Source organism: Papio anubis, chromosome 13 (assembly GCF_008728515.1).
Source record: "Papio anubis isolate 15944 chromosome 13, Panubis1.0, whole genome shotgun sequence".
Classification (NCBI taxonomy): Eukaryota; Metazoa; Chordata; class Mammalia; order Primates; family Cercopithecidae; genus Papio; species Papio anubis.
The window spans coordinates 29,028,151-29,455,272 of NC_044988.1; the positions used below are offsets into that span (position 1 = coordinate 29,028,151).

Consider the following 427,122-nt stretch of genomic DNA (forward strand, 5'->3'; position numbering starts at 1 on the left):
GACAGCATGATCTTGTTATATATAGAAAACCCTACAAACTTCACTAAAAAAAGGTTAGAACTCAACACAAAGATGGAAACAATAGACACTGGAGACTCCAAAGGCAGGAGGGAAGGATGGTGGGAGCAAGGGTTGAAAAACTATCTATCGAGTACTGTGCTCACTGCTTGGGCGGTGGGATCATTAGAAGCCCAAACCTCAGCACCATGCAATATACCTGTGCAAGAAACCTGTACATCTACCCCCGACTCTAAAATGAAATACACAATATTTAAAAAACAAAAACAAATAAAATTTGAAAACTGTTAGAACTGAACTAATAGGTGAAATCAGTAAGGTTGTAGGATACAAAATCAACATATAGAGCCTTGAACACAGCAGCATCCAGTTGTCTGATGTGAAAGTCTCAGGGGCAAGAAAACCTCCATATGAACTCAGAAACAATGAGCTAAGTTGTGTTTATGTCTGAAAGGATGTTAAGAGCTTCATTCATGTTACATCAGAGCCAATAGAAAGAACCAACAGGAAACCTATACCCAACAAGCAGAAATGACAAGATGAAGGGAAAGCAGAAGTGAGGGCTTACCTTAGAAAGGGTAAGTGATTAGCTCGATGTGCAATACAATGTTTGCTCCTGAGTCAAAAATTTGTATAATAATTTGGATCTTACTTGCACAACCAGAAAAAATCAGCCACTCATTAGGAAAATGTGTTTCTGTATAACTCTTAGGATTCAGCTATCTATGATAACATGAAAAGACAATATTTTCATCCAGAATGAATATTTTCGTTTGTCTTGGCTGTTATTCTAATGTCAACAGCCTCTAAATAAACTGTTCAAGTACACGATATAACCACCTCTTTCTCCATCTTTCCCATTGCTCCCATAGGGTTTCAATTGTGCAATTTCACCATTAGCAATGCTTTTTGCTGAAATCTGGCTTTTCAAAGGGAGAGTATCCAGAAACAGAAGATGCTGATCTGGGAGGCTCTTCCTAATAGAACTGCTGCTTCAGTTTAACTAGAAAAAGCCCACACCCAGTTCCTAATGACAAACATCTGAACCACCAGGTCTTCCCCTGAGCAAGACCATGCTATGCCTCCTGCTCGCTCTGTTCTATAAGCAACCCACAGATTGCTCCCTGTGACGAGGAGCCTGCCAGGGGAGCAACATTCCACCAGACCCTGATTTAGCAAGATATTTCCGTATCATTCCCCCAACCAGCTGGAAGTCCTCCACTGCTCTTGTGTAAAAATCTAACTCATCTCGCTGAGTTTCCTGATTTAAAAGTCTAATTCATTTCACCAAAAGTGTGACAGAAGGAAACCAAGTACATCATCTCTCTCTTGCCAGAACGCTCCAGACTAAAGCTATTGCATGTGCATTCTGGGGGAAAATGGTCCAAATATGTTATGGAGGGGGTGCCAGCCCAGTGTCATCCTCTTACTATTGCCATAGGACCTTGACTGATGGCATCGGAGGAAAAACAAGTTTATCGATTACTTTCAGCCATTAAGCTCACTCCTCCATGAAAAATAAGTCACAAGTCCAATGTCTCTTATTAAAATAAGCATTGCAAAATATAAAGGAGTCACAGTTTTAAAATGTGACGCATGTTCTCTAAGCAGTGAGCCACTTTAGAGATGCGCTGTTTACATTGCATAAAGTCCCCTGGAGCCAGGGTTAGGAAGTGCATCTCTTCTTTGGTGTTCTGGGATGAAGGAGAAAGGAAAAAGGACTGCCAGGAGTGAGTGGGAAGGGGCCCATGAGATAAAGGAAGTAAATCCATTTGCTGATTGCAATAATGGTAATACACGGAGCTATACATACACACATACACACGTGCAAACTTTCACATTTTTTTAAAAAAAGAACTGAAGGCTTTCACACATGTAATCAGCCCTTACGGACTCTCCTGATTGACTGTAAGGCAAATCTTCCCTTCTCCTGTTTCCTGTACCATCCTGGGCTCCCTTTTCGACATTTTTTTTTTTTTTTTTAATGTATAAACGATCAGCTCACATTCTGAAGTTTGTAGTCCCTTCCCGCCTCCCCTCTCTCTACACTGCTCATTTATACTGGCAGCTGTCATGCTGCTGGGCATCCTCAAACCCACCAGTTTCCCTTTTATGTTTGAGCAGACAAACATGATCGTGCACTAGGCACCACTGTGCCACTCAAAATGCTTTGATTTTTTTTTATTATTATTGCATCTGAGAGAAATCTCAAGGTTGCAAACCTAAAGGAGTCAGAATTGTCTCCATGTGTCTCAGTGGGAAGAGTATCGTGTGGAGAAATAAGTTGATTCTACTAATCAAAAGGAATTTTTTTCTGATACCAGGTCATCCTCTGAATGCATTTATATTACCGTGTGGAGGTTCACATGAAGAAAATGGTCAAACATCACCACCTACAGCAAGAGCTGAGAAGTGCAGAGGAGCCGGACTGAGTCAGGAAAGAAAAGCGAGCTGGGGCCTGGCTCTGCGGTCTCCCTTCTCCTCCTCTGTCTCCACAGAAAGATTAGGATGACAGTGGCAGGAAGCCTGTGCACCTCGTATGCATCACTTGAAGGGAACACACAGATTCCAGCAAACAGTTGGAAGGAAATGTTAATATCAGGCTCTGCTAAACAATAGGAAATGACTCCTGGATGAGAAGGTGACTTTCATCAAAGGTCGGTGATACCTGAAAAGATAGCCCAGGGGATCCTGCACTACATCTGGTGTATGTAAATTAAGTGTTTTGTTTTGTTTTTCCTTTGTAATCAAGACCCAAACACAAACAAAATCACACTTTAGAACCGGCCTATTTCAACTTGTAACTAGCTTGCTTTCAGGGTCTCCAGGTAAAAAGAAATACAGCACAAAGACACTTTCTCTTTAGGGATCATACACAAATTCACTCTATCCGTTTCTTTCCCACCTGGAGCAACAAAGCCATCAGACCTCTCCATCCTCCCGTTGGGTCCTTCCTGATTAAAGTGAGATAAATCACAGCCCTCTCTCTCCAGATGGCAGGTGACAAGAGGAGGATGCTTGCCTAAGAAGTCTTCCCCATCCCTGTGCATTCATGCAAGCCCGAGCAGAGAGACGCAAGAAATTATGGATGCATTTTAATTCCCCAGACCCTGCAATTAAAAATGGAAATTTTTTGGCCAGGCCTATTGGCTCACGCCTGTAATCCCAGCACTTTCGGAGGCCGAGGTCAGCGGATCACCTCGGGTCAGGAGTTTGAGACCAGCCTGGCCAACATGGTGAAAGCCTGTCTCTACTAAAAATACAAAAATGAGGTGGGAATGGTGGTGGGCGCCTGTAGTCCCAGCTACTTGGAAGGATGAGGCAGGAGAATCACTTGAATCTGGGAGGCAAATGTTGCAGTGAGCCAAGATCTTATCACTGCATTCCACTCTGTGTGACAAAGCAAGACTTCATCTCAAATTTTTTTTTTTTAAATGAAAGTGTTATTCTTTCATTTGCAAATGTGTTTTGGTAAAAGAGGGGCAGTTTAAGCAACCCTTTTTATTGTCTACATTGTTTAAATTCATCAGACATGGACTCTTGACTCTATCTTGCCTGGGCAGACCCAATTCAAGCATTTATAACAGCTATAACCTTCTCAAATCAAAAAGAGGAATCAGCATTTTTGCTAAGTTCAAATAAGGTCTTATTTTATTTCATTTTCATTTTTTAATGCAACCATTCCTCCAGGTACTATCATCAGGTAAGATTATCAGTCCTGATTAAGTAAAGGTGTTGTTACAAAATGCAATTCTTAACAATTCAGTGCCTAACTACACTTTTAATAAGCCTTTCCCCCTCCCCTGTGTATTCTCCCTTAGACACCCCTTCTCAAATTTAAAATCACGGAAACTAAATTATGATGCCTAAAGAGAGCCTAGCGACTGCTCAGTCCTGTAATTTGATGAGTGGGAGTACTGAAGCCCACAGGAGGTCAAGTAATTTGTTCCCAATGTCTTAGATAGATAAGAAAATGACCAGCTGGGAAATCCCACTCATGTCAAGCCTGAGGCACAGGGCCACAGACTATGGTTGAATTGTGCCACACTCCTACATCCTTCTTTAGGAATCATAGAACATTCTTATGTTGAGCCGGAGTCACTGACTTCTTTTTCAGGCTCATTGAGTTTTGTCCTTATGGGCTGCGACAAGACGTTTTGGTATTATGCTACACCAAGACCATTTATCTAGTTCAAGAAATGAGCACAGGCCCTAGAGCCCAGCAATTTTCCCCGTGTCCAGTAAATTTAGCTTCTCCATTAGAAGTTGTCAGAATGGAGCCTTCCGACTCCTCTTGATTTTGATTTGTGCAAGAATGAATGGTTGTGCGAAGACAGCTTTCCTAGCTGACAGTGAGCAAAACTTTTTTCTCATAATTTATAGAAAAAATATTAAATTAGAAGCACAGAGTTTATTTCAAAGCTTTTATCTTCCTGCAATTTTCTTGTGGGCATACATGATTTGTTTCTGTCCTGCCTGCCCCTCCCAATCCCTTTCCCAAGAGACTAAAAGGGTATCTAGTGCAAAGTAGACACTCAAATATTTTTGAATAAACAGTGATCCCAGCCACCTAGTGCATGCTGCCAAATGCCAACCCCATAAATGATCAAACACATCATCTCATTCAGCCAATCAAAATCAAGTGCTACCTATTTTAAGTTTTCATAGCCCTTGGCCATCTGCTTTCTCAGCATTTTCCAAACTTGAGTCATTCTCATCCTGCCTTCATAATTTTGCTCTGTCAATTACCTCTACTATTATTTATTTCATAATTTTTAAATAGCCCTACTTTTGAAACTTAAATACATGCCTTTTAAAAGGAAGTTTTATTACTACTATACATCAAAAGCCATTATTACTTGTTCTAAGTACTCATAACAACATGTTCACAACTATTAAAGTTTAGTAATGTGCATCCACATACTCTCTAAATTCACGGAGCATTTGCACACAATTTAAGAAACAATTCTGCATTACTCACTCAATTTCCTTGACATCCTTCTGAGGCAGGACAAACCCTGGGCCCAAAGAATTGAGGTAGGAGTCCAAGCAAGGTGCCAGCCACGTAAAGGCAGACCTTGGCTCGGAAGTCAGGACTACCAAACCCTAGGTTAATGGTTCATGGTCTTTTCTCTTCTCTCCAAAACCTCATATCTCCAGGTGTGGTTAGCAGCCCAGATGCAGCAGCATCTCCTAGAGACTTGATAAAGATGCAGAAGGTCAGGCCCTGCCCCAGGCCTATGCAGACTAATTCATAGTAATTCACGTGCACATTAAAGTTTGAAAAGCCCTGATCTAGATCAGCGGTTCTCTAACTTGACAGCACATGAGAACCATCTGTAGAGAGTTTAAAAACATCAGTGCCTGGGCTTCACCTCCCAGAGAATCTGATTTAAGTGTCTGAGGTTTGCCCTGAGTCTAGGTATTTCTAAAAACTCCTCAGCTTATACAAAACTGGCGGGGCCGGGCACAGTGGCTCATGCTTATAATCCCAGCACTTTGTGAGGCCGAGGCGGGCAGATTGCTTGAGTCCAGGAGTTAGAGACTAGCCTGGGCTAAAACTCCATCTCTACAAAAAAAAAGAAAGAAAGTACAAAAAGTAGCTGGGCATGGTGGTGTCGCATACCTGTAGTCCCGGCTACTCAGGAGGCTGAGGTGGGGAATCACTTGAACCCAGGAGGTCACGGTCTGGTCAACAGAGCAAGACCCTGTATCAAAACAAACAAACAAAAAATGCTGGCATCTTACCAGCTAGGGAGGCCTGTACAGCTAAGTTTTCAACATGGGGCTACATTAGTGATTCCAGAACTTTAGCTGCATCAAAACCACCTGGATGGCTTGTTCAGCTACAGAGGGTCTGGCCCTGCCCCTAGGGTTTCCAGCTCAGGGTCTGGAATGAGGCCCCGATGATTTGCATTTCTAACAACTTCCAGGTGAGGCTGATGCTGCAGATCCAGGGACCACATTTTGAGAATCTCTGCTAAATGAACCTTACAAGATCAAAGCTCAAACTTATTCCAAGAACTTTTCAAAGCCCACCTGCAAGTTGTAGTGGAAGTAAGCAACTAAAGGTGAAAAAAAATTTAAATATAAACTAAGGCTTTTTACCTGAGCTCTCAAATGTTCACATTTCTCTCATCAACCTAAATAACAACAGAGAGAGGCTCTCCACAAGAAAAACGTATTCATTTGGAAACAGAGCCTTGCAATGGAAATAGGCAAGCCAGAGTAAACTATGTGCATATTCATGGAGGTAAAGGAAGACAAAAGAAAAAATGAGGAAGATTATATGATCATTTTGAAATGATTATCCTTGGCTACAAAGATCAATAACAAAGGTGATGCCAGGCCCAGGTTGGACAGGCAGTTGTTGGGCAAATATCCTTCAGAAGCATTGTTGTGTGTAAAGTTGTAATGGGCTTTGTGCAAGATTGTGTTTTTTGCAGTCTTCTGTGATAATTTTTTGTTAGCAGGCATACAAGCCCAAGAATACTTTTTTGCATGGCCTTTCCTGGCTCTGTTTGTCAGGGTTTTAGTTGCGGGGAGGGCAGTATTTTTAACACTCAATGTAAAAAATGCCATAAGGTAGGTACCCCAATTGCTTGTTTCATCTTCATAAAATAACTTTTCCACCAGAACAAAGTCTACACAAAAATTGTAAAAATGCCCTGGGATGCAGCCCCTGGAAAAGTCTGGAGTCATTCTAGGGGTTCCCACCCAGCTGGGCAAGCGTAGCCACCACGGAGAAACACAAAGTGGGGGTGCCCGCTGGGGTTTGGTGGCAGGCAGTGGCCCTGGTTCTGATACTTGGCTAAAAACACAGTTCCTCTCTGTCATTCTCAGGAAGCCACCCGAAACTGCTCGAGGAATCCTTGAAGCTGATGTTACCACAAGGACTGCAAGTTTGCCTGAAAGTGATTTGCCTTTGCAGCAGATTCATTAAGCCAGAACAAAGAGAAGACCAATGACTAAAAGATATTTCTCCTTTTAAGAATCATATTCTTTAACTCATAGCACATTTTCATTGTCCATCTGGGCAAAGCCGCTCTCTCATTTTGCTTTTTCCCTCTTGTCTGTGATGCTCACACTCATCCTCCCTATCCCATCAGCAACCTCTCTAGTATGTTTGATATGTGTCCTTAAACATTATATCTTGGCCAGGGCACTGTGGCTCATGCCTGTAATCTCAGCACTTTGGGAGACAGAGGTGGGCGGATCACTTGAGTCCAGGAGTTTGAGACCAGCCTGGGCAACATAGTAAGATCTCATCTTTACTAAAACTAAAAAGGAAAAAAATTTAGTCAGGTATGGTGGCCTGTGCCTGTAATCCTAGCTACTCAGGAGGCTGAGGTGGGAGGATCACTTGGGCTTGAGAGGTCAAGACTGCAGTAAGCTGAGATGGTGCCACTGCACTCCAGGCTGGGCAACAGAGTGAGACCCTGTTACACACACACACACACACACACACAAATATATACATATATGTCTGTGTAGAAATAGGCAAGGTTGTTTTATATGCAAATATGGCTTTAAATTACATAATGACATTATATCATTAAGCCCATTTTTTCTTATAGTTGCACTCAGCATCATGATTTTAAGACCTAGGCATGTTGCTTTATATTTTACCTCATGAGAAGTCACCTTTACACATCTGTTCCTCACACTGAAATCAACATGCTTTTGAGTCAGTGTTTAGGACTGAGTGAGGCTGTTCACTGGAGTTAATCTGACAGCAGATGCGTTTATCCCTCTTTAGGACTGTAACGAATTCCTTTCCGCTCTGTTCGCCCATGCTCACTAGTTGGCATCACAGGTGTTGTCTTTGAAAAAGAAAAATATCTCATCCCTTGGTTTCCTGACAACCACCACCCACCCCCTTGGCTCTTTTTCATGAAATTTGCACCAAACAGCACAGAGGCAAATGTCTCTCTAACATCTATGATTTATCCTTGCTTATACAAGATCACTCCAGCCTATAAAAAAGTATTTTTTAAAAATATGAAAAGTTACCCCAATCTTGGATTACAGAGTTTCACATCAAAATGAAAACATAGTAAAATTGCGTATCAGAGTTTCCTGTTCTTATTCACCCTTACTCCTTTTGCAGATGTGAGTCATAAATCCACAACCAAATCCTCTCTCCTGCGAGGTCAACTCCCACTAACACCCATGAAGAGGGAATTTGGCTCATATAATAACACTTAATTAAAATGTATAATGGCCACATGTACATGAGAGATAAAAATAATGCTTCTTCGGGCATGTTTCCAGCCCAATCTTTCAAAATACATGAAGAATTTCTTAATCTACTATACCCCATAAATGATAAATATAAGATACCAAGATTTAAAATACTTTCAATAACACTTTCCTAGGCCTCCAGATGAGCATTACATAAGTTTATAATAATAAAATATTTAAAATAGCTACCATGTATTTTGTGTTTATAATGTGCCAGGCACTGGACTAAGCATTACTCATGTGTTTTCACATTTTAATCCCCATAAGCCAACAACATAGATTTTTTATCCTTATTTTAAAGGTGAAAGACCTAAGGCTCAGAGATAAATTTTTAAAAAAAATCTTTATCCCTTTATACAAGATTAGCTCGTTCTCACAAGCCAAAAATAAAACCCAAAACTCCCATATCTCCCCATATAAAGAAATACTCTTTAACTTCTTTCTCCCTCCAGAACCCCTCCTCCCTCTCCTTTCCATCTTCAGCCAATATCTGGAAGGTTCTGTCTATGTTCACTCCTCCGTGTTCCTGCCTCCCTCCTCCCCTCCATTCCTTGCAACCTGGTTGCCTCTCACAGCAGTGAAACAGAAAGCTGTTTCCTTAGCCCATAACCAATTCCAAGTTTGAATCACTGTGCACCCTTGACTGCTGCCTCCTCCTCCTTTAAGTTAACTCCCTGCCTTGATCTGCCATCTCTGGCATGCTCTGCTTTCGTTCACTCCTACTCTTCATGTCTTTCTGGGCTGCTTTGCCAACTCTTCTTCCTCTGCTGCCCTCATACATCCAGGCAGAGGAGTACAGCATCTGCCTTGGCCTCCTCCCTTAGTTCTAACTGGAGTCCCCTGAGCATCTCGAGCCCCCAGACTGGAGCCGGTGTCCTGGGGTTAATTCCCTTCCCCACCTGTGGAGGCTTAGCTCCTGCCCACCAGTGGGGTTATCACAAGTGCCTGCCTTTTCCTCACACTCCACCTCTTACAGGGTTTCCGTAGGCTGGCCATTTATGAGTTGTGTGACCCTGGACCTCAGTGTCCTCCCATAGAAAACAAGGAGCATGAACTAGATTTATCTCTAGTGTCCTTTCTAGGTGCTTCTTTCTTTCTTTTTAAACAAGGTCTCACTCTGTCACCCAGGCTGGAGTGCTGTGGCACCATCACAGCTCACTGCAGCCTCAACCTCCTGGGCTCAAATGATCCTCCTGCCTCAACCTCCCAAGTAGCTGGGACCACCACTCCTGGCTAATTTTTTTATTCTTTGTAGAGATGGGGTTGCAATGTTTCCCAGGCTGGTCTCGAACTCCTGGGCTCCTAAGAATTTTAACATTTGAGTTTTCTTCCAACAAAGAGGTGGAGGAAAATATAACTTTATATAAACATATAGAAACTCTGCTTCCCACTTTAAGCCATAAATTCCTGTGGCAGCTAGGGATGTGAAGAGGCAAGTGAGAAGAGAAAATGTACATAAGACTCTCAGCAGTTTGGAAATAAACAGGGAGGACTGAAGTGACCCTGTGGCTCCAAAGGTGGCTGTTCATTAGCCTCCTTCTGTCCTTAGACCCAACTGGAGCATTGCATGCACTGGCTCCCAGGTTGCAGGGGATGTTAGCAGCTCCAGTTCACCTGATTGATTTCCCTGGACTTCCTGCTTGGACAGTGAATCCCTGTAGGGCCTGGATCCATTGCCCTCTTCTTCTCCTACCCTACCCAGCACTCTTGTTCATGAGTGTGCTTTCTCCTATCTTTTTTTCCTCCACTTTTCATTCAAAACTTGTTGATTAAGCACCTGCTATGGGCCAGACATTTTTCTAGAGTCTGGTAACACCTCAGTGAGCAGACAGATTCTTGTTCTCATAGATCTTCCATTCTAGAGAGAAAGCTGAATGATAAACAAATAATACAGCAGGTGGTGAGGGGTGCTATGAAGAAGGGTAAGTGGGTGAGAAAATGTGCTACTTTGTCCTCTAGAGGCCAGGGAAAGCCTCTCTGTTAAGGTGATATTTGACAGAGATTTGAAGACACTGAAGAAGTGAGCCATTTGGATCTCTAGGGAAAGAGCATTCTTCCCCAGGCAGAGAACAGCAAGTGCAAAGGCCATGATGAAGAACAGAGCTTGGCCAGAGTAAGGGACACAAAGGGCCACCTACAGTGCATGCAAATCTTAAGGGATGAGGTTCCTATGCCCTTGGACTGACCTGGAGATCCCGTGCTCACAACACACAGCCCCAATCATCCTAAAATACATCTATGCTATAGCAATTTGTCCCAAAATTCCCTTTCATCATGATTTACCTTCTAGTATCCCACCCCTGAAAGCAGAAATTTCCTGCTTTCTCCTAATAATTACTAATCTGTCTCCTCCCCCAAAATGTAAGGGCAAGGAGAACAGGGACTTGGCCTATTCATTCACTGCTCTATGTTCAGCTCCTATTTCAGTACTAAAAACCAAGTAAGCCCTCAATAAATATATTTTGAATTTATTTATTTATTTATTTTGTTTTTATGAAACGGAATCTCTCTCTGCCACCCAGGCTGGAGAGCAATGGTGCAATCTTGGCTTGCTGCAACCTCCACCTCCCGAGTTCGGGCGATTTCTGGCTAATTTTTGCATTTTTAGTAGAGGCAGGATTTCACCATATTGGCCAGGCTGGTCTCAAACTCCTGACCTCAAATGATCTGTCCGCCTTGACCTCCCAAAGTGCTGGGATTACAGGCATGAGCAGCCGCACCCAGCCAACCCTCAATAAATATTTATTTTCTAGATGAAATGGAGAACCTAACTATGTTACATGGTAATGAGGCAGCTGACTTTCTTGGAAGCAGAAGAGCTAATTCTAGATGTGGTGACATAAAAGCAATAAAGGAAGGACCTCTATAAATCACTTATGTCTCTGAGCTTCAGCTCTCAAAGTGTTGGATTAGAACTAGGGATGGCAAAATCCTGTTACAGGCACAACCACTCACCCCCTTCCATGCCCACTAGACTCTCTAATGAGTAGCTGTCTCTCTCTAGAAAAAACTACGGAATTCTTCCCACCCAATGCCCTTAGCAGCCACAACCAAAGGGTCAGAGGTGACCCTTACAATGAACCCAATTTGCCATCCCTCAATTAGATGTTTAAGATTCCTTTCCACTTTAATGTCCTATGATGCAAATCTAAGCAAGCCTGCTTGTTTGGCCACATGGAGGTACATGTTCCTACAAAATCAACCCCAATAAATCCTCCTGCTCACAGGTAAGCAGGTAACCCCTGCTTCCATAGCAGAGGCAGTCACTAGTAACACTTGTTTCAATTGGGACAAATATTTTTCACCTGGAAACTAATTCAAGACTACCTTTTTCAGGCTCTTTCAAAGGCTGCTAGAATTGGTCCCTTGAGTAAGCTGAGTGTTGTGGTGCCCCTCAGTTCCCATGCCATAGAAAATTGAACCTCATTCATTAATATACTAGCCCTAAGGCTTAAAAACAGTCTGGCCTGGCTTGGAGACTTTAGATCACTCTCTATCTTCTGGCCAACAAGAATGAGCTTCTAGGGCAGGCACGGTGGCTCACGCCTGTAATACCAGCACTTTGGGAGGCCGAGGCTGGCAGATCACTTCAGGTCAGGAGTTGAGGTCAGGACCAGCTGGGCCAAGCCCATCTCTACAAAAAATATAAAAATTAGCCAGGCATGGTAACGCACACCTGTAATCCCAGCTACTGAGAGAGGCTGAGGCACAGGAATCGCTTGAACCCAGGAGGCAGAGGTCGCAGTGAGCCAAGATCACACCACTGCACTCTAGCCTGGGCAACAGAGTGAGACTCCATTTCAGAAAAAAACGAAAAATGAAAAAACAAAAGAAGAGTGAGTTTCTGAGGTCCCTGATTGGGTTATGGTCTTCTGGCTCTTGAGTCCTTCAGCTTCACCCCTCCTCAGGCATTTGTTCCTGACCTGTCCCTGACGCCTCTCTGTGTCTCCTGTCTAAGCTTTCTTGCTCCCCATGCCTGATGGGATTTGAATGCTCATTTTCGTACAATGTGCACTCACCCCTCAGAACATGTTCTCTTCCAGTCACTCCAGGTAACAAATCCAGTAAAATCCACCCTGAAGTCAGGAACGCTCCCCACCAGCAGGCCCATGAGATGGACATTTCTGCTGAGGAAGGAAAATACACAAATATCCAGACATAGAAGAAGACCACAAAGGATGCCCAAACCCCTATGGAGAAATGTGGCATTGTCTCAACTTTCTCCCAAAACCACAAAGAGGAGTTTTTTAAATGACATAATCCCATAAGGTCAAAGAAAATTGGAGAAGTACAAACAGAGGAGAAAATCAACAACATTTTAGAAGCTGAAAGTGGATGAGCAGTGACTGTCCTAGTTAGCCAGAGAATATGAGCTAAAAGAGAACTTTATGGCCGGGCATGGTGGCTCACACCTGTAATCCCAGCACTTTGGGAGGCCAAGGTGAGCGGATCATGAGGTCAGGAGATAGAGACCATCTTGGCTAACACGGTGAAACCCCGTCTCTACTAAAAATACAAAAAACTAGCCAGGCGTGGTGGCGGGCGCCTGTAGTCCCAGCTACTTGGGAGGCTGAGACAGGAGAATGGCGTGAACCCGGGAGGCAGAGCTTGCAGTGAGCTGAGATGGCGCCACTGCACTCCAGCCTGGGCGACCAGCAAGACTCCGCCTCAAAAAAAAAGAGAACTTTATTACATGGACCCTATAACAGGAGACTTACAAATACCACGGAAAATGTCTCCAAATGTCTGTTCTTAAAAGTTGCAGAAACTTTGTTCAGATACTTGTCATCAAAATAACTTCCCTTTCAACCCGAGCATCTTGATGTCACCGTCACTGATTACAATCTCTTTCTGACTCCATATCTCACAATGGCGGTGCCCTGGGGTAACTGGAGTACTTTAAATCCCTTTAAACTCCAGTGGCCCACTACCAAAGTCACCCAAATAAACACACGATGGAGGTGAAAATGGTGTGCTGGGTATGCAAACACTGCTCAAGATAACTCTCCAGCTCTCCCACCCTCTACTTCAATTAATTCTGAATACAATACAAACTCTCCCATACAAACTCTGGAGTAACCACTGGGGTCTCAGCCACTGGTTCTTCTTAATATTCCTCCTCAAGTTAGCATCATGGCCCCTTTAAAAGTCATCCCCATGCCTACTCTGAGCAATCATTTCACCTGGGCCAGGGGTCTGGCTCTCAATAGAAGTGGAGGGTATACCAGTAATATTTATTTTTATGGAGGCTTTTCTGGAGTTATGTCGAAGACAGTGCGGTCAGAGACATGCCTGCAAGGATTTGTTTCAGTAGATATAGAGTTTAGGAAAGCTAGAGGCCCAGAAAGTTAATACATCCATTCGATGTAGTCTTTCTGCTGAGTGCGTGGATGCCAGTTAGAGAGTCTGAAATGGCCCCTGAGGGCACTTCGGAGTATACAGGAAGTCGTGCACATTTTGCTCCAGATATCGAGAAGTCAGAACTTATATTTATAGGGGGTAAAAGTCTTGACTCCAACTTGTCCTGAATTGCCCTGAGTTTATGTTGCACGACGTAATAAAAAGACCCAGAGCTTTGGATTTATGGATATGAGTTTGAAACCCAAATCTACCAATTTACCTGTGTGATCTTGCTTAATCATTCTGGACCTTGATTTCCTCAGCTGCAAAATAGAGGCAATAATAATACCGACCTTGCAAGGTTGTATCTAGGATTTTAAATAATATATGTAAAAATTTTTCAGTGCAATGCTAATTACACAGGAGCCCCTCAGGAAGTGATGGATATTATTTTTTTTCTCACTTAGGCGAAGGCCCATTTCACTTCCAGATGGAAGTGAGTATTCCACAAGAACACTCAAGATAGGGTAAGAATTTTCCTTTAAAAATACCTTTAAGTCGGCCGGGTGCGGTGGCTCACGCCTGTAATCCCAGCACTTTGGGAGGCCGAGGCGGGAGGATCACAAGGTCAGGAGATTGAGACCATCCTGGCTAACACGGTGAAACCCCGTCTCTACTAAAAATACAAAAAATTAGCCGGGCGTGGTGGCGGGCGCCTGTAGTCCCAGCTACTCGGGAGGCTGAGGCAGGAGAATGGCGTGAACCCGGGAGGCGGAGCTTGCAGTGAGCCCGAGATCGCGCCACTGCACTCCAGCCTGGGCGACAGAGCGAGACTCCGTCTCAAAAAAAAAAAAAAAAAAAAACCTTAAAATCATCTGACATGTTTGAGTAAGTTTTTTATTTAATTGAGGCCCCACAGTTCTGGGTTCTAAAATGGAGACTAGGAAAAACAGAAACAAAAACAAAAACAAAAAGGTTTTAAGAGCAGGAGTTACCAATCAACCGCCTTCTCAAAACAGAGTCTCCAATTCCTAAGGAGATGAATTCTTCACGGGACCAGCCAGGATGAATAGTATGCAAAGTGTGCTCCAACTGAAGGGGTCAATCTGTGATTCTCAGGCTTCATAGAAAAAAGCCAAACAATTAATTCAGAATTGCTGGAAATGGGGAATATTTTTAAGAGCTCTCCAGTGACCCTAGTGTACAACCAGTATGAAAAGCCACCAACCTCTTTTTAAAAAATGACCTATTGGATGAAGTATAAGGATTTTACTCATTTAAATATTTGAAATCTCTTCCAAACACAATCACCTAAGTTTCAGCATAGTTGCTGCCATATCACTTTCTGAGAAGTGGACCACGGTCTAATGCAAGAGCCTGTAGGCCAAAGTCATGAAGTTCTGACATGAAGTCATCTGCCTAAGCAGAGTTGCCTCAGGTTATCTGAGCCAAAAGGAGGTAACATCAAGCCCAAAAGAAGAGGCAGGTCTGCAGCTGAAGAAGCAGGTAATCTAAAGTTTCAAAAAGGAGATAAGGCAGAAGCAGAGAGAAAATTTGGCAGTAGGGCTGGTTTGACCGCAAGACATGAAAATGCAGAACGAGGTAGCCACAGAATAACTCTTGTGGGCAGCACACACATGCCACATTAAATGCAGCCTGGGTCAGGTGTGGTGGCTCATACCTGTAATCCCAGCACTTTGGGAGGCCAACGCAAGTGGACCATTGGCACCCAGGAGTTCAAGATCAGCCTAGGCAACGTAGTGAAACCCCATCTCTACAAAAAAATACAAAAAATTAGCTGAGTGTTGTGGCATGGGCCTGTAGTCTCAACCACACAGGAAGCTGAGGTGGGAGGATTGCTTGTGTGGGGAGGTCAAGGCTGCAATAAGCTGTGATCACACCACTGTACTCCAGCATGTGTGACAGAATAAGGCTGGAGTGCAGTCTCAAAAAACAAAACGAAACAAAAAACCTGCAGCCTGCACCACTCCTACTGGTAGGCTTGCTCTGAGGTCAGCACTTCAAGCAGGTGATAATGCTATGAGGTTTATTTTTAATTGCTAGGTGTGGTGGTTGTACTTCTACGGAGTAAAAATGCACTTCCTTACCCCCTTTGAAGTGAGATGTGGACCTCTGATTTGATGTGGCCAAGAAAGTGTGACCGAAAATGACCTGGACACTTCCAATGGGAGCTTCAAAAGCCAGGGCACAATTTATCACTGATCCTTTTCCTGCTTCAGTCATCATCGAAGCCCAGGTCAGGATGGAACTCCCACCAGCCTGGATTGCTGATTAAGGATGCTCCATGTTAGAGCAAAAAAGTAAGTTGTTGTGTGAAACTACAGACATTTGGAGGTGGTTTCTTATTGCAACATAACTAGTCTCTATTGACGGATACTCCGCAGCATGAGATTGCTAATAGGATTTTTCTAGCTCAGAGTTTCTCAATTTTGGTAGGATTGACGTTTGGGGTTAGTTAATGCTTTCCTGTGGGGACTGTCCTGTGCATTGCAGGATGTTGAGTGGCCTCCCAAGCCTCTACCCACTAGACACCAGCAGCACCCCACCCCAAGTTGTGACCATCAAAAATGCCTCCACAATGTGATTCCATTTATTTGAGTGACCTGGAGTAGTGAAAATCTGGAGACAGAAAGTCAAATGATGGTTGTCAGGGGCCAGGAGAGGAGGGAAATGGGGAGTTAGTGTTTAATGGGTACAGAGTTTCAGTTTTGCAAAATGAAAAGAGTTCTACAGATGGATGGTGGTGATGGTTGCACACCCATGTGAAGGTGCTTAGTGCCACTGAACTATACACATGGAAATGGTTCAAATGGCTAATTTTATGTTATGTGCTTTGCCACAATTTTTGAAAATGGAAAAAAAAAATGTCTCCAGACATTGCCAACGTCTCCTGGAAAGCAAAATCGCCCCAGTTGAGAACTAGTGTTCTAGCTATAGCGCAACACAATGAATTGTATAATATGTGTAAAAACATGGGCTTAGGGCTCAGCCCTGATTTTTGCCATTGAGCGTTAGAATATCATCTCTCCTAAAATATTCTTTATCCACTCGGATTTTAGGCCAGGATCAACAGGACAATTGCACGGTTTGATCTAGAAAAAGCCCCTGTCTATGGACCCAAAACTGGTGTGATAGGAATACACTCTGTAAAAACTCTTACACTGTTTTAAGCCTTCCATCTGATAAACAGAGTGCAGTAGAGATTCCATTTGGGATACTTTTTCCTGAAACTTGTTTTTCATGCTGATTCTACAGTTAAGGGGCCTGGTCTTAAAATGTGTTGAAGCAAAAGAATGGGAAGAGCCAAGGGAGACATCCGGGAGTTTCCAAATGACAGAATTGCAAACCTGCTGGGCAGTCCTCTGCTGAGGAAGAGGTAACTTACACTCTGAACGCATCTTGAGGAGTATTCTCCACACCTGAGGAATAAGTTAAGGCTAACATGGGGGCCTAAATGGTGATTGGCTCTGCTCTTGATGAATTGAATTCCATGCTGGGACTGAGGCAGCAGAGGGCTTCTTACACCCACCTCCATCACCATCACGCTGCCTACGTCATCTCAGAGAATCCTCTTTCTATCTCAGTATTGGGCCTACATTCTTATGCTTCAGCCCTTTTCCATAATGACCCCTCCAGATTGCCACACTCTAGAACTACCACATAAAGGGCGGCGTTACTGCTGTGTGGACACTTCATCTCAAAGTGAGCGGCCAGCTCACATGATTTTCAGGGTTCCTCTCTCTGACCTTCTAAAACATTCTCCAGGTTGAGGCTGAAACTGCTCCCCCAAAGCCCCATAATAGGCATGAACAGATTATCCTCCTCTTCTTGGTTCCCATGGCTAGAATCCTTAACTAATCCTCTCCCCACAAAGTAGGGCTGATTTCACAAGCTGTTATTTCAGCTGCTCGCTCTGCCATCTGCTCTTGATTTGCTTGGTGAACACCTCTAGCATGCTCAGAGCTGCACTGTCACGCTGCGCCCCACTCAGCTTCTGGCCCCCCACCCTCAAACACATCTGCATCTGCACACCCCTCCCACACCCCAGTTCTGCCCACAGTCGATCCATCCATCTGCGCTCCAGGCCCCAGCCCCTTGGGAGCTTGAGCTATCAATTACTTGCACTTAGTTCAGAATCTTTAGCCTCTCCATGTCCATGGCTATTTCATTTATTCAATGTAGTAACATGTTTAAACCTCTCCCATCCTGGAAAAAAAAAGATGTCCTACATTTAACCCTATGTCCCAGGATGCCTGAGATAGCCCTGGTTTAGGCCATGGTCGTGATATAATTACTAACAACACCCTCTTGTCAAAAGTATCTCCTTTGTACAATACATCATAAGGTCACTTGAGGTAGTAGAGCTGTGATTCTCACCCTATCAGGCCCAATTTTCTCTTTGTTTAACAACTATTTTAGAATATCCTATGCACTATCTTTAAATGGAAGTGATAGGCAATAGAAACTGCCAATAACAGAATTTCCAAAAAATCAATGTAATATCCTAAATAGAATGCCAAATGGAAAATGAAGATTTTTAAAAAGTAGCTTAAACTAAAATTATATGTGCAGTATTTTGATGTATAAATGCTTAGGTAAGTGACTTACACTTCTGGCCAAGATGGAGTAACAGAAACCAAAATTACTTTCTGACCTAAAACAACAAAAATACTGGACAAAATATACAAAACTATGGCTCTCAAGCAACAAAGGGAATCAATCACTGGAATCAAGAGTCAAAGGGCAGTGATCCTCAAGAGATGAGAAACAAAGGAGGCCATCCCCACAACTGACCTCCCCATCACCTTATAAAAGTTTCCAGGCCACAGCACAGGAAGGAAGAATGCAGATGGAGCTCAGAGATCTTCCTGAGTTGAGAAGACAGAACTGTGAATCTGGGAAGGCCAACATGGCTAGAATTCATAGGGCAGAATATTGAGGAGGAGAAGGCTGTACAGAGACAGAGCTCTGGAAATCTGAAGAGAATACTTACCCTCCTTGACTGTTTAACAGAGTAGTGATCAGAGTATGCAGGTAAGAAAACTGCCTAAAAGGCCGGGCGCAGTGGCTCACACCTGTAATCCCAGCACTTTGGGAAGCCAAGGTGGGTGGATCACAAGGTCAGGAAATCGAAACCATCCTGGCCAACATGGTGAAATCCCATCTCTACTAAAAATACAAAAATTAGCCTGGTGTGGTGACACGCACCTGTAGTCCCAACTACTCAGGAGGCTGAGGCAGGAGAATCGCTTGAACCCGGGAGGTGGAGGTTGCAGTGAGCCGAGATCATGCAAAGCCTGGGCAACAGAGCAAGACTCAGTCTCAGAAAAAAAAAAAAAAAAGAAAAAGTAAAAGAAAAGAGAAACCTGCCTGAATAGAAAAAGAATCATCCACAAAGATTAAAGAGATTAGAGGATTCCCAATGCTCACAGGGTGCCAGAAACAGTCACTGTTAACATCAGTCAGAATAGAAAAATCTCATAATTCATTAAGATTGAGTACTTAGAAGGGTTCTGCCTCAGTTGTGAGCAAAACAACCCTAGACCAAATACTATTCTTATCACCTATCAAAGTTTACGGGCAAGATCTGGAAGGCTCAACTTCCAAGTAGCTTAACTGCATGACAGAACAAAGCTCAGGAATATTTACAGAAATATAAAAACATGCAAGCAGCCAATAAGGTAAAATTGGTGAGCTCTGTCATCTAATCAAAAATCATCAGGGATGTGAAGAGGCAAAAAATATGACACATAATGAGGATAAAAACCAATGATAGAATTAGTAGATAGGATAATAAAATTAGCAGACAAGTACACTTGAAGCATTAATGTTACTGTATTTCATATGTTCTATAAGCTAGAGTAAAGACTGGGCCTTTAAACTATGGAAGATACAGGGAAAAACCCAAATTGAATTTCTAGAAATGAACATTACAATGTGTGAGATGAAAAATACATTGGATGGAATTAACAGTAGATTAGACATTGTAGAATAAAATACAAGTGAATTTTAAAACATAGCAATACAAATTATCCAAAATAAAATACAGGGAGAAAAAATACTAAAAAAAAAATAGTAGAGCATCGTCAAGCTGTGGGACACCTTTAAGCCACCTGATACAAGTGAATTTGGAATTCCTAGGAGGAGGAGGGACAGAAAAAATACTTAAAGAAATAAATGTTGAGGCTGAGCGCGGTGGCTCATGCCTGTAATCCCAGCACTTTGGGAGGCCGAGACGGGCGGATCACGAGGTCAGGAGATCGAGACCATCCCGGCTAACACATTGAAACCCCATCTCTACTAAAAATACAAAAATTAGCTGGGCACGGTGGCGGGCACCTGTAGTCCCAGCTACTCAGGAGGCTGAGGCAGGAGAATGGCGTGAACCCGGGAGGCGGAGCTTGCAGTGAGTGGAGATCACGCCACTGCACTCCAGCCTGGGCGACAGAGCAAGACTGCGTCTCAAAAAAAAAAGAAAAAGAAAAAAGAAATAAAGGTTGAAAATTGTGCAAATGCCCAGGGAAAACTAACCTACAAGATGAAGTAGTAGTCAGATGTTTATTTTTAAACACATAAATCACTATGGAATTGACAGCTACAGATGCAGACCACTGCAGGAGGTGTTATTTTGGTGACTCAAATTTGAATACTACATGTGCTTTTCTTTCTTGGGTGGGACTGCCTGCTATATTCCAGGATGTTCATCATCCCTAGACCTTGCCTAATAGATGTAGTAATACCCCCCAATCACTGTGCCTGCCCTTTCCCCCAAAAATACTCTCTAGAGTGCAAGGCGATTTCTTTGAGAACGATTAGTCTAGAATAGATCAAGGATCCAAAAACTATGGCCTGTTTTTGTATGGTCTGTAAGCTAAAAATAGTTTTACATTTTTTAAAAATTGTAAAGACGCCGGGTGGGATGGCTCACCCCTGTAATCGCAGTACTTTGGGAGGCCGAGGCGGGCAGATCACGAGGTCAGGAGATCGATACCACAGTGAAACCCTGTCTCTACTAAAAATACTAAAAAATTAGCCGGGCGTGGTGGTGGCGCCTGTAGTCCCAGCTACTCGGAAGGCTGAGGCAGGAGAATGGCGTGAACCCGGGAGGCAGAGCTTGCAGTGAGCAGAGATCACAGCACTGCACTCCAGCCTGGGTGACAGACCGAGACTCCATCTCAAAAAATATATATATATAAATAAATAAATAAACAAATAAAGTTGTAAAGGAGGAGGAAGAAGGGGAAGAAGAAAAGGAGGAGAAGAAAATAAAGCAGGAAGAGGGGGAGGAAAAGTGGAAGAAGAGAAGAAGTAGAACAAATAGTAGTACTAGAAGAAGGAAGTGGGGAGGGGAAGGGCAGGAGAGGGGGAGAGAAGCAACAGAAACATGTGGCCCATAAAGTCTAAAATAAGACTTTGCTGACCACAGGTATAGATTCCAGGGGGAAAAAGGATATCAGTTGCCCTTTTCATTTTATTTTATTTATTTTATTTTATTTTATTTTATTTCATTTTATTTTATTTTATTTTATTTTATTTTATTTTATTTTATTTTATTTTTGAGAGAGATGGTCTCACTCTGTTGCCCAGGCTGGAATGCAGTGGTGTGATGGCAGTTTACTGCAGCCTCAAACTCTTGGGCTCAAGTGATCCTCCTGCCTCAGTCTTCCAAGTGGCTAGGACTACAGGTACATGCCACCACACCCAGTTAACTTTTTTGCTTTGTTTGTAGAAACGGGTCTCACCATTTGCCCAGACCGGTCTCAAACTCCTGGGCTCAAGCGATCCTCCAACCTTGGCCTCCCAAGGTGCTGGGATTACAGGCATGAGCCACTGGCCCCTTTTTTCAAGGTGTCTATAACCTAAGAGGGAATGTATCTGTTAGGATTCAATCAGAGAAGCAGAACTACTATGCATGATATGCAATAAGAAATTTATTATACCGATTAGACTTTATGCAATTGTGGGAGCTGATGAAGAAGTCATGGAAGGCTGATGTCTTTGTGTCTGGTGGTGGCCAGAAATCACTGCAGGTCAACAGGACCATCAGTCAGGAAGAAAAGCTGCACATAACATGGGAGAAAGCAAGGACAAACCGTAACCCATGAGAACGAACTAGAACCCACAGAGACAAACTAAAACCCATGTCTGTCTGTCACTACCTCCAATTTCTTTGGTGATAACAATCAGAATAAGAAGATGGTACCCTCTGCCACAGAGCTCCACACGTGCCTGTCTGGGACTCTGGGAGCTGAAAGATGGGATCAGATAGAGCTATAGGAGCAAGGGTTCTGGCTGTGGACTCATATCTGCAAGATGGGACACAGCTCTGCAGCAACCTGTGCCAGGTGCTCTTCATTGACCTCGGAACATCACAGTTGCTGCTTTGCTTCTGACTTCCAATTCTTGAGCAACTTTCTCCATTGGCCAACCTTAATCCAGAGCCATACAGGGAAAGAAATTCTGGGAAACCTAGTTCTGGTTTAACTAAGGTGAGATAATACAAAGCCATCACAGGGAGAAAAGGCTAGCAATTGTAAAATAATAGGAAAAATACAAAATGAAACAATAATATGAAATGACTGACATATGGGTGAGTTCTGGATTTACAGAAATGTGTAGGAAAGGGTGATCAGTGAGATGACAAGGACCAGGGAAGCTGTCTTAAGGCCAGTGGGATGTGAACAGGGCTGGGAAGGGAGCATAGGATCTGGTCAGAGATGGAGTAGGGTGGGTACTGGAGGCTGATGAAACAACTCAGGGAGGCCAGGGCTGGTAAGTCTTGGGCTAGGACAGTGATGAGATTGACTGGACCAGAGAACAAGGCTGGAGGCAGAATTTCAAAGGCTGTGCTATGAAAAGCATTGTTGCCCCTCACTTTTCCGGGCCCCATTGTGAAAAGGATGCTTGGAGAGGATGAATCCAGTGCATGGACTGCTCAGAGTCCAGCAGCTTGGAGGCTGTGGTCTGAGGAGGTAAAGGTAGAAATGAACACATATTGAATGCCTACAATAAGTCAGACTGGGTTTTTTTGGTTTTTGTTTTTTGAATCTGAGGAAATGGAAAATGAAAGAAGTTTCCCCTTTAGGTGCTGGGGCCCAACAGGTTCAGGGGACTGGATGAACAGAAAGGGCAAAAGCAGGGCATGTCCATGCTAGAACTGAGAAGGATCAGAAAGGAGGGGCTCCCCCAGTGGCTGTGCAGTGGAGGACCGGCTACATGGCCAGGAAGGCTGTGCATGGTGTCAGCAGCCACATGGCCAATGGTTTGCCACACACAGAAATGGAGTTTTTCTGGATTGGGGAAGGGACACTGGCAGGGGCATTCACAGCAGGCTTAGTTAGCAACTGGGAGGCACAAAAGTGTGTAAGCAGGAGCACTGGGGTTAGAGCAGCAAGGAAGGATGGTTCCTTTCCTTAGTGAAGGAGAGAAACAAAGCAACAAGCAACAAGAGTACGTCACCCTATCCCACTTTCTCTCATCTTTTTCACTCCCAAGTCCCACCTGTCAGGGTCTATTGACTTCAAGTTATACTACTCCAAGTATTCTATCTTCTAGAACCTTTTATGAAAATTTATGACAAACATACATTTTGCAAAACAATGACACTTACATAAAACGCATCCATTCATTCACAGATCTCTATTGAATATCTATTACGTGGCAGCCTCCATGTTAGGCACTGAGGATAGGACAACTAAGACAAAACCCTGCCCAGCGGCAGGCATAGATCTGTAACTAAGTTTAACCATTAGGGGAAACAGGAAACTCTATTGTCTCTCACTGTGTCCTTAGATCTGCTCTCTGGGGATCTTACTCCATCACCCCCTAAAACTCACGCAGGAGACACCCACCCACCCACTCTGTCCCCACCCATGCGTTTCTGGTCAGTGTCAGGAAATATAAAAAGTTCTTTGCCTGTAGAATGGTGATTACTAGGGACTAGGGGGTTGGCGGGAAGGGTGGAGAGCAGAAAGGGGTTGGGGGTTTTGTTTGTTTGTTTTCTTGTTTTGCTTATTATGCTTTAAGTTCTGGGATACATGTGCAGAACGTGCAGGTTTGTTACATACTATAGACTTGCCATAGTGGCTTACTGCCCCCGTCAACCTGTCATCTACATTAGGTATTTCTCGTAATGCTATCCCTCCCCTAGCCCCCCACCCTCCGACAGGCCCCAGTGTGTGATGTTCCCCTCCCTGTGTCCATGTGTTCTCATTGTTCGGAATTTTTTTTTTTTTAATGGGTGTAGAGTTTCAATTTTGCAAAACGAAAATGTTCTGGAGCTCTATTGTGAAACAACGTGAATGTGCTTAACACTATTGAACTGTATGCTGAAAAACGATTAAGATGGTAAATTTTATCTTAGGTGTTTTTTACCACACACGTACATAAAGTTATTTAGCTATTTCATGTCATACAATATAGTCTCAATTTAGTAAAATTAAAATATCAGTTCTAAGTAATAGTCAAGACTTCAATTTCGTGTAAGGGTTTGGATTTCTTCCCCTGTGACTGGGGCCAGTTGCAGTTGAGAATCTACCTTTAGCAAAGGAGGGCATGAGGGCGATATTGGCATTTATATAATCCTCTTCAACCCTGGATATTGTGAACTATATCACAGTGGGGTGTACACCTTCTGCAATATTGGGAGTAATATTATTCTCTTCCTTTTTGGAAATTACAAACCATATTACAGGGGTGTTGTACACCCCTTGTGATATTGGGAGTAATATCATTCTCTCACTTGTGGATATTAGGAAAAATATCACACGGGGGAAGGGGTGTACACCCCCTGTGACGTTGGGCATACTATTATCTTCTCCCCCATTGGATATTAGGAACAATATCACAGCGGGGTATACACTTCCTGCAATATTGGAAGTAATATCATCCTCTCCAACACTAGATATCAGGAACAATATCGTAAAAAGGGTATACACTTCCTACAATATTGGGAGAAATATCATCGTCTCCCCTCCCCTCCGCTGGATATTAGGAACAATATCACAAAAAAGGTGTTCACTCTGTGCGATATTAGGAATATCATCATCCTCTCCCTTTCTATATGTTAGGAACAATATCACAAAAGGGGTGTACACCCGCTGCGATATTGAGAGTGATATCATACTCTCCCCTTCTAGATATTAGAAATAATATCACAGGGGAATGTAACACTCATGCGATATTGAAAGTAATATTATCCTCTTCCCTTTCGGATATTAGGAACAATATCACAGAGGGGTGTACATCCCTTGCGATATTGGGAATAATATCATCCCCTGCCCCCATCAATATTAAGAAAAATATCACAGTGGGGGTGTACCCCCCCCGCGATACTGAGATTAATATCTATCTCTTTGCCTTCCCGGTTATTAGGAACAATATCACAAGGGGTGTGTACATATCCTGCTCTGTTGGGAGTAATATCATCCTCTCTTCCCCTGCGTTATTACAAACAATATTACAGGAGGGTTTGCCCCCATGCAATACTGGAAGCAATATCATCTTCTCCCCTACCCCAAATACCATAAACAATATCACAGGGGGATGTACAACCCCTAGGATATTGGGAGTAATATCATTCTCTCCCCTCCTGGACATTACGAATAATACCATAGGGGAGTGTACACCCCCTGCGGTATTGGAAGTAGTATCATCTTTCACCCCCCTCGATATTACGAACAGTATCACAGGGGAGTGTACATTCCCTGTGATATTGGAAGTAATATCATTTTCTCTTCCCTTGGATATTACGGACAATATCCAAGGGGGACGTAACGTATACACAGGGTGTTTACGATATTGGGATTGATATCATCCTCTCCCCTTCCCTGGATATTGTGAACAATATCACAGGGGTGTATACACCCCCTTGGATATTCGGAGTAATATCATCCTCTTCCCCCGCATATTTCGAACAGTATCACAAGCGGGTGTACACCCTCTGCAATATTGGGAGAAATATCATCCTCTCCCCTTCTGGATATTACAAACTATAACACAGGGGGTGTACACCCCATGCGATATTTGCAGTAATATCATCCTCTTCTCTCCTGGATATTATGAACAATATCACAGAAGGGCGTACACTCCTGGGATACTGGGAGTGATAGTATCCTGTTTCTCCCTGGATATTACGAAGAATATCACAGAAGGAGGGTAAACTTGCAGCAATATTGGGAATAATATCATCCACTACCACCCTGGATATTGTGAACAGTATCACAGGGGGGTGTACACCTCCTGCGATACTGGGAGTAATTTCATCCTCTCCCACCTTGGATATTTCGCACAATATCACAGGAAGGTAACCACTGCCTGCGATATTGGCATTTATATCATCTTCTTCACCCCTGGATATTATGAACAGTATCACAGGGGGGTGTACACCCCTTGCAATATTGGGAGTAATATCCTCTTTCCCCTGGAAATTACAAACCATATTAGAGGGGTGATGTACACCTCTTGCAATATTGAGAGTAATAAAATCCTCTCCCTGCTGGAGATTAGGACCAATGTCACAGGGAGGGGTGTACAGCCCCTGTGATAGTGAGATTAACATTATCCTCTCCTCATTTGGATGTTAGGAACAATATCATAAGGCGGCATACAATTCCTACAATATTGGAAGTAATATCATCCTCTCCCACCCTGGATATCAGGAACAATATCACAAAAGGGGTGCACACCCCCTCTGATATTGGTAGAAATATCACCGTCTTCACCCCCGGATATTATGAAAAATATCACAAAAAAAGTTGTTCATCCCCTGGGATATTGAGAGTAATATCATCCTCTCTTCACTATATATTAGGGAAAATATCACAGGGGTGGTGTACACCTGCTGTGATATTGGGAGTAATACCATCCTTTTCCTCCCTAGATGTTAGGAACAATATCATAGCAGGGGTGGAAATTTCCTCCGCTTTTCGGAGTAATATAATTGTCCCCCCTCCTGGTTATTAGGAACAATATCTCATGGGGGTGTACATCCACTGCAATCTTGGTAGTAATATCAGCCTCTCCCCCTTTGGATATTAAGAACAATATAACAGGGAGGGTGTACATCCCCTGCGATATTGCGAGTAATATCATCCTCTCCACCCTGGAATATTAGGAACAATATCACGGCGGAGGGTGGGGTGATATTGGGGGTAATATCCTTTCCACTCCTGGATATTAGGAACAATATCACAGGGGAAGTGTACTCCTCCTGCTATATTGGGAGTGACATTATCCTCTACCCCGCCTGGATATTTGGAACAATATCACGGGGGGGAGGGGTGTACACACCCTTCCATATTGGGAATAATATTATCTCTTATCTCCCTCAATATTAGGAACAATCTCACCGAAAGGGTGTACACCCCCTGCGATATTGGGAGAGATATTACCCTCTTTCCAACTGGATATTAGGAATATCTCAGCTAGGGTAAACATCTTCTGCAATATGGGGAGTAGTGTCATCTTTCTTCACTCTGGGTATCAGAAACAATATCACAGAGGGGGTGTAGACCAGTTACGATTATGGGAGTAATATCATCCCGTCCTGGATATTAGGTACAATATCACAAAGGGGGGTGTACCCCCTCTGCGATATTGAGAGTAATATCCTCTTTTCCCCGGATATTAGGAGCAAATCACTCTATGTGTATACACCCCCTGTGGTATTGAAAGTAATATCATCCTCTCCCGCTTTTTAAATTAGGAACAATATCACAGGGGAAGGATGTACACAACCTGCGATATTGGGGGTAATATTATCCTCTTCTTTCTGGATATTAGGAAAATGTCACGGAAGAGTGTACTCACCCTATGATATTGGGAGTAATTTCATCCTCTCCCCTTCTTGATATTAGGAATAATATCACAAAGAAAAGTGTACACCGCCTGGGATATTAAGAGTAATATCACTCTCTCCCACCCTGCATATTACAAACAATATCACAGAAAGGGGTACACCTCCTGCAATATTGGGAGTAAAATTATCCTGTTACCTCCTGGATATTACAAAGACTATCACAGCGGGGTGTACACTTTCTGTGATACTGTTTGTATATTATCCTCTCCCCTCTTGAACATTACAAACAATATCACAGAAGGTGTACACCTCCTGCGATATTGGGAGTAATATCATTCTTTCCCCTCTTGGATATTATAAACAATATCACAGAAGGGTGTACACTCTTTGCGGTATTGGAAATAATGTCATCCTTCCCTCCCTGTATATTATGAACAATATGATAAAAATTTGTACACCATCCGCGATATTGAAAGTAATATTATCCTCTCCCCCTCCCCCCGGATAATACAATGATATCACAGTGGGGCATTCACCCCCTGTGATATTGACAGTAATATCATCCTCTCCCACCATGGGTATTATGAACAATAACACATGGGAGTGTACACCCTCTGCAATATTAGAAGTAATACCATCCTCTTCCCCCTGAACATTACAAACAATATCATAGTTGGGTATACACCCCCTGTGATTGTGGGAGTAATATCCTCTCCCTTCCTGGATATTATGAACAATATCACAGGGAAATGTACACCCTCTGCAATATTGGAAGTAATATTGTCGTCTCTCCCGTAGATATTAGGAACTACATCACAGAGGGGTGTACGCCCGCTGTGATATGGAAAGTAATATCCTCTCCCCTTCTGGATATTACAAACAGTATCACAGCTGGGTGTACACCCACTTCAATATGGAGAGTTATATCCACCTCTTCCCACCGGATATTATAAATAATATCACAAAAAGGTGTACACTCCCTGTGATATGGGGAGTAATATTAGCCTCTCCTTCCCTGGATATTACGAACAATATCACAGGGTGGGGTGCACATCTCCATGTGATATTGCTCCTAATATCCATGAGGGGAGAAAATGATATTACTCGCAATATCGCAGGGGGTGTACACCCTCTTTGGGATATTGTTCCTAATATTTAGAAGGGAGAGGGTGATATTACTGCCAATATCGCAGGGGATGTACACCTCCCTTGTGATATTGTTTCTAATATCAAAGCGGGGAAATGATGAGGAGTACAGTTTCTGTGATATTGGGAGTAATATTATCCTCTCTGCCTTGGAATATTAAGGATAATATTACGGGGGGGTGTACATCCCCTGCGATATTAAGAATAATATAATTCTCTCGCCCCCTGCATATTTAAAAAAACCACAGAGTGGGTGTACATTTCCTGCGATATGGGGAATAATATCATCTTCTCCCCTTCTGGATATTAGCAACAATATCACTCGGGGTTGTACACTTTCTGCGATATTGGGAGTAATATCAACCTCTCCATCTTTGAATATTAAGAACAGTATCACAGGGTGAATGTACACTCCCTACGATATTGGGAGGAATATCAGCTTCTCCCCTCCACGGATATTAGGAACAATATCCCAGAGTGGGTGTACAACTGCTACGTGGGGAGTAATATCATCCTCTCCCTTCCTGGATATTAGGAATAATATCACAGGGTGGGTGTACACAGCCTGCCATATTGGGAGAAATATCATCTTCTTCTCCGAATATTAGGAAGAGTATCACAGAAGGAGCGTCCACTCCCTTCAATATTGGGAGTAATATCATTCTCTTCTTCAGTGAATGTTAGGAGCAATATCACCGGATGGATGCACAGCCACTACTATATTGGAAGTAATGTCATATTCTGCATCCTGGATATTAGGATCAATGTCACAGCATTGGTGTACACCTACTGTGATATTGAAAGTAACATCATGCTTTCCTTCCCTGGATATTAGGAACAATATCACAGATGGGTGTAAACCCACTGCGGTATTAGGAGTAATATTGTTAGTAATTATTAAGCATTTATTTTAACATTTATATTTACACATATTAATGTCAATCAATATTAATTATTAATATTATTTTACAGGTATCAATATTAATATTTTTGTTAATAATTATTATAATTTTATTAGTAGTAATATTCTGCTCATTGATATTAATAATTATATTATTATCATAAGTATAATTATCAATGTTAATAGTTAATATTAATCATTATATTATAAATATTAGCATTAATATGTACTACTCATTTTTAATTATTAATATTAACAATTATTAATATTATTCCTGATATCCAGGGGGGGAGAGGATGATTTTACTTCCAATATCGCAGAAGGTGTACACCCCCCGTGATGTTGTTCCTAATAGCCAGGGGGTAGAGAATGACATTACTCCAAATATCACAGTGGGTGTACATTCGTTTTGTGATCTTGTTCCTAATATCTGCGGGGGAGAGGATGATATTACTCCCAATATCACAAGGGGTGTAGACCTGCCCTATGATGCTTTCCCTTATATCCAAAGGTGGAAAGAATGATATTTTTCCCAATTTCGCAGGGGATGTACACCACTCCTGTGGTGTTGTTCCTAATATTCGGGGGTGAGAGGATAATATTATTCCCAATATCGCAGGAGGTGTACACTTCCCAGTGACATTGTTTCTAATATCTAGAGGCAGAGAGGATGATATTACTCCCAATATAACAGGGAGTGTACACCCCTTCTGTAACATTGTTTTTAATACCCAGCGAAGGAGAGGAAGAAACTGCTTCCAATATCCCAGCGGGTATACACTGTTTTGTGATATTGTTCCTAATATCCCAGGAGGGAGACGACGATATTAATGGCAATATCGCAGGGGGAGAAAATGATATTACTCCCAATATCTCAGGGGGTGTATATCCCCCTGTAATATTGTTTCTAATATTCAGGGGAAAAAGGATGATATTATTCCCAATATCGCAGGGGGTGTACATACCTCCTATGGATGACAATATCACAAGAAGTGTACAGCTCCTGTGATATAGTTCTTAATATCTAGGTGTGGAAAACATGATGTTACTCCCAATATTGCGTGAGTTGTAAAACCCCATCGATATTTTTTCCACAATCTGAAAGGGAGAGGATAATATTACTCTCAATATTGAAGGAGGTGTACACACCCCCTGTGACATTGTTCCCAATATCCAGGTCGGGAGACGATGATATTATGCCCAATATCGCATGGGATGTACACCCACCCTGGGATATTGTTCCTAATATCGAGAGGGGGAGAGGATGGTATTACTCCCAATATTGCAGTGGCTGTACACCCCTCTTGTGATATTGTTCCTAATATCTTAGTGGGGAGAGGCTGATATTACTCCCAATATCGCAAGGGGTGTACACCCACCCAGTGATAGTGTTCTTAATGTCCAGGAAGGAAAAGGATGTTACTCCCGATATCAAAGAGATTGTACACACTCCTTGTGATATTGTTCCTAATACACAGGGGGGAGTGTATAACATTATGCCCAATATCGCAGGGAGTGTACACCCCCCTTGTGATACTGTTCTTAATATTTAGGGCGGAAGACAATGATATTACTGTCTATATCGCAGGGGTGAACAACACTGTGATATGGTTTTTAATATTCAGCACACCCCCTGTGACATTGTTCCTAATATCCAAGGGTAGAGAGGATGATATGACTCACAATCTGGCAGGGGGTGTTCACCCCCTCCATGATATTATTCCTAATATCCAGGGGGGAAGAGTATAATATTACTTCCAATATTACAGGGAGTGTACGTGCCCTCTGTGATACTGTTTCTGATATTCAGGGAGGGAGATGATTATATTACTCGCAATATCATAAGGGGTGTACATTCCCTTGTGATATTGTTCCTAATATTTAGGTAAGGAGAGAATGATATTACTCCTCTTATCGCAGAGGGTGTACACCCTTTCTGGGATATTATTCCTAATATCAAGTGGGGGAGAGGATGATATTACTCCCAATATCGCACAGGGTGTACACCCTTTTTGGGAGATTGTTCCTAACATCACGTGGGGGAGAAAATGATATTACTCCCAATGTCGCAGGGAATGTACACCCCCCTGTTATTTTGTTTTTAATATCTAGGTTGGGAGAGGAGACAATACTCCCAAAATCGCAGGGAGTGTAGACCCCTCCTGTGATATTGTTCCTAATATCCAGGGAAAGAGAGGATGACATTACTCCCAACAGCGCAGGGTGTGTACACACCCACTGTGATAATGTTCCTAATTATCACATAATCAATGTCATAGGGTGAGTGTATACCTACTGCGATATTAAAACTAATATGCTCTCCATCACTGGATATTAGGAACAATATCACAGGTAGGTGTACTTCCCCGGGGGTATTGGGAGTAATAATATTGTTAATTATTAATGTTAATAGTTATTATCCATCTTAATATTAATTAAAAGTATATTATTAATTATTAATAGCTAATGATTTTAATTATATGCTTATGTTTGATTAAAATTATTAATATTGATGTTATTTGTCAATAACATTAATTATTAATCTTAATATTATTTTAATATCATATTTATTTACTATTGATTTAATTAAGTAACATTACCTACTGATATTATTTTTATTAACAATAACGATATTACTATTAATTATTAATAGTAATCTTTAATATTTATGAATATTAATTTTAACTATCGTTATAAGTATTAATATCGATGATATTATTAATTATTATTATAGTTATTAGTATTAATAACTGATATTGTTGTTCCTGACATCCAGAGGGAGAGGATGATATTACTCCCAATATCGCACGGGTTGTAAAACCCCTTTTATATTTTGCCTATAATCCCATGGGGAGAGAATGATATCGAAGAAGGTGTACATCCCTGCTGTGACATTATTATGGGTGCACACCCCCCCGTGACATTATGCCCAATATCCACGTTGAAAGACAATGATATTATGCCCAATATCGCAGGGGATGTACACCCACCATGGGATATTGTTCCTTATACCGCCAAGAGGAGAGGATGATATTACTCCCAATATCGCAGGGGCTGTACACCCCTCCTGTGATATTGTTCCTAATATCCTAGGGTAGAGAGGATGATATTATACCCAGCATCGCAGGGGGTGTACACCCACCCAATGATATTGTACTTAAAGTCCAGGAAGGGAAAATAATGTTATTACTCCTGATATCGAAGAGGTTGTACTCCCGCCCTGGGGTATTTTTCCTAATATACACCCCCTCCTGTAATATTGTTTTTAGTATCCAAATATAGAGAGGATGATATTACTTCCAATATCGCAGGGATGTACACCCCTCTTGTAATACTGTTCTTAATATTTAGGGAGGGAGACAATGATATTACTGTCCATATCACAGGGGTCACATCATCCCCGTGATATTGTTTGTAATATTCAGTTTGGGAGAAGATGATAATAATTTCAATATAACATTGGAGACACCCCCTGTGATGTTGTTCCTAGTATCCAAGGGAAGAGAAATTATATGACTCACAGTATGACAAGGGGTATACAGCTCCTCTATAGTATTTTTCCTAATATCCAGAGGATATTATTTCTAATATTAGAAACAATAATATTGTTTCTAATTTCTAGGGAGGGAGAGGATGATATTACTCCCAATACTGTAGGGGTGCACACCCCTCCCATGACATTGTTTTAATATTTAAGTGGGGAGAGGATGATATTACTCTCAATGTCTCAGAGGGTGTACACTCTTCCTGGGATATTGTTTCTAATATTAAGTGGAGGCGAGAATGATATTACTCCCAGTATCGCAGGGGGTGTACAATCCCCGTTATTTTGTTCCTAATATCCAAGTTGGGAGAGGATAATATTACTGCCAATATCACAGGAGTTGTACACCGCACCTGTGATATTATTCCTAATACTCAGGGGAAGAGAGAGTGACATTACTCCCAATAGTGCAGTAGGTGTACACACCCCTGTGATATTGTTCCTAATATCCAGTGGAGGAGACGATGATATTACCGGCCATATCGCGGGGGTTGTACACTCCCTCTGTGATATTGTTTTTAATATCCAGTGGGTAGAGGATGACATTACTCCCAATATCATAGTGGCTATACACCAACTCTGTGATATTACTCTTAATATCCAGGGAGGGAGAGGATGACATTACTGTCAGCATCGCAATGGGTGGACACTCCTTCTTTGATATTGCTCCTAATATCCATGGGGGAGAGTATGATACTCATCCCAAAATCGCTGTGGGTATACACCCCTTTTTGATATTGTTCCTAATATCCCGGGGGAGAGTTTATGATATTACTGGCTGTATCACAGGATGTGTACACCAGCACTGTTATATTGTTTCTTATTTCCAGCAATGAAGAAGTTGATATTACTCCCAAAATAGAATGGGCTGTAAACCCCCATAAGATATCGTTCCTAATATCCAGGGGGAAAAGGATGATATTACTTTCAATGTTGCAGCAGGTGTATAATCTGCCTGTTATACTGTTCCTAATATCTAGGGTGGGGTGAGGATGATACTACTCGCAATATCACAGAGGGTGTACACCGCCCCTGTGATATTGTTCTAAATATCCACTGGGGTGGAAAATTATAATACTCCCAATATCGCAGGTGGTGTAAACGCCCCCCGATATTTTTTCTAATATCCAGGTGAGGTAGGATGATATTACTCCTAATATCACAAGTGGTGTACGCACCTTCTTTGATATTTTTTCCACTATTTACTTGTGGAGAGGATGGTATTACTCCCAGTATCAAAAGAAGTGTACACACCCCCTATGATATTGTTCCTAATATCCAGGTTAAAAGAGGATGATATTACCCCCAATATCGCAGGGGGTTGGGTATACACTCCGCCTGTGATATTATTTCTAATATCCAGAGGAAGAGAGAATGATATTACGCCCAATAGCGCAGGGGCTGTACACACCTTGTGATATTGTTCCTAATATCCGCACAGGGGCTGTACACACCTTGTGATATTGTTCCTAATATCCAGGGGAGGAGACGATGATATTATTCTCAATATCGCAGAAGGTGTACACAACCCTGTGATAATGTTTCTAATATCCACAGGGGGAGAGGATGTTATTATGCCCAATATCACAAGGGGTGTACACTCCCTTATAATATTGTTCCTAATTTCCAGAAAGGGAGAGGATGATATTACTCCCAATATCACAGGGGGTGTACACCTCCCCTGTGATATCGTTTCTAATATCCAGGGTGGAGAGCATGACATTACTTTCAAAATCGCGGGGGGGTGTACATCCCCCTTGTGATATCGTTCCTAATATCAATGAGGGAAGGGGATGACATTACCACAAATATTGAAAGAGGTGTACACCTTTCCTTTGATATTGTTCCTAATCTCCATTTTGGGAGAGGATGATATTACTCACAATATCGCAGGGATTGTACACTTCCCCTGTGATATTGTTCCTAATATCCAAGTTGGGAGAGGATGATATTACTCCCAATATCGCTGGGGGTGTACACCCCTTCTGTGATATTGTTCCTAACATCCACAGGGGAAAAGATTAATATTATTCCCAATATCCCAGGGGGTGTACTTCCCCACTGTGATATTGTACCTAATATCAAGGGGTGGAGACAACAATATTACTCCCAATAGCGCAGTGTGTATACACCCTTCCTGTGATATTGTTCCTAATATCCAGGTGCTAAAGATTGATATTACTCCCAATATCCAGGGGATAGAGGATATTAAACCAATTATCGCAGTGGGTGTACATAACCCCTGTCATATTGTTCCAAAGATCCAAGCAGGGAGAGGATGATATTACTCAAAACATTTCTGGGGGTGTACACACCCCTCTGTTATATTGTTTCTAATATATAGAAAGGGAGAGGATGATATTACTCCCAATAAACAGATGGGTACAATTCCCATGTGATTGTTCTGAATATCTAGGATGAGAGAGGATGATATTACTCCCAACATTGCAGAAGGTGTAAACACCTTCTGTGATATTGTTCCTAATATCCAGGATATTGAAAGTAATCACAGGAGGGTGTACACTTTCCCTGGATATTAGGGAGAAAGAAGTGTGCACACCCCTGTGATATTGTTCCTAATATCCAGTGGAAAGTGTACACCCTCCTGTGATACTGTTTCTAACATCCAGAGGAGGAGATGTTGATATTACTCCAAATATCTCCAGGGGTGCACACCCCACTTGTGGTATTGTACTTAATATTTAGCGGGAGAGAGGGGGGTGATATTACCAATAACGCAGAGGAAAGTCAAACTCCCCCCCCATTTGGGGAGTAATATCATCCCCCTCTCCTCCACTGGATATTATGAGCCATATGACAGGGAGGTGTCCACCCCCCACCATATGGGGAGTAATATCACTCCGCTCTCCCCCCACCTACAGCTTCTTTCTGCTAAGGTCCCCTTGCCCCTCCAGGTGGCTTTCTTGGGCAGGGCATAAAAGAAATTATGTCGTTTTCTTGCCCAGATTTGTTCGCAAGTCCATGAGAAATACTCAGCGAGTCTTGCAAAAATCCAGTGTTAGAGCAGAAAAGCCAGCCAGCTAGCCATGCCCTACAGTGGAGATGTCATGTCATGATTCCCCCCTCTTTTACCTGCTGACTCCTCCTCAGCCCTCCGGACTCTGCTTAGGTGCCTCTTCCTCCAGGTTTACCGCTCCTGTCCCCATGCTTCCTTACCTGCTCTCCTAATACCATGGGCTGACCCAGCGCAGCATTTCTCACACATCTTACAGCTGCCTGCTTCCTTGTCTATCAGGACTCCACAGCCTGGAGGTGAGGGCAGCATCTGCTTTGATCATCATTGTATCCCTTGCTCCTACCACAGCACTTAACACAGAGTAATTCCTCAGTCAACATTTTCCAAATAAATCTACACATCAAGTGAAAATTAGGCTGAGCAGAAATGAAGTAAGTGATAAAGTACAAGAGAAGGACATACCTGTTATTCTAGGCATGCTAATTCTCATTTTAGAATTGCTGTGGCTATTTCATGTTACTCTGCCAGGCTTCAGTGTTAGGCAAGGGCAGTTCTCTGTGTGAGCAGGGACAGCCCTCCTGAAAGGTCCTGTTGGTCCTGAGAAGTGATGGTACATGTGACTCATTCCTCACACCAGAAGGCTAAGCCAAACTAGCAGGAGAGCTGCAGCAGGAACCTTCTGGCAGGAAAGAAACAGCATGCTCTGTATACCAGCCGTGTGTGCCTGGAAATCAAGGATGCCCACCATGTGAAGACTGACCAGGATGCAGAGAGAAGGACGTCAGGCGAGATCCCACCCATGCTTAGGGACACAACATGTTTATTAGCATCATTACATACTAACATGTATAGGGCATTGAGCATGTGCCACGCACTGTGCTAAGCACTTCACAGACACTATTCCATGTCATCCCTACCATGGCCCTGTAAGGTGAAACTTATACATATCACCATTACGTAGATGAGGAAATTGAGGCTTGGAGAGATTAAGTTGTTTGCCTGAGGTCACAAAGCTAGTAAGCAGCAGAACTGAAATCCAAACCAACAGAAATTCCATCTACAGACCCAACTCCTCACTGCCATCTATCCTTGGAAACTAGACTAGTCCCCAAGGAAACATGACTCTACATTTTATTTCAACAAATAAGAGCTGTTTCCTTACGGTAGGTATTTAAATAGTTTTAATAAAAATTTAAAATCTATTCCAAGATTAAAGTTTCAATGCCATCAAACATCAAATATATATATGAAAATACATTTGTATAAATTATAAACAGATATATCATGTGCTATGAAGTGCTGGATCCAGTGCATCAGAAAATACACGCAAATAAACAATACCCGACAGCATTACATAAAACATCAGTTGCTTACCAAATCGGCATTAAATACTTAAGGACTGTGACCTATTAATTAAAGTATTACAAATCCAGCCTTATCTAAAAATGTCTATTTGTCCTAGGAAAATAATACTTTTTTAAAACAATAATTTAGTAATTTGAAAATATTTAGATCTATCTGAACTTAAAGCCTATATATATATACTACCCTTTTACATGCTTACCAGTATCACAGACACAATAAATTTTATCATGTATTTTTGATAATGTGCTAGGAATTGTTTGAAATATAAAGAAGAATAAGATTTTGTTTTCACCATCTCAGAGATTGCAGGTAGTGGTGCACACAGGAACCCGTGAAAATAACAGCAGGATGAAATAGAAGAAATTATAGAAGCCAATGTAGCATGGAAAGATGGACATGGAAATGGAAATTTTATTTCACGTGCATACTCATTAAAGAAATAAGAAGCCTAAAAAAGTTAGCTACCTTCGGTTTTTATCACTTATGTCTTAACACTCAAGTGAACTTTTAAAATGTCTAATCTAATATCGTTCAAATCCTGAGTCCCTTTAATTAAGTTATCCTGAAATGAATTATGAGCACAGAATTTGTGATATTACTCTATCTGCCCCTCATGGATACTACCACATTTTAGATTTTGTTTTAAAACACAAAACAATATAAAACCTAAAGTGTTTCGTTTGTTGTTGTTGTTTGTTTGCTTGTTTGTTTGTTTGTTTGTTTGTTTTGGAGACAGAGTCTTTCTCTGTCACCCAGGCTGGAGTGCAGTGGCACCATCTCGGCTCACTGCAAGCTCCGCCTCCCGGGTTCACGCCATTCTCCTGCCTCAGCCTCCCCAGCATCTGGGACTACAGGCGCACGCCGCCAAGGCTAATTTTTTTGTATTTTTAGTAGAGACGGGGTTTCACCGAGTTAGACAAGATGGTCTCGATCTCCTGACCTCATGATCCGCCGGCCTCAGCCTCCCAAAGTGCTGGGATTACAGGCGTGAATCACCACGCCCGGCCAAAATCTAAAGTTTTAACATAAAATGTCTTTGGATCTTCAACTAAAATATTAAAGATATAAAAAACTTTATTCTTATCAAAATAAAACTAGATTTAAAATTTTCAATGAAATAGTTCGTCATTTATTTTTCTATAAACATATGGAAAATCATCTGTTTTTTAATTGTAAGACATTACAATTTTAGATTGTATTTGCATTTAGGAAAATTTCATGTAATCTTTCCCAGATCCATGCTTACTCTGATAAAAATTTGTTTTTCAATAGTTGATTCTTCAAAATACCTTTACTAATACTTCTCCCTCTACAAACAATATTATTATTTGCCAACATTCAAAAGTCTGAATAAAAGACCTTATCCCTGGGAATATTTTGCCAAAAAACTATTACCTGCAGCTACAAAGTCCAGAATGTCTAGTTCTTCAGAACAAACAGTTCAGTTTCTCCCACAAAAATGCAAGGGGGAGAAAAAAGAGGATTGAGGAAATCTAAAAGAGATATAATAGCCCATATCAACCAAACACAATACATAACCCTTATTACCATTCTAATTCAAACCAACCAACGAAAAAAAAGTTTTTAGACAATTGAGGATATTAAATATTGCCTGGATAAACAGATGCTATTAATGGATTATTTAGGTGTGATAATGGTATTGTGGCTACATGGATAGGAATCTTCTTTTTTATAAATGGGGTCTTGCTATATTGCCCAGGGTGGTCTTGAACTCCTGGCCTTAAGTGATCCTCCAACCTCAACCTCCCAAAGAGCTGGGATTACAGGGAGGAGCCACTGCACCCAGGCTTATTGATGGGATTATCTTTTAGAGAAATATTCAAAAATATAATACAATAATAGGCTATCTGGGATTTGATTCAAAATAATTCAGTGGGGAGAGGACTCTCAGCAGATAAAGAAGAGAGAAGATTGGCCCAGAGGAGAAATACATAGAGGTTAATTACACTAATCTCTTTAAACTTCAAGAAAATATAAACATTGTTTGAAATATGACATAATGTATCCTATACAACTGATACCTTGAATAACATAATAATAGTCCCCTTAATTTTAGGAACTACTGGTCATAAATATGCTCTTACATATAGACATCTCCTCTATACATAGCAAAATCACATTATTTGACAAAAAGGAAATATCTTAGGCTACATTTAATCTTATTGTTCTCTTTGCCTGGATTTGGGAATGAAACTGCTTCACTGGCTAAGCAAACCATAACTGTCCCAAAATATTCTTAATTACTGATTTCAATAAACATATCCCTTCGTTCTCAGAACAACTAAGAAAATGAAGTTTATGTTCAGGTAAACCTGACAATGTTAAGGTACTTGAGTAACAGGGAACTAATGATTAACTGAATTTCATACTGGACTCTCAAATCCTTTTTCTTTTTCTACTCTAATGCTTTCTTTGGATGGGGCGAATTTTTCTATTGTTAGCGATCACCTATGAAAGTTTTTTGCAGGTGGTGTATATGGAATCAATGAATGCTTAAAATCCATTAAAAAGAATTTCAGTGATTACATGAAAACATAACTAGAAAAACTAAAATATTTTTGTAGAAATTACCAGAAGGTTACATTAACAATTAGAATAAGGTTACTATTTAGACTGTTAATGTGGAAAGAAATTTCTGAGCATTTTTCCAGAAGGCTGGGGAGGAATGAGAATCATGACTCCCCACACTTCCAACAAAATGTGGTGAAGGACTGGTGCAAACTCTCAGAAGCCACCATTTGCTAAATCTCCCCTCCAGCCTTGTTAATCCTTACTGCCATTTGTTTCCATTATTTGTCTCGTGGTTTCTGCTGTTTCTCTAAATTTTCTAACGACCGTTATTAAGTAAAAATGAAAGGAATGGCGCCGTGTGATCTAGGCAGCCTAGAGATGAGATTTTGGAATCATAAGCTACTTTCCAATGTATAAACAGACTTTATTCATTTTGGATACTCACCGTACACAGAATCGGGACAGTAGAGTGTTACCGCCGTGCCGGAAGGCACCTGCTTGGGACTTGCTGGCAACCGACAGGCCCCTCTGCTTGCAGCCCTCGGCCAGCCTCCGGAGACCTCTAGTTCACCGGTTCCTGGACGTTCTCTTTCCTCTCCAGGGGCCACCACCTCCACTCCTACTCCTGTAGACTCGGACCTGCTGACCTGAGGGTACGCAGAGGGCTGGTCCTTGCGACTGCCCCGCTTCCCCCGACCCCCTCATCTCTTGGGCCTTCACCCCAGGCCAGCGCAGCGCAGCTTCCTGGGCAAGTTTCACGCTGCCAGGATCCAGTGCGGGGCGACCAAGTGGAGAGCTGGATCAAGACTGCGGAGAGGAATCCGGCTTCGCGGGGCGGCGCGGGGCACAGAGCTGCCCACCTCCGCCGCCTTGGGAAGGCGGCTGGGGTTAGGAGGTGGCTTTGGGCCTGCAGGGAGTCCAGGGGAGGGATTCCTGGTACCGACGGCGCCTACGTCGAGGGGTGCCTGGGTTCTTGGGGACCACGAGAGGAAAAAGAACGAAAATCACACCAGGGAGGAAGAACGCACAGAACGCTCCTCTCTGAAGCAGAGTGCTCTAGTCAGGCGTGGGCCGGAACGCGGTCTAGGGGAGTCTCGCGGCGCCGTTTCCCGCGCTCGGCAGAGGCTTCCAGGAAAACCCACAACCCGGGGCGCCGGGATATGGAACAGACCGCGCGAGTCTTTCGGCGCGACTGGGTCTCAGGGAGAGAAACGCGCTTCCTGGCGCCGGGGGTCGTGGGACAGAGGCCAGGAGGAAGAATTCGGGGCCCTGGCCCAGGTCAGGCTTCCACCCCTGCGACCCGCAGGAGGCCCAGGCAGGAAAGGTGGCGTGCGCGCGTGGAGTTAGCGGTTCAGAAAGCAAACCCGGCCAGGTGCTACCGCCTGAGGGTCCTCGGGAGAGTTTCTTAATTTCTCCGAGTTACCTATTTCTAGTCTGGAAAATGGAGAAATCTACAGTGTCTTCTTCAGCGAGTTCTGGGAGTGCTAAAGGAGGACCCGGTGCCTGGCAGACCGGAAGCAGGGGGGAAACCGTTACTGTTATTAGTGAGATTAGCGGGCAGGACAGTGTAGGGCGAGGGGTGAGGGGGCCTCCCCGCGCCTCCCAGCCCGTCGCGCTCGGCTCCAGCTCTTCTGCTTCCTTTCCTGGGCAGCTCTAGGCTTAGCTATCAGCCAGTCCTCAAGAAGACCATCCCGAGGGTCGACGACCACCCTCAACCCTCGACCCTGAACCCTTCGTGCAACTTGGAAGAGCCGCGATTTTAAAACCGAGCCTCACGGTTACAGAAGCCCGGAATCTGTGAGGTGTCCGGGACCTCCCTGCAGAACGGCGGGGACCCGGCCTGGGGTCCAGAGTGTGGCCTCTTATTCTGTGCAGTCAGGAAGGCGGCCAGGTCTGGTTACCGAGCCAAGCACTACGCGCCCCAGGGACGCGTCCTTGCCTAGGGGGCTGCGGCGCCTCCACAACGCCTGGTCTGCCCGGCAAGGGCTCGGTGTCGTTGGCGGGTTCGTAGCCGCGCCAGGTGATCGTCCGTTCAGCCAGCCGGGCAGGGCAACCCCTGACGGTCACACCCGAAGGCCGTACCTCTCCACCCCGCCTGGGTGCTTCCAAACTGGTGGACCCGAAGCTCCTGGTTGATCAGAGAATAATGAATGTTTAATTTACTACGCCACTGAACTGATTGTTTAAATATTCATCTTTGGATATGGTTTCATTAGACAAAAATTAGGAGCTTGGAGGCCGTTCCGGGACGGGGTCTGACCCTCTGTCACCCATGTTCGTAGCTGTATTGGTCTGGCCTCGGGCAAGGGAAGGAAGAAAATTCGGAGGGTGCCAAGAAAGCCTAAAGAAAGTCCCTTCTGTGTTCAGCGGCCGGCTGCAGCCGCTCCCCCAGGACGTTTGTTGAAAATAAATGAATGAAGGTCAGCCTGGAGACGTTTTCGCACAAAGGGGAGAGGGGAGTTGGAACGTGAACCGGTGAGAACCTGGCATGAAATAGGACCCCTCTATTCTCAGTTTGTTTCCAAACTCTGAGACTGCCCCAGCTCTGCCGAATTTGCTAAAAGTGGTCTGTTTCGGACCCTGGTGGTGCTATGGTGCTAACGGCTACCTGTGCAAAGAAGAGGGAAGAGTTGGAAGCTGGGGTCGGGGCAGCTACCAAGGGTGGGGCTTGGGAACTTTTCAGAACGTCCTCAGAACCGCAGGAGCCAGGAGGAAATCTCCTGTAGGGGATCTCAGGTAGGTCATGCCGAAGAAATTCCAAGAGATGGGATGGAGAAGAGAAGCCGGAATAAAAATCGGCCAATTAGACTTCTGTAAAAATGTGCGTCTCCATTTTTGTCCTCCCTCCTGAAGTAAGAAATTCATAGCTGGGGGTTGGGGAGTAGATGGGGGCTGGGGGAAAAACTTTCTCACATTCACAGAGCAGCTTCCCTCACAGCGGCACGGAATCGGGAACCCCACTCAGAACAGGGGAAAACAGCCGAGTTCCTAGAAATTTGTTTTCTTTGTGGGCAGCAATTCGTGATGGGCGTTCTTGTCTGGTTTCCCCCCACCCCGTCCCTGACGCCAAGTAACAATTAAACCTTTCTAGTTGCAAAATCTTCAGAATTTTTTTTTTTTTTTTTTTTGAGACAGAGGCTTGCTTTGTCGCCCAGGCTGGAGTGCAGTGGCACAATCTCGGCTCACTGCAAGCTCCGCCTCCCGGGTTCACGCCATTCTCCTGCCTCAGTCTCCTGAGTAGCTGGGACTACAGGCGCCCCCACCGCGCCCAGCTAATTTTTTGTATCTTTTAGTAGGGACGGGGTTTCACCATGTTAGCCAGGATGGTCTCGATCTCCTGACTTTGTGATTCGCCCACCTCGGCCTCCCAAAGTGCTGGGATTACAGGCGTGAGCCACCATGCCCTGCCCAGAATTTTTTTAAGGAGTAAGTTTTGAAAATTCTAATGCTTTAAAACATATATATAGCCTTTTATTTTCCCCGAGTAAATGTTGGCCACTATATTCCAAATTGATCTCAAATTGTTTTCCAGCTTGTTGGGGGTGATGAAAAATATATGGAGAATATATTTACATGCCCTCCTATTTTTTTCTTTCAGAAGTCTCATAAATAGTAAATTTCCTATTTTAAAACCCAGGACATTTTCAACCTCAAATATTTGGAAGTTTTTAAGGCCATATTAACATGGATTACTTCTGCTATCTATAATAAATATGAATTGTGAAAATAAATTGAGAGAAAATAATGTGGGTTTTAAAAAGTTCCATTTAGAAAGGGAAGAATGAGACGTAACAGAAAATAAACAGTGTAGTGTAGTGACTTAGCATTTTATTTCGTCTATATAACTAGGCTTAATTTTAACATTAAAGATGGCACGTCAGACACGTAGATAAGAAATCGATGTTCTGAAATTAATATGCTACTTACATTAAACATCCCTATCAGGAAGACAGAGAGCGGAAGCATTTTGCACTTGATTTAGGAATAATACTTCCAGTTCCAAGGAATTAAAGAAGGGAACATGTTTGGCATCGGAAGCTGTGTTTTTGTTTGCTTGCTTTTCTTTTAATGCCAGAACAAAATACCCCACTCACGTTCATAGTCCCCCAGGAAATGTGCAAATCGGGAAAGCCGTAGAAGCCACAACCGAAGGCAAGAAAAAACGACTTGACGCCCTGCGAAGGTTACATTCAGGTGGTTTTTAGAGGAACGTAATCCAGCTATTTCTTTCTAACCATTTTGCAGGGAACAGAAGTTCTTGTTTGCTCTGCAGCGGGATTCAGATGCACAAGCCCAGTATGGGCCGCACAAGGTGAAGAGAGCAGCTGCGGGTGGCTCCGCGCTCCCACCTGGCTCTTGGAGGGCCTTGCGGAATTGGCCAGGGAACTGGGCGTGGGTGATATTCAAAAAGCCGGTGAGGTCCCCTCTCCGCCCAAAGGAGCAGCCAGCGATGTCAGCCAAGAGCCCTCTGCCACTGCCTGATACCTCAGCAGCGCCGAGGCGGCCGACAGGTGCCCGCCCAGCACCGCGCCCTTGGTTGGAGCGCAGCCATTGGCGCCGTACTCCTCCTGATGCTGCTGCTGTTGCTGCAAAATTGTCCGAGCAGCGGCGGCGGCAGACACGTGCAGCAAAGGGGCAGCGGCCTGGGGATGCAACAGGCATGATGGTCGCTGGAGCAGGTGGCAGTAGCTCCACGCGGTCGGGGACAAACTCTGCGCAGCCCCTGTACCCCCTCCCCTGACCCCTTGCATAATACTCTCAATGCTGAAAGAGATGCATCCGCCTCCCGGTCGCGACGCCAGACCCTTGCTCTCCTCCCAAGACTGGGGACCAAGGGAGGGCTGTAGCACGGGAAGGGTGCCTGGGGTCTCCAGGTCCCCGCCTTGTGCTTTCTTCGGTGCCTCGGTATAGGTCGGGGCCGAGAGCAGTAGGTAGCGAAGAGGATGCGGGTGCAGCAGAGCGCACGGGCGTCTCCCGGGGGCGGCGGTGGGGTAGGCCCCCGGGACAGGTTGCGGCGGGGCAGGGGCCCCAAGCAGAGGGCCTGGGTGGGGGTTGTGCAGGGCGGCGTGTGCAGCAGGTAGAGGGAAGGGGTGGGGCAGGTGGGCTCCTGGGGTCAGTTGGTGGCGCTTGAAACGCTTCCTACGCCGGAGAAAGCTGCCATTGTCGAACATGTCCTGGGAGGCGGGGTCCAGGCTCCAGTAGTTGCCCTTGCCTGGGTGGCCCGGCTCGCGGGGGATCTTGACGAAGCAGTCGTTCAGCGAGAGGTTGTGGCGGATGCTGTTCTGCCAGGCGGGGAACTTGCGGCGGTAGTAGGGGAAGCGGCCACTAATGAAGGCGCAGATGCCGCTGAGCGTGAGGCGCTTGTGCGGGCTTTGCAGGATGGCCATGGTGATGAGCGCGATGTACGAGTAGGGGGGCTTTGCCGGCTGCGGGGCGTCTCCAGAGGCCGCCGCAGTCCTTGGCGGTGCCCTGAACTTGGTGCCAAACTCCGAGGGGTCGCTCGGGCCGCCGCCGCCCTCGATGTGCTCTCGGGGAAGCGCACCCCCGCCCCACCGTGCCACCTGCAGCCCCGGCTGGAGCGACTGCTCTAGGAACGACCGGCTCGCCTCCTTCTCCTCGTCCTCCCCCTCGTCTTCATCTTCCTCCTCTCCCAGGATATCGATTTTACCTTCTTCCCGATCGGAGTCCCGGAAGCTGCGCTGAGGTGTGGAGCGAAGGCGCTCAGCTCTTGGCGAGTTCATGGAGGAGCAGGTGCTTCAGTTGCAGGGAATGTGGCGGCCGGCCGATCACCTGGCCTAGGGTAGGCTCAGCTGGAGGCCCGAGATGAATGTTGCAAGAAGCAGGAACGCTAGTGGTTACCCTTTGGGATGTTTTCGTCTGCTTGTTTCTACTCCTTTCCAACAATGTCCGGCAAAGATGCACTTTTCCTTTTATAAAAGCTACTTCAAGATCATGTGTGGTGGACTCTCCGCTTTATAACCCTTCTTCCCCTACCTCGGAGCTGTGCCACTCCCTCCTGACGTAGTCCAATGATGAGGGTCTTCTGGGCAAACACCAGACAGAGAAAAGCCTAGGCCCCTCCTCCTCGCACTCACTTGCCACCAAGGAAGGTGCTCTACTCATCCCGCGCAGCCAGCCAGTTGGTCAGCCTTTGCATGGGTTCTGTTAAGGTGCATTTAAAACCGCCCAAATAAAAACGAGATAGGAAAGTATGATACTCAGCAATCTTGGCCAGGCTTTGCATGGGTTAAGGCACATTTAAAACCGCGCAAATAAAAACGAGGTAGAAAAGTATGATACTCAACAATCTATGACCACCTCGACATGCAGCCTTCCCTCCTGGAGAAAAGAAATGGTGGGGCGGGGGGCTGAAATGTACACGGTTGTTTGTAAAGGAATGTGTAACCGAAAAAGTATGTTTTAGCGTTTCACAGCTGGTAATCACCCATTTTCATTGGTAGAGTCTGTCCTTACCCAGAATGGTGAGCTGAATTATATTTAAGATTCTGACAACATGCCCAAGCTGAATAGGGGGCTTCAGGGGGTTGTTGCTTTGCTCCTTCTATCTTCCTCCCCACCTCCCCAAGATGCTCTCCCTGACTCACATTTTCAGAAAAGGTTCAAATGTCCCAGCACTAAATTGTGTAAGTTTATTCAGGCAAGGCAGGAGAGCTCATATGGAGTCCTCTGTCCCCTTGCAGCAATGGTTCTCCAAATTCTTTGAATATTTAACCACAGTAAGAAATAGCTTTTATATTACAATCTTGCACATACAGACATAATATATATCTAAGATGGGTTTCACAAAACAATATATTTACACTATAGTGATCACTGATATTTTGTTTTTAAAAAAATGGTCATAACCAACTAATTGATTTCACACATACCAGTGTGGGCCTGGTTTGAAAATTCCTGTTCTGACAAAGTGGCCCCACATACAAGAAACGCACATACAAGAAAAGGGCTTCTCTCTCTCCCTTTCCTCCTTCTTTTCTTCATCCTTTTTAACCAATTCATTTTTAGAGACAGGCTCGGTCTATGTTGCGCAGGCTGGCTTTGAATCCCTGAGCTCAAGTGATCCTCCCACCTCAGCCTCCTGAGTAGGTGGGACTACAGGCGTGCCACTATGCCTGGCTCTGGCTCTTCATTCTTTTTTCCCCTGAGATGGAGTCGCTCTGTCACCCAGGCTGGAGTGCAGTGACACAATCTAGGATCACTGCAAGCTCTGCCTCCCGGGTTCACGCCATTCTCCCGCCAAGGCGCCCGCCCACCACGCCCGGCTAATTTGGTTGGTTGGTTGGTTGTTTATTTATTTATTTATTTATTTAGGACGGAGTCTTGCTCTGTGGCCGGGGCTGGAGTGCAGTGGTGCGATCTCAGCTCACTGCAAGCTCCGCCTCCCGGGTTCATGCCATTCTCCTGCCTCAGCCTCCTGAGTATCTGGGACTACAGGCGCCCACCACCATGCCCAGCTAATTTTTTGTATTTTTAGGAGAGACGGGGTTTCACCGTGTTAGCCACGATGGTCTCGATCTCCTGACCTCGTGATCTGCTCGCCTGGGCCTCCCAAAGTGCTGGGATTACTGGCGTGAGCCGCTGCGCCCGGCCTCTTCATTCTTTCAGAAATGTCAATATTAAGTGCTTTTACCTTAATAAAAAAACTTGGGACTTCAATGAGGCAAGAAGGGGCTGTAGTGTTGCCTTTAAATCAGTGGGTCCTCATTCACTATCTGCACTGGGGAGGGGCAATATGACAGCAGAATTGTTCAACTCACTCACTCGACATCCTTAGAAGTAACACGAGTTTTAGATTGGCTTCATTAAAATTAGCTCAGAGACTAAAGTAGCACTACAGGGGAATAAAACTTAATATTTGTTATATTAATAAGGATCTTATTAAAATACTAAGTAAGATACTATGCCACAGTATATATTAATAATTTAAAACCCACCTACTTGGGGAAACTTTGAGGTGCCATCTAATAAAAATGCAGCACAAAATATTATGCCATTGATTGTCACATAGTGTCTATAATTATGACAATGAATGTTCAGTGTGAAATCAAACGCCAACTGCAAGCGCAAAATATGATAAAAAAAAAATAGCTTAAAGTAGCTAGTGCCTTCAGGATAAAATCTGGAAAACAGTTTTCTTGATAATCTTTTTTTAAAACTTCGCTACGCCTGAAGTTTGTATCCTTTAAGGCTCCTCAGTTTATATGTAGCTTGGAGGGGCAAATAACAGACAGGTTTGAGCCTAACAGATTTGTTTGTATCCCAAATTTACCAATGACTGCTTGTGTGACCTACTAAACTAAGCTCCAGCAGGGCCAGGCCAGGTGTCTTATTCAACCACAAAATCCCAGATGCCTCCTCCCCAGCGCCCCCGGCATGTGAGGCACATTTCCTCCATCAGCATAGGAATCGGATGACCTGGGAAAGGGAGTATTGTTAGTTTTCCTAGCGCCAACTTCTATAGGGATTGGGGTTATTTAAAAATGAAAGGAGAAAAATAAGGAGGCGCTCAAAAACAAAACACAAAACCCACATTGATGGAGGTATGTCAAAGGGGGAACAGGAGAAAATGGAAAGAGTTCCCAATGGCCAAAGCTGGGATAATTTGAGCAACAAAATAAAGTAGTATTAAATTGTAACCCAAAGTATAAAATATTCATGTGTCCACACTGATAAACATAAATGGTCGAACTAACAAAGCGAAAGCAACAACTGTCCCTTGCAGAAATATTTCAATTAATTATGTAGACACTCCACTCCCAAGAAATTACACTACAACTCCTCATTCTTTTAGTGTGCACGTTGCATAGTGATTTCCTTCCAAAGAGCACAGTATGAAATGGGGGAAAACAGCAAGTTTACAATGGAGAAATCTGACAAACACTCCTTCAGCCAGGTGATCAGGTGGCCAATATCAACATCAATAATAGTCATAACCTTTTATTTCATGTAATAAAATGGTGACATTTACTTGTTTTAAAAAAAATTAATAACAATGTAATCATTATATCTCTGCAATCAGCTGAAGTTCTAAGAAAAAATGATAATGTTGAAAGTTTTATCATCGTTATAAACTTTCATATTCAGTGTATGTAAAATCCAAAGTCAATTTCAAAAGATATTTTTGTGAAATGCCATTCTTAAAAAAAAAAAGGTATTATATATAATTGTATGAATGTTAAATGTTTTACAATACTGATTTGCTATATTTTATGTATGCTGTAAAATACCATTTTAAAGTATATTGGAATTCGTAACTGAAGTAATAAATAAATGCTTGAAATATATCCAGTAGAAACTTATTTTTATTAGCCAATCCTTTTGATAATAAATGCTTCTAGTGTTATGTACAAACTTGATCTTCTTTGAAATGTGTTGTCCACCGCTTTTCTGTTTCTGTCACAGAAGCTATAAATAGCTGTTTAAGGATATCCTTATCTAAATTCCTGCCTGCAAACAAAACGAAATATGACATGATTACATTATGCTTATTAAAACGACACAGTTCACCTATCAATTGCAGTTCATTAAATGCTTTATGGTGTTTAGAAATTTACAAAAAGAATAGTAATTGAGTAATTCTATCCTTAACTTTCTAGTTAAGTATATCAAAACCACATTGGTGCTTGGATTAATCACTTTTCTAAAACTGAAAAAGAACAAAAGTCCTAACAAGGTTTTATGAATGCTATAACATGATAAAGACGAAACATTGACCACAAGCTCATTTAGTTATAAAAGAGGACCTGAATGGTTAATCTGTTTAAGTGGCATGTGATATCCCTTTCAAATATATTTTTCACTTCGTTTTAGAAGTGTTAATCCTTTGTGACTTACCAATGAGGACCAATCGATTTGTTCTCTCAGTGTCATCCTTCCAGCTCACTGGAGTCTCCTCCAGATCATAGAGCTCATGGACACCCTGGACAATCACTTGTTGTGGTTTGTCTTTGATTGACACCAATCCCTGCTCAAAGGAGAATTGACTGAACATTAATCAGCCTCAGTTCAAACTTAAAAGCAGAAATAGAGCATCAATGTTAATGAATTATTGATATTCACTTAAAAAATACAAACTGTTAAGCTGAGAAAATTACTTAATTCCAATTATTTGTGAATTACAAAAAGTTTCTTAATATTTTTAATTTTCAAAAAAGGTTTCTGTGTATTGATTTTTTTTTTGAACAATCCCCTTTTCTAATGATAAAGTTAGTACATATATTAGGATGGTTTTTCAGTGTTATTTATCACAACCAAAACCTGAAACAAAATGATGAAATATATATCATATCCTATTGATTAAAGATTTTATATAATGTTTCACAGTTTTAGTGGGAAAAGTTGAGAAGTTAAAGGATTTTGGTTATACTAAATTAAATAATTTGTTTTAGAAATGGGTTGCAATCAATGAATAATTATGAAATAAAGAAAAACTATTATATTTATCTGAATAAAAGTTCATTTTGTATTGATTTGCAGAAATGAGAAACAAATTATCTGATAAACTGGCTCCTATGGGGATGAAATTAACTTACTTGAAATAATGTTCTTAATATATCAAAAACTGTGCACACTTGCGAACACACAAGAGTAGACACTCAACTGATGACGGTTAAGCATACACCTAGAATCACTGCTTCCTGGAAGAAATACTGTTCATGACTTAAATACCCAAATTTCAAGTAATGTGAGTGGGTTTCTAAACGCAGAACAAGAATTCTTCTAGTCCTTTGTAACTTTGTTTAGAGTATGACAAATGTTTAGTGTCTGCTAAATGCATCAGGAAGCATAATGTTCAGCAGAAGTGAGATTTGCAACATTACTTCTCTGTACTTGGGCAGAGAGAGCAGAAGGTAACATTTCAAAGCACACAGGTTGTTCTGGCTGCAACCCTAAAGGAAGCTATGCAAATAAATCATGCCTTATGCAGCGATTTCCAAAGCTCCTTTCCAGTCATGAAAATAATAAAGAAAAATGAAAGTAGACAAAGATGATTTGTACTAAAACCAGTGTTTCTGTTTAAAACCAGTTTTTGTAACAGCCAAGAAAAGGACTTCGTTCAAAAGTCTACAACAGTAAACTGTACCTTCAGCCTTATGACCTCCATGCAGTGATTGTCCTTGTTTCTCACATTCTTTTCCCACAGGAGATTCTGCAGCAAGTGACATATTTTAATAAGACCAACCATTGCTAATAGCAACAACTATGTAACAAAACCACTGATAAATCATTAATCAGTTAAAAATTGCATTCACCTGAATAAATATATTAAGATGTTCTTCCTTTGCATTTCCTGGTACTTCAAATGTGATTGTAACAATACTCTGTAAATCAAGGGAAATAATCAATAATAATTCTTTATAGTCATATCAATGTATTTTTAAATCACAAATGTTAAGATGAAAAGGAACATATTCATGGAATTTTACATTGCCTAAACCATATATATTAGGTATTATACTTTCCTCAGCATGTGTGCTGTTTTTTTGGAATTAGCAACTCCATTTCCTACATTCTGCAGAGGTACCAATGGGTTTAGTATTTATACAAACTACTACTTTGTATTTTTAAAAACCCACTCAAAAACCCTGATGAAAGGGTCCTCATTATTTAATTCATTCTTTCGTGGATTCTCAGCAATAAGAATATATGTAACACATACAATGTACTCACTACACAGGGCCAGATACTTTTGCCTGAGTCACCTCATTTCATCTTTTGACTTCCTCTTCATAACAATCCTGGGGAGTGAAGATAACTATTTCATTTTATAAATTGGGGGAAATAAGAGTCAAAAAACAAGCTACCCAGAGCCAGGAATAAAACTCAAAACCAAAGTAAATTTGTTCTCTTAAAAAAAAAAATACAAAAGAAAGGCTTGGCTTATCTTTAACTGAACAAGCATATGCCAAGAGGAGAAGAGTTCTTAGTGATGAGAATGATAGGATAATGCCCTCTTTGGCTTTAGTAAGGGTGACATCATCATGTATTGAATATTAACTTTAGGATTTATTTTTCTTCTTTATCTTGATAAATCTCTCACTGTCTACCCTAAAGAAACAGAAGCTTAACATTTCCTCTAACAGGTCACATAATTAAAACTCAAACCTCCCTTTGCCAATATAACCCCAAATTTCAAACTCAGAGATGAAAATACACAAGGGCTAAGCATAACATTACAAAAACATAAACCCCATCTTGGAAAACAGAGGCTCAAAAGCCAAGCTCAAAATGACTTTAAAAAGGTAGAACATAATATACTGAAGCACAGCTTTGCATAACTTCCTAGAACTGCATATCTGGCCTAGCAATTTTACTCACCATTACATAATCATATAGGCTTACAACAGAAAATACAAAAAGAGCAAAACTATTTTATAATCCAAACTCAGAGAATCGCTAAAGGTAAGTATTAAAGACTAATTTAAGCACAAACATGAGACATTTCTTTCTTTCCATAGGTTATTGGGGAACAGGTGGTTGTGGTTAACTTCTTTAGTGGTGATTTGAGATTTTGGTACACCCATCACCTGAGCAGTATACACTGCACCCAATTTGTAGTCTTTTATCCCTCATCCCCTTCTCACCCTTTCCGCCTGAGTCCCCAAAGTCCAATGTGTCATTCTTATGCCTTTGCATCCTCATAGCTTAGCTCCCACTTATGAGTGAGAACATAGCGATGTTTGATTTTCCATTCCTGAGTTATTTCACTTAGAATAATAGTCTCCAATCTTACCCAGGTCACTGCAAATGCCATTAATTCACTCCTTTTTATGGCTGAGGAGTATTCCATTGTGTGTGTGTGTATGTATGTGTGTGTGTATATATATACACATATATATATAACTGTGGTATATGTATATATAATATATATTATAATATATATTATATACACACACATACTATACACACACATACATACACACACATACATACACACACACACCACAGTTTCTTTATCCACGCGTTGACTGATGGGCCTTTGGGTCGGCTCCACATTTTTGCAATTGCGAATTGTGCTGCTATAAGCACGCATGTGCATGTATCTTTTTCGTATAATGACTTCTTTTCCTCTGGGTGGATACCCACTAGTGGGATTGCTGGATCAAATGGTAGTTCTACTTTTAGTTCTTTTTTTTTTTTTTTGAGACCGAGTCTGGCTCTGTCACCCAGGCTGTGGTGCAATCTACGCTCACTGCAAGCTCCGCCTCCCAGGTTTACATCATTCTCCTGTCTCAGCCTCCCGAGTAGCTGGGACTACAGGTGCCTGCCACCACGCCCGGCTAATTTTTTGTATTTTTAGTAGAGACAGGGTTTCACCGTGTTAGTCAGGATGGTCTCAATCTTCTGACCTCGTGACCCGCCCGCCTCAGCCTCCCAAAGTGCTGGGATTACAGGCGTGAGCCACCAGGCCCGGCCATACTTTTGTTCTTTAAGGAATCTTTTTTCCATAGTGGTTGTACTAGTTTACATTCCCACCAGCAGTGCAGAAGTGTTCCCTGTTCACCACATCCATGCCAACATCTACTATTTTATTATGGCCATTCTTGCAGAGATAAGGTGGTATCACACTGTGGTTTTGATTTGCATTTCCCTGATCATTAGTGATGTTGAGCATTTTTTCATATGTTTATTGGCCATTTGTATATCTTCTTTTGAGAATTGTCTATTCATGTCCTTAGCCCACTATTTGATGGGATTGTTTGTTTTCTTGCTGATTTGCTGGAGTTTGTTGTAGATTCTGGATATTTGTTCTTTGTCAGATATATATATATATATATATATATATATATATATATAATGAAAGATTTTCTCCTTCTCTGTAGGTTGTCTGTTTACTCTGCTGACTGTTCCTTTTGCTGTGCAAAAGTTCTTTAGTTTAATTAAGTCCCAGCTATTTATCTTTGTTTCTATTGCATTTCCTTTTGGGTTCATGAAATCCTTGCCTAAGTCAATGTCTAGAAGGATTTTTCCAATGGCATCTTTTAGAATTTTTATAGTTTCAGGTATTAGACTTAAATCTTTAATCTACCTTGAGTTGCTTTTTGTATACAGTGAAAAATGAGGATCCAGTTTCATTCTCCTACATGTGGCTAGCCAATTAACCCAGCATCATTTGTTGAAAAGGGTATCCTTTCCAAACTTTACCTTTTTGTTTGCTTTGTTGAAGATCAGTTGGCTGTAAGTATTTGGGTTTATTTCTGGGTTCTCTATTCTGTTCCATTGGTCTATGTGCCTATTTTTATAACAGTACCATGTTGTTTTGGTGACTATGGCCTTATAGTGTAAGTTTGAAATCAGATAATGTGATGCCTCCAGATTTGTTCTTTTTGCTTAGTCTTGCTTTGACTATGCGTATGTGTATGTTAAACCATCCCTGCATCCCTGGTATGAAACCCCTTGATCATGGTGGATTATCCTTTTGATACATTGTTGGAATTTTCTTAAGGATTTTAGCATCTATGTTCAAGGGTATTGGAATTCACAGCTAGAATTTTCTTAAGGATTTTAGCATCTATGTTCAAGGGTATTGGTCGGTGGTTTTCTTCTTTGGTTATGTCCTTTTCTGGTTTTGGTATTAGGGTGATACTGGCTTCATAGAATGATTTAGGGAGGATTCCTTCTTTCTCTCTCTTGTGGAATAGTGTCTTTAGGACTGGTACCAATTCTTTGAATACCTGGTGGAATTTTGTTGTGAATCCGTCTAGTCCTGCACATTTTTTTTGTTGGTAATTTTTCAATTACCATTTCAATCTCCCTGCTTGTTACTGGTCTGTTCAGGGTAATTCTTCCTGATATAAGCTAGGAGGGTTGTATCTTTCCAGGAATTTATCCATCTCTTCTAGGTTTTCTAGTTTATGTGCGTAAAGGTGTTCATAGTAGCCTTGAATATCTTTCGTATTTCTGTGGTATCCATTGTAATATCTCTCGCTTCATTTCTTATTGAGCTTATTTGGATTTTCTCTCTTCTTGGCTAATTTTGTTAATGGTCTATCAATTTTATTTATCTTTTCAAATAACCAGCTTTTTGTTTCATTTATCTTTTGGATTTGTTTTGTTTTGTTTCAATTTCATTTAGTTCTGCTCTCATCTTCTTTCCTTTCTTCTGCTGGGTTTGTTCTTGTTTCTCTAGTTCCTTGAGGTGTGACCTTAGATTGTCTGTGCTCTTTCCAACTTTCTGATGTAGGCATTTAGAGATATGAACTTTCCTTTTAGCACCACCTTTGCTGTATCCCAGAGGTTGATAGGTTGTGTCACTATTGTCATTCAGTTTGAGGAACTTTTAAATTTCCATCTTGATTTCATTTTTGACCCAATGATCATTCAGGAGCAGGTTACTCCAAGTATCTGCATGGTTTTGAAGGTTCCTTTTGGAGTTGATTTCCAGTTTTATTCCACTGTGGTCTGAGAGAGTGCTTGACATAATTTCAATTTTCTTAAAATTTATTGAGGCTCATTTTGTTGGCTATCATATTGTCTATCTTAGAGAAAGTTCATGTGCTGTTGAAGAGAATGTATATTCTGTGGTTGTCGGATGGAATATTCTGTATCTATCCTTTAACTCCATTTGTTCCAAAGTATAGTTTAAATCCACGGTTTCTTTGTTGACTTTCTGTCTTGATGACTTGTCCAGTGCTGTCAGTGGAGTATTAAAATCCCTCACTATTATTGTGTTGTTGTCTGTCTCATTTCTTAGGTCTATTAGTAATTCTTCCATAAATTTGGGAGCTCCAGTGTTAGGTGCATATATGTTTAGGATTGTGATACTTTCCTGTTGGACAAGGCCTTTTATCATTATATAATGTCCCTCTTTGTCTTTTTAAACTGCTGTTTTTATATTTAAAGTTTGTTTTGTCTAATATAAGAATAGCTACTCCTGCTCACATTTGATGTCCATTTGCATGAAATGTCTTGGTCCACCCCTTTACCTTAAGTTTACGTGAATCTTTATGAGACTCTTGAAGGCAATAGATGGTTGGTGAATTCTTATCCATTCTGCAATTCTGTATCTTTTAAGTGGAGCATTTAGGCCATTTATATTCAATGTTAGTATTGAGATGTGAGGTACCATTCTATTCATCATGCTATTTGTTGCCTGTATACCTTGTTTTTTTGTTTTTGTTTTTGTTTATTTAATTGTATTTTTGTTTTCTAGGTCCTGTGATATTTATGCTTTAAAGAGGTTCTGTTTTGGTGTGTTTCCAGTATTTGTTTCAAGATTTAGAGCTCCTTTTAGCAATCTTGTACTGGTGGCTTGGTAGTGGTGAATTCTGTTTGTCTGAAAAAGCTGTATCTTGCCTTCATATATAAAGCTTAGTTTTGCTGAACACAAAATTCTTGGCTGATAATTGTTTTGTTTGAGGAGGCTGAAGACAGGACTCCAATCCCTTCTAGCTTGCAGGGTTTCTGCTGAGAAATGTGCTGTTAATCTGATAGGTTTTCCTTTATAGGTTACCTGGCACTGTTGTTTCACAGCTCTCTTTCATCTTAGATAACCTGATGACTATATGCCTACGCAATGATCTTTTTGCGATGAATTTCCAGGTGTTTTTTGTTCTTCTTGTATTTGGATACCTAGGTCTCTGCAAGGCTGGGGAAGTTTTCCTCAATTATTCCCCCAAATACATTTTACAAACTTTTAGATTTCTATTCTTCCTCAGGAACGCCGGTTATTCTTAGGTTTGGTCATTTAACATGATCCCAGATTTCTTGAAGGCTTTGTTCATATTTTCTTATTCTTTTTTATTTGTCTTTATTGAATTGGGCTAATTAGAAGACCTTGTCTTCAGGTTCTGAATTTCTTTCTTCTACTTGTTCAATTCTATTGCTAAGACTTTCCAGAGCATTTTACATTTCTATAAGTGTGTCCATTATTTCCTAAAGTTTTGATTGTTTTTTATTTATACTATCTAGTTCATTGAATATTTCTCCCTTCACTTCTTGTATCATTTTTTTGATATCCTTACACTGGGCTTCACCTTTCTCTGGTGCCTTAGCTTAACAACTAACCTAGTAAATTCTTTTTCAAGTAAATCAGGGATTTCTTCTTAGTTTGGATCCATTGCTGGTGAGCTAGTGTGATTTTTTTGGGGAGTGTTAAAGAACCTTGTTTTGTCATACTACTAGGGTTGGTTTTCTGGTTCCTTCTCATTTGGGTAGGCTCTGTCACAGAGAAGGTCTAGGGCTGAAGGTTGTTGTTCAGATTCTTTTGTCCCACGGGGTGTTCCCTTGATGTAGTACTCTCCCCCTTTTCCTATGGATGTGGCTTCCTGAGAGCCGAGCTGCAGTGATTACTATCTCTCTTTTGGATCTAGTCACCCAGCAAGTCTACCAGGCTCCAGGCTGGTACTGGGGGGTAGTCTGCACAGTCAGGAAATATGAACCATCTGTGGGTTTCTCAGCCGTGGATACTAGTACCTGTTCCAGTGGAGGTCGTACGAGGGTGAAATGGACTCTATGAGGGTTCTTAGCTTTGCTGGTTTAATGCGCTAATTTTGTGCCGGTTGGCTTGCTGCCGGGAGGTGGCACTTTCCAGAGAGTGTCAGTTGTGGCAGTATGGAAAGGAACAAACAGGTGATATGTGGGGCTCTAGAACGCCCCAAAACATACGAGATATTTAATCTCCACTGTTACTAGTAATAGGAAAAGCAGAAAAGTGCTTTCTTGCTTGATATGAGAAGTACAAGTAAACTAAAAAAAGGTTCAAACTGAACTTGCAAATGTGAGACTTTTAAAAGTACTTATTTTGTCACAACAGTCAAGACACTAACAACCACCTAAATGTTCAGGACAGTTGAATGGATAAAATAAATGTGGTAATATATATACAACCAAATATTATGTATCCTTAAAAAACATCCTGTCATATGCTACAACATGGATGAATCTTGAGGACATTACACTAAGTGAAATAAGCCAGTCACAGAAGGACAAATATTGCATGAATTCACTAATATCAGGTGTCTGAAACAGTAAAACTCACCAAATCAGATAAAATGGTGGTTACCAGGGGCTAGAGGGAGACGAAAATAAGGAGGTGCCATTCAATGGGTATAATTTGAGTCATGCAAGATGAAAAAGTTCTAGAGATCTATTGTATAACAATGTACATACAGTTAACGATACTGTATTGTATCCTTAAAAATTTGTGAAGAAGGTAGGTCTCATGTTAAGTGTTTTTTACCACAATAAAAAATATGCAGTCATGGATACATAAAGAGAAATGAGTTGTTGGGCGATTTTGTTGTTATACAAACATGATAGTGTACTTACCCAAACCTGGATGGTATAACCTACTACACACCTAAGCTATGCTGTATATAGCCTATTGCTCCTAGGCTACAAACCTGTACAGCATACATTTTACTGTACTGAGAAGTGTATGGAAATAATAACACAATGGTAAGTATTTGTGTGACAGGAATTTTTCAGCTCCATCGTAATCTTATGCAGTCTGACTAAAACGCTGTTATACAGTGCATGGCTATACTTATTTTTAAATCTTAATAAACATACTCTATTTTTAAATTATTTTTATAGCTTAAGGTAATAATAATATGCATTTTTAAATGACAATTATTTTCTTTCTTCATTAAAGAAATCACTACAACAACTAAAAGTCCACATAAAAATATACAGCAAAAGGTTGTCAAATGAAACATTAACTGTCAGTTTAAAAAAAAGAAATTTAGTCTTCAAAAATGTTTAAAATGTATTTTAATGCAAGTTGGAAAACTATATTAAGAATGTCTCAAAATACGACTCAAAATAGATTTATTGTTAAAGATTTTAATTTAATAATTTTTTGAGATGGGGTCTCACTCTGTTGCCCAGGCTGGAGTACAGTGGCACGATCATGGCTCACTGCAGCTTTGAACTCCCAGGCTAAAGCAATCCTCCCACTTCAGCCTCTTGAGTAGCTGGGATTACAGGTACATGCCACCATGCCTGGCTAATTTTTTGTATTTCTTGTAGAAAAGCGGTTCCACTGTGTTGCCCAGGCTGGTCTACAACTCCTGGGTTTTTAAGCCATCCACCCACCTTGGCCTGTCAAAGTGCTAGGATTACAAGTATGAGCCACTACACGTGTACCAGCCTAAAGATTTTTATAATGATTTTCGCTTTTGTCAGGTTAAGTATGTAACTTACTATTTTTAAGAGGTACAATAAACTCCAGTATGAGGCAAAAAAGGCTTTAAAAATTAAGATAATGCATCATGGGGCTCAAGCAGGGTGATCTATATTTTGGAACTAGATGTTTTCCTACACCAATAAACTATTTTCACATTTCTAATGTGAAAAATTAAAAAAAAAAAGAAAAAAATCTATAATTCCCAGTGCAGAAGATAAGGGTCACAACTCATAGTTGGTTCTAATAATAAACTAAATATTATTTGTCACTTGGGTTTTCTCATCCACCTTCCCACTCTCCAAACCCAGGTAGAATAAACAAAGAATCCATGAAAAATAGATAACTGCATTAAAAAATCAGGGATAGAGCCTTAATAACACATACATACTATGTCCTAGGTATTGCCCATTGCAGACTTTTTTTTTCCAGTTTTTGTTTTGAATCTAAAATTAATTCCTTTTTCTATGTATACGGACACAGAAAGAAACAGAAAAGTGAGGCAATAATTCAGAAAACTAAAGCAAAATAAGGAATTGTCTCTAAAATAAAATTTAAGAACAATTTACTCAGGTTTGTTTATTTAGTCTGTTTCCTCTTTAACCCACTGGGTTATTTCTCCATTTTCTACTCTTTTGCAAACAATAATACCTAATATGCAATAACTTCTATATGTTTTCTTCATCCAGAACACTAAGCCCCCTAATGTGCTTAAACTCAAAATTTGTACCTTCACACTCTAGCCCTCTGTTCTTCTTTGCCTGTATAATATCTATACTATAATATCTGGCCACCAGGGACAACTGAATATATGGCATTATCATCCAAATCACTTTGCCTTCCCAATTTTTCTATTTCTAGGTTTCTCTAGTCAATCTAGGCTTGTTTCCCATCACCGCTTCGTTTCTTTCTGATCCATCCTCAGTCAGACAGGATATTCAGGCAAGTCTACCAGTGAAACAGCTCTGGATTTATCCCATTTCTAGTCTAATTGTAACCAACATGTTTTAGGCCTTCATCACACAGTATCTTCCCACATGGTCTCCTGACTCTAAAGTCCAATCTAGCTTATATAACACTCCTAGACAGCAGAGCTTGAGTTCTCTTTGTCTAGCAAATTAAAACCTAATACCTTAGACCGGGATTCCAGTACCAACTCTCCACTAAGACTTCTGTACCAGAGACCTACTCATCTGTAAGATTCTCACCTTCACATTTTTAAACATCCATATTGCTCTTTTCCTTACTTCTTCCTGTCAAAAACAATCCTACCAGTTCAAGGCTATTTTCTGTTAAGTAAGTCAGACTAGCACTTACCCCCACTTCTTTGACTGGGAAGGGGCAAAAAAGAACTCTTTATAATTTTGGATATCTTTTATATCTTGATTTGAGTGGGAGTTAGAAGGATATGTGTTTAAATGTGCATATAGACAGATATATAGGTACAAATATACTTAAAAATACATTGAGGCCGGGCACAGTGGCTCACACCTGTAATCCTAGCCCTTTGGGAGGCCGAAGTGGGTGGATCACCTGAAGCCAGGAGTTTGAGACCAGCTTGGCCAACATGGTGAAACCCCATCTCTACTAAAAAAAAAAAAAAAAAATTAGCCAGGCGTGGTTGGTGCATGCCTGTAATCCCAGCTACTCAGGAGGCTGAGGCACAAGAATTGCTTGAGCCTAGAAGGAGGAGGTTGCAGTAAGCCAAGGTCACACCACTGCACTCCAGCCTGGGTGAGACTCCAGCCGGAGCAAGACTATGTCTCAAAAAAAAAAAAAAAAAAAATCCAAACATTGAATTGTACACTAAAATTACACATTTGCATGCTTTACTGTATGCAAAGAAATAAACCAAACCAAAACAAACAAACAAAAAACTATCTTCATGGAGCATTTGATGGGGTTCAGGACATGCTATTCCAAAATATGGCACCTCAGTATTTGAGAAAATGGCAGAACCAGGAAGGTCACTCTCACCTTCTCTCCTGAAGCAGGTCATAAAACCTAGGAAAGATTTTCTGACCTTCCGCTGATGCAGGTTATAAGACCCTCATTTAAGAGGCGCCCTCTCTATACACACAGGAAAAGAACATCCTTAAGTCTGAATGTGAAGGGTCACAGAGAAAAATCTGAGCAAATAGGTCTTGCTAAGTTCTTCCCAGTTTATTATTATTAGATCATACTGTTTTATCTAATTATGCTTCTCCATTACTATCCTCTTCCATATCGTAACTAGCATAAAACATACATAGGTATGTTTTATGAAGGCTCCTGTGTCAAGTAAAACTTACTAAATTGGTATGTTGAAATTTCTCTTGATAGTTGGTCTTCTGTTAGAGAGATCTCAGCCATTAATCTAGTGATAGGCGAGGAAAAGATACATTTTCTCCCTTACACCTCAGATCCACTGAACCAAATGAAATTGTTCATGCCTCTGAATCCCATAGCCCTTTGCCTGTGATACTATTTTTCCCTGTGTTTATATTATCTAAAGCAGGACAGTGCATCAGAATCTCCTACAGAGGCTTCAAAAATATAGACATGCCCTATTTAGTAGTAAAATGACATAATGTCTGGAATTTGCTTTCATACACTCCAGCAAGGGCAACAGGTACATACAGGCTCATTATACTATTCTACTCTTATGCACGTTTGAAATTTTCTATTAAAAAAACATTTGTTTTTTTAAATACTACAGGCAAAAGAAATGTTGGGAGGATAGGTGAAATAAAACCAGCTAAATGTTGATGCCATTTAAACTGGGTGATGCACAGAAGGGGTTTACTTTACTATTCTGTTTACTCTTTTATATCTTTGAAATCTTCCATAATAAAACGTTAAAAATATACATTAATATACACACACCCAAGTCCCAATTCTGGAGATTGAGGGGTGAGAACTACTGAGTTATCGTATTTTTTTTAAAAAGCTCCACATGTGATTCTGACTTACACCCCATTTGAGAAACACAGCTTTTCATTCGTTTAACAAATATTCACTGAGTATCCACCAAGCCCTGTCCTAAGCAATAAAGATTTTACATTTAAGGAATTTATAGACTAATGCAAAGCAAAAGCATTTCAACCAAAGTACAAGGCATCATAACTGCCACAATAGGGGTTCATTCGAGATTCTACGGGTGGAGACACTGGCCGCTCCAAATGTTCATGGTAAGTGAGTACTGCATTTTCTTCATCTTTTCATCCCTATGATTCTTGGCATCATGTTCTTTACCCAGAAGCTCAAATGTGCTTCATGTTCATCTATATGACAGATATCGACTATCATAAAGAACTGGGTTTTTTTTTTTTTTAACCATAAATTCTATCTCCAAGGACTTGTATTTCTCTCATTTATTCATTTTAAAGAGAAGAGAAGAGGAATATCCTATTAACAAAAGTTTCACAGGGAAAGGTGTCACAAACATAGTAGTAAACCTGCTCATAAATATGAACCAAAATGAATACAAATGCAAGTAGCTGTTATCTTGGCCCTATTACAACCAACAGCAATTCAAAAACTGAGTGATCACTTGGAGACAGAGGAAGGAAGACTAGGCACACTGCTCACTTACACATCCCCCACTCCACCCCTCAGGGTTTTAAGTGGAACAAAGAAGTTATCCTAAAGCTCTACGATCTATGATCTGCTTAGCAGAAACACAAGTACGGTAAAATTATATTTAATTTGTTCCTAGCATCTTAGATATTTACCTTAAGGATTAATTTTAGAGCATTAAAAACATCTTCAGAAGTTCAAATTTACAGTGCCCAGCTGGTTTCACCTGAAGGTGAAACTCAAAGTCAATTTTTATTTAAATAAGCCATGCTTATATCAGACCTTTCCTTAAACAATTCAACATACTTAAAAACAGACTGCCTATAGAACCCCCAGGCTGCTTTTAAGGAGTAATCCCTATCAGAACTAATCAATATGCTAAGTAATCTACAGAATTTAAAGGCTAGAAAGCATGATTTCCTCAGATTCTAAAACAAATCTGGTTTGATGAATTCCTATTATGTGTTAAGAAATTGAACTAGACTATGTCAAAAGCATTTAAGATTCCAAAAATTATCAACATAGTTCAAAAACACCATTTTAGAAAAAGTTTACAATAAAATAGTCCTAAACATAGCCAATTTAGTTAAAGAGGTCCTTTAAAAACATTCATTAGGAATTTTGGATTTAGATTTTTTTTTTTTTTTTTTTTACCTGATCAAGGTGAGGTTGTGTTCCTGGCACATGCTGAAGTTTTTTCTGCAAACTAAAAACCACTGATTAGAAATTCAGAGATGAATACACTTCTGATTTAACTTTATATGTTATTTAGTGACACAAGGATAATGAAGTGACTTTCCATAACTGACTATTTTACTATTCTGTAATTCCAATTTTACACGTTGTTCACAAATTCCAATAGAGAAAAGCTGGAAGATTAAGTTTTTTAAAAATTTCTTTTAAAAAAACACACATTCATATATATACATATGCACACAATAAAGAAAAAATTAATCTTTTAGCAACACTATTTTGTGTGGTTAAATATGTCAGTAGATTTCTTTACCATTCCAACAGGTTTAATACAAGCTTAAATATATATATATATAACCATTCTAGTATTGCTCAGAGTTCCTTAGTTTTCTCCTGCTTCCTAATGTGCAAATAATGCTGGCACCTAAAGAAAGTTAAAGGATAAATTTTCCTTTATCAATGTTTTCCCCTGAACTTATTTAAAAAACAAATAGTATCCATAAATTTTCTATATAGTCAGTTACCAATTGAGAGAAAAAGAAAGTCAGAATGTTAAAAATGCATTGTTCTGATATGAAAAGCACAAGAAGATCAATATGGCATAACAAATTACAACCATAACAACTGTAGCATACATTTCAAGAAGGGGACAGGACAGGAGGGAGAAAGGACTTAAAACCTTGCAGATGTTTTGCCTTGAAGAACAGTGAGGGGTAAATTAGTAACAGCAAGTTTAGGAAAGAGAAAGAACTTGTAGGAACTATTGGAGGGAATGAGTCTCTTTGGGGGGTCCTAGTAGTGAGAATGTCAAATTAAATCCTTCCCAGCTGGTTGCTCAGGAAAAGATTCTCCTGTTTAGCAGCTAAGCACACACAAAAAAGTCATGCAACGGCCTTCTCTATAGTGGTGAGATCACATTAAATAGCTACTTCAAGTGTCACTAAAGCATTATAACTGCTCTTAAGTGTAGAATGAGATTACTTTAGAAAAACATTTTGAAAAATCATATGCCTTTCCCATATGTTCAGTATTTAATGTTGTTGGACAATGACTGCCTAAAACTTCATATGCAGCAAAAAAAAAAAAAAAAAAAATCTAACAACGAGCATCTTAAGTTTAGTTCCCAGTAAGTCTCAGAATTTCATGCCCTAAATGTTGTATTTTTTCCCTGTCATAAACATTTTTAAAAGACTAATCTAGTGGATAAGCATAAGCTACCACAACCTGAAATTCACGAATCTGAAATCAACTTACACATTAACTTGTAATCTTATAACAATTTGCGTCTCTGCACACATAAAATGTAAATTCTGTACACATAAAATGTAAAAAAATCTCAAACAGTTTAGCGTTTTGTATATTTAACCCATTATGTTCTATAAGAAACAATAATTTAGGTATTGTCAGTAAGATGGAATTAGCAACATTTCTATTTCTCCCAAGTAAAAATATGGAATGATATAAAGAACTGGATGCCTTAATGAAAGTACCTGTATTACAGCAAATTATAGCAAAAGATAGAAGTAGAAAGGAAAAACAAAAATTGATATACTGAATATCAAGGTGGGAAAATATTTCATACTCTAATTCTTATTAGTGAAATAAAGCACTAAAAGATACAATATGTAAAGGGAAAAAATAAAATTTCAACTAAAAAATATTTCAGTGTTTTACATATTAAATGACAACCAACTTGCAAGCTCTTGGACCGAACAGAGATAAATTAGTTTAAGAAAGGCAAATTGTGCTGGGTTCAGTGGCTCAGGCTTATAATCCCAGCACTTTGAGAGGCCAAGTAGGAGGATCACTTGAGGCCAGGAGTTCAAGATGAGCCCAAGCAACATAGCGAGAGCCTGTCTCTACAAAAAAGTAAAAATAAAAAAAGTAGCCAGGCATGGTGGTGCAAGCCTGTAGTCCCAGCTACTCAGGAGGCTGATGGGAGGATCACTTGAGTCCAGGAGTTCAGGACTGCAGACAGCCATGACAGCCACTGCACTCCAGCCCAGGTGTCAAGAGTGAGACTCTGTCTCAATAAAATAAAATAATTAAATAAATATAAAAAAAAGAAAAGGCCAAGTGTGGTGGCTCATGCCTATAATCCCGTTACTTTGGGAGGCTGATGTGGGCAGATCACTTGAGCCCAGGAGTTTAAGATCAGCTTCAGCAACATGGCAAAACCCCATTCTCTACCAAAGTAAAAAATTAGCCAGGCATGGCAGTGTGTGCCTATAGTCCCAGCTACTCAGGAGTCTGAGGTGGGAAGATGGTTTAAGCCCAGGAGGCAGAGGGTACAGTGTGCCGACGTCGCACCACTGCACTCTAACCTGGGCAACAGACCCAGACTTTGTCTCCAAGGAAAAAAAAAAAAAAAAAAAGAAAGGCAAATTTCATGCAGTATTGTTTCATTTTTTCCCCCTCATAAACATATTTAAATGTATCACAGGATCTGTAACTATCAAAACTGCCCACAGCATCAAATTAGTAGTTCTAATCCAGATGTGGAGGATGAAAGGGATCATGGCTAACTAGTGAAAGAGCACTGATAGCCAAATGAAGGGCTGGAGCCTTGAAGTAAAAAGAAGAAAAGGATCATCAAGAGAAAAGTTAGGATGGACTAGACTTCTGGTTATTTCAGAAATGGGTAGCAAAAGACAAAGGCTTTTAAGCTCCCAGAATTAGATGACAACCTCAGCAATCCATCTCCTTAGTAAAGCCAGAACTAAGACGGGAAAAAAGGACTATTTTTAAATGAACAAGCCAAATTTATGCTTAGGGCTGTATTAGTTTAATGTAAGAATAGTCATTTCAAAATTAGTAAAACAAAAGTTTCATATGAAAAAACATAGCATAATTCTGAATGATTTTCATACAATCATTATCAAGCATAAGTGATACTGGACACCTGAAGCTGACATGAGGGAAAAAGGCTCAGGGAGATTTCACAACTTTGTACAGCAGTGGCTTGAAAGGATATAACGATATTTACCATAAAACAACAAGTGGTCATTTTTACCTTACATAATTTATAAGAATTTTTAGAAAAATAGAAATAACTCACATGTAATTCAGCGACACCAAACTTTTCTGCCTTCCTACTAACAGGAACTAGAAAAGCAAAATGCTGATTTTTTCCAGGTACCCCGAAAATACCTTTATAATTTTAGCCATAATTTGTTTAGTCTAAAAAGGTACTGCTCCAATACCAGAGCTACAGGTGAAAAACATCTCTCTCAACTGAAGACAACTTCTTGAATAACACTGTCACTGACAAGTTTACTCTCTGAGCTTCAGTTTCCAAACTGAGAAGGAGGAGTAACTGCCCTGCCTATCCCAGACTTCTGGTTGCTGAAATAATCTCAATCAATTTCTTTTTTCTTTCTTTCTTTCTTTTTTTTTCTACAAACTACATGCAAATTTAATTTTTCCAATTTATAAAGTAAAAGGGGTCCAATAAAACACTATCGTGTCCTACCTCACAGGTTACTGTAGGTATTGTTTTCAAAATGTGAACAATACTACAGACTGAAGGTGAAAAAAAAAAAAAACTAGTTGAAAATAGAATTAGCTTTTAAGGGCATGGCTAAGGCAAAATTAGAAATATATATATAAGCCTGGGTGTGATGGCCCACACATGTAATCCCAGCACTTTGGGAGGCTGAGGCAGGAGGACCACTTGAGCCCAGGAGTTTGAGACCAGCCTAGGCAATATAGTAAGATCCCATGCTTACAGAAAATTAAAAAGAAAAACAGTCAAGCATGGTGACACATGCCTGTGGTCCCAGCTACTCGGGAGGCTGAGATGGGAGAATTGCTTGAGCCCAGGAGGTCGAGGCTGCAGTAAGCTATGTTTGTGCCACTGCACTCCAGCCTGGGTGACAGAGAACCCCATCTCAAAAAAATAAATAAATAAAAAAGAAAAGAAATACATATAGGAATGAGAATTAGAAGTCTCAAGTATAAAGCCACCCACCATGCCTACCCTTAAGCAAACCTGCCCCACCAATTCAAAATGCCCAGAGAGATGTCCATGTTCATGATCTTATATGGACATATATGAGACTTATGAGATATTCATTGCAGCATTATTTGCAATAGCCAAGCTGTGAGAACAAGTTAAATGTCCACTAACAGAAAAAGGGATAAAGTAAATGTGGTATATGTAGAAAATGGAATATTATTCAGCCTTAAAAAGGAAACCTTGCCATATGCAAAAACATGGATGAACCTTGATGACTTTATGCTACGTGAAATAAACCAGTCACAGAAAGACAAATAATGCATGATTCCACTTGTGTCAGGTAATTAAAATAGTCAACCCCACAGAAAGAGTGTAGAATTGTGGATGCCAGGGGCTACAAAGATAGGGAAATGGGAAGCTGCTATTCAAGGGGTATACAGCTTCAGTTATAAAGAGCGAAACGTTCCAGAGATCTGCTGCACATCCTCATGCCCATAGTTAGCAATACTGTACTGTACACTTAAAAAATTATTAAGAGGGTAGATCTCATGTTAGATGTTCAGACTATAATAAAAAAAGAAAAAGATACTGATGCACAAGAATAACTAATCTTTCTTCCCTCCCTTACCAAAAAGATTCCCCACAGAAGGCAGAAAACTAAGACATTATTAAAGTGAAGAGAGTTATTTGTGTCAGAACCCTAAGCTAAACTTTTCTATGTATTTCATGCATTTTCTCATGGAAAGAGTGTTATACATAGTGTTTAGTGTAGAAGTGTTAACGATTAGCCTCTAAAGTTAACTATCATTTACACTATAATTTCTACAGGGAAATGCAGTATGATTTCCAAACAACCAATCAGTAAAACTTCCAAGAACACATCTCATTAAGAATGGTCTTGCACGCCAAAGGAATGGCAGGAAGCTTAAATCAAGGATGCAATTGTGCAAATCATTCCCGTTAACTATGGGAAAAAAAGGTACATAACAGTAAAAGTAAGCAAATTATACAAAACATACCTTATTCCAGAGAGACTATCAAAGGCATGAAGATCTAATACATTAGAGAGATCAACTCTAAAAGGAAGAAAACTAACATGAGAAATTCTGTGAAAATACATCCAATTAATCAAGAAAAAAAATCTCTGACTCTTAAAAAATTTTATACATAAAATTCATAGAAGTGAGCAAATGGTATAAGATTTGAATCACAGTTGAATCAAGATTGAAAATTATTTGGTTATTACTTCAATGAATTAGCTTTTTTTTTTTTAACTTTCAATTATCTTTTCAATCCTGAAATTTATGAGCTTTCCAAATACATTTTTATAGCTAAAAAAAATCAGCTAAAGAACAGAAACTTTTCCAAGCAGTTTATTACTCAAAAGATGAAACAAAAGAAATGACAAATAGAATTAACAAATAGGTACATTCCAAATACCTCTGCAATTTTTGTATTTCTTTTATTCCCCCTCCCCTGATATAACATGTAATATAAAAACGAGAAGTCAAATAACCAATGTACAAAATATTAAGTTACTCTAGGACCCTGATCTTCACATGATTTGATTTCATTCATTCAGAATGGGGCTGCATGTAGAAAGAAAATTCCCGCCATCCGAATAGACGTTATTTCTCTTAGAATTATTTAATGATAATTAAACTTATTTAATTGAATCCAATGATTCAAATCAGGTGAGAATAACATCACAATTAACATTAGGTTTGGTTTAAATATAAAAAGCAAATTTATAAAGACTGGTGATTGAGTCATAATTTTAACATAAGCTCAGAAAACAGCAGAGGACAGGCCGGGCACGGTGGCTCATGCCTGTAATCCCAGCACTGCGGGAGGCTGAGGCAGGTGGATCACAAGGTCAAGAGATCAAGACCATCCTGGCCATGGCCAACGTGGTGAAACCGTGTCTCTACCAAAAACACGAAAATTAGCTGGGTGTGGTGGCACGTGCCTATAGTCCCAGCTACTCGGGAGGCTGAGGCAGGAGAATCACTTGAACCCCGGAGGCAGAGGTTGCAGTGAGCCAAGATTGCACCACTGCACTCCAGCCTGGCACAGAAAAAAAAAAAAAAAAAAAAAAATACAGCAGAGGATAGTGATTTCTCCATAATCAAAGTTAAGGTGAAGAAATGTTTAAAGAAAATGACAAATGTATAATTTCAAATTTAGATTCCAGAAGCTTACCAAACATTTGTTAAATTTTCTTACAAGGAAAAAAAAAATCATTGGTCAGATTCAAGATTTTTTTTTTTTTAATGCACAAACATATAAGAAAAAACATCTCCTTTATCTTAGGACTGACCAACTGTGCCTGCTTTGTTTATTCTCAACAGTCTATCACATACTCATACTCGTGGCAACAATACTGTGTTAGATTATGAATGCTTGTCTTGGCAAAAGGCAGACAAATTCCCATCTTATTACTCCAAAGTTCTATGTTAATAGACTATAACAACAACTCAAATTCTGGGCATTTCAGACGTACAGAATTAGAAAAATGATCAAGCAAAGAAGCAAATGTTCTATGAAGAAATTTTTGAATATCAGTTTACACTAAGAGGCCAAAGTCTTAATATTAAACATATTTCCTTTTTCACCCCCCACCCCTCCCCCCACTACTGAGCATATTTATATTGACAGGTCACAAATGAGGGGCACAGTGGCTCATGCCTGTAATCCCAGCACTTTGGGAGGCCAAGGTGGGCAGATCACTTTGAGGCCAGGAGCTTGACACCAGCCTGACCAATGTGGCGAAATCCCGTCTCTACTAAAAATAGAAAAATTAGCTGGGTGTGGTGGCGCACACCTGTAATCCCAGCTACAGGGAGGGTGAAGCAGGAGAATTGCTTGAACCCAGGAGGCAGAGGTTTCAGTGAGCCGAGATCGCACTACCACACTCCATCTTGGGGGACAGAGTGAGATTCTGTCTCACACCAGAGTGAGATTCTGTCTCAAAAAGATAAAAAAAAAAAAATAAACCAAATGAATGGAGTTTCCCTCCAAGTTTGTTATCTTCATCTTAAGAAACAGCTTAAAGTTTAATAAAGTTTACACATGCCAATTTTGTGAATATCAAATTCAACAATTTGGAAACACAAGCTTCTAAATAAATTGTTTCACTGTGACAGTGTCCTTGAGAATACATGTCATCCAGAGGTAATTCTGCTTTATACTCAGATTCTTTCCATACTTCCAAAAAAAGGATCAATATTAGATCTGTACAACAAATTACACTCTTTTACAGAAAATAATAAAATATCCAAGTCTCTCACCAAATTTTCAATAAAGAAGAAAAGTGTAAGCTTCCAGATGAAAGTTTCTATAGCTTTCCCCAAATTTAGTACCACCATGAAAAAGAAATTCTTCACTCATTCAAGGCATATGACTAGAAAACTAATTTCCATGGCATCAAATTAATTTCCTCCTTTGGAGATAAAACCATCAGATCTTTTCCAAAGCACTAAAATAGCCACACACACACACACACACAAAAAAAACAAAAAACAAAAAACAAAAAACAAAAAACCATTACCAGCATTTTAAAACTGAGTAAGAGAATGAAGTAAACAAAAAAGGCAAAGAAAAAGCTTCAAAAGTTCATTTTTCCCCTAATTTCTTGAACTCTCTATTCCAGAAGTACCTAATGTTTTTCCTAAAAGAGATGCTTTTAATTTTCCCTATGTCTAAAAGCTGCTTAAGTAGCTTAAGACCAAGGACAGGAGAGTGAAAACAAAGACTGTTTTGGCTCTCCAAGGTGGGGCTGGAATTGCAGCTACTACTTAGGGATATTTTCCAATGATCATCTCTTCAAACTCCAGTGAGTCTCACAAACAGGGTGCACCAGCCAATCCAAGTATCCAGTATCTACAATGCAAATTGTAGATACTATCCAAATTGACAGTAGATAGCTCAGTAAATAGCTGAGCAAACTGCAATGATAGCTCAGTCTTGAACTCTAGAAATAAATTTCCAAATGCCTTCCCCAGTGGCACTTCGAACTCAAAAATGTTTACAAAACTAATCACATTTTCCAAACCTACTTCCACCACTACCCGACCTATTGCTCCTCTTTCCTGTATTTCCTATACCTCAGAGATTAGCCCCACATTGAATCTACCTCCCTAGAGTCATATTGCTTTTAAAACCCTTCACTAACTCCTTGCTTCCTACAGAAGAAAATCCAAACTATGTAGCATGGCATTCGAGACCCTTTGTGGTAAGTTCTCTATCTCTTCAGTCATACCACTTTTTCTGTGCTACATAATACCAAGTTGTCTAGCCATTCTAAAATATTCAAAGGTCCCTGGAATACAAAATCTTCCTTACACCTGGAAAGTTGTCCCTACCCTAGTCCATCTGTAAAAGCCTTACTCATTATTTAAGACTTAGGTCAATGACTGCCTTCTCGGTCAATATTTTCCTGACTCTTTTTCAAGAAAAGTTGAGTAACCATTCCCTCTATTTTCCTATTATTATAGAACTCTGTGCTTTTAAAATTCTTGTATTTATATTAATATCTAATATGTTGCCTTTTTGTTTGTTTGCTTCTCTGTTTCCCCCCAATGACTGATCTCCTTAAAAGCAGTTTTTGCCTTATCCGTTGCTTAAATAGTCCTTAAAATGCTATGAAATGCATAGCAGGCAGTTTGTCAAATTAATTTAACTTATTATTGACCAACTGTGTTTTGGTTTTCCTCTGTTCAGTCCACTTACATTTCTAAAAATTAGGAAAAAGTCTAGAGAAGATTAAAATGACACATCTTCTCATCTTTTACTCCTACATCTGAAATCTATGTGGTTCACTAGTACTTCCATTTGCTAGTAAATCAACTTAAGTCTTACCAATAAGACGATGCTACACACTATTCCTTTTCCTTACTCTTAACTACTCAAGGTGAGCCTTTTTCTACACATGCTTATAGCAGTTTATTGTCAGTACTTGTCAGCTACACAATGGTAAAATTTTTTAAAAAACAATAAAACAAAACTTCTGTAAGAGTGACTTTGACTATTTTGTTAACCAAATCTCCAGGTTTTTTGTTTGTTTGTTTGTTTGTTTGAGACAGAGTCTCGCTCTGTCGCCCAGGCTGGAGTGCAGTGGTGCGATCTCAGCTCACTGCAAGCTCCGCCTCCCGGGTTCATGCCATTCTCCTGCCTCAGCCTCCCGAGTAGCTGGGACTACAGGCGCCCACCACCTCGCCTGGCTAATTTTTTTTGTATTTTTAGTAGAGATGGGGTTTCACCATGTTAGCCAGGATGGTCTCAATCTCCTGACCTCATGATCTGCCCACCTCAGCCTCCCAAAGTGCTGGGATTACAGGCTGAGCCACCACACCCAACCCAAATCTCCAATTTCTAAACTGGTAAGCTCAAGTTGCTATGCCTCAAAGAATTTGAGAGAATATTTAATGTAAGATTCAGGACCCAATAATAAAAATTCTACTCAGGACATCTGATCCTCATTGAAAAGGATTCTAATCCAACTTCAGTCCTCATAGCAAGGAAGTACTATTTCAGAAAGTCCCTAGATTCTCAGATGCATTGGCAACCTCCATACACTGAAGAAGAATTCACAGAAGATTTTAGTCACTTGCTCACTCATCCACTTGAAGTAACAAAAATCAATCACTGCATGTTTACTGTTCTATAATAAAGCAAATGTTAGAAATAAAAGTTAGAAATGTCAAACAAACTAAATTGTTACATAATAAACTAATCAAGATGAAACTTTTATTCAGGACATGGATATTTCCAAAATGAAAACAAGAGAAGAGACTTGACTGAAAATGTTTATAAATACGAATATTAAGACAGAACCAAAGCTATTTATGACCATTATTTTTAAAAGCTTGTTTAAGTATTATGCACTTGTCTGTGTGACATTTTGTAAAGAGGAGAAAAATTAAGGAGAAAGGAATTGTAGAACACTAACAGGAAGAAGACAGATACTGAGGAATGGCTCATAGTATAAATGAGATTATCAGAGACTTTCTACAGTGGAATTTGAAATGCGGGGAGCACATTTGGTGTATGGTTGTAGAGGACTTACACTAAGAGCATTCTTCTGCTACCTCTGCCAGCAGATGAGTGGCTCCTGAGAATGCATACCAAATTCCCCAGCTGTTCACATGCATATAAGCAGCTGCTGCTGCTGCTGCCTAACACTTATGGCAGTCTGTCAGCACCTCTAATCTCTGCCATAGCAGACAAGCCACTCACCTAAGGCCTCTACTGTACTTCCAAAGAAAGAATCTCTCAAGTAGAGACTGAGTTGAACTAGACTGCCAGCTGTGAGTCTCAGAGCTCCTGGCTGCCTGTTGCTGAGTCTATCAGCTGCTGAGCCTTTCTCACCAAAAAAAAAAAAAAAAAAAAATGAGTTTAACAAAAAAAACCCTGCACAGAAATTTTCTGAAATTAAGATAACATTCAATGGAAAACAGAGTTTAATCTACAGAAACACACTTCACAGATGTTTTAGGAACAGAACCTAGAGAAAATGAAAATCAAAATTTAATAAAAGAATTTGTCAGGAACTTCACGGTAAAGACTCCATGTATTTTTTGGCAACTATGAAACACTAAGAAGGCTTTTAAAATATTAAAAAGCCATTTAAAGACTTCAAATTAAGAGAAGATTCCTCAATATACTTCTTCAGATTTCTGTACTGAGTTATCCTCTTGAGTGTTTAGAAGTCTTTTCTTCCTCCTTAAGCAAACACTTACATAGTGTTATCATGGCTTTGTAATCTTAGTTTTAAAGACAGGCAAATGTACTAGCTAAATATGCCAAACTAACTTATTAAGAGCATTCCAAACAACATTTTGGATCCAATTCTTTTTAAATGCACTTACATCTTTCTTATATTAGAATCAAGCGTATTTGTCAATTACTTAATGTTTATTATTAATAACTAAAATGATTTGTTGTTAGTATATTAGGAATAGCTTTTTAAAAGTACCTTGATCTTTGTGTTTCTAAGATTTGTCCTAGTCCATTTATGGATCTGAAATAAATAATAGATGAGGAAGACAAAGTTTAAAAGTAAAAATTAACTTTTTAAAAAAGTATACAAAGTACATTATTTCTAAAACAGGAAATAAGCATACACAAATACATCTGGAACCAAAAAAAAATTAAAAACAGAAAAACAAAACTTGCTTTAAAATATAATTATGATTTTCCTTCAAACCATAAATCACATATATTCCACTCACACATCAATAAAACATATATACAAAACTTCACACAACTGTCAGATTAAGGGCTACTTTGTGATTAATAAAAAGATGCTTCACTTTAGAAAAAGTCATTCATAAGTAGTCAGTTATCGTAATGTTCTTAAAAATGAGTAGATACTCAAAATTTTTACGGTGGTCACTTTTTTCCTCAGGCATACATAGTAGAAATGGCTATATACACACTAAAAATAAAAACCTGGTTGTAAATGGCTTTGCCCCCAGCCTGTCCTTAGTATTCACAGTAATTCTAAGTCACACATCCCAGGTTCCTTTATAGAATAACCTCTTCAGTTCCCTAACTAGGTTCTCTACCTGTTACGCCTGTTCTCCCTCTTTTGATACTATAGAATATGGCTTTGTATGGCACCAAAAAGTACCTGTTAAAATCTTTTCAACATACTGTATATCTCATCTATTTATCTTTTCCATTGTCTATCATCAATCATCAATTCTCTATCATGAATTCAATTGTCTTTAGGGTTACTTACCCAAGATTCTTGCTACTTGTTCAAGTTTGTTCCCATGAGTAAGGCTTCCCACATATAATGATTCTGAGGCAAGTCTCTCCACTACTTTACAAAATTCTTAATCTTCTTTTTTGAATATACTCTATAGTCTGATGGCTATTCCCTCTCAAACATGTTTACCTTTGTTCAACTCCCCAAATATGATTCTGAGTCAGTCACAAGTCTGATATAAAGGGAGGGTAAAAGCCAAAAGGGTGTGTAATTTATCAAATTGCTTCTTCCAAATTCATTTCTAGTACTGTTAACAAGCTGGGTAATAGTCAATATTGTCAGTGTCAGAGATTTAGCTTAGGTCTCTATAAGGATATAAAAGCCACGTAATAATTATCATTCCTTTTATGCCAAAAACGTTTGCTAAATAGATTGTGTTCTTCTTAGCAATCACAATGGTGCACAAGATTTTTGAAGAGAAACAAGATTAGAAGACCAGTGTCAAAAAATGTAAAAGCAATCTTCATTCATCACTTTTACCTTTTCAAAATCAGCCATCTTTTTTTTTCCCTTTTTTACTATACCTTGAACTTACTATGTAAGCTAAGAAAAAAATTACATAATAATAGCTAACAGAGCACTTACTATGTGTCAGCACTGTGCAAAGTTTACCAACATTGTCTCATGTAATACTCAAAACAAACTTATGATAGGCATTATGTCTTTTACAGAGGAGGCTTTCAAAGGGTAAATAAGCTCCCTAAGACAATGAGAAACAGACCAAGGATTAGAACTCAAGCAGATTCCAAGGTCCGTGTGATCTTCAACATGATGCAACAATACCTACCCTTCACATGGAGACATTATATTTTGTTTATAGTAAAGTTTAAGGACTTTACTATTAAAATAAGATGAAATATGTGGAAAAAATATGAATTTCTTTCTTCCACAATCATTAATCATTACAAATAATCTAATGAGCCTTACCTTTATTGATTCAATTTATAATATGTACTATATGAACTGAGATGACAGATTCAAAATCTGATGTCAGTAGAACTTACAAATACTAAGAATAGTAATTTTGAGCCATCACGCTCAAAGCATTGTACACATTAAAGATAACCAATAATAATAGCTACCAAATGTCTCTCTGTATAGGGCTTTTGTTAGTTCAGGTCTTACAAAATAATTCAAAACAAAGTGCCTGAACTATAACCTCATTTGAAAAATCTATCTTTGTTTTCAAAAGGAATGGGAGTCTCCAGAACAGTCAGCAAAATGACTGTTAGCACATATTTGAGCATCATTCATATTGTCCTGATTGTCCTATGCTGATCTGCCTTGGCTATGGACAAAGAAGATATTAAAGCAAGCTGGGGCCAGGCGCGGTGGCTCACGCCTGTAATCCCAGCACTTTGGGAGGCCGAGACGGGCAGATCACGAGGTCAGGAGATCGAGACCATCCTGGCTAACATGGTGAAACCCCGTCTCTACTAAAATACAAAAAAAATGAGCCAGGCGTGGTGGCGGGCGCCTGTGGTCCCAGCTACTCGGGAGGCTGAGGCAGGAGAATGGCGTAAACCCGGAAGGCGGAGCTTGCAGTGAGCTGAGATCGTGCCACTGCACTCCAGCCTGGGCGACAGAGCGAGACTCCGTCCCAAAAAAAAAAAAAAAAACCAAGCTGGAAGACAAGGCATGGTTGACAGTTAAGGAAGATGAAGTCAGTGAGAGTTCAGGGAAAAGTGAGACCACTTGAGTCAGGGAAGACTTCACATAGGCGTGGGGGAGAGACAGAATAGGCTCTATAGAATAAATTATTTAAAAAAAAAAAAAAAAAAAAGAAAGAATTCAGAGATTGGCAGAGTGAGAATACATTATGAGTAAAGATAGGAACTGGCAGGATGCATCCATGGGAAAGTGAATTAACTATCCTGGGTAAAGTTAGGGAAGACTGACATTAGGAAAGAGTCAAAGAGAAGACAGGAGAAGGATGGAGTGAGAAGACCCTGAATATCAGTCTATTAACTGTAAACTATATTCTGCAAGCACTGGGGACTAATTTTATGCATTACTATTTATATAACAATTAGCCATCAACAACATATGTGATTCCCTAATGGTTCTTGAAGCAGGTCAACCCTGTACCTTAAGTTTCTACAGGGCAATAATCAGAGTAAAAAATATTCTGTGTATACAATATGGATCTGTAGGCACTTAACACACTTATCATTTTGTACCTAATTGTCATTCTTAATTTCTTTACATCTTCTTCTGGAACCAAGTCTGTTTTATTGATGAGAATGATATCTGCCAAAGCAACTTGCCTAAAATAGCAAACAAAAAGAAATATTAAGAAATTTAAAATAATACACACATGCAGATTAATACATCAAAAGAGAAATGTTAACAAATTAAAAATAAATAAGAACACCTCATGTAGATCAATATATCAGTTAAGAATTATATAGTGCTCTATAGGAGTGATTCAGTTTACTCCTAATCCGCTGATTTTTCAATGGGAATGAATTGCATTCATTACTATACAAGTTCAGATTTCACATTACCCATTCGCAAAGTATTTACTAAGTTCTCTTACTTGCTACTCTTGTGCTACAAAGATAAGTCTCAAAAAGTTTACAATCAAAAGGATGATTTTAAACTCATAATTTTCTTTGTGAAGAAAAGCATAAAATTCAGATATCCAATATGGTGAAAATAAGAAGAGTTTACATACTAAAATACTGTAATATTTACCAAAATTTTCAAAGACATAGAATAAGTTCACTTAATACTAAAAACCGTATTAAACAGGTTTTTTGAAACCTATACTTCAGAGCTGGGCACGGCAGACCATACCTATAGTCCCGGCTACTTAGGAGGCTGAGGAAGGAGGATCCCTTAAGCCCAGGAGTTCAAGTCCAACCTGGGCAACATAGCAAGACTCCATTTCTTAAAAAAAATAAGCTATACTTCACAAGATATATCAGGATATTGCAAAAATTTCTTCTTTATCACTATAAATATACTGTATATTATCTCTGTAAAGAATCCAGTCGACTGAATGCTAGATATCAAAGTAGATGATAATAATCAGAAGCTCTATTTTCTCTTAACAGGATAGTAAAACGGGAAATTCTTTCAATTTTCCTTAATTTTTCAGGGTCTTATGCTTTATCTCAAAGAATACAACTAAATTCTCAAAACTAAATTAACTTTAGTTCACTGAAAAAGCAGGTTTCAATAGTATGTACATCACAAATCTAATTTTGCTATTTTCTATTTGGCTTATTTATATTTTCTATAATAACCATATTTTCATAAGGAAAAAAGTTACAAAAATACTTAAGTTAGGCCGGGTGCAGGGGATTCATGCCTGTAATCCCAGCACTTTGGGAGGTGGAGGTGGGTGGATCACCTGAGGTCAGGAGTTCAAGACCAGCCTGGCCAACATGGTGAAACCTCATCTCTACCAAAAAAAAAAAAGAAAAAGAAAAAAAAAAAATACAAAAATTAGCTGGGCATGGCGGCAGGTGCCTGTAATCCCAGCTACTTGGGAGGCTGAGGCAAGAAAATCGCTTGAACCTGGGAGGCAGAGGTTGTAGTGAGCCAAGATCTGCTGTACCTCAGCCTGGGTGACAGAGTGAGATTCTGTCTCAATAATAATAATAATTATTATATATAAAAATATATATATATATAAATCTTCAATCACAAAGAAATTGTATAATAAAAATATATTTTTAAATGTTAATATTTCCCGAGTTCCTCAAAATTACAGAACTCCTGTGTTCAGCATTCACTTTATGCTACGACAAAAATGATTTTAAGTAAAAGTTTAGTTATCAGATCATTATAAATAGATAGCAATAATTCAACTATGGGAAAAAAGAAAATAAATTTTCCTTGACTATGTTTTAAAATTTCTTAGTTTGTTTTTGGTTTTCATCCTAGTGATTTTTCTCTTTACAATCAGCCAGTGATCAATATATACTTTAAATATGAATACCTAGTGGCTTCATTGATAAGGCCATCGGGTTTCTCTTCTGTTAAATGCTAAACAAAAAAAAGTTTGAATAAAGTTACTACAATACAATAAAAAATCTAATGTCAACACAAAGGATTTTACTTTATAGACATCTTCTTGCATCTAATAAAAATTCAACATGTTCTGTTACTGGGTACACAAATTCAAAACTAACTTTTCTAGCTGAAAGCATTTTTCTTCCCCATTTGCAATTTTTTTTCTACAAGTGAACCTGTAGGGTTTTATAGGCGGAAGAAGAGGGTTTAGGATTTCATACTCCTGACTTTTTCTTTTACTTAAAAGGAAAACCCCTTTGATTCACATAATGTCATAAAAACACAGAAGATTACAGTTCAGATTTTAGGTATTTTCCTTCTTACAAAACTGTTCTTGTTCTAAATATTCATTATTACTTATTTAAAAAAAAAAAGGATAACCACTGAAATACAGTTTCTTAGAATCTAATATACTTCCCTTCTCCCCAGCCCACAATCGTGTATCACGTGAACTCAGTACTAGGACTTTCAAACACCCTAGAAACAAATAAGTGGTGGGAGGGCTGATTCAGCTCTGATTCTAGCCTAAAAGCAGTTTATCATTTAGAAACCCATACTTGCTAATCTGGCCTCTCAGTGCAACTAGTTATTTTACTGACCTCTCCAGAGTCAGGCTAACTCCAAAAAATATTTTGACACGGACTTAGAGCCCATGTGGTAGTTTTCATTTCTCTGGAGGCAAGGTTTTTTGTGTTTCTTTTTTTTTCCCCCTCATAATCCTGTTTACATCCCTAAAGTCATCAACGTCACAAGCTTCTTCTCTGGGAAATTACATTTTTACCCTCATTACCTCAAACCTCAATAGAGGTTCCCTGTCACAATAAAAAGCTGGCTACTGAGATTTAGAGGCAACTAGATTACAGTAATACTCTATATTTGAAGCCAACTTTACAAATTAATTAAATCCTTGAATTTAACTTTATAAATTATATATATTTCTCATTTAGCTTTCATAACAATTATGAGAGAAGGATATTTTCATTTATAAAGGAAGAAACTAAATCTAACACCCTCATCATCACAGGATACTATATTTTATATACAATCACATGGACTATTTTTTTTTTAATTGAACACACACCCATCAAGTAAAATGAACATAATTTTAAAGTCTTTGTGAAAACTTTCATGTCACATAAAATCAGTCTGTGTACAATGCTACACAAAAGTTAATAATCATATATCAGAGCCAAGCCCGTTTCATAACTCATGGGGAGATGATCATTAGGAGTATCTGAATAGTTTGGAACCTAAGAGCAAGCAGGTAATAATTTTATTTAACAAGCTTGATTAGGTCTATAGAAGAAACATCTTTTCCTTCTAAAAGTTTAGCAAATTCTATGTTGAGGAAAACAAAACTGAAATAAAATCATGGCAATGATGCTTCAGGCAAAATCTTGTTCAACTGCAGACCCACTCTGCAATTACGGAAGTCAAGAACTTGGCAAGTATTGTATCAAAAATCATTCCATGCCAAAAGACCAAGTTTAATATTTTTTTCATAATTCATCTTGGCCTGAGGCTACAACAAGTCCTACTGTTATATACTCTGCCTCCAGATAGTAAGGCTGTTAACAGACCTTGGAATGGTGCCTGGCACACAGACTCAACAAATATTTGTTGAATGAATTATAGTTAACACCTCCTGTTGTGGGGATACACAAAAGATGTTACATGAAAAATGCCATCTAACATGCAGCAACAAATCTCTAACCATTTAACAGTAAATCTACTTAACAGATATATTTTTGGCAAGGCATCAGCCTCTGAATGATCCTATAGTACTGAAAGTCTTTTTAAACTGAAATATTTTTCAAGATATTATATTATTGACCTTATGGAAGTTTTTTTAACATATGAAATTGGGGCTATTTGGCTATGAATTTGTGGGGCATAAAAATGATATGACAAAAGAATTACAGATTCATTTTTGCATTTCCATGCCTAAATGTAACTAATAAAATGGTAGTTTCACATGGTAATGTACAATGTTTTAAATGCATTTACCTCTCCAAAATATTAGAATTCTTCACTCAAAGCTAACAGTGGTAGACTAACGTTTTACTGCCTCCAGGCAGTCAGAAAGTATCAAATACAAAAATAAATGAAAATCACCCCAAATGAAAGCCTGCCAATATTTACAACTCTATTAAAATTCTATGTAATCATATACAACTATAGCAGAAGGGATAAATGTTCTCTTCTACGCACACAGGAAAACTATACAAACATTTAAAAAAATAAGTGCATACTAACATTTATTTTCTTTAGACATCAGCCCTGCATTTCCCTCATGTGACTTCCTACCTTCCCAAGTCAAACTCTGCAAAAAAGTATAAAACCAATGTCTTCTATTCAAAAGAACATTCTCCAATAATACATTATATACCATTTGGTCATTAAGTCAGATGACTTTCATTTATAAAATAAAGCAAAATGGAAATTTTGGCATTCTGTTCTACTTGTATAAGTAAATGCAGAAAAAATTTTTGCAAAATCTTTTAAAAATATTTTATATTACATAGATGTCCAAATTCTTCCTTATCTCTGCTTAAGAACTATAGCTTTTGCTTATATATCAAAAAAGACAAAAATAATTTTGGTACTAATTAATCCAACATATTCAAAAGGCTAAGGTTCAAAACCCCAATTTAACTTACCACAAGAAACACAGGAAATTAAAGGGGAGTGGTGTGACATGTTGGTCAAAGAGTACTAAGTTTGTTATGCAGGATGCATAAGTCATGGAGAGCTAATTACAGCATGATGACAGTAGTTAATTCTATTGTATACTTGAAATCTGCTAAGAGATAGATCTTAATTGTTCTTACCACCCCCTCCCCCGAAAAAAACAATGTGAAGTGATGGATATGTTAACTAGTTCGATTGTTTTATAATGTAATTCACACATTGTATACCTTAAATATATATAATTTTTACTTGTCAATTATACCTCAATAAAGCTGGGGGGGGTTAGGGAGAGAAACAAAGGAACTCTCTGAAATAACACCACTGTAGACATAACTTCATGAAGGGCTACAGAGTGTCCTTTTCTGCAGAAATAAAGAAAGAAGCTGGACCGAAAAAAGAGAAAGAAAGAAAAGAAAAAACTTATCTTAAAATTCACTGGCTATGAAAGAACACTACTGTTGACCAGAGTGGAAATAAATCTAGTGTCAAAGATGTCTGGTGTCATTTTTAAAACGCAGCAGCCGGAAGGAACTATTTCTTTCAAATGGATTGGTTACAGACCTAACACTATTTTAGTTTTTAAAAAATTATTGCATAATGTCAGTCTATTTATTGTTCTGGCCTTTTCCAAGCCAACTGTTTTCTGACTGAATTGTTTCAACAGATTGTGCAATATAACAGAGGAACCAAGAAGAAACCTCTCACTTGACCTTTTCTGGGTAACTTCATTCATTGCTTCTATTGCATTAAATGCTGTCACATTTGTAGAACTGAAAAGAACAATGTCAGTAGCCTGGGTGTCAAGTCCTGAGAATAGAGAGCTGTCATTTTAAGTTGTCCAATTCTTTGACTATGATTAAAAAATGAATATTTCAGATCAATGGGTGACAATCCCATTAGAGTGATACCCCATGATATCAATTACCACTTCAGTTTCAATTTGGCTGGCCGGTCACAGGGTACCATTTCTCAGCTTTACTTGTGATGGGCTGGCTCTGTGAAGCATGACATTCTTAAATTGCTGCCCATTATCCAAGTGTCATTACTTGTACTGCCTCAGAATTCTCTGAATCACAAGCAGCTACTGAGGTCAAGCTTTGCAACCAGAGGAATTGGACAAGTTGGAAAATTCTTTACATCAAGGCAAAGTTATTTATCTGGCATCCGACTTAGAAAATCTAAAGTTTCCATTATCCTGACAGTGTGTCAGTTTTGTGTAGGCATATTGATTTAATAATTTAAGAGGTTTTATCAAGGTGGCAGGAGGTTAAACGTTTACTGTGTTTGCATTATTCAGAATGTTGCTTTGTTTTTTTGGCCTCTATCATGCTGATAATAGATTCTATTTAACTCTTTTCCATACTCAACTACACATACAAAATTATTCCTATAATCATAAAATACATAAACAGTTTGACTTTCAGCATGGCATTCTAAGTCTATAAAAAATGTCTTAGCAGTTATCTGTCACATAGGTATATCATATTTTGTAATAAATTTATGGAAGAGATAGATTCAAACATGTCTATAATAAACACTCAAAATGAATAATTTGGGGGTTTTTGCTACCTCCATAAGCATTTTGCAAGAAATATGATTTCCAACAGTCATTGGAATTTTTCTGAGTGAAACTGTAATACTGTATTTGGGATCATTCTTTGATTCTTACATTATATTCATAAATTCATAAATTGAGATTTTAAACTCTAAAAAAGTTGTCTTCCAAGCTTTTCAAATTAGGGCACTCTATCAACGAGGGAGAGAAGGCCCAGTGAAGAGGTATTGGTAACTATTTGACAAACCTGACATATCCCCTGACAGCATAATTTCAGCAAAGATTTGGGGAAAGAAAGCAAACTTAAACATTAAGTTTACAGGCCAGGCGCAGTGGCTCACGCCTGTAATCCCAGCACTTTGGGAGGCTGAGGCAGGTGGATCACTTGAGGTCAGGAGTTCATGACCAGGCTGGTCAACATGGTAAAATCCTGTCTGTACTAAAAATACAAAATTAGCTGGATGTGATGGCGTGCACCTGTAAACCCAGTTACTCAGGAGGCTGAAACAAGGGAATCGCTTGAACCTGGCAGGTGGAAGTTGCAGTGAGCCAAGATTGTGCCACTGCACTCCAGCCTGGGCAACAGAGTGAGACTCTGTATCAAAAAAAAAAAAAAAAAAAAAAAATTAACACATTCAGATACATTATGAGGTTGGATACAAAACAGACACAAATTTTTAAACACTGAATTTAAACTTCTAAGAAATTACTGCTTTGGGCCCTATCCATATGCTCAGATTGGGACCAAATCAGTGGGTGGGATAATTTCATTCTCTTCTGCCTTAAGTGGTATTTCACTCAGGGAGTTGAGAAATATCATTTTACTGTATGTAACAACATACTTTTAAAGATCTTACTAAATGCATTTTATAAATTAAACTTCATTTAAATGCATTTAAGGACCTTAGAAGTTAACAAAAACATTCATAGCAGGATGTCTTTTACACTCGATCTTAGCCAAAAGACCAAGAAGCGATGCAAGATGCCTTTTAATGGACAGAGTCTTCTTACTAATCCTACGTATATATCCTAATTTTCTTCAATATGTAGTTTCTAAATTTTAAGTTCCAGGGTACATGTTCAGGATATGCAGGTTTGTTACATACGTAAACGTGTGCCATGGTGGTTTGCTGCACCTATTAACCCATCACCTAGGTCTTCAATCTTTTTAAAAAACTCATTTCCTGTGTGTGTTTAATAGCAATTTAACAAGAAAAATAAGATCTCAGAGGCTTTATCAATCTCAGTCTCTTCTATGGAACAGAAAAACTTATCAATATTGGGGTTGAATCCTTGTGAAGAGTTATATATACTAAACTCTATCCTAACCCCATATGCTTATTACAAATTATAATTCCAAATTTTATCACCAAATCAAACTCAGAGTAATAGACAAGAAATATTTAACACGAACTAGTAATTAAAACACAAATTTCACCTATTGTTCAGGGTATATTTTTGAAGAAAGTTTTTGTTAAAGAAAATTTCAGATACAAACATAAAGAAAATTAAACAATCAACCCCCATATTCCTAGCTCTCAATAATGAGCCACTCATAGCAATCTTTCAACTTACTTTTAACCCATATTTTGAATCCACAATAGTTATGATACCTACAAAGGAAAAAACATTTTAATCACCTTTTTTTAAAAAAAAGTGTTTATTAATATTTGTGCAACCATACTTGAGAATGAAAATTAAAACTAACCTATTTCAGTTCACAAATGCTACTCAATAAAACAATGTACTGTTTTTCTCTTGCCAGTGCTGCCATTTAATTAAATTCCAGTAATAAGTCAATGCATTTCAAATATGTACTGGGTGGCTAGAATTATTTTAAGGCACTAGAGAAGATATCAAACACATAAAAATTTTAAATTAAATAAATATGAAAATAAGATTTCCTTGGCACTGAGAAAGCTTACAATCCAAAATATAAGTCAAATTTCATAACATGGTCAAATGTGATAAGTACTTAAGACAGGTTATTTCTAGTTTATTTTCACATAATCAAAATCAAGATTTTCTTAACATTTAAATTATTGCCTAAATAATGAGACATCTTAGGATATCATTCCTAACATCTCTCACCAAATCCAAATCCAACTCATAAAAATGTTTTACATAACATATGCCTAAGTTTCCAGACTACTGATTCATTTAGCAATCTCTGAATACATGCTGATAACAACAGAATGAGTTTAATTATGCCTAAGGAATTCAACCAGTTACATGCCATATATATTAGAGCTCAATGATGGGGCCCATTTAATAATTCTTAAATTTCTTAATGGTTCTTAGTTTTGAAAAAGTAAGAAAAAGACTGGTTTTTAAAAACGTGAAAAAGGGAAAGAGAAAGGGAGAAAACATAGTTGCTTAACTAAGAAAGCTTCTATTTTAAATGAAGGCATATCATTTATAAGTTTATAAAGTAGACTGCCCAAAAGTGTTAAGGTAAATAAAGTAAGGGAGGAGTATTTAATTCTTATCTTCAAGAGAAAATAAGAGCAAAAATATGATCTTCATATTGCCTGGTAGATTAAAATAAAAGACTCTAACATTATAGTAAGTACAGAAATCAAACAACAGAGGATACAGAAAATCCTTTTTTTTTTTTTTTTTTTTTTAAAGAAAACCTTAGCAGAAGCACTAAATTGGGAGTTGAGTGACATCCAGTTCCACCACTGCCTGGGGTTTTTTAATCTATATGAACAAAGACTTCATCATTAAACTAAAGTGTGAAAAGAACAACAATGCAAGGAATTAAAGTTATAATATGAATGAACAACAATAAGCTTAACCATAAAGATTTTTCTTAAAAACAAAGAGGCAGGGTGTGTTGGCTCACGCCTGTAATCCCAGCACTTTGGGAGGCCGAGGCTGGCGGATCACCTGAGGTCAGGAGTTCAAGACCAGTCAGGCGAACATGGTGAAACCCCATCTCTACTAAAAATCCAAAAATTAGCCAGGCACAATGGTGCGCCAGCTACTCGGGAGACTGAGGCAGGAGAATTGCTTGAATCCGGGAGGCAGAGGTTGCAGCGAGCTGAGATCATGCCACTGCACTCCAGTCTGGGAAACAAAGCAAGACTCTGTCTCAAAAAAAAACAAGAAAAAAGAAAATTGTTTTTTAACTTACCATCAAGATAAATATCACTCCCTAATTCAGCATCAACCCAAAACATAGAAGCCACTGCACCTGAAAATATATAATATTCATCAAATAAAAATATTTCTTAACACTGAGAAACATGATTCTATCCATGTTTTAATTTGCCCTGATGAAATTAACAGGTAAACACATATATCTTCTTATGGAAATTATAGTGATAGAAACTTTAACTATTTCTAGCAAAAGGGAATTATAGCAATAGAACCTTTTACTATTTATACCCATTCCATTTCTATCCCTCTTGTTATTTCCTTTAAAAAAGACTAACTTTTACCACATATAAACAAAACATCATTCTTCTACCGATGCCATAATAATAACAGATATTATCAAACAATTTGAGCAGTATGGCTTTGTGCACATCAGACTTATTTTTATTTTCTCATCTCTTTAATATGATAATCATTCAGATCATAAACAGTGAATTATCACTCTAAAGGAAAAGGAAAACAAAATATAGATAATTCCAAAATCACTTGTCCAAAAAAAATTTACTTGTAATCTGTGTAGAAGTAAAATTATATACTCTATGGCATTACTAATTATTTCTCACACTATTTATTTAGTACTGTATAAAAACCTGGGTCTGAGGAAAAACTATTCCTAAATAATAAATTAAACTTGTTTTTGACAGAAACTGGTTCAGTACCAAACCACATACCCTGATTAGTATGCCATAACACAAGAAAAAGAAAACTGACAGCAAGGAAAGTATTTGATTTTTCAAAGCATCATAGGCCCAGTTAGTGACAGGGCTGTCTAAAAGAATGAGTGTAGGAGAAAAACAAGGATAACCAAACTCATTCCAATGTCTAAAGCTGTCCACCTACTCTGACAAGATGTGGTCCCTCAAGCATCACTCTGTGTCAACAATGAAATACCTGTCAGCTGTTTACAGTGATTACTCATGCAAGATATAGCAAGGGCCACAAGATCTAATGGTTTCCTGATACCTATTGATTTTTTTCCCAAAAACTTAATAGTTTTCCAATTTGACTCAAATAGGATTTGTGAGTAACAGGGGCTGAATCAATGTCCGTTCTTTTCAAGGAAATTACTTTACCATACAATTATTTAACTGAGAACTGGAGAGTGTCAGTCTCCGAAACGGGAAACAACTGAATTGCCAATAAGAATTTTGTTCACTTTCTTGACTAAAACACGATTTTAATTAATGAGGGGGAAGAATTAAATCTACTATATCACTACTCCAAACAATAAGTCATTTAAAAAAGCATTATTTTTTTTTCACTCAGTAAAATATCTAACACACATAAATCATTTTGTAATTCTAAAAAATTCATTGATTTTTATTCTAATAAATAGTTCATAAATCCTACTGTTAATATTTGCCTCTTAAGTTGAAGTGTAAGAGTGCATTAATGCTTTATTGTAAAACTGGTATTTATCTTTGATATAATACTTGCCAGACTATACAAGAAAGATCTACTTAAAATTTGGATGTAGGTATTTAGGAGCAGGAGTAAAGATGAATGAACGAAATTGATCAATGGCTCTCAAACCAGGGTGCTTTTCTCCCCAGGGAATATTTCGCAATGTCTGAAGATGTTTTTGGTTGTCTTAACTAGGGGAATACTACTGGCATCTAGTGGGTAGAAGCCAGGGATGTTGTTAAATATCCTACTCTGCACAGGGCAACCTCCTCACAACAAATAATTATCCAACCCAAAGTTATTTGTGCTGACGTTGAGAAAACCTGAACTAGATTTTAGAATCTCCCTTCTTCAAAATCTAATAAAACAAAAAATAAAAATAAAAAATAAAACAAAAAGGCCAACATTTTATTAGCAGCAACCAAATATAAAAGGGCCTGCCAAAAATTTTGAAGCCTGATAGTCAAAATAAGAAACAAAGTTATGTGTGATTGATGGTCATTCCCAACTCTACCCCGACCTCCAATAAGAGGTTGTAGGGAAATAGTTTACAAAATCCTAAACACTTACCAGAAATACATTCCAAAATGGCAAAAAGTAGAGCCAAGGAATGAATAAGCAATACAGGGAAAAGTCAACAAAAAAAAGTCCAGAGTAAGTTTTAACCATCTCCATGCTTTGGGAAGGAGAAGGTCAGGTCACATTCTAGGGCTCAGAGCAAACAGAAATGAGAGGTCTGAGGCTGAATGATGTCCCCATACAAGGCATAGGAATTTTATTCATAAGCAGTTGGGTAGACCCAAGAGTACATCAAGAGAGCAGAGCCTAAAAGCCACATTGCCCCATCTGGCTCTCTCAATCACCACTTTTCCCTTCTCTTTCCCTCCACTCCAACAATATATAGCTTTCAAACTAGGGTTCAGGAGAAAAGTAAACTTGGGTAAGGAGAGTGGAGTATTACAAATATTTCCCATCAGCACCACATATAAGTTCTCCCATATCAAGAAGAAACATGTATGCATATGTATTACAGCCTGACAAAAAGAAACACACACATACAGGGAATAAAAGGCAAGAAAGAACAAAAAATGAAGAAATGAATAGGGCACACAAGGGGCAAAGAACCCACTCTGGAAGGATACATAACCCAAAAAAAACTAAAGAAAACTCTCAGCAACTTCATCATAATAAAGAACTTAAAAACAATACAACACTATAAAAACAAGCTCAAAAGCAAGAAGAAGCAGAATAAGATGAAAATGCGTTTGTAGTGCTAAAGAAACTTAAAGCCTATATAACACAATGACTTAACCAATTAATTTATTTAAAATATCAAAAACAGAACAGACACTGGAGAAAACAGAATTATTGACAAAAAGAGAGACTTCAGATGATCACAGTAAATGCAAAGGTAAAAGACAAATCAAAGCAATTAGAATACATACAGAGAACAAAAGAAATTTCAGTATTAAAAAACTGGTGTCATGAAGTAGAGGATCCAATAATTTGACCAAAAAAAAGTATTCATGGTAATAAACAAGGAAAATGTTCTTAGAAGAACTAAGGGCAATAGGAAAAAATGATTATAAGTGACACTTAGATATATCTTGTTTATATTACTGAATTTCAAAAATAAAGAAAAAACTCTCAGGCATTTTAGATTTAAAACAACAACAACAAAAAAACAAGCGCCTTCAAGGAGGGAGGGGGAAAAATCAGACTTTTCTACAGTAACACTAGATGTCCCAAAATAATAAAACAGTGACCACAAAGTTCTAATGAAAGTGTTCCCAAACAAAATTACCTCCTGCCAAGTTATTTTTCAGGAATGAAAGCAATAGGCAGACATTCTTAAGCATTAAAGAAAACAGCAAGCATTGAAACTCAGAGACTCACAAATTCTTCCTAATAAAAGGAGAAAACATTGGACAAAGAAATCTAGCTAATCAAACACTAGGAGATTATGGAACAACATTTACAAAGTTGAGGGGGAAAAAAGTGTGACTGATAAATTTTATACTCAGCCAAGTAATCCTTCAAATAATATAAAAACAAAAGACAAATATTTTCAATCAATGAAGTGTGTAAGAACCCAAAGAATGCTGTACCTATAACTTGAAAAGATTGCCTGACAATGAAATTCAATCAGGAGATGAACTTACTCAGAAATGGAGAAGCAACAGTACTGGTAATGAGCACCAAAACTAATAAAACATAGAATTAAAGAATTATGACAGAACCATGACAACATAAAGAATATGATCAACATGAAACTAGGCCAATTAATACACTACAATGGCCCCTAAGTGTTCAAGTGAAAGGAACAGTCACCTGTTTCTCACTTTAAATCAAGAGCTAGAAATGGTCATGCTTAGTGTGGAAGTTATGTTGAAAGCCAAAAGAGGCCAAAAGCTAGGTCTCTTGAGCCAGTTAGCCAACTTGTGAATGCAAAGGAAAAGTTCTTGAAGTAAATTAAAAGTGCTACTCCAGTAAAAACACAAATGATAATAAAACAGCCTTATTGCTGATATGAAGTGGTCTGGATAGATGATCAAACAAGCCACCACATTCCTTAAGCCAAAGCCTAATTCAGATCAACCCTAACTCTCTTCAGTTCTATGAAGGCTGAGAGAGGTGAGGAAGCTGGAGAAGAAAAGTTGTAAGGTAGCAGAGATCGGTTCACAAGATTTAAGGAAAGAAGTCATGTCCATAACATAAAAGTGCAAGGGAAAGCAGCAAGTGCTGACATAGAAGCTGCAGTAAGTTACCTAGAAGATGTAGCTAACATCATTCATGAAAGTAGCTACAGTAAGCAACAGATTGATTGATTGATTGATTTGAGATGGAGTCTCGCTCTGTCGCCCAGGCTGGAGTGCAATGGCTCAATCTCGGCTCACTGCCACTTCCGCCTCCTAGGTTCAAGCCATTCTCCTGCCTCAGCCTCCCGATTAGCTGGGATTATAGGCGCCCACCACCACGCCAGGTTAATTTTTGGTATTTTTAGTAGAGCTGGGGTTTCTCTATGTTGGCCAGGCTGGTTTCGAACTCCTGAACTCGTGATCTGCCCACCTCAGCTTCCCAAAGTGCCGAGATTACAGGCGTGACCCACCGCACCTGGCCAGCAACAGATTTTTAACGGAGATTAAATGGACTCCTTTTGGAAGAAGATGCCATTTAGGACTTTCATAGCTAAAGAGAAGTCAATGCCTAGCTTCAAAGATTCAAAGGACAGGCTGACCCTCTTGTTAGAGGCTAAAGCAGCTGGTGACTTCAAGTTGAAGCCAATAGTCATTTACCATCCTGAAAATCCTAGGGCCGTTAAGAATTATGCTAAATCTCCTCTGCCTGTTTTCTATAATAAAGCCTAGATGACAGCACATCTATTTACAGCATGGTTTACTGTTTACAGCATGGCTTATTTTAAGCCCACCATTGAGATCTACTGCTTAGGAAAAAAAAAGATTCCTTCAAAATATTATTGCTTATTGACAACGCACCTGATCATCCAAGAGCTGTGATGGAGATGTACAAGGAGATTAATGTTGTTTTCATGCCTGCTAACACAACATCCATTCTGCAGCCCATTGATCGAGGAGTAACTTTGACTTTCAAGTCTTATTTAAGAAATATATTTCATAAGGCTATAGCTGCCATAGACAGTGATTCCTCTGATGGATCTGGGCAAAGTAAATTGAAAACCTTCTGGAAAGGATTCATCATTCTAGATGCCATTAAGAACATTTGTGATTCATGGGAGATCAAAATATCAACATGAATAGGAGTTTGAAAGATGATTCCAGCCCTCACAGATGATTTTAAGGGATTCCAGACTTCAGTGGAAGAAATAACTGCAGATGTGATGGAAACAGCAAGAGAACTAGAATTAGAAGGGGAGTCTGAAGATGTGACTCAATTCCTGCAATCTCATAAGAAAATTTTAACTAATGAGAAGTTGTTTCTTAGGGACGGGTAAAAAAAACGTGGTTTCTTGAGATGGAATCTACTCCTGGTGAAGACGCTATGAACACTGTCAAAATGACAACAAAGGATTTAAAATATGACAGGAGTTTAATTGATAAAGCAGGGTTTGAGAGGACTGACTCCAATTTTGAAAGAAGTTATACTGTGGGTAAAATGCTATCGAATAGCATCATGTGCTAAAGAGACATCTTTTATGAAAGGGAGAGTCAACTAATGCAGCAAACTGCATTATTATCTTATGAAATTGCCACAGCCACCCCAACCTTCAGTAACCACTACCCTGATTGGTCAGCACCCTAAATTGTAGCAAGACCCTCTACCAGCAAAAAGATTATGACTTGCTGAAAGCTGAGATGATTGTTAGCATTTTTTAGCAATAAATATTTTTAATTAAGGTATGTTTTTTAGACAATTCTATTACACATTTAACAGACTACAGTATAGTATAAACACAGTCTTTTTTTTTTTTTAAAGAGATGGGGTCTCATGCTGTCATCCAGGCTGGAGTGCAGTGGTACAATCACGACTCACTGCAGCCTGAAACTCCTGAGCTCAAGTGATCCTCCCAAGTAACTGGCACTACAGGCAAAACGTATAACTTTTATATCCAATGGGAAACAAAAACATGTGTGTTACTCACTCTATTGTGATATTCAGTTTACTGTAGTGATGTGGAACTAAGCCCACAATATTCCTGTGGTATGGCTGTACAGTATAAGAATCACCTGAAGAGTTTATTAAAACAGCTTGCTGGACCCCCTCCCTTAGAGATTCAGATTCAGTAGATCTGGGTTGGAGGTCAAGAATTTGTGTTTCTTTCTTTTTTTTTTTTTTTTGAGATGGAGTCTCGCTCTGTAGCCCAGGCTGGAGTGCAGTGGCCAGATCTCAGCTCACTGCAAGCTCCGCCTCCCGGGTTCACGCCATTCTCCTGCCTCAGCCTCCTGAGTAGCTGGGACTACAGGCGCCCGCCACCTCGCCCAGCTAGTTTTTTGTATTTTTTAGTAGAGACGGGGTTTCACCGTGTTAGCCAGGATGGTCTCGATCTCCTGACCTCGTGATCCGCCCATCTCACCCTCCCAAAGTGCTGGGATTACAGGCTTGAGCCACTGCGCCCGGCCAAGAATTTGCGTTTCTAACAAGCTCCCAGCTGAGGCTGAGGCTGCCGGCCATTCAACATACTACCAAGTAGCACTGGCATAGAGAGATCCCCGGAATAAAATTTACCTACTTGTGTGTGTGTGTATGTGTGTGTGTGTGTGTGTATATATGCATATACATATATAGACAGTCTTGCTCTGTGGCCCAGACTGGAGTGCAGTGGTGTGATCTCGGCTCACTGCAACCTCCGCCTCCCAGCTTTCAAGCATTCTCATGCCTTAGCCTCCTGAGTAGCTGGGATTACGGCCTGCGCCACACCACCTGGCTAGTTTTTGCATTTTCAGTAGAGATTGGATTTCACCATGTTGGCTAGGCTGGTGTTGAACTCCTGGCCTCAAGGGATCCACCTGCCTTGGCCTCCCAACGTGCTGGGATTACAGGTATGAGCCACCATGCCCAGCCCCTATTTGTATATCACAATAGTGAGATGACTACTTTTCAACTTTCTTCTTTGTATTTTTTAGGTATTTAAATTTTTTTTACAATGAATGTTCCATCTTTACCCAAACAATAACATCATTATTGTAAAGAAAGTTAAAAGCAAGAAACATTAACATTTTTTACAACTACATTTTGTAGAAAAGCTTTCTCTGTGACCTTTAGTTTTTCTTTCTTCCTCTGAAAAGCTGAATCGTGTTTAATTAAACTCTCTCAAAAGTATCGAGTTTTTGTCTACAAAGTGGCAAAACTGGCTATGATGAAATAAACTGATATTTGCTATTTCTAATAAAAAGCATACAATATATTTTTCTTTCTTACCAGATTCAAATAATATTTAACACCAACATATTAGTCCAAGTCCTATCATCACTCAGATTTATCAGAAAGGTATGAAAAACCTATGCCTACTATAAGGACCAAAATAGCCTAATTCAATACTACTTTGTAAACATGGGGATGATGTTATTATGTAATTGTTTTAAGTACAATAACCACTGATCACATCTGAACCCTCAGGATACTTCAGTATTTCTTTTGGACAACTATGACCTGTTAGTAAATTACCCCCAAATACTTTAATGGAGTTTCACAAATTGCCCTAATGCCAGAGACCCAGATTTAAAAAATAGTAATAATGGTATGGGTGAGATTCACAGAACAAGCACTAACTGTTATGCAAACTGAAAATAAAGATTTTATCTAAAAGTTATTTGGGGAAAATAAGCAGATTTTATCAAGAATTGGAGCTTGGTAAGAAGGTAACAGAAACCATTGTTAGAAACAGGTTGACTCTGTAGCTTTCCATAGTAGAGTTTAGAGTTTCTTGTCATGATTCCCTTATCAATGCAGTCTAATAACTACTTACACAGCACTTACATTGTATTAGGTATTATAAGTAATCTACAGATGATTTAAAGTATATGGGAGGATGTGCATAGGTTATAGGCAAATACTACACCATTTTATACAAGGGACTTGAACATTCATAGATTTTGGTATCCTCAGAGGTCCTGGAACTAATATCCCATGGATGCCAAGGGACAACTGTACTCAGAGGTAGAACGTCTCTGCTTTTCCTACATGTCCTATTTTTAACAACTTCTGTTCTTACAAATAATCCTAAGTCAATCAATAAAACTTCAAATTCTATTAACAGCTTAAAAGTACCAAGCAATACTGTGATCATTCATTCATCTGCCAGAGAAGATGACAACCGAGTACTTTTCCTCTTTTAAACCAAAAAAAGTTTTAACCCTAAGGAAAGCTTTAATACTCATTTTAGATATTCCTCTAATACATCTATTTATAATATATCACAGAACTATATTCTGGTTATTAATAATCTCACTTCTTACCAGGATCTGCTAATCCAGTGGTCTCTAACAGTATGTAATCAAATTTCCCCTTCTTCTGCATCAAATTCTCAATGGCTCTAAGGCCACTGTCCCTGGAGAATACCAAAACATAATTTACAGTTGATTACCTAAATATTTTGAAGTGATTATTATACACATTTTAAAACATATTCAACAACTCGAGACAAAAGTATCCTTAGGAATGTGAAAATTTAACTCACTACTAACCTAACAAAATGTCTGTCCCATATTTACCAGTGAGAAAACAATAGATGCATATATATAATAGGTAAAAAGAAATCATATACATAATAATACTTTATTAAAATTAAAAGCAGAGGAAACTTTATCTGACCAAGTCAGTATCTTTTTATAGCTTCATGAAATTTTAAAAAACCAATATTCAAAATAATGATAAAATTTATTAACTATAGTAGTTTAATATAATAGCTAAAGGGACACTGATATTATATACCACTTAATTCTATTTTGCATTAGGATACAAGGTTTTAATCTCCCTTTTTTCTTATTTTATCAAAAGTGAAGGAAAATACTTAATAGATTACATTTTGGTTGTTTAAGAGTCTGTTATAATTTCATCCTTGCCAATACATTTGAAACAAAGTCAAATACCTAGGGGGGTAAATGATGCCGAAGAGATTTAATTCACCAGAATACACAAAATTAACAATACAAGCAATCATTTTTATAATTCATTCAACAAATACTTGAGTGCTACTATGTGTTGGGTAACTCTTATAGGGTCTATGGTAGACTAGTGAACAGACACTGTTCTTGGAAACTTAACTAGTGGAACATAATGTAAGGTTTTTCTCTTTTTTGACAGTCATTTACTTTTTGTTTTTATAAGGTTGAACACTTGGGAATATGACCGATGACGTATTAATTCAGAATAATCATTTTTTACATAGGAGACTTTCATGCACTAGAGATTAATTAAATAAGCCCTGACATCAAAAGCAATAAAAACTCAATAAAAGGACCAAAACATTTGAGCAGATAGAAAAGACAGCAAGAAACACTTTAAGAAAATGCTTCCTAATAAGTTTATTTTCTATAAACTTTCTACTTGTTAAAAAATACAATGAAGCAAACTGTGTAAATTCAGTTAAATTACTCAAGAAAATTAAAGCTGGAAATATAATCTAAACATTTCTAGTAAACCACAGACATAGTAAACACATTCCTCACTTCACTGAACAGCAGAGGCAACCGTTCCTAAGTTCCAGCCACTCTTCATAGAGCTCTCCACCTTGGCTGACAGCTAAGGATTTCTCCAGTGCACTTCCTAGAATAATTAACAAACAGCACTCTTTACCTTATGTTCATTAGCCAACAAAAAACAAAGATAAGGATAACTCAGTAATGGAGATCCTAAAGCAGAAACAGAATTTTATAACATATTTTTTCATTTTATTCATGCAGTCTCGAATCTAAATTACAGTACACTATTTTAGCTTTTATTTAAGATGACTTAAGCCCTTAAAAAGACACATCCTAAACTGATAAACATACCTACTTTCTTCTCAGGCCTCTTACTTGGCCACCCCCATTTCTTAATAAAGTAGCTATCTTGAAGGCATTTTATTCTTGTTCAGGGTAAACTTTCTAAATAAACTAGTATGTTTTATATACTGGACTTTGTATGCCCTTCAACCTCTTAAGAGGTTTATCTTTTTCTTTTCACTCTTCTAAATTGTTTCTGTTAGACAAATGGCTGAATATTCCCAATGAGTAAAAACCCCTAGTTCATCTTGAGGAAGGTTTTTGGCCAGTGTATCATGTGCTCATTTAAAAATTAAACTTATAGGGAGGCCGAGGCAGGCGGATCACGAGGTCAGGAGATGGAGATCATCCTGGATAACACGGTGAAACCCCGTCTCTACTAAAATTACAAAAAATTAGCCGGGCATGGTGGGGGGTGCCTGTAGTCTCAGCTACTTGGGAGGCTGAGGCAGGAGAATAGCGTGAACCCGGGAGGCGAAGCATGCAATGAGCTGAGATCGCTGGCACCACTACACTCCAGCCTGGGCGACAGAGCGAGACTCCAAAAAAAAAAAAGAAAATTAAACTGATAGGCCGGGTGCCGTGGCTCACGCCTGTAATTCCAGCACTTTGGGAGGCCGAGGCGGGCAGATCATCTGAGGTCAGGAGTTCGAGACCAGCCTAGCCAACATGGGGAAACCCCATGTCTACTAAAAATACAGAAATTAGCCAGACGTGGTGGCGGGTGCCTGTAGTCCCAGCTACTGGGGAGGCTGCGACAGGAGAACTGTTTGAACCCGGGAGGCGGAGGTTGCAGTGAGCCAAGACTGTGCCACTGCACTCCAGCCTGGGCAACAGCTTGGGTGACAGAGCGAGACTCCCCAATCTCAAAAAAAAAAAAAATTGAACTTTTAGTTAAATTCACATATTTTCCTAGCCATACTTACTTAAGAAAGAATAAACTATATTTGAAATGCTTGTTATCTATAAGAATTATTTTAAATGTTTTACTTTTCCTCTAATAAAGAAATATACCAAACGGTGAAGAGTTCTAAAAGTCCAGTAAGCAAATGAGCCCCCATAAAATTGAGTAGTTTTACACTTCCATAGTTTTTATCATATTTCAGCTAGGTATTAATAAAGAGCTTCTAAAGGGGTTGCTACAGAATTCAGACTACATACAAAACATTAATGAAACATGAAGGAAAGTGTTAAGAATGCCGTGAAAAATAAAATTGCGAAAATGATCCAGGAAAAAATAAAGAAAATAGTAAGAATAAATGTAATCAGTGTGCAATAGGTTATTTAATAAGATGATGGAAAAAAACAGTCTGTTATTAGAAATCTCAGGATTTTTGCCTAAAAAGCACTTTTCTCTATAGTTTATTAAAACTAGAAATCGAATATAACAGGTTTCCCATCCTGTTCATAAAACCTAGCTTTTTTACTTTTTACAACTGAAAAAAATAGTACGTTTTAAAAGAAATTGTTTAATAGATATTGTTTTTTGGCTAGAAGTGAGCTTTGATTACAATTCATACTTATGAAGAAAAACTCCTATAAAGATAATAGAAGTATTGTGTCTAGCACTATTTTTTTAACTACAGTTTAATATTTGAGTTGAGAAGCTAAGCACACTTATTTTCACAGATAATTTAAGATACATGAGCATAAAGACCATATGTTTATCTTATTTTTAAAATCTTGAGTTTTAACTGCATTGCAGATAATAAACATTAAACAAAGTAAACTTAGAAGCATTTTCAATTATTTTTCATGAGTTGCAATAAAGTCCATACAGAAGTGTCTTTCTAGTTCCTAAAAAAAACATTTTTTGGCTGGGCGTGGTGGCTCATGCCTATAATCCCAGCACTTTGGGAGGCTGAGGCAGGCAGATTATGAGTCCAGGAGCTCAAGACCATCCTGGACAACATGGTGAAACCCCATCTCTACTAAAAATACAAAAATTATCTGGGTGTGGTGGCGCGCGCCTGTAATCCCAGCTACTCGGGAGGCTGAGGCAGGACAATCACTTGAACCCAGGAGACAGAGGTGGCAGTGAGCTGAGACTGTGCCACTGCACTCCAGCCTGGCGACACAGAGAGACTCCATCTCAAAAATAAAAATAAAAAATAAAAAAACCGTTTTTTCATACGTCTAGATTTTTACTTCTGGAGTCATTTATTTCATGTAAAAATCTAGTTTAATTCTATTAATAAGAATTCCAAAGTTACACAAAATAAAATTTTATTAAAACTAATTTCAGTATTTTCAACCCATATAAATCTTAACAGAAATTAATCTAATTTTTCCAAAGCTATCCACATCAGTATAATACCTTGCATTTTCATTTTTAAACATGGAATATCAACTCACCAGAGGAAGAAAGTCACATAAAATCTTGCAACATGACATTTATTGAACTTTACTTACCTTCCCCAAATTCATTTAAAATGACTGCTACTCTTTTACTATGTTGCTCTGTCAAAATATAGTTCAGAAGTGTTGTCTTCCCAGCACCTACAAAACATTTTTTGTAAATAAAAAATTCAAAATAATTTTAAAGATATGAAAAAGATATAAAGAATCCTAATGTTTTTGAGAATTTGCATGCTATTTTTCATATATTATTTAAGTACAGTATAGAACATCCTAGAGGATAAGATTAAAGCACCCTTTGAAACCTATTGCAAAATACTTTATGTAGACATACAATTTTATAAATATTTACAAATACTCCTACAAGTTGAAACAGTTTCTTCAACCTAGCCTAACGTTTCCTAAAATTTACACACAATGATCTTTTATTTATAATGACCTTTTATTTCAACATTAACCAGAGGCAAATTCAGGCTGAGTATATGGCTACTTATAGTATGCTTTAAACAATCTATAAAAGTTTTTATGAGATAAGAAATAGAGGCAGGTAGTGTCAACAACGGACAGAATGTTCAGTAAAGATAAATTCATAGAGCTATACCAACTTTATCCAGCAGGTGGCATGTGAAACCTAATATGTCAATCTTGAGTAGAAGAGTCTTGTGAACCATACACACTAAAGTTCATAGAGGAAAAAAATAAAACCCTAACTGCATAGTATTGTAGTTCAATTGTATGACTATATCATTTCTTTATCTTTTTTTGTTGGACATCATTTCCAGTCTTTTACTATTACAGTGCTGCTAAAAACTTTTACATGTTGGTGATATACATGTCTTCTGAAATATATTAAGTTTTCTAGTATACAACTAGATCTTCCTATAACTAGGAAGATTTTACGAAGTATTAGGGTATTAATATCTTTGAGGTCATATTCCTTTCAAAGCTTTTTAAGAGATGGAGGCTTACATTTAGAGTACTTTAGGAGGCTCAACATCACAAAAGTATGAAGTATAGAATGGAAGAGAGAGACTTTGGGCAATGAGAAAAATCTTAAAATCAGTCCAAGATTGAGACAGAGGCCCTGAACATGAGAGTTTCACATGGCACTGATGTGAAAACTGAAAGGAAAGGGTGAACGTAAGAAATCTCCTAAGAGAAGACTTATTAGGGCTTTTTAACCATATTATGAAGAAAAACACTTTAAGACATAGTTCATTCATTCCAAGGTTTCTAATATGTAACAGATTTATGCTGGGCCTTGTGAAAAAGTGAACAAGACAGCCTCTGCCTTCACAGAGCTTAGAAATATCAAGGGAAGCGGGGAATGGAGGGAAATTCAGTGAATAAGGAGGCAATTCTGTCACAGGATGACATATTCAATAGGAGATGTACGAAATGCTACGGAGAACCTAAAAGGGACATCTAGCCAGAGGAGTCACAGTAAAAAAGTACCTATTCCAAGGGGCAAAAATACTTGGCACCTTTGAAGTAACATTAGTTCATTGTGCAGGGCCAATTTGGCAGGCTGGAAAGGTTAGCAAGATCCAGATCCTACAGGTCCTTGTAATTCATGTTAAGGAATTTGAACTTTAACCCATATGGACGCCACAGAAAGGTGTGACGCAATCGGACCGACATCAAGATTATTAAGGCTAATTAAGGCAAGGAATAAATTAAAGGTCAACAAGACTCCAGATTAGTCAGGAGGCTTTTAGAGTATTCCAAATGGTTGGGATCACAGGAGCAGGATTTGGGGGGATGGTAACGGATGAAGTTTCAGACATGTTAAGCTTTAAGTTGTAGGACATCAAAATAGAAATTACACAGATGTGTAGCTAAAGATGGACAAAAGGGGAAGGAGGAGGGAGCCTTAAAAAGAAGCCAGAGAAGCAGGTGGAAAAATCAGAAGAAAAATGTAATAGAAGTCAACGGAACAGTGCTTCAAAAAGGGAAAATGGTCAGTGATAGGAGTGAAACTATCCCTAGATTCAGCAACAGGTTTGCTGGTATTAGTCCTCACTCCTGAGCTTCAGATCATTTTCTCCAATGATCAGCTGATCTACCGGTGAGCAACACATGGGAAAGGCCCGAGGGGCACGTTTGAAATACATTGTTTTGGACAAGAAATTTGTTCATCTTCTCAGTAGAGCAGCCTCTGAATAACTGGGGCAATGCCAAAAATCCATTCCTTTATGAAATTACTTTCGAGCAAAAAACGGGAATAAACTTACAGTCTACAAAGTTAAAAAAAAAAAAAAAGTTCGTATTTTTACATAAAAGGTCATGAGGTGGCCCAAGTCCGTACCTGTCTCTAGCAACACCTAGGAATATTATTTCTCTGAAACAGTACCATTGTATTTACATTTCTTAACTTTTTTCAAACTTTTAATACAGTCATATATTTGTTCTAGGCCTTTTATTTAACAGTAAGGTTTAAAAATATATTTCTCAAACTTTTCCAGTAAGAAATTTCTACTGTAAGTGCATAAATCGCCCTTCACGAAACTACCAGGTTCACAAACTTGTGGTTTCGAGTATCCCTGTACACTCATAAACGTTCTTAGTTTGAGAAATAGTCTTGGAGGACAGAGATTTTATTCTTACTTCCTATGCAGCGGTTTACAAACAGACCTCAAAAAAATAAAAAAATAAAAAAAGGTGTTTGAGATAGGAGCACTTCCCGCTAACTGGCTGGAGGACTTTGGCTCGTGGGGAAGCGGAATCTACTGAGGAAAGCCCCACATGTCGGGCATTTTACACACGGGACGTCCTTTAATGGCAATAGGTAGGTGGTTCCGGCCCTATTTCACAGGTGACAGGTATTTTTGCCATTTTCAGGTGAGGTGGATGAGCGTCAGGAAAGTAAGATAGCTTGCTAAGAGGTCACAGAGATAATCAGGGGGGCGTGTCTGAGCTTCAAAGCCTTGTTTCAAAGGCTAATTTCGATCTCACTTGAGACGTGGGAATCTAACGCAGAGGGGACCGGGCATCACTAAACTCCCAAGATGAGAGGGAACCCATACCAGGAGCAAGTGACCCAGCCCCTACCTCAAAGCCATTTGCTCTTGATCATGAGGCCCCAATGCCTCAGGAGAAGAGGCACCGGCAGCCCCCAAAATCCCAGGACACCAGAGTTCACGGCATTTTGTGACCGGGATGGTTAGTTACCTAAATACCCGGTGATAATTGTGACTGGGATCTTGGCGCCGAGGCCAGACTTTTCCTCCTCCTCGCTTTGCTTCGTCTCAATGGGAACCAATTCAGGACAATCTTCCTCCGCAGGATCCTCTTCCTCATCCACAGATCCGACAGTCGGTAACATTCCGGCCTACAGCACGTCCGTACCTCCGCTGAACCGCTGGGACCAACACTTCATACCGCAGCCGCGCACGCCCAGCACGCCACTCCAGGCCTGGCCCGGGCGTGACGTCATCACACCGCGACGCTAGTTGATCCCGCCCCGATTACCTGGGCTCTGGACAAGAACTGCCTCTTCCCTTAGCCGCACCCCCCAGGGAGGTGGTCTCTCCCCGACGGAAGCTGGACACGCCCCTGGGCGTGTTCTGTAAACCTGAGCGACGCTGCGGAGAGTCCTTAGGGCGCACTGACCACCTGTCTGAAGGTGTCACAGGCGCCTATAGCCTTAATAAGCTACTGGCTGTGGGTAGGGCTGAGGCCAGCCTGCTGGAAATCTGGAGTGGGTAGCCTGACCTAACCAGTTCCCACAGGGCGTAGACTTTATCAACCTGACCTTTTAGTCTCGTTTTAAAAAAAAAAGTTTTAATTCATAGGGGAAAGAATGGAAGATTATAACATTACAATTTTAATTGTAATTTTTATACCTGAAGGATAACCAGTGACACTTTTTTCTTTTTTTATTATTACATATTATATAGGTAATTCCAAATTTTTGGTATTCATGCATCACTTTTATTTACTTTTTTCTCATTATTTATTTGGATCTCAGGTAACCTAAGTTCATTAATTATATCTGCTGGTTAATGACACTCCCATTACTAATCCATAGTAGCCCTCCTTTCTAATATAAATTTATAGTGAACTTCTTTGATCTGATCCCTAACCTAGAACATTACCAGTGAGTTACATGTACCTGCGTGCACCAACCCTGCTTCCAATCCACAGCCTGTCCTGTAAGATAGTAACAACAATCATGAATTGGTTTTGGATTGCCAATCATTCCGTCTTTTCTTTTTAGTTTTATCACATATATCACGTATGTACTTAGATAATATGTTGTTTAATTTTGGGTGTTTTTGAACTTCATAAAATTATCCATATACTATATAAACTCCTGAGGCTTGCTATATCTTTCAGCATCACTGCTGTCTTGTATTCTATTGTGTGGCTACAGGGCAATTTATTCATTTCCTCTCAATTGTTCGAGGTTTTGCTCTTATGATCAGGGCTGCTACGAACATTTTTCCTGATGTATGTGTGTGCAACTTTCTCTTGGGAGTCTGTGTAAGAGTTGAATTGCTGGGTCCTAGGTTATTCAAATGTTATACTTTGCAAGGAAGTGCACAATTATTTTTCAAAATGTTTGTACAAATTGATACATTTTCCCAGCAAATTATAAGAGATCTCATTGGTCTGTATGTCAGTATTATCAGGCCTTAATTTTTCACCAATCAGTTGAGTACAAAAGAAGACTTCATTGTGATCTTCATTTGCATTTCCTTGATTACTAACAAGATTGAGAACGTTTTCATGTGTTTTGACAATATTTAATTCTTAGAATGACCCTGTGAAGTGTTATCCCTCTTTCAAACATGAGGCACCAAGAGTTACTTGTCCAGGTTAGGTCATAAAAATCTATCTGATGCACAAATAGAATGTTTTACTACTATCCTGGTGCCAAATAAAAGGTTGACTTTTCCTTCCTTCTCTGAAATTCCCCATAAAATATACTGTGTGTATTCCATTAGTTCTACTGATAAGGATATATAACTTGAAAGTTTTCTTTGCGGTATTTATCACACCTTTTGCAGAACACAGTTAAGACAGGGGGTTTATATTTGTGCAAATGAGTATAATATATTCACACATACACTCAGTCTGAGAAATCAGGACTTGAATGCTTTGCCAGCTTTGACAATGTAATCATTAACCACCTGAGGAAGAAATGAGGCAAATACCTTAGGCATGGTGGTTCAGTTCACTTTATTCTACCAAAGGAGAAAAGCTGTGATGGGCAGCCCAAAATAGATTGTGAACCTAAACACAATGGTTCACAAGCTTTTTCATTTCAGGAATGCTATGAAGTATTGATTTTTTTTTGACAACCTAAAGGAAGGAGTAACATTGCACCCACAGGCATCACACTATTTGCTTGATGTCCTTTCAGCACTGCATTACTGCCTGAATAGTAGCTATGACAGCCCTCACCACCTTCTTTTACATATTTTTTAAAGTACATTATTGTGGGTTCCCAATATGGCACTGGCTGAATGTTATGCTAAAATCCTTCTTTCTGTTTTTTGAGACAGGGTCTCACTCCGTCGCCCAGCATGGAGTGCATTGGCACGATCACAGCTCACTGCAGTCCTAAACTCCTGGGCTCAAGTTATCCTCCCACCTCAGGCTCCCAAGTAGCTGGGACTCCAGTCATATGCCATTACATCTGGCTAATTTTTGGTGGTTTTTTTTTGGTAGAGACAGGGTCTCACTATGTTGTCCAGTCTGGTCTAAAGTCTCATCTCTAACAATGAGCAACCTGTAACCTGTGAGGCCAGCTCAGTCAAGTTGACCTAATAGCATTATTGTAACAGTATGTAGCCTCAGTCAGAGCAAAATAAGTTTTACACATTGGCCAAAAATTAAATGCACCACAAATATCTATCAACTGATAGACAACCAAAATATGACAAATGGATAAACAAAATATGATCTATCCATACAATGGAAAATTATTTGGCAATAAACAGGAAAAAGGACTGATACCTGCTACAAAATGAATCAATCTTGAAAACATTATGGTAAGTGAAAAAAGCTATTCACAAAAGACCACATGTTGTATGATTCCATTTATATGAAATATCTAAAATAGGCAAATCTATGGAGACAGAAAGTACATTAATGGTTCGCAGAGTGGAGGGCTGGGGAGAGACTACAATGGTTTTTGGGCGGTGATGAAAATGTTCTAAAATTGATTATGGTGATGGTAGTACAACTCTGATTATACTGAAAACCATTAAATTGTACACTTTAAATTGGTGAATTGTATCATATGTGAAATTTATCTCAATAAAGCTGCTATTCTTAAAAGAAATAAAGGCCTATCTGTGCATCAAAATGGGGTGCCTGTGTGCATTTGTAGAGAAACACTGTCTTCAGCAGTTTCAAGTTCTGGCCTTAGGTACAAGTATAAAGATTACAGCTTGATAAAATTTTTCCTTTAGTCTGTTCCATATTCCTCTTCAGTCAAATTTTTATCCATGGATTCTGTGGAGTCCTGCCATTTTATTTTCTCAGATAGATTTATAATCTCAGTTCTCCCAAAATAGCTGGGCATGACTTTTTATTTTTATTTCTTTTTTCTTTTCTAGATGGAGTCTTGCTCTGTTGCCCAGGCTGGAGTGCAGTGGCATGATCTTGGCTCACTGAAACCTCTGCCTCCCGGGTTCAAGCGATTCTCCTGCCTCAGCCTCCTGAGCAGCTGGGATTACTACTACTCCCACCACCACGCCCGGCTAATTTTTGTATTTTTAGTAGAGACGAGGTTTCACCATGTTGGCCAGGCTGGTCTTGAATTCCTGACCTCATGATCTGTCTACTCAGCCTCCTAAAGAGCTGGGATTACATGTGTGAGCCACTGCGCTGGGCTTTTCTTTTTTTTTTTTTTAAACTTATAAGAGGGTTGTCTATTCTGAGTGAGGCTTTCTCATTGTTAAATTTAAAATACCTTTTTAAATAAGTATGAAATTTCTTCATTATAATATTTTAGGATCTATTACAGTTTCTGATGTAACTTAAAAATTCCTCCTCATTTAGCTTTGCTATTTTGTTTCATCTCATTTACTTTAGGTTAAAACAACAACAATAACAATAATAATAATGTGTTGAGCCTCTAAGCATCTGATAGGCACTGCCTTAAGCACATTAAATGCATTATCCCACTTAACTCTCCAAGGTAAATACTATTTGTTTGCCAATTTTATAGATGAGGAAATTGAGGCTTAGAAAAGACAAATACCTTGCTCGAAGTCATACAATCAGTAAATGGCAGCCCTTGGGCTCAATCCAAATCTGCTTGACACTAAATCTCATGCTCTTTTAAACCAGAAGACCTGCAAACTTTTCTGTAAAACTAGATGATAAATATCTTAGTCTTTACAGATCAAAAAGCAAATTTAAGGACATTGTGTAGGTACTTATATAATAAGAGAGAAATCGAATGTCTACAAGTTTGAAATTTGAATTTCTGTATTAAACAGAGGCCACTGTTTTGGACTGAGCTCCTGCACTAGTCCCAAGTAGACCAGACCAAACCAAAATGGAGTCACTCATGCTAAGCACCACAAAATCGAACTAAAACTTTAAAAAGCAGGTCCCAAAATAGACGAGATTTTTTTCTTCTCCTGAAAACAGGAGATTCCAGTATAATAAGGAAGTCCCCTCTGCTCTATCCCTTACAGAAAAGTAATCCGAAGTAACAACAGATTACTTACAAAAAACTAATCTTGGCTGGACACAGTGGCTCATGCCTGTAATCCCAGCACTTTGGAAAGCCAAGGCGGGTGGATCACCTGAGGTCAGGAGCTCAAGACTAGCCTGGCCAACATGGCAAAACCCTGTCTCCACTAAAAATACAAAAATTAGCTGGGTGTGGTGGCACACGCGTGTAGTCCCAGCTACTTGGGAGACTGAGGCAGGAGAATCACTTGAACCCGAGAGGTGAGGTTGCAGTGAGCCAAGATCATGCCACTGCACTCTAGCCTGGATGACAGGGTGAGACTCCATCTCAAAAAAAATAAAAAAGTAATCTGATGTTAACCAATCCGTTTTTTTTTTTTTCCTATTCTGTCTCCTTGTTCCCACCTTACAAAACCCAGTGTTCTGCTATTTTCCAATGGGATTAGAGACGAAATAACTCTATTTATGATGATAAAAAGTGATGTCAATGCCTAAAGTTTTGGGCAACCTCAAAATTAATCATCCTTTCAAAATTGAGAGGTTGACCAAAAGGAGGAAACGTTAAATTCACTGTGTCCTAAAGCTGCCTCCTTACATATTTTAAGTTTGCCCTAAAGGTTTCCCAGTACATAAAAAACTATAACTCAACTTGATATGTAAAACGGACTGTAACCTACTCTTGTAACAAGTAGTGAGTCTCAGCCAGTCACAGCAGCCGAACTTCAGCCAACACAGGCAGCCAACTCTTCAAACCAGGTTCAAATAAGGTAAATGCCCAGCTGTAACCAACCCTAGTCTGGTTCTGGGGGCTGCCTAATTCACAAATCATTCTTTGATCAATTAACCTCTAAAGATTTCCTTTCAACACATATAATTTTCACATCATGAAATAATAGTCTTCTTTACTTTTTTTTCCAGTGTATTAAAAATGTAAAACCCATTTGCAGGCTATACAATAAATGGTAGCAGTTTCCCAACTTCTGATCTAAGCTAATATAATATACTGTTTTCTTTTTTTTTTTTTTTTTTTTTGAGACGGAGTCTCGCTCTGTCGCCCGGGCTGGAGTGCAGTGGCCGGATCTCAGCTCACTGCAAGCTCCGCCTCCCGGGTTCACGCCATTCTCCTGCCTCAGCCTCCCGAGTAGCTGGGACTACAGGCGCCCGCCACCTCGCCCGGCTAGTTTTTTTTGTATTTTTTAGTAGAGATGGGGTTTCACGGTGTTCGCCAGGATGGTCTCGATCTCCTGACCTCGTGATCCGCCCATCTCGGCCTCCCAAAGTGCTGGGATTACAGGCTTGAGCCACCGCGCCCGGCCAATATACTGTTTTCTTAAGCAGAATTAAATGAAATTTTGCAAAATTGGATCCTCCTTGCTATTTTAAACTCAGTTTGTAAATCATTCACCATTAAAACAATCCTGGACCCTCAAAGGGTTAGGTACCACTGTTACCATAGTGCTAATATTCAGAGGAAGATCTGAAGCTGAGAAGCTTAAACTTTTTTCCCAAGGGCACTAATACCTGGCCTGGGAAAGACCTAATTAAGGTGAAACTTGAGTCTTTGCATTGTAGTAAGAGTCCTCCTAGGTGGGAGAAGAGCAGAGCAGATAAGCTCTTAAACTGTCTGGATTTCAGCAGCTCAGCTTTTTGACAATAACCTTGCCATATGTCCTTTGGCACAATTCCCTACTAATTCCCTGCTAGTCCCCTTTGCTTCATTTTTCTCTCTTGAATAGTTAAGTTAATCACCATAAGAAAAAGAACTGTAGCTATATCCAAATAAGAAGAAAGCTAAAAATAATACCAACTTGGTTTTGTTTTTTGTTTTTTTTCTTTCTCATTTTTGCAACTTCCTGCAAAGGAAACGACATACTAGTGGCCAGCAATAGCTACTGGTTTAGAGGAAAGGAAACTGAGAGTTTCAACAGTAACCCAGTTCCTCTTATCTAGCTGTGGCAAGTAAATAAATAAAATATTTTTAAATGTTTAAAATTTATCAGTTTATTTAACATTTTTCATTGGGTACATATAAACTTGTTGGAAACATATCTAAAAGACCAGAGGCCAATGGCTTGTATTCTTGTGACTGCTTTGGTTAAGGTAGAATATCAATATTCAAGTGTCATACAGTCCTCTTTTAAGATATACAACCACTGTAAGGACAGGAAAGAATATTTCCTCTCCAGAATATTATTGAAGATGACTAGCAGGTGAAAAATGTGCATTTCAATGTTTTTAGGAGCTGTGATATTAAGGGCTGTAAGTAACATTGTTTGAATTCATTATCTTTGGTGATTAAAATAAATCTTAGCTTACAATTGAGTCACTTGTAAGTCAGCTTGCCATGAAATAAAAAGAAAAAAAAAAGAAAACACCATTCAAAGCCCTCAAGCTGATGAGTTGAGTGGTGCACCATTCTCTCTAACAGAAACTACATTTTAGATACTATAGGAGTGGGCAGAATGACAGGAGTAGAAGTTGGGCAAAATGAAAAAAAAATGTTTTGCAATGATTGATGGTGTAATAGTTTAGGAGAGAGTCTACATAATTTCTTCTATTGTCATTAGAAATTTCAAACTGACATTTGTGGCTATAAGTTTCACTTTCTAGTTTTTATAGTGTTAGAGAAGCATATTCCAAAAATCCATAGGCACCTGCTCATAATTCCTTAAATGTAAGTAAAAGGCATGAAACAAATGATCCATCTCCATTCTTCCTTCCCCTTTCTAGTCCCTCAAAGAGTGTTTAATCATACTTTATTGAAATACCATGCTACTGGCAAAGCCAGGTCTTTCTGGCTTCAAGACCAGGGTCTTTTGAGTCTTATAGCTCTGTCTCTCAGTCATTGTCTTAGACCTTTTGTGCTGCTATAACAAAATATCCAATACTGGGTAATTTATAAATAATAGAAATTTATTTCTCACAGTTCTGGAGGCTATGAAGTCCAAAATCAAGGTGCCAGGAAGTTTGTGTCTAGTGAGGGCTGGTCTCTGCTTCCAAGATGGTACCTCAAAAGCTGTGTCCTCCTGAGTGGATGAACACTGTGTGTTCAACTGGTAGAAGGAGACAAAAATAAACTTCCACATTGTTTAAGTTTCTGTTTATGCCACTGAAACTAATCCTAACCAACTTATTTGATTAATTGTTTTTTAAATAATATAAGTAGGCTGTGCACAGTGGCTCATGCCTGTAATACAAGCACTTTGGGAGGCTGAGGGGAAAGGATCTCTTGAGGCCAGGAGTTCAAGGTCAGCCTGGGCAACACAGCAAGACCCTGTTTCTACAAAAATTTTGAAACTTAGTTGGGCATAGTGCCATGCACCAGTAGTCTCAGCTACTCAGGAGGCTGAGGTGGGAGGATCACTTGAGCCTAGGAGCTCGAGGTTACAGTGAACTATGATCATAGCACTGCACTCCAGCCTGGGTGACAGAACAAGACCTTGTTTCTTATTTTAAAAAATTTAAAAATATATATATACACACACACATATATACTATTTATATATAAATTATATATTATATCTGAATGTATTATAATTATAAAAAATTCAAACAGTAGAAAAGTATTAGGGTAAAATGTGGAGTCTCTTTCACTAACCTCAGTTTTACTTCCCTTCACCAATATTATATAAACACTGTGAGCAATTTAATAGACATAGGTCCAGATTTTTTTGGTCCAATATTATGTTTGCCCCTGGCGTGTTAGATATTTTTCTGTAGGAGAAGCAAGATTCCTCCTGAAAGAATATTCCTGTTTAGACTAAGTCTTATGTATATGAATATATGTATTTGCATACATGTGCATTCATGAAATTATAACAGAAATGTACATTTGATACATATGTGGTTTTGGTTTAATAAATAGGAACATACATAGGTTTTGCTCTGGAGATTGCTTTCTTCATTTGACAATATGCACTGATACTCTTTCCTTCTCACTAGAATTAGAAATACATCATTCATCTTTTTTTTTTTTTTTTTTTTTGAGACGAGGTTTCGCTCTTGGTGTCCAGGCTGGAGCACAATGGTGAGATCTTGGCTCACTGCAACCTCTGCCTCCCAGGTTCAAGCGATTCTCTTGTCTCAGCCTTCCAAGTAGCTGGGATTACAGGCGCCTGCCACAACACCTGGCTAATTTTTGTTTTTTAGTAGAGACGGGGTTTCACCACGTTGGCCAAGGTGGTCTTGAACTCTTGACATCAGGTAATCCACCCGTCTCGGTCTGGGACCGAGTGCTGGGATTACAAGCGTGAGCCACCGCACCCGGTCATACATCATTCATTTTTTTTTTTTTTTTTTTTGGATTAATGCTTCAGAGTAAATTCTTTAAGTTCCTAGGCAGGTTTTACAGATCTCTTTCATCCATGATAAATGGTTGCTAAATTATGATTCTGCAAAAGTAATCCCGTAAACAGACATCCAGGTAAATTTTACAACCAGTGAAATTCTTAGGCCAAAAAACAAATAGCCAGACAAATCAAACCTACACACTATGAATTAAAATGAAGCCAGTGTTAGGGTTTCTAAAAGAACCAGAACAGGAAAGATTATTCAAACAGAAGATACTCATCCTTCTCTTCAGCTGGAAGATTAGTAGGCTCCAACACCTCTCCAGCTGCTCTCCTTTGTTCCAAGTCCTTCTCAGATTTTTCCTTTAGAATCTTTTTCTTCTCCTGTATTTTCTTTAACCTATAGCACTCTTCTTACTCTCTCTCATCCAGCTCTGTGATGATATAAGCAAGAGTACGTTCAATCGGGGAATGATGACATGTTCAATGGCATTTACATGCCTGTTGGTTATCTTAATAGCTTCATCCAAAGTAACAAAAGAAGTCTGCAGCGAAGCTAGTTCCACCAGTAGTTCCACTGCTTTGGCATAATTCCTCTTTAATTTAGCCAACTGTTCCCCACCTCTGGCTAAACCAGTCAGTTCATAACTGTCAGTTCCTTCATGGTAATGTTCAAATACTGGCAAAGTAACACCTGCTACATTATCTTTCTTCTCTCGAATCTTCACTTGGGCTTTATTTACATTTTGGATAACTGTAGTGCTGAAGTCACCTGCTGTGAACTTGGCTTCAGCTAGTGAAAAGGCAGCTTCTCTCATCACTTCGCCCATCAACATTTTAGTCTCTATTATCTTCTTTAGGATCTGTCGAAATCAAAGAGTTAAGGCGTCAGATTTTTTCTTCAGGAGGTTTCGACCTGTCTGTGCTCCCTTTAAACAAGCCTTCATGATGGTCTGTGCCATTCTCGACGGAAAGATTTCAATTCGGTCTTTGCCCGACATTCTGAAGATAACTGTTCGGCTCGGGTCCCCGGCCGGGCAACCGAGGCTACAACAGCTCCAGAACTGGCCCCCACAGTGACTTCCGCTATGGGAGTCAGCTGGTTGTGTCACTTGACCCCTCTCGTTGCTATGAGACAGCTCATCATTCATTTTTTAAACCACTTCATGTTATTCCATAATAGAGATGTAACTATTTCATCGTATCTTCACAAGGGACATAAAGATTGACTACCTCTTCAAAACATGCTCGAAAGGTAAATTCAACGTATTATCAAGAAATATAAGAAAGCATGTTGATTAGGTGTAGCTTCTATGTTTAATAATAAATTTTATTCTTATTCTCCTTCGATATTTTAGACTTGTTAGCATGGCTTATTAAATCAGTTTAGTTCAGTTATGGAAATATCAAAGTTCAAATTCAGTAAATTTCAATATTAATTTCTTATTAACAGTTCTGGTTACTTATAAGTAATATGATTCTACCCATGTATTGTATTTTTATAGCAAACTCATATTTTGGATTGTGTATTACTATCCATAAATTTACACATGTACTTTCATAATTTAATTGTGGTTAGTGAGTTTTTGGCAGCAGTATACAATAGGTAGATTAAAATTAATTCTGAACTGATGCTAGAAGAAAGATTAGTTCACATATTGCATCTTGATAATAGTGCTGCTTTGTGCCTAAGGTATTGCTTAGCTATTCATATCCCTGGGTAATACCACTGGTAGGCTGGGTACGGGGGCTCACATCTGTAATCTCAGCACTTTGGGAGACCAAGGTAAGTGGATCACCTGAGGTCAGGAGTTCAAGACCAGCCTGGCCAACATGGTGAAACCACGTCTCTCCTAATAATACAAAAATTAGGGCTGTGTGCGGTGGCTCACGCCCGTAATCCCAGCACTTTGGGTGGCCGAGGTGGGTGGATCACAAGGTCAGGAGATCGAGACCATCCTGGCTAACATGGTGAAACCCTATCTCTACTAAAAATACAAAAAAATTAGCCGGGCATGGTGGCAGGCGCCTATAGTCCCAGCTACTCAGGAGGCTGAGGCAGGAGAATGGCCTGAACCAGGGAGATGGAGCTTGCAGTGAGCTGAGATCACGCCACTGCATTCCAGCCTGGGCAACAGAGAGAGACTCCGTCTCAAAAAAAAAAAAAAAAAAAAAAAAAATTAGCTGGGCTGGTGGCACACTCCTGTAATCTCAGCTAGTCAGGACGCTGAGGCAGGAGAATCAATTAAACCCAGGAGGCGGAGGTTGCAGTGAGCCAAGATCATGCCGTTGCATTCCAGCCTGGGTGATAAGAGAGAAACTCCATCTCCAAAGGAAAAGAAAAGAAAAAAGAAAAAAGAAACTGTTAGTAAGCAGAATATTAATCTATATGCTTTCACATCATAATGGTTCCTTTTACTTCATGTATTTTTGTTTATGAAATTCTGTAAATCATACAAGCTACAGATGGTGACAGCAGTAGAAATATAAACTTTAGCACACTTGTGTATGCATTAATATGTTCAAAATATATAAAGAAATAGTATTTATATAAATAAATACATATAATTTTTAGATCATAATCAGAGGTTAACATGGGTTACCTTTGAGGGAGAGGAAATAGGAAAGGTGATATGCTTGGCAGACAAAGAGGATATGGAGAAGTAATCTTCCACTGTATTAGTCTGTTTTCACGTTGCTGGGCAATTTGCAAAAGAAAGAGGTTTATTGGACTTACAGTTCCACATGGCTGGGGAGGCCTCACAATCATGGTGGAAGGTGAAAGGCATGTCTCACCTGGAAGCAGACAAGAGAAGAGAGCTTGTGCAGGGAAACTTCCCTTTTCAAAACCATCAGATCTTATGAGACTTATTCACTATCACAAGAACAGCCTGCCCCCATGATTCAATTACCTCCCACTGGGTCCCTCCCATAATACATGGGAATCCAAGATGAGATTTGGGTGGGAACACAGCCAACCCATACCATTCCACCTCTAGCCCCTCCCAAATCTCATGTCCTCACATTTTAAAATGAGTCATGGCTTCCCAACAGTGTCCCAAAGTCTTAATTAATTCCAGCATTAATTCATTTCAGTGTTAACTCTAAAGTCCACAGCCCAAAATCCAAAGTCTTATCTGAGACAAGGCAAGTCCCTTCCACCTATGGGCCTGTAAAATCAAAAGCAAGTTAGTTACTTCCTAGATACAATGGCAGTACAGCATTGGGTAAATACAGCCATCCCAAATGGGAGAAATTGGCCAAAACAAGGGTGATACAGGCCCCACGAAAGTCTGAAATCCAGTGGGACAGTCAAATCTTAAAGCTCCAAAATGATCTCCTTTGCCTCCATGTCTCACATCCAGGTCATGCTGATGCAAGAGGTGGATTGCTATGGTCTTGGGCAGCTCTGCCCCTGAGGCTTTGCAGGGTACAGCCTCTCTCCAAGCTGCTTTCACGGGCTGACATTGAGTGTCTGTGGCTTTTCTAGGTGCACAGTGCAAGCCATCCATGGATCTACCATTCTGGGGTCTAAAGGATGGTGGCCCTCTTCTCACCGCTCTACTAGATGGTGCCCCAGTAGGGACTCTGCATGGGGGCTCCAACCCCACATTTCCCTTTCACGCTGCCCTAGCAGAGGTTCTCCATGAGGGACCTGGCCTTGCAGCAAACTTCTACATCTTCTGAAATCTAGGCGGAGGTTCCCAAACCTCAATTCTTGACTTCTATGCACCCACAGGTTCAAAGCCATGTGGAAGCTACCAAGGCTTGGGGCTTGCACCCTCTGAAACAACAGCCCAAGCTGTACTTTGGCCCCTTTCGTTCATGGCTGGGTTGCAGGGTATGAAGTCCCTAGACTGCATACAGCAGAGGGACCCTGGGCCCAGCCCACAAAACCAGTTTTTCCTCCTAAGCCTCTGGGCCTGTGATGGGAGGGGTTGCCATGAAGAACTCTGACATGCCCTGGAGGCACTTTCCCCATTGTCTTGGGGATTAACATTCAGCTCCCCGTTACCTATGCAAATTTCTGCAGCCAGCTTGAATTTCTTCTCAGAAAATGGGATTTTCTTTTCTAGCACATTGTCAGGCTGCAAATTTTCCAAACTTTTATACTCTGCTTCCCTTATATAACTGAATGCCTTTAATAGCACCCAAGTCACCTCTTGAATGCTTTGCTGCTTAGAAATTTCTTCTGCCAGGTACCCTAAATCATCTCTCTAAAGTTAAAAGTTCCACATATATCTAGGGCAGGGGCAAAATACCACAAGTCTCTTTACTAAAACATAACAAGAGTCACCATTGCTCCAGTTCTCAACAAGTTTCTCATTTCCATCTAAGACCACCTCAGCCTGGACTTTATCATTCATATCACTATCAGCATTTTGGGCAAAGTCATTCAACAGGTCTCTAGGAAGCTCCAAACTTTCCCGCATATTCCTGTCTTCTGAGCCCTCCAAACTGTTCGAACCTCTGCTTGTTACCCAGTTCCAAAGTTGCTCCCACGTTTTCAGGTATCTATTCAGCAGCACCCCACTCTACTTGTACCAATTTACTGTATTAGTTCACTTTTATGCTGCTAATGAAGACATACCTGAGACTGGGCAATTTGCAAAGGAAAGAGGTTTATTGGACTTACAGTTCCTCATGGCTGGGGAGGCCTCACAGTCATGGTGGAAGGTGAAAGGTATGTCTCACATAGAAGCAGACAAGAGAAGAGAGCTTATGCAGGGAAACTCCCCTTTTTAAAACCATCAGATCTTGTGAGACTTTTTCACTATCCCGAGAACAGCATGGGAGATACTTGCCCCCTGATTCAATTACCTCCCACCGGGTCCCCCTACAACACATGGGAATTCAAGATGAGATTTGGGTGGGGACACAACCAAACCATATTGCCTCCCCAAAAAAATCCTGTTTAGATTAAGTTTTATGTTTATGAATATATGTATATGCATGCATGTACATGCAGAAAATTATAACAGATAGAGTATTACATATATAAATGTGTATTTTTTTATATGTACTGATTTGTAGAATAACAAGTATAAGTGGTATGAGGTGAAAGAAGCAGTTTGTTCATAAGTGTGTAGTATGATTCCATTTCAGTAAAAATTAACAAAAACATGCTTGTATGTGCATGGGCATATAGTAATATGTGCTCATATATGTATGCTATACATATATATGCTATACATATATATATGTATGCTGTTATATATGTGTGGAAGCAATATGTTTGGGATGATACACACCCTTGCAATAACATGAACTACCTCAGGGAGTAGTATAGATGACAGAGACAATGGGGGAAGAGGAGCAATGTTACCTTAAAAAAAATCTTTGCATCCTATTACTGGTTACAAGAGGCATATAACATTATTTTTAAAATTTTAAATAAATATGTTAGCAACCTTTGCATGGATGGAAAATTTTAAATAAGTATGAAAATACCGATTGCATATACCTTTTGAAATTCTACTGATAGGGATTTATCCTACATATTTACATATACAAACATTTATGACACTCATAGCACCATTGTTTTAAAGGTGAGATGTTGGAAACATCCTAGCTATTTAACTACAGAGGAATGGCTAAATAAGTTTGGCTCATTCAAAGGATACCATGGAAGAGCAAGGCTTTGCATAGTATTTTGATATGAAACTGTTAGAAGCACCTTTATTTTGAATAGCCTCTAAGAAGAAGTTGGATAGAAAGAGTGTAAATGAAATATTCTGATTAATAACAGAATCTATACTATAAGATGGTGAATTTCTGATCAGAAAGGTGAAAAGTTCATCTACAGCTTAAGTGGACAAATTTAATTTTCTATAACATTCATATCTGATAGATTGAATAAACAGGTACGATTTCCTTAAGAAACATGCTTTATAAGCATTATGGTCATTACATTCTTTAAAGTTAAGGGTTACATTCCTGGGAGATTAAATAAAAACTGAAAAGTTAACAGTTGACTTGCCTGAGGAGCTGCTTGTTCTTCCTCAGCAAATACTGAAGAGAAAAATAATGTAATATAACAGAAACAGAGCAAGCATCTGATAAACATGTAACGGCAACAGGGAACACACAGGACTTTGCCCTACCTGGGTGGTGTCCTTTGTTCATTGTACTTCTGAGGTTGCCAGAATGTAAATGTTCATTTCACTATCTCAACTGAGCAGAGTAATAACCAGAATCGTACTGTGAATTCTAAAAGCTCTTGGATCAAGAAGATTGTGTCTTTCCAAGGTTTGCATCAAATATCATTGTGACCTATACCATTTTTTTTAAATATTAAGTGAAGCTTAATCAAAATTTTAGGTTTAAAATACAAGAGTCATTAAAAAGATATATTGTTAGGTAGAAAAACATGCAGAATAGTATGTTGTTTCATTTGGAGGGGAGAAAAAGAAAAGAGAAAATGCTTAATATAACAATTTTTATTTGTATTACTTCATGTAAGAACTTCTTTACAACCACTGATTTTCTTACTTGCTTTCTGAGCAATGTAGAATTTTAGTCGTCACTTCACCATTCATTTCTTGTTATTAATCCATTGCCATTTTCCCAGCTGAAAGAGGAAACTTCCTTTTAATTTCCTAACTCATTTTGAAACAATTTCAACTTACAAAAGTTACAAAAATAGTAGAGATTCCCATATACCCTTTACTGTGTTTTCCTGAATGTTAATGTCTTACTATCACTATAATGATCAAAAGCAGGTAATGAGCATCGATACGTTACCATTCACAAAACCAGAGACCTTATTCACATTTTGCCAGTTGTCCCACTGAAGACCTGTTTCTGGGCCAAAATCTAATCCAGGATCCCACATTGCATTCAGTTGTCACTTCTCAGTCTACTTTAATCAGAAATATTGCTCAGTCTTTGTCTTCCAGTACCTTGACACTCTTGAGGAGTACTGGTCAGTTGTTTTGTAGAATGTTCCTTGACTTGGGTTTGTCTTCTGTTTCAGCATGATTAAATTCAGGTTACGTATTTTTGGCAGGGACACTACAAATTGATGTTGCATCCTTCTCTGTGCATCACTTCAGGAGGCACTGACATCCACCTGTGCTTTTACTAGAATGTTAACTTTGTCAGCAGGGTTCCTCTACCATAAAATTATTGTTTCCCTGATGCAGTTAATAAGTACCTCATGGGGAGACACTTTGAAACTATGTAAATGTCTTGTGTTTTCATCATACTTTAGCTCACAGATTTGATCATCCATTATTCTTTTTCAAAATTACAGCTTTATTAAGGCACAACTTAGCCACTCATTTAAGTGTACAACTCAATGAGTTTTAATAACATTTATACAGTTGTGCCACAATCATCCCAATCCAGTTTGAGAACACTTTCACCATCCCAAAAAGTTCCTTTGAGTCTGTGTACAATTAATCTCTTTAGCTCAGGCCCGAGGTAACCATTGGTCTGCCTTCTGTCTTTGTTTATACAATACACTGAATTTTTTCTCATTATTTACTTGCTTGACTTTTTACTCTGAAAAAATATTAGTTTATGAATAAGAAGACAATTTCTAACACATCGTTTGGTATGTGACACAGGAAGGACACCCACCAACCTGGAAGTCAAGAGAAATGATGGATTTTTTGGTGTCAGATTAAACAGAAACTTTGAATATTCTAGATATTAGCAGAACCTAAATTTTCCAGTTGCCTTAGATCTTCAGTTAATTCACAAAAGTAATTCCAATTAAATTCTTTCTCTGAATTTATAAAGTCAAAGGCATAACCTTTGATCCTTATAAGCACAAAGCAATTTTGATTTTATCATGTCAACATGTCTTAGAAAAATGGTAAGGTCCAGGGGTTTTGTTTCTTTGTTTTTTTCTTGTTGTCATTTTGTTTTGTTTTCCTTTGGTTTGTTAGTTTTGAAGGCCTTCACTTTTTGGTTTACTGTTTTAAAATTATTTTCTTCCGGAGCCAATTTTATTAACCCAGTGAAATACAGTTTCAAGGACATTGTGTCTTACCCATACCCTCCAAGGTATGTTTTCTATAATAAGGCAATGTTGTTAAAATCAGGATAATTTTATTTTCAAAAATGTATATATCTAGCATCTCTCAAAAGAAAATCCTTAGATCTAGCAGTACATGGCCCAAGTTTCCACAGCTGGAGCAAGTAGTGGCCATCCACTTTAGACAGAATGTGTTCTTCAATTTGCCAAAGGCTCCACCTATTCCCTATTGAATCACACCACAACTGCTTCATTCTTGTAAGCTCCTTATCTAGCCCTGTTGAACACTTGAGTTTGTTTATTTATAAATTTTTATATTTTATATATATATATATATATCTGTATAACCACAACAACAGATGTATGCATATTAAAATTTAACTATTTTCCATAGTTAAATTTTGGCAGGGGTACTACAAATTGATGTTGTAGTATCAATTGGCAGGGATACTACAAATTGATGTTGCCAATGCCCCACCTATTCCCTATTGAATCACACCACAACAGTTTCATTCTTGTAAGCTCCTTCTCTAGCCCTGTTGGACACTTGAGTTTGTTTATTTAGGCATAGTAAAGTAAAGCTCACTAATGTTAAATTTACAGGTATCCTCCCCAACACATAAATACCCCATACACTCTACCGTTTCTGTCTCCCCACACTTCCAACTTTTAATTTTGGTTAGATTATTTCTTTTTCATTATTATGACTATGTAAATAATATCCACAGATGAGCTTTATAGTATCCTCTGATTCCTTTTTCATTACTACTCAACTTTTTATTTTCCCTGAAATTAATAATTTTATGAGTTACAATTTTTAATGAGTTTTTATTGTAGTTTTGGTTGCCTAATACCATATATTTATCATTAATTCATTCCCAAGCTCTTAAAAAGTTGCTTAAATATCCTTTTCATATGTTCAGATGAATCTAGTATTCTTTTAATTTCATTTTCTTCAAGAAATCTGTCCTAGGGTCTTGTGATTCGCTCTGTGTTGGAATTGTTGCCCTTCATGTTACATGCACAACTCAGGGATCTTGCTGCAGATTCCCTTTTCCTCCGTCTTGTGTTAATTCTCTTGATTCCTAAATCCTATGTCTTCTTCTTTCATAATTTATACCTTTATTTTTGTGGAGCACATCCTCTAGTAGCTTCCTGAGAAAAAGTGTGCATCGGGTAAACTCTTTGAGACCTTATATATCTTAAAATGTTTGTATTGAATACATAGATTCAGTTGATGGGTTGGCTGGTTTAGTAATCAGGCTCCACTAGTCTGTGCTACAGCAACATATCCCTTATGTCTCAGTAGCTTAATATGGAGGAGTTTATTTCTACTAGCATCCCAGACCAAAGCAGGCCAGCCAACACTCACACAAGGCTACTTTCATCGGGCAGTTCCAGAAGTTGGAAGTCCTTCACTTCAGCTGTCAGAATGAGGGGATAAGAGTGAGAGAAGGCACAACTACTCTTAATTGTCTCAGACTAGAAGTGGCTTCTTATCCCATTCATACTCCTTTTGTGACTATTATTCATACGATCTGGCCTAAGTCCACAGGGACTGGCAAATGTAGAGATGAATATTTGTTTACTTCATATCCTCTGACACAGTGAAGTTGAGAATTCTGGACTGGAATTCTTTTCTCTTTCTTTTTCTTTCTTTTTTTTTTTTTTTGAGATGGAATCTCACTCTGTTACCCAGGCTGGAGTGCAGTGGCACAATCTCAGTTCACTGCAAGCTCCACCTCCCAGGTTCAAGTGATTCTTCTGCCTCAGCCTTCTGAGTAGCTGGGATTATAGGCATGTGTCACCATGCCTGGCTAATTTTTGTATTTTTAGTAGAGACGGGGTTTCACCATGTTGGTCAGGCTGGTCTCAAACTCCTGACCTGGTGATCCGCCCTCCTCAGCCTCCCAAAGTGCTGGGATTACAGGTGTGCACCATCGCGCCCGGCTAATTTTTGTATTTTTAGTAGAGACAGGGTTTCACCACATTGGTCAGGCTGGTCTCAAACTCCTGACTTGGTGATCTACCCTCCTCGCCTCCCAAAGTGCTGGGATTACAGGCCTGAGCCACCATGCCCGGCCTCTTTTCTCTTTTGAATGTGGTAGGCACTGCTCCGTGTCTTCAAACTTCCAGTCTCCCAAATTGCTGGTGAGAAACCAGTTTAATTATTGACTTTTGTGTATGACTACTCCCTGTCTTCCGAGCACAGAAACACAGGATTTTCACTTTGTGTCCAGTTTTTATAGGCTGAATTGTGTCCCCTGCCCCCCATTCCACCAAAATTCACACAGTGAAGCCCTAACCCCCAGTAATCTCGAATATGACTGTATTTAGACGTGGCCTTTTAAGAGGTAATTAAGGTCAAATGAAGTCTAATGGGCAAGTCTTCACCTAATATGACTGGTGTCCTTTTAAGAAGAGGAGACGAGGACGCAGGCAACACTGAGCAAGGGAAGACAATATGAGGACACAACTAGAAGGCAGCCACCTGCGAGCTAAGGAGAGAAGCCTCAGGAAAAAACAAACCTGCTGTCACCTCGATCTTAGACTTCTAGCATCCAGAGTCATGAGAAAACAAATTTCTGCTGTTCAAGCCACACAGTCTGTGGTGTTTTGTTACGGCAGCTCTACCAAACGAATATATCAGTGTTTTAAAATTGCACAGATAATATGCTTTGGGATGGGTCTAACTCCATTATTATTATTATTATTATTATTATTTTATATATATATATTTTTTGGTCACTCAAGTAGTCTCTTACAATCTGAGAACTCATGTCCTTGGATTTTCTTGAATTATTTTATTGATGATCTCCTTTCTTCTCTTCTTTCTGTTGCTCTTTGGGGATCTCCTCTTACTTAGATGTTGGACTTCTTATTCTGTACCCATAAAAATAAAAAATAAAAAGTTTTAATTGATTCACATATTTAAAAAATATCCACAGAGGCATAAAAGGAGATATTGCACCCACGAAACAGTCTTATGCTATTTTAGAAAGGGACATTCACGAAACAGAAAGGGAGCTCTGGGAAATTTGAGCAATATATAATAGCAGAATAAAAAATTCTTTATTCTTCCTTTAATTCTTTCTGTTCAGTTTCTAACTCTTATTTTCTATATTTTTGCTCTGCTTACTGGGAGATTGGCTCAAGTTTATCATCTAAACTTTCTCTGAAGTTTTTATTCTGCTATTATGTATTGTTCAAATTTCCAAGAGCTCCCTTTCTGTTTCTTCAATGTTCCTTTCTAAAATAGCATAAGACTGTTTCGTGGGTGCAATATCTCCTCTTATGCCTCTGTGGGTATTTTTTAAAGATGTGAATCAATTAAAAGTTTTTATTTTTTATTTTTGTGGGTACGTAATAGGTATTTATGTTTATGGGGAACATGAGATTTTTTTTTTTTTTGAGATGGAGTTTCACTCTTGTTGTTCATGCTGGAGTGCAGTGGCGCAGTCTCGGCCCACCGCAACCTTCGCCTCGCAGGTTCAAGTGGTTCTCCTGGCTCAGCCTCCCGAGTAGCTTGGATTACAGGCATGTGCCACCACGCCCAGCTAACTTTGTATTTTTAGTAGAGACGGGGTTTCTCCATGTTAGTCAGGTTGGTCTCACACTCCTGACTTCAGGTAATCTGCCCGCCTCAACCTCTCAAAATGCTGGGATTACAGGCATGAGCCACCGCAACCCGCAGGTATTTTAATGCAGGTATACAATGTGCGATAAGCAAATCCAGGTAAATGGTATATCCGTCGCCTCAAGCATTTATCCTTTTTTTGTGTAACTAACATGCCAATTATACTCCTTTAGTTATTTTAAATGTACAATAAATTATTATTGACTGTAGTCACCCTGTTGTGCTAGCAACTATCAGATTTTATTCATTCTATCTAACCATATTTTTGTACTCATTAACCACCCCACCTCCCACCACAACTACCCTTCCAGCCTCTGGTAACCATCTTCCTGCTCTATCTCCTTGAGTTCTACTGTATTCATTTTTAGGTCCCACAAATGAGTGAGAACATGTGAAATTTGCTTTTTTGTGCCCGGCTTATTTTACTTAACATAAGGTCCTCCAGTTCCATCCATGTTGTTGCAAATGACATTTCTCATTCTTTTTTACGGCTGAATAGTATTCCATTGTGTATATGTACCACATTTTAAAAAATCTATTCATCTGTTGATGGACGCTTAAGTTGCTTCCAAATCCTGGCTATTGTAAATAGTGCTACAGTAAACACGGGAGTACAGCTATCTCTTCCATATACTGATTTCCTTTCTTTGGGGTATATATCTAGCAGTGGGATTGTTGAATTATATGATGGTTCTATTTTTAGTCTTTAGAGGAACCTCCATACTGTTCTCCATAGTGGCTGTACTACACTTTATGGATATTAATAATAGTTTTCTTCTCCCAGCATAGTCTTGGTTAGTTTCGAATTATTTTCTTTGTTTGTTTGCTTTGGTCTCTACCTTTTATGCTGGCAGTTCTCCTCAGATATCCGATAATCTTTGGTAGTGTATTCAAATTTAGGAGTGAGGTACTAAAAAACCTTCTTGGAAGTTCTGATCCCACGAATGAAGCTTCTTGTCCACCAGCTTCAATTTGGGTCATCTGGGTGGGCCATTTAGTTGGATCATTCTTCACATCAGAATCTTTATGTCTTTCCTCTGGAGGTGTTCAGATACCCCAGAGTATAATTTTCTAATCTCTAGTGGCCTGGAATTAGAATGGGGGTAAAAAGACATGGTTTTGTTGGGTTATAAATGTTCCCATAAATGTTCACCACCCCTTCATTTATATTACTGAACTCCATCCCCAAATGTGCCAAATATTCTCCAGAAAGTAACTTTCTCTATTACCTTATCCAGCCTCTGCCAGGCTGGGAGAGGGGCCATTATCTGGCTATACAGGGTTGAAGAGAGGATGTAGGGATCTAACAACTACTTATACAGACTGATAACCTAATCCTCCTATTTTTGACCCTAGCTTTATCCCCATTTTCAGCAGTATCTGGCATTTGGAAGCTGTTTGGGAGGTCTATGATGTAGTCAGGTACTTCCGAGTTTTCTCCAAGACAAATTTAGGGATCATCTGTTTCAGGTGTGTTACCTCTTGTCTATATGGCTTCTGAATTCCAAAATCTTGTTGTTCTTATCTTCCTTTCTAATTTCATCATCATTGTGGGTTTCTGCCTTTAAAAAAAAAAAATCCCTTTACTGTCATCTTATTAGGTTTCAGAAGAAAGCCAAAGTAAATGCATTTCTGTAATTGATCACCTCTACTCAGTAGTCTATTTTGCATTTTTACAAGGAAATGACAAGTTGACACAGGAGTGTTTGAAGACAAACAGGCCTGCTTTATAATTTTGCTACTGGCCATCCCTACATTCAGTGCATTTGGTCAACAATTATGTCCACAAAACAGAAATTTATCTGAGGAACCACAAGTCATTCACTTTTATGGTTCACTTGTCAACTGTAAGGGAAACTCTAACTGCTAATAACTTTAACTATATAGCCAAAGGGATCTTGTAAAACTCTTCCTACCTTCCTAGCTTTAGTCTTTGAATATAGTTCAAGGTTACGACTAACCCTCCCTAACACTTGATTTTCTTCTGAAATACCAAAACCTCCCATTTTTGAGCGTTCAGTATGTGCTAGAGACTGGGGTAGGCGCATTTACATGCATGATCCCATTTAATCCTCCCTAAAATCTTATAGTGTCCGGGCCAGGCACAGTGACTCATGCCTATAATCCCAGCACACTGGGAGGCTGAGGCAGGCAGATCATCTGAGGTCAGGAGTTTGAGACCAGCCTGGCCAACATGGTGAAACCCTGTCTCTACTAAAAATACAAAAATTAGCCGGGCAAGGTGGTGCGCACCTGTAGTCCCAACTGCTCAGGAGGCTGAGGCAGGAGAATCGCTTGAACCCAGGAGGCAGAGGTTGCAGGGAGCCAAGATTGCAACCACTGCACTCCAGCCTGGGCAACAGAGCAAGACTCCATCTCAAAACAACAACAACAACAAAAAAACCCTTATAGTGTCCATGTTATTATCTGTATTTTACAAAGAGGAAAATCGAGGCTCTGAAAAGTTGAAGGATTTTTTCAACTTAACACATCTATTAAGTGGTGAAACTAGGGTTTGAATCCAAGTCAGCCTGACTCCCAACCACTTTCCACTTCATTATGTTGTCTTAATGATGACTTCTCGCCAGGACTTCTCAAGTGTTCGTTTTCATGTCCCTAGCTCATTTAATTACTTTTAGTTCCTTTTTCATTTTCCAATCCAGTCACCTACACTATTTACCCTATGTCAGTGAATGACATCCAGTTGGTTCAGTATTTCAAAATTTCTGGCCCACCTTCTCTTCTCATCTGTATCTGGCTACCTTTTTATCCACCTTAGATATCATTTTCTAGGAAAGATTCCAGGACTTCCCAAGGATTGACTTTGTACTTTTCATATGCTTTTACAGCACAAACAAAATCCTGTTTGCCCTATCAAAGTAGCAATTACCAAGTATAGAAATTATCTGTTTGCTTATCTATTCCCCAACTGCACTAGGCTCCTAAGGACTGTGGCAATATTCCTCTTATTTATGAGTCATATCTACAGCCTAGTATAGTGCCTGGCACATAGCAGGTGTTCACTATACATTTTGTTGAATGAATGCATAAATGAATGAGGTTGCACACATACCTCTGTGACATAGTTTGGATATTAGTTCCTTCCAAATATCATGTTGAAATCTGATCCCTAATGTGGGAGGTAGGGCCTGGTAGGAGGTGTTTGGGTCATAGGGGCAGATCCCTCATGAGTTGCTTGGTGTCATATGGTAGGACTGAGTGAATTCTCACTCTAATTTCCTGTGGGATCTGGCTGCCTAAAAGAGAATGGCACTCCTCCCCTCTCTCTTACTCCCTCCCTTGCCATGTGACATGCCTGCCCTGCCTTGGCCCCCCCCCATGATTGGAACCTTCATGAGGTCCTTACCAGAAGCAGATGCTGGTGCCATGCTTCTTGTAGAGCCTGCAGAACCGTGAGTCAAATAAATGTCCTATCAAATGACCCAACCTCAGATATTCCTTTATAACAATGAAAAATAGATTAAGACACTCTGTATTTATTAGTCCATTCTCACACTGCTAATAAAGACATACTCAAGTATGTCAAGTATGTCTTTATTACTCAAATACTGGGCAATTTATAAAGGAAAGAGGTTTAATTGACTCATAGTTCGGGGAGGCCTCAGGATACTTACAATCATGGCGGAAGGGGAAGCAAACACATCCTTCTTCAAATGGCAGCAGCAAGGAGAAGTGCTGAGCAAAAGGGGGAAAAGCCCTGGGTAAAACCATCAGATCTCATGAGAACTCACTCACAATCATAAGAATAGCAGCATGGACTAATTGCCCCCATGATTCAATTACCTTCCACTGGGTGACATGTGGGGATTATGGGAACTACAATTCAAGATGAGATTTGGCGGGGACAGAGCCAAACCATATCACATTCTGTCTGAATTATTAATAAAATATTTTCTAATCTAAAGTAATGTTCCAATGATATTTTAGCATTTACCAAATAGAATTCCATAAAAGAAAAGTCTTTAGTGCATATTATTTATTATTCAGGGTGTAGATACTATTTTAACTTCCACATTCTAAATTATAGTGTGGGTATCAATCTATGAAGTAGGTGCTGACAAGTTTTCAACATTATTTAATTTTATGGTAAAGTTTTAAATTTAAATTTTTATTCAAATATGAACGAAAAGACCATTTTATTCTCAGGTAAAAAATCTATCATGCTTCGATGCTTTTCACTTTAATTGAAAAGCAAACTCATTATATAAAGTACAATGCAAGAAATATTCAGAAAAGTATTCGTGATCTCCAGTTGTTACTGTACCTAGATTTTTCTTGGGACCTATGTGATAAAACTTGTCATGACTCCTGAAGAAATAGAAGTTCATACAACTGTTATCAGAATTTATGTAAAATGTTTCTCAGAAAATGTGGTTTCTCCAGCTCGAACATTCTATGACTCTAAGCCAAATTGAAAGAGCAGATTGATGGGATAAAACACAAAGTATGGAAATAAATAATAAACTGCTTCCCTGAAAAAGCCTACCTCTGTACATTGTTTAAAAATTGGAAAAAATCTAACTTCTGTTTTCTGACATTCAATGCAAGTCATTAGAGTAAGGTGAGAATCTTCCTATGGATTCAGATTGAAATCAGGGATGGTGTGGGGAGGCCATAGTCAATCTCTGAGCTACCCTTGAGGGAAGAAATTAATTGATCAAATATCAACTGCCCAAGTATATTCATACGATGGCCATCCAGTAACGAGAATGAACAGTCTCCAACTAAAGGCAACAATATAGATGAATCTCAGAAACATGATATTGACCAGACAGAAAAGATTCCACTTACATAAACTTCAAAAGAAGATAAAACTGATCTATGGCATTAATAGTCAGAACATTCATTATCCTTGAGGGAACTAAACTGGGAAGCCACATGGTAGGGCATCTGGAAGCTAGTAATGTCCTCTTTCTTGATCTGTTATGTTGGTGTGTTTATTTCATTAGATTTATTGAGCTATACATTTACCACCATGTACTTGTCTCTGTATGGTTTGCATTGAAATAAATTTTACCAATAAAATAAAAAATCAAAATAAAGTATTAACTGTTTACTGTTTTCCAATAATATACTCCTCTTTCCAAGAGGCCCCCAATACAGGCAAAAGTGCCCTGAATTATGACCCCAAATATAGCCTAATGGCATGATATCTGAAACTATAGTAACAGGATGTTGGGGGAAAAAAGTTTCACTGGGATAATCAAATACAACAAAAGGGATATTCCAAAACCAGATCACCATATGCAGACCTTATAATGAAAATTCTGAGAACCATTTCCGTGCTTATTGGATTCCACAAGATTTTTGAAGAGATTTTTTGGGGGAGGATTTTATCAAGGAGAATTCCCACTTTTGTTTATAGGGAAGAAAGAGGGAAGGGCTGCTACTTCTTCCAAGGCTTCTTAAGATACCTTTCAGAAAGCTTAAATGACCATTTTCATGAACTTAAATGGAGCTGGAAGACCCAGAGGATACTGCCTGACTCTGGCCCAAGGATGTTAATGTAGCCTGGTGCACTAGGGTAAGGTGGTGTTGGAATCAGCAAGGCTTCTCGGGCCAGGAAAGTCATGAGCATTTTCAGTAGAGCTGATGTGTGCCATGTGGGAGAGATCCAGCCAAGGGTCATTTGGGGTTCTGTCCAACACAATCACTTAGAGAGTAGAGGGCCCTACCAGCAGGAAACTAGACGGGGGCTACAAATGCATCACAAGTAAACACCAAGAATGCATGCAACTAGAGATGTATGATAGGAGAGAAGTCTTCAGGGAAACAATCTTCCAAAGGACCCAAGCAAGCCCTAGAAAAAGCATCAATTTTGGACAGCCACCAGGCATAGAATGTGCAAAACCGGATTACATCAGTGTCCATTCTGTAAGAGCTTTCTTGTTCCTTACCATTCCTCCAACAGCAAGAGGTCAGAAACTGGTGGGCCAGCTGGGATGGGAGAAGAAAAGAGAAATGACACAATGTGGAGAGAAGACACCAACCATACCTCTTTTCTTCTCTTTCCCACCACAAGTGGACAGCCTGAGGCACACACCAACTGGGGGAAGGTTTGCCATTAAAGACAAGGTGGAGTTTTGATTATTATCTTGGCTAGTAAAAGTCATGGGGTCTGCCCACTATCGTATGGGAGGGGCGAGGATTACACCTACTCAATGCGCTTTGAAGAGGCACTGGGAAACCATAAGAAAGATGTGGGTTTTTTCTTTGCTTTACTTTTGTTTTGTTTTGTTTTTGAGACAGGATCTGGCTCTGTGGCCTAGGCAGGAGTGCAGCGGCACCATCACAGTTCTCTGCAACCTCTGTCTCCTGGGCTCAAGTCAACCTCTCACCTCAGCCTCCCGAGTAGCTGAGACTACAGGTGCATGCCACTACCATGCCGGGCTAATTTTTTTTTTATTTTTTGGTAGGGATAGGGTTTTGCCACATTGCCCAGGCTAGTCTCAAACTCCTGGGTTCAAGTGATCTGCCCCACTCAGCCTCCCAAAGCGTTGGGATTACAGGCGTGAGCCACAGTGCCAGGCCAAGATATGTTTTTATTTTACCTACTAGTAATACATTCACTGTATGGGTTACATAGACATTTACATTAGGATACTCAGTTTTTTAAAAGTTTATTGTTAAACAATGATCTACTCCTGGAGAGAGAACCGTTTCAGCATCTTAAGTTCACAGTATGCCTTCCTATACCAGCACTAAGCTCCCCTGTGACACTGTGCTTTTCCTTCTGAGCTCTGTTCCCCATGTTAGGCACCTTACCTCTCAAAATACCTACTTATTTGACCCTGTGCTTCTCTGAGCTCTGTGCCCCATGTTAGGCATCCTATCTCTCAAAATACCTACTCAACTGCTAGTTTTGCAAACAATTCCTCTCAACTCTGTTCAAATAATCCAAGCTAAAATTCAAGCTAATAAAAGTTTGTAATCACATCTTTTAGGAATATTTTCCTTTTATATCATGACGGTCAAGCAATGGTTCACAAACTTTAATATGTAACAGAATCACTTGAGGAACTTGGTATACCTATAAAGGCCAATGCTTCATTTACTTCAATGAGTCTGGGTCTTTGGGTTTGTTATCAGTTCTCCAGGGAATTGTGATACTGCCAAAGTTTGAGAGCCTCTGTCTTTAAAAGACACAAATTGCTAATGGGTGGGGCATAGATTTGGAGACATGGCAGTCATGTCCGCTGGATCTAACATCCAGAGTTGACCTCTTACTCTACACCATCATCACGCTGCTAAATAGTTCACAAGAATCACAGAGATCATGCAGTTGGATTGTGTCATGGTATCATAACCAGTCTCTGCTCCAGCCCAGTCAATTGAGAGTGATGAACAAGAGCACATAGCTTGCTTTTCCCTCTCTGAAAATGTCCTGGTGCTTGTCATCATCTCTGAATTGTTATGGTGTTATGTAGGGAAGTGAGTTGGGGTGAAGTGAGCTGGAAGGCTATTAAAGAATACTAAAATGGGAAAAAGGTATTTCAAAATATTGTATAAAATTTGGTCTGATGCTGAGAGATAGCAGGGACCAACAACATTTCTAAAGATTCTATAAACCTGCCTGGGTTTTGTCCTCCAAATGGTTCAAGGTATTTAGGGAGATCAAGTTACTTAAAGATAGATGCCCCAAAGTAGTCACATATTACTTAAAAGGTGAATATAAATCAATAAGGAAAACACTAAGACCCTAACAGACAAGTGGGAAATGACATAAACATACACAAAAGAAATTATAACTATGTAGTGAACTAATATGGAAAAATATTCAACTCACCTAATAAACACTTACATAAAAATATTTTGAAATGTACTTGTAGCTTATTAAAGTTGCAAAAATGAAAAAAACTCAATGAGGGTTCCATGAAATAGAATTTCTTATAACCTTGCTTATAAATTGGTACAAACCAACAAAAAACAAAATTATGTTTGTAATATTTTATCTTTAATTTTTGTCTTGAAAACATACACACCATGAATTTCTGCTTACTTTTCATCAAGATTAACCAATTTTTTTATTATTATTATTTGTAGTCTGATTTTAATAGAAATTACTAACAGCAGCAGCAGCGGCATCATTATTGATGACTCTCTAAGAGTAAGTTGTAGACATCATACTGTTCTATCCCTTTGCCCTAAAGAATTTAGTGTGTATTTTCTAAGAATAAGGATATTCTCTTTCATAAATGTATTGCTGGAAAAAGGGGTCCTGATTCAGACCCCAAGAGAGGGTTCTTGGATCTCACGCAGGAAAGAATTCAAGGCAAATTGCAGAGGGCAGTGAGAAGAGAGTTTATTGAAAGTTACTCAGTTACAGAGTAGAACATCTTCAGAAAGCAAGAGGAGGAATGCACCATATTTGTTTTAAACTATTCTTATATGGAGGTCTTATCTAAGTAAAAGTAAGCTAAGTTATGTCTACGTGTGGGTGGGCTGACAGCATGACAAAATTTAGTACCTTGTTAATTTAAAGAACATTACCCTTGGGCATTTTAGTGGGTAAACCCATCAAAGCATGACTATAATCACCTTAAAAGCATATATTGCTATGTAATATTGAGGCATCTAGACATTCTGCTGTTGGAGGAATTTGTCCTTGCAAGCATTACTAAGCTGCTTCCTTAGCCATAAATGTCTTATGACCATGGGATGTGACTGGCAAGGAATGTGTCTCGCTAGCTTTAAGATGGAGTTGATTTTAAATTGTGTCACCCTGGCTCTCCTACGCCCCTGTTTCCTTAACTGCAATATGAGTATCAAATTCAGGAAATATAACGTTGATACAGTGTTCTTATCAAATACAGAATTCATATATAGATTTTGGTGGTTGCTCCAACATATTATTTATAGTATTTTTTTTTTTCCTGATCCACGATCCACTTTTTTTTCCCTGATCCAGGACTCCTCATTGCCTTTAGTTGCTCTGTTACTTTAGTCTCCTGTAATCTGTCCCAGTTTCTCAGACTTTCTTTTTCTTTCATGACGCTGACATTTTTTAAAGAATGTAACATAAGTGGTTGTTTAGTAGAATATCCATCAATTTAAGTTTATCTATTATTTCCTCATGATTAGATTCAGGAGTTTTGGCAGGAGCTTAGAACTTCTGACCTAATAAATTCTACTTCTGGGAATCTGTTATGAGGAAATAATAATAAACATGTAAAAAAAAAAGTATATGACTCTAAAGCAACACAAATGTCAACTAGTAATAAAAATCACAGCCAACATGTCCTGAGAGCATACTCAATGTCTAGTAGTATGCTCTGTGCTTTATGTATATTATCTTAATCTTTTAAATAAAAGGTATAGGTATGGCAGCCTCTTTTCACTGCCTACACAACTCTTCTCCCCTTTGTTCCTCTTTTGTTTTGGCAGCTCAAGAAAATGAATCACCATAGTTTTGAGCCAACCATGGGTTATCCATTTTTCTCAGTGAAATATTCTTCCTTTCCCAGCATCCGTTGCAGCCGAGGATGAGCATCTGACCCATTTCTGGCCAGTGAACACTATAGACAAATTTCCTGGAGGACTTCTGGGAAAGATGGAACCTCCCATGGAGACAGTCCTGGCCTCTTCATTTCTTCCATTTTGTAATGCTGTGGCTGCTGGGAGTCGTGGGAGCCATCTTTTAGCCTTGAGGTCATAAGAATGATGACCAAAGGCCTGTGTGCTGAGGATGGCAGAGGGAAGGGACAGAAAGAACCTCAGTTCATATGGCACTGTTGAATGGCTGGCCCAGTTCTGGACCATCTTATCTGCCTTACTTAGGTAATAAATTTAGATGTTTAAGCCACTTTCAATTGGACTTTCAGTACATTGCTGCTATAGACATTACTAATGGATACAGGTAGTGATAATAATAGAAATAGTTACTTGTCACTTAGCATAAGTGCTTTATATTATTTAATCTTTACAACCATCCTATGAAAAAGGTGCCACTATCAAGCCCATTTGATGGATAAAGTTTATTACAGAGACATTTAGTAATGTGCCAAAAGTCATATAGCTCATAAGGAAAAAGTTAGGATGTGAATCCAGGTGTTTGGACTTCAGAGTTCAAATTCTCAACCACTGCATTATCCTGCCTCCTCCTAAGCAAGGACGTGGCCATGTACATTATGACATATATGGCCAATGGAAAATTAGTAAATACATGGTGAGAAAGAGTCAGCTGAAATGCTCGTAAGAAGGTATAATTATTTCATTTATCTGCTTTCTTGTGCTCAATTTTACTAGTCAAGTCTCTTTGCAGCTTACTAATTTAAGCAAAAAAAAAAAAAAAATTCTCAGAAAGCAGAATAGTGGAGTTGTCATAAGGGCAGACCTTACGGTCAAACCTCCTGTGTTTCAATCCTGATGCCACCAATTATAAGCTAGGTAACTTTAGTCAGTTTTCTTAATCTGTGCCTCAATTTCCTCCTCTGTAAAGGGGAGATAATGGCAATGCATTCCATATTTGTAAAATGAAGATAAACTGAAACAATATATTCTTAAATAATACTTGGCATACAATAACTACTCAATTAATATTAGCTTTTGATCAGGAATCTCTCTTTTTCCTACCTCTCGGCACTGCCTTCTTCCTGTCTCAGGCAGCTACCCTGGTGGTGGCTAGAAGGCCACGAAGTGTCCAGGTTTACATCCTCTTCTATTTTATTTGCAACAAAATGAGAAAGTCTCCACTGCAAATGGTTCCAGCAAGAGTTCTGGGTTTGAGGCTTACTGACTTTTATTGGTCCTCTGACTTAATTATGAAGGATAGGGTGGCCATACTCTGACAAGCCAGGCTTAGGTTGGAGACCCACTCTTGGTGCCTACAGTGAAGGCAGCTCCATTAAGACCATTGTTTGAAAATGGAGGAAGCATCTTTTTCAGAAAATACAGAAAATGCAGATGCTACTCCCAGAAGTGGGAGAAATGGATACTGAATCAACACAGCAATATGTGCCTGCTATACCCACCTCATCCACAGAGCTAGTGGTGACATGTAAACACACACAACAAAAAAGAACAAAATAAATATTTGAGGGCATCAAGATAATGGGTATAAAATAATAAATACAGAAGTAAGATTAACACAGAAAATGAATACAGCTAAATAAATATAAAATGCAAAATTGAAAACTTTCCAGAAATGTGACTGTAGCATAAAAGATTAAGACATTTTTCACTTAAAAAAGACTGAAAGAAAATATTCCAACATGCTGACAGCTTTGTAATGTGCCTGGAGGTGAGAGGTGGGTGGGCGGGAGTTTCTCTCTTAGCATAATGAGGCCAATATTATAACTTATAAAAAGTAAGGTCAAGATAAATGAATGGGAAGAATATGATTTTTTCATATATATTTGATGGGGGTCTTCAGAAGGAAATTAATTTTTTTCCGTAAGAGAATGTTATCCACAGCCTGGAATAGAAGCCCACCACTGGATCTCCCCAAGCATAGAACAGAGCCCAACTTTCCCCTCTGTAGGACCAGCAGAAACTGGAAGGGGTGGATAGGGGAGTTCACAAGATTTGGTGACTGCCTGGGAAATTGTCCAGACATAAGAACCAGCCAAAGGATGTGTAGTGGAAGGTTTAGGGAAGAGAAGACAGACTAATGGGCCAGTGGGTAAATAGAGAGGCCTGAGGAAAGTGCAGGGGGAAGCTGGGAGTCAGGAGTGAGGCAGTGACCAGAGACATGCAGGCACTCAAATGAGGGGCAAAAGTGACCAGACTACACGATCATCTCTTGACTCTCTGTCCCCATGATTTCTTTTTCTCTCCATGAGATATGCCTTTGGGAAAACTGCCTAAATTTTTCCACAAAGAACTATGTGTTTTGTATTAGTGTCCGATGTGTGAGCTCAGGGTGAGAAAGGTGGAGCTGACAGTGCCAGGTCTAGCAGACATAATGTTCCCCACCCTCTGCCCCGCACCCTACAGGGCCCAGCAGCATCCTCACTGTGGACTGCCTACCGGCCTCCCCCAAGAGACTATGACCTGGATACAGAAACAGCAATCACCATGTGTGGGTTTCAACAGCTTGTAAAATCAAGCTTGAATTCTTTAATAGACCCTCGCACTCAGGCTCTGCCCACCTCCAAGGCTTTATTTTTGCTACTCACTTCACTCTGCACTCCTGGGCTCCCATCATTCTTCTAATTCTCAGGATAAGAGGTGGCGTCCCCTGTCTCCCTGCCTTTGCACAAGTGCTCCTTCTGCCTCATGAACTTGTTTAAGACCCAGTTCCAATGTTATTGCGCCAGTATAGTCATTCTTCCTCAGCGTCAATCTCTCTGCCACCAGCCTCTCCCAAGAACAAGTCATTTCCTCTCTGTCCTTCCTCACTTTCCCAGACTGTTATATGGCAAAACGTTCCTGGGCTGTCACACAGAGCCTGAGCCTCTTCTTTCCTTCTTTACATGTGTCTCATTCCTGGACTGTGAGTTCTGGGAAGTCAGGGAACAAGTATTTTTTGTTTTGCCCCTACTATCACCTAGCCCAGTGCATGACATATGGTAACCACTTGGTAAAGGTCTGGGGGAATGAACAGAAAACACATGGGTGATAGAGTGAACTTATTCACTCATTAATGAATTAATCCAAAATTCTTTTAGTCATAAAATGCTATGGTACAAATATTCCTATTGAATATGCAATAGCATTGTACATTAGAAAATATTCCAAACTCTATATTTAAAACACTAATATGTATTTTAAAATATACATATAAAATATAAAAAATCTGTATGTGTATATATCTAAAACACAATGATAATTTTTTTTTTTTTTGAGATGGAGTTTCGCTCTTGTTGCCCAGGCTGGAGTGCAACGGCGCGATCTCGGCTCACCACAACCTCCGCCTCCCAGGTTCAAGCGATTCTCCTGCCTCAACCTCCCTAATAGCTGGGATTACAGGCATGGGCCGCCACGCCAGGTTAATTTTGTATTTTTAGTAGAGACGGAGTTTCTCCATGTTGGTCAGGCTGGTCTCGAACTCCTGACCTCAGGTGATCTGCCTGCCTCAGCCTCCAAAAGTGCTGCGATTACAGGCATAAGCCACTGCGCCCGGCCTCAATGATAATTTTTAAAGGAAAGTTTGCTAATCTTTGTTCTTTTCATATAGAAAGATTTTTTTATGACAAAACAAGGAATGACATGAAGAAAATTAGGAGCTACAAATTCTAATGCTTAAAGTATGGCTGGTTTTATTTATTTATTTATTTATTTATTTTTGTATTTTTTTAAATTTATTTTTTATTATTATTATACTTTAAGTTCTAGGGTACATGTGCATAACATGCAGGTTTGTTACATATGTATACTTGTGCCATGTTGCTGTGCTGCACCCATCAACTCGTCAGCACCCATCAACTCGTCATTTACATCAGTATAACTCCCAATGCAATCCCTCCCCCCTCCCCCCTCTCCATGATAGGCCCCGGTGTGTGATGTTCCCCTTCCCGAGTCCAAGTGATCTCATTGTTCAATTCCCACCTATGAGTGAGAACATGCGGTGTTTGGTTTTCTGTTCTTGTGATAGTTTGCTAAGAATGATGGTTTCCAGCTGCATCCATGTCCCTACAAAGGACACAAACTCATCCTTTTTTACAGCTGCATAGTATTCCATGGTGTATATGTGCCACATTTTCTAAATCCAGTTTGTCACTGATGGACATTTGGGTTGATTCCAAGTCTTTGCTATTGTGAATAGTGGTATGGCTGGTTTTAAATACCTGCACTCAAATCTTTCTGTGTATTTCACCAATTGTAAGACAATAAAGATACCTACTTGCTAGTAATAATGTATGTGGTGGTTTGATTTTTTAAACTAAGAAATAAATACAAAACAGAGTTGAAAGATATTCATAAAAAGGCATAACTAAAATAAGAGAATAAAAGAGTAAAAACTGTCACTGTCTCCTGGAAGACAAGTGAAACTTGGCCATTCCCATTCGAATTCACTTTTTCATTCATTTATTCAATAAATACTTTTTGAGCACCTACTATGTGCCAGGCTTCTAGACACTAGAGATAGGGCACAAATTAACCAAACAAAAACCTCTGCATTGATGGAACTGTTATTCTAGAAGCATAAGAGATAATAAACAAATAAATAAAATATATAGTATGTCAGATGATCATAACAGCTATGGAGAAAAACGAAGTTGGAAAAGGAGTTAGAAAGTGTCAGGACAAGGGAAGGGGGCATTGTCAAGTTAAGTAGATGTTCTTGGAAGGTGACATTTGAACTAAATCTGGGGAGGTCCTGGGTGGTTTTTGGGAATAAGGAAGGGGACATGAAAATAATCACACTTTTTTTTTTTTTTTCCTGTAGTCCTGTCCTCAGGATCTTGCATTCCACTGGGCTGTTTTTATTGGTAATGACCCACACTTGTAACTAATTAAATGCTACTGTCAGACTGAAAGAGATACTCCATCCAACAGAGATGGAACATGGCAACTTGGCTCAAACCTTGAAGGATGGGGAGAGACGGGATGTGATGTAGGGGGAGGACAGCAAGAAGGATAGCATAAGCAGGGGGAGGCCCTGGGCAGAGAGGGGTAATGCCTGCTTTAGGGACAAGCTGGAGCTCTTCCCTGCTCCAACAGAAAGGTAAGGAATAAAGTTGGTTTTGTGAAGTGGGCATACAAGCTAGTGAGAAAAGGTCACGCTTGGTCATAGAGGCTACAGGAAGACACCAAAGCTAAATGAGCAGAGAAGAAATATGATGAAACAGGTATTTTAGTGAACTTCATCTAGTGATGGAATCAGATTAGATAGGAGAAAGAAGAGGTTACAGGCAGTGAAGCCATTTAAAATCTTATTTTTGTTATCTAGATATTAATTTATAAGGGCTAGACCACCAGAATGAAAGCCACTGTGAGAACAGTGATATTTACAAAAAAGTGATATTTATAAGGAACAAATAGCAGACCTTGGTAGGTGATTAGATCTGAAGGACACAGAAGGAAAAAAAATTAGAGCTGACGTATTTCTAAAGTTCAGAGAAAGGCAAGCAGATGGAGTCATTCCAAGACACAGGCCTCTGTGATTCAAAGACAGTGTGACTTACTCAGGATCACACAGTTAGCACAAAGCTGAAGCCAGAACCCAGATTTTCTGCTTTTCCCTCCACTGGATGACTCCAAAGTTTTAAACCTGGAAAATGAGAAAGTAGTGTGCCACCACTGCCCCCCCAAAAAATGGGTGATTATGGAGAGATAGCTAGCTTCCAGTTAAGTAAGGTAGACGGAGAATTTTAGTTTTATATTGAGTTTGAAGATACTAGAGTACAGAAATCTGGGAAATAGGCAAAACTTTAGGATAGGAAATGGCTCTGCCCTTACTAGTTTGTAATCTTGCTCAAGTCACTTAACATCTCTAAGTCTCAGTTTCTCCAGTTGCAAAGAGGTGTGTGGGGGGGTTAATGTTATTATTTAATGGTTGCTATGAATTAATTTCTATAAAGGACTTGGAGCAGTACCAGTGCAAGATAAGTGTTATTTAGTTATTTGTTAAATAAAATAGGTAAGATGCAATGTAAAGAAAGAGGTTGGCTTTCTGGGGAGGTAAGAAGAAGATGTGGGGAAACTAAAGAATTTAGGATAATTGATGTATGGTCTGAGATAGAAGTCAAGGAAAGAGTTGTATGAAGGTGAAAAACCAAATTGAATGACACAAAGATACAGAGAAAGAGGAAGGCCAAGAGAGACCATCAGATGCGGAAAGAAGGAGACCTCCAAGAGTTCACTCTGGACAGAGAGCTGATGGAGAACGAAAGAGGCAGTGAGAATAAGGAAGAAAGGCACTTGGATAGCTATTTGCCAGCGATATGTGAATGTGTCTAAGAGCAGATCAAACTTGAAAATAGGCATTTGACTAAATTAATGGATAACACATTCATGGTGAATTGTTAAAAGAGTGTTAAGGAAATCTGGAGACCATTCTAACTATCAGGAAATTGACAGCACAGAGGATAAAAATGCTGGCCTAACCTTCATGGTTAGGTACCAAATACTAAATCTATTGCAGTATGATTTGAGGTAAGATGGAAGATTTTGTGATTCCCGCATTCACCCAAAAAGTTTCCTTGATTGCAAATGCTGAATATTTGAGATGCTCTCATTACATTTTATTTATGTTTGTGTGAAACCAGTATATTTTTGTTCGATGTGAAAGTGTATGTCATAAACATTCAGAAACTCAGAGGAGTTCATCTGAAAGGCTGACATAGTATACCGCTGACCGAAGCCTCTGGGGCAAAATGTTTTCTATGTATCATTTGTTAAGTCTCAGTTTGAAGAAGTACTTACACATTTGTTCTCTTTGTATTTTGCTATCCAAATGTTTGCTCATAAATTCCAATGTAGTAAATAAGGAGAATTTTGAAAGTCAGAAACTCTAAATTTCAAAAAAGCTTTATTTTTCTTTGGGTTTGTTTTCATATGTAGTCTATTGTAGTCTATATAGTGAAATTCATCTTATATGCTTAAAAGGGCACTGATATTTGGTGAGGGATAGCAGGGGCGGGGAGTTACCTAACCAGTACTGAAAAGTTACTAAACTACCTGACACAGCTGAAACCAGAAAGGAGGGCTACATCAGGAAAAGATTGAATATATCCTTAGGCATTTTAGTATTAGGTTACAAATTAGGTTGTATTGGACTGGCATTGTCCAATAGGAATATAATGAGGCCCACAAATGTGAGCCACGTATGTAATTTTACATTTTTAAAAATGAAGCCACATTTTTAAAACGGAAAAACAAACCGGTGAAATTAATTTTAATAATATATTTTTTTTATATCCAAAGTATCATTTAACATGCAATCAACATGAAAATCATTAACAAGACATTTTGCATTATTTTTTCTGTACTGTCTTTAAATTCCAGTGTGTATTTTACACATCCAGCAGTTGGCAATTCAGACTAACCATAATGCCAAGTGGTCAATAGCCACATGTGGCTAGTGGCTATCATATTAAATAGTGCAGGTTTGAACCAAAAATACTTTGCTTTGTTGTTTTTTGTTTTTGTTTTTGTTTTTTTTTCTAGACAGAGTCTTGCTCTGTGGCCAGGCTGGAGTGCAGTGGCAGATCTTGGTTCACTGCAACCTCCGCCTTCCGGTTCAAGTGATTCCCTTGCCTCAGCCTCCCGAGTAGCTGGGACTACAGGCGTGGGCCACCACACCAGGCTAATTTTTTGTATTTTAGTAGAGACGGGGTTTCACCACGTTGGCCAGGATGGTCTCGATCTCCGGACCTCGTGATGTGCCCGCCTCGGCCTCCCAAAGTGCTGGGATTACAGGCGTGAGCCACTGCGCCAGGCCTACTTTGGTATTTTTTAAGAGCAAGTTGGTAAATGGGGGCATTATATGGAGAGTACTCTAGTATAGCACAGGTTAGAGCAGCATGCCAGCAACTTGAAATGGACACGGGCTTTTCCACTCCAGTCAACACTGGGACTTTTCTGTTTCTATCTTGAGTTTGAGGCTGGGCCTCTTAGTAGACCTCAGTCTGAAACTGAAATAAACCTGGACGCAGTGTACCCTTGAATCGCAAGAATGCCGCATTCAGTGTTTGTCCAGAGAAAAGCATTTATGCCAGGTTGTAACGAAAACATTTTTTGAGAACTCATAATGTTTATTCCTTGGATGAATCCATTATATTTATTTAGTGTCCCAGGAAGGACGATGGGCATATTGCTTGCAAAAGTTGATTTGAACTGATAGATTCCACTAACTTTTTTTTTGTCTTTTTTTTTTTGTCTGTCTTCTTCGAGAATGGGTGTCAACTCTTAATAACGCCTAGCCTTAAGAGTCCCTGGGTTGATCCCCGACCTCGCCAACTTTGTGGGGCTCCCACAACTTGCCCACATTCCCTGGCAGCTTCTGGCAGATGGAGTTTCCGGCCTGCGCTCAGTGGTCGCCTGTCGTCCGCCCGCGCTCCTTTCTGCGAGAGGTCGGCGGCCCCGGGCAGAGCGCGCCGTCTGACCAAGTATCCGGAGTCCAGTTCCGCGCTGGGTCCACGCCCTCCTCGCCCGCCGCTGCCTGCGTGCCAGGCCGGGTGGCGGGGCTGGCCGTCGCTGCTCGGAGCTTGGGCCCTCCCCCGGGGTGATTTCAGCGTAGAAGGTGGAAATGCGGAAGTTTCCAGCCCCGACTGACAGATGAGGCTTGCGCCTGGCTTGGCATGCTCCGCAGCGACTCTGCGGCGTGCCGGGCCCCAGCTCTCCGCACTCCGCGACCCTAGAAGCCACCAAGCCGCCGGCGGGCCATGGCCACTCTGCCCAGCGCAGAGCGCCGCGCGTTCGCGCTGAAGATCAACAGGTAAGACGCCCCCCGCGGCGCCGCAGGTCGCGGCCGGACATCCCAGCACCCGCGTGGCTCGGAGCATCGCTGCAGGGGCCGAGGCCAGACGAGTCCATTCGCGTCCGCTGCAGGGCGCGCCTGAGACCTGGGGCGCCCGGTTCCCGAGGCTGCAGCGGTGGAGCCGCTGGACGCGCGGTGGCTCCTGCGCTGGGCCCGGCTAGGTCCTCCCCGAGAATCTCGGTGCTCCTGGATGTCCTCAGCCACCGGGGATCGCTTCCCCGAACAACCTCGCCCGCTCCGCCCTCCAGGTTCTTACAGGTGGCCGGGCCTCAGGAGGGTGATAGGCGCCGGGGTAACTGTGTTGGGCACGCCACGGAGTGTCTCATAAACGGTTCCTTCCTTTGAGGCAAGTCTGAGCGGAGGGAAAGAAGTGAAGGGCTAAAATGAGAGTTGCGTTTGAGGCAGGCTGCAAGACTTCTGTTGTCCTGAGCAGGGCTCTGTCCTCTCCTGCTTCATTACTCCAGAAAGAGTTTGGCTCCTGGTGACATCGCTATTTTTATACCCTGCTCCAAAGGAGCCATGAAGTGGAAAAAGTGATTTTTTAAAAATTTCCACTTAAATAAACCAAAAGGAATGGCCTGTGGCTGACATTTTGAGATTTACAGAACTCCAGCAAAAAACTAAGGACTGGGGGATCCCAATTCACCATCCAATTCCTAATCAAAGTTGCACAAACTAAATATAAGCACATTTACTGCTCAAAGTTCTCAGTAAAGGTGCTTTAACTGCAGTTTTTCCTCCACTGAAAACTGCTGACAAGTATTTGGGACATTTTTGTCTTGCCCTGAGAAAGCTAGACTGTCTAGTTAAAAGATAATAGGAAACTCATCCTGAAGTGTCAACTTATTCTGTTGCCCACGGGGCTGTCCGATTTGTTCATCTTCATTTAGCTGAGCCTGTGAAAGGTGGATTTCACTGTAGGTTCATCTTTGTGCTGTTAGTGTGTGAAGAGGTTTGAATAACGAAGAATTAAAAGCCCAGAAAAACAAGGTGGTAAGGTCTTCTAGAAGGCATATTGAGCTTTATTACGATTTTATTTCCACTTGATATGTAACTGCCAGCAAACTGTTTCTCTTACCTTACTATTTCTTCATCTGTAGAATGAGTTTAATTATTTATATATATATTGCATATTAATGTTGGAGACCACAATGTATAAAGAGACTGGGTGCCATGGCTCACACCTCTAATCCCAACACTTTGGGAGGCCCGGGTGGGAGGATTACTTGAGCCCAGAGTTTGAGACCAGCCTGGGCAACACAGGGGGACCCCTGTAGCTACAAAAAATAATTTTAAAACATTAGCCAGGTGTGGTTGCATGCACCTGTAGCCCCAGCTATTCAAGAGGCTGAGGCAAGAGGATCGCTTGAGCCCAGGAGGATCACAGCTGTGATCATGCCATTGCACTCCAGCCTGGGTGAGAGAGTGAAACCCTGTCTCAAAAACACAGACAAAAACAAAAACAAAAACAAGGCATGAAGTATATCAGGGATCTCCCTATGGGAATTTTTTTCTACATTAGGGTTCATAACTGTTGCATGCCAGGAGGGGCAATTCATTCAGGGAGTATAGGAATCAAATTGAAGTTACTGATGGGTGTATTATTTGCCGTAGCTGCTGCTCCTCTGTCTTTGTGAATTTTAGGTCAGGAAGTGTGACTTGGGCAGAAAGATGTTAGAAACTATGGGGTTGGGCAGGGTTGATCTGGGGTGAGTGGCCAAGACCTGGACTAATCCTACAGGCAGTCTTGCAAGCAACTGCAGGGGTTGGTGTCACCTGGGGGTTAAGAATAAAGGCCCTGGTTAGTGTCTGATTTCCTTGCAAATTGGCTCTCAGCTACAAAGTCACTGTGCAACACTAGACATGTTACTTAACTTCTCTAAGCTTTGGTTTCTTTATATATCAAGTAGAGATAATCATAGTACCTACTTCTTATGACTGTGGGGAGGATTAAATGAATAATAGGTACAAAGTCTGAATTGCCAAGTACTCAATGTGTAAAATACACATTGGAATTTAGAGACAGTACAGAAAAAATAATGCAAAATGTCTTGTTAATCATTTTCATGTTGATTGCATGTTGCTTGTAGTGTCTGGCTCAGAATAAATGGTAAATAATTCTTAGTTACCATCATTAACATTACAATCAACTTCATTGCTGTAATCATCTCCATCATCACCATCTTTGGTAGCCTAAGATAGAAAGGTAGGAAGGAAAGCTGAAGTTGGAGAGCTTCAGGCAGAGATCAGTTTGGGTTGGGTGTGGAGATGCCAGTGGCTGGCTGGGAGCTTTCTTGGGGCCAATGTTTCCCCTCATGTGCCTTCCGTTGGGTGCTGAGAACACAAAACACATTCAATGGAAGAAAATATGTGATGAAATCTGATCAAGAAGAGCCCCCTCAAGTTAAATAAAGTATAAAAGGTTTTATAATCCTCAGGCAAGAAAATGGATTGGAAATTCCTATTCTTAGCGTTCTGTTTTCCTCTTTGAAGCATTCTGTGTATTGTGTGGGAGAGTTATGCTAAGGAGCTTGGCAGAAATTGTTATTCAAAGGAGCAGATTGATAAGGACATACCTAGTATTAATGTATCATTTAATTTCACCATTATTTACTTATTGTGTCCCAGACACTATGTTACCCAGTTAATAGATTTTATGATTAAATTCTCACAAAAAGCCTGTCAAACTCATGAAGTCTTGTACAGAAGAGGAAAAGGAATCTTAGCCATATAGCTTCACAAGGCCATGTAATTTTTTCAAGAACAACCAGCAATGGCAGAGCTAGGATTGCAAACTGCTCCAAAGACTGTGCTCTTAATTGGGCCTATTGTTATCTTGATCCATGTATCCCAAGAATTTCCTTTAAAGCAAGAGAGGAATTAATTTTTTTTAAAAATCACCATTTTGGTAGCAGCATTGGCAAAGTGTTTGGTTTCTGATTAGTGTTTAATATATAAACATTAACAATGTGATGTTTTGCAATGTTGAAGGTGGAAAAGAAATGTTTTCCCTTGCATGTCTACCTATTTTTTTTTTAAATAGATCAAATTCCAAAAGTAAGAACTGTGTTGAAATATGGCCATTAGTACATTCAGCATGTGCTCATGTTTTTCACCTTACTACCCAGAATAGTGTAAACTATCCCTTAAAAATATTTGTAGGATAAAACCAGTATGCTTCCTGTTAATGAAGTATTCAAATCTGATATATTAAAAATATTATTTGTAAAGAGTTCAGTTCTGGCCGGGCACGGTGGCTCAAGCCTGTAATCCCAGCACTTTGGGAGGCCGAGACTGGCGGATCACGAGGTCAGGAGATCGAGACCATCCTGGCTAATCCGGTGAAACCCCGTCTCTACTAAAAAATACAAAAAACTAGCCAGGCGAGGTGGCAGGCGCCTGTAGTCCCAGCTACTCGGGAGGCTGAGGCAGGAGAATGGTGTAAACCCGGGAGGCGGAGCTTGCAGTGAGCTGAGATTCGGCCACTGCACTCCAGCCTGGGCGGCAGAGCAAGACTCCGTCTCAAAAAAAAAAAAAAAAAAAAAAAAATAGTTCACCACACCAGTCTCCAGAAGGAGTAAGCGGACTGTCTCACAGTCTGAGAAGACGCCCACAGTCTTTAAATTCTGTTGACACTGGCCTCTCATGCTCTTATAAATTCTAAATTTCATGTGTTGTAAGCCATCATATGGGACTTGTTTTGTCTTGAGCGCCAGGTGTAATTGTATAACTTGTTAATGGTTAAGCATTTCGCTAGAACCCGCAGCTCAGGAAGGTATAAGAGAAAGGACCAATCACTGAATGTTTCTGAGGTAGAAAGGTGAAATTAATTTTCTTGTAAGTGCTATATACTTGTCTTCATTTCCATTTTATTGTTGCTGACTTGTGGGCCAAGGAAAGACTAGATCTAAGTTAGGTAGTTCATAATAACGTTTACATTTGGGATTTCAGGCGCTGCTGCATTACATGTCGTAACACGGTTACTTGTAGGAACATCCAGTCTTGAGTCTTGTTAACTGCCTTTTTTCTTACTGGAATTTAGTGCCTTTGTAGATTATAAAAATTATTACTAATACTCTGAACCTTTATTAAACAAAATCTTAGTGTCTTTCAAATATAGAATAGATGTAAAACTTGATCAAATCTTAAAGTAAAATAAGAACCTTGGATAAAGAGGACAAAAGTGTAGAATGCAGAAAAAATCGTTAACCCTCTTGTGGATAGTCAGGATTGAAAGGAAGGAAAAATAATGGCTTACACTTCTAGAATGCTTTCTATATCATAACTCATTCACCTCTATGAAATAGGAGCAGTGACTATCTCTGTTTTACAGATGGAGAAACTGAGTGCAGAGAAGCTATAGAAGTTGTTCAAAGTCACATACAACTAATTAAGATCAGAGCTGAGATTCAAATGTAGGCTGCCTGGCTCCAGAATCTTCTCTTTTAATCATTATACCATGCTGTCATCTCAGTTTTATTTTAAAATAATAAGTAGCATTTATTGATTATTTAGTATGTGCTACATATTGTGCTAAGAACTTTATATACCTTCATTTCATCCTTTCAAAAAAGGAGCAAACAGGGCTGGGTGCAGTGGCTCATGCCTATAATCTCAGCATTTTGGGAGGCGGGAGGATCACCTGAGGTCAGGAGTTTAAGACCAGCCTGGCCAACATGGCGAAACCCCCTCTCTACTAAAAATATAAAAATTAGCCAGGCGTGGTGGCGTGTGCCTGTAATCCCAGCTACTTAGGAGGTTGAGGTTAGAGAATTGCTTGAACATGGGAGGTGGAGGCTGCAGTGAGCTGAGATGTGCTGCTGCATTCCAACCTGCGCGACAGAGTGAGACTCTGTCTCAAAAAGAAAAGAAAAGAAAAGAAAAAAGGAACAAAGTATTAGGCATAATAATCATCAGCAGAGAGTGATTTTATGAAAGATAAAAACAGGGTGGTAAGAAGAGAGAATAAAGTTACATAAAGATAACATTTAAGAACTACCACAGGCTGGTCATGGTGGCTCACACCTGTAACCCTAGCACTTTGGAAGGCCTAAGCGGGCAGATGGCTTGAGCCCAGGAGTTCGAGACCAGCCTGGGCAACACAGTAAAACCCCGTCTCTACAGAAAATGCAAAAATTAGCCAGGTGTGGTGGCTTGCACCTGTGGTCCCAGCTACTTGGAAGGCTGAGATGGGAGGATCACTTGAGCACAGGAAGTTGAAGCTGCTGTGAGCAGTGATTGTGCCACTGCACTCCAGCCTGAGTGAGAGAGCGAGACTCTATCTCAAAAAAAAAAAGGAACAACTCCAATAATTTTGGGCATAAGGACCAGAGCACAATGAGCTACAGAGAGCTTTCTGAGAATTATTTGCTAATTTTATCTGCAAAGGTAATACAAGCATAAAAATATATGTATTCAAATGTATAGATGTGTATCTGCAGTGAAAGCAGAGCTGTTCCTCAGTAGTAGGGGTGGCTGGCAGAGTGAGGTAGTGTGCTTTCAGGAATTGCTTTATTTGTCTGATGTGTTCTAGACCAAAGACCAATAGAGGAGCTTGGGCAATCAGACTCAGAATTTTTGATCTTTCACATTTAGAATCGGTTCCTTCCAGATTCTTGGAAAAGGTCCATTTGTGCTTTAGGCATCTAGTGCTATTCTGAAGGTTCCTTACAAAATGTATACCGAAATAACCTTCTACCAGGGTGAATGTTCTTCATTTGGAGTTCTTTGAGTTCCGACCATTTACATATATTGATGAAGCTAATGTTTACTTCTTCATAGACCAGTGGAAAGAAAACGTAATAACTTGTAGTTACCCCAGGAGAAATGAAGAACTCAGGGGACCAAGTCTCCCATCTCAACTCCCCACAAAGCTAGTGTTAGAATAGGATGATGTTGAAAACACCTAAACTTTCCATCCTCTTTAAGGGACCATGAGAAGGTTAGGGATGTGACCATACTCAGACTTCTTGCTGAGAAAGCTAAGAAACAGAAACACTTAGTTCTTTTCAGTGGCAGGTGCTTATTAATGTTTGGCCCATTTGATAAAGGGTTAAAGCAACATGAATGTGCTACCCCTGTTCCCACAAGCATCTAGTCTAATTTTTTTCTTTCTTTCTCTCTTTCTCTCCTTTCTCTCTCCCTCCCTCCCTCCCCCCCTTTCTTTTCTTTTCTTTTCTTTTCTTTTCTTTCCTTTTCTTTCTTTCCTTCCTTCCTTCCTTCCTTCCTTCCTTCCTTCCTTCCTTCCTTCCTTCCTTCCTTTCAGACAGAGTCTTACTCTGTCGTCCAGGCTGGAGTGCAGTGGCGCCATTTCGGCTCACGGCAACCTCTGCCTCCTGGGTTCAACCAATTCTCCTGCCTCAGCCTCCTGAGTAGCTGAGATTACAGGCGCACACCCCAACGCCTGGCTAATTTTTGTATTTTTAGTAGAGATGGGGTTTCACCATGTTGTTCAGGCTGGTGCAGTCTAATTTCTTACCCAGTCAGCAGCAGAAAGGCTCTCTGGGCTCTAGGTAAACAGATGAAATTTATGTAGTGTGTTTAAGTGCGGTTCCTGTGCTTCTGGAGTTGGCACAGTAGTGGCACCATTTGCTATATCGACAACGGGGGATATAGACCAAAAACAGATTGACCCCTCTGAAAGTATATATGAACACATGTTGATGCAGTGTTTCTGGTGAAACTAAACAAATGGGTAAAGTTGGCCTAGGGTACAAGACATTATGTCATGTCCCACTGCATTACGATTAAACACAAGATTAGAAAGGAGAAATGATGGCAATGGAACCAGAGTTTCTCCAGCTCTCTATTCTCATGTTCATCATCATAGATAGGAAAGTGCAGCCAGCCCTCCTCATCTGCAGGTTGCACATCCTGGATTCAGCCAACCACAGATCAAAACTATTTGGAAAAAAAATGTAGATGGTTGCATCTGTACTGAACATGTACAGACTTTTTTCCTTGTCATTATCCCATACATAATATAGTATAATAACTATTTATATAGCATTTACATTGTGTTAGGTACTATAAATAATCTAGAGATTATTTAAAGTATACAGGAGGGCTGTCCACAGTGGCTCACGCCTATAATCCCAGCACTTTCGGAGGCCAAGGTGGGTGGATCACTTGAAGTCAAAAGTTTGAGACCAGCCTGGCCAACATGGTGAAACCCCATCTCTACTAAAACTACAAAAAAAAAAAAAAAAAAATTAGCCGGGTGTGGTGGCAGGTGCCTGTAGACCCAGCTACTCAGGAGGCTGAGTAGCCTTGAACCCGGGAGGTGGAAGTTGCAGTGAGCCAGAATTGCACCACTGCACTCCAGCCTGGGTGACAGAGCAAGACTCTGTCTCATTTAAAAAAAAATAAAAATCATGAACAACTCTGCATGTAAATCAATATAGAGCTACATTATAATTTACATAGGCTGTATAAAATCCTGTTGATTAGATGTAAAATGATTTATTAAATTAATTTTCTATTATTGGGCATGCAGATAGGTTCCAGGCTGCGCCCAGTGGCTCATGCCTGGAACCTGCCTCCCAGTGCTTTGGGAGGCAGACACAGGAGAATCAGTTGAGCCCAGGAGTTCAAGACCAGCCTGAGCAACACAGTGAGACACCACCTCTACAAAAAGCCAACAAAACATTAGGCAGACAGGGTGGTGCATGCCTATGGTCCCAGCTACATGGAAGGCTGAGGTAGGGGGGCCACTTGAGCCCAGGAGTCACTTGAGCCTCAGGCTGCAGTGAGCTATGATTGCGCCACTGCTCTCCAACCTGGGCCACAGAGGGAAACTCTATCTCAAAAAAAAACAAAGAAAAAACCAAAAGAGCTAGGTTTTAACTTTTCACAATAGTGTATAGAGTTTGATGGAGCAGTCTTATACGTACCTTTTTCTGTGCTAGTGCAAACACCTCCTTACAAATTTCTAACAGTGTAATTGTTTGGTCATAAGAAAGAAACATTTTTCAAGCTTTTGGTTGCCAAATTGACTCCCAGAAAATGTATATCTGTTTCTGCTCCTACCAGTGGCCCTACGAATGGAATGCTCCTTTCCCCACATTCACACCCCCACCGAGTTTTATCATTCTTTTAAATCTGTATTTGCCAGTGTTGACCTCTTCTCTTAAATGCCTGTAACCTCTTCCTGTTTAGCTTCTCTCCTAGGTCGGAGAGTGAAGTCTGAAGTCATTCTTTAGGGATTAAAATAGTCATGCATTTCTCCTTTTTTTCTTTGCCTTACATGCAACCATAAATGGTGAGAACCTCTGTCCTTTTTCGCTTTCTGCTTCTGTTCCTTTAATAGGTGGATTAATGATAAAGGTAGATTGTTCTAACAACTTAGTTATTTCTTGATTTTGTTGTAAACTCTAGTTGCCAGACTGTAAACTGTGCTTTTTACTTTGCTTAACAATGTCATTCAATCCACCTCCTCCTTTGGGTGCCTAAGCCATAGCCCTTTTAAATAAAATAGCAAACGGAAAATCAGAATCCCTTTCTATCACAAAATAAGATTCCAGATTACATAACTGACTGTATGTGCTTTCACTTGGATGAGAGAATGGAGACTATAGACCTCTTTCATACTTATTTTTAATGTTCCTTTTCCTCTAGAATTGGTTTCTGGGGTAAAAGGAAACAGTAGTACCCCTCTGCTCAGAAACCTCAAAAAACTTCATGACTTCTATCATTCTCATAAAAGGGGAAAATCGATTGTTCTCCTGTGATAGAGACCAAAAATACAAATAGCTAAACTGGAACTAGATTAAGAAAAACAGAAATTAATCAGCTCCACCCTCTCACTCCCATCTTTTCGTAAGTTAGTAGGCTTACGAGTCCTAGGCTGGTTAGTTCATTCATTTATTCACTCATGCCAGCCACTGAGGGTTATTGTGTTCTAAGTGCTGTGCTGAGCCCCAGAAATACAAAGACAAGGTCGGCAAAGCCTGAGTCCTGTCGTCTCGCCTTCCTCTCATACAGCATGAGCTTCACCACTCGCTCCACCTTCTCTACCAACTACCGGTCCCTGGGCTCTGTCCAGGCGCCCAGCTACGGCGCCCGGCCGGTCAGCAGCGCGGCCAGTGTCTATGCAGGCGCCGGGGGTTCTGGTTCCCGGATCTCCGTGTCCCGCTCCACCAGCTTCCGGGGCGGCATGGGGTCCGGGGGCCTGGCCTCAGGGATGGCCGGGGGTCTGGCAGGAATGGGAGGCATCCAGAACGAGAAGGAGACCATGCAAAGCCTGAACGACCGCCTGGCCTCTTACCTGGACAGAGTGAGGAGCCTGGAGACCGAGAACCGGAGGCTGGAGAGCAAAATCCGGGAGCACTTGGAGAAGAAGGGACCCTAGGTCAGAGACTGGAGCCATTACTTCAAGATCATCGAGGACCTGAGGGCTCAGATCTTCGCAAATACTGTGGACAATGCCCGCATCGTTCTGCAGATTGACAATGCCCGTCTTGCTGCTGATGACTTTAGAGTCAAGTATGAGACAGAGCTGGCCATGCGCCAGTCTGTGGAGAATGACATCCATGGGCTCCGCAAGGTCATTGATGACACCAATGTCACTCGACTGCAGCTGGAGACGGAGATCGAGGCTCTCAAGGAGGAGCTGCTCTTCATGAAGAAGAACCACGAAGAGGAAGTAAAAGGCCTACAAGCCCAGATTGCCAGCTCTGGGTTGACTGTGGAGGTAGATGCCCCCAAATCTCAGGACCTCGCCAAGATCATGGCAGACATCTGGGCCCAATATGACGAGCTGGCTCGGAAGAACCGAGAGGAGCTAGACAAGTACTGGTCTCAGCAGATTGAGGAGAGCACCACAGTGGTCACCACACAGTCCGCCGAGGTTGGAGCTGCTGAGACGACGCTCACAGAGCTGAGACGTACAGTTCAGTCCTTGGAGATCGACCTGGACTCCATGAGAAATCTGAAGGCCAGCTTGGAGAACAGCCTGAGGGAGGTGGAGGCCCGCTACGCCCTACAGATGGAGCAGCTCAATGGGATCCTGCTGCACCTGGAGTCAGAGCTGGCACAGACCCGGGCAGAGGGACAGCGACAGGCCCAGGAGTATGAGGCCCTGTTGAACATCAAGGTCAAGCTGGAAGCTGAGATCGCCACCTACCGCCGCCTGCTGGAAGATGGCGAGGAATTCAATCTTGGTGATGCCTTGGACAGCAGCAACTCCATGCAAACCATCCAAAAGACCACCACCCGCCGGATAGTGGATGGCAAAGTGGTGTCTGAGACCAACGACACCAAAGTTCTGAGGCATTAAGCCAGCAGAAGCAGGGTACCCTTTGGGGAGCAGGAGGCCAATAAAAAGTTCAGAGTTCAAAAAAAAAAAGAAATACAAAGACAAGTGAGTCATGGGCCTACCCGCAAGAAGCAAGGAGATTTACTCAAAATTAAGAACTGGAAAAAGAAAGGCACTTTCCCTAGCCTGGTAGCCCTCCATGACTTCAAAGTATTCCTCTCTGGGGTCATGCCACTAGGGATAATAGCATTATCCAAAACATTTTTGGAAATCCTTTTAGAATTATTATCAGGGACTGCAGTACATTTATTTTTAAAAAGAAGCTTGGTGGTTTAAAATCTTTTTTTTTTTTTTTTGAGGGAGAATCTGCTTTATTATTTGAAAAGTTTCAAAAAATATAGAAAATACAGATGATAAAATGGCAAGTATCTAAGGGTCCACTTAACAGAATTAACACGTTAACATTTGTCACCTTTGCTTTAGTTGTTTTTTTTTAATTAAAAAAGAGAACATTACAGATAAATGTGAAGTCCCTGTTATTCTGTTTACAGATAAATGTGAAGTCCCTGTTATTCTGTTGCCCATTTCTGTTCTCCCTGCTGCTCCTGGAGAGTACTAACACAAAGGTGTACTTTTGGGGTGCGTGCGTGTGTGTGTGTGTGTGTGTGTGTGTATACGCATATCCATAAACAATATATGGTATAGCTTCTGGAGGGAGCCAAAGTCATTAGCACTCAAGCAAGCCTATTAAATAAAGTGATATCAGCTTGAGTTAAGATACTGCCGTGAAATAATGGAGCTGATTTTTAGGTACCTTGTCAAATAGTTCTGAAAGTAATTGCAAAGAGGAGTTCCAAAAGTGAGTTCAGAAAGACAACTTTATCAGAATAAATTGCATGGTACCACATACAGGAAACTATAAAGAACAGCAGTTATTTAGAAGTGTTCATTCTGACAATGTTTTTCAATTATTCCTTAATATTATAACCACTTACTCGTTTCCTGAAATCACCAGGAAATTTTTCAAAAAGATTTTTCTCCCTCAATGAAGGTACCCACAATTTGCATTTGACTCAAGATAAGCAGTTGAGTCGATAACATGTTTATTTTTAAATACACCGTTTTAAAACACAGAATAAAAATTCTACCTCACTGCTTGGAGACTCAATTAAGGAAAGTATGCACATTAGCAAAAAGAAAATGTGATATTTGCTCAGAAGTCTTGAAGTGGATATTTTGGCCTTCGTATGACTGAATGGTCAAGCTTGACTCTCCTGTTTGCTCAGGGAGGCCCAGTCCCTCTGCTGCCATGGGTAGAAATACTTTTTCCTAAATCGCTGCTTCATCTCACTGCCATACAGAGCAATATTCAGGGCACAGCCAAAACCTTCTTTAGCAGACCTTTCTGAGTTCTCTCTACTCAACTTTCTGCTGTGTAACATGAGCACTCTAGAGAAGCTGGGCTGTCCTCAGGAAATTACACTTGGGGGTCTGTGGTTCCCCAGGAAGGCAAACTGGAGGTCCCTAAGGGGTGCTAGTCATCATACAGCATTTACACTAGCATTGCAGTCCACTTTCACCTATGCAAGTAGAAAAACTCAGGCTCAAAGTCCACTGACAATGCAGGAGTCCCTTATCTGCTGGTTAACATAAATGTTGTTTTAAGATGATGGCCATCTGTTGTCTGTGGGAACAAGACTATCGCCCACCTGTTGGCATGCTGGCTGGTTTAATATCTTACTTTTTCATTCCAAATAACTACCTGGTCTCACAAATCCCTTTGGATGGGGTATCCAATTTACCTCCTGTTCTTATTCTCTGTCCAATAATGTCATTCAAATCAACAAGATATTTCATTGATTGCCTGTGACTTTCTCTAGGTATTATGGGAGATTTAAAACGCAGACAAGCAGTCTATGCCCTCAGAATGCAGCTGGAGTGAGTGGGTGACTATAAATGCAAAAGTTAGAGAGCATGGGGAACAGTGTATGATTGTGTGGCTGGGGAGGGGTAAGGACAAAAACTCAGAGAGAGAGAGAAACCTGTAGCCCTGGCTACAGTAGGGCAACACCTGTGAGGAGATGAGTCTCAGCTGGGCCCTGACGGGAGGTGACTCACAGATGAAACAAACATGGTGGGAAGAATAGTTAGCAGTGTGCAGAAGGCATTGGAAGGAATTCCAGGGGAGGAGTGAGGAGGGAGCCACAGTCATTCTGATGTGAGGTAGTGAGATCTGGGATTAGACTGGGTCATCAGAATGGAAAAAAAGGGCCTGCTTCTGCAGACAGTTTAAGGGAATCAGCTGGATGTGGGAAGCAACTACATACTTATTCATTCACTTCATGCATATTGATTATAGCCCACTATGTCCCTAGGACTATTCTAAGTGCAGGGGATAGAGTCATGAATAAGATAGATAGACAGGGTTCTTGTTCTAAAAGAAGTAATATACCAATGGGGAGACAATGAAGAAATAAACCAGAAATAAACAAGGAAACATCAGATAAAATAAGTGTGATGCAGAGAATGTAAAAGGGCCACTGAGAGGGCATGGATTCTTTAGATAGGATGGTCAAGGAAAGCATCTCTTAGAGAAAACCTCTGAGCCAAGACCAAGCAGGGGAATGACCAAGCGCATGGCTGAGGCAGGAGTAAGTTTGGTGTGTTGGAAGAAAAGCAAGAGCTGGTCTGTCTCTAGTGGAGTGAATGAGGGGAGAGGAGGAGAGCTGAAGAGGGAAGTTAGCGAAGACCAAATCACATAAAAGCCTTAAAGGCAAAGGAAAAAATTTAAATGTTATTCTAAGTGCAATGGTGTATTAGTCCATTTTCATATTGCTATGAAGAAATACCCAAGACTGGATAATTTATAAAGAAAAAAAGGTTTAATGGACTCACAGTTCTACATGGCTGGGGAGGCCTCACAATCATGGAAAAAGGCGAAGGAGGGGCAAAGGCATATCCTATATGGCGGCAGGCAAGAGAGCATGTGCAAGGGAATTGCCCTTTATAAAACCATCAGATCTCATGAGACTTATTCACTATCATGAGAACAGCATGGGGAAAAGCCTGCCTCCATGATTCAATTATCTCCCACGACATTGTGGGGATTATGGGAGCTACAATTCAAGATGCGATTTGGGTGGAGACAAAGCCAAACCATATCAAATAGGATGGTTTATGGAGCAAGGTATGATGTGATTGACTTTTGTGTTTAAAAGATCTATTGTACAAAGAAGTAAGGAGTGGAAGCAAGGAAACCAGCTAGGAGGCAGTAGAGAATCCAGGAGAAAGATGATGATGGCAAAAGTAGAGAGCAGAGCTGAGAAGGAGAGAAACAGTCAGCTCTGGGATACATTCTGGAGCTAGGGCTGATGAATTAGATATGGGGTGGGGCAATGAGAAAAAAAAAAAAGAGAAATCAAGATGTCTCCAGGGTTGGATATTGATGCTTTTAACAGAGATTGAAAAGATTGGAGGAGAAGCAGGCTTTTAGGGTGAATCAGGAGTTTAACTGGGGACATATGGAGTCTAAGATGCAGTTTGACTTCCCAGTAGAATTACCTTCTACGCTGTTTTATTTAGGAATCTGAAACTCAGGGGAGAGGTCAAGGCTGGATATTTAAATTTTCAAGTAAATACCAAACATATTTTTACATAAGAAGGATAAAATATTGAAAAGATTTTGATGAGTTCTTAATAGCCACAAAGCTATATGCATAATATGGTATCATTTTAATTAAAAAATAAATATGGCCGGGCACAGTGGCTAACCCTTGTAATCCCAGCACTTTGGGAGGTCGAGGCAGGCAGATCACGAGGTCAGGAGATCAAGACCATCCTGGCTAACACGGCAAAACCCTGTCTCTACTAAGAGTACAAAAAAATTAGCTGGGTGTGGTGGCGGGCGCCTGTAGTCCCAGCTACTTGGGAGGCTGAGGCAGGAGGGCATGAATCCAGGAGGTGGAGGTTGCAGTGAGCCACGATCAGGCCACTGCACTCCAGCCTGGGCGACACAGTGAGACTCGTCTCAAAAAATAAAAAAATAAAAAAATAAAATAAAATAAATATATGCATAACTCTCTACAGAGATAAATAGATCAATACATATGACAAGGAGAGAATCAGAACAACATATGCCAATGTGTCTTGAGTGTTATCCCTGGGTAGTAGAATTATTGATGACTTTTGTGTACTTGGGACATGCATGTATGAGTGTAGGTATGCATGCATATTTTTCCTCAAAGAATGCTTTTGTAATTGGAGAAGAAGAAATTATAAAATAAATGGCACCAAGATTTCCATCCAGGTCAAATGGGATAAGGATGATGCCAATGAGAAACTATGAAAATTGGAAATGAGAATTAGTTTTGGGAGGATGAATTTTTACTTCCCTCGTAGAGGTTTTGTTTAAGACGATGTACTAGACTGTACATTTACATGTATTTGCTGTCCCTCCCTATGGGAGGATTTTACTTTTCACCCATTGAAGGTGATGTGGTCACTTGGAGGTGAAGAGATAGTCTGGGCTTTATCACATTATCTTTCTCCTATTCTAAACAATCTGCAGTGTTCCAGATGGTGGATGATCTGTCATCCTGCATCCTGGAGTAAAGATGATTAAAGCAGAGCTGCAGCTGCCCTCTGAAGGTCTGTGTTTTTATAAACCACTGAGATTTTGGGATGGTCTGTTATCTCACCATAACCTAGCCCACCCTAACACAGATGAACATAAAATACAGACTATTTCTATTGGGCAGCTTGAAATACAGGCTTGGGGCATCAATGGTAGGTCAGGATGGAAAATATTGATTAAAAAGTCATCTATGAGGTGGAGATTGGGACTGAAGAATGGATACATTTTCTAAATGGAAAGTATAAGGGGAAGAGAAGAGGAATGGGCCTAGAGGAAGAGTCACTGTCAATCCATACAAGAAAGAAGGGATACAAAAAGATAGGAGGGGGCATTTGGCCAAATGTATGGCAGTCAATTGTAGTATCAGAAAAGAGAGCTAGGAGGGCAGTTACAAAGATCACATGCCAAATTATGAGGGCAAAGAGCCATTGGATTTGCCCTGAAGGTGGTCATTGAAAACCTCTGAATTAGCAGTTTTAGCAGAGCTGTGGGGAAGGAAGTTAGGTTTCATAAGGTTATAGAGGGAGTCCATGCAGAGGAAATAGAGGAAGCTGGTGGAGGCCACTCCTTTAAAAAGCTTGGATGAGGCAGAAGAGAAATGGGACAAGTGGTAACCAGAAGGCCCCTACAAGGCTGTGACTTTTACACAGATATGACACACAATGCTGAACAAAGGATGCGCTGATCTTGCAGAGGAAGGATGTGTTTTATTCCCAAAAAATAACTCTTACATATGGGTAAAGTTATTCAAGAGACCCTATGCTGTCTAATATGCAACAAGTTTTGCTTTGCACCAGCATTAAGACTTCTAACAATAAGTAAAATATTCTATTTATATACTTCTTCATAGGAGATTTTGAAACTCTTATGACACTGACATACTACCTTTCAGAATATGGTACTGTTTAAAATTTTATTATTTTTAAATTTATCTTCATATGTTTGAAGTTGAAAAATTACAGGAAAGAGCACTTTTATAATTATATTTTTCTATTTACAAACCACGTACTGTGTGCTGAATTTTGCCTCCCCAACATCTTTCAAGGGAGCGTGGCCCTACTCGCACTTTGAGTTCAGATTTCTGGCCTTCAGAACTCTGAGAAAATAAATTCTTTTGTTTTACACTATCCAGTTTGTGGTAATTTGTTATGGTAGTCCTGGGAAACTAACAAACCACCCCAAAATTTAGTGACTTAAAACAGCCATTATTATTTCTCACAGTTCTGTGGGTTAGCAATTTGGGCTCAGCTGGACAGTTATTCTGCTGGTCTTCCTGTGGACATTCATATGGCTGCCATTATCGGGTGGCTCAAGTGAAGCTGTAGGGTCTAAGATGGGCTCACTCTCAAGTCCAGGGTCTTGGTGCTGACTATTGGCTGAGCTTTCCCTCTTTGCATGGTCTCTTGTTATTCAGAAACCTAGCTGGTCTTTTCTGCATTCTTAGCTGGTAAAGGGAACATTCTAAGAGAAGGAAGGTGGAAGCTGCAAGGCTTCTTGAGGCTTAAGTCTAGAACTCTCCAACGTCACTTCCACCACATTCATTGGTTAATGCAAGTCATAAGGCAATTCAGCTTCAAAGAGTAGGAAAATAGAATCAACCTCTTGATAGGAGAGGCTGCAAAATTTTTGGTCATTTTAATCACAGCACCCAACCAAAAAAAGTAATACTATCCCGTTTCAAATTTCAGAATGTTTAAGCAGAAGGTCTTCTCTTTCCCTACCTATATCATAATACCCATTTTAGTGGCAGAGAAACTGAGACCAAATAAAATTGACTCCTTCAAAGTTACCAAGTGAGTCATGCTTTGTGAGAGACACTTTGACCCATAGAAGACAACTATATGTCTGGAAGAGGTAAACATAGTCCTGCCTGGAGGCAGGTATATGAGCTTAATAATCCCTTGAGATGCTCTTAAATCCCGTAATTACGTTGATGGACTCCAGATTGAAGAGCTGTCTGGTCCAGAGATAAAGCAGCAGTTTGAGAGTATCAGAGAGAGAAGGTGCCTGAAAATTGCCACATGTCCCCAAAGGCAGGATTTGAGGCTAAATTAAATGATTAAGAGTCACCAAGCTCTTTATTCTCAAGAGTTACCAAATGAGCTTAGAAACTCAATGACTGCTGCTATCTAGTGTTAGTTCTGGAATGGGAGAATTAAAAATGAGTAGAAAAAGAAAATAGAGACAGAGACTAACATGTCTGAAAGATATGTGCTGTGGGCAGTCTTAGAAGGATCACTCCTATATCAATTAGGATTGCTTTTAGCTGCTGCAAGTAACATCCAATCAAACCATCCAATGCTTTAAACAAATTAGGGGTTTAATTATTTTTTTCTTACATAACAAGAATGCCAGTGGTTGGCCGTGCAGGCTTGGTGTCATGGGCCCCAGGGTACCACTGGAGACTCCGGTTCTTTGTGTCTTTGTGTCCCACCATCCTTAGTGTGGGGCTTTCATCCTTATGGTCACATGATGATTCCTAAAACTCTGTACAGTGAATCAGTATTGGAGACAGGAAGAAGAAAGAAGGTTAAAAAAAAAAAAAAAGACACGCCAACTAACTTTGCTCCCATTAAGAAGCTCTTCTAGAAGCTCACATAATGACACTTGTTTATGTATTTCATTGTTCAGAGCTGTGTTAGCTCTGTCTACAAGGGAGGTTGGCAAATGTAGCTTTCATTAGCCTGGCACATTGTCACCCCCAACAAAACTAGGGTTGAGTTAGAATGAAGGGGCTAATGGATATTGACAGGCCACTAGTAGTTTCTGCACGGCCTCCAACAATTGCTGTGGGTATAGATTACTAACAGAACTTCCACTATGGCATCATAGCACCTCTATCCCACTAGTACCTGTAGTAGGTCCTAATCATCTAATTCCAGGAGCCTGACTTAAAGAAGAGGAATATTGAGGCTTCTAGGTCCAGTATTAATCAAGGTAAGCTAGCTGTGAGAACAAACACTCTCAAAATCTCAGTGAACTAACCCAACAAAAACGTGTTTCATGTTCATATCACAGTCTGATGCAGGTCAAGTTGTTCTCCTCCAAGCAGTGACTCAGGGACCCAGGCTGTTTCCATCTTACAGCTCTACCATCTTGTGACTTCCAAGTTATGTTGGCATCATTCAGCCAGTGGCTAGGAAGAAGAGAGAGTGAAAGATTGTGTGCCCAATTCTTAAATACCTCCACTCAACAGTGGGACACATGGCTTCTACTCACACTCCCCTGGGGAGGACTGCTCACAAGATCCATCAATCTGCAAGGAGGGCTGGGGGAATATATTATAGTTCTTGCCTGGCGGCACTTCCAGCAGCAACACTTCACTATGAAAGGGGAGCATGAGTCTTTTGGGGGCAGCTGGCCTTCTGTGCCACAAAACCCCAGTCACAAAGAAAAAGCCATTACCAAAATATTCAATAAACAGTATAGACCTAGTGTGGTTTGCTGTTGTCTGATAGATAAAAACTGTGTTGTTTTAGTCACAAGGATCTGGATGTGGGAGCTACAAGGAAGGCAAAAGCCAAACGAGTACACCTGAAGCACCTGAGATCCTAGGAGGAGACAAGAAGAATACAAGGTGTCATTGTCCTATCAGCCAGGGAGGAAGATGGTAGGAAACAAGACCATTTAAAATTTAATTGCAAGGGCTAGGCACTGTGGCTTACGCCTATAATCTCAGCACTTTGGGAGGCCAAGGCAGGTGGATCACTTCAGATCAGGAGTGCAAGACCAGCCTGGGGAACATGGTGAAACCCAATCTCTACAAAAAATACAAAAATTAGACAGGCACGGTGGCATGCGCCTGTAGTCCCAGCTACTCAGGAGGCCAAGATGGAAGGATCAATTGAGCCTGGGAGCTTGAGGCTTCAGTGAGCTGTGATTGTACCACTGCACTCCAGTCTGGGTGACAGAGCAAGACCCTGTCTCAAAAAAATAATAATAATAATAAAATAAAATCTAATTGCAGTCAAGGCCACAGGAAGTGGCAAGTGCAACTGAGGACTTCCTAGAAATCCCACACATTGATAAGCAGCCGAGTTGTTCAGCCAGTTTTTTTCTGAGAACAACCAATTTTAAAATATTTTAGGAAAAACCACAATATTGAGATATTTTTAAACAGCTTATATTTAAACAGCATATATTTAAACAAAGTGATTAATTTAGACTTCACATTTTATTTGAGAAAAAAACAAGATGTTCCTGGTCTGGCAGACGGCATTCTAAAATATTCACTCCCACTTGTGGAATGACTGAGTTATAGTCAGCCCCTCCTCTGTAGAGGAGGGTTTATAGGAGAAACCCAGTCATGTTACTTTTTGTGACTACTTTTCTTTGGGTTTGTTGACTCCTCTTGTTTTATTCACCTAATCATTGAATAATCTGTACAATCAGACTGCCTTATTCATGTTGGCAGTTGTTGTAATAATAACAAAGGACAGAGCCATTGCTACTAACAGAAAGCAGAGCAGACCTTTGTAATATAACTGGCACAGGGTTCCTCACTTACTAGATGCTCAAAAAAGAAAACAAAAAGTTAACATGGACAAAGTAAAATAAATTGGAAATGGGAGATGGAGAAGTATTAAAACAACAGCCACCATAATAATGTAAAGTAGGATTTCAGCTCGTTTACAAGCACAGAGGTTATATGGTAAGTCCTCAATTAATGTTGTAAGTTCTTGGAAACAGTGTTTTTATGTAAAGCAACATAAAGCAAAATCAATTTTTCCATAGGCTAATGGATATAAACAAGAGTTAAGTTCCAGTACGTATGTGATGGCATATTTCCAGTTACAAAATATCAACAAACTTCTGAGTAAATAAAGACCAAAAGACTCCTAATATTAAACATTGAAATAAATGTGAGCTATACTTGCATTTAAGAAAAATTAATACAAACAAGTACAATAATTATTTACTGAGTTATTCCAGTTCAGGGTCGTGGATGGCCAGAGTCTATCCCGGCTGCCCAGCACCAAGTTTGGAACCCACCCTGGTCAGGACCGCATCCTATCACAGGTTGCACTCACACACACCCTCACTGGGACCATTTAGACACACTGATTCACTTACTGTTTGCATGTTTGTGATGTCGAGGAAGCCGGAGTACCCTGAGAAAGCCCACGTGGGAGAACACGCACACTCCACACACATGGTGGCTCCAGCCAGGAATCGATTTGTTTTCTCATCAACGTTATAACCCAATGATTTTGAATGAAACAACGTTATTTGATAACCTGCTGTATTTAGAGTTGACAAAATTTATCCCTCTGAAACACATATACACACACACACACGCATGCTTGCACATACACATGCACACACGCAGGCACACACTGCACACACTTAATGCTAGACTTGTAAGGAAAGAGATTTAAAGGCAAAAAGGAAAGTTGGACCTTAAATTTCCCCTGGACCTCACATTTTCTGAGTACTGAAAGATATGGTAGATACACACGATTGCCTTTTCCAAAAAGTAACTTCTATGGAAAATCCTGACAGTTATAAGAGACTACAAAGGTAATTTGATAGAGCCACTTAAGTAATGTATGCGATATGATCACCAGGAATACTTATATCAGAGACGGGAAATAAATGAAATATTAAAGGAACAGAACCATGAAGGAGAAGAAGCAATTGATCCTGAAGAATAGCAACTGTAGTCAGGGATTGGAGACCTGCAAACATGTTTCCTATTCTTTTCTAAAATGAAGAATAGCTTCTTATTACAAAAGCTGTATACATATAAATTACAGAAAAGTCAGAAGTGCAGATAAGCAAATACTGTAAAAATAAAAATTATCTCTAATTCTTTGACTTATTGATCATTTTAACAGCTTGATTTATATTTTTTCAGATACACACATACATATTTCTACAAAATTGGAAGTATGCTTATATACGTATCATAACCCACTTTTTTATTTAAAAAATGTCATGAACAACTTTTCATGTCATTAAATATTCTTGCGTTACATTTCTAATGAATGCATAACATTCCATTGTAAGGATACAGCATAATTTAAGTCATTCTGTATTGAGCTACATTGATTTCCAGTTATTCACATTAGAAACAGCACACCACTGAATAAATTTATACATTCATCTTTGCTTACCTCTTTAATGATTCTGCATGATAAATACTAGAAATAGAACCGCAGACTCAAAGGTCTCCATTGATATGTGTGACTGCCTTGTTTTCCTTTGCAAGGTTTTGTGTGGCATCTGCCTTTAAAAGAAGGTTAAAGATATTTTTATTTAAAGTATCCCTGAACTTTACCTCAAGTCTTGGGGAAAGTTATTGAAAAGTAGTTTGTGTTCAAATAAGTACAAACTGGCAAGGTCAATCTTTTATACATGTTATCAGGAACAAATCAACCTCATAAGATTGAACAAAACCCATGATTATGATTGAGTCAGCAAACCTAAAGATGTATTTGGTTTGGACAAATACTATTAATTCCTTAAGTTCCCTTGTGGCCACAGTTTTTTTGTTTTTTGTTTTTGTTTTTTTAAATGAATGTTTTTCTGAGTAATCTTGGTCCTATTTGAGGCCATCTTCATATGCATTACCAGTATTTCCAGCTATACCCAATAGGTAAACTAGCCCTCTGTAGGCAATTAAATGTATATTTTCCTGAAGAAAGTAAAGTTATATAGAATATAAGTGTGAGGTCACCTAAAAGAAGCTATTAATGTATTATGCACAATTTCTTTTTATTGCCAGAGCTACATGTTACTTACATTTAAGTCTGATATTTAATTCTCTATTATAGTCCCTTATTAATGAATGAATTAATTCATCCATTCATATGACAGATATTTCTTGAGCACTTACTTTGTGCCAGGCACTGTGTTAGACTTTGGGGATTTGGAAAGACCCTGCTGCCCTCGTGAAACTTACATTCCAATGATGGAAACAGATCATCTATAAGTGCGTAAACTAATATATCGTGTCAGATAATGTCTCATTTCCTTATCTCTTAAATAAAAAAATATTCTATTCCATAGGGCTGTTATGAGAACTGAGTGAGACTATGTGGAAATTACCATACAGATGTTTAAAAAATATTATTTCACTTCCCTCTTATCTTTTAGAAAAGGGAAAATGATTTGTATAAATCATTAAATACTCCCTTGATATTACGAAACTAGCAAATTGTTTTTTGATTTTATTTTTTAAATTGTCATATAATAATTGTACATATTCATAGGGGTACATAGTGATGTTTTGGTACATATAATTATAGTGATCAGATCAGGACAATTAGCATATCCATCATCTCAAACTCTAATAATTTCTTTGTATTGGGCATGGTCAATATCCTCCCTTTAAGTATTTGAAATGACACAATACATTATTGTTAACTACCTCATCCCACAGTAGTACAGAGAACTAGAATGTATTCCTCCTATGTAGTTGTAATTTTGTATCCCTTGACAAATCTCTCCCATCCTTCCCTTCCCCCTACCCTTCCTAGCCTCCAGTAAACTCTGTTCTACTTTTTACTTCTGTGAGATTGGAGTTTTTTTTTTAGCTTCTGCATGTGAGTGAGAACGTGAAGTGTTTAAATTTCTGTTCCTGGCTTATTTCATTTGGCATAATGTCCTCTATTTCCATCCACATTGCTGCAAATAACAGGATTTCATTTTTTAATGGATATCATTCCATTGTGTATCTATCCCACATTTTCTTTATCCATTCATTTATTGTCGGACATGTAAGTTGATTCCATATCTTGGCTATTGTGAAAATGCTGCAGGAAACATGGGGGTGCAGATGTCTCTTCAATATGATTTCTTTTCCTTTGGATAAATTCCCAGGAGTGGGATTGCTGGCTCATATGGTAGTTCTAATTAGCAAATTCTGTATTCCACATTAAAGGAAGGAATAGGTAAAATTTTTTCAAAATTTTTCAAATTTTTTATTTTGTTAGAGATGGAGTGATCCTCCCACCTCAGCCTCCTGAGTAGCCAGGGTTACAGAGGTGAGCCACAACACCTGGAATGGGATAGGTAAACATTTTTTTAAATGTTTGTTTTGTTTCAGGCAAAATTAGGTATCAACTGTTTCTCCACAGAGAAGAGCAGCTTAAGCCTTCAGAGCACGTAGTTTTGATAATTCAGGTCTTCTTTTGCCATTTCTCAAATATAGCTATCTTATGTTGCTACATGCAATCTATAGGACCTTAGAAGAATCATACATTTCATCTCTCTGGGCCTCAGTTTCCTGAAGATGAAGTTATGTTATATGGTTCGTAAAGTTCATTTCAGGGCTAACTTCACTTTGTCTGTCCTTGTAAAAATTCTTTCCCTAGTGGATCCACTCCCCACCCCCACCACCTCCAAAAAAATGACTGCTGTGCCAACCAAAAATGGTAAACACTTGACTATGACTTTTTTTCAAAACTGTGGTTTACAGAGAAGTGGAAAGATCAACTGTGGAATGCTTACATTTTAATTTGTCCTCATTGATAGGAGAGGACAAACGTAAACTAGGAGAAATGGAAAAACCAGTGATACATGTCTTGTCATGTCAAAGGAAAAAGCTAGAGACAATATGATTACTAATAATTATTTTAAAAAATTAAGTCTTGCATTTATTGAGCACCTGCTATATCCCTCGTATGCATTACGTTGTATAAGTCTTGTAACAGCCCACAAAGTTAAGAGTGTTCTTAGTCTCCCAAGGATGCAGACATGGACACTGAAAGTGACTATGGTTATGCAGGACGTGAGTGGCAATGCTGCCGTAGAAACCCAAGTCTAGCTGTGACCAAACCCATGTTTTTAACTACTTGCTTCTTGCCTTTGCCAACCATTGCCAGCAACAAAACTTACTTGTTGCTGGAATATATTTTCACCATGACCTTCCGTGGAATCTGTTGAGCTTGTTTTTTTCCATATGCCTTAATATGTTTAGTTTCACCTCAGATGAATCAGAGGATTTACTTTCAAGAAAGATGGACCCTGTCCACTCTAAACAGTACCAGAGGTAACCTTACAGCATCAGAAAATCCTGTGGTAGTATCTCTTCATCAGAACTTGGAATATAATTTTAAGAGTTTTTTCCATCTTTCCATTAGAGCAGGCCAACACTGACTTGATTTTTCTCTGAAATTAGCTATGGACAAAGATTCCTTTTCAAACTAAAGATTCTAACCTTATTTTCCCCCATCACTTTATCAAAACTAGAAACAATCCATTAAAAACACTGCCCAGCCTTCAGAGGCTTAATCAACTCAGTGGTATAAAACATGAAACTTGATTTTGAGATGCAGGAGAGAATATTTGGATTGCCGGGAGGTGACCTTTATATGTTTCTTTATGTGTATAACAAATACATTTCAATTTGCAGCTAGCCCCTTAAAACTAGTGCATGCTTCTGACCCTAAGTGCTACTGACACTGTGAATCACCCTGCAAATAGAACATGGCTCACTGTTGTTTTCCTGATCTGGGAAGACATCGTGGTGTGGTGAAAGGGACACTGTACTGGTGTTTGGACTTGGGTTCTGTCTCTCCTCTACTACCAGTGAAATGAATTTCAGATGCAAAGTGGAAAGATCAATCACTTCTTGGCCTTTTGGCTAAGATCAAAGGAAGGAAGAAGATCAGATTAGTCCCCTGACAGTCCAATATTTACTGACTGATGCATGTTCTATTTCATCTCAAGATTTCCAGGGGGCTCCAATTTGGACCACTGCCATGGTCCCAACTGCCAACCTATGTTTTCCCTTCTTCCTTACCTTTTCCCCCTGCAGCCTCAAGTGGCTCCAGATAAAGCGTTATTCTATATATCTCATTGTCTGAATCTAGCGGACTCTGATGCCCAAATGTATTTCTCAGAATATGTCAATGAAAGGGACCCTTTGACCCACAATTCCCCTTTCTCTTCACAACTGCATCATTGGCATCCTCAAAGACAATCCACGGTGCCTACTACTACACATCTTGTTGACATGATTTTAATGTTAGCTCTCAAAGTTTTCCTCCATATTCCATGAAAATACACTTTACAGTCTAGTATTCCCCCCCACCCCCCCCACATATATATACTGAAACAAAAGAAACCATATCCAACTTCATTTCCATTTCCAATTCTTTCGACACTTTCTATTCTTTTCTGTTCTATTGTATTTAAAAAATGCTGGTCACAACCCACTAAACTGATCTCGGATCAGACTTTAATACATCAGACTCCCCCTTTTATACACACAGAGCACTCTCTACTGTTTCTTCCTAGTACCTGTCACAATTCGTAACTCCTAAATCATGTGATTGCCTACTTAAAATCTCCCCTGACCCGCCCCTGGTGTTCTGGAAACTTCAAGAGGATACGTTTTGCTCACCTTTGAATTTTTAGAGCCTGTACAACACCTATCATATCATAAATGTTTAATAAATCTTTATTAAAAGAATTAATAAATGAATGTGGCCGGCCCTATTCAGGTGTGCATGGTTCCTCCCTAGAGTTCCATCACACTTCTCAAATCTAAAGTTTGCTCCCAGCTGTGGAGGTTTGAAGCTCAAAACTGCTGGAGATGCTTCCCACCATAGCTCATGAAGGCCCCATTGGTGTTTTCTTTCTAGTCCATTTCTAGTTGATCATGACAGATGGGCCAGTGTGTTTTGAAGAAGACTGGCTGCTTCATTCTGGGGGCAAGTGCCTTTCTCCAGGGGAATTCATGAAGAGACTCTCCAGGGGCAGGGCAGACCACTGGGGAAAACAAGACCCCTGGGTTTTCTGACCACTGGCCACTTGTGTCTCCCACATCAGGAGAGTTTATCATCCTTGCTCACCCACCTCCTGAGGTTGCTTTACTGGTGTTGATTTCAGGTCCCAGGCCCCTAAGGCCTCACACTCCACAAGCCACCTACACAGCTGTAGTTGTTTTCAACTGACAGCTAGGTTACTTTGCCTTGCAAGATATTTTCTTGTCGCCCAGGCTGGAATGCAGTGGCACCATCTCGGTTCACTGCAACCTCCACCTCCTGAGTTCAAGTGATTCTCCTGCTTCAGCCTCCCCAGTAGCTGGAATTACAGGCAAGTGCCACCATGCCTGGCTAATTTTTTTGTATTTTTTGTAGAGATGGGGTTTCACCATGTTGGCCAGGCTGGTCTCAAACTCCTGACCTCAGGTGATCCACCCACCTCAGCCTCCCAAAGTGCTGGGATTACATGCATGAGCCACCGCTCCCGGCCGATATTTTCTTTTTCAATAGGCAGCTTTTTAAGGCCTCAGAATACATCTCTAATGATGAAATCATCAGACAACTTGACAAAGAATGAAGAAATTGAAGGGTTCTATCAATAGCATCCCAAGGAGGCTGACCCACACCCTATTGCCTGCCGTAAGCTGGCTCCATTTGCTCTAGTGCTGTGAATAAAGGAAAAAACTAATATGTTGAAGAATTTATTTAGTGCCAGGTGGCAGGTACTTTCTCAGATACCCTTTTTCTTCTCACATAATTCCAGGTCATTGGCAGAATAGAGATGCAAACTGAGAACTTGGGCAGCACCAAGATGCAGATGCTAAAACTTTAAACTTGCTGGCCAAAATGATACGGGACTTTGAAATAATTATTCAGACAATTTAGGCGAGCAAACAAAAGCCATTAAAAATTGGGCATCTGGCCGGGTATGGTGGCTCACACCTGTAACCCCCGCACTTTGGGAGGCCAAGGAGGGTGGATCGCCTGAGCTCAGTGGTTCAAGACCAGCCTGGGCAACATGGTGAAACCCAGTCTCTACTAAAAATACAAAAAACTGGCCAGGCATAGTGGCGTACCTGTAAGTTCCAGCTACTTGGGAGGCTGAAGTGGGAGGATTGCTTGAGCCTGGGAGGTGGAGGTTACAGTAACCTGAGACTGTGCCACTGCACTCCAACCTGGGTAACAGAGTGACACTCATCTCAGAAAAAAAAAAAAAAATGGGCATCTGGCCAGGTGTAGTTGTTCATGCCTATAATCCCAACACTGGAAGGCCGAGTTTGGAGGATTCTTTCAAGCCAGGAGTTTAAGACCAGCCTGGGCAACATAGCATGACACCATCTCTACAAAAAATTTAAAATTAAAACTAGCCAGACATAGTTGTGAGCACCTGTAGTCCCAGCTACTAGGGAGGCTAAGGCGGGAGGATTATTTGAGCCCAGGAGTTCAAGGCTGCAGTGAGCTAAGATCGCACCGGTGCACTCCAGTCTGGGTGACTGAGTGAGACCCTGTCACAAGAAAAAAGGAAGCATCCCAAAAAATGTTCCCTTTGATCCATTTTTTATCTGACAGAGACAGGAGAGGTGAGGAAAGGGAATGTAAGAGTATTTAAGGGATTATTTCCTTATGGTAGCAGAAGCGCAAATACATGTTTGAAAAATGTTTAATATTGTATAAAATGATGATATTTTCTTAGTAGTCTTGCTGTTGAATACAGAGATTGTGGTCACGTAATTCATAGGTAATTTATCAGTTTTACTTATTTTTTAAAGTTTTTATTTAGTTTTACTTTTTTTTTTTTTTTCTTTTTAGAGATGAAGTCTTGCAATGTTGCCCAGGCTGGCCTAGAATTCCTGGGCTCAAGTAATCCTCCTGTCTCAGCCTCCCTACTAGCTGGGACTATAGGCACACACCACTGTGCCTGTCTAATTTATCGACTTTTAAATGAGATCTTCTGCAAGTTCAAGAAAGTTAGATAAAGGGTGATACCACAGAAAAAAGTAAAATTTTTCTCTTTGAGATGAGTATTCAATTGAATTTAGAATTCTTTAATTAACATTGAGGATCACATGCCAACTACAGATATGGAATATCGAATATTTAAAGCGTTCTGAATGACCTGAATGTTTTCCTTTTGATACTTAGTAAAAATATTTACCACTTACAGCTGAATTGGAATATAGTTCCACATAAATTGTTATTTACACCTGATATACAGAAAGAAATGTGTTTTCTTATTTATCATACTATTAATTTGAATGTACTATTCATTTTTTAATTGCTTTAAAGTCAATTGGGGAATCAGAGTATGAATTTCTATTTTACTGCTTCCACATTTCCTAAGTTAATCAAATATGACAAGTTAGTGAGCTTGTAGAATTTACTTGAATTTCCTAATCTTTTAACTGAGAGAGTATTTTTGACAGCAAATATTTTGTAGCGTCCATTTGTCATTTTTTAAATATTCAAACTAGTTTTTTTTTTTCAAATAATGTCAAGTACACTTAGTGCCTAGTAAATGCTGGCCATTGTTATTGTTGTTGTCATTATTCTTTTTTTTTTTTTTTTTGAGACATTGTCTCGCTCTGTCACCCAGACTGGAGTGCAGTGGCGCGATCTCTTCTCAATGCAAGCTCCGCCTCCTGGGTTCACGCCATTCTCCTGCCTCAGCCTCCAGAGTAGCTGGGACTACAGGCGCCCGCCACCACGCTCGGCTAATTTTCTGTTATTTCTTACTTTCTTATGTAGCAGTCATGGGGTAATGTCACTGTGTTAGCATCAGTGATGCTGCCTCTCGATTCTCCTGACCTCGTGATCCACCCTCCTCAGCCTCCCAAAGTGCTGGGATTATGGCAGAAAAATATTGTCATTAATAAATAAACTAAAACATGACTAATTCTGTTTCATTTTCCCAATGATATAGTGCTGTTATTAAAAGCAGGGGTTCTGCTTTCTGAATCATTCTCTAAGTCTGAAAAATAGGGACTCTAAAAAAAAGAAACAACAGTTCGAGGTTGAACACAAGCTGATGCAAACTTCTCGCTCCTCTGTTGGAAACTGTTAATATGTCCAGTGGAAAAGACATCCCTCACCTGGGACTGCGTATAGGTGAAAGACTGCTGAGGAGTTTCCCAGGATCTTGGGCCAGTGCCAACAAATAGCAAACTTTCAATTCTCGAGATGGCCCTATGGCATGGTTGGGGGACACCAGTTCCTTCACCAGAGCATTCACATCATCCACCCTGGGCTTTGCCCCTCAAGCACCAGGGCTTTTGTCCAATAATAAACTCTGTGGAGTGGAGTGATTTCCTGTCTTCTCCCTAGCCTTAGTCTGCCCCTGGCCTGTGCCTTTTAGACAAAACAGATTAACATCACCTTTAGGCCTCCAACACTGAACGTTCTGTCTTTATAAGGCCTGACTCATTACCAATTTTATTTGGCCAATTTTACCTACCTTCCTTTCAAAGGAACACCATTTGCCTATGTCAAGTGTTCTCTTCTTCTTTTCTAGTTGGTTACACTGCATCACATCTGCCATGCCAAACTATTAAGAGTAATACAGTTCTTACTCTTAGTTTATTAAGAGTAAAAACTATTACTCTTAATAGTTTGGTATGCTATTACTCTTTTTTTTTTTTGAGACGAAGTCTTGCTCTTGCCCTGTTGCCCAGGCTGGAGTGGTGCAGTGGCATGATCTTGGCTCACTGCAACCTGTCTCTCCCAGGTTCAAGTGAGTCTCCTGCCTCAGCCTCCAGAGTACCTGGGATTACAGGTACTTGCCACCACGCCTGGCTAATTTTTTTTTTTTTTTTTTTGTATTTTTAGTAGAGAAGGGGTTTCACCATGTTGTCAGGTTGGTCTCGAACTCCTGACCTCAAGCGATGCCCCCACCTCAACCTCCCAAAGTGCTGAGATTGCAGGGATGAACCACCGCACTTGGCTGACATGCTATTACTTTTACAGCATCTGGACAATCCCTAACAGTCTGAAAGCTCTATAAAGTTTCAGTTAGCCCAAAGGTCCTATCCCTTATTCTAGAACACAGGCTTTATAACACAGGCTTTGGCATGTCTGTAACAGTCTGAACTCCTCCACTGTATTCCGCACACTAGGGATCTTTTAAGTTGTCATTATGTCCTGGCACAAGCATTTATCGTATTTCTGGGAGCATGTAGGGTTCAAGATGAGAGGGCAAGAGAGGGCTGGGTTGTTTGTTATTAAGCTGACAGGAAATGACCAAGGCTCGTGTGCTACTGCTTGCAGTTGGGCAAAAGAGGATAAATTAATTGCTTTATAGAAATTCCTTTCTGCATTCTTTAGGGAAAATTTTTCCATGTGAGCTAAATGAGTCAAAGGGGGTGGTTTTGGGCTCAACAGCTTTGACATTGTCCCTTCAAGGAATGAAACAATTAAAGAAACTGATCTCCTCTGAGAAAAAGACCATTTATAATAACCTATCTACTCTACATAAAATATTCCCAGTAGACTCATCAAAACAAGACCCTCTGATACCACATCATACTGGGTTTTTTCTTATTGGGATTCCCCCATGTTTTTTCTTTAATGCTTCCCCATGTTTTAGAAACAGATTTACTTACCTGGAACCTTCCACCCTCAATTCCAAATTTATCCTAGTACTATCATTTGGGAGTAAACAACATGTCAGGGGCCTACATGGGTGGAAAGCCCATTCAAGAAAGTGAGGATGATCAAATCGTGGAGTTAATGTGTATAATCACAGGGAGGAGTTTCTTGACGGATGAGAAGGTCAACAGTGCCCAATGCGACTAAAAGGTCACATTAAAACAGGACAGGAAGGAAGTCACTGGCTGTCCAGCAAAAGTCTTCAGTGGCTGTATCAAGAGAAGCTTTTACAGAAGGGTGAGGGTGGTAGCCTGCGAACATTGGATTAGGAGTGAGAGGGACTGAAGGAAGTAGGAGCTCCAGGTCAGGGGAAGGGGAGAGAATGAGCCTGAGGAAGGCCCTCTCATGAAGGGAAGGCTCTTTTCTGATGCAAGTGAGTTGAGCAGACTTACAGGAAGCAAAGAGGAGTCTGGAAACAGAGAGGGATTGTCCAGGTAATGTAGGAAACATTTGACAAGGACAGATCTCAAATAAAAACCTGAATGCAATTTCTGTTTCAGGTGTCTCCTTTGCCTGCCCCATCCCACATTCTAGAAAACTATTTGGTGCATTAACAGATTTTGGACTTCACAGGGCTTCACTTTTATTGTGCTTGAGATTTGTTCCTTGGTGAAACACAAAGAGACAAACTACACAAAAAGAGAATCATAGTTGATGAAAAAAATCAATGTTTACAAGTTGCTCTTAAATCTTTTACCCATTGCTAACATGGGTATTTGGATTACATTTGGAATGTATTCCAGGACTACTTATCCATGAAAGGATTAATGATATTGGAGCCAGGTTCAAAGTCTCAGCAACAGGCTAAAACCTGCTCTTTTTAGTAGCTAGGGGTAAAGCTTAGTATCCTTTCTTCTGAAAGCTTTTGCATGCTAAGCTTTCCATTGCCAAGCCCCTGGGAAGGAAAATACCAGAAGTTTAACTCCTATAGCAACTTTCTCTGAGATGTGCCTGGTGATAACATTTTCCAGTAGGGCTATCTTCTGTCTCCTTCCTTCTCTGTGCCTACCAGTAAAGTCTTGTACAAGTTTCTTAACCTTTCTTAGCTTCAGTTTCCAAATTTGTAAAGTGAAGCTAATAATACCTCCCTCACAGGATTGTTGTGAAGACTAAATGGGCTAATGATCAGACAGAAAGCACTCATTAAGTGTGACTAGTATTGTTAATTGCAGTAATAGTAGTTCTAGGAGTAGGGTTTTCCAGGTTATAAGGATTAAAGATATGCTCATGTTACCTCAGTTAATGGTGCATTATTTTAAGGGTACACCATAAAGTAAGAAGAATGGGAAACTACTTAACCAGCACATGGGGTGCAGATCTAAGAGCAATTCTGTTTTTCTTTTCTTTTTTCTTTTCATTTTTGAGATGGAGTCTTGCTCTGTCACCCAGGATGGAGTGCAGTGGTGCGATCTCGGCTCGCTGCAACCCCCACCACCTGGGTTCAAGTGATTCTCCTGCCTCAGCCTCCTGAGTAGCTGGGATTACAGGCACATGCCACCATGCCCAGCTAGTTTTTGTACTTTTAATATAGATGGGGTTTCACCATGTTGGTCAGGTTGGTCTCGACCTCCTGACCTCATGGTCCACCCACCTCAGTCTCCCAAAGTGCTAGGATTACAGGCGTGAGCCCCGTGCCCAGCCCCAAGGACAATTCTTATAGCCTGACAGGTTTGGGGCTCAGAGTCTCTCTGTGTGTCTATGTCTCTGTCACTCCACCATATGTTTAGCAGGGTCAACTAATTTGCCCAAGATCACACCATTAGTAGATGATTATGCAAGATTTGAACCAGTTATTATTCATTGAAATATGATTACTGTGTAAGTTAGCATGAGAATATTGAAAATAAATGTCTTGTTAGATTCGTTTATTTTTTAAAAAATTCCTACATAGGTTGGGCGCAGTGGCTCACCCTGTAATCTCACTTTGGGAAGCTGAGACGGGCAGATCACCTGAGGTCAGGAGTTCAAGACCAGCCTGGCCAACGTGGTGAAACCCTATCTCTACTAAAAATACAAAAAAATTAGCCGGACTTGGTGATGCATGCCTGTAGCCCCAGTTACTTGGTAGGCTGAGGCAGGAGAACTGCTTGAACTCGGGAGGCAGAGGTTGCAGTGAGCCGAGATCGCGCCACTGCACTCCAGTCTAGACAACAGAGTGAGACTCCATCTCAAAAAAAAAAAGTCCTATGTATACTTCCTTGCATCAATTTAGGCAGGCTTTATTGTCAACTTTAGTTGGTAGCCAACATGCATTTAAACTACTTGTTATTGTCCTAATCTAAGAAAACCTGAGAAATGGATGAGGTTGGTCCTAGGGTATCCCAAGGCACAGAGTATTCTATTCTGTACTTGGGACAGAGGTTTGATTCAAAATGATTTTTCAGAAACTAGCCTTGAACACCTGATTTTATTAATATTCTTTTTACGCTCCATCCCTCCTGGAAAAGGACTGGACCCCAATTCCCACATTGCTCTTTTGGGACCCATTGTCTTCCTCAGCTTCCTATGCATCTACAGGGTGGTCTGGGCTTCACTTCCTCAGTGTCCCTGTATGAAATTAGGTGGATATGGATTAATCTGATGTAGGAATATGACACTGTACTAAGGTTTAGTGTATATGTTATTCTCTCAAGTAACTGACCTTTCAATCCAACTAAAGACTTCCTATGTGCTTTAAGGTGGTAGGAATTACAAGCATAGCAAGTTATGGCTGGTCAGGGATTTCTTTCCTCTTTAAATGGTGACCTACTGCCCGTTGTACCTACTCAAAACAACTTTCTTTAGGAAAAAAGACCACAGTCTACTCTCCTAAGCATAAACTCAGTTCTCATTCCACCTCTACCACTTGCAAGATTTGTTAGGCTTAAGCAGTCCCTTAACTTCTTTGAGTGTTTATTGCCTTGCCTACTTCATTGGAAGTAAGGCTCTGGAACAGGGAAAGTTTGCCTTCGTAAGACTAAAAGTTATGCTAATATAAGAGACTAGCAAAACTGGAGACATGTTCAGCTCTCTTCTTGTGGGGAATACCTTGCCCTTGACCAAAAGCCGTGTCCCAGAAAGAGCCGTGTGTGTGTTGGCTTTGTGCCCAACATGTGGCTCCTCTGCCATGATTGATGGCTTCATTTAAGAAATAGGTTTTAGAATTTTTTCCCTAAAATCTTATTCCTGTTAATTATCATGGATCAACTTCACCATAGCTTGTTTAATGCACAGTCACCTGGTATAAAAGCATTTGAAAACCCCCAGGGATCGTAACCACCCTTATGCATTGAGAAAAGAGAGTGAGGCCAAGATTTTGAGATGTGTTCAAATGCAAGAAGCTTTTAAAATGCAAAATATTCTAAAACTGTTGAAAGTTAAAGCTAACTGTTGTTCCCTTGTTGAAGGTAAAAAGTAAAGCATTTATAGGAAAGCACTTTTCCTTATGTGTCTAGTATTTGGGAACTGCATAGGAGAACAGTTTAATAGGAACCCTGATATCAACAGTAAGATACATTATTAATATAGTAACCAGACCCAGGGCAGAATTTGCAAACCCATGGTAGGCATACAGGTGGCTGAAGAAGAATCGGGACAGCAAGATCTCACTGAAATGCAATTCCATTCCTCCATTTGTTACAGATTAAGATTTCTGAAAAAGACCATCCTTCTAAACCCTCATGGACTCTGCAGATAATATGAGGCCAGAAAACGAATAATTCCCAACTCTTGCTATCTCATTACTGGCCAGTGGGTCTGGCTTAGCTGAGTGTGTGCCTTCTGAAGCATACCCTGTAATTATTCAGCAGGTATAGTCCAGTTTGTCCTACTTACTTGAGCAAGATTACCTTTCTTTTATTTTCCCTGTGAAAATCCTTCTCTTCCGTCTTTCCTCCTTTCTCTTTCCTCTTTATTAACTTTTCTAATCTAAAGTGCCTTGAAAAACTTGTTTACATAGTAGTAAGAAAGAAAATGTTGACTTATGCTGTCCTGGAAACCTTGACCTTCCTGCATTATGGATAAATCATTGCCCTGCAGGTGGAAGTGGAAAATTGCAGATAGAACCACATTGACTCACATTCTCCTTCTTCTTCCATTTGAGTGAGCACCAAGTATGCATCAAGACTTGAGATTGTAAACTTGGTTTAATGATGAGACAGGTTTCTCGGTCAGGTTTTCCATTGGCTCGAAGTTCACAAGGCAGTTGTTGCTTGTCTCAGAGTGTCCTTAGGTGGACTACATCTGAACCCCTGGGGTTGTTAAAATGCAGATTCTAGCTATGCTCAAACCAATGAGTCAGAATCTCAAGAGGGTGGCGCTCAGCAATCTGCATGGTTGATCAGTTCCCTAGCGGATTCTTATTTTTGTACGCTAAAGTTTGAGGGTCACCACTGGAAGGATTTCAGAACAGGGCCTGCAAAGGAGTTGTTCAGTGTTTGCTCAAGTTAACTTTGTTGTTACAGCATTAGCTTGAATATCAGGAGGTTTTGTATTTAAGTTCTCTAAAAAAAAGAGAACAGTCTCAATATATAAAAGGAAAGGTTTTCATATATGTGCCCAAGTACAAGTATCTTGAGTAATTTTCTAGGAGTCTATAAACAGAATGTCTTTAGATCGTCCTTATAATGATCCTGAGACTCTTTTGACTGTTTTGAGTTTAAGATAGGTAATAAGAAATAAATCGCCAGTTAATGCAGAAGGAAATACGTTTCTGTATATATACTATTCACATTTGCCATGTCTCTTTTAAAAAGTCCAAATAACAGGCCAAGCACTGTGGCTCACGCCTGTAATCCCAGCACTTTTGGAGGCCAAGGCAGGTGGATCACCTGAGGTCAAAAGTTTGAGACCAGCCTGGCCAACATGGTGAAACCCCATCTCTACTAAAAATACAAAAATTAGCCAGGCGTGGTGGCATGTGCCTGTAGTCCCAGCTACTCGGGAGGCTAAGGCAGAACCCAGGAGGTGGAGGTTGCTGTGAGCCAAGATTGCGCCATTGCACTCCAGCCTGGGGGATAGAGCAAGAGTCCATCTCAAAAAAAAAAAAAAAAAAAAAAAAAACACAAAGAAACAAAAAAACAAACAGTTCAAATTACTTATGTCCTCTAGTCTCTTATTTACCATACATGTCCTCTAGTCTCTTATCATTTCTTCATATGAAGAATAATTTATACTCATTGATGTAAAATTTTGCTATATTTTTATACAACAAACATAGTATTATTTTAATATTGCACATAAAGAAAAATACCTCTTCTCCTCAAAATTAGAAGGGTTGGTATTTTTATTCAGGCTTCTTGATTTAAAATACCTGCTTGATCCATAACTCAGGCCATACGATTTCACCAAAACAAATATCCTAATAGTTGTCATCTTGAATAACTGTTTAGTGCACAGAATATAGTCTCATTTATTAAGAAGTGATTTAAGAGATTATTACTTCTGCATCTATCACACTAACATGACTAACTCTTCAGTAAGGGAAGAGTAAAGGAACTTATTTTATATCTAGACAGAAATTTTATTAAGGATACAGTATTAGGATTCATACGGGAAATAGTGGATAGGTGACAAGAACGAGGCTCTTTCTGAGCCCTTCAGGAAAGAATATTTGCAGAACAATAAAGGACATGGTGGCTCCCTGGAGAATGTTGGCAGAAGACTGGGCCTTACTTCTGGAAAAGGCTCAGTGCTAGAGCTAAGTGACCATCAATATGCCAATACAGGCAAGAAAATCCTGCAAGAGGCAGATTTGGTTCTTAGGTTGGAACAGGCTCTACTTCAGAACTTGATCCAGTACCCAATTCTTTTCTGCTTTCGCTTCCTTTTTTGTGACATGAGGGTAGTACTTGTTCCACGAGTGAGCTGTTATGAGGATAAATTTGACTTTATTAATGTGCATGATTCCTGGAACCATAAAGATGTCAAATTTTGAAGCCTCAGAGAGATTTCCTTTGCTCTGTGAATAACTAATTTTGGTTAGCTGGGGTGGGGTCTGTCTGGGTACTTTTCCTTTCGAAGAATTTTTCCCTCATTCCGGCCATCTCCTCCCTTCCTATAAAGGCACCATATATTTTGCTTGCCTCAGGTACCTATAATGATAAAACACCCTGAGCTGAAAGGATCACTGGATAGGGCAGTCTTAATACAAAAGAATGTGGCAGAAGCCCAGGCTTCAGTGCACATCAGAATAGAAGCTTCATGAGGGCAGAGGCTTTTGTCTGCTTTCCTCTTTGCAGTATCCCCAGAACTTCGAGCAAGTGCATACTCAATAAATACTTGAAAGAATAAATCAATGTCAGACATCTGGGCTTATGTGTCATCTCTCTACTGTTCTCAACTAAGAGATTCTAGTCATTCTGCAACTTTCCTAAGCCTGCTGTCCTTCTCCTTAATATTCACCCTTCCAGGCACTGACTCCACCTCCCACGTCAGAGCTTTTTCTTAAAGTAAATAACAGCCAACCGTTAATAGCTTCATAACTTTGGAACAGTGCAGTTTCTTTGGTTTAAGAAGCATTGTTTTCATCCTCCAAACTAAAATAAATTTTGAGAAATGATGGAGACGGTTTGGGACTGGGGAAGGAGGGAATGGAGGAAGTGATTATTTGAGGACACATTAACTATTTGTAAAAAGTAGAATATCTTAGTTAAATTTGGCTACGTAGGAAGTAGGTATCATTAAATGAATGTCTGTTAGAATCTTGATTTTCAAATTAACTAGATAGGGTTAGTTAGACTGAGGAAGGGTGATTACAGTCCTATGTCACTGAGGGAGAATGGGGAAAGGGCAAGAGAAAGCTGGCAGAGATGGAATTTGTCTGCTAGAAACAGACCAGTGGTTCCCAAACGTAAGCCTGCATCAGAATCATCTGGAGGGCTTGTTTTTTGTTTTTTGTTGTTGTTGTTTGTTTGTTTTTGGTTTTGTTTTTTTGAGATGGAGTCTCGCTCTGTCACCAGGCTGGAATGCAGTGGCCCGATCTCGACTCACTGCAACCTCAGCCTTCCAGGTTCAAGCGATTCTCCTGCCTTCGCCTCCTGAGTAGCTGGGATTACAGGCATGTGCCACCACGCCCAGATAATTTCTGTATTTTTAGTACAGATGGGGTTTCACCATGTTGGCCAGGATGGTCTGGATCCCTTGACCTTGTGATCCGCCCACCTCAGCCTCCTAAAGTTCTGGGATTATAGGCGTGAGCCACCACGCCTGACCAGGAGGGCTTGTTAAAACACAGATATCTGGGCCCATCCCCAGAGTTTAGGATTCTGTAGGTCTGGGCAGAGGCCTGACAGTCTGCATTTCTAGCTTGGCCAGGGGACGTTGATGTTGCTGGTCTCAGGACCACATTTTGAGAACCACTTCTATAGAGGGTGTGCATGAAGATACAACAACAATTACCTGACGGTCCTCAGCTTAGTTCAGTTGTCCTCCACAGGTTGAAGCTGTGTTCAAGGGCAAACAAAAACTTTCTCTCTCAGCCACCTCCATAAGTTCCATAGTTTAACAAAGCAAACTCACAAAAAATGAGGAAGTTAGAACTGCTCCATTTCCCCTTATAGCGAAGGCATGTGTATTTCACAACTGCAATCAGCTTGAATAGCAGAGGCTGGAAGGCTCTCCATGTCTTTACTGAAGCCACCTCACTAAGTCACACAGACGTGCAGCTAATTCACTGCCTTGGCCAGCACATCTGAAAATAAATAGCACCATTATAGGCCCTTTCATGAATATACAGCATGTGGCCTCGAAATTGGCCAAGGAGCTGGCTATGCTGGGACAAATAACTTAGATAAATCACAAATCAGAGTGGAGAAATGAGGTGTTTTTAATCAACAGCATCCAACAATGTGTGTTGAGTTTAATTGAATCCAGGTAGAGGAGGAAGTGGATGCAAGAGCTCGAAGTATGCTGAGAATACAGTTTTATTTCGAAATTCCAGGAGACTTAGAAACAAAATGATGAAAGGATCCCTGAAGAGACTGTTTTGTTTTGTTTTGTTTTTTCTGAAATGAAGTCTTGCTCTGTTGCCCAGGCTGGAGTGCAGTGTCACGATCTCGGCACACTGCAACCTCTGCCTCCCAGGTTCAAGCAATTCTCCTGCCTCAGCCTCCCGCGTAGCTGGGATTACAGACATGCGCCACCACGCCTAGCTAATTTTTGTATTTTTAGTAGAGATGGGATTTCACCATGTTGGCCAGGCTGGTCTTGAACTCCTGTCCTCAGGTGATTCCCCCTGCCTCAGCCTCCCAAAGTGCTGGGATTATGGGCGTGAGGCACCGCACCCAGCCCTGAAGAGACACTTAAGATACTTTCATAATAGTTTAAAAAGGTATATGTGTGTTTACAATTTCTGTCATAAATCTATGGCAACCACAGCACAAACATTTTAGAAAAAGAAAAAAAAAACAACTCGAGGTTGAGTGTGGTGGTTCATGCCTATAATCCCAGCAATTTGGGAGGCTGAGGCAGGAGGATCACCTGCATCCAGGAATTTGAGACCAGCTTGGGCAACATAGCATGATCCCATCTCGATATAAAATTAAAAATTAGGCGTGGTGGTGCATGCCTGTAGTCCTGGCTACCCTCAGGGGACTGAGGTAGGAGGATCTCGTAAGTCCTAGAGTTTGAGGCTGCAGTGAGCTGTGATCTCGCCACTGCACTCAGCCTTGGTGAAAGAGCAAGACCCTGTCTCAAAAAGAAAAAAAAAAAATTCTGTTTTCCTACCTCTCTAACATAACTGTGAATAGTAGTATTTCCTTCTAGTTTTTAAGTACACTATTTAAAAACATGGAAAGTTTTCAAATAATATACTCAGATTTAAATACGTTTTTAAGCTTATACTCATATAATAAGCATAGTAACTAACAGAATGTTCTCTGGAGTCAGATAGTCTTGGGTTCAAATTCTCCAGACATTTCCAGCCCTGAGTTTTGCATTTGTTAAACAGGGATGATAAACCTGGTTCATAGCATTGCCGTGTGGATTCAATGAAGTGCTTATGAAGTGCTCAGCACAGGGCCCTGTGTCATATAAGCACTCAGTAAATAGTGGCATCATTTTCTGTTTTCACACACAAAAAATGAGTCAACCTTCTGCAATCCTAATAATCAGGAAGTTCTTCTTGGCAAAATTTCATTCCCCAAATTGTTCAGTGGTCCCATGAGCTGCTTTCAAGATCTTCTCTGACTAGCTTGTTGAGAGCTTTTGTTATCTGTGTTTTCCTCAAAGATTAGACTCATCAAAGAGGGGTGAAAGCCAAAACAAAGGAACGACCACTGGTGCGCAGAGTGAGAGAGATTGGTTTAGTTGTTTAGCCAGGCTATGTGGCTTCGATCCCAGACCACAGATTATAACCACACCATTGTGGGCACCACATATAACCATTTTGGTAAACTAGATATGGGTTGCTGGGGACATGGACGAGAAACCATGGGTGGGGAGGTGTGGACCTCTCAGCCCTGCTCTCTCAAGCCTGGCCAAATTCACATCCGCAACTGGGACTTTGTTTCTGTTTCAGACCGTTTAGCCAACTGTCAACTTGACTTCCACTTGGAGTCCTCATGAGAACTTCAAACTTAGTATGCCCAAATGAAATTTTCAGCCCACCAGAAGGTAACCATACTGTCTTGAGTCTTACAGTTACCCCGTAAACAAAGGGATTAACTTTACTAAATAGCAACTTCATGCCCATAAAGTTAAGAAAAGAGTCCCTCAACGCAAATGTTGGTTTTGCATATCAAATAAATGGATTCTTGGTTCTTCAGGATAGTTAGATAACAATGGGCAGAATAGCCAGTTAATTCAATAATTCCTTAAAATTGTTGAAAGCATTTTGTACACTTTCTTTATATGGCTGCTTAGCATGTTAATTGGTAAAATACTCTGAAGGACTAATACACAAACACTTTCACCCAACAATTCCAGTTCTAGGACTGTATTCCACAGATATATTTACACATGTATGAATTCATATGTACAGTTTTCTGAACTTTTTTTGTGCTGGCAGAAAACTAGAAACAACAGAAATGTATGAAAGAGAGTAGTTAAGAAATTATTCCCAGTAGAGTACATATGCAGCTGTAAAAAAAGAATGAGGGAATTATTATGTATTTATCTATTAAGTGAATAAAGCAAAATGAAGATCACCAGCAAACAGATAAACAAATTGTGGTATTCATGCAGTGGAATACTCCTCCATAATAAAAAAGAATGAACAATGGGTGAACACTACAACATAGATGACTCTCGAGTACTGTATTCCCATTTGTGTAAATAAAAATGTGGGAAAGAATATATACATGTATTTGCTTATAAACTCTATATGCACAGAAGGAAACACAAGAAATTATTACCTAGATTGTCTGTGGAGAGGGAACTGGGTACCTGGCAAACAAGAGTAGGAGGGAGACGTTGTACAATGTGCTTTTTAATACTTTTTATATTTAAAATTGCAAAATATATTACATCCTCAAAATAAAAATAGAATAGCTTATATAACTGTGTCTAAATATTACATGTAGTTTTCCTCTCTGGCTATTTTCCTTTTGGTTTTTATGTAATTTTTAAAAATCCACTTACTTAGCCCAGGCACATAAATGGAAAGAAAAATAGGCTTAAAATTATGTCATTTGCAAAAACAAACAAATATTTAGATGTTGTAGAGCTAGCATGTTTTTGTTGGCTTCTAGTTTAGTTCTACATGGCATCAGACTAGCGACTCTATATCATTTCTGGACCTTTGCAATTTGTTGAGGCTTGTTTTATGGTTGGGGATATGGTCAATATGTAAATGTTTAATGTGTGCAAGAAGAATGTGTACTCTAAAGTTAGGCATGGTGTTTTCTGTATATGTCAATTAGCACAAGTCTGTTTATCATCTTCAAGTTCTGTGTATCTCTGGTTTTTTTTTTTATCTGCGTGATAGAACAGAAGTATGTTTGAAACTTTTACTATAGTTGTGGATGTAATATTTTTCCTCTTACTTTTGCAGTTCTTGCTTTATATATTTTGAGCCTATATTACTTGCTACATGCATATTTAGAATTGTTGTGTCTTCCCAGTGGATTGCCCTTTGATTATTTAGGAAACATCTCTCTCTTCAGTAATGCTTCTTAAAGTCCATTTTGTCTGATAGTACTATAGTGACCTCAGCTTTCTTTTGGCTAGGTTTCATAACTTTTTAAATTCTTTCACTTTCAGTCTTTTTATGTCCTTATATTTAAAGTGTGTCTGAAGGAAGGAAGGAAGGAAGGAGGGAGGGAGGGAGAAAGGGAGGGAAGGAAGGAGGGAAGAAAGAAAGAAAGAAAGAAAGAAAGAAAGAAAGAAAGAAAGAAAGAAAGAAAGAAAGAAAGAAAGAAAGAAAGAAAGAAAGAAAAGAGAGAGAAAGGAAGAGAGAGAGAGAAAGAAGGAAGGAGCGAGGGAGGGAGGGAGGGAGGGAAGGAAGGAGGGAAGAAAGAGAGAAAGAAAGAAAGGAAGGAAGGAAGGAAGGGAGAGAGAGAGAGAAAGAAGGAAGGAAGGAAAGAAAGAAAGAAAGAAGGAAAGGAAGAAAGAGAGAGAAACAAAGAGGGAAAGAAAGAAAGGACACCGCAATCTACCTATGTTACAAACATGTATATGTAACCCTAAACCTAAAATAAAAGTTAAATATAAATAAAGTGTGTCTCTTCATGAAAACTTGCTTAGCATCATTAGTCATTAGGGAAATGCAAATTAAAAACACAATGAGATACCACCACATACAACATATCTAGTATAATGGCTAAAATTAAAAACACTACCACCACCAAGTATTGTTGAACAAATGGAAAAACTGGAACACTGATTATGGGAGTATACAACCACATTGTAAAACACTTTAACTGGTCATTTACCCAAGAGGAATGAAAGAACGTATCCATATAAAGATTTGAACACAAATGTTTATAGCAACTTTATTTATAATAGCTAAAAACTGAAAACAACTCAAATGTCCATAGACAGGTGAATGGATTTAAAAAAAACAAAACTGTGTTATATCCATACAATGGAATACTCCTCTATAATGAAAGGGAGTAAACTACTAATACACAGTGCAATATAAATGGATTGCAAAATAATTCTGTTGAATGGAAGAAGCCAGACCAAAAAAAAGATATATTGTATGATTCCATTTATATAAAACTCTAGAAAATGCAAATGATCTACAGTTACAGAAAGCAAATTAGTAGTTGCCAGGAGAAAGAGGGTAAGAATTAAGAAGGGGCATGAAGAAACTTATTTATTGTAGTAATGGTTTCATGGGCCTATACATATGTCAAAGCTTATCAAATTGTATACTTTAAATATGCGCAGCTTATTGCCAGCTAATTATATTCAATCTGTTTTTAAAAGTAAAATGTGCTTCTTATAAGCAACAATTTTTTTAAATGTAGTCTGATGACCTTTGTCTTTTAATTAGAGAATTTAATCTGTTTACATTTAATAACTGATATAGGCCGGGTGCGGTGGCTCACGCCTGTAATCCCAGCACTTTGGGAGGCTGAGGTGGGTGGATCACCTGAGGTCAGGAGTTCAAGACCAGCCTGGCCAACATGGTGAACCCCGTCTCTACTAAAAATACAAAAATGAGCCCGGCGTGGTGGCAGGTGCCTGTAGTCTCAGCTACTCAAGAGGCTGAGGCAGGAGAATTGCTTAAACCTGGGAGGCAGAGGTTGCAGTGATATATTTGGGTATAAATGTTCAATCCTATGTGGGGTTTTTTTTTTTCTGTTTTGCCCACTTACTTCTTGTTGCTATAGACATTACAACAATACATGTTTGACTTATTAGAATCCTAGTATTAATTAGTACTTTTACCATTTCCCAGATGATATAATAAGGGCTATAAAACACATGAAATCCGTTTACCCCTCATACCTTTTGTGTATCATTGATGTTTTAATTGTATGTATATTTTAAACATCACATTATTATCATTACTATATTTATATTGTACAGTCACTATCATTTAGATTTACTTACGTTTACCCTTTTGGTGTATTTCAATGCTTTCAGCACTTCTGTGTTTCTATTTGGGATTGCTTTTCTTCTGCCTCAAAAACTCTCTTTACTATTTATTTTAGTATGCCTCTGCTGGTAATAAATTCTCTCCATTTTTGTTTATCTGGTAAAATCTTTTTTTCCTTCATTACTTATGAAGGATATTTTCACTAGGTAGAAAATTCTAGATTGTTAGTTATTTTATTTCAGCACTTTGAAGATGTCGTTGCATTGGTTTGCGGATTTCACTTATACAATTGAGAAGTCAATTGTTGGTTGCATTATTACACTTTGAAGATAATGTGTCTTTTCCCTGGATGTTTTAAAGATTTTTCTCTTTGATTTTCAGCAGTTTTACTATGATGTGTCTAGGTTTGGTTTCCTCTGTATTAATTCTGATGGGCATTTATAGAGCTTTATGAAGCTGTGTCTGGTATTTTTGTGAGCCAATATTTCTTTAAATATTACTTCTGCTCCAGTTTCATCTCTCCTCCTCCTTTGGGATCCAGCTTACATAGGTTACATCTGTTACTTTATGACTCAACACACTTTTCTGGAAAGACTCTCTTTTCTTAAAACACAAGACACTCAAGGATTACAGGTGTTCTTTTAGGTGATTATGCTGCTTCATCAGTAGATGGTGATTATATTAAGAAGGAAACTTACATGATGATATATAAAGGCTGGGGAGAGGCGATGTCTCTGAAGACACTGAGAAATCCTTCTCTAGTCTTGCTGCTGGAACACTCAAACACTTAAGTCATCTAATAAATATTCCACTGTCTTCAGAGGAATTTTCTAAGTGAAAGGGATTTAGGACTCCCCTGTGAGGAAGAAACATAAGTTCCATGCCTTCCTAATAAGAGGCAAACTTTTCTTTGTAGTCATGTTTCCACCTGTTGAATCTGTTTTATGGAAGTTGTACAGTTATGGCTTGTCTGTTTATGAGAGGAGATAGAAAATATGAGAAACAATAAAACCTGTAATAATCCATTGTGAGGCCACAGGCTGAAGAATTTACAAGGAATTTATTCCAGACTTTTTGGCTGAAAATATGTATGCATATATGTATACCAGTGTATGGAGATACAGTTATGGATAGAGATATATAGATATATGTGTAGATATATAAATATATAAAGTTAGCTACAGAAATTCATTTTGTAGACTTTTAAAAGTGCACTTTACTAAAAGTATCCAAGAATGCATCTCAGAAAAAGCCTTAGATTTCTTTTATGTGGTCAACTCTAGGAACTACTCACTCTTGAGCTAGATGTGTGTTTTCAGACCTTACCCATGCCAGGCACAATGATCTAACCCTTTGATAGCTACATCATTCAAAGTCAGTTTTTCTACATGCAACAAATTTTTAAACCTTGATTTTTGTTTATTTATTTATTTTTTATTTTTTGAGATGAAGTCTCGCTCTTGTCCCCCAAGCTGGAGTGCAATGGCATGATCTCAGCTCACTGGAAACTCCGCCTCCCGGGTTCAAGCAATTCTCCTGCCTTAGCCTCCTGAGTAGCTGGGATTACAGGTGTGTGCCACCACACCGGGCTAATTTTTGTATTTTTAGTAGAGACAGGGTTTCATCATGTTGGCCAGGCTGGTCTCGAACTCCTGACCTCAGGTGATCCACCCGCTTTGGCCTCCCAAAGTGCTGGAATTACAGGCTTGAGCCACTGTGCCCGGCCTAAACCTTGATTTTTAAAAAATACTACCCTGCCCTAACCTTGTAACTTAGTAAGTTTGGGAGAGGGGTGTATAACAACCTTTCACTGCTTATTTGATGTAAATCATTTCTAGTCCTGAAACAATGGCTATTTTTCAAGGTTTAATTATACTGTATATTGTGGTTGCATCCACATGTACACCCACAAATGTCTGTAATTAATATTTATTACTAACCTTGTACTTTACACTGTATTTGTGGAGTGTTTTACAATCGCTTGTTACCAAGAGTAAATTATATATTTGCTTTTCTTTACCCCACCCCTTTCACTATTGTTTAAAACATGTCAGATTCAGGAAAACCTCAAGAGACCCAAACCTCTTTCAATACTTATAGATGAAGTTTTTTTCCTTAATCAGTTTTAAAATCCATCCAGCCATTTGGGCTGCCGACCATACCAGCAGATAATGAAAGAATTTTCCTTCAGGGTCGAAAGCCAGGGAGAAGCCTTCCAGGGCTGTTTGGTTTCCTAGCACAGCTGCTGGAGTAGCTCGTGGTGCTGACTGATCTGCTTGGAGATTCTTGTGCATCTTTGCATGTTAGAGCTGGAAAGATGCTCAGTGCTATAAAGCCCAGCCCCTTTGGTTTACATATAATGAAACTAAGACCCACCTTAGTCAACTAATGTGCTTAAACTCAAGCAAATGGCAAATGGCAAAACTCAGGACTCTGTCAATGAGTTTTCATTCTTTTTCTTTTTTCATTCTTTTTCTTTATTCTGCTAGATACATATTTTATAAAGAAATGAGGCAGCATGATGTTTAAAATAAAGTGAGAATGAGAAAAACTGATGTCTACATATCATGAAATGGTTTAAAAGTTTAAAGTGCATTGTCTTCTCCATCAGACCTTCTTTTACTAATTTTTTTCTCAAAATCCGGCTCAGAAATCTTGTTTTAAAAGCTCCCTAAACATTCCTAGGCAGAATTAGTAACTCTTTCCTCTTTGCTCACAAGGAGCTATGCATATTCCTGTAATAGAATATTTACCATATTGTAAGTATTCAATTATTCATCTGCCCTCCTCCCATCTACCCACTGGATCAGGCTTCCCAGGAGCAGCAACAGAGAGCCCAACAATTTGTGTGTTCTCAATGTGGAATGAATGAATGAAGGAAGGAATGAACCAACCATTCCTTCACAGTCTTGCACTATCAGTGAATCTTATGCTTTATTGGACATAAAAATCACCTGGAATTGCTGACTTAAAATACAGTTTTCCAGACCATACCACAAGAGATGCTAATACAGGACTGGGGTGGGTCCAGGAATATGAATTTTTATCTAAGTAGCTGATGACTTAATGCAAATGGTCCAGCAGCCACACTTTGAAAGCTCTACTCTAGGATTAGTTGTGGTTTGTAGTCCCAATTGTATATCATAATTATTGCTGATCTGAAAAAAAAACATAGAGCTTCTCTACCCACTCCCTACCACCAATCCATCACCACCATTCTGACTCCTTAATCACAATGGGTATTGACATTTTAAATAAATCGCAAGGCTCCCTTCCAGTAAAATGTATGAAAATAAAGAAGATAATACTTCTAAACTATTTTGAGTTCCTTAGAAGAAGGGTATCTTAGCTCATTAAGGAAATATTATCATGATATAAATCTAGCATCGTGAAACTTATCTTGGGCATGTCAAATTTGGTCTGAGAATCAAATGTAGAGGAAAATAAAACCCACACACAGTACCTGCATAGAAATGGAACCTGTGCAAACACCTGCTTTGGTTGTGTTCTTTTTTGTGGAGACAGATGTCCCCCTTCACTAGGACCAGGAAAGAGATGAGAAGATTGATTTGGACATTGGGGTGCTATATGTTCTTTTGGGACTGAAGTTCCATATTAGGAAACCTAATAGCCAACATTTACATAACTTTTAAACACCCCAAGTAGTACGCTCTGTCTGCGCACTCTTTTATATATATGTAATTTGTTTGTTTGTTTTTGTTTTTGTTTTGAGACAGGATCTCACTTTGTCACCCAAGCTGGAGTGCAGCAGGCATGAACACAGTTCACTGTAGCCTCAACCTCCCAGGCTCAAGCAATCCTCCCACCTCAGCCCCCCGAGTTGCTGGGACCACAGGCACACACCACCATACCTGGCTAATTTTTGTAATTTTTGTAGAGACTGGGTTTCACCATGTTGCCCAGGCTGGTCTCGAACTCCTGAGCTCAAGTGATCCACCTGCTTTGACCTCCCAAAGTATTGGGATTACAGGCGTGAGCCACTGTGCCCAACCATATGGATTTTTTTTAAAATTGTGGACTTACATAACTTCATAGGAGACAGACCTGAATGAGGTAGTTATTAAACTACTTTGTGACTATGGAAAGGATTTCTGATCCTTGTAGTATATTTCCATGTATATTGTTATATTGTTGTGTGTTTGTATTTAGTTGCTCATACTATTTTTTACTGTAGCTTACTTCGTATGAAGGTTTCCATGGGTCAACCTAATTTATATTTTTGTCATTTTAAATGGAAAAATGATATCCCATATATTTTATACTGTTATTTGTTCAGTGTTCTTTCCAATGTGGGATGCTTTGGTTATTTCCAATTATTTGCTATCATACTATCATATACAGAGTATTATGTTCATTTCCGCTCAAAATTATATTTTTGTTTGTATGAACTCCATGGTGTATATTTCCCAAAGTGGGATAGTTAAAGAGTTAACAGCAGTTTTATAGTTCTGGTTGCATATTACATTATTACTTTCCAGAGACACAGAGCCAATATACAACCCCACCAGGGGTGTGCGGCATGCTGGTTTTCCCACAGCTTGACCAACATGGAATTTCATCATTCCAGCCTATTTCTGCTAGCTTAATATGTGTGTAGGGCCTCACTGGAGATATTTTATTTTGAAGTTCTTCAAATGATAGGAAGCAATTCTTTTCCACGTGGAATGATTCACTATTTTCGGTTTAATGACAAACCATTCATATTTGACAGTTTTGAAGTGACAGGTTTAATTGCCTTCTCTATAGGGTTCTGTAGGGACAGAAAATAGGAGTGCTATTAGGTATTGGGTTAGGCTCAAAGCGTCAAGGAAGAAGATTAGTTGTGTAGCTCTGAATTAGGAAACTGGTATATGGAGGACTGGAACAGAAACACCAGTTGACTCTGTTTAAGAAAGGCTAGAGGGCAGGAACATTCTGATTTCATGATGACAAAAATACCAGAGTTTTGACACAGGACAACAGGTCTTGCTTCAAAATGAAAGCAAGACCCTGTCCTTCCTGCCTCTTTGATCCTCTCACAATGCCACTTTCTTTCCTGAACATTTTCAGATATTCTTATTTCACATCCACCACTCTGGTCTATAATAGGACCAGTTTTAGAATGACCGGGAAACTAAGACATATTATTTGAGAGCTCTTGGGGGAAGACCTGGAGGCAGCAGTCCCAGGAGAAGTCAGCCTTATCTGTAAAAAGGTCAGCTTGATCACAGAAAAGGGCTTTGGCTTGGTTGTGTTGGCCCTCTATGGCTTATGATCCTCTTTTCAAGTAAGCAAATAAATGATTGCAGTGTTGGTTTGAGTCCTATGGTGCCAAACACAAGATACATTGTTGCTCATGCAATATAGACTTTTTGTTTTGGACAGTGGTCTAATCTGTTGATTTTTTAAAAATCGGTGACTGTCCAACTTATAATTAAAATCAGTCTATCAAACACTTGGAGACAAAATCTGAGGTTATTCTTTCATTCCTAGTTGTCACACTAATTTTTTGCCTTCACTTTTGTCTATGTAGAATATTTACATGTACACCTATCTCATTCTATTTAGATGTAACTCATATACTACAAAATTCACCCATGTGTACAGTTCAGTGATTTTTAATATATTCACAGTCATCCCTACAATCAATTTCAGAACATTTTCATTACTTCAAACAGAAACCCCAAACTCATTAGCAGCCACTCTCCATTTCTCTACAATATCCCCAACCCTAGGTGACCACAAACCTACTTTCTGTCTCTATAGATTTTGCAATTCTGGGCAGTTCATATAAGGAATCATAGAACACGTGATCTTTTGGTTTAGCTTATTTCACTTAGGATAATGTTTCCAAGGTTCATTTATGTTGTGGGGTATATGTACTCTCTTCCTTTTTATTGCTGAGTAATTTTCCATTGTGTGGATATACAACTTTCTGTTAAGTCATTCATCTGTTGATGGACATTTGGATTTTTTCCATTTTTTGGCCTTTATGAATAATGCTGCTATGAACATTCATGTGTTAGTTTTTGTGGGGAAGTGTGGTTGTCCTTTTTATTTATTTATTTTTTCAACAGAGTCTTGCTCTGTCGCCCAGGCGGGAGTGCAGTGGTGCAATCTCGGCTCACTGTGACCTCCACCTCTCGGGTTCAAGCGATTCTCATGCCTCAGCCTCCAAAGTAGCTGGGATTACAGGCACGCACCACTACACATGGCTAATTTTTTTGTATTTTTAGTAGAGACAGGATTTCGCCATGTTGGCCAGGCTGGTCATGAACTCCTGACCTCCAGTGATCTGCCCACCTCAGCCCCGCAAAGTGCTGGGATTACAGGTGTGAGCCACCACACACTGCCAGAAGTATGTTTTCATTTCTCCTGGGTATATACCCATGAGTGGAATTGCTGGGTTACATGGGAGCTCTGTTCAAATTTTTCAGAAACTGCCAGATGGCTTTCCAAAATGGCTGCACCATTTTATATCCCAACCAACAGCATATGCGCGCTCCAGTTTCTCCACATCCTTGCAAACACTTGTTATTGCCCCTCTTTCTTGTTATAGCCAGCTTAGTGGTTGTGAAATGACATCTCATTGTGGTTTAATCAGAATTTCCCTCATGGCTAGTAGAATACTTACTTCCTATCCTAGTATTTCCTTATACTTTAAAAAAATTAAAGAAAGAAAATGCTGTAGAAAATTAAGGAGCACAATTTATGCTTGCCGCTACAGCTTCCTCTGGGGTTTCACACTTCCTTGACTCATCACATAAGGGGCCACCACTAGGATGAATGTGCTCCAGCCTTATTCTTCCAATCTTCTCTCCATCTGTCATTCAGAATCCTGGGAAAGAGAGATGCTTGTCCTGCCGTGAGTTATGTGCCCACTCTTTTGATTTGTGTTTCTGCCTAGACAGTGCACAGCATGAGCGTAGGCATCTTGAAAGGAAATTGGGGTGCCCTTGAAGGAGAATAGATGCCAAAGTTGAGACAAGAGCCTAGTTTCCTGCCTCTCTAGGTGTAACTCATTGCCAAGGTCAGGAGCAAAGCAAACCATGTAGGAAACCTCATCATGCGGGGCAGTTAATAAGTATACCCTAGCACACATTTGCACAGAGAAAACCTAATAAGCTTCATTTGTAATATTTAAGTATTACATTTAAAGTAACAATGTTTAAAAATTTATATATACCCTCGTTGGATACGAAGCATGTTTAAAATATATGATCTCATTTGATCCTCTATAATCTCTGTTAGTTTCTAATTATATTCAGTAGCGGTATTGGTATTGTATGTTTTGGCCTCATTGTGGTTTAAATACACTTTTGTGAACTAGCCTGAGAATCCAACCACCAACACAATGATGTAATAAGAAAACGTGCTCTGAGTTCCAAACAAATGGCTAACAGATGAGTGCTCAGAAGTCAACTTGTTCGTAAGCTGGGGTATCACTGGCCAGCAGTCACATGCCAGCAGGTGTAAGTAGACAGTGAGGAACAACTTTCTCTCATTTGTGTGGCTCCCTAAAGTGTTGGCTGAGTATTGTCCACATGGGTGATGCAAAGGATCACTCCACCAGGAGCAGTTTGGAAAAAATATAATCATTGGGAATTCCTGTAGCATTGAAGGTGCCTACAGGGAGGCAGAAGTGTTCATATAACAGTTCTCTGGTGTTCTCTGTTGTAGCAGCCAGTCAGCCAAATGGGTTCAGCTGCTTGAAATGAGAATAGCTGGATCAAAATGGCAGCTCAGGATTTAAAGGATTCTAGTCAGAGACCAGACATCCTCACATAGAGAAAACTCTGAATGGCTGGGGGAGAAGGAGTCAAATGCCCTGGATCTTTTTCTTGGGCCTCAAAGTCCTCCTTCTGCCATCATCCTTCCAGTATTGGGCAGGACCCTGACTGCAGGCATCATGGCCTCTGTGAACTTCTCAAGGGTATGTATTATCAGACAAAAACTACAGTGTCCACTCACAGGCCACTGAGGGTATCTTAGTCAGTTCTGCTCATCACCCAGCCAAGGCCTACGTTTTATAACATGGTATCAAAGATTGCATCTAAAATTGCGATGATTTCTTAAAATAATCATTTCATTTAGATTTTTCTATTTTAATCCAAGGTATTCTTCAGCGGAAATAAGGAAACAGTTTACTCTCCCACCAAACCTTGGCCAGTACCATCGACAGAGCATAAGTACCTCTGGCTTCCCCTCTCTTCAACTAGTAAGTATGAGTTCCAGGTTTACTTAGCGGTTGGTCAAGTGCGAAAGTGCTCAGGGTATGTGTTTGCCTCCTGCTCCTTAGATCTTCCTACCATCACCTCACATTCTCCAGTCACCACATCCTAACTCTGTGACTGCGTCTGGACATCAAACAATATCCCTCTCTCCCTCTGCCAACCAGTACTTACAGTGCATAATAGAACCTCTGGGAGCTGTGGTTTTGATGTCTCCAGACTAGGTGGGCTTCCAGGCTACTCAGTCTCATCCAAATTATGGTTCATATTTGGGGGAGAAGGGCTAGCTTGAAAACTTACCACGATTTGTAGTATGCATTTTTTTGGAAAAGCCTATTCCGAAATCTGAAATGCCGAGTTACAGACCTCCTTTTTGTAAAATCATTTTCTTGCTAGTATAATTTACATATAATAAAATTCACACATTTTAGGTGTGCAATTTGGTGAATTTGGGCAATTTAGAGTCACTTAACCTTTACTCAGTCAAGATATAGAACACTTCCTTTATCCTAAAGAGTTCCCCAGTGCCCTTTTACAATCTCCTCTCCCAATCGTCCCCCCAGGCCACACCCTCCAACTCACGCAATCTCTGATTCACTTCTGTCACTATAATTTTGCTCTATCTGGAGCTTCATATCCTGTTACAGTATGTACAAACCTTTTTTTGAGACAGGGTGTCACTCTGTCACCCAGCCTGGAGTGCAGTGGGTGATCTCGGCTCACTGCAACCTCAACCTCCCAGGATCAAATTATTCTCCTCCCACCTCATCCTCTCAAGTAGCCAGGACTACAGGCACATACCACCACAGCTGGCTAATTTTTGTACTTTTTGTAGAGACAGAGGTCTCGCTATGTTTCCCAGGCTGGTCTTGAACGCCTGGGCTCAAACGATCCTCCTGCCTCAGCCTCCCAAAATGCTGAGATTACAGTGAGCCACTGCGCCTGGCCCTAAACCTTCATTTTTAAAACACACTTCCTCTTAAGTTGAAGATTGCCTACATTTTTATATCAATGCCAATTGTTGAGTGTGCCTATATATGTTATATTATTTGAGCACTAAATGCCAGATGTGTGCCAAGTGAGATAAATCTGACAAATGAGATGGTTTGTAAAACCAGAAGTGAATATTCACTTCCTTTGTGAGAGAGCTCCAGCCCTCCTGTACTCACTTCCTCACACAGCACAGCAGCACTCTCTTGCTGGTTCTGGTGGTTATCTTGAAGAGGTTAGGTTATTTTTTGTTTCTACTTATTACTTCAAAACCACTTCTGCTCTTAGAAATTTTGTAACCTTCCACTCAGTTTCCGGTAACCGCCATTTTGTCTCCTGTAACAATTTACACGCCGTGTAACTGTGAATCTTTTAAAGGTATGTTTTACTGAAGTGATTTCTGGTTATTTCAGAAGGATAATTTGTGTGTTGTGTCATTAATGAAATAGTAGTACTAAAAAACCTATAGCATCTTTTACTGCAAGAGGTAACTTTCCATGCCATTTTTTCAGAAAATCTACTTATGACTTAAGTGGCTTGCTAGACTGCCCTTTTTATTTGTACTTTTCCTGTGTGTTTCAGGATTGCAGAGTATAATAAAAGCATATCAAGTGCATAATGTGTCCATTTTTAGGTATATTAGATTAGCTTTACACCAAGATAAATTAGATATGCTTCTTGGTTTAATTTGTGCTAATATATATTTAATTGAAAATCAAATAATTTTTTTTAAAAGATTGACTGAAGTTGTATTCCAAAATATGCAAAATTTAGTTTAAAATAGATTGGATACACTTTTAAATTTTAAACAAGGTAGAGGGTTTTAGTGCTTTGCTTTTAAAAAATAAATGAAGACTGCAGCTTTCTGCAGTAGCTGTCTTGGGAAATAGTGTGGACATCACTCCTAAGAGACATTAAGGAAGTTTAGCTAACAGGCTTTAACCCTTTCTCTCCATACCAGCTTTTACTTTTTTTTTTTTTTTTTTGAGACAGAGTTTAGCTCTTGTTGCCCAGGCTGGAGTGCAATGGCACTATCTCGGCTCACCACAACCTCTGCCTCCCAGTTCAAGCAATTCTCCTGCCTCAGCCTCCTGAGTAGCTGGGATTACAGGCATGCATCATCACACCTGGCTAATTTTGTATTTTTAGTAGAGATGGGCTTTCTCCATGTTGCTCAGGCTGGTCTCAAACTCCCGACCTCAGGTGATCTGCCCGCCTAGGCCTCCCAAAGTGCTGGGATTACAAGCATGAGCCACCTTGCCCGGCCACCAGCTTTTACTTTAATGCTGCAGCCTTAAATTTTTTTTTCAGGGAAATTATTTTATGTAAAGTTACAAAGGAAAATAATGGTTAATATTTGTAAGCATTCGTTTGGTAGTGTGCTGCCTCCTCAGTAAGTTTTGATGAAAGTGAATTTTGATGAATTACTACATTAGCTGGGTAGTGAAGTTAACATGTGGCTTTGCTGTCCATTTTCTAAGAGAAGATATCAAGAAACTAGCAACAATAAGTAAAATTGTTAAATTATGCAAGAATCACATGTTCCTACCTAGCATCATTTAGTCTTGGTTCTATTTGCATGTGAATATCCTTTAAAATATATTACTCCCAGTTATTCCGCTTTACTTTTCTGAATCTCTTTTTCCATCTCTCGACTTCAACTTCAGTATATAGCCCTTGTTCCTTCTACCTGGAGAACAGAGGCATGTGGAAGCCCAGAGGATTGAATTCTTTTTTTTTTTCTTCTTTCTTTCTTTTTTTTTTTTTTTTTTTTTTTTTGATGAATAGTCTGCTTAGGAAATCCCATCTCTGTAATGTTTACCTGGTATTGTGTTGTAATGTCAGAATGAAGTGGCTGTTCGTCCCCTTGAGTCATCGTCCCGAATGAAGGTTCCCCAAAAGAAATCATCAACTTACATGGTGATTTCCTTTTACCTTTAAAAAAAATATTTCTTTTCATGGAAAGATAATGGAACGTGTTGGTAAGATTCATTTCTAGGAAGGCAAAGGAGTAGTTTATCATCTAAAGACTCTCAGCCTAAAGGTGTTTTAGAAAACGTTCCTTAAGATGAGAAACCGTAGGTTTTCATTGCATTATTTTGGCTAGTTGAAAAATAAGACCAAGTGTGTTCTGACCTTCGTTTCTCTTACCTTTATTTTTACAATGGCCCACTTGCTGATACAAATGGTTATTTAATTTTTAAAAGCATTTAATTGAAGTCAAGTTATTTAGAACCTAATCAACTACACGTCTTTGTTGTTGCTGCTGTTTTGCAAGAGTGAAGAGCTTGGAGTCAGATGAATCTGGGATGAAGTACAGGTGTCATTTGTTAGTCATGTAATTTGTGACAAGCCACTTAATCTCTCTGAAGACTTCAGTTTCTTCATTTGTAAATTGGCATAATAATGCTGTCCCTACTAGGGAATATAGAATTGTATAATAGGTCCTTTGTATATATTGGCTAATATTGCTCTCTTATGATTTGGCACTGTGGTGACACTGTGGGAGATTAAAAGAAGATGTGAATAAAAGGTGACTTCAGCTTCAAAGGGCTTTATGATTCATTTGGGAGAACAGGTAATATACAGTATCTATACTGGCTTCAAAAGTGGCAGGTGTTTAGAAGAGAAAAGGATACATGATGTACTAGGAGGCAAAGGCTTGACTGAGAAGGCTGAGAAGACTTAGAGTAAGGGTTCTCAGCCCTGACTGGACATTAAAATTATCTAGAGACAATTCAATGAGAATTCCTGGGGGCAGGGACCAAGCATCAGTATTTTAAAGTTCCCTGGGGACTTTAACTTGAAGCTCAGGTTGAAAATCATTTAAAGAACTTTGTTATTTATTTATTTAAATTTTTTATGTATTTTCTGAGATGGAGTCTCGCTCTGTCACCCAAGCTGGAGTGCAGTGGTGCGATCTTGGCTCACTGCAACACCTGCCTCCCAGGTTCAAGCTACTCTCCCGCCTCAGCCTCCCTAGTAGCTGGGAATACAGGCGTGTGCTACCACAACTGGCTAATTTTTGTATTTTTAGTAGAGACAGGGTTTCACCATGTTAGCCAGGCTGGTCTTGAACTCCTGACCTCAAGTGATCCACCTGCCTTGGCCTCCCAAAGTGCTTGGATTACAGGCGTGAGCCACCATGCCTGGCCTATATTTATTTTTATTTTGAAACGGAATCTCCCCCCGTCACCCAGGCTGGAGTGCAGTGACGTGATCTCGGCTCTCTGCAACCTCTGCCTCCTGGGTTCAAGTGATTCTCCTGACTTAGCATCCTGAGTAGCTGGGATTACAGGTGCCCGCCGCCATGCCTGGCTAATTTTTGTATTTTTAATAGAGACGGGGTTTCGCCATGTTGGCGAGGCTGGTCTCGAACTTCTGACCTCAGGTAATCTGCCCGGCTCGGCCTCCCAAAGTGCTGGGATTACAGGCTTGAGCCACTATGCTCGGCCCATTTAAAGAACTTTAAAGGTAGAAGTATTCCAAGTAGGGGGAAAAATATAAAGAAAGGTAACACTTCTTTTTTCCTGTGCGCTTTGAATTTCAGAAGGTGTAGTAAGCAAAGACCACTTACTAACCCTGCGGATATATCCTAAGAAAATACAGTGGCTTCTGTCATCAATCTGATAAATCAGATGAGAGGAAGGGTGTATGTTTCATGTCGATTTTTCTTTTATTGGGGTTTTAAAAAACTCTGTAAGTGTCAGGTCTGATGATGTGTGTATAAACATTTTCGAAGAAGATAAAATATTTTTGAATTTTGCATTTTTTAGTATGAAGGGGATCCATCATTTGAAGTTGGTTTTCTAGACGTGATGATAAACTTGTCCCAAGTCTGTTTGACACTCCTACCAAAATCCTTTGTTACCAGGGCTAGAAGGCGGCTGTGGCTAGTAAATAACCCTGTGTGTAGACTCACTCATTGAATTTTGGCATTCTCTGTTGCCACAGCTGTGTGAATGGATTAACCAGAAACCCTCTGATGCCAGCTGCCTATTTAGGCAAACAAGTCTATAATCAGTACCTCTGTTAAAATGAAACTGTAAAATACTATTTTCTTTTCATTTATTTATTTATTTAGAGACAGGGCCTTGCTCTGTTGCCCAGGCTGGAGTGCAGTGGTGAGATCTTGGCTCACTACAACCTCTGCCTCCCAGGCTCAAGTGATCCTCCTGCCTCAGCCTCCCAAGTAACTGGGACCACAGGCACACCATTGCACCTGGCTAATTTTTGTATTTTTTTTTTTTTTTTTTTGTAGAGACAGAGTTTCGCCATGTTGCCCAGGCCGGTCTTGAACTCCTGAGCTTCAGCGATCTGCCTGCCTTGGCCTCCCAAAGTGCTGGGATTACAGGCATGAGTCATTACACCTGGCCTGATTTCTGGTTGTTCAAAGTAGAAGCCAGGCACAATGGCTCATGACTGCATGTAATCCCAGCACTTTGGGAGGCAGAGGCAGGAGGATAGCTTGAAGCGAAGAGTTCGAGGCCAGCCTAGGCAACATAGTGAGACCTCATCTCTATAAAAAGTTTAAAAAAAGAAATTAGCCAGACATGGTGGCACACGCCTTTCGTCCCAGCTACTTGGGAGGCTGAGGCAGAAGGATCACCTGAACTCAGGAGTTCAAGGCTGCAGTGAGCCATGATTGAGCCACAGTACTCCAGCCTGGGCAACAGAGCAAGACCGTGTCTCAGAAAAGAGAAGAGAGGAGAAGAGAAAAGGAAAGAAGAGAGGAGAGGAGAGGAGACGAGAGGAGAGGAGACGGGAGGTGGGGAGGGGAGAAGAGAGGAGAAGAGAAGAGTGGAGAGGGGAAGAGAAGAGAAGAGAAAACATACAGAAGAAGAGTAACATACAACATAAGAGTTAGGAGACCCTGTCTCAGAGAAAAGGAGAGGAGGGGAGGGAAGGGAACAAGAAAAGAAAGAGTTAGGATCTATGCCCTAAGGAAGTAAGGAGGATTTGAGACATTGTATAAGTGGTTAATAACATTAAGCTACATATTTTATGGAGGGAAAAATCCTATTTTTAAAAGTGAGAATAGGAAAGTTTTGAAGTAAAATGGAATGAATTAGCTGGACCATAACGGCTCTGACTGAAGAAAAGGATGTAAAAAGCCACATCCTGGATATGTACCAAACACCATGGTTACATGGCATGTTTGTATATGTAACATTTATTGGAAAAAAAAAGTCTCATAGCTTAGAAGGCATTCATTTTTTTTATGTGTATAGACTTCTGTGCAATAAAGCAACCTTTTTTCTTTTACAGCTCAGGATGACTTAAATGTTTAATTGCCTGATAAATACGGTCCTCTTTTATTCTTCTGATTCTATTGTTCTTTTGTACTTCATCTTTCAAGGAGTTGGGCTATTATTAGGTTTCGTTGGTTGCACTGGAAGGGGCATGATGGAAAATGAAGATCTCAAGATAGTTTTCATGCAAATTCACAATGGAAGATAAAACAAAAGAGTGGCAGGCATTCTGCACACAGAGCAGACATTTCTTTGTTGTCATTGTGCAGTAGAGGAATCAACTCAGCCTTGGTGAAACTAGAGTGATACCCATGGTGGCATGTCAGCATCTCCCTCTCAGTGGCATCAGTGGAAGATTGTTGTTGGTGGAAGCAGGGAAGTGTTTAGTCCATAAAGTATAGAACTTTGATATCACAGAAGCTAGAAGAACTTTACTGCCTTCAGCTTCGTTTAAAGATAGTGGAGATCTTATTCATTCATTTGAGAAATATGTATTGGGTGTCTGTGTCAGGAACTGCTGGCACAGCAGTGAGATTGAAGATACAACAGTGAATACAATAGAGGGCCTATCCTCATAGAGTTTGCCTTTCAGAATGAGGGACAGACACAGACAAATAGTAAATGTTGATTGTATCAGGGAGTATTGGGGGCTTTGAAGAATGAAATCGTGACCCAGAAGAGATGCTTTTAGATTGGGTCATCTGTGAAGGCCTCTATCTGGAAAGGAAACACTTGGGCAGAGTTCTGAATGAACTTGACAAATATCTGAAGGAAAAATATTCCAGTCAGAAGGAACAGTAAGTGCAAAGTCCCCAAGACTTCAATATGTGACATGCTTCAGAAACAGCAAGGAAGCAGAATGAGGCCTGAACAGAGTGGGCAGTAGGAAATGCAGTCATAGAGAAAGCAGGACTGGGTCACAGGCCTCAGACACTGTAGAACATTGGCTTCTACTCTAAGACAGGAAGCTGCTGTGAACATTAAGATTAGGCGTGGAACCATCTGACTTTTTATGAGGATCACTCTGGCTGCGGTGTGGAAAATAGACTGGACGAGGGAGGGCAGTTAGGAAGATGTCACGGTAACTCAGGAAAGCAATGGCAGTGCTTTGGACTAGGGTGGTGGCAGGAGAGGTGAGAAGTGTTTGGATTCTGGATGTATTTCAGAAGCAAAGTGGATAGGATTTTCTGATGGATGATATGTAGAGTGTAAGAGAAAGAGAAGAAGCAACATTGACTTTAATGTTTTCCACCTGGGCAACTGGTGGACTGGAATTGCCACTTACAGAGGTGTGGAGGTATGGAAGGTATGGGAAGAGCAGATTGCCAGGAAGGTTAAGAGTTAGTTTTGAACTCATTGTGTTTGAGAGGTCTGTTAAAGTACCAAGTAGTGATGTTGAGGTGTAATTGGAAAAGTCAACCTGGAATTTATGGCAGAAGTTGAGGCTGCAGATATAAACTTGTAATTAAAAAATGTATATTCAAAGCCATGGGAGTGGATGAGATCATTTGAGATTAAATGCAGATTAAGAAGAGATTTAGAATTGAACTCCAGGGCACTGCATAGTAGGAGGAAAACCTAGTAAAAGTGGTATCTGTAAGGTAGAGTAACCAACGGTCACAATTTGCCAGCGACTGAGAATTTTCTCAGTACATGAGACTTTCAGAGACTGGGACACCCCGAGACAATTGGTTGCCTAGTGTCTGATTGCTGTAGGACCCCAGCAGTATGTGTTGAATGAATGAAAGGAGGTGTATCAGTCAGGTTCAATTAGAGCAACAGAACCTGTGGGAAATCCATATGGATGTGTATGAAGGTATTGGCTTAGCCTACTAAGCTCAAAAGTCCACAGGGGAGATAGTCAGGAAGGACATATTCCAAACAGACTGAGCCCCCTTGGGCACAAGCTGAAGCCTGCAGTCTGAACTGCCAGAGCTTCTACCTTCTTAGAAAAGGCTTCCAACTGGCTAAGTCAGGCCCACCCAGGGTAATTTCTCCTTTGATTAACTTAAAGTCACCTGTTTAGGGACTTTAATTACATTGGCAATATTCTCTTCACAGAAGCACCTAAATGACTGATTGTGTAAATGGAAAAAGGTGTGTGTATGCTACAAAATGGCTGCAGTCTCCCTTCTGTCCTCCAGCTCTTACAGGAGAACTCTCTTGTAGCTTACCCTGTCTGAAAACATACTGGAAAGGGAATTCAAGGAAATGTCATTCAGCCTAGCCAAGTTGACACATCATGAAACCATCACAAAAGGTAAAGCCTGGTTTAGGAACATTTGCATTTGCAGTCTTAAGTATTTTTGTCTTATTTTTCAAAGGGGGTTGGGCACGGTGGCTCACGCCTGTAATCCCAATACTTTGGGAGGCCAAGGTGAATGGATTGCTTGAGGCCAGGAGTTTGAGACCAGCCTGGCCAATGTGGTGGAATCCCGTCTCCACTAAAATTACACTAATTAGCCAGGCATGGTGGCGCATGCCTATAATCCCAGCTATTCAGGAGGCTGAGGCACAAGAATTTCTTGAACCCAGAGGCGGAGCTTGTGGTGAGCCACGATCCTGCCACGGCACTCCAGCAACAGAGTGAGACTCTGTCACACACACACACACAAAAACAGTTGTTTTGGTTTTTAATTTTTGATTTTCTCTTATGTTATTACATATAACAAATGATATACATAGTGTGAAAAATCATGATGTAAGGGTGACCTTCTTGAAATTACTTTGATCTTCATTTAAAGTAGTCTTTGGTCTCCACTGACTAGGAGACCACATACAGCACAACAGCAGAGAAAACAAAACAGTTCATTTTCATGTTTGGCTTTTAAGCTTCCAGGGACCCAAGTCTTGCCTTGAACTGATCTTAGGAAATTCCTCATTCCCTACCCCACCCTGTTTCCTAACTTCATCCCTAGTGAAATGCAGTGCCACTGTAACTCTCTCTGATGTTTGTTTCCTTCTTTGGCTTACCACTAGATGTATGTATATATGTTTGTGTGCATGCGTGTGTGTGTGTGTGTGTGTGTGTGTTGATTGCCTCATAGTAAAGCCTACTCTTGAGATTAAGACTCCTGATAGTTTAGAGAACAGAAATCTTTTTTGGTTCCTGGTTATTATTTGAATTTGCAAGAGGAACAACAGCTAGGAGGCCTAGTTAACAGTAGTTAGGGTCTGCACCCACTTGCCAAGGGCAAGACTAGTTTACAGGACATTTGAAATGACCAATTTCCTCCCACTTTAGTTTCAGTGTAGAAGGAGTAGGGGAGACAAATTATTAAATGTCAACTTGGGTGTAATGCTAGAACCATACTCAATAATGCTGTCATTACTGTTTGTGCTTACCAGCTCTTGAGTACTGGAATAGATTCAGACCTCAAGAGTTTATGACTTTATCATCAACTGGGTATGTTGCCTTGGCACATTGCCACACAGTGCTCAATGATGATATATGTTCTTTATCAAATTCCCCCCCCCAGATAATGGCATTATTTATGTGTGAGAAAGTTGCACATTTCACCACCTCACGGTTTATTAGAGTGCAGTTCCATGAGAACAGCTGTCTGTGCTCCTCTGTATCCCCAGTGGCCACCTCAGGGGCTCAGTATGCCCCACCCAGTAGATGCTCCGCACATCATTGCTGAGTGAGGAAATCAGCCATCCTTTTCCCCCTGGATAGTCTCTCCTGTAGATAACAGGGGCCGTTATCAACCAGGTTTTTCATCATTTGTGGCTTTGAATTTCAGGGACATGCCAAGTTTGAGGGGGTTTTTTTTTGGTTTTTTTTTTTTTTTTTTTGGTTTTCTAGAGACAGGGTCTCCCTCTGTCACCCAGCCTGGAGTGCAGTGGTGTGATCATAGCTCACTGCAGCCTCAAACTCCTGGGCTCACGTGTTTCTCCCACCTCAGCCTTTGGAGTAGCCAGGAGTATAGGTGGTGCATCACCCCGCCCATCTAACTTCAAAAAAAAATTTTTTTTTTGTAAAGACAGAGTCTTGCTTTTTTGCCCAGGCTGGTCTCAAACTCCTGGCTCAAGCAATCCTCTTGTGTTGGCCTCCCAGAGTGCTAGAACTACAGGCGTGAGCCACCATGCCTGTCCAACATCACAAGTATTATTCTTTGACAGGAAGTGAATTTTTTTCTCACTGATGATTGCACACAAATGTCATATCTCCATGACGCTTCTACTCACTAGTTTTACAGCTCATGTCATCTTGCTTCAAACTATGCTTCAGTATAATTTTGAAGTGTATATTTCCATTGCCTCTCCTTGAGTAATTGATATTCTTCACAATAAGTTTACATTTATTATCACTTTTATTTACTTACTATTATTACTCTGAGCAGCCAATCTTATAAGAAGCCCAGAGTGGAATGTGTGGGTCATGGTAAATATATTATTTGACTCACTTCCAAACACACTTACTATTGCCTGGTGTTTTGATTATTTCAAAATATACAGCTTTCTTGAAAGGCCTGCAAAAGAAAACAATCAAAATTACAGTGGTTAAGAACATGAGCCTGCCTCGGTTTGAATTCCAGATGGGCCAGTCCCTAGCTGTGTAATCATGGGAAAATTATTCAATCTCTAGCCTCACTTTCCTCACCTGTAAAATGAGGATAGAGGCTGAGCATCCCTAATCTGAAAATGCAAAATTCAAAATGCTCCAAAATCTGAAACTTTTTGTGTGCCTCCATGACGCCATAAATGGAAAATTCCACACCTGACCTCACGTGACGGGACACAGTCAAAATACAGTCAAAACATTGTTTCATACACACAATACTTTCTTTTATTCGTATAAGTTTAAGTGGTACGAGTGCAGTTTTGCTACATGAATATACTGCAAGAGGTAAAGTCTGGGCTTTTAGTGTCTCCATCAACCAAATAGCGTCCATTGTATTCATTAAGTAATCTATCATCCCTTACCCTCTTCCACCTTCCCACTTCTCCAAGCCTTTCATGTCTAGCATTCTGTGTCCATGTGTATACATTATTTAGCTCCCACTTCTAAATGAAAACATGTGATATCTGTCTTTCTGTTTCTGAGTTTTTTCACTTAAGATAATGCCTCCAGTTCCATCCATGTTGCTGCAAGAGACATGATTTCATTCTTTGTTATGACTGAATAGAATTCTTCAGGCACAAAATTATTAAAGATATTGTATAAAATTACCTTCAGGCTGTGTGTATAAGGTGTCTAGGAAACATAAATGAATTTAATGTTTAGAGTTGGGTTCCATCCCCTAGATATCTCATTATGTATGTGTAAATATGACATGATACGAAAAATTCAAAATTCTAAAACACCAGTTGAACTCAACTTGCAGTAAGAATGCAGACCTCACAGGGTTATAGTGAGAGTTGTATGAGACAACCCTAGGCCAATTTCTTTGCACATCGTAATGCTCAATAATTATTACTTAAATGGGTATAAACTTTATAGTAATGAGGTTGGGATTGGAAAAAAATGCAGTTTCATTATTTCCTATAGAAGTCATTCAATCCTGACTCTAAACTCTGTATTCCATGTGGTGGTTGGGTCGGGTGGGAGAGTCCTCTTTATCCTGTGGAGTTGTTCCTGTGGAGGTGTCTGTGTCAGATTGGCAGATGCATTTGTCTTATGCATAGATGGTGTCTGTCGTTTCCTCTGGCAGAGTTCACCAGTGTCCTAATGCAAACTCAGTTTCATCTGGCTCCTGCACAGGCTGATCTCTGGCTCCTTTAGCCCCTCCTGGTCCCTGTTGTTTCATTTTGAGAGGCACTCTTGTGAGGACTATAGTCGTCTCTTCAGCTGACCTTCAGGTCCCCAGTCAGAGCCAAGGGAACTGACTTTGTCTCTTCTCATAGCGCCTGGAAACCCTAGGAAATGAGGGGAATGCTTTGCTCTCAGCTCCTGAGGTTGTCCTGTCACCTTCTTTTCTGCCCTCCTTTGCCATGGCATAGGATAACGTAAGTAAGCAATCTCATTACTCGGTATATACCCAGAGGAATGTAAATCATTCTACCATAAAGACACATGCACGTGAATGTTCATTGCAACACTATTCACAATAGCAAAGTCATGGAATCAACCTACATGCCCATCAATGACAGATTGGATGCAGAAAATGTGGTACATACACACCTTGGAATACTATGCAGCCATAAAAATAAGGAGATCATGTCTTTTGCGGAAACATGGGTGGAGCTGGAGGCTATCATCCTTAGCAAACTAATGCAGAAATAGAAAGCCAAATAACTGCGTGTTCTCACTTATAACTGAGAGCTAAATGATGAGCACTTACCAAAACAAAGAAGAGAACAACAGACACTGGGGTCTACTTGAGGGTGAAGAAGGGTGCAAAGAAGGAGAGGAGCAGAAAAGATAATTATCCGGTCCTGGGCTTAATATCTGGCTGATAAAATAATTGTACAACAAACCCCTGTGACATGAGTTTAGCTGTGTAACAAACCTTCACATGTACCCCCAAACCTAAAAGTTAAAAAAAAAAATCCCAGACAGGAAATAGGGCATATTTTGCCTAATTTGTGGCTTCATCCTCACTCCCTAACTTACGTCACTCATGTCTCCTCCATCATCAGGAACAGCAAGAGTGGGGAGGAGGTGGGGCATGCCACATCTCCATTCTCTGATCTGATTTCCTCTTGCCTCTTCAGCAGCACTTTGTCTCTCCTCTCCAACTTGAAGCCCTTATTGGTATATGGTTTCAAAGGGATGAAAAACCGGTTTCGTTAGTGCTTCCCTTGGATCTGCCCTTGTCTCCCATCAAGGCAGCGCAAGTAAAGAATCCAAGATGTTTGTTTTGTTGGTCCACTGGAGGGTAGAGATAGAGAGAAACAGTAACTTCCCTGCCCCCCAGCCCCACCTTGGGCTGATGACTCCAAAGACTCAGCCATAAATGAACACTTCGTAGAACTATTATTATTGTGACACAGATCTACTTGATCTAAGTGATTCTTTTACTTTATTAGGGCGGTCATTCCTAAGTCTTTGGATTTCACAGAAAAGAAAATATATTTTAATTGAGGACTGACAAAGGTTGCCAACTTTTAATTTTATCAACTGTAAGAACTATTTTTATAATTACCATCAATTTCTATTATTTCTTTTATTCCCCCTCTCTCCAACTGTGGAAGGTAAAATTGAAGAGCAAAGAACACTTCTTTCAAAGTGAGTAAATTTAGCCATATGAAAACTCAGCAGATTGCCCTAAGTTTGCCTGCATAGCTGCAGTCCAGTGGAAATTTCTTCCAGACCAGCACCAGTCAACCCAGTGACATTTAGAAATCACTGCCCTGGATTGTTTCAGCCACCAAAACACTTGGTATTCGCTGTCGGCTGTGATTATACATGACGTGCTTTCGAGAACCAATGTATAGCATAACTCAGGCCAAAAGAAACACTGTGCCTAAATCCTCAGCCAAGGAGTGTTGAGTTTGCCTGGATTTCTGGAAAATTGTCTCCATTCCCTACTTCACTGTATTTGGGTAAACAAAACATGGCCTTGGAGAGCTTTTGCGGGAGAAATTATAAAAATTCAGCGAAGCTTTGTGATCTCATTTTGGATCTCCTCAGGATTCCTCATCAAGTTGCAATTAAGGAGAGAAAAATTCCGCCTTGGGGTGTGATTTTAATTATTCACCGTGTTATGACTTGACTTTCTGTGCTGCATTTTTTTCCATATCACTACTTCTGTGTTTGACAGCTCCTCCAAAGAGTCGCTCTGTTTTATGCCACGAGCGAAGTACTTACTAAGTCAAAGGAAGGCAAGGCAAACATCTACTATTGCCTTTGTGCTTTTACCAGAAAACCTGGTGAGAACCTCCTTTTCCTTTTCCCTGCCCCTCCAGCCTCAGTTTTATGACCCTGTGGAGCCGGTGGACTTTGAAGGACTTCTGATGACACACCTGAACAGCCTGGATGTGCAGCTTGCCCAGGATCTTGGGGACTTCACTGATGACGACTTGGACGTGGTGTTCACGCCAAAGGAATGTAGGACTCTGCAGCCCTCTTTGCCGGAGGAAGGGTAAATAGTTTTCTAAAATGTAGATGTGATTGGGATTGTCATGATTGTTTTCAATAAGCGGGTGGGGGAGATGCCCTCGATCTGAACTTAAAAAATAAATAAAATTACTCACTCCATTCAAATGTGTGGGACAACTATATGATATCATCACCTAAGTATAGGTAGTATAGGTAGTTTTGAAATTAGTTTGGCCAGAGCTTTTGAAAAGCTATGTGGAGACTAAGCCAGTGCAAGGGATGCAGGGGAACCAAATGAAATTCTCAAGAGGAGGTTAAAAGTGCAGACTCTGGAGCCAGACCACCTGGCTGCCAGCTCAGTGACCTTGGCTGAGTCACATGACCTCCCAAATCCTCGGTTTCTCCATTTATAAAAATGTCAAGACTTTTAATAATAACTGCTGAAATGCCTCCATCCAGAAGCATTTTAATTGCTTACAGTTATGAGACTGGATCAAGTTAGAAACATAAGGTAAACCCACATTTATTGAGCATCTACTGTGTTCTGGATACTGAGATGAAAAGATGAATAAGTCAAAGTCCCTCTGAAGAAAGTGTCATGCAGCGCTAAAACAGTGGGGAGAGCTCTGTAGAATAAATATGTGAATAACTAATTAGGGCTTGAGTTTCTGTAGTTGGTATTCTATATGTTTATAGGCATGGGCATTAGCTTTTGGTATCAAACTCACTGTGGAATTGTAGCTAAATGAAACTCCTGTTGCTTCCAAAATGTAAAAAAGTAATGTCTCTTTGGAGGTTTAGGATAAACTTTTGTTTACATTTATTTTAAAAGCCAAATTAAGATTCATATCCTCCTGGACAGATTCTACCTTCTCATCTTCCCCAGAAGGTCCCAGAAAGAAGATCCTGACACACAGCCCCTGCCCTCTTTACTCTGAGATATTCTAGTTCTATTTTGGATTTTATTTCATCACAGTTTAAGGAGGTTGCATGATAATGGGGTGACATTATTGTGAACTGTTGCTGTCTTCTTCAGACAGTTCTCACTCACATAGGAGAACTGACCATATGTATAGCTCTGATGTTTTAAAAATACACACTTTCCAGGAAACACAAACATTGTCATTTTTGGGAAACATACTCCCCCATTTTCAGTCCATTTATTCAGGTATGACTTTAATATAAGTTAACACCTACTATTTTCATCTTTAGTGAAGAATCACTTTATTTATTCATTTATGTAAAATTTATGGATATTTCCAAATATGGTCAGAATCTTGGAAAAAACTGTTTAAAATGCTTACAGTAGCCAGTCACCCCTGCTTGTTCCTGTGGTCCCAGCTACTTGGGAGGCTGAGGCAAGAGGATCACTTGAGCCCAGGAATTTGAGTTCCGCTTGGGCAAAATAGTGAGACCCTGTTTCTTAAAAAACAAAAACAAAAAACAGTACAATGAATTTAGAGGAAGGAGGAGTGGGTTTTTTTTTTTTTTTTTTTTTTTGAAATTTGATAAGGAAGATAATTTTTTTACTTTGCATCAGTTTTTTAGTATACTATTGCCTTGTCAAAAGAATTTATAGGTAACACACCTGTCTGATGGCTTTAAGACAACCTCTACTATTTCAGTTGTTGCCAAAAAGTCTTCTGTATAATTAAGGCAGGGGAAGGTATCATCATCACACCACAGTAAACAATAGCTGACTCCTGTTGAACACCCTGTGCCTAGCCCAGAACTTTATGTTGAGGTGTGATGGCGTGATAGTGAAAACATGAACGCTACAGGTGAGCTGCCTGGATTCAGGTCCCTGCCCCACCACTTCCTGCGTGACTCAGAACAAGATCCTTACCATCTCATTTTTCTGCAAAGTGAGAATAATAGTAATACCTACCCTATGGTGCTGATTGAGAATTAACTGAATTAATACATATACAATGATTGCCTCAGTGCATAATGTATAGTAAATTCTACCTAAGTGTAAACTATTAATATCATCTATGCATCTTATTATGTGCCAGGCAGTCTTCTAAGCACTTTGCACACTTAACTGATTTAATCTTCATCAAAGCTGTCTACTAAAAGGGGCACTCTTACTACTCTAACGGCTTTAAGGTGAGGAAACTGAGGCACAGAAGGGTTGAGTGACTGGCTCGTGGTCACATAGCTATAAGGGATGAAACTGGGATTTGGGCAGTTAAGGCCCAGAGACTACATGTGTAACCTTTACAGTATTTCATCTAATACTAACAGCATGTCTCTTTTCTTACCTCCTTATTGCGAATGAGAAAATTAAGGCTTGTCACATTTGAGCCTTATTATTAAGCCTTATTATTAAGCATTTATTTCTGGTACTAATGCATTAGCAACAGTAGCAAAAAGCTTTGCTACAATTGTTATTTCTGATTTCAAGACTCTGAAGCACTTGAAGAGTATTGCTCATGGTGCATTCCTTAAGCAGACGTGACGGGAACCAACTGAATTAATGATCACCAACCAAAGCCAGTGTTTGCAAATTCGTCAAAGCATAAGACAACTGTTCTTTTTCCTGGTTTTCAAAAAGGAGAACATGCGTGTCCTAACAAGGTTACACATGCATAAAAAATATGTCCAAATTACCCTGTCAGAGATAGGTATTTATACTTGTTTTCCTTGTTTTGTATTTGATTACAGCTAGTTCTACCTGTCTTGTGTCAGAATGCCTTCAGGGATAGTTATAATTTAGCATGATTCTCTATAATAAAGAAAACCCACAAAGCAAAAAATGCCAACATGTTTGTCTCATCAAAGTAAAAATGTTTATTGCCTCAGGAATACTTCAGACATTTGGAATGACTGGGCAAGAACATCCTAAGCATTCTCACTGATAAGGATTTAAATTCATATCATGTTCCTTGCTTATGATAAGGGATTGTTTTGTTTTTACCCAGTAATAACATGTGTTTATTTCATTTTCTACCTCATTAGGGTTGAACTGGACCCTCATGTCAGGGACTGTGTTCAAACCTACATCCGGGAGTGGCTAATCGTGAACCGAAAGTAAGTTACTTTTTTTCCACTTTTTATATATAAATATTAATTTATATTGTTAGTTTTAAAATATTTCTTAATGCTTTGAACAGTTCTAGGTTTACAGAAAAATCGCATGGAAAATAGAGTTCTCATGTACTCCCTCCTTATCCCCACCCTGTATCACACACACAGTTCCCCCTATTATGAACATCTTACTTTAGTGTGGTACATTTGTTACAGTAGCTGAGCCAATATGGATATGTTGTTATTAACTAAAGTCCATAGTTTACATTAGTGTTTACTTTTTGTGTTGTATATTCTATGGGTTTTGATGTATCTGCCTTTACAGTATCATATAGAATCGGTTCACTGCCCTAAAAATCCTCTGTGTTCCACCTGTTCATCCTCCCTCCCTGGCAACCCCTTTTCCTTTTTTACTGTCTCCGTAATTTTACCTTGTTCCTCAACGTCTTTTTGTGGCTTCATAGCTCATTTTTTTTTTATTGCTGAATATCTTTCATCACATGGCTGTACCATTGTTTATTTATCCATTCACTTACTGAGAAAGAAAGTTCTATTTTAAACATAAAGAATAGACTGCAGGCTTGCCCAACCCCTAGCCCATGGGAAGCATGGAGCCCAGGATGGCTTTGAATGTGGTCCAACACAAATTCATAAACTTTCTTAAAACATTGGAGATTTTTTTTTTTTGCAATGTTTTTTTAGATCATTAGCTATGGTTAGTGTTAGTGTATTTTATATTTGGCCTAAGATAATTCTTCTTCCAGTGTGGCCCAGGGAAGCCAAAAGATTGGGCACCTGGAATACAGCCTTTTTGTTTTCTTCTAATTCTGATGAAGTCCTAGGGGGAAAAAATTAAATGAATTGAAACCTGGCCTCCGATTCAGAGGTGGTATTCAAGTTTATGACCAAGAAATAAATTACTTTCTGGCCTTCCAGTAAGGGATCTTTCTCTCCTGGATTAATCAAACCTTCTGTGACATTGTTCTGAGCTTTTTCTCTCCATGCCATGGACCTGAACAGCACTCTTTCATGAGAAACCTCTATGCCCGTTGAAATTCTCAATCTGCATGGGTGTACGTGTTGGGGAGTGAGATGTGGACTGTCTACAGATTAGGGCACACCCCACTAGAGACACATCACAGAAACTTTGACAAGGCATTAGTAGTTTAAAATTCTGATAGCCTCACTCCTCCTATACCTCAGTAGGAATTCCTGTTCTATGGGGTAAATGATGAAAGACTTTGAGGATTGGGTTTTATCCAGCTCCTGGATGGGTGCCATTGAGTTTGTGCTGAGGTTTTCTGGAATAATGTCAATATGCATATTATTTTCAGCAATATTTTCAGCAGACAAAGAGAAAGCATTCGTTATTAAAAGTTATTAAGAGAAAGTTAGATGCTAATCCATCATCTGTTCTAATATGAATGGAAAACAAAGTTCGCTGGGCAGTCAAGTAAAATTATGGTTTGCTGATAATAAATAAAAGATTTCAGAACAAGTTGTTCTCAAGTTTTTAAATGCTATCATTAGAGGTACTTTCTGGACATTAAAGATCTAAAAAAATCTGAGAAGGAACAACAAATGGAAAGGTCCATTTTGATACATTTGGTTTTCAGATTTATTTTCTATTTCGGGCTTGCCCACTTTTTCATTTCTCATGGCAATGCAAGCTTCTTGGAGTCGTGATTTTTCTTGATCTTGCACAAATGTAAAAGAAAAAAATGACTGTTTTTGGAATACTTTTTGTAGAAATTTTAGAAATAATTATGAAACAAAAATCACTCAGTTTCACTCTAGACAGATAATCATCATGAACATTTGATGTCTACCCGTTGAGTAATGTTGGGTTTTGTGGTATATGTTTGTATGAAAACTAAATAAGATTATAATATCATTTTTGTAACATGCATTTTCAGTTTTCACAGTAAAGAGTGATTCTATCCCTTTGCTGTTAAATATTCTTCCTCAATACAATGATTAATGATTGCATAATATATTTATACCAAAATTTATTTAACCAATTTTAGTATTTAGACAATTCCTTACTTTTCAGTGTTATACTTAAAATGCAACAACATCCTTCTCACAAAAAAATTGTACATATTTATGATGTTTTTCTTTGGAATAAATTCCTACAAGAGGAATTTCTGTGTCAAAGGATATGCACAAATTTAAAGATTTGGAATGCTAGATCAACAAGTATGCTGGGCACAATGGCTCACATTTATAATCTCACTCAGCACTTTGGGAGGTTGAGGTAGGAGGATCACTTGAACCCAGGAGTTCAAGACCAGCCTGGGCAATATACAGAGACCTCATCTCTACAAAAATAAAAATAAAAAATTTAACCGGGTGTGGTGACATGCACCTGTAGTCCTAGCTATTCAGGAGGCTGAGGCAGGAGGATCACTTGGGCCCAGGAGGTCAAGGCTGTAGTGAGTGACGATTGCATCATTGCACAACAGGCCAGGCAACAGAGGAAGACCCTATCTCAAAAAAAAAAAAAAAAAAAAAAAGGCCGGGCACAATGGCTCATGCCTGTAATCCCAGCACTTTGGGAGGCCAAGATGGGTGGATCACCTGAGGTTGGGAGTTCGAGACCAGCCTGACCAACATGGAGAAACCTCATCTCTACTGAAAATACAAAATTAGCCAGGCATGTTGGCACGTGCCTGTAATCCCAGCTACTTAGGAGGCTGAGGCAAGAGAATCACTTGATCCCGGGAGGCGGAGGTTGTGGTGAGCCAAGATTGCGTCTTGCACTCCAGCCTGGGCAACAAGAGTGAAACTCCATCTCAAAAAATAAAAATAAAAAAAGATTAATTATTGACACTATATGCATGAATCCTCAAGAATATTAGATGTTATAATTTATTAACATTTCCAATTTTATTTGTTAAAAGGTTGTCTTTTATTTTCATTTTCTTTTATTATTAGATTAGGTATCTTTTTTCTATGTTTCTTGGCCATTTTTTATTTTTCCTGGTGTTCTGCTTATTCATGAAATTTGTGCATCTCTATTAATGTATTTGTCTAGTCTAATGTATTTTTATAAACACTTTATTTGTTGAATACATTAACCCTTGTCTATCATGTGTTAAAAATGTCTTCCCCAGTATGCTTTTTGTCTTTTAAAGTTGTTTTTAATTTTTAACATTGAGAATTATTTATATCAGTAAATCTATATTAATATTTTTCCTTATGATATTTAATTTGGCATCATGCTTAAAATTTGATTCACAAACTTATTATTATTTTCTAAGAGTTTGGGATTAAAGCATTAATCCAGACCATTAGCCACTTGACTATTGCTTCTGTTCCCTTATGCGTCTCCATTTGTTTTTATCTTTTCTATAGAAGTAATGGTTATCCATATATTTATTCTATGCAAGTTTTTGCATCTTGTTCCCCCCAAAAAGAAAGGAATATCTGTTTTAACTTTATGTTTGGCAACATTCTAGGGATGGGATTACCACTGGCCCAGTTCTCTGCACCCCTGTGTAATGGAGCAGTTCCCTTCCCAAAGGTCAACTAGTGGACAGGAGAAGTGTACAACTTCAGAACTCATTGTCAGTTTCTGACAAGCTTTCTTGTAGAAAAGATGCATCTCTTTCTAGCCCTCTGCCTGATTCTCTTGCACTCTGAATCTAACACTCTGCCCATGAAAACTACAATTCCTAGCACACACTCCTCCCAGGGATCATTCTGTCTCTATGTGCCTCTGTCATGTTTTATCTGTGGGGAGAATCCAGTACACTATTGCCAGATGCCCTTCATCTCCCAGCCTCACATAGTACATTTTTAGCTTGTTGTTTTCTGTGAGTTGTATCTGTATTGCTTTAGAATGATGGTAGAAGGAGAAGGGCAAGGAGAAGGTGGTGATTCATATAAATGAAACCAAGTGGAAGCTGTGATGCCTTCATAGATAAGCCACTACTATGAAGAAGGAGAATTCAGATTTCTGTATAGACACTGACCAGGGACTCGTGGGCAGGAAGGTGTACAACACCTTCTTATCTTTATTCAGTGAGTTCGCCTTTGGGGAGACAAAGTTTGGTACATCCTTCTCTTTCCAGCTCCATCTGATCCACAGAGGTTCTCTCCAGATTCAGGCATTAGGTTATCTCTTCTTTTGGATGAGTTTCCATTTTTTCTGTGTCTTCATAAGTGGTTTACTAGAAAGTCAGAAGAGGATGCAATAGGGGTTGCTGGCCATTTATTAATTAGTGATTGATTATTTAGCTCTCCTTTAATTTGGTTATGTGCCAAATAATGTATGATTGTTTTGAAAGAAATCAAGTAATATGGAGGTGCATTAAGGAAAAGGCAAATCTCATGCCTCACTACTTACCAGCGTCCTTCCCCTCCCTTAACTCACTCTTCACTGTATAAAGCCCAGCTGTGTAGCTTCCAGATCTTTTCATACCCTCACAAAAAAATATTTTTCTATTTATATTTTTCACATAAAGATATATGTATTAATGTATGTATTTATATATTACAAACTTTTAAAAAAATAACTGTCCATGTCAGAGCTATATCCCATTCTACTGAAATGCTGCCCAGTACTGAAAGGGTGAAGGAATGTGTCATAAATTATTGAAACTAAATGAGCATTTGGTTGTCTCCATTTTTCATAATTGCAAATAATACCAAAACAAACATCTCTGCACATTTGCCCCTACACATGTGTGTGAATATTTCTAAGGGTAGAAATGAAGCCAGTGTACATGGTATGCTCTGATAAGTACTGCCAAATTCTTCTCCAGAAAAGTCATGCTATTTCATTCCATTACCAACTGGGCATGAAACTGGTGTGTTTCCATGTTCTTGTCAGTGCAGGATATTATTTATTAAAATAAAATTTAAATTCCTCCAGTCTTTTTTTAGTGGTTTGTTTTTTTTTTTTGAGATGTAGTCTCACTCTGTCACCCAGGCTGGAGTGCAGTGGCGCAATCTCCACTCACTGCAAGCTCCGCCCCCCCGGGTTCACACCATTCTCCTGCCTCAGCCTCCTGAGTAGCTGGGACTACAGGCGCCCGCCACCATGCCAGGCAAATTTTTGGTATTTTTAGTAGAGGTGGTGTTTCACTGTGTTAGCCAGGATGGTCTCGATCTCCTGACCTGGTGATCTGCCTGCCTCAGCCTCCCAAAGTGCTGGGATTACAGGCTATTATTTTAATCTGGAAGCTATTACACCTACTTTCTGAATACAGTTTCCTATCACCAAATTTCCTTTCCTTATGTGTTCTAAAATCCCGGTTAAATATGCACTTAACCATAAAACCGTAAGTCCCGCTCTTGAATATTTACATAAAAACCTGTATGCAAATATAGCAGTTTAGCAGTTTTATTTGTAATTGCCAAACCTGTATAGCAGTTTTATTTGTAATTGCCAAAAACTAGAAAAAAACCCAGATTGTACTCAGTTGGGTAGTAAACAAACTCTGGTAAATCCATGCAATGGAATACTACTCAGCAGTGAAATGGAACAAATAATTGATATATACAACATCATGGATGAATCTCAGATGCAGTATGCTAAGTGAAAGAAGCCAAACAAAGGCCGGGCGTGGTGGCTCATGCCTGTAATCCCAGCACTTTGGGAGGCTGAGGCGGGTGGATCACTTGAAGTCAGGAGTTCCAGACCAGCCTGACCAACATGGTGAAACCCTGTCTCTACTAAAACTACAAAAATTATCCAGGCATGGTGGCACATGCCTGTAGTCCCAGTTACTCAGGAGACTGAGGCAGAAGAGTTGCTTGAACCCAGGAGGCAGAGGTTGCAGTGAGCCAAGATCATGCCATTGCGCTCTAGCCTGGTGAACAAAGCAAGACTCTGTCTTAAAAAAAAAAAAAGAAGCCGGACAAAAAAGATAACTGCATGATTTCATTTATCTGACATTCTGGAAAAGATAAAGCTACAGCGATGGAAAACAGGTCCATGATTACCAGGGTCTGGGAGTGGGGAAGGGGGCTGACTACAAAAGGACATGGGAGGGTCCTTGGGGGGTGCTGGCACTATAGTGCCCATGATGTAAAATCTGCCTTGGATCATTAAATTAGAAGAAATCAATTCCATTTATCCCAAATATTCCCTCCAAGTGAAATACTTTGGTAGCATATATAATAATAATTCAATAAATATTAGCTATTATATTTATTAAGTAGTATGTATCAGAAAACATACTTATATTAGCATGTCAAAAGAATGAATACAAAATTCTCTCCCATATATTGAATGTGCCATGGAGGGGGCGACCTGCCTTCCTCTGGAGGACCATACTTAATGAAGTCACTTTGCCTTATAAGGACATGCCTTTGTTATCCAGAACCATGCAGTCAAACACTGATTTAGTTAGCTCCTTTATTCCTCAATTATCTCCTTGCTGGTATTAATTTATCTATAATATCTAGAGATAGGCTTTTATGTCCTTGCTAGCTCTGGTAATGATTTTGAATCCCACTTAGGGGGTAGAGGAGTAGAGTAATGGCCATTTGTGTTCCCTCCCACTCTCATCGTTCTATAGGGCATTTGCCACTCAAGTTCTATAATTGAGACATTTAAATCATACAAATAATGCTGCCCATGAAGGATAGAGGAAATTTTTAGATTTCCTTTTAAACCTAACAGAGAAAGATTAAGTTACACAAAAATGTACAATACATGATCTCCAGTACATTGGAGGACATGTATTTTCTTACTTGAAATGTTCGTATTACTTAGACTGGAAGATTTATTAAACGATTTCTATTCTATCATTCATGTCTACAGCACCAAATTTGGTGTCCTTGTTTTAAAAACAATACTGCTTTTCTCGCCATGACTTTTGAAAATGGTTCCTGGTTTACTGATTAGCATGGTGCCATGTTTGCTTGGTTGTCCCACCTTATAACTACATATTTTGATAACTTTGTGTGGATTAATATTTGATGACATCTTTTGGGTGATATTAACTATTTTAAGCTTTATTTCCTATGTCATTTTCTCTAAATGAAGCAAAGAGGGATAAACTTGAGAATGTTTTTGATGCTTGGTGGAGAGCTGAACTCTTAAGTAATTAAACTTGTTTACATACTATATTTATTCTTGCCAGAGACAGTGAAACATTTCATGAGTGTTACGGGCAGCATCATAAAAGCCTTTAGACTTTGTTTTTCATCTGGGGTGATTAAGGTAATTCTGGAGGAAGGTCGAGCTCAAGGAGAGCTGGGATATCAAGGAATGGGGTATCATCTGTTTTATTACTCCATATTTTACTCCCAGTGAACTGGTAAACAATTAAAATTCAAACACATCAGTGCATATAATTCAGTTACTCCCAAAACACCATAAAAATGTCTCCCTGATCAATAATTGCTTATTATGACATGCATTTGTTGTGCTAGCTGTCAAGGTGCTTAGCTATTTGCTTTCTAAAAGTATGAAAAAGCAAACGCGGCTGATCAGCCTATGTGGTAACAAAGAGCAATCCAGCTGTGGATGTCACAGAGCCACTCTTGACCTGTTGTGCATAGACTCCCTCCCCACAAATCCAAACCCACTAAGACTCTCCAGGGTCTGTTATCACAGGGTCTGGTTCAGCTTGGATGCCCTCCTCACACCATATGGGTTCTGATTTTCTATGCCAGGCAGTCCGTCTTAAATGGATGCATCCTCACCCTGTTTGGGCTTCGACTTCCTATTCCGGACCTCCTTAGCTACTCCCACCCCAAGGCATGGAGGGCTGCCTTGTTCTGATGCACCTTATGATTTTAGCACCAAATTGTACAGGAAGGGAGAGAAGGGAAAGGGGAAAGAGGATGTAAAAGGAAAGAGAGGGTAGGGAAGAGGAAAAAGAAGGTGAGGAACACATATTATTTTCTAATCCTCACAATAGGTCCTCAAAATGAGCAACGTTTCCCCCTATTTCATACTTGAGGAAACTGTGACTCTGAAGGACTAAAGCCTTGCCCAAGGTCTATTAGTAGATTAAGGAGCCAGCATCTGCACCCAGTTCCTTCTGACTGCAGCGCCTGAATTCTGCCTGCTCCACCACACTGTCATTAAGGAGAATGCTCTCAAGACGTGCTTGGTCTTTGGATTGTCTCAAATGTGTTAGAATAGTGTTTTAAGAAAAGAAATGCAGATCTCCTGGGAAGCAATAGGTCGAGTTCATTTCATGAGAATCATTTTTCTAGCAGTTGGCCTATTTCCCCATTTTTCTCCTGTCTGCATCTAGGTACAACAGGAACTTGGCTTTATTTGATTCCGTTGCCAGGGTGGGGTAATGAGGCTGGGAGTCTCTTGTAGCCAGTGGCAGTGAGCCAGCAGTCTCACTGCCTACCCAGTGATGGTTCCTTCTGCGGCCAGCACTTCTGGCATGAGTCATCTTTACATGCTTGCCAACCCTTGTCTTCTCCTCCCCAGCCAGGTTCACCCTTGCTGCCGTGAGGGAGCTTTGAGACTTTCTGAAGTTTTTAAATGGGGAAGTAGATGTTAAACCTAGTATGAGGAAGAGAGGGAAAGTTTGCTGTAGTTTCAAACACACAGTCATAGAAGATGCTGGTCTTAATGCTTTCCATAGCAAAAACCCTGAAGTCTTAAAGTGTGCATATTGTGAACTGAAGTTTTAACACTATTGTGTAACTAATTTGTTAATGCCCATTTGTCATTGACTGTGGGGTCCATCTGAAAAACTGACACAAACACTCTAACAAAATGGAAGACAGAAAAGAAAGCAAGCATCATTTGTGTACAATAGCCAAGGAACAATAGCCAAATAAATTTGATGGTCCCAAAAGTTAAGCCTCTTTTTTTTTTTTTTTTTTGAGACGGAGTCTCGCTCTGTCGCCCAGGCTGGAGTGCAGTGGCACGATCTCGGCTCACCACAAGCTCCGCCTCCCGGGTTCACGCCATTCTCCTGCCTCAGCCTCCGAGTACCTGGGACTACAGGCGCCCGCCACCTCGCCCGGCTAGTTTTCTGTATTTTTTTAGTAGAGACGGGGTTTCACCGTGTTAACCAGGATGGTCTCGATCTCTTGACCTCGTGATCCGCCCATCTCGGCCTCCCAAAGTGCTGGGATTACAGGCTTGAGCCACCGCGCCCGGCCTTTTAAGCCTCTTTTGAGGAGAAAATTTGATTTTAAATTAGGGCCAGGTGGGGTGGCTCATGCCCGTAATCCCAGCACTTTGGGAGGCAGAAGCGGGTGGATCGCCTGAGGTCAGGAGTTCGAGACCAGTCTGGCCAACATGGCAAAACCCTGACTTTACTAAAAATACAAAAATTAGCTGGGCATGGTGGTGCATGCCTGTGATCCCAGCTACTCGGGAGGCTGAGACAGTAGAATTGCTTGAACCCAGGAGGTGGAGGTTGCAGTGAGCCAAGAACGTGCCACTGTACTCCAGCCTGGGTGAAGGAGCCAGAGTCTGTCTCAAAAAAAAAAAAAAAAAAAGATTTTGACTTTTTTCAGATTAGTGCATGAACTTTTATTATAAAACTTCAAAGCTAGGGAAAATATCTTAGAATTCACCTCATGTTCATGCTTTACCCTATGAAGAAACAGAGGCACAGAGAGAAATAACTTGAGGATAATGGAAACGGGCACACGTCTGTAAGTGTGTGTGTGTGTGTGTGTGTGTGTGTGTGTCAGAGAGAAAGATGTTCCCTTGTAAGTAAACACTCTTGGAAATAGGTGCATTTTATTTTATTTTTTTTCTATTTATTTATTTTTTTTGAGACGGAGTCTTGCTCTGTCACCCAGGCTGGAGTGCTGTGGCTGGATCTCAGCTCACTGCAAGCTCCGCCTCCCAGGTTCCCACCATTCTCCTGCCTCAGCCTCCCGAGTAGCTGGGACTACAGGCGCCCGCCACCTGCCCGGCTAGTTTTTTTTTTTTTTGTATTTTTTAGTAGAGACAGGGTTTCACCGTGTTCGCCAGGATGGTCTCGATCTCCTGACCTCGTGATCCGCCCGTCTCGGCCTCCCAAAGTGCTGGGATTACAGGCTTGAGCCACCGCGCCCGGCCAATAGGTGCATTTTATTATAAGATAAAAAGTAACACTAAAGCTGATATAGTTCTGGTTGCTAAGCCTCACACACAAAAGGTCTTTAGGTAGCTGCTTCCTGAGTTTTATTTCTGTGGCCCAAAAATTCTCTTTGTAAACCTTCGTGTCATGTCATACTAAACCTTTGACATCAATACCCTTTAAAATATACAGGTCCTTTAAAAAAAAGACAAAGGGCAAATACCAATGTGGGAAACTTGAATTTTAATTGTTTGTTTCAATGTTAGAATGAATTAATGTTAGATAAATTCTTTGGTAATTTTTCCCCCTAAAATTGGATTTTTCAAGAAACATCACTGGTTTGATATATTGTTATGTGGGATAGCATAATTTTAGGGGATAACTTAATATCTGCATTTATTTGTCACTGCTTTGAGTTGGTTTTTGTCCCCTGACCCCCAGCCGGGATGTTAGATCACACAGATTTTTTTTTTCTTTGAGCCATTAGGGAGAGTCCAAAACAGTCACTTTATGCAGTAGGAAAGCTTGCCCAGTCAGCACACACAGATATGTTGTTGCCTGATTTATATTTGTGAGAGTAACTTTTAAGAAGCTAGCAAGTTTATGAAATGCATGTGAGAATTTCTCTCAAATAACCCTGTTAATGGACAGTCCAGCAATCCTCCCATCTCACCCTCCCATGTAGCTGAGACTACAGGCAGGTGGCACCATACTCAGCTAATTTTTTGTGTTTTTAATAGATATGTGGCTTCACCATGTCACCCAGGCTGGTCTCAAACTCCTGGGCTCAAGCCGTCTTCCCACCTTGGCCTCCCAGAGTGCTGGGATTACAGGTGTGAGCCACTGCACCCAGCCTGTATATTTTTCTTGAAATCCTTTTTGAATGTTTAGTCTTGTTTTCTTATTCAGAGTACACCTTGTTCATTATTTATTTATTTTTCATTTCCCCAATTTAGCCTGCTTTCCACCCAGCCCTAGCAACATAGGTTTGGGTCAGAGAAATTCAAGTGGCCAGGGGACACTAAAGATGGCCCGTTATGGTAGGCCTTGAGTTGAATTAGTCACCAAGCTAGTCTTATCTCTTTTCTAGGCCTAATTCTTGCCTTTTTTTTTTTTTTTGGCTCAAAACAAATTGTTTGTCTTTAGAACACAATAAAATCCAGGGAGAGTGTCCTGTTCTTCCTACAGACGTCACTGGGACATCTTATTCTTTAATTAATTCAGTCAACTGAAATTGGTCAAATACCTGCTCTCTGTGCCAGAGTTACAAACTTTGTATTTCTATAATTGCTAGTAGCTGTCTTACATTTCTTATTTTATCTATCTGGCATGTGATATGCCTAATACCTTCCATTATCACCTCATGTCCCTTTACCAGCTTGGTAGTTTTTCTGTTAGTTCAGGAAATCAAACAAAATGGTGTGTGACCTGGAGGAACTAGAAAAACAAGAGCAAACCAACCCTAAAGCCAGCAGAAGAAAAGAAATAACCAAAATCAGAGCTGAAAAAAAATTGAGACGTGAAAATCCATACAAAAGATCAATGAAACCAAAAGTTTGTTATTCAAAAAAAAAAAAAAAAAAGACAAGGTTGATAGACCACTAACTAGATTAATAAAGAAAACAAGAGAGAAGATCGATCCAAATAAGCGCAATCAGAAATGACAAAAATGACACTACAACTGATGCCTCTGAAATATAAAAAATCCTCAGAGACTGTTACAAATACCGCTATGCACACAAACTAGAAAACCTAGAAGAAATGGATAGATACCTGGAAACACATAAGCCCCATAAGATTGAAGCAGGAAGAAATTGAAATCTTGAACAGACCAATAATGAGTTCTGAAATTGAATCAGTAATACAAAACCCACCCCAAAAAGCCCTTGATCAAATGGATTCACAGCCAAATTATACCAGACATATAAAGAAGAACTAGTACCAATCCTACTGAAATTATTTCAAAAATTCAAGGAGGAAGGACCCCTCCCTAACCCGTTCTACAAAGCCAGCATCATTCTGATACCAAAACCTGGCAGAGACACAGCAGAAAAGAAAACTTTAGGCCAATATCCCTGATAAACATTGACACAAAAATCCTCAACAAGACACTAGCAAACCAAATCCAGTAGCACACTGAAAAGTTAATTCATCACAATCAAGTAGGCTTTATTCCTGGGATGCGAGGTTGATTCACCATACACAAATCAATAAATGAAACTCATCACATAAACAGAATTAAAAACAAAAACCACAGGATAATCTCAATAGACACAGAAAAGGCTTTTAACAAAATTCAACATCTCTTCATGTTAAAAACCCTCAACAAATTAGGCATTGAGGGAACATACCTCAAAATAGTAAGAGCCATCTATTATTCAACTATCCACGGCCAACATCATACTGACTGGGCAAAAGCTGGAAGCATTTCTCTTGAGAACTGGAACAAGACAAGGATGCCTACTCCCACCACTTATATCAACATAGTACTGGAAGTGCTAGCCAGAGAAATCAGGCAAGAAAAAGAAATAAAAGACGTCCCATTAGGAAGAGAGGAAGTCAAACTAGCTCTGTCATAGTGCAGGCAATATAATTCTGTACCCAGAAAACACTGCAGACCCTGCTAAAAGGCCCCTAGAACTGACAAACAACTTCAGTAAAATTTCAGGAAACAAAATCAATGTACAAAAGTCATTAACATTTCCACACACCAATAATGTCTAAGTTGAGAGCCAAATCAAGAATGTAATTCCATTTATTCTTTTGAATAAAATACCTAGGAATACAGCTAATCAAGGAGGTGAAAGATCTCTACAATGAGAATTATGAAACACGCTGAAAGAGATCAGAGGTGACACAAACAAATGGACAAATATGCTCATGGATAGGAAGAATCAATATTATTAAAACGGCCATAGTGCCCAAAGAGATTTTTAGATTCACTGCTATTCCTACCTACCAACATCATTTTTTCACAGAATTTGAAAAAAAAAAAAAAACCTATTCCAAAATTCATGTGGAACCAAAAAACCTGAATAACCAAAGCAATCTTAAGCAAAAAGAACAAAGCCAGTGGCATCACACTATGTGACTTCATACTACACTACAAGGCTATGGTGACCAACACAGCATAGTCCAGGTACAAAAACAGACACATAGACCAATAGAACAAGTTAAAGAATCAGAAATAAAGCTGCACACCTACAGCCATCTGATCTTTGACAAAGTTGACAATAACAAGCCATGAGGAAAGGTCTCCCTATTCAATAAATGGTGCTGGAGTAACTGGCTAGTCATATACAGAAGACCAAAACTGGACCCCTCCCTTTAATCATATACAAACATTAACTCAAGATGGATTAAGGACTTAAATGTAAGACCTAAAATTACAAAAACCCTAGAGAAAAAAACTAGGAAATAGTATTCTGGACATTGGCCTTGGTAAAGAATTTATGAATAAGTCCCCAAAAGCAATTGTAACAAAAACAAAAATTGGCAAGTGGGACTTAATTAAACTAAAGAGCTTCTGCACACCAGAAGAAACTATCAACAGAGTAAACTGACAACCTACTGAATAGGAGAAAATATTCACAAACTGTAAATCTGAAGAATGTCTGATACCCAGAATCTATAAGGAACTTAAATAATTCAACAAGCAAAAACCAAACAACCCCATTTAAAAATGGGCAAAAGACATGAACAGATACTTCTCAAAAGAAGTCATACGTGTAGCCAACAAATACATGAAAAAATGCTCAGCATCACTAATCATTAGATAAACACAAATCAATACCACAATGTGATACCAACTCACACCAGTCAGAATGACTGTTATTGAAAAGTCAAAAAATACACTGGGCATGGTAGCTTATGCTTGTAATCCCAGCATTTTGGGAGGCTGAGGCAGGAGGATTATTTGAAACCAGGAGGTTGAGACCAGCCTATGCAATGTAGCAAGACGTGTCTCACAAAACATCAAAATAAATGAAACAAACCAAAAAAAACCAACAAAGAAAATTAGCTGGGTATGGTGGCATGTACCTATATTCCCACCTACTGGAAGGCTGAGGTGGGAAGATTGCTTGAGCCTAGGAATGCAAGGCAGCAATGAGCTATAATCACACCACTGCACTCCATCCTGGATAGCAGAACGAGACCCTCTCTCAAAAAAAAAAAAAAAAGGCAAAAATTAATATGTTGGAAATTAGTTCAGTCACTATGGAATGCATTGTGAAGATTTCTGAAAGAACTTAAAACAGAACTACCATTCAACCCAGCAATCCCACTCCTGGGTCTATACCCAAAGAAAAATAAATTGTTCTACAAAAAAGACACATGCACTTGTATGTTCATCACAGCACAATTCACAATAGCAAAGACATGGAATCAACCTAGATGCCCATCAACAGTGGACTAGATAAAGAAAATGTGGTACATATACACCATGGAATAGTACGCAGCCATAACAAAGAACAAAATCATGGGTTCCTTTTTTTTTTTTTTTTTTTGTAGCAACATGAATGCAGCTGGAGGCCATTATCCTAAATGAATTAACACAGGAACAGAAAACCAAATACCACATGTTCTTATTTATAAGCAGGAGCTAAACATTGGGTAAACACGGGCATAAAGATAACACGGTAGACACCGGAGACTACTAGAGAAGGGAGGATGGAAGCAGGCGTGGGTTAAAAAACTGCCTGTTGAGTACTCTGGTCACTACGTGGGTGATGTCAGCATCATTCATACATCAAGCCTAAGTGACATGCAGTTTACCCATGTAATGAATTTGCACATGTATCCCTTGAACCTAAAATAAAAGTCAGAAAAAAATAAAAGATAAGATATTCCTTATCCTCAACAAAAATTAAAATGGCACGTGTTTATGCACTTGACTTTGCAGCATGTTTTCCAAAGATGTCTTTGAGTCATAAAAATGGGAAATACACATGTTGGTTTCTCTCGTCATCACTTGACAACTTATATGCTTTACCTTTCTTATGATGGTCTCATTTCTTCAGTGACAGGACTAGACATTCTATTTTAAACTCTGTCCAGAGCTGCATATTATTCAACACAATTTTAACAGAGTTCATAGAGCAGAGATTGAGGATGTTTGCAAAGATAAATCATTTATTTTTATTTTTTCGTAACCATGTCCCGCCTATTTTATTCATTATTAAGAACATTGATGTGAAGATGAAATGGTTTTCTCTATTTTTATCTTCAAACGATCTCTATTTGCAGCTTCTGCACATTGCTACACCCAGCCACTTACACTAGGGTCATAGTTTAGCTTCAGCTCGGAGCCAAATGCCCCACAGCTGAAATGACCACACCTCCGAAGTGGCATTTTCCCAGGCCATGCCTCCCTTTAATAATGAGCCAGCCGGGGGGTAAGTTTGTATCTCGTTACAACAGAGCCTTGTATTAGGCCTGGTGCATAATTAAATGTGAGGAATTATAATCGCTTCCCTCTTTGAAAACTCTCTCAGCACCATGTCTACACTTAAGCCATTACTTTTATTTTTAATCTAATGGTTTGCCTCTCTCTCTCCCTCTTTCTCTCTCCAAATTAAATATCAACCATAAAAGGAACCAAGGAAGTCCAGAAATTTGTGGCTTTAAAAAGACTGGATCTCGAAAAGATTTTCACAAGACACTTCCAAAACAGACGTTTGAGTCGGAAACCTTGGAGTGCAGTGAACCCGCTGCTCAGGTATTTCCTATCAACAAACACGGTTACCAGGTTACTGGACTCTTCTGCCCAGGGCATGCTGTCAATTTTACAAACTCGAATAAAGGATAGACACACAGAAAGTTTGAGTAGGAGGAACTTTACCATCTGAGTCAGTGATATATTTTTTTCAAATTTATTTGTAGCTACAGAAATTGGTGTTCAAATGAAAACCCAGAAACCTAATGATTAACATAGAAAAAAGTGGAAAAGTTCTAATTGGGGGACAGAGACACCTTGGGCCCATCCCTAGAACAATTCCTGCAGAGACTCTTGGTGCCCCTAAGGCAAACTACAGAGTAATGAAAAGCTCCATGCTGAGACCAGAATACTGCATTCTCCTAGTGATTCTACCATGTGCTAACTCTCTAACTTCAGGCAGGATAATTAAACTTACTGGGCTTCAGTTTCCTCTCCTGGGAAACAAGGATGATAATACTAACTCATGAGGTTATTTGAGTATTAAATGAGTTAATATCCATAAAGAATTAGAATAATGCCAAGTACACTTAGTGCCTAGTAAATGCTGGCCACTGTTATTGTTGTTGTCATTATTCTTTTTTTTTTTTTTTGAGACAGAGTCTCGCTCTGTCACCCAGACTGGAGTGCAGTGGTGCCATCTAGGCTCACTGCAAGCTCCGCCTCCTGGGTTCACGCCATTTTCCTGCCTCAGCCTCCCGAGTAGCTGGGACTACAGGCGCCTGCCGCCACGCCCGGCTAATTTCTTTTTGTATTTTTAGTAGAGATGGGGTCGATCTCCTGACCTGGTGATCCACCCATCTCAGTCTACAAAAGTGCTGGTATTACAGGTGTGAGCCACTGTGCCCAGTTGGTTGTCATTATTCTTATAAAGTGATTACAGTTTAAAATTCAAGTTAAAGTGTACATATTGTGAAATGAACTTTTAACACTATTCTGTAACTAATTTTTTAAATGCCTGGGGTCATTTGAAGATCTCCAGCAAACACTCTAACAAATAGAAGACAGAAAGAAATGAAGCCTTCATTTGCATAAAACAGCCAAAGAACAGTAGCCAAATAAATTTCATGTTTCCAAAAGTTAAGCTCTATGCACCTATGTTCACAGCAGCATTATTCACAGTAGCCAAAAGGTAGAAGCAACCCAAGTGTCCATCCATAATGAATGGATAAACAAAACGTGGTTGCCAGGGGCTGGGGGAGGGAGGAGTGGGAAACTGTTGTTTAATGGGTAGAGTCTCCTATCTATTTGTGAATGAATGAATTAATTAATTAATGAGACAGGGTCTCACTTTGTCACCCAGGCTGGATTGCAGAAGAAGTCATCGTGGCCGGTCGTGGTGGCTTATGCCTGTAATCTCAGCACTTTGGGAGGCCAAGGCAGGTGGATCACTTGAGGTCAGGAGTTCAAGACCAGCCTGGCCAACATGGTGAAACCCCGTCTCTACTAAAAATACAAAATTAGCCAGGCGTGGTGGCACGTGCCTGTAATCCCAGCTACTCAGGAGGCTGAGGCAGGAGAATCACTTGAACCCGGGAGGTAGAGGCAGCAGTGAGCTAAGATTGTGCCATTGCACTCCAGCCTAGCCAAAAAGAGTAAAACTCCATCTAAAAAAAGAATAAAAAATTCAATCTTTCCTGTTAGCTTTATTAAATATACTTTAACTTTAGAAGCACAATAATTAGAACTGGCCAAACTTTAAAAAAATTTTTCACAAAGAAATTAGTAACTTGTAAGGTCATTTATAATCTTTTTCTCTGTTGATTTTTACAGTTTTAAAAAGTTAATACATTAATGTATTTATTTACTTATTTTTTGAGATGGAGTCTCGCCCTTGTTACCGAGGCTGGAGTGCAGTGGCACAATCTCAGCTCATTGCAACCTCTGCCTCCCAGGTTCAAGTGATTCTCCTGCCTCAGCCTCCCAAGCAGCTGGGGTTACAGGCACCAGCCACCACGCCCAGCTAATTGTTTTGTATTTTTAGTAGAGATGGGGTTTCACCATGTTGGCCAGGCTGGTCTTGAACTCCTGACCTCAGGTGATCCACCCACCTCGGCCTCCCAAAGTGCTGGGATTACAGGCATGAGCCCAATATTTTAAAAATAGTACATTATTACAGAAGCTAGATGTGAACTTTAAATTATTATCAGAAAATTAGTGTGCCTGACAGATTCTATGGTTGTCTGGGCCTGTGACATTCACACCTTTGTGATGTTCATCCCTGACTGTGGGTGGGACCTGGGACTTGCTTCTATCAAAACAATATGGCAAAGCATGATAGGATGTCACTTGTGATCATATTGTAGCAGCCAAAATGGATTAAAGACTTAAATGGGGCCAGGCACAGTGGCTCACCCCTGTAATCCCAGCACTTTGGGAGGTTGACAGGGGCAGATCACCTAAGGTCAGGAATTTGAGACCAGCCTGGCCAATATGGTGAAACCCCATCTCTACTAAAAATACAAAAATTAGCCGGATGTGGTGGTTGATGCCTGTCATCCCAGCTACTAGGGAGGCTGATGCAGGAGAATCACTTGAACCCAGGAGGCGGAGGTTGCAGTGAGCTGAGATGGCACCATAGCACTCAAGCCTAGGTGTTGCGGCAAGACTCGGTTTAAAAAAAAAAAAAAATGGTAATCATACCTCACTGCAGCCTTGAACTCCTGGGCGGGGTTCAAGCAGTCTTCCTACCTAAACCTCCCAAGTAGCTAAGACTGTGGGTGCACACCACCATGCCTGGCTAAGTTTTGCCGTTTTTTTTTTTTTAGGGACTGAGTCTCATTGTGTTGCCCAGGCTAGTCTTGAACTCCTGGCCTCAAGCAATCCTCCCACCTTGTCTGCCCAAAGTACTGGGATTAAAGGCATAAACCACTGCACCTGGCCCAATCTCCTTTTTGTTACACCTTCCTCCAGTTCTGTTTTGCTCTAGTGTGAGACATGAGCATGGTTCATTAAGAGGCTTGGCCCCCCAGCCCCAGGAAAGAACAAGCCAACAACCAATAGGAATGTAGAGCTGTTTTTAGTCCTTTCCTCAGGACTGGTTTGTCTGCATATGACGAGTAACTACCTGCTTCAGGTGAGAAGGAGACATTTAATTTTAGAATAGTCCAGCCAGGGAGCTAAGATGTCATTCTTCTCAAATCCCCAGTTTCTTCAGAAGACTCGAGGCCTGGCTGAGATTCTGTAGTCCCAAATTGGAGCAGTCTTGAGACATCCAAGATTCTTCAGTTCTCATTTTAGACTCGCTGTCTCTCTCACAAAGACCCACTGTTTTCTCTCACAGGCAGGCCCCCGCCACTTAAACGTGCTGTGCGATGTGTCTGGGAAAGGCCCCGTCACTGCCTGTGACTTTGACCTCCGTAGCCTGCAGCCTGACAAGCGGCTAGAAAACCTCCTGGAGCAAGTGAGTGCCGAGGACTTTGAGAAGCAGAACGAGGAGGCCCGGAGGACCAATCGGCAGGCCGAGCTCTTTGCCCTTTACCCGTCAGTGGACGAGGTGGGTGCCGCTGTCTCCACACTGGAGAATCTCAGTGAAGACTCTGAGAGTCATGTGGACAATTGTGTTGTTCATTATTACTGTACAACAGCCCATGGTATCAGGGCTCACTTGTATGATTTCTGGAGCCTTGCTTTTCACTCAGGCAAGCCTGTGTGTCGTAGTAGAGCCAATATTGATGATCGTGCAGATGGGATTCTGATAATAATAACAACTGGAATTTTCATAGCACTTTACAAAATATGTTCACTAAGAGCATCTCATTTAATCCCTGAACGTTTCAAGAGTCTACACGTAGTAATCATACCCAGCAAGTCAAACCATCCTATTATTTGAGGGTATGTGGCCACTAATCCATTGAGACATACGTTACTTAAACTTTGATGTTCTTTAACACTTTGCTACTTTCTTTTTAATGATCTCTATGAGCAACCAGAGAGACCTGCTTTGAAAACATTTCAAGCTAAGATAATCACAGTCCATGCTCCCAATGTGTAGGACTTTGGGATCTTGATTGTGTACTTCTTCATTTATTGGAGCTGACCGACAACAATAGGATAATGTGGACTTTGCCTGTGGTCACTGCCTGGGGCACTTTGGATGCAATGAGAGGTGACCATTATTGAAGCTTTGTGTCTGTCTGAACTCCTCGTACTGTATAGAAGGCTCTCTGTTTTCCCCTCTGCATGTGAGGTTATCTCCGATTCTGGGTCTTGGCAGAACAGATTACTGCTATATCTCTGCTGTCCAAATTGTATTAAAAGTTCAGTTGCAAGAAATAGATTTGAGGAAACGTTGCATAAAAGATATTCTATCTATCCATGCCTCTAAATATTTGAAATTCGATCGTTGGATTAAGCAAGGCAATCAGAGAGCCTGATACCCCCACCCTTCTGGATTGTGTTTGCTAACCTGCCCTTCAGTGAGCTCACCACTGGTCAGCAAGGAGGACAATAAAGGAAACAGCAGTCGTGAGGTAGGATATCATGTCCACATGGAAATACTATTGTTGACATTGACCTACTCACCATCTAGCACCTTCCTCTTTGACGATCTAAAGGATAATTAGCCTTCAAGTCTTCAGAGAAAGAAGCGCGCTTCTGCTGAGATAATACGAACACTTACAGATTGTGCTCATTTTGTAACTAACTCTCTTAAATTCTTTACTTCGAGCAAATTTCTGTCCACCTTCACCAAACGTGGCAGCTTGCTGATTGGTGTCCTGAATTTACTCCAGCTTTCTTTTCTTATCCTGATTTTCTAAGCACCTTGGTTTCCTCATCTATTTTTATTTTATTTGCAGTTTTTGTCAGCAGCCCCAAATGCTCTTCTGAATGAGGCAAATTATAAAAATAAATTATCCCACTTATATATAGAATCTAAAAAAGTGGATCTCATAGAAACAGAGTAGAAAGGTGGTTACCAGGGGCTGTGGGGAGAGGGAGAGGTGTTTCTCAAAGGCTGCAAAGTCTCAGACTGGAGGAATATGTTTTAGTGACCTGTTGCACTGCGTAGTGACCAGAGTTAATAATAATGTGTATTTCAAAACTGCTTTTAAGAAAGATTTTTAATGTTTCATCACACACACACAAAAGGTAAGTTGGTGAGGTGATAGATAACGTTAATTAGCTTGATTTAATCTTTCTGCAATGTATACAAACATCAAAACATTACTTGATTTAATCTTTATACAATGTATACATAGATCAAACCATTACACTGTACCCCATAGCTGTAGACAATTACTATTTGTCAATTAAAAAAATAAATTAATAAAGTATGAATAATGTGAACAATATCATCATCTCCATTCCTCACATTAGAAAGCAAGCATTAGGCTGAAGAACTTTTTCAAGATTCAACAGATAAATTAAATTATAAAATGGGGCCCTAACTTGTTAACTACAAAGTTCATGTTCCCTTGTTTATGTATCTACATACATATGACTATCTGGTATGTTAGCACACATAACTGAAATCTAAAGATGATATTTTTAAATATCATGTAACTTTTTAGTTTCCATCTACAACATTAAGACTTTTTACCAGATTTGTCAAGATATGTTATATCAGACTGATTTGGCCTCTGCTTTCCTCCCTCTTCTTCTCATTTCTGTGATGGAGATGCCAACATGTAATAGAGGGATCCAAAGCGGATGCCAGAAGAGAGAGAACAATTAGAGGATGCAGAGAATATGTCCAGTGAGACATTTGCTTGTCAATGTCTCCCTGGTGGTATTAGGTGGGAGAATGTTCCATCTGAACTGATTAAAATAATGAAACATAGCCTGGTTTTAGAGGAACTTTGTTTTATGATCTTTGAAACAATGCAGATACTCCATTGGGACTGAAAGTTATAATCTAGTAGCAGGCCTAATGGGGCCTAATTTTATTGAGTAGAGAGAAGTGATTTGTAATGAGTGTACCAGTTATTTGTAAATTGGCATGTCTAAAATGCTTGAGGACCTCTATACCAGCCCTTTAATATTTTGAAGCTGTTGTCACAGAAATTGCATTTGTACTTATAATTTGCACTTTCTCCAAAGAAAGTTCTGTGGAAGAAAGTTCTACCTACTCTGACATGATTACAAATGCTGGTTTTTTTGATGACATAATCAGATTTTTAAATATTATCATTACTTGATTTCCCTGTAAGGAAAGTTAGAAGAGAGGTAAACTAGTATATCCAAGTTATGGCAGAGTCTACAGGAGAAGCAAAAGTTGGTCTTAACCACCAAGCTTCTATAAGGGAAGTTCTTCCCCTAATTCATTCGGATTCTACAAAAGGTGGTGATTCTACAAAAGGCATTCTATGTCAATCCCTAAGAAAGATTCCACTAATACTCCAAATCATAGAAAAGTTTGCTGAGGCTCTTGGTTACAAGTGACAGAACCCAACTAAAACCAATTCAGAAAAAATGTTGGGGGAGTACTTCTTGGCTCAACTAAGGAAATCACAGGGAGGCAAATGTGAAGTTGACCTCCAGACCGTTGGGACAGTAAATGAAAGAATATAATCTCTCTCATACCGTCTCTTTCTCTCTCATTATCTCGTTCATTCCCTTCATTTATACATATCTTTAGGATGATGAAAACAAGAGGTAGCCATTAATGTTTCACATTTCCACTTTCTGCTTGCTTGGGAATTAGCTCCCATTTCAGTTAGCTATAAAGCCTGAAGAAATTCATATAGCTTAGAAGAGACTTAGGAAATACATCATCCAAATGTCATATGGGGACCTTGTTTGGATCTTGATTTAACAAAACAACAGTAAAACAAATTGAGACAGGGAAATTTGAAACTGACAAAAATTATTTAGTGGCAATAAGAAATTATTATTAATTTTTAGGCATAATAATGGGATTGCTATATGTTTTTAAAAGTCTTTAGCTTTTAAAGATATGTACTGAAATATTTATATATGTATATGGTCTCTGGGAAGTTGCTTCTAAGTAATCCAGTATTGAGCTAGAAAGGTAGTAAGTAGGTAAATAGATGAAACCAGAATGCCCATGAATTAAACTTGTCGAAGCTAGGTGATGGGTGAATGGTGATTCATTGCATTACTCTCTCAACTTTTGTGTATGTTTAAAATTTTCCAAATGAAAATCTTTTTTAAAAGGATTTCAAAAATTAGAATCTAGACCAAAGGCAGTCCTAGAATTCCATGAGTGTCTCTACCTTCAGATTGTTTTCCAGTTAGGGAGATCATCCCTTTAGATATGCCTGTTCCAATGATCCTAAAAGGTCTAGATAGCCCTGAGCGAGTAGGCATCAAAACAATTTCTCCTCTGAAATAAACTCAGCCATTCCACCCAGCAACATGGCCAACCGTAACCACAAGGAATGGGGACCACAGGGAGAAGTTGGAGTAACGATGAGCTTACCACATTGATCATTCCACCAAAGTGAGTACACATTTACCAGGAAGGTGACTTTACTGCTATTTGCAAGAATGTTAGGCTTGCCGTGGGGTATTCAGTGGAAGGCTCCCAGGAAAAGACAGTGAGATGTGACCCTTTTCTTTGGACCCTTGCAATCGGCAGAGCACTCATCAGTGTTTGGAAAGCATACTGCAAGAGTGGGAATTACTGTTTTCAAGGATTTGCATTGCTTATTTTTGCATACATGAATATAATTAACATAGAACAATAGTTCAGATGCAGATATTAAAGTTACAATAGGGACTTGATATTTCTCTTTAAGTCTTCAGTTTCTGTGTGGCAAAATAAACAGGTAGAGAGCTCTTAATTTGTCATTACTAAATTTCATATACCTAGCACTTTAGCAAGCTCTAACTGCATAAGCCTGTCTAGAACTTGTCAATTCAACCCCAAGTCTCTATCATCTGTTTAAGAAAACAGTGAACTGAGAAAGTGAGTCTGTATTATAGGATCGATGGTTTACAGCCTTAAGTGAACCATTCTGACTCAGATTTCAAATCTGAAACTCACATACTTACTAGTAAAGCCCTTGACAGGATAAATATTCCAAATGTGTAACAAGAGTGGGCAAAAACCACACAAAAACATCAACAATAGGTATAAGATTTTGCAATGCCATCTGGTGGATGTTACTAAGCCATATCCATGTTCACATTTCCTTCCTTCCTGCTTCAGTCTCTTTGTCTTAAATGCTTGGGTTTCTAAAAGGAGAAACTGTTTGCTGTAAATTCTGACTTTGCGGTTGGGGGTTGGAAGACAAACTTTCTCATAAAAGGCAGAGTGTTAGGAAAAAAAAGCAAACCTAAATTAACTTGATCCGTGGAGGGTAGCCTTCCCTTCCCTGGGTTAACTCTAATTGGAACTCCTCGTGGAATTCACTAATGATTTCCTTATGATGTGATTAATAATAGGAGGATGCTGTGGAAATACGTCCAGTACCAGAATGTCCCAAGGAACACCTGGGCAACAGAATATTGGTCAAGTTGCTGACCTTGAAGTAAGTATCAACAAACACACTACCACTACTTTGAGATGTATCTTGCCTTTTACATACAGATGTTGTCTTTATTGTCAGAGCTTAAATCAGAAAGGAGCTCCCAAAATACTTTTATTTTATTTTATTTTATTTTATTTTATTTTATTTTTTGACACGGAGTCTCGCCCTGTCGCCCAGGCTGGAGTGCAGTGGCGCCATCTCGGCTCACTGCAAGCTCCGCCTCCCAGGTTCATGCCATTCTCCTGCCTCAGCCTCCCGGGTAGCTGGGACTACAGGCGCCCCCCACCACGCCTGGCTAATTTTTTGTATTTTTGGTAGAGACAGGATTTCACCGTGTTAGCCAGGATGGTGTCGATCTCCTGACCTCGTGATCTGCCCGCATCGGCCTCCCAACGTGCTGGGATTACAGGCGTGAGCCACCGCTCCCGGCCCAAAATACTTTTAACAGTGGGCAGCTGTGGAGTAGTAGAAAGGGCACCATTTGAGTCTATTCCTGGATTTTTTTTCTATCAACCTTTTGGCAGTCATTATTCCACAATAGAGAAGGCAAACACAAATGTCTACTAAAGTAGGCATGTATGGTAATTGAGTGAAATGACCTACATTAAGAAAAATAACACTTAAATCAGTGGTGTGCTGGAGGTGACTGTACTAACTCATGAGAGCTGACAGTGCACATCTCTTCCTAACCCTGTGTTCAGTGAAGTCACATTGGTAATTTTAATTTGGCCATGGTGAAAGTGTTTACAATGTAGAAATCAGTCAATGCTACACATTTGCACCACCCTCAGCACCCAGAGATTATTTGTTAAACATTTGCCAGTATGCCACTGTTGAAACACAATGATAAATGCAACTGAAACTCAGTCTTAGTGCCAGGGGACAATAGGGAGTGGTGGGGACTGTAGTAAACCATGTTAACGGGGCACTCACTACTGGCAACAAACTCTTGCCATCCAAATAAACAGGCCCATTTTTGTCAACTGTCTTTTCTATTTTTTCAAGAGAAGCTGAAAACCCAGATTTTTCTGCATAATATGCCGACTCCCTAAAGATTTTCTCATTCCCTTTAGAAACACCATATAATTAAAACACGACTACAGTCTGGTTTCATCTTGTAGGCCAATTATTTGCCACATCTACTTTAAAGCAGTTGCATCCAAACATTTCAATTGTATACTTTGATAGTTAAAAAAAAATCCTCTATAGACATGTATTAATTTTGTACTTTCATATTAACATATTATCTACATTATAAAACATATAACTGAGAAATTTTAAAGAGTGAACTTGATACATCTGAATCAATTCTAGTATTTTCTTCTTGCACTGCAATAGATTGTCTTGTGTACCCCCGGAGTGCCTCCATGCCTCTCTTCCTCTCTGCAAACTGCTATTTTCAAGAGTTAGTTCTTCCTCTTTGAATCCACAGATGAAAACTAAAAAGTTGTACATATATAACTAAGCAAAACTACAGAAGCGCAACATTTATTTATATGCTATTAGACAGGTCATCCATCTCTCAAAGTCACTTCATGGGTCCCTCCAGCAGCTCTGGTTTGCAGTGAGAAGGCATCTGGATTCTGGATGTAAGGCTGGGTTTCAACCCTGGGAACTTCCCTGGGATCTTGAGTTCTTCCCTATAAATGAAGTTGATAGACCTTATGGTCTCAAGGTTCCTACCTACCACAAACTTCTAAGATTGTAACGCATAGCCTCTGCCAGCTGCTTCTGCCTCAGAATACAAGCCAGCAAGTCTGCTCGCACAACTATGGATGGTCTCTTGATGCTATAGTCTCCTCCCGCTGGCCAGTTCTACCAGAGGGGCTTCAGGGCCTTTTGTACGGAGAAATGAGCAGCCCATAAACCAGCCGAGTATCAAGTAGTGGGCACAGAAAAGCAAGCTGTAGCCCTTGCAAACCAACCTGGAAGTGGGAGCTTCCTCGTTGTCTGGTCAGCAGGAGGACTGACTGGAAGTGGCTGTTCCCCTCTGCATTGTTTAGGAAGCCTTCGCTATTGTCTGAGGGACCCACCTGCCCCCACAGGATGCATCATCAGGCTACTTTTAGATGCAGTGACTATGTCATTTGAGATGGCAGGAATTCTCTATGGTGCTCATCACCAAGCGTTCTAGACCTCTCCAGTGAATAACAGGCAGCTGTTCTCACAGGTGGGAAAACACAGCCACTAAGAGAGATATGTGTGATTTTAAAAAAATTTTTAATGGAGGCCAACTGCAGTGACTCACACCTGTAATCCCAACACTTTGGGAGGCCAAAGTGGGATGATCGCTTGAGGCCAGGAGTTTGAGACCAGCCTGGGCAATATAGCGAGACCCCCCCTCTACCAAAAATTAATAGATGTGTTAATTTTTAGTCCTAGATACATTGGGAGGCTGAGGTGGGAGGATCGCTTGAGGCCAGGAGTTCAAGGCTGCAGTGAGCTATGATCATGCCACTGTATTCCAGCCTGAGTGACAGAGTAAGACCCTATCTCTAAAATTAAAAAAAAGAGGAGTCACTTGAATATCTCTTAATGAAAATTGTCAAGTACAGTTTCTAGTGATGTCCCCACAACTGCCAAAGAAGAAATTAAGTCAAATTGACATATTTGCCAAGTGCTCTTGGCCTGCTCATGTGTTTTAAATAGTATCCATACTAAAAAAGAGAAGAGATGGACCAAAAAGACAGCCCTAGGAATAACGACTTAGAGTAAACTAGATGAAAGAAAGAAACAAATTCTTATAGGTAAGCCTAGAATGTGACAGTATGAATAGTAAAAATATAAGGGTAATATTAATGGCAAATGTTTTCCCATTTACATTGATATGTAGGATTCTATTCATAATACTACATGTTTTAGCAGCTGAGGAATTTGTTTAAAGTTGTGGACATCTATAACTGTCTCTGTATTGCTTTTCAGAAATATAGAAACCCTCAAAGATACAGAAAGAATTGGCTCCTGCCAATTCTTCAAGTGTTTGTAACAGAAAAAAAAAAAAAAAAGAATGAAAATAAAGTATTCTTCTGTTTTGTATTTTAAGTGGAGAAATACTTTAAGATTTAACACCATCTTATGAAAAGTAATCTCAGCTCTTAGGAGTCTTCTTGATGGTGAAACTTTAACGTGCAGAAAATTTACCCAGGGAGTTTATTTTAAATGTGGATTTTGGAGGACCTCCCATAGCAGTCTCCTTCAAGAGATTCTGGTTGAGTAGGTCTCAGGTGGGATCAAGAAACCTGCATGCTGGCAAACTTCTTTTGCTTCAAAATTCTAGTTTCTGAGGACTACACTTGAAGAACAGACACTCACAGAAAAAGCCCAGGTTCTGTGATCAGAGATGGCTGGGCACAAAACCTGACCGTGCCGATTCCTAACTTTGAGGACTTTGGCAAGTTCCTTAATCCCTGGGAACCTTGGTGTCCTGGTGTATTAAATGCAGATAATATCTGCATTACACTGTAGTTGGGTAAAGAGGCTGATGTGTGGAAAGCACTTATTACAGCACAATTTTAAGTCTTTAATAAATGTTAATTCTCTTTTTCTTTCTCTGAACCACAGAGGACTTATCACTCAGTACCAACCTAAGTATATCACAGCAATATTCAGGCCCTTTGTGTAGTAGGGAGTACACAATTAACTATAGGTTGACCATGCCAGGCAGCAGCTGGTGAGCCTAGGCACAGGAAAGCCCCCAATTGGCCTAGTGCAGTGGCTCACACCTTTAATCCCAGTACTTTGGGAGGCTGAGGCAGGTGAGTCACCTGAGGTCAGGAGTTCGAGACCAGCCTGGACAACATGTGAGACCCCATCTCTACTAAAAATACAAAAATTAGCCGGGCGTGGTGGCGCATGCCTGTCGTCCCAGCTACTGGGGAGGCTGAGGCAGAAGAATTGCTTGAACCCGGGAGGCGGAGGTTGCAGTGAGCCGAGATCATGCCATTGCCCTCTACCCTGGGCAACAAGAGCAAAACTCTGTCTCAAAAAAAAAAAAAAAAAGAAAGCCCCCAATTAATGTGCAATTACCTAATAATAGAATAATCATAGAAGTCCTCAACACTGGGCTTTTGGGTGGTAAAATGTACATATCGTAAAATCTAACGCCTTTTTTTTTTTTTAATTTGAGATGGAGTCTCACTCTATTGCCCAGGCTGGAGTGCAATGGCACAATCTCGGCTCACTGCAACCTCCACCTCCCAGGTTCAAGTGAGTCTGCTGCCTCAGCCTCCTGAGTAGCTGGGATTACAGGCACTTGCCACCTTGCTTGGCTAATTTTTGTATGTTAGTAGAGACGGGGTTTCACCATGTTGGCCAGGCTGGTCTTGAACTCCTGACCTCATGATCTGCCTGCCTTGGCCTCCCAAAGTGCTGGGATTACAGGTGTGAGCCACCACACCTGGCCAAAATCTACCATCTTAACCATTTTTAAGGTACAGTTCAGTGGTGAGTACATTCACATTGTTCTGCAAACATCACCACCATCCATCTCCAGGAATTTTTCTCTTCCCAAACTGAAACTGTACCCATTAAACAATAACTCCTTATCTTCCCTACTCCCCAGCCCCTGGCAACTACCATTCTACTTTCTGCCTCTATGAGTTTTACTACTCTTGGTGCCTCATATAAGGGGAATCATAAAGTAACTGTTTTTTTGTGACTGGCTTCTTTTACTTATCATAATGTCCTCACATTCATCTATATTGTAGCATGTATCAGTAGCTCCTTCTTTTCTATGGCTAAATAATATTCCATTGTATGTGTGTAGCACATTTTGTTTTGGCCTCATATATGCATCTGTTCATGGACACATGGGTTTCTTCTACCTTTTGGCTATTGTGAAAAGCACTGTTACTCTGCATTGTTGTTAAGATACATTCACACACATCATCATACAGGATCCTCACAGCAGCCTGGAAAATGGAAAGGCAAGCATCCTTTCCTTATTTTGCAGAAAAATAAATGGAATTTGGAAAGGTAAGTAACCTGATTAGGATCGCAGAATTAGCAGGTGGTAGAAGAGTAACAGAGTCCAGGTCTCTGCCTGGGTGTCCTGTGAGTCTGCCATGATTCCAAATTGCCTCATTTCCAAAGGTGCCATTTGAGCAAATAACCCTTTCGTCTGTGCTCATACTCTGTCCAAATGTTATTCTAAAAAGTCCTTATTTGAGACAAAGCTGTCCATTGGTGAAGACATTCTCTCGCATGTACCTGGAGACAAAACATGGCTTTTTGACATGACGTCTGAGGTCATGGTGGACTGGGGCTCTCTGCAGGTAATCCAAGGCTATGGGACGTGAAGCTGAGAAACTTGGAAGACATTCGTCAGTGTTCCGTGTGCACCTGTGATGTCCACCAGGATACTAAAGGCGGATAATGTACCAGGATTGTGCTTTGGGATTCACCATTTCAAGGGGAATTGGCAATTAGGGCCAATATGAGGCTCCTCTTTCTAGTTCTCCTGGGGTCCAGGCACCTCAGTGTTTATCTGCTGTGCTCAATCCCCTCCCTGACCTCAACTCAGCAACTCCCCAGTAATGGAGGTAGGAAGGGCCAGACATTCATCCCCATCGAAACCCAGCCTTCTTCTGACTGTCCCACTACAACTCTGAGGAAAAGCGATTGAACTTTTCTTTTGCTGCTATCTGAAATCCCCATTCCTTAGAATTGAATAAAATATCCTTTAATTTCTTTTTATTTCAGTGGCTTTAGGGTACAAGTGATTTTTGGTTACACGGATGAATTGTATAGTGGTGAAGTTTGAGATTTTAGTGCACCCATCACCCAAGTAGTGTACATTGTACCCAGTATGTAGTTTTTTATCCCTCATCCCCCTCTACTATCCACCTTCTGAGTCTCCAAGGTCCATTATACCACTCTGTTTGCCTTGGCGTACTCGTAGCTTAGCTCCCACTAACACACGGCATTTGGTTTTCCCTTCCTGAGTTACTTCACTTAGAATAATGGCCTCCAGCTCCATCCAAGTTCCTGCAAAAGACATTATTTCATTCCTTTCTATGACTGAGTAGTATTCCACAGTGTATATATGCCACATTTTCTTTATCCACTCATTAGTTGATGGGCAATTAGGTTGGTTCCATATCTTTACACTTGTGAAACAGATACTATCCTAGCAATAAAATGTGAAATGTGAACAAGTCCATTACCTCAGACAGGAAGTCTACCCTCTGAAAACACAGTAGTTACAACGATAAGAAGATGAATCAGACTAAGGGTCCATTCAGCCCACTCTCTCTTGCAGCGCTGCCAAGAAGCAATTTTGGGAGACATCCCAAAAATATCCACCACGCTTTTGTAATGTCCACCATGATCTCAAATGATTAGGAATTTTTCACAAACCTCCCATATTTTCCATTAATATCCAAGTGTGATTCTCATATACTTGGAGTTTTCCAAATAGTTCTGGAAACTGCTCACATTTTAACCAGTTTATATAGCCAAGCATTTGTCAGAAAATTCAAAATTATGTAAGTTAAAGCCACATAGATTTTCTTCTCTTTCTATGATAGGTTTGAGATTGAAATTGAGCCTCTGTTTGCCAGCATTGCCCTCTACGATGTTAAAGAAAGGAAAAAGGTAAGAAAGCAAAGGAAAATCCATCCCTAAGGCACATATAATGTTTATGATTCTTTGGGTGTATGTTCTTAAATCTTCTTTGCTGCAAGAAGCTATCAGATTTGAAAGCAAATGATCTTTGATGGGTCCAGTTCTGTTGCCTTTGCAATTTTTCAAGCAGTGGTCTGAGAACATAATTTATGATCTTTGAAGAATTTTTGAGGGAAAGGCTACTGGAGGTGCTGGCCTGGTTGGAATAGAGAAAGAATGAAATAGTCAGTACATGGGGTTATGTATAGAACAAACCCATTTAAATACATTTTTAACGAGCTTGGATGTGCATGTAAAGCTTCCTCAGTTTGAGAGTTCTTTGCACTGTGAAATTGGCTTATCATGGCTGAAGGGCATCTTACATGGTAGAGGTCTCAATTTGTCACAGAGTTCAGACCTCACCAACTGTAGTATGCTTTTAATGAAAACAGTGACCAAGACCTCTCATGTGTTTTTAATGTTTAGTCATTTTGTGACTCCTGGAAGAGGACAGCAATAGCAAATCCAGAGTAGGATGGGCACTTCTGCCCTTCTTTACCCATAATCATTCTGTATTTAAGGAAACAGGTATCTCCTGCATAAATACTAATAATAACTGAGATTTGTGTTAGTTAGGATAGGTTAACTGCTAAAACAAGCAGAACCCCAAACTCAGTGGTTTAAAGCAGTAGTTCTCAAACTTGAGCATGCATCAGAATCCTCTGGCAGACTTGTTAAAACAGATTGCTGGGCCCCACCCACAGAGTTTCTGATTCAGTAAGTCCAGGTTGGACCTGAGAATCTGCATTTCTTACAGTCCCCTGGTGATGCTGAAGCTACTGGTCAGGGGACCACATTTTGAAAACCACTGGCTTATAAGCAAGAAGTTGCTGTCTTTGTTTCTTTAACCTTCCAGGGCAGGAGGAGGGAGCCCTCTGTTCCATGCAGCCATTCAGAAATGCAGGCTGGCAGTGGCTCCTCCATCTTCAGTATGTGCCCTCCCCAAATCACTCTTGTCACTGCCATTGCTGCCCCTGAAGAAGAGAAAAGAAGGATGGAGGAGGCCTGGAAGTTTGACACATTGCTTCTGCTCACAATTCATTGGAGAGAATTCAGTCACATGATCACCCCTCATTGCAAAGGAGGCTGGTAAATGTAGTCTCTGCCTGGGCAGCCGCTCCCCACTAAAACTCTCTTGGTGATGAAGGGGAGAACCCAACCATATAGTGGCTCTTAAGTAATATGACATTAAGAGAGCTAGGAGCACTGCTCACATCGTGTTCTTGCTCAGAATCTTCACTAACATTCACTGCCTACAACGTTAAGAACAAACTCTTCAGCTTGCATGCCAGGCTTTCTTCATCATGGCGTTCCTCTGCCTTCTCTCTGACCATAGTCTATGCAGAGTCAAGCTGGACCACTGTCTGTTAACTAAGCTTCCCCCAAGCGTTCAAGCCTCTGAGATATTTATCTGTGCTGTACTCTCTCCCTGGTGCATCGTCACCCCCCACCACTGCCTATCAGAATCTTCTAAGGCCCATCCATCTCCAGTGCTGCTTCCCTGAAAAGTTGTCCTTGTCACCCAACTGCAAATGTCCTGTCTCTCTCTGGAACTTCCACAATGCTTCTTTGTGTGCATGTGGTGACTTGTAGTTTGCTTTTACTGTAGTTAGTTATATGTTTGCATTTTCTCTCACTTTTTTTTTTTTTTTTTTTTTTTGAGTCAGGGTCTCACTCTGTTGCCCAGGCTGGCATGTAGTGGGGCCATCTCGGCTTACTGCAACCTCTGCCTCCCAGGTTCAAGCGACCCTTCCACCTCAGCCTCTGAAGTAGCTGGGACCACAGGCATGTGCCACCATGCTGGCTAGTTTTTGTATTTTTTATAGAGGCAGGATTTCACCATGTTGTTCAGGCCAGTCTTGAATTCATGAGCTCAAGCAATACGCCCGCCTTGGTTTCCCAAAGTGCTGGGATTACAGGTGTGAACCACCACACCTGGTCCTTCCTTCATTCTTAATTGTGAACTAATTGAGGGCAGAGGTCCTGCTCTTCTGTGGTGAAGTTAACTAGCACATCAGTGATACTCAGGAAAAACTGGTGGGTTAATAAACATTTAAATGTTTCAAGGAACATCTCTCAAATGGCTCCAAAATGCCTAGATATTGTGACAAAACATTCATCAGATTTATCCAGCAGCCACTTTCCTAAACCACGTCTATGATTATTACACTTACTCCTTCGGCAAAATTTCTCTGTGGTGTTTTTACTCCTTTTAACGTGTTTAAACCATGAATACAACAGATCTAATTTGTATTTCACTTTGCTGCTCATTTACAGATCTCAGAAAATTTTCACTGTGACCTGAACTCTGACCAGTTCAAAGGATTTCTGCGAGCTCACACACCTTCGGTGGCCGCATCAAGTCAGGCGAGATCTGCAGTCTTCTCCGTCACCTACCCGTCCTCAGACATCTACCTGGTAGTCAAGGTAGTTCAGCACGATCTGATTTGCCCAATCTGATGTTTTCATTGCTGCGTTGTTCTCAGCACATGTTTGGGGTGCACGAAACCTCAGAATGTGTCCACATATCCTCTGAGATTCGCTTTGTTTCCTCCTCAATTTACCCCTTTTCCCTTCCAAGTCAACTGTTTCAGATACTGGAAAGACTAGGTTTTGGAGTCATACTGACCTAGGTTTGAGTCCTGGCTTTACAACCTAGTAATTAAATGGCATTGGCAATTTCCTGGTCTTTCAGGGACAGATCTGAGTTTCCTCACCTGTGAAGTGACCTCAGTGGATAGTCATGACTACAGAATAAAGCTTGGCACATCTTGGGCACCCTTCTCCTAACTAAGGAGAGTTCCCTCGGTGACTTGGTGCAGAGAAGCTGCTGTGGAGAAAGGAACAAAATCTCTGGGCTAGAGTTTCCTAACAATGTTCATGTTGCGCTGGAGATGCATAGTTAAGTGTTCCCAAGTCTAGGCTCTTACAATTTGAAGTGTGGGCTGTGGTTTTCAAGTTTCACCCTCCCCTTTTTTTTTTTTTTTTCTTCTTACCATGTCACAGACTGTCTCTAATGAGAGTTGAAATCTATGAGGCAATTGTAAGTAGAAGAGCCTTTCATTCTAGACTATACTGTTTGCTGTTATAAGAAAACCAGATCCTTTCTTGTACACCAAAATGACTGGTTAGAAGTTAAAAAGCATCAGGTATTTTACCTACCTTAGGCCAGATAATTGGTCTTATTGACTCTTTTTTTTTTTTTTTTTTTGTGAGCGGAGTTTCACTCTTGTCACCCAGGCTGGAGTGCAGTGTCACCACGTCGGCTCACTGCAACCTCCACCTCCTGGGTTCAAACGATTCTCCTGCCTCAGCCTCCCGAGTAGCTGGGATTACAGGCGCCCACCACCCCATACCAGGCTAACTTTTGTATTTTTAGTAGAGACGGGATTTCACCATGTTGGCCAGGCTGATCTCGAACTCTTGACCTCAGGTGATTCGCCCGCATTTGGCCTCCCAAAGTGTTGGGATTACAGGTGTGAGCCACTGCGCCTGGCTGTAAAAACATTGTAAAAACAAAACAACAAATTCAGGTGTCTGATTTCATGTACACCCAGCCTCCTACGTTTGGAACATTGTCTCGTTAGTACAGTGTTTTATGTCTGTAGTCTCAGTGATTGCCCCATGATCTCATGGATTCCAAATAATTCAGGTAGCTTGGAGGTCACTTAACAGATGGCAAATGTCTTTTCATTCTAGCTTCTTTAACACCATATAACAAAGATTATGAGAGGTTACTGTAGCTTGAGGGAACATATTTAAGCTTATAGAAAGTATAGTTAAAATTATATTGCTGAAAAGACAGTTCTATTGTTGTCAAACTTTAATGTGTCTCTTTTTCATTGCAATATTACTTAGACATACAGGAAAATTAAAGCCCACTGTGGTAGCCCTGTAGGTAAGTTCACAATTCTCTGTCAGCCTAGGAAACGGAAGAAGCCAACGCTAGTTCTGTAGAGCCAAATTTTATCTCAAACTCTACTTCCCAGTGGATGACTTTCTCTTGATTAATCCATCATATTCTGCCAAGTAACAGTGGTTACCCATGGGTTACTATCACTTACTACATATGTTCCAAAATTTTCAAACGTATAAATGTGTTCATTTGGCATAACAGACATACTAAAGTGTTTGGATAGATTGAAGAAACTGAAATCTACTCAACAAGTCAGCCCCTGGATGGCTGTCTCTTTGCTTTTCTTTATCGTAATGCCATCATTGTTGCTTCTTTCCCTTTAAATATATAGTAAATGGTGTTAAACTATTTAGCACATTCAGGCGGACATTATTTGATAAGAGGGGCTTCTTTCTTTTTTTGTTTATATTCCCAGGCTGAACATTAGGGTCTTTGCTGTATTTTAGGCAGCGTCATCTCGTTCAGGCGTTGCGTATAATATGACTTTAATGGATTATTTCTGCTTAAAGGTTTAATTCAAGATTTTGTGAAATTTTTTTTAAAAAAGGGTTTGTTTTACAATCAAGGAAAGAAGAGTGAAAATGGGAGTGAATTGGAAACTTTTCAAAAGTTGTTTAAAAATAGGTATGCCGTGCCCAATTTAAATATTTAATAAGTTGCCATGTGCCTGTCCTTATGTGAGAGCCACATAGTTGGAGAAAACACAAAGCAGAGAGCCTAGCACCTTAGAAGTCTTTCAAATGGTAAATTTCCCATCTCAAAGAGTTTACAACCCAGTTAAAAAACGACTTGGCATTCGAAGAAATGGGTTCAAATTCCTATTTTGCTACATTTGCTGTAGCAAACTCAGCAAGTCTGGTCTCTCAGTCTAGTTGGACAGTGATCCCTGTGCCTGAGTGGTTTTGAAGAAAATTGAAATAATGTATGTAAAAACACCTACCCTGTTCCTGACATACCATAATTAGGTAAACAATAAATGGCTATTAAATATGAAAAAAAAATAGGTATGCCAAGTGTTAATGCTACCTCTTCTGAATAGAGCAGAAAGTAGTCTCTTCCCTTAAGAAAAGTTTTAGGTTAATCTGATAGGCTTCTTTGTCCTACTTTCCATGGTTATGAGGAGTCATGCATTTCATTACACACCTTTGCATAAATCATGAAGGACCAAACAATAGGTTTTCATGTCAGCCTGCAGCTCCTTCTCATGAAGTACCTGGAGTTCTCCTGGCCCACTGCAGCCAGGGCAGTAGTATCTGCTGGTCTGGTCAAATCTGACTTCTCCTGCTTCCTGTATCTTCCATGATACACACTACTAGTGCATGAAGCTGTGGCCTTCCCCTTCCTTGCTTCAGGGTCCTAATTAAGAAGTTCTTAATCTCTGTTCAGAATTTATTCTAAAGACCACATTTTTAATCCATTCACTTCATGGAAAAATTAGCTTCCTTCCAATTTGTTCTACAAGCTCCTGACTATGAGCTTCAGGAGAACAGGGGCAGTGTTTATCGCCACCTTATCTCCCCAGCTGCTACCATATAGAAGGTACTCAATAATGAGTAAATGATTACTGATTACCAGGAATACTGGTCAGTTTCTAGCTCAAGTGTTATGTGCCTGTGTTTTCAGTGTGGTGCATCTCTCAGTGGGATTCGCCTTCTCTTCATGCTGTGGCAATGGGAGGGGGTTTTGAATTTCTTTTATGAGAAGAGAGACTTCCTGCTTGGAGTCCTCCCTGAAGCAGATATTCATTGAGTAGCCTCATGCTGCTTCCTTTGAAACCCCATAAATACCCCTTTATCATGGGGATTGTTAAATACTTTGTGCCTAACTCACAGCACCTATTAAGTATGTGTCCCTTTTGGACTATGTTGACCCAAATTCCTTCTTCAAGGATCATCTCAACTGTTAGGACTAAATCCACTGTTTTATTCTTCAACATCTAAGTTAAATTTTCTTTGAGCAGAGAGTTAGGATATTTCAAATTTCTCCTTGTCTTTCTTTTAAATATGGTGCCCAAATTTATGACAACTGGCCAGCCAGTCACTTTACCTGAAGCAAGACAGAAGACACTTCATTCATTCTTATTACCAGCATTCATTCCTATTACCAACCAGTTAGCAAACCGAGAAGCTGCACATCCCAATGCTTTTGAGTTTCTTTCCAAGTCTGTTAAATCCAGAGAATTAGCCCTAATAGGAATTACAAAGGCAACAGTTACGGATAATTTATTCAGTTCAGGCATTCATTTCGTGGAAGGTTTTAGTCCAAAATCCCACTTTCACAGAGACTATATCTCTTTTTTACATTGTAAGCAATAATAAAGAAAATGAGCTTTCCACTTCTTACATATGTCTCCTGGGTTTTGTTTTATAAAATAACTTTTATTGCCTTTTTTATTATATACATAATGCATGTTTATTGTTTAAAATAGAAAATACACATAAGCAATGGGAAGAAAATAAAAATCACACATAATCCCACCATACAAAGATAACTACTATTAACACTTGCTGCATTTGCTGTGTATCTACTGTCACCCTTTTAATATGCCTTTATAATTTTTAAATAAAATTTAAAAATTCTTTAAAAATTTAAAAATTCGTATGCTATTCTTTATATAAACTTTTTAATCAAAAAACATGTATCACAGATATCCTCCTATGTCATCAAATATTGTCATAAAATGTAATTTTGATGGTTGCATAGATTCCTTTATATGGATGTAATTTATGTGCCTTATTTTAATATTATTTTTATTGGTAGATTGAAAAAGTCCTGCAGCAGGGAGAGATTGGAGACTGTGCAGAGCCCTACCTGGTTATCAAAGAAAGTGATGGTGGAAAGGTATGGTAATTTGAGTATTGTTAAATGGAGACATCTTAGAAGAAGCTGATATTTTCAGAAGTGTTACACAAAATAGTTAATGGGCTTTAGTCCCTAATGTGTCCCTATATAAGACACTATTACAATGTAATTCAATAAAAGAGGAAAAGGAAACTGGTCACTGACTTTTTTTTTTTTTTTTTTTTTTTTTTTGAGGCAGTGTCTTCCTTTATCTCTCAGGCTGGAGTGCTATAGTGCAATCACGGCTCCCTACAACCTTGAATTCCTGGGCTCCAGTGATCCTCCCCCTTCAGCCTCTTGAGCAACTGGTACTACAGGCGCATGCCACCATGCTTGGCTAGTTTTTTATTTTTTGTAGATATGGGGTCTCACTGTGTGGCCCAGGCTGGTCTCATACTTCTGGCCTCAAGTGATTGTCCTGCCTCAGCCTCCCAAAGTGTTGGGATTACAGGTGTGAGTCACCATGCCCAGCCTAATGATGATTTTTTTAGAGAAATAAATCCTTGAATTTTCTAATGTTGGCATATATCAAGGTCTGATCATATAATTTGTTTGGGGTAAGGCCACCCCCTGTTGTCTTCATTCTGAGGCTCTGACTCGGCTGGTTGGGAGGCCCACGGAGACCCCAAAACTAAACAGTGCCAGAGCTCTCCTGGCCTTCCTCCACAGCACGGGCCACTGCCCTTTCAGGTATGCAAATAACTGGGAATTGGCTGTCACTACCATGCGTTATATATTCATTAGCACAGCATAGGTGTTGAGCCTATGGAAAGGATATCTTTTCTTAGCAGCAATTGCAAAGATTCCCAGTGTGATTTTTAAAACATGGCCTTGGCTGGGCATGGTGGCTCACACCTGTAATCCTAGCACTTTGGGAGGCCAAGGCACACAGATGATGAGGTCAGAAGATTGAGACCATCCTGGCTAACATGGTGAAACCCCGTCTCTATTAAAACTACAAAAAATTAGCCGGGCATGGTGGCACACGCCTGTATTCCCAGCTACTCAGGAGGCTGAGGCAGGATAATCCCTTGAACCCGGGAGGCAGAGGTTGCAGTGAGCCGAGATGGTGCCACTGCACTCCAGCCTGGGCAGCAGAGTAAGACTCCGTATCAAAAAAAAAAAAAAAAAAGGCCTTTCTAGAATAAGACTTACCTTATTAGTATGGTACTCCACAGACTCATAAATGTCAGGTAAGATATATTGAGCTCAAGGCATTTTTTAAAAATCTTTTATTCTGAACTCAGAAAGAACACCGTGGAAGTGTTGTAAACTTCCTAAGGAGTTGTTAGGAAACTGTTTAGAACTTTTTGGAGTTTTCCAAGGCAACTTTTGGAGAAACAGGTTCACTTGGGAGCTTGGTAGATGATAAACTAAACTTGATTTCAAGATTGTCTTATGCAAATCCAAGTCACATAGCCAGCCACCAAAAGAATTGGTAATCTGGTGTAATGAGTCCCTTTTTGTTTTTGTTAGCTAAAAGTGTATTTTACTAATTAAATGTAGCCTTTTTGGAAACTCCTCGTTTTTTAATCTTTATTTCCTTATCAGCTAGACTTCTGGCCCGAGTGCGTCATTTTTCTGCCTATTCACTCTTTTCATTTTTTAGTGGGAAGATATGTATTTACTCTTTTTAATCAGTAGGATTTGGATTTTAGAGATGGCTGTCATATTCAGGTCGGAGGCAGTTGACTTGGTGCTGATGCTTGTTTCAGCTTGTTTCTTTCCATTTGCCTCCAGAGTAAAGAAAAGATTGAAAAACTAAAACTCCAAGCTGAATCCTTCTGCCAGCGTTTGGGGAAATACCGGATGCCCTTTGCCTGGGCACCCATAAGCTTATCGAGCTTCTTCAATGTCTCCACCCTTGAGAGGGAGGTAACTGATGTGGACTCTGTGGTTGGTAAGATTTTCACCTGCAGTGGGAAAGGGAGGGCTCCCCAGTGTGCCACTGCTCAGGTCCACAGCTTACTAGTTGGGGGCTGGGGGCACAGTGAGGTGTGGGGAATGGAGAGGAAGAAGGAGATAAACAGAATGAAACACTATTATGACTGGATTACATATATTTGGACAGTGATCTCCAAAAGAAATCATCATGAACATTGGTAAAGATTAAGTATACTCTTATAGTAAGATTTTCTAGATAGTATGACACTTAAATAAGTTAATTTTTGGTAGCCACCCCCTCTCTAAAGTAAAACTTTAACAAGAAAATGTAGTAACCATCTGTAGTGTGTTAAGCAGAGACACCGTGGTCGATTCCTAAACCCAAAATAAAAAAGCCTCTGTTACAAAGCCTTCAAAAAGCAAAACTCGACAGGGCGTGGTGGCTTACGCCTATATTCTCAGCACTTTGGGAGGCCGAGGTGGGTGGATCACTTGAAGCCAGGAGTTCGAAACCAGCCTGGCCAACATGGTGAAACTGTCTCTACTAAAAATAAGAAAAGTTTGCTGGGTATGGTGGTGCACATCTGTAATCCCAGCTACTTGGGAGGCAGAGGCTTGAACCAGGGAGGTGAGGTTGCAGTGAGCCAAGATCAGGCCTCTGCACTCCAGCCTGGGTGACAGAGCGTGCCTCTGTCTCAAAAAAAAAAAGAAGAAGAAGAAAAGAAAAAAGAAAAAAACTCAAGTTTCCCAGCAAAATTTCTAGTTCTTTAAAGTTTACTTTGCCAAGTGCAATGAAAAAATGGGCATCCAAAGAATATCTATTTACTGTTAGTTTATTTAGCATATTTCTTTTTCATCATCTCACCCTTGATCTGAATCATTCATTCCTACACTGCTTGGGTGTGGAAATTTTCAAAAGGGTTGCAAGTTTTCAAGTGGACCTGCCCACATCACCTGTGGTGGGATTTCTGTTTCCCTAAATGCTTTTGTATCCACCAAATATATAAGTCTGTGTTCACATTTTTTCATGCATTCCTTAAGCTAAGACTTAAGCCACTTCTGAAATGCTACCTTGAGCAGGGAAGTGGAGGAAAGGACATTTTGTGATTGCTGCTGCTATTTTGGAGTTACTGGTACATAATCACCAGTCAGAACTCCTGGGTTATTTCTGGTTCGTCAATAACAAACCTCACTGTTACCACATCCTGATCTTCCTGCCACAGCTTTCTTTAATGTCATCTATGTAGACCCAAGTAACTTATTGATAAGAGTTATGTATACAGCTTAGAGGGCACCACAAGCTAAGTAATTCAGGTATAGGGCATGCTGAGGCCTCAGTCATCTCTAGGTCAAGGATAACCTTACAACAGAGACTGATTCTTAAGGAGCAACCAGAAGATGCAAAGATGTCGTCTATTATATTGAGGCAGGATGGCAAGTTTAGGTGGGTAGAGGCAGCAAGAAATTCTAATTCAGCATCATGGTAAGAATTAAGGATAAGAAGATATTCAAAGACAGGAGTTGGAACTATTCTAGTTCTAAGCGATTTGATTATTTACAACAGAACCCATGAGTTTTTGCAATATAAAAGCAACAAGATCTCCACCCAAATCTCAAAAAGGGATAAGAAACAACTGGGTAAACTATCAGGCTCCCAGCCCAAGTCTGAGTGTGATTTGGGGTTCTAATTCCCATTGGGCAGATCACCCAAGGCAGAAACTCAGTCTTGCTGCCTGGTCCACATAATGAGAGCAGAGGAACGCTGGGATTCAGAATGTCCGCAGGCTGACCCCTGCATGTTTGGGTCACAATCCCAAATGCCTTTGGGGGCATTTGAGTACATGCCTCTCCCAGTGGAATGCAAATATAGAAATAAAAGAAAAGCAAACAGTGGGCTGACTAAATAAAGCTTATCAGGAGACCTTGTTCTGGCTATAGCTCTGGACTCTTGCCGGGTGGCATCTGGTCTACCCTAATTTCCATGTGAGAGGGGCCCATGGCTGCTCCTGGCCTCTCTCCTCTGGTCGGAGGAGGATTAAGAACATCAACAGGAGGACTAAGAAAGGTAGGGGCCAATGGAAGGACATTTTCATTCAAAACAAGGATGGCCATATTCAGTGTTCCTGATCGGTGACTTTAAACATATATACTGTAGAGTTAATAACTGCTGTGTATTTGAACAGAAAGGCATACTTTGGAATGACAATTGTTTTTCTTAAAGGAAGAAGCTCAGTAGGTGAACGGAGGACATTGGCCCAATCTAGAAGGCTTTCTGAAAGAGCCCTCTCCTTAGAGGAAAATGGGGTTGGATCCAACTTCAAAACCTCCACCCTGAGCGTTAGCAGCTTTTTCAAGCAGGTATCTCTTTACATTACAGTGTGTCTGAATTTTTCCCCATACTGGCATGGGCACTGGAACCCACAGGAGGAGGACATGTAGTGATTAAGAGAGCAAATTAGTTAACCTCACTGTCTTAGTTCATTTTCTGCTGCTTATAATAGAGTATCTGAAACTGCGTAATTTAAAAAGAAAAGGAATTTGTTTTTTACAGTTATGAAGGCTGAAAAAATCCAAAGTTGAGGGCCCACACTTGGTGAGGGCTTTCTTGCTGGCGGGGCCTCTCTGCAGAGTCCTGAGGTAGAGTGTGGCGAGCGGCTGAGCATGCTAGTTCAGGTCTCTCTTCCTCTTGTAAAGCCACCAGTTCCCCTCCCATGACACAGATTAATCCATTAATCTGTGAATGGATTAATCCATCGTGAGGGCAGAGTCCTCATGATTCAATCACGTCTTAAAGGCCCCACTTCCCAGCACTGCCACCACGGGGACCAAGCTTCACCATGAGTTTTGAAGGGGACATTCAAACCACAGCATTCATGAAGCCTCAATTTCATTAGCCAGAAAACGGGAGCAATAGTACTTAACTTCATGTGGCTTGTAGGAAGGTCAGGTGACATGAGACCTGTCAAGCTCTTTTTGGAGTGCCTGGAATACAGTAAGTGCTCAATGAATGTCAGCTATTTTAACTGAGAGAAGGATTAGGTTTTGTTCCTCGTGATGCAAACTATCATCCTATTTGAACTATCTTGGCCAATCCATTCATTAAGCTATGACAACAGTCTGGCTGGGACATCTCCTTCCCGGTGGATCTCAGGGTTTCTTGGCCTGGCTATTCATGTGCAAGCTGCCACTTTCACTACTGCTTGCTGTGCACGTTTGCAGGGCTCCCTGCTTGCTCAGAGAATGTGACCGTTCCAGATGGTACTCTTCGTTAGCTCAGTAAACATCAAGACTATTAAAAAGAGTTAAAACTTCCTAGACTTGTCAAATGTATAGAGACAGAAAGTAGAATGATGGTTGCCAGGGTCTAGGGATAGAGGGGATGGGGAATCGCTGGTTAAAGGGTACAGAGTTTCAGATTTTTTTTTTTTTTTTTGCAAGAGAAAAGCGTTCTGGAGGTTGGTTGCACAACAATGCGAAATTGCTTAACACTACTGAATTGTGCACTTAGAAATAGATAAGATGGGCCGGGCGCAGTGGCTCTCACCTGTAATCCGAGTACTGGGAGGCCGAGGCAGGTGGATTACTTGAGGTCAGGAGTTCAAGACCAGCCTGACCAACATGGTGAAACCCCGTCTCTACTAAAAACACAAAAAATTAGCCAGGTGTGGTGGTGCATGCCTGTAATCCCAGCTACTTGGAAGGCTGAGGCTGGAGAATTGTTTGAACCTGGGAGGTGGAGGTTGCAGTGAGCTGAGATTGCACTACTGCACTCCAGCCTGAGTGACAGAGTGAGGCTCCATCTCAGGAAAAAAAAAAAAAAGGTAAGATGGTAATTTTATGTTAGTTATATTTTGCCACACTTAAAATAAACTCACTTGGTCTGACTCTGTTTTGGAAAGTTTTCCATAGCTACACTCTTCATGGAGCATTTAAAGGGGTTACATTAACAAACTGAAATGCAAAAGAGATGCTGAGGGAGCCTGTGCACCGTGCCACATAATAGAAATTGTAAGGGTCTGAAAAGGTTTCTATTCAGCATACACCAATCTTATGACCTTGGAGGACAAGGTACTTAAGCAAGTCTGAATGGTCTCATTGGGAATAAGACATATCTACCTAATTACCTTACTGGGTCATTGTAAGGATTGGAGATCATGCATATGTGTCCCTTGGCAGAGTTCCTGACCCGTCTTGGGCATATGTGGGGGTGGGCAGCATTTATATTTCACCTTCCTGTTCAAGACAAATGTGAAGAAAATGAGATGGGAAGATGCTTTCTCCACCTTCAAACATTTGAAGAGGAAAGTAAACTTATTCTGTATTGTTCCAGGGGGTAACACTGGTATCAGAGGGTGAGAGTTATAGGCAGGGAAGCTTTTGGCCTGATTTTCTAATGGTCAGACAGGCTTCCTTAGAGTGCAGCAGAAGCCCCATCCCAGAAGGACTAATGCGAGGCCAAGGCACGGTGAGTCATCAGTGATTGAGAAGGATTTAACGAGAAGTAGAACTCAGTGATTTCAGAGCTGCCTATAATCCTAATTTCTATGAAAGACTTGTGAGAATAAAACTTAAAGGTAAAAATCTTCCCAGAAATCGTTGGTCCCCAACCCAAGAGTCAAAGGTGCATGTACACTAACTCTGACTTTTCTCTTGGCAGGAAGGAGATCGCCTTAGTGATGAAGACTTATTCAAGTTTTTAGCTGACTACAAAAGATCTTCGTCCTTACAGAGACGAGTCAAGTCAATTCCAGGTGTGAATGACATCTTTATCCTCTTTAGCTGTCCCCAACCGCTTATCATTAGACACATTCTTTGTCTAATGCCAGAATTTATAAAATCATGTTTACAGCCGTGGGCGGTGGCTCACGCCTGTAATCCCAGCACTTTGGGAGGCTGAGGCAGGCAGATCACGAGGTCGGGAGATCAAAAACATCCTGGCTAACTCGGTGAAACCGCATCTCTACTAAAAATACAAAACGTTAGCCGGGCGTGGTGGCAGGCACCTGTAGTCCCAGCTACTCGGGAGGCTGAGGTAGGAGAATGGCATGAACCCAGGAGGCGGAGCTTGCAGTGAGCCGAGATCGCGCCACTGCACTCCAGCCTGGGCAACAGAGGGAGATTCCGTCTCAAAAAAATAATAATAATAATCATGTTTGCCAAGTGAAATGTGAGATTTTGTGTTAGGGGTTAAGAATCTGAATTGTGGCCAGGCGCGGTGGCTCAAGCTTGTAATCCCAGCACTTTGGGAGGCCGAGACAGGCGGATCATGAGGTCAGGAGATCGAGACTATCCTGGCGAACACGGCGAACTACTAAAAATTACAAAAAACTAGCCGGGCGTGGTGGCAGGTGCCTGTAGTCCCAGCCACTCGGGAGGCTGAGACAGGAGAATGGCGTGAACCCGGGAGGCGGAGCTTGCAGTGAGCTGAGATCCAGCCACTGCACTACAGCCCGGGCGACAGAGCAAGACTCCATCTCAAAAAAAAAAAAGAATCTGAATTGTTCTGTTTTTGGCAAACCTATTAATGTTTTTTAATTTTCTTAAAGGATTGATTTCGTAAACCTTGTGCTTTAGATCTGGTTTCTCAGATGATGAGATCATTGTTTAAACAGAGGAGCCCCTTTAATCAAATAAAATATTATACTTAGTATTAAAAAAGTGAATGTGAGATGCTTTGGTAGAAGGCAAAGTCACCTTCCTTATCCTCACTCAGCAGCCCTGGAGGTACTTCTGTAGCATCCTCAGGCCCACGGAAGCCAGTTTGGTTTTTTTTGTTTTTGTTTTTGTTTTTGTTTGAGGTGGAGTCTCACTCTGTCACCAGGCTGCAGTACAATGGCACAGTCTCAGCTCACTCCAACCTCTGCCGCCTGGGTTCAAGTGATTCTCTTGCCTCAGCCTCCCGAGTAGCTGGTACTACAGGGGCCCACCACCACGCCTGGTTAATTTTTTGTATTTTTAGTAGAGACGAGGGTTCACCCTGTTGGCCAGGATGGTCTCAATCTCTTGATCTTGTGATCCACCTGCCTCGGCCTCCCAAAGCGCTGGGATTACAGGCGTGAGCCACCGCATCCAGCTGGAAGCCAGTTTTAAAACTCCCAATTTTTACTGCTAGCAATGCAGGGAAGTTACTTAACTATATAAAATTATACTGTGGTAATTCAGGAAAGAACTTTAAAAATCCTCTAATCCATTCCTTCTCATTTTACAATTTCTTGCTTTATATTTTATTTTATAGAAGCTAAATCTCAAAGGTTATCATGGCACACTTTTTTCAAACTGTAGGAAATTAGCTCCAAAACTTTTTTATAGTACTATAGTTTGTTCTTATTTTCATGAAAGAAACACAGTGCAACAATCCTTCTTGATTCCTTCATAACATGGCAGTTTCTTTACTAGAACATTCCTATTTTCTCTCTTTAGGCTTGCTCAGACTGGAGATTTCTACAGCTCCAGAGATCATCAATTGCTGTCTGACTCCTGAAATGCTGCCTGTGAAACCCTTTCCTGAAAACCGGACACGCCCACACAAAGAGATTTTGGAATTTCCAACACGAGAAGTATATGTCCCTCATACAGTGTACAGGTAAGAAACACAGGTTCAGGCCAGGAGCCACAGGTTCAGGCCAGGTGCAGTGGCTCACACCATTATCCCAGCACTTTGGGAGGCCAAGGCAGGAGGAATGCTTGAGCTCAGGAGTTTGAGACCAGCCTGGGCAACATGGCAAAACCCTGTCTCTACAACATATACAAAAATTAGCTGGGCATGGTGGTGCATGCCTATAATCCCAGCTACTTGGGAGGCTGAGGCAGGAGAATAGCTTCAACCCAGGAGGCAGAGGTTGCAGTGAGCCAAGATCGCACCACTGGACTCCAGCCTGGGAGACAGAACCAGACTCTGTCTCAAAAAAGAAAAAAAAAAAGAAAAAGAAAAAGAAAAGCAGGTTCTTGGAAAACCATTGAACTCACATTCTGAGTTTTATTTGAATAATGTTTTCTCATCCTTCAACCTGTCTTCCTACTTCCTAAGTTTTAGGGAAATGAAATGTGGTATTTATGTAATGATAGGTGATTGCCACATCTCTTTCTAAACATAGTCCACCTAATTCTCTTTAACAAGAAAGTGTTACTTCAGATGTAATTGTAGTTTAGGATTATAGTGGACATATGTTTTCCAGAGATTAAAAAGAAAAAAAAAATCTGCTAGTCATGACCTTTGTTTTCCTCTGTGCAGAAGGACATACTAGAAAAAGAGCAATGTGACCAAAATGTGCTAGTTGTCAAAAGAGCTAAAGATTAGCTATTTCCAATAGAATTTACAGCAATAACATAATAGTGGCACACATTCCAAAAGAATTTATGGCAGTAACAGAAATGTTCTATATGTGTGCCACCAGTACAATAGCCACTAATCACATGTGGCTGTTCAACATTTGAAATGTGGCTAGTGCAATGGAGGAACTGAAAAAATAATTTTAATTAATTTTAATTTAAAGTCAAGTAGCTGTATGTGTCTACCATATTGGAGAGTACAGAGCTAGACACTAAAGGCCTAACAGGTTGGGCTGCCTTGGTTTCTGAATTGCATATGGTGGCACCTGACCTATTCTGTGTGGTCTGGAAGAAGTGCTTGTCAGCACACATCTGCCAAAGGCATTAATGCTCATACAAGTCTTTATTTTGAGAATATTTCCCTTAATGCAGAAAATGATGCTGTCTGTAAAAAGCATCTCTTCCCCACCATCCAGAAATAACATTGCTGTTTTCTGTATTTTTATATAAAAGAAATACAGTGGTACCGATTCGGTTGAAGTCTTCTTTATCCCCAGTCTCCAGTCACAGACTTTTACCTCACCTCCTAAACTTTTATCATCAGGAAATTATGTGTGTCCTATTTTTTCTCCTTTTACACACACTTACACACACACACACATCTGTGAACAGTCAATGCCATTATCTTTATATTCATTTAAAATGTACACAAATGACTTCACACTCTAGGTCAGGGGTCCCCAACCCCCGGGCCATAGACCGTTACTGGTCCTTGGCCTGTGAGGAACCAGACTGCACGGCAGAACATGAGCAGCGGGTGAGTGAAGCTTCATTTACAGCCGCTCCCCATTGCTTGTATTACCACCTGAGCTCCTCCTCCTGTCAGATCAGGAGCGACATTAGATTCTCACAGGAGCACGAACCCTATTGTGAACTGCATATGTGAGGGATCTAGGTTGTGCACTGCTTATGAGAATCTAATGCCTGATAATCTGTGGCTGTCTCCCATCACCTTCACATGGGGCCCTCTAGTTGCAGGAAAACAAGCTCAGGACTCCTACTGATTCTATATTATGATGAGTTATATAATTATTTCATTATAGATTGCAATGTAATAAGAATAGAAATAAAATACACAATAAATAGAATGTGCTTGAGTCATCCCAAAACCATCCCCTATCCCCCGCTGCCACCCCAGTCCATGGAAAATTGTCTTCCATTAAACCGGTCTCTGCTGTCAAAAAGGTTGAGGTTTGCTGCTCTAGCTGTTATATTATACTTCGTTTTTGTCACTCAAAAGATTGATTTGTTTTTCTTTTTTCTTTTTTCTTTTTTTGTTTGAGTATTACTATGAAGTCATGAGTCATTTTTCTTTCTACTTACCCAGATTTCCACAAATTTTACCAATGCAACCTTTTTAATGGCTTGCATTTTTAGAAATATCAATATTGATTCATATAAAGGTTTGTTATTATTATTATTATTTTTTTTTTTTTTTTTTTTTTGAGACAGAGTCTCGCTCTATCACCCAGGCTGGAGTGCAGTGGTGTGATCTCGGCTCACTGCAACCTCCGCCTCCTGGGTTCAAACGATTCTCCTGCCTCAGCCGCCCGAGTAGCTGGGACTACAGGCGCCTGCCACCGCACTTAGTTAATTCTTATATTTTTAGTAGAGACAGGGTTACACCATCTTGGCCAGGCTGGTCTTGAACTCCTGATCTCGTTATCCACCTGCCTCGGCCTCCCAAAGTGCTGGGATTACAGGCGTGAGCCACCGTGCCCATCCTGTTATTTCTTTTAACTGCTGTATGGTATTCCTTTGTGAAGAAGCCATATTTTATTCATTTCCTTGTTGATATGCATTTATGTCTTTTTCAAGTTTTCAGCTCTTACAAACACTATGGAGTAAGATTTTTTGTCTTTGCCCCTCTGTACACATTTGTGAAAGTTTCTTTAAGAAATACACCTAAACGTGAAATTACCAAGTCACAAGTAATATACATTTCAGCCTTAGCTTTCTAAAATTTTACATTTGCAGTCCTAACAGCAGTGTAAGACAATTCCCATTTTCCAGTTCCTCACCCATACTTTCCAGTAGGACATGTGTGGAACTAAAATGCAAAGAACTTCAGAGCTCACCTGATCCAAGCATCCCCACCCTTACATTTCCAGATGCACAAAAATTAAGACCCAGAAAGGATAAGTGAATGGTTCCTTGAGATCAAAAATTACAGCGAGGTGGCCAGACACAGTGGCTCACACTATAACCCTGCTGCTTTGGGAGGCTGAGGCTGGAGGATCACTTGAAGCTAGGAGTTTAAGATCAGCCCGGGCAACATAGTGAGACCCCATCTTTACAAAACATTTTTAAAATTACCCAGGTGTGGTATCGTGCATCTCTGTAGTTCTAGCTACTCAGAAGGCTGAGGCAGAGGATTGTTGAGCCCAGAAATTCAAGGTAACAGTGAGCTATGGTCGTGCCACTCCTCTCCAGATCAAGCAACGGAGTGAGACCCTATCTCTAGAAAAAATAATAGTTTAGAAAATAAAATTATAGTGAGAAACACAAACAGCTATTCACACAGTTAGGAATGGAGAGTTCTTCATTACAGTATTCAGGAGGTGTACACATATTTCCCCATTTAATCCTTCCTGGAGCAGCTCTTCATTTTCAATCCTCATTCCTTACATCTAAACTTAGTCCCCAAGTCTCCCTCCTAGATGAGATAAGCATTCTTAGGATGCAGTAGTTTCAATTCTCTATTCCTTAGAGGAAGATGAAGGCATTAAAATGTTTGCTTATGGATGCTTTGTATCTTTTAGAAACTTTATCCTATAATCGGGGAAAAAATGCTTGTGGCATTGGAATAGATTTATTTGCATCCAATGAACTCTATAGTTATTCAACTTCTGCTCGCATTTAAATCAGCATTTAATCACCCACAGGTGGCATTTACAACGCTGTCTACTTCTTGCTGCAAGTATTATCCCTTAATTACATCACAGTGGGACTTAGAACGCATTAGCGCACTGAATGATTCAGAAATGTAGGAGGCCAAAGAAGGACAAGTCTGGACGGTTTTCAATGGACCCAACTTGTCATCATGAGAAACAGACCCGCAAATATAGAGTTAATATTCTTGAGCTGTACTGGGCACTGTAGAAGTGCCAAGGACACCCCGTTAGAAATGCCAAGGCCACTCTGTTAGAAACTAGGTCTTTACTCTGGGGAATGACAGAAGAGACTTCTCTCTAGTATGGTTGTGGCCCCTTCTCTTGGCTCCCAGGTCACCATATTTTATAGTCTATTTAAGGAAAGAGAGAGAGAATGAACTTGGTTCAGAATCTTCAGGAAAATTTCACAGAATTTAGGAAGCATCTTTCCTAAATCTCTTGTTTTAAATTTTTGGTTTTCTTCTCCAGTTCTTGTCTGCTTTAGAGTGGTTTTGATTAGATTGGTCTTGACAGTTCCCCAGTCCCAGACGAGTGTCCCCTTTCCTGCACCTCCCCCCATCCACGACATGAAAATGGAAAGAATCCAGTGAGGTTTGAACCCCAGATAAAATTGGCAAGCTAAGTTTGCCTTGGGTGACCTCACCTTTTCATTTCTGTCCATTTTCCTCTCTTTTTGTTCCTTGCCATCGCCCCATACCTCAAACGACCTGCGACTCGTGGCTTTTCTATGCTGATCCCCAAAATAAAAGTCTCTTTTCAAGCAAAGATCTCTAAACTCATTCGCTATGGTATCAATAACAGGTATGGATTAGTCTTATCACTCCCAAGAGTATTATCATTTTGTGCCGGGTGCGGTGGCTCACGCCTGTAATCCTAGCTCTTTCGGAGGCTGAGGCGGGTGAATCACCTGAGTGAGGTCAAGAGTTCGAGACTAGCCTGGCCAACATGGTAAACCCTCATCTCTACTAAAAATACAAAAAGTAGCTGGGCATGGTGGTGGGTGTCTGTAATCCCAGCTACTTAGGAGGCTGAGGCAGGAGAATCTCTTGAACCCAGGAAGCAGAAGTTGCAGTGAGCTGAGATCCCGCCATTGCACTCCAGCCTGGGCAACAGAGCAAAAAAAAAAAAAAAAAAAAAAAGCATTATCATTTTGGCGAGGACAGCAGTTCCTATTTCTTAATTGAAGAAATCCAGATTTCTTCTCATTCCAAGAGTCTGTCAGGTAACTTTTTCACTGTTGATGTTGCTATTTCCATGCCAATCAGTAATCCTGGTCATAGTTGTGTCCCTTAAAGAGATCAAATAAATGAAAATGAAGATTTGTGGGGCAGATAAATTCAGGGATATTTCTTCGTTTATAGAGGATTCACCTCATGAATTTGAAATATGGCTTGACTTATAAAAAGTTGATCTACCTGGAACTTGTAGACAATACATCTATCGGGCCAAACAATAAATGCTTACACTGAGAAAGCCAGGTTTGGGATTTCAAATTCGTGTGCCCTTAACATAAACTGCAGAGCCCCCTTGGGTGGAGGGAACTATTACCTGGTTCTAATGGCAGATGTCATCTGGCCTTGAGTGCCAGTGGTAACCAGAGTCACATATTTGAGGATTTTGGTATTGATGAGGGTTGCAGTTGAACATCACCTGAGTTGAACTCCAGTTATCTTTACCTCTCTTAAAGGAGCAGCTGCCACAGAGCCTCAGGTGAAGTTGGCTTGGGATAGACCCGCATTGCCTTCCAGTCCCCAGCCTCACCTTCCTCCCACCTTTTCACTGCCTCTTTTCTTTGCCCTGCCCCTTCAGGTGTCCTGTGCGGGGCACCATTCGAGTTGCATTCTATTGTATTAGGTTGGTGCAAATGTAACTGTGGTAATGTGTGAGTGCTGCCCCGTGTCTCTACCTTATTCAAGTTTCTTTAAGGAACAGCTGTAGATGAGTTCTGGTAGAACTGGGTAGTGCTCCCGGAAGTATCCCCACGGGTCAGTGGGGGTTGGGCATTCATAAAATAAATCCTTGCTCTAACAATAGAGACCGACTTCTAGAGCCAGAAGTGTTCATCCCAGGAATGACCAGGGGCTCTCAAACCAGGGACTTGGGCCCTCTTCAGTGCCATGTGCAGCCTCTGTGGGTTAGAGGCATGGAGCTAGAGCAGGGTCCTCTGAACCAGAGCCAGGCAGGAGGCTCTGAGAAATCAGAAGCAGAAGCACAGCAATTCCGAAAGCAGAGCAGAACAGCTGGAAAAAACTGAGTTGATGAAAGGGATTATCTAAATCCGAGCTTGGCATTCCTTGCTCTGTGTTCAGATTAAGAAAACACTAGTGGTTTGCCTAGGAACACATTTTCACCAACTCCTGGCTTGTTTTCCATGTGGCCCAACAGCTGGTACTAGAGACACCAGCTGCTTTCTGGTGGGGGCAGAATGAAAACAGCATGGGCTGAAGCCAAGGCCCAGCGAGGCCTTCAAGGGCATCCTATCCTGAGGCCACCATGGGGGGTATGTGCAGAGATCACAGGCGCTGAGGTTGTAATGAGCTTGTTAAGCTCCCTGCCGTCCCTTTAACTGGTGATTACAGTAAAGAGAGCCACATAAAGTATATTTTCATCTCTCATTTCAGCCCCCGAGAGCCTCTGAGGTCTTGTTTATCCAATTATCAGACTTGCTGTGGAGGACTGTGCTTGCCGAGAACAAGCGTATCAGTTGGAGCATGATTTCTCTGATGGATAATTAGCTGTTTTCAGCACTCCTCCTATTCAACTGAATGTTCTCAGACCAGAAGTCTGATCTGACCTAACGGGGATGTGCTCGCATATCGCAGTGGAGTCTTAAGGAGTACTACACGCCTTCTCTTCTGCGGGGGAAAAAGAATGGCATAGCATGTATGCAGAAGCTGGCAGGAAGGAACATCTGCGAGTTATGATTTAGTGACTAGAATTTCTAAGGAAAGAAATGAACCAGAAATAACTCCAAACAAAGTGGTTAGGAAGGGGGGCAGAACATGGGGAGTATCTTTGAAAGGGACTTTATTTCATCCCAGGAAATGGATTCCCAGTTTAAGCCCAGTGAGCTCTATATTAGGAGTGGATCTTCTCAGTGCTGGGGGAAGGAAGGGTGGTTGTGCATCAGAGTTGAGTGTCCAGCCCCACCCTGGAGACTCCCATTCAGGAGGTCTGGGATGGGGCACTGGTGGTCTGACACTCTCTTTTGTTCACATCAAATCTTCCCCCTCCTTCTCATGGAAGGGAAGCTTCCACCAACCCTTAGTGAGTTCCTCTACTGTGTGGAGTTGTCCAATGCTCCATACCAGGCACAGCAGCTCACACCTGCAATCCCAGCGCTTTGGGAGGCCAAGGCGGGAGGATCCATTGAGCCCAGGAGTTCAAGACCAGCCTAGGCTACATAGTGAGACCCTGTCTCTACAACAACAGCAACAAATTAGCCAGGGGAGGGGGTCCGCACCTGCAGTCCCAGTTACTTGGGAGGCTGAGGCAGGAGGATCGCTTAACCTAGGAAGGTCGAGGCTACAGTGAGCCGTGATCATGCCCACTGCCCTCCAGCCTGGGCGACCGAGTGAGACACTCTCAAAAAACAGAAAACTCTGTCCTAAGTATAAGATGATTTGGAAGCCCAGTCCTTGGTTTTATTAGGCTTAGCAAGCAGTTGCTTATGGAACAGAAGCTTTTATAAACAAACCATTTACTTAGGAAGGGCAGCGGCAGCCCAGGCAAAATCTAGTCATTTAAATTAGCCAAGGAATGGAAACAAAGAGAAAGTGAATTTCTGGTGCTGGTTGCAGCTTGGTCTCAATAATAAATCAGGAACACAATCCCCGCATTCCTAATGCCTTGCTCCAAAACTCAGCAATCCTCCTATTTGTAAAAACGAAAAAATTCAGGAGGGAACCAATTGCCTAAGGTTATGACAGCAAAGCTACCATTCCAGTATAACATTCAACCACTAGAGGGCACAATTCACTCACTTTCTAGATTCAGACACACGACTACCTTTTTCGTTACAAAACATATGAAGTCGTGATTTATGAAAGTAGGACGCATATTTTACTTTTTGCCCTTGAAGTGCAGGACCAAGAAAAACTGAAAAGTATTGCAGCGTCCTACGTGATCACTATTGTCATTTTTCGCAAAGAATTTTATTCTAGCCTGTCAGTTTCTGCCTCCTTTCATTAGTAAGTCCTGACCTTAGACCTCTGGCATGTTTGGGGAAGGTGTAGTGGGGAGGGGGATCAAGAGATGCATCCCTTAAGGTAGCTAGAGATCGAAATCTTATCATTTTGGGGAGAGTTGCTTACTATAAATATTTACACATTCACTAATTCTGCCTCGTATGTAAACCAAAGAATGTGCCGAATTTTCCTAGAATCATGGTTGAGGCAGGTAGGAAGTAGGAGTAAGGAGGTGCTGTGTGCATTAGTGTCACTGATTCCACCGTTCACAACTCCATATCACTCTCCTTATTTTATACTCATTTGAGTCCACAATGCTTTGGTGTTACAGCCCATGTACAACTGTCCTCCCTAAAAGTCCTGCTGTCGGTTTAACAGTAACGAATGTCATTTTTCCACTATCCTTTACATAGAATTCAGCAGGAAGGTTCATGAGGCATCGTGTTTCTACATGGGTTACACTGGTTGATGGAGGCAGTAGCAATGGAGAAGTAGTGATGAAATAAAAGCAAAGTTAGGCTTGCATTTGACTGTGATCTTGAATAAATTTGTCTAGATTAGAGGGAGCACCTAAAATCCAAAAAGCCTTTTTTACTTTGATTTCTATACTTTTGTTAGTTTTAAAAATTATTTTTAAAAATCAGTCCTTTGAAGTGGCTTGTTCTCTTCTGATGAGACAGCTTTGGGGAACTGTTTAGTCTTATTTCTTTTGTGAGTGGGAAGTTGTGGGGACGCTACTTTGTAGCTTTTTCATCCTCAGTTCTGACCTCCTCATGTACTTTACAGATGCCCCCAAAGGTCAGCATTCATCCACCTTTCCCTGGGAGTGTTTGGCCATCTCTAAAGCAGAGGTATTTTAACAGCTCTCCTTAATGGATGTCCTATGGTTTCAGGCCTCAGACAGGCTACCCTTGGGTCCTCAGCAGAAGTAGGGAATCATCTTATACTTCCGGATCGTCTTATACTCAGGAAAAATATGAGATGCTGCGTCAGGGTTTCCCAAGGAAAGAAACTGAGTGGGAGGTGCAGGTAAACCCCACAGTACAAAATAAAACAGAGCTGTCAGTAGTTGAAAGGACTGTATTTTGACAGCATAATAAGGTAATTGTTTAAAACCATGGCTAATTCATCAGATGTCATGTGTCTTTTATAGTTAAAAGATGGAATTTCTTTACCCACTGGTATAAACAACAGAAAGATTCTAAAACTTTCAAAAAATGTGCCAGTTCTGCCTGCTTTGTTTCATGTTCTTTGACAACTTTCAAAATGTAAACTGAGATTCATGTAACTATTAGTGGGAATATAAATATCATGGCTTCATAAGGATAAAATTAGAGGAGCTTAACATAATGGCTCATTTTAATGATTTCTAAGGGGTTTCCATGCCCAGGTTAATAATTGTACATTTAGCAATAAGAAAATCTCAAAGCCTATTTCTTATCTTTCCCTAGAGTTATAGCTTTTAAACCCAACCTGGTCGTTCCTTTTGTACCACTCCACTCACTCGATAAGGGTGACATGGGCTGAGCTTTCTCTCCTATCAGGGTTCAAAGACAAGTTTAGTAGCGTTTCTAAACTTCCCTCAATCAGCTCACAGGAAACAGACCAGTTTCGTTATCCTATTAACAGATTTACATTTCTGTTCTCTCAAAGTGTCAGTTAATGTCCTTAAAGGTAATATGCACAAATATACACAATAGTCTCTGAATTTTTCTCGGAAACCTTAGAATTCCGATTCATTCTCTTTGGCTCAGACTTGGGTGAATTTGCTTCTCAGAGTAGGGGCATGAACAATTATTCTTCACTTAATGTAATCTGTTTCTTCTTTCTCTTTCCCCCGCCCTCCAATAGCCCTTCTGAGCTTGTTTGTTCTTCCCTTACTCCCATTGTTGAAAACGTAGCCTCCCCTCGTTCTCACCTTTCCAGAAATCTCCCTGTGCTCCTCAAGCTCGGCTCATCGCAAACTTGGAGTTCTGTTTTCTCATGCCCTTCTTGCGTTTTCTTCTTTTAAGAGACAGAGTCTTGCTCGGTCTCCCAGATTGGAGTGAAGTGGTATGATTCTAGCTCACTGCAGCCTCAAACTCCTGGGCTCAAGCGATCCTCCCACCTCAGCCTCCCGAGAAGCTAGGACCACTGTTGTGTGTCACCACGCCAGCTACTTATTTTATCTTTTCTAGAGACAAGGTCTCACTCTGTTGCCCAGGCTGGTCTTGAACTCCTAGCCTCAAGCAATCTTCCTACCTCAGCCTCCCAAAGGACTGGGAGGTGCCACTCTTCTTGCATTTTTTACCTTTGCATTTATTTCCTGGTTACAATACTTTTAACTTAATGACTGTTGAACTAGATTCTGCCAATGTACATGCCGTCCAGGACACGTTCATGCCACTTTAATTCTCTTAGAACATCAGTGAGATAGTCTCACTGGGGAGAGAGAAAGGGCAGGGGTTTGGTTGTCTGGCAGGTTTTCTTTCACTTTAATAACCAGCCTACCCTCGGGGGGAGGAATTGATTGACGGCTGCTTCCTCTTTTGTAAAGAACAAACATCCAATTAGTGGTTTGTCCTCACTCTGCGGCTAAGGGGAATAATAACCCCTGTGCTCCTCAATGCCGCTCCCTGCATTATTTTGAAACCAATATAATTTTGTTGGGACGGAATGTAGATAGCAACCTTAACGGGGAGGAATGTGGAAGAAGAATCACTGAAGGGGGACCAGTCAGCCTGACAGGCGGCAACTCTGGTGCTAAAGAATGGACACAGGATCAGAGCTGTGGACCTCCGTCCTGACTGCAAACTTCCTGAGGGTGGCAGAGATTCATACTATTTCTCCCATCAGGACAAAAATCAGTGTGTTGGAGCTCACTCAGGAAGTGCTTTTTGGGATTGGCATGGGAAGGGGATGAGGCCGGTTGACAGTTAGCCTCGTTCACTGGGGTTTTGTTGTAGGAGCTGGGTGGTGGCACCATATGGCCAACAGGAGACGCCAGTGACATCCCTAATTTCTCTAGCTTCCTGATAGGTCCTGGTAGGGTCGGGGGTCCACCAGGATTTGCCTTGTATGGTCTACCTCTGACTGAAATTAAACTCTAAGTAGGTAACTGGGGAAGGCCTTTCTCCAGTGAAGTTTTGATGTAATCTCATCATCGGGGACTGGATTGGACCTGGAGAAATCAGTTTTTCTATAGTCTTGTTTCTAGAGTGGCACCCTGGTGTTGGGCAGGTCAGAAGGACAGATAGTTGGTCACTACCTTCAACACCAATCATGGCTGGAAAAGGGCCCCAGTAGGGAGTGCCTTTCTCACTTACCAATCACAAAGGCTCGAAGGTTGTCTGCAATTCTTTCGGGTGCCACAAAGCTGTCATTAGAGCTGCCTATTGGCAAATCACGTTCAAGTTTTTGATCATCACATTGCAGTCTTCCTTCACTGTTTCTTCCCCGGGTCCTGGAATTAAGACTGGGCTCCATTTGACAAGTTATCTTCTATGCAGGTAGAGCAGGCTACGTCAGCTCACAGCATCTACTCAGTAGGCACAGAAATACCCATTGAATGGGACTGAGAAAGTGGAATGGGAGGGGAAGGTGTGAAGAACAGGAAGGTTTCCTCTTTATGTCCCAAGTCTGTCTACTTAGAGCAACAGGATGGTGATGATGCTTTCTGGTTAAAGACGTCATGGCAACAGTCTTCCCTTGACAGCTCTCTAGCAATAGCCAGTGGCATGTAAACCCTGCATTTTTGCACTGTATCCAGTGTTTCCAACTCCCTTATAGAACTTTCCCTGAAGTCAGCAAGAACCCTGTGAGAATCAGGATTTGTCTAGAAATTTAGCATTTACCTAATCAATGATTCTCTAGACATGCCAGTACCTCTAAAGGATTCATATGCGTGTTTGGTGGGCTTCAAGCATGTGGCAATTTGGAGAAGGAAGTGGAGAATGCAGTAGCAGCAGGAGAAATGTCTGATGTTGCTAAACATCAACTCCACGGCAAACCTAGAACTGGGGGAATGGGAGGCATGGTGCGGGTAGCTGCTGACACACAGCTCTGGAGACAGCTGCCTGCAAAGCTGGATGGGACTTCAGGCAATAAGCTTGTACTAACTGCCTGTCAACATTGTGACAGGAGCCATGGTCCACATCGAGCATAGAATTATTATTACTACTAAGCATGAGCCTCACCATGATGCTCTTGGGGTGGAACACAAGAGCCCAGAGAGAATATGCTTATTTTATGCAACCTCTAATGTTTCCTCCCAGAGTTGTGATGAAACTGAACCAAACTCTAGCATGAGAATTGGTATCCCAGGTTAGCAGCCAAAACAAGTGACACTTGGCCAGGCATGGTGGCTCACGCCTGTAATCCCAGCATCTTGGGAATCGGGAGGTGGGTGGATCGTGCGCCCGGAAGAGAGTTTGGAGATGTGCCTGGCCAACATAGCGTGAAACCCCGCCTCTACTAAAATGAAACAGCTGGGCTGGTGGTGGGCTTCAGCAATCCCAGCTACTTGGGAGGCTGAGGCAGGAGAACGCTGAACTCTGAGGCGAGGTTGCAGGAGTCGAGATCACACCACCGCACTCTAGCCCAGCCACACAGTGTGAGACTCTATCTGAAAAAAAAAAAAAAAAAAAAGTGCTGATACTTAATCTAGCTCTGAAAGAAATGAAGTCTGTAAGAGGGACTGTTAACCCTCAAAATGGTCTGGGGATGCTACATGAAGTCTGTAAGAGGGACTGTTAACCCTCAAAATGGTCTGGGGATGCTACATCCCCTTGTGGACCTGTCACACTGCTGTGAGTATAGGGAGTGGGAACCCTTCTTCTCAGCTCCTTCCTCACCATGTGTCATTTAGGGACAAAGGGAACAGGATATCTGCCCTTTGAAAAATCTCATATGCCTAGCAATACTCACCACCCTGTGAATAATGTTGATGCATTCACTTAACCAATATTATAAGCCCCTGCTGTGTGTCAGACACTATGCCTGGTGCTGAAATAGACAAGGAGGGGTGTCTTTGAAGGCAAATCCCAGTCTCCTAAGAGACACTAGAACCACAGGCAACTACGCTGATCTATGCAATGACATGTAATGCAACTTTGTCCTGCAACCACCTTGAGATCTTTGAAAGTTCTCCTATCTCCAAAACTCAGACAAATCCTCTCTCTTGCCAAGTGCCTAAAGCAAGGATGTGTTTATAGAGGTAGCTGGGGGCATCTGGTCAATTTATTTCCTAGCAGACCTGCTGTTTCCCCCGATTCCAATACTTTCTTCCCCACCCCAAACCAAGGCATCTAGCAATGTTAAAAACATCAAGAGAGATAAAACAAGCATTTTAATGAAGATTATTGATTTATTCATTGGCTGTTTCTTTAAATACATAGAGAACTAATAAAGGATCTACCCCAAATAACCAAAAATATCAGCCTCAGCACCAGCAGAAATTGGAAGCGTTCTGGTATTTATATGTGTTTTGCTCAGCTGGCAGATTTGTTGTAGGAAACTATTTGCAAAGCCTGGGAAAAATGTGCTCCCACTGTCTGTTAAAGGAACATGCAGGTTGGTTGGTGCCAGTTCTCCATCTGACAATTCTGTCTGGTGGCCTTAAAAAAAAAAAAAAAAACAGCATAGTCCAGATTTGGACTATGCAAATGGTATCTTTAAACTTAACTTTTAGATCTTGAGCAAAGCCAAATATTATTGAAATGTTTATTTTGGTTTTAACTGCAGGAGGTTTTCATTCAAAATGTGTTGCTTTAGGGGAAAAGGAAGGATGTTTATACTAGGTACTTTTTAGCATTCTTCTTTAGGAGACATTAATTAATTTAGTTCATATAATCAAAACTGGAATCAAGGAAAAATTATTTATACTTTTAGAAATTCTCATGTTCTTATACTTCTTTGGAGATTGAATTGACTCCAAAGAGACTATTTTGTGATTAAGAATATTTTTGTGGCCGGGCACGGTGGCTCACGCCTGTAATCCCAGCACTTTGGGAGGCCAAGGCAGGTGGATCACCTGAGACCAGCAGTTCGAGACCAGCCTGGCCAACATGGCAAAACCCTGTCTTTACTAAAACTACTAAAATTAGCCAGCTGTGGCAGCGGATGCCTGTAATCCCAGCTACTCAGAAGGCTGAGGCAGGAGACTCACTTGAACCTGGGAAGCAGAGGTGGCACTGGGCCAAGATCACGGCATTCCACTCCAGCCTGGGTGACAGAGCAAGTCTCCGTCTAAAAAAAAAAAAGAATATTTTTGTATAGGGAGTCATTATAGTATGTCCTTAGACCAGGAGGTCCTGTTGAGGCAGAAATTTTTGAAGTAAAACCATTTTTTTTGAAGGAAACACATATTTAAATATCAAAGAACACTGGACATATACTTTTTTAAATTTATATACTTGTGTTAGTTATCTATTTCTAAACAAAACCTTTGCAGCTCAAAACCACAGTCATTATCTCACAGGTTTATGTAGGTTATGCAGGTGCAGCTGACCTGCTTGGTCTGAGCCTTGGAAAGGCTGCAGTGAGGATGTCAGCCTAGGCTGCCATCACCGCAAGGGTGTCCTGGGGGTGGATCCACTCCCCAGCTCACTCCTGTGGCTGTTGGCAGGATGCAGTTGCTCATGGGTTGTTAGGCTGAGGGCCTCAGTTCCTCACTAGGCCAGAGGCTTCCTTTAGTTCCCTCACATGTTTTCTCATGGGGGCAGCTCACAGCGTAGCAATTGGCTTCATCAGAACAAGCAAGCAGGAGAGTAAGAGACAGAAAGCAAGATAGAGGCCAGGGCCTTTCACAGCCTGACCTCAAGAGCAGTACCTCATCACTTTTGCCCTTTTTTGACAAACGTCCTATTGACTTTTGTCACTACATCAGAAGCAAGTCACTAGGTCTAGCCCACACTCAAAGGGAGAGGATTTCACAGAGCAAGAATATCAGGAAGCAGAATCATTGGTTATTTAATCAGAAGCTGCTGGCACAGTTCTTAACGAAACTATAAAACATTGAATTGAGAGGAATATGGGGGTAGGAGGATGAAAAGGGAAGGCAGGTTAATTCTGTGGATGCTGAGGACAATGTGCCTCATGAAAAGTGTTCCCATCAGACTGGTGTATTTCTTTTTCTTTTTTTTTTTTTTTTTGAGATGGAGTCTTGCACTCGGTTCACTGCAGCCTCCACCTTCCGGGTTCGAGCAATTCCCCTGCCTCAGCTTCCTGAATAGCTGGGATTACAGGCGCATGCCACCACGCCTGGCTGATTTTTTGTATTTTAGTAGAGATAGGGTTTCACCTTGTTGGCCAGGATGGTCTCAATCTCCTGACCCTGTGATCTACCTGCCTTGGCCTCCCAAAGTGCTGGGATTACAGGCATGAGCCACCACGCCCAGCCCAGAATGGTGTATTTCTAGGACATCTACAATGCATCACTCTCTAATAAAAGAAAAATAATAGCCACTTCTTGACAGATACCCAAAGGTATGGAGTCCCTTACTAAACCACACTCCAAAGAAATAAGCCTGCAAAATGGGGGAAAGTTGTTTTCCACCTAGAAAGCAGATTCCCTGCATTTTCTTATTTTCAAATAGTGGGGAGAAACCCTAAGCTGTACATATGACGGAGTGGACTCGTTTCTCCTCTTGCACAGCACCCCCAGCACCTTGTACACCCCATCCCTCCCTAACTCCCAACCACACACTCACCTCCCAAGCGTCTGCAGATCTACATACATATTATCAAGTCTGTACAGAGTACTGAGTGAAATGGTCACTGTAGCTATGGAAAGGTGAGATTTGCAGGCAGTCTGAAATGTCTCTTGCTAAAGTAGTTCCGATCCTTTCCCCATTTAGAATGAAATACATTCTTCGTAAATGATTGTGAGGCAGAAAAAGAAAACCACACTGGAAATAGGATTCTAATAAACCAACATGGGGCTCGAACTGGTGAACACATTTCTGAACCATCCCTATGCAGAAACCACAAGACAAGTAAGAAAAAGAATACCCAGATCACTTAGACCCTTCAAACCACATCCTGGGTTCCAAGGAGAGTGGCTGCGAGTTAGGAAAGATACGTTTATCCAGTGGACCTTTTGACTCTTTTGTCAATCTCAAGTTTAAGAAAAAATTGTAGAGTAAAAAATTTTGGTTTGGGTCCCTTCCCACCTTCCCTTGCTTCGTCACTTTCCTTAAGCCTCTAAGCATCCAGATCTTCCCCACAGCAGTGCTTCCCGGTCAGTGATTACCCTCTCCTCTTTTTATCTCTTTTCTTCACGCGCACCTTCAGTCCATAAATCCAAGCTTTTTGTAAGGAAGGAGGGTGAGTAAACTAATTCATACTAAGGTGAGAGTGAATTATATATAAACCTCTTAATATATTAAATCTACTAAGCAGTGTTTCAGAAGGAAATTTGCTAACATGGACATCTTACTTGAAAAAATTTCAGTTGGTTCAACAAAGTATGGTTTAGAAATCATTTTCTATCAGGATTGGGGAGAGATTTTTTTTTTTCTTAAAGCAGTTAGGTTTCCCCAGCAGATTTTGAACACTTGAATATTTGTGATTCTTTCCTATGGGAATCTGATCTGGATGAGACTGAAGACCTTAAACCCTCTAGCTTTCCCTTTGGGTCTTTTGCTGTCGAAAACTAGTTGGACTTAAACAAGTTAAGTGTGTTTTAAGGATGGCTCCTTTCACCCATTTCTAAAAGCTAGCATTCTTGAGGTTCTGCTTTATTTAGCAGAAGGAATACTGGTTTTCCAATCTCTCACTCAAAAGGAACTTTTACTTATCTCATAAAAAAGAGTGGGATGGAGATTAATGTAATAGAAAAGATATACTACAAATATCATGGCAGCTGTATTTAATCAATTCATGTTCAAAGATAAATTAGTAGTAGTAATAGGAGTTGTGCTGTATAAAATCACCATATCTCATGTTCAAATTGCAGATTATCAGTTGAAAAAGCATGAATTGTTTTCCCCCCGAAAGAAATCTTTTAAAGTGGTACCATAAGAGACATTAAGGCTGGCTATTGTTTTATTTCTCTCTCTCTTTCTGTCATTTGATTTCTGACTTTGAGTGGATTTTTTTAATATTACCAAATCATAGAGAAAGAATATTGGATCATTTATTGTAGAGTTTTTAAACAATTTGATACCATTGTGTTTCTGGCGTCGTAACTGCATTTGCTATTTGGGAGGGGTGTAGAGGTCCCTGATGTTCAGTGTACAATACCAGCATTTATACAAAACATTGCAGCCTGGCCTGTGGAGGACAGGGGTTACTAAGGGGCAAGCTGCTGCTTGCGATAATACCCCCAGTGCCTCCTTCTAATCTTGCACCGTTTCCCAGGGCAGACAGCCTTGTGGGGCTCTGACTGGTGCCCTGGAACATGTTTCACCTTCCATTTTTCTTGCTCTGATTTCTGAAGACAGAATGTTCTCTTCACCCTACACATCAGGAGTTTTCCTTCTGTTTTCATTTTTCACTGGTTCCTTTGTGAATTTGCACTTTGATCTAACCTAAAACATTGGAAACAGGAATAAACACAAATAATGGCATGAGGCCGTGGCCACAGAATGACAAGACAGGACACAGCAAATAAATAGAATGAGAAGGCGCATAAATTTCTATTTATTTATTTACTTCCTTATTTCTTGAGACAGGGTCTCATTCTGTCACCCAGGCTGGAGTGCAGTGGCATGATCATAGCTCACTGCAGCCTTGAACTCCTGGGCTCAAGTGATCCTCCAGCCTCAGCCTTCTGAGTAGCTGGGATTACAGGCACACACCACCATGCCTGGCTAAGTAAAAAAAAAAAAAATTCTTTTGTACAGATGGGGTCTCACTATGTTCCCCAGGCTAGTCTCGAACTCCTGGGCTCAAACAGTCCTCCTGCCTTGACCTCCCAAAGTGCTGGGATTATAGGCCTGAGCCACTGCGCTCAACTCCTTCCCATTCTAAAAAGTGTCTAAGACAGTTATGGAGATTATATAATAAGGTATAAAATTTCTGAGTGAAAGGAAAATGAGAGAGAAATAAATGTAAATGTGTATGCGGTTAATATGTACACAGAATGTTTCGTAAGTCCTTTGACGGTTCCTTTAAAAATCACCTGCAGGCCAGGCACAGTGGCTCATGCCTGTAATCCCAGCAGTTTGGTAGGCTGAGGTGGGCAGATCACTTGAGGTCAGGAGTTCAAGACCAACCTGGCCGACATGGTGAAACCCTGTCTCTACTAAAAATACAAAAATTAGCCAGATGTGGTAGCATGCACCTGTAGTCCCAGCTACTTAGGAGGCTGAAGCAGGAGAATGGCGTGAACCCGGGAAGTGGAGGTTGCAGTGAGCTGAGATCACGCCATTGCACTCCAGCCTGGGTGACAGAGGGAGACTCCATCTCAAAGAGAAACAACAACAACAACAACAACAACAGCAAAAACACCTGCAAATTTGAGCTGCCTAGCAGCCAAGCAAAAAAGGGAATCACAACGATAAGATTCATATGTCTGCCAATTTAAAAACAAATCAGTTCTCTTGGATCAGTGCTTCTCAAACCGGAATGTACATTTGAGACACCTGGTGCATGTTAAAATGTAGGTTCTGATCTAGCAGGTCCATGGTGCATTTCTTTTTTTTTTTTTTTTTTTTTGAGATGGAGTCTCGCTCTGTCACCCAGGCTGGAGTGCAGTGGCCGAATCTCAGCTCACTGCAAGCTCCGCCTCCCAGATTTACGCCATTCTCCTGCCTCAGCCTCCCGAGTAGCTGGGACTACAGGCGTCCGCCACGTCACCCGGCTAGTTTTTTGTATTTTTTTAGTAGAGACGGGTTTCACTGCAGCAACAGGGATGCTCGCATCTCCTGACCTCGGGTGATCTCGCCCGCCTGCCTCCCAGCCGGGATTACAGGCTTGAGCCACCACCGCCTCCATGGTGCATTTCTAACTGACTCCCAGGCAGTGCTATGCTGATGCTGATGCTGACGTTGATGCTGCTACTCCCTGGACCGCCCTTTGAGTAGTAAAAGTTTAGCTCACTCAAACAAAACCTCATAGTTTGTTTGGAGTAACATCCCTTTAGCTCTTTAGCCCTTGTAAATATTATAAGACTACATTACAATAAAGTTCTGGTGAGTCTAATTGTTGACCAGAGAGATTGTTTACTTCAGAGCACCTGGATTTGAATCGTGCTATGCCACCTGCTGCTGTCTTACCTGGTACAAGTTAATGCATTCTCCTCGCATCTCAGTTTAATCATTTTCTGAATGAGACTAACAGTAGTACCTGTCATAGATGCTTGTCACAGTGCCTTCATAGAGTAAGAATGAAATAATGTTAGCTATTTTTTATTGTTACATTTAAAATAGGTTTTGCTGGCAGTGAAATATGAATGATAAATTAAAAAATCATCTCCTCAACTCTTTTCCTTTCATACTTAAAATAATGTATCTAGATTTGCAATTTCATTCTGAATCCTTGAATAAAAGACACCAGATAATCAGAAGATATTACTGACATTAGTAGGCATTTGAAGTTCACTTTTAGTGGATGGAATCAACTGTTTGGCTGTAACAAATCATTATGGTATGCGCACCAACCTTTTCCGGTAGTTTTTGAATGCCAGCATCTTTGTTCATGCAGTTGGCTTTGCTGCATTTCCACTTCAGTAAATAGGTCATCAATTTCTTGGCTCTGTCTTTGCAAAAATAATAAATAAAATAAAATAAAAACTACAGAGGGTGAATTTTAAAACACAAATAAAGAAAAAGAAATTACTTTGAAATTGCCAAAATTATTAGCTTATAGATTGTCAGGAAAAAAAAACAGAGCTTTTTATTTATAAATCTGGTTCAGTGGTGGTATATCAGAATTGCATGTTGCTAGTAGTTTGCTATCAATCCAATGCTTGTGTTTCAAGCTATTAAAGAATGAATAAAATAGGCCAGGTACGGTGGCTAATGCCTGTAATCCCAACATTTTGGGAGGCCAAGGTGGGCGGATCACTTGAGGTCAGGAGTTCAAGACCAGCCTGGTCAACATGGTGAAACCCTGTCTCTACTAAAAATATAAAAATTAGCCAGGCCTGGTGGTGTGCTCCTGCAGTCCCAGCTACTTGGGAGGCTGAAGCAGGAGAATTGCTTGAAGCTGGGAGGTGGAGGTTGCAGTTAGCCGAGATCACGCTACTGCACTCCAGCCTGGGCAACAGAGCAAGACTCCATCTCAAAAAAAAAAAAAAAAGAATAAAATAGAAACACCGATTTTTTTGATATTTTATACCTTCCCCCAAATATCCATACCCAAGGCATTTTTAAGATTTCCCTAAGCTGGAAGCAGCAGACCACATGTTATTTAAAACATATTAAGATGTACCTACTGCCTCCTGTATTATGTATATTTTCTATATAATTTTATAACAATCTGCAAAGTAGCAGGAAAAAACTTTCGCCTTCAGATTAAACTCAGAAGAGTTGCCATTGGCTAACTGAAAACCTTTGTATTTGATAAGCATTTAATTAAAAATTTATTAATTTTGGTTTTGAGGTTTTACTTTTCATATTTTTAGAACCAATAACTTTTTGTGGAATCCTAAGTTGTTCATCGATCCTAGGTGCAGTGTTTGTCATCCTGAGAGCTTAAATGGCCCTGCCAAAACCTCAACCTCAGCTCAGAGTAGGAAATTGTCAAATACTCAGTAACTGGTAAGCAAATGGATTTCAGTCACTAAATGGAACTGGGGGAATGGAGGCTTGGGCTTGTAATCTTAGCACTTTGGGAGGCCCAGGCATGAGGACCACTTGAGCCCACGAGTTCGAGACCAGCCTGGGTAACATGGGAAGATTTCACCTCTACAAAAAGCAAAAAAAAAAAATTAGTCAGGCATTGTGGTGGCTTGCACCTGTAGTCCCAGAAACTTAGGAGGCTGAGGTGGAGGATTGCTTGAGCCCAGAAAGTTGAGGCTGCGGTGAGCTGTGATCACGCCACTGCACTCTAGCCCAAGCAAAAGAGCATAGACTCTATCTGCAAAAAAAAAAAAAAAGAGGCTGTGAGAGAGGAAGGCAGGGGAATGTTAATCAGAGAGATATATAGAGTCTGGGAGAGACTGAAAGAGAGGCAGAGAGAAATACACAAATTAAAGACACAGACTGAGAGAAATGGAAAAATGAAGAGAGGATCTCGGAGAGATTGATTGACTTCCCAGGTAACATACAATATCTCACAATCCTGCAGAGTGTTTAAAGTTGCATTTTAAAAGGCACTCAGTTGGTTCACACAATCCTGGTAAGAAGATCATCTTAATTAGTATCATATTTTGTAGTTTTCAAAGCAGTTCTTAGGCATCATTGCATTTCAGAATTGGCTCTAGCCCTTTTATTACAGGTGATGAAATTGACTTGTTCACCTTACATTTGTAGAGCATTTTGCAATTTTTTGAAGGACATTTCCACCCATTATCTAATCACAAGTCTCCATAAATCCCATCTCCCCTGGTATAAAAGCAACTTAAATTACAGGTGCTACTGAGATTCACAATGCAGCCCACAAAATCAGCAAATATTTTTTCTTTGTTTCCTCCTTTTTTAAAAAAGGTGTATATTTGACATTACTACTTTGTTTTGGCCTGCATATTGAAATAACAAAAATAAAACCAAAATTGACACCAATTTTATTTCAAAATAAAATCTACTTTTTTCACTTTCCCACATCATCTTCTAGCTGCTAGCCTTCATGCATATTCAATTTTTGCATATTTACAGCCCTGTCAAAGATAAAATTTTATTTTCTGCATTTTCACTCAACATTATACACTGAGTATTGGCTCATCTCAGTCCCACTTTCAAAGAGATACCCAGGAAATAGAAGCAACAAGGGTTATTCGACCTTAAACAACTACCGATGATACTCTGGCTCTCTTTGGGATTTTTAAGGCCCTGTAAGTAAAATATTATCAGATTACAGAAGGCTTGGGATTCTGGCTTTATCACATGACTGATTGGTCCTCCATGTTCTCCTTGGCAGATGTGGGAATCAGTGACACAATGTTTTTTACTCAAAACATGGTTTAGCTTACCATCACCAGGAATGGCCAATGCATATACATTCGCACTGTGAAGGTTTATTTGCACCTCCACTCTTCTTAACCAGGCTTTTTCACAGAAGAAATAACCCCAACTTCATGAACCCTATTCCCATGACCTATTTGCCAATCTGTTAAAATAATGGCCAACTCAAATGATCAGTAATGATTGACTCACCATGACATCATCCATCACCTTTGTCACTGGAAGCCCATTTGCCTTGAAGAGTGCTGCATCTTCCGACTTTGCTCCAGCAACTTCAGCTCCTCATTAAATCCCTCCCTGTAGGTCATCCCTGCAACCAGTTGACACTGGAGCTCAGCAGCCTGCTGAGGGGGGCCTTCACCCCTCTTGTTGAGCTGCTCCTCTCTCCTCTCAAAGCCCTCTTTCCTTCTCTCCTGCTGGCTGACCTAGAAGCTCAGCTAAAGAGGTGTTCGAGGTGTCCAGTTGCTTAAACAGGTGGCCCGTGTGCTTTTTGCTGTAACTCACTTGCTCCTTGAGCTCAGCTCCAAGCTGTAGAAGACCATGGGAGAGCACATTGATGTCATCTGGGGAATAAGTAACAGGGTCAGGTTTCTCTGTTTGTTTCCTTGCACCAGATAAAGAGTAGGATAAACTTGGGAGAAGCCAAAGTGATGTTTTTGCATTGTGGCTTTGAATGATTTCCAGGTCCCTTGGTTAACCTATTCTCAGCAAAGGAAATAGAAGATGGTCCCAAGATGGTAAGAGCAGAGTGTTTGGCTAAAAATTTGATCTAAAAATGACCAGATTCCACAGATTAACCCCAGAGCTGCTCAATTACAGCAGTTTAAAAATAAGTTGAGGGCTCGTTGCTAAATCAGTGGAAAGAATTTGGAGTTTCCAAAATAGTTTGTAATCAAGAAAAGCCATCTGACAGGGCCTTGGAGGGGAAATTGCTGATGAATAGCAAATGCCCAGTTCTCTATGTGGTGATATATGTGACTGAAGAAAACCGCTTTTGTCCACATTTGGAGAAAGATAAGATTATACTAAATGCCTAGCACAGACACTGGACCTTCAGTTACTTAGAAAACTTTCAAAATAACTTTGCCATAACAAGTGGCAAATTATTAAGGTCATGGGCTGTCCTCTCAAAAATACTTAGATAACATGATTCTCTGGCTAGTATGAGACGCTTAATTGATCACATATGAAGCATATGAGCCTGTTTATCAGTTCGTTAATAATTATTCTTATCTGGCTTGGACTCCGGGTTACTGGCCACGCAGGCAGATCTTCCCTCCCAAAAGAAAACATTATAATTCTTTTGTATTCATTTCTTTAAAAGCATGCAGATTTAACAAAACATATTACTTAGCACTCTTACTGATTTAGAAATACGATGACCCTTAGGAAATGCATCTCCTTAAAAGAAATTCCAGGCAAACTCATTTACCCTTCCTGGGAGTTAGTTTCCTGGCCTTCAAAAAATGGGATGTTGGACCAAATTATCTTGAGTTTCCTTCCAGCTGTGTGCTCGGTGGGGAGTGCTGGCAATGTGGAGCAGGACACTGAATATCTGTGGTGGTGATGTTCGGATACAGGGGTGAGCAACCCCTTTGGAAGCAATGGGCAAAATTGCTGAGCAGTGGGGGGGGTGCACGGGAATGGGTGGTGGTGCCCTGGTATTGGAGTGTAAGAGACGAGTGTGGTGAGAGCAGTCTGGCAGGGCTACTACTGTTACGATTTACACAGTCCCTTTCATCCAGCTACTTCAAAGCACCTTCACAAACTTTGGCTCATTATGCCTTCAAACACAGCATTCAAGAAAGGTTGATTGGCATCTTTTAATTAATTCAAAGATGATGAAGCTAAGCATTACAGAATATAAAGGGATTCTTCCAAAAGTATGCTGCACTGTAGAGGGGCAAGATATATCAAGTGTTCACCACAGCTTTCTAACTGAAACAAGGAAATAACCTAAACACTTATTTTTAGAGGAGACCAGTGTAAATTATGGCATATTCACAACATGCAATGATATGCACCCATTAAAATCATGTTTATTGAAAACAGTCACATTGGGGAAATGGTCATAACTGAACAATATTTGGTGGCGTAAGAAAAGATAAAGCTTTGTACATACAGTATGACAAAAATGTTTAATGTGGCCGGGCATAGTGACTTACGCCTATAATTCCAGTACTGTGGGAGGCCAAGGCAGGAGTATCACTGAAGGCCAGGAGTTCAAGACCAGCCTGGGCACCATAGTGAGACCCTGTCTCTACAAAAAATTTAAAAATTACCCAGGTGTCCTGATGCATGCCTACTATTGTAGCTACTTGGGCGGCTGAGGCTGGAGGATCACTGGAGCCCAGGAGGTCAAGGCTGCAGTAAGCCGTGATCACACCACTGCACTCTAGCCTGGACAACAGAGTGAGATCCTGTCCTGTCTCAAAAATTGGAAAAAAAAAAAAAGTTTCATGTGTAGAGGGGAAAAGGCTAAATGGAAATGTGTTAAAGTCTTAACAGTGATCCTCCTCAGTGCAGTGGTATAGTGGGTGGTTGCTATGCTTTTCTTTATACTTTTATGTACTTCTAAGTTATGCAAGGTTAAAAAAAATGGGCACACATGACTTTCATAATCATCTCTGAATATGATAATCATATGATTATGAAAGAGGGAGTGTGTATGTGAAAGTGGAATGGACCAATTAAATAGAATGGTAGGGAAGACCTCAGAAGATATGACATATGAGCTAACTCCAAAGATGAGAAGAACCAGTCATTTAGTGAATGGAGAAGCACTCTGGGGAACAGAGGCATGAAGGAAGGAAGAAGTTTGGAATGTTCTAGGTTTTGAAAAAAGGCCAGCATGGGAGAATGGTGAGAGAGAAGGTCAGAGCCATTGCCAAGGGCAAGGTCATGTAGGACCCGTGATAAAAAGTTTGGGAAACCCTTGTAGGGGCCTGACATAATTTATTTTACATTTTTGAAAGATCCTTCTGACCAATATATGAAGAACATTGTAAGAGGCAAGTGTAGAAGCCAAGATCTATTGAGAAGGCGTTGCAGGGGTCCAGGTGAGAATGAGGGTGGTTCGGAGTGGAGAGACAGGGACAAGGTAGGTTGGAGTGTGGGTCTGACTTGCTAGCCGTGTGGAGGAAATAATTATCATAATAACTATCACTTATGTTTTTAGAGGGCCATGTAACTGCAGGATGTTTTCAATGTTCACATTTATAGGTTTACAGACTTTGTACTTGATAAGGTACAGAAGTAAATCATTTGTCGTAAATCATGCGTTTAGAAGCATATGCCATGCTTCTATTATAGTAATGATAATAATAGAAGTCTACTGCTAGTCATAAAACTTATCTGTTCAGAGAAGGCTTTTTTTTTCTTTTTTCCAAAGAAGTCTTCTAGGTTTCAGTTGTTGCTCATTAATGGTCACCACAGCCCTTTGAGGTCGGCACAATTATGCTTTGGATAAGCTTTGGAAAAGCTAAGTAACTTGCCAAAGGCCATGCAGCTAACAGAAGCAAAAGCAGAATTCGAATCTCAGCTCTCTGCCTCCAGAGGGAACACCTTTTACCCCTCTCTGATACGACCGCTCCACAGACATTAGCTCTGCTTTTTTGATTGGTGGCAGTGGAGATGAACAGAAGTGAACAGTAAGCAGAGAGGGGTCTGCACCCCACACACATCCCTGCACCCCAACTGTAAACTGCCATCATCATTTACTGTATCCACGTCCACTCCTGACAGCATCAGCGGCTCAGTCGTATCCACCTGCATCAGGGTTTTAGGCTGCCTCAGTTTAGACAGAGTAAGATTTGGGAAGTGCTGCTAAGGCAGCCAATGGTTGAGTAGAAACAGCACTGTACTGGATCTCTACCTGCTCTGTGGCTCATTCACCATGTGTCTCATCTTTAAAAGTTAGGGCTCAGTCTAGGTGCCTCCTGGCCTGAGCACCCCAGAATTCTATGCTAATCCCTTTAGTGTGACATGGCCTGTCGTCTACTTTTCTGGGAAGACCATCTACACCTCACTGATATTTGAAGCTCATTGAGTATTGTCATATATCAACCCAGAAAGTCACAGGGTACAGCAGCTCAGACTCGCTCCCAGCACCAGGCCACCCCTATTCTGCCTCTGGGGAGTCACCCAAAATAGAGAGATGGGGGTAAAATAAGACCTAGGAATGCTATTTATTTGCCTCCACGGTCTTTGAACTTGCACATCCAATGTAACGGCTCCTGTGTGTTCTTGATTGTTCCAATTATCATTTTTCCTCTCGAATACCTGAGAGCATTCACTATTTTGCAAGAGATTTGAGTAGAGAATCCCTGTGCCCTAACTTTTTCCTTGATGTGGGATGTTCTTCTGTAACTAAGTAAGTTTATCTCGACGTTTCCCCCAGGTAATTTCTCAGAATGTTAAATTCATAAAATGTGCCATGAAAGGATAAATAAATGGAAGGAGTTCTGAGGTCAAAACATTTGGGGAAAGAAGAGTCTTTCTCCTTCTAAGGCATTCTCAGTGCATAGTAACCTGTTTATCTCGCTTCGCCCTGGTCTTTCCCAACCACTTTTGCTTAACCCCCCACCTTCCCCACACACTTGTTAACACTTTGCAGAACACTAAGGCTCTGTGAGATGGGCTGGGAAATGCAGGTTGACATGCCACTGTTAACACCTAGACAATTAAGGCAAACTTGTCCCTGAGAGATGTCAGGATAGCACAGTGTGAAAAGGCCATGCTTATCAGGGCTCTTATCTGAGAGAATACAGTGGTTACAAGCATGACTCTGGAACTAGACAGTCTGGGTTCAATTCCCAGCTCTGCCATTTAGTTATATAATAGGGGGTGTCTTACCTAACATCTCTGTATCTCGTTTGTTCCTCACTTGTGACATGGGGATGATGACAATGATAATAGTACCTACCTATAGGATAGCTATGAGAATTAAACAAATTAATAAATATGAAGTATTTGGAACATTGGCCTGACTCAGGATAAGGCCTGTTTAAATGTTAGTATCATTATTGTTTCTTCAAGCCAGGAATATACTTCATCAGTTATGTATACACTCATTCCTTCATTCAACAAATAGTTACTTAGTACTACTATGTCCCAGGCACTATTCTAGCCGTTGGAGATACATCAGTGAATCAGAAACATCAGAGAAAAACCCCTGGCCTTGTGGAACTTACATTTTAGTGGAACCTACTACTAATAATGCAAATAGAAAGAAAAATATATGCAAGTTACCCAGGCACTGGGTAGCCTAGTGCCTGTCCTATAGTTGTCAAATGGATGGATATATTATTCATATTGTTGTTGTTATACAGTAATTGGAGGTTTGAGCTGTCATCTTAAATAAGAACAGAAAGCTAAGCCAATACGAGTGCCATGCCAGTAAGAAAAGGAAACTGCTACATAAAGATTAGGAAGGAAAAAAGAGAAGAATAACATTAGGCCATCATCTATGGCCATGAGTTTTATTTAAAACGAGCTGGACCTTTTTTGCTTTCTTTATGTGTGTATCAGAGATACAATTACCTCTAGGCAGATTTCCACATTCCAAGACATTAAGACTTTCTAAGCTGCAGCAGACACGTCTTTACTTGTAGCGAAACAGAGAGCGATGGAGGTTATTTTCAGATGACTGTAGCTAAAGAGGAAGAATCAAATAATTCACTCCCTCCAATAATAATTCACTTCTTAGAGGAAAAACTTCTTTAGAAAAAGCACCCCATGAATGGAAGTCTCAGCATTCACTGAAGAACTTGGTTAAAATAAATTCTAGACCCTCTTCATTGATTCTGTATCTCTTCTTTTCCAGAAATCTTCTCTATGTCTACCCACAGAGGCTGAACTTTGTTAACAAACTAGCATCAGCCCGGAACATTACAATAAAGATCCAGTTTATGTGTGGAGAAGATGCCAGCAGCGCGATGCCGGTAAGGAGGGAAATGAACATTTGCCTCAAATCAGGGTGGGCTGCACACCCATCAATTCACAGGAACCAAGTCCAGGACTCATCAGTGTACAGAGTCCGTCTATTGCAGGCCAACACTGCTCAGCATGTGCAAGGGCTTCTGTGCCCAGGATATCGATGGGGAAACAGGGTCAGTCTTACCTGACAATCTCTTTCTCAACTTACTCTGTAGTGAACTTGGAACATACAGATCATTTTAGAGGATTAAAAAAAATCATAAAGTCTTTCCATACCGCCCATAGGACTACCCCACTCTAAAGGCATACAAAGTAAAGAGATGGCTCAACATGTGCACCATGTTTGCTCAGTGTCTTCCGTGCACACACTGTACACACTGTGTTGTACGCACACTGTGTTACACACTTACCCAAGCCTCGGACCACAGTGCTAATAAATACAAAGTACTGCCTAGTAATTATAAACACACGCCACCTCCACACCTTCTAGGAGTGGATCTTTGTCCTGAGGCAAAATATAAATCAAATTTTATATATATATGTATATATAGGTGTATGTAAATGGAGTGAGCGCCAAGGAACTTAAAATACCAGAATTTATACTTTTTAAACCATCTCCTACTAAGTGAGATGGTGGTTAGCTATTACTATTTCCCTTCAGTCATAGAATTCAGTTAATATAACTTTCTTTCTTTTTTTCTTTTTTTTTGAGACGGAGTTTCACTCTTTTTGCCCAGGCTGGAGTGCAATGGCTGCAACCTCCGCCTCCCAAGTTCAAGCGATTCTCCTTCCTCAGCCTTCCAAGTAGCTGGGATTACAGACACGTGCCACCACACCCAGCTAATTTTGTATTTTTAGTAGAGATGGGGTTTCACCATGTTGGCCAGGGTGGTCTCATACTCCTGACCTCAGCTGATCCACACGCCTCGGCCTCCTAAAGTACTGGGATTATAGGCGTGAGCCACCGCACTCAGTTAATATGCCTTTCTAAAAAAGAAAAAGAAAAAGAAAAAGAAAAAAGAAAAAACCGGCCAGGCGCGGTGGCTCAAGCCTGTAATCCCAGCACTTTGGGAGGCCAAGGCGGGTGGATCACAAGGTCAGGAGATTGAGACTATCCTGGCTAACATGGTGAAACCCCGTCTCTACTAAAAATACAAAAAACTAGCCGGGCGAGGTGGCGGGTGCCTGTAGCCCCAGCTATTCGGGAGGCTGTGGCAGAGAATGGCGTAAACCCGGGAGGCGGAATTTGCAGTGAGCCGAGATCGCGCCACTGCACTCCAGCCTGGGAGACACAGCGAGACTCCGTCTCAAAAAAAAAAAGAAAAAAACCTTTCTCCTGATGTCCCACCTGTCTTCCCAATGCAAGGTGTCTTGAGACAGTGGTGAGGTCCTCTTAGTCCTCTCTGCTCAGACCCCTGGCATGACGCTGCCAGGAGTACCCAGTATGCTTGTGCAGATCCTGTGGCAGCCAGGATGCCCAGCCAAGGGTGACTGTGGGCTAAAATCCAGTCTGTTCTTCATTCACTGAACCCTGGGTTCTGGTGTTGGGATTACTGCATCTAGAGGAAAGAGCTTTTTTCTCTGCACAAAGGTAAGTGCACTTGTTCGTAATGCATCCTAAATGCTGCTTCAGGCCCAAGGAGGTATCTTTTTTCTAAATGGCACACATGTGGATAAGGCAGTGGAGATTCAAATCACCTAAGTGACTAGGTCTATATGTTTGGAGAGAGAAGAACCTGGACCGGGGATTTCTCACTCAAGGCGAAAGTATGTAACTTTGGCCTGTTGGATAGACCTCTAGGCAGTGAGGCAGAGTGGAGAGAGTACTGGTTTTATAATCTCACAAACCTGTGGCCCTTGGTCACTAATATAGCCCCTTGGAACCTCGTTTCACCCTTCATATCCAGTTCCTCTGCACTGTGTGCTCGGGCCAGTTGTAGACCCAGCACTTTTTTTTTTTTTTTCTTTTTGAGACAGGATCTCACTCTGTTGCCCAGGCTGGAGTGCAATGGTGCAATCTCAGCTTACTGCAACCTCTGCCTCCTAGGCTCAAGCGATCCTCCTGCCTCAGCCCCCCGAGTAGCAGGGACTATATGCATGTGCCACCATGCCTGGCTAAATTTTGTATTTTTTTTTTTTTTTGAGATGAGGCTTCGCCATGTTGCCAGGCTGGTCTCCAACTCCTGGGCTCAAGCCATTCTCCCACGCCGACCTCCCAGAGTGCTGAGATTGCAGGTGTGAGCCACTGCTCCTGGCCAACCCAGCACTCTTAATTGTACAAAATGCAGCTCTTTGATACCAGAACATCCTGTTGGCCTGATGATAGTCAATTTGATGTACCCAAATGTTACTGATAATTTGATCCTTTCTATACTGGTGAACAGGTCATCTTTGGAAAGTCCAGCGGGCCTGAATTTCTGCAGGAAGTGTACACAGCCGTTACATACCATAATAAGTAAGTCTATTTCAGCATTCTCAATATACGCCAAGATGCTTTCATCATCTCCTGGTTTTTCCAAGTCCCCTGGGTGGTTCCTCGTAACTATTTGTATAATTCAGGAACTGAGGGGCAAAGGAAATCCATGCCATTAACCAAGACTGAGAGAAGAACGTGTCTTCAAGAATCCAATATAGTTTTGACTTTTCTGGAAGCTTCTATTCTAGTATGATGCAAAGAGGCTGTATTACGTTAATTAAGGAAACACATTTCCTAACTTGCTTTGAGACAGTGGAGGGGGCCAGAAGCACAGTCCAGCCCCGCTTGCCCTGTGTCCCTGTCCGCTCCACTTGACACCTGCCCCACTGCCTGCCTAGGCTGACCAAAGGAGAAATGGAACACTCATTATTCCACTGGCAAATGGAGTCATGGGATAATGCCTACACTGTTATTCATGTTCCACAGGGAAGGGAGGGACATCTGCACAGTGTCAGACAGAATTGGATTTGATAACCTGGGCCTATTTAAGTCCTTCATTTAAGCATGTTCTGGGGTTGGGATGAGGACTAAGTGAGGTAATGTACATGAAACCCTCGTAAGCATCTAGGGCTTCATAATTCAATTAAATCAGGTTCCTTTTTCCTCCTGCCTCATTCATTTGTTTCTACTCTTTGATGAGTGCAGCCAGGTGCTAGGCTCTGTTCCTTGGGTAGAGATGGAAAAGGAGGTCACAGCAGGAGTCCAGACCTCATCCTTTCTTCAAATTAAGTTGTTGGAATTTTCCATTGTGTGTGGGGGAGTTTTTGTTTGTTTGTTTGTTTTTGTTTTTTCCTGACAAAGCCTTTAGTTCATGAACAGTTTTATGTAAGGGAAGTGTATCTAATAACATAAGCTTGGTCTCAGGGACTTCCAGCTTCAGAGCAGAGTAATGTAAAATGAGAAGCAAAACACCAGGCAAATTCTGAGGAGCAAAGGGGCTGTGGCGTTTTACAATCAGAGAAGTCATCATTCTTGCTAAAAGTTATTTGTGTATAATGTGCTTTTGAAACAGGTCTCCTGACTTCTATGAAGAAGTGAAAATTAAGCTCCCCGCTAAGCTCACAGTAAATCACCACCTCCTGTTCACCTTTTACCATATCAGCTGTCAGCAAAAGCAAGGAGCCTCCGTGGAAACTCTCCTGGGATATTCAGTGAGTTGTTTCCAGCCTGCTGACTCACACTGCAGTTTTTGGTGCATCTGAGGTCCCTGCAGAGATAAACAACCAAATTCTATTCACTTGATTTTTTCCTGTCAGAAGTAGCAAAACATGCTAAGCCACATTATAGCAAGAGACAGAAATGATTTGCCTTAGCAAATGTCAAATTTCAGGAATGGAAAGCTAGTGGGTGGCAGATGTTGAAAGAATACTCATTTGTTTTTTAAAAAGCGTTGCAGTGTTCACTATTTCCAAATTTAATATCCATGCTTCACATATAGAACTAGCTTTGCCCCCAAGAAGAAACAATTTTTTCCTTAAAAAATATAACAGGTAAAATAAACATTGATGTTGTTCAGACACACACAAACATTGGCTACAGAGAAAAATGCTACTGCTTTAGCTCCGAAAGCAATAAATCATCAATATTACCATTTCAGGAGCTCTCAGAGATTTAAAATGCAAAGAACTGGACAGAAATTACTGCCAAAAAGAGTACTGGTCAATATCTAATCATTGTTTAGTTGCATTTGATTATTGCAAGCTAGATAAATTGCCAGAATTATATGCTGTAATAAATACCACGTTATTATTTACATCATCTGTTTCAGTGGCTGCCAATACTCTTAAATGAACGTCTTCAAACTGGATCCTACTGTCTCCCAGTTGCCTTGGAAAAATTGCCACCCAACTACTCCATGCATTCTGCTGAGGTAATTGGCAAGCTGGCCATCAGCTGTTTCTTGTCCAGCCGTAGTCTTGGACCACCTTCCCAGACCCACTTCTCATTCCCATGTGGCCAAGGATGCTCATTGTGTTCTCTGGAGCACACCATGTTTTCAGAGAGCACATTGTTCTGATAGGATGGGAGGAATAACTGACTGTGAAACCTCATTCTTTTAAATGTCACCAAATCAGAATGTTTAGTAGATGCAACCTACATCGAAGGCAGCATTACCTTGCATTATCTACCACAGAGGGATTCCCAGAGTAATGTGTTCTAGAAGAGGAGGCAAACTAAGGCCAATCATAATGAACAACCGCTCCCATCAAGGATCCTTATAAAAGGTTCCCAGGCCAGACTCCATCCGTTTCTTTCTTGGGTCAGTTGTCACAGCTCTCCAATAGATACCAAGGTATTTATTCCCCTAACAATCCTAATGCCAATTGCCTTACCCACTTCCTGTTTCTGGCACTTCCTCTTGCCCATGCACTCTGCTGCACTGCACCCATTTAAAGGGAAGCCCAGGCAGATCACCTGAGGTCAAGAGGTCAAGACCAGCCTGGCCCAACGTGGCGAAACCCCATCTCCACTAAAAACACAAAAATTAGCCAGGCCTGGTGGTGGGTGCCTGTAATCCCAGCACTTTAGGAGGCCGAGGCAGGCAGATTACTTGAGGTCAGGAGTTCAAGACCAGCCTGGCCAACATGGTGAAACTCCGTCTCTACTAAAAATACAAAAAAATTAGCTGTGCATGGTGGCAGGTGCCTGTAATCCCAGCTACTCGAGACCTGGGAAGTGGAGGTTGCAGTGAGCCGAGATCATGCCACTGCACTGCAGCCTGGGCAACAGAGTGAGACTCTGTCTCAAAAGAAAGAAATAAATAAATAAATAAATAAATAAATAATAAAGGGAGCCCAGGGGACTGTCCACCCTGACTGCACCAGCTGTCACACTGCTGTCACACTTCTCAGTTCCTTGCATAGGTTTACATCAATAAGTATTATTTTGAAGTAAATCTCGTACATCATATTTCATTTTAGTCTGCATCTTAAAAGATAAGGGCTTTGTTTTTAACCATCACAATACCATTGTCATACTTTAAAATTAACTGTAATTTCTTAATATCATCAAATATTCAGTCACAAATATTCAGTCACTGATCAAATTTTCAATTATTGCACTAATGATATATTTTCAATGCTTGCTTTTTAAAATTGGTATCCAAATAAGGTCCACACACTGCTATTGGTTGATATGTCTCTGAAGATACTTTTAATCTACAGATCCTGCATCTCTTTTGTTTTCCTTGCAATTTTCAAGTTGAAGAATTTCGCAGGAATTTGAATTTAGTTTCAACTGTTCCAGTCAACTTTCTTCTCTGTTCTATCACCATCCACTGTCTTGCTTCCAGCTGTTTTCCTCTTATTTTCTTTTTTCCCTAAAGAGAGACCCATCTTTTGCCCTGGGCCACAGGCACGTACCTGGTAAACCAAAACTTCTCAAAACCATCTAAGGGGCAATCCAAGTATGTCCACAGACATTCCCTGATTGGTCTTTATGATTTGGACATCAACACCTTTCAGTAGCCCTCAAAACCACCTTCTCATCATCAAGTTGCACACTCTAATTTCTTAGAACCTCCCATTAACTTCTTAAGCTATAGGAAAGACCTGAGTGTTGGAGAGAGACAAATCTGTGTCCAAAGTCTAGATTCTGCCACTCCCTAGCTGTGTGAATGTGGGTGAGTTGCTTACCCTCTCTGAGTCTCAAAGGTGAAACTGAGCCCATATCTGCATATGTGCCTATAAGGTTGCTGTAGGCATTAAATGAGATAATGCATGCCAAACAAGAAACTCAATTCCTAAGTAAACATTAGTTCCTGTTTCTTATGTGCCCTATGCTGTGTTTATAGATACACCTTAGCCTCTCCTAGTATCCTTTAAACCTGCACTAATCAGATAGCCACTAGCTGCATGTGGCTATTGAGGAAAATATGGCTAGTTCAAACAGAGATATGTACTATAAATAAAATATGCACCAGATTTCAAAACTTTAGTGGGGAAAAATGTGAAATATTGTATTAATAATTTTTTACATTGATTACATATTGAATGAAATATAATTACTTTCACATGTTCCTTTTTTTTTTTTTTTAGAGACAGAGTCTTGCTCTGTCACTCAGGCTGGAGTGCAATGGCATGATCACAGCTCACTGTAATCTTAAACTCATAGGCTCAAGCAATCCTCTCACCTCAGTGTCCTTAGTAGCTGGGACTATAGGCATGCACCACCATGCCCAGCTAATTTTTTTTTTTTTTTTTTTTCCAGCAGAGGCAGGGTCTTTCTATGCTGCTCAGGCTGGTCTCAAATGCCTGGCCTCATGTGGTCCTACCGCTTTGGACTCTCAAAGTCCAGGAATTATAGGTGTGAGCCACCATGCCCGGCCCCTTTTTACTTTTTTAATGTGGCTGCTAGATGACTTTAAATTGCATATATAGCTCACGTTATATTTCCACTGGACAGTGCTATTTTAGATCACAGATGGCAAACTCAAGTGCCCACAGGATCCAGATGCGTAACATACATGAATGCCTTGTTCTGGTGGCAGCTATTCACTCTGGAGATTGTCTCTGCCCCGTCTGAAGGTTGCAGCTGTTCCTTCACTCTGCAGATTGGTGCCATGCTAGGATATGAGGCCATTTTTTTCATATCTTCCAGTACTCAAATGAGGTTAGGAAAGCAGTCTTTTATAGGAAATTCTCAGGCTTTCAAATGTTGGTAACTAATATTTCAAAGTTCTTAATACTTCAAACAGAACATACGTGTGGGCTAGAACCCACTTTGGGCCCCAGCTCGTGACTGCTGCAGATAGCTTTAACGGCCTCCATCCCATGTACATGTCTACCTTCCGTTACCATGAAAGACATACAGACCTAGGCGAGGCCCTCCTCACTCAACACTGCAGGACATCTGTAAAGGAATTCAATTTCAATGGGAATTTCAGGCAAGAAACTGTCTCTAAGGCCTACAAAGGTATTGATATATAAACAGTATGAAAGAGTCACTTTGAGTAATTAAAGCAGGAGCCAAATTGGCCTAGAAACATGTTGGAAACACTTGGAAAAACTGTGGTAAAAGGGAAAGTAATATCAGGTACTCAAAAGAATTAAAACTTCATGTCTTGTAAAGATATTCTATACTTCGTCCTGACAATCCTGATTAATGGGGAAATTGCTGGGATCTTAACTTATTTTAATTCCTAGAATCCAGAATTATCAATGCTGGTTTGGAACTTAGAGACAGATCACACAGTTCAACCCTCTCCTCACAGCATGAGAACAGAACATTAAGGCCCAGAAAGTTTTTTTTTTTTTTTTTTTTGAGACAGAGTCTCGCTCTGTTGCCCAGGCTGGAGTGCAGTGGCGCAATCTCGGCTCACTGTAAGCTCCGCCTCCCGGGTTCACGCCATTCTCCTGCCTTAGCCTCCCGAGTAGCTGGGACTACAGGCGCCCACCACCTCACCTGGCTAATTTTTTGTATTTTTAGTAGAGACAGGGTTTCACCGTGTTAGCCAGGATGGTCTCAATCTCCTTACCTCATGATCTGCCCACCTCGGCCTCCCAAAGTGCTGGGATTACAGGCGTGAGCCACTGCACCCGGCCAAGGCCCAGAAAGTTTAATTGACTTGTCTAAGTAAAAATAACTAGTTTGAAGCGGGGCGCAGTGGCTCACACCTGTAATCCCAACATTTTGGGAGGCTGAGGCGGGTGGATCACTTGAGCCCAGAAGTTTGAGACCAGCCTGGGCAACGTGGTGAAACCATATTTCTACAAAAAATAGAAAAATTAGCCAGGTGTGGTGGTATGTGCCTCTAGTCCCTGCTACTCCAGAGGCTGAGATAGGAGGATCATTTGAGCCCAGGATGTCGAGGCTGCAGTGAGCTGTGATTGCACCACTGTACTTCAGCCTGGCGACAGAGTGAGACCCTGTCTCAAAAGGAATGAATAAATAAATACATAATAACCAGTTTGGTGTAGAATTGAAGTTGAATCCAGGGCTCCTGACTCCAAGACCAGTTATATTAGTTTTTGAGAGAGTTCTGTATTTGTATAGTCCTGACGTTTCCAGTCAAGTTGCTCTGCATTACTTGTTAGTAATCAGAAAAGGGAATTGGATTGCTAATCTTTTTTTTTTTTTTTTTTTCTTCTTCTTCTTTAACACAGAAAGTCCCTTTACAGAATCCTCCCATTAAGTGGGCTGAAGGACATAAGGGAGTATTTAATATTGAAGTGCAAGCTGTTTCTTCTGTGCACACCCAGGTAAGGAATGTCAATGTTAATAATGAAGGTAAAGGTGCAGCAGAGGAACCTTTGAAGGACAGGCCAATAAAAGATCAATGAAAATCCTTGTCTACAGATAAATAAAAAGTAATCCTTTAGTTCTTTGTGGGGACATGCAAACCTCTTTAGGTTTCATTTGTCGTTGGAATAGAAAGACCTTACAAAACCGCTGAGTACCTAAAGGAAAGAACCTTGTATCTGCAATGGTGGTTGAGAAACTTTGCAGGGACACTTGATTTGAAGCTCTCATCTGCTGTTACCTCTTTTCCCTCCGTAATTCTGCCACTTTACCAGCCTTTGAAAAGAAATTCCGTACTCCCTCCATCACCTGCCGCTGTCTGAGTTCTGCATCTGCTGAGACCCCTCTCTTGGCAGTATGCTTTACCTGGTATGCTGACCTCTGCTTACAGAACATGTCAGAGCCTAAATTATTTGTTCTTCGCTAATAATTATTGAAAAGTTCAATTTTGTGCACCACATTCTACAAAGAAGTTCATAACCTCAGTCTGAAACATCATGTCTTAGGCCTTCTGGTCTGAAACACTGGATAAGAGGTTCTATCCATAAAGAGCTATTCAATTGTGTTTATGAATCCACTGGTGAACAATGATGATATAAAACCCCATGACCTGCCTTCTCCCTTCCCAGGACAACCACCTGGAGAAGTTCTTCACCCTCTGCCACTCCCTGGAGAGCCAGGTGACCTTCCCCATCCGCGTGCTGGATCAGAAGATCAGCGAGATGGCGCTGGAGCACGAGCTGAAGCTCAGCATCATCTGCCTGAACTCCTCCCGCCTGGAGCCGCTCGTGCTCTTCCTGCACCTGGTGCTGGACAAGCTCTTCCAGCTGTCCGTGCAGCCCATGGTCATCGCTGGCCAGACAGGTATGAACCTGCAGGGCTGGGCTGGGAGGAGGCAGGAGCAAGCAAGCATTGCCTTCTTTAATGAAGAATGACTTTCCAGAAATCCAGAGACAATGTGATCTTCCTTTCCACTGATGATGTGTGTTCAAGGGAGGCCAAGTCTTGTGCTATTTTTTTTTTTTTTTTGACACTCTGCATGTTGGAAAGAAAAAGAAACATTAAAATAGGGTTCTTAATATTATAGCTTTTTGTAAACTTTATTAAGTGATTATAGGCAGTCTTTCAAATTCCATTTCTGGTCATTGAGGAATTCATTTTACCTTGAAGATATTTTTGTTTTCTTGACTAACAGGAAATGGAACATTTTAGAGTAAGACAACCTGTGTTAAATGGAGGGAAGGAACTCTCTAAATTGAAACACAATGTGATCAATTTTTAAAGTTAAAACATAAACTCACTATTTTAAAGTGTATAGTTCAGTGGTTTTTAGTATAGTCACAAGGTTGTGCAATGATCGCTGCAATCTAATTTCATAACATTTCCATCAGCTCCAAATAAAACCCCATACCCTTTAGCAGTCACTCCCTATTCATCCCTCCCCCTAGAACTTATCTGTTCTCTCTCTTACAGTCTGTTTCAAATGCTTGCTTTTAACAAATTAACACTAAATACAATGTGTACATTTTCCCTTACAAATCATCTCAAAAGCTTATCCTGGAGGCATGACCAGGGTCCAGTGGTTCTCATAACTCCTCCAGGGTAGACTGGCTGGTGTAGGGCATCTTTATTTGCCACCATTTTCAGCTGTGCCTATATAGCTCTTTGCTGTCCAGTCCAGCAGATGTCTTTTGGGTACCATCCATATGCCCAGTACTGCACTAAAAGTTGTAGGCTTTGCGACAATAACCAAGAGTGTCTCAGACCTTAGAGGACTTATAATATGGCAAAGAGTCAGCAGCACAGGACAGGGGTCCTCAAAGGGACACAGCTAAATTTTTCAGTGGTGGTGGGGAGGGTGGTATCAAAGGAGAGAGCGAGAAAACATCCATTTGGGAGGATGCAGGAGGTCCACATGAAGAGATGGCCTTGAAGAAGGGATAGAGTGAAAACCAACAAAATAGGGGCAATGAGATGAGCGTGGCACAGCAGAGAACCAGAAAAGTGTGGGAGTGTCAGGAAGAAAGTCAATAGCACGGTTGGTGGTGAAACATAAGCACGTGTGGAAGTGGGCTGGGACAATGAAGTAAGGGAGCTTTTAGAGCCAGGGAGGGGCGTGTCCTCTTAATCTCTCACTCTGCTTTGCACCCTGAGATGCATCTTTTGTGGTTCCACAGCTCAAACGTCCTGTGTTGGAGGCTAACTTTTCATCCATGTAGCAGTTGCCTCTCCAGCTAGATTCTTGCAGAGCTCTGCCCTCCTTTGATTGCTTTCTACACCCCCACATATGTGGCACACTGCTTTGTATATTCCAGCTAGTTAATACAGACTTGTTCACCAGACAAAATATTTATATGTTTTGAGCAGCTTCTCCATAGCAAGTTACCACCTTGTGGTGTGGGGACCACGTGGTGTTGGCACAGGCAGAGTAAGTGGAGGTGGCTAGTCTACGAGCATTTATTTAGAACCTATTCTGTGTCTATGCAATGGAAAGCACAGCGGGGGCACAAAAAATAGGAGAAATACACTTTGCATGGGAGGGATTCCGGCTTTCACAGACAGACAGTTTACCACCAGAAACAGCTGGAGAATCACGTAACTCAGTTTCACTTGAGCCCTGTACTGTGTGGAGTCGGACGGCTTCATGGAGGAGGTGGGACTTGTGCTGAGATTCACAGGGTTGGTGTGATTTTGTGGATAGGAGTGAGGAGGGCTTTCTAGGTGAGGACAACAGCATGAGCAAAGTCTCAGAGGTAAGAGAGCAGGCATGATGAGACAATACAATGACTGCCTCATTTAAAGGGAAGTTGAACTGAGCCAAAAAGGGTACAAGGTTAGATAAGTAGATCGCAGCTAAACTACGTAGGCGTGGGCCACCAGAACAAGAGGCTCTATGCAGGAAATCAAATATGCATGGGTCTACTGTGGGAATGACTTGATAGGCAAACATTTTTAGGTTAATCTGTACAAGAATCAGCGTTGTGCCCCACATCTCAAATCATAGTGTCCACAACAGTCACGTGGGCATCTCGTAAAGATGCAGAGCCTGATTCATACACCCTCTGGGGTGGGGCCTGAGAGTCTGCATTTCTGAGTAGCAACCAGGTGATAGTGGTCATGTCCGTCTGCAGCCCCCACTGAGTAGCATCCGTGTACAACCTGGCTTAGAGAGGGAGGATCTGGACAGTCTTATGTCTTTGTCATTAAAAACCATCCATGCTACTCAGTGGCAGGAGGAGGAAGGTCAAAGGAGGGAATGTGAAGGCATCTGTGGTACTCAGAGCCAGCATGCCAGAGCTCACCAAAACCATTTACTCTTCCCAGGCCTAGTTAAATTGATCAGTGGTCAGGACTCATTGTCACTGTCCTGGAGAAACTTCCACCTCGGTCTCCTTAAGGACCAGCTGTGGGACTACCCATTTTTCTATTGGTTCCTCAGCCAACTTCTCCCAGTTTGCCTTCGAGTCCGTGGTGGCCATCGCCAACAGTCTGCACAACAGCAAGGACCTGAGCAAGGACCAGCATGGGAGGAACTGCCTGCTGGCTTCGTACGTGCACTACGTCTTCCGCCTGCCGGAGCTGCAAAGGGACGTGCCCAAGTCAGGTAGAGTTGCCCTGAGCGTGGGACTCTTGTGGGCAGGGCATCACAACCTCCACCCCACTGCAGTGTGATCCAAAATAAAACATCCTATGCTGGGTGCAGTGGCTCACATCTGCAATCCCAGCACTCTAGGAGGCTGAGATGGCAGGATCACTTGGAGCCAGAAGTTGGAGACCAGCCCAGGGAACATAACGAGACCCCGTCTCTACAAAAAATATAAAAATTAGCAGAGCAAGGTGGCACATACCTGTAGTCCCAGCTACTCAGGAAGCTGAGGCAGGAGGATCACTGAAGCCCAGGAGTTGGAGGCTGCAGTGAACCATGATGGCACCACTGCACTCCAGCCTGGGAAACACAGCGAGATCCCGTCTCTTAAAACAAACAAACAAACACCCTAAAATTCCATTTTAGTTTTCAGAACAATACAAAACTTACATGAATGCTGAAATTATGTGTTTCTTTATAGATCTTTCTTCCTCCCTTGCCTCTTTTTATGCTCTAAACACTTATTTGGTCTGCCCATTTGATAATCCCTCACTGGTCTTTACCCACTTGCTAATTTATGATTCAGCTGAGAATCTCTTTTTTAAGATGGAGAAGTGGTGACTGATGCCTAGGATTCTAGTATAATAAAGGAAATAAGATGTATCCAATGACAGTGGTTCTTAAACTTTTTGTTATTAAAAAAAAAATCCCTTTTCACATTTCCCTCAAACTAAACTATTGAAATAATAGTAATGCATTTCCCCAATTCTTCTTAATTATTTACATAGGTAATAATCAAGTAGAACTTCTTGTCAGCATGATATAAACATTAGCATCAGTGAGTTCACAAAATTGCAGACCCAAATAAACATGGCACTTTTGTTGGTCTGTGCAACCTCATTTCTAGCAAATCTGAAAATTTGATTGAGTTTTTAAAAATACTAGTGATGTGGCTGGGTGCGGTGGCTCTCGCCTGTAATCCCAGCACTTTGGGACGCCAAGGTGAGCAGATCAGTTGAGCTCAGGAGTTCAAGACCAGCCTAAGCAACATGGCAAAAGCCCATCTCTACAAAAATTACAAAACTTAGCCAGGCATGGTAGCAGGTGCCTGTAGTCCCAGCTACTCAGGAGGCTGAAGCAAAAGGATCACTTGAACTTGGGAGGCGGAGGTTGCAGTAAACCAAGATCGTGCCACTGCACTCCAAACTGGAGGACAAAGTGAGACCCTGTCTCAAAAAAATAAATAAATAAATAGTAATATCTCATAGACTCCCATAACCACTTGTGAAAACATGTCAACATTTAAGGATGAAAAACAGCTATATGCATCATATACAGTAATCCTCACAAGGTTCAGATGACTGTATGGATTTTTGAATCTGAGAAAACCTCACTGCATGAATTGTAAAGTTGTCATCATTTCAATATTGATAAATTAAAAATATCCACATTTTTAGCTATGAGAAATCAGAAGCTCTAGCAACCCTGGGGTCCATTTCCCGATAGCAGTAATAGACTGGAGCCAGTAGTACCCCCTGCCTTTGTAAGAAGCATGTGTCGGCTGTTTACCACAATCTCCACCACTCCTTGGTGCCGTATGCCCCATCTACTTCTCTCCAAAAGATTGCCTCCCTGCCCCAACCAGGGTTTGCTAAGAAGACCCTAATTCCAAGGCCTAATCCAGTGGCTTTTCAACAACCCTATCCCTCTTCAGTTCCTTCTTAAACTCCGTGAGTGATTCTGTTCCCCTGTGTGTTGACATGTCTCTGCCTGGTGGGGTGCAGGCGCTCCCACTGCCCTCCCCGACCCTCGCTACCACACCTATGGACGCACGTCAGCTGCTGCTGTGAGTTCAAAGCTGCTGCAGGCCCGGGTGATGAGCAGCAGTAACCCAGACCTCGCGGGGACACACTCCGCAGCGGACGAGGAAGTGAAGAACGTCATGTCTTCAAAGGTAGGAAAGGTGGCAAACCCTGGAAGGGGACACAGGCTTTTTTATTTTTTAACTAAAACTTGGAGAAATAACACAAAAGCAACCAGTGCTGCTGCCCACTGTGCTGATCAGACGCTTTCATGCTCAGCTTTGGAGTGATTAACGTTCTTTAGAACCGATTAAGACCATTCTGACAGATGTGGCAGCAAGACCAGCATCTGAGGATTTGCTGAGAACTGCTTAACTCGGGTAGCAACGTTTTAGAGTATCAGGGGTTTAGCCATGTGCAGTCATGTGGCTGAACCATGCATTTTATTTTCAAGGAAAAAAAAATAGCTTTAACTTTTGATACCTAGAAAGGTTGCCTTTAATTTTGTTTTGTTGCTTTAATATCTACCTCTTACGTTCATTAACATCCACAGATTGATTATCTCACAAAAAACAAAATCCCGAGGAGCGGCTGGGCGCAGTGGCTCACGCCTGTAATCCCAGCACTTTGGGAGGCCGAGGTGGGCGGATTACTTGAGGTCAAGAATTCAAGACCATCCTGGCCAACATGGTGAAACCCCATCTCTACTAAAATTACAAAAAAATTGGCCAAGCGCGGTGACTCACGCCTGTAATCCCAGCACTTTGGGAGGCCAAGGTGGGTGGATCACAAGGTCAGGAGTTCAAGACCAGCCTGGCTAACATGGTGAAACCCCATCTCTACTAAAAATACAAAATTAGCCAGGCGTGGTAGCACATGCCTGTAATCCCAGCTACTCAGGAGGCTGAGGCAGGAGAATCTCTTGAACCCAGGAGGCGGAGGTTGTGATGAGCTGAGATTGCGCCATTGCACTCCAGCCTGGGCAACAAGAGCAAAACTCCATCTCAAAAAAAAAAAAAAAAATACAAAACATTAGTCAGGCGTGGTAGTAGGCACCTGTAATCCCAGCTACTCAGGAGGCTGAGGCAGGAGAATTGCTTGAACACAGGAGGTGGAGGTTGCAGTGAGCCGAGGTTGCACCACTGCACTCCAGCTTGGGATACAAGAGTGAGACTCCATCTCCAAAAAAAAAAAAAAATCCCAAGGAGCAATGCCAAATTTTATAAGCAAATAAAAACTGACATCCTGAGAGGGTTGATGACTTGCCCTATATTGTTTTTCCTTCCATGAATTCTTTATTTTTTTCATGATAAAGTTTTACTTTATCATGAACAGTTTTAGAGTTATAGAATTAGATACTCTCTACCCAGTCTCCCCGTTATTAACATTTTACATTAAAATGGTACTTTTGGCACAATTTGTGAACCGATATTCATGCAATATTATCATTCATTAAGTTCATCTTTATTCACCACTTCTCAGTTTTTCTCCAGTGTCCTTTTTCTGTCCCAGGATCCCATTCAGGATGCCACATTACATTTTGCCGTCTTGCCTCCATAGGCCCCTCTTGCTGGGAACAATTTCTTAGACTTTCTTTGTTCTTCATGCCCTTGACAGTTTTGAGGAGTAATGATCAGGTATTTTGTAGATTGTCTCTCATTAGGAATTTTTTAAAGATTTTGATATTATTCACATACCATAAAATTCACCCTTTTTATAAAGATGGAGTATACGATCCAGTGGTCTTTCGTCTACTCACAAAGCTACCACGAGGAATTCTTAGCCTGAAGTTTTTCTCCAGTGATCTGTGTCCTCAGGGTGGCTGAGCTTTTAGAGTAATACCATTTCCCCTGATTAAGAGAAATGAAAATCTCTAGGTTTAGACACAGACACAGTTTCACCCTTACAAATTCCACCCGCTTGACACAGTGTGGCATGAGGAAGGAAATCTGGAGACCAGGGTTTGGGGCTGGGCGCCGATACTGCCCCGCCGTGTGGCCGTGGGAAAGTCATTTAACTGTGCTAGGCCTCCTGTCCTCATCTCTGCAGAGGTCCTGACCCCTGGATGAACTTAAGAACCATCTACCCTGGATCTTTTAAAAACACTGGATTCGGCCGGATGCAGTGGCTCACGCCTATAATCCCAGCACTTTGGGAGGCGGGCCAATTACGAGGTCAGGAGATCGAGACCATCCTGGTTAACACGGTGAAACCCTGTCACTACTAAAAATACAAAATACTAGCCAGGTGTGGTGATGGGTGTCTGTAGTCCCAACTACTCAGGAGGCTGAGGCAGGAGAATGGTGTGAACCCAGGAGGCAGAGCTTGCAGTGAGCTGAGATCGCGCCACTGCACTCCAGCCTGGGTGACAGAGTGAGACTCCGTCTAAAAAAAAAAAACTCTGGATTCACCCCCTGAGATGCTGATGATCTATAGTTTGAGCCATCAGGAATTATTCATATTCTATCCTTTTTGACTTACAAAAATCAGTGCAGGGATGTGCTAGAGCGAGTTCATACCTGTTCCCAAAGGCTGATTGCTTAGTTTTCCAGAATTTTTTGAGCCAGTTTTGAAACAGATATTGTTAAAATTAAATTGTATAAACTTAAAATTAAATAGGTTATATTAAAAACAAAGGTAATCTGAATGCAATGTGGTATGCTAGATTGTATCTCGGAACAGAAATAGGACATGAGTACAAAAACTGGTGAAATCTGAATTGTTCATGGTTTAGTTAATAGTAACATATCAATGCTAATTTCTTAGTTTTGACAAATGTACCTTATCATAAAAGATATTAACATTAAGAGAAATGCAATGAAAGGCATATCAGAAATACTAACTTTGCAACTTCTCTGTAAATCTAATAATAACTATATAAATAACTACTCCAAAATTAGAAGTTCACTTTGAAAAGCTAAACCTAGTCCCTTCCTAATAATTTCGTTGGATGCTATGATATCTAAGTTCTTCGTTCTTTATGTCTACTGTGTCTGTGTGATGGAAATATTATATAACGATTTGCTACCGCACATGTCTCCCTAACTGCATTTCCATGACATCATGTTGGCAGATTGAAATCAGCTATGATGAAAGTATTTATGGCACAGAAATTGGCAGATGCTACAAATTAGCCCTACCCCACTGACAACTGGTTGTTAAACATTTGCCAGCGCACCATGGTTCAGCCTCATATGGAAGACCCCTTTCAGCAATACCACTTTCTGACCACCCAGGAAAAAAGTGGTCTGCAGCTATTATTGACAGCCTAGATCTTTCTATTTTTCTTTGATAAAAATGAAAATATTAAATTTTTATGTGGACAGGGTTAACAGTTTTTGAATTATTTTGTAGCACGGGGAGAAAATGTTTAATAGCGCGTGACCCCTCCACTTCCTTTCGGAAGTAGTTTTTGACAATGTATTGGTGTGTGGGAGACAGTGCGGTGCAGTACCATATTAAACCACAGAGAGGCACTGTTCCCACACGTTTTTTCCTGGCGTCCCCTGAAGTCACAGACTCCTAGAATGTTGGAAGGGACTACTCAGCACCCCAGATTCTTAAATAGTTTTTAACTGTAGGTTGCTACACACAAACTAGTAACAGGGATTATCTCAAGAGCAAGTAGAATTAGGTATAACTTCACCGTCTTTGCTTTGTTTTATATTTACTTATAGCAATTATTTTACCTTTGTAACCAGGAAAAAATAAATGCATAAACAATGAATTCTGAGGTTGTGATTTCCAGGTGTCTGGCTTACCTTTCCATGGTTGGTTGACTGTTAAGCCATGGTTTATGTGTTTTAGATGGCCGATCGCAACTGCAGCCGAATGTCTTACTATTGCTCTGGCAATAGTGATGTTCCAAGTTCAACTACAGCCCCAAGGCCAGCCAGCAAAAAGGTACCGAACAGAGCAATGTGAGGATCATCACGGGATAAGAACAGAAGGACTTCCTCATGCCCTCACACTGTGCTTGAAAATAGTCAAAGTGCTCCCCTGCCTGGTCCTGTTGTGCGCGCGCACACACACACGCGCGCGCACACACACACACGCGCGCACACACACCCCACACTTTTGCAGCCCTGTCGTTTACCCCACATTTGACCACCTAACTACCCCTTAACTCAGTGTTTCTTCCACTTTCTCATGCATCAGAATTACCTGGAAGCCTTGTTAAAACTCATCGCTGGACCCTACCCCCTGAGTTTCTGATTCAATAGATCTGAGCTGGAGGCTCAAGAATTTGCATTTCTAACAAGTTCCCAGCTGATGCTGGTCCAGGACCACACTTTGAGAACCACTGCATTAGCCTCCTTTTAGTAGAGAGAAAGCTGGGGACAGTTCATCCTTGACAAAAGTGAATGGCAATAATTAGGTATCATTTGTTTCAATACTATATAAAGTAATATGAGATGCTTCCTTGTAATTCTTCACAATCAGCCTTACCTATGAGTTCAGAAACTTTAAAAGCTGTTAAACTGCTTACCAGGGTTTTTAAAGCAATAAAATCCCCAATCATAGTCACAGCCTGTGTGGTCTGAGGGATGGAGTTGAAAAAAGCTGTCTGCCCCAAGTTTCCTCTCTTCTAGGCACCGAAGAGTCTCACCATTATAGTAGCTACTGAAGTTTTTAATGTAATGTATTTATTACATTACATTATTACATTACAAATGTAATAAAAGTACATTTACATTTAATGTAAAAGTACATTTTACATTTTAAATGTAAAAGTACATTTTACATTTTAAATGTAAAATTACATTTAAAAATGTAAATATGGCGGGGCACAGCTGCTCACACCTATAATCCCAGCGCTTTGGGAGGCCGAGGTGGGTGGATTACCTGAGGTCAGGAGTTCAAGATAAGCCTGGCCAACATGGTGAAACCCTCTCTACTAAAGATACAAAAACTAGCTGGGCATAGTGGCAGGCACCTGTAATCTCAGCTGCTCAGGAGGCTGAGGCAGGAGAATAACTTGAACATGGGAGGTGGAGGCTGCAGTGAGCTGAGATTGTGAAACTGCACTCCAGCCTGGGCGACAGAATGAGACTCCATCTCAAAAAAAGAAAAAAAACAGTACATACGCTTATTACAAAGGATAACACAGGAAGCCATTTGCAAGAGCTCACATCACAGGGTAATGCTTATTAAACAGGCAAGGAGGGAATGAGCCTCCCCAAGGCTCCCTTTGGACTGGATGAGGGAAAGATCAAGTGTGGGAGGGCCGGGGCCTGGTGCTATACACTTTGCGGTATTCCAGGCACCATATGTCTAGTGAGAGGTACCGGGATTTAACTCTAAAAGGAAAAGTGGAAAAAAGATATGGTTAGGCTAAAAACAGATTTGTCCACTTGCTCTAAAATTTAGAATTAGGCTATCACAGGCCCTATGCCGTGACTGGTTATAAGTATTATACCATTTTCCTTTCTTAAAAACCATTATTTGCCTACAGCCTGATTTCTTTAACCCATGTCCTGTTTGGTTTTGTAACTGCCATGTTTTGACCTGAAATGACCAGGATAGAGACATTTTATTTCAAAGGGAAGTGTGGCCAATATGTTTCCTTAATAGCTTAGCAGACAGGGTTTTGCTACTTGGCTATTTCATATAACCTCCAGAGCAAGGTGTTCTTGTAATAATGCTGCCCAGAAAGCAGCATAAATTACTTTAAGAAGCAGCTTATCCTTATCTAATCTCTTCTTGCCATAAGACCCTGGCAGACAAACTGACCTATTTTCTAGAGGCAATCTTTGAAGCTGGGGGAGCATATCTTTCCTACAATGAGAAGATCAAAGTGTTGTCCAGTTATATCATGTGCACAGTTAGACCACCTGCTAGATTAAAACTCAACCCCACGCCTCTCTCAAGTGAGACAGCTTTACTTAAAACTCACAACAGCAAACAAATGTGTTAATGTGTATTAAAATTATTAAGGTTTGACTAACCTCACAAAATGAAGTGAAACCAACCGATAAGCTGAAACACCTAAGCAGTCTCCATTCATCACCACTAACCCACTGGGGATCTAATTGGTTAAAATACCCAAGCATGTATACAGAGATTTTCCCTTTGTCATCTTTTAGTTTAGCTGAGTAGCTCTCAAATTTTAATGTACACAAGAATTAGTACATTGGGTTGCATGCATACTGGACCCTGTGGGTAATTTTTTTTTTTTTTTTTTGAAACGGAGTCTCACTCACTGTGTCACCCAGGCTGGAGTACCATGGTGCAATCTTGGCTCACTGCAACCTCTGCCTCCCAAGTTTAAGTGATTCTCCTGCCTCAGCCTCCCAAGTAGCTGGGATTACAACCGTGAACCATCACACCTGGCTAATTTTTGTATTTTTAATATAGATGAGGTTTCACCATGTTGGCCAGGCTTGTCTCAAACTCCTGACCTCAAGTAATCTGCCCTCCTCAGCCTCCCAAAGTGCTGGGATTACAGGCATGAGTCAACACACCTAGCCCTCTATGGATAATTTAAACAACTGTCAAGAGCAATGTTTGCTGTAATCAGTTTTTGCTTTAGGTGTTGACTTTAAAACTTAATTTGCAAATAAGGCTATGATATTAGGGTGTTCAGATAGCTTTGGCTTTCTTGCCTACTTTCTTAACCAGAAAAAAAAAATGAGTTTATATTTATTCCAGGTTTTGTGGGCATAAGATGAAAGAAAACCACAGAAAATTCCTAGACCTCATTTTTGGCATTAATTAGGGTGACCAACTGTTCTCATTTGCCCCGGACTGAGGGAGTCCCCAAGATGTAAGGCTTTCTATTTTAAGACCAGGACATTATCAAGCACTCTTTAATGGACTGATTGCCCTATCTTCACTCTTGAACTTCTTCCTCATCAAAATGATTGTCAGGAACGTGAACACATAGCCAGACACGCTGGAGAATGGGAAAGGTGTAAGTCACCATGTGCGCCATTTGCTGCTGAGCAGTAGGTGACTTGAAGGGAAGCGAAGACGCAAAGTGGAGCTAGGGGACTTTCCAAGCATCTGGCCCTGGGACATAGAAATTTAGAAGCTGTGAGTTAAGGCTGATACTGCTATGCCTTTCAGAGCACAACATCCTCTCATAAACCCCCATCCATCCTGTTTCCCACAATGCCATATTGACATTATAAAAACAAAAATTGTCCAGTCTCCCAGAGCGTTTCGATACCATCCAGACAGTGGTTTTCAAAGTGTGACCCTGGACCAGCAGCAGCAGCAGCAGCAGCGGCGGCATCCGGGAACTTGTTAGAAATGCAAATTCCCAGGCTATTGAATCAGAATATCTGGGGGTGGGGCCCAGCAGTCTGTGTTTCATCAGGCCCTCCAAGGGATTCTGATACAAAGAGGCCAGGAGTAGTGGCTCACTCCCGTAATCCCAGCACTTTGGGAGGCCGAGGCAGGTGCATTGCTTGAGCTCAGGAGTTTGAGACTAAGTGGGTAGCATGGTGAAACCCCATCTGTACCAAAAATAATAATAATAAAACAATTAGCTGGGCTTGGTGGCGTATGCCTTTAGCCCTAGCTATTTGGGACTAAAGTAGGTGGGAGGATTGCTTGAGCCAGGGAATTTGCAGTGAATGAGATTACGCCACTGCACTCCAGCCTGAGCGACAGAGTGCAGCCCTATCTCAAAAAAAAAAAAAACCCAGTTTGAGAACTGCTGCCACCAACCAACTGATTTTATGGATGAGAAAACTGAGAGCAAAGAGAGGAATGGCTTGCACGTGGTCACGCAGAGTTTTCAGCAGGACCTGAGAGGAAAGTAAAACAGTGCCAGTTTTGATGGCTACCCAAAATGTTTCCCCCATAGACTAGAGTTTCACTTCCAGGCTGAGTCCATTCCTTCAAACCTGTCTGTCCTGTGCAGCACTGACCTCAGCCTTCTACCCACCGAAATGTCCTCCAGTCTCAGGTGATCTCAGCACCGACTTTGCCATCCACCACTTACTGCCTAGAACATCTAAGACACATGCTTCAGTAACTAACAAGCTATTAAATTGGCGGAGAGGGGGAAGAAAAGAAAAGAAGTGTTGGTGAATAATAATAGCCTTTGTCATCACAGCCTAATTTTTGTGGTTCTTATTTAGCATTTCCACGAGGAGCTTGCCCTCCAGATGGTGGTCAGCACTGGAATGGTGAGAGAAACAGTCTTCAAGTATGCCTGGTTCTTCTTTGAGCTTCTGGTGAGACTCTTGCACATTTGTGTCTACACTCAATAGGCCAGGAGAAGCACAAGGCAGAAAGGAATTGACATTTTGTTCATTGAGTTGCCCCTGCTGAAAACCTGGGATGGTTTTTTGAAATCTAATAATGTCTTACCCCTCCCCATCCTTCTTCCACTAAATTGTGTTGCTTCTACCATGAAAATCTATCTCTGTCCTGTGAGTTCTCATCACCTTCACCACTCCCCACCTGGCCACACACCATCTTCTCTCATGTGCCTCTCACAATGACACCCTCTTTTTCCTGCCTGTATCCATTTTTGCCCTTGGCCCACCCATTCTGCACATGGCAGCCAATACTAAACAGAGAATGTCATGCTCCTTTTAAAAACCCATCGATGGTTTTCACTGCACTGAGAAGAAAGCACAAATTTTTATCATGGCCTAAATAGCCCTTGTATGATTTTGTTGTTTACCTCCCTCTCTAACCTCATCTCATGCCACATTCCCCCGTCATTCAGCCACATGGTCCTCTTTTGGTGCTTTGAAGATTCCAAGGCTGTTTTGGCCTCACAGCCTTTTCCAGATTCTCTTCCTGCTTGCTAGCTTTCACCTCCGCACCCCCAACACACACAGTTTCTATTCTTCTCTGTAGATTTCAGCTTCAGTGGAAGCACCTCTAACAGGCCTTTTCTGACCACCTTATACTGCAATATATCTTCCTCTATTATTTTCCTTCTGAGCACCCTATTTATTTCCTTCCTAGCACTTATCACAGTTTCTAATTGTTTTCTCTGTCTCAACTATTAGATTTTTAGGATTTGGGTCTCTCGTGTGTATTATCCCATCTCTAGCCTCAGCACACTGCTTGGTACCGTGCAAGGCCCAACTAATACCTGTTGGAAAACAGAATGAAATTTGTATATCTGTTTATCCTAAGACTTCTGCCATTATTCGAGCAGAAAAGCAAAAGGTATAGCCATAATACCTTAATTTTAAAATTAGGGGAATAATAGTGATAACTATTTTTTTGTTTAATTATTAACAGAATTAAAAGGACTTTACCATAGAGGCACTAAAAATAAACATTTCATCAGTGTTGATAAGTGGAGATGCATAGTGAGATGATGTTGAATGAAAAGGTCTAAAGACACAGACACCAACTATATAAAAATATATATGCAAACAATTTGGAGGATTTGGAGTAGGTTGAGATTTAGTGATAGTGTTAGCTTTATATTCATTGGGTTCTTTCCCCTGTCCCATTAAGTGAATCATAGATATATATATATATATATTTTAAAGAGAGTCTAGGCTGGGCGTGGTGTCTCACACCTGTAATCCTAGCACTTTGGGAGGCTGAGGCAGGCGGGTCACTTGAGGTCGGGAGTTTGAGACCAACCTGACCAACAGGACGAAACCCGTCTCTACTAAAAATACAAAAATTAGCCGGGCCTGGTGGCATGTGCCCGTAATCCCATTTACTCAGGAGGCTGAGGCAGGAGAATTGCTTGAACCTAGGAGGCAGAGGTTGCAGTGAACCCAGATGGCACCACTGCACTCCAGCCTAGGCGATAAAACGAGACTTCTCAAAAAAAAGAGAGAGAGTCTAAAGAGATGGGAGGGTTTCCACCTAAGCTCTGGTTTCTATATGTAAGCTGAAGCCTAAGAAAAAGGGAGAGATGCTGAACAACAGAACACAGAACAAGGGGCAAAGGAAACAAAAACGAAACATCCACTGGGGAGGAAACAGGAAGCAATGTGGAATAGCGTGCAGAAGAAATCAGGTTCGTGCCACAGAAAAATACCCAGGATTCAAATTCCATGAAGTTTTGCAAAGTCCCAACCTCTAGTTTGAGAAGGGTCCCAAAGCATGGTCCCAAATCCTTGCCACAGAACCACCTGGGGGTGCTTAGTAAAAACAAAGCAGAGATTCTTTCTCAAAGCACTAAAATTAGGAGGCTGGAGGCCAGCATTGTGCATTTACCTGTCTTCTCAGGTGACTTCTAAACCTATTAATGATCCACTGGTCCACACCACCTCTGTTCTCTGAGTCCTAAATAGAGCTACAGGTCTTTTGGAATTTGTACCCAGACAACACCAGAATTTTTTTCATTCTAAAAGCTAAGCTAATTAAGGTGGCAGCTGCAGCTCACAAGTCTTGGGGCAAGAGCATTAGCAATGAGATATGAACTCCGTGCTCTGGCAGGAAACGGACTGGGCCATAAAACCCATTCTGCTCTTGTTTCTTGAGACTTGAGAAGTATCAGAACCAACACCCCATACACTTTATATCCTGCTTCTATTTACACATCCCACCCACCATCATGTCTCTCCATAAAGAAGATTCACTCAGCCTGGCTCTGCAAAAATAAACAAATTAGCAGGATACGGTAGCATATGCTTGTGGTCTCAGTTACTCAGGAGGCTGAGGCAAGAGCATCACTTGAGCCCCAGAGTTCAAGGCTGCAGTGAGCCATGATCATGCCACTGCACTCCAACCCGGGCAGCAGATTGAGACCCTGTCTCTAAAAAAAAAAAAGAAAAGAAAGAAAAAAAAGAGGAGGCAGGGGTGGTGGTGGGTGGGAAAGAAGAAGAAGAAGAAGATTCACTTGGGTCGTAATAATCCAGCTATGGATAATTCATACAAATAATTCATTCCCAGTGTGGCATTCAGCATTGCTAATTCTGAGTGGTTCCATGTGGCATCTTAGAGCTTTCTTTCCAAAGGAAGTTTGCATTCTCTGCAGGTGTAATGATGACGCTGTTCTTCATAGAATCCCAGTAATAGTTGGCATACCAATGGGAGAAAGAATAATCACATCAAAAATGTACTGAGCATCTTACTCTATATGTGCCAGGCAGTGTTTTAAGCATTTTAAAGCATTATCTAATGTAATCATTAGGCAATCTTGAGGCAGGAGGAGCTTTTATTATCCCAAATTTACAGTTGGGGTTGGAGGAAGGGTGGTGGCCATAAGGAGAGTCTCCAAGTCAGTCAAAGGCTTCAGCAGTACCACTTCACTGCCCCTAACTGCTTTTGGCCTTGCACATTTATTTGCTAGGGCTTGGTTGGCCCAGGAGAGAAAGCGTAAGCTAAAGCACATGGCCCATCTTACCTCTAGGAAGTCTCTTATGGTAAACAGATGAAGTTTTTTGGGAAGAAAGTCCCTGCTAATCTAAGCATATTGCAGGGGTTTGTCAACATGCAGATCACCCAAGACACCAGTTCTACCAGCAGCCTAAACCCTAAGTCTGTCAGGTCCTGGCAGTACAGAGTTTCCATTGCCCAAAAGGGTTAACTGAAAAGCGTTGATCAAAAGGACTCTGCTCAGCATGTGTGGGAGGTTCAGGGGCCAATGAGGATTGGTGAGAGCCCCCAGGGAGCAGCAGCTGGCAGAAGCCTTTCTCTATGCTAGCTCTAAAATATCAAGAGTACAGCAGAGTAACTGGGGCCTAGAAAAATCTGGAGGCAGATGAGACAGTCTTATAAAAGGAGCCCCAGGCTGGGGCCTTAGAAAAATGTTGCCACTGCCAGGACCCCACTGCAGCAGGGATGAGGGCAGTGGAAGTGAGTAACTACCTGGGCCTCTCTGTTCTCCCACCTACTGATCCCCTTGTTTGTGCTCCTATTGGCCAACTCCAAACAGAAGCCAAAGGTTAAGGGGGCCTGAGTGATGTGATCCCTTCAGACCCCCTTCCCAGCATTCACAGACAGAGAGAGAAGGACAAGAAATCCATCAGGGAGCTGGGGTACAGGCAAATGGAAACTATCATCCCCCAGCCAGAACTTTGCAAGGAAATTGATCTCAGACTCAGACAAGGTGCCCGATTCTTCATGCATTGTTTATGCATTTGCCTGACCAATGCCCAGGAAGTTATTTGAAAACCAAAACAGTTTTTTGTTTTTCTTTTCAAGAAGCTTAAGAAAGACAACAGCTTCCTTGGCCTTAGCCAACAACCTGGGCAATTTAACACCCTCTATTGTGTCAATGCCCAAGCGCTAATGAACAACCACTTTGGCATTAGAGCTGTTAAACGCAATCCTTGGGTGAATTTCATACTTGCTAATGAACAAAATCCCTGTGCTTCTAGAAACTGCCGAGCCAGACCTTGGAGAAATAGAGATAAATGGGTGACCTAGTTTACTCACTCAGGACATGAAGTTCCACATTAAGGGGTTCTTTAGAGGTACCCCTACTCTAAATGAGCCACAAAGGACCATATAGGGGAAAATATTTTTGTGCCTCGCCCCACTCTACAAATAATGGGCCAGGCCTCCACCAGCATTTCTACTGGATGTTCTTCTCTGGAGATCCAGAGGACACAGTAGCTGGCAAACTGCTGACAGTCTGGAAAGAGGCCATTAGTTGGAAGTGTGGTATTGTGAGAATTATTTATTTGGTTGTAGAATGGCCAAACTCAGCAGACAGGAGCCAAATACAGCAGTGAGTTCTGAAAGTCTTAGTGCTGGGGTGCTTAGCCTGCCCAGAATCAGGATTGGTGTTGCCCAAAACAAAGAGGCCTTGTCTTCTTAAGTCCTTTGTTAGGAACATAGTGAGAGAGAGGCTTTTTTCAGACAAAAATGGGGGTTCAGTTCTCACCCTTCATTCAGGTCTTCTTACCAGGTGCATGTGGCCCTGCGGGATATGAACCTATCTCCGTGTCCCAAACCAAACAGGATGCCACTGTGAGGAGAAACCATGGTTTCTACACTGAGCTTTAGGATTTGATGTCCTTAAGGTCTTCCCTGAGCTGGCCATGGCATTATCTGAAAACATGAAACACATAAAGCCTGCGTCTCTGGTTTTTTCTTCTTATTTTACCTTCCCTTTGTTTTTTCTATCTATTTGTTTCCACGCTAACAAAAATTGCCAGTGCTGCATGCATCCTTAGAAACTGAATTCTGCTGTTTGTGCATTAACGTCCTCTCATGTAGCTCCTGGGAACAGAAGTCCCCTCTTCTTCCAGTCCAAACACAGAGGGCAAATGTGGGTAGTTCAACTTCCAGTGCCATTATTATTATTATTATTAGTAGTAGTAGTAGTAGTAGTAGTAATAGTAGTAGTAGTAGTAGTATTGCAGTGGCTTTCTGACTAATCTAGACACATTCACGAAAATGACCTCAGAGTGTAGGGATCCAACCACAAGACCTCCTAGTCTTCCCCATGTTCCTAATAGTGTAAGCAACTTCCAACAAGGATAAGACTCAACCTCAGATGGGGTCAGGGGGGCCTATATTGACCTGTGAATCTCCTGGCCCCAAGATGTCCAAAAAATAAGCATGATCTTGATTTAAAATTGTGGTAGGCATTGAGACAGTATTATTCTAGTCATAATGCAGACAGTCACCAATTGACACAAGGATATCTATATATAGATACTATATGTATATATCCATATAGATGTATCTGTATATAAATATCTTTGTGTCAGTTGATGAATTGTTTGCATTATATATGTAACTACAATATACACCAATTTGTGTCAATATACCAATTTGTGTCAATTGGTACTTGTATTGACACAAAGATATCTATATAGAGATACCAGATAGATAGATAATCTGTATATAGATATTTTTGTGTCAATTGGTGACTGTCTGCACTATGTATGTAACTACAAATTAGACTTATAGAACTCAAAATTTCCCCTAGAGGTAATGTTTCCCCTGGAGGCAATGTTGTAAATAGTGGTTCTGTTTCCAGCTGGCCAAGATTTCCTGCTCAGTGTATAATATAGCTAAAATTTACAGGAGCAGAAGATAACTGCTGGAAACTATAGAACTGTTTCTGGAAAAACTGTGCTCCCTCAAGAAACACTGAAACTCAAGATAGAAGGAACATTTCTCCCCTGTTCTCCTTACTGTAGTTTCAGGAACAGAAAAGATTTCAGTTCGCATCAAGAACCTTGTGATAAACAGTTTCTTCCTATGTCATGTGTTCTGTCCTATGATAGAGGACACCTAACTGGTTACAGGAGCCCAGCTCAGGTCTGCCTTCCAGGAAGTAGGCAGTTGAGAACACTGTAGCTAAAGAATTAAGCTCCTGGCTTTGTCAGCAGCAAGAAGGGAGCCTCTGACTTGGGGTCAAAAAGAGGACACCCTTCCCACCTCCCGCCACCATGGTAACCATTGGTGTGTCTGCAGCATTTTAGTCCAGAGCTTGCTCGGTCACCACCAGCAAAGATAAAGTGTCAGAAAATCCATTGTTAGCATTTTTGTGAGTCTTTCCCCCTTTGCCGCATTGTACAAGCAGGTCACCAATCTCCGTGTTGACATTTCCCCCATCCCCCTCCGTAGGTGAAAAGCATGGCCCAGCATGTACATAACATGGACAAACGGGACAGTTTTCGGAGGACTCGTTTTTCTGACCGTTTCATGGATGACATAACTACTATTGTTAATGTGGTCACCTCGGAAATTGCAGCCCTTTTAGTAAAACCACAGAAGGTAACTGTATTTTACTCTTTACTTTCTAAATTGTTTACCTGGAACATATATTACTTTTATAATCAGAGAAAAATAAGCATCATTTAAAAACAATAATTAAAATATAACTGTAATGACAGTTAAATGCAGTATGTTATACTGGACTAGACCCTGATATGGGGCTGGAAAATTGTTATAAAGAAATTGCACACATGAGGCCAGGGGTTTGAGACCTGCCTGGCCAACATGGTGACATGGTGAGACCCCGCCTCTACTAAAAATGCAAAAATTAGCTGAGCATGGTTGTGCACATCTGTAATCCCAGTAAGTGGGAGGTAGAAGCAAGAGAATTGCTTGAACCCAGGAGACAGAGGTTGCAGTGAGCCAGGATGGTGCCACAGCACTCCAGCCTGGGTGACAGAGTAAGACTCTGTCTCAAACAAAAAAAACAAAAAGAAATTACAATATGGACTATGGTTCAAATTATCATATCAGGCCAGGTGCAGTGACTCACATCTGTAATCCTAGCCCTTTGGGAGGCTGAGGTGGTCAGATCACTTGAGGTCAGGCATTCGAGACCAGCCTGGCCAACATGTTGAAACCCCGTCTCTACTAAAAATACAGAAAATTAGCCAGGTGTGATGGCACGTGCCTGTAATCCCAGCTACTCGGGAGGCTGAGGCAGGAGAATCGCTTGAGCCCAGGAGGTGGAAGTTGCAGTGAGCCAAGATGGTGCCACAGCACTCCAGCCTGGGTGACAGAGTGAGACTCCGTCTAAAAAAAAGAAAAATGTAAATATGAAAGACATTATTTTTGCTCTTAGGAAATACACCTTGAAGTATTATGGGGTAAATGGGCATGATATTTGCAACCCATTCTCAAATGGTTCAGAAAAACATGTTTTTATATTCATGGAATGATGAAACAAATGTAGCAAAATGTCAAGTACTGATAAGCTTGGTTAAAGGGTATACAATAGTTCTTTGTACTATTCTTGCACCTTTTCTGTAAGCTTGAAATTGTTTCAAAATAAAAGCTAAAAAATATATAAATGAAATAAATCAAATGTTTAAAAGGTAGCTGTAAAAATCTTAGGAAGCAATGTTTATTATTAATAGCTTTGTCATTATTGAGAATTTGCATAGTATCAAGTGCTCAGGAGATTTTCATTTGTTTATTCCTCATGGCAAACTTTGTTGGAACAGCAATGGTATCTCCATATTGGCAGGTGTCAGAATAAGGCACAGTGAGGTTGATAAAATTTCCAAAAGTAACACGCAGCCAGCAGTAAAGCCAAGACTGGAGATTTTAAATCCAGATATTGAGTCATGTAAACCACCCAGGAGGAGTGACCACGTGGAGAATGTGGAGAGAGTTCAAGGACCTCTTAGTGACACTGTGGCAACCCCTTTATCAGGTCTCCATCCATCCCAGTGACTTGACTGGTCAGCATGGCCTGAATTTGAAAATTACATGATAAAAGAGCAAAATAGTTTCAAACCATATTTTTAATAGTGTCAAAGGAAATTGATGTGTCATTCTGAGAATAAAGGACATAAACATGAAAAACTGAATCCCAGATTGCTCTGAAGCACTGTAAAATCCCTCATAAATATGAGCACTGGAGAAATAAATGCAAATTAAATTTTTTTTTTTTTTTTTTTTTTTTGAGACGAGCTTCTTTGCCCAGGCTGGAGTGCAATGGCGCCGGTCTTGGCTCACCGCAACCTCCTCCCCTGGGTTCAAGCGATTCTCCCGCTTCAGCCTCCCAGTAGCTAGGATTACAGGCATGCCACCATGCCTGGCTAATTTTGTATTTTTAGTAGAGACGGGTTTCTCCCATGTTGGTCAGGCTGATCTTGAACTCCGACCTCAGGTGATCCACCGCCTTGGCCTCCCCAAAGTGCTGTGATTACAGGTGTGAGCCACCGCGGCCCGGACAAATTAAAAAAATTTTAAATAGGCTGCGGGCTTATTAATTGGGATTCATGGAGGAATTCACCCTGCAGTAAGGACTGACTCTTAGGCTGGAAATGCTGCCTAATTGTGTAGCCACATTTCTAGGTGAAAAACTAATTCTTTTATCCTGATTGAATTTTCTGTAATAATCCTAAAAATTAAGAACCATCAACAGCACAGTAAGTACTTTCTGTCACTGTCAAAAAAAAAAAAAAAAAAGAGAATAGTTACAAAACAAATAGTTACCAGATATTAAAAAAAAAATTTGATCCAACATATTATATAGAGAATGAGCTAAGTAGGCCACCATATAAAACATGCATGTAGAAAAATGACTGGAAGGAAATGCACCTAAATATTAACAGTATGAATAATACTTGATTCAACCTCACAGTCATGGCTTTAGTTAAAGGAGACTAACCACTTTTGCCCAGTGTCACATTGTGAGGGACAGTGGTTGAAACAATAGGACCTGGGGTTCCTCCTAACTTTCTTCTCACCAGTGACCTTGGGAGTCCAACTCAGAGTGTACCCACAAATGATTTGGGTGTTTGTTTGTTTTAAGGAAATGAACAGGCGAAAAGATGAACATCAGCCTGGTTTCTTTCTCTTGTATGACCTTCTCTCCCTCATGGATCGGGCTTGTGTTTAAACTTCTATCAGACATTATTGCAACCAGTATCCTCCACAGCCATTTTGTTCCTTTCTCATGTAATGTGATGTTCACACATGGTATGCTGTCTTATTCACACCCAGTTAGTGTGAGTCCTGCACATCCTGTGTTTTGGTAGCACATCCCTCATGTCTGTGCCATGGACATTCCTTGGGTACCTAGTTTACCTTGATTCCTGGAGCATTTACCAACCCAGTGTAGAAGGGTCAACAAATTCATCTCTGGGAATTAAAATTTGTGATATGACCTGAATCTTCTGCTAATATTTTAACAGAAAATTAACATGTACATACAGTACTTAAATCTTTGAGGAGTCCTCAAGCTCCCAGTCTGAGGTCTCTTTCACACTTCAGTACTCACCAATTTGCTGTTGTGATGTTCTGACCTGAAAGAACCCTTGAAGTGTTCTTAAACAAAACTCATTCAGAGATACTGCACTTTCACTGAGCAATACAGCAAATATTTCCATAAACAAAGTGCATTTATCAGTACCATCCCTCCACCCTTTTAAATGGAATTATCCATACCGCCCCACAAACTACCCTAACAATAGTAACATAAATAAAGTAGTTATTATTACATCTTTTCCTTCCATACTTACCTAGCCACTAGTGGTACCATCATTACTGCTACTACCACCACCAGCCACCACCATTGCTTTCACTCCTATGCCCACTATCACCACCTTCGGCCCACCATCACCACTCCTCCTCCACCATTACCACCTCCTCCCCCACCACCAACACCTCCTTCACCATCACCGCGAACCTTCTTGCCACCTTATCATCTACCCATCTCCACCCATCAAACCTTCCACCATCACCACAACCTCCACCACCAACATTACCACCACCTCCACCATCACCACCTCCTCCACCATCACCAATACCTCCTTCAGCATCACCGCAACCTCTGCCACCACCATCACCACCACTTCCACCGTCACCACCTCCTCCACCATCACTGCAACCTCCACCACCAACATCACCACCACCTCCACCATCACCACCTCCTGCACCATCACCACCACCATCTTCACCATCACCACCACCCACCATCACCTCCACCACCTACCTCCACCATCACCACTCTCCACCATCACCACCACCACCACCATCACCAACACCACCTCCACCATCACCACCTCCTCCACCATCACCACCCCACCTCACCACCATCACCATCACCATCACCATCATCACAACCTCCACCATCACCACCACCTCCACCATCACCACCTCCTCCCCACCACCAACACCTCCTTCATCATCACCACAACCTCCACCATGACGACATTTTATTTATTTCTTCGACATTATTTCGGGACGATGATGACATTTGTTTCGATGACATTTACGACGATTTTTCGATGACGATTGACGATATTTATTTTCTTCGATGACATTTATTTACGATACATGACGATGATGACGATGATGACATTACGATGCCGGGATGATGACGACGACATGATGATGCCGACGACATTTATTTTCGACGATTACGATTTTCGACGACATTTACTCTTCGACGATACTTACGCGGATGACATTTATTTATTTTAATTAATTTTACTCTTTAATTTATTTATTTCTTTACGATTACTTTATCGACGCGACGGGATATTTACTTCGATGATGACGACGCGATGATATTACGATTCTTCGACGATACGACGCCGACGATACGACGACGCCGACGGAGATACTCTTCTTCGATGATACGATTTCGACGACATTTACTTTACGATGACGATTTTACTTTACGATTGACGATATCTTCGATTTTTCTGGATGATTTCGGGATGACATTTATTTATTTTCGACGACAGATTAGCGAAGGATGATGATACGACGACGCTCTCTTTTCGACGATTAATGACATTTCTTCGACGATTACTTTATTACTTTAACACGACGACGTGACTCTTCTTCGACGAGATTTCATTTCTGATTGACGACTATTTTGCATTTTTCGATGATGATCGAGACATGACGATGATGATGATGCCGACGTGACATTTACGCCGATGACATTGATTTCTGGCGATATTTACGATGACGAGATGATTTTCGGGATGACATTTAATTTTCGACGACGCGACGATACGATGATGGATGATTAGATTAAGCATTTATTACGCATTTCGACGATCTTCTTCGACGATATTTATTTATTTTCACGATTCATTTACGGACGACGACGATGATTTCTGACGATTTACGATTACGACTGACGATAACGACGGATGATGATACGATTTTGACGGATGACATTTACTTTACGATGAGATTTCTTCTTTTTCGACGATATTTGATTCTTCGACGATTACGACTTCTTCGATTAAATACTGAGCGACGACATTTACTTTGACGACATTTATTTGACGCGACGAGACGATGATTTTCGGATGGATGACGCCGACGATACGACGACGACGGACATTTACCGATTATATTTATTTGTCGATTTACGACGACATTTATTTAATGATTTTCGACGATACGATGATGATGATACTGACATTTTAACGCATTTATTAGGAGCCGACGACATTTACGCGATGACATTTATTACCACTTTTTCGATGACATTTACGACTTTTCGACGATTTCTTCGATTACGACGATTTCGGGACGATTACGATGACGCCGACGACGACGATTACGACGCCGCCGGATTTATCGCCGATGACATGATGATTGCGATTTGTCGACTTTTTCGCGATTATCACCTTTCCTATCACCTCCTCCACCATCACCACCATTAGTTCCACCATGACCACCTCCTTCACCTCCACCATCACTTCTTCCACCATCACCATTGTCACCATCATCACCACTACCTACCTCCACCACCGTCACCACCTCTCCCATCACCACCAAGTTCTCTGTGGTTAGTCACTTAGTGAATTTAGGTAAGTTTTTCCAATTTTATGGGTCCTAATTTCGTCAGTTTTATTTTATTATTTTATTTTATTTTATTTTTTCTAAGTTTTAAAATAAGAAGCTTCCTCCTTAGGGGGTTTGAGGGATTTGAGGGCTGATCAAGGAAAAGGATAGGACTATAAAAAACAGTGACATACAGGCTTCATTGAGCAGCACTTGGACAGGGTTGCATAAGAGCAGAAGCTCCTCCCAGCATGAGAACAGCCATAGGCTTGCAGTGAGGAGGGCGCCATCCAGAGGAGCAGGAGAACTCCCAGGGGAGAGGAGGATTAGGGCAGAAGCTTATAGATCTGGGTGAGGCTGCTCCACAGCACAGTGGGGAGTCTGTGTGTCAGAGAGCTCCAAGAGCTGTAGCAGCTTAGGGCCCTGTATCTGCAAGGCTCTATCTTATCATTAGGAAACAGCTGTCCATTGAGGTTTTATGGGATCTGCAAAGAAGGCAGGCACTAAATGGATGAAAATCTGCTTATTTGGGCTATTTTTTAAATGACTCGTCATGGTAAAATTTGAGTTTGGCATGAGCTAAGGGATCAGCACCAGTCTACAGTGAATAAACAAACAACCCAAGGGCCAATACAAAGAGACAATCTTTGACTTGTTTACATAACACCTTCCCTCCAAAAAAAGAAAAAAGACATGACTTTTCTAAAGGAAGTCCTGTCTACGGCCATACCACCCTGAACACACCCAATCTCCTCTAAGGGAAGTCCTGAGAAGGAAGCAGAATAATAAAGAATCCTAAGGAAGCATCAGAAGTCCCCAAGCATCCCCATCCCATGTGCCCTGACCCCGGCCCTGCAGCAGCTCTTCTGTCCCAGGATCCACCAGAATAGAAAGGCAGAGGGACGCTTCACTCCTCCTTGCCCTCCCTCTTCGGTATTTAGGATTCCAGGTTAGTCTGTTTTCAAAACTTTAAGCTGAATATATGAAAGATACCCTAGATCACCACTGTAGACCCAGGCTCAGCTACTCACATGCAGGCAGCCTTCATTCCCAACAGGGAAATAAGGCAACCCAAGGTAGATTTCTGCCTGCCCTGCAAAACCCATGTTTTTATTTTCTCTTTCTCTTTCCTTTCTTTTCTCTTGCTCACTATCTTTCTTCTTAAATTCTTTCCTTTTCTTTTAGTTACCTGTTCTTTTTTTCTTTCTCTCCTTGACTCAAATGACAAAGATCCCTAGACCGGCAGTCAAGAAGCCTGCATGCTGATTCCTGAGACACCATTGATTACTTCTGTGATTGGGAGCATCAGCCTTTGAGGCATTCATTTCCTCATCTGCAACAAAACTAGGCTGGATTAGATTTATCCAGTGATTCTGTGGTCTGTGTCTGCTGGTAACATCCACAGATGTTACTTAGCACTATTAGTGGCACTCAGGCCTCAAAAGGTCACTGACCCCCATTCATGGTGATTTAATTCATTGATCCCAGCTCTCTAGATACAGGATGAACTGCATACCTGAAGCAAGTTGTATTCTTCCAAAGTCGCCTGACTTTATCATCTTGCATAACCTATTATGTTTTCTGCCATCTTTGTGGCAATGGATATAACCTTAGTCTTTTTTAACAGTCACTAACAATAGACAAATCCATTTCCTCAATTACTCTCTGTCACTTACAATGTGCCACTAAGTAAACACCCATCCCTTGGGTAGGGGCACTGTGGGTCTTGACCTTTGTGGAGGATGTTTTTGGAATGTACCTTACTCCTCCTTTTGAAACATCACTCAAATTATTTTTGAAATGTCTATTTTTTTTTTTTTCTTTTGAGATGGAGTCTTACTCTGTTGCCCAGGCCAGAATACAGTGGCATGATTTTGGCTCACTGCAAACTCCACCTCCCAGGTTCAAGCGATTCTCCTGCCTCAGCCTCCCGAGTAGCTGGGATTACAGGCGTGTGCCCCCACGCCCGGCTAATTTTTATATTTTTGGTAGCTACAGGGTTTTACCATGTTGGCCAGGCTGGTCTTGAACTCCTGGCCTCAAGTGATCTGCCCTCCTCTGCCTCTCGAAATGCTGGGATTACAGGTGTGAGCTACCACACCCAGCCTGAAATGTCTGTCTTTAATGATGTCTCAAGGGACCTGTGAAAGATACCCATAGTGGGGCCTTCTTTTAAGTGCCAATGTCTTCTGAGTTCAAGTTCTGATAACTGGCTTGACCCAACAACTGTTAATGAGTGACCTGAGTGACAGGCACATGACCAAGTTCGAATCCCTTCAGTGTGCTGGTGGCTCCACTGGTCCAAAGTCAGCCAGGAATGCACATCAAAAGGTTGTGGGATCTGGTAACTGTGCTTACATAGAAGTTGTATGTTTGGGTTTTAAAATAATGTATAATGATTTTTACTTGTTTTAAGTGGAAGTCTAACTATGAATTAACTCTATAGGCAGTATGTCCCACAACACAAGGGCTTCTTGTAAAATGGCTGAAAATATGTGTTCATTTAAATTATATTGTTTAGTCTGTAATCCCAGCACTTTGGGAGGCCGAGGCGGGGGGATCACCCGAGGCCAGGAGTTCAAGACCGGCCTGGTCAATATGGTTAGAACCCCATATCTACTAAAAATACAAAAAATGAGCTGGGCATGTTGATGCGCACCTGTAATCCCAGCTACTCAGGAGGCTGAGGCAGGAGAATTGCTTGAACCCAGGAGGTGGAGGTTGCAGTGAGCCGAGATCATGCCACTGCACTCTAGTCCAACAGAGCAAGACTCTGTCTAAAAAAAAAAAAAAACGATATATATATATATTTCTAAACTATATATACATAGTTTAGAAAACTGCTCTTGAGGTAAGTGAAGAGGAGGCATGTCCATCACAAGGATGATCCTTCATATTTCTGTGCTGGGGTCGGGGTGATAATGATGAAATATTGAAGGGCTCAAGGTGCATCAGCGCCCCTTCCTTCCCCTACTTTGCCTTTAGAGGAGCTGTCTCTGAGTCTGGGTCTTTCAGTTGTTCATCTTGCTTGGGGGAAGCAAGGTAGTTTCTTCGAGACTGTCACCTTTGTCTGCTTTTCATTGCTTGCTTCATGGTTTATTTTTTAAAGGAAGATTTTTCCTAAAAACTCTTCTAGCTTTTTCTCTTTCTTCTCCATTTCATCCTCTCTCACTCTGGGACAAGCTCCTTGAGTTTTTTTGCAGGTACTATGTACTTTCCTAAACAGTTTGATGCGTTTCTCTAGGGAACTGGTTCTACAACTTTCCAGTGGGGCCTTTAATTAGAAACTACGAAAGAACACCTGTAGCATGAAAGTCATCTAGTCATATTCTATTAGTTTCATATGGGCTCATGTGAGGTCAACTCCTTTCATTTGGTTTCTCGAACACAGAAGAGTTTTTGTAAAATTAATTATGTTACACTGAAGATGTACCTCAAGATTTTCAGCACAGGCTTCCCATGGTATTAAAGATTTGACGAAGTGGAGATTGGGATAAGAATCCTCATTTTGGACAGCTATTAGGCTAGAATCACTAAGGGGAACAGTAATGAATGAAAATGTATTAGACTTCCCTGTAATGCAGAATTTACCATCTGTTGCACTATCCCATTAGTTTTTATTAAATTGATTGCCTTAATCTGGAGAGAAAGGATATTTTTGTGTCTGCCAACCCAAACTTTACTTACCTTATAATAAATGTTTCATTCCTCTTTTCGTTTTTCTTCCCAGCTGTCAGCCAAGCTCAATAACCTTCCAACGCTCATTTCCATGAGGCTGGAGTTCCTGAGAATCCTCTGTAGCCATGAACATTACCTCAATCTGAACCTTTTTTTTATGAATGCTGATACTGCTCCAACATCTCCTTGTCCTTCCATATCTTCCCAGGTAATAAACGAATTATTTAACTAAAAGAATTATTCAAGCTATTTCATTTAACTAGCTCAGTGTAATCATGTATTGCCTATAAAGATTAGTCTTATTAATTCGATGAAAAATCAAACTATTCAAACCAGATCAAGTATGCTACCCTGAAGTTGCACCACTAGTTAAGAGTTTACAATCTAAGTAATTGGTTTCTCCCCAGGCTCAAGGGTTCCTGATCAGGTTAAGTAAAGCAAAGAATCCAGTAAGCTCTATGAAATCTAGAAACTCATAGAAAAGTCTCAAATCTTCCTTTGTCTGACATTAGCCAATTATTATATTAAGCAAATAGAGGATTCCAAAGTAAATAAGTTTTGGAAACCATATGTTCTTAGCAGTAGGCCCTCTAAGAGGCTTTAACGTGTTCATGTCAATTGTAAATGCACAAGAAACAGAAGAGGAAATGGGAGGAAGTGTGCATGGTAAGCAGTGATTCCCAAAATGATTTGACATGGAATCCCCACCCCACCTTGTACATTTTTCGAAGGGCTAGTGTCCTCTGGAATAACTTTAAGAACACGCTGTTTGATAGTCACATCAGTAGCTCAGAGCATCAGGCAAAATTTCTCCTTGTTAGGTTATATTTCTGTTGCATATTCCTTGATACTAGTACGAAAGTGAAGGCTTGTCTTACTAACCGACAAAAACTTAGCCATATATGCCATATGACATGATCCAGATCTTAGCTACATGACCGTCTTACTGTGAACAGGGAAAGATCCTACTCACAAGCAGCAATTCAAACTGTGTAAACTTTTTGCTGCTTCCTGCCCAGCAGCTTAAGTCCTAAAACTTCCCTGGACTAAGCTTGCCCTAGGTTCCTTCCTACCTTCCCCTTCTGACTGCCCCAGGGAGTGGCCAAACCCAGGGCCAGGCTCACAAAACCATGAAGGATTTCTAAAGACACTTTAGATGCTCTTAATGAAATATAAAGTGTGCTCCCAGGATACAAATACAGGACAGAAATTACCGAGGACCGGTAAATCTAATACTTCCTTCCCTGACATCACTTGTAGTTCCAGGTCAGCAAAAGTCTGACAATGTGCTTAAGCCAAATTCACAAGCGTAGCTGAGGCCAGGCACAGTGGCTCACACTTGTAATCCCAGCACCTTCAGAGGCCAAAGGGAGCAGATCACTTGAGGCCAGGAGTTACCAGCCTGACCAACACAATGAAAACTCATCTCTACTAAAAATATAAAAATGCATCAGGCGTGCTGGTGTGACTGTAGTCCCAGCTACTTGGGACGCTGAGGCATGAGAATTGCTTGAACCCGGGAGACGGAGGTTGCAGTGAGCTGAGACCATGCCACTGCACTCCAGCCTGGGTGACAGAGTGAGACTCTGTCTTTCAAAAAATAAAAAAAGGTACCTAAGTAAGCAGGGCCTTAAGCAAAAGGCATTTGGTTATAGAGGAATTGCCTGCTGCCAGCCACACGACCGGGTAAGATTCTTCTTTCTCTGTCCAGATTTTATCCTAGGTTTTGTATCTTCAGCTTTTGATTTCAGGTGGGGAAGGGAGTGTCATTCATTTCTCAACAGACCTTGGGTGCTTTATTTTCATCTTTCCCACTGGGCAATCTTCTCTCTGTGGGGATGGGAAAGCGCAGTAACCACTCTGTGCCTCAGTTTCCTTATCTGCCTTATCTGGCCCCAGCAGTACCTACCTCACTGGGGAGGGCTCACAAATCCTGGCTGGGGCAAGGGCTCAGTAAACACTAGCCATCACTATTTTCATTCCAGTTCCTGTGACTCATAAAATGGCTCCTTGCATTTTCTGTAGAACTCAAGCTCCTGCTCCAGTTTCCAGGACCAGAAGATCGCCAGCATGTTCGATCTGACTTCTGAGTACCGCCAGCAGCACTTCCTCACCGGGCTCCTCTTCACAGAACTGGCTGCTGCCCTGGATGCCGAAGTGGAAGGGTATGTTTCTGGCATTTAAAATGAAAGATGAAACCCAAAAAAAAGATGTTCCTTAATAAAATTTGCAGTCCAGCTTCTCATACTTGGTAAAAAAAAAAACTCTACTGTCAACCAGTTCTGAGGAGTAGAAACATCTGTCTTGAGAAAGTGGTACCCATAGGCATGTAGAAAGGCACAAGGGATGGGCAAGAACTACAAAACGACTTCTCTTGGTCACCTATTTGAATGGAATTTACCAGTTCTACTAAAGCAGATTTCCCAAGGATGCTTTGATTAGTGAACTCCCTAGGAACAAAGCCATTTTTAACAAAGGGGATAGCATACAGAGGCAACCACAAGATGTCACTTGGTTCAATGCTGATTAAGGAAATAATAGCTGCTGAGAAGGCAGCTGCCCTGTGCCCAGATTAGGTTTCTTGCAAACAGTGCTTCTCAGGACAAGAGACGCCAGACATCCAGGGCTTCTGAATCCTTTTACCTCTTATCTATCTGATTACTCAGGGACATGTGGCAATATCTAGCCTAGAAGTCAACAGAGAGAGAGGTGGACCACCCCCTTCTTTCCTTCTCTCCCTGTGCTCCATGAGCTCATAGAATCAGAAACCCACAGCCTACCTGATTAGACTGAAAAAGGTAAGGCCTTCTAAAATATTATTCATTCCATTCAACAATTATTGAATGCCTTCCATGGGACAGACAGTTAGGTGTTAGATTCCATCAGAGATAGATCAGTGCACAAAACAGACAAAATTCCCTGTCCCTCTAGAGCTCACCATCCAGGGACTCAGATTCAAAGATAATTAGGATTGGAAAGTGATTGAGGTTCAACACGTCTGGTATTTAGATTAGGCATACGGAATTGTAGGAACTTGCCCACTATTCCATAACAGAGAACCAAATCTAAAGCCATGGTCTTCCCAGTCCCTTCCCAGGACCCACTCTCCTATATCAAACCATCTCCCTGCCCAGAGAACCTGTTTCCATGTCTCCTATGCTAAAGAAGTTTCCAGAATAATGTTTGCTAATTAATGGTAGCATTGCTGTATGTTATGGATGGATTTTTGTCTAAATGGAATTTCTCAAGTTCTCTCAAAGTGCTTACAATTTAGTGAAGGAAACAGAAGGTTCCTGCATGAAACAAATACAGGAGCACATCGAGTTTGTGCAACTGCGACAGTCACATGCATCCCAAGCAATGTACTCATGCTGACACTGCTTAAGTGACTCTATGTCTGTCTCCTGGCAGGATAGTGTGGGGGAATCTCATGCTCTTAGCTCTCATTTCTGCCTCCTTCCAGATAACCTGGTCCTGAGTATATCCTTTGAGAACTTCACTTTCCATGGCTTCAATTTTATCTTCTCAACTCCAACTAAATTTCCCCCAATTATCTCAGTAGAATGTTCTACCTTACAGCTAACACAAATTTCCACAGCAACAAAAAGTGCACCGAACACATATGCTAATAAGTAAGATACTAAGAAGAAAGTTTGAACACAAAGAAAATTGCCTTTACGCACAAACATGTACATACATTTTCTTAGTTGTCCTTTAATAACAGTAGTTTAAGTGATTTCTAGAAACAATCTTTAGTATTTACTATAGCGTAGTTTCTATTTTCTATTTTCATTCTAGCTGGAAACAGCCCTGACGTCTGTTCTGGATTCCTTGTAAAATTGTTGCTGTTATATTACTAGCAACAGGGTAGAGTATTTTCAGAGATAATCCTGTAATTATGTTTAATCAGGTGGATATAGTCTTCAAACACACACACACACACACACACACACTCTCACACACACTCTTAGTACCTTTTCTCCCGCAAGTGAGTTACAGTGTAATTCCTTTGGCAACACAATAATCCCTGATTGCTGGGATGTCAGTTACTCTCCTGGAAAGTCATTAGACATACTGTCACAATTTCATCATGTGAGCTAAAACCTCAGGACAATGTCATGCTTCAACAATACTTTCTATTGATCAGCCCCCTTTTTTTTTTCTTTTTTGCTTCCAAGACAGTTAGCAGACTTGCCAACACATGTACATCCATGGGGCAAGGGCCAGAGGGACACACCTCAGTACCTGAACTCCTAAGGAGCCACAGCTCCAGTTTCTACTGGGTTTCCCTTAGATCTCTGACACCTGGGTATATCCACAAATGTCCATGCATCATGAAATCCACAGTATTTTTCAAGCATTTAGAAATTGTCTATCATCTTTGTAATAAGCTAGCAAATTGCAATGCCTAATTCAAAACAGAACCCATTGTCAGGACCACAGACTTAGAACGACAGCAGCTTTGGAAATGCAATCTACAATTATCTTACTTTAGCCACAGTGCAAGAATCTGAGTCATTTAAAATTTTGGTTAATATTTTCTATATAACATTGAATTCTGATGTAGCCTTATTTTGTTTGAAAGAAAAAAAATGTAGATTTTTAAAATTGAACATCTATGACTAGGTTCCAGATACTCCACTATATATTTTATTTACTTTTTATTATAGTATAATTTACATACAGGACCCAAATCTTAAGTATAAAGTGCAATTAATGTATCCTGTGAATATGTTTGAATAACCACCAGTCAGATCAAAAATATAATATTCCGTTATCCTCTCTCAGTTACAGGCCCCCCTCAAGTAACCACTATTCTGACTCTTATCACCAGAAATTAATATTGCCTGTTACTGAATTTCATAGTCTTTTGCTGAATGTTGTGATTGTGAGATCCTTCAGGATGGTCACATGTGTTAGGATTCATTTTTTTTCAACTGTATGTCATATTCCTTTGTCTACTATAATTTCTCTACTGTAAATTGACATTTGGGCTGCATTCCGTTTGTGGCTATTATGAAAACAGCTGCTGTGAACACAGCTGTGCATGGTTTTGGGTGGACATTAGAACTCATTTCTTTGGGGGTATAAATACAGCCTATTTTTTAATTTTAATATACTGTTCTTGAATAGTCTAATAAATATGTGTACATGGTCTTAACAAAATGTCAAAAGAATATACTCTGAGCTAGGAAAAGAAGAGCAAACAATTCAAAGCAGGCAGATGGCAGGGAATAACAAAGGTGACAGCCAAAATAAATGAAATAAAGAATAGAAAAACAGTCACGGAAATCTGCAAGGTGAAAAGTTTGTTATTTCAAAAGAGCAACAAAATTCACCAATCTTTAGCTGAACTGACCAAGAAAAAAGGAAGAAGACTGAATTCCTAAAATCGTAATTGAAAGGGGGGATATCACAACAGACCTTACAGAAATAAAAAGGATTATAAAAGAATACTGTGAACAATTGAAAGCCATCAGATTGATAACCTAGATTAAATGAACAAATTCCTTAAAAGGTACAAAGTACTAAAATTGACTCCAAGAAGAGATAGAAAATCCAAATGGACCTACAGCAAGTAAAGAGATTGAGTTAGTAATCAAACTTCCCACATACACCTACTATGTACCCACAGAGATTAAAAATTTAGGCTGGGCGCGGTGGCTCACACCCGTAATCCCAGCCCTTTGGGAGCCCAAGGCGAGTGGATCACCTGAGGTCAAGAGTTCAAGACCAGCCTGGCCAACATGATGAAACCCTGTCTCTACTAAAAATACAAAAATTAGCTGGGTGTGGTGGCGGACATCCATAATTTCAGCTACTTGGGAAGCTGAGGCAGGAGAATCATTTGAGACTGGAAGGCAGAGATTGCAGTGAGCCGAGGTCATGCCAATGCACTCCAGCCTGGGCAACAAGGGCAAAACTATCACGAATAATAATAATAATTAAAATTTTAAAAATTAAATACTTCCCACAATAAAAGCCCAAACCTGGGGGGCTTTACTGATGAATTCTATCAAATATTTTTAAAAGAATTAATTCTAATTTTTTACCAACTTCTAGTCTTCTATTCCAAGGCCTAGAAGAGGTGGGATACTTCCCAACTTGTTCTATGAAGCTAGCATTACCCTATACTAAACCAGACAAAGACATCGTGAGAAAACTACAGACCAGTATCTGATGAATATAGGTGTAAGACCCTCACCAAAAACTAGCAAACTGAATCCAACAACATATAAAAAGGATTATACACCATGGCGAAGTAGGATTTATCTTAGGAATGCAAGATAGGCTTCATATCTGAAAATCGATTGATGTACCATATTAATAAAATAAAGGACAAGTCCCATACAATCATCTTAGTAGATGCAAAGAAAAGCATTTAATAAAATCTAATAACCCTTCCTGATTTAAAAAAAAAAAAAAAAACACTCAACATTCCTTTTAGGAAATAAGAGAACTTGCCTCGACTTAAGGGCCTCTATGAAAAATCCACAGCTAATGTGACACTTTTAGTGAAAAACTGAGGGTTTTCTCCCTAAGATTAGGAACAAGACAAAAATGTCTACGCTTGCCACTTCTATTCAACATATACTAGGAGTTCTATCTAGGGCAAGTAGGCAAAAAATAAAACAAAAGACATCTACACCAGGTGTGATGGCTCATGCCTGTAATCCCAGCACTTTGGGAGGCCAAAGTGGACAGATTGCTTTGAGCCCAGGAGATTGAGCACAGCCTGAGCAACATGGCGAAACCCCATCTCTACAAAAAATATAAAAACTAGCTGGGCATTGGTGGCTTGTGCTTGTAGTCCCAGCTACTTGGGAGGCTCAGGCTGGAGAATTTCTTGATCCCAGAAAGCGGAGGTTGTAGTGAGCCAAGATCGCGCCACTGCACTCCAGCCTAGGCCACAGAGTAAGACTGTCTCAAAAAAAAAAGAAAAAAGAAAAGAAAAGATAGCATTTAAATTGGAAAGGAAGCAAAACTATCTCTATTCATAGATGGCATAATCTTGTTTGTAGAAAACCTCAAGGAATCCACAAAAAACTCTATTAGAACTAATAAATGAGTTCAGCAGGGTTTCATGGTACAAGAATCAATTGTGTTTCTACACACTTACGATGAGCAATCTGAAAATGAAATTAAGAAAACAATTTCATATAAAAGAGCATCACAAAGAAAAAATATTTAGGAATAAATGTAACAAAAGAAATACAAGAGTTATATGCTAAAAATGACAAAACACTGTTGAAAGAAATAAAGATGTAAATAAATGGAGGGATATCATATGTTCATGAATCAGAAGACTTAATATTATTAAAATAGCAATACTCCCCAAATTGATCCATAGATTAAATGCACTTCTCAGAATTCTAGCTTGTTTTTTGTTTTTTGTTTTTTTTGGCAGAAATTAGCAAACTGATCCTAAAATTCATGTGGAAATTCAAGGGACCCAGTATAACCAAAACAACCTTGAAAAACAAGAACAAAACTGGAGGACTCACACTTCTCAATTTCAAAACTTAGTATACAGCAAAAGTAGTCAAGACTATGGGGTTCTGACGTATGATAGACATATAGATCAATGAAATTGAGTTAGGAGTCCAAAAATAAATCTTCGTATTTATAGTCAATTGATTTTTGACAAGAGTGCCAAAACAACTCAATGGGGGGAAAATAGAGTTTTCAGTAACTGGTGTTGGGACAACTGGGTATCCACATTGAAAAGAATGAAGTTGGACCCTATATTACACCATATACAAAAATTAACTCAAATAGATCAAAGACCTAAATGTGAGAGCTAAAGCTATAAAATTGTTCCATAAAATTATAGAGGTAATCATCATAGACTTAGAAAAGGCAATGGTTTTTTAGATATGACACACTCAAAAGTATGAGTAACAAGAAAAAAAAAGATAACAGGACTTCAGTAAAATTAAAACTTTTGTGATTTATAGGACACCATCAAAAAAATGAAAAGACAACCCACAAAATGGGAGAAAATATTTGCAAATCAAAAACCTAATAGGGGACTTGTATCTGGAATATATATTTTAAAATCTTACAACTCAGTAGTAAAAAGACAAATAACTCAGTTTTTTTAAAAGGCAAAAGATCAGAATGGACATTTCTCCAAAGAAGATATGGCCATAAGACCAGGAAAAGGTGTTCAGCATCATTAGCCATCAGGGAAATGCATATTAAAATCACAATTAAATACCGCTTGATAGCCACAAAGATGAGTATAATAAAGAAGACAGGTAATAAAGTGTTGGCAAGAATAAAATGGAGTCTTCAGACACTGCTGGTGGGAATGTAAAATTGTGCAGCCACCGTTGCAAACAACTTGCTGATTCCTCTAAAAGTTAAACAGAGGCTGGGCATGGTGGCTCACGCCTATAACCTCAGCACTTTGGGAGGCTGAGGCGGGCAGATCATTTGAGGCAAGGAGTTCAAGACCAGCCTGGCCAACATGGTGAAACCCTGTCTCTACTAAAAATACAAAAATTAGCTGTATGTGGTGGCTGGTGCCTGTAGTCCCAGCTACTCGGGAGGCTGAGTCAGAAGAATTACTTGAACCCAGGAGGTGGAGGTTGTAGTGAGCCAAGATCATGCCATTGCACTCCAGCCTGAGCAACTCTGTCTCAAAAAAAAAAAAAAAAAAGTTAAACAGAGAGTTACCATACAAGCCAGCAAATGTACTCTGAGGTATGTACCCAGGAAAAGTAAAACTTAAAACTTGTACACAAATATTCATAACTCATAATAGCTCAAAAGCAGAAACAATCCAAATGTTTATCAATTGATGAATGGATAAATAAAATTCACTAATGGAATATTATTTAGCAATAAAAAGGAATGAAATAGTGATGCTACAATATGACGAACTTGAAAACATCATACTAAAGAGCAGACCCAGGGTTAGAACACAGGCAGTCTATTTCTGGATTCTATATAATTCTATCCTGTATTGCTTGGTTTTCATAGTCACCTCATTGCTTAGGAGCATTTTGATCACTCTTGACTGTTTAAGAGCTCTTTAGTCAATTTCCCTTCACCATAACCTTTTGATTCCTGTGTTGTGCCAACAGAATCAGCAAAGTACAAAGGAAAGCTGTCAGTGCCATCCACAGCCTGCTAAGTTCTCATGACCTGGACCCACGCTGTGTCAAACCAGAGGTGAAGGTCAAAATCGCTGCCCTTTACCTACCTTTAGTTGGCATCATTTTGGATGCTTTGCCACAGCTCTGTGACTTTACAGGTAATTGCCCTTCTGTTTTCTTTCTTGGACTGATGGCGACCCCTGCCAAATGCCCCATCCGAATGAGGTCTCTCATTTGTTACAGTGCTGATATGTTCATATGAGCAATTCTTCACAACAATGGTCTCCAAACCCCTTTAACACAGGCCCCAATCAGTTAAAAAAAAAAAAAAAAGGCACATAGCCCCAAATGTGTTTTTTGTTTAGAAATTGTTTACTTATTTTTTTGTGAATTCGTTTATTCATTCATTGATCTGCTGGTATGGGATGAACTTTATAAACCATACACCACAAAGGATGAAATAATAACAGAATTACTCCCTTTGGAGATCATGCTCTAACAACTTGACATAAAGGTGTTCCTTCCCTTTTCTTTTATGAATATGTAAGCAAAAAAGCAGCCTCAAATGAACCCAAATAATTGTTCCATGCAAAAAAAAATCATGGCATATGTCAATATTAGAAAATTCTGAAAGCAGAGAAATATTGCCCTTGGCACTAAGTGGCTAATTTTGAGGTTAATATCTCTAGATTAGCAACAAGAGGAAAGGCTAAGTTGTCTTAAAGGGGTTTTGTGAAACCCCTGAATCTATTTACAAATTACAGTGTGGATTAAGGAATGCAGAGGAAAAAAATCCTCCTAAATAGAAGAACTTCTTATGTTGACTTGAGAAAGGCAGTCCATCGGCCTACCCTCTCCACAACGTACATGTGTGCGCGCACACACACGTGTGCGCACACACACACACACACAATTCCTATCCCGTCGGAGTAGTTCTTGCTTTTCCTCCAGCTCAAGAGAAGTTTTGGAAATGTCCATGCTGCTCTCTTGGCAGCTGAAGGGTGCTGGGATCTGGGGAATGCTTCCCTGAGCCCAACCTCCTTACAGGTAGTCATCCTTGAAATCTTGGAACCATCCAGGTTTTCCCACCTCCATATGGAAAGTGTCATATGTGACTAAATTATTTATAGTATTATTACGGTGACAAGTATTTAGTTCATGAAAATGGGACCAAACACCTATAGTCTTTAATTCAAACAAATCGTAAAATGAAAATCAAGTATTCCTGTGGAAGTAATTCTCTCCTTTCTTGAAAAAAAAATCCTCCAGCAAACTGCTAACGGGGTAACTCGGAAGAGAAAGGTTGAGACAGGAGTTAGGGTTTGTGGAGTTCTATTGGGGCAAGAGTGCAAGGAAATGACAGAAACAAACTCAGCACACAGGTCTGAGCAAGCTGCACCATGAGGTCAGCAGCTTCCTCTAGTAGCTCCTGATTGCGGGGAACTGAAAACAGAGTTGTTTGTAGCATTTACAGACATAATGCAGAGCATGGCGTGTGACTTGCAGCTCATTTTGAGAATCCATGCTGGAAAGTTTCTAAAAAGTTCCATTTCAAGAGCCTGCTTGTTCCCAAAGCCAGGAACCACTTTAGCACACATTCTCCACAGTTCTCTTGTCAATTAGAATATTCCATATCAGTGACTCGGAATCAGAACTTTTCAACATTTGTTCTCCGAGGCTTTTAAACCTCAAAGACTTCTTTGTATATGCATTGAACTTCATGGTCATGATGGAGCTGATGAAAGAAAACAGTGAAAAGTATTTTATTGTTATAGGTTACATAGTACATCTATTAAATATAGAATCTTCAGGTTGATAAACTCATAAGAATATAGTCTTTCAAAAAGATGCATCTGAATTCAGATTCCAGCCCCATTTATGAATATAAGTGACCGTTGAAAGGCTCAACTTATCCATGCCTTCCTTTCCTCTGTAAACTGTAAAAATGTGATAACAAGGCCTATCTTTTAGGGTTAAGATAAAGATGAAACTGAAGAACTTCTGTAAAAGCATTTTGCACAGCACATGTTTGTATCTTTCCTGCTTTTTCTTGTAACTATAACCCTATGGCGATTAAGGGGAAATTAGAATGTATCTCTATGTTAGTTGTGATAATGTTATCAGGTCTTGCATAATTTCCATGTGCTGTTTATTTAACCATTTGTTTAAAATTCCAGTGGCCTTAATAATTATTTCTAAAAATTGGGTTTTGGCTACATGTGGTAGCTCACCCCTGTAATCCCAGCACTTTGGGAGGCCAAGGTGGACCAATCACTTGAGGCCAAGGGTTCAAGACCAGCCTGACCAACGTGGCGAAACCCTGTGTCCACTAAAAATACAAAAATTAGCCAGGCGTGATGACACACCTGTAATCCCAGCTACTTGGGAGGCTGAGGTAGGAGGATGGAGGCGGAGATTGCAGTGAGCGGAGATGGCGCCACCGCGCTCCAGCCTGGATGATAGTGTGAGACTTTGTCTAAAAATAAATAAACAAATAAATAAATAAGAAGAACTGGGTTTTGTTTTCACAACTTTAGTGGAAGAAATGTTATTTACACTTAAATTTTTCTCAATAGTTGAAGGCCCAGATCGCTGTAATGTCGACAGGTCTAGAAAAACATGAGTTTTTAGTAAAACATCAGTGATTCAATCAGTTGTGAATATTTTACCACACTTTCCCCAGAACTGCTTGAAATATTAATAGTTTTTATTGTATGCTTGGTAGCATTCTTAAAAACCAGACTTTTAAATGGTTTATCCTTTTTTTTTTTTTTTGCTTACATACATCTAAACCTATCTATAAATATGGATATGTCTATATTACATAGATACAATAAATTGATACTCATTTTAAACATTTGAAATATAACAAATTGTTGCTGAACCTGTGATAATAGGTTATTATTCTATATAAGGTACTTGCTTAATTCTGCAATTGTAGGTTTCTTCTATTTGGTCATTATTTAAAATAATGTCAATTATTAGAATAGATAATAAAGTTTAAAAAATTATGTTACAGGAAACTATTATGGATGTTTTGAAAACTTTTTGTTCATACAATTTGAAAAATTAATTTCTAGCCTAATCTTGTGCTAGACATTGTCTCTTTTCTTAGCCTGCTGTATTTTCCTATAGATGATAGCAAATACATAACGCTAAACGTCAGGTTTAAAATTACTGTGCTGACTTTAGTGACTAAGAAGTATCAGTCTCTTATTGGGTAGGGGACATAGGGAAATGTCATGTCTGACTTGACATCACAAATGATGTTTTCATTGCAGGTGTAGATACTCGCAGATACCGCACCAGTGGCTCGGATGAAGAACAAGAAGGAGCTGGTGCCATTAACCAGAATGTGGCTCTGGCCATAGCAGGGAATAATTTCAATTTGAAAACAAGTGGAATAGTGCTGTCTTCCTTGGTATGTTGGTGCACATGTGTCTGGTTGATTTTTCATGTCATGTCTTCTGTCATCTGTTTTGTTTTGTTTTGTTTTTTGAGACAGAGTCTCACTCTGTAGCACAGGCTGGAGTGCAGTGGTGCAATCTCAGTTCACTGCAACCTCTGCCTCCCCCGTTCTTCATGTCTCAGCCTCCTGATTAGCTGGGATTACAGGCATGTACCACCACACCTGGCTAATTTTTTTGTATTTTTTAGTAGAGACGGGGTTTTGCCATGTTGGCCAGGCTGGTCTCAAACTGCCAACCTCAGATGATACACTCACTTCAGCCTCCCAAACTGCTGGGATTACAGGCATGAGCCACTGTGCCCAGCCTCTCCTGTCATCTTCTGATGGGAGAACTCAGCTTAGAGCAGGCGTTGATGCTTTCTGCCTAATTTTGCTGTAAAGAATCATTGTGAGGTTGGCAGCGGAGGTGCACACAAGTCAGAAAGGATTTTGGCAACAGCAAGAGATGTGCAGATCAAATTCAGGCAGTCCCAGTGGTGCTGAGTTCAAGTTCAAGAAACCAGAAAAGATGAAAACTTGGGAAATCTGCAATCATTGCAAAGGAGATCAAACCAAGGCTCCCTGAGGGTGGAGACTTAGGCTGTGTTGAGTCTAGGTGTGTGTAATTCATACTGTGTTATGCCTCCAAAAGAAGACTGAAGGAGGCTGGTAGCTTAGCGTGAGGGCTTCTTAAGCCAAAGATTGCAGCTTTTCTAGGACCGCAGGGAGCCTGTGGTGGGTTGTTTGGCTCTGTCCTTTTGCATGGACTCTGTGGGCTTAAAGAGGGGCTCCTCTGGGAATGTATCCTCTGATTCATTTGAGGTGGGATTCATCTCTGTTCATTGACGAGCTCTGACTATCCCTTGTGAAGACCGCGCTGCATTCTCCAATGTCATTTACTTTTGCATTTCAATGTAGGGTATAGATGTGCAGAGAATTTAACTTGCTTCTCCTGTGAGAAAGCAGCATCCTGACCTAACTCTTCTTACTGGATGACTTTCTTCTCTTCCTTCCAGCACTTAGCAAGCCCCATCCCCATGCGGACTGAGGGGGCAGTGAGGCAGGAAGACGACACAGAGAAAAGACGTTTGAGATTTGACATCACTGATGTCAAATCACAGTGGAGAAATACTGTGTTTTATGACCTCCACCTTTCTAATATCCATCTTATCAAAGTTAGCTGCTTGAGGTGGTATATGCCTTTTACATTATTGGCCTCTAAGGGAAAAACTCAAAAGCCCGAAGTTCACCTGTTAGAACATAGTCCTTGTGAGGTTATATCTCAAAATTTCCTTTATTCTTGTCAACAAACTCAGAATAACTAAGTTAAAGTTGCTTTATAACCTCTATTATTTCCATCCAAAACTAACATTTCCCTCCCATACCCACAAATTCCTCATTGCAATTTCACCAGTACATTCCACTGGATATTAGCTACGCTGCATGAACCAAGGGTGCAGCCTCATTACTGTTGTTTGTGTTGATGAGATGAGTAACAGAGAGTGTGCTCAGCACTTTAAAATGAATACTTGTGGCCAAAATATTAAAGCAAATAGCCTGAACCCCCACACCCCAGCCCTAGGCAAACATAAATTATGGTTAAACCTCCATTACAGAGAACTCCACAAACATGGATTTGATTAATTTGCTGAGCAGTTCATGACCCTTAATGTTGTACTTTGCACTATGTAACAAATAAGCTAAATCTTCAACAGCAAGGTTATTCATGGCACCCAGCCAGTTTCCTTCTCCCCTATAAGTCTAATCCTCTGCTGTCCAGCATGAAGGAGAAATACTTGGAGATCTTAGCAGCATGAAAGCCTCTTTGTATCACTGGGATTGCAGCATGCATGATCAAGGCCCAGGGCAGATCACCAGACCACACTGCTCCTAAGACAGAGGTACTCAGATGCCTGCTGAAAGCCTAGCTCAAATATTGCCCCAGGTGAGCCCCTTTGCTGAGTAGCCCTACACAAAGAACACCGCTTCCCCTGCCTAGGGAAGGCAGGGCTCCTGGAAACAGATCTCCAGCCTAGCAATGAAGTACAGTCATGGTATTCTAAGAGAACACCTTGAATTTTTCTGTTGCTTGACTGTTAAGCCTCAAATTTTTCTGTTGCTTGACTTCTTCCCTGGCCACCACCCCCCAATCTGCCTCCCTCCAGCCCTATAAGCAGTACAACATGCTGAACGCGGACACTACTCGCAACCTCATGATCTGCTTCCTCTGGATCATGAAAAATGCTGATCAGAGCCTCATTAGGAAGTGGATTGCTGACCTGCCATCAATGCAGCTCAACAGGATTTTAGACCTACTTTTCATCTGTGTCTTATGTTTTGAGTATAAGGTAAGTCTAGAGTGGCACAACTTTACACCAGCTCTTATCTCTCAATTGCAATTCTGTCTTGTTACTCATCCCCTTTGTTTGGGCCATGGAGGCATCATTGATTTTTCTCATTTCTATATTCAAATCCATAACCCATTTGTAGGTATAGATATGATCATTTCACAGGGAAAGGATCTCTGCCTTGTGCAGAGAGAACCCCATTTCTGTTAACAGAGTTTTGGCCATAGGATTCCCCAGAACAGCATCTCAGTGTAGCACATGTCAAATCTGGCTAGCATCACTGTGGAGTGTACTGTTTTGGTAATTCTCCACATCAACGGAGATCTCACCAAAGGACATGTCCTCCTACCTCTGTCTTGTCCAGGGAAAACAGAATTCTGACAAAGTCAGTACCCAAGTCCTGCAGAAGTCAAGGGATGTCAAGGCCCGGCTAGAAGAGGCTTTGCTCCGTGGAGAAGGGGCCAGAGGGGAGATGATGCGCCGCCGGGCTCCAGGTGTGTTGAACTGGCCCTTCCCTGCTCTCTGTCAAGCAGTCTTTTCACTGTTTGTGGGGAGGAATGTCCTCCCAACATGATTAGAAACCATGACTTTCTTGAGATATTTACAGTAGTGTCAGAGACAGCAGATTCTGGGAGTCTGTGCATGACATTTGTGTTACCCCTGTGACTTTGAGGGAAAGTGCTGTTCTACGATCATAGGAACCCTGGAAACATCACCAAATGACATCTTTTAATTAAAACTTGTTGATGGTAAAAGGTCACCTCTAAGAATGTCAGTCATGGGGGAGGTGGAAGGTGTTTCCCTCAAGGCTGAGGCCTTTCTATGTGACATTTGGCTAGTCTATTCAGAGCATGGTCAAGAAACTCAACAGTTCTGGGCCCAAGATCATCTCCTGCAATCATTCAGGGCACTATTAGAATGGAACCAATTCCCTGAAATGGCTTCAGTGTCCCAGTCATTCAAGGGTTCCACCACAGAAGGAATGATCTCAAAAAGGCTGAACTTGAATAGAATGAAATCCCCAAGTACCCTCAGTCTTATTCACCATGCTCAAAGTAAAAGAGTGACAGCTTATTGTATTCAAAGGGACACAGTGGCAGGGAACTTGGAGGGAGCTCATAGTTTTCAGTGGTGGTCAGGCACCCTCATTTGACACCCATACTTTTGTACCCAATAATTCAGTAAGCCTCCAGAGTTTCACAGGAATCCTCTGCTCGTGAGAAATGTCTCTCTGACACTCCAGAAAGGCAGAGGTTCTTCTTATATTCTAGTCTATCAACCAAAGAGCAGGCTAACTTGGACATAAGCATGGTGACTTTGTCTCCTACCAGCAACCTGCATGGACTCTAATTAGCCCGAGAAATGGTGCTGAGGCCTCTCAGTGGAGCTTGTTATGAACTTCTGGTTATCTTGAAGGGTTTCATGCTAATCAAATTCCTATCATGCATTTCTTAACTCCTAGGGAACGACCGATTTCCAGGCCTAAATGAAAATTTGAGATGGAAGAAAGAGCAGACACATTGGCGGCAAGCTAATGAGAAGCTAGATAAGTGAGTCACTCAGCAACTTTGTGCTACTTTTACCTAAAGTCCAAAACTATTTTTCCCAGGCTACTTTTATTACTGAAACAACTGCATCCTTCCAAGGGTGGGAAAATGAAACATCATTATCTGTGTAAATACAATTCATCCAGGGACCCAGGATAATCAAAGGTATAGGGAGTTGTGGTTTTCAGCTCTTAAAAATTTGTCACATTGATAAACATTTAAAGAAAACTCATATTTCTTCAGCAACCTCAGATGGCTTAATAAAAGCAACTGATTTTGCGGGGAGGGTAGCAGGGAAATAGAGAATAACAGGGAAATAGAGAAAGCAGAACACAGTGCCTAGGACCACATAATTTCAAATCGATATTTCCATTCTGGAAATGTGTACAAGATATACATTCAAAGATATTTATGTCAGTGCTACTTAACGTTGTTTTTTAAAATTGAAAACATTCTAAATGCTCCAGAATAGGAAAATATGTTTAAAAGTTGGGTTGCCATCAAAATGTTTTAAAATCATTTTAATGACATGAGGAAATGCCTATGACATAATGTTAAATGAACAAAGGCAGGGCAGACACTAGGTTTTTGAGTAGCATAGTGGTTCACACCTGTAATCCCAGCACTTTGGGAAGCTGAGGTGGGTGGATCACCTGAGGTCAATAGTTCGAGACCAGCCTGGCCAACATGGTGAAACCCCGTCTCTACAGAAAATCCAAAAATTAGCTGGGCATAATGGCAGATGCCTGTAATCCCAGCTACTCAGGAGGCTGAGGAGGAAGAATTGCTTGAACCCGGGAGGCAGAGGTTGCAGTGAGCCGAGATCGTGCCGTTACACTCCAGCCTGGGTGACAGAGCATGACTCCATCTCAAAAAAAAGAAAAACCTCAAATCTCTGATGACATATTGTCAATGTATTTTTTAAAGGCTGGAAGCAAATTTACCAAAATATTAATTGTGGTTTTCTTTGGGTGCTGGGAATATCGGTAGTTGATGTTTTCTCTTTTATACTCTGCTATGTTTCCTACAGTAGATGTGTATTATAATATATATTGTTATCAGAAAAAAAATTATACAGAAATGAAAGAATAAAAAAACCTGTTTGGATCGAAATGTATGCTATAGATGAATAGATATATTGATGTGCATTGCTCTATATGCAACAATTTAGACATATGAATGCTAAAAGTATATGTGTTTGACTAGATAGCACATGTTTCCAATACCGTTTAGCCACAGGTAGCCTAATGAGTCCCAAGGTTCACTGAGCAAAACGTTGCAGAGCTAAAATCACCCCTCACACACAGTTGACAAGGTAGGATACCCCGTGGGTGATGAAGCACCCATCAAAGCGGGTATGGAGAAGACTTGATTAGCAGTGCTGTTTTGTAAATAAATGTGAGTTAGTATCTTTGCTGTTGCCACAAGAATGAATCATTCTGGTTCACTTATGGGACTTTTGGGAGTCAAATTTATTTTAAAACATTCAATAAATAAGTATATTTTTATTATAGCTGTGACTTGGACCCAGTTGCTGGTATCATGCCTATTTGCTTTGTGTATGTTATTCTTGCACTAAATTCCCTGGACTGATTTATAAAATACTTGGATCTGAGAGTCCATACGTTCTACTTTGGGCAATGAACAACAGCTACAAAATATGCATGCCGTGGGTGCTACAGAATTGCTTAGGTGGTTTGGCTCATCTGCTTTACTAGATTAAAAGTAAAACCCCTAAGTAGGCCTGTTTTGCCTGGGCTGTGTAAACCAGTGTTCTGGAAAACCTTTCCCTTTGGCTTGTAGGAGCAACACAATATTGGTCCTTACCATGCGTGGCCTCCAGTTTGTTCTAGGTTAGTTCTCAGCCCTGCACTACCTGGTGGGCTGCTGGTTATCAGAGCTGATGATTCACATCTACAAATTCTCAGGGGCTTTGTGCTTTTTCTTTTTTAAAGGGAAACCATAGTAAAATTATAACTGCTCAACCTACCTACCTGGAAAATGTATAATTATAATAGTAGTGTCTTTCACCCTCTTTCTGATCATTTTTCAATTATTTTGGCTCTGTTTCTTTTAGAGCAGTAATCTTCAACCTAGGCCACACATTAGAATCACCTGGGGAGCTTTAAAACCGTCAGTGCCCAGTGGTACCCTCAACTACTTCAACAGGAAACTCCAGCAGGACCCAGAAATCAGTATTTGTTAAAACTTCCCGGGTCGATTCTATTGCCACCAAATCCACTGTTTTAAAGGAATAGGTGGTAAGCTTTTCTTTTGTTTGAGACAAGGTCTCACTCTGTCGCCCAGGCTGGAGTGCAGTGGCACAATCACAGCTCACTGCAGCCTTACCCTCCTGGTCTCAAGCAATCCTCCCACCTCAGCCTCCCGAGTAGATGGGACTACAGGTGTGTACCACCACAACTGGCTACTTTTTGTATTTTTTGTAGAGACAGGGTTTCACCACGTTGCCCAGGCTGGTCTAAAACCCCTGGGCTCAAGTGATCCACCTGTTTTAGCCTCCCAAAGTGGTGGGATTACAGGCATGAGCCATTGCGCCTGGCCAGATGGTAAGCTTTTAAAAAAGCAGATTAGTGGTAGTGATGGTTGAACAATCTGAATGTACTTAACACTACTGAACTGTATACTTAAAAATAAGATGGTAAATTTTATGTTAGGTGTACTTTATCACAATATGAAAATTTGGGAAAAAAACAGATTGGGACACTCTAGATCTGTGCTGTCCAATACCACAGCCATTAGGCACATGTGGCTATCGAATGCTTGAAATATGGTTAGTTCAAATTGAGATAATAAATCAAGATAAGTGAAAAATACACACCAGATTTTGAAGGCTTATTTTAAATAAAACAATGTAAAATATTTCCACTAGTAATTTTTTTATATTGCTTACATGGAGATAGTATTTTTTATCTTTTAGGTTAAACAAAATATATTAAAAATAATTTCCCTTTTTAAAAATTTTTTAAATGTGGTTACCACAATATATAAAATGACATATGTGGCCCCATTGTTTCTACTGGACAGCATTACTCTAAATTTAAAACTAAACTAGCAGTCAATTAATTAAAAAGGATAAGGGTAACATGGTAGATTTTATGTTATGTGTACTCTGTCACAATATAAAAACTTGATGGCTCATGCCTGTGGTCACGGATACTCAGGAGGCTGAGGCGGAGCATCACCTGAGCCCAGGAGTTCAAGGTTTCAGTGAGCTATGATGGTGCCACTGCACTCTAGCCTGGGTGATAGAGCAAGAGCCTGGGTGATAGAGCAAGACTGTGTCTCTAAGGAAAAAAAAAAAAAAAAAACTTTTAGATTTCATTTATTTTACACATATTAATCACTTGGATAATGAGAAAAAATGTCAAGTGCCTTGGGACCAGAGAGCCTATCCTAAACATGAAAACATGTAAAACACACAGAAATGCTTATCTTTTGAGTCCTGAGTGGTATATAAGCAGCTGCAATGCCCCCATCATTAGGTGAGGGGGACTCAAGAACAGCTAAGTGGTAACCCTGGTCCAAGACATCTGAGCTGATATAATGATACCCTAACCCCATGGTAACATCTTGGCTACTGAGGCATCTTGTGAAACTCAATTCTTCATACCTCCCTTTCCTTGCAACTAGATTTGGATGATGATACAAAATATCCCTTTACACCTTCACTTAGATTTCGTGAGAATGGATGGGCTAGCAAAAAAAAAAAAAAAAAAAAAAAAACATTCTAATTCCTTAAAGTGAAACCTAATAGAGGAGCGAGCACCAGACAATTTCCCATTCCCAAGTGGGCAGTGACCAGTAACGTCCAGCGGGATGTTAGATCACCTGCCCTACAGGAATACAGTCTTGCTTTCCAATGGAAAAGGACGAAAGACCCCACGCACTTGACTGAGCAACCTCAAGGTGGTCTTTGGGAAGTTAAGAGACTGACTCTCCCCTGACCCAGCTCTAAAGCCCCACCCTTTCCTAACCCAGCCGCATCACTGCCAAGTTCACATCACATCCAGTCTCACTCTCTCTCACATGTTGCAGGGACTTCCCCTTACTCAGATCTAGAAATGGTTTTCATGCATGAAATACAGCCATAGCCCTGAGGCTTTAGGCAACAACCTGATAGGAGAGCTTAATTGCTAGTATCAACTAATAACTGCTTTTCTACCCATAGTGTTATTTTTATAATTGTCATCATCATTATTAATAATAATGGGGATGAGGAAGACCAGGAGACCTTATCTAGACAGTTGTTTCAACAAGACATGAATCACAGAAGGCACCTGCACTGTAGTTACTCAGGACCAGTTGCTCTGTTTTCATTTCAAGGTTGACTATTCTGGAGATTTTTTTACACCTTGGTGCATAGATTACCATCATGGGGAACCTGGCCAGGTTTGACATGTGCTTTAGTTTGACCTCTTGTTGTTTCCTAGAACAAAGGCAGAGTTAGATCAAGAAGCCTTGATCAGTGGCAACCTGGCTACAGAAGCACATTTAATCATCCTGGATATGCAGGAAAATATTATCCAGGTGAGGAAAACAAACACCCAATCTGATCTGTCTGCCATGAATATGTTTACTAGAATTGAATAAGGACTTCTTAATGCAAAATTGTGAAAGACATAAATGTGATCCCATAGTACCTTTTTTTAAAAAATGAAGTTGCAAATTTACTATTTGCAATAGTGTCTACCTTATAAATTTCAGAGATACTCAACATTCTTCTGGCTTCTTTGACTTAGGGCTTACTTGGAGAGGGTTAGGTGTTTGACAAACTGACCCTCTTGGTTAAATCTGTGTGAGTATGTACCAAGTTTATAATGTGGATGTTGGGCTTATAGTTTAGTATCTAGAACAGTAGTGGTAACTAGGATTTTTTCTGATGGGTCAACTCCAGTTGAATGATGGTCACTGTCTGATATGGGAGCTATGATTATGACTAGGCTAGGTAAAAAGAGTGCTAAATTTGATAAATGATATCTTCTTTGGACTTAAATTGGTTAAGGAAAGTCATTTGTACCCTGAATTTGCCATCCCTATAGCTTTGTGAACTTTGTACCATATTAATTTTATCTTCTATGTCATATTTCCACAAATTCCCAAGATGTCTAGGTAGTAATGAGTTTTTAATTACCCTGAAAAATGAGTTCTTACGTGTTTCCATTGAGAAGTCCTTCATTAGAGTAGGTCCAGGATTGCTTTTAGGGCTAGAAGAAATATTGTTGAAACACAGTGAAATCTTAATTCTCTAACTTTTAAATTGTCTAAAATCTAAGTAATCATATAAAAAATAAACACAAAAAGTATGTGATATTTTAGTTGACTTTGATATCTTTGATAACTTAAATGCTTGGTATCACATTCATCGTATCTTTATATAGCACAGTATTAGGTGCCAAATATCTATACTAGCCCTCGATTATATTGGTGTTGTTAGTCATTCTGTAGCGGATAAGCAAGCTTCTATTTAGAAACCTTGCTGCCGCCAAGCAGCCCCTGTTGTACTGGGAAGCCCACAATTATGTTTTGAATTCCATAAGGAAAGCTATGTCTTGTACACAAAGAAAGAACTTTCCAAAAGACGTGACCCAGGATGAGGGAGATGGGCCTCATACCTTCATTTAGGAACCCAAAATTAGTTAGAAATCCCAAACTTATTGGAAGCATTGAAATAAAGCCGTTTGGAAATAGGTCTTCAGTTCCCATGGTTAATGGATGATACCCATGGTGGCTCACCAAACTCTTAAGACTCACCACTGGAGATGGAACATCAGCATTACTGAGCTAATTGTCAGGAACATTCAGTTCATTGGCACAGTGCAGGCATTCAATAATGCTGTTCTTCCATTCCCCCAGGCGAGCTCGGCTCTGGACTGTAAAGACAGCCTGCTGGGAGGTGTTCTGAGGGTGCTGGTGAATTCTCTGAACTGTGATCAGAGTACCACCTACCTGACTCACTGCTTTGCAACACTCCGTGCTCTCATCGCCAAGGTAAACATGGGATGCTTGTTTTCTTCCTCTTAGTTAAGAGTAAGATTCTCATCTAGCTCCACACTTCTCTCTTCAGGTGGACCCAAACTCACAGAGCATATTAAGTGGCATCACAGTAAAGGTCTTAAGTCTTCCTAGGAAGAAAGCAAATGCCCTGATTCTGTGGGAAGCCACCATGGAGAGGAAAAACAGTGGCTCCCATACTTGAAATGTGGACCTAACTCTAGAAGTTTCAAATGGCCATTCACTGAAGGTCTATGACATGAGAGCAGAGATCAACTGAGTGACTTAGCAATTTCACTCTCTCTCTGTAAGCTGTGCTGAGTGAGGTTAAATCCTCTGTGTGACTCCCATTAGTCTTACAAAATGTCATGCCATAAAATGCCACGAAGGTCAGAAATGAATTTCTCACAGCCTGAGGAATGAGGATTATCCTGGGGTAACATGCAGATTGTTTTTCCATTTATTTGTTTATTTATTTTGAGACTGAGTCTCGCTCTATCACCCAGGCTGGAGTGCAGTGGTACCATCTCAGCTCACTGCAGCCTCTACCCCCAGGTTCAAGCGATTCTCATGCCTCAGCCTCCTGAGTATTGGAATTACAGACGTGTGCCATCACAGCCAGCTAATTTTTGTATTTTTAGTAGAGACAGGGTTTCACCATGTTGGCCAGGCTGCTCTCGAACTCCTGACCTCAAGTGATCCACCTCCCTTGGCCTCCCAAAGCGCTGGGATTACAGGCGTGAGCCCCCGTGCCTGGCCTATTTTTCCCTTTATTGAAGATCTCAATTGGTGCCTTCTACATGAGATCTTTTAAATTTAAAAAGTAAAATTCTTCTGCTCATCCTTATCAGGACCATTTTCTCTGTCTTCATCACCAATACATTCCCAGGAACCCAGGAAACTCAGGTTTAATTCCGTCATAGTTGTGATTTCACCAGTGAATGCAACCGGGCTCACAGTGCAGTTAATAACACAGCTCTGCCCTTAGCTGGACAGTTCATAATTAAATCTCAAGTCTATTCCATTGCTTAAATTCATCTTCTGATTCACATAGCTCATTATCTTTATGGAGTAATGCATTAACTCCTCTCGGCTTTTTGCTTGTCCAAATGGACATTTGCATATTTCAACGGTCCAGAAAGTGTATCAAAGTGCCAAGTGATGCCTAATGGCCTCTTATGTCTCTCCTAGTTTGGAGACCTACTCTTCGAAGAGGAGGTGGAACAGTGTTTCGACCTGTGTCACCAAGTCCTGCACCACTGCAGCAGCAGCATGGATGTCACCCGGAGCCAAGCCTGTGCCACCCTTTACCTCCTCATGAGGTTCAGTTTTGGAGCCACCAGTGTAAGAGTTCAAACCAGCTGAGTGACCTGGAATCAGTAGAGAAAACTGATGCAAAGTATCAGCTGAGAAAAAAACATGAGGAAATTTTGCCGTATTTCAGTTTACTTCTGTCCTGTGAGAAAGAAAGAATTGAGTATGTAGATAGATAGCAGCTTCTGTTTTAATTTGCATGTAAAAGTGAATTCATCAGCTAAATGCAGTGGTCTCTATTAGCATGTTTCTAAAATAGAAAGCCAGGGGCTGGAAGTGATGGCTTTTGCCTATAATCCCAGCACTTTGGGAGGCCGAGGCGGGTGGATCACTTGAAGTCAGGAGTTCAAGACTAGCCTGTCCAACATGGTGAAATCCCGTCTCTACTAAAAATACAAAAATAGCCGGATGTGTTGGTGCATGCCTGTAATCCCAGCTACTTGGGAGGCTGAGGCAGGAGAATCGCTTGAACCTGGGAGGCAGATATTGCAGTGAGCCGAGATTACCCCATTGCACTCCAGCCTGGGCAACAGAGTAAGACTCCATCTCAAAATAATAATAGTAAAATAAAATAACCAGGTGCAGTGGCTCATGTCTGTAATCCCAGCACTTTGGGAGGCCAAGGCAGGCAGATCATATGAGGCCAGAAGCTCAAGCCAGCCTGGCCACCATGGCGAAACCCCCGTCTCTACAATATAAAAAATAAGCAGGATGTGGTGGCACGCACTCATAATCTTAACTACTTGGGAGGTTGAAGCATGAGAATCGCTTGAACCCAGGAGGCAGAGGTTGCAGTGAGCCAAGATTGTGCCACTGTATTCCAGCCTGAGACCCTGTCTCAAAAAAAAAATAAAATAAAATAAAGAAAGAAATGGAAGAATATTTTAGATTAAAAGTTATCATCGGTGGGGGAAAAAATACAATAGACAGGTTAGAATTCAGAGGAGTGTTTCCTGTTTATAAATTCTGACTAGCTAGTGCCAGAATGACCTATGGGAGAGACTTTTAAATGATCAGTGTCATTCAACCTTAGTTTCATTTTAATATTTTATTTATGTATTTATTTATTTATTGAGACAGTGTCTTACTCTGTCACCCAGGCTGCAGTGTAGTGGCACAATCATAGCTCACTGCAGCCTTCAACTCCTGGGCTCGAGTGATCCTCCAGCTTCAGCCTCCCATGTAGTAACTGGGATTATAGGCACAAGCCACCTTACCCAGCTAATCTTTTTGTTTGTTTGTTTGCATTTTTGTTGAGGCAGGGTCTTGCTGCGTGCCCAGGCTGGTCTAGAACACTTGAGCTCAAGTGATCTTCCCTCCTCAGCCCCCCAAAGTACTGAGATTATAGACATGAGCCACCCTGCCTAGCCAAGACTTGAGTTTTATTCAAAGCTACGAAGACTTTGGAGTTCAGCTTTATTATAGAACCGTCAAGTTTGCTTTAGCTTGTCTAGATTTTGATAGAGTCTTTGGAATTTCCATTTGTGGCCATGTTAATAAGTATGCTCAAGTGATGTGGAAGGATAAATTGGCCCACGGAAGAAAGTCAGCCTCCTCCAAATGTATTAGGGATGATTATTGAAACGCCTTCAGGATATTCCTCAGGGGACCTTCCGATAGCCATGTTTTTCCATGGGCCTGTAAAGAAAGAAGAAACAAAACCTTGTTGCTTACACAGAGTTCAAAATCTCAGAAATGCTGGCCGCTGAAGTCCCCTTATTTATTTAGAGACAGGGTCTCACTCTGTCACTGTGGCTGGAATGCAGTGGCAAAATCTTGGCCCACTGCAACCTCTGCCTACCAGGTTTAAGCAATTCTCCTCCCTCAGCCTCCCGAGTAGCTGGAATTACAGTTGTCCACCACCATGCCCAGCTAATTTTTGTATTTTTAGTAGAGATGGGGTTTTGCTGTGTTGCCCAGGCTGGTCTTGAACTCCTGACCTCAAGTGATCCACCCTCCTTGGCCTCCCAAAGTGCTAGGAGGCCGAGCCAGAAGTCTCTTTCTTTAAATAAACTTTAAATAAAGTCCCAAGAAGAGACTCTTAGCACAAAAGGATATACCGTATTCTTGGACCCAACTGTATAAGAATCTTCCAGCTTGCAGCACAAAGGCAGCCCAGTCCTCAATGAAAGTTTAAAGGGAGCCTGACAGATTTATGTGAGAGCAATGTCCGTTTAAACCATTTAAACAACAATATGAATCTTGTGCAAAGTGTAGCTCCCGTTTCATTGAGAGAAGAGGAAATGATTAAGACAGGGGTAGAGGAAACACTGAGGAGTTGTGTCTGGCCATGCTGCTTTCAGTTATCTACTGCTAAGTGCATCTTATGTATTTCATCTTTTTTTTTTTTTTTCACTGATGCAGAACTTTGCAAGAGTAAAGATGCAAGTAACCATGTCGCTGGCATCTTTGGTGGGCAGAGCACCAGACTTTAATGAAGAGCACCTGAGAAGATCCCTGAGGACGATTTTGGCCTATTCAGAAGAGGACACGGCCATGCAGATGACTCCTTTTCCCACCCAGGTACGCCGGAGCACATGCCTTGTCTCATAAGTACTGCGCGCTAACCGATTGCGCCACTGGAGCCACCATACCTTGTCTCATGCATGAGTCTTGGGTCTGCCAACTATTATGTATGTATGTATGTACATATGCAATTAGTATATAAATATACTTATATAACATTTGCAAGTATTTATTGTCCAATATGCATGTGCTCTCAGCACTATGAGAAGTTTTAAAAAGAAATACATCCACCACTGTCCCCAGTCTCAATATGCTAACAGTCTGTTTGGAATGCTCAGTATCAACACAATTAGGAGGCAGTACAAGACAAATGATGCATAAGTGCCAACTGTGTGGTCAGGAACTAAATGCTATGTAAGGTTAGAGGAAGAGAGGTCGTGATCAATAAACAATCTGGTGGCCAGGAAAGCCTGCGAGGAGGGATAAGATTAAAGGCTGGGGTAGGATTCAGTCAGGCAGGGAAAAAGTTAGGGGGAAATTGTGAGTAGTTGAAAGAACGCATTATTTGTGTCTGAAGGGATGGTAAAGGGACCAACTTGTCTGGTGAGGGGTAAGGAAGGGCCGAGTTTGAGAGAGCTTGTAAACAAGGTTGTCCTAAGGAAACTTGTAAGGACAGTAATCTCTTCCGTGTCCATTACAATGACCATGGAACTCTAGCCTGTCCCATTTATCTTTTAACTCCAGCTCCTAGCCTGCTCTATGGTAGGGTCTTAATTAAGTGAGAATAAATGAATGAATGTTTTATTTTGTTCCCTTAGTCTGAGAACCCTGTTTCCAGAGTCTATTTTGCCCTCTCAGGCAATGTTGCATCCTCATTCTCAGAACCTTTTTCCTCTCCTCTACATCACATCCTTCCTCTCTCATTTCATCTTGACCATACTCCTTTAATTTCATCATTTGTGTAGAGATATTCACCAACAAGACCAATCAAAATATGGGCAGTTTAATAAAGGCCTTCAGTGCCTTCACCCAGTGAAAAGACTTTAGTGGTAGAAATTTTAGGAGCCCTGACAAGCTGGCAGAGGGGAAGGGGGGTAAGACAACATTCTGTGGCTAAGTCATCTGCCAGGGTCTATAGATCAAGTCATAGTCTCTCATTGTTTTTGTACTGCAGGCTCCCCTGGACCTCCACTGTTGGCTTTTGTAATTAAGAATAATGGTTACAAGAGACTCTAAAATCTCTGAAGCCCTGGGAAGATCCAGGAGGCTTCTGAGACATGGAACTCAAGCTGAGGTCCCAAGCTGTTTCCTACTTAGTATAAAAAGCCCTGATATTCCAGAGTAGAGTTTATAACTTTTCAGGTTACAAATAACTGAAACTGGTTCAAACTAATTTAAACAAAAATGTTGGAGATAGGGATAGTATGAGGATTCAGGCAGATTTATGGATCTCAAGGGCCAACACACATCCAGGTCTCATAAGCACCTTGGCTGGCGAAGATGAAAACTACAGAGTCAGGTCTGGATGACTCTGCCACCCCTAGTCTCTGCTGCCCTCCAATCCAACCCTTCCCATGGCTTCCCCTTGCATTTCAGTGTAATCCTAGCTCTTCACATGGGACTACAAAGCTAAGATTATTTTGAGACTTACACTTTTTGCAGGTGGAGGAACTTCTCTGTAATCTGAATAGCATCTTATATGACACGGTGAAAATGAGGGAGTTTCAGGAAGATCCTGAGATGCTTATGGATCTCATGTACAGGTAAGCTTTCCTGACACACTCAAGGGGCATCACTTGGGGGTCGAGGATTTGTCACTGTGGAGTTCTGACTAATGTAATGATCACAGCTAACATGGATATAGTGGTTTGGATGATAGCCAAATAATATATAGAAATTAAACATTCAGAGTAGGTTAGTTTGTATGTAAGTTTTCAGAAGGATCTCCCTAATTTAAAGTGAGGCATTATTTAATAACACTATCTTCTACTTGCCACGGAATCAGAGAAAAGAATAATGAACTGTTGTTGGAATTATTTTCTATATGGTTTTGTTCCAATTATATTTAGACATACATATGTAGTTTTACTTTAGAAATCATTTTTTGTGCGTAGTTTAAAACTTGGTCTTCCAATCCTTGTTCAGGAGAAATTACTTACAGAGGTAAAATTGTTCAGAGGCAACATCATACAAAGTGCAGTACTTTTTTGTCTTCTGTTTTATTTTGAGAGAAAGAAAAGGCAGAAAATTGCCTGAGAGCCATTAAAATAGACATCATGTTATCAGATATTTTTTCCCTGTATGGCTTTTACTAAGTACTATTGGAGGTCAGCACAGCTTAAACATGGAATAAAAATAGTTGGACTAATAAATGTTTTCTTCTCTCTCGTTTTCTGGAAATGTAGGGCAAAATCTCAGGTGGAGGGGTGCAGGGAACTCTTGGGGAGAAAAAAAGAAAAGGTCACATAAAGTAGAAGAACAGTGTCGTTAACCCACTGTCCTCAAAACTACTTCTCAATCTGTCTGCAGAATTGCCAAGAGTTACCAGGCATCTCCTGATCTGCGGCTGACCTGGCTCCAGAACATGGCAGAGAAACACACCAAGAAGAAATGCTACACGGAGGCCGCCATGTGCCTGGTGCACGCTGCTGCGTTAGTGGCTGAGTATTTGAGCATGCTGGAGGACCACAGCTACCTGCCCGTGGGCAGTGTCAGCTTCCAGGTAGGGGGTATGCAGCTTTTTCCTTAGAGCAGTGGTTCTCAACTGGGGCAATTTGTCCCCCACCCCGGGGATATTTGGCAATGTCTAGATACATTTTTGGTTATCACAACTGGGGTGGGTGGGTAGGTGCTACTGGCATCTGACTGGTAGAAGCCAGGATGCTGCTAAACATTCTGCAGTAGGAGAGCTCCCCCGACAAACAATTATCTGGCCCCAAATGTCTGTAGTGCTAAGGTTGAAAAATCCCAAGTTCATACATTATATTTACCTCTTCTAATTGCTTTCCCATCGTCGCTGGGTTTTGTTTTTTTTAATTATTGTTTACAATAATGGCACCTAGCCATTATTAATAGCACTTTAGGGAGACATTTGCAAACACTTTCACATGCATGGCTTCATTTGAACCTCCCCGTAAAGCTGTGAAGCAGCTAGGTAGGGAAAGTGTTATTACTCCCACTTCACAGATGAGAGAACTGAGAGAGCAACTTTTCTAAGGTCATTTAAACTCTTTTTCAAAGATTGTAGTTGACACAGTATACTGACATCTGTGAAAGTTTGGAAAACATTGGATAAATGATTTTCCTCCTGGCCCATTCATTTGATTCCACTCTCCAACTTTGGAGGGGCCCACTCTCCAATCTAAAATCAACAAAGAATCAAATTGACCTGAGAAGGGAAACAAAAGGCTGAATCAGTACCCTTAGGATAAGCTGAAAATTACCCACAGTTGGCAAAGGGAAATTGTCTGCCAGACCTAAAAGCTGGCTCAGATGAGGAAGCTCAGTAGTCACTTAAAGTGTTCTTAGTGAATAGTTTAATATAGCCTTTAGAGAGAGAGAAAATAAAAAAGCACAATGTTGGGTACTTTTTTTGTAAGAGACAAATTTGTAGAGATGGCCATCCCTGAAACCATGAACAATATAGCTATAGTAATAGAGTGTTTTTCAAGCCAGACTCACAAAGTCATTTACAAGGGTTTGTATTATTCTTGTTTGAATTTACATGGCTGATTTTATGAAAGGCTTTGTTCTTGTTATTGTTCTTCAACACAATTTGGTAATGTTGTATGAACCAGAAAGAAAGGACAATTCAAAATAGCTTTCCCAGGCCTAGAGAATAAGTCACCGAAACTACGCTGGTGGAACCAGGAGCTTCTGGTTTCCCAGAACGCAGCAAAGCTGGGTATTGCCTCCTGTGAATAACTCCTCCTTTCTTATGGTCCTCAAGAACAAAAATAGTTATTCTGTCATTTCATGCTCAGCAAATGAATTTTCTTCCTAATTCAGAAATGTTTGTTATAAAAGCTGATAATTAAATCTCATCCAAAAGCATAAAAATAACAACTGATTTCAAATCACGTAAAAGTGCACAAGAAAGTTATATGAGTTATGTATCTGCTTCTTTTCTCAAATTTATTTTGACCATTTGATACTATCAACAGTAAATATTATAGTACTCCTCTTTCAATTCCCAGGAAATTGTAAGATTTAGCCCTTCATATTGTTTCATTTACTACACTATTTTGTAATTCTTTTATTCCTCTTTCCTGTGACTATATTTGATTTAATATTTATCACTTAAATATCAATTGCATTTCATTATTGACTTTTATATTTAGTAAGCCTTACTGTCCTAAGTTTACCTAGAATTCAATTGATTTGCTAATAATGACATTCCAAAGTGAGACAGAATCATTATTATACAATCAACAGAAATATCCCACATTATCCCAACATTGGGGCATACAGCCCTATCTGTTCACATATCTTTATCCAATGATTCCTTCTTTTAGAGAATATTGAATACTTATTCTGTCCTCATGAACATTACATTCTAACCAGAGAGATACCATATAACTAATTATTCCAATCTTTATTCAGTTATAATTATGAGAAATACTGTTATAAAGAGGCACAAGATATTGTGAGCATTTATGGTCCAGGCCCTGTGAGACGGGGAAGGGTGAGGAAGTTGAAAAGGAAGGCAGAAGAAACTGAAGTGTGAGGGCTTCATGATGTACAGGAGGCAATGAGTTAGGTGTTCTCAGCTACAGAAGAGAAGCCAAATTATATTAATGTGTATGAGTGAATTCGTATTTCTCTCAAATGAGACATACCAAATCAATTTGGAAATGTAGCTGGCAAGTGAAAGTACACCCAACCCAGACTGACAGAAGGTAAAAATGGAATTTATCAGCCTGTATGAGGAATGTGAGCCTGGAGTAGCACCTGCCATACTGGACCCAGGGGCCCAAACAATGTCAGCAGATCTCAGTGTCATCACCATTTCCCATCTCTGCCATCTGTTGTGTCAGCTTCATTCTTCACAGGCTTCCCACACCACAGTTTAGGTTTACATCTCTAGGTTCAAGCCTAGGAGAGAAGAGAGATGCCTCTTTTCTAGCAGTTGCAGAGAAAGCCTCAGTGCATCTTATTGATCCTGTTCAGGTCCTGTGCTCATCCCTGAACCAGTCATAGTGGCCAGAGAAATAGAGTGCTCTGATTGACTGACCCAGGGTCACAGGTCCACACCTGGAGTTATGGGTGATTTCTTCCCCCAAATCAGGATGCTTTACTTTATAAAGGAGGAAAGAATTCTAGACAGCATTAACAACAGATGTCCAGTGTTGATTTTGCAAATGCTCTTTGCTTTGATTTTCAACCTTGTTCTGCTCCAATGAAATTGAGCTTTTGGAAAAGATTTATAAACTAGAGATAAATAAATATGTGCAAGGAAAATAACTTTGAGGTCACTGAATTCCAGGAAACTGAGATCACTGAAATTCTGTGTCCCAGAGTGCGATATTTATTTCACAACTGTAGATATGGACACATTCTTAGATACTGCTGTTACTTGTACCTCCCTGATTCCGAAGCCAAGAAAGTCTGCAGAATCCTTTTCCTCTGACTACAGCTGATGAGGCTACATAGCTTCAAAACTGTTCCTCTAACGTGGAAAATTGCATACAATTCTAATAGTATCCTGGGTTATTAAATGCTTTCAACTGAATTTCTTGGACCTTCTGTTGTCACAGAAACATCATAATACATAGGCCAGGTTTGGAAGAAAGACTGGCCACAAGGACTGGCCACTTGAGAGCCTCCTCCTATATTCCTAACACTACATTACAGTATTGCATGTGAAGGGATAGGGCTATCTGTGACAACTATGGACTGATTGATTGCTAAGGTTGATTCACTTGATCTTGTTACCAGGCCAGAAGGCTGACAGCTTTTAGTTCACAAGCCAACTCTGCTCAGTTAGTAGCAGCTGACTGAAGCACTATGCTGAAGAATTTTGAGACTATATCCAAGCTCTAGGGAAAAGTGCTACAGTTGATTAGTTATGCCTGCCATGATTACAGCAATAGGAAGGAGTGGCATGTGTGCCACCTGTTTGTAATTCTTAAACTGGGAAGGCTTCCCTTTTCTTCTCTTTTCTATATACATTTCTTCCATAGCTGTGAGCTAAGAATGATTCTTGACCTGTCATGTATTCACTGCCAGGGCCAGTGCTAGGGTGAGGAGGCACTCACCCTCAGGGTCAAGCAGGTACCAGATCAGTACTTCAGTGGCCCTAAAAGCGGGTACCTCTCTAAATTTTATGTCTTGGATTTCTTACTTTTTTCACCCTGACCATGGTCTCTGCATGCTCTACTAGAGGCTCTAAATGCAATGTTTTTGTAAAGGAAAAAATGCATAGAAACTAAATGTTCAGAAAGAAACACACACACACACACACACACACACACACAGAGTAACTGCTGCAATGCCATGAAAACTTCCCTAATGAAGACAGCCTCACTTGCTGTTGTCCTATGTCATGGCTATTTATCTGAAAGCCAACTCCAGAGTAGAAACATACTTCAGAAAAACACCACTGGAAGTCAGAGGTCCGCTCGATGAAACAGGGAGTCTAGTTAGTGTTAATTGGCCTTTGCCTTTTGAAAACCAAGACACCAGCCCTGTGTCCCTTAGGGTTGTCTCACTAAAGTAACTCAGCTGTTGTGACATTGAGGTAATTGTCCTTTATACGAAATCTCCTAATGGTTAAAAAGAAAAACGTGAGGTTTGAAGACCAGTTGCTCAGTGTGCCCCTTCTAAATGAATGGCAGACTGATACTCTTGGGGTAGAATTGCAGACCTAGTTTAGTCACAGCCTTGGTAAGGATCTGCACACCAGCTTCCTCATTTCCCCATTCTGGGTTCCTGTGGTCTCTCACTAGTCTGGTCGCCCTGTTCTCCAGGCTTATACTGTGGTCTCTTTTAGAATATTTCTTCCAACGTGCTGGAGGAGTCTGTGGTCTCTGATGACACCCTGTCACCTGACGAGGATGGGGTGTGCGCAGGCCAGTACTTCACCGAGAGTGGCCTGGTGGGCCTCCTGGAGCAGGCTGCAGAGCTCTTCAGCACGGTCAGTACCCAGAGGGCATCCCGGGACCTGGCCTCCCACACTCCAGCTGGACTTGGGGTGCTGGGAACACCTGGTCTTAATTGCCCAGTCAGCCCCACTTCCTGAGGACATATGCCAGGGTGTGCAGGGCAGGGGATGGGCCTGGGGAGGACTTTGATGTATGCAAATTGCATGAGCTCCCCAAGGGAGCTGAGACAGCCTTTCATCACAGTGCTGGTCTGGCCTTCACTGCATGCTCATTGGCTGGGCAGCAGTTTCACAGTATTATTTCCATTTAATAGGGGTGGAACTAAGCCACAGAGAGGTGAAATGGCTTGCCCAGGGTTACACAATAAATGATGAGGCATGTTTTCACTCCCTCATTTTTCCTCTCAGAGAAAAAAAAATAGGGAGGAACCACTGAGAGGAGAGAGAAGAAATACAGGCAGTGTCTTCCCTCGTAGCCACTGTGCAGTCTGAAGGATCATCACAGACCAGAACCAACTTCCAGAAATGTGGGCACAGAAACCACTGAGACTCATCTGGTTAACTTAATCTGGATCTAAATACTCCTAGTATATATACTAAAAAAATAAAGAGAGAGGTGAAGTCATTGAGATTCAGGGCAAAGAGGAAACACTCTGTCTCTTTTCTTTTCTTTTTTCTTTTTGTGTTTTTGATACAGAGTCTCGCTGTGTCACCCAGGCTGTAGTGCAGTGGTGCAATCACAGCTGACTGCAGCCTTTGCCTCCAGGGTTCAAGCAACTCTCCTGCTTCAGCCTCCTGAGTAGCTGGGATTACAGGCGTGCACCACCACACCCAGCTAATTTTTTGTATTTTTAGTGGAGACAGGATTTCACCCTGATGGCCAGGCTGGTCTCAAACTCCTGGCCTCAAGTGATCTGCCCACCTTGGCCTCCCAAAGTGCTGGAACTACAGGTGTGAGCCACCACGCCCCACCAGTTTTCATTTTAATAATCTCCCTCCTCCCTTAAATTTTAAGCCAAGAAAATATTCAATACTTTACTATATTTAGCCGTCTCAATTTTGTTTTCATCTATACTATACTCATCCTTATTTTCCAGTTTTTATTTCCAAGTTTCCTCTCTACAATTTTATGTATTTTAATTATTGTTTTAACTATCTTCTCTCTATTCCTGCTTTACTTTTCAGGATTCAGAAAATGTCTAATATACTCTCATTTTTCCTCAAACTCAAGAAAATGAATTAGAATCCTACTAACTCTCTGGAGGTATACATTTAGCATCTGGCTAGAGGAGGACCTCTGATGCAATTTAAATATACTAAAACTGCCTTTCTGAATTGCTGTTAGTCCTTGCTACCAAACTTCTCTCCTATTTTTGGTTTTTGTTTTGTTTTGTTTTTGTTTTCATTTTTGAGGCAGAGTCTTGCCTTGTCACCCAGGCTGGAGTGCAGTGGTGCAGTCTTGGCTTACTACAGCTCTGACCTCCTGGGCTCAAGCCATCCTCCCACCTCAGCCTCCCAAGTAACTGGGACTACAGGAGCATACTACCACACCTGGCTGATTTTTAAATTTTTTGTAGACATGGGGTCTCCCTGTGTTGCCTAGGATGATCTCAACTTCTGGGTTCAAGTGATCCTCCTGCCTCAGCCTCCCAAAGTGCTGGGATCACAGGCATGAGCCACTGCACTCAGCCAGTACTTTTTTTTTTTTTTTTTCCCAAAATCTCTTCTCCCTACTTCTCACCATACAGGACTACTTAGCGAGGTGTCTAGTTCAGTTTGAAGGCTACCACTGTCCCAAAAATGCTCAGATACCCCCCTCTTGCCCTGTAAAATACTGTAATACAACAATAAATTCACTCTCCAGCACACTGTTTGGGCAATGACCTCTGGTTGCTCTTCTTACGTTTCCAGTGGATTAAATTCTCTCTGATGCTCTTCTCCTCTTTCCAAGGGAGGTTTATATGAGACGGTTAACGAGGTCTACAAGCTGGTCATCCCCATCCTAGAAGCGCATCGAGAATTCCGGAAGCTGACACTCACTCACAGCAAGCTGCAGAGGGCCTTTGACAGCATTGTGAACAAGGTAGCTGGGGGAGGCTGGCTGGCAGGTCCTGTTACCTGGTGGCAGACGGCCCTATCCTACAGATGCTTAGCCATCCTTCCTCTCCAGGAAGTGATTTACCTTTAGCACATTGCTTTCGCTCTCACCTGTCAAACAGAAAAGGGCTGGGATTCCTCTAACAGAGGACCAAAATTCCAAATGTGAAAACATACAGCTTAAATTACTTTGTAACCAGGAAATGTGAGAAATTTTTAAGTTTACTTAAAAGAAGGCCCAGAAATCTTTCATGGGATTTCTTTTGTTGTTATTTCTGAAGTTTATTTCATAAGCATTAATTTTTTCAGGGAGTCATTTCTGTTTATATCAGCCGCAGGAGTAAAATGCTTTGTTAACACAATGAAAGACCCCTGCGCTTTACAACTCAGTGTCTCCTCAGAATGACATAACTAAAGAGAGCTTTTTATATTTTGTTCCTCAGGATCATAAGAGAATGTTTGGAACCTACTTCCGAGTTGGTTTCTTTGGATCCAAATTTGGGGATTTGGATGAACAAGAATTTGTTTACAAAGAGCCTGCAATTACCAAGCTTCCTGAGATCTCACATAGACTAGAGGTAAGAAAAGTGATTCTGTGTGCTTGACCTGGTACACTTTACAAAAACAAGTTAGAGTGGGCCATTACCAAAAATAAACAAAGAGTTATGGATTCGTCATTGATCTCTACATAAAGTTTTCCCCTTTGCATTTATAAAAGGCAAAGTAGAAAGGTATTAGGTGAGATCATGAGGTGATGTAAGATTTTGATAGTTTTTCCCTAAGACTCTGTGTATGCTTTTCACAGTTTGTTATTTTATATGGTGAATATTTATTTTCAAGTCTGTGCAAAATTCAATCGAGGTCATGTGCTTTCTTATCACCCTTTCCAAATGTTAGTAGTTTATACTAGTAGATAGAGAGTAATAGAGTTTTTCAACATGAAGTTTATCATCTTGACTTTGAAGTAATCTAGCCAAATGACTGAATCACCCCTAGATAATGGTGAAGCCATCCTTTAGGTATCACTGGATGGCACCTAGGGTCATTATGATACAGAGCTACTCGGCAGTAGCCATACCATGGGCAGTGGCCGGCCCAGCTCTAACCTGCCAATGACATTTGGTCCATAATATAACGGGAAAGTGTAGCATGTCGTTAGAAGCAAAGCTGAAAGCATGGAGAAAAAGAGAAACAGCCTAGAGAAAGGTCAGGACAAAGGAAACACAGGTTGTAAGGGCCAAACACGAAGAACTCAGTCAAAGGTGCCTCCCCGAAAAAACCTTCTCAAGCACATTTGGGGATTTGGATGAACAGGAATTTGTTTACAAAGAGCCTGCAATTACCAAGCAGGACTGGGGTCCTTTGAACTGCTCACAATTAACCAAAGATTCACTCCTTAGGGTTTCATTGCTTTGAATTTGTGCCCTCCTGTGAGTGTAAAACTTAAAACATTTGTGTTGCCTAATGACTTCTTACACTCTCCATCCATGCCAAAAAAGACAAGAAGGTTTATCCTTACTTGACTCAAAGAAGCCATTGCCCAGAGTGGCTGGGTGAGTTCCCCCAAAATTGTTCAGCACATAAGAAAAAGAGCGAGCAATTGACCCCAGACCACTTGGTTCCCTATATTGTTTCCCCTACTTAGAATTAGAGGTATATATTTTATCTTCTTGTGCACTGTGATTTGCCACAATATGGGAAGCCTGGTGACCTCTAAGTTCCCAGGGTACAGAAGGCGAGAAGTAAAGAGTGTGATACCCCAGGAGATACCTCAGCAAATAAAGTGATATTAGCTGAATTAGAGGCCAACCATACATCTTATAGGGAAGCACATACCAGTTGACAGTGCTATTTTTATTTTTGTCTTAGGAAATGCTGAACTTTGCTCATTAGCTCAGAGGGACTCTCAATAATCAGTGAGCATCATTTTACCTTGCACTTGTTCCAAACTTACTTCACTTCCAAGAAGACAAAGAGTTGCATTATGTTAAAATAACCTTTATAAACTATTGGTTCTTCTTACCTAGGCATTTTATGGTCAATGTTTTGGTGCAGAATTTGTGGAAGTGATTAAAGACTCCACTCCTGTGGACAAAACCAAGTTGGATCCTAACAAGGTATTAAACAATTTACAAAAAATAACCTTCACGCTCTAAATCCCTTCATTCTCTACCCAAGAATACATAATGATCTCATCCATCTGGACTCTCCAAGTCACTTAAATGCAGCAAACCTTTTTGTCTAGAGTTCAACTACTAATTGGTCAGATCCTAAAGAAAACATAGTCAAAGGCAAGAATCATAATAGGAGCTACCATTTATTAAGCACCAACTGTGTATCTGGAACTGCATTAGGCCCTCTACATGTATCATTTTATTTCATCCTGCAACAACCCTTGGAAGTAGGTTTTGTTGTCCCTATTTTAGAGATGAGAAAACTGAGACATAGAAGAGTCAAGCACCTTTCAAGGTCATGCAAGTGGCAGAGCCAGTACTCAGACTTGGGGTCTGTTGCTTCTAAGCCCCTACTCTTCAGCACGGCTCTTTACTGCCTTTTTATAAAGCCTTTAAACTGTCCATTTCAAACATGTGAAAAAGATGCGAATTTCCCAGTGACAACGTTTAGTGGCTTCATTCTTGAGGCTGCAAGTATTCCTTCCGGCCAACTACAGGATCACTGTGCTGTTGGGGGAATGGTAAAAAGGGCTTGGGTTTGGGTTTCCTCACTTTCACAAGAGGGCATGTTCCATTTCACCCCAAGCTGGGTGTACAGTTCTGATGCTAACACCTGGAGGTAGCATCAGTTCCCACAGGTTAAAGGCTCAGTCCTCCTCAAGACCGCCCTGACTTCAGATGACAGCTTCAGGCGGGATCCCCAGGCCACCCACACTTCTGATCAGCCAGCTACGAATTTGGAAGTTTCTCTAACCTGTTAGCTTGAAAATAGGAGAAAACAAAACAAAATAATAATAATAATAATAATTTGGGAGTTTCTATGACACCTCTTAAATAATTCACTGCAATGACTCACAGAATTCCAAAAAGTACTCTGGTTACTATCAGAGTTTTATGATAAAGGGTGAACATCTTTTTTGTCCCTCTATTTATGGCTTCCTGGCTCATCGGTGTGTTCTCCAACCAGGAAGCTCCACCAAGTCTCAGTGTCCAGAGATTTTGTTGGGGTTTCATTATGTAGGCAAATTGAACACAATCTCCAGCCCCTCTCCTGTCTCCAGAGGTCATCCAGTTCCTACCCTCTAATCACAGAACTGGGCTTTTTGGTGACCACTTGGCATCCTGAAGCTGTCCAGGGGCCCAGCATGAGTCACCTCATTAGCATCACAAAGACACCCATCACTGAGGAAATTCCAAGTGTTTCTGAAGCTCAGTGCTAGGAAATGGAGACAAAGACCAGACATATTCTTTATTATACTGCAGGCTGATGCTGCCCGCTCAGTCCAATTCACAGGCAGACATATCCATGAATGAGCTTTCTAAGTTACTGGAAATAATGTAAGTGTGAGGTATCATTAAGGGCCCTGGGACAGAGGACCATTCACCATCTAGCAAACCTATAAAATGAAAGGTCCAAACTCCCAGTTCCATCTTCCAGGATATAAGGAAGATAATGGAAGAGGGGAAGAATTGGCCAAATTAAAGAGTTTGTTTTTCTACATTTTTCAGAACACGTTCTCACTTAAGACACATTCCCTGGTCTAGGCTTGAAAGCAGTGACTGTGGTTAAGAGTTTAGTCTTCAGACATACATGTCTGGGAGATGGAGTTGGCCGTGTGCCCACAGTGATCTGTACATAGCACAAGCTGTGTAAGACGTGACCTCCCTGAGCCAAGGTGCCCTTTTCCCCTCTTTTAAAATTCCCAGGGTAGGTTGTGAGCATTTGGAATGAGAGTCTGAGCCCAGAATTACAACCAGATTTCATTGTACTAAATAGTGATTTACAGTCTGAAGTCAGTGACCCCACCCATCCCCTTCAGTGGGTGAGTGTCCCAGCATCTGGACTTATGGTCACTTTTTTTTTTTTCTAAGAGGTTGTCTTCTTTAATGAGTACTTATTCGCTCTGTGTTTGAGGGTGGAGGTGATGTGAGTGTGTGTTTAAATGAGGTCTAGCCAGTAAAATTCAGTTTTGGTGTTTAGTTTTATAAGTTTTGACAAACACATGTAACTACCTTCATAACCAAGATATAGAACAGACCTGCCGCTCCAAAATACTTCCCGTGCCCATTGCTAGTCCATGTTGCAGTAGTTTGTCTCTTTTGAATAGCAGTTTACAAACTCTCATGCCAAGGCTTCCACTGTGGACTAGTTTGCTCTGCTAGGAAGGTGTGGCCGGTGGCCCTGACTCTCCCCACAGGCACATTCCCCTCTCCCTCCTTGCAGCCCCTTCTCTCCTTGGGGGTGGAGAGGAGGAACTTCTGCTGGCCACATTCTCCCCTGCATCTGTAGCTTTTCTGCACCTGGCAGGGCGGTGTTGGCACGCCATGTTCCAGCATGCCTCTTCATTGCGTCAGGGATGGCTGTTTGCAGAATAGCTCATCTTCTCCCTCCCTGCCTTTCCCCCCTCAGGCCTACATACAGATCACTTTTGTGGAGCCCTACTTTGATGAGTATGAGATGAAAGACAGGGTCACATACTTTGAGAAGAATTTCAACCTCCGGAGGTTCATGTACACCACCCCGTTCACCCTGGAGGGGCGGCCTCGGGGAGAGCTGCATGAGCAGTACAGAAGGAACACAGTCTTGACCACCATGCACGCCTTCCCCTACATCAAGACCAGGATCAGTGTCATCCAGAAGGAGGAGGTAATGCGCCCACGGGAGTGGCCACCACTGGATGAGTGGGCCTGGGTGGCCTCCCAGGAGGACACACAAACCTCCTTCACAGTGATTGGGCTGAAAACAAGGAGAGATGCACTTGAAATATGATTATATGGTTGTCCTTTCACTCTCATGGTGCCAAAAAATCCCATTTAGGCAGCTACATATTTTATAGCACTATTGTATATTAAATATTTAATATTTTTAAGTTATATCTTTAGTATAAGTATGTTTGTATATTTAATTGTAATATTTAATATATATTTCAATTATAAACTTGTACAACATATGTATTTACATTTTAAATATTTTATATACAATTTTTCTGTATTTAAAAGCTTAGAGGTGATTCAAGCATAGTTGTGCTGTTAATTATTGGAGACAGGACCTGCACATGGGCAGCCCCAGTGGGTTGGTGGTGTGCTGTGGGAAAGGGCCACGTGAGGCAGACAAGTTCACTGATTAGCTTCTAGTCCCACCTTCCTCCTGTGATTTTAAACAAGCTACGTATCTTCAGTTTCTTCACCTATACGTTAGCAGGAAAGACCTCTAAATGCAATACAAGGCTATACTCATTTTATTAGTAAGAGGACTGGTCAAGAAGGTCTCTCAAACCACAGAATTGTTCAAAATTCTATACACCATAAACAACTTATTATTCTTTAAAACACATACATATACATTTATTTGTCATCCTTTTTATGCAGGGCCACAGACTTCTCCCTGACTATGGGTTTGCTGATCACAGTTCAGCCTTTTCTTTTATAAACCACACCCATAGTGCTTTGTCCATGATTTTCAGTTTTGCTTTGTGTAAGCAGAGTGAGAGCTTAAAGATCCTTGTTAAACAATTTGAGAGCAGAAGCCTTCTGGATTGTTATGATTTTTTTCTCCCCTAGACTTTGACAGTGGTCTTGTGCACACCTAATATGACAGGAATTTTTATAGCAACTCACTTTCATAATGTCTTGTCCAAGCACTTGGCTTGGTTTCCATAGAAACAACTCTTTTTCTTTCCACACCCATAGTTCGCCAGTTTCTCCATTATCTAATTAGATTGGGTCATTAAAATAACAAGTATAACAGGCACAATCAAGTTGGTGCACAAACACAGATGAATTGTGGTGAATATACACCTTGTCAGGCAGAAGTGGAAATAGCTGAGCTAGCTGGAGGGTTGTCTACCAGGTAGTGTTCAGCCAGGTAACCACATCAGGGTGTGGGTTTCACAGAGGCCAAAGAAAGCCTGAAGCAGTGACTCAGTCAAGAGGAGGTGGGTTTAGAAGCCATCTGATGTACTTCCTATACTCCTTGCTTTGGACTTTTGAACACTGAGACATTCTAGGCATAACACAGATGTAAACTCATGGTGCCCAAAAGCATTTCAAAACCTTTTCTTTTCTTCATTCCTGCCTTCCTTTCCCTTCCTTCCTTTCTTTCCTTTCGTTCTTTCTCTCTCTCTGTCTGCCTCTCTCTCTCTCTGTCTCTCTCTTTCTCTCCTTTTCATTTTTGAGATAGGATCTCCCTTTGTTGCCCTAGAATGTGGTAGCATGAACGTGGCTCACTGTAGCCTCGACCTCCTAGAGACAGGGGTCTCAACTTTGTTCCCCAGGCTGGTCTCAAACTCCTGGCCTCAAACGATCCTCCTGCCTCAGCCTCCCAAGGTGCTGGGATTACAAGTGTGAGCCATTGCACCAGCCTGAAGTTCTCTTGGCCATCCATAGTTCCCCGACAACCTCAACAACAGTTCTCAGCCTTTTGCTAGGGCTATAGAGCACAGTACCATAGACTGGGTGGCTTAAACAACTGAAACTTACTGTCTGCACAATTCTAGAGGCTAGAAGTTTGAAATCAAGATGCCAGCAGTGTTGGTGCCTTCTGAAGGCTGTGAGGAAAGGGTCTGTTCCAGGCCTGTCTCCCTGGCCTATGGACAGCCCTCTTCTCCCTGTGTCTCTTCACATCATGTTCCCTCTGTGTTTGTGTCCAGATTTCCTCTTCTCGTAAGGACACCAGTCATATTGGACTAGGGCTTACCCTGCTGGCCTCATTTTAACTTGATTGCCTCTATAAAGACCGTATCTTCAAATAAGGTCACATTCTGAGGTACTGAAGGTTAGGACTTCAATATATACATTTTGGGAGAACACAATTCAACCGATAACATTCAGAAAAGACTCTACCCCCAATCAGCAGAACTTAGCAAATTGATTGATTGACCCTTAAGAGAATTCCATTTACTGGAAATTCACCCTCAGGGTGAGTTGGAGAAGGCACAGGTGATATCAAAAGCTTGTGTTATGACGGGGGAGAAAATCTTGAGTGCTATGCTTCTAATATAGCTTTCTGCATTATAAGTTGAGTAACATGAGGCTGTGCGTGGTGGCTCATGCCTGTAATCTCAGCACTTTGGGAGGCCGAGGCAGGCAGATTGCCTAAGGTTGGGAGTTTGAGACCAGCCTGACCAACATGGAGAAACTCTGTCTCTACTAAAAATACAAAACTATCTGGGTGTGGTGGTGCATGCCTGTAATCCCAGCTACTCGGGAGGCTGAGGCAGGAGAATCGCTTGAACCCGGGAGGCAGAGGTTGCAGTGAGCCAAGATCACGCCAGCCTGGACAAGAAGAGTGAAACTCTGTCTCAGAAATAAATAAATAAATAAATACATACATACATACATACATACATACATTGAATAACTTGCTCAATAATAGGAAGGGCAACCTGACAGGGTAGAAAAAACATGGACTTTGAATGTAGACATACTTGTGATCGAATTATGACCTCCTCCCTTACTACCTGTGGCATTTGTGGAACTTAACCTTACAAATCCCCTTTTGACTGTAAAATGGAGACTATAAAGAGGTTGTTGAAAGGAGTAAATGATAAATGTATCTAAAGTTCCTGGAACATAAGAAATCAAGAAATGTTAGGCCCATCTTTCTTTTTAACCTGTTAAGAGTATTTTAAATTACTCTGAAAGGCTTTCCCCAGCTGCCTCTTCAAATCTAGGTGGCCTCTCTGTCATAGCTCCAGGCTTGTCCATAGCTTATGGGACCAGACAGTGACTTCCCTATGTTTACGTCTCATGTTCAGTTTGTTTTGACACCGATTGAAGTTGCCATTGAAGACATGAAGAAGAAGACACTGCAGTTAGCGGTTGCCATTAACCAGGAGCCCCCTGATCCAAAGATGCTTCAGATGGTGCTGCAAGGCTCTGTGGGAGCTACTGTAAATCAGGTAGGCAAAATCAGAGGGTGGTAGTTCCTCTGGTTCTTATTATTTGGGTTGTCATTATACTTCTGCACCCTCCTTCCTTGGGGTTGATGAGGACTTTGATCCATAGACAAACACAGAGATGTTCCTACACTTAGCCTGAACACTTGTGAGGTTCAGAAGACTTTTAGGAGGCCTCTTCCCTTTCATGCAACAACCCCAGGTAAAAAAGAAATCCTAGAGATGAGTGCCCAGGTTTTAAGGAGTACCATTTTCTCAGAGGAGTCTCCACTTCGGGGCCAAACCTGACAATATGATGCCAATCTGGAGTCCTGTTGAAGAATGCTTAGTCATGACCAATACATGCAGAGTCATTGCAGGGCTTGAGACTCACCTACAAATGCCTATAGGAGAGAGGGAAAAGGATCTAGAACATCCAACTCTTGGGTCAGTCAGCTGATGAACCCAGCATGCCAAGGACCTTGACAACCAGGAATGACCTGGGACCTGACTTCTTTGGCCACTTCAAACAAGACTAGCTCTTCTTCTCAGACTTATTAGAACCTGACTCCCAAGTTCAGCATGGTGCTCAACCAGTCTCAGATGGAGGGAGCTAGCAGCCTAATACCTCTGTCCAGTGGGCCTCCTTAATTCAATTCTAGATCTGTTCTTGTCCACACTTCCACACTCAGATATTCAGTGAGCATCATCAGTCTTTTCTCATTCAGCATAATTGGATTTCCCCACAAAAATTCTGAGCGTACTTGACATCAAGGGAGCAGAAACAGAGAAATGCCTGTTACATTCCCAAGATCAGGAAAAAAAATGAGGAAACTTTTGCCTTTGTAAGTGCCAACTCTTTGATAAAATAGAAGACTTTCCAAGCCCACAAGCATGGTCTATCTGTATACTATGGATATCTCTGACTCAACCCAGCAGTTATGCAAAATGATGTTTGCCACGGGGGCAACTAGACAAGTGAACAAAAATGAATAGATCAAGGCAATCCTGATATTTAGAAAAGCAACTCAAAGCATGTACCATTTGATGTAGTTGTGTTACATTTACATATGAATGAAAATCTATTATTAGTAGTATTTGATTAATAAAATAATATTTGGGGCCAGGCTCGGTGGCTTATGCCTATAATCCCAGCACTATGGGAGGCTGAGGTGGGTGGATCACTTGAGGTCAGGAGTTTGAGACCGGCCTTGCCAACATAGTGAAACCCCATCTCTACTAAAAATACAAAAATTAGCCAGTGTGGTGGCGGGCGCTTGTAGTCCCATTACTTGGGAGGCTGAGGCAGGAGAATCGCTTGAACCCAAGAGGTGGAGGTTGCAGTGAGCTGAGATTATGCCACTGCGCTCCAGCCTGGGAGACAGAGTAAGACTCTGTCTCAAAAACATCAACAACAATTAAAAAAACAATAAATTTGGGCTGTGTACGGTGGTGCACGCCTGTAATCCCAGCAATTTGGGAGGCTGAGGTGGGTGGATTACTTGAGGCCAGGAGTTCAAGATCAGCCTGGGCAATGTGGCAAAATCCCATTGCTACAAAAATAGCCAGGTATCGTGGCACACACCTGTGGTCCCGGCTACTTGGGAGGCTGATGTGGGAGAATCACTTGAGCGTGGGAAGAGGAGGCTGCGGTGAGCAGAGATCATGCCACTGCTCTCCAGCCTGGGTGACAGAGCCAGACCCTGTCTAAAAAACAAAAACAAAAACAAAAAACACGTACAGAGAAAATGCATTTATACTTCTGAGTATTCTTCTACAATTTCAGACTCCTCCTAAGGAATCAAAGTTTCCTGAGATGTCCAAGACCTTCCTTGATTCTTTTTTGTTTATTTCAAACCAACTACAAAATTAAATGTTCAAACTAAAAAGTCACTCCAATATTTTCTCTCAAGCAATTTAATTTCCTTCATGTATATATATATATATATTTCTTTTTTTTCCACCAGGGGCCACTGGAAGTAGCCCAAGTGTTCTTGGCTGAAATTCCTGCTGATCCAAAACTCTATCGACATCACAACAAGCTAAGGTTATGCTTTAAGGAATTCATCATGAGGTAAGAAGGAAAACGGCTGGGAATTTCAGTAGAGCAGTGGTTCTCAAAGTGCAGTCTTAGACCAGCAGCTTCAGCATCACCTGAGAACTTGCTAGAAAGACAAAGTCTCAGGCACCTCCAGACCTGCTGAATTGAAATCTCTGGAGGTGTGGCTCAGCAATGTGCATTTTAACAAGCCCTCCAGGTGATCCTGATGCGCACTGAAGTTTGAGGACCACTGCAACAGAGCAACACTACTTGAACTACTAATGAGTAACTAACATGTAAACTATAAAACGCTTTTGTGGCTGGCATCCCGTGTGCCTCACCATCACTTGTTGTAAAACAAGTATCATCATCTTCCTCATTTTGCAAAAGGAGAATCGGAGGTTCAGAGAGAGGAGAGAATTTTACTTAAGGTCACACAGACAGTTGGCAGCAGAGCTGAGCTCAGACCAGGTCTTCTGAATCCAAATAGTCCACATGTCCATCAATGTGCTAATATTCCACTGATGCACTAGAGTCCCAGAGGTTCTTTGCATTGGCAGTCATTGTAATGTTACAAATCTTATATCTTATTTTTTGTAAAAATAGACACTGCCTCAAATTGAGAGAGGCAAGTTCTAAAACCGGGCTTTTCGAAGGTATTATCCTGTAACAGTTCCCCATGTCAGACGAGTCTCATCTCTCTTCCTAAATTCTGCAATGGAGCTGGCTTCAAGAGCAGTCAGTTAGGAGCTGGGTCTTTGGTCGAAGTCTTGTAATTTATTGCAATACAGACAGATATATTGGGTCTCCAATGGCCCTAAAAAAATGAGTATGAAGGATATGATGGCATTTCTCCTATACGAGAAAAGGACTTCAGACAAATGTGTACCAATATTTCTTTTCATTCAAAACCTTAGAGAAGAATATTAAGTATAGGAATATCTTCACTTGGCAGATGGGGATAAAGGTGACTAAAGGTTAAAGTTTGCTAAATTCAGTGAAAACTCATCAAAATGCTAGCATTTGTGAGGTTAGAGATATCTCCTTCACAGGCTTTTGTGAGAGGTCCACAACTTTGCTACATATACATGAGACACACTGTGCCCGTCAAGGAATCACAGCCACTTGGTAATAGGATGTGTGTGTGGCCTTGTGTGTTTGCATTTGTGCGTGTGTGTGAACATACTCACAGATTATCTTGATTAATGTTTTGATATTTGAATTGTTTCCTGTATTTGACAACAATTCTGACAAAAAAAGTAGATTTTTTTTTCAGTACGTATTACATATCTTTTAAAAGGCTAGAAAATTATTTGGGGAATTATTTTATTATTTCATTTTATTTTGAGACAGGGTCTCACTCTGTCACCCAGGCTGGAGTGCAGTGGCATAATCTCGGCTCACTGCAACCACCACTTCCCAGGCTCAAGAGATTCTCCCCGCTGAGCTTCCCAAGTAGCTGGGACTACAGACGTGCACCACCACACCTGGCTAATTTTTGTATTTTTTAGTAGAAATGGGGTTTCACCATGTTGGCCAGGCTGGTCTTGAACTCCTGACCTCAAATGATCCACCTGCCTCGGTCTCCCAAAGTGCTGGGATTACAGGCATAAACCACCATGCCAGCCCTATCTTTTATTTTTTGTGGAGACAGGGTCTCACTATGCCATCTAGACTGGTCTTGAACTCCTGGGCTCAGAGATTGGGGGCTTTTAAAATTTTTTTCATATATTTTTATTTAAGATTAATTACGGTTGAAGGCTTCCAAAGTTGACAATGCCCCAGGACCTCTAAAAGGACCTACGAAATGTTTAAAGAGCACTCACTATATTCCAGGCACAATATTAGTTATGGGAATACAGAGATCTGACTTGTTCCTCTGTTCTTGATGACAGGACATAGCTCTGCATGGCTGAATAACACAATGCAGCATACGCACAGAACTTTAAGAATGACTACCTACAGGAATATAGAGATCAGAAAAGAGAAATCAGTTTCAGGCTGGAGCGTTTGTGGGAGGCGTTATGGAAAAACACCACTTAAATCTTGTCTTAACTATATAGGTGGAAGACAGGCACTAGTGGGGAAGAGGGAGCCATGACAGTGACCCTGCCTGATCCAAGGTTTCATTTTAAGCTGTTTTAGTTACCCATGGTTTGAAAGTATTACAATAAGATATTCTGAGAGAGAGAGAGAGACCACATTCACATAACTTTTATTTCAGTATATTGCTATAATTGTTGTTAATCTCTTACTGTATCTAATTTGTAAATTAAGCTTTATCATAAGAATGTATATATAGGAAAAAAACATAACATATGCAGGGTTCGGTACCATCCGCTGTTTCAGGCATCCCCTGGGGGTCTTGGAACCTATCCCCGGGGATGAGGAGGACTGGGTACCAGTGAGTGGAACAGCAGGACCACGAGACTCTGTCAGGAATGCCTCTGATGCACCGGACTCCTCTAAGTCCACCTGGAGCAGCATGTTCTCATGAGCATGCTAGGACAAGGAGGAAAGATTGGAAACATGATAATATCAGTAAATGAGGCTATGAATAGAATTTAAATGCATAAGAAAACTTGTCAAGAGAGTGATTTTCATTTACTTAAGTTTGCCTCAATTTTTTCTACTAGTTATAAATCTTGCAATCTAGTATCTCATGGGTACGATCCTTTCCATGACTCCACCTAGGTAAAATGTACTTACAAAATCCCTACTAAACATGTGTTTCTCATTAGCTCCCAGCCCCAGGAAAAGTTACTCCCAAAAGAAACAGAACCCAGTAAAACTAGTCCCAGGCAAGAGATACAAGAGTAAATGGACTTTCCTAGGATTGGTCCTTTTACAAAGTCATGCATTAGAGTTTCGATAATGATGCTATCATTCTCCCCAGATGGCCTGCAGAAATGTTGGATTTTCAAAATCAAATTCACCATTTTCAATGTTGTTCTCCTGCCCTTTTAATGGTGATTCCACATGGGAACCAGTCCCACCTTTCTCCCTGCTGGCTGGGCTGCTGCATTGTTCTAGGAATGCCAGGAGACTGTCAGTGCTTCCCAAACTTCACTGTTCTTATAAATCACCTGAGGATTTGTCAAAATGCAGATTTTGGCCTGATGCAGTGGCTCTGCCTCTAGTCCCAGCACTTTGGGAGGCTGAGGTGGGAGGATTATTTGAGCCCAGGAGTTCAGGACCAGCCTGGGCAACATGACGAAACTCCGTCTCTTTAAAAAAATAGAAAAATGTAGCCAGGCGGGGTCGTGGTGTGTGCCTGTAGTCCCAGCTACTCGAGAGGCTGAGGTGGGAGGATAGCTTGAGCCCAAGGAGGTCAAGGCTGCAGTGAGCCATGATTGTGCCACTGCACTCCAGCCTGGGTAACAGAGCAAGACCCTGTCTCAAAAAAAGAAAAATAAAAATGCAAATTCTGATTCAGTAGGTCTGGGGTGGGTCCTGAAGCACTGCATTTCTAACAGTCCCCAGGTGATGCTGCTGCTGCTACACTGGACCAAACTTTGAGTGGAGAGCCTGCAAAGATTGCTTAATTTCCTCCCTTTCACATTTTCTCCCTATTACCTCTCCTTCCTTCCCTAAGGGCTTAATTTCTGAGGCCATCTTTATCATCATTTACCTCTTTTGTCTTCTGCTTCCTCCCTTCAAAAAAGCAAACATGCTCAAACTGCTGCACTTGGAACCAACTATAGATGTCAGTTCATCCATTCATTTGGCAATTATTGAGCTCCTACTTTGTGCCAGGCACTGTGCTGCATATGTGAAAGGATGAAGTCCCAAAACTAGTGGGACAAGGCTGCAGGCAAAACAGTACTGCTGCTCATGATTCATCTCTGTGTGCAAACGCAGCAGTTGGCCTGCCCTCCACTTTATTCCACAGAGATCGGAAGGCATGGGTGAGAGTGTGCTGATGGCTGCACAGCTGTGTAAATTTACTAAAACTCATCAAACTCTACACGTAAAATGGGTGAATGTTACGGTATGTAAATCGTACCCTGAATACAGGTGGTAGATGAGGTGCCTCTGTGGCTTAATTGCTTCTCAAGTCCAATCTGGAAATTACAGCTTTTAATGAATAGAGTAACTATTTTTTCACGTTGTTTGCACTGGTATATTTTCTCCTCCACTCTGCTAACAGACAGCAGAAGTGACGCAGAAGTGGAAAATGTTTGGGGCTTGAACAACTCTCAGGTTTCCCCTTTGGTAAGCTCCAGCTTCTCAGCAGACTTGGACTGTAGATCGATAAGCCCAGATTTCCAAGGTGACCATAAATGAGCCTTCTCTTGCTGAGAGCTCATAGCGGAAATGTTTGCATGCCTGGCCCACTGTGTCTAGTGCCACCACTGGGCAGCAACCTTTCTGACTCAGCTGTAGTGGAAGCAGAAACAGCCATAAAGAATCCTGGCAGCCTGACTTGCTGCAGCCAGCACTCGTCCAGCCAGTCCTGCAACTCTTCAGACTGTTACCAAGCTGGGACCTCAATCTGCTTCTGTCTTTTCCTGCAATCATAAAAAACATCTCAGGTTCAGAAGCCAAGACAGAGAGATTCAATGTTCTATCTTCCTCTTCTGCTCCCCCAAACACCCTGACCATTTAGGTTTTTACATTTTCTCCTTTATACTTATCTGGACTTTCTCATTCCTATACAGACTAAGTGATGTTAAATTTGTTTTTAATTTAAATAAAAGATAGTAGTACTAATTGGCACCAGTTACAGCTTGCCTTTAAGAGAAGTAGCTTCAGGTATGCCCTGAAAGGGTTCTGCAGCATATATGTGGTCATAGGCTAAGAGAACAGGCTGTTGAGTGGTGGTGTTTTTAAACTGGAGTTGGGGGTCTATGAAGAGGAAGGAGAAGCAATTTGTCCGAGTAGCCAAAGGGCAACCAAATGTGTAGAGTGTAGGTGGAAACAGAAGCAGTAGTTTTTAACTTGAGACCAAGGTCATATGCCTGGCTTATAGCTGGAAATGGGGAAATGGCTTTCCTAGGTAGTATATATGGCATTGGGGTTGGGAATACGGGCACTCAAGCCAGATTGCCTGAGTTCAGATTCCATTCTGCCTTAACTAGATATGTGACCTTGAGTAAGTTACCTACCCTCGGTTTCCCCAGATGTAAAATGGGAATAATAATTCTAACTATCCCCCTTGTAGTTAATGTCAGAATAAAATCAGTTAATACATGAAACTTAGAATAAGACTTCGTACATACTAAGTGTAACATTATTCATTGGGACAAATGGGGAACTGATGGATTTGAGTGGGAAATAGAGAATTAATCTGACTTAAATACAGAGATTGTCTATCCATGATTTGTCTGTCTTTATAAAGTTTGAATCATAAGACACAGTGATGCCTGTGAGACATTGGCCTGGGAGCAGCAGGATTCTGGGTTTATATCCAACTGTGCTATCCCACAGCCATGTGACTGGACAGGGCACTTCGCCTCTTTGCATGTTAGTTTCATCAGCTATGAAATAAAGAGACTAGAACACAGCAGCTCTAATAGTTTATCATTCTCATATTCAATAGATCAATAAGCCCAGATAGTTCATTTACTTAGACTGGATCTGTCAGGCATAATACCACCACCGTGTGCTCTGGCTTTAGCTATGTGCAGAGACTGTTCTGAACATTTGATAAGTATCAACTAATTTAATCTTTACATTAATTTATGGCATAGGCTCTTACCACTCTTATATCACAGATGAAGGAACTATGACACGGAGAGGTTAAATAGCTTGTTTAAAGTTGCAAAGCCAGTAAGTAGCAAAGCGGGATTCAGAGTTGAGCACTCTGGCTCCAGAGTCCATCCTCTTAATTGCCATGCTGAGCTGTTCCCTCTAGTGACTATATTCAGTTGCTAGTAACAGAAGTTACGAGTAGCTTAAATAAGAAATGTATTTTTCTCTCACATTAAATAAGATTGGAGGTAGTCGATGTAGAGCTGTGTAGTGGCCTCATAAAGTCATCAGAGACCCTGGTTCTTTTCCTTTCCTTTGTCATGCCATCCTGGTTATAGTGCACCCCTTCTCATGGTCATGATATGGTTGCCAGGGCTCCAATCATTGTGGCCACATCTAGGCAAGTGTCAGGAGTAGAAATGAGGAAAGAGCAAAAAGATATGCCCCTTTCCCAGTGACTTCACCTATATTATCAGCTATCCCTACCTGCATGGGAGGCTAGGAAATGTAAGTTTTCAGGTGGCCACACTGCCTGGAGTTCTGCTAGAGAAGAAAGAATGGATATTGAGAAAACAACTAACAAATTTTTTTCTGCCACATTGAGGAACCAATGCGTGGGCTGTGCTGAAAAAGGGGGGCCAAGACTGCGTACAGTGGCTACGCCTGTAATCCCCGCACTTGGGAGGCTGAGATGGGCGGATTACTTGAGTTCATGAGTTCAAGACCAGCCTGGGCAACATGGCAAAACCTCGTCTTTACAAAAAATACAAAAAAATTAGCTGGGTGTAGTGGCGTGCCTATAGTTCCAACTGCTCAGGAGGCTGAGGGGAGAGGATCACTTGAGCCCAGGAGGCAGAGGTTGCAGTGAGCTGAGATCACACCACTGCATTCCACCCTGCATGACAGAACGAGATCCTCTCTCTGAAAAAAGGGGGCACCAAGAGATGCAGAGAGGGTAAGGGCTGCATGACTACTCTCTCTGTAGGAGACCTTAACTCTATACATGGAGGCCCCAAAATGTTACTGTCATTAAAAGCCAGGAATCCTTTTCCAGAGGTGCAACTTCTTGCCCTTTCTAATCCCTATCAGTCTGGTTTCTGTAGGATTTTGACTACTAGAAAACCCTAGGCATATTCGTTCTAAGAAAATACTTGAATTCAGTGAATTTACCAACAAAGGGAGCATTAAAGGATGTGAGGGAAGTCTGGGATGGTTGTATCACTGAGTGAGAGCAGCACAGATGTTTGTGGACCTAATGAGAATGTTACAGAAAAGACCATTTTTTAAAAGTTGTTTGCAGTGTCATTTTATGATCTTGTGTACATTTTCCAAGAGATATGGCTATTCTCTAGGAGGGATATTTAGCACATGGCCCTCTTTAGCTTAGGGATTTAAATTAACATAGTAGAAATTATTTCAATTTTAATCAAATAAACTAGAGAATATAACCCAAATGACTGAAAGGAAGAAATATAGAAAAAGGATATAAAGTAATTTTATGCATTATAAAAGTTTAAAGACATAAAGTAATATTACTACATAAAATCTAAATTTTTTACTCTAGCTATTAATATATTTGTCTTTACAGAACACCACATTTATTAATTGCTATGTAACAAACTACCTCAAAATTAAGTGGCTTAAAACAAAATTTAATTATTATTGTGGTACATAATAATTTTTGCTTTCCTCATTTCTACTCCTGATACTTGCCTAGGATGTGGTCATGATGGCTGGGGCTCTAGCAGCTGTATTGTGACCATGAGAATGGTTGTGCTATAACTTGGGGTTGGCTGGGCTCAGCTAGGTGGTTTTTGCTTGAAGTCTCTCACTCAGTTGCACTTAGCCAGTGGCTAGGACTTGAATTACCGGAATGCTTCCTCACTGATGTCTGGTGTCTGGGCTGAGAATACTCAAACAGCAGGGGCTCCTCCTCTCTCTAACTCTCCTTCTTTCCACATGGTCTCTCCTACATGACAGCTTTAGGGTAACTAGACTTGTCACAGGATGGTTCAGAATTCCTATAGTACACAGAGAGAGAAACAGAGGCCATATTATCTTTTATTAGCCAGTCACATAGTACCACCTCCACCACATCCTGTTCATTGTGGCTGTCACAAAGAACCACCCACATCTTGATGGGCGTATGGGCAAGGTTCTAGGAGAGCACATTATTCTTGTGGCCATTTTTAGCAAATACAATCTGCCACACTCCAGAAGCACCAGTCTGCCTTATTATCACAGCTTCTCATTTAATTCTCCCAGCAACCCTAGGAGATTATATGAGCTTATTTTCCCCATTTTCCAGATGAGAAAATTGAAGATTTTTATGGTTAAGTCATCCTGCTAATGAGTAGCACCTGGTTTCAACCCCAGTTCTGTCTGCATATGAAGGATTTAACTCAGTCAAGGGCACATGGTAAGCCATCAGTATGTGTTAGCTAACTACTACTACTTCTGCAAGGATTAAGGAGAGTTTAGTTAATTCTACCAAAGTTGTCAGAGTTGACTTCCCCAAATTAGCTGTTAGCTTTGGCAGGCCTCATCCTACCTCCTGTAGTCTGCCAATGTTATAAACTTGGGCCTTAAAGTCATCCTGAAACTGATTTTATTTTATACATGGTGGTACTTGTAACTGTTAGTTAACAAGCAATAAAAAGATAATAATAAGGGGTGATATAGATTTCTCAGGATTCAAAGGCCATATACCTTCCCTTCTATTTCTTCCCTAAAACCTTTAATTCGTAACCTTAGGTATCCTATAATTTGCTTCAATTAATGTCAAACTTAAAAGATAGGTGAAAATCCAGTTAAGGGAGTTCTTTTGGATTCTGTGTGAGTTAAATCAAGTCCTCCTTCTATAGTAGGCTAATTCCATGATGAAGCTGTGGTCGTAGGTTTATTTTTGCCTAGCCAGGTAGCTTTTCCTTGCCACATGCCATCCTCTTCCTCTTTGACTGTCATCCTGAAAATGTGTTCAGTGTTAAGAGAATTTGATAACAATGTCTGGGTATCTCCATAATGTAGCCCAAATCTAGTACCACTATTAGGAAAATAATGTAAGCCATATTGAGCACCCAAATCTTATTCATTTGAAGGATAATATAATTATTACTAATTATTACATGTTAGGAAACATACAGTCATTATTCTATCCCTTTAAGGTTTATTGATTTGTAAGTTCCCTTGGGTAGAAGAGCATAAAACAAAAGACAAGACTTTATCATGTTTAAATAACGTGATTTTCTTCTTTGGCGTGTACCATACTATGTAGGAGACAGGGAAAACACCAGGTTTAACAGTCCACAAGCCAGATAACCATGATGAGTTCTGAAGATTTTCTCTTTGTTTTAATGCTCTGCAGTTTTGCCATGACAAGGCTGGATATAGAACTGTTGTTGTTCATTACAGGATTTATATCTCTCTTCAACTCTATAAAATTATCAGCTGGGGGCGGTGGCTCATGCCTGTAATCCCAGCACTTTGGGAGGCCAAGGCGGGTGGATCACGAGGTCAGGAGATTGAGACCATCCTGGCTAACACGGTGAAACCCCATCTCTACTAAAAATACAAAAACTTAGCTGGGTGTGGTGGTGGGCACCTGTAGTCCCAGCTACTTGGGAGGCTGAGGCAGGAGAATGGCATGAACCCAGGAGGCGGAGCTTGTAGTGAGCCGAGATTGTGCCACTGCACTCCAGCCTGGGCAACAGAGTGAGACTCCATCTCAAAAAAAAAAAAAAGAAAAGAAAATTATCAGCTGTTCTCTCTTTAAATATTGCTTCCCTCTCATTTTCCATTCCCTAGGAGATTCTATTAGATGTGTGTTGGATCTGCCTTATATGTGTATGTCTCTTAACCAATTTTTTCATATATTTTATTTTTTAAATCTCATTGGTGATTTCCTTGGATCTGTCATACATTTAATTCTCCAGTTATGTCTAGTCTATTATTTAACCTTTAACCTGTCCATTGAGGTTTTTCTCTTTTAGCAACAGCATTTTTTATTTTTACTTTTATTTATTTATTTATTTATTTATTTATTTATTTATTTTGGTGAGACAAGGTCTGGTTCTGTCACCCAGGCTGGAGTGCAGTGGCATGATCTTGGCTCACTGCAACATCCACCTCCCAGGCTCAAGCCATCCTCCCACCTCAGCCTCCCAAGTAGCTGTGACTGCAGGCACCTGCCACCATACTCAGCTAATTTTTATATTTTTTGTAGAGATGGGGTTTTGCCATGTTGCCCAGTCTGGTCATTAACTTGTGAGCTCAGGCAATCCACCCACCTTAGCTTCCCAAAGTGCTAGGATTACAGGCATGAGGCACCACACCCAGCCTAGTGACTGCATTTTTCTTTTTTCTAGAAGTTCTGTTTGGTCCTTTTCTGAACTTTTCCTGGTCTCTTTTTTCATATTCCCTGTTTATTTGTTTTTATCATGGATTGTGTACCTTTTATTTATTTATTTTTTTCTAGTTACACGGTTACTTAGGATTTTATACATTTTATTACCTCTCTATATTAACTTTGGTTTTTTACATTGTTTTATTATCTCTAATTCTTATTGGACTAATTCTTTTGTTTGATGCATAGTTTTCCCTCTTGGTGGTTGGTTTCCTCATATGGTTTATAATTTTTTATTGTGAGCTCATCTTTGGCGGGAGTGGCCCATATGCCCTGATTGAGAATGTGTTCCTCCAGAGCAACTTTATGTTGGTTTGTCTGAGCCGTAGCAATTTCAATAATCTTGGACTGGCTTTTAAGTTATTTACTCACTTTGAAGCACATACAGTCAAGGAATGTACATTTGTAACTTATACCACGTGTGGTGCAAGCCTAGAATTTCCATTTCTCAAGATGACTTTCTTTCCCATGAATGTCCCTAAGCTGATAGCAAGTTTCATTCTGCCTCTCTGGATAGCTTGCAGCATTTTTCTAAACCCCCTTTCATAGATGGGGTAGCTTTTCAAGGCTCTGGACGATATGCAGGTGGTATATCCAGAATCTCCCTTTGCCCTGGCCAAGGCCGGATCGCTAATCTTGTGTGAGCTTTGAAACCCCTTGCCCCCCGCACATAGACCTATATGCAGTCCTAAAATCTTAATGGACAGTCCTACTGACAGCTGCCTTGCCGCCTGCTCCTGCAATCACTCTAGCTTTGATTTTTCTCTTTCTTTCTGGCACCTGGTGTTCCCCTTTCTCTTTCAACAAGTGTTTGCTGTGCTTTCCTAGCACTTCCATATGTGTGTAGCAGGAGGGGGCTGAATGCCATCTGCTGTGTCTGCCATGTTGCTGTAAATCACAGTGAGATTTTGTAAGTATAACAGCTTCCATTCTGCAGTGTCTTGAGTTTGACTCTTAGATCCATCACTTCCTCACAGTGTTATCTTGGGCAAGCATCCTAACATTTCTGAGTTTCAGGAACAAAATAGAAATAAATGCTGACTTTTTAGGGTTGTTGGGAAAATTAAACAGATAATGCTGGTAAAACTTCTTGAAACTTCTTCTGGCACATAGCAAATCAGAGGTTCTCAGTTCTGGCTAGGTTGGCTTCAGTATCCCCTGGGCAACTTTTCACAATTAGACATTTCTGGGCCAGAAGCAGTGGCCCACACTTGTAGTCCCAGCTATCCAGGAGGCTGAAGTGGGAGGATCACTGGAGCCCAGGAGGTCGAAGTTTGCCATGAGCCATGATCACGCCACTGCACTCCAGCCTGGGTGATACAGTGAGCCCCATCTCAAAAAATAATAAGGTTAAAAAAAACACACACACACATATGCACAGAGATTTCTGGGTGCTACCCCTCAGCAATTGTGATTCATTAAGTCTGAGATAAATCCCAGAAATCTGCATTTTGAAAAGCTCCACAGGTAACCCCGGTATGTCACCCAGATTGAAAGCGCTCTTAAAGTTATTCAAAAAATCGTAAGTAGTTTCATTGTTCTCAGATTTCTAAGCACTTCGAAGTCATTTATTTCTCCCACACTGATATTTTCATCTCAGATGTGGTGAAGCCGTAGAGAAAAACAAGCGTCTCATCACGGCAGACCAGAGGGAATATCAGCAGGAACTCAAAAAGAACTATAGCAAGCTAAAAGAGAACCTCAGGCCAATGATCGAGCGGAAAATTCCAGAACTGTACAAGCCAATATTCAGAGTTGAGAGTCAAAAGAGGTAAGAACAGGGCAGAGGAGGCCTCTTCCTGGGGGATAAAGGGCAGCACATGGGACCCAGCACCTTGGGGCATGCTCTGCTGCACTTGGGGAGCTGCAGAACCTCCAAAGGGTAGAAGAGGGTCCTGCAATCAGAAAGGCTACCAGAGCGTGATTCATTCTGCCTCCATCCTCCCCATCCTTGCTCCTTGATCTCTCCCAGACACCTTGGTGTTGGTCTTGTGCCCGGGTATTCCCAGGGCTGAAGGATGGCCTGTGTTGGTTTTTCTGTTTGGTTGGTTGGTTTGTATGTTTGTTTTGGCACAGTGTGAAGGGGTCGCAGACCTTTCACTTATTATTTGCTGAGTTCTCCATGACTGATGTCCATTTCTACCGGGTGATCCATCCCCAACCCTTTCTAAAAGGCTAATTGATCTTTCTTGCTTCTGTATGCTCTTTCCCTCTCTTCCCTCTCTTTTCTTAATTTCAGGGACTCCTTCCACAGATCTAGTTTCAGGAAATGTGAAACCCAGTTGTCACAGGGCAGCTAAGAAAAGCCATCTTCATTCGTGGAGACTGTGGCCCTGCAACTCTGCAGAAGGACTCACTGGTACTTAAAAAATGGGACATTTGCCACCCAGGACCGACTGTATACTCTCCCATCAGCCAGCACTCTGGAAGCTTTGGGATCCAAAGAACCATGGAATTATACTCAAATGGACTCTGACCAGATTTTTGCCATACTAGGGGGTGGCGGGATGGAGAATGGGTACTCAGGCATGACTGTGTATTTATTAAAGTGTATTTTTTCACAATGTACCAAACAAGGCATAAGCAGCTTCTCCTGCTGACTGGCCAATCACTGCCCATCTGAGAGATAATTTCCTCTGGCCCATATTGAATTTATTGGAGTAACTCAAAATGCCTGAGGAAAAATGGAAAAATTATCCACCAATCGATTCAAACTGAACTTCACTCTTTATAGGAAGGGAAGGTGAAGTTGTAGGAGTACGAAACATTTTCAGTAAATCTGCAAAGGGAAGTCTTACTACAATTCTAAAAATCATCATGGTTGGAAATTTGGGAGTAGATTATTTGTGAACTTGTTACCCTTTTGGTAATGGTGGACTAATTGTTGTATAGTTATTTTTGTTTTATTATTACTGTTATGTTAAGTTAATTTAACATGCATTTATAGAGGAATACATTCAAAGCACTGATGTAGGAGATACACGGTACTTAGAGCAGTCAGCCAAAAATCACAGATACTGCTTTCACTTAAATGGAAACAATGCTCCAATAATACTTTGCTTTTTTTCTTATGTCACTGTTGCATACTATCTATTTTTCTCCTCTCTGGGACCAAGTTTCTTTTTCTAAAGCAATAATATCTCTGTTTTCATTTTAGTACATTGTGCTCTCTGTCAGCATATGTATATTAGCTACAAAATATATTCAACTTTGACTTCTTTTGACAATGTACTTTAGGAAAAAGAGGAACAAAGACATTATTTGAGAATTAAATTATATATTTTTAATATGACTGATGACCTTGACTGATAATAAAGATGTAATAAGAATTGTAAGCTAAATGTTTCCCTTTGCAACTCATGTTTTGTGTTTTGTTTTGCTGACAACTCATAATGTTTTGTAAAGCACTTCAGAGAGAAGACAGATGCATCATCCTGGCCTCCATCAAATAACAATATCCAACAGTATCTTCTGCAATGTTTAACCCTGGTAGTCATGAACGATGACTTAGTTCGGATATTTCAGAACTTTTTGTTTATACCATCAGGTATGCATGAATTTATAGACTGAAAGAGGACTTTAAAAATAATAATTAAAACTCACCAGTTTAAGTGCTAAACTTTTTATTTTTTAGGTATTTGGGGAAGAACTCTTTTTACAGTATATTATACACCTAACTGCTTTTTAAAATGAGTACACATGACATATTTTAATTCCATATGTATTTCCCTACTCTTTGGGAGACACTGGGTTGAGACCAAGGTCAAAAAACATTGTAACTGCCCTCCAAATCATCTCCGTTCCTTGAGGAAGATCATATACATGTGTAGTAGCCACAGTACAAAATAGACTAGAACAGAGCCCATAGCATGTAACCTTTTCCTGACTAACTCAAGGATGGCCATTTATACCATCAACACCTATTATATTAGATTCTGCCCTATAACAATAAGGGTTAGATGCTAAGTTATGTAATCCTGGACCTTAACTCTAATAGCCATAATAACCCTAGTAACCTAGAATATTCCTGATTAAATATCCCCTGCTTTTAGATACCTGGGGTCCATTTGGGTTTGTTTTTTGCAATCTCTTTTGTGCTACAATAGGTATATTTGCTTCATGAGCGCAGGAACAGGTTTACTGCTGCATTCTTATCCCCTAACCTCACACTCAAACACAAAAAAGATACCCAATAAATATTTGTTGATTCACTAAATGAATGAATGATGAGTAGACCTGCTTCTAGAAGTGCACTGACCAATAAGAAAGTAAGGCAAGCCACATATATAATTTTTAAAATTCTAGTAGCCGTATTAAAAATAATAATAGGCCAAGTGCCGTGGCTCATACCTGTAATACCAGCAATTTGGAAGACCAAGGTGGGCAGATCATTTGAGCCCAGGAGTTTGAGACCAGCCTGGGCAACATGGCTAACCCCATCTCTACCAAAAAAATATAAAAATTAACCAAGTGTGGTGGCATGTGCCTGTAGTCCCAGCTACTTGGGAGGCTAAGGTGGGAGGATCACTTGAGCCCAGACGGTTGAGGCTGCAGTAAGCCATGATCGTGTCACTGCACTCCAGCCTGGGTGACAGAGTTAGACCCTGTCTCAAAAAATAATCATCATCATAAAAAGAAACCAGCAAAATTAACTTTACTAGTATATTTAACCCAATATATATAAAATATTATTTCAATATGCTGCCACTATAAAAAATTATTTTACAGTCTTTTTTTTCCATATTAAGTCTTCAAAAATCTGATGTGTAGTTTATACTTACAGCACATTGCAGTTAGGACTGGCCACATTTTAAGTGCTCAATAGCTAGATGGGGCTACTGGCTACCATACTGGATAGTGCCATTCTAGAAGCTTTCAGCTTTTTTAACTTGATGCCTCTGATTTGTGGGCACAGAATATAGATAACCAAAGAAGTGGGACTAGTGTCTAAAGTAAGAATGATAGAGTATAATTGAGAGCCCCATGAGCCTACCTAGGAGAGAGACTTGTGGGGTTGGAGAATAAGGATTTGTCAATATTGGCTCTAGCTGTTCACACTCTTTCTGGGCTAACTCCCAGATAGTTTCTCAACTCCAGATAGTTAAGTGGGGAGCATGGCTGCACTTTTTAAAGTGATGGCATAAAAAAAGATATTGAATGTTGGTCCTCTGATTATATATTCATAATGCAGTTAGAAAAGAAGCATTTTAAGAATCTCTAAGAGTAAAGCAAATTAGTACCTTTGTTTCCTGAAAATTAAAGAAACTTGATATGCCATGTTAGCCCTCTTCATTTTATTTGGAAAACTCTTCTGTGAAAGCTCATTAGAGAAAATCTTCTGATTAGCTTCATGCCTCCCCTCCTTCAGCAAGGTCAAAGGTGCAGTTGTCACTATCACAGAAGAACCTCACGAAAATTAAACATGAACATACTGCACAGATCTGATTGGGTTTGTCATGCCACACATTGTTTTAAATTCCATAATTCTATTCTATAAAGAGTGTTTTCCATGGCAATAGATCTGTTTTCAAAAGAAAACAAAATTTAGAGTTGTCATTGGTAATTGTGGTTGCAAGTATGCTTTCAAAGACCAGGAACTTTTGTTTTGCTTTGAATGTATTTTTTTCTTCTTCTTCTTTTTGAGATGGAGTCTTGCTCTGTTGTCCAGGCTGGAGTGCAGTGGCGCCATCTCCACTCACTGCAAGCCTTCTGGGTTCACGCCATTCTCCTGCCTCAGCCTCCCGAGTAGCTGGGACTACAGGCGCCCGCCACCACGCCTGCCTAAATTTTTGTATTTTTTAGTAGAGACGGTTTTACTGTGTTAGCCAGGATGGTCTCAATCTCCTGACCTCATGGTCCACCCGCCTTGGCCTCCCAAAGTGCTGGGATTACAGGCGTGAGCCCCCGCGCCCAGTCTTGAATGCATTTTTAAATGTTTGTTATCTCAAATGCTGTAAAACTATTACTGATTATGTATCATTTTGCAAACAAACCTAAAGGTTATAAATATATTCTTAGAATTCAGGGTATGGCCGGGGTATGAACGTCCTGTATTTTTGTGTATGTGTGTGCTTAAAGCAATACTTCCCATTGCCTTAGATAGGTAGGATTCAACTGGCAATCTTTTTTTCATAAGTGATAGAAAACCAAAGTCAAATTGGCATTTTTAAAGGGGGTGGTAGAGTTTAGTAGTTCACTTAGCAGAATAATTCAGAGATAGCATTGATTCAGACCCAGCTTGATTCAAAATCATGTCCTAAGTCCATTTTCCATCTCTGCTTCCTCTTGGTTGGCACTCACCCTCAGGCTTTCAGCAGTGCTCCCTGGAAATTCTGGGCTCATCCATCATGGCATTAGCAGCCCTGAGCTTCACAATCCCATACCACCACTCCCCACAAAGAAGACAGCTTCTGTGTCCCAGAATTCCCAATGGAATTCCTTGGGTTCACTCTGATTAGAATGGCTCATGCTAACCAAGGTTCTTCCCTCAAGCTACAAGTTGGGTCAATACTGAAACCATATGGCTGACAATAGGGGGACTGAGAGTTCTTTGGAGAATCAAGAAGGGGAAAGACAGTTAAACCACAAGGCTCACTACAGGAGATTTTGCTTTAAAGCAGATGCAGTCAGAAGAAATTTATGTAGAGGCAAAGATTACAATCTAATTCATATAATATTCACCATCACTGGCCTTGTAGGACCATCCCCAGTAGAGGATTTGCAATATATGAAGAAGGAAGACTTGGGGTTTAAATCCTGAAGAAAAATGGGAATTGGAATAGATGGGTGGGGGAGGGAATGTCTTGCTGTACCAGTAATTCATTTTCTGGAGTGTCTTACCAAAAATGGTGCAAACGACCGGGAATCAAAACTAGAGAGCTAGATGGAGTTGGGGGGGCGGGAGTGGGAGAAAAATGAAGGCAACAGAAAAATAGAATACAATTATGTTTCAACAGAAAAAGCTAAGCATCAAAATTGTGTCTTTTCTCATCATTGTATCCCTGGTACCTGGCCCAAAGTGGGTGTTCTATGAATGTTTATAAGTAACCAAAGTAATAAATGAAGGTAGCCATCAGTGATGATGTCTGCTAGACTGTTCCTTTTCTGTAGCTCTGAGGTAAAACCAGCTCCTAAAGAAAATTAGTCAACAAGGATCACTTGGTCCCAGAGGAATGACTTTCCATTCACTCTTGACTTTTCCTATTATTAATGCATGGGCAAAATTTAAGAGAATGTTTCCCCTTTCTACTGCTTTCCCTCAAACCTAGATGATAGCTTCAATATTATTTATTTATTTATTTATTTATTTATTTATTTATTTATTTATTTTAGACAGAGTCTCACTCTGTCGCCCAGGCTGGAGTGCAGTGGCACCATCTCAGCTCACTGCAACCTCTGCCTTCCTGGTTCAAGCAATTCTCCTGCCTCAGCCTTCTGAGTAGCTGAGATTACAAGCGTCCACCACCACACCCGGCTAATTTTTGTATTTTTAGTAGAGATGGGGTTTTACCATGTTGGTCAGGCTGGTCTCAAACTCCTGACCTCAGGTGAACCGCCTGCCTCGGCCTCCCAAAGTGCTGGGATTACAGACGTGAGCCAAGCTTCAATATTCTTAAACCCAACCTCACACAGCCTGATTTAAAAACTAAATTTCTGGCCAGGCACGGTGGCTCATGCCTATAATCCCGACCCTTTGGGAGGCCAAGGCTGGCAGTTCACTTGAGCCCAGGAGTTCGAGACTAGTCTGGCAAACATGTCAAAACCCCATCTCCACAAAAAATACAAGAACTACCTAGGCATGGTGGTGCCTGCCTGTAGTCTCAGATAGTAGGGGGGCTGAAGCATGGACCCAGGAGTTCAAGGCTGCAGTGAGTTAACGATTGTGTCACTGCACTCCAGCCTGGGTAACAGAGTAAGACCCGGTCTCAAAAAAACAAGCAAACAAACAAAAACTATCTAAATTTCTGATCATCACTAAGTTTTTAATTATGAAATTACTGGAGGAAATGCAGCATTGCTTTGGTTGAAAACGATTTGGAGAGCTGTACACATTCCTAATCCCTAAGTCCTTGATGCTGCACCCATCTTGAGGAGCAGTGCTCTCTCTGGACCGACGTTACTGAATCCAGCCCAGTGCCTACTTGATTTTTGTGGCATTCGCTTGGCAGCTAGTTTTTACCTTTACTATTTTTACCCCATATTGGGAGAGGACAAATCACTGGTTGCAAGGATAAGGGAGTGATTTTCAAGGCATTATAGCTCTAAAAACCAATTGAGAAATCAGTTCCCTCATCACTTCCTTTATGCAATGAGAGAACACGACACGGATGAACAAATTGTTCTGTTATCCAACAAGATTATCAGGGTTATTAGTGAGATAATAAAAAAGTATGTGTGACTGCCAAAAGTCTCTAGACTAAGGACCAGAAGACCTGGTTTCTTATTCCTTCACTTTCTTGTCCTGCAATTCTGGCAAAGTTACTACACTGCTCTGAGCTTCAGGGTGTTTTCACTGTGAAAGAGGGTGAGAGTTCCTCCACCTTCTTCCAATCTAGTGAGGAAACCCAATGAGATAATGCATGGGAACGTGCTTTGGAAACTCAAAAGTGCTGCCCAAAATGTAAGGTAACACTACTTACAATAGACACTTCCAGAAAGTTCAGCCAACACCCCCACACATTGCATCTGCTTCTGACAACATTAATCAGAATCAGGCCAAAGGTGCAGGCAGGACAGAGGCCTGATTTACCAGAAAATAAATGTCTGGTCTATTCCACTTGTAGTGCCAGTTTACATTGTCTGGCGAGAGCCAGCGACCAGGGCCTCCAAGTAGAAGAAAGAAAGGGTATCAGTGGAACTGATAGGGCATACAGTGGCACCTGGAAACCCAACCTCGCCAGGCTTCCCTGTCTCCTGTGTGCAGCATGTTTGCAGTGCATTCCTTTGGAAGGTAAACACACGGAGTCCCGCAGCCCACCTGTGTCCACCTAGCCTGTAAGTGCTCCCTGAGGGTATCAAAGCACACAGACTATCACTTGAAACGAAGCCACTGGGCAGCAAGTTTTCCCGTTAATAACCAGGAAGAAAGAGAGGACTTGGCAGCCATGACGGATCTGTAATAATTAAACTGACGTTGCTGTTTAGAAGCCTGGGGGTTTCCTGCAGCCTCCCAGGCTCCACGCCAACGGCTCCAACTCTGCAGGCGGGCCGTGAATGTCTCTAGATGCATATTAAGCAAAAAGTTTCTAAAGAGGATCGCGTGGAACCCAACAATTGATTAAGACTCTCAATGGCCCTAATCCACCAAGAATTGAACTAAGAGCTCCCCAGCAAACGCAGCGCTTTAAATGGGGCCTACAGACAGCAAGCACCGCCCGGGGCGGCGGGGAAGGCGACCGGGGGGCGGGGTGGGGGGGGAAAGAGTTACTGCGCATGCGTCCAGGGTGTTTCCGCGCATCGGAAGCAGAAGTGTTCCAACCTATTCAGCAGCGAGTGGTTGGAAACTAGCAAAGTGAGAGGGTGCGCAGCCTAACTGAAGGACTCGGGGAGGCTGTGGGCTTTTTTGCTCAAAACCTGTGAAGCTCTGGGAAAGGAGTAGAAGTCGGAACCAAGTAAAGTAAAATCGTGGCAAGTGGGCATAGTCCTAAAATCTCCCTCGTGAGGCCTTTCCAGTTGGGAACCCAGAATGTGCAGCTCAACGTATGTTTGGAATGAATGGGTGAAAGGAAGCAGGAGGAGGAGGGAGTTCTAGCGAAGACTCCAGATGGAAGCAAGCCATCCCCTGCCTCGAGAAAACACCGCCACTCCAGTGGAAACGGACACGCGCGCACACAGCGAGGAGTGAGGTTTGAAAGAGGCTCCACCCTCCATTACACCTGTGCTCCACCGTGGCCCCCAGCCAAGTTTAATCTCCCATTCAGCACTTACTTCTGGAAGCTTCTTTCCCTCTCCTTCCCACCACTCATTGACCTTTCACCCTCTAGTTTTTTGTCTGCGTATGGGACTGTCTCCCCCACTCCCCTTGACTGAAGTTCCTTGAGAGCAGCAGCCCTCTTTTTATCAGGGAAGAGATTTGAAGATCAGGACATTCTTATACAAGTAGATGCTAGCCACCTGGGTAGTCAAGACAGGGCCCTGCACAGTTAACGTGAATCTTGTCATAATGCCAGGGTTATTGTTTTGTGAGGAGCTGGTCATAGAACACTAGATTGCATTGTCACTGGGAAATAAGCTCATTTTATTAGCTTGTTTCTCAGCTAGCTTATGTAGAAATTTGCCACAGCTGTTGCTGCTGGGAGCCTGCCCTGGATCTGATCATCAATTATATCATCTCTACCATCTGATGGACTGCACCTCACCCCTTGCTTTTCACAGCTGGCAAAGCTGGGCCAAGGAAAGCGTTAGCGCCAGCTGAGTGGAATGTGTGATAAGGGACCGAGGAGGGGTGCTATGTACTGGGGAAAAGAGATGGGGTCTCTAGGACAGGGGTAGGGACACTAGACTAAGGGCACGAAGGAAGGAAACCATGAGGAAGTAGAGTAGGGAAGTGGGAAGCATGCTGACGAGAGGTCAAGAGATGGTGACCACTCTCCTCCGCATGCCCCAAGGAGATGGTAATGACATTCCCAAGTCCATATGGGAATCCCTGCTTCTGTGGGCCTCAGTCTGTCATCTTCTTTGGAGCGGGACCAAAGTAAGTAAGATAAAGTCACAATTTCTCATCCTTCTTCACTCAACTTTTCTTTGAGGTGAATTGGCATTTTTGTAAAAGAATGCATTCTCTGCCAGGTGCAGTGGCTCACCCCTGTAATCCCAGGGTTCTGGGAAGCCAAAGTGGGAAGATTGATTGAGGCCAGGGGTTTGAAACCAGCCTAGGCAACATAGCAAGACCTCTATCTCTGTAAAAGAAATTAGCCAGGCATGGTGGTGCATACTTGTAGTCCTAGCTACTCGGGAGGCTGAGGCGAGAATCGCTTGGACCCAGGCATTGGAGATAACAGTGAGTTAAGCGTTCTCCTGCACCGCCATGGTAGGTGGGTGTTGCTAGCCACATGAGGATATGTGAGCCAGTCACCAAGGACTGGGGCTGACTCCCAAAGCACAAGGACAGTAAGAATAAACCTCTGATTATTCCCCTGCCCCCATCCCCGACTTCAATTAGAGTTACAGAGATATACCCTTATGTGACTGAAACAAAGGAGCCCTGCTCTCCTAGAGTCATATCCCCATAGGCCAAGATACTGTGTTACATATAATTATTGGTGCTTCATAAATGGCTGATAAAAAACATTTCTATCAGGGGATATACCCTAGCTTATTCACAGCCTCTTATAGAGAGCTGGCATGCCCACAGTCTCTGTAAAGGGCAGCTGTCTCTTCTGAGTGACCAGTTTCCCTGACCTCCCCTCAAGCCATGACTGACCAAGGAAGTCAATGTGACCACTGAGAAGCAAGGCGTAGCCTCAGATCCTGAGTTTCTAACTCTTTCCACTTTCCTAAGATGGGATTATGCCTCATTTCTGAGAGATTTCCAACCCTCTACCACATACTCCTCTTTTTATGAGGTCACTTGGGGAGGTATCTGCTTCTTAGCACCAGAAGAGCTCTCTCAGGACCCAGTTGCTGAAAATGCTGAAAGTAGGAAATGGAGGTCGAGTGATGGCCATAAAGATTTTCCCGCTCCTCTTCTGGAATCAGGGATGGCCTTGTGAATTGCTTTGGCCCGTAGAATGTGGCAAAGTGATACCATACCAGTTCTAACCTTGGTCTTAAGAAGCCTGCCAGCTTTTGCTTTCACTCCCTTGGAGCCCTGAGCTAGTATAGAAGGAGATCCAGCTGCAAGGACTGGTGACACCATTTTCAGGGATTCGTGTAAAATGAAATGCAGGGTTCCTTGTTTTAAAATTGTTAAGAATTTTAAGGTGCTGACAACAGAGCACTACACCAGGCAGAGGCTTGATCCGAGCTGGCCCGGGCACCCCAGCCAGGCTTCCTGACACGTGAGTGATGCTGTCTTGGATTTCTGGCCCCAGTTCAGCTTCCTGATGGTCGGCATGAGAGCATGAACTACCCCAGGTGAGACCAGTAGAAGAACCCAGCCCAGATTACAGAACTATGAGCAAATAAATGGTTGTTATTCAAGTAAAGCTCACTAAAGCTCTTCATGACAAATGGGTGTAGTCCTGGGGGCCGCTAAGGCCTGGGTTGGTATTTTATATAGCAATACATAACTGAAGCATGAAGAATAAGAGTTTGCAGTGAGTGGTCACCTGCCATATTCCAGGCCCTGTGCTGGTGCATTGTGTGTGCTAGCTCACCTGATCCTCATAACACCTGCCGTAATTCCTTTCTACAGGAGAGAATGCAGCAGTTTCAAGGACAAGGGATTCGTACCACTGCTCCTCACTCAATAAACAGCAGAGGCAGAATTTGAACGTGACTCTGACTGATTCCAAAACCAATGTAATATCCCTGCATTGAAACAGAGAAAGATCCAGGGAAAGTGCATACAGCTTGGAGACTATCGGATAGGGGTCTGATGCAGTCTTTCCCAAATTTCCTCACAAATTTACAGTTGAAATATCAGGCAGAGAAATGATAAGCAGGTGGAAGACCCCTAATGGGACATCATCGCATCACAGCTCTGTGATCATCAATCATAATCGCTAGACGGTGACCTAGAGGTATCCTACAATGAGGCTTTCTTGGGTTTTCTGATAGGTATAATACTGAGAACATTTGCTGTGGTTAGCTATGGATATTCACCACTTATTTTTGTGTGTATTATCCCCCAACAAACCACAGGTACCTGTGATCTTCTGGGCACATGTGCAGGAACTATCTTCTACCCAGAAAGAACAATAAATAATTTTTTTTTTTTTTTTAAGATGGAGTCTCTCTCTGTCATCAGGCTGGAGTGCAGTGGCATGATCTTGGCTCACTGCAACCTCTGCCTACATGGTTCAAGTGATTCTCCTGCCTCAGCCTCCCGAGTAGCTGGGACTACAGGTATGTGCCACCACACCTAGCTAATTTTTGTATTTTTAGTAGAGACGGGGTTTCACCGTGTTGGCCAGGATAGTCTCGATCTCTTGACCTTGTGATCTGCCCACCTCGGCCTCCCAAAGTTCTGGGATTATAGGCATGAGCCACCTTGCCGGCCAAGAATTAGTTTCAGCATTAGACCCAGCCAGAGTTAATTAAGAAGCTTTCCCTACATGATGGCACCTCACAAGAAATACTTTCTATTTATAATATTCATTGTCTTTACTTGTCTTCACCAAGCCTTCCTGAGTGTCATCAGTGGGTGAGTGAGCGCATGGCTAGGTGCCTGCCTATCTGTCTGCCCATGGTGATGAGCTCATCGCTGTATGTTAGCAATGATATCGAGTCTAAATGCTGATGGCCATAAGGAAAATGGTGACATTCCCTAGCTCAGAGGAAATGCTGGTAGGAAAGCCATGTGGGCTAGTATTTATAAGTATAAGCTCAGGGGTCAAAGATACTAAAGTTCAATGCCTTGTCCTATCTCTTACTAATTAGTGATATTGGACACACTGATTAATTTTATAAGTCTGTTTCTCACCTATCTATAAAATGAGATGTGTGAGGGCTAAATGATGCATGTGAAAAACTGAACAAGGTGCCAGGCCTAGGACAAGGGCTTAATAAATGTCAGCGATTATTTTATTTGATTAAAAAAGAAGGTAAATGTTCTTTCTTTGATGCCCCCTATCTTTTCCCCATGTCCTTTCTCTAAAAAAGTATATGTGTATAATTTCTGTGTCTTCCCTCCACTCTCCCATTATCTACCACTTCATCATCCTCTCACTACCCATCGCCACTTTGCCTCATTATCTTTTCTACATTTCTTTCCTCCTCCCCTGAAATGGGGTTGAGCAGGAGGAGATCAGAGGATGACAAAAGATAGGGAGACATTGGTGGCAGGGTGACATGGAGTGCCACGGGCTGTCTAGGCCATCTAGACTTTCCCTGAGGACTCTTTAGTATCTCCGATAATACCATTTTCTCAGAACTCCTCACATGGGGAGAAACCTTAGCAATCATCTGATGGTGTCCTTGTTACAGTAGATAGTCAGGCAGACATGTGCAGTGCAGGAGAGGGCCCCCCACCCCGACCAGGAATGTCAGGTGACCATCAGGTGAGTCAGATGGTTGTTACACTGTCTCTCTCAAATAATAACTTGTTGCAGCCAGCACCAGGGAAAGGCAGTCTCCAAATAGATAGAAAAAACCTGAAAGTGATGATCAGCAGCTTCCCAATAAGATCTCAGGAACTGGGCGGGTGAGCTCAAGCACATGCACTAAGAGGCAAAGTGGCGGAGTTTAATTGGTAAATGACCTTCCTGTGGGAATGCTACACTGGTAAAGGAAGAACGCCTCGAGAAAGCATCTGTACAATTCCAGTGAATACACCGTGCATACTCCCCTCCCAAGTGCTAGCAGGCCACTGCACATGTGGACAGCCCACCCCGAGGGAAGAATTGGGAGAAGTAACCCAAGACCCTGAAAGTATGCCAGCCTATAAGACCCCAAGTCAAAGGTCAAACTGTGCACTCGATCTTTCAAGGTGCCCCCTTGGCCCTCTTCCAAATGTACTCTACTTCCTTTCATTCCTGCTCTAAAGCTTTTGAATAAACTTTCACTCCTGCTTGAGGACTCAGCTCTGATTTTTTCTTATCTTCCAAATTCCTATCTAAGGGGTCTGGGGAGTCGTGCCCTACAGACCAAAAATTCTCATCAGATGGGTTTTATTTAACCCTATATATTGTCACTTTTTAGTCTGACTCTGGCATAATATTACATGACAAGAGAATCAAAATATTTTATCCCAAAACATGTTTCTTTGCCATATTTTGAAATGGCCCTGCAAAGCCATCCTTTATGGGGGAAAATTTGCATCTGTAAAGAATTTCTGGTAACATAGCTAGATATTTTTCTTCCAGGCCCTCCCACCTGAAGAGATATAAGAGTCTAGCACCTTTATGTATTTATTTCTTTGTTTATTTATTTATTTATTGAGACAGAGTCTCACTCTGTTGCCCAGGCTGAAGTGCAGTGTTGCCATGTCAGCTCACTGCAACCTCTGCCTCCCGGGTTCAAGCCATTCTCCTACCTCAGCCTCCCGAGTAACTGGGATTACAGGTGCCTGCCACCACACCCAGCTAATTTTTGTATTTTTAATAGAGACAGGGTTTCACCACACTGACCAGGCTGGTGTTGAACTCCTGGTCTCACTGCGATCCACCTGCTTCAGCACCACCCACCCTGCCCCCGCGCCCCACCCTCCAAAGTGCTAGGATTACAGGTGTGAGCCGCCACACCTGACTGAGAGTCTAGCACCTTCTAAAGGTCTGAATAGGAAACATTTGTCATCTATTGTCTCTAAGGGCAGCCACTAAAGAAGAACCTTAGTCTCTACAATCTTTTATCTTAACCTGAACATTTCCTTTCTATTAATCTCAGGTCTTTAGACAAACTCAACCAACTGTCAACCAGAAAATGTTTAAATTCACCTATAGACTGGAAGGTGCCTGCCCTCCTTTGAATTGCCCCACCTTTCTGGACTAAACCAATGTATTTCTCAAATGTATTTGATTGATGTCTCTTGCCTCCCTAAAATGTATAAAACCAAGCTGCACCCTGACCACTTTGGGCACGTGTTTTCAGGACCTCCTGAGGGCTGTGTCACTCATATTTGGCTCAGAATAAATGTCTTCAAATATTTTACACAGTTTGACTGTTTTCGTCGACACTCTCTAAACCTTGCCTCGGTCTCTCCTTTCTGACTTACACTCCTCAGTCAAATTCTTTCTTCTGAGGAGGCAAGAATTGAAGTTGCTGCAGACTCATACAGATTCACGGCTGCTAACATCCTGAACTATCGTTTTACAGGTAAGAAACTCCCGGGTGCGGCAACTAACGCCTGTAATCCCGGCACTTTGGGAGGCCAAGGCGGGTGGATCACCTGAGGTCGAGAATTCAAGACCAGCCAGACCAACATGGAGAATCCCCATCTCTACTAAAAAATACACAATTAGCCAGGTGTGGTGGTGCATGCCTATAATTCCAGCTACTCGGGAGGCTGAGGCAGGAGAATTGCTTGAACCCAGGAGACGGAGGTTGCAGTGAGCCAACATCCCGCCATTGCACTCCAGCCTGGGCAACAAGAGCAAGACTCTGTCTCAAAAAAAAAAAAAAAAAAAAATTAGAAAACTGAACCATAAGGTCCTTAAATGGCCTCTCCACAGTATTAACCAAACCTGAACAAGATCCCAGGTGTTAGGCTGGGAGCGGTGGCTCACACCTGTAATCCCAGCATTTTGGGAGGCCGAGGCATGCGGATCACCTGAGGTCAGGAGTTCAAGACCAGCCTGGCCAACATGGTGAAATCCTGTCTCTACTAAAAATACAAACATTAGCCAGGCATGGTGGGGTATGCCTGTAATCCCAGCTACTCGGGAGGCTGAGGCAGGAGAATCACTTGAAACCCGGAGGCAGAGGTTGCAGTGAGCTGAGATCATGCCTCTGCACTCCAGCCTGGGCAATGGAACAAAAGACTCCGTCTCAAAAACAAAAAAAACAAACAAACAAACAAAAAAAAAATCTCAGGTGTTCTGGATTCCCATCCAAAAGAAAAGGGGAAACCCAACCAGTTGTTTCCATCTCAATCTCCTGTCTTCCCAAAGCACTTTGCCTTCTTTCCTGCCCAGCTGTTGAAATAACAAACTGTACCAAGATTTTGGCCATGATGGATTCTGTTCTCTGCACACTAAGATATTTATCCTCCTGGTCATCAGTAGAAATATTAATAAATAATATTGGTTGCCATTTATTGAGCAGTGTGTTAAGCATCCATATGGTTTAATGGATGTTTTTCTAGCTGTGTTTTAAAGTTTTAAGGTTGCAGCATTTGAATGAATGAATGGCTTCTGAGCCCAACTGAGAAAAAGCAAATAAGACACAAATGAGTTTTCTAAACAATTTTTCTCCCTGAAATTAGCTCTGCTACTTTGCACAAGTCTCCTTTTCTAAGCTCCCACTTCTCATCTGTTCAATGGGGATATGAACATCTACAAGGTTATGGTAAAGTTTAAAAGCACATTTATCTGATAAGTAGCCAATAAACAATCATTACTGTCATTACCCCAGTTGGCAATTTGGGCAGGGCTTGACAGGGAGTTTGGGTGACAGGCGATGAAGTAAAGGACATTATGGAAAGCTTGAAAGAATGTAATAAGAATAATATATTTTAAACGTTTTTTCTCTTTTATATTTTGTGAATGACTTTTACCCTAGTTAGCCTAAGGTAATTCTTTTTTTTTTTAATTTTTAAATTAATTTATTTTTTAATTTTAATAGGTTTTTGGGGAACAGGTGGTGTTTGGTTACATGAGTAAGTTCTTTACTGGTGACTTACGAGATTTCGGTGCACCTATCACCCAACCAGTGTACACTGTACCCAATACGTAGCTTTTTTATCCCTCATCCCCCGCACCCTTTCCCCTGAGTCCCCAAAGTCCATTATATCATTCTTATGCCTTTGCATCCTTATAGCTTAGCTTCCAATTATGAGTGAGAGCATAAAATGTTTGGTTTTCCATTCCTGAGTTACTTCACTTAGAATAATAGTCTCCAATCCCATGCAGCTTACTGCAAATGCCATTATTTCTTTCCTTTTTATGGCTGGGTAGTATTCCATGGTATATATACATATGTATATCTATATCTATATATCACATTTTCTTTATCCACTTGCTGATTGATGGGCATTTGGGCTGATTCCATATTCCCGCAATTGCAAATTGTGCTGCTATAAACAGGCATGTGCAAATATCTTTTTTGTATAATGACTTCTTTTTATTTTTTGAGACAAAATTTCACTCTTGTCACCCAGGCTGGAGTGCAGTGGCACAATCTTGGCTCACTGAAACCTCTGCCTCCTGGGTTGAGGAGATTCTCCTGCCTCAACCTACCAAGTAGCTGGGGTTACAGGCACGTACCACCATGCCTGGCTAATTTTTGTATTTTTATTAGAGACAGCATTTCACCATGATAGCCAGGCTGCTCTTGAACTCCTGACCTCAAGTGATCCTCCTGCCTCAGCCTCCCAAAGTGCTGGGATTACAGGCATGAGCCACTGCCCTCTGCCACTGACTTATTTTCCTCTGGGTAGATATCTAGTAGTAGCATCGCTGGATCAAATGGTAGATCTACTTTTAGTTCTTTAAAGAATTTCCACACTGTTTACCATAGTGGTTGTATTAGTTTACATTCCCACCCACACCGTAAAAGCGTTCCTTTTTCACCACATCCATGCCAACATCTATTATTTTTCGATTTTTGATTACGTCCATTCTTGCAGGAGTGAGGTGGTATCACGTTGTGATTTTGATTTGCATTTCTCTGATCATTAGTGATGTTGAGCATTTTTCTATATGCTTCTTGGCCATTTGTATATCTTCTTTTGAGAATTGTCTATTCATGCCTTTTGCCTACTTTTTATTTTATTTTATTTATTTATTCTTTTAATTGTACTTTAAGTTCTAGGGTACATGTGCATAACGTGCAGGTTTGTTACATATGTATACATATGCCATGTTGGTGTGCTGCACCCATTAACTTGTCATTTACATTAGGTATATCTCCTAATGATATCCCTCCCCCCTCCCCACAATAGGACCCAGTGTGTGATGCTCCCCTTCCTATGTCCAAGTGATCTCATTGTTCAATTCCCACCTATGAGTGAGAACATGCGATATTTGGTTTTCTATTCTTGCAATAGTTTGCTGAGAATGATGGTTCCCAGCTGCATCCATGTCCCTACGAAGGACACGAACTCATCCTTTTTTATAGCTGCATAGTATTCCATGGTGTATATGTGCCACATTTTCTTAATCCAGTCTGTCACTGATGGACATTTGGGTTGATTCCAAGTCTTTGCTATTGTGAATAGTGCCGCAATAAACATACGTGTGCATGTGTCTTTATAGCAGCATGACTTATAATCCTTTGGGTATATCTCCAGTAATGGGATGGCTGAGTCAAATGGTATTTCTAGTTCTAGATCCTTGAGGAATTGCCACACTGTTTTCCACAATGGTTGAACTAGTTTACAGTCCCACCAACAGTGTAAAAGTGTTCCTATTTCTCCACATCCTCTCCAACACCTGTTGTTTCCTGAATTTTTATTGATTGCCATTCTAACTGGCATGAGATGGTATCTCATTGTGGTTTTGATTTGCATTTCTCTGATGGCGAGTGATGATGAGCATTTTTTCATGTGTCTGTTGGCTGTATGAATGTCTTCTTTTGAGAAGTGTCTGTTCATATCCATTGCCCACTTTTTCATGGGGTTGTTTGTTTTTTTCTTGTAAATTTGTTTGAGTTCTTTATAGGTTCTGGATATTAGCCTTTTGTCAGATGAGTAGATTGCAAAAATGTTCTCCCATTCTGTAGGTTGCCTGTTCACTCTGATGGTAGTTTCTTTTGCTGTGCAGAAGCTCTTTAGTTTAATTAGATCACATTTGTCAATTTTGGCTTTTGTTGCCGTTGCTTTTGGTGTTTTAGACATGAAGTCCTTGCCCGTGCCTATGTGCTGAATGGTATTACCTAGGTTTTCTTCTAGGGTTTTTATGGTTTTAGGTCTTACATTTAAGTCTCTAATCCATCTTGAATTAATTTTCGTATAAGGAGTAAGGAAAGGATCCAGTTTCAGCTTTCTACTTATGGCTAGCCAGTTTTCCCAGCACCATTTATTAAATAGGGAATCCTTTCCCCATTTCTTGTTTTTGTCAGGTTTGTCAAAGATCAGATGATTGTAGATGTGTGGTATTATTTTGGAGGGCTCTGTTCTGTTCCATTGGTCTATATCTCTGTTTTGGTACCAGTACCATGCTGTTTTGGTTACTGTAGCCTTGTAGTATAGTTTGAAGTCAGGTAGCGTGATGCCTCCAGCTTTGCTCTTTTGGCTTAGGATTGTCTTGGCAATGTGGGGTCTTTTTTTGTTCCATATGAACTTTAAAGCAGTTTTTTCCAATTCTGTGAAGAAAGTCATTGGTAGCTTAATGGGGGTGGCATTGAATCTATAAATTACTTTGGGCAGTATGGCCATTTTCATAATATTGATTCTTCCTATCCATGAGCATGGTATGTTCTTCCATTTGTTTGTGTCCTCTTTTATTTCACTGAGCAGTGGTTTGTAGTTCTCCTTGAAGAGGTCCTTTCCATCCCTTGTAAGTTGGATTCCTAGGTATTTTATTCTCTTTGAAGCTATTGTGAATGGGAGTTCATTCATGATTTGGCTCTCTGTGTGTCTGTTACTGGTGTATAAGAATGCTTGTGATTTTTGCACGTTGATTTTGTATCCTGAGACTTTGCTGAAGTTGGTTATCAGCTTAAGGAGATTTTAGGCTGAGACAATGGGGTTTTCTAAATATACAATCATGTCATCTGCAAACAGGGACAATTTGACTTCATCTTTTCCTAACTGAATACTCTTTATTTCTTTCTCTTGCCTGATTGCCCTAGCCAGAACTTCCAACACTATATTGAATAGGAGTGGTGAGAGAGGGCATCCCTGTCTTGTGCCAGTTTTCAAAGGGAATGCTTCCAGTTTTTGCCCATTCAGTATGATATTGGCTGTGGGTTTGTCATAAGTAGCCCTTATTATTTTGAGATACGTTCCATCAATACTGAATTTATTGAGACTTTTTAGCATGAAGGGCTGTTGAATTTTGTTGAAGGCCTTTTCTGCATCTATTGAGATAATCATGTGGTTTTTGTCTTTGGTTCTGTTTATATGCTGGATTACGTTTATTGATTTGCATATGTTGAACCAGCCTTGCATCCCAGGGATGAAGCCCACTTGATCATGGTGGATAAGCTTTTTGATGTGCTGCTGGATTCGGTTTGCCAGTATTTTATTGAGGATTTTTGCGTCGATGTTCATCAGGGTTATTGGTCTAAAATTCTCTGTTTTTGTTGTATCTCTGTCAGGCTTTGGTATCAGGATGATGTTGGCCTCGTAAAATGAGTTAGGGAGGATTCCCTCTTTTTCTATTGATTGGAATAGTTTCAGAAGGAATGGTACCAACTCCTCCTTGTACCTCTGGTAGAATTCAGCTGTGAATCTGTCTGGTCCTGGACTTTTTTTGGTTGGTAGGCTATTAATTATTGCCTCAATTTCAGAGCCTGCTATTGGTCTATTCAGGGATTCAACTTCTTCCTGGTTTAGTCTTGGGAGAGTGTAAGTGTCCAGGAAATTATCCATTTCTTCTAGGTTTTCTAGTTTATTTGCGTAGAGGTGTTTATAGTATTCTCTGATGGTAGTTTGTATTTCTGTGGGGTCAATGGTGATATCTCCTTTATCATTTTTTATTGCATCTATTTGATTCTTCTCTCTTTTCTTCTTTCTTAGTCTTGCTAGTGGTCTATCAATTTTGTTGATCTTTTCAAAAAACCAGCTTCTGGATTCATTGATTTTTTGGAGCTTTTTTTGTGTCTCTATCTCCTTCAGTTCTGCTCTGATCTTAGTTATGTCTTGCCTTCTGCTAGCTTTTGAATGTGTTTGCTCTTGCTTCTCTAGTTCTTTTAATTGTGATGTTAGGGTGTCAATTTTAGATCTTTCCTGCTTTCTCTTGTGGGCATTTAGTGCTATAAATTTCCCTCTACACACTGTTTTAAATGTGTCCCAGAGATTCTGGTATGTTATATCTTTGTTCTCATTGGTTTCAAAGAACATCTTTATTTCTGCCTTCATTTCGTGATGTACCCAGTAGTCATTCAGGAGCAGGTTGTTCAGTTTCCATGTAGTTGAGCGGTTTTGATTGAGTTTCTTAGTCCTGAGTTCTAGTTTAATTGCACTGTGGTCTGAGAGACAGTTTGTTATAATTTCTGTTCTTTTACATTTGCTGAGGAGTGCTTTACTTCGAACTATGTGGTCAATTTTGGAATAAGTACGATGTGGTGCTGAGAAGAATGTATTTTCTGTTGATCTGGGGTGGAGAGTTCTGTAGATGTCTATTAGGTCCGCTTGGTGGAGAGTTGAGTTCAATTCCTGGATATCCTTGTTAACTTTCTGTCTTGTTGATCTGTCTAATGTTGACAGTGGGGTGTTAAAGTCTCCCATTATGATTGTATGGGAGTCTAAGTCTCTTTGTAAGTCTCTAAGGACTTGCTTTATGAATCTGGGTGCTCCTGTATTGGGTGCATATATATTTAGGATAGTTAGCTCTTCCTGATTAATTGATCCCTTTACCATTATGTAATGGCCTTCTTTGTCTCTTTTGATCTTTGATGGTTTAAAGTCTGTTTTATCAGAGACTAGGATTGCAACCCCTGCTTTTTTTTGTTTTCCATTTGCTTGGTAGATCTTCCTTCATCCCTTTATTTTGAGCCTATGTGTGTCTCTGCATGTGAGATGGGTCTCCTGAATACAGCAAACTGATGGGTCTTGACTCTTTATCCAGTTTGCCAGTCTGTGTCTTTTAATTGGACCATTTAGTCCATTTATGTTTAAGGTTAATATTGTTATGTGTGAACTTGATCCTGTCATGATATTAGCTGGTTATTTTGCTCACTAGTTGATGCAGTTTCTTCCTAGCATTGATGGACTTTACATTTTGACATGTTTTTGCAATGGCTGGTACCTGTTGTTCCTTTCCATGTTTTAGTGCTTCCTTCAGGATCTCTTGTAGGGCAGGCCTGGTGGTGACAAAATCTCTAAGCATTTGCTTGTCTGTAAAGGATTTTATTTCTCCTTCACTTATGAAACTTAGTTTGACTGGATATGAAATTCTGGGTTGAAAATTCTTTTCTTTAAGAATGTTGAATATTGGCCCCCACTCTCTTCTGGCTTGTAGAGTTTCTGCCGAGAGATCTGCTGTTAGTCTAATGGCCTTCCCTTTGTGTGTAACCCGACCTTTCTCTCTGGCTGCCCTTAACATTTTTTCCTGCATTTCAACTTTGGTGAATCTGACAATTATGTGTCTTGGAGTTGCTCTTCTCGAGGAGTATCTTTGTGGCATTCTCTGTATTTCCTCAATTTGGATGTTGGCCTGCCTTACTAGGTTGAGGAAATTCTCCTGGATGATATCCTGTAGAGTGTTTTCCAACTTGGTTCCATTTTCCCCATCACTTTCAGGCACACCAATCAGACGTAGATTTGGTCTTTTCACCTAATCCTATACTTCTTGGAGACTTTGTTCATTTCTTTTTACTCTTTTTTCTCCACACTTCTCTTCTCACTTCATTTCATTCATTTGATCTTCAATCACTGATACTCTTTCTTCCAGTTGATTGAGTTGGTTACTGAAGCTTGTGCATTTGTCACGTATTTCTCGTGTTATGGTTTTCATCTCTATCAGTTCTTTTAAGGTCTTCTCTGCATTGATTATTCTAGTTATCCATTCATCCATTCTTTTTTCAAGGTTTTTAGTTTCTTTGCGCTGGTTACATAGTTCCTCCTTTAGCTCTGAGAAGTTTGATCGACTGAAGCCTTCTTCTCTCAACTTGTTAAAGTCATTCTTCGTCCAGCTTTGATCTGTTGCTGGCAATGAGCTGCGTTCCTTTGGAGGGGGAGATGCACTCTAATTTTTTGAATTTCCAGCTTTTCTGCCCTGCTTTTTCCCCATTTTTGTGGTTTTATCTGCCTTTGGTCTTTGATGATGGTGACGTACTGATGGGGTTTTGGTGTGGGTGTCCTTTCTGTTTGTTAGTTTTCCTTCTAACAGTCAGGACCCTCAGCTGTAGGTCTGTTGGAGTTTGCTTGAGATCCACTCCAGACCCTGTTTGCCTGGGTATCAGCAGCAGAGGCTGCAGAAGATAGAATATTGCTGAACAGCGAGTGTTGCTGTCTGATTTTTGCTCTGGAAGCTTCGTCTCAGGGGTGTACCCCACCGTGTGAGGTGTGAGGTGTCAGTCTGCACCTAGTGGGGGATGTCGCCCAGTTAGGCTACTCAGGGGTCAGGGACCCACTTGAGCAGGCAGTCTGTCCGTTGTCAGATCTCAACCTCCGTGCTGGGAGATCCACTGCTCTCTTCAAAGCTGTCAGACAGGGGCATTTACCTCTGCTGAGGTTTCTGCTGCTTTTTGTTTAGCTATGCCCATCCCCAGAGGAGGAGTCTACAGAGACAGGCCAGCCTCCTTGAGCTGCAGTGGGCTTCACCCAATTCGAGCTTCCCAGTGGCTTTGTTTACCTACTTAAGCCTCAGCAATGGCGGGCGCCCCTCCCCCAGCCTTGCTGCCACCTTGCAGTTAGATCTCAGACTGCTGTGCTAGCAATGAGGGAGGCTCCGTGGGCGTGGGACCCTCTGGCCAGGTGTGGGATATAATCTCCTGGCATGCTATTTGCTAAGACCCTTCGTAAAGTGCAGTATTAGGGTGGGAGTTACCCGATTTTCCAGGTGTTGTGTGTCTCAGTTTCCCTTGGCTAGGAAAAGGGATTCCCTTCCCCCTTGCGCTTTCCAGATGAGGCAATGCTTCACCCTGCTTCAGCTCTCACTGGTTGGGCTGTGCCAGCTGACCAGCGCTGATTGTCTGGCACTCCCCAGTGAGATGAACCCAGTACCTCAGTTGAAAATGCAGAAATCACACGTCTTCTGTGTCACTCATGCTGGGAGCTAGAGGCTGGAGCTGTTCCTATTTGGCCATCTTGGGCGTGCCCTTGCCTCAGCCTAAGGTAATTCTTATGACTCAGGGAGGTTTGAGATTGTTATAGCAGGAATGCAAATAGAAAAAAAAATCTAGCTTTTGATTTCCAATTTTGAGTTCCTAGAATAACTGTCTTTAAAATTCAGAGGTTGGAGATAAAGAAAATGATTTTCTGCATTCCTATCACTTCCATTAAAATATCAAGGGTCAAAACAATGAACCTGAATTCTAAAGCTATTGGTAGAGAGAAATGATCTTTGAAGTAAGAGGTATCCCTACTGCACAGAAAATATGGAGTGTTTTTCCTTTCCAAACCAAGGGAATGCCAGGGGAAGAAAAGATAGAGATTGAAGGGGAAAAGTGAGTTTTATGTGTCTTGGCTTCTCCATTCATGGCCGATATCACAAGTAGTAGATAAACTGAAAGAAAGGAATCCCAAAAGAGGAAAAAGACTGTGTCCTGCTCCTCAGTTAAAACTCAACAAAGGGACCCCCACCCAATTGGCCCGTGCCAATATGTAACACAGAAAGTGAAAACCAACAGCTTGGGCCTCTTGGCTTGGAGGAAGCCAAAGTGCAACTTTCTTCAGTCATAGTACATCTGGGTTCATCTAGCCACCTCTGCCATGCTGCCCAAGTTCAATCCCAATGAGATCAAGGTCATATACCTGCCAGGTGCCCTGGTGGAAAACTGGGTACCGTGTCTGCCCTAGCCCTTAAGATCAACCCTCTGGACCTATCTCCAAAATAAGTTGGTGATGACATTCCCAAGGCCACAGGTCATCAGAAGAGTCAAAGGATTACGATGAAACTGACCAATCAGAACAGACAGGCTCAGACTGAGGTGGTACTTTCTGCCTCTGCCATGAGCATCAAAGCCCTCAAGGAACCAGAGACAGAAAGAGGCAAAAAAATCAAGCACAGTGGAAATACCATTTTTCATGAGACTGTCAACATTGCAAGACAGATGCAGCACCAATCCTTAGTCACAGAACTCTCTGGGACCCGTAAAGAGATCCTGGAGACTGCCCAGTCTATGAGCTGCAGTGTTGATGGGCACCAGCCTCCTGACATCATAGATGACATCACATCAACAGTGCTGCAAGTAAATATCCAGCTAGCTATGAACTACGAGGGAAAAATTTCAATAAAGGATCATTTGACAACTAAAAATAAAAACACAGCATGATTATCAGATGTAGGGTCTACATGAGTGCCTTTGTGCCTCCTTGAAAAAGCCAGTTTCCCCATGCACTGATGTCAGTACTACAAGTCAACCAGGTATCCAGAGACATTGCTAAAAAATGTCAATACCAAACCTAATCACAGCATGAGGACCCGTGTATACAAATCTAAAGCCCACTTTCTCCTACTGCTCACTCCTAAAGCTCACTTTCTCACAACACTGCCACCCCAATATACCAAGAAACCATCTAGAAAGGAGGGCAGACAACAAGAGCCACTTACCTTTAAAAACACAACCAAACTCTTTACACCAAAACTCCTTTCATATCCAAAGAGGCTAAAATACGGTTGGTGATGAATGTGGATGTGGAGCCAATGAGTAAGATCTGATCAGTTGTAGAAAACAAGTGAAGCCACATTTACTTTGCACAGTCAAATGTAGTTTCCTAAGTTTTTGACCCCATAACATGAAGAAAACAAATCATCCATAACTCTACCATACTAAACATCCATTAATTTTTTTTTTTTTTTTTTTTTTTTGGAGAGTTTCGCTTTGTGGTCCAGGCTGGGGCCCAGTGGTGTGGTCTTGGCTCACTGCAATCTCCGCCTCCTAGGTTCAAGCAATTCTCATGCCTCAGCCTCCTGAGTAGCTGGGATTACAGCCACCCGTACATTTTTAAAATATTTCTTTTTCACTTGTCTTGCATAGGCATGATTATTGCAAATAACTGCAATACATATCATTCACAATTTTATATCATGCTCTTTGTAAAATTCATCAAAATTCCTTTTCCATGCTGCTGTGTGTTCTTCCTGGTTACCAATGTTAATAGATGCATAAGCTATTAGTCAAAACTCTTGTAATTGCAAGTAACATAAAGCCAATTCCAACTCAACTAAGGAAAACAGGGATTTAATGGAAAAACGCTGGAGTTGCTTATTAACCTACAAGAACCAGGCAGCCCTGGGGGCCTAAATGCAGGGGACAGGGGTTTGATGTCACCAGAATTCTTCACTGCTCATTCTTCCTACAGACATCTCTACATAAATGTATCAGGCATTTAGCCATGTTAGGTCATTTTCATTAGCCACATTTTCCAAATAGGGGAGGAGGGGCTAAGGGAGTTAGATGACTCACTGCAGGTGATTCAGCTGCTAAATGGCATTGACTTGAAAACCAGCATCTTGATTCAGATTGGTGGATCCACACAAATTGCAAGGGAAAAAACTTTTTAAAAGTATGTAAGAATAGTCACATAGGATAAGAATATATTTGATTTTTGTGAGGACTACAGCTGAAGGAGAAGAGAAACATGCAAATGGGGTTCCATTCCCCACACCAGGGTAGTTTCTCTCATCTCAGAATGCCCATCTGGCATCTTCCTGACCCTTAAGGAAGTTCATAGCAATATTGTTTTCAGAAGTCAATATTCTCCTGTCTCTACTTGCAAGAAAATAACTGGGCTCCCCGGTAAGTATAATTGGTGTGAACAGTGATTTATTATACGCCCAGTTCTCCAGATGGCCTTTCATATGGAAATGATTTTTCCTGAAAACAGAAAAATATGGGATTTTCCCCCCTCAGCAGGTTATAACAGGTTTACAATCCACTCCATCAAAACTAGAATCAAAAACTTTAACGGAGTTCCCTTAAAACAGAAACACAAAAAACATGTTCCATCTGGTAAATAATTGCTGGAGTTGCATTCCTGTGCATTCGGGCACAAGCTAACTGCTGTACAGCATAAAGCTGTGAAAATGTCTAGGCTTAATGGGCCAACATGAGATAAGATCTACTTAGGTCTATCATATACTCAAATTGCAACCTTCTGGAATGCTGGTTCATGCCAGACTCTCAAATCACCCATAATCTGATGAGCTAGACAGATGTGTAAGATTATTCCAGGATATCTGAAAATCTCACATGTGAGTACAAAAGGCTAGGTGGACACGTGCAGCCCTTATTCTATAGAATGAAGCAGAATGTTTACCAAGAAGGTCATTTTCAGATGACCATAGTTGAAGAACAAAGTCAAATGCAGTTCTAAGTTACATGTCCTCTGTCTAAATAACAAATTAGAAAGTATATCTAAAAAGGCTTATATCATCCTGTGGTGGAATACTTAAGAATGGGGAAAGCATTCAGCAGTAAAAGGTTAGCAAAAGGATTTAATGTAGTTAGTATGTAGCAGGTTAATTTCAGTAGATGACTCTAAGTTATGATTTTCATTCAGGAAGAATTATTTTAGCGTTCCACCAGCAGAACATACTTCCTCATAAGCTCCCTGCCTCTGAAAGTCCAGGCAGGGGAGTCATGTATTAGAGATGTTGTGGGGAAGATCTACAAATTAGGGATCACTCTCAAATTCCTTAAGGGGTTGGGCAGATAAATTGTGTAAAATGGTAAGGCTTTAGAAAGTGGACCAAACTGCAGAGGACTGGACAGGCACAGCCCACCTAAAGACATTCAGATTCGGTACAGATATTTCTTGGCTTACCATGAGGCTACTGTGTCCCAATAAACCCATCTAAGTAAAAAGTGCATTTAATACACCTAACCTACCAAACATCACAGCCTAGCCTAGCCTACCTTACACATGCTCAGAACACTTACATTAGACTACAATTGGGCTACATCATCTAACATAATGCCTGTTTTATAATAAAGTGTAGAATATCTCATGTAATTTATTGGATACTGAACTGGAAGTGGAAAACCAAATGATTATATGGTACTTGAAGTACAGTTTCTGCTGAATGTGTATGGCTTTCACGCTATCGTGAAGTTGAGTAATTGTAAGTCAAACCATTGTAAGTTGGAGACCATCTGTATTTTAAAACAAAGCAAAACAAAACAAAAATAGACTGTTCTGGCCTAATAGACCACTTTGGAAGGATTTGACCTGTGGATCAAGAGGACATTTGCCACTCCTGGACTAGCAGATCCTTAAGCCTTATTTGCCTGCTGAGTTCTGTGATGTGGTGTATAAAAATAATGTACTTTTATCTGATAAGAGCCAAACACATTAACCTCTGTGGTAGGAGAAAGTGGAGTTGAACAGAAGTGTAGAATGTGGTCTCCATCCTCAGAAAACTCAAAAATACTTTAAAATAAGACATGTCCATATAAAGGCAGTCAACAATGGCAGGCAAAAAGCCTATGGCGGCTCAGAGGAAGCATTTCTAACTTTGATCTAGATAGGTTCAGAAAGAGTCACAGAATAGGCAAGGCTTGAGTGAGTCTTAAAAGAACAAATAAGTCTGACATAGTGGCTCACACCTGGATCCCTACTCAGGAGCATTGTTTGAGCCCAGAAGTTTGAGGCTGCAGTGAGCTATGATCACACCACTGCACTCCAGCCTGGGTGACAAAGCAAGACCCTGTCTCTGAAAAAAAAAAAAAAAAAAGGGATGAACGATGAACATTCAGCTAAATGGAGAGTGTAGAGGAGGATAGAGTTGTTAGGTAGTAACAAGGTAATAACAGGACAAACAAGAAGCCCAGGGGCAAGGAGGAGGGTCGTGCTTGGATCCGACGAAACCTCTCAACTTCTTCCTCAGATCCTAAAAGTGGCTTCCCATTACCTATTCTGTTCTGAGCCTCCTCAGCCTCTGGACCTCTCCCTTCTTATGAAGTAAAAGCTTTCTTAGGGTCACAGTTCCCATAGTTGGGCCCTACCACCTGCAGTCAGAGCCCTTAGCACTCCCCTTGTTTTCACCTGGTCCATATCCCAGCCCTACTGCCTGTTTGCAGACCTGTTAACAGAGTCATTGGGCTACCTCTCAGACAATCACCCTTGATGCTAAATCACCCAAGCAAATGAATTGAATTTTCAAGTGAAGAGGGTAATCCTAAACACTTAGTGATCAGAAGTGAGGAGACACAAACTATTTTCAGAATTCGAATTTGTCTTTATTATGTGGTATACACCTTTGCTGGGGTACTAAGTGCCATCAATAAATAGCTAGCAGCAATTGATGGCTTACAACGTGCCAGAATCTGTGCTGAGCCCAGTACATGCATGCCCTTCCTCGCCAACTCAACCTCCAAAATGGGGCACATTGTTTTCCCCTCTCTCGAGATAGGCAAACTGAGGCTCAGAGGGGTTAAATAACACACGCAAAGTCATACGACTAACAGGGGCATGGATTCAAACCCAAGTCTTCTGTCTCCAAAAACTGACTACAGTCACATGGTTGACTGTTCCCACTTCATGTGATTGTACCATTCATATGGATGTGTAAATGCACACTCAACAGCCCAGAGTCACCTGCTGGCCTATCATCGGATGTAAGCAGCTGCCATCTCCCAAACAACACACTCATTTGACGTGTGAATTTGTATCGCTGACTCTTCAGATACGGTAGTCCCCCCTTATCCAAGATCCAAATAAATTAAATAGAAAATTCCAGAAATAAACAATTCATAAATTTCAAGTTGTCCATGTTCTGAGTAGCATGATGAAATCTTAGCCATCCTGCTCTGCCTGCCCAGGGTGTGAATCATCTTTTTGTCCAGAGTATTCACACTACAGAAGCTCCCCACCTGTATGTCACTTAGTTGATCTGTTGGTTGTCAGGTCAGCTGTTGCAGCATCGCTGTGCATGCGTCCAAGTAACCCTTATTTTACTTAATAATGGCCCAAAAGAGTAATGAGGTCATCATATTGTTTTATTATATTATTAGTTGTTATCCTTTATTGTACCAAATTTATAAGTGAAACTTTATCATAAGTATGTATGTATAGGAAAAAAAATCATAGTACATAGAGGGCTCAGGACAATCCATGGTTTTGGGCATCTACTGGGGTCTTGGAACATATCCCCTGTGGATTAGAAGGGAGTATGATAATGCAAAGTTCTCATCACATTTGAATCATCTGGGGGCACTAATAAAAAAGCACTGATGTCTTAGCTTCAATCCCCACAGATTTAGATTTAATTGGTTTTGGTTTGAATCAAATATTGGAACTGTAGAGGACCTTCCCAGGTGATCCTAACGTGTAGAGAACATAGACTGTGAATAGTGACTAAGAGTGAGGGCTTGGGGTCTGATTTCTGTTATGATAGGCCAGCTATGACACACCTGTAAGTCTTAGTTTTCTCATCTATAAAATGGGAACTACAGAACTGTGTACTTTATAGCACTGATGCAAGGGTTAAGTTAGATGGAAACAATGGAATGCAAAAATGGTAAGATTCCTGGTGCCACCTTAAAAGCCTCATTGATCCATAATGAAATGGAAGTTTATAGTCTATTAGGCAAACACCCATTGGTTACATGAGAAAATGTATTCTCCTGGCTTTCTACTCAGACTTCCTGACACCTCAGGGTAGAGGAGAGGGTTGAACAGGCACTCTTGGCAAACTACCAGCTCTTTCAGAGATGTAAAGGCAAAGGCCTTTCAGAGCCAGACAGCTGACATACAGATGTGAAGTAATGGGATAAGCTATCAGGGCTATTTAAAAAAAAAAAAAGGAGAGAGAGCAGGTGTGATTTGAAGAGAAGATACCCCATAAAAGGCATTAAAGTTCATTAAAAATAATAATAATTACTACCAACAGGTGCTGGCCAAACAGATCCATCTGTGCCCACATGCAGCAGGTAGGGTGTCAGTTTGCACCACCAGTAGTCACACCTTCAACTTTACAGATTCATTTCAGTGGCTCCTCCCTGCTTCTGTGCTTGTGAGCTGAGGGCAGCTACTTCTCCTTCCATTGGAAGCCAAGGGGTTTCAAGGACATGTCTGTGACTATGAAGAGGCTTTTAGATGACAGCCAGATTTGTTACAGGCAGACAAGCAGTTATTTGTTTAAAAGTTACCACCCTACAGAGGGCCCATCTCTGTTTCAGGCTAGCTGTGTGGCCTTACCTAACTTCTCTGAACCATTGCTCACGTGTAAAATGTGGAAAAAAGTATCCACTCCTCAGTGATGTTGCGATGATTAAAAGAACAAGAGATGTAGAGTGCTCAGCACAATGCCTGTGCTCTGGGAAGCACTCCAGATGTGTCTGCTTTTGTTGTGATTTTGCCATTCTTCAACAAAGTAAAAAGAGCCTCAAGTACTGTAAGCACTGTTTCTCCCCTTGCCCTGGAAAATCATTTAAATGACATGGTTCATTTTAATACATTACCTCATCCCTCCTTTGAAGCCACAGTCAAGAACATTGACAAATAAGTTTGAGAGAGAGATAAGGAGAGGTGAGATAAAAGATATAAAGTGACCAAAAAAAAAAAAAAAAAAAAAAAACAGTAGGGAATTTGTTCCTTGTCTGTTCTCAAGGAGCACAGGTCTAGTGGTTTGCTGAATGGGGTATGAAGAGGTAACACAGTATACCTCCCTCGTCTATGGCCTGCAACAGCCCTAGTGAGCACTGGGCAGCACCCAGACAGAGAGAAGGACTTTCTGGATTTATCTGGGGATAGTTACTCTCAATGTTTCTAAGAATAAGAATCCAGCATGGGAATCATCCCATCTTCATTGCATTTTGCTTTGTTTTGACATCCTCCATGGAGAATGCAAAAAAAAAAAAAAAAAAAAAAACGAAAACAAAAACTAGGTTTCATAAGACATAAATGTATCAATGGTTTGGCCTATCCAGGCCCAGATTTGAGTTCAGAGAGGCCCTGGAAGGTTTGACTAGTCCTAGATAACTTTGGTTCTTGGGCTTTAAGAAACAGCATTCATTCACTTGATTTTCGACTGGGGAACCACCCTCCACCCTCACTCTCAGTCACTGTGCTTTGGGTGAAACTGACTTTATCCTCGTCTTCAGGGAGTGGGTGTGATATTCAGGCCTGGCCAATCAGAGCGTCACATTCCTCTGACCCAGTGATAGATAGTGACTCTTTGAGAAATGGTCATGTGACCCCCTCAGAACCAGAGTGCTACAAGGAAACTGTTTTTACGGGCTTTGTTGAGGTATAATTCGCATAGCATAAAATTCACCCATTTAAAGTATACAATTCAATGATTTTTAGTAAATTTTCAAAGTAACCACAAAAATCTGGTTTTTTAATATTTCTGTAATCTCAAAAAGATCTCTTGTGCCATTTGTAGGTACAAGGAAACTTTGGCAGAGTTATTGAGGGAAATTCACATGTTCCTTTTGTCTGGGTCTGTTTGCAATAATGATTACAAGAGTCTGGAGCTACATAGAACCTGAGAATAAAGCAAAAACTGCTGAGTAAAGAGATAGGCTGGGCACAGTGGCTCACGCCTGTAATCCCAGCACTTTGAGAGGCTGAGGTGGGCAGATCATTTGAGGTCAGGAGTTGGAGACCAGCCCGGCCAACATGGTGAAACCTCATCTCTACTAAAAATACAAGTTAGCTGGATGTGGTGGCGCATGCCTGTAATCCCAGCTATTCGGGAGGCTGAGGCAGGAGAACTTGAACCCTGGAGGTGGAGGTTGCAGTGAGCCAAGATCGTGCCACTACACTCCAGCCTGAGTGACAGAGCGAGACTTGTCTCAAAAAAAAAGAGAGAGAGAGAGAGATGGAGAGAAGCTGAAGAGAAGCTGAGTCTGGAGATCCCTGGTTGAGGCTCTGATCAAGCCGAACCTGAAGTCAGAGCTTCCCCTAGACTTGTTCGGTTACATGAGCTGAGAAGTTTCCCATTGTCTTCAGCCAGTTTGACTCGTGTTTTCCATCTCTTGTAATGGGATGAATCTCACCTCACTCCAAAAATTATTGACCAGACCCTAAGGATTAGAATTAGAACCTTTATTAATTGAATATCAGACAGGAAGGCAAATCTCCAGATCTGTTGTAATCAAAAGATTATATTACATATGATCATAGATGCCATTTTACAAAGGAGGATTCAGCCCTGCAAAAGTAAATTGCTTAACCAGGATACATAGGAGAACCTGGATAGGTGCTTGTAACTCTGAATTTGATTTTGCAACCTGAATTTGAGTTTGTAACCCTGAATTTGATCCTGTCTTTCCTCTTCAAGTAATCATCATCATCATCATCATTGCCATTACCTCTTACAAAATGTTTACTATGTGTCAGACCTATGCTGAGTATGTATCGTGCAAATATTAACTCATTTAATCTTCACAACTGCCTTATGGTGTAGATATTATTATTATTCTCATTTCACAGATGACGAAACTGAAGTCTACAGAGGTCACATAAGTTCTCCAAGGTCATATAGCCTGTGAGTAGCAGAGGCAGGATTTGGATGCAGGCACACTGGCTGCAGAGGTCACACTCTTAATCCATGCACTGTACTGCCTTCTACAAATCAAAATTAATCTAACATAAGCTTTTAATCAGTGTTCAGTTGTCTTCCAACTAGAGATACTACCTTTTTCTGAACTTATATTTCTGTCATTATAAAAAGACAAAAAACTAGCAAAAACCTCAAATATTTTCCATATTTTAAGATTCTTCAATTATATAAACAATTTTTGTCTGATTTGAAGTAGTCATAAACTTCTGTGCTTCTTACAACTTTGTTCTGCTCTTCTAAACATAGTAGAAATACAGTTTAATCATGGCAAAAGTCTAATTTTTATGTCTTCTTGCAGTAAAAAACTAGATGACTGATCTGCTTTATTGATATTTAATATGATATGGTAATGATATTTAATGTAATTTAATATGAAATTTTACATTTTATATCAGCCAACCCACAAAAAAGTAAGACCTGGAAGTTAACAGCCCACTTTATTGAGACAAAATGTACATATACAAAAAGTAACATAAACTTGTCTGCTCCGATTTCTTGAAATCAAGTAAGACATACAAAATGCTTTGATATGGTTTAGCTCTGTGTCCCCATCCAAATCTCACCTTGAATTGTAAGAATCCCCATGTGTCAAGGGTGGGACCAGGTGGAGATAATTGAATCATGGGGGCGGTTTCCCTCATGCTGTTCTCATGATATCTGATGATTCTTTAAGATATCATGATTCATGATATCTGATGATTCTCATGATATCTGATGATTCGTTCTCAGGAGATCTGATGATTCTTTAAGGGGCTTCCCCCTTCACTTGGTGTTTATTCTCCTTCCTGCTGTCATGTGAAAAAGGATGTGTATGCTTTCCCTTCCACCATTGTTGTAAGTTTCCTGAGGCCTCCCCAGCCCTGTGGAATGGTGAGTCAATTAAAACTCTTTCCTTTATAAATTACCTAGTCTCAGGTATTTCTTCATAGCAGTGTGAGAACAGATTAATATAGCACTTCAAAAGCTCTGAAATGCTATATAAATGCAACATACTATACTCTCCAAGTTATTTTCACACACATTTTTCTTTCCTTTTTTTTTTTTTTTTGAGACACAGTTTCTCATCACCCAGGCTAGAGTGCAATGGTACGATCTCAGCTCACTGCAACCTCTGCCTCCTGGGTTCAAGCGATTCTCCTGTCTTTGCCTCCTAAGTAGCTGAGATTACAGGAGCCCGCCACCATGCCTGGCTAATTTTCATATTTTTAGTAGAGATGGGGTTTCACCATGTTGGCCAAGCTGGTCTCGAACTCCTGGCCTCAGGCGATCCACCCATTTCAGCCTACCAAAGTGCTGGGATTACAGGCATGAGCCACCACACCTGGCCTCACACACATTTTTCTCACTTGATCCTTACCTAAGAGATGTATTTGAATGGGGATGATCAGGTGAATAAACGCTGTGTTTTTTTTTAAGGCAGTGCCATGGATGGATTTTATTTTTATGTGGAAGAAAGATATGGTGAAAGTGGTCTTTTAGGAAATTCAGCCAGTGAGTATATACAAGATGATTGAGGAGGAGAGCTGTAGGCACAGAGAACAGCTTAGAAGACTGCTCCTGCAAATACAGATAGTTCCCAACTTACGACGGTTTGGCTTATGGTTTTTCAAATTTATGATGGTGTGAAAGTCATACATGTTCAGTAGAAACCATTCTGCAAGTACCCCTATAACCATTCTGTTTTTCGCTTTCAGTACAGCATTCAATAAATTACATTAGAAATTCAACACTTTATTATAAAATAGGTTTGTGTCGATGATTCTTCCCAACTGTAGGCTGACGTAAATGTAAATGTTCTGAGCAGGTAGGCCAGGCTAAGCTATGATGTTTGATAGGTTAGCTGTAAGTACATTTTCAACTCACAATGTTTTCCATTTACACTGGGTTCATTGGGATGTCATAACCTTATCGTAAGTTGGGTATCAGTACCTAAAATATATTTGTTTAGTATAGGGAGTCTGTACAAGTTACTTGGGATTGACTTGGCTCCTGGGGCAACAGAACTTTGTTCTAAGTTCTAATGCCATTGTTAAAATCAATGGGTCATCAATAGGTCACTAGAGATCATTGAGCAGCTGCCCTATTGGGAGTGGTAGATAACTAGAAAACAGCAGCTGAAGTGTGGATTGTAGTATCTAATGGTGGCACCTGGGCAAATTATTCTAGGCATGTCTGCTCAGACCTCAAATGATGGAGGTGGGTTAGAGTTGGGCTTCCCAAATCCTCTGTCAGTGATCTCTTACTGCAGAAGGCAGCCTGGTACCCACAAGAGTCTAAGACACAGCATCCGCAGCTCTTTCCAGTTTTCTCTTTAAAATTCTTGTGGAATTTGTGTTTCACTCCCTAAGAAAGTGTATGTCTGCCTTGGGGTTATGTGAAAATTTGACAAGAAGTAAACACCTTCCCTGTTCAACATAGGCCCCACCTTCCCCAGCTCTCATCTCTAGGTTTCTTGTTCTTTGGTCCATATTCATTCTATGAGGAGAGGGTCAGCACTGCTACTAACTGCACACAAACTCAGTATTAACTGGTTTATCTACTCCATGAATCCCTACAAATATGGGAGCATATTGGGGTGTGGTTCTTGGGTAATGTGTATGCATTTGACTGAGGCTGAGGTTTTTGCTGCAATCAGTGGTCTAGCCTCACAAAATACCCAGTGTGGTGGGAATGTGGCTCAAGAGGAGAGGAGGATGGAGCTTCTGGAGAAGGAAAGGCTTTGGAGTCAGCAGGGATATTAGAGTCTAACACGTAACAGCAAGTTTCTTCCACCTTTGTTTTCAACACTTTGTTGCTCATTCATGCTGGAAAAAAAGACAAAAAAACAAGCCAAAATTTTCATTCGTCCTCAGATTATTTTTTTCTAACTTGGAGACAGAAAATCTGGATTTGAACCTTGTTTCTGCCATTTATGAGTTGCTTGAACTTGAACACATCAACTCATCTCAGTTACCTCAACTGCAAAGGAGCAGTTACGATAACATCCTTCCTGTCTCATTCACAGGGTTACTGGGGGAATGAATCAGCCAATGTAAATAAAAAATGCTGCATACAGACAGTGTAAACTGTGACTGTCTTGTAAGAGTGAAGTGTCAATAATGACTGCCACTTTCATTTGGGGTCAGGATTCATTCTTACTGCTGCCTGTTATCATGTATAATCTCAAGCAGTGTTGTTTATTATTCTAAGAATGACATAGCTTTTGAGTCTGTATTTTACAAACCAAATATTGTAATTTTAGGGATAATGGGATATTAGGGGCATAATGTGGAAAGTTCAAGACTTATGGTCAGTGGAGAGATAGTTAAAAAAAAAAAAAGTACTGGGCTAGAAGTTAGGAGACTTCACCTAGTACCTCAGTGATCTGGAGTCATCATGGCACCATGCTGGGCCTCAGTTTCCTCGATCTGTAAAATGAGGATGCTTGATCCATTATTTCTTAACTGGGAGGAGTTTTGCAATCACCTGGAAAATCCCCAAAGGTAGAATTTTTTTGTGTTTCTTGCTGTGTTTCCAAAGCCTGGAAAAGTACTTGGTGTGGGGAAGGTACTCAATAAATACACTCTGAAATCCTTATGCAATTTGGGGTAGAGCCTACATGTGTATTTTGGAAAGGCCCTCCTGATCTATTTTGCCAAGTGCCCCTGGCTAATAACCACCAAGAACCACTAAACTCAACAATCTCCGAAGTCTCTTCACATACAGTTGCCACATTTAGCAAACAAAAATGCAGAGCATCCAGTCAAATTTGAATTTCAGATAAACAATGAATAATGTTTTAGTGTAAGTATATCTCATGCAGTATTTGGTTGCTGCAACTTAAGTAAACATAACCAGATAAGGCTTCTGCTTAGACTGATAGTTTGGGCCAGAGAGTGGCACCTTGAAACTGGCCCAGATTTGAAAATCAGACAGAGATAATCTTGGTTTGAGTCTCTACCCTGATCTTAGCAGATTGCTTAACTTCACTGGGCTCCACAACTACAGTATCTACCCTGTAGGGTTAGTGAAAGTTATTAGAGATAATAGAGGTATGATGCCCAGCACTTAGCAGGCATTTAATAAAGCTTAGCTATTATTACTATTTTTTATCTGCTCCGTGGGGTTTGAAGAAAAATAATAGTATCAATAAGACTGTTATTGGCAATACTGTTTACTAGTAAATTGGCACTCTGAAATAACCAAGATTATAGTTAACAGTTCTAGGTAGAGCGTGGCAAAGTTAGATTGAATGCTGACCTTGTATTAAACAATACCTCTATGTTTAGGGGAACAAAACCATACTAAGTACAGATCATCCAGAATAAATAAAGGAAGGAAGTTCTTTCATTTCATTCACTACGAAATGTCATTTGCTTAACTGACTTTTTTGACGTTAAAGATAAATATTTGTTCAGGTTTTATAGGGTCACTGTATGGAGAAATAGGCTATTACTTGGGCAGCGGAAATACTTCAATACTGACCAGGTTTTTCTGACTTCTAAGTTAAAGACATCTTCTTCTTCTAGAGTTTTAGTTGTTTCTAGATATTTTTAATACACCTCCACTGGTTAAACAAATAGCTAGGCATGGCGGTTCACACGTATAATCCCAGCACTTTGGGAGGCCAAGGTGGGAGGATTGCTTGAGCTCAGGAGTTGAAGACCATCCTGGGCAACATAGTGAGACCTCATCCCTACTAAAAATTTTTAAAAAATAAGCCAGGCATGGTGGCGCATGCCTGCCGTCCCAGTTAGTTGGAGGCTGAGGTGGAAGAATCGCTTAAGCCCAGGAGGTTGAAGCTGCAGTGAGCCATGATTGTGCTACTGCACTCCAGCCTGAGAATAGAGCAAGACCTTGTCTCAAACTAACAATAATAATAATAATAATAATAGAGAAACATAGCAGTAAACATAAAATGTTCATTTAAAAAGTATCTCCAGAAAGATCTATTTGGACAAAATCTTTAGATAATTTCATTATCAAATTTAAAAAGAGATGGCTGGAAAATAATTTGACAATTAAAGTTTCAACTGAGCAACTCTGATATTGGCAAAACTACGTTAAGCCCCCTATGTTTACTTCATTGCTTATTCAACACATATTTATTGTTGAGCACATATTATATACCAGACAGTGTGGTAAGTGCCAGGACTATGACTACAGCAAAATTCCTGCTCTTGTGGAACTTATATTCTGACATAGGAAAACAAATATAAACACACTAAATAAATGAATTAATTAGAATATACATGGCAATAAGTGCTGTGAGAAAAGAAGAGTAGAAAGAAGATGAGACTATGTAAAGGGCTAACATGGCTTTTTTTTTCTTTTTGAGACAGGGTCTCATTCTGTTGCCTGGACTGGAGTGCAGTGGTACAACCATGGCTCACTGCAGCCTCAAACTCCTAGGTTCAAGGGATCCTCCTGCCTCAGTCTCCCAAGCAGCTAGGACCACAGGCATGTGTCACCATGCCCAGTTAATTTTTAATCTTTTTGTAGAGATGTGGTCTTGCCATGTTGTCCAGGCTGGTCTTGAGCTCCTGGCCTCAAGTAATTCTCCTGCCTCAGCCTCCCAAAATGCTGGAATTACCCATGTAAACCACCATGCCCACTCCTGGAGGGCATTTTTTTTTTTTTTTTTTTTGAGACATTGTCTCACTCTGTCACCAGGCTGGTGTGCAGTGGCATGATCTCAACTCACTACAACCTCCGCCTCCACCTCCTGGGTTCAAGCAATTCTGGAGGCTGAGGCAGGAGAATAGCCTCCAGAGTAGCTGGGACTACAGACATACATCACCATGCCCAGCTAATTTTGTATTTTTTAGTAGAGATGGAATTTCACCATGTTGACCAGGATGCTCTCAATCTCTTGACCTCGTGATCCACCCTCCTCGGCCCCTCAAAGTGCTGGGATTACAGGTGTGAGCCACTGCGCCCGGCCTGGAGTGCAATTTTAAATAGCATGGTGATAGTGGGCCTCTCTGGGGAGGTGACGTTTGTGGACAGGAGAGAAGGAAGGAGCATGCTGATTTGGGGCAAAAGAAGGAGAACATCAAGCACAAATCACCTAAAGCAGGAGTGATATGGTTTGGCTGTGTCCCCACCCAAATCTCATCTTGAATTGTAACTCCCACAATTCCCACATTTTGTGGGTGGAACCCAGTGGGAGGTAATTCAATCATGGGGGTGGGTCTTTCCCATGCTGTTCTTGTGATAGTGAATAAGTCTCATAAGATCTGATGGTTTTAAAAACGAGAGTCTCCCTGCACAAGCTCTTTCTTTGCCTGGTGCCATCCAAGTAAGACTTGCTCCTCCTTGCCTTCTGCCATGATTTTGAGGCCTCCCTGGCTACGTGGAACTGTAAGTCTACTGATCCTCTTTCTTTTGTAAATAACCCAATCTCGGGTATGTCTTTATCAACAGCGTGAAAACAGACTAATGCAAGGAACATGCCTGGAGCGTTCCAGGAACAGCCAGGAGGCAATGTGGCTGGAGAGGAGAGTAGTAGGAGAAAAGTCAGTCATTATTGTCATCATAATTGTGACAAAGAACTCCACAAACCTAACTTCCAGTTTTGAGTCTTAGTTTATTTACTCTGTGACTGTAAGGAAATCCTTAACTACTTAAATAGAATGATAGTACTTAACTTGTAAAGCATGGATACTTAGAGATTTATTTCACAAAACTGACTAGAGAGAATCAGTATAGCTTAGTTATGCTGTCGGTACTTACGTGGATAGCTCTGGGTTTATATGCTGATTTACTTATTAGATATGTGTCCTTGGGCAGGTTACTTAAACCTCCTGTGCTTCAAGTTTCCTTTCTGTAAAATGAGGCAACTAATAAATGCATCCTTTAGAGCTGTTGAGGGTTGCCTGGACAAGTGTGAGGCTGTCTGTGACAGACAGTCTCACATCACATGCTTAACATAATGATTGGCCTATAGAAAGTACTAAGTAAATATCATTATTATTATTATTTGAAAAGTTTAATTAGGATTAAATATTTTGAAATATGCACTTAAATGTATATTTGAAATATATATTTAATAACCAAAACGTGCTTTTGAGAAAAGATATCTTATTGTTTTTAATAGTTATGGTGGCCAGATGTGGTGACTCACGCCTGTAATCCCAGCACTTTGGGAGGCCGAGCGGGCGGATCACCTGAGATCAGGAGTTCAAGACCAGCCTGACCAACATGGAGAAATCCCATCTCTACTAAAAATACAAAATTTGCCAGGCATGGTGACCCTTACCTGTAATCCCAGCTACTCGGGAGGCTGAGGCAGGAGAATCGCTTGAACTCAGGAGGCGGAGCTGGCGGTGAGCTGAGATAGTGCCATTGCACTCCAGCCTGGGCAACAAGAATGAAACTCCGTCTCAAAAAAAAAAAGAAAAGAAAAGAAAAGAAAAGAAAAACAGTTGTGGCCTGGTAGCCGGCTTCTCTGTCTCTGAATATTCACATCCTTGTACAGACCCTTCCCATATTGTACCAGAGTTGGTTTGTGTTACCACAGAATATGGCAGAAGTGATGGTATGTCACTTCTAAGATTCAGTTATAAAAGACATTGCAGCTACCATCTTGGTCATTCTATTGGTCTTTCTCTCTATCCCCATTTGCTGTGGAGAAAACCAGCTGCCAAGTCATGTGACAGTTCACATGACAAACCTTTTGCCAACAACCATGTGAGTTACTGAGCCTCCTTAGAAGAGCCAAGAAGCCTTCTTAGAAGTGGATCCACCAGCCCTGGTCAAGGTTTCAGATGACACAAGCCCCCAGTGACATTCTGATTGCAACCGTACCAGAGACTGAGCCAGAACCATCTAGTGAAGCAGCTCGTTTCCTGACCCTCAGAAACTATGTGAAATGATAAACATTTATAGTCTCATGCTGCTAGTTTTGGGATAATTTATTTTTGTTTTGGTGTTTTTTTAATTTTTTTTTTTTTTTTTTTGGAGATGGAGTCTAGCTCTGTCACCCAGACTGGAGTGCAGTGGGGCAATCTCGGCTCACTGCAACCTCCACCTCCCAGGCTCAAGCAATTCTCCTGCCTCAGCCTCCCATGTAGCTGGGATTACAGGTGTACACCACCATGCCTGGCTAATTTTTGTATTTTAGTAGCGACAGGGTTACACCAGATTGGCCAGGCTGGTCTCGAACTCCTGACCTCAGGTGATCTGCCCACCTTGGCCTCCCAAAGTGCTGGGATTACAGGCATGAGCCACTGCGCCTGGCTGGAAATTTGCTTATGTAGCAGTAAATACTAAGAGTTTATATACATTTTCTTTTTCTTTTGAGATGGAGTCTTGTTCTGTTGCCCAGGCTGGAGTGCAATGGTGCGATCTTGGCTCACCACAACTTCCACCTCCCAGGTTCAAGCGATTCTCCTGCCTCAGCCTCCTGAGTAGCTAGGATTACAGGTGCACATAACTACACCCTGCTAATTTTTGTATTTTTAGTAAGAAGGGGTTTCACTATGTTGGCCAGTCTGGTCTTGAACTCCTGACCTCATGATCCACCTACCTCGACCTCCCAAAGTGCTGGGATTACAGGCGTGAGCCACCGCACCCAGCCATACATTTTAAGTTTTAATAAACTTTTGAATATAAAGAATTTATTGGACTCAAGCCCAATTCTATCATTTTTGATATTTAAAGATCTCCACTGATCCTTGGTAGTTTACAAGCATTCTTTTTTTATGTAATTGTTATCAGCATATACCTCCTACTTCATATGTGATTTTTCCTCTTAGAATTATTCATGTGTACCAATAGGGTACAAGATTCTTAGCATTTATACGGCTGTGTAGCATTCTCCCCTGTTACTGTGTCACACTACCTCCAATAGTCCCTTTTGTACCTGGTTTGGTCTGTGTGATGCTAGAATATAGCAGAAGCAGCTGGGTGCGATGGCTCACACCTGTAATCCCAGCACTTTGGGAGGCCGAGGCGGGTGGATCACAAGGTCAGGAGATCGAGACCATCCTGGCTAACACAGTGAAACCCTGTCTCTACTAAAAATACAAAAAATTAGCCGGGCGTGGTGGTGGGTGACTGTAGTCCCAGCAACTTGGGAGGCTGAGGCAGGAAAATGGTGTGAACCTGAGAGGCGGAGCTTGCATTGAGCCAAGATTGTGCCGCTGCACTCCAGCCTGGGCGACAGAGCGAGACTCTGTCTCAAAAAAAAAAGAATATAGCAGAAGCAATGGTATATCACTTCTGAGATTAGATTATACAAGACATTGCAGCTACCATCTTGGTCATTCTAACTTTCTCTCTCTCCCCACTTGCTCTGGGGGAAACCAGCTGCCATGTCATGGGCAGCGCTATGGATCAATCCACATGACAAGCCTTTTGCCAACAACCATGTGAGTTGCTGAGTCTCCTTCGAAGAGCCAAGAAGCCTTCTCAGAAGTGGATCTATACTGGCTATATAGCATCCTGCCCATTACTATGTGTCACACCATCTCAAACAGTCCCTTTTGTTGGAATTTAAATTCCAGTTTTTCAAAATAATAACTGGCACAATAAAAATAGTGCAAATTAGCTGGGCAGTGTACTGCAAGTTAAATAGACTAGCTCTCTTAGATACATAAAACACAGATAACACAGAAAGGGCAAGTCCTCCTAAAGTACATAGACCATGAACAAATATTGAACACATGCATTTGTTAAATAAGTGAGCAAATATAAGGCTAACCTAAGACAGTGAGTGCAAAGTAACTAGGTGAACTTACTTGTTTAGATAATAACTTTCTAGAATTCTGTGTGTTTCCTAGAGAAATACAGGAATGACAGCAGACAATAAAGCTCTGGAAAAATCTTATAAATAATTGCTTTGGCTCCAAGTATCAAAGCAGAATTTTGGAGAGGGTCCTCCTGTACTAAAGTCACTGTCCCCAGACTGAGTTTCTGCCTCCTTCTCTTTCAGCATTCTCCTCCCCTCTTCTGGCTGTCCTTTGTCAGACTATCATGGCTAGAAGAAAAAAGTTGACTTAACCGTTCTTTGTTGAAATTCGGGACTATGTTAGAGATACCAGGTCTCATTCAAATACAGCCTTCATTTAAAGGCTCTTATGTAACCAGATCCTATGAGCAGAGAGCCATCATGCCTCCAACTCAGTTTCTTCAGACTGGCTGGTTTTGGTGCTCAACTTTTGACTTGACCCACCTTCCTGACAAAGTTTTGAGGACCACTAGGTAAGCATGCCATCTTCTACATTAAAAAAAAAAAAATCATCATTGAAGGGAGCTGCACTTCATATATCAAGGAGCATTGAATATAACTAACTCTAAGACTTCATCAGGCCATGAGGTTCTATTGACATCAGTGTATTTGGCTTCAGCTATGATGATCATGTGGAGCAGTCTCCTTTCCTCCCCCCAGTGCCCTGCCTCCCTTGGAAGACTCCCTCCACCCCACCCCAGCCCCATTCAGCTTCGTTCAGAAAATCTTCATTTTTATCTCCCATTAAAGTTTGTTTGATGAAAAGGCTCTGAGGCTCAAATGACAGCCCAGTTGTTTGAAACCTGCTGGGTTAGAGAATGGTGCTATAAGGTTAAGATCAAAAGGTCACCACGTCAGGGTTTCCTTGCTGAGGAAGAAAAGCTTCTGTGATAGTGACTCAGTGTAAAGTTATCATCACTAGCATAACTAAACATACACACACACACACACACACACACACCACAATGCATACACTGTCCCAGCTGGAAGGGGTCAGGGTGGACTTCTGGCTCTGGCCTCCAGCAACCTGGGTTCAAATTCTGCCTCCACCACTTGGCACTGTGGCTTCTTGCAGCTATTTGAACCTCTGTGAGGCCCCTTCTTCTTTTCTGCAAACTGCAGATAATAATCATGACTACCTTACAGGAGAAGTAAGTTGGTTCAGGGAACACAGTTAGTACAGTGTCAAGCATGGAAGTAAGCTCTCAACAAGAATTACTGATTATTAAAATTATATTCTTGGCCAGGTGCAATGGCTCACACCTGTAATCCCAGTACTCTAGGAGGCCAAGGCGAGTGGATCAATTAAGGCCAGGAGTTCCAGACCAGCCTGGCCAACAGGGTGAAATCCCATCCCTACTAAAAATACAAAAATTAGCCGGGCATGGTGGCACATATGCCTGTAATCCCAGCTACTCGGGAGGCTGAGGTGGGAGAATTGCTTGAACTCAAGAAGCAGAGGTTGCAGTGAGCTGAGATCATGCCATTGCACTCCAGCCTAGGCAACAGAGCAAGACTCCGTCTCAAAATAAATAAATAATTTAATTAATGAAATAAAATTATATTCTTGTTTTAGTTATAATAGCATTTTATATGTCTCTCAAGCCAAAGTCTAATAGCATTACAGTTATTTTTGTACATGTATTATCTGCCTTTAAAGGACAGGTAGTTTCCCGGGATTATTCATATTTTTGTCCTTTATGAAGCCTAACCCAGCACTTTCAGCACAGTGGGCCTTCAGCAAATATTTGGTAAATAAATAAATAATTGTTCTAAATAAAGTGGATCTGCAGGGACAGGTTTGTACACATAATCCCTCTACTTAGGATCCTAGTAGAATGCCATACACATTTTGAATGCTCTATAAATATTTTATAATAGTAACAATGATATAATAATTATAATTATGAATGAAGATTACTCTTAGCTCAATTTCCTGAACTAGAATTATGTCCATCAGCCACATAGAAAATGTATTCATACAGAGTTCCAGCTTAATGCAAACTGAACTGTAACTTGATTTTTAAAATAGGGGACTAAAGCAAATGAATCAATATGTCCTTTACCTTTCAAACAGCTGTTTCCAGGAATCAGAAGTGTGGGGCTATCATATGCAGGTTGTGATATATTAGGTCTTTTCCTTCAACATTTAGTCTCAAAAAAAAAACAAGAAAAGAAAAAGAAAAAGAAAAAAAAGAAAGAAGGCTCCTTAAGGGCAGTATGACCGTGGGCAAGGGTGAGGGAACACGCAGCCTTCCTTAGTACATCTGAAGCCTCTGGGGTTGGCGTTGGGAAGGATCCGCAGGTGGCAAATCCAGCTGTCCCACTGTGCACACCCTCCCCAGTTCACCTTTTCTCTGAGGAAGACTCATTGGTTTTCAGGTGTGCATGTGACTCTACACACACACACACACACACACACACACTCTCTCTTGCCACCATGATTTCCCTTTAATGTTCAAGAATCCTTCCTTCACAGCTCTGTAAAATATTTGAGAATGACAAAAACTTTCAAAAAACCTCTTAATTATAACTGTAGTATATAACCATGTTTTTAAATGAAATTAAGGAGAGTATAAATTGGAAGGCTGAGGTGGGCAGATTGCTTGAGCTCAGGAGTTTGAGATCAGCCTGGGAAACATGGCAAAACCTGTCTTGACAAAAAATACAAAAAATTAGCCAGGCATGGTGGCGTGTGCCTGTGGTTCCAGCTACTTGGGAAGCGGAGGTAGGAGGATCAATTGAGCCTAGGAGGTCAAGTCTGCAGTGAGCCATGATTGTGCCACTGCGCTCCAGCCTGGGCGACAGAGTGAGACCCTGTATTAACGCCCCACCCCAACACACACACACAAGAGTATAAAGAAGAAAATTACTTCTAGGGACTACCCCAGTTCCATCCGTCCCAAAGGTCTGGTATGACTTCGGGGATCTCTCGCTAGGGTGTCTTCCTTGCTCCCTCCTGACTTTTTCCTTGTTGCCATATGCCCTTTTAGGCCCTGATGGGAAACTCAGGGCACGAGATTTCTACCTGCAGCATACCCACGGCTCATTCTGATCCAACTTACTCTGAGAGGTTTGATCCTTACTGCAACTTGATGAAAGAGGCACAGGTAGGTATTACAGCCATTTTACAGACAAGAAACTTGAAGCTCAGGGAGATTCGAGAGTTGGCTATTGCTATTTGCACACAATTCCAAGTATTTAGCAGATAACTAAATGCACCACACAAAGGTCTACTACACAAATGGGCTGATGGGGTGAAACTCAGAACCAGGGCAGATGCTCTTTAACTGCAAAGCTTGTATAACGCGTGGTCATGTTCAGTATTAATACTAGATTAGCTTCACTGACTTCTGAGACAATGGACACAAGACAAATTAGATTTGATGAGAAAGGAGGGAGAGGAAAAGGTTCTGAACATGGGCATGCTGTCAGTAGGACAGTCCTCCTTATGACCCATGTGTAGAGTACAAGGCCACATGTTTTCCTTGGGTGTGATATCAAATAAGTAATGTGTGTTTAAAAATTTGCTGTAGGAAATTTGCTGTAATCTTAACAGTGGCTATATCTAGGTGATGGAGCCATAAGTAATTGTTATTTTTCCTTTATCCTTTTAAAAATATATTTTCAAAGGTTTTTTGTTACAATAGCATGCAGTACTTTGTCTGAGAAACATGAGTTAGCTGACATTATATTGTAAAAATACATGACTATCAAGTTAAAAACATTTGTGTTTCAAAGGACATTAATCAAAAAAGTGAAAACACAACTCACAGAATGGAGGAAAATATTTTAAATCATATATCAGCTAAAGGACTAGTATCACTTATCAGATATGAACAATGACTTCTCACAATTCAACAATAAAAAGACATATAACCTAATTTAAAAATAGACGAAAGATGTGAATGGACATTTCTCCAAAGAAAATATACAAATGGCCAATACAAATTCTCAACATAGTCTTAGAGAAAAGCAAATTAAAGCCACAATGAGATACTACTTCATAGCCACTAGGATATCTATGATCAAAAAGAGGATAACAACAACTATTGGCAAACATTTGGATAAATTAGGACCCTTATATGTTGTTAATGGGAATCTAAAAGTGTATAGCCACTTTGGAAAACAGTTTGGTAGTTCCTCAAAAAGTTAAACATAGACTCGGCTGGGTGCAGTGGCTCACGCCTGTAATACCAGCACTTTGGGAGGCTGAGGCCGGTGGATCACGAGGTCAGGAGATCGAGACCATCCTGGCTAGCACAGTGGAACCCTGCCTCTACTAAAAATACAAAAAATTAGCCAGGTGTGGTGGTGGGCACCTATAGTCCCAGCTACTCGGGAGGCTGAGGCAGGAGAATGGCGTGAACCTGGGAGGCAGAGCTTGCGGTGAGCCAAGATCGTGCCACTGCACTCCAGCCTGGGCAACAGAGTGAGACTCTGTCTCAGGAAAAAAAAAAAAAAAAAAGTTAAACATAGAGTTATCATATGACCAAGAAATTCCATTCCTAGATATATACCCAAGAGACAGGAAAACACATTTATTCAAAAACACGCACTTGAATATTCATAGCAGCATTACTAATAATAGCCCAAAGTGGAACAACCCCAATGGCCATCAAAGGATGAATGGATAAACAAAATGTGATACATCCATACAATAGAATATTGCCCAGCAATAAAAAGGAAAGATGTACTGAAACCCCAGGATTTACAGCCCCAGCTGAAGCTGGCATTCCTAGGCCCAATTCCTGCTGCCACACTTCCACTATTGCCAGCCCCCAGATCTTGAAGATCCTCCACCACTGACAAGGCTGCCACCAACTGCCATCCTTGCAGAGGGGGCTCCTCCTAAATCATTTGCCTTGTACTTGAAGCAGGGGCCAGGGAAGAGGACTCTGGAAAGGACACATGGGCCTGAGACACCTTAAAATCAGAAAAAGCCCCGAGGAACATGAAGGGGAGGCATTTTTTACCTGCACCCTTTTGGGATTTTTGGCTAAAATTGATAATTAAATTGACATAGATCAATAGGAGAAACATACGAATTTGTTTAATACAAGTTTTGTGTTGCACAGGAGACTTTACAAGGAAATGAAGACCCAAAGATGCAATTAGAGATGAACATGTATATACTGATTTAGACAAAGAGAAGGACATGATGAAAATGTGACAAGGAAAAGGGGCTTGCTAGTTAATTGGTGAAGAAGTGGCAAAGAGGACAAGGATTAGTCTGACAAGTTTGTTTGTAATATTTCCCTCAGATTCTTTCCCTCCTTGATGATGAGAATATTTCCTTCTGGTAGAAAGAGAACATCTTTTACATGGGAATTTTATCAGCTGCTTTTAAGAAACAGAAGGAAGGGCCGAGTGATCTTCTTGCACCTGCTGTTTTTCAAGTGCCTTTAACTAAAAATGGTCAATATGCTAGAGTAGCATATTTTTAACTCCTTCAAGCTGAAGCCGGCATCCCTGGGCCCCATTCTTGCTGCCACAGTTCCACTATTGCCAGCCCCCAGACCTTGAAGATCCGCCACTGCCGACAAGGCTGCCACCAACTGCCATCCTTGCAGAGGGGGCTACAACAAAATGGGGAGAAAAAATAGTGACAACTGTGGCAGTAACCTATGTGTGTCAAACATCTCTCATGAAGCAAAATTAACAAGAATAATAAACAAGTGACATGTCAGTTATGGAGTTATCCTCTTACTGAAAGAGATTTCATAGATAACAGGAATCCCAAAAAATCTGTAATGGAAACTGGCTTTAATGTAACTGGTAACTTCATAAGGCTCTTCACTCTGAACCACTCACTAACAAGTGCTTCAGTTGATGAGCAAGTTTGTTCTTACCCTGGACTGCAGATGCCATTAGGTCTCTGCTTGTCCTATGCTGGTGAAGACTTTTTTAAGGACGAAAATAAGTCCCATATTAATTCATGTTCAGCTACAGAAAACAACAAGTGAAACTTTGTTTGCTCCAAATTGGAAACTGAAATATGGAAACAGCAGTGTGGAAGGAAATTTAACAGATAAAGGTGATTTATCAGAAAACGAAAAGGTAAAGGATACTTTACTCAATTATATTTAAAGGACGCACCTAAACTTAAAGCCAGAAACAATAGAAAATGTTGTAGAATCTTTCACAGAGGAGCCAAGTGAAGTTTTTCTATACCCTGATTTTCTCCCTCCTACGGCGCTTCAATACCCTGGACTTGCACAGATGAGGCCCTCTCAAAATCTGAAAATTGGAAAGCAACAGTGGAACCTTCAGAAAGTTCTATTATTGGAAAAGGAAAGATTACAACATATGACTATATAAAAAGAGAGGTCAATGTTACAAATTACTTTCTGTACTCCAGCAGTTACTGAACGACTTTCTTCTTCCAAAGCTATACTGAGAGTGGGACAGCCAAAACTTTCTGATTCATTGAGTCTTCAGACATCTTGTGTAGATAAAAGTTGAGAAAAAAGAAAAAAAAAAAAACAATTCTGGTTCTTTCAAGCTTGAGCAAAATGCTTCAAAATGGATTTGGAGCAATGCTGGAAAATATAAATGAAATTCTAGACCACCCTCTCTAAAAAGTTCATCCACCACACAACAGTTGG

At 40.8% G+C, this 427,122-nt stretch overlaps 3 protein-coding genes, 2 long non-coding RNA genes and 3 pseudogenes across 14 annotated transcripts; 4 read left to right on the forward strand and 4 right to left on the reverse strand.

Moving 5' to 3' along the window:
* Positions 1 to 43,694: 43,694 nt before the first annotated feature.
* On the reverse strand, positions 43,695 to 46,944 carry LOC101022178 (forkhead box protein D4-like 1). The gene has a single exon (XM_021927535.2). The coding sequence runs from the start codon at positions 45,625 to 45,627 to the stop codon at positions 44,290 to 44,292; it is 1,338 nt and encodes a 445-aa protein (XP_021783227.2). The 5' UTR covers positions 45,628 to 46,944; the 3' UTR covers positions 43,695 to 44,289.
* Positions 46,945 to 48,828: 1,884 nt separating this feature from the next.
* LOC101021457 (COBW domain-containing protein 3) lies at positions 48,829 to 102,544 on the reverse strand. 8 transcript variants are annotated; one of them, XM_031654150.1, is made up of 16 exons: positions 101,843 to 102,544; positions 98,726 to 98,812; positions 95,999 to 96,095; positions 94,787 to 94,878; positions 86,425 to 86,484; positions 84,861 to 84,898; positions 78,966 to 79,012; positions 77,197 to 77,283; positions 74,219 to 74,263; positions 68,262 to 68,318; positions 63,246 to 63,297; positions 57,888 to 57,917; positions 51,160 to 51,228; positions 50,991 to 51,056; positions 49,742 to 49,871; positions 48,829 to 49,354 (listed from the first exon to the last, which is right to left on the reverse strand). In XM_031654150.1, exons 1-16 carry the CDS (start codon positions 101,994 to 101,996, stop codon positions 49,248 to 49,250), a joined length of 1,218 nt encoding a protein of 405 aa, XP_031510010.1. In that variant the 5' UTR covers positions 101,997 to 102,544; the 3' UTR covers positions 48,829 to 49,247. The 8 variants fall into 8 exon arrangements, with proteins under 8 accessions (XP_031510010.1, XP_031510009.1, XP_031510014.1 ...); XM_031654149.1 differs by having other exon boundaries at positions 68,262 to 68,333; XM_031654154.1 differs by lacking the exon at positions 77,197 to 77,283.
* Positions 102,545 to 110,804: 8,260 nt separating this feature from the next.
* On the reverse strand, positions 110,805 to 111,937 carry LOC101021826 (annotated as a pseudogene). Its single transcript, XR_004177848.1, has one exon. The product of XR_004177848.1 is annotated as a V-type proton ATPase subunit D pseudogene (transcript).
* Positions 111,938 to 140,414: 28,477 nt separating this feature from the next.
* Positions 140,415 to 380,321, forward strand: DOCK8 (dedicator of cytokinesis 8). Its single transcript, XM_031654757.1, has 48 exons — positions 140,415 to 140,580; positions 191,946 to 192,048; positions 206,158 to 206,333; positions 209,252 to 209,323; positions 224,923 to 225,046; positions 228,327 to 228,539; positions 233,396 to 233,481; positions 240,009 to 240,075; positions 242,422 to 242,571; positions 246,821 to 246,901; positions 248,642 to 248,801; positions 251,007 to 251,143; positions 253,443 to 253,536; positions 255,206 to 255,368; positions 283,065 to 283,182; positions 285,562 to 285,632; positions 286,666 to 286,804; positions 287,422 to 287,523; positions 291,758 to 291,853; positions 292,523 to 292,757; positions 295,333 to 295,497; positions 297,264 to 297,433; positions 301,089 to 301,184; positions 305,372 to 305,467; positions 311,748 to 311,973; positions 320,644 to 320,702; positions 321,130 to 321,285; positions 323,103 to 323,242; positions 330,170 to 330,339; positions 333,463 to 333,602; positions 335,795 to 335,977; positions 336,342 to 336,471; positions 337,440 to 337,527; positions 341,976 to 342,072; positions 343,399 to 343,533; positions 344,728 to 344,880; positions 347,215 to 347,373; positions 348,979 to 349,079; positions 349,846 to 350,038; positions 354,308 to 354,451; positions 356,370 to 356,501; positions 356,959 to 357,093; positions 358,543 to 358,632; positions 361,100 to 361,336; positions 364,446 to 364,589; positions 366,533 to 366,639; positions 378,303 to 378,473; positions 378,942 to 380,321. Exons 1-48 carry the CDS (start codon positions 140,528 to 140,530, stop codon positions 379,000 to 379,002), a joined length of 6,318 nt encoding a protein of 2,105 aa, XP_031510617.1. The 5' UTR covers positions 140,415 to 140,527; the 3' UTR covers positions 379,003 to 380,321.
* On the forward strand, positions 147,924 to 150,967 carry LOC101020166 (annotated as a pseudogene). The gene has a single exon (XR_638570.4). The product of XR_638570.4 is annotated as a keratin, type I cytoskeletal 18 pseudogene (transcript).
* Positions 271,662 to 274,961, reverse strand: LOC116270007. The gene is made up of 2 exons (XR_004177849.1): positions 274,778 to 274,961; positions 271,662 to 272,704 (listed from the first exon to the last, which is right to left on the reverse strand). It is a non-coding gene; the product is annotated as an uncharacterized LOC116270007 (long non-coding RNA).
* Positions 380,322 to 389,657: 9,336 nt separating the features above from the next.
* LOC110741437 lies at positions 389,658 to 392,459 on the forward strand. The gene is made up of 2 exons (XR_002517621.1): positions 389,658 to 389,710; positions 392,189 to 392,459. It is a non-coding gene; the product is annotated as an uncharacterized LOC110741437 (long non-coding RNA).
* Positions 392,460 to 401,284: 8,825 nt separating this feature from the next.
* LOC110741436 lies at positions 401,285 to 403,059 on the forward strand (annotated as a pseudogene).
* Positions 403,060 to 427,122: the final 24,063 nt, after the last annotated feature.

Bases quoted from the DNA above. Each gene is read 5' to 3' on its own strand.
- LOC101022178 (XM_021927535.2), bottom strand. From the start codon at position 45,627: ATGAACTCGCCAAGAGCTGAGCGCCTTCGCTCCACACCTCAGCGCAGC.
- LOC101021457 (XM_031654149.1), bottom strand. From the start codon at position 101,996: ATGTTACCGACTGTCGGATCTGTGGATGAGGAAGAGGATCCTGCGGAG. The intron at 84,899-86,424 runs GTAAGTTAAAAA...TTTCCTTTGTAG, and splicing joins GAGTGATATTTATCTTGATG to GTATCATAACTATTGTGGAT. The intron at 51,057-51,159 runs GTGAATGCAATT...CACTTGCTGCAG, and splicing joins ATCTTAATATATTTATTCAG to AATCTCCTGTGGGAAAAGAA.
- DOCK8 (XM_031654757.1), top strand. From the start codon at position 140,528: ATGGCCACTCTGCCCAGCGCAGAGCGCCGCGCGTTCGCGCTGAAGATC. The intron at 287,524-291,757 runs GTAATTGGCAAG...TCTTTAACACAG, and splicing joins ACTCCATGCATTCTGCTGAG to AAAGTCCCTTTACAGAATCC. The intron at 336,472-337,439 runs GTGTGTTGAACT...CTTAACTCCTAG, and splicing joins GATGCGCCGCCGGGCTCCAG to GGAACGACCGATTTCCAGGC.